The sequence below is a fragment of the Acinonyx jubatus genome, chromosome C1 (assembly GCF_027475565.1).
Source record: "Acinonyx jubatus isolate Ajub_Pintada_27869175 chromosome C1, VMU_Ajub_asm_v1.0, whole genome shotgun sequence".
In the NCBI taxonomy this organism is placed as follows: Eukaryota; Metazoa; Chordata; class Mammalia; order Carnivora; family Felidae; genus Acinonyx; species Acinonyx jubatus.
The window spans coordinates 180,158,569-180,592,263 of record NC_069381.1 but is presented as its reverse complement, the minus strand read 5'-3'; the positions used below and the strand labels follow the sequence as shown (position 1 = coordinate 180,592,263).

Below are 433,695 nucleotides of genomic sequence, written 5' to 3'. Positions count from 1 at the left end.
GTTGGAAGAGTGGTACAATGAACACCTGTCAGTGTATCCTCCACCGAAATCTAGCAATTAAAATTTTGCGAAATTACTCTTTTTTTAAATAGTGTATTTTTAGGAAAGTTTTCTGTCAGTGTTACTATAGAAAAATTTGGAACTATAAGACAGAAGGGGGCTGATGAACAAGAAAAAACAGATAACTGAGTTTCTTGTGGAAAGAGGTGGAAGTCAGGACGCAGATGGGTTTTCTTGGACAGGAAGAGAACATCTTTCCCTGAGTCCATAAAGAAGACTGTGGTGGAATGTAGTCATGAAAAATTGCCCAGGGCCTATCAAAGCAAAATTTAAACAGTTTTACTGCTACTTCACAATTAGACCTAAATGAGGAAAATGAAACTTGAATAAAAAATTCAAAACACTTGAAAACCTGGTGACGTTTAGCCACTGGTATCTATAGTAGGTTACATATATAATATGCAAGTGCATACTCAGCATAATTTTGATCACCAAATGTGATTACACATTTGGGAGGAAAATCAGCTAGCACTAACAGGATCACCAAGGAAGAACTATTCATGTGCTTAAATATCTAGGGCATCACTACTCAAAAGTGCAGTTTGGAGATCAGCAGCATGGTGTCACTTGGGAGTTTCTTTAGGCTTCACCACAAACCCACTGAATGAGCATCTACATTTTAGTAAGATCCTCAGGTGATTTATACATTCATTTAAGTTTGAGAAGTGATCGTCTAGGAGACCACTCCGTTCCCAATGTAGTAAGGATATGGTTAATAAGAGATGGAAATACCCATTGAGGTATGGAAGTAAGTGGGCCTTATGACACACAAGAGGTGGTCAGGATACTCTCAGGATGGTACATTACTGAAACCTAGGTGAAATCAAAAGGGAAGGAACAAAAGAAATTTTGTTTTTGTGTAAAATCAATTGCTTTTTAAAACAATAAGCCTGTGCTGAGGACTAAAAACTTGTGTCCCCTAAGACTCATATGTTGAAACTAATCCCTAATGGGATGGTATTAGGAGATGGAACCTTTGGGAAGTGATTAGGTCCTAGGGTTGGAGCCCTTGTGAATGGGATTGGTGCCCTCATAAGAGATGTGAGAGCTGACGCTTTCTCTCTACCCTCTGCCTTGTCAGGAAAAGATGGCCACCTTTAACCAGGAAGCAGGCAGGCCTGCCCTCACCAGACACTGGATCTTGCTGGCTCCTTGATCTTGGACTTCTCAGGCTCCCAAACTGTGAGGAATGTTTGTTTAAGCCGCCCAGTCTAGGGTGTCTGTTACATTCTGCTATAGCAACCTGAACTAAGGCTGGTTAGGTCAATGCAGTTAACAAATGTATATCCACATTGCTTCTCCTCCTACTGACTAGTTGACACTGGTTGGAGAACTGTGGACCGAAGAGATGGAGGTCATTCTCTAGCGGCCAGTATGAGCTAGGCCAGAGCCACAGGGCTTATTAATAATCTTCTCTCTGGGGGCACCTGGGTGGCTCAGTTTGTTGAGCGTCCAACTCTCGATTTCAGCTTGGGTCATGATCTCACAGGGTGTGGGTTTGAGCCCCATGTCAGGCTCTGCGCTGACATGTGGATCCTGCTTGGGATTTCTCTCTCCCTCTCTCTGTGCCCCTCCCCCTGCTCGCACTCTTTCTCCCTCTCAAAATAATAATAATAATAAAAAGAATCCTCTCCCTGCCTTTACCATGTCCCAAGGGAGGAAGAGAACAAGGAGTCAACAAAGTATAGGCTTACTAGTTGGCTCTGGAGTTTGTCATATCCAAGTTATAAATCCAAGTCCTGGATTCACACTTAGTGACTTTGTGACCTTGGGCAAGTTATTTGACCTCTGTCTGCTTCAGTTTCCTAATTTGTAGAAGAGGGATAATGGCACCTATTTTAATAATTGGTGGTCCTTGTGAAGATTAACTGAGATAATGCCTCTAAGGCAAAATGCTTAAGCATAGTGCTTAATAAATGCTGTTGATATATTGTTTTTATTATCATGAGGGAAGAGAGCTCGGTTGTGATTGCTGAAATCAGAGACTGGTAGGTGGCTTGAGAAGAAATACTTTGGAAACAAACTCTTGAGGACATAAGAGAAGAAACTCATCAAGGATATAAGAGTGCCTGATAGTATTGCAGGGTATTCTGTAGTATTGCTTAACAGCCCAGGTAGATGGAGAAGGTACTGGGTTGGATTGGTCTGCAGGTGCAGCAGAAGTGAGAGGATTAGGAGGTTGGCCTGACTGCAGTTGAAGTCTTGAAAGTACAGATTTGCTGTTCAAATCTTCAAATTATTTGAGAAAGAACTGGTATCACTCAGCAGTTAGAAGAACACTCTTCAAATTTTATTTCTCTGGAGATAGGTGCATGATTCTGCCTCAACTACTTTCATGAGATATGCAGCCCAACATATTTTTATTTTCTTATGGGCAGTTTTACATTTTTGTCACATTGAATATAATCTTGAACAAATGGCCTATTTGGCTTTTGAGTTTATGAAATCATACCTTTAAGGGGATTTGAGAAATGTATTCTCAAGTGTATAAACAGAGTATCTGCAACTTAAGTCACAAGGACTTTAGTAGTTGATTCGTTTGTTTGACATTTATCTATTTACTAAGTTCCAACTATTATTAAACCAGCTGCTATAAGTACAGTTGAAAAGGTCTTTCCCTGAAAGATAGTGGAGAAAATGTCTAAGTAACATTAATAGAGGAGATAATGCCAAAAGAAAGCTGCAGGTCAAGTTCCCAGTGAGTTCAGAGGACAGAGTTTCCTTCATGTTGGAGAAGGAGGAGAGTGTGTGGTTAGGAGGGAGCTTGAGGAAGGTGCATTTGAATTTAATTTTTGAGGAAAAGTTAGAGTTCAATGGTGTTGCAAGGGAAGGATGAAGAACATTGACAAAGTAGCGGAAGCTTAGGTTGTGTCTAAGAAAGTGTGGGTGGGTGGGCAGCCCTAATGATAATAAATGGTGGAAGATTGGATGTAGCCTCAAGAAAAGAGGTCCAAGTACGTGGTGTGTCTGTTCATATCGGAATCTCCACCACTAAGAAAAGTGCCACCCTTACTTGGAACCCCATACACCTTTATTGAACAAATGAATGAATGAAATATATATTGGCTTCAGTTTATGGAAAGCTTCCAAGGCCATTCTTTAAACTTTATAGGCATTGAGTAATCACTAATATTTCAGCATTCATTTATTCCATAAATATTTATTGAAGTTTTTAAAGTAGGGAAATATCATGAATTGAATCATGGTATGGGGAGATTAATATCCCTAGGTTCATTTCCTTGATCCAAAGCATAGATTTATATAAGGAGTTTATCCAGCAAGTGTTCTCAGGGCAGAATTAGTTCAAAGAAGACCCTTAGGCTGATTAAATCATTCCCCCCACCCAACACACTTCTTTTCCCTCCTTCGCTGTGACACTGTGGTTTTTGGTCATTGCCTCAACACTAGCCCACCACTGCAGAATATGGGCCAATTGTGAAAGGAATCAATACCAAGCTGGCTTTGTGTTCTTCAAATTACTTGCTTGTTAGCTTCTTTCCCTAGAAGTCTAATACTTTGGGGGCTCTGGAGGGTGTTAGAAAAATGATTATTTTATGTCACAAAGATATCTAGAATATTCTGAATATTTCCGGGGGAAATGGTAAATAGCAAACCTTCCAAAGATCATGGCTAATTTGACTTGCAGACCGAGAGTCTTCCTGGACATTTTCCACACGAAGTGTTGGGATGGATGAGCTGTCAGTGTTGTTCATGGAGTGTGGCACTACAGCTCTCTGGCCAGCCACCCCACAAGATCATGTGTACATGTCATAACAAGGTAAGGAAACAGAAGTGGTTAATGCTCTGCAAACGTCAATGATATTTCTCTGTCTCCATCTGAAATTATACATGGATCCTACTTTTAATATTTCTCTTAGAGGAAAAAAAAATCCTCTTTTTGCTCTAATAAGGAAAAGAAGTTTGTAGTTAGATGCTAATTATATCATTCATCTCTGTTCAAGAAGTGTTACTAATGGAGGTCAAGTTATTTTAGTCCTTTAGATGCAGTTACTGAGTTCAGTCCTCAGCGATTTACCATGGCATACCTGAATTCTCTCTGTCCACTCAAGGGTTTCAAGCAACTGGGACTTCTAGGGGAAAAAACAGTGGCCTGAAAAGGGATGGATGCTAGCTGATTATTACTTAATATTACCTTGTATAAAAACTAAAAGGGCACAGGGGCACCTGGGTGGCTCAGTCAGTTGACCATCTGACTGTTGATTTCAGCTCAGGTCATGATCCCAGGGTCGTGGAATTTAGCCCCACATTGGGCTCTGTGCTGAGCGTAGAGCCTGCTTAAGATTCTCTCTGTCTCTCTCTGTCTCTCTCTCTCTCTCTCTCTCTCTCTCTCTTTTTTCCTCCCTCCCTCCCTCTCTCTCTCTCTCTCTCCCCTTCTCTTCCTCCCCCTCTGCCCCTTTCTCCTGCTCACACTCTCTCTCCTTCTCTAAAATAAAAATACATACATACATAAAAGGGCACGAAGACAAACCCTCTTTGAATGCAGTGCTGTTTTCTTGTGTGCTGAAATTTTTGTCTTGCTAGTTTTAACAAAAATCACTTGATTAACAGGGGCCTAGCAGAGAGAAGACAATTGGAATCATTCCTGACTTTGGCAAGATCCTAAAACTGTGAGGTATGGGCAAATAAAGAATGTTGTCATGATTAGAACCTTGGTGTTCAAAAAGAAAAATTATGAAGCCTGTATTCTTCAATGAGCCACTTAACAATGCCTTACATTTGATTAGTGTTTTATAATTTCCAAAACACTTTAGCATCTATTTGCTCGTTTGTTCCTCACAACAAACTTATGAGGTAGATTTATTGTGCCCATTGTACAGAGGAGAAAATTTAGGCTCAGTGAGGTTAAGTGGCAGTGTCATTATGTGAATCATGGCTGGTCTGACTCCAAGCTGATGCTCTTTCTACTGATGCATCTGTTCAGTGTTATTTTTAACTATTGAAGTAAGTTTTGATCTTGTTGTTCAGCACTAACGAGAAATATAGTATGTCGTAATTTTTTTGTTTTTGGGGGGGTGTCATTTTCTTACCAAAATCCTTTAGGACTGATAAAGTCCAAGAAGTCACTAGGAGATCAGGAGAATGGAAAACCTTATTATAGAGTATAGAACTAAATGCATATTTAATGTTTGATAGAGGATGAACCGAAAGGAAAGAAAAAATTAATGGAAAACTTTGCCAAAAGGCTGTCCAAAGGGAAAACATATGACTCATTGAAAGATGAAGCACTACATGGAAATGAGCTAAATAATGGAGGTCTGTAAATGATTAATGCCTTGGTGCGTGTGTATTCCGACAAAGACAAAAAAGGCTTTCGTGAAGTGAAGCAATATGCCCAGCACTGAGGGAAAGTAGGGGAAATGAACACTAAGTTTTAAGGATCTCCCACAGGTTGAATTTTCAAATGCCATGGATGATCACTGGGTTTCTTTTCACTTGGTATTTCTTTCTATTGTCTTGTGAACAGCAGCTCTGATGACGTGCAAATCTTTATGGACTAATTAATGGCTCCCTTTCCCCATTCGGGTCTTAAGATAGCTAAGTTGAGTCCTAAGTTAGCTAGCAAAATATTTTGTGAATGGAATGCATGCAGAACACAGGGCAATGGCTGGCATCTTAGTAGGATTTCCTGCTCAAATGGCCACCTCAGGAATTCCATTTGCCCTCCTTTGTCTTGACCTCTGGCCCAGCTACACTCTCAGGCAGTGAGATGAAGCGACTCCCAGCCAGCTGTTGTTCAGCACAGGAGGCAGCAACTGGGCTGCTGAGATTAAGCTCGGCACACAGTTTAGTTCCCCTCTTGCTGGGGCCTGAACTTGCCACTCTCTTCTGGGCCTCCCTGCCCTGGCACATACGGTTGCTGCTATCTGGTAAAGGCCTTTACTTCCTTCTTCATTCGGCTGGATCCTGCTCTTTGGGAATGGGCCCCTTTTACTTCATTTGGAACCCACGGGTTAAGGTGCTGCATTGATGTGCTCCCCAGCACCTGGTGCCCACATGCCCCTTCTCGCTCTGTGTGAAAGTTGTCCGTTTGCTCATGTGTCTTCTCCAGTGGTCTGTGAAAGGCTTGAGCCCATGGATGGGGCCCAACACTTCTCTGCTGCTCAGTGCATGCGTGCCGAGGAACTCAGTGAGTGACAGCCCTCTTGAATTATTTCAGACAGTTGTATGAAGGCAGGCACATTTCTAAACAAATAATTCTTTGGTATTAATTCACAAGATGTGAGAATATCCTGTGTCATGTAATTGAGGAAATCATCGCTATTCTATGAAAAGCTTTGTTTAAAAAAATTCTATTTCCTGTAACATTCTTAGCTTCTGACAGGGGGCAGCAGAGCCCATGAAAACAAAAGTTGGCTGCTTTTACCAGGTGGTTTGCAAAACTTTGGAGCCAGACCTTTGACAATATTCAGCAAAAACCAGCGCTTGATATTTGATAAACCTCGCTGTTGAATTAAGACTTTAAGGTAAAGGCTAGCTTTTATTAATTCAGTATGCTTTGAAGGCACTACAAAGTATTTACCGGTTTTTTTTTAAGGGAAAACTGTTGATTATTTTTTAATGCAAATAACCATATCCCTCACTTTATTACTGAGTAGGAAAAATTCACTCTTCTTCCTGTGTGTTTCTCCTTTACTACTTACATAGAACACTTTACTTCAGGCACCTCCGATCACCAAATGTGTATGGGTTTTTCCCCCACCAAGCAATTCTCTGTGACACCAGCTAGATGTCCTATAATTCAGTTCATTTCTGACACTACCTACCATGAATTAGCATAGATCCCACAGGTTAAGGATTCAGTCTCACAAGACATGCCCCTCTTTATTATTTTATTTTATTTTATTTTATTTTATTTTATTTTGTTTTATTTTATTTTATTAAAAAAATTTTTTTTCAATGTTTATTTACTTTTGAGAGACAGAGAGAGAGCATGAGCAGGGGAGGGGCAGAGAGAGAGGGAGACACAGAATCCAAAGCAGGCTCCAGGCTCTGAGCTTCAGCAGAGAGCCTGATGCGGGGCTTGAACTCACAGACCGTGGGATCGTGACCTGAGCCGAAGTCGGACGCTCAACCGACTGAGCCACCCAGGCGCCCCTAGACATACCCCTCTTTAGATGCCAGATTCAAGTCCCACATTGTTACTGTATTTCTGACCTATTGGCTATAAATCAAGGTTCCCACAAACCCCTCCTTGGGTTCAATAATTTGCTAATGTGGCTTACAGAACTCAGGGAAATACTTACATCTACTGGTTTATGTATTTATATTTTTTAATGTTTTTATTTTTATTTTTGAGAGAGAGAGAGAGAGAGAGAGACAGCATGTAAGCGAGGGAGGGACAGACAGAGAGGGAGACACAGAATCTGAAGCAGGCTCCAGGCTCTGAGCTGTCAGCAGAGAGCCTGATGTGGGGCTTGAACTCATAGACCGTGGGATCGTGACCTGAGCCGAAGTCAGATGCTTAGCCGACTGAGCCACTCAGGTGCCCCCATCTACTGATTTATTATAAAAGGGTGTGATAAAGGATACAGATGAACATCCAGATGGAAGAGATGCATGGGGCAAGATATGTGGGAAGGGGCATGAAGCTTCTGTACCCGCTCCCAGAGCATCACTCTCCCGGCACCTCCACGTGTTCACCAACCTGGAAGCTCCCCAAGCCCCATGCCTTTGGGATTTTCATGGAGGTTTCATCATCCATGGGGCCATGATCAATCATTAACTCCATTTCTGGCCCCTCTCCTCTTCCTGGAGGATAGGGAATGGGGCTGAAATTACATATCCAATCATGGCTTGGTCTTTCTAATGACCAATCCCTATTTAGGAGCCCAACAAACATTGCATCGTTAGAACAAAAGATGTTCCTATCACCCAGGAAATGCCAAGGGATAAAAGAACTGTGTGCCAGGAACTAGAGTCAAAGACCAAATATGACAGCAAAAGATGTTCCTAGTGCTTTTATCACTTAGGAAACTACTAGAGTTTTAGGAGTTCTGTGCCAGGAACAAGGGGCAAAGGCCTATATATTTTTTTTCTATTATTTCACAATTACAAGATCTTAAAAATGGTGGATGCTTATTTTTTGCCAGTGACTTATAAAATGATTCTAAGGCATGAGACCTTTCCAGTTGGTATTAGGGAGAATGTCACGATTTGTAAATTATTACCAGATGCTGGGGCTACCCTTCCCTTACCCCAACTTGGGGAAATAAAGACATAAAGTAAATAAGAAAAAACACAAAATAATGAAAGCAACTGAGATAATAAATACAGCAAATGGTCGGAACCAAAATTGTCCCTCCCCTACTCATCATGGCATGAGTCCTTGGGTGCCGGTCCCATGCCTCTTACACCTTTCTGTCTAGTAACCATTGCATGTCCTGGCATGTGGCAGGCAGGCACTCAGCAAACTTGTGTGGTATTAAACAAACACTCTGGGCTTATCATATGTAACTTCTCCACCGGAGTTCCTGAGTTGTATATCACATTTAGTTGTCCCAGAGATACATAGGGGTGAGGAATTTCACTCCAAAACATGATCACCATGGGCATGTACTATCCCAGGTCTAACTTTAGGGACTCTGTTAATGTGTCTTCCTTCCTTCCTTCCTTCCTTCCTTATTTTTTTTAAAGTTTATTTATTTATTTTGAAAGAGAGAGAGAGCATACATGCAAATGGGAAAGGGGCAGAGAGAGAAGGAGAGAGGCTTCGCGCTGTCTGCACAGAAGCCCCACTCAGGGCTTGATCTCATGAACTGTGAGATCATGACCTGAGCCAAAATCAAGAGTTGGACATTTAACCTACTGAGCTACGCAGGCACCCCTTTCTTTCTTGTTTTTTATTATTAACAATTAATTCATTTTAAATAATTTGTGTCCAACATGGGGCTCAACTTACAACCCTGAGATCAAGAGTCACATGCTTTACAGACTGAGCCTGCCAGGCGCCCCAATGTGTCATTATTTAAAATGATGCAAAAAAGAGCAGCGGAAAGAAAAGGGGCAAGATTCCATGTGGTTGCCTGGTGGGTTTGCACAGGTAAGAAACATGCAGGTGAGCTGGGTCTGGTTGGCAGAAATTTGTCCCACAGCCACATAGACTGCTTGAAACCAGGAATACAGAAGAAGTTGGCAGGGCATCCTAAAGTCCTCTGATGCCCTTCTCCCTCTAGAAATCTCTCTAGTCTAGAAATCCTATAGCGGTTCAGCTCTAATTTTCTCTTGTCTCTCTTTCTAGCAGTGCTGCAGTATCTTCAACACTGGGCTTTCCATCTTTTTATTGCATTGATGGTTAGACCTTTGTCCCCCTTTCCTGTCTGTTAGTTCTCTTCATAATTCTCAGAGGCAGATTTCAAAACTGGGTTCTTGCCAATTAGTAAGACACTGACCATTTCTTTCTTTCTTTTTTCTTAAGTTTATTTATTTATTTTGAGAGAGAGAGAGCAGGGGAGGGGCAGAAAGAGAGAAGGAGAGAGGGAGAATCCTAAGCAGGCTCCACGTTGGAGTCCAACACAGGACTCAACTCATCCCATGAACTGTGAGATCATGACCTGAGCTGAAACCAAGAGTCAGATGCTTAACTGATTGAACCATCCAGGCATCCCTGACCGTTTCTTTTATTTTTATATTTATTTTTTAAATGTTTATTTATTTTTGAGACAGAGAGAGACAGAGCACGAGCAGGGAAGGGGCAGAAAGAAAGGGAGACACAGAATATGAAGCAGGCTCCAGGCTCCGAGCTGTCAGCACAGAGCCCGACGCGGGGCTCGAACTCATGGACTGCGAGATCATGACCTGAGCCGAAGTCGGATGCCCAACCGACTGAGCCACCCAGGCGCCCCTGACCGTTTCTTTTAATAATAGCTCAGAGCCTCTTACACTGACTTCACCTTTTTTTTTTTTTTTTGCATAGCAGCTTTACGTGATTCATCCTGTTTGTAGAGACAGGGATTCTCTTAATGGACAAGACACGTATTAAGGAGTCTCTCCTAGCAGATGAGTTACATGAGACTCAGAGAGGGGATGTTCTGGGCCTGTTTGTCACCTAGACTGTTTGGTAGGACTAGGATGAGAATCCCTTTCTCCAGACTCCTGTGGAGCAGTTCTTGATGCTCACTCCTCAGTGGGGCCCGGTTTAGCAGTAGGATGGGGAGATCCTGAAATACGGGATCAAGGGAAGTATGCACATTTGGGCTTAGTACAGTGCCTGGCTCAGTACTGTATTCAATATGTGGCACAATGCCGTCGTGGGGATTATGAGGTGTCCCAGCCATGGGATTAGTAGAGATCATGGAGGATACTCACAGAAAGGAATTTGAGTGGAGGCATAACCAAGAAAGTGAAGCTCAGGCAGATGGTCTTCCAGGAGCACAGAACACTTTGGGGTATCTTTCACCGGGCTGGGATTTATGTGCTTTATATTATTAAGTTGCCACAACAGCCTTGGAAGTAGGTATCTTTATGCCCGTTTCTTATTGTCCCGAGTCACAGGACAATCGAGTAATTTCTAGGCTAGCTGAATTAAAAACCTCTTAGGACACTATCCACGTGAAGCACCCTGTGAGTGAAGCCCCCGAGAATGATGCAGTGGCACACAGCTCTCATGAAGCAGAGTCCAGATTCACACCTAGGCTGCTTGGCTTCACGGCCCAGGTTCTTAGCACCCCTGCATACTACATTTCTCAAGACAACTTTTCTAGAACCTAACATTGCCCAGTCAGGCCTTGTTCATGTATGTCTTATATTCAACAAGAAAGAGCATTGCACAGGTTATGGTGGGGGCAGAAAAATGAGCACTGAACCTGGAGTCAGAGGCTGAGGTTTGAGTCCTGGGTCTGCCCTTAATTTGTGTGACTTTGCACAGACCTTCACACAGCCATCTGCTTGTCTATAATGTGAAGAGAAGGGTGTACCCTTCTCTTGGGCTTAGGGTGAAGACCGTGAGATTAATGAACGTAAAAGTGCTTTGTAGGCACGAAGCTCTGAGCAAACACAAGGGTTAGTACAAATCAAGGGAACAAATGGAGCCAGCAGGCAGCTATTTATTATTTGGGCTGGTATGTATGCAGAGTATTGACTTTTTATGCTTCATTTGCTTCTGTGAAAAATGTACAAGGGACGGTATCTTGAATCTGCAGATAGAGGATGAGGCCTTTGTGTGTGTTGTGGGTGCCGCAGGGGCTGAGGGAGGAGGCCAGGAAATGAAAACCATGTGGCTCCGAGTTGGGTCTTGAAGCTTTAAGTTTCCCCACAAGGACGAAGAAAAAAAGTGTGCTAGGTGTTCTTGGGTGAAGATGATGAAAAATATGAGCCAAGCTTGTGTTTCTTGACTTCTTGTACTTCTCTTGAGCAAACGGTCCTGTTCTTCAGGCAGCTTAACTGCAAAATCACATTTCATTTGTTGAAATGTGACAAATTTGGGCAGAGTCAGAGCCTCAGGATGCTGTGGTAAAAATGAGCTATAAAATTTAAATAAGTCTTAAGTGAATTGGCCTCAGGCATTTTCTGGATTAGAACGAATTGCAGGAACTAGGATCTTGCTTTTTCTTACTGTCTTCTATTATGGTGGCCATGACCATATGCAAAAGTGCTCACACTTACAAGTCTAATCATTAAAGAGCAAGAGCAAAGAAAGTTCTTTAACCTTTCATTTTCTCTCTAACCCACCATCTCAGGAAGGATACCGCTAGGGTATCTAGAAAGGCACACTCCAGAAGTTCCATCCATAAGGATCTGTAGTCTGAGGGTTGTAAGGTAATGGTATTTATCAGAGATTGTGAATGAAGAAAACAGGACAGACGCTTGTGAATCAGATGGAGCTGCGAGGCAGGAAGGAAATCAAAAGATTCTTGACCTCAAATTGGAAAACTGAATTAGCTAGAAGCATCATAACAAATGTGTTGGTGTATATGGGGGGGGGGGGGTGAGAGGGGGGAGAATTTAATAACAAACAGTGAAGTTATGTATGGTCAAGTATGAACAATAAAAGCTCTCACACCAAAAGTATTCAAACAGAGCAGAAATGTATTGCTATTTGTCATGTGAAGCTCTCAACAGATTAAAACCACATATCTGAATTAAAGAGGCAGCTTCTCAAACATCCACTTTAATAGCGAGTCTTCACCCCAAGTGACTGAGATTAACAGCAAATACCTCATAAAACCAAATTAATGAATGAGATGATCTCTGGTTATTGAGAGAAGGAACTGGAAAAAAAAAGAAGAGAAAGTGATTTTTCTCATAAAAATGGTCAGCAGTTTTACATTTGAATTTTGGAGGCAATTCATTGGCTCTTAGGAGCTGGAATAACTTCAAAGATTCTTTCATCCAACCCTGCTCCAGTGAGTAAACTGAGACCCAGAGAGAGTCAAAGTCTAGCCCAAGGCCCTCGATGGGAAGGGGTCTGAGCCAGAACTGAGGTCCAGGGTCCTTTGTCTGCGACCTGGATAAAAAGATCAGTGAGGTTTCCTCCTGAGACTGGAACTCTGGATGCAGGGGCAATTTGCTCTGGGATAAAAAGAAGGCTCTTTTAATATTCCCTCATTTAAAAAGTTTTCATTTAACATCTGCAACAGAGGGAGGAGAATAAATTCCATCTGGCCTCCTTTTTCATTTTATTTCTCATTTAAGAGTGGGGGTGGAAAGAGAGACTGCAAGTTGAAAGACTGTAACATGACCCATGAAAACACTGTGTGACCCACAATTAGAAAGTGAAATGCTTTACAGATGCCACAAGAAGAAAGACAGAAAGAAAGAAAGAAAGAAAGAAAGAAAGAAAGAAAGAAAGAAAGAAAGAAAGAAAGAGAAAGAGAGAGAGAAAGGAAGGAAGGGAGGAAGGAAGGAAGGAAGGAAGGAAGGAACAAAGAAACAAAATAGGAAAAGGCAATCTTAAATCAGGGTACACCTTTCTACCTTCCACATCAACCAGGTAAAAGAAACCAAATGCTAATAAATAACATGTCCACTAGAATCCTTGAGTATGTATTCACTTACAAGTGACAGCGGAGTATACATGACGTATACATTGTATTCAGAAGATTCCTGTACTTTTTCATCCTAGTATCCTAGTTCTTAGCTAATCAAGAGTGCATGTTCTTGTCCTGTAGGTTCTTTCTTCACAAATCTAGAATCAGACTCAGAATCCTCAGCATAGAGAGGGGTTGGAATGTGACTAGTTGCTGTCAAAGGATTAAGACTTGAACTTGCCAAGCTAGTCAAAGCAGATGAAAGTCCACTCTTGGGTTTGTCTCTTTACACCAGGTACCCCCGCGCTGTTCAGCCTGGCAGTAAATTCTTCCTATAGTTAGCTACCTTTCCCACTGGGCATTTAAAACAAAAAAATAAGCCAGAATAAATCTAAGAGAAGCTTAGAAGATCAGAATAGATGCTCTTTGATGATATTCTGAAGAGATTTAGTTAGTATGAATAAGATTTCTCAATTACTGCTGAATATGGGCAGGTATATTTTGTTCATTTTAGATTACAAGTGATAATGATGAATATTTTACTTCCCTAGAGCGATTTAAAGCATGTCAATTATAAATCTATTTGGCCAGGGCTCCTGGGTGGCTCAGTCGGTTGAGCATCCAATTTTGGCTTGGGTCATGATCTCATGGTTCTTGAGTTCGAGCCCCACATCAGACTCACTGCTGTCAGCAAGGAGCCTGCTGTGAATCCTCTCTCTCTCTCTCTCTCTGCTCCTCTCCTGCTCATGCTCTCCCCCTCTCTCTCAAAAATAAAATAAACATTAAAAAAAATTAAAAATCTGTTGGCCACAAGTAACAGAAAACCCAGTTTATAGAAACACATGAGTTTCAATTTCTTAATGTAACCAGAAGTCTGAAGTAGGTATTTGATGGTGGTGGTTTAGTAGCTAAAGATGGTGGCCAGTGGCCTGGTAAATCTCTTGGCCTTTCCCTTGTATTTGCACTACATCAAACAGTAACCAGCATGCCCAAATAGAAGGCAGGAAGAAGGGTAGGGTAAGGGGAGGCCAGCTGTGACCAACCCTTTTTATTCAGAAAGCTAAAGCTTTCTCAGACCACATTTCCCAGAAGATTTCTGCTTATGCCTCTTTGGCCAGAGGTGGGTCATATGACCACCTCCACCTACATAGGAAGGTGGGAAAGCAAAGAAAGATTATCATGATTCCTTTAGACCAATGTTGATCCACCTGAGACCAGGAACATTTCTTCTCTAAACCAAATCAGGGTTCTGTCAACAAGGTAGAAGGTAGAGGATAGAGGTGGATTTTGAGTAATCACTAGCACTGTATATCATGCAATGGAGTTCCAATTTAGTACATTTACAAGTGTGATTGTTACTATTAGCACTGCATACTTATTTTTTCAGTGTTTGTTTGTTTGTTTATTTATTTATTTATTTATTTATTTATTCCTTTTATTTATTTATTTTTTACTTTCCTTGGGGTTCCTCTTTTGTTCTTACTTTCACTTTAGTTAGCTTTTTAACAAACTTGATTTTTAAATTTTTAAAAAAATTTTAAAAATTTACATCCAAATTAGTTAGCATATATAGCAACAATGATTTCAGGAGTAGATTCCTTAGTGCCCCTTACCCAAATTTAGCCCATCCCCCTCCCACAACCCCTGCAGCAACCCTCAGTTTGTTCTCCATATTTATGAGTCTCTTCTGTTTTGTCCCCCTCCCTGTTTTTATGTTATTTTTGTTTCCCTTCTCTTATGTTCATCTGTTTTGTCTCTTAAAGTCCTCATATGAGTGAAGTCATATGACATTTGTCTTTCTCTGACTAATTTCACTTAGCATAATACCCTCCAGTTCCATCCATGTAGTTGCAAATGGCAAGATTTCATTCTTTTTGATTGCCGAGTAATACCCCATTGTATATATATACCACATCTTCTTTATCCATTTATCCATCGATGGACGTTTGGGCTCTTTCCATACTTTGGGTATTGTTGATAGTGCTGCTATAAACATGGGGGTGCATGTGTCCCTTCAAAACAGCACACCTGTATCCCTTGGATAAATGCCTAGTAGTGCAATTGCTGGGTTGTAGGCTAGTTCTATTTTTAGTTTTTTGAGGAACCTCCATACTATTTTCTAGAGTGGCTGCACCAGCTTGCATTCCCAATGTTTATTTATTTTTGAGAGAGAGAGAGAGAGAGAGCACAAGTAGGAAGGGGCAGAGAGAGAGGGAGACAATCCCAAATAGGCTCCATGCTGTCAGGACAGAGCCTGATTTCGGACTCAGACTCACAGACTGAGAGATCATGATCTGAACTGAAACCAAGAGTTGGACACTTAGCCCACTGAGCCACTCAGGCGCCCCAGTACTGCATATTTAAAATGCAGAGATTCCCTTTGCTGCTGCTTTACCTCTGTCTTAGCCTTATAGTTTCTGTACAGTTTTCTTTGAAATGGTCATTGGCACCTACTTTCTTAAAAGGAGCATTGTTAATGAGGCCCTGGCTGGCTCAGTTGGTACAGCATATGACTCTTGATCTCAGGGTTGTGAGTTCAAGCCCCACATTGGGCATAGAGCTTACTTAAAAAAAAAAGAGGGAGAAAGCATGGTAAAGATCAACCCCAGCTGTTTGCCTTGAGGGTCCTGACATGCACATGTCATTAGTTTCCTGGTACATATATCTTCATGAACAGCTGGAAGTAATTTTCAACCTAAGCATTTCACATTTCATGGATGGGTGAACTTTACAATCACTTTTCAAGCAACTATTCTGAAAGCTCATGCATCTTTGATTGGACACTTGACTGATCCCATCCATTTCATTGGTTTCTAAATATTTAAAAATTCTAAAAGGGTTGTTACTAGAGTTGTAAAAGAGATAGAAGAAAGGCACAAAGACAAAAATCATTTCTTCTCTTGTCCTTCTCCATATATTCTGTCTATTCTCTATGCAACAGCTAAAGTGATTCTTCAAAACAAAAAGGAGATTATGTCATGCTTCTGTGCTCAGTCTTCCAGTGGCTTCTAGTCATCTTCTTTATGATGGCTTTCAGGGCCCTACATGACCTTGGCCCTGCCTGTCTCTCACATTTTTCTACCCCTCCTTACTCTGCTGTGACCACCCTGGCTTTCTTTTTTGTCCCTCAAATGATCCAACCATGTTTCCATCTCAGGCCTTTGCCCTTTGCCCTTTGCCCTCGCCTTTCTTTTGGCCTGGGATTCTCTATTCTCAGATATTTACATGGCTTGCTCCTATTTTTTTTTCAAGTTTATTTATTTATTTTGAGAGAGAGAGTGTGTGCAAATAGTGGAGAGGCAGAGACAGAGAAGGAGCGAGAGAGAGAGAGAATCCCAAGCACTGACAGTGTAGAGCCCAATGTTGGGCTCAAACTCACCAACTGCAAGATCGCGACCTGAACCTAAGTCAGATGCTTAACCGACTGAGCCACCCAGGTGCTCTAGCTTGCTCCTATCTTTATTCAGGTCTCTGCTCACATGTCACCTTCTCAAAGAATTTTTTCCTAGCAGACTTTTGGTGGGGTCTATCAGGTTTTCCATGTATAATATCATGTCATCTGTAAAAAGTGAAAGCTTGACTTCATCTTTGCCAATTTTGATGCCTTTGATTTCCTTTTGTTGTCTGATTGCTGATTCTAGAACTTCCAACACTATGTTAAACAACAGCAATGAGAGTGGACATCCCTGTCGTGTTCCTGACCTCAGGGGGAAAGCTCTCAGTTTTTCCCCATTGAGGATGATATTAGCTGTGGGCTTTTCATAAATGGCTTTTATGATGTTTAAGTATGTTCCTTCTATCCCAACTTTCTCAAGGGTTTTTATCAAGAAAGGATCCTGATTCTGTCAAATGCTTTTTCTGCATCGATTGACAGGATCATATAGTTCTTATCTTTTCTTTTATTAATGTGATGTATCACATTGATACATTTGCGAATGTTGAACCAGCCCTGCAGCCCAGGAATGAATCCCACTTGATCATGGTGAATAATTCTTTTTATATGCTGTTAAATTTGATTTGCTAGTATCCTGTTGAGAATTTTTGCATCCATATTCATCAGGGATATTGGCCTATAGTTCTCTTTTTTTACTGGGTCTTCAAAGAGTTTTTCCCTGACCACCCTGTGTAAAGAAAGTATCACCCTTGCACCTGGCCCCCCCACCATCATTCTCTGTCCTCTAATCTGCTTCATTTTTCTATAAGACCCTTTTTTAAAGCTGACATTATGTTATATAGTTATTGGTTGACTTGTTTATTACATGTTTCCTCCTAGAATATGAGCTCAGCATATTGGTTTTGTTCACTTCTCTTTTTTTATTTATTAATTTATTATTTATGTGTTTATTTTATTTTCTTATTTTTTTAAATTATATTTAAATCCAAGTTAGTTAGTATATAGTGTAATAATGGTTTCAGGAGTAGAATTTGGTGATTCATCACTTACATATAACCCCCAGTGCTCATCCCAACAAGTGCCTTCTTTAATGCCCAACTGTTTAGTCCATCCCCCACCCAACACCTCTCCAGCAACCCTCAGTTTGTTCTCTGTGTTTAAGAGTCTCTTATGGTTTGCCTCCCTCTGTTTTTTATCTTATTTTTCCTTCCTTTCCCCTATGTTCATCTATTTTGTTTCTTAAATTACACATATGAATGAAATCATATATTTATTTCTCTGACTTATTTCCCTTAGCATAATACACTGTAGTTCCATCCACATTGTTGTAAATGGCAAGATTTCATTCTTTTTGATCATAGAGTAGTATTCCATTGTGTATATACCCCACATCAATATCCCTTCTCCAGTCAATGGACATTTGGGCTTTTTCCATAATTTGGCTATTGTCAATAGTGCTGTTATAAACATTGGGGTTCATTTACCCTTTCAAATCAGCATTTTGGTATCCTTTGAACAAATACCTAGTAGTGCAATTACTGGGATGTAGGGTAGTTCTATTTTTAATTTTTGAGGAACGTCCATACTGTTCTCCAGAGTGACTGCACCAGTTTGCACTCCCACCAGCAGTGTAGAAGTGTTCCTCTTTCTCCACATCTTCACCAACACCTGTTGTTTCACAAGTTGTTAAATTTAGCCATTCTGACAGGTGGTATCTCATTGTGGATTTGATTGCTATTTCCCTGATAATGAGTGATATTGAGTATCTCTTCATGTGTCTGTTAGCCACCTGGATGTCTTCTTTGGAAAAGTATCTATTCATGTCTTGTGCCTATTTCTTAACTGGATTGTTTTTTTGGGTGTTGAGTTTGATAAGTTCTTTATAGATTTTAGTTACTAACCCTTTATCCAATATGTCATTTGCAAATATCTTCTCCCATTTCCTAGTTTGCCTTTTAGTTTTGTTGATTGTTTCCCTTGCTCTGCAGAAGGTATTTATTTTGATGAAGTCCTAATAGTTCATTTTTGCTTTTGTTTCCCTTGCCTCCAGAGACGTGTTGAGTGAGAAGTTGCTGCAGCCGAGGTCAAAGAGGTTGTTGCCTGTTTTCTCCTCTAGGCTTTTGGTGGTTTCCTGTCTTACATTTAAGTCTTTCATCCATTTTGAGTTTATTTTTGTGTATGGGGTAAGAAAGTGGCCCAGGTTCATTCTTTTGCATGTCACTGTCCAGTTTTCCCAACACCTTTTGCTGAAGAGACTTTTTTCCATTGGATACTCTTTTCTGCTTTGTCGAAGATTAGCTGGCCATACATTTTTGGGCCTATTTCTGGGTTCTCTATTCTGTTCCCTTGATCTATATGTCTGTTTTTGTGCCAGTACCATACTGTCTTGATGATTACAGCTTTGTAGTACAGGCTAAAGTCTGGGATTGTGATGCCTCCAGCTTTGGTTTTCTTTTTCAGTATTGCTTTGGTTATTTGGGGTCTTTTCTTGTTCCAGACAAATTTTAGAATTGTTTGTTCTAGCTCTGTGAAGAATGTTGGTGTTATTTGGATAGGAATTGCATTGAAAGTGTAGATTGCTTTGGGTGGTATCAACATTTTAACAATATTTGTTCTTCTGATCCATGAGCATGGAATGTTTTTCTATTTCTTTGTGTCTTCTTCAATTTTTTTCATAAGATTTCTATAGTTTTCAGTGTATAGATCTTTTACCTTTTTGGTTAGTTTATTCCTAGGTATTTTGTGGTTTTTGGTGCAATTGTAAATGGGATCGATTCCTTGATTTCTCTTTCTTTTTTTCTTTTCTTTTTCTTTTTCTTTTTTACCAGTATCAGAGTCCTCTGTGATCCATTTTATATTTATTTTTTCATTCAATTTTTTTCAACTTGTTGAAGGTATTTATTTATTTATTTATTTATTTATTTTTAATTTACATCCAATTAGCATATAGTGCAACAATGATTTCAGGAGTAGATTCCTTAGTGCCCCTTACCCAAATTTAGCCCACCCCCCGCACAACCCCTCCAGTAACCCTCTGTTCTCCATATTTATGACTCTCTTCTGTTTTGTCCCCCTCCCTGTTTTTATATTATTTTTGTTTCCCTTCCCTTATGTTCATCTGTTTTGTCTCTTTTTTTTGTTTTTAACGTTTATTTATTTTTGAGACAGAGAGAGACAGAGCATGAATGGGGGAGGGTCAGAGAGAGGGAGACACAGAATCTGAAACAGGCTCCAGGCTCTGAGCTGTCAGCACAGAGCCCGACGGGGGGCTTGAACTCACGGACTGCGAGATCATGACCTGAGCCGAAGTCGGCAGCTCAACCGACTGAGCCACCCAGGCGCCCCTGTTTTGTCTCTTAAAGTCCTCATATGAGTGAAGTCATATGACATTTGTCTTTCTCTGACTAATTTCACTTAGCATAATACCCTCCAGTTCCATCCATGTAGTTGCAAATGGCAAGTTCATTTCATTCTTTTTGATTGCCACGTAATACTCCGTTGTATATATACACCACATCTTCTTTATCCATTCATCCATTGATGGACATTTGGGCTCTTTCCATACTTTGGCTATTGTTGATAGCGCTGCTATAAACATTGGGGTGCGTGTGCCCCTTCGAAACAGCACACCTGTATCCCTTGGATAAATACCTAGTAGTGCAATTGCTGGGTCGTAGGCTAGTTCTATTTTTAGTTTTTTGAGGAACCTCCATACTGTTTTACAGAGAGGCTGAACCAGCTTGCATTCCCAGCTTGATTTCTCTTTCTGCTGATTCATTATTGGTGTATAAAACACAACTGATTTCTGTACATTGATTTTATGTCCTGTGACTTTGCTGAATTCATGTATCAGTTCTAGCAGTTTTTTGGTGAACTCTTTCAGATTTTCCATGTAAAGAATCATGTTGTCTGCAAAGAGTGAAAGTTTGTCTTCTTCCTTGCTGATTTGGATGCCTTTTATTTCATTTTGTTGGCTAATTGCTGAGGGTAGGACTTCCAACATTGTGTTGAACAATAGTAGTGACAGTGGACGTCCCTGTCATGTTCCTGACCTTAGGGGAAAAGCTCTCAGTTTTCCCCCATTAAGGATGATATTAGTGGTGGTTCTTTTGTATATGGCCTTTATAATCGTTAGGTATGTTCCTTCTATCCTTACTTTCTTGAGGGTTTTTATCAAGAAAGGATGCTGTATTTTTGTTAAATGCTTTTTCTGCATCTATTGAGAGTATCATGTGATGATTCTTTTATTGATGTGATGTATCCTATTGATTGATTTGAGGATATTAAACCACCCCAGCAGCCCAGGAATAAATCCCACTTGATCGTGGTGAATAATTCTTTTAATGTATTGTTGGATTTGGTTTGCTAGTATCTTGCATCCAGAGTTGCTGGATGCAACTTGCTGAGAGTTTTTGCATCTGTATTCATCAGGGAGATTGGTTTGTCATTCTCCTTTTTAGTGGGGTCTTTGTCTGGTTTTGGAATCAAGGTAATGTTGGCCTCATAGAATGAGTTTGGAAGTTGTACTTTCATTTCTATTCTTTGGAACACGTTCAAAAGAATAGGTATTAACTCTTTTTTAAATGTTTGGTAGAATTCCCCTTGGAAGTTGTCAGCTAATTTGTTGGGAAATTTTTTATTACTGATTCAATTTCTTTATTGGTTATGGGTCTGTTCAAATTTTCTACTTCTTCCTGTTTCAGTTTTGGTAGTTTATATGTTTCTAGGAATTTGTCCATTTCTTCCAGATTGCCCAATTTGTTGGCATATGATTTCTCATAATAGTCTCTTATTATTGTTTGTATTTCTGTGGTGTTGGTTGTGATCTCTTTCATTCCTTATTTTATTTTTTTGGGACCTTTCCTTTTTCTTTTTGATCAATCTGGCTAGGGGCTTATCAGTTTTGTTGATTCTTTCAAAGTTTTTGTTCACTTCTTTATCCTTAGTGTCCAGAATGGTGTCTGGTATCAGTAGTAATACAATAAATATTAATAAATATTTGTTGGATGAATGAACAAGAGTTTCAAAAAACTGATTCAATTATAATCTATTCAGAAGACTAATAAGTAAATCACAGTGAGTTGGGCAGTTGTTTTGTTTTTAGTTTTTTTTTTCATGAGTATACTGGTACTTTATTTAACTTACACATATAAAGCTTAATAAAAATTCTCAAGTAAGTCAATTTTACATTGAAATGTGGTCCTTTCTTAAACTATTTATTTAACAAATATTTATAAAGTGCCTCTCCCTAAGGAAGTGTCAATGATTTTTCATATTTAATGTGTTATAGCTATATTTCCCTATAGAGTTAACTCTACATTAACTATTAATAAAAGGGACCAGGAGAGAGATTTCTAAATATTCCTTAGGACTCGGTTTTTGGCTCTGTTTCGGGAACATGTTTATTGATGACATGAATGAAGCTATAGGAAGCTCTTTGACCAATTTAGTAAATGATAGGGAACCACTTAACACAGTGATATTACAGAATCAGGATCCTAAAATATCATTTAGTAAGAAAAAATCATTTGGTAAGAGAACATGCTCCGAAAGGGGAACTTAGGTTTATTGGTAACATATTTGGAAACAATTAGGATTACAGTCACTGTGACTCATTGGTATCCCACGTTTATCACTAAGTTGAAAGTAAACTTAGAAGGGCTAATCTAATAATATTGCTATATTATTAATAGCTAATATATTTTCATGACTATGGCCAAATAAAAAACAAGTCCAAACTTAGTAAGGGGACACTATTCGAAAGGATTATTGCAAGGGGGTGAAAGAGACAGTTGCAGTAAGGGGAGGGAGACCTTTGCTGCCATAGGGAGAATGCTTTGACCATAAGATCCACAAGCTCTCCAGAGTTGTGAAGAGTTTTCTTTCATAGAGAGAAATAAATAAAGAACCAGGTGTGGAGAAGTAGGATGAAAGAAGGGGTGATATGGTGGGTAGTGGAGCAGAAAATTTTACCCTGAGGCCAGTCCATCCTCAGGAGGAGCTATATGCTGGCTCAGGCAGAGATGGGCCAAAGTTTAGGGGCCTGGAGGAAGGAGAGAACCAAAGTTTAGTTGGGAAGAGCAATTCAGCTAACCATTTATGAGGCAAAGGGAATTTTGAGGGTCTGTGTTTGGCCTTGTAAACAAGGGGGCATTCATGAGTCTTATCAAACTCACATGGGAAAAGGTGGTTCTTTGTAGTAAACCATTCTCCAGAACACAAAGAGGGAGGCTACTTAACCTTCATTGTTCTCCAGGATCATAGGGGCTCAGGTAAAATTCAACATTTATAGTTATATAAATTTATATAAATTATATAATGTATAGTATACAAATTTTATAATATACAGCCATTACATATAAAATATATATATATAAGGTATACATATATGTTATATGCACACATACATATAATAGCTAGTATAGTGTAATGTCATCTGCCTCTTTAGCCTCAGGGAGGTGACAGATAAATGAGAGCAGCTATGGCTCACAGGCCTCAGTATTATTTGGCCAGCCCATTTGTTTAAAGTTTTGAATATGAAACCCTGAAGTTGGGGCTTTAAGTCCAGCTCCTACTACTCCTATCTTTACGCTGTCCCACACATTTACCTTTCATTGGGATCTGGCTTCTGGAAGTGTCTGAATTTGCAACCCCTACTCAAGAGTATTGTGGGCCCACCATTTGTGGACAAACTGGATCATATTCAGGAAAAAAAACAACACAGAGAGCAAAGGAAGAGAAACAACAGCCACCATATGAGGAGTTTGGAGATTTAGACTAGAGAAGATGGGGCAGAGGAAGGATGAGAGCCTGTCCTAACTGTCTCCAAATACTGGAAATGCTGCCATGTGGAAGAATTAGATTTGTCTGGTCCCAAAAGAGTAGTACCAGGACAAGAGAGAGGAAGTTGCAGGGAAATTTGTAGCAGCATAAAGAAGCCCTTTCTGGAGCACGTGGCTGGCTTAGTTAGCAGAGCATGTGACTGTTGATCTTGGGGTTGTGAGTTTGAGCCCCATGTTAGGTGTGGAGCCTACTTTAAAGAAAAAAAAGGAAGCTCTTTCTAACTGAGCTGTCTTGGGAAAGCGGGACTCACCCTGTCACTGGATGTTTTGCTGCAAAGCTTCCTGGAGGGGCTGTGGGAAGAGACCTAACTGTTGAATGAGTGTGTTGGATTAAGTCGTTTTGAAGTTCCCTTCCTACTGTAAGACTCTGATTTTGTGAAATAAAATATAACTGTATTGGAGCACCTGGGCGGCTCAGTCAATTAAGCATCCAACTCTTGATCCCAGGGTCGTGATCAGGTCATGATCCCAGGGTCATGGGATTGACCCCCATGTTGGGCTCTGCACTGAGCATGGAACCTGCTTAGGATTCTCTCTTCCTCTGCCCCCTCCCCTATTTGCATGCACACTCTCTCTCTTTCTCTCTAGTTTTTTTTAAATATAAATTTTATATATTTATATATATTGAAAATTATATATAAATGTATATGTATATGTATACATATACATATATATATACATACATATACATATATACATATATATGTACATATGTATATGTATGTATATATATGTGTATATATGTATATGTATATGTATACATTTGTGTATATATATTTATATATATTTAAAATTATATATATATGTATACATATACATATATACATATATATATAACCCCATTATTTTGGCCTTAATTGGTTTAGAATGAGTATAAATCCTATTAGTGGGGTAGGATGAATTCCTTTATAACATTTTATAATATAATATTATTATTTTATAGAATTTTCTAAAACATTTTAGCAGTACTTTAGTTTTAACTACCTAAAATTAATTAATAAGTTAAGTTACTATTCATTATGTGTATAGCACTATTCTAGAAGTTTTATGGAGCAGTAACAGAGTGTAGATGCATCAAAAAGAATAAAATGCCTAGGTATAAATTTAACCAAGGAAATTAAATACCTGTACACTTAAAACTATGAGAAATCAATAAAAGAAATTGAAAAAGATGCAAATAAATGGAAGACATTTCACAATCATAAATTGGAAGAAGGGAATGTAGAAGGAAAATATATTCCCCCAGGAGTAGTCAAAGTTTATATGGGAAAATCTGATAAACCCATGAGGCAATAAGTGAACCAGAAGTTATGTTTATTTGTATCTTAGGTATTTACAAAATAGAATGAAATTGAAAAATAATGTGCTAATTGTCAGGAAAACTCAATAAGAGTAAAAGGGGGGCCAAATGAATTTAGTGAAAGCATGGTTTACAAATACAATATCAGAATACAAATCAAAGATTACTAACCCAAGTATTTGAATCCAGACTGCTTTAGAAAAAGAAAATCTGCATATCATTAAACAAATCGAAAAGAATCATCATGGACAATTTTACACAGGAGGTAGATCTTGAGTTTGCCCTTGAATGTTGGCTATGCAGAGAACAAACTAGGCTGGAGGGCAGCTGAGGTGGGAATGAGGCGGGTGGGGATCAGGGATGACAAGCAGATTGTTCAGGTAAGAGAGGGTGCATGCCAAGGGTGGAGGAGAATACGATTATTGGATGGACCCACTGTGACACTGAAAACCAGACCAGGATATTTGCACTCAGTGCAGTAAGTAGCTAAAAATGGAAAGATGTGAGAAATTGAAAAGAACTGGCGGTTGCTAGTTCATCCACTAAACCTTGACTGAACACTTCACACCAGCCATGCGTAAGATGCTGAGGACCCCAGTCCCCAGAAGGACTTACAATTAAATGGGTGAGAAGGACAAGGAAACATCATAATTCCATTTGCTAAGTTGTGGAGAGAAAGCAGTAGCTGCACATAGTGCAGAAAAGGGTGGGTGTGGTTGGCTCCGCTCCAGGTCAGGGGTTGGTGTGATGCCACAGAAGGCCTTCAGCCAAAGGAATATGTGAACTGAGTTTTGAATACAGGCATGTAAGGCTTGGGGAATGGGCTTGCTAGCAAAGTGATCAGCATGCACCAAGTGACCTGGTGAATAACTGGGGGTGTTAAGAAGGTCATAGGAGCTAGAGTGCAGGATTCTAGAAGGTAGGTGAGGGGACAGGTGTGGGTGAGAGGTGGGCCCAGCCAGGTGAAGAAAGAACTTACATGATACCAATAGTAGCAAATGAGTATTCACTGTTATTTTTTAGGGTAATTTTTTGGGGGCAAATCAAGCTGCAGGACTGAATGAGGTATGGAGAGACTGAGAGAAGGCAAAACAAAACTGGGGGAACCCATGGTTTTCTTTTATACACAGATAATCATTTCCTACAATCTGATTATCTGCTGTAAAAGAACAATTCCCATGGCCTCTGCTAGGAAACACTGGTGGACCTAGGTTTTTGTTTTTGTTTTTAAATATACTTGTCAAGTTAGCTAAAATACAGTATATACAGTGTGCTCTTGGTTTCGGGGGGTAGATTCCCATGGCTTATCACATATATACAACACCCAGTGCTCATCCCAACAAGTGCCCTCCTCAATGCCTGTCACCCATTCTCCTCTTTCCCCCACCCCCTATCAACCCTCAGTTTGTCCTCTGTATTTTAGAGTCTCTTATTGTTTGCCTCCCTCTCTGTTTGAAACTATTTTTCCCCTTCCCTTCCCTTATGGTCTTCTGTTAAGTTTCTCATGTTCCACATATGAGTGAAAACATATGATATCTGTCTTTCTCTGCTGACTTATTTCACTCAGCATAATACCCTCCAGTTCCATCCACATTGTTGCAAATGGCAGGATTTCATTCTTTTTCATTGCCAAGTAGTATTCCTTGTATATATAAACCACATCTTCTCTATCCATTCATCAGTTGATGGACACTTAGGCTCTTTCCATAATTTTGCTATTCTTGAAAGCGCTGCTATAAACATTGATATCTACGATCTTATTTTTTCTTTAATGTTTATTTCTTTTTGAGACAGAGAGAGACAGAGCATGAATGGGGGAGGGTCAAAGAGAGAGGGAGACACAGAATCGGAAACAGGCTCCAGGCTCTGAGCTGTCAGCACAGAGCCCGACGTGGGGCTTGAACTCACGGACCGCGAGATCATGACCTGAGCCGAAGTCAGACGCTTAACCAACTGAGGCACCCAGTCGCTCCTATGATCTTAAAAGAAAAACAAAAGGATTAGCACTTTTTTCTGAGTTTCATTTTCTTCTTCAATAAAATAAAAGTATTAGAGGGGTGTTTGGGTGGCTTAGTTGGTTGAGCATCTGAGACTTGATCTCAGCTCAAGTCTTGATCTCAGGGTCATGAGTTCAAGCCCCACATTGGGCTTTGCACTGGGTGTGAAGCCTACATATATTAAAAAAAAAATGATAATGGGCTTACTCCCCTGCCATAAATGTTGATAAAACTGGATAAAATAATATGAGGCAACTGTTTTCAGTCATTGGGTTACACTTCAGACAGTGCAGGACTGTGACCCTTAAGAGAAACACAAAAGATGACTCCCCATTCAGCCCAGCTTTCTGTGTGGGAACATGTTCTGGACTGTGGTGCAGAGGTGGAGCCCAGAGTTGTTGTCTCACTGAGCATCTGTTTAGTGAGTTGAGAAGGCAGAGATCAGTGTCCAGAGCTGCTGAGGGAGACTTTGTGCAGCAGAAAACTGGACACAGGGGAGGGCATCTGAGATCTGTGAGAGTGTTCTGCTCGGATTTTTAGCTAATGCTGGCTGTTCACTCACAGGCCAGACTCCACAGTGCCTGGGGGAGAGAGAAAGAACTCTGGGGATGAGGGTGGAGAAAATGGAACTGACTGGACACAGGCAGGGCAGGGCTTGGAGTTCCTGGAGCTCTAGCTAAGGCAGAGTGGAGGGATGTCTCCGAAAATCTCAGGGATTCAGTTAAGACCCCGGAAATGCCACACCATAGGAATAACAATCACAGTAGATTCAGGACAAAACTAATCCAACCCTAACAACACCTAAAATTAAATCTGACCTGACCAAAAGGAATTGGCAGTAATTTAACCACTTGCCAGAAAAAACTCAACACTTTTAAAGAAAGCCAACATAATCCAGATTCCATACAAAGAAATAAAGGTATTAGCTTAATAATGTCAAAGACTTGTTAACCTCAAAAGCAAAACTACCAGTTATTTTATCAGCAAACGATGAGTTTACTGGGAATAGCAGAGAATTACAATCCAGAACAGGCAAGCTCCAGTAGCACCACAGGGAAGTCTTCAGAACAAAAGAGAGAAACACTCTTTCATGGAGGAGAGGGGGAAGTTGGGAAGGCCTATAAACACAAAGTCCATTGGAGTAAACTGGGAGTTTGGAGTATAGTGGCTTTTAATTGGCTGAGTTGTGACAGTCTTTCATTGGCTAGGCTGTTGCTAGGGGAGAAGGAAAGCCTTCCTTTCTCCTGCTGTGGTAGTATAAAGTAAGACCCCTGTGCAAGATCTTTCTCTTCCTATTAGATTTGCAATTGACAATGAGCGGAGGAGAGGGGAGAGATCTCCCTTCCAACCTCCTGACTCCATTCTAAATGAGGTTTCCTTTTATTAATTTTATTTTTAAATTTTATTTATTTATTTATTTTTATTTTTATTTTTTTAATGTTTTATTTATTTTTGAGACAGAGAGATAGAGCATGAGCAGGGGAGGGGCAGAGAGAGAGGGAGACACAGAATCTGAAGCAGGCTCCAGGCTCTGAACTGTCAGTACAGAGTCCAACGTGGGGCTGAAACTCATGGAGTGTGAGATCATGACCTGAGCTGAAGCTGGACGCCTAACGGACTGAGCACCCAGGCACCCCTATTTATTTATTTTTAAAGTTTATTAATTTTGAGAGTGTGTGTGTGTGTGTGTGTGCACACGTGCAAGTGCAAGTTGGGGAGGGGCAGAGGGAGAGAGGGTGGGGGGGAATCCTAAGCAGGCCCCACGCTGTCAGCAGGGAGCCGGATGTGGGACTTGAACCCACAAACGTGATATCATGACCTGAGCTGAAGACCAGTCAGATGCTTTACTAAATGAGCCACCTAGGTGCCCCTATTTTTTATTTTTAAGTAATCTTTACACCCAGTATGGGGCTAGAATAACCCTGAGATCAAGAGTTGCAAGCTCACAATTGAGCCAGCAGGCACGTCTCTTTTTATTAATTTTTACAACTCCTTCTGTGTAAAATTCTGTGGCCTAGCAAGAATGCCTTGTTTTCCATTTGGCTTCCTATGTGGTCTCTCTTCTTTCTTAGCATTTTATGCACCTGGTAAATAAATGATAGTTCATTAATAAAATATTTAACTTACATAGTATTATTTAATTTTAAAAATTCTTTTATATTAGTGGGCTGTGTGATAGGTAGATATAAATATTTGATTAGCTATTGTGTACTTAACAACTTTGCTAAATAGTAAGAATTCTGCAAAGGAATTCCACCGTGAAGGAATTTATAATCCAGCTGGAAAGGAATGGAGATTCACATATAAATTGATGAATAACATGGTGAGCGATAAAAAGAAACCCCAAATTATAATTTCATCACTACATAGAAACAAGACCAGAGAAAGACCCGTGACCTTAGCACATACACAGATTTACTTCTCAGGCGACTTAATCAATGGGGAATGAGACACATTTTCTACCCCACCAGACGGCCCAAAGCTTTGAGGTTCTGTGGAAGATGGCCATCTCACAGTCTCACTGCCTGATACCACACAGCTGGAGGAAGCTGCCAGTTGTGTAGGAGCATCCTCCCTCCACTGCTCTTCCTGCTCTCTGCCTCCTGTCTCCCCAAAGAGGATCCTAATTGTCATATCTCTCCTCCCAGCCTTACCTGCTCATTCTCACTCAAGGTAAAACCAGGTGCTGGATGAGTGCCACTATGCCTCCCTCTCCCCCCAGTAACAAGTACTGAAGGATCTCATGACATGGGATAATAGTTGCTAATTTTATATCCTGATCAATTAAGAGCAGAGAAATACCAGCAAGGTCTGACCTTTGCAGGTCTGTTCCCTTCTCCCTTCCCTGAAGTTGTTACATCAAGGCAGGGCTTTATTTACTCTTTGACCTAATCAGAGGAATGAAGATTAACCACTAATAGCTCATTGGCTTGTCTTGATTCCTAAAGTACTAACTAATACACTGTGGCTAGGTCTTGTTGACTAGTACAAAATTATCTTGAGCTTACTATAAATTATATGTATATATATATTTTTTACTATAAACAATATATTTGAAACTAAAATGGAAGAATGAGTCTAATTTCTTTCTACAAGGCAAGATTATAATAGTTGAAACCTTAAATACTCTTTCTATATAATTATGAGTTCTTCATTTGTATTTATATCTGTATAAATATTTATTTACATTATATATATATATATATCTTTTAAATGTTTATAACAATAAAAGCCAGTGTCTATAGAAAAATAAGGCAAAGACCCAAACAGAGCAAGTAATCCATGTGGTTAATAAGCAAGCATAAAGATGCTTCAGTTACTAATGAGTAACTGAAGAAATGCAAATTGAAATAGTAAGATGATATTTTCACCTTTGGTAAAGATTTATTTATTTAAAAAACTTTTTTAAAGCTTTTCTTTATTTTTGAGAGAGAGAGAGAGTGTGAGCGGAGGAGGAACAGAGAGAGAGGGAGACACACAATCTGAAGCAGGCTCCAGGCTCTGATCTGTCAGCACAGAGCCCAGTGCAGGGCTTGAAACCATGAACCAGAGATCATGACCTGAGCCGAAGTCGGACACTTAACCGACTGAGCCACTTAGGTGCCCCAAGTTTGGTAAAGATTTAAATGTCGATGAAAGCATGAGGAAATAGACTCTAATATGCTACTGCTAAAAGTGTCAATTGGTAAAAAACTTTATGGAAGGCAGTATATGCTCAGTTAAAAAAAAAATCTGTTGACCATTTATCCCAGGAATCCTATTTCTAAGAATTTCTAAGGAAATAATTAGATAAAGGGAGAAAGACATAACTACAAGCACGTTCACTATAATAGTATGTATAATAGTAAAAAATAGTACTGAGCATTAATATAGGATAAAGAGGCATATTTTAAAGACACAGACAAGCCCAGCTCACCCATTAGCTATAAATTGCAATGATATTTTCCATAAAAGCTTTGCTGTGCATTAGATAATCGGGGCTAGAAAGGTCAGTGAGAAATGTCTCAACTGCTTTACCATGGTGAGTTGACTGTGTAATATGCACTTAATGGAAAGGCAACTTGCCAATAGATAGCTCTCTCCCACATTGTCCTGGGGCCTGTTTGTTTTTAAATAAAGAACATATTTAAACCCACTTAGAAATGGTAAATTTAGTACAAAGCTTTCAATTGTTTTGGAGGGTTGGGGGGAAAGAAACCCTAAACTGATTCACAGAACACAGGGACTAGAATTTCAATTGAAACCAGATGTTCTCATTGTGATTATATTTAATGGCTATCAGCAGTCAAACCCTAAAACCCACATCCTCAGTGTGGCCCAGCTAATGTGAGTCATCCACTAATGCCTGGGCAAGGTAGCTCATTCCTTTGAGCATGAGAAACAGGTAACTGTGCCAGTAACTCCTGTTTGTGGAGAATTTACTATGTGGTGGGCATCACCTTATCTCATTTAATGCTAAGAAACCTATAGCATCAAGTGCTTTCTCCATTACATAAATGGAAAAGTTGAGACTATGAGAAGTTAATGGATTGCTGAAGGTCAACCGGCAGGGATTTGGGCCCACGGTAGTGTCCACAGCCTGGCTGTTACTTTCCATGTTGTAGTACAGTCTCTGCATGTTACCTAGGAAAGGAGAGATGTAAAAGAAAGGGTATTAGCAGGGGTATATTCAACTGGTAAACACACAATGTGGCCACAGTGATTTTCTAAATATTAAAATATTTCCACACTAACTGGTAAATAGTGTTGCCCCTAGTCTCTCCCCTCCTCCCCTGTGCTCTTCTACTGCCCTTCTCCAGGACCCGGGATCCCCCATGTGGCAACTAGAGAGGCCACATTTGGTGGGCCCCTCAGCAGGGCCCCTCAGAAGCCCTTCCAGGGCCTTCTGTTTGGGCAGTGTAGGGGTTATTATTATTTTTTTTAATTTAATTTAATTTTTAAAAATTCACATCCAATTTGGCATATAGTGCAACAATGATTTCAGGAGTAGATTCCTTAATGCCCCTTACCCATTTATCCCATCCCCCCTCCCACAACCCCTCCCATAACCCTCAGTTTGTTCTCCATATTTATAAGTCTCTTCTGTTTTGTCTCCCTCCCTGTTTTTATATTATTTTTGCTTCCCTTCCCTTGTGTTCATCTGTTCTGTGTCTTAAAGTCCTCATATGAGTGAAGTCATGATATTTGTCTTTCTCTGGCTAATTTCACCTAGCATAATACCCTCCAGTTCCATCCACGTAGTTGCAAAAGGCAAGATTTCATTCTTTTTGATTGCTGGGTAATACTCCATTGTTTATATATACCACATCTTCTTTATCCATTCATCCATTGATGGACATTTGGGCTCTTTCCATACTTTGGCTATTGTTGATAGTGCTGCTATAAACATTGGGGTGCCTGTGCCCCTTCGAAACAGCATACCTGTATCCCTTGGATAAATACCAATTTCTGGGTTGTAGGGTAGTTCTATTTTTAATTTTTTGAGGAACCTCCATACTGTGTTCCAGAGTGGCTGCACCAGTTTGCATTCGGTGTGGGGATTATTAATTCTCCGTATATCACTCCAGAGAAGGAACACCTAGTGATCATAGGACTAAGGCAGGGCAGCCAGCTCTAGAGTTTACAGCTTTGTTATATTCCATCTCTAGCTACTCTATTTTATACATTAGAGGTTTCCTTCACATCAGTCATAAACCAATTCCAATGTTCTGTCTCTGCTGCCACCCAGGGCCAGGTACATGAGGTCGGCCTTTCTGTATTGCCTCTTTCCCGGTGGCAACATTTCCTCCCACCTTGCTCAGTGCTAATCAGCTCCAGGGCACAGCCAAGCATGACTGTGGCATTGTCAAATCTAAGACAACAATACTGTGAGGTTCACCATTATTTTATGTACCAGAAAGCAGGAAAAACCTGTGACACCTGATAGTTCTGTGTTATTTTTGATCAGTTGCATCAGCCTCTTGTTGCTTTGAAATTTCTTTCAACTCTTCTGGAGGATTTGGCAATTTCTTCTGCCTTTGGTTGCCATGATAGGCAACCCTTCTGTGCATTTCTCTGTAACAAAATGTAACAGAGATGTGTCTGCTTGTGAGTATGTATCTTCCTTTCCTAGGTTCTTTAAAGGCTATGCTTGGTTTGTTGCTTTGCTAAAAATATGTTAATGTCACCATTCCCCCTAAGAGGCATGTTTGCATCTTTAATACCAAATTCACATTCTTCTATTGTTTCTATTTTCTGCTGCACTGTTTCTATTGAATTAATATCTGTGAAAATCCAAATTTGAGGTGCTAGTTACATTTCTTCCTAATACATATTAAAGATAAATGTGTAACTATTGCAATGGGAAAAATTCTGTCCACAGTCATCTCACTGACCCTCAGTAAGGTGTATTCTATGCTTTGGGAAACAAGTCTCTGTTGGTGGTTGACCTGCTAGTTAGATCTTGGTAGTTCACAGCGAGTGTACAAGGTGTAAGGTATTGTCACAAAAGGGTAGGGGCATTATCAAACTGTGACTAATACGTAACAGTAATTCTTCCAGGGATTCAGTATACATATGTTTATATGACCTCTGTCAACTGGAAAGGGTTGAGGGGGTTGTGTGATACATAATGGCACAGAACTTGCTGTGGGTAGGATATAAGAGGTGTAAGGAAAAGCCCAAGCCAGTACCAGAGAATGCTCTTCTGTTGCTTAGATGTGAGGCATAAGGTCATTGCCTTAAAAATATAGAAAGGAGCATGGTTAGGGAGTAAAAGGATTTGTTCAAATAGTAACATGGTGCTGAAGGGTGACAATTATAACTGTGGCTGGTTTGACAACCAGAGTGAAATTGTTACTCTAATAGTGTGATTGTGGTGTAATTTTTCCTAATTTGTCTAGTGTTGTCTGAGACTCCTTTCAAGTGTGTCACTGGTATTCAAAACTGTCCTGTAGACCAGAAAGTTTCAGGATGCCACCATAATGCTTTGGGCCAGTGACAATGCACACACCTGCTTAAAATAGAGGGCCTTAAAGTAATGTTATTAGTGGAAATTTCTGGGAACTTCACAGGCCAACAAGATATTAATGTGAGAAAAAAATCTGCCTCAGTCACTGATAATCCTAGTTACTAAGTCTTTTCTTCATACATTAGGGTATAGCATGGGGCGGGGGCAAACACCCATTTTGTACTTAAGGGAATTCCGAATGCCTTTTCTGTCATTTGCGCTAACCTGCACTATATTATTTGAGGTCAAGTCTACTTTCTCTACCTAATTTCAGTTATATATTCTCTACTTTACTTAATTTTTTTAACTGAATTAGTTTTGGTGAATTATATTTTTTGTAGTCAGTTATCCACTTAATCTATTCTCAGGTTTTTTGCCCAAAATATGTTCTTAGTATTCTGTTCTCTTTAAAAATCCTTGTTTGTATGTATTTATGTATGTATGTACGTATGTATGTATGTATTTTTTACAAGCAGGGAAGTTTTAATTCACTTTAAAATTTTTTTTCTTTCTTTCTTTTTTAAATATGAAATTTGTTGTCAAATTGGTTTCCATACAGCACCCAGTGCTCATCCCAACAGGTGCCCTCCTGAATACCCATCACCCACCTTCCCCTCCCTCCCACCCCCATCAACCCTCAGTTTGTTCTCAGTTTTTAAGAGTCTCTTGTTTTGGCTCCCTCCCTCTCTAACCTTTTTTGTTTTTTCCTTCCCCTCCCCCATGGTCTTCTGGTAAGTTTCTCAGGATTCACATAGGAGTGAAAACATATGTTATCTGTCTTTCTCTGTATGACTTATTTCACTTAGCATAACATTCTTCAGTTACAAACATGTTGCTACAAAGGCCATATTTCATTCTTTCTCATTGCCACATAGTATTCCATTGTGTATATAAACCGCAATTTCTTTATCCATTCATCAATTTATGGATATTTAGGCTCTTTCCATAATTTGGCTATTGTTGAGAGTGCTGCTATAAACATTGGGGTACAAGTGCCCCTATGCATCAGCACCTCTGTATCCCTTGGGCAAATTCCTAGCAGTGCTATTGCTGGGTCATAGGGGAGATCTATTTTTAATTTTTTGAGGAACCTCCACACTGTTTTCCAGAGTGGCTGTACCAGTTTGCATTCCTACCAACAGTGCAAGAGGATTCCTGTTTCTCCACATCTTCACCAACATCTATTGTTTCCTGAGTTGTTAATTTTAGCCACTCTGACCAGTGTGAGGTAATATCTCAGTGTGGTTTTGATTTGTATTGCCCTGATGAGGAGCGACGTTGAGCATCTTTTCATGTGTCTGTTGGCCACCTGGATGTCTTCTTTAAAGAAGTGTCTACTCATGTTTTCTGCCCATTTCTTCACTGGATTAAAAACTCCTTGTATTTATAGTAATGTTCTGGGGCACCTGGGTGGCTCAGTAGGTTAAGCGTCGACTTTGGCTCAGGTCATGATCTTGCGGTTCGTGAGTTCGAGCTCTGCATTGGGCTCTGTGCTGATGGCTCAGAGCCTGCAGCCTGCTTTGGCTTCTGTGTCTCCTCTCTCTCTCTCTCTCTCTCTCTGTCACTCCCCTGCTCATGCTTTGTCTCCCTCTCAAAAATAAAAATAAACATAAAAAAATTATGGTAATGTTCCCTTTTTACTCCTAATATTGCTTCTTTATGCTTTCTTTATTTCTTTACCAACTTGCCGAAGTTTTGTCTATTTTTATTTTTTTATTTTATTCTTTAAAAAAATATTTATTTATTTTTGGGAGAGCACAAGCAGGGGATGGGCAGAGAGTGAGGGACAGAGGATCCAAAGTGGGTTCTGTGCTGACAGGCTGGCAGCAGAGAAACTGATGTGGGGTTTGAACTCACGAACTGTGAGATCATGACCTGACCTGAAGTCAGATGCTCAACTGAGCCAACCAGGTACCCTGAGTTTTGTCTATTTTAAAAAATGTCTTCTAAAAGATCCACATTTTGGCTTTGTTGGTTCTCTACATTAGCTTTTTTATAATCCATCTTTACACCACATGCCTTGGCATGCATTGCAATATTTGTATGTGAAAACTCCCCTCATAACTCAAAACTGTTGCTCTGAATGAATGAAAAGTCCCTGTATCTGGAAAAACTTTAAAAAATTTCCTGTGTGGGTGTATTTCCTTATTTTCTGTCTGCTTCTATAAACTCGTTTTAATATTGTTGCTTGAATTCCCTTCCTTTGGATAATACTTTCCCAATTACATTACTTCTCCATTTTAATGCTGTTCAAAACCTGAAGCACAGGGATAAAGTCCTACTTCAAGGGCAATAAGTTATTAGCTTGGTTTATTCTGGAAAGCTCAGGCTCAAGTTGAGCTCTGAAAGATAATTAGGATTTGGATATGGGGTGGGGAACAGTGGTTTTCTGGGTAGAGCTTGAAGGTGATGTGTGTGGAAATAGTGAGATGACTCACCCCAACTGAAAACCTGGAGATTCAAAGTAATACCTTTAAACTAGCCTTATCTAGACCCTGTTCTCTCTGCTCTAGTGGCTCAAACCATCTTTCAAAGTCTCAAATCTGTGCTGCTGCTTCTTACCACAGGGCCTTTGAACATATTCTTCCCTTTGCCCAGGATGCTCTTCTCTGTCCTTGCCACTTTTTCCTACTATTCTCCTCTCAGGTATCTGTCCTTTTTTCATGAATAATTTTCTGATTCCCACCAAAGGTCAAATTCCCTTATTTTAACTTACCATGAATATAATTTTACATTAATTATGTGATTCCATGATTAGTGTCTATCTCTCTCTCTCCCTGGAATGTAAACTTTTCGAGGGCAGGAACTATGACTATTATTTTTTCATTTTTGCCCACCATCTTACAAAGAGTAGGCGCTCAGGTAATAAATTGTTTAATTTCTCTCATTTGCTCATGAGTTAACATACAGCTGAACAGTGTGGAGATATACAAAGTCCATCTGTCAAGATATAATGTCCAGACAAGAGCTACTTGACCCAGGACTGCTTAGAATTTGAGAGGCCTAAGTGACTCCCACTCATTAAAAGAAACAAAGAGATGCAAAACAGAAAAAATGTGCTACTTTAAATGTTTACATTGAGACAGTTAACACTTTCACACATAATACAATATAATTTGCTGCTCACAAGATAATTATAGGATTTATTAAATTATTCTCTCATGGTACACTCAGGCAGGGTGGAATGATACTGCGGTTCAAGCATAAAGGCATATAATACATGTCTTTCTTCAGCCCCAGTATTTCTTGGCTGTCTGAGTAGCCTCTTCCACTTGAAGCCCTTTGTGAAAGCAATGCCTAAGCCACATCCCATCCTGGGTCCCCCCACCCCCAACAGGACAAGGCCTGACTAAAGATATTCATGTATCCAAAGAAAGAGCCAAGTAGAAAGAGATTTGCTAGCCTTGGAAAAAGGGGAATGGGGAGGTAGACCCTGGCAAATTCTCTCTTGCACAGCAAACACCTTGACCTGGGATACCCAGCTCACCTATATGGCAGGTCAAGCCCTAGAGATGAGTTGAAAGTGTCCAGTGATCATAGCTCCATGATACTCACATGGCCCTGGATTTAAGTTCTCCAGACAGCATGGGATTATCATCTGACTTCCAATGTTGGCCACAAGGTGATCCAGGTCCCCCCTACATCCCATTTAGTGCTATCGGAATATTGCGGCATAAGATAGTCCCTACCTCCACCAATTCTGGGAATATCTGAATTACCAGACAATTTTTCAGTCACAAAGATATGTTAAGGGATATAATGAATATAAAAAGTATTTAATATAAAATCCAAAAGTATAGGTAGGTAGATGGCACATGGACCCTGATAATTCCTGGGTTACCTTCAATCTTTACAGGCTGTTGGCTTCACCATCTTTTATTCTTTTCCTTGTAGAGGAAGGAGAAGCCTTGAGATACACTTTTCTCTGTGTTTAGCAAATGTTTCAGGTAACTAGGAACACATGTATTAAAGTTGAGTGTTCACAGCCTCTTTTGCCCACAAAGGAGAATTCTGAGCCTGGCAACCTCCATCTTCCCTTTTACCCTGAGCACTGAGGAAGATTTTGTCTTTGCTAGGTCGTTTTCTGGGTCATTGGATGCAGAATTGGGACAATGGTAGAAAATAGATGGAACATGGAAGAAGAGATGGGGTGGGGTATTTTCACGGAAAAAGCCCAAAATTTATTTATTGGAGAGAAGAAAGAGGGGGGGATAAAGGAGGCAGGAGGAGAAAGGAAAGTCCAGGTCTATGTTGTTTCTCTTAAAAGAGCTTTGTAACTGAGAATTAAAGGTCGGGAGAGAGAATATGGACTGGAGGGGCGGATCTTTTCCATGTGGATGCCACTGAAAGTGCAGCAGTGAGAGAAGATTTTTTTTTTTAATGTTTATTTATTTTTGAGAGAGACAGAGACAGAATGCTAGTGGGTTAGGGGCAGAGAGAGAGGGAGACACAGAATCCGAAGCAGGCTCCAGGCTCTGAGCTGTCAGCACAGAGCCCAACGCGGGGCTTGTACTCATAAGCTGTGAGATCATGACCTGAGCAGAAGTCGGACGCTCAACCGACTAAGCCACCCAGGCGCCCCATAGAAAGAAGATTTTTTAAAAACAGTGTTTTGTTTTGTATCAGACATATACTCTCATATCCTTGATGCTTCCCAAGAGATGATAGTAATGCTTTTATTTACATCAGTTTGGTTGCTGAAACTGTTTAGTTTGAGTGCCAGACTGCTCTGAGATTGGGCTTCTTGGCACCCCAGTTCTTACTTTGAGTCTAATATTGGAACAAGGCAGTTGTCTCCTCCATTGAATAGTCTTTCTTCTTTCCTAAGGCAGGGGAGCTTCCATCCTGATTTGGTCAGATTATGACCTTCTAGGAAGTTGTTGGGCAGGAAGTAGCTTTGTGTGTTAGCCTGAATTTCTCCCAAAGCAGATCCTGAGGTAAAGATTTGAGTTCAGGTAGACTATTTGGGAATGTGATTCCATAAAACAGGGAAGAATTAGCCAGTACACACATGTGACCACTGAGGCTGGCACTGGTATGGGTAACTGATGTTCGATCCTGTGGGAGCTTCTGAAGAGCTTTATGAAATGTTTCTCAAAATTGTCCTCTTAGGGAACAAAAAGGAAAAGCATTTATTCATTGGCTCCAATCTTCTAATGGTCAAGGGTAGCCTCATAGGTTTTCATTGATCTGAGCTTTTGGCTTGTGCTCTCCTGACAGTTGACCAGTGTTAAAAGATAAACTGAGGCATATTAAAACTTTTCTTAAAGTTTATTTATTTTGAGAGAGAGAGAGAGAGAGAGAGAGAGAGAGAGAGAGAGAGAGAGAGCATGAGCATGGGAGGGACAGAGAGAGAAGGAGAGAGAGAGAAACTCAAGTAGGCTCCATACTGCCAGCATGGAGCACGACACAGGCTTGAACCCACAAACGGTGAGATCATGACTTGAGCCGAAACCAAGAGCTGGACACTTAACCAACTAAGCCACCCAAGCACCCCAAGTGATATTAAAAGTTGTAAGAATTTGGAGTGCCTGAGTGGCTCAGTTGGTTAAGCCTCAGGGTCAGGGCATGATCTCGTGGTTTGTGAGTTCAAGCCCTGCATCAAGCTCTGTGCTGATGGCTCAGAGCCTGGAGCCTAGTTTGAATTCTTTGTCTCTCTCTCTCTTTCAAAAATAAATAATCATTTAAAAATTAAAAAAAAAAACTCCTAAGAGTTTATTTTGGCAAAAATTGATTCCAGTTAGGCAGCACCAAACCAGAAGTGGTTAGGAACATTCTGCCATTTGGAGCTAGGGGAATGATGTGTATAGAGAAGATGTGGAGGCAAAGCAAGGAAATTATTTGTTTGAATATAGCTTAAAACCTACTTGGCTGTGATTGGTTGCCCTTAGGTTTCCATTTCTTAACCTTGAGCATTTATAGGTTTAGATTTTGGTTTGCTTACCAGGCTGCCATGGCCTTAGAGCCATCTCAGTCTAATGGCCTCCTTGTTTAATGAACTTAACAGCAGGTTCTCATGGACATCCTGTCTCGTGAGGTTAGAGAGGCCACAAGGCATAAAGCAAAAGGCTCTTGGTGCAGAACAGAAACAAGATGGCCTTGGGCTGTACTTGCTCGGAACAGGTTGTCCTAACAGTGGCATGGGAAGCAGCATGTAGAAGAGCAGAGACTCTTGAGAAATGGCAGTGTGTCTGCCTGGATTGTGTACGTCAAGGAGAACAGATGGAGAAGAGAATGTTGATTGAGATTGTGCAGGCTTACAGACTTCATCTTGAAAGCAATAGGGAGCCAGTGAAAAGCTAATGCAAAAGAGTGACCCAATGAGATTTGTGTTTAAGGAAAAAAGCAAACAATACGAGTCACAGTGCACAGGGTAGATTAATGGGGTGTGTGTAGCATATGAGGAGGAGGGTGGTGGTTGTTATGGAAATTGTTACAGAAATTGTGAGACCTCTTAGGAGATCATTCAGACAGTCTAGGTGAGGGAATATGAAGATGTAAAAGAGACTATGGCAAGCAGGGGTTATTGAAAGAGAGATGGAACAAAGAAACGTGGCCATGAACTGGCTTGTGATCCAGGCTGAGTAGAGCAGAGTCTCATTCTCTGTGACCAGAAGCTGTTAAGATGTGTTCCCAGAGCCAGTGCCTACCTTATTCCCCGCCATGTGGAGAAACCGTACATGGGCTCCTTTAAACACTTTGATTATTGCTGGGAAAGACAGTCTTTCAATACCTTGCAGTTAACATACACAATTGTTTGCATTTTGTTTTTCTCTCAGAGCTTCGGGAACAAGGGGTATGGTGTGTATGTGTGTGTGTTAGAAAGGGAATGACTTAATGCTGTGGAATCCCTGTTTCTAGTCTACTCTGAGGCCTGTTCTAAACCTACTTTCCATGGCTTTATGATTTGTTTATATTAACATGTAATTTCCTCTTTTTGGCTTAGAAAACTTGAGTTTCTCACAAGAGTCCTCACTAAAATAACATCTTTGTGTGTGTCTAAAGATTTTTTTGTACTTAAGAGAAATTTTTTTTAATAGGTATTACTGAGTAATACAGTTTTTTGAACACTTGTTAATTTCTCAGGTTAAAAAAACCTTGTGTAAATTACTTATTTCTAATTACTGGTGATGTTGAAAACATTTCAATTCTGTTTGTTTTTTGTCTGACACACAAGTGTCAGACTGACGTTGAGGTCTGAAGCGTTTCCCTGCCTATTCCTGCTCCCTCTCCCCTTTGCTTTTCACAGGCATTACCCACAAAACTCTTCATTTTGACATCTGCTTCCTGGAGGGCACAGATGACAATTATTATTAAATAATAAACCAGTTCAGTGATGCAACAGGGAAAAGAACAAATCAAAACTAAGTTGTACCATTTGAACACATCCATTACGACATAAGTAGACATAAAATAGTGGAGTAGCTGGCTGGACAGAGAGATGGGGCCGGGATTTACGTTTGTTCTGTTCATTGCTTATCTCCACATCTAGAACAGTGTCCAGCACATAGCAGGGCACTGACGCTTGTTTAATGAATGGACAAATCAAATAGTTTCCTAAAAATGGGATGGAAGTATATATTTTCCCATTAAACAAAACTAATATTGAGTTTAATTTTGCCTGAATTGATCAAAAGGAAATGATTTAGTAAAACCCAAGAGATTTCTGAACCACATAAAAAATGTCTTAACCACCAAAGGTTTCTAGTAGGCTACTCTAAGATTTAAAAGTTTTTGAAAAATTACTTAGTGAATTTTCTTTGACATTTTCATTTTTCTAGATGAATTAAAAAATTTTGTTTTAATGTTTATTCACTTTTGAGAGACAGAGAGAGACAGAGTGTGAGTGGGGGTAGGGGGGGGCAGAGAAAGAGAGGGAGACACAGAATCTGAAGCAGGCTCCAGGCTCTGAGCTGTCAGCACAGAGGCCGACGCGGGGCTCAAACCCACGAGCTGTAAGATCATGACCTGAGCCAAAGTTGGACACTTAACTGACTGAGCCACCCAGGTGCCCCTGTGACTCCTGTCATTATCCCCTCAAAAGTTCCATGAGCTTTAAAAAATGGAAATATGTTAACCCTGTAAATTTGTGGTAAATTGATGTCCATACACTATTCATTTTTATTTTTTTAAATACAGTGCTTTATCAGTTTCACGTGTACCATATAGTGATCCAATAGTCCCGCACGTGACTCAGTGCTCATCATGACAACTGTACTCCTTAATCCCCATCACCTATTTCACCCATCCCCCCACCCACCTCCCCTCTGGTAACCATCAGTTTGTTCTCTATAATTAAGAGTCCTTTTTTTGGTTTGTCTCTTCCTCATTTTCTTCCTTTGTTCACTGGTTTTCTTTCTTAAATTCCATATATGAGTAAAATCATATGGTATCTGTCTTTCTCTGACTGGTTTATTTTGCTTAGAATTATATTCTCTAGGTTTATCATGTTGTTGCAAATGGTAAGGTTTCATTTTTTATGGCTGAATAATATTCCATTGTATATGTATACCACATCTTCTTTATCCATTCATCTATCTATAGACACTTAGGCTACTTCCATAGTTCGGCTATTGTAAATAATGCTGCAATAAATATAAGGGTGCATATATATTTTTGAATTAATGGGTTTTTTTGTTTGTATAAGTACCTAGTAGTGAGATTACTGGATCATAGCACAATTCTAATTTTAATTTTTTGAGGAACCTACATACGGTCTTCCACGGTAGCTGTACCAGTTTGCATTCCCACCAACAGTGCATGAGGGGTCCTTTATCTCCACATCCTCACCAGCACTTGTTGTTTCTTGAGTTTTTGTTTGTTTGTTTTGAAAGAGAGAGAGAGAGCACACACACAAGTGGGGGAGGGGCAGAGAGACAGGGAGAGAGAGAATTCCAAGCACATACCACGCTCAGCCCTGAGCCTGATGCAGGCTTTGATCCCACAACCATGAGATCATGACCTGAGCTGAAATCAAGAGTCAGATGCTTAACCAACTGAGCGACCCAGGAACCCCTTCAGTTTTTGTTTATAGCCATTCTGACAGGTGTAAGGTGATATCTCATTGTGGTTTTCATTTTTTTCTCTGATGATGAGTGATGATGGCATCTCTTCATGTGTCTGTTGGCCATCTGTATGGATTCTTTGAAGAAATGTCTATTCATGTCTTCTGCTCATTTTTAAATTGGATTATTTGGGGGTTTTTTGGTGTTGAGTTGTAGAAGTTCTTTATATATTTTGGATGCTAACCCTTTATTGGATATGTCATTTGCAAATATCTTCTCCCATTCAGGATTGTCTTTTAGTTTTGTTGGTTGTTTCTTTGCTGTGCAGAAGCTTTTTATTTTTAAAAAAAATTTTCTTAATGTTTTATTTATTTTTGAGACAGGGAGAGACAGAGCATGAACAGGGGAGGGTCAGAGAGAGGGAGACACAGAATCTGAAACAGGCTCCAGGCTCTGAGCGGTCAGCACAGAGCCCGACGCAGGGCTTGAACTCACGGACCGCGAGATCATGACCTGAGCCAAAGTTGGCCGCTTAACCGACTGAGCCACCCAGGCACCCCAGAAGCTTTTTATTTTGATGTAGTCTCAACAGTTTATTTTTGCTTTTATTTCCCTTGCCTTAGGAGACATATCTACAGTATTCATTTTTAAATCTAAAAATGTTTCTGCATTAAATTTAAAAATGTTTAAATTTAAAAATGTTTAAATTTAATATGTTTCTGCAATTATGCAAATAGATGTATCTCTTTAACTTGGATTTGCATTAAAAATTACACCATGCAGGGCTCCTGGGTAGCTCAGTTGGTTAAGCGTGCAATTTCAGCTCAGGTCATGATCTCACGGTTTGTGAGTTGGAGCCCCGTGTTAAGCTCTGTGATGACAGCTCAGAGCCTGGAGTCTGTTTCGGATTCTGTCTCTTCCTCTCTGCCCCTCCCCCGCTTGCGCTCTGTCTCTGTCTCTGTCTCTCTCTCTCAAAAATAAACATTAAAAAATTTTCAAAAATTATACCATATAAAATTTTAATAAAGATATTCCTATTCCAAGGTGTTTCATAGTTTGTGAGAATGTATATACCAGTTACAAGCAATTACGTGGCAACTTAGAACAACAGAACTTGTTGCCCGCATGAATGATCCAGGATGTGAGAACCATGGAAGATGGAAGGAGGTAAAGAGCGGTTGTGGCAACATCTCCTGGTCCGATGGAGTCCCGCCTCCTGTACTGAGCAGCATGTTCCCAGCTGATCCCTGGGCCCTGACCCCCATTTTTGTTCCGTTGATCTCCTTGTTGGCAGAGCCTTCCTTCCCACCAAAAAGGCTAAGTACTATTTTACTTTTCAGCCTCCCTTGCCATAAGAACCTGGACATACTTCTCAAACTAGCTATTAAAATATAAAAGGAAACCTGCTGAGTAGCTAGAAAAGATTTGTGTGTGTGTGTTTGTTGAAAGAGAGACAAGCAAGAAGAGAGCCTATGGCCTCACTTTCTTCCTGTCCTTGAACTCTGATGTGTGAGAATGTGGTGCTTGGAGCTGTGGTGGTCATCGTGCAACCTTGAGGGTAAAGCCAGGAGAATCCCACAAAAGCCAACCAGAGACCTGGACATCGTCATGCCACTGCACCAACCAACTCCGGAATCATCTAATGGAACAATGGGACGTTTTCACTTGTGTATCCTGGCACGTGTAACCAAAGCATAGTAACGGATACATTTTCTGAATCTGCCTTCACCTCTTTCAGCCCAGTGTCATGCATCCCATTTCTAGTTGACAATCCTTCCAGTTAGAATGTCTGGGCAGCCTAGTTAATACCTCCAGATCTCACCATTTCCAGCTCTCTGCTCTCCCGTACATTCCTCCTTCTCCATACAAACCCTCCCTGTTACATGAGGAACCATAATTACACCAGCCTCATCTGCTCCTGGGGAGATACCGGCTTACACTCTCATTCTATACCCTACCTCACTCTATACCTTACTCTTTGTCAAGAGCTTAAAATCATCACAAATTTTACATATCTTGGCTATTGTGTACCTGTGTTGTTTTGTCCACTCATTGTTTACCCTCCCCTCTTCCTGGCAGATGTGACTTGATTTCCTAGGAGGATCTGCCTCTCCTTTACGTTCAGTTCATGCATTTGAATAGGGTAGATGCCATCCTTTGTGTTCCTGGCCCTGCTGCTCTTCCATTTTTTCTAACCATCATCGGTGCATATAGGAACAGGGATACAATTTGAGTCAATGAGCTCCAATCTTGGGGCCTTTATTTTAACGAAGTGGAAAGAAATTTATGCTTTTTGCTGATATTGCCAAAGTCAGGCTGATGTGAGGCTGGAGCTTCTGGGGCCTGTAGAAAGTTGGGCTAAGGAGAAGTCAATCAAAACAGAAAAATACCAAACAGGAAGTGGAGAGAGAGAGAGAGAGAGAGAGAGAGAGAGAGAGAGAGAGAGAGAGAGAGAGAGAGAGAAAACAGGCCTGATGACACTGTTTGAGCCCCTGGACTTTTCCATCAAGTGACCTAATGATTTCCTTTTCTTTCTGCTTAGGCCATTTTGAGTTTGGTTCGTGTCACTTGGGCTTGCAACCAGGGAAGTTATGATCACTAGAGCACCTGTAAATTCAAGGTGCAGTACCTTTGGGTACTGATAGCTTATTACATCCTTCTCATAATCGTAGGAACTTGGCTCCATCTGTGTCCCCACCTCAGGGCCTCTCAGTGTTTTTTCTCAGTGCCTCATGTATGGGGGTGTCAGTGCCTCACAAAGCCCCACATATTCTTCAGCTCCAGTCTCTAGGTGATGTCTTCTGCTCATCAGTTACCACTGTGCGAGCTGCCAGGGCCCTGCACGAAGACTGACCTCTCTGTTGTATTGTCTCAGTTTAGATACCATTACAAACACAGAACAGCTCCATGGATGAGAAGGTGAAATGGGTTCAGTGTAGCAGCACTGAAAATTCTCACAGTCACAAGAAGAAAAAGTTCATAATTTATTACCAAAACAGTGCGTTACATAGAAACTCAGGTTTTTTTAATTAAAAAAGTTATTTTAAGTTTATTTATTTTTTATTTTATTTTATTTTTTTAAATTTTTTTAAGTTTATTTATTTTTTAGAGAGAGAGAGAGAGAATGAGTGAGTGAAGCGCAGAGAGAGAGGGAGAGAGAGAATACAAGCAGGCTCTGTGCTATCAGTGAGGACTCATGAACTGTGAGATCATGACCTAAGCTGAAATCAAGAGTTGGACACTTAACCTACTGAGCCACCCAGAAGCCTCAGAAATTCAATTGTAAACAATAAGAATTTCAAAGATACTGATTTCTTATATGGAAAACCAGAATTCAGAATCAGTAAGGAAACCCACGGTAGTTGTGTGGTAAGCATTTCTAAGGATTCATGGAAACTTGCTAAAGTGAACATATGTTTAAGTATCTTAAAAAAAAAAACTACAAAATACTAAAAGTAAAATTCCATTGTTGCCTTAATATCCAAAACTATCAAGTGGGTGTTAAGAACTACTATGTGGAGCTGGATTACTATCCACAGTTTTAATGTTTATTTATTTTTGAGAGACAGAGAGAGAGAGAGAGCACGCGAACATGAGCAGGGGAGGAACAGAGAGAGAGGGATACACAGAATCTGAATCAGGCTCCAGGCTCTGAGCTGTCAGCACAGAGCCTGACACAAGGCTTGAACCTGCCGACCTAGAGATCATGTCCTGAGCTGAAGTCTGATGTTTAACTGAGTGAGCCACCCAGGCGCCCCCTATTCACAGTTTTAGTGAATAATTCAAAATGATTCTGAGTTTATTGTTAGGCTAGTGGTTTTTACTGAGGACAACTGTCTACATTAAAGTCAAATTGATTTGTGGTTGCTTCATTTAGGAGACATAAACCCTCAGGAAATCTGTCAGTATAAAAGGAATACCTCAAAAGCCAGTCTCTTCTGTTCTTTAAAGAAGGGTTTAATGAATGGTCCTTAATTTGTCAGAAGAAATAACTGTAGTGGTATGAGTTATCCTACAGAACTTCTGGATTTTTTATGATAGTCTAACAAAATTAAAGCTTTTGATTTAATGCAAGATGGTGCTCTGCACAACCACAGTCTGAGTTCCAATTTCAGCTCAAAAATGAGTTGGCCACACCACTCAAACATCTTCCAAAAAAATGGCTCTCCAGGGAATATGGGGGTGATCTTTTTATTGTCCTGACTTGTTTCAACTGGACTTTAAAATTATAGCTTATTTATTCAAAAGTTTTAAAATGTTTATTTATTTTTGAGAGAGAGGGAGAGTGCCAGTGGAGGAGGGACAGAGAGACAGGGAGACAGAGGATCCAGAGCAGGCTCTGTGCTGACAGCACAGTCTGATGTGGGGCTCCAACTCATGGACTGTGATATCATCACCTGAGCTGAAGTCTGATACTTAATGGACTGAGTCACCCAGTCTCAACTAAGTTCATCATCTCTATTCTCAAAACCTGCCTCTTTTGACAAATCCCTCTCTTAGAGACCAGTGAGAATCATGCACATTTCCCTGTTTGGCTCATGCCTATTATTCTAGTTCTGCAATTAGGGATTGACTGTGTCTTATACTCATTCACTTAATGAATGAATTGAATGTTTCTTGAGTGCCTGTCACTGGGCATTCTATTATCTTGGAATTCTATGTCTCATTGCCTAGCACAGTGTCAGCATAGAATTAACTCTCAAAGATCTCTTGTTGGATAATTCGTCTTTTTTAATTAATGAACTATTTCAAGCACACAAGAAAAAAAAGATTAAAGAATGAATAATGATATGTGTGCCAACCACGCAGCTTAAGACGTTTTTAGAGATAAATTCAAGATTCTGTATACCCTCCATGACTCCATCACTCTCCCTTCCATTCCCAAAGGCAATCATTGCCCCCAATTTGATATTTACCATTCTAATGAATATATTTATATTTCTACTATGAAGTATTCTTTTAACTATTTCAAACTTCATATGAAATATATTGTTGTATCCTTTTATCCATGTTCATGGATGAGACTAGTTCATTGTCACTTTGTACAGTATTTAAAGTTTTTTAAGGGTTTTTTTTAAAGTATTTATGTATGTAACCTCTAAACCTAATGTGGGGCTTAAGCTCACAATCCCAAGATCAAGAGTTGTATGCTCTTCTGACTAAGCCAGGCACCCCTGTTGTATAGTATTTAATTGTTGTTTATTAATCCGCTCTCTTCTTGGTGAACATTTAGATTGTATTCATTTGTTTTCACTATTATAAACAATGCTGCAATGAGTATTTCTCCTTGTTCACGTGTGGAAGTGGGATTGCTGGTGACTTTTCTAAATGTTACCAGATTATAATGCTTATAATCCCAGGCGCAAATAGGACAATTCTTGTTGCTTTACATGCTTACCGACATTAGGCATTGTCAGACTTTATTTATTTGTTTGTTTATTTATATTTATATTTGACTATGGTTGACATACAATGTTACAGTATGTTTCAGGTGTACAACTTAGTAATCTGACAAGTTTATACATTATGCTACATTTACCACAAATGAACATCTGCACTTGATCTTAGCCAAAAGGCCAAGAAGCAATGGCACAAATGAACATCTGTTTGGATACAGTATCATTGACTCTATTCCTTATACTGTGCCTTTTATGCCCATGACTTTATTTCATAAGTGGAAGCCTGTATCTCCCTCTCCCTTTCACCCATTTTGCCCATCCCTCAAGCCCCCTGCCCTCTGGCAACCACCAGTTTATTTTCTATATTTATAGGTCTGATTCTGCTTTTTGTTTCTTCATTTTTTATGAGTGCATTATATGGTATTTGTCTTTCTCAATCTGACTTTATTTCACTTGGTATAATACCCTCTAGGTCCATCCATATTGTTCACATGGTATGATTGCATCCTTTTTTATGACTGTGTAATATTCGTGTGTGTGTGTGTGTGTGTGTGTGTGTGTGTGTGTGTGTATCATATCTTCCATATCTTCCTTATCCATTTGTCTACTTTGGGAGGCGTTGTCAGACTTTTAAATTATTTGTACATCTGATGACTGACTCATTGGGATTAAAGTTCATTTCTCTGATGACTACTGAGATCAATGACTCTGATGACTTCTACTTAGATATTTTATCAACCTGGAATTGATTTTTGTGTATAATGTGAGGTTAGGATATAACTTCAGGTTTTTACCATGCAATAAATGTTTATTACAGCACCATTTATTGGATGCTCGATATTTACTGATCTGCAATGCTGTCTCTGTCAAATATCATGTTCCATATATGAGTGGGTCTGTGTTTGGGGTCCCTATTTTATTCTTTTTATTAATTTATCTGTCTCTTTACCAATACTATCTTGCCTTAGTTACTGTTACAATACATCTTTTTTATTTTTTAAGTTCTTTTTATTTTTTTTTATTTTTAGAGAGAGAGCATGCAAGTGGGGTAGAGGGGCAGAGGGAGAAAGAGAGAGAATCTTAAGCAGGCTCCACACTCAGCATGGAGCCCAATCAGGGCTGGATTCCATGGCCTTAGGATCATGACCGCCGCTGAAATCAAGAGTCCAATGCTCAACTGACTGAGCCACCCAGGTGCCTCAACTGAGCCAGCCAGGTGCCCCTCCTTTAGGTTCTTTTGAAAAATGTTGAATAGAAGCAGTGATAGCTGGCCTCCTGGCTTTGTTCCTGACTCTAACGAAGATGCTTATAATCTTTTACCATTAACAGGTTTGCTTTCAATTTTTTGGTAAATACCAAATATCACATTAAGGAAGTTCTTTTCTACTTTTCTATTTTTAGCATTAAGAGTTGTTTTGTAATCATCGAGTGCTAAGCTTATCAAAAGCTTTTTCTATATCTGTTGAGTACCTATTGATTGTGTGCTTTTCTTTCGATTATTTGACCATTGTGTAGTATAGTATGAGGAATCATTAGAACAGATACAATTTAATGGTATTTTTCTAATTTTATTTTCCTTATATTCTTCCACAATAAGACCTCGATTCTGTTCAACTACACAAAGTTATAAAATTAAAATGAACCTCTTAGCAACAACCATAGTGGATGAGTCTGGCTGTATCTGAGCTGAGATTGAGTGAATGTGGGTGTCAATTCACATTCCACTGCAGGAAATTCTGTTAGTGGTTTCCAAAGCTGGATAGGAAGGTAATGGTAAGGGGAGGGAGAGGACAGCACACTGCTTGTTCTCCACTCCTTCTTCCTGCCCAGCCTATGCAGTAAATGTGAACTTTCTGGAGAGAGGCATGGTATCTGCATTTCTGCATGGCAAGGAGCATGGTGCTTGGCACAGTGTGGCCTGAAGAGGAAGCAATGGCATTTGGCACATCAAAGGTTTATAGGAAAAGAGGGTAGAATTGGGCAGGATATTTTCTGTCTGAGCTTCAGCAGAACATTAGCAAAGCCATAAGGCTGGCAGAAAATTGTAGAAGCTAGGCATATTTAGTAGGTACCCAGCACCCCCAAGAGAGAATAGTGTGTTAATTTACTCCTGAACACTTCTGAGACACCCTGGTGACTTCCCAGAGTCACTTAGGGTCTGGAGTGGAGGTAAAGGATAAATTTTTTTGTATGTCAATAGAGCTACTGTAGATTTTCACCAAGGCTGGTACATACTTACCAGTGAGGGGTACCTGGCTGGCTCAGTTGGTAGAGCATGTAACTGTTGACCTCAGGTTCAGGAGTTCAAACCCCACACTGGGCACAGAGCTTACTTAAAAAATAAATAAATTTTGGGACACCTGGGTGGCTCAGTCGGTTAAGCATCCAACTCTTGATTTTGGCTCAGGTCATGGTCTCATGGTCTGAGGTCAAGCCCCACATCAGGCTCTGTACTGACAGTGTGGAGCCTGCTTGGGATTTTCTCTCTCCCTCTCTCTCTGCCTGTCCCCCATTCTCTCTCTCTCTCTCTCTCTCTCTCTGTCAAAACAAACAAACAAACAAACAAACAACAGCAAAGAAATTTTTAAAAAAGACTTGCCAGTGAACTATTTGGTGGATTTGATATTTGCCAGCATATTTTTCCACCATAGGCCACGCACTAGCAATTACACAGCAAAGAAATAGCCAATGTAAAACACACAAGCGTATTTTTAGATTCTTTTGCTTTGTTCTTTATTTTCTTGTTAATGATGCATCCAACCACCACCGTTCCAGAACAAAATCTTAATTCTTTCCTGTTTCTACAAAAATTGAGAGTACTTTCCTATGGGTTCTATCATCACTGGTTAACAGCTATGTGTTCTGCAGACTGAATGGGAAAACCCAACTGTATCTTTGTGTCTCTGAATGTCATTAACTAATTTTCAAGTATTCAATGAAACCACAGATAGACTTAGCCAACCACTTTTTCCCCTGAGTTTTTGAAAATATTCACATCTTAAGAAATGTATTGCATATGTTCTTTATCCATTTACCACTAAATGTTCCAAAGCTTGCATTGTGGGAGTTAGATGTTGCCCAAAGAGCTCATTGAACCATTTTTGAAACTGCTCTTCTACAAAAACAGGAAGTCACAATATAATAAATGTCGAGTGAATTTGAACTTGAGAAAAGTTTAATTAGGTTTAAAACTTTTGAATTCATATATTTGAGCTGGTTCTAAATCAGGGCATTGGTGAGTCCCCTAGTATCTATTTTTCCTCTTTAATGCATGTGTGAGCACACGTGTGTGTGTGTGTGTGTGTGTGTGCGTGTAGTGTGTGTGTGTTTGTACAGCACCTACTTTGTATGCATTTTATTTTATTTTATTTTATTTTATTAAAACTTTTTTTAATGTTTAGTTATTTTTGAGTGAGAGAGAGAGACAGAGTGTGAGCAGGGAAGAGGCAGAGAGAGAGGGAGACACAGAATCTGAAGCAGGCTCCAGGCTCCAAGCTCTCAGCACAGAGCCCGATGTGGGGCTTGAAACCCATGAACCATGACATCATGACCTGAGCTGAAGTCAGATGCTTAACCAACTGAGACACCCAGGTGCCCCAGCTTTGTATGCATTTTAAAGTGAAAAGATAAGAAGAAATTTCTATATATTTTAAAAAATTTATTTTGAGAGAGAGGGTAGGGAGGGGCAGAGCGAGGGAGAGAGAGGATCCCAAGCAGGCTCCCTGCTATCAGTTCAGAGGCTGACATGGGGCTCAATCTCATGAACTGTGAGATCATGGCCTGAGCCAAAATCAAGAGTTGGATGTTTAACCGACTGAGCCACCCAGGTGCCCTAGAAATTTCTATATTTTGATTACATTGCATGTGAGGAAGGAAGGAAAACAATCCTGAGACTACAGACTTGGAAATTCAGAATGCATATTTAACCCTCTTTGAGCAGTGTGACTTTGGTCCTCTTTTTTTGTCACCTGTTAAAGCCACTGAAATGGGGACATTTACACTTAGTGATTCATTTTTTAATATATATTTCATAGATTAGTTAATATATTATTGAAAAGAGTGCTGTGCATACCAATGCAGTGGGCAAGCTAAGAACAAAGAACAGACCGACAAATCAATACTCAGCTTGGCCCCTGATGTAAGGGTATCAGCCACATTTGCTGAAGGTTCTTCTGTCTTTGTTTCATTTCAGCAGCATGGAATCCTATCAGACTTCTAAAAGTAGTACTTATTCAACTTTTGCTAGGCACCCCAAGAGCATAGGTGGGTAAAAACTTACTCCTAGGGCTTGGGAGTGTGAAGGTTTGGTAGGCGTTGTGGAGGGAGATAGTGTGGAGTAGTCCATGGCAACCACAAAATGTTTGAATGCAAATACTACAGTCCAAACTATATCTGTTTATGTAATTATGAAAATACTGTTTCAAGTTGCTTATCAAGTTAAATGATTTAACTCCCTCAATCACCAAGTGAAATTGATGCTCCAGGAAGAAAAGCTATTTATCCTGTGAATTCCTGAGCCCTTGCTACACCATTTTGAAGAACCTGGTCTCCAAGAAAGAAATTATATGTATCTATTTATATATAATATATATATATCTTAAATCATAGATTGTATGGCCAGTTAATGAATTGAAAACATGGTTCATTACTACATTTATCATTTCTAACTTGTCCTAGTTGCTCATTCACAAAAGAACCATGGAATCTGTGCTCACTTCAACAGCACAAGCATTAAGACCTTATACATGACAGAGTAGAAAGGTATCTCTCATGCCTTTCCTTAGAATCCTCCCATTACTTGTGACTTTTTCTTTATGATAACACCATACCAATTGTTCTCTTTCTCATCTTTTATTTTTTCCCACTTTTTAATGCATATTCATTTACTTATTTCTTTAATAGGCTCCATGCCCAACATGGGGTGTGAACTCACAAACTTGAGATCAAGAGTTGCATGCTTTACTGACTGAGCCAGCCAGTTGCCCCTCAGTGCATTTGTATATACATTTTGTCATATCATTCCGTAAATTACTGAGGCCAGTCCCACAAATCCTTAGCCTTATTTGACTAGTGATAACTAAAACTTAGCTAGGTTAAATGATTTCCTTGAAGTTGCATTCATTGAAAAGTAGTCACTTTGCATCTACCATGCACCAGAACTAGATACACAAGGGTGATTAAAACAACAGTCTAAAGGAGGAGTCAGGAAAGTAAACAGGCAGTTATAGGATCAAGGGATAAGTACAATAACTGAGGTTAAGTACGGGGCACCAAACATAAACTTTAGGGAAACTCTTTACCCAAACCTAGGAGGTAGAGTAAGGACAGGCTTCATGGGATAAGTGATATCTAACCTGAGATCTGAAGGACAGGTAGGATTAGCTAGATGAAGATTGGTGTAAATTATAGGCAGAAAACAGAAATAAGCAAATGCTCAGAGTGAGAAGAAATATGATGCATCAGAAAAGCTGTTGTTAGCTGTGTATAAAGTGTGAGAAAGAGGCAAAGCTGCCATGTTTAATCTCACAGGTTGTGTTCTGCACTACCCAGCAGTCACCACTCACATAGGCTAGGATAAATGGCACCTTCCAGAGTTGAGCAATGTGGCTTCCCTGTAAGAAAAATGATGGGTGGGGAGAGAGAAGGATCTTGAAAACCGAGTACAGTAAAACCTTGGTTTGTGAGCATAATTCATTCTGGAAACATGCTTGTAATCCAAAGCACTTGTATATCAAAGTAAATTTCAAGAACGGTTTGCTCAGTTGTGATCATGTGATGTTCAGTGTCATGTACTACTCCTATGGCAAGACATTGCTTGTTTATTAAGTTAAAATTTATTAGAAATGTTTGCTCATCTTGCAGAACACTCACAGAACACGTTACTTGCAATCCAAGCTTTTACTGTATGCTAAAATGTTTGTAAATAGCCTGAAGGCAATGGAAAACCATTGAAGGGGAGTGACTTGACCAGACTTGCATTTTAGAAAGACTATACAGCCACTGGGGTGGGGAATGGATCCAGAGAAACCAGCTAGGAGGCTGGTTCCAATAAGGCAGGTGAATATTAAAAACAGTCTGAAATGAAGTCCTGGAAATTGGGATCAGAATAAGCAATAGATTTAAGAGAGATGATGAAATCAGAATTGATCAGACTTGGATAAGCTGCAGCTTTTGTTCTTAGACCAAACTAGGTCCACGGCATGTCATTTACTGAAATGGGGAATACAAGAGGAGGACTGAGTTTAGGGGAAGATTATTATTATTATTATTGAGAGAGAGAGAGAGAGAGAGCGCGCAAATGAGTGAGGGACAGAGAGAGAAAGAATCATCCCAGGATGGGCAAAGGGAGAGAGAGAGAGGGAGGGAGAAAGAGAGAAGCGGGGCTCACCCAAAGTGGGGTTCATGCTTATCTGAGGCAGAGCTTCAGCTTGACCCGAGCTGAAGTCAGATGCTTAATGACAGAGCCACCCACGTGCCCCTAGGAGAATATTATTAATTCCTTCTTGGACATGCTGGGTGTGAGGTGATTTTGAAGCATTTGAATGAGAAATAGTCAGTTGGGTGAGTCTGGAGATCAGGAGATATAGGGTTGGGCTAAGACACAGAAATGCATTTTGGGCCAAAACTAGAATGTTGTTACGTCGTACCGGAATGGAGTTGCTCCAAGTGGCTGTGTTTTCAGGGGAGTGGGCTCAGAGGAGTTAGAGAGGGCGGAGGGGGTCATAAAGTGGAAATAAAGAAAAGCCATATATATTTTTTTGACAAGTGAAGCAGAAGAGTTAGCAAATTTTGTGACTTAGCATGATCATTTTTCTAGCAGAAGGTTGAGAGTGCCTCAGATTCTAGTGTCCCAATGAGGTTGAAGGACCACCATTGCATATCAAAGTGTGCCTGCTGGGGTTTTTCCTCTCTTCCTGGAGCCTCAGGCTTCCATTGACTTCACCTCTTCAGTTCTTTTCTCTACGTTATCCCTCCTCACTTCATCTTCTCACAGGAATATTACTTTCTCACCCTCTACTGTTTTTGATTTGTTTTTCCTAGAAAGCTGTCTTAAAAAGTTGAAAGCAGGGGCACCTGGGTGGCTCAGTCAGTTGAGTGACCGACTTTGGCTCAGGTCATGATCTCACAGTCCATGAGTTTGAGCCCCGCATTGGGCTCTGTGCTGACAGCTCAGAGCCTGGAGCCTGCTTTGGATTCTGTGTCTCCCTCTCTCTCTGCCCCTCCCCTGCTCACACTCTGTCTTTCCCTCTCTCTCAAAAATAAATAAACATTAAGAAAAAAATTTTTTAAGTTGAAAGCGAATGAGATAGAATTTAAAAAAACACAGTAAACAATGGAAGGTTTAACCCAGAGCAAATTCCATATTCATTTTAGCAATCACTCACAGGCAAAATTTAAATACTTTATTGCCACATTATTGTAGTAACTTAGCTCTTTCTACTTGGCTCTGTTCTACTTCTGGAATTATTTTGTGTTGTTGAATTTTACACTTTGGGTAGGAAAGTGGGATTTTCAGTAGGTAGTTAAAGAAAAAAAAATCAGTATATATTGAGTAGAATTACTATGTTCCCAGCTAATACTTCCTCCACTTGCATGCTCTTAAAGTCAGAGAGTTTGCCATTACTTATTGAATTTATACTTAACATCCAGCACTATATGGGACACCAAAGAAGTATAAGGCATACCTAGTGACCACTAGGAGTTTCTAATATGATGAGGGAAACAACACATATGCAGAATAAAATATAATAGATTATAGAAGACTAATACTCATAAGACATTTAAATACAGTAAACAAATAATAGCAAATAAAGTATGAAATCCTTAACTGAATGCTATTGATTATACATGTGTGGTCAAGGACAGTGAAGACCAACAGTCAAAGAAGGCATTTTCTGTTTTAAATAAAGAACATAACTTTCAACAAATCACCACCAAAAGTAACTTAATAATATTTATTTTATTTTTTTAAAGCTTTCCTTTCAAATGCTTATTTTTGTGAAACAGAGAGAGCGTGCACAAGCGGGGGAGGGGCAGAGACACAGGGAGACAGAGGAACCAAAATGGGCCCTGTGCTGACAGCAGACAGCCCGTTGTGGGGCTAAAACTCATGAACTGTGTGAGATCATGACCTGAGCTGGACCTGGATACTTAACCACCTGAGCCATCCAGGTGCCCCTATGATATTTATTTTTTAAAAACCTACCGTATTTCTTTGTTTCTAAGGTGGCATCTTTTCACATTTGAATACAACAGATAGAATAGCTAACCTTCATCTTACACTTTGTACGAGGTACTGTTATAAAGTGCTTTAAATATGTTGACATGTTAAATATGGATCATTTGATAGGGTAGAAATATTTCATCTTCTCCCCATTAGGCTCTACTAAATAATTGGTACAAACTGAAATTCCATGGCTATTTAGGGTCCAGGAAGTATGGTATGTGTGCAGATAAATAGTGCTTATATATATATATAAATTACATTGATGAAATGTTCTTATCTCCTTAGCCTAGATTGCCAGGCCTTTGGTTATGCCTTGTGAGGATCACTTGCTAGCTCCAAGATACCCTTGGACCCCCTATATCTTAACCATTCGGTCAAAGGCTGCAAAAGACAGAAGAGTCTGCATCTTGAGATAGTGAGGTAACCTCATCCAAAATTTAATCTCATTCAGCAATCATTTACATAGCTCTGCTTGTGGTTTTCAGCTGGGCCAGGAAGGTGGTTCTGATTTATTTACAAATGAGATGAACTATCTAAACCACCAGAGTAAAGTCAAAATACATGATTATATTGGGTGGGGTTCCTCAGGAAACGGTGTCTGAAGTGGAGATTTGCAATGCTATTAGGAACACCACCTGTGGGAACTGAGGGGCGCTGGACTGGCCAGAAGGAGTTGATCTGCAATGCTGTTGCAGCATAGGCCTCAGCTGATCCCTGGGCGGGGGGGCCCTCTGGAGCTAAGATGTCCTTTCAGAGATGTCCTGAATTGAGGCAAGGGAGCCTTGGCTTTACATTCTTGCAGTCATTTGATGTGTATAGCCTCCAGGGAGGGGTTGTAGCCTTTGTTGAGGCAGTTATTTTTGGCTGAGGTCAATGCCTTGGGGAAGGCTTAATGTTAAGCTGTCAGCAGACAACACTCCCAGCAGCTGGGGGATATGGGCTTTGGTCCCCAAGGTGGAAACTGGGTGGGACACCACAGCATCATATGTTTACATGTTAATGTACATATAGACACATATGTATATATGCATATGTATTCGTATATTTATATACACACACCCATAAATATATAGACATACATATACATTTTGTGTGTATTTATACTTATGAAAATTCAAAAGGAAGAAGTAATTAAAACCCTGTGAAATGTGATATAGTAAATTGGGCAGATTTATTGAAATCATAGGCTATAATCACTGCAGTAACAGCGGTTCTCAGGATCACCCCTTGATGTCTTACTATAGTGATCAAATTCTCTGCAGACTAGATCATGTCAGAGAGCAGAAGTTTCCATCCCATAAAGACTGTGGACCGTTGGCCTTGTCACAGAAAAGAAAACAGCTTTTGGTGCAAATTGGAATAGATAAAAAAGCATTTGCCATATCCATAGATGTATACCAGGTCCCCGGGATTATGTTGATTTGCTGCAGTAAAGATAGCACGGATAGAATGCAGTTGCAACTGCCTTTACCATATGATTAAGTTCACAGCAATTCATAGGAATTCTCTAAGATTCATCTGCCTCTGCAGGGCAAACAGGCGAATTGAATGAGGGAAGTGATAGTATCACTACTGCTGCATCATCCCTATCTTTTATGCTGGTACTAATTTCTACAGCTCTCCAGGGATTTGGTTTCCTATCCTGATAGCAAGAGGAATTTCCAGAGGCTTCCACTTAGCCCTTGCTACCACAATAGCCTTCGCTCTGTGGGTCAGACAAGTAATATGAGGATTCTGCCGCTTATTTAGTATATCTATTCTAATTATATATTCAAGAACTGAGGCAACAACCACAGGCTGGGTCTGCAAACCTACTGGATCCATGGTGATTTGTGCTTGGGTGAAAACTCCATTTATCACCCGATTACCATAAATCTCCACAATAGTTGGGGGACCCAGTGATATTTTAGATCCTCAAGAATTAGCATTTATTCAGAAACAGTATCAAGTAGTCCCTGAAATATCTGGGTATTTCCTTTTTCCCAGTGCACACACACTCTGACAAATGACATCAGGTTCCTTTGGGAAAGGCCTGGATGAAGATTTGTCATATATATTTCTGGCAATGCTGCAAGGTCCTCCTTAAGGAAATCAGCCTCCCTTTCAATCAAGGGGCTCTGTGAACTGACTGAGGTATGAAAACTGGTTGAAAAGGATGACTTTTCATTTTGATGGCTCAAGTCAGGTTTCAGGCAGCAGACCTAGTTTTGCCTGGTACAGAGATCAAGGAATATTTCAGAAGTCTCTCCATCTATTTCATTCCTAGGGCCATCCAGGGCATTAGTAAATATCCCTGTAGGTCACGACCTTTGACCCTTGATATTGCCCCTGCTGCCCATTGCGGTAAATATGTCCACCCTGTCCCTGCCAGTTAAGTGCTGTCACCTGGTTATTGCAATCCCAGGATCCCACTGTCCTGGAAATCAGGGAGCAATTTCAATAGAAGCATCTTCCACCATCAAATCCAGTACTGCAGAGCTTTGCTGGTGCTCCCCTTTCTAATATATTTTTCAGTGCCTTACTATAAACACCATCATCTGGGTCTCTAGGGGTATATAGTTGAGGGTTGGGTATATACATTACACATAAAATCACTCCAACATTGCCATCTCCATGAACCTTTGGATTTTTTCCTCTACATTATACCAGGGACATTTTGGCATCTCAATCTCATTGAATATAGACCACCAATGGGTCTAACTTTTAGCTAACCAATTAAATCATTAGAGTCACTTTCAGTGTATGAACTAACACATCAAATCCAGGCTTTATGGTAAATGCACCCATATCAATAAATTTAACCCAACCCTTTTCTCTTTATTTTGTTTGGAACTTGACCCAAAACTTTTCAGCCTTTCACAAAATCATGTCACTTCTGATAACATCGATGTTAATATTTGAGTTGCTACTACAACACATTCATATTGGTCTGCACTTACAGTTTTCTCATTCACAATGGTTATACGTACAAATATAAGCATCTTAATATTTTTTGTCTTCTAATACAAAATTAATTATAAATTATTTTCTTTTTATTTTTCCTCTACTATATAATTAGAGCATTATATTGACTTCTTGGGAAATGTGCACAGGCAGTGAATAGTGTCTACGAATTTCATTTCAGGATAGTAAAGGGAGTACTAAAAATAATAGTTGCAAAAGGAGGTGATGGGTCTGATAGGGTTGAGAAAAGCTCCCTTCTCCTTTCAAATTGGGTCCAAAGAAATTATGTATAGGCATGGCCATGATGAACCAAAGTGGATATTGCGTGTATGTGCTAAATAAAATCATTTGCTATCCCTTTTCTGAAAGATGGCTATGTTTTTTTTTTAATTTTTTTTTTTTTAATTTAGTTTTGAGAGGGACAGAGACAGTATAAGCAGGGTGAGGGGAGGAGAGAGAGGGAGAGAGAATCCCAAGCAGGCTCCATGCAAGGCTCAAACTCATGAAACCGGGAGATCATGACCTGAGCTGAAACCAAGAGTTGGACGCTTAACCAACTGAGCCACCCAGGCACCCTATGTTTTTAAGTAGAGAATTCTGTGTCCTAATCAGTTTACTTACAAAGCCATGCAGGATGATATTAGGAAATACAAATACCAACAACAGTGGTGAAGAACTGCCTCACAGATATAACAAATGCAATTTATTTTGTGTTTGAAGGAGGACTTGAGAAAAACATTCTGTCTCTGAGCATTCCTGAGGATGGAGGAGGGGGAGCCAGGGGCGTGTTTTCTTAGTTCCTTAGCCTGTATGATCTGAGTCACAACTTCATGGTTAGATGAGGATGCTAAGTAAATGCTACCCCTCCCTTCTCTCCTCTCCCACATGGAATCTTTGGAGAGGCTCTAAAAGTAGGAGGAAGAATCTGTATTTGCTTTATGAATGAATGAAGGGTGGTTATTTGGTCTTAACCCAGAACTCTAGCATTGGTTTGCTGTTCAATGCAGGTTTGCTCTATGGTATGCCAGGGGCACATAGGGCCACCTGGGAGCAGTACCCCACCCACTTGCCTACTTACCTCCCTCCTTCAGAATCTCAACTCTTGTCACTTTCTCAGGGAAGCTTGCCCTCACCCACCAGTCTGGTCTGATTCCTTTGTCCTGGATTCCTTTAGAAGCATTGCCCCCCCCCCCCCAGTGATCCCTTATCAGTTTATGATTAGACTCCTTAGCTGTGACTATGTGGTTTATGTAGGACACCTACTAAGACTAAGTATCTTCCCTGTTTATGCTCCCTGCCTTTCATATTGTGCCTAGCTGGTATGTGGTACAAAGTAGACACTCAGTACATAGTTGTTGAATGAAAAAATATTTGCTACAAATTCCAGAAGTATCAACACTTACCATGATTTATGTATATTACCATTGTATTTGTATCCCATGCTTTTGACAGCCGAATCTTCTATTTGTGGAAGAGCATGGTAACTGGATTTTGTAGAAATGAATGAGTCAGGACTGGTGAAAACACTCAAAAGCTCCATTAATTTTCTTTTCTTTTCCAGTAACTCTGCTCTACCCTCCATCTCCCCAAGTCAAAACCCAGTGTTTGAACTTAACCGTGGGGGTTTTGTGTGTGTCCAGCTGGAAGGTAACTAGAGAACAAGGTGGAAGGGCTAGAGACCCTGTCCCCCACCTCCTAAGTGACGAACACTCGCTAAGGAATGACAATGTGACCAAGGCCTCCCCCCATTAAACAAAGAAAGCCCCAGAACCACAACCCCGGACCGAGGTGGGATAATTTGGAGTGTTGGGTAATCTGGTTCTGAATTAGAGGGAGAGGTTTAGGAGAGGTGAGACTGCCCCAGTCTCTCAAGCTAAAGTTGGTGGCCTGTGAGTAGCAGCCTTTCTTGCGCCTCCGGGTGTGTCCACCGGGCTCGCTCATCAGGTTGTGTCCGTGAATGTACGTGGGTATGAGATGCGGCTAGGCAGGGCCACGCTCAGCCCCGGGGCGGGAGGGGGGGCTTCTGTAACCGCGCACGCCCTTGGCGCCGCAGGGCAGTGGGGCCGGCACGCCGGGGCGCAGTGTGCAGGCGCGGAAAGCAGGCGGCAGTCTGGCCCCACGGCGCGCCGGGCGCTGGCGCAGGCGAGCTCTGGGGGCCGCGGGCTGCGAGGCCCGGCTGCGGGCGGCAGGAGGCAGCGTCGGCCCAGGCGGCGAGGCAGCGCGCGGTGATGTCAGTGGCGGCCCGGCTGGCAGCAGCCGGTACTTCCTGTATAAAGGCGGGCGGGCTCGGCTGCAAACCCCACTAGCCAGTGTCAGCCTCTCGGCGGGAGGAGGAGGCGGCGGAGGAGGAGCAGGGGGAGGGCTGTCAAATTCGGGAGCCAGATTTTTTTCCCTTCCCCTGGCAATCCCTTCCGCTTCCCCGGCTCCTGGCGTGACATCTGTGGACCCGGGACCTGTATGTGTGTGCGCGCGAAGGAGCGGAAGAATGGCAGTGCTCAAACTCACCGACCAGGTAGGGGGCGGCGGCGCGGGCGGGCGGGACGCGCGGGCGCGGGGCGGCGCGGAGCCCCGGCGGGGGGATGGGGGCGCGGCGCGGAGCGCGCCCGCGAGCTGTTTACTCGCCGCGAAGGGGAGGAGTGTGTGCGGTCGCCGGCTGCTCCGAAAGCCGGCGGCTGCGGCTCTCCTGCCCTGCGCCGTCCCCGCCCTGGGCCGTCGGAACTGCGCGCCCAGCTCGGTGCCCGCGGCGCGCCGGGGGGCTGGGGAAGGGGCCGGCGGGCGCCAGGCGCAGCCGGGGTGCTGCTCTGCGGGTGTGCACTGGTGTGCGTAGATGAGCGCGGGTGTGCGCTGTCCGCGGGCCCGGGCTGGGCAGGGGGAGGGGAAGCTCGAGGTGCTCCTCCGGCTCCTACCGTGCTGCGCAGCGTGGGCTCCGGCAGCCGGTGCCGGCGGCCGGGAGGCTCGTCCGCGCCGCGGGAAGGAGGGAGGTGTATGGAGAGGGAGAAAGGATCGCAGCCTGGGACCCTCCCCGAGCCAAGCCAGAGACCGGCCCAGACCGCGGCTCTTGTGTGGTCGAGCTGTCTTTATCCGTTTGACGTGACAGCCTGACTTCCTCTTTAGTAGACCAGAGGTTGTGTGTGCGTGGTGCGCGATGGGGTCCCTTGGAGACGGCGCTTTTGGTTCTGGCCGGTCTGTCCCAGGAGGAGAAGTCCCGGGGCTCCACTCACAGCGGTGAACCACCCTCTCTGTGCCTGTGTGTGTCAGTTTTGTTGCTTTCCTGGCTCAGACACCGCACAGGGCAGCTCTGGAGTGCTGGTTTGGAGAAGTGGGGTTATTTGCTGACTCGGCTGACAGTCCTTGCTGCAGGTCTGGGGAATGGAAACACCCCACCTTTGCAGACTTTGCTGCTCTTAGGATATTGACACTCATAGGCGCACAGCCAAGTTGCATGATGGAACTCTGCAGCTCCTTTCACGAAAAAAGGAGACAGCTTGTTTTTTTTCCTTCTGCCATTTATTTATGGATAGTGAAATGAACACTGCTTGGGGTCCTGGTTGGCACAGAGTCAATCTTGACTTTGACACCCTATCAAACATGCCATTTCTTGATATTTAACATCTCATACATCTTGAAGGGGTTGCATTTGTTGCTTTGCTGTCCCCAGTTAGAATCCATGCAGGACATTTAGATGCAATCAATCACCAGAATGATTTGCTTTCATATCTTTGAGAGTCACATTTCTGGTTTGTTTTCCTTAAGTATTTACAGGCATTTTTTTTTTTCTTTCTGTGGAGGAGAGATCACTGAGTTAAAACTCATGTTAGCCTTAAATTTAGCAGGAAGAACAGCTGGCAATTGTGATGAATCTACTTGTTCCCTTTGGTTCCAGAGCGTTTAAAAGTGTAAGTTGATACTAGGATTCTCTCCACCTTTTAGTCACATACTTTGACAACTGTTAGACATTTGCTTTCTTTCAATCTTCCAGTTTTAGTCTGTTTTGGTCATGTCATCTTTGCTGGTCCAAGTTACTATACTTGTCTCTTAATTCCTAAGTCTTCAAGTACAAAAAATGAATCCAATGGACATTATTATTATCACATACGCAACAGAATTTCACAGAGAACTTTAGAGTTGGAAGAGATGCTAAAGACAGTCCTTCATTTTTTTAAATGAAGAAACTGAGATCTGAAGAAGTGAAGCGTGGGATCTTGAAGGACCACAGCTGTTGGCCTGTATTGCTGAAACTAACTCCTGTCTCCTGCCTTCCAGGCTTCTGTGCTTTTTGCTAGTGGTTGTAAGACACCTCTGTCTTTTCATTGGGTGTGTTAAAAGGGTTACAAGAAGTTATCCGCTCCTAAATCAAGATCAACAGTAGAGGAAAGTGTATTTCTTGGTCTTAGAAAGAAAGTTATTCTTCAGGATTTATCAGAGTAGGACTTTCAAAGATGTTTGTCTTTTAAAATGTTTTGGAATACATCTCCTCCCTTCCCCAAAGAAACTAGTATCGTTATGGAGAAAAAAAGTCATGTAACCTGCATTTGATTCCATCTCCAAATGCATCAAAGGGGTCTAAGGAGTTTTAAGATTCAGGAGCATCTAAGAATTGCCAGCCCATCTTGGGACAAGGCCAGAAGAAGGCCGGGTGAGGAGGTGGTCTGGGCTGGGTGGAGTCGTGAGCAATAAAGGTTTCTGTGTGGCTTCAAGTCCAGGAAGTGTGTGATCTTTCTTGCCTTATATAGTCTTACCTTTCAGTTTGAAACTAAATTCTTAGACGCTGGTTCCTAACCTCATCAAGGCTTAAAAACCCTTTGCTTAAATCCGTACTTAGCAAGAGTTTTGCTCCATCCTTTGGGTAGGGGGCTGCCTGCTCTGAGTCTCTGCCTTAGAGTTTGTAGAGGAGCACCTAACTCTCCATTTTGCTGCTGGTAAAACAATCACTTCTCAATTCCTCCCTCACCTTTTTTTTTTTTTTAACATTTATTTATTTTTGAGACAGGGAGAGACAGCATGAACGGGAGAGGGTCAGAGAAAGAGGGAGACACAGAATCTGAAACAGGCTCCAGACTCCGAGCTGTCAGCACAGAGCCTGACGCGGGGCTTGAACTCACAGACCGCGAGATCATGACCTGAGCCGAAGTCGGATGCTTAACCGACTGAGCCACCTAGGTGCCCCCCTCCCTCACCTTTTAATGCCCTATTTGTGAGGTGATTCTTGATTTTTGCCATGGCTTTTGGATTTTTAGCTTGATATCCTGATTTCCCTGACACATTCTTGTTGTTGATAACCTGAATCACAAGTTGTCTTGGTTTGTTTTCAAATGTGCCTAAAAGAAAGAATGTAAGAAGATGACATTTCCTGTCCTGCTGGAGTGGGGTGGAGGAGCTTATTGGGTTGATGGGAGTCCCCACCTCTACAGTCAGCCCACACTGGCACCTCAGTCATGCACCAGGAGGAGACATCTTTTCTGAACTCTGTTTTGGGAGAGTTTTAAAAGGGGACAGGCAAGTGTGATTTTTAGTTTTGTTTTTGTTTTTTTAATTTAAATTACTTTTTTTCTTTCTTTCTTTTTTTTTTTTTTACTATGAGAAGGAACCAAGAGCTGTTGCTACAAACAAACTTAACATTTAGCACTTCTGCATTTGTAACCGTGTCTCTTCTGTTTTCCTCTTCACACAATGCATACCGTTTTTCTTGCAGTGTTCGGGGGACCAAGGATCCTGGTTTGCCAACAGAGGGGTTTCCCAGGATGTGGGACTTTCAGTGCTAACACTGGGAAAATTCTAGGCAAACCAGGATCAGGAGCATAGAACACACTCACCTATGTAATTATTATACTAATGTAATTGTTTCCTCCTAGAAGGACATTAGAAGGTTTCTTTATATCTTTGATAAAGTGAGGTAATTTTAAGTTTGGGAAAGAAAGTTCTATTTCATACAAATGTAGTGCCTTTTAGCTCAAGATAGCCATGAAACTCCTTGAAATTTTATTTGCTATTGAACTTTTGGGGGCTGCTCTTTATGTCTAGTTAAGGTACTCTCGTGATTTTAAGTGTCTGGTCATATCTTCAGCCTGCCTCCGATTCCCTCCTCACCACCCCGGCCCCCCCCCCCCCCCCAAAAAAAAACAACGTTTTTCAAAGTTATGAAGCCAGAATGGTAAGCTGTTTTGGACCTTTAAATGTTCACTATTCTTACCTGAATTTGCTAGTGACAGCAGAATGTCACCTCCATCTCGAGGGCTGCCTGTAGACAAACTGTTTCAGCAGGTGGCCCTTTATGGAGCTTCCTGCCTGGAGGCCTTCTGGCTAGGTGTCCCCTTGCCAAGTCCTAGCTCACACTTGAGTCACCCATGTCCTTGCCAAAGGCAGTGGCTGGCAGCCGTGGCAGTGGCAAGAAACTAGAAATCCTGTAACTTTGATTTCTAGCTCGTAGTGTGGGGCCTTGGGACACGTGTATTTTATAGGCTGCTCCCATCCTTCCGTCGCTCTCTAGGGCACTGGGTCTATAGCAGGCACTATGCTGCAGCCCTGCCCTCAGCAAAGATGAAAGGAAAAGAAAGGCTTTATTCTTTGGACCCTTCTTTAGTTGTTTTGGGATCCATTCACATGATTTGGGGAGTGCACTCGAGGACTGGTGTTTCTTGGCAGAGACCTAATAATGGCTTACATTTATTGTGATCTTCTTGTATGCTGAGCCCTGCCATGAATCACGCCTCTTAATCCTCATGCCATGCTAGGAGGTAGGTGGCAGTGTGATTCCTATTTTATAGATGAGAAAACAGAAATAGGCTAATTGACTTGTTCAAGGTCATACACCCACTAAATGATTGAGCGCTGTGTCCTACCCTGGCACACTGATTGCCCAGGTGGGGCTTTAACCGCAAGGCTATACTTTTAATAGTCGGAAGGTCTATGCGGTAGTAGGACTTCTGGATGCCTGCTCTTATTTAGCAGGAAGCCACTGGGCTAGCCCTACTCCCTGCACTCCACCTAGCTCTTGGGGCCAGACCTACTTCTGTCAGAGTTAGGAGCTCCTCTGAGGCCTCTCCTCCCAGCAGCCTTGGACCTGGCTTACCCTGTTAGCTTCTCCACCTCTCCACCCTGGTGAATGACCTGTTGAGTGGTAGCTTGGGGAATTTTTTCTTGGTCATTAATAAACTATGATCATTTTAGGAAAATCAGAAAGCTAGATTAGCAAAAAGAAACAGTTAAAACCATCTGCATTCTCTGTACTCAGAAGTCCTCCTGACATCTTGATATAGAAGGAAACTTCTAGTCTTCTAAGTAGCCAGATAAAAATTTTAACTTTCTGCATGATAATATCAGTATCTTTCTCTTGACCACAAAGCTAACAATTCTGCTCTCTAGACCAGTGACTTTTCCAAATAAACTGAATTTGTGCTTCTCTTAAATAAATGACTGGCTGCTCTAGTGTAAACCCAGCAGCACGTACTTTTTTTTTTTTTTTAAAGATTTCAGCTTTTACTTCCTCTTTTTCTCTAAACAGAGAGTAAATATAAACTCCAAAAAGCACAATTGTTTGTGCCAGAAACAGGACTGAGCTATTCTTTAAAAAGACTTCTATTTCAACAATATAATATGATTTTTTTTATAGGCTGAAGTACAACATGAAATAATTTTTAAAAAATAGGGAGGAGCTAGAGAGATCTGATAGTCCTGTGGTTTTAAAACTTTGTAAAGCTATGGCTCTCCTTTTTTTTTTTTTTTTTTTTTTTTTTTTTTTTTTTTAAGTAAGCTCTTTCAGGGTGCCTGGGTGTCTCGGTTGGTTAAGCATCAACTTCAGCTCAGGTCATGATCTCACAGTTTGTGAGTCTGAGCCCTCAATCAGGCTCTGTGCTGAAAGCTCACAGCCTGGAGCCTGCTTAGGATTCGGTCTCCCTCTCTCTCAGCCCCTCCCCCACCCGCACTCTGTTTCTCTCTTTCTGTCTCAAAAATAAATAAACATTAAAAAAATATTAAAAAGGGGTGCCTGGGTGGCTCAGTCGGTTGAGCATCCGACTTCGGCTCAGGTCATGATCTCACGGTTCGTGGGTTCGAGCCACACATTGGGCTTTGTGCTGACAGCTCAGGGCCTGGAGCCTGCTTCGGATTCTGTGTCTCCCTCTCTCTCTGCCCCCCCTTGCTCACACTCTGTCTCTCTCTCAAAAATGAGTAAAGATTTAAAAACATTTTTTTTTTAAATTAAAAAATACTAAAGTAAACTCTTTGAACTCCCTACCCTGAGATCAAGAGTCACATGCTCTACCGACTGAGCCAGCCAGGCGCTCCCTCTGGCTCTCCTTTTTGTTTTCCTCAAAGAAGATTCCATACTGAAACTTAATATATAAGAGATTGGTGGCAGTAGCGATCCCTAAAGCCCTTTCAAAGATTATTTGCATTTAATATTATTGAAAGCCCTTTTGTATGAGAAACCTACTGGTAACTGATTCAGTGTTCTTTCCTGACATCATGTTCTCAGAAAACAAATGTTTATAATTATTGTAGATGATTAAGTGTTACGTAGAATTTGGATGATCATGTCATTTTTATTCATTCTGAGGCAGCTTTGAGAATGATGGGTGTATTATTAAATATTAAGCTGGGAAAATAGGTGTGAACCAGGACTGTCCCAAGTAAATCTGAACACATGGTCACACTGCATAGACTGTGTTTGTTCACCTCAGGCTTGACAGTAGGTGAATTAGTGACTAGTAGACCAGTCACTCTCTTTCGAGTCACGTTTACACTGGAGCAGGTATTACAAACATTGTTTTTTAACCTTATGCAAGTCCAGAATTGGAAAATGGCTTCCATTTCATACATCAGTTCTGACCAGTTGGTTGAGGGGTTGCAGAAGCGCTCAGGCTCTTGCAGCAAGGGATGGGGGGAAATGTAACAACTGACTGTCAGTGTTTGCTATGAGTATAAGATAAGGGAGAGGTGGCCTATGTTGTTAGCCAAACCATGGCAGGTCAGATTAACCTCTGTGGGCCTCCAGTTCTTATTTGTAAAATGAAGAGGTTGGACTGGATGTCTTTCAGGTGTCTTGGCTCCTCCCTGTCTTTCTGTGACTCAGTCCCTTTGTTGCACACAGTTTGTGCTGTAGTCTTCTTCACAGATGTGGCCATGGAGGGTGTATTTGCAGATGAGCTCCAATTTAGCTTTCTAGGCAATAAAGTCAGAAAGTTAAGTTAGATTCCAAAAGAAGGTTGTAACCGATGTCAGTGGTTTAGGAACTGATTCCTGCCCTGTGACCACCTTCCACCTTTCCCCTTCCCCCTATTTGATAGATGATCCAAGATTGTTTATTTTATAGAGCATCACTTTTATTGATTACTCCATTAGCACCCTCTTACCAACATATTTACCTTCTACTTGATTTCAGAGGTATTTTCTCTCATCAGTGTTCAAGTCTGTAAAAGAGTTGGTAGCCCAAGAGGTTGAAATTAATGATCATGACTCTAGTCTTTCATTATGATATTCATAATTTTTAAGAATCTTTTTATTGTCTCCCCCTTTGAAACTGAAAATTTATCTAGCACCCTGTTAATTGGACCAAGTAAGTAAGAAGTATATAGTCCACTTTTGGGTTATTTCAGGCTTTGCTAAGTCAATGCTTGCTTGTATTTCTTGGTCTTCATGTATCTGTAATTCCCCCACTCTCACCCTTGTGAGTCATAAGCACCCCAGTGGAACTTTCTAAGAGATCTTTAATAGCAGGAGACCATTTTGCCCCAGGGGAGCCTCCAGAGCTCTTGGTAAAACTAAAGAGATTTGTAGGAACATCTGAGGCCTAGATATACAAAATTTCCTCACAGTTTCAATCTGTCTCAAAGGTTTCAATGTTAAAAAAGAAAAAAGGGTTTTGTATTAAATTGCTTTTGTTTATTTAACACTAGATTGGGAATTAGAAGACCTGGATTTTCCTCATGGTTCTTTTCTTTTTTTTTTTTTATGTTTATTTATTTTTGAGAAAGAGAGAGACAGCGTGAGCAGAGGAGGGGCAGAGAGAGAGAGGGAGGCACAGAATCTGAAGCAGGCTCCAGGCTCTCAGCTGTCAGCACAGAGCCTGACGTGGGGCTCGAACTCACCAACCATAAGATCATGACCTGAGCTGAAGTCTGACGCTTAACTGACTGAGCCACCCTGGCACCTCCTCATGGTTCTTTTTCTAATACTTATATGGCTTTGGGCAAATCCTGGCCTTAGTTTCTTTGTAACATGGGATTTCATGGGTGAAGAATCCTCTGCATTCTTTCAAGCTCTAACATTCTAAGAGAATGCCCCAGATACCTCTTCTCAACTTTGGGAATCTGGTTTGAAAAGTATCTGCCTTCCATCAACTTCTGTTCTTTTCCCTTACCCTCCCAGGGTGGTGGTGGCCAGTAGAGTTGACCAGGTCTGAGAAATATACCCCATGTTCTGCCTACAGGTCAGGGGTCCTTTCCCCAAGAATGGCATCTTCTAGCATACTTCTAGAAGTAGTATAAGGTTTCAGGGAGGGGCGCAGAACCCCGTGTTTGTCTATTGTGAGCTGTGCTGAGCTCATGCCTACTTTAGCCTTTCTCATTTGCTTTAGCAGATGGCCTGGGTTCTCCAGTAATCCTGTTTTATTGAACTCCATAATAACATTTGGGTCTAACAAGTCCATTTCCCAACTGTTGGACCCAGATAATGGATTCGGTTGACACAGTGACCACAGAATTTCTCAGGGGGGGAATTCCTACGTGCAGTCAACAACTCTGTATGTGTAGATGTACCCAGTCGATGGAGGAAGCTTGTTTTGCGATGTAAGCCTGGCAAGATGAAGAGAAAGATAGGAAGTGAGCACAGGAGAAGTGTCATAACAGAAAGCCAGGTAGAGATTCAGGTAAACTGGGACCTGTCAACTAACCTGTTATTGTTAAACAGTAGCCTCCCAAAGCCAGGTGTGCTTTTGCCCCAGGGCTGAGCAAGATGGCTTATTGAGTTTGGGAAAGAAAATGTCAGAATTCGTATTTCTTTTAAAACCCTGTAAAATTTTTATTTTTGTGTTTTTAAAATCTATATTATACTCCAGTACAATAAAAATCCTCTTAGCTCTGTCTCCTACTTTTTACCACCTAGCCAAACCACCACGTAGACTATTCCAGCAGCCTTCTGACTGGACGCACGCATCCAGCCTTGACACCTGACTCTCAACATAGCCATCAGAGTGAGGGAATTCTGATGCTCAGATTGTGTCATTTCTCTCCTCAAATCCTCCCACATCACACCGAGGAAAAGCTGAAGTCACAGAGTGGCATCCTCCAGGTCTCCTCCACTCACCTATCCGGCCATGTCTCCTCCTGTCCTCCCTTGACGTTCCTGCTGCCTGTGAGCATCTCCCCTAGAGATCCACATGCCCACCCCTTTCAGATCTTTACTCAAATGTTACCTTTTCAGTGAGTCCTTTCCTGACCATGCTGTACAAACTGCTTATGCCATATTTCCGGTCTCCTTTCTTTATTTCCTCTCCATGGTACATATCCCTTATACCATATATTTTATCTTTTTATAAAAATAAAAACTTATGTGTAGAGGAGATAAAAATAACAGGGCAAAGCTTTTTGTTGTTTTGTTAGCTTGGTTCATTCACTAGTGTAACTTTGGCACTTAGAAACAGTATAAGGCACATAAGTAAATGTTCAATGAATATTTGTTAAATGGCTGATATAAATATGTATGTGTGTCTGTGTGTATATCTACATGTTCAAATGTTTTTACTCATAAGGTGCTCAAATAAACAAACAAAAATACTATTGTAAACACAGCTCCCATCTGTACACTGGGGTATTGGATTTCCATTCAGACAACATTCAGAGAAATTTTTCTTCCCCATCGAAAGATAAAAGATCACATATTGTCTTCTTTCCTGGTTATATGTCTCCTCTTTCTAAATTGAACTTTCAGTGGTGGGGATGGGTTAGCACTGTAGTTGGTTCTCAGGGGTTCCATTTCTTTATAGGGAAGGTATCAGAGTGACACTAGGGAAAGGGAAATGTGGACCCTAAATATCATGGGAAAGGATGCTCAGACCCATTGCTAAGTGGACCTCTTTTATGTATTCCAGCAATCAAGGTCAGTTTAATGAACCCCATCTCCAAGGTAGTGACTCTGATAGAGTCCTCTGCTCCCCCTCTTTCCACAAAGGATAAGAACAGGTGCAACAAAAGAGTTAGAAACCAGACAGCAAATTGGGAAGGGGATAAGACAATAATCGTGCTTCATGTTATTTAATCCCGACAACATCTTTACAAAAGAGTGGCTATTACCATTCCACTTTATAGATGGGGAACACGAGAACTGAGATTTGAAGTAGTCTCTTTAGGGCCTCATGACTCCAGTGTTCACATCTGGGCAAGCTTGTCTCCACAGTGCACATTCTTAGCTGTCATGCTTCTGGCCTCTTGAGACAGGTGTAGTATCACAAGAGGCCCTTTTCTTCATGGAGCTTGTGGTGGTTACAGATGGTATTGCATGCCTTGTGCATGGAAGGCCCACATCAGATATTTACTGAATACAATGTGGCATATGAAACAGCTCTCAAAGTAGGTATAGTGCAGGTTTAAACTACATTGTGGGGGTACTTCTTAGGAACTACAGAAGTCCAGAGATGGGCATGGTTACTAAGAAAGGCATCAGGGAGCTGGAGGGAGTCCAGTGATCCTTGAGGAAGGGAACAATTTTAGCGTATGAGGGTGAAAGGCATCCCAGGTGAGTGATGTGCCATGTACCTGTCAGGTAACCTGAAGACTGGCTTTACTGAAGCAGGGGGTTCATACCAGGAAAGCATAAGAGGAAAGGAAGGAAATAGTCAACATGCATCCTGGATAGAAATGGTATTTGTGTATTAACAAATCTTTCTTACTTGGCTTCTGATAGGTACTACGTGTCCTCTCCTGGAGGCGTAAATTGTGTCTGGGCAAAACTCATTATTTCCATGTGTTGTGTAGGCATGATATTTGAACAATGAATTTGTATTGCTATCTTGTGCTAAAAAGTATTGATGCATAAGGTGAGGTGTTACTTTATGGGTCTTTCTGTCTCTACCATACCTCCTACTTGAAGGGAATATTGTACACATTCTTGTTATGGCAACATTTTGTGGATAAACATGTATCCTGGAGTACTGAACTTCATTGAAAGAGGCTGGATGGATGGTCTTCATGGTACAAGACACTGACAGATTAATGTAGTAGGTGTGGAGAAGGCCTGTTTTTAACCTTTAAGTTTTTATTAAAAATTACTTTAAAAATCCAGACTATTGGGAATCTATAGAAAAAAAATGATTTCATTTCTTAATAAAAAAATCAATTGTGAGAAAAAAAGAAAAAGAGGGAGGGGGTGGGGGAAATATATACATCACTGAGAATTAAGTCCCATATAAACTAACTGCAGTGAATAGATTTAGATTCTGATTCAGACAAACCTAAAAAACACATTTCTGTTAGACAATTGGGGAAATTTGAATACTGCCTGGTTATTTGAAGATTTAAAGTGTGAATACGGTATTGTGGTTATGTTTAAAAAGAAAGTCTTTATCTTACAAAACAAGAAAACAAAACCACAAAACCTTAGCATTTGTCCAGGGCACCTAAATATTTTAGTGACTCACTCTTTTGGGAAGCTTTTTTTTTCTTTCAGTTTACTTCTTCCTGTTCTCTTTGTGCCCCTTCTAAGCTTTCCCCTCTCACCTCAGAGAATGTCTTCAGTAGAGTTGTTAGAATCCTTGATTGTTAGAAAGCACACAGTTGTGCCAGTTTTGTTGCCTAAATAGGCAACTAACTCTGAATTAGTTGTGAAACTTACCCATCTATTGACTTAGTTTAAGTGGCCTTCATAACTCATGTTAGATATTTGAGTATCTGCCTTAAAATCACATCTCTGGTGCCTTTTTGAAGATCTAGATTTGGCTATCCTTGTACAGTTCTTTCAGTGTGAGGTATGTCCAGGGGAATTTAGTTATTAGAGTTGTCCCAAATCACTTTGTTATATTACTTTTTCCTTTTTAAATTCCAGTTAACATACAGTAATATATTAGTTGCAGGTATAAAATATAGTGATTTAACATTTCTGTAGGTCACCCGGTGCTTGTCACGATGTTACATTACTTTAAAACCATGTTTCCATCTAAACTGAGTAGGTTTAAAAAACAGCAAGCAGTTATAAGGTCTCAGTTTTAATGACTGAGTTGCCATGCCCCTTTTCTTACCTGAACAGAAAGTGAATGTTGGTTATGGCCCCCAAGGATTTCAGTGTTGCTTTAGGCATGCTGAGATATCTGTGTTTATTTCTACAAGTGTGAAAACCCTTCCCTAGCCTTCTTGATGGAGCGCAGATTTAAGAATAGACCGGAGGCTTGAGAAATGGCTGGTTGCAACTTGAGTAAATGATATTGTCATGTGTAATTCAGAAGCCAGATGACTTGAGTTTGGGATGCTCTGGAGCCTCAGTATACTTAAGTCTTGGGGCCCATGAGGTGAGTGTAACATTTAGTTGCTAATGCTACTTTTCTTAGCAGCCAAGAAGAAACCATTTTATTTTGAGGGGCTTTGCTCTTTAGCAAAGAGTCTTATATCAAAGTCCCACGGCACTCTATTACTGTGTATACAATGTTTTAAAATGTTATGACATCTCACTGAACAATTTCCAAAAAATATTACATGGGAATGGCACAGTTCAGACAATACCTAAGTTGCTGTCTGCAGATCTAGGCTATAGGCACATCTCTTCTCCTGACAGTGTCTCATACACAATTGTGACAAAACTTTTCTTGAATGTAAAATGGGTATAATAATACTTACTTTACACGGAAGTTATGACAATCCAGCGGGAAAAGTCTTTGTATAGCAACTGGTCTATAGACACTCAGTACATAGTCCTTGAATTTCTGGTTGGTTCATTTGTCAAATTAAAGATTAGTTCTCTAGGGTCAATTTCAGCTCGATGGGAATCTGATTTTATTATTTTTTTTGTTTTAAATTTGTGACCATTTATCTGGTCTTTTTTTTTTTTTTTAATCACTAACTTAAACATTGAAAATGTAGAAAATTTTCTGTTGGTTTTATTCTTGTGTGAAATCTCCATACTTAGATTTGAGTTGTAGCATATTCGTTCCTACAACTTTAGGAAGTGCATTTTTCTTTCCTTTTGGTTTTAACGAATGAACTGATTTAGTTTATTTGATAGAAGGATTTTATGTTTAAGATAGATCTAGGAGAATAAATGTGTGTTGAAAAATTCTGAGGAGTTTGCAATCATTCTTGATTTAAGTTGTCAAAAAGAACTGAAAATTACTTTTAAGAATGCCACTTCCTCTTCACAGAAGTATAAAACCATGTCTTTTTGAGGAAGTGCATAAGAACAGAATCGTTGATAGTTGATAGAGCAGTCTTCATAAAAAATCATCATGGGAGAATTTCTGAGAAACATTGGTGTAAAATTTCAAGTTTAGAATGAATGTACAACAGGATAGAAAGCCATACATTTCTCTGAAAAAAAGTGTGATTAAAAAAGTCAGAAAAAGGATTCCTTGTAAAAAGTCACTTTAATTTGGAGTTTTTTTTTCTTTCAAAACCGTAGAATGCTATTTGAAAAGATGGTAAGTGAAACATCATTGGATACATGTGTATGTTTTAATTCTTTTTTTTTTTTTTTAAGATTCATTTTTTTAAAGTAATCTCTATACCCAATGTGGGGCTTGAACTCACAACCCTGAGATCAAGAGTCTCATGCTTTACTAACTGAGCCAGCCACGTGCCCCATGTATTTTTTTAAAGTTTATTTATTTATTTCAAGAGAGGTGGGGGGCAAGGGAGAGCGAGCGAGTATGGAAGCAGAGGAGGGGCAGAGGGAGAGGGAGAGAGAATCCTAAGCAGGCTCCTGGGTGTCAGCACGGAGTCCAACACGGGACTGGAACCAACAAAATGTGAGATCAGGACCTGAGCCGAAATCAAGAGTTGACTGCTTAACCTACTGAGCCACCCAGGTGCCCCAGAGAGAAATATATTTTTAATTTTTTTTTTCAACGTTTATTTATTTTTGGGACAGAGAGAGACAGAGCATGAACGGGGGAGGGGCAGAGAGAGAGGGAGACACAGAATCGGAAACAGGCTCCAGGCTCCGAGCCATCAGCCCAGAGCCCGACGCGGGGCTCGAACTCACGGACCGCGAGATCGTGACCTGGCTGAAGTCGGACGCTTAACCGACTGCGCCACCCAGGCGCCCCAAGAGAAATATATTTTTAAAAAAGGGGAGGAGTTGCCTGGGTGGCTCAGTAGACTGAGCATCCAATTCTTGATTTCAGCTCAGGTTGTGATCCTCAGGGTCATGGGATTGGCCTGAGTGGGGCTCCACACTCAGTGTGGAGCCTGCTGGAAATTCTGTCTCTTCTCCTTCTGCCCTCTCCCTTGCTTTCTCTCTCTCTTTATAAAAAAAAAGGGGGGGGGGGGAGGAAGGAACTGAGAATGGAGGGAGGCTGACCATGGCTGACCATGTTACTTTCCAAGGTGAATGTTAGAGATGCTCTTGAGCTTTAAGCTAAAGTAGTCATCACCTGTTATACTCTGCTTCTAAACTAGTTTTTAACATTGCTCTTCAGCAACACTGACACTTATTTCTTGGAATTCTAGGATTGGAATAACCAAAGTGGAGGTTGTTATTTAAGCTACAAAAGAAATGACCAGAGCTATGTACCCAGAAGCCTGGAAAGAATCAGGCTGATGGTTATTTGACCCATTCTGTGGGTTCTTGCTGCTGATATCGAACCTTCTGAATCAGTGTAGTGACTGGCAGATAAGAAATTATTTTACACAGTGGGAAGGCAGGTACTGGGGGCTCCTGGGACTAGTAATGAGGTTCCTGTGACATTTCTGGTTTTAAGTGCCTCCTGCTTGTCTTTGTGAACGGAACTCAAGAAGAACATTTCCTTATCACTGCTTTATCATTTCAATGAGCTTTTCCAGAGATCTAATTCTTACCTCTGATTCTGCCAGAACTGGCTGTGAGACCCTGGCAGTCATTACACTCTCTTTGGGCCTCAGTTTCCTCTAAGGAATGAGGATGTTGGTTAGATGAGCTGACAGCTGTTCCAGTCTTTGATGGCTCTCACCCAGAGGCTGGCAAACTACTGCCTACAGGCTAAATCCAGCTCGAGGCCTGTCTTACAGACTGTTAGCTAAGAATAGTTTTTATGTTTTTAAATGGTTGAAAAAGATCAAAAGAATAATATTTTGAGACACATGAAAATTATTTGAAATTCAAATTTCAGTGTCCATAATAAAATTGTATCGGAGCATATCCTCCCTCATTTGTTTATGTATTGTCTGTGGTTGCTTTGGGACCCCGAGAGTGGAATTAGGTAGTTGTCACAGAGATTGCATGGCTGGCAAAACCGAAAACTTTACTGTCTGGCCCTTTACAGAAAAAATTTGCCAACCCCTGCTGTACCCCAACACAGATTTGGGACCACACTCTTCAGATATCAAATACTACACTCTTGTTATCTTCGTATTTCCTATACTGTACTTTGATCTAGATTTAATTAGATTAATATAATTCTTGCTTTTATTATTTTATCCAGGAGAAAGTAGAGGCTTAGTTAGCTTACTTGGTATGTTTTTAATTAAAAGGAAAAATCCCCTTTAAAACAATAGTTTGTTTGTACTCAGACTTTTTTTTCTCCCTTTAGGAATCACTGTAGAGAAAGAAGCCATATGTTTGTATTTTAAATCATTTGCCTTTTAAACTGGATTTTTAAACTCCAGATGTGGATTCAGGAACAGTTAAAATGTACTTTTGATGTTCTCAAAGAGCCATGATGGGGGAGGAGAACTTTACTTCTTATATTTGAGAGTGAAACAAATCTTAATATTTTCGATTTCCCATTATATGCTAAAAATACTATTTTTAGTTTCTTTGAGTAGACACTCTAGATCACTGTGGGGATGGAAATGGCTTTAATCTCATGGAGAGCCAACTATAGCAACTGAATGAATGCATTTTGAAGATACACTCAATTACTACAAATGGAAATTATAAAATTAAAAAATAAATATCAATAATATCCACTTATCTAACATTTCCCACTATTCTAGAAAGTTCTCTTTGAAGCTAAGTCTGCTAATTTCTGTGTGAGTTATGGGTTTGAGTGAGTGAGTGTGTGTGTGTGTTTGTGTGTGTGTGTGTGTGTGGTGTCCAGTGTTCACATCATTATAATTTAAAAGAGAATTTGTCTCCCACTTTTATACTTCCAAAGTCATTTGAGTTATTCTAAAACTCCTTCTAGGCCTGGAGGTTCTTTTGAACTTAGAAGAAGACGGGCACCTTGAACTGGTTAGTAAAGGGCAGAAGGGAGGTCAGTCAGCACATGTGATATTTCATCTAAAAGTTAGCTTCATTTTTCTCTTCTGATTCTCCAGAGAGAAGGAATTAATGGAGATACTTGTTGATAAAGAAGATTTGTGAAGAAATTCATGTAGTGTATAACTTCAGAAAACATTGACAGTGACTCACTACCTAAGCCAGCTGAAGACCTCCAGTGTTTTCTGAACAATATCATAAAAATCTGGAGGAGACAGGAGGTGAACAGAATGGTAAAATTCCCATTTTTCAGAGGGAAAAACTGATATGAGTGGTTATTATTTGGTTTGCCCGACTGTTAGTGGGGGTAGAGATCTTGTTTTTCTCTGCTCAGTCTGAGATGCATTTCATTTGCCTATCCTCTTCTTAAACAGCACTTGTAAAATCACATGTCATTTCTATAGTTATATTTAGGATGTAGCCTGAAACACTGCATAAACACCCTGTGATAGAATACTGAAGTCTGCTGCCTAGGTAATTATTATGTGGGTCTAGTATCATATCATTTCCATTATCTAGATGAGAATGTATCATACACTTCAAAGTTGGTCTAGAAGAGAGAGCCCATTGTGTACAGGGCCAAAAGGGTTTTGCTTCATGGTTGCCCTCTGGGTGAAAAACTTTTTGATATGCAGAAGGCCATGGAACTTCGTTCTTGTTTGAAAACACTTGTAGCTGGTAGTTGTGTTGAAACACTAAGGCTTTCCCACACTCTCACCCCCAAAGTACCTCTACGATGTACTCTGTTTTCTTATTTAGAATTTTATGAGAAGTATGTGAAATTGCCGTCTGAAGGGAATGTTTGTCACAGAACTGCCTAATCTTTAGATGTGTCTAAATGCAGATGTATCTAAAGAGCACTTTCATTTTCCTTCTTACATGGAAGGAGGCAAGTTTCTCCATGGAGCCTCTCACTTCTGGTTTTAATCCGTTTTTAGCTCCTTGATTAATGTGTGGCTTGGGAAGGCTGGAGCTAAGCCATTTATTTGCTGTTCACTTCTGGGGGAAAATGTTTGCACCCCTACTTTTTAGTATGCAAGGCTGTGGTTCACTCGAGTTTAGGTTAGCAAGGACTATTGAATGAATGAATGATCTAGGGCCAGTTTCTGCTGCTGTGTTTCCTTCTTCCCTGCCTTCACTCTCAGTTCCTTACTGTTTTACCTTCTTTCCTCATCCTGCAAACTTTACCACAAAGACAGGAAGGATAGAACACGATTAATTTTTTGTTATGTAAATAGCCTGAATGTAAGGATTGAAGGTAGAAAATATTGCTGAGTTTTTGGTGGATTTTTTTCTTAGTACCTTGTTAAATGTATACAATCAAGAATTATGTGGCTGAGCAGTACCTGGGTGGTTCAGTTGGTTAAGTGTCTGACTCTTGATTTCGGCTCAGGTCATGATCTCACTGTTTGTGGGTTCAAGTCCCACATTGGGCTCCACGCTGACAGCACGAAGCCTGCTTGGGATTCTCTCTCTCCCTCTCTCTCTCTGGCCCTACCACACTTGCACTTTCTCTCTCAAAATAAATAAATAAACTTAAAAAAAAAATGAAAGAATTGTATGACTAATAGTTCAGTGTGTCATGACATGAACAGACCTGAAACAGCTCCCTCCCTCTCCAGTCAAGAAAATAGAAAGAAATGTTTGCTTATTATTTTATCTTATTTTTTTGTAATTGCAAGAGGTTAGACTGGCTTTAACTGGGACAGTCACTTACATAGGAAGTGACTTTTTTTTTTTAAGTTTATTTATTTTGAGAGAGAGAGACAGGCAGAGAGAGAGGGAGAGAGAAAATCGCAAGCAGGCTCTGCGTTGTCAGCATGGAGCGCAATGCAGGGCTCAAACTCACAAACTGCGATATAATGAGCTTAGCTGAAATCAAGAGTCAGATGCTTAACCTACAGAGCCACCCAGGTGCTCCAGGAAGTGACTGTTAATGTGGGTTCTTGGTTTAAGTCTCTAGTTTAGTTGAGCCCAAGGGAAGCAGAATATGCTTCCCACCACTGATCCTGGGTAGACAGAAGGGAGGGCCACCCCAGGCCATCTACTGATGCTTATGAGCACCTCTGCAATGTTTTTACCCCCAACTTCCACTCCCAAAAGGTTTTTGCAAACAATGTATCCCCTTGCACATTTTTTAGGTTGACATCTGAAGTTTTCCATCATAAAGTTAGAAAGTTACAAAGGATATATATCACTCCTGGCATAATGTAAATATTGACTTTTAAAATGAAAAGGTGATATCACTGTTTGGATTGTATTGAATGGAATTTAAATGCTGTTGTGATTTGATGTGCCCCATCATCACTTATAAAACACACGAGCAAGCTCTTCCTTAATAGGTGGAAATTTTACATTGTTCCCTTTTCTCCTTGAATTCAATACTTCCATTCCACTTCCTCACACAGAATTTTATCCAAATATAGTACATTTAAAAAGCCCCAATTATCCTCTGGTACTTTGCAATAAAAATATGATCCTAAGGTGCTTAGAGTTATATAAATTCCTGGACTGAGTTTCTCTTTGTAATAATTATTATACTACTATTTATCAAAACATAAATATATCCCAAAGATTGATAAATTATTAGTAAAACATGCACAAGTTAAACATTCTTATTTGAGGTGTGTTTCTTGATTGTTTGATGAGGCTTTGTTTCCTGGTTTAAATTAGTTCATGATAAAGGAAGTTAATGGAAGGAAAGGAGGTGTGAATTAAAGGAAGTTCTCCTGACTCACATATCTTGAACGTGCCCTTTCTCTACCAGACATTTTTACACCTTAGGGACAATTCCCTTGGTCCGAATCAGAATGGGTGAGAAGTAAGTCTACTTTTTGAGGGAAGATGGTGAAGAGGAAAATGGGAAACAACAGCAGAGTGATGCCTCAGCCACAAACACATGACTTTTAGCAATGTGGACATATGGAAGTGGAGGTCTGGAACTTGATACCCACAAAATAACCCGTGCCTGCAAACCTCTTGCAAAGTCTTCATGGGCTCCAGGGGTCCAAGGCCGCCTGGGTAAAGCTCAGTACTCTAGAGAGGCAACGTTGGATGGGCTGATGTCATCACAGCTGGTGGCCTGCATTCCCCTGCCCCTGTAGCCCCATCAGTTGGCCAAATATGGGTCACTGGGTCACCTCAAGTGTGAATGACAGACACACTAGTCAAGTGTCATAGGCAATACAGATTGCTTTTGAAGGCTGTGCTTGCATTTTTGAAAAACTAGACTAATATGTGTTAAAACTTTAACTTTTGAAGGTAAGGTGGAGGGATATGTAGAGGTCTTTATATATGTTCTCAGTTAAACATGTTGTAAATTAACTAGCCTTTAATTAGCTAATTCATTAACATTTCTTTCATGATCTCTGTGTTTCTTTTTTTTTTTTATGCTTATTTTTGAGAGAGAGAGAGAGAGAGAGAGAGATACAGAGCATGAGTTGGGGAGGGGCAGAGAGAGAGGGAGACACAGAATCTGAAGGAGGCTCCAGGCTCTGAGCTGTCAGCACAGAGCCTGACACAGGACTTGAACCCATGAACCACGAGATCATGACCTGAGCCGAAGTCGGATGCTTAACTGACTGAGCCACCCAGGAGCCCCATCATGATCTCTGTGTTTCTTCAGGACAATTATAGTATGTCAATACTTGATGATAAGTTGGTTTTGTGTGTTTGAATATTTGGGCAGCTTATCTCTGCAACTTTTGAAGCTTTATTTGGTGTTCATGAAGACTTCCTCTTGGGCATGTTGAATCAGGTCTCTACGTGCCCTCCTTATGTTTCACTCTGTGCAACTGATTGAGTAATAGCAGGATGTCAGTAATGGTGTTCCTCATTAGATTTTAAAATTTAATTAGAATTTGATGTATTGGAAAGCTAATTTCTTTTTTAAAAAAAAAATTTTAATGTTTATTGTTTTTATTTTTGAGAGAGAGAGCGTGAGCAGGGGAGGGACAGAAAGAGAGAGGGAGACAGAATCTGAAGCAGGGTCTAGGCTCCAAGCTGTCACCACAGAGCCTGACGCAGGGCTCCAAAACTCACAGACCGCGAGATCATGACTTGAGCCGAAGTCGGATGCTTAACCTACTGAGCCACCCAGGCGCCTCAGAAAGCTAATTTCTTATATTTGAAGACCCAGATCCTGCTTTATACCTGATCTTTGACAAACCAGTTGCTTGCAGGAGTACATCTGACAGCAACTTTTGTTTGTTTAATTCCTGAATTGGCTAACACGTCCCCTGATTTTGTAAATTGAGAATTTATATTCTACTGGGCAGTTACTTTACAAAAAACGAGGTGAAATATCTGGATATAAAATTCAGAGTGATGTATGTTTGCACGTGTATGTTGAATGGATCTGTCTGGCTTTTCCGTGCAATGCCACAGTGCTTCACCAGCGTTGAAAATGGTTCTTCGAAGAGAATGCTGGGATCTGATGACTAGCATTGCTGGTTCCTCTCTTGCTCAGCTCCAGACCAAACAGAAACATGCATCCTCTGCCAAGTATTCTGTGACGTCACAAGGCAGGCCCTACAGCACCGTGGCTTTTTCTTACACTTTTCCTTTTTGGGCTGCGGGAGATTTAACCTCTTTCTTGACTCTTCTGCCCCCTTTTTTCAGTTAAGGGGTAGCTATTAGAGTATATAGGGCATCCAGTAGTATAAAATCCTTTTTAAAAAAATAGATTTTATTTTTAGAGCAGTTTTAGGTTCACAGCAAAATTGAGCAGAAGGTGCAGAGTTCCCTTATACTCGCTGCCCCATCTCACCCCTTCCATCCCCCACTATTTACACCCAGTGCCAGAGGGGTGTGTTTGTTACATCCACGCACCTGCGCTGACACATCATTATTATTCAAAGTCCATAGTATACGTTAGGGTTCCCTCTTGGTCTCGTACATTCTGTGGGTTTTGACAAATATTTAATGACATATATCCGCCATTATCGTATCATACAGAGTAATTCCACTGCCCTGAAAATCCTTTGTGCTCTGCCTGTTCACCCTCTGTCCCCCCTAGGTCCTGGCAGCCACTGATCTTTCCATTGTCTCCATAGTTTTGCTTTTTCCACAATGTCATGTAGTTGGATAGATTCTTTTTAAAAAGGATATAATAGGATAAGAAAATCTGGGAACTTCAATGAATCTCAGAGAGTTTCTATTATGTGGCCTTTTCATGCTTATCAAAATTTGGTATTTTCCAACAGTTTGAATGGAAACCAACTTGTTCAGCTTCACAAGCAAAAAAGTACTTTGCATTGTTTAAAGTCAGCTTAGATATTTCTGGGAGAAGCAAAGAGAAGCATTAAAAAAAAATTCAAGGTGGAGGAAGTAGAAGGACATTTTTTTCTGTCCTTAGAAATTCCTTAAAGAATTCTTTAAGTCAACTTCGGTTGCCATTTTGATAGCATTTTGGGAGATCCTGGATTAAATAAAAAGGGATTGCTTTCAAATTGAGAGAACTGGTATTAAATAGAAACAGGCTCAGGTGGAAGGTGGAACTGGAATCTGTTGAGGCAAAGATGTTTAGAAAGGATAATGTGCTTTAATGGTGCCATTGGGGAACTCTTGTAGAGCAGCAAATGTAGACCAGGTGCAGTGGTCAAATGGAAGTGTTCTCTCCCTTGTGCAGAACAGGTCAGCTTACCATTTTACTTTGTAAATTAAGGGGTTAGTACTCTCAGACTCTCCCAGAGCTAGCTGTGGGTCAGGCTTTTCATGTGGGAGATGGAATGGTTGAATTGCTTGCACTGGTACTCAGTGATGAAGCTGGCAGAGGGTTCCCAGAAGTGACTACACTAAAATCTCTCCTTTTTATCAGAATCTGATACTATGTCATTTTATTGATTGAAAACATTTTTTTAACATTTATTTAATTTTGAGAGACAGAGAGGAGCAGAACATGAGCAGGGGAGGCTCAGAGAGAGAGAGGGAGACACAGCATCTGAAGCAGGTTCCAGGCTCTGAGCTGTCAGCACAGAGCCTGATGCGGGGCTTGAATCCACGAACCAAACCATGAGATAGTGACCTGAGCTGAGCCGGCGCTTAACTGACTGAGCCACCAAGGCGCCCCATCATTTTATTGATTTTTTAAAAGCTCTGTACAGGTTCTCTATCAGCCATACATGGGTTTTTGTGTTCTCTCCTTTTTGTTTTTCTATAATCCACTTAACCAGGGTTTATTTTGCAGGAACTTGTGAAGGGGGCATGCCCGAGACTAACAAACAGTCCAAGTCTTTAGGGCTGTGACACTAGGCTGTTAATAGCGTAAGAGACTCTTGGTGGTGGAAGTAAGTCATAAAGCCACAGAAGGGTGTAGGTTCTTGTGAAAGTAAAAATCTACTTAGCATGTTTATGAGAAAGGAGCGGGAGTCATTGCTCCATTAGAGCCAAGCAAGCATTAAAGCTCCAACATCCAGCTAGACTATTTCCCATAGTTTAGCAAACCACTTTAACCCATGGCTTCCCACACTTTGCACCGTTTTCTCCAGTTGCTCTATCACAGGCAGGGCTACTGTGTATGGATCATGACCCAGAAGAGGAACAGGTTGGAGCTCCATGCCACAGGTAGCATTTTATGGCATTGGACCTGCTCCATTGATTAACTCTTAGCCTCCATGGTCCCAGCCACATTCTCACAGGAGGAGGGTTTGTGGAACTTGTTGGTGGACATTTTGCAATGTGACTCACCAGGGGCCATAAGGCCTTATGTAACTCAAACTCTAACTTTTCATCACTTCCTGCAGAATGTGTTGTAGAAGGATTGAGGGATTTGGCTAGAGGCTGGTGGGTGATACTCAAACTCACTCAGGATGTGAAGTTCCTGGGTGGGCTTTGAGATGCACATTTCTTGGAGTGCCACAAAACTGAAATTTCACCACTTCTGTCTTATGAAAAAGGCCCCGCTTCACTAGCAGAAAATAGATTTCTATTGTGGGTGTTGCTGGTCTTTATATCTTAAAATTTAACAACTTAAAATTGTGTAAGGAATCATTTCTAGGATTTCATTTAAATACACATGTAGTTTTTGACCACACGTTGCCTTAATTTCTTGTGAGATCTTGTGGTGGTAGGTTGCTAAGGTTGTAGAGAAATTAATGGGAAAGTTACAAAATACAAAAGAGTAAATGCCATATATTATTTTATGATGATGATGATATGATTATTATTTTTTTATTTTTAGAATTAGGAAAAGGACTCCATTGTTCAGTTTTTGTGGTAAGGCAATTCGGACCTGGTCGTAGGATATTCTGGGGGAATGATAGTTGGAAACCTCTAGAACAAATTGCAGGGAAAGCTCAGAGAAATCCTGATAGCCTGCCAGAGGCCCAAGGGACTTTCATTCATTCTCTTCATGCAGTTCTTTGATGTTGTTTGTAAATGCATTTCACTAAAGTGAGTTGCATCTCTTAATGTCTGTCCATGTTTGGAGGTACTTTGGGAGTTGGTCTTATATGAAATGAACGAACATGTTACACATTTGTTCATGTGAGGTTACTGTATTTTCTCCAGAGAAATGTAGATATTTCAATAGTATAATTATATGAAAGCATCTTAGCTTTAGTTTGCCTGTACCCCTCAATCCAGCAAGGAGACAACATCCTGGACATTTTTTTGGAGATAACTGTCTTGCAGTCAATTCATTTTCTTCCTCTTGGCGAAATGGGAGTTACTTTGCTTAATTAAAACCGGAAAACCATTGTCAGCCCTTGTATAAGGCACCAACCCCTAGGTAGTTCACATCAAATTTCTTTTGAGGCTGGTAATTTTCAAAGCCAGCAATAGGATGTAAAGTAAGTCTTTTGCTGAATCTAGCAGCAGATGTGTTTGGAAAGTGAGGAAATGATGTTGCTAACTTGCTAACTGTATTTTGAGGGATAATGTGATGGGGTGTAGTTTGACTGGTATTTCCTCTTTTAAAGAAATGCAGGCAAAGTTTTTCCTTGGAATTTAAAATGTATATATTACTCTAAAAGCCTCCTGGGAATTTGAAACTGCTACTTGCTTGCTTATAACTTTCCCTCATTTTGTTCCCAGCAGTGGAAGGAAAGTTTAAATCTTGTTTCAATCTGTGGTAAACTTTCTACAGCATGATACTTGTTGGTCAGTGTTGATTCTAAATCAGTGTTCTGTCTAAAACCGTATAAAATGATTCTGATACAATTGTAGACACTAAAACGTCTACCATGTTTTCCAGTGGAATGTTTTTACTTGGAGGCATTGGAGAAAGGCTGAAGGGGCATGGGGAGGGACTGTTACTGCTCGTGTGTGTGTGTGTGTGTGTGTGTGTGTGTGTGTGTGTGTGTGTGTGTGTGTGTTTTGAATGCTAAACTGAGCTCAGTCATATATGAAGATTGGATAAAGGTAGTTCAGTTCAGAGAGTTCCAGGCGGGGATGTTGGAGTGGTTTTGATGGAGCACGATGAATCCTGGGTGTGTGGGGCAGATCCAAGGGCCACCCCGGGAAGACGAAAGGCATGACGTTGGGTATTTTAGCAGGTTTGCAGGAGAGGGATTGAGCCCAGCTTTTTACTTTCCTTTTACATCCAGGGAGAGTTTTCCTTTTACATCTGGGGAGAATGAAGATGAAACACTTGGAGTGGAATGAGCAGTAATTAAAATAGATGGTGGGTAAAATGGTGGAAGTGGGTAAGTTCTTTGAGCAAGAGGAGAAGCCAGATGGATGATCAGTGAGAGAAGCCCCTACTTTTCTATGCAGAGAACACTAGGGCCTCTGCTTTTATGAATTAAAAACATAGCAGCTTTCAGATGATTACTTGGCAAGTTAACTAGTGGTGCTCTATATCTGTTTTATATCTGAATTATTTTTATAATTCTCTTGGTAGTTTTTTTTTTTTTTTTTTTTTTTAAGAGAGGGAAACATCATTGGAATACTTCTATGGAAGAGTATCTTTTGTGTAAGTTTCTAAGTGTCACTCAGATTCCCCCTCACCCAGGTTCGTTTCTCCCAGGTGGAGACTGGTGGGAGAGTTTGGCGACCCCTGTCTCAGAACTTGGTTACCCTTCTCTGACACAGCCCAGGTGACACCAAACTATACTGTTTAAATTTCCTTACAGTAAGACCTAATCAATTTAAAAAGCCCATTATGATGAATTCCCTTGGGAACAAACAGAATGGCATACAATTCATTTTTCCACTCAATAAATATTTATTGAGTCCAGTATATTTCATGTCATCTCTGGGCAGAGCCCCTAGATATAGTCTGTATTGACATTTCAGTATTAATCTTTGTGTTTCCATATAAAGCAATTCAAATAAGAACTAATAGTGAAACAATGACTAGCATGATGTGCCTTTTTAATTATAGTAAATATTTAATGTTTCCCTACAAAAGAATTGTGTTCATAACGGAAACTCAACTATTGAAAGCCCAACAAATTAAGTACTTGGATGACAATAGTTGTCAAGAAAATATGTATTTTAATAATTGGTAACAATTTCTCAAAAAACGCTTCAAGTAACAATGAAGTCATTGGGATCCCTATTACCAAAGTGGATATTTAAAATTACATTTCTCTCTTGCAGCTGTGTTTACAGCAATAAAGGGGCAGTAAGGGTCGGGGGAAGGTAAAGCTTGGCAACTGTACCAGGCTTATGTAGGCCAGGGCAATGTCTGAAAAGGGAGGGGTGTGGATCTTGGTATGGAGAGATTTCCAATATTGTGCTATTCCAAAAAGTAGCTCAGTGATATCAAGATTGTATTCACTTAACTCCAGCACCAAATGTGGTGGGTTTTATGGAAGAGAAAACACCGTTAATGACTGTCTTTCCCACTTGGCCGCATCTATCTGTGGACAATATGCTGTATCCCCAATTCATTGAAAGGAAAGGAATGTTATTCCTGGAAGTATTTTTATGAGCCTGGAGAGCCCATGTTGTGAACAGAACCAGGGCTTAGGAATGAATGTAGAGAAGATTCTAGTAGTCAAAGACTTTTTCAATAAGGAAAAACATAATCTTAGCTGGAGAGGTTTAGGAAGATAGTAGCAAGATAGAATAATGGAAGCAGAAAGGATAAATATGTTGGGAATGGATTGGTAACATGCAACTGTTAATTGTAAGTTAACCTGTTAATTAGTGGTTGACTAACATGGGTAGCTGTGTTTATCAAGCGATAGTGATACTCCTTGGCAGCTCTTAACTTTTTCAGCAGTCAAGGCAATGAAAGAACAGTTCGTGGCCCACTGAAATGTCATCGGTGTGGCCTGTCAAGACCGTGAACATGGCACAACAGTGGCTGAAGGCTTCCACACTCCGTCTCTGCCTCCGCATAATCTGCCCCAACCGACCTTAAACCGTGGAGTCAGCTCGAAATCTCTCCATTTCTCTGTTGAGTTTGTGGTTCAGGCACAGGTAACTGAAAACAGATGTGCTGAGTGCAAACGGCTAGCGTTCCCGTTGAGCTCTTGGTGATGGGGGATGGGGAGCGAACTGTGCCTTTTGCAAACCTTGGTGCTTTTGTTGTGTGTGCAGTTTTCCCATCTCAGCAGTCTCGGTCCACATTCTAGCCAGATGCTTTCCTTTTTGTTTCTTGGAGGCACTGCTGCTGAGGTGGAGGGGAGCCTAGCCCCCTTATTCTTCACACTGATCTTTTTTTTCCCTGTTGCTGGTTTCCTGTCTGTAAACTGCACATAGCCTCCTGGGACCCAGGGTGATTTTTTCCAACCTAGCAATCACCTCTTATGATTCTTCTGTTAAACACTCATTAAGCTGTTCAACAGCCCTAGGGACAGAGTGAATTGGCAGACCTGTCACATGCCCGGGGTTAAAAGAGAGGGCAGTGATTGGACACCAAGGAAGAGAAATAAGATGGTTTAGAGACAGAAGTATAGCATAAACCCTAAGTCCTAGAGAGGACCAAATTCTTAGGGTGCTGATTGCTGAAGTGATGGCAACAAACCTCAGGGCACCATGAGAGGGGAGCAGGGGAGATGCTGGGGAGGAGGCAGTGTTCCCGGGGTTCACAGTCCAGCTGCGGCAAGGTGGGAGCATGTGGAAGCAGAGAAGCCACAGTGCAGGACAGCCCATGTACAGGGCGGGCCTGTCACTCTCATGGCAGTCGGGAGATGGGGGTGAGGAGAGTGTCCAGGGAGGGATGTTTCCTGAAGAGCAGCTTTGTGGAGGATATGTGATTTGAGCTGTTGTTGTTGTTGTTGTTTTTTAAATTTTCTCAGTGTTTATTTTTAAGAGAGAGAGAGAGAGACAGAATCTGAAGCAGGCGCCAGGCCCTTAGCTGTCAGCATGGAGCCCGATGCGGGGCTTGAACCCACAAACCATGGGATCGTGGCCTCAGCCGAAGTCAGACGCTTAACCGACTGAGCCACCCAGGTGTCCCGACCTGGTTTTTAAATGCCTCATGGTAGAAGATTGACAAACTGGGAAGAAAGAGGGTGGGGGCATTTGGGGTGGAGCTCAGCAAAGCAAGAGAGAAGAGGTGGGGGTCTCTGTGCAGGATTTCCAGGACTGTTTTGACTGGAGCAGAGGGTTTGCACAGGAGCTGCGGGAGGTGGATTGGAGAGAATGGACTGCGGTGTGCAGGCCCCTTGGAAGATGTCTCGGAGGTGTGGATTCTGAGCAGAGCCATGGAAGACTTGATCAGCTGTGTGGGTTGTGCAAAGTTGTGTTTTAGGACAAATAATCTAACCATGATATACAGTAGAGAAGCAATGACTTATTTACTGCCTAGACTGTGCGATACAGTTTCTCAGCCATCTTCCAGTTAGAAATGCATTTTCACTGTGTACAGGCAGGGCCCCTGGCATTGTATTAGGAAGTGACCCTCACAGTCTTGTTAGTTAGGAGAGGGAAACGCTTTATCACGTTCTCTTAAATCCACAGAAGCAATATTTTATCAGTCTTTGAAATGTGGTCTGAATGATGGATATGCAATCGTCTCTTAAATACAGCACTGCTAAGCTCAGCCCTGCAATCATGTGGTTATGAAATATTACCCAGCCTGAAACCAGAAGAAAAAACCCTTGAGCAGCCTGACCTGCTCACAGCACACCATATGAGAACCTAACCTTTGAAGGGACATGGAAAAACTGGAGACTGCATGAAATGCAAATGAGAATTCCATGTGGAGACATTCTCCTCTCCGAGTTTTTGGTATTTTCTTCTCTTGAATGTTTGCTCCAGACCACACCACCTGTTTCTGCTCCAAATGTTTCCAAGGCCAAAGGTCTCTGCTCAGAGATTTGAGGCACTTGCTTGCTGCTGACCCACATTTCATCCCTGAGGGAAGGGAAAAGGATGAAGAGAAGATGGGCAGAAGGGACTTTTAGTCTTTTTGGTTAATAAAAGTTAGGGCCACAAAGCAGTGCCTTGATTGGAAATCTTCATCCAGAAACGTCTGGTCTCCTGGCAATGTACCTGGAAGTTGGAGGGGCCATGGGAAAAAGGTATAATACGTTGGTGTTAGTCTTGCTCCAGCTTAGCAGAAGAAATTCGCATTGCCCACGATAATGCGCAAAGTAGTTTGGTCCTGCCTTACCTGCATTATCTTTGCCAGGTCAGTGTAAGGCTGATCCAAAAGAAGCCTGAAGTCTGATTTTGACTGGTTACCACTGGGTAACCCTGCTGAATGTGGCTGGTCAAACCACAGTTTTATTCATTGCAGAAGCCAGGTCTTCTTCAGACTGTGGATCTGGGGTTTTCATCATGGCAAGACCATAAATCAACAGAGGGAAGGAGCAATGTGGAGCCAGTGAATTTTCCTTAGGGTCCTGCAGACAGAGGAGTAGCCATTCATCTGTCTCTGACCTGGGACCTCGTATCCCCTGTGACATATTCTGACTTCCCCTTTGGTTCACCAATCTCATTTCACACTCATGAAAAGTGAAAGTCTTCTCTGTTTTCATTTCAGTCTCTTTTTCCACGGATAATGTAGTAGCCATTACACGTTGGCTTATAGTTATAGACTCTTTATTCTTTATATATATATATATATATATATATATATATATACACATATATATATATATGTGTGTGTGTGTTTATTTTTGAGAGAGAGAGCAAGAGCACATGAGCAGGGAAGGGACAGAGAGAGAGAGGGAGACACAGAATCCGAAGCAGGCTCCACACTCTGAGCTGTCGGCACAGAGCCTGATGTGGGGCTCAAACTCACGAACCGTAGGATAGTGACCTGGGCCGAAGTTGGACGCTTAACCGACTGAACCACCCAGGCGCCCCATATAGACTCTTTATTCTTAAGTGATATGACAAATCACTGATTTAAAGCATACATGGAACATACCCTGTGTTATTGGGGGCCCCTCCACTGCTTACTGTGATTGCCCCACTCCCAGGTCACCCTCAGCTGCTCTCATCTTCCCACCCCTCCTACCCCGCCTTTCCAAAAGGCTCTGGAGATATTCTAGGTGGTGTGGTCCCCAGGTCAGCGGAAACAGCACCACTGCAAATTGTTTGAAATGTAAATTTTAGGGCCCTACCCAGAATCTATGGGCTTTGGAAACTCTGGGGGCCGGCCCAGCCTTCGGTGTTTTAACAAGCCTCTTAGGTGATTGTGAGGCAGACAACATTCTAGGTGTGTGTGTTTTTTTAAAGTTTCTTTTTAATGTTTATTCTTGAGAGAGAGAGAGAGAGAGAAAGAGAGAGAGAGAGAGTGAGAGAGAGAGTGTGAGTGAGCTGAGCGGGAGAGGGTCAGAGAGAGAGGGAGACACAGAATCTGAAGTGGGCTCCAGGCTCTGAGCTATCAGCACAGAGCCCAATGCCGGGCTCAAACTCACGAGCAGTGAGATCAGACCTGACCTGAGCCAAAGTCGGACGCTTAACCAACTGAGCCACTCAGGCACCCCTACATTCTAGGTGTTTAAAAAACAGTTAACAACCAATGGCTTATGAAGAGCCTTGATCTTTCCCTTTTCAGTGATAAAAATAAGTTTTGTATCTACCTGGATGTACATCCAAGTTGTAGAATAAAAACAGAAGCTGATGCATTTCATCTTCATTCTACTCATTGTTGACATTTTCTGTATTAGAATGGGGAAGCTTAGCACTTTGCAATTTAACAGCTAGTTAAACACCACTTAACCCCTTAGCACTAGCCAATTGCTTTTCCTCCAAGCCTGTTTCCATCCCCACCTTCCCACCAATACCCTCCTGATTTGTGCTGTCACTCACTATTAGGCTAATTTGCTGCTCTGGAGACAGTATTAAGGTGGCTCTCTGATTAGGTGGGAATTGATTAAGCAGAAGCTGCTTTATTCTGTTGCTAGGTCAGTGGAAGCAACGAGAAAGGTCTCCTTCTAAGCCGCCTTCCATTTTGCTATTGCCTCAATTAGGTTGCTTTTCTGTGATTCGTGGCTTATTAGCATTGGTGACTCCTGCATGCCCATTTTCCTTCTAGAGCCTTTCCAGCCGTATGTGAATAATACAGTAATAATATTAGCAGTCCCTAATAACGATAGTTTCTTGTTGTTGTCCTGAATGCTGGTGACAGGTAAAAAGCAAGATGAAAATGCAGCTTTTGGATAGAAATCGTACTTGTTGAAACTCCTTGGGCCTTTTCCCATACTCACCTCCTCTCCCTTCCTTTGGACCAGGTCCTGAGTATTATTAGCTGGATGGTTAAGCCCTGTCCTTTGGGCTTTGCGGCCTGAGTTTGAAACCTTGAGTTAAGTTACTTGACTTCTCTAGGCATCAGTATTTTCTGTTGAAAGACCTGGGCAGGAAGGGTATTTACTCCAGAGGGGGTAGCTTGGTGTTTTGACGGAGATAATATATGCAAAGGGCTTCTGCAGTAATGCTCCCCAGAGATGAGGCTCCCTCTCTTACTGTTTCTCAGACCCTCACTCTAGTAAACCCTCTTCTAGACACCCCTTGTAGGCTAGTGTCTCCCTTTCTTGAATTCTCTAGGGTGAGAATAGGCACTTAGTTGGTTTCTTTTCCTGGCACTTGACAATTATGCTCCTGATGTTATACTTAAAATTTTGCCCTTCCCTTTTAGACCGTGAGCACCCCAGGCTAGGTGATGGCTTGGTGCACCCTCTCTCCTCTGTAGCTGTGGCTACCAAGCCTGGGTGAGCATCACATTCACCTGGGGAGCTTTGGAAAAAATCCAGATTCCTGGGTTCTAGCCTCAGAGAACATTTTGGTGAGTTGGAATTTAGGAACATAGATTTTTAAAAAACGCAGTATATTTATATTTTAAGTAATCTCTTTGCCCAATGTGGGGCTTGAACTCACAACCCTGAGATCAAGAGTCACATGCTCTACTGACTGAGCCAATCAGGCTCCCCGTAAGAACCTAGATTTTTTAATGATTGCCACAGATGTTTCTGTGGCAGGTGGGCCTCAGACCCCAGTTTTAGAACCAATTCTGTGAGGCAGTAGTTTCCAACTCTGTCACATTCAACATCCCCTTGTATATGTTTTGCAACATCCTCTTTACTTCCTGAAATGAAACTCATAGATAATAGACCTCACTTACATGCAATATTAAAAAAAATCACAAGACTCCAACTGTATATAAAGGAGGAAAAAATGAAAATAATTTATAGCTTATATTTTAATATGTATACAGCTACATTAGAAGACATAATGAAATAATCAGATAAATTAGGTTTAAGAAATATTCAACTGGGTATTATCAATAATTTTATGTATAAAGCCTTAGAAATAAGGGCTAAATAAATCTTTTTATGTTTATCACTAAGAATAAGACAACTATAAATGTGGACCAATATAGGTTTGTTACAGAGGTGACTCAATAATCATGAGAGACATTCCTGAAACTATCATCATTTTTGGAGATGACAAAAAATTCTTGGTAAAGTTCTGAATAGAATAAATACATCCTCTCTTGATTTATAGGGTAATCAAATTCCTAACAAATTTAGTGTATTTAGAACTGGACAACATTTTCTATGAAATGCATAGTTAAGATCTGGACTCAATTATATAAACTTTGTTTCTTCACCTTTATGGAAGTTGTATGGGACATGATCAAGAGGGACCTTCTAGAGCATTGGAGGAGTCTAGCATTCCTACTCTCCCCTCCCCAGATTTCAACAGAGCCCTGCAACCACTGTAACAATCAAAAGCTCCTCATCCAGTTCCAAAGCCCCGAGCAGCAGTGCCACCATGTAGAATCACAGCTACAGCGATAGAAGAACCTAAACTATGATCAGTGCACGGGAGTCCTGTGACCTCCAGCAGGTTGCCCACAGGACATTGTGTTCTGTACGTATTTAGTGAATATGAATGAGTCACCAGACTTTGAATACCTGAAATAAATGGCATGTATGCAAAACAACAACAACAACAAACCCAGCAAAAGCAAAAAAAAAAAACAACAAGAAAATTTATGGGTGTAAAGTTTCTTTTTTCTAAACCAGAATTGGCCTCTGCTCTTAGTCACATTATAGAAACCCTGGGGTACTTATAAAAGCTCTGTTGCATGTTTGGTTCTCTGGAAGCAGATTCTGACGTGGAGTTTGGGGTGTGAGATGCTCACTGGGGAGCAACATCTAAGAAGGGAAGGAAGCATGACTGGGTAGAGGAAGAGGTTGTAAAGGTCTCAGCCAACCTGGTGGGAAGCCCTGTGGTGACTATTTGCAGTCTCGGTGCCCTGCTTTGTGCCAGAATTGCAGGCCTCTGTCACCAGACGGGGATCGTCACATGCAGGAAGGCAGGAAGGGGTGGCCTGGGGAAAGCTGCTCTTGGCAGCTGAGGCAGACCCTGAGGGAGCTGGTAGCCGGAGGTGGTGCACTGCCTGCACCCCCAGCGGCTTTGGGTGGCAGTCCGCAGACAAAGAGGGATGTGGGCGGCTCACCTCCGGGCTACTACAGGGTTTGTGTACATCCTCACTCTGCCTCACAGTAACCCTAGGAGATAGGCGCCGTTATCATTCCCACTTCATAGATGAGGAAACTGAGGCTTGGGGAATTTTCACTCACTTTCCTGGTGTAAGTACCTAACTGGTGTCTCAGTGAGGACTGGATTCCGGGCCTTCCAAATGCCAGGTTCCCTCAGTGGGTTCACATGGGGTTGACAGTTTTCCCTCCCTCCCTCCCCTTTCCTGTGGCTGGTGGGAAGTGCTGTGGTCCTTGCTGGAGTAGGACACCTGAACTGCTAAGCCTGTCTCATTCATGGTTTGTTTTTTTTTTTTTTTTTTTTTTTGTGGTTGGATGAATAGCTTACAGGTTGATTGGCACAGTGAGGTAGAAATATCTGAGTTCTTTCAAATTCCCAGATTTTATCACTTGATCAGCTTAAGGAATTAATTAAAAAAAATCCTTGACATGCCTGATTGCTGCTTGTTTTGTGATAAGATTTTCCTTCCAGGTTGTTTCTGGCATAGACAAGGACATTTAGGGGCTTTTGAAAAAGAGTGCCTTGGGCCTTCAAGATATCACTTCCCAGGCCCCAGCCAACTGGAGTTAGCGGGTGAACCTCTCTCTGCCTGGCAGGTGCCTAGGAATCTGAGGTGTACTCCAGGAAGCCCGGGCCCTCCAGGCACACAGGCCTGGTTCCCCGCCCCACTCCCTCTTCCTCTCTCTTGCCAGGCAGCTTTAGCCCTGGGCTCTCAGTGACCCATTGGAAAGGCTTTCAAATAATTTCCAGGTCTCCCAGGGAGAACTACTGTCTTTAATCAAAGGCAAGCCATTTCTGCTACTGTGTGTTGGAATAACTGGCTTTTTAACAAATCAAATGAAGATGACTGCTAGGTTTGAGGTCGGTCATAGGCAAGTCCAGTGGATCGTAAGCATTATTAACTCCAACACATGAAATAAACACAACAGGAGCACAGCTGTTAGTAGGATAGTTTAATGTTTTTGAGGCCAGAATTCTTTTAAAATAATTTAATTTTTAAAAATCACAAAAGATAGGGGTGCCTGGGTGGCTCACTCGGTTAAGTGTCCAACTTCAGCTCAGGTCATGATCTCACTGGTTGGTGAATTCAAGCCCCGTGTCAGGCTCTTTGCTGCCAGCTTGGAGCCTGGAGCCTGCTTTGGATTCTGTGTCTTCCTCTCTCTCTGCCGCTCCCCCACTCACACTCTGTCTCTCTCAAAAATAAATAAAGATTTAAAAAAAATTAAAAGAAAATTACAAAAGATATACCCACTGTAACAATGAAATCTCCTGTCCCCTCCATTGCTGTCATACCATTAAGGACATCAGTATCAACGGTTGTAGGCATTTCCTTCCTTACCTTTCCCTGTGCTTATTCAAATATGTACCAATATATTCACCCACATATTTTCCCCTTCTTTTTCAATAAAAATATTCTAAACATTTCATAAATGTCTTTATCCACAAAACAGTATATTATGGACACCCCTTCCCCAGGTCAGTACATAGTTTCATAATATTTCATTGAGTCGATGTGTCGTGATTTATTCAACCGTTTTCTCTATTAATGGGCATTCAGGTTGTTTTCAGTTTTCATTATTAAAAACAATGCTGCAATGAACACCATTGGTTTTTTAAATTTTTAAAATTTTCAGTTTTTTATAATTTTTTAAAGTTTATTTTATGTATTTATTTAGAGAGAGCGCACACACAGCAGGGGTGGAAAGAGAGGGAGAGAGAGAGAATCCCAAGCAGGTTCTGCTCCGGCAGTGTGGAGCCTGATGCAGGGCTCAAACTCACGAACAATGAGATCGTGACCTGAACTAGGATCAAGAGTTGGACGCTTAACCGACTGAGCCACCCAGGCGTCCCTGAACATCATCAGTTTTAATAGTGCTTCTGCAGGTACTGTGAAGCTGGGAATAGGGAGATGAACAAGACAGAGACGCTCCCTGCTTTCTAGAGGTTTGTAGTAGGGGGAAGCTGTGTATAAACAGGTAAAGCAATGCATAAAATAGGAAATAGCAGTTAGAAGTAAGGGCTCCGAGAAAAATAAAGTAAGATGCTTTATTAGAAGAAGGGTGTCTTTCAGGAGGTAGGTTGAAGCTGAGACCATGGGATCGAAGACACAGCTCTTTGGACACCTGCAGTAAGAGTGCTCCAGGTAAGGGAGGTTATTTTCTTGTGCTCTGGTCACTTATCAATGCAGTTTGCCAGACAACCTTATGCAACTGTTGTAGCGGTTCACACTCCACCCAGCAGTATATCACAGGCCAGTTTCCCTGCACCTTCCTCAGCTTTAGGTGCTATTAGTTTTTCAAAATTTTGCCAATCCTACACATGAAAAATGGACATTTCCCTAAGTGCTAAAAGTTAGACAGCTTTTTCTGTGTTCATTGACCTTTTCACCTTTTTCTTCCTTCGATTGCTTATTCATTGACTTCTTCATTGCTTATTCAGTGACTTTGCCATTAAAAGAAATTGGGTTATCTAGCCTCTTCTGACCAGTGTGTAGATGCTCTTGGTTTACCAGAGCCTCGTGTGTCCTGAGTTATTTCCTCTTCATCTTACTGCTTCTGAGACTTCTTTTCCTTCAACATCAGAGAGATTCAGTCCTTGTTAATCCCTACCGATTATGAACCTAAGGCTTTTCAGAGACCTAAAAACATGTCTGCAAATCAAGAAAAAATCAGTTTTTATTAGCTTCTTGAAATCTAAAAGAAAACTGTAAAATGAAGGTGGTATATATTTAAACAAATGCCTATAAAACATATAACTTACGTCAATCAGTCACAACTCAACTCAATATATAGTTATTCATAACTCAAATAAAAGTAATGTATACTGGGTGTGTGAGGTGGGTATATTTTTACATTTTTAATATGGTGTGGGATAGGACTTCTAAATGAAAAAATGGTCTGTGGCTTCAGAGATTTAAGCCACCCTCATATCTCCCAGAATTCTTAAAAAGACAGCATTCTTTCTTGTACTTATCTCTCAGGTTCCTTGATTTCTCCTTTTCTTGTTCTGTCTTTAGTTTCTCTGTGTTATTACCTCCTGGTCACTTGGAAGTCTTCACTCGGGTTTTGCACCCTCCCACCCTGCCACTGGACTGACCTAGCTCAGTCTCTGATAGCCCCATGACCTAGTTCTCACCTTAGTTTGGAATTCTTTTGGGCTGTTGACCTTGGTGATTACTCCCTTTTGGAAGCTCTTTGGCTTTCTTGATTTTTTTTTTTAATGTTTATTTATTTTGAGAGAGCGAGAGTGAGCGAGTACACGCAAGCAGGGAGAGGGGCAGAGAAAGAGAGAGAGAGAGAATACAAGCAGGCTCTGTGCCACCAGCCCTACTTGGGGCTTGATCTCGCTAACCGTGAGATCATGGTCTGAGCCACAATCAAGAGTCACCGCTTAACTGACTGAGCCATCTAAGTGCATCTACTTCCTTGATTTTGCCCATTTTCTCGTAGTTTTCCTTGTACTTTTCTGATCCTTTCTCCTCAGTCCTTCACCAACTCAATGTTGGTTCCTTACAGATCCTTACCTGACTCTTTTCCTTGGCTAATTTCAGCAATTCCTTTGTCTTCAACTACCCTATTTGCTGCACACTGCTTCTAATCCTTTGTAGAGAAAAAAGAATATAAATTTTCAAAAGAATCTGCACATCCCTCCCACCACCACAAACTAAACAAAGCAAACCTTAAAAGATATTGCCTTAACCCAAGAGAGTACTTGAAAACTGTGATTTGCAGTTCATTACTAGGTTGTGAATGTAAGGGGCTGTGATTGCGTTTCTAGGAAATAAAATAGAAAATATTTTATATCATGTGTAGTAAGATATTATTTTGTGAAATTTTTGTTAACAATGTGTATTTGTGTGTGTCAGGACTGGTCTCATAACTGAGCCTTGTAAAAAAAAAATTAGGAATTTCAAGATGGCGACCACAGAGACCTTCACCATAAGTGGGGCCATTCTGAACATGGGACCCAGTGCAGCTGCACACCCATGAAGCCATGGTGTTTATGAACTAGGTTCAAAGGTAAATTATTTTCTTACTATGGGTCACAGGCAAATATAAGTTTGAAAGCCACTGGTTCTAATGTGTGCCAAGATTCATGCAAAAGGGTCTCCATGGGGGCGCCCGGGTGGCTCAGTTGGTTAAGTGTCCGACTTCGGCTCAGGTCATGATCTCACAGTCCGTGAGTTCGAGCCCCGTGTCGGGCTCTGTGCTGACAGCTCAGAGCCTGGAGCCCGTTTCAGATTCTGTGTCTCCCTCTCTCTCTGCCCCTCCCCTGTTCATGCTCTGTCTCTCTCTGTCTCAAAAATAAATAAACGTTAATAAAAAAAATTTAAAAAAAAAGGGTCTCTATGGACTCCAAGTGTGGAGTAGCTGGTTCCAGCTATTTGTGTTCAGGCACTCCTCTCATCTGCTCACCTCCACCTTGCAGCTTTCTTTGTTCCTGCCTCCGTGGGCCCAGTTTCTGCTGTGTTGGTGCCCAGCTGATTATGTCTGGCTCCCAGATCTCAGCTTGGTCATCTTTAGTTGTCTGTCCCCCTGCATTGTGTAGCGAGTCTGGGGAAACACCCTTCCCGTGGGCCCCTGGGGGAATGGCTTGGACACTGCCTACAACGAAATACTAAGGTTTCTCTTACTTCCAACCCAGATGTCTCTTCTCAGTGTTAGTCTATTTATTACTTCTTAGAAATTATACCTGGATGTCCCTCATGTCCTTCCGACTCATTTTCCACCTCACCTTTCCATCTACCTCCAGACCTGCTCTGACTTTTTTATTCATGGCTTTGGTTAGTGTCACTACTGTTTACTCAGTTGGCCAAGCTTAAAACTGTAGAGGTTATTCTTTATTCTTCCATTCTTCCTTGTTTTCCACCTCCTCATATCCATCAGCTGCCAAGTCTTGTCGGCTTGGCCTCCTACATAAATGCTTTGAGTCTGTTTTCTCTTCTCCAAGTCTGGCAGAGAGTCTGACTCCTGGGCAGGGCATACAAGGCCCTTCACCATGGTCCTCATCTGCATTCCATCCTCAACTCTTACCCTACCCCAACAACCCCTGCTCTAGCCACAGATCTGTTCCCCTAAGTTCTTGGGCTTCTCAGTTGTGAGCAACAGCACACCCTTTGTTCCCCGGTACATTTGGAAATGTGTGGGGCATTACATTTTAGTTATCATGATGATGGGAGGTTGCTACCAGCAATTAGTGGGTGAGGTCAGAGATGGCAAATACCCTGCAGTGTGTGAGGCAGTCTCTGAAATGGGAAATTGTCCCACCCAGAACTGCGGGAGGCCATCCTGTTGAGAAACAGAATGGTACTGTTTCATGCTTCAGCCCTTTGTACCTGCCATTCCCTTGGCCTGAGATGCTCCTCTTCGACCTCTGCCTGCAGAACTCCTGCATAGTTTTTGAGTTCCAGTTGAATCATGCCACCTACTTTCTGAAGCCTCCTGTGCCCCTTTTCACACCGAAGTTAATCAGTCCCCACACTTTGTTCCAGGGTGCTTGGACCTCCAGTGGAGCACTTCTTTGAGTGTGTCTTTCCTTGCAGAAGGGCTGGTCTTCTTCCACTTTGTACTCTCTGCAGCTAGCATGATGCCAGCAGGTAGTGGGTGTGCAATTAGGTAAAGAGAGTGGAACGGCTGAGGTAAATGAAACCATAGCTTTGCAGCCACACAGTTCTTGGATTGGGCTTTACTTGTTACACTTGAATTCTGTCTTCTCCTTCCTCCCCCCTTTCTCAATTGCAGCCTTTCTAACTCTGGCATGCGCTTCTTCATTACTACAGATTGGCTATCTTCCATAGTTACAGTCATCTGTGGTTCCTCGAGGCATCTAAGAATTGAAATAGATCTTGGCCATCTTTGCTCTGGAGGTGTGATGGCAGGAGTCACAGCTCCTGTTTCCAAGGCAACAGCCTTCTGGTTATGAGTAGAGTGCTTTTCTTAGTGGATCTGCATTAGCAGAGAGGAATTTTAGGGCTTGTATCTCCGTATGCAAACTCTCCCTGCTTTATTGCTCATCAAAGGCCAGTTTACATGGAGAATTGAGCAGGGCAAGATATTACTCTGCTCTGGCAATTCTGAAACTTTTTATTGAAGCATACTATACATGTAGGAGAGAGCATATATAATAAGTATGCATCTCTGTGAACACACCCATGTAAATAGTACCCAGATCAAGAAACAGCACCCCACATTTAGTGGTTTTTCGTGGAAATGTTGAATATTTTTTCTAATGTGCATTTCTTATTTTAATTAAGGATCGCATTTCTTTCCCAAACCAATCTTAATCTAAGATCTGCCATATAGATGCGTCTCCTCATGCATTTTCCCATTTTTAAATTTTTAATTAAAAAAAAATTTTTTTTTTTAATTTAAGATCATAGTACCTTGTGTGTAAGTTGGTGCAAGTGGGATTTTGGAGTCAGATCATTCCAAAGTGAATCCCGTCTGTCATCCATGCTGTGCAACTATGTATTGCTTGTACCCTTCGGGGTCTCAATTTCCTCACCTGTAAAACGGAGATAATATATTTCTTTTGCAGGATTAAATTGAGGAATAAATGAGATAATGAATGTGAGAAATACCAGCATTCCTGTGCTTGGTTCACAGAAAGTCAATGCATGATAGTTTCTTCTCTTTTCTTACCCAAGGTTGAAAATTGTCAGAGCCTTCCTGGATAACTGTTATCACTCCGTGATCTAGTTGCCTCCTCCTTCCCCTGACCCAATTTATCTCCAATGCTTGTCTCTCCAGGTCTGTCTTCCTGAACCATTATTGCTATATTTACTATTCCTTTCTCAAAAAGACAAATAGGTTTTCAAGACATGTATGTTAAAGCCTGGGGTAGGAGGACTTCAGAGGTGGTCTCCAGAGCCTCTGGCTTATCACCTGTAACTGCCACCTGGAGAACCGTGTTACTTCAGGGACTGAGTGTGTTGACCACACTGTAACACATGTAGAGAAGTGTTTGAGAGACATACATAGCTTTCTCCAGCCCAGTCTCTTGTCTCTTTGGTGAGCCTTAGGGTTTCTTTCCACTGCACTCAACCAGTGGCAATGTCCTCTCATTGATCAGCAGTTTGGGCATTTCAGACACACTTTGCCCTTTGGCCATGGAGAAGGTAATGGCCTTGGGCCATAGAGAAGGAGACAGTTGGCAGCCCTAAGCCCCTCTTTTCCTGTCATGATCTGCTGGGTTTCTGAGCCTTATTCCAACTTGAGATGTATGACACCTGGAGGTCCTGTACCATTTTGGCTTTGAGGATTCGAGGGGCTCTACTTTTAACTCTGGGACTCTGTGTGAAGTCAAGTCTAATTCTGCCTTTGTGTTCCATGTTGGAAAATGGGGCTTTGGTTTTTTGTTCCTAAGTTATAATTTCTACCTTGTACCTAATCTGTTGACTCTTTCTCAGTTCCTCCCCTGGTGACTTTACTATAGCTCCTCTAGAATGGCTTCCTCCCTTGGAAACCCAGTGTTGAGAATAGGGTTTGCACTCCCTACAGACTTCTCCATACTCCTGGTGTTTTGTTTTAGACATCCCTACTCTAGCCCTAGACCAGCTGCTTACTTAGACAGCCACCAGTTATCCGGGGCCATAATTTCAACTACCCTGCCTAATGGAACGATTGTCTGTTAGCCACTGGAGATGCCACACTGAGATAGTGTGAGTTCCTTTAGTACCTCTTGTTTGGATCTTGGCTGTCTGACCTATTACCTATCCAGAACTAGGTGGAGAATCAGGAAGAAGTCTGAAAAACAGAGCTTGTAATCAGCCAGTCTTAGATGTCACAAGATCTAAGGATTACATTCTCTACTCCTAGGAGAAGACCTCAGACCCTCAGAGTTTTATACTCGTATCTTAGACAAACTGCTGTGGTTCTCTGGCTTTTAAGCGCACAGTAAATTAGAAATAGCCAATTATAGGTGTTAATAATAGGGAGAAATGACAATGCAACAGAAAGAGAAGGGTAGGAAAAATGACAAAAGTACGAAAGAGCTGAAAAATTATGTAAAATATTCTGGAGTGATTTAGTATTTTAAAGCATACTAAGAACATCTTTGAAATACAGGCTATACATAGTAGTACGCTTTGCTATTGGCAAAATATGCTATTACAGCCCTTATAATCTTCTCAAGAAGGTAAGAAATGATACTACTATACATTTTAAGAAAATCTCCACCTGAAATGGCTAAAATAAGAAGCATTCCCACATTTATGAGGGCTAAATCTGTATTCTTTCCTCCATCTAATATTTATTGAGCACCTATTATGTCCCAGGTACTATTCTAGGTGCTGAAGCTGTATTACAAAGCAAAATGCAAAATCCCTGCCCTCTCAAAGACTAATCTAGAAGACTAGGCTATCCAGAGCAAGTAATTCTCCATGACCTGAGAGGGTCAAAGTTTTTTTTTTCTTTTTACTATTTTTAATAGATTATATGTAGGCAGTTTTTCTATGTTGTGAATAGATTAAATGGAAGAGATTATTTCTAGGACTTTCAAAATTGGCTCTATGAATGTCACATACCACGCTGAAAATCTCTTTGCAGGGGCTCCTGGGTGGCTCAGTTGGTTAAGCGTGCCAACTTCGACTCAGGTCATGAACTCACAGTTTGTGAGTTCCAGCCCCGTGTTGGGCTCTGTGCTGACAGCTCAGAGCCTGGAGCCTACTTCAGATTCTGTGTCTCATTCTCTCTCTGCCCCTCCCCCACTTGTGCAAAAATAAATGGGAAAAAAAATTAAAAAAAAAGAAAATTTCTTTGCAGCTTGACTTACCCTAGTTATTTCATTTTTCATCACAACAGGAAGTAGGAGGTGTGGCTTGTTTTTCTGCAGGTGGGGAAATGGTAGAATGGAGAAGTGTAGACTTGCCTGAGGTTGTACAGAGGTTAGTGGCACACTTCATTTCCTGTAGTGGAAGATTTCCCACTCCCAAGTTCAAGTCCCGGAGTTGGAGCCATCATTCAGTTTGCATAAAGAGAAAGTCCACATTTTAAATATGAAAGATGAAAAAAATGGAGTGATTTGTTTGTGTAATCAGTCCTAAAATGAATTCTTCACCCATGGCCTCTTGGTCAGGTAGCAGACTTGAGACTTGCTCGTATATTAGTGGCTTAACTGTCTCTCTTAAAGATGTAATTTCAACTGTAATTTTCTTCCCCCCCGCCTTCTCTCCAGCATGCTTATAGAATGCTCATAGCTGTTATCTGAGGCTTTCTAAATTATCAAAATGAAACAGCTACTGCAGCTTTTATTTTGGTCCCTAATCCGAAAAGACTGAAAATAGTGGTGTTTGGTGGAGAATTCTTTATTTTTTTTAGGCTTATTTATTTATTTGACAGAGAGAGAGAAAGAGGGGGGGGGAGGGAGAGAGAGAAAGAGAGGGAATATTCCAAGCAGGTCCTGCACTGTCAGTGCAGAGCTTGACATGGGGCTTGATCCCACAAACTGTGAGATCGTGACCTGAGCTGAAACCAAGAGCCAGACACTCAACCCACGGAGCCACCCAGGCACCCCATGGTGGAGAATTCTTTAGACTAACCTCTGGTTGGTCCTCTGAAAGACTGTGAGTTCATTGGCCAAGAGCTACCATCCCTCAGATAGGTTCTACTCACCCAAGCAGTCACTTTGCTGTCCAAGCACAAAGTCTTACTTACATACAGCTTTCCCCTTGCCTGTATCCAGCTTCTGACTTTCTGCTTGGAGAGTGAGCATTTGATTTATTATTTTTTACCGAAGGTAATTTTTGTGAGGGGATATGTCATATGCTTGGCATTCTGGACTGATTTTTAATTCTCTCAAATCAAATATGCTTTAAATGTTAGCCTTTGGAAGATGTGATAAAATGTTTTTGCTACTGGAGTTCAGGTTGTGAAAACATAGGTGGTTTGGATTAGAACTCTTAGGTTATACTGCTAATAAAGCCACAAGGTTGAACTATTATCAAAAATTTTTCTTTTGTTCCTCTTTTTAATATCATGGAATTAAGTACTCCTTCAAGTATTAAAGGAAAGTGACATCCATTGGTTTGCAGTATCCTCATGGCAGAATTTAATATACTCTGTTCATAGATGGTCTCAATTATAACACTTTCTGCATATGAGAAATCTGCACTCAGGAGTTGAATCACAAAACAGAACACTCAGTCATTTTTCATTAGATAAAGCAGAGGCAGTAAAGAAGAGAGAGAGAGGGAGAGAGAGAGAGCGCCCAAGCTTTCATTTTAAGACAGCTTTTACTTAAGGAAGTGCATTAGTGTTTCTGTGACTAAAATAAGGAAAAGCTACCTGGCATGTGGAATGGGTTAATGATGTGTTTACTCTTACTTGGGGTTTTGGCTAGAGTGAAGCTTGGGGTTGATATTGACCAGACTAGCTCTGTGAGGACTCTGCTCTGCAGGAGGCTCCCTGGATTTTCTCAGTGTTTTTGGCTGCTGACTCTTGAACCATTTTTGTCCTCTAGCCAACCATCATTTTCGTCCTGTAAGCGGTAATGACTATTGGGAAAGTTTCATATCTTTAAAAAATTTTTTTAAATGTTTTTATTTATTTTTCAGACAGAGGGAGACAGAGCATGAGCAGGGGAGGGGCAGAGAGAGAGGGAGACACAGAATCCGAAGCAGGCTCCAGGCTCTGAGCTGTCTGCACAGAGCCCGATGCGGGGCTTAAACTCACGGACTGTGAGATTATGACCTGAGCTGAAGTCGGACGCTTAACCAACTGAGCCACCCAGGCACCCCTCGTATCTTTTAAACATATTGTATAATTCTATTTTTAAAAATACTTTCTTTTTTAAAGAGCAGTTGTAAATTCACAGCAAAAATTAAGAGGAAGATACAGAGATTTCCCATATACCACCTGTTCCCACATGGGCATAGCCTCCCCCATTATCAGCATCCCTGATGGGGTTGTACATTTGTTGCAGATGATGAATCCACACTGACACCTTATTTTCTTTTAAGTTTTGTTTATTTAAGTAATTTCTACACCCAACATGAAGCTCGAACTCATGACCCCAAGATCAAGAGTTGCACGCTCTCCTGACTGAACCAGCCAGATGCTCTGACATTGACACATTATGTTGTAATTTTTTTTAAAAAGAATCTATGAAATCTGACCTAGTAACTTTTTCCTAAGTATTTTTTCCACTTACCTGCAGTCACAGATTTCAGTTTCCTGAGCTGTAAAGATGTGATTTTTCTCTTTACTCTCAGGGGACTGCAAGAGGTTAAGATAAGGTTCCCATTTTATAGATGATGTGAAGTATTCCACTGCCCAGATATGTCCTGCCTTTTGATGGAGGCATGATAAGGGCAGAATGAGATCTTTGTTAGGTGGGTGAGGTGGATGCTAGGCCAGAAGAAAAGACTTTCCTCTTCTGAAAGATGCCCAAGTAATGGGTAGGAAAGCCACTTCTTGTTCTGGGTTACTTATCTTGATTTGGGGGATTATGAAGAGTGATACTAACAATACAAAAAGACTGATTTTAACATCAAAGTAACATTAAACACAAAGGATGCAAAAAACATGGTGGAAAATTCCCTTCAAGAGATACAGGGTGCTTTCTGTTTAATAAGGAGCACATATCAAAAGATAGTTGTTGAATTCAAAGTACTTCAAGAGATGTATTAATAAGGATCCTGCTTTGGTCAAAATAACAACACAGAAGTTTATTTTACTCTCATCTATACTGGCTTGAGCATAAGCAGACCCAGGCTGAGAAGATAGTTCCATGATGTTGGGGATAAAGTTTCTGCCTCTCTCATTACTGTGCCCTCTCCTACCACACATCTTCCATCTTCCAGCTAACATGGTTGCTCTACTTTCTACCATTGTGGGAGTTAGAAAAGGGAGGGCAACCTCCTTTCCTTTTAAAAGCATGACCTAGGGATGCCTGGGTGGCTCAGTTGGTTGGGCGTCTGACTCTTGATTTCAGCTCAGGTCATGATTTCACAGTTTGTGGGATCAAACCCTGTACCAGGGTCTGTGCTGACTCGTGGAGCCTGCTTGTGATTCTCTCTCTCCCTCCCTCTCTGCCCCTCCCCTGCACATGCGCTCTCTCTCTGTCTCTCTCTCTCAAAAGAAATAAACACTAAAAAAAAAAAAAAAAGCATGACCTAGAAATTGTAAATATCATGTGGTTTATCTCCATTGCCCAGAACCAATCACATGACAACTTACCTGCAAGGGAAGTTAGGGAATGTAATCTTTAGGTAGGCAGCCATGTGCCCAGCTAAGCCTTCTATTTTCACAGAGGAAAGGGAGAGTGGGCACTGCCTCTGCGACACAAAAAAGGAGCAAGAACATGTTCCTCAGTGTTGCTGTACCACTGTGGGTTGGAGGCAAATCCAGACCTGACACTACCCCTCGTAATGAGGCATAGTTACAATTCACGAGCAGGACCAGAACATAACACGCAATGTATATGTCTTACACTTAGTGTATTGCTCGGATGAGGGAAGTTCATTTTGAATGTATCGTCATTCTATAGTTAAAAGTGATTGTACTTTTAAATATTCGTTTGTGGGAAGAAGGGACTTGTTTTGGCAAGTTGGAATTTTCACACAGAATTTCCATAAGCACAAATCCATATGCATTGAAAGGAGAAAGGGATTCAGAAGGGGCAACCTCCAGGGAGTAGGTAAAAATATGTCATTCTGGATGGGAATTTGATTCTGGAGTTGTCAGTGGTTGGTAATTAGGGTTGACTTTATGATGTTGATTCTAGGAATGGAGCCAAACATTACAAACCCATTTAGAACTCTCCTTACCCCATATGAGTAACTATATTAATAAGTAATTTCAGGGTCTGGGTTCTACAATAATTTCATTAAAATAGAGCAGTGTCTCGTGTTTCCCTACAAGGAGATAGTGCCAGAAAGCTCTGCCATTTATTCTTTCTGACTGCTTCCTGTCTGGATTTTGTTTATTGCCCTCTTCCCAGAGCGCTCTATCAGAGGGAACTACTGTATAGCCCAGAATGTTTGTTTGTATCAAAGTATGTGGCTATTCTGTTCTGATTGGTAGGAAGTGAGCTGCTCCTGATACTCAGATTCTTGTTGTAAAGACTCGCGCATGCCAGACATTGTGGAATTTTGGTTGAGATATCTAATTAGTGTGTTTACATTTCACCCTCAGTTCTCCTCTTATTTCATTACACATGGCAAAGGTGATTTTGACATTTGAGCCTTTTCAGATACTCTTTTCCTCAAAAGGTGAACTAGATTTACAGGCTCTTTTCTGACCGTCTCTGAAGAGTTAAGGAGGCCCTATCTCTCATGTAGTATGAGACAGCATTCTTGTTGACTTAGTGGTATCTCCAGCATTGTTCTGGTCCTTTTCTTGGCAACGAAAAGTCTCAGATTCTCTGGAGTGGCCTGTCACTCCATCTGAAACATTCTTCAGGAGACGCAGCAGTGCTGACAGCTGGTATAGAAGACATAGGGGTCAACTGTAGTCAAAGCTTTGCCTTTGGCATAGAGACTTAGGGTGAAAGTTTTTAGAAGAGATTGTCAATTTTGTTGTTTTTATCAAGGAAAATCTCATTTGGGTTTCCCTTTATTAAAATTTTTTAATGTTTATTTATTTTGGAGAGGGACAGAGAGACAGAGCACAAGTCGGGGAGGGGGAGAGAGAGAGAGATGGAGATACAGAATCCGAAGTCGGCTCCAGGCTCTGAGCTGTCTGCAGAGCCCGACGCGGGGCTCAAACCCACAAACCGTAAGATCATGACCGGAGCTGAAGTTGGACGCTTAACTGACTCAGCCACCCAGGCGCCCCAGCACCACATTATTTTTAATGAATGATAGCATGTGACCCTCTGCTTATAGATGAGCAAAGCATAGTTATAAACCTCAGGAGATAGTTCAGGACTTTAGATAAAGTAAGAACTCAGAGAAGGCAGACTTCATCCATGGTGAGTCCTTCCCAATGACATTGTGGTGTCTCCAGCACCAGGCTCAGCTCCCGGCACAAAGGGGTCTGCTGCATATGCTTGTTACCTCTTGAATTAATAATGATGAATTGGAGGACAGTTGAACAAAGAGAAAGGACAAGATTTGAAAGCAAAATTTCCTCAGACAGCCTAAGGAGGATTGGTTAGCTTAGATGGAAAAGGTCAAGAGAGATTATTTGCAGGAGTTTAGAAATTTATGGTGGAAAAGTAAAATGGTGCAGCTTCTGTGGAAAACAGTGTGGCAGTTCCTCAGAAATCAGACATAAAATTATTATTTGATGCAACAGTTCCACTTCTGGGTATGTATCCAAAGAAAGTGCAGGCAGAGACTTGAACAGGTAGTTGCCAACCAACGATTGTGGCAGTATTATTCACAGTAGCCAAAGATGGAAATGGATTAACAAAACGTGGCACATGCATACTATGGACTATTATTCAGCCTTAAAAAGGAATGAATTTCTGATACATGCCACAACACGGAAGAATCCTGAAGATATTGTTAAGTGAAATAAGCCAGACACAAAAGGACAAATGTTGTGAGGTCCCGCTTATATGAGGTACTGGGAGTAGTCAAATTAATAGAAACAGAAAGTAAAATGGTGGTTACTAGGGGCTAGGGAGAGGAGGCAAGAGAGAGTTATTCTTTAACATGTACAGCTTTTCCGTATAAGATGGTGAAAAAGTTCTGGAGATCGACAGTGGTGATGTTTGCATAATAATGCGAATGTATTTGATGCCACTAAATCATACACTTGAAAATGGTTAAAATGGCAAATTTTATATTATGAATATTTTACCACAATAAAAAAAAAATCTGTGCAAAAAATATTGTATACTAAAAAAAAAAAAAGAAGGGAAATGGAACTGAAGAAAGTCAGGGCTGTTTTTTTCCCAAAGATTTATAACGATTAGTAAAAAGCTGACCAGTATTGTGTGTGGATTCTAAGTTTTATCAAGTAAAAAGTCTCTGTGTGCCTTCAATTTATTCTTTATGTATTTTTAAATTATTATTATTTTTTTTTTAGAGAGAGAGAGAGAGCATGAGCCAGGGAAGGGGGCAGAGAGAAAGAGAGAGAGAGAGAGAGAGAGAGAGAAAGAACCCCAGTAGGCTCCATACTCCCTGGGATCATGACCTGAGCCAAAATTAAGAGTCAGATGCTCAACTGACTGAACCTCCTAGGTACTCCTAATTTGTTTTTATTTTTTTATTTTTTTTATTTAAAAAATTATTTTTGAATGTTTATTTTTGAAAGAGAGAGAGACAGACAGACAGACAGAGCATGAGCGGAGGAGGGGCAGAGAGCAAGGGAGACACAGAATCTGAAACAGGCTCCAGGCTCCGAGCTGTCAGCACAGAGCCCGACGCGGGGCTCGAACTCCTGAACCACGAGATCATGACCTGAGCCGAAGTCAGACGCTCAACTGACTGAGCCACCCAGGCACCCCTCTTGTTTTTTAAAGACTACTTCTTTTTTTTTTTTTTTTTTCAACGTTTAGTTATTTTTCGGACAGAGAGAGACAGAGCATGAACGGGGGAGGGGCAGAGAGAGAGGGAGACACAGAGTCGGAAACAGGCTCCAGGCTCCGAGCCATCAGCCCAGAGCCCGACGCGGGCTTGAACTCAGGGACCGCGAGATCGTGACCTGGCTGAAGTCGGACGCTTAACCGACTGCGCCACCCAGGCGCCCCAAAGATTACTTCTTAAAACTATGGTCAAATCGTACTGAACTGGCAAACATACTGCTTTCCTACGCACATTCAGCCCCATTTGACTTCCTTTGCAAAACAACCGAAAAGAGAGCTAATCACTTGGACTGTAAAGAAAACCCTTACAGTTATGGTGGCAGCCTCCAGGGAGTCCTAGAATCTGCTTAAGCTCAGGCACCTGCATTTTAAATCCCAAACCTGTGCCAACAGTCTGCTCTCTTCTTAGAGGCTGAATTCGTGTTTTCATCGATTCCTCCATTTTTACGAAGATGGGTTGCTTTGAGAGGTTTGGCGAATCTACTGAGGCACCCACAGCATGAATCTAGTGTTTCCTCCTTCCTTCCTTTGTACAGACTGTGTTCAACCTATGATCTATGAGAAAGTTGAAGCCACTCACAGCACAGTTTACTGTTTATTGGGGATACATGGAAAGCCGTGGTCATGTGTCTGGTTCAAATTTCATAGGAGGTAATTGCTTAGAATACAGGCTTCTTGACTTGCATTATGTATATAGACCCTTACACCTGCTTCTTCTCCTGTGCCATTTTCTGAAACACCTATGCCTTTGTTTTAGGTCTTTTCTACAGGAGATTAATGTAGTTGCATATATATATGTGATGTCTTCTCCAGAAGGGATCTTAAAGTGTATTTTTTTAAAAAACTTGAGCCTGAAAATAGATATTTAACTTCAGAATATATATTTATATATTTCCTCTTCATCTTCCCCAGGTTGATTGATTTCCTAATGTGATGACTATAATGCCCTTTGGTTTTGTTACTTTGATGTAGATATTTGTGTTCAAATTGTCATATCTTTTTGCTCTACTGGCCTACAGGTGCTTTTTGTAAAGCTGTTCATGTGTCAGTATATGGAGAATATCTAAATTTTGGAGCCTTAAAAAAAAGATCTTTTAAAGGCACTGAGTCAAAGACACATAATAGAAAGGCAGGAATCTTTTTTACCACTGCTTCTGACAGTTGGGGGTCTATCCCTGACTGTTGTCAAGTTCATACGGCTAGTGATTTAGAAGCCAGCCTGGTCTATTGTTGGATATTTGCTAGAAACTCATTCTTCATCTGAAGTCTCTCCCTTTTAAAATTTCTTTCCCCATTTGTCTTACTTTCTGCCATCCAGAGCAATAAGTGAAAATGGTATGAATTCAATGATATAATATCGTAGCTTTGAAAATGGGTTCAAATTATAGGTCATCCATACATTTTCTTTCAAACCTCCTATACAAAAGACAGCTTCCCTTAGGAAAATATACATTCAGAATATTATCTGAGTCCCCTCAATCATTTTTCTAGATTTAGATCAGATCAATCAAGATTCCTTATTATTTTTAAACTGCACTCAGTAATTACCTTTTAAAAGATCTGGTGCAAAGTATAGCACAGATGCACGATTATTAAACGTTTCTTTATTTGGTGGAAATCCTTATAGTAAGCACAGTGTTCTGCTCTGGTTTTCATTATGTGACAGAGGTGTGTTGTTACCTTTTGTCAGAATTCCAGCACTACTTTCTCTGGCTTTCTTGTCCTGGTCAATGTGTGGTTGCCTGTGGTGGGACAGCCGCCTGGGCAAACTCGGGGGTGCTGCCTCTTCCCACACTGGAAGTGGTGATAACAGCAAAGCATGTGACAACCTGGAGAAAAAGTTCACAGTCCTACTGAAGACAGGCCTTACAGTTCTCTTGGGGGCAGGGGGCATAACATAATTCACAGATTCTCTATTCTAGAACTCTGTCGGTTTAAGGGAAGGCAAGTTAGAATGGGTCCTTCTTGCTATGTAAGAAGTAACACTTAGTTTATATCCAAGTAGGAGCCTGCACAGTTGTTAATTTGATTTTGCTGTCCCTTGTATCTTTTTTTTTTTAATCTCAGAGTTCTCGTGCCCACAGCAAAAGTGATTTACCTTACGAAGAATGGGACCCTGCATTGCTGTATTATGGCTTTGCATCATTTTGCTCACGGTTCTTAAATTGGAGTTCTCTGTGGCACGCCTGGGTGGACTACTTGAGGAGCTGAGCCTCCAGAATGCTGGAGCCCAGCCCGGGGAGGACAGCCTCCAGACTGGATGTCTTGCAGGGACCCAGACAGCATTTCATTCTACCTCTTGCATCTGCTTCTCTCTGAGGTTCTTGCTCATTCCTTCCCTTTCTGAAGACCACCTTTCTTGACTCCTTGGACCACATACGTAGTAGCTGTAGGTCCATCCAAAGAGAGAGATTACATTTCACCCTTCATCTCCTCACATTCCCTGGAGAGAGAATCTCTTTGGTCCCCCTGAAGTGGCCAGGGCCTTCCCTGGATGGTGAGGGCCTGGGGGCAGAACATTGCACAAACGGCTCTTAGGAACTTGCTTTGTGGATGTGTTTTGCATTTGGGCAGGGGAGCATTTTTAATAAGGCAGTCAATCTGATAGGAGTGCACCCTATTGGGTACATTAAATATTATAATATACTTAATACCTCCTGCTGGAGTATCCCATTCATCCTGTAGTTTTAGGAGAAACATTATTTTGATATTAAAGCAAGTGCATAGTTGAAATAGGAACCGAGGTGGAATATAGGCAAGAATTTTTAAGATAACCATGAGGGGAAAATAGTTTAATTTTGTATTTGGGACATACTCTTCTGCTGTTGAGATACTTTGGTCGGGTAGTTGAGGAAACACCAACATTTCTGGCCAATTGCAGGCTGGAGTTGGAAGATTAACGTGAAACCATCTAGTAAGCTAGCGAGTGCTTTCTCCTATTTCATTTCAATGAGGCCAGAAGATTCGCTGTCTGCATATGGTAGAATTGGGCATGGAATACTCCCACTGGTGGTGGCTGAGCTAAGAAACATTAATGTACTCTTTCAAGGAACCTTGGGCTGATTATTGATGTTGTTTCTAGAATGAGGCCGAATAACAAGATTTAGCTAATTCTGGAGGCCACGGTGTGCTTGTAAAACACTTAACTGTTTTTCTTGTTGACTGTGAGACCACACAGAGCCACCCATGTCTCCTCATATCCCACTTCACATAGCATGACTTTGTTTTTCTGGGCTGCAGAGAGAAGATAAAACTCTAACCACAGGGCCTTCTCTCCACCGAGCTGAGGCCGCAGCTAAAGTGCTTTTCTGTGATTTAAATGCCTACATGGAAATACCTGGAGAGATAGTAAAGAATTGCTTTATAGGGACTTCTGTTAATATCCTTCTGATTTTCAAGGTTATCCAGGTGTCTTTATATATATATATATATATATATATATATATATATATTCCACACGTGTGGAATGAATGAATGAATGAATAAATAAATCAATATTCCACATGTGTGGGATAAATATCTATCTATCTATATTTATATAGAATAACTCATTAATAGAATAATGCAAAAATCAGCATTATTGAAGGTATTATTACACTACTCATTGTGTCTATTGACATGTATAGAATGTGTGTGGATGTGTATGTAGATAATAGCAATAGAATACTGTGTGTATCGACATTATTGGATACGTTAAATAAACTCTTCATTGTGCTTATTGGCATCTTAGAATAGGATTCTTATCATGCCTGACACTAATGAGAATTTAAAAGCAACCAGTGTATAAATTGGGAATGCTACCTGGGCTTTTTACGAATCCCCTTTCAGTGTTTCCTGAAAGATAAAAATAACTTCTCCAGAACATTAAGCAGCAGTTTGAAAAAATGAAATTACTCATGGTTACGCCACCCTCATACAAAGGCTTTTGGTCATTTCTGAGCAAGGGAACAAGAACAATACAAAAAAACCTCTTTGTAATAGGACTGAGGAGTCCCGAATCCTCCCCTTCAGGGAGCACCCAGAGGATAAGAGAGATGTGGACATTGATCGTGGATGCCCATGATCATGTCTTACCTCACCTCTGCAAAGAGCTAAAAGTCAAAACTGTTTGTCTCTGGCCTCTGCTCTTTCTTAGGTAAAAGATTCAGTAAGCGTGAAGTGGTCACGTGACTTGGCTCTGGTGTTGTCTTTTAGAACAACTCTTTTCAAACCACTACGGTAGTAAATACAGATCTTTTGCTAATCAGGGTTAAAAAATCAATATAAAACCTTAAGCCTCTTAAGATTTACTTTAAAATGAGAATTTTGCAGCTAAAATACTTGAAAATTTGGGGACTATTTTAAAAGCATAGATATCAGGCTGTAACCCTAAAGATTTTGATTTGCTGGACCTGGAGTGGAAGGCGGCAAGGGTCTATATTTTAAAAAGGCCCTCATAGGGATTCTGGTTTGTGACTAAACATTTGGGTAATAGAGGAGATGAGAGGCAGAGTGGCAGAAATCTAAAAAAAGTGTGTATAACAATGTATCTAATGCCTTTTCTTTTTCGCTGAAAGATTGAAGAGTTTTATTGTGCATAGTGTTTTGAGGAGCTTTCTTAAGTAGAACTTAAGAGAAACAAAATCTAAAGAATTATTTTTTTTTCCCCTCTGATTTTGTACCTATCTAGCAATTTCAGGATAAAAACAAAAAAGAGATCTTATAATAGCTATTATCCCATAGTGAAAGGATAATCCTTTGTCTTCAGAGTGTAGTTGACTGTGAAAACAAGGACTGATGTGTAAATGTTAATATTACTCTTAGAATGTGGAGTATAGTGATCATAAGGTGTATTTTGGGGAAAAAATTAAGCAGTGAGAACATTCTTGTTCACATTTTTATAGCTAACATTGACATATATGCCCCAGTTGTTGAAATCTAGGAGGTTTGGGAAACGAGCTGGAATTTGGGTCCACCCAAGTGTAAGTCTAGACGGACCAGTCATTTAGTTTGCACACAGTTTTCAGAAATGAAATTAAGCCAGCTTTGTTTTGAAATATGTGAATCACAAGAGCACTAAGACCCAGAAAGATTAATGGGCAAAGAATAGGAACAGATTTTTCACAGGAGGATATACTTGCAAACATGCCAGTAGAGAGATATTTTGCTCCAAATCAAAGAAATGGAGTTCAAAAAAATAATGAGAAATCATTTTATGGCTATTAAATTGATATAAATATAAGCAAACCAGAGCTGATGTGACCTCAGAAAATGGGTATATTCTTACATTTCTGGCAGCAACGTTAATAGCTCAGTTCTTTGGAAAGCACATTGGCAGTGAGTGCCGAAAATCACACCCTTTGACCCAGGCACCCAGCTCCGTGGAATTTCTTCTGAAGAAAGAATAAAGGCTATAAGAAAAAAAGGCATTTATTGTGTTGTTCTTTCTTTCTTTCTTTCTTTCTTTCTTTCTTTCTTTCTTTCTTTCTTTCTTTCTTTCTTTCTTCTTTCTTTCTTTCTTTCTCTTCCTTCCTTCCTTCCTTCCTTCCTTTCTTTCTTTCTTTCTCCCTTTCTTTCTTTCTTTCGTTCTTTCGTTCTTTCGTTCTTTCAACGTTTATTTATTTATTTTTAGGGTGGGAGAGCAGAGAGGGAGAGAGAGAATCCCAAGCAGCCTCCATGCTGTCAGTACAGAGCCCAACCTGGGGCTTCATTTCACAAACTGAGATCATGACTTGAGCCAAAATCAAGGGTTGGAAGCTTAACTGACTGAGCCACCCAGGTGCCCATGTTGTTATTTCTGATAGTGAAAAATTAGAAAGAATGTAGTTGGCCAACAAGGGCCAAATACAGTTGGAATATTTTTTAGATATCCCAAATGATACTCAGGAAGTCTGCAGAAACAAAGAAAAAGGTTTGGAAGAAAGCATAGTGAAATGTTTATACATATATTATAATGAAATATGTGAAAATATCAATAAACGATTTTATTATGGTTCTGGCAATATATGTATATTTTAAAACATTAAAAACATTTTAGCAATAAATAAATAAGAGATATTTTAAAAGGAGCATTATAAAGTTTATACCTGGAATAAATTTCCTTCCTTCTTAGAATAATACTGAGTGAAATAAAATGTTTTTCATTTGAAATTTGAAGGGCTTTACAACTTTTATCCTTTTACTAGCTTACTTCCCAAAATGAATTTTCTAGCCACCTTATTTGTCTTTTCTGCATTTAAAATTTTTTTTTTAATTTTTTTTTAACGTTTATTTATTTTTGAGACAGAGAGACAGAGCATGAATGGGGGAGGATCAGAGAGAGGGAGACACAGAATCTGAAACAGGCTCCAGGCTCTGAGCTATCAGCACAGAGCCCGACGCGGGGCTCGAACTCACAGACTGAGAGATCATGACCCGAGCCAAAGTCGGACGCTTAACCGACTGAGCCACCCAGGCGTCCCTGCATTTAAAATTTTATAGACATCCAAACCAAGTCTTTGCTGACTTTGGGGTCAAACTGGATTTAAATCCTATTTCTACCACTAACCAGGTGTAGATCCTGGAGAAACTATCTGACCACTCTGGGTTTCAGTTTCCTAACCTGGAAAATGGAGATGATAATGGCCTCTATCTGATGTGAACTAAATGATATAATGCATGTGGCAAACAGTATGGAGGTTCCTCAAAAACTTAAAAATACCATATGATCCAGTAATCCCATTTATTTACCCAAAGAAAATGAAAACATTAATTTGAAAGGATCTGTGCACCCCTATGTTTATGGCAACATTATTTACAATATCCATGATATGGAAGCAACCTAAGAGTACATTGATAGATGAATGGATAAGGAAGATAGATGTGTGTGTGTGTGTGTGTGTGTGTGTGTGTGTGTGTGTGTGTGTCTGCATGTATAAAATGGAATATTGCATAGCCATAAAAAGGGATGAGATCATGCCATGTTGCAACAATATGGATGGACCTAGAGAGTATTATGCTAAGTGAAGTCAGACTGAGAAAGACTCATACCGTATGATTTCACTTATAAGTGGAATCTTAAAAAAACCCAAATGAATAAACAAACAAAAAGCAGAATTGGACTGGTAAACACAGAGAAAGAACTGATGGTTGCCAGAGGGTAGAGGAGTAGGGGGGGCAGGCAAAATGGGTGAAGGGGAGTGGGAGATACAGGCTTCCAGTATGGAGTGAATAAGTCGTGGGAATAAAAGGCAATGTATAAGAAATATAGTCAATGCTAATGGAGTAGTGTTGTATGGTGACAGATGGTCACCTGCCATCTCAGCTACACTTGTGGTGAGCATAGCATAACGTTTAAAATGGTTGAGTCACTATGTTGTACACCTGAAACCAATGTAACATTGAGTATCAACTAGAGTCGAATAAAAACAAATTTTTTAAGTGCATAATGAGGTGCCTGATACTAAAAGTACTCAACAGTATAAGCTATTATTCTTTACCCATATTTGGGAGGCACTCATGATTGCCCACCCGACTATCTTTCTTGTTAACAGAACCCAATTTTGTTCAGGCATCCAGGTGCAATATGCTCAGCCTTAGGGAGCGAAGGAAGACTTCTTTGCTAATCAGGAAAATCTTATTCCCATTTGGCACAAATTGGTCTAGAAGTGGTCATGTGACTTGGTTCTGGTGCATGAGACTTGTTGGAAAGTCAGAAAGGGGCTTCTGGTAAAGATATTCTTCCTTATTCTTCCTTTATAAAAAAAAGAGAGGTACAGAGAAATATGTACACCTCACTGTCTCCTTGCTCTACCTTTCTTGCTTTGGACATTCTTGTGTGATGATATGTTCTTAGGAACTGTTGTGGCCATTTTGCAACCATAATGGGGTGGTTGCCAGTAATCAGGGTGACAGAGCAAAAAGATGGAAAGAGCCTGGTTCTGAATGACAGCAATGAGCCACTAAATGACCTAGTTGCTTAACAACTCAGCCTAGAATCACCTACCTCACAAGATTTTAAGAGAGAAAATGTCCAAATTGCATAGACAAATCGTAATTGTATATTCTGATATTTGCAGCTGAAAACATCCAAACTGATAGATAAAGTCAGGTTAATTGTCATTGTCTGATGCGCTGATTTTAAAATTATGTCACCCAAAGATACTGTTTCTCATGAGTAGATTAAAATTTCTTTAAAAAAATAAAAGTTTAGTGTTTATTTATTATTGAGAGACAGAGAGACACAGAGCATGAGCAGGGGAGGGGCAGAGAGAGGGGGAGACACAGAATCCGAAGCAGGCTCCAGGCTCCCAGCTGTCAGCACAGGCCCGATGTGGGGCTCAAACTCACAAACTGCGAGATCATGACCTGAGCTGAAGTCAGTCGCCTAACCAATTGAGCCACCCAGGTGCCCCATTTAAAAATTTTTTTAAATGTTTATTTATTTTTGAGAGAGAGAGAGTGAGCGAGTGCGAATGGGGGAGAGGCAGAGAGAAAGGGAGACATAGAATCCGAAGCAAGCTCCAGGCTCCGAGCTGTCAGCACAGAGCCCGAAGTGGGGCTCAAACTCACAAACCATGAGATCATGACCTGAACTGAAGTCGGACGCTCAACCGACTGAGCCACCCAGGTGCCCCTGATTAAAATTTCTGGAAGAAGCATTCTCCTATTAGTCTTTTACCTTAGATATAAGATTTTCATTATAGAAATAATACTTTTAAAATTTAACCTTAGTTAATAACTGTCTTGTATATTTTGAGCCCAGAAATGTCTTTAACATTTATTCATTTTTGAGAGACAGAGACAGAGTGCGAGTAGGGGAGGGGCAGAGAGAGAGAGAGAGACACAGAATCTGAAGCAGGCTCCAGGCTCTGAGCTGTCAGCACAGGGCCCAACGCGGGGCTCGAACCCATGAACTGTGAGATCATGACCTGAGCTGAAGTCGGACGCTTAACCGATTGAGCCACCCTGGCGCCCGAGCCCAGAAATGTCTTTGAAAAATGCTTTGATCAAGGGTGCCTGGGTGGCTCAGTCGGTTAGGCGTCTGACTATTTTGGTTCAGGTCATGATCTCAGGGTTCATGAGTTCAAGCCCTGCATTGGGCTCTGCGCTGGCAGCATGGAGCCTTCTTGGGATTCTCTGTTTCCCTCTCTTTCTGCCCCTCCCCTGCTCATGCTCTCTTTCAAAAATAAATAAATAAAACATTAAAAGTATATTGATCATAAAAGTGAAATGTAGATGGACTTGTATGTTTTTAATTATCAATATGAAAAATATTCCCCAAATAAATACTGTAACGATGTAGACATTTTGGTGAGAGTGAATATAAACTTGTAACTCTACAATTGATGCTCTAGCTGCAGCTGTGGTAGGATTATGGCTTAATATTTTGAATATCTGTTTAAAAATAAACTTTAATGGGGCGCCTGGGTGACTCAGGTCATGATCTCACGGTTCATGGGTTCGAGCACCGTATTGGGTTCTGTGCTGACAGCTCAGGGCCTGGAGCCTGCTTCAGATTTTGTGTCTCCCTTTCTCTCTGCCCCTCCCCCATTCACGCTCGCTCTCTCTCTCTCTCTCTCTTTCTGTCTCAACAATAAATAAACATTAAAAAAATAAAAAAAAATAAACTTTAGCACAGCTGATGAAGAGATTATGTGTTTTAGTGGATGTGTTTGCTGAAATTGCATATCTAAAATAAGCAGGAAGTTGTTATTTTTCTTTGCATTTTCATAGAAACTTTTTCTTCCCCCAGAGTACTGTTTCAATAAAAGCATGCTGGTGGTCACCAGATTCTCTCACACACAGAGCAAAATTGGGAAGTTCTTGTTCTTTCTGTGAATCTTGCCCTATTTCAAGGTTAAATTGATAGAGGTACTTGTTAAATGTATTTTCTTTTTTTTTTAAGTACAATTTATTGTCAAATTGGCTTACCTAAAAATGTATTTTCTAGTGGGATTTTCATAGTCAAAGCAAGCTGTATAGCACATTTTTCTTACATATTACAGAATTTTCAAGAACAGGAAACTCTTCTTCTTGGTCTAGCTAAAAATGTTAGTTCTCCCTAAGCAAAATTTTCACTTGTCTGCAGCAGCCTTGCCATCGCTCCTCAAAGTACATATACTTCAGTGCATCCCTCCACATGGACACCGCAGGCTACCTCTGCTCCGAATCCCTTCTTTTCATCTTCCCAGAGATCCTTCTTCATCTGTAGGAAAAGACTTTCTCCCAGTCTTGCACCATTGCAAATTGGTCTTTGTATTATTAGTCAGCGTTCTCCAGAGAAACAGAACCAGTAGGAGATATACATACATACATACATACATACATAAAATAATTATTATACAGAATTGGTTCACATGATGTTAGAAGCTGGGAAGTCCAAAATCTGACAGACTGGAGGCCCAGCAGAGCGGATGCAGCTCTCACTGGAGCAGGTACAGTTCCAGTCCCAAGGTAGTCTGCTGGAGAATTCCTCTTTGCTCTGGAGCCTGGCCTTTTGGTTCTATTCAGGCCTTTGACTGTTTGGACGAAGTCCACCCATGTTATGGGGGATACTGCCTTACCCCAAAGTTCACCCATTTAAATGTTAGTCACACCGAAAACACCCTACAAGTTGACACTTGAAATTAATCCTTATAGTTCCCTCCAGATTCAAGGTAATTGAGCTCTGCTTTCTGTCCCTCTGGCATCATTGGGCGGGAAGTCAAGAGGGACAAGTATGGATACAGCTACTTTTTTTCTCCTCTACTTCTGGGTTGTTCCAGTAATTGGGGAGCAGGGAAGTGGGAAGGAGGATGATAAGCACCAGAACCATTATTTATTGTGCACAGTTGACAAAGTGAATGTCTTAAGCTCACAGAAACTGCAACATGGGGCTCTGTGGCTAGCCACTTTCCAGTTTTCCTTGGGCACCTCCATTCCTCAGCTGGGACTTTTGGACTGAGTCAGGCAGAACTTTCTTTACCATGGAAGAGGCTGTGTTTGAGAGAAAATAATTGCTCTTCACAGCTAGGACCCTTGCAGCGGACTTGAGAGGAATCCTGGGTTCTTGTCTTCACTCTTTTGTGTGGTTTTAGGTAAGTTAGTCGTCATCTTTGTGTGTCAGTTTCCTCATCAGCCAAATGGGGACAGTAATAAGATCTCAGAACATTGCTGTGGGGATTCTGTCAGAGGTTGTGTGTAAGTGATTGGTACCTTATAATGTACTAATGAATCTAGTTAGGGTTTTTACTTTGTGTCACTTGTTACCACCAGATAAAACCTAATTTATATAAGGAAATTAATTTTACTCTAGGTATGCAGGAATTTTGCCAATATGATTGCCCTCTGATAGATTTGCCAAATTTTCTCTCAAGTTGCAAAATGGTGTATTGTAGGGAATTTGTTTCCTGGATTGGGGAGCTGTATTTCAGCACCCCGCACACCCGCGCCCCCCCCCCCCCCCCCGCCGCCTTCCTCAGCCACGTGACTTGTAACACATCCAGGATACAGGCATGTCCCTGCTGCCTTGGTTGGAAGCCCTTGCTGACAGTGAGATGAATAATTAACCTAACAAGTTCTTGTATGATTTCTTTGTTGCCTGGTGTCATCTTCAGAGATGAGACTTCCTGAGCAGAAGCTGAAACCATTTTTCCCTCCATGGCACTGAAAATAAGGACCATGCTTGAATGGAATAATGCATGGGAGAGAGGGAAAGAAGACCGAAAAGATGCAGAGATACCCGATGGCTGGGCTGGAGAGTTTGGATTTCATTCTTTTGATGTAAAGCATGGGGATTGCAAGCATTGGGTTTGGAGTTGGACCGCCTAGGTTCCAATCCTGGCCCCACTACTTCCTAGCTGTGCAATCTTGGGTAAATTACTAGACAACTCGGTGCCTCTGCTTCTTCATCTGTGAAATGGAAAGAATGACAATATTGCATATAAGTTATAACATGGTGGTCAGGATGAAATGGGAGAATGCATGAACATCACTTAGAATAAGACGTGACCCTGGCAAGCTGCTGTAGGTGTTTGAGCTGTAGAACACATGCAGGTCAGTAAACGGATCTGGCAGGGGTATGAGAGTGAGGTGGTACAATGGGGGAGGGCTGAAAGGGTGGTGGCTGGGGACACTGTTGCAGTATAAGCATGGTTGTTGGCGGCACCCGGGGCCTGGGAATTGAAGCCTGCTTTGTAGGGATGGCTGGGCGGAATAGTTGGCAAATGTAGGGGTTTTGTGTGGCAGGGCATAGTTATTTGTGAGATTATAGATGGACTCTCATCTTTTGCCCCATCTCTTCCAGCTCCTTCATTAAAGCCTGGCCTTATCAGAGCTCATGTGGCCATACTGTGCCCGTGTTCCTGATGTCATTTTGTGGTTTGGGACAGAATGGAACATTAGGAATGGAACATGGCAGGGAAATCCAAACTACTCACCCTTACCTTCCCCCACTTTCTTCCTTATCTGTTTTCTACTCTCATTTAAATTTTTTTTAACATTTATTCATTTTTGAGAGACAGAGAGATAGAGTGTGAGCGGGGGAGGGGCAGAGAGAGAGGGAGACACAGAATCTGAAGCAGGCTCCAGGCTCTGAGCTGTCAGCACAGAGCCTGATGTGGGGCTCGAATGAGGACCTCGAGATCACGACCTGAGCAGAAGTTGGACACTTAACCGACTGAGCCACCCAGGCTCCCCTCTCCTTTCATTTTAGCGAGATGAAAGAGGTTACATGATATCTGGGTACTGTATTAGAGAATATATTTTATTTCACTTGCCTTCTTTGTTTTTGAAGTGTTTCTGGGGGAATGTAGGTACAACTTTGATTTGCTTCCCCCGTATTCAGTTTCCCAGAATGTAAAGGTATTCCAGTGGTGCGGAATGGCGTCAGCTGTGGTGGCTCCGGCTGCTGGCTCACCTGGAGTGATCCATACAGATAAGGAGTTGCAGTCTCAGGGTGATTCTCATGTGACTCTCTGGCAGTTTCTACCACTTTGGGGAAAAATAACCCACAAACAACTTTACCCTCAAGATCCCCCCTTCCCCTTGACCTGAGACAAACTATACCCAATGACCTTTTTATTTTATTAGGTAAATTAGCACCCTCAAGTTAATCTGATTTGTAAATTGAAATTCTCATGTATTTTCTTAAAACAAGCAGTGTATGTATACCCGCAAGATTGGCTGCCCACAGAGCCATCCATTTATCCACGTATTTCTACCATGAATGGAGTGGTAGATCATCTTGATGGAGCAAGGGGAAAGCTAAAGAGATGATTAGCATCACTGCTTGAGATCTATAGTTGGCTCTCTTTTAAAAAATCATCAAATCAGGGGTGCCTGTGTGGCTCAGTTGGTTGAGCACCCGACTCTTGATTTCGGCTCAGGTCATGATTCCAGGGTTGTGGGATTGAGCCCCGTGTTTCCCTCTCTCTGCCCCTCTCCCCTGCTTGCGCACTCTCTCTCTCTCTTTCTCTCTCTCTAAAATAAAGTTAAAAAATATTAAAGGGGAGCTGGGGTGGCTTAGTTGGTTAAGCATCTGACTTCAGCTCAGGTCATGATCTCACAGTTCATGAGTTCGAGCCCTATGTCGAGCTCTGTGCTGACAGCTCAGAGCCTGGAGCTTGCTTTGGAGTCTGTGTCTCCTTCTCTCTCTGTCCCTCCCCCACTCATGCTCTATCTCTGTCTCTGTCTCTCTCTCAAAAATAAATAAAGATTAAAAAATTTTTTAAATATGTTAAAAAAATGTTTTGGGGGTGGGATGGGTACTGGGTGTTATATGTAAGAGATGAATTATTGGGTTCTACTCCTGAAGCCAAGGCTGTACTGTATGTTAACTAACTTGAATTGGAATTAAAAAAAATTTTTTTTAAGATTAAAAAAATCATCAAGTCAAAGCTTGGCATTAGTTAGATTTGTTGAGGGTAGAAAGTGAATAATAAATCATTTTTGTAAATGTTGTACTTTTCCCCATCTTGCATTTCCTTCTCTCTCCAGCAACAGTTTCAACTGACATATGAGGTACATGTAGTATTCTGTCCCAACTCTGTCTTTACATATACTTGGTGACAGTGAATAGAAATGATTACTAGCAGGGTCGCCTGGGTGGCTCAGTTGGTTAAGTGTCTGACTTGGGCTCAGGTCATGATCTCATGGTTCCTGAGTTCTAGCCCCATGTGGGGCTCTGTGCTGACATTGCGGAGCCTGCCTGGGATTATCTCTCTCCCTCTCTTTCTGCCCCTCCCTTGCTTGCAAGCTCTCTCTTTCTCAAAAATAAATAAAACATTAAAAAAAAAAAAGAAGGAGATGATTACCAGCAAAAAGACATTAGAAATATTCCTAGATCCTTCCGAAAAACAGGAGAATAAACAAAAACTACTGCCTGCTGCTTAGGTGGTGACCAATCTTGCAGCTGATAGTCTTCCTATTTGCTAAGTTGATGAGAGAGTGGGAAGCAATTTTCCTCTAATGCCATTGTATTCTGTGATGTATACATTTATCTGTTTTCCGATCACACCATGGGTAGTTGCTTAAGAGAGTCTTGTCCGAGCATTTCAAAAATTATTCTTCTTGTTGTATGGCTGCTGACATGAGCTATTAGGAAACTTGAACATTTAATAGCAGTTACTTCCTCTGTCATTTATAGCCAACTAAGTTGTTTTGAATTTCTTTGCACTTTTGAGGTGTGGTCCATGTGTGAGGAGTATTTGGCTGTTTTGGCATTTCTGTCCTGGAATATGATGACAATGACATTTGCTAACTTTTATACCTAGGTCATTTCATGTCCATGTTCATGGGCGACATAACAGTTCTGTGTTTATTAGTAATGCTGTTGATTTCTTAACTCCCTTGTTTTGGACCCACAACTTTCTCCTGTATTTCCTTTGTGTGTTTCCTTGGCCTTCACTTATGTTTCAATATGTTAGTTTTAGGGAGGCCCAACTAACTTGAACTTATTAACACTGATTCAGTTAACACGAAGCTTAGAGTTTAGGCCCAAATTTCTCTTACTTATAAAACATTACTATTTTTATCTTGAAGCTGTACTTCTGTGGGGCTGGATTTCTTGTTTCTTAGGCTCTCTAGGAGTTCTTTTGAGATAGGCTTACAATCTTCCTTTCTCCTATTGGCTGGAACAGTGACATCTTAAGACAAATTCAGCAGTGTGAACTAGAAACATATTGTATATTTGGTGAACATATGTGTAGAGTAAATACTAAAAAAACCAGTAGACTTAGTTTATTTTTGTTTTGTTTTGGTTTGATCTGTGGAAATTTATTCCTCTAAATGAAGAACTTTTCTAATACAGTTTCGTGGGTCCACTTTAGTCATTAGAACGCTAGCTCAATGAAACCAATGGAAATCTCAACACCTTCTAGAAACTCAGTCCTAGTAGAGCTGTAATTAGAGCAGGGCAATGTAATTTCCTAACCAAATACGTTTGCTGCTTATTTGGCTAGTCACAGAATTTAGGACTCTTTACTCAGGTCTGGAAGCAAAGGAACTTGTACCTATTTGTGGCCCTTACATCTGGCTGTTAGCCTGGTGGGTTGAGAAATCTGACAGAGGGGGCTTTGGGCTGATGTAATTTCCCTGGGTTTCTCCCCTTTGAGTTGCAGAGAGTACTCTGAGATATTCTGGTCTCATCTTGGGCAATGAGGCAAATAGAAGCTTCCTTTGCCTCTCTCGATAAGGGAATCAAATCCCAAACTCTGCCTGAATTAGTGTATCCTGTTGACCATTCTTGACCTTCTCTCCAAGCCAAAAGGAAGGGGGCCATTCCCAGAAGCATGGGAGCATATTCAGTGGGGAGAATGGCCTGATAGGGTGAAAAGAAGAGTTCTTTTGTTCATGGTGAATCCGGAGAGGTGGCCTTGCCAGTTCAGTCTCATCACTGTGGTTCTAACTGGGGACACAAACACCTAAGCAAGAAAGTGGTTTATAGGATTGCTAAAGATAGGCTTTGATGCCTGGATTCTCCTGTCTCCTTTGAGAAACCTGGTGTAACTGGAAACGTAGGACGCCTCAGGATCAAGCATCACTGAACATTTTTTTCTTTTGGCCAGAATTAAATTGCTTTTACTTCTCTAGAGAGTCCAAGTTAGGATGATAATCAAACTGAAATCCAGTAAGACAAAGCAACCCATCATATCATAAAATATTGGCTACATAGATCAGTTACAACTTTTGTTTTTCTATGCTGATTGTTGTCTGTATTATTTTATAAAGAGTATTAAACATAGTTAGGTAATTAGCTACTAAAATAACCGGTCATGAAGAAAGATCTGCTTTTATGGAATTCTCCAAGAATAATCACACATTTCCTGGAGTATAATAGGCATGCAATAAATTGGTAGAAGAATGAATGATGGAGTTTAAAGATCTATTCATAAGTTTTGTTTGCAATGCACCCCAGCAAGTTTTTGTATATAGGGCACTATTAAAAGATAAATCAAGAAGTTAAACCAAAAAAGAGACATTTTAAATGATTAAGGGGAAAAGCACAATAGATATATATATTTTTTTGAGATTAATACTGTACAAGTATTTTTTAATGTTTGCAGGCTTTAGTTTATATATTAGTAGTCTAAAGAGTTTCTTTTTCCTCTTTTGGGTCACCGGCACTTTGTGGTAAATCATCAAAATCTTCCTTTTTATTACTCACATTAATACCAGAACCTGGCATACTGGAGGCATACAATAAATCTTTAAAAACAATAAACACCTCAGGGTGCCTGGCTGGCTCAGTAGGTGGAGCGTGTGACTCTTGATCTTGGGGTTGTGAGTTCAAGCCCCATGTTGGATGTAAAGATTATTTAAAAATAAAATCTTAAAAAAAAAAGAAGCAAAAAAACAAGGGTGCAGGGGTGGCTCAGTTGGTTGAGCGTCTGACTCTTGATTTCAGCTCAGGTCGTGATCCCTGTATCAGGCTCTGTGCTGTTGACAGCATGCAGCCTGCTTGGGATTCTTTCTTTCCCTCTCTGTCTCTCTCTCTCTCTCCCAAAATAAATAAGTAAACGTTAAAAAAAAAAAGATTTTCTCTCTCTCTCTAAAATAAAATAAAAAAATAATAAAATCCTTAAAAAATTATTAAAAAACAATACCTCTAAAATAAAATAAAAAAATAATAAAATCTTTAAAAAATTATTAAAAAACAATGAATACCTCTATTTTTTGTGAGAAAGAAAATTCTCACCTTCGTTGCTTCTGATTCTTAAAAATATTAAAATAATATAGATCCAAATATTATTTTTCTCTTATCATCTGTAAGCTTTTCAAATTATAAAAGCAATATAAATTTATTACAGAGAATTTGGAAATACAGAGAATTAAAATTACTTGTAAACTTCAGTACCCAGAGATAGCTGTATTTAATTTTGATATATTTCTTTCCAGTCCAGCATTTTGTTATGTGTACTCTACAGAGGACTTGCCATAGAAAATGCTCTGATAAACAAGAGTTCAAGTAGAAAACCTTGGCTCTCTTGTACATCCATAATGCATATTGACAATAATAAAGGCTCTGAGAAGGTTTGCAAGAAAGAGATCTTTTTCATTTTTTAATCCGTGTTTCCCAAGCTTATTTGACTACTAAGCCCTGTGTGTGTGTGTGTGTGTGTGTGTGTGTGTGTGCCTGTATGTGTGTGTGTAATGCCTATTAGCGTCCTCTTATTTTGACAAATTTATTTTTTTCCTTTTCTTCTTTGAAGATGTAAGCTTTTCTGAATGTCTGCTCTTGCTATGGAAAATTCCCTTTTAATTTTCTAGGCCTGATCTCTTGGTAGACTTCAGAAAGAGGACCAAGATTCAGAAGGAGAAAATTTGCCCTGGAAAGTAGGAATAATCTTCAAATGCCTGATCATTGTGGGCTGCATAGCACGATTTTATGTACCGACAGTCCAAAAATTAAATGTATTCATGATTAATAGGATGCTTCTGAGTTTTTGCCAGCTGTGGATTGTGTATCTGGGGAAGCTGATGGGGAGGCCTTTGATCACAGTTTAGCTTGTTGTAGAATTTCCTGTCTCCAAAGAACAGACACTTACTTTTAAGAGAGGATGGGTGTGTTCCAGTGGGGGTAGGGTGGGTGGGGCACAGACCATAAAATTGTGAGATATGGTTATTATATAGTATACCATGTCCTTGGATCTGTCTTTCTGAGATGACTCCTACCCACAATAAAACATTACCACATGCTGCTGTGGTTAATCAAAAAACTTACTTCAGGACTGCTGTAGCCACACTAAATCTAAACTGGGCATAAAGCACTGTCACCTTCAGATAAAGTCTTGCTAGAAACAAGTGAGGTAGCATCTCCAGCAGTTTTGTGGAGGTTTCCTTTGGGCTTCTATCAACTGTCATTAGTGTCACTAGATTGCTGTGTATAGAGCAGTGTTAGGGATTTCCACCTTGCTTCTTACCCAGGTTTTCCTCTTGATTCCTAAAATGCCAACTTAGTAGTTGCAGTTTGAACAACTCTTTCTTTTAAAATTTTTTAGAAGTTTATTTACTTTTGAGAGAGAGAAGAGAGAGAGAGAGAGAGAGGCGTGAGCAGGGGAGGGGCAGAGAGAGGGAGACACAGAATCCGAAGCAGGCTCCAGGTTCCAAGCTTGTCAGCACAGAGCCCCACACGGGGCTTGAACTCACAGACTGATAGATCATGACCTGAGTGAAGTTGGACGCCTAACTGACTGAGCCACCCAGGCACCCCTGAACAACTCTTTTTAATATTTATTTATTTTGAGAGAAAGAGACAACATGAGTGGGGGAGAGGGAGAGGGAGAGAGAGAGAGAGAGAGAGAGAGAGAGAATCCCAAGCAGGCTGTACACTGTCAGCACAGAGCCCGACACGGGGCTCAAACTCATGAACCATGAAATCATGACCTCAGCCAAAACCAAGAGTTGGATGCTTAAATGACTGAGCCACCCAGGTGATCCTGAACAACCTTTTTAAAAAAGAAGGTATCAACCTGGTTTGACCTACCTCTTGAATGTATATTTCTATGTGAATTTTATTTTATAACCAACAATTCAACCATTGGTATTTTAGGAAGTGTAGAAATCATATAACCAAAAATGCATATAAGGGGGTATGTTTGAGAGATTCACAGAAAAATGAAAAGCCCTTCATCTGACTGAAAACTCACATTGAAACCATTTGAGAAAAATTAGACTGGTTGCATTTGGTTTTTATACAAGTGTTCACCTGGTCACATTTTGCCCTCTTGTTCAGGGTCTGAAATCCATCTAGATATTAAAACTTCCAAAGACAGGTTACTGACCTCAAGGAAGGTATGAAGTAGAATTGGCAGGTATATAAAATGTGAAACTTTGCTTTCTGGGATAGTGTAAATGTTGCAAAAGTTTTTATGGAGTTAGAAAATAAAGTCAAAGCAGAAATGAAAAGCATTTCACAACTCACGTGAGATTGATCACTTCGTTATCTTACATGGATTCTAACTTGTTTCCTCACATCAAGGCTGGAATTACTTGTTGTTATTGAACAGACAGGTTTCCTCTCCCCTTTTGGTCAGCCTTGACTGCTTAGGTAATGTCCATTTGGGGAGAGACTTGCTATTACCGGGAACAGCAAACTGGGTCCCCTCAAGTATTTTTGCATTCCAGTATCCAGTCTTCCTTTCTTTAAAAGTAATATAAGCTTTTCCTGGAGTAAGGACTATCTTTCTAAACTTCCCTTGCCACTAGGTATGGCTGTGTGACTACATTCTGGCTAAAGGACTTAAGCATGAAATTTTCAGAAAGGGGATACATCCCCCCTTCTTTAATCCATTCTTTTTTCCTGATGCCTGGAATTGGATGAGACGGCTGTACTCGAGCAACCATTATGGATCAAGTAGAAGCATGAAGCAGATGCTGAGGAGAGCTTTGCAGGAAGGTAAATGGAACCTGGGTCTTTATTACTGTAGAGCACTATACAGTCCTGGGTAACTTCCTTTAGACAGACCCTTGTTTATGAGGGAAAATAGGCATCTACCTTGTTTAAGCCATTGTTGTTTGGAGTTTTCTGTACTATTCTGAGGAACCTCATCTTCTATCATATTCTGCTATCTTTAGGGCTGAACCAGTTCTTTGTCAGGGCCATGATCATAGCATAGACCACAATAAACCACATTCACTGAGAAGAGTCAACTTACTAGCACTATATTGAGGCATTTGACCAGGCAATTCTCAGGATGGATTCTTTGTCTTCACCATTTACTAGGGCAGGGTGTCAGGACATGCTAATCCATTCAGCTAATAATTGAGTGCCTATTATGTGCCAGGAACTGTATTAGACTCCAAGAATCCAGTGAGAGCAAAACAGCCATAGTCCCTGCCCTGACAGAGCTTGTAGTCTGGTATGGAAGATGGATATTAATCAAAGGACCATAGTTAGGTAATTAGTCTACAGACTGTGATAAGTGCTCTGTGGAAAAGCACAGGAAGCTATAAGAACTTATATAACAGAGAAATCTCATGTAGGCGAGGGAGTGGAGGAGGGCTAGGTGGGGAGGCTCTCCTGGACAAGGGGCTTTTGAATTGAGATCTGAAAGGCGGATTCGATTTACTTACATGAGGAAGGGTGTATATGATGTTTTAGAGAGAGGGCATGGTCTGTGCAGAAGCTCTGAGGAGGGAGAGAGCTGGTGCATCTAGGAGTGGAAAGGTCACCGTTGTGTTACTGGTGCACAGTGAACAAGGGAGAGAAGTGTAAGTAAACTGCACTTCCTTGGCTAGGATGGCATTTTTCAGGAATGAAGCATTACCTTTTATTATGAAATTATTTTAGAGTCCGATTGTTCATTTTATATTTATTTTTAGTTTATTTCTGAGAGAGAGAGAGAGCACGTGCAGGAGGGTCAGAGGGAGAGGGAGAGAGAGAATCTCAAGCAGGCTCCACACTGTCAGCTCCACAGAGTCCATTGCGGGGCTTGAACTCAAGAACCGTGAGATCATGACCTGAGCCAAAATCAAGAGTCAGAGAGTCTTAACTGACCAAGCCACCCAGGTGGCCCAAGAATCTGAGCGCTTAATTCCTAATCTGTCACACAATAGATAACACAATCAGACCTTTAATATCCTTGGGAATGATGCTCTAGGATGTGTAACTAAGCTCCAGGTTCCTTTTCGTGCAATTCTTGTGTATCAGCTGTCATTTGCGCATTTGTGCAGGTGGACAGTGGGCACAAATGGAACCATCATTAAAGACATCACACAAACTGAAGCTCCTAGTGAGAACGCTAGTGCTGTGAAATGTTTTTAATGAGCACATGTTTCCTTGAGTAGAGCCCCATTCCTAAAAGAAAATGATTTTAGCCGAGTAGCTTGAACACACGTGAGTTAGTGAGTCTCCTTTTTTGAGAAAGATATTGCTGAAATGGCACCTTTTAAGTTAATGCTAGTGAAAGGAAAAACAGCAGAGGCAGGAAAATATTTATTTTCCAAACGTGTTTTATTTATAGATTGGTGAGTTCTTAGAAAAGATGATTTAATAATTGATTGATTCCTTCTTTGTTTTGAACAAATATGGTATTTTGTGCCTTTCTTTTAAGCATAGTAACTAGTACTGAAACATTCAAGAGTGCAGTACTGTAGGAGAACAAAGGTCTATTCTTGGGGAAAAAAAATAATACAGTCAGCTATTATTCAAGACCCACAATCGATGGCAAGCGACTTTAAGGAGTCGCGTTTCCTCTAAAGACGAGTCTATGCTGCCTCTTACACTATTGCCATCCCTGCTGCTGCCCCGGCTTCAAAGAACCCTTTGTTCCATCCATTTTCTTGCCTTCTGGTGAGAGACAGACAGCAATGTCTTGCTTCTCCCCATTTCCCCTCTAATATTTCTGAATGCTGATGTGCCTTTGCTACTTCTGGGAGAGTCAAAGGCAGCATAGTGTTCAGGTCTTCCCCTTCACTGTGTACTCTGTACCAACTTGGGCCTGGTGTGGTACAGTGACTCGCTTTTTCTCAGTAGCTATTGTAAAGTTTCTTTCTGTCTTCCCCTTCCAACCCTCCGTCCTTCCCTCCTTTCTTTTTTCAGTAGTTTGTTGAGGGGAGAGATTGGCAGTTTGGGGCTTGGATTGAGAGTCTCTTTGGGATAAATGGAGAAAGAAAAGGGAAACTTTTTTAGAAGCTCCATAAAAGGAATACATGGGTAACACCTCTAACCATGGAGGTAAGAGAAACTGCTAGGCTCTGTAGACCAAACCAAGCCTCGACATTTTAGGAAGAAGTTAAAACAAGAAATGTTCTATGATATCCTCTGTTTTATTGGCCCAAAGAAACATACCTTTCATGTGGTCTCCTGTTGCTTCTTTTTTTTATGAGTTCAGGCTCTACCATTGACTAGCCAGGGAGGTGGGTTCAGGACACTGTTGAGGTAGAGTAGATAGTTCAGACACTTGTGAATGCTTTCCAGATAAGATCACACATCTTCTTAATCTTGTCTTAATTTAGGCAATGGGCACACAGTAGATGCTTAGTGATGGCTTTTTTTTTTTTGAGAGAGAGAGAAAGAGAGAGAGAGAGAGAGAGAGAGAGAGAGAGAGAGAGAGAGAATCCCAAGCAGGTTCCACACTGTCAGTGCAGAGCTCGATGCAGGGCTTGAACTCGCTAACCATGAGATCATGACCTGAGCCAAAGTCAGACGCTTAACCCACTGAGCCACCCAGGTGCCCCACTGATGGCTTTTTAATGTATTGACACAGTCAGTCATCAGGAGAGGGAAAAGTGCCTAAAACTTAAATTCTAATCCTTCCAAGGGAGAGAAGTGTAAGTAAACTTTCAGGAATCCTTCCAAGAAAGCCTGCAGAAGGGACAAAGGTTGGGGGATTCTGGACATTATTTAGGGTCTGTATTGAGCCTCTTTGTGGCATGTGTCAGGTGTTTACCTCCTGGAGAATTATATCCTCTGCACATCAAGTGTGCCATTACACTCAGATTTCTCTTACAGACAGAATTTATCATTTTATGGTCATAGGATAAATAGCCCCATCAGTTGACTCTGTGTTTTGAGCCCACGCTGCAGTGCTGAGGCCCCTGTTCCGAACGACTTGTTTGCTTTTCTGGTCCCTGAGAGCCCCTCCTAAAGCACTTACTGCCTGCACCATTCATTTGCTCAGCCATCATTTTGCATTGCCCATCCACTTTACATTGTTAGCTAATTGTTTTCTGTGTACAATCCTCATCCCCCCAACTGGTTTATAGCTTCTGGATCTTATACTACTTTTGATCCCCTCTCAGCACACAGTAGGCAATCAACAAATATTAAAATCTGGAAGTTTCAAGTGAAGATAGTTTTGCTCTTGTAGAAGATTCTGGCAATATCATTTTATTTAGTTCTTTTATAGAACCCAAGACCATGTTTACCTGGGTAGATAATTCCTTAGAGTGTGCTAAGATATTTACACACGTGCCTCTTTCTTTGGTCTTAGCGTTGTTAGTGAGAGTGTGTGTGCACATGTGTGTGTCCTGAGGTTGAAGTTTGTAATGCTTCACACAGAAAGCCCATAGGTAGAAGTCCATTCTCTCTGCAGGTGAAACACAGGACGGATTGACCAAATGCTCTCCACAATGAATAAGGAATGCAGTGTGAAAGATAGAGTCTTGAGTCTGAAGTGCTAACACTCTCATTAGCCTTTTCTTTAAAGGGCTCAGAGTTCACTCTATTTTCCATAAAGAGCCTTCTACTTATCCCTGGGAGGAAGAGGGTGTTAAGAGGAACTTTACTGCACACGGGTTTCAAGTGAAATTTGGAGAGAGGCAATAAAACGGAGTCCATGAGCAATTTAACCTTAAAAGTTTAGCAAAGCTTTGTAATTTTGAAAATTGGGAACCACCAAATTTCTATCAATAGGGTCAAGTAAAGTTTGGGGTATTTACCTAACAGAAACCAGATGCTATTAAAAAGAATGAAGTTGATAGGCATGCACAACATGGGAATAATCTACGAAAAGTCAAAAAAGCAAGTTATGGAGCAATTTGTAAAGTATGATCCCAATTACATAACAAAACATAACAAGAGATTTTTGCATATAGGCACATAAAGTCAATTTGCAGAAAGAAGTCTGGCAGGATTGACAGCAGACAGATTAATAGGTGATTACCTCTGGGAAGTAAAGACAGGTGGGATTTTCTAGTTTACTCTGTATATTTTTGTATTGTTTGAAACTTTTAAATTGAGAACATATTTATATCTTATTTGGTTATGAAAACGTAGAAAGAAAAACATACAGCCAGTGGTCCATAGATATTCCCCTGTGGTTTCCCCTTTGTGGTGTCCTATGAGAGAAAACTGGAAGAACAATTGAACAGTGTGTAGTTTTGGATTAATTGCATTATTATTATTATTTTTGGCCAAAGGCGAGTGTGGTTAAACTTGACTATTGCTAAACAATGAGAAACTGTGATATGAAATAGAATATAAGCAGTTTCTTTTTATTCCCTTTGTTGAGTCAATTTAGAAGTCATCAGATATTGGTTGAACAATAAAGTACAACAATTAGGTTAATAATATCATTTATGTAATCAAAGTTATATTTTCTAACAATTCTATCTCGGTTAGAGGCATTCCGTGCGTGAGAGGCATAGTGCTAATTTCCAGAAGGAAGCTATGACGCCACATTTACAAAATGCTCTTGCATATTTTATCCTGTTGGATCCTGTTAAGAGCAATGGCTAAAGTCAGGCAGCGCTGGATCTGCTTAACACAGGAGGAAACAGTCTCAGAGAAAATGAGTGACATAAATCGAGTCATGGTGTAGTAAGTGACAGGGTCCAGACTTGGATGGAGCCAGGCTGTTCAATTTCAGATTTTGTTCTCTTTCTTCCCAGCAGGAGGGTGTGCACTGTAGCAGAGTTGCTCGGGGTAGAATGTACTGGGACCGTGTTTTGTGTCAGTAAAGCCTCAAACCATTGCAAAGTGTTGTGAAAGAGTATTTGGCTTGAAGGGAAAAGATGAGGGTCAAATAAAATAACAAATACGAAAGAACTTTCTCAAAAGACATTTTATAAATGTGATGTAGTGTTTTGGTTGTCACTGGTGTAACAACACATTCCATCTCTCCTTGGTATGCTTTGAGAAGTGCCTGGGCACTCTGCTCTCATTTAGATGGGAAAGCTGATGCGGAGGAAGGGGAGAGGTGAGAAGGGAACAGAGCCAGGAAAGGAATCTCATGAACTGACCTCCATTTGGATCAAATGGGCTTGTTGCCATTAAGAGAAGCTTCTTTCTAAGAGGAGGTGGGCCTACTGCAGACGCCAAGGGGCTCCTGTTCTCCTGTGTGGACAGATTTTGAGTGACATTTTTTAGTATTGTGCTCAGCCCCTGCACCATATCATTGGAGTTGGGACAGTAGTTGCTTTTGGGGGCTCAGATCAAATGGAATTCACCGTGCGGCTGCCACAAGGGTACCCCATCCTATATCTTTGGATCCGGAAGAGGTTATAAAGGCAAGGCTTTATGCTTCATTACCGGCCTGTAAGGTCATGTGCTCCTTTGAGCATTGGGTTTCTTAAGGACAGACTGGATTATCATCACTTCTTGTTGTTTTGTTCGGTTTTCGTAATGGGAAGACTTGAGAACCAAATTGATAATTCAGGCTCAGATAAATTCATTCCCAAGAAGAATGCTGCCAATGACTTAGGTAAAGGCATAGCAATTTTTTGTCAAAATCTGGGTTGATTTTCTTCCTCCTCATGGCAGACAGAATGCTATATGTTATCAAACTATGTATTCTTTTTCTTTTGGGCCCATTTTCCAGCCTTTCTTTCAGTTGGCTGGAGACATCTTCTGGGGCCCTGACATCCTCTTCTGGATCCTGTGCTTAGAGTTAACAAATGAGGAGACACAAAGTAAAGGATTATGTGTGGGGTTTTATAGGGATGAGACCAGAAAGTAGCCTGTCCTCTCTCCTGGTTTGTTTACTATAAGCACAGGATTTGGAAGAGGGCCCTGAGGCCCTGGAAGATGATGAAGCCATTGGAGGAAGAGGCCCAAGACCCTGAATAGCTGCGTGGAGTCCAGCCCTCTCCTGATCTGCTCTGGACTGTAACATGAGCAAGAAATACTCTCCCTGTGCAATTCCACCAAGATGTAGGGAATGTTTGGTATAGTAGTTCCCTTCCCTGATTAATATACTCTCTCCTCTATTGGAAACCTCTCACCTGTCTTTACTTAATGTTACCTCTTCTCTTTGGTTACTCCAGTGACTTGCACATGTCATAACCTAGGATGTACCCCTCTCTTTGCAGTACCAATGTTATAATTAATTATATACCTTTCTAGCTCACACGGTTTTCCTTTTCAAAATCTTCTTTGGGAGGGATGAGTGTGTAGATCCTCCTCCAACTATCCTTTGAGACTACTAGGAACCAGTCGTGGCATAAGGAGTTTTGATTGCAATCCAAGCAGAAAATTCCTCCTGAATGCTGAGTTCATAGTAGCTTTATTCCCCACAGAGTTCAAATGGTGACATTTCTTAAGGCAGAGGAAGAAAGAGGACAGTCAATCCTTTTATTTAATTTTGGCAAGACTGTGGGTTATGGTGCTCTGGGGAAATGCAGCCACAGATGTATCAACCTTTTAAAAAATTCTTGGCAGTCTAACCTTTAAGTCATAAACCTAAACACAGACAGCGCATCCTCGAAAAAAGCTTGTTGGCTGGCTACATTTGACACCGATATCCCACCTTCCAAGACTGTTCCTTCCAACTTTGTTTGTGAAATGCAAGTTCTGTTTATTTTAATCAGTATCTGTTTCCTAGATTTTTTGGGTGTGTTGTGATTTTTCAGCATATTAGGCAGTTTTATGGTTAGCTCAGCAATCACTGTACTATATAACTTTTGCTGCCAAGTTATGGGTGAGCAGAAGGGATTTTCTCTTTTCCTTTTCTAGTGATAATCTTGCATCTCTGTTTGGGAGGCAGCATAGCAAGGTAGTCAAGATCTTGGCCTCTGGAACCCTACTGCCTGAGTTCTAACACCAGGTTAGCATTTTGCCTGTTGTGTGACTTGGAGCAAGTTACTTCACTTCACTGTGCCTTGTTTTCAGGAACAATAATTTTTCCCACTTCATAGAACCATTGTGAGCCAGAGGGGTTAATTTGCCTATGGACATTAGGTCATTAGGTGCATGCTTGGCATGATGTAAGTACTTCATAAATATTACCCATCAATATTCACTGAATGCCAAGCTCTGTGTTTTCATAGGCTTTAATTACATGGGGATCAAAAGGAGAAAGTAGCTATCATTATTTAATTCATTAGATCTTTAAGTCCCCTCTGTGCTTTTTAAGGACTTAATTAGCTAGAGTTTTAAAACTTGTTTTGGGGGAAATTTTCTATTTTTATATGTACAAAAATAGAAAAAAGTATGAAATAATATATATCAAAGTGTTAATAGCATCATCTTTGGGAGGTTTGAATATGGATGATCTTAACTCATTTAAAACTTTCTCATTTCCGTTTTCCATGTCTTTCCATATTTGCCTATATTGCTTATAGAATTTTGTTTTAGCAGGCCAAAGAACTTCATAATTTTGACATTTCCAAAGAGAATGTTATTTGTACTGTATTTACATGTGATTTATATGAAATTTCACATGAAGTGAATATTTTTTACCTTAACTTTTTGTGATTTCCCCTTATGTTTTCTCCATTCTAATAAAAGCATTGGTAAGATCAGTGACGCAAATTGCCACTCACAAAGACTTCTAGAACATAGTTGCACATTCTATGTAACTTCTCTATAAGTAGCTTTTCCTCCTTTGTTTCTTTCGCGCCTCATGTCTGATAGTCCTGGTAATTAGCTGGGTTCCTGCCAGCCACCCTGATTCAGGTATGGGTCAAATAGCTATAGGACATGGAGCTCATACTAAGGGGACTGCTTCTGCTTTTACCTTGAAAAAATGTACTTATGATCCAACCCCTAGAGATGAATGTGACCATACCAGTGTCTGAAATGGGAAGGGGGTTGACCAGATCCCTCACAGTCCACCTGCTCTTACACAAAGCCCATAAAGAATTGGACTGGGTAAAAAAAGAAATCTCCTGGTGAGAAAGGGAAAATGTGGTCCTTAGCAATACCCTTTGTTCTGTTGAGAGGGGGAGCTGATGACTCAAGTAGAATCATGGTGACCATCTATTGACAGCTTCCTACTTGACACATATGATCCCTACTAATCGCCACAATCCTGAGAGGTAGGGGAGACGGTGACAATAACAATAATTCCTTGACAATAGTAACCAAGAGCTAACGTTTGTGAAGCACTTGCCATGTGCCCACCACCAAGCTAAGCTCTTTACATGATTATCAGTCAACATCATCAAACCTCCAAGGGGACTTGTCACTGTGATCCCCAGTGCATAGATGAGAACAGTGAGGCTCGAAGAGGTTACTTGACAAGGCTAAGTTTGACTCTAAGTCTGTGTGACTCCACAGGCACAGTTCACCATGACATTATATTGCTAAATTGTTCTATGGTCAAATCTTTTTTCAGGATTTTAGCACTTCCGAATGTCTTAAGTGTTTAATCTGGTGATAATAAATTTCTTTTCATCTCCCTTTTCTTCCTAATAATACCTACACTTACGTGTATTTTTAAGTAAACTTTATTTATTTTTAATGTTTATTTATTTTTGAGACAGAGAGAGACAGAGCATGAACGGGGGAGGGGCAGAGAGAGAGGGAGACACAGAATCTGAAGCAGGCTCCAGGCTCTGAGCTGTCAGCACAGAGCCTGATGCGGGGCTGGAACTCATCGACCGTGAGATCATGACCTGAGCCGAAGTCGGACACTTAACCGACTGAGCCACCCAGGTACCCCACATTTATGTATATTTTTATACAGATGTTTTAATCTAGATTTATCTCTATTAATTATCTTTTTTTTGGTCTTCATAACCAACCCATGGGGCAGTCAGGACAGGTGTTATCTCAGCTTTGCCTGAGGAAAATGGAACCCCGAAAAATGGACTTACTTCAATGTATGCATCCAGTAAGTGGCAGGAGTGGGGCTGGCCCTGAGATCTTCTGGCTGCTGGTCCAGTTCTTGTTCATCTCTGCTTGGTTCTGACACCTCTTTCTCACAGGTTAGCCATCTTCTTCTTCCTGCCCCAAGAGGACTGCTTTTTGTTAGAACAAAAACAATTTCTTGGTTAGTTTTAATAGGTTAGCAGGATTAGGACGTGCATATGGGATCAGGCGGGACAAGCAGAGAACACGGTCCGCCAGGAGTTTTCATACCTTGAGTCGTGTGCATCAGGAGGTGTTCGCTAACCCCCGGGTGGGCTAATTGTGCTCACCCCTGCAGAGTCTTGGAAAGGGGCCAGTGATGCAGTGGGACACCCAGTACTTGAGGAGCTTGGCCCCTTGCCAGCCCACGCACTGTTTCTTCAGTCCTGTGTTTAGCTCTCCCTGAAAGCAAAGACCACCCGTCTACAAATGATTCCTTTTTAAAAAAGTTGCCCTGAAGCCATTTCTTTATGTGAAAGCTTTTAGTTCGTCCCTATGCTAGATACTCAATTTTTATCACCAAATGAGGCTTTTTTTTTTTTTTTTAGAAGAAGTTATTTTTTCCTTTTAAAGAGAAATATCAGAAGACAGGAGTTAGTGGAAGCAATAAAGGAAACCATTAATACAGATTGAGAATTAGATGCTGCTTTCTGGTGGAGATGGCAAGGAGGGGTGTTTTCCACATTACAGGGTGACATGGTTGTCCTAACAGCAGCAAACTGCTGGGTGGAAAGACAGCAGAAAGGCTGTTTATTGTGTGGCTGGTCCCTGGAAGGTCCAAATTGTGGTCCCTTTTGGACTCAGATTCTGAGATCTAATTTTGTTATGAGAAATGGAGTTGTGAGAGAAGGTAATATTATAGAGAGGAAAGAATCTGGAAGGCATGGGTTCTAGGCCTGGCCATGTGACATAATTACCTATGTGACTTTAGGAATGTCCCTTAACAGCTCTGGGCCTTGGCTTCCTTACCGTAGAAAGAAGTGGTTGGACCAGATCTGTGGGATCTGACCCTCACTGTGTATCAGAATCACCAAGGGGAACTTCTAAAAAATACAGGTGCCTGGGCCCCATCCATAGAGATTCTGATTTAATTGGTGTGGGGTGTACCCGACATCAGTATTTTTAAAGGCTCTCTAGGGATTCAAATGTGTAGCCTGGTTAAATAGACTCTAAAATCCCCTAGGCTCTAGGGGTGCCTGTGTGGCTCAGTCAATTGAGCATCTCTTGATTTTGTTTCAGGTCATGATCTCATGGTTCGTGGGTTTGAGCCCCATATCGGGCTCTGTGCTGACAGCACTGAGCTGTCTTGAGATTCTGTCTCTGTCTCCCCCTCTCTCTGCCCCTCCCCTGTTCACACTCTTTCCCAAAACAAACAAACAAACAAACAAACAAACATTAAAAAAATAATCCCCTCTAGCTCTAAGAGTCTATTATCTGGTTGGTCTCTTACCAAAGGATTTCTGAACCACACAACAGCTTAGAAATGTGCTTACTGTAATGAACACTGGATTATTTTTGTCTTGGAAAATACAGAAAAGTTATCAAAGAGTTATAGAAGCTATGTTATTGATTTGTAAGATAATTCTGTAGAGGAAGCTGTAGATTTCGTCTATGAGACATTGAACATGGGAGAGAGTCACAGAGTTTAATACAGCCAGGAAGGAAGAATTGTTCATTTTTGGGTTACAGAAAGCTTTTTTTCCTCAGAAGTTTATGCTAGAAAAATATGTTCATAGTCCTAGAAGAGAATGTTTGGGTTGCAAACTATTTTAAAGGTAAGCACAGTAATTTTTAGACCACACAGCTTTTTTTTTAATTCTTATTTTAGAGCGAGAGTGTGTGCAAGTGGGGGAAGGGGCAGAGAAAGAGAGAGAGAGAGAGAGAGAGAGAGAGAGAGAGAGAGAGAGAGAACTCAAGCAGTCTCCATGCTCAGCATGGAGCCCGACGCAGGACTCAGTCCCACAACACTGGGATCATGACCTAAGCCGAAATCAAGAGTCAGACACTCAACCAACTAACCCACCCAGGTGCCCCCTTTTTAGCTCATACTAATATTTAAGTCCAAAGGGATAAAACAATATTTTTTAAAGGCCAAATTACTAGGTCTGTTTTTGAGTCAAACCAGTCCTCATTAAAGCAAACAAATTACCCTTCCTTGAGAATCAGATTTCTCCAAACCAGATTTGTCTTTAAATGTAATACACTAGAAAACATAAGATTAATCAAATGTTCTTTTCATTTATTTAGTTTCAAATTATTAACCATATAAGAATTGGGATGAATTTTTTTAATAGTTTTTACTTGGGTATCAGAAGAAAAATTGAGATGTGTGACATAAAATTTGATAGCAAAGCTTTCCTCACAAGTACTTCCTGTTCATGTCTGAGGTTCATTGGATCCCCAGAGATGGTTATCATCCAACACATAAGCAGGTCAGAGTAAATCCAAAGCCCAAGGTCATCCCCCATTCCTCCCTCCCTCCCTACCACAAACATAAAAAGCTTTCACTATGTAATCTCCTTTTGTGTCTGAAGAATCTCTCCAAGATTCTGAACTGCCGTTTCTTCCATACAGGAAGCCACCATCCATTTCTATGATAAACTTCACATATATTTTGAATTGAGATCCTATGCTCTATAACAATTGTGTACCAGGAGAGTGGACTGCAAATGAGCTCACGCTGCAGCTGGTAGGAGCGTGTATAATTAGATAAGAGGTGTTTTTGAAACAATGTTTCTACTTATTACTAGCCCTCGACTCTTTTTCCTGAAAAGGGAAAGAAAATGGAGTTTGTATTTAAAAATTCTATGAGGCTTTAAAAAAATACTGGGTGTTAGTTTTTAAGTACAGAAAAGCATGGTGAAGAAAACAAAAATGACCCAAATTCATCACCTAGGTAATCCAGTAAGCCTCCGAAACTCACATGTGCAAACAAGGACACAGAAGAACTACTCCCTAAATATCTGCTTTTAATAGAGAACTTTTTTTTTTTTAAATTTCTAAAATGAGGTGGGGTGCCTGGGTGGCTCAGTCGGTTAAGCGTCCAACTTCGGCTCAGGTCATGATCTCATGTTTTGTGAGTTCAAGCTCTGCGTCAGGCTCTGTGCTCACATCGGATCCTGGAGCCTGCTTTGGCAGGCTGTGTCTCCCTCTCTCTCTGCCCCTCCCCCACTTTCTCTCTCTCTCTCTCAAAAATAAAATAAACATTAAAAAATATTGAAAAAAATAAAATGAGACTAGAATATAATAACTATATTTTGGCCCCTTATTATGTGACAATTCCTGTTCTAACTTTTAATCCTCCAACAACTATTATAAAGTAGATTATTATTGTCCTCACTTTGCAGATGAGAAAAGATGCTAAGTGATTTATTTGCCTACGGTCATGGTTAATATGCAGGACAGCTGGGATTTGAACTCAGACAGCCTGGCTTCCAAAGCCCAGCTCATAAACCATTTCTTACGCCACTTATTACAGAATTCTTGGGAGTTAAACTATAGAAAGTTATAACTACTCTTGCTAAGTAAATTAGTTTGCTGTGGAAACCAAAAACTATTATCTTAGGTTGTTGAAGAACACTTCTGAAGACCATCTCCTTATTCAGACCTACCCCTTGGGATCAGCTCAGAAAAGCAGAATTTGGTTTAACAATACCTGAAAGATTATGCAATTTCACATGCTGCATTAGATTAACATTATGTTTACAGGGTGGAAAGTGCCAATTGTGACTACAGTTTGAAATTGATTTCCCTGCTTGCTCTTCTTTATTTTTCAATTATTTAATTTTTTTTCTTTCTGAGGATCTTCAAAATATGGTCAAGATCTAAACCATGGAGTGCTGCTTTCATCAGAGCAATAATAATGGTGGTAATGCATCTTGTACCCTGTCAGATGAGGCCTAGGACTTGATTTGCCTTCTAGAATGGAGGATGACTTCAGGGAACAGTTTAAGGGACAAAGATCCTTCTCTGGTTGTAATTAACACCTTAGAAGCCAACATTTCATATATGCAGATAGAAAATTATTTTCCTAAATGCATTCTGTTACACATGCTGGCTCACACATTGGTGGAATCTTGTATTTTATTCATTTGTCAAACCTTTTTCTTTAATTTTTTCTTTTTTTCTTTTTGCCATTTAAGAATTTATTTGTTGCACAAGTAATAAGTGAAAGTACACAAGTAGATATAACCATCGGATTTATAAGAATTCAAATCTGTAAGTAACAAATGGTGGAGAAAATGTAGGCACCCAGGAACTCTCCCACACTGCTCCTGGGAGCGTAAATTATTACAGCTATCTGGAGGGTAATTTGGAGAGAGTGAGGTTACAGCTGTGCACCCCCCACAACCCAGTGGGTTTGCACCCTTGGGAAACTCTTGTGTCAGAGTGTAAGAAAACAAGTACAAGAGGATTCGTTGCAACATGTCAATAATGAAAAAACAGACAAACTGGAAGCAAATCTAACTGAAACAGAGAAATACAGAGTGGTCTTTTTCATGTGATGGAATATTATATAGATATGAAAATGAATGAACTACAGTTACATGCACCAACATAAAGAAATCCTCAAAATATAATGTTGAATGAGAAAGGCAAGTTCCAGAAGGAGCTTTATATACCATGATTCCATTTATACAAGCATTTAAAACACTACATTGTTTATGGTTATAAACATACTTAGGAAATATCTAAAAACATGCATGGGATTGATAACTACTGGTCTCAGGATGGTGGTTTACTGTGGAGCAGAAGGATGAACAATAGATCTGGGGCTTTCCTTACATCTGTAATGTTTCATTTCTTAAACTGGATGGTAGGTACATGCATGTCTTTACTCTTGTCTGAGCTGCTGTGTATATGTTTCCAGTATTTCATAGTTCAGTACTAGAAAAGAATGCAACTGTCTTGAAACCCCGTTGTAATTTTATCAAAATAACAACACCACATAGAATCAGGAAGAAGGGAAGGAAATCTGATGAAGTAACATGAAATGACTGCTTTGCTTAAGGAAACCTGTTGAAAGCACAGACAAAATGAGCACAGCACTAGGAACACTAGATCGGAGGGATGATGACCTTTCCTCACACTTCTCCTGACCCCTTATTTCAAGATGTCCCTAGCCCAGTGAAAGACCAAGGAGGAGAAAGTGAAGGGAAGAGGATGTGTCCTTGGTCCAGAAGAGGGATCTAAGTCTTTCAGAATAGGACCATGAAGTGCCTTTTGAAGAGACACACACAACCCACAGGTGATGGGCATCTCAAGGCTTAAATAAAACTTCATCTTCATGAATGTTTCTGATCCTAATGCAAATATTTAGTTCTTATTCCTCACCATTCTTGGTAGGGTGTTTTGTCTCCCGTTTTAGAGCTTTCAGCTACGGCAGAAGTTCAGGAGGCTGATTTCCTACCATCTTCCTCTTCTTCCTGTGTCTGCTCTCAGGGCAGTGGCCGGTGCTTTCCGGGAATAAAGAGAAAGGAAAGTACCAAGCAGATTCTAGTAGGCAGTTGCAGCACACGGTATTAGGATTGCCAGCCTAACATTGTCCACCTTAGAAGACGATCTCCTATTCTAGAAACCTTTATTCTGTCTTCCTCTGTGTGCCATTCATAGCCAGAGCAGAACCATAAAATAAAAGATTTGAGTCCGGGAAGTTGTTTTAATACTGGGATTGTAGTATAGGAAGGGATCCTCGACATTCAGTACAGTGTTCTCATTTTACAGATAGCAAGAGTAAGATTCCAGTATATGTAAGCAGCCTGACCCAAGAGATGGGAGAGCCAGATTGGAGCCGCCATTCCTGCCCTCACGTGAGGGGCTTCCCACTCCGCCGGCCATCTCTTCAGAGCCCATCTTATTTCCAGTTCTTACCTTTGGCTGAACTATCTGAACATTTCCCCTGTGTTCCATCTCTAATTCCAAGACCTTTCCAGGTTATCTCCAGTGAAAAGAGACATATTATGTTGTCCTTTTGCCAACGACTTTCAAAAGGAGTGAAAGAGGACACCGAGGGAGGTGAAGATAAATGCATTTATCCTGAGCCCCTCACACTGTGCTTCAGATCCTTAGGGAATTTTTTTTCCCCCCTGAAAGAGATGAGAGATTGAGCCACTCTGAGCTATGCTTTCCTCCTTAGGAATGACTTTCCTTTGTAGTCAAGGTTAAAGCAGGAGTTTGAGGTCAGGGCTGCTAGTCAAAGAACAACCAAACTATGACATTAAAAAGATTTCCTTCCTTATCTAGCAGTTATGTTTTAAAATAATTCAAAGTATATAAATTTAGGAGATGGATACATTCTCCCAGCTGTTTTCTGTAAAAGTAACTTTCACATCACATAATATATCTCAAAAGCAAACGATCAATTGTAAGCCTACCTGTGAATCTAAATGAAGTAGGCTCCTGAACGTCCATTTAATGAGGGCTTTTAAATGTCTCAGAGGTTTTAACACTGATTTATATTAACAGGTAAATTTCTAAGGCAAGATTCTCTGAGACTGGTTGCTGGGGGCAAACTAACTGCTTCAGCTGGGAGCTGTACTTGTAATCCTTTTTTACTTGTCCCCCCAGAAATATCAGCTTCACACAGCAGTGAATTGAAGCAGCATCCATCTTCCAGCTGCGGAGCCTCTCCGCCAAAGTGAAGGGTATTTGTGATTGAGTCTGGCCACCAAGCAAATTGCCAGTGTCCACTCATAATAATTCTTCATCACATTTCTTTCTCTAGGGCATATTCCTTGTCTCAAAATACTTGCTGATGGTACTTAATGAGTGGAGAAAAAGGCAGAGAAATAAGAAAAACCCATTATACAGACAACCCATTTTCTAGGCTAACAAACATGGCACCAAGAATATCGTAGTGCTTCATCTAATTCCTTGTTGGATCATAACCCTGTAGGATTTATAATAAATTCTTCAGGCATATTAATGACGGCAAATTTTGTTTCTGGAGAAAATGGGAATAAATGTTCTTCAAATTTAAATATAAATATATGGTAAAGAAGAAACAAAAGCTGTCGCGTAATGAAGGCCTGCTATAAAAAAGGATTACATTGTGACTGTTTTCTTTATTTTTTTCTACATTTAGTATTGTATACTTTCATTCTTATGTAACTTTTCTAGATTGATTTCAAAGTAATTTATATTACACAGACTTTTCTGACCCAAAAAAAGGTGATCCTAGAATATTCCTCTACTACACTTTAATAAATTATTTGCATATGTAAGGAAAATATGAAGAGCAGCTTTCTGAATCTTGATAAAACAAAGGGCATCTTTTCTGCTAAGGCTTTTACTCTCTTTCATTACTTCCTTCTGTATTCTCTGAGGCCTCTCCCAGCCTTAGGAGATTTGTCTGTTTAGCCTGATTTTAATTTCCTCTGTAGGATGTCTTCTTCCCTTGGGAGATGAGACGCAAGCTTCTCTTGTGTATTAGAGCTTTCTCCTATTACAAATATAAAGCAAAGAATCCTTTTCCAGTGATTTGCACTACATAGTCCATTTGGTTAATTCTCATCTGGGTTTCTCAGACCTTGATTATTCTCAAGATCCTCAAATCAAGGTCTCATTTGTTTTCATAGTATCATAAAAATTTACTTTATTCACTGTTTTTAAAACAGCCCTCAGATCCTTCTTGAATTTCTTGTAATTACCTGTCTAACTATACATTTATTTATCAATCAGGATGTTATTGGATCCAAGTGATGGAAATACCACTCAAACTAGTTTAAGCAAAAGTGACATTACATTCTGGAGATGGATGGTTGTGCTGGTCACACAACAATGTGGATGGCCTTCATGCCACAGAAATGTACACTTAAAAAAAGTGACTTTATGAACCTCACCCCCTACCCCCAATTCTGAGAAGTATAAAAAGGCTTCAGGAAACTGTTTTCTTCACTGTCTCTTAGAGATCCAATATTTGACTCATCATCCCTTGCCTTCAGTGTGTGACACAGAAATGTGGGAGGCAGGGAGTGGACTGTAGCATGGGTCACAGGTGGCTTCATGGAGAGAAGCTGGCCCTTGAACTATGGTTATTGGCTTGGGACCAGTTGCAAAAAGAACCGTCAAAATAAAGTGATCAGCTTGAGCAGAGGTGTGAAGATGGGAAAACCCAGGTAAATAGTTGACTTTGGCTCTTGAATGCCCTGTATGATGTGTGCACAGCAAGCAGAATGGCATAGCTAAGTTCAACAAAGGTGGTTGGGAACAGTGGGAGTTCCACGGACATTTTATACATCCCTGGAGACTGAAGTGGGTACGTGAGGACAGTGGCACCTCATAAAGAAGGCAGAGGCTCCTGCTCTGGGGAGTCCAATGTAGAAGGAGTGTTGGAGAAGGATCATCTCAGTAAACATTTTCCACTCCTTCTGTTCGAATGTCTTTTTATCCTTTCTGTCATGTTACAGGTCCTCTTCTAAAGTATCCCAAGCAAATAAGAATCCATTCTGTTCTGGTGTCTTGATCTCAAGAATTATTCTTTTCTTCTATCTCATTCTAGTGTTTTAATGCTGCCTATGAATTTTCTTATTTATAACCTAAGCCCTCATGCTATTGCCAAACTTATTCTGTCAATAGGAAGCAGAGGGAATGTTTTCATCCAGGAGTGGAAGGCTTTGTTGCTAAATATCTTTTCCTCTGGGGCCAATTACACAAATGTTTTTCTGGAAATTCTGTGGGAGTTGTGTATTCTGAGCGGAACTGCAGACTTTTTAGATCTGGAAAGGACCTAAAAAAATAAATAAATAAAAACCAACAAAAAACATGCCATTCAACCCACTCATTTAACAGATGAGAAAACTAGATCCCACAGTTGCAATATAACCCTATCATACTTTATTACCTTGAAGGATAAAAATCTCAAGGGTGTACCTTGAGGAAGAGCAAACGAGTGATTCAGAACCATTATCTCTTTGCTCAGAAGTGGAAAATAGCCTCTTCTGGATTTGTTACCCAGCCATTTTCCTGTTGCTTAATTTCTCAATTGTTTTACACAACAATTTTAAGTGTCTTTCAGATACAGAGTAGAGTATGCTATTTTTGCTGTCTCCCTCCAAGAGAGTCTATTATGTCTTTCAAGCACATACTAGTCTTACTCTGGTTGAGTCACTTGGGTTTTGGTGGGCTATGATGACACCAACATTTTCTCTGGTGACGAACACTAATATGTTCCGCCATTGAAATCCATTTTGGGAGCATTCCAGCCTTACTGAGAGTCTGATTCTCTGGATGGTTTTAGAGCCTTTGATAAAAACCCTCATGGTGTTTACATCATATCTGACACCCTGGATCTTTCTTTGTTTCTTTATGGGTTCTGACTGACTGAAAAACACATGAATCAGTCAGGAAACAGGAGGTAATTGTGGCTATTTAGATAACCTAGTAACATGGAAGATAATTGGGTCATGAAAAAAGTGAAAAGTAAATGAAATGATTTCTGTTCATCAGCAACACCAAGCTCACTTGGCAAACAGTGATGAGAAGAATAGTTAAAACTCCTCCTTCATCTTCCCGCTCCTTTTATGGGCTGGTGATTTTATAGACCAGCTGGCTCTGCCTTCTTATTTGTGATGGTGGTTGAGCCCTTTTTTTTTTTTTTTGCCAAAGGAGTGATTTTGGTTGTTTGTTTTTCTATTCGTGTGCTTGCTTAGAAGCCAGCCACTGGCTGCCTTAGGTTTCATGCTATTTCAGGGCGGTAAGATAGTGTTTCCCGGAAGTTGATGCTTGTGAGGACAAAAATGTTTTTCTGCTGCAGAAAAGGTAGTTATGTATGGTATGATGTTAGTGCAGAATGGAAAGTCTAGTATTTTCCAGTCATAGGCCACAAAGAGGAAGATGGTGAATGCAACTTTACTCAGGGTCTTGGAGAGAGGTCACCCTTGCTCCCCTCCCAAGAGCCAAATCAGTTCCTACAAGAGAACTCTGACTGGTCAGCCTGGGTCATGTGCCTGCCTTGGTGGTGAGCAAAGCTGCAGGAAGTTTTCTAATTAATAGTTTCTTCTGAATCACGGGATTTAAGAGAGTGAGTTCCTAAAATGGAGGGAGGTAGGACCAACTAAAAAGCTAAGATTTTTCCTCCAGCAACATTGATCCTTTGGAAAACATGGGTTAGTTCACAGTAGGTGCTCCAAAGAGATTTGCTGGATCACTGATAGGAGAAGCCCTGGAGGAAATATTCTTCCTAAGTGAGAGATTTTTAGGGTGAAATATCCATTCATTTCCTCGTTTGAATAAAAGTACCATTCTTGTATATTACTTACAGATTGGGACAAAAATTTTTGAAAACCATACTGCATATGCTGTATTTTAAATGACAGTTTTGTACTCTGAACCTTCACATGAGTTGCTCTCGTAAATCTTCCCAGCAGCCAGAAGAGGTGGGCAATTTCCTTTCCATTTTACAGATGAGAGGACACAAACCATGGGGCAAAGTTTCAGAGCCAGTGAAAGGCAGAGCAAATCCTCGAACCCAGGTCTGTGTAATTTTTGTATTCTTTCTTCGATGCCCCAGCTGCTTAGGAGACAGCTGGCGGATGTGCTGTTGATCGAGGTTGTGACGTTGAATACAAATTGAGAAGGAAATGAGGAGGAAACAGCATCATAAATCCTGACACAAAAGTTTAAGTCTCTTAAAGGCCTTCAATATGTCATGGCTCTTAGGATCTCTCAGTTGGTGCCACACAATTAGGCCCAGAGTCTTAACTGCAGGTTGATTTCCAAAACTGCATGTCCCTGTGCCAGTAGGATTTATGTGGAGACATTTACTTTAATTAAATGGCTACTTAATGACAGGCTTAACATAGATCTTTTAAAGTACCAGATACTTGGTCAACCAAGAATGCGTATCTTCCCTACTAACAATACATAGAGATGTTTATTTCAGTTAATTGAAGCTATTAAAAATTGGAGATTGTTCTCTCATTCATGGTTTTAGGGATGGAGTAAGCTGGAGGCTATGGATTTACTGCTTCACACTTTCGCATTTTGAGTGTTACACTGACTCGCCATACCGGCTGACCCCTTACACTGAGAAAAACTCATGCTGCCAAACTCTTGGGTTTCTGTATCCCAGTCAGTACCTCACAAAATAGGCTTTTTTTTTTTTTTTTAAACCAGAAACAAGAAAGAGCTTCAGGTGAAAATTTGGGGCTGGCTAGTTACTTCTTAGTGTTTTTCAGCAAACAGAGTAAAATATACTAGCACATTTTGCTTAGATTTACTCTATCAACCCAACATGGAAAATTCTGATGGGGAACTTTAGATGAACTACACACTTGCTTTTTATTTATTTTTTTATTTTTATTTTTTTAATTTTTTTATTTAATTTTTTAAAAAATTTTTTAACATTTATTTATTTTTTGAGACAGAGAGAGACAGAGCATGAATGGGGGAGGGTCAGAGAGGGAGACACAGAATCTGGAACAGGCTCCAGGCTCCAAGCTGTCAGCACAGAACCTGACTCGGGGCTCGAACTCATGGACCGCGAGATCATGACCCGAGACGAAGTCGGCCGCTCAACCGACTGAGCCACCCAGGCGCCCTGCACACTTGCTTTTTAAATGCAGCTATTAAAAATAACCAATAAATAGATGCAGTCGCATGCGTGCAGCTATTGGTTGTTCTAGTGCCTGAGCTCTGGTTTGGCCTAACTTTGAGCATCCATCTGGGAAGGAACATTCGTGACCTTCTGGTCTCTGAGGCTTTGCTTCTGCTATAGCCATTGATACCATCTGCCTTCTGTGTTCTAGTTTGTATTTCATTTAGACACATGTTTTTGCATTTCGTTTTTATAATGTTTCTTTTTCTTTCCCAACAATATCAGAGATCCAAAATTTGGAATATGTGCATGAAAAAAATAAAAAAATGAGAAAGCAACTCACCTGTGATGTAATCACTAAGAGATAAATACTACTGACTTGTTGATATTTTTCCTCCCATTTTTTTCTCAACACTTCCTTATTTAATATATGTGTATATGTGCTTCAAAATATAGACTTGCTAGCTTGTATATTTGTCTTTATGCAACCGAATTCTTTTTGCATGTTTGCATGTCTGTTTGTATGCCAGCCTTGGCGATCTTGGATATGCTTTTGTTTACTTGTTTTCCTACTATGTTACAAAAAAGTATTCCTCCAAGTCCTTAAAACTTCTTTGAAATATCATTTCTTAACAGCTGCATAATATTCTACCATATGGATGTGCTGTATTTTATTTCATTATATCCCTAAGATTAGATAATTAGGAAGTTTGCAATATTTTCTATAAATAACATCCTAATAAACATCTTAAACATGAATCTTTGTGCTCATCCCTGGTTGTTTCCTTAGGGTAACTTCCCACAACACTTATAGAGGTAAAGAATAGTAATATAGGGGTGCCTGGGTGGCTTAGTTGGTTAAGCATCCGACTCTTGATTTCGGCTCAGGTCATGATCTCAGGGAGGTGAGATTGAGCCCTGAGTCAGGCTTTGTGCTGGGCGTGGAGCCTGCTTGAGATTCTCTCTGTCTCTGTCTCTCCCCTGCTTGTGCTCAAGTGTGCTTGTGCACTTTCTCAAAAAAACAAACAAACAAAAAGAATGTGAATATAGGTGTAGCTCATCTGAAGGTAGCTTTAGCTGCAGACTCCATCTTATTCTTTGATTCTTTATCCTTTAAAGTGACTTGATCGCCTTAAAATGATCCTAAAATTTACATAGCAATAAAGAAACCCAAATCGTATTTTAGAAAAGATTCTATACTCCTAAAGATACCAACGTTTGATCGCTTAAGGTAACTGTGGTTGAGATATTATCTTTCTAACAATGAACAGAAGAGTTCTAAGTTTGTTTACTCAAGAAGTCTGATAAACCAGATCATTAAAAGTGTTAGAATCATCTTGTTTATGAAAACTTGCCTTTGGTTTAAATTGGCTGTTTAAAGATCGTATGAATCAGTTGCCAAGAGCTTGGCAATGCACATGTCCAATGCCATTATTTGCTCAATAACAACTTTCTGCTTAGGCTTAGCTTATAAGGCTGATAATTGAGGCATGATGAGACTGCACAGTGCTCAAGGGTATAATAAACCTTGCTTATTAGCTGGAATAGAGAAATATTTACCCGTGCTCTGCTAATGAGCTGTTCTTTATATCATTTAATTAGCTGGATTTATTCTAGCTGAGGTTAAATGTGTTTAATATATTTCATAGAGGTCTTGAAATAACGTGTTGAAATCAATGAGACAAAATGCAGAAAAATTTCAAGCAGGCTTTCTGTGGAATAATCACCATGCAGATATTGTTTGGGTTCATCTTAGAAAAACCAGAAAGCTGGCTGGAAGATACACTGCCAAAAATAATATCTATGTTATATATACTTCTTTTATAGACCACTTGTGGAAGTAGACGTACAGTGTTCTCCTTTGGAAGATACTCCTTATTCAACCTCATCTTGTTTGGGGTGATGTACAGACTATGTTCCAGGGGGTACAGCTTTCTGAGTGACTAGTTTTAAGTCTGTATTTGAAGTAAAGGTCTGTAGAGTCAAAATGATCCTTTAGGATACCTTTGGAAGGCTCCACCTTAGAGTCCAACACGATGTCCTGGATGGAGTCCGACAGCCAGTTTTGCCTACAAAGCTGTAACGGATTGCTGTTTCTCTGAGCAGCAGATAAGCAGTTGGCTTGTGTTTAGGGGCCAACGTGTATGAAAAATATGTCTCTTTAAACACCAGAGTCCTGCTCACCTCTGTGATGTGTTCACACTGTGAGAAGCTCTCCGGAGGGAGTCCAAGGGAGCTCTGGAATAGTTTCTTTCTCTTCTCTCTCTTTCATTCTAGGGCATGAGGTCACCTAGTGGGATTGCTGGTATGCATGCGTATATGTATTTCCCTGCCTCCCTCCCCTGTAGTGGCTGTTATTGGATTCTTTTGAGTGAAAGCAGGTGTTGTTATGTGACACCACAGCAGTTGCTGTGATGCAGGATTTTTACCCATGTTGAAGTTCGTCTGTGAGACCCTACAGTGACCTCATTGGTTAACACACATTATAAAAACAGAGTGGATGAGGCTGGGTGAATGAATGTGTTATTTTGAAATTATCCTCTAATAATATTATCGTGTTCCCTTCTCTACATTCAGTGAGCATAGATTTGTTGAGGACCTACTATGTGCTAGGAGTTAGGGACACAATGGTGACTCTGTAGACTCAATACCTGCCCTTCTGGAGATTATGGTCTTGGTAGGTTCCTGAGAATGTGCTGTTGCCTAGGCAATGATGGACTGACCAGATAGTCATTAAATCTATAGACATTCAAATGTTTGGTGCAGAAAATGCTTATTTTGGGTTTGTGACTTGGAACTGTATGGTGAAAATAGTTTCTTTGAGAACTACCCATTATCTAAACTCACATACCTACCAGCATATAAAACCCAGCCTCAGAGGCCAGATGACCTTCCTATCTCATGTCAGCATATTCTCACCATATCACTATCTACCTGTTTCCAAACTCTTGGCCCTAGTACTGCCTCATGTCTGGCATCTTCTGTATCCACCATCATCAGCACCTCCTCGCTCCGGTTCCTCGTTCTTGGGATCTGTATGCCTGCCCTCGCTCCCCTCCTTCCCCTGAAGTAGTGGTGGCAGGGTGTGTGTGTGTGTATGAGAGAGACAGAGTTTCAACAGAGTAAATTCCTGTGCGGGAGAGTTTTCTTTTGATTACTAATCCTTCATCACTAGAGCGCTGGTCACAAAACTAGAGAAGAGGCCAAGGTGATTGGGTCCCCAGTTGCATATGTTCCTTTGGCTATTTTGGTCTTGATCTATTGACCTTTCATGGGGTCTCCTTGTGCTTCTACCCCTTATCTGAGCTATGGTTTATAATCTGCCTTTCTTAATGAACACTTACAACCTCCAAAGTGGTAAAAGAAGGAGAACCTCCTGGTGGGATGGGGCAGCCGGACTGAATGACCCTGACTTGGTCCAAGAATCTTGTGCCCTTCAAGATGGTGCATCGGAGGTATGGCAGGGTCTGCCGAATTCACAGGATTAACACAGTTTATCTTCCCAGATGGTTAGGTTTTTTTTCATTTGTCAACTAAAAAACATTATTCTTACACTGAAACAAACGTGGTTATCTTAAGGCATAAGCCGTAAAATTTACATGAATTTTAAGTTAAAAGATTATTTTTGAGTCAGACATCCAAGGAGTACATTCCCTCTTGTCTCCTGTCACAAGTGCTTTGGAGGAAGAGTTTGAACAGGCCTGATTGGGTCATGGCTCCTTGGTTCGTTTATCTGAGATATGTAGGAAGCAATCAAGGTATACTGGTTGCTTTCCCTCCATGCTTCCCACTTCCCTAAGTTATTCCCTGTGTTATCGCTCACACTGAATGTGCTCAGCTCTGCGCATCACCCTTCTGTATGCCTGCCTGTTCCACAAATGCTGCTGACATTGCTCCTGGGTTTCCCTGAACCTGCTCAAAGGATAGGCCCTGTGGTTCCTCAGTATTGAAGGTAAATAGCGCAGGACCAAGCAGTGAGTGGAATGGCAGCAGCCTGGCTTCGGAACATCAGAGTGAGAGACGTGTACTTAGAGAATGGACACAGGGGCCACCTGGCCCATTACCCTCCCTTGGCACACAGGTGCACAATGGAGGCTACATAACATGAGAGGGTGTCTATAGTCCCTAGGTAAACCCTACTGAGGAAGCAGGACAGGATTAGCTTATCGGCTATAACACTGACCAGAACAGAGTTTGCCCTGGACACTTTCTGCTCCATCAAACCCCATCAAAGGCTGTAAGGACATTTGTCCTTCTAAACTTTCACTTTCCTCTGTGTGGAGTTGAGGCCATGCTCAGCTTCTGTTTCTGACCTCCTTTGAAGTTGCATCTCTCCATAAAGGAGGAATGGTATCTGAGTCCAAGGAAGCTGACGCTTGTCATTCCAGTTCATAGCCCCTGACCCCCTAATCTGTCCAAGGCAAGAAGTTCCAACAGGTGGGGTGATCCTTCTCTTTTAAGGCCTCCCTTGTAAGAGGAGAATTTGCTTCCTTCCTAATCTCTGGAAGAAGGCTACAGAATAAGAGAGGCATCTGCCTTATGGAAAATTTCTGAGTATGCCAAGTGTGTCTTTGATGCCTTCCCAGCAGAGCCAGCTCAGTGGAATGGGAGAGGCACAAGCTTTAGGACCAGACAGATCTTTTTTTTTTTTCATATTTCTTTAATTATTTTGAGAGAGAGAGTGTGTGTGTGCACATGCAAGCATGCATGGGCAGGGGTAGCAGCAGAGAGAGAGGGGGAGAGAGAGTCCCAAGCAGGCTCCATGCTATCAGTGTGGAGCCCGACTCAGGGTTTGATATCACAAACTGTGAGATTATGACCTGAACTGAGATCAAGAGTCAGGACGCTTAACTAAATGAGCCACCCAGGCGTCCCAAATCAGATGGGTCTTAATTTGGATCCAACCCTGGTCCTTCACTAGCATTATAACGTTGGTTGGGTTACTTACATTACCAAGCCTCCTTTTCCTCATCTGTAAGAGGATGATATTAAGAACTCACTGTTAGTAGTGAAGAGGATGCAAAATAATGTAAGAGAAGTGCTTGGCATGTAGTAACAACTCAATAAAATGCTCCTCATGGCTGTTCTGCATCCCTGAGCCCAGGTAAAAACACTATCCTCCCCCTTTCTGCTGATCTCTATTGAGGAGTCAATAAAAAAAAATTTAAAAAAACCTCATTTATTAAATAAACGACTTCTCAGTATGATGTGACTGAATGATAATCTTCTAACTCACTCATGTGACTAAAGCCTTAAAAGGGGAACTTTAACTCAAAGGAGTTTTTGTTACTAAGTCTTTTAGGTGGTGGGAGTCAGTTCCCATGGTTTCTGAGCAGCTTGTGCTTTGTCCCTGTGCCTTCAAGAGAGGCCCCAAAGTACCCTCTCTCCCTGGCAGCCCTCACCTAGCTGCAGGCCTGTTCTTACTGCCTCTGAGACCAGACCCGTGCTCTGATTCTTTGTTCTCCTGGCTCATAAGGCAACCTTGTGCCATGTGCCGAGGCAGCACCCTTATCTGTCCATCTTACAGAAATCAGAAGCTGTTGTTTTAGCACTTCACCCTTTCGAGCTTTTCATCGTGATTTACATAAGTGATTCCTGTTCTTAGAGGAAAATAAAATAAAATTGTTAAATAAAAGACCGGTCAACTTTTTATCATTTGTATGCAACCGATGGATTGAGATGTGTTGAGAAAGCTTCTGAGGGTGTATCTGTGAGACCGAAAAGAGTGTCATGCTTGATTAGTGATGTCTGCTAGAGACACGGGAATGGAAGTAGCAGCTCTGACTGCGTATATATTTTTTTTAACGTTTATTCATTTTTTGATACAGACAGAGCACGAGTGGGGGAGGGGCACAGAGAGAGGGAGACACAGAATTCGAAGCAGGCTCCAGGCTCTGAGCTGTCAGCACAAAGCCCAACGCGGGGCTCGAACCCACAAACCGTGAGATCCTGACCTGAGCCGAGGTTGGATACTTAACCGACGGAGCCACCCAGGGCCCCTCTGTGTCTTTGTCATGCCTTTCTCCAACTACCCAGCCACTACCCATTCCATCATTTCTCTCTTCGTTTGCTTTCCCACTTGAGAGCAGTTGGGGATCAAAGAATGTGGTTTCAGGTTTACTCTGGTAAATGATTTAACAGGTTGAAAGCATGATGCCAACTAAAACTTGTTTTCTTCAGTTTTCTATAGATTTCATATTTATCCTGTTATTGGTGTCCATTCACATGAATAGTTAAGAGTGGTTATGAAGTCAGGGTTTGGGATCCTGAGGTCCATAAACAGCATCAAGATTTGGTTCATTTGGAGAAACTGCTCAGAACGTCTTGCCTTTTCATCTCTGAAGAGCTGTGATCATGTGAACCGTAGGCAAGGAAATGAATTACGTTCATGAATCACTTGAGCGATACAAAGCAAAGAGCTGCCTCTGATAGTACTGGCTGCTGTATCCACTTTGCCTTTATGGTCCATGCTTGTTTTTCAGATAGTCTAATGGATGAATCATACTATATTCTGAGAGAGGGGCACAAACAGCCTGGAGAAAATGGGTCGTTTATACGGGGTTTGGGGTTATTCTTCTCCAAGGTTACATTAGAACCCATCTGAAAGCATTAAAATGAAAGCGATTGTTGACACAATCAACCGGGGTGTGGCATGAGGTGGCTTGGCCTAAGGGCCTCTCCCTGGGAAAGTTGAAGGAACTGATAGCTCTTTTCCTGAAGATTTGCTTCCCCGCACTCTTCCCCTGGGGAGCCAGGGAAGGGGAAGTGGAGTCGATAATCAGATGAGTTTTGCCTAGAGCCAAAGAAAGACCGCCAGTGCTCTCTCTGACCTCCCTTTGGTCCTGGCACTGTTGGCATTTATGGGGGTGGTTATCAGCACCGAGCGTTCTCCACGAGGGCCCCTGTAGACAGCTTTAGATCACACTTTGGTTTGGAGCTGGAGAGAAAATATCTAAAATGCTTAACAGATCTTAAGCATCTCTTTGAGTATCCAGAGGAAAATAGATATTTAGAAAGTCTGAGGAAATCAGTTTTTTAGAGTTTTTCAATACTGTCCCAAGAATACCATAAAACCGTAAGCTAATAATGGCAACAAAGGCACCCATCACCATTTGGCATCTTCTCTTCTTTCCTTGTGGTACAATTTATAAAGGTGGGAAGGGGTGTCTTCAAACTTTACTTTTAGGAATCTAATAAATTTTTTTGTAAGTTGGTCCTGTTTGGAAGCTGGCTCAAAGGAGCCAGGGGATGTATGCCTCTAAGTCATTTGTTTTTCTCTAATCTACCAAGGTTAGGATTATTTGACTGTGTGGGATCCAATTTCTTTCCATCTAGAACATTTCTGGGGAAGCAGATTTTGACTCCATACTACCAACCCATGGGGTATGCTCCCCTTTGCTGGTAGACCAGGGAAAGCTATATAACACACCCATGAAAGATCACAATCAGTGATCAGCGGTGTGATTACCTGAGCTAGTGTTGTAAGAGCCAAGTGAAAAATGGAAAGGAGCAGGAGCAAGTTCATTAAAAAAAGTTTTTTTTTTAATGTTTACTTATTTTTGACACAGAGACAGAGCATGAGCAGGGGAGGGGCAGAGAGAAAGGGAGGCACACAATCCGGAGCAGGCTCCAGGCTCTGAGCTGTCGGCACAGAGCTCGACGTGGGGCTTGAACTCACAAACTACGAGATCATGACCTGACCCCAAAGTTGGATGCTTAACTGACTGAGCCACCCACGCACCCCAACAAGTTTGTTTTCTAATGTACTTTTTCTCCTTGCTGGCCATTGAGATGCTGGAATGACAAAGATCAGAAGTCATCTGAGAGGTCACAAAAAATAAAAACCACCTCGGGGCACCTGGGTGGCTAAGTCGGTAAAGTGTCCAACTTTGGCTCAGGTCGTGATCTCACAGCTTGTGAGTTCAAGCCCCACATTGGGTTCTGTGCTGACAGCTCAGAGGCTAGAGCCTGCTTCCAATCCTGTGTCCCTCTCTCACTCTGCCCCTCCCCTGCCTGTGCTCTGTCTCTCTCTCTCTCTCTCTCAAGAATAAATAAAACATTAAAACAAATAAAAAAAATCATGAAAATCACCTGTAGAAGAGAAGCATCTTAATGTGCCATCCACAGGCACAGCTGTTTAACTGAGGGTGATTCTTAGGCTGGGATCGAGGAGTGAGAAGAATGTTGTAACCAGGACTTAAACAAGTAGGCCTCTGGTAAGAATGTCCTGGCCTCACTGGTGACCAGGGACTGGTTGGAGTAATTCAGGAAATGGAATAGTGCAGACTTGGGGAAGGTCAGAGCACTGGAAGCCCCCTCCTGACGTCTGATAAGGCTCTGAGCAGGAAGCCCCTTCAGACACCTGCTGCCTTCCCTCCAAGTCATGATGCTCTTGTTGCTTGTTCTGTGGTCAGTTTTTGGGTGAATCCAAACTCGTTGCCAATGCACCTAGCAAATATCCCGAGTACAGCAAAAAGGGTTTTCATTTAATTTAGTGTGAGGCCACATTTAGTAAGGTTTTAATAATTATTCTAGTTTATTAATTTAGTACTCCATCTCCATTTCTTTTTTAGTCAAGCAGTCATTTCTGTTTGAGGAATGAGGAATTAAAATGTAGGTAAATTCTTCTTACTTTCCATGAATGAAATACACCAAAAGCAGACAGTCTGGTTTACCTTCTCATATATGAATATTAAGAATACAACTCTGAGGAGTACTTGCTTTGTTAGGATGTAACTTTTCAGATTTATTTTATGGGGCTCTTATACTTAATGATTCTTTGAGGATTGATGCTGGAGGAGGGAGAAGGCAGCCCCCTAACATCCTTTACCATCTGTGTTATTCTTGGCAATCTAACCAACCAGTGTGCTTTTTGTCTGTTATTTAATACTTTTGAAAGTACTTTCCACAAACGTCTATTGCCTAGCAAAGGACAGACTCCATGATGGCAAGGACTAGGTTTCTTTTTGCCCAAGCAGAATGGCCAGTAGATAGCCAGGGCTCTGTAGTATTATTTACCGTGAGAAGTAAGGAAGGGAGGGAGGGAGGGAGAAACCAAGGAAGGGAGGATGGAAGATACATCATCTTTGCTTCACAGCATCTTCCCTACCACCATTTTTGTGTGGGTGACCATCACCTTTTCGCTGAAATTCTCTGCCCCAACCTTCCACGTGGACCCTGCCTTGCCAATCCATTTCCACACTATAGCCAGTCTGATCCTCATAAAATGTGATTCTGAAGAGTTACTCCTTTGTGTTAAGCCTCAACTCTTCCTGTTTCTCTTAGGATAAATGGCAGTCTTAGTGTGGCACATGAGTGCTTGGGGCTCTGTCCTGCCTACCTTGCTAGGCCCATGTCTTGCTTCCCATTCTCCAGCCACCCTGAATTTCTCACATTTCCTTGCACAGTAGGCTCCCTCTGGCCTCTGGGCCTGTAGATGTTGCACCCTCAGCCTGAAGTCCCTTTTCCCTTGTCACCTTAGAGCTCTGGCTTTGACGTTCTCTCCTCCCAGAAACTTTCCCTGATAACGCAAGGCTGGATTGGATGCTCCTCCTGTGTGACCCCCTAGTTTTCACTGTAATGTAATTGCTTACTTTTCGGCTCTCCTCACTAGATTCCAAAGCCTCTCCAGGCCAGGGACTGTATCTTAATCCTTGTTGAATCCCCTCCACCTAGTGTAGTGCCTGGCTCATCAGGGCCACTTGAGATAGTTGTCAAATGGGTCAGAGGAGGGCGATGCAGAATAGTTGAACTAGTGTGTGATTTGGAGCCAGAAAGATCTTCTCAGTGGTGGCAATGACCTTGGGCCATACTCAAATCTACAAGCCTCAGTTTCTCTTTCTGGGAAGTGGGATGGAGGACATTGCTTCTGACCTCATGTGGTTGTTGTGAAAATTCAGGGAGATGACATAAAGAAGGCATTTAGCACAGAGCCACAATGAGTTCCAGTAAATTGTTCTTTCTTTCTTCAGTCTTTCCTTCCCTTGTCTGCCAGCTAGGTAGAACCGTGGATTAGAATAATAGAATTCCAGTACAGATTCAGAGGTTCAGTGCAGTGTTTCTGAGCCACCTGCCAGGCAGCTGAGTCTCTTCTGAAAAATACATACTCCTAGGCCTCACCCCATGGTTCTGGGATAGGGTCCAAAAATCTGTGGTTTTTTTTTTTTTTTTTCAAGTTTCTGATACTCCCCCATGATGGGGAGCCTTTGACCTAGTCCAACTTCTGACTTAAGCAGAAGTCTCTGTAGTCTTCGCTGGAACACCTCAAGGATGGGCACCTCCATGCATTTTTGAAGTCCCTGTTTATTTGACGGCTGCTCTGATAGAAACCACTCCCTTATTTACTAGGCATTATTCTGCTTCTCGCCCACACCTAGCCTTTAGGTTGGTTCTGCCTTCTAGAGACAAATGGATTAAGTCCACACCATCTTGCACATAACCTTTCTGTAGATATTTGAAGTTACTAGCTCTGTTCAAAGGTTTTTCTTTTCCAGGCTAAACATTCCTGTTCCTATAAACTTGAGTTTGCTAACTGGCGCCTGTGGGCTACATCCAGTCCACAGATGTGTTTTGTTTGGCCTGTGGTTTGAAAAGTATTGAATAAGTTGCCAAGGTTTAAAACCCAGGGCATTTCACTGAACCCTCCGGAGCTGTGGCATTTCTTGAAAACTCCAAAGAATCTGGAGCCACAATTCCAGCTTTGGATGGGACATAAATTCTCCCCAGTGTTGCAGTCTTAACCATTCCATAATGCTGTCTAGCTCCTGCTGTTTACATCATGACATCATATGTTTTTTAGACCTTCCATTATTCTTGTTATCTTTTTCCCATCTGTGTCCCAAAGTGTCATCTGATCTCATCTTTTATTTTTGTATTATTTATTTTTTTTAAGTTTATTTATTTATTTTGAGAGAGAGAGAGAGAGCGAGAGCGAGCGTGAGTGGGGGAGGGGCAGGGAGAGAGAGAGGAAGAGAGAGAATCCCAAGCAGGTTCTGAGCTGCCAGCAAAGAACTGGATGCCGGGCTTGAACCCACAAAACCGTGAGATCGTGACCTGAGCTGAAACCAAGAGTTGGATGCTTAACCGACTGAGCCACCAAGGTCCCCCCCGCCCCCCGCCCTGGTCTCACCTTTAAAAAAAAATTGTTTATTTTTATAATTATAAAACAATATTGAATTATAATTTAATATTTTAACAATAAAAATAATATAGAAAATTTGGGAAAATTCAGAAAAATATAAGACGAAAAATGTATCTATTGATAACCCTGTTCAGCATTTTTAGAAATTTCCTTTTCACTCCTTGTTTTTCCGTGTGTATTTATATACTATGAAGCTGGGGTCACACTATAAGTAGTTTCACACACTCTTTCCACATTTTCTACATCTTATTAAACTCCCTCAAAAGATCAATTTTAATAACTAAAATATTCCACTTTAGGATTGTAACTTTAAAAAATTTTGGTAAAATAATCAACATGAAATTTACCATTTTAACCATTGTAAAGTGCATAGTTTGGTGGCGTTTAGTACATTTCTGAGGTTGTGCAGCCGTCACCACAACCTAACTTCCAGAACATTTTCATCACCCCAAAGGGAAACCCCACTCACTCCCCATCCCCCCCTCTTTCAATCCCCGGTAACCACTAATCTCTTTACTGTCTTGATGAATTTGCTTAACCTGAATATTGCACATAAATGGAGCCATATGATGCATGGCCTCTTTGTGACTTCGGTGGCTCCTTTCATGTAGCATAATGTTTTTAAGTTTCATCTGTGTTGTCACGTGTGCCACCAGACGTCAGTCCTTTTCTTGGCTGAATAGTGTTCCTTGCATGTTTATGCCACATTTATTTATCCATCAGCTGATGGACACTTGGGTTACTTGTACCTTTTGGCTGCTGGAATAATGCTGCTATGAAGATTTGTGTTCTACGTTTGAACACTCATTTTCGATTCTTCTGCGTGTTCACCTAGGACTGGAATCTTGGGTCATTCCACGTTTGACTAAGGGAGGAAATGCCAAACCGTTTCCGCAGTGGCTACACCACTTGACGCTGTCATCAGTAATGTTCTAATTTCTCCGTGTTCTCGCCAACACCTAGTCTTTGTTTTGTTTCATGTTAGCCATCCTAGTGTGTCTGAAGCGGCATCTCATTGTGGTTTTGGTATTTTGATAGGGGTTGCATCGAAACTATAGACTGCTTTGTAATGTGGACATTTTGACAGTATGACTTCTAATCCATGAACATGAAATATCTTCATGGTTTTGATTTGCATTTCTCTAATGACTAATGACATTGAGCATCTTTCATGTACCTGTCGGCCCTTTTATAGCTTTTGTGGATTCATGTATTATAACTTATTTAATAATGTACTTAACTTTGACATTGGTTCCTTTCTGATTTGTACTATCATAAATATTGTTGCTATGAATACCTCTCTATAAGAGTTGTCTGTATACCTAGTTATTTCTGTAGGATAGCTTCCTTGAAGTGAGATTATAGGGTCAAAGTGTAATGTTTCTAGTGTTGATATGCAGGACCACATTCGGTATGGCATGTTTGAGGAGCATACTCAGTTGCCTGGAAAGCCTTTTCAAGTGCTTGTGTGCTGGGATTGCCATCTCTAACTTACTGCGTCAGAATCATCGGTGGGCTTTTTTTCCTCAAAAAATCTGGTCTTCCCCTTCTCGTCCTCAGGGAGTTGGTAGTTTCGAACTCATCTTTTCTGGTGAGGCAACAGGTTTCTGCTAACTTTGTTATTTGCCATAGCTATCTAATACCAACTCACCAACGCTAGTGTAAACCCAGGTCTCTTGACTCCTCAGATAATTTCTCTCCACTTCCCCCATTGGCCTCCTTTTGACATTTTTGATTGTTCATGATTCAAGAGGAGAAATGTGGTTGCACATGCCAACCGTACTTAGAGCACTCTAGAAGAGAGAACAGGTCTCAACACGTCCAGGCAGGCTGCTTCTGTCCCACGAGACCCTGGTTTTACTGCCTTTGGCCGAGCCCCCAATTCTAGACCTGGGAGGAGGAAAGGCAGCCAACAATCCCCCTTACTTAGGACAATGGGACTATGATCTCAAAGGAACCATGATCTTATTGTGCATTTTAAACTGCTGGAATGTTGTGTGTTGACTGGGTAACAGTTGCTGAGTGCTTTGATGTTAGGTGCATGCTGCCGATTCCCAAATCTAGATTTGACCTGCAAAGACACTAGTGGAGTCTCCATACCATTTAGAGCTGATGTTGCGAGGAGGCTGGTGCGGAGAATGGAGCGTGGAGACACCAAGAAAGGAGGCACATCAGTTATGCTCAGTCAGGTCACAAGGAGGCCTCACGACTCTGGACCCGATCTCAGACCTCAGTCACCTTTGTGGTTGGAATGGTACAGCAGAGGTCAAGGGCTTTTATCTTTTTTTTTTTTTTTCCCTACTGCTAAATAAAAACACATAGTAAATTAGGTTTTACTGAAAGTCAGTTATTCCTTCTCCTTATTAAAAGCCCTTATTTTCTGCAATAAGACTATCAAGATTATGTCTTTGAACTTGGCATTCAAGTTAACATCCTGGGAATAAATCTTGTTTTCCTAAAGTTTAGAAAATACACTGAAAGCTAATTTTAGACATGAACCATGCTTGATGGCCTTGCTTTTCTCTCTGAGTGAGCTTACCATCACCTGGACCCATCAGTGGCTTTTTTCCGAATAAAGTTTGGTGGGAAAAAAAAGAGAATCATAGACTTCCTTGTGGTGCCAACTTTGATTGAAAATTACCTACAACTTTTTTTAAAATAATTTTTTCTTTTGAGGCAGCGTGCGAGTGAGCATGAGCAGGGAGGAGCAGAGGAAGAGAGAGACAGAGACAGAGACAGAGACAGAGACAAAGAGACAGAGAGAATCTCAAGCAAGCTCCAGCCTGGACTGTGAAATCATGACCTGAGCCGAAATCAGGAGCCCAATGCTCAACCGACTGAGCCACCCAGGCACCCCTAAAAATTACATACAACTTTTAAATCTCAAATCTTTGAGATAAAAAACACATGCCTAATTTCTTATGCGTAATTCATTTTCGGAACTTTCTCATAGAGCTACTTATATACATTATTGAGGCATAACACATATCTGGCATAAACAGTGAGCTCTCAAATCCTATTTCCAGTATGATGAAATGTAAAACATGTCATTAAACATGGTTTATATTTAAATGGACTTGGTAAGTTGCAAACATAGCATTGCAAGGTAGAGTGAAAGACCAATGCTGTAGTGGCTAGTTTATCAATACCAACCTTTTTAAGAGAGTTTTTGATTCTCAAAAAAACTCAGGTTTTGGTTGAATTAAATCACTCAGATTTTATTATTATTTTATTCCATGTTATTCGTGTTATTTTCCAGATGGACAGGAACACTATAAATGACTGCTGTTGTTTAAAGGGCACAGAAAAAGTGTGGTGTGTGTGTGTGTGTGTGTGTGTGTGTGTGTGTGTGTTAGCAGGGGTAGGTTGGGCATGGGAAGGACGGTGGGGGGAAGAAATTTGGGGAGTATTTTTAAGTTTTTGCTGGCTGGAAGTCATGCATTTTAAATCTGCATTAGTATAATGCTTTGTGGCAGTTAAGCTTTGGATTCTTCTATGTCTAAGTGGAGGCTGGGTGGGGGTGGGAAGACTATAAGAGAGGCTGTTTGGAATTGCAATGACTTGGAGAAGGAACTGCTTATTGTCATTCTCCAAGCATATATGTGTCTAAAGTCGTAAAGATGGCTCATTTGTCACTCCAAAATACAATTTTTTTTTCCTCCATGGATCTAAACCATTTTCTGGCCTTGTTCAAGTCCTGCCAGACTTGAACACACACAGACCACTGACTTCTTAGGTCTTCTTGTTTCCCCCTTTCCTGAATCCAAGAAAGCCCCTAGAATGTTAAGGCTAAAAGGACCTCCGAGCTATCTCTCCAGTCTGTCACCATGTGGAAGGAAAACTTGGCATCCATTTGCGTAAAGTGTATGGAACACGGTTCAGTGCTGTCTTGCACAGTTTAATTGTTTTGTGTGGGTTAGGCTTATGTCCCCAGCTATATTTGGCATGCTCTGAGGAAGGGACTATGTCGCACATTTCTATTGTGTATTTTATAAAAACAGCATATAGTAGGTATTCAGAAAACGCCTTCAGCTCTGGTAGCACTTTTCTGTGAAATGCACTGGTGAGGATAGACACTGACAGAAGCTGGTTTGTTGCAGCACAAACTAGAAACAACCTGAATGTTCATCCAAAGGGGAATAATAAAATACATTGTGACATATCCATGATATGGAATATGATATAGCTATTGAAAGAAATGTGTTAATCCTGTAACTACTGACCTGGGGGATGGCCTCAATATATTATTATTTTACAAATAGCAAGAAAGGGTAAATCGTACTTTTGTGATAACGTTGTAACCTCCTACATCTATACTTGTATTTTTATATATCAGCAGGAACATAAGATGTGGAAGGATACACATTAGGCTGCTAACATTAGGAGAGGTTATTAAGTTTTTTCTTTACCTTGTTTTTGTATTGTTGCAATGGGACAACTTCTAAGATTAAAACCCTGCAAACATAAGAGAAAGAGAAAATGGGTAGAGGTTTTTGTGCATTAGAAAGTCCCTTTCTCTAATACTTCTTTCTGTTTTTCAAACTTTGTATGATTGAAAAAAGAAAAGAGTTTTATCTTCTTGACTAAATTTTAGAATTGGGAAATAAAGATAACGTGGATTAAGTTTTGTCTGTTTTCAGCTCATGACATGAAGATAAGTTTTCTTTTTACCAAAACCTAGACTATAAAGGTAGCACCCAAACCGAAAGCCCTGATGTTCTGGTTTCTGTGGTGGGGTGGGGAGAGAAGTAGCAGGTTGTTCAGATGCAGGATGCTAACTGACGTTTGCTCCCTGGGAGCTTCCTGTCCCAGGGCAGAACTGAACCGACTAAGCAATGGGAGGGCCTTGCACAAGTGGAAAAGTAAAAAAAAAAAGTAAATGCTGCAGAACTTCCGGTGCTCCTTGGCTGATGGTTGGGGCGGCTCCCTGCCTCCCACAGAGGAAGCTGGTGAGAGTCTTTCTGAATGTAGACAGCCATGCCTGAGTGGGCTAGCTCTTGCTGCATTCAGGGTGGGCATAGTTCATTGACTTTCTAGATCCGCATCTTGGCCACCAGCAGAATGCTTCTCTCACAATGGAGGGGCACTCCATCCCCAGGACCTCCCATCTAGACTGTTGTTAAAGTCACCTAACTTATTGTATCACTCTAGTTTTTAATTCCAGTTCATCACGCAGGCCATTATTTCCACAGATTGTTCTGAAGCGTACCATTTAGGTCACTCTCCTGCTCAAAAACCATGCATGGCTCCCCAGTGCTAGAGAAGAGAGTCTCAATTTCTTAGCCTGGCATTCAAAGCCTTCTGTAATATGATCATTGTCTACTGCTCAGTTCACCTCCCTTCTCTCATGCTGCAGCCAAATGAAACTGTCCCTGTGCATGTTTGGTCTTCCCGCATCTGCTCACATTCCTCTGAGGTAGGAGCACTCACTTCCCGTTCTATTTCTTCCTATTTAAATCCTTTATAAGGTTCAATATTCATTTCAAAGGCTGCATCTTTCAGGACACCAGATGTGATCACTCTCCCTTCTTCATGTACTTCTATGCTGTTTCCCTTACATCCAAGTTATATACTCATATATTTCATTCTACACCTCGGTAACTCTTTCAAGGGAAGACTGGCTATAACATCTCAGTGTCTAAATTTCTTAAGCTCAGTAGATTTTTGAGGTTTAATCAATCTTTTTTAAAAAAGTTTATTTATGGGGCTCCTGGGTGGTTCAGTCAGTTAAGCATCTGACTTCAGCTTAGGTCATGATCTCACAGTCCATGAGTTCAAGCCCCACGTTGTTGGTCTCTGTGCTGACAGCTCAGAGCCTGGAGCTTGCTTCGGATTCTGTGTATCCCTCTGTCTCTGCCTCTCCCCTGCTCATGCTCTGTCTCTCTCTGTCTCAAAAATAAATCAAAACATTAAAACAAATTTAAAAACTTTATTCTGAGAGAGACAGAGATAGCATAAGTGGGGGTGGGAGACAGAGAGGGAGGGAGGGAGAGAATCCCAAGCAGGCTATGCACTGCCAGTGCAGAGCCCCATATGGGACTTGATCCCACAGATCATGAGATCATGACCTGAGCCGAAACCAAGAGTCAGACACTTAACTGACTGAGCCATGCAGGCCCCTGGTTTAATCTATATTTATTGGATTGAGTTGAATGTGGTTGTTGCCTGAAATATACCAGATTAATTAAAAAAAAAACCCATAACTTTTATGTCTTGATGGCAGGGTGCTGTGTAGAAAAATAAAGGGAAAATGAACTGGGTTGGTGTTTCTGCAAGGAAGTGTGATGTGACTGTCCTTTTTTTTTTTTTTTTTTTTTTTTTGGCAAAATTTCCCATTTTATATTATCTAATGTTTTTCAGCCTTTTGGACTCCTCTCTTCCTGCTGCCTTATCATTTCCCTTTGATATCTGTTACTGAATGCCCTTCCCTTGCCAGGACATTGGATGGGGAAATGGGCAGAATACCCAATAGATTTGCATTCCTTGTGAGACTTTCCTGGTCTTGTGGGCAGAAGGGAACCCTCCAGTCATCTCAGGCAGAGACTAATAGAGGTGCCCTTAGATTTGCAAGTGGTTTGAATAGGCAGGGCCAGGAAGGTGACCCAGTTTCACACATTTCCCTAATTTCTCACCTGGCTCCCTGGGGTGAGGCAGTGGAGTATGACAGTTTTCTCCCTTTCTAAGGAACGCATAAGGAATTCAAAGACAAAAAACTAAGGAGAGGAAGGAGAAAGTTTAAGGGGAATCCTTAAGGGGAAGTTCTTATGAACTTTAGAATGACTTAACTGGGCAAAAAGTGGCCTTTGAAAGAATCCGGTTCTAACAAATTTTAGACAAACCCAATTTGGAGTTTGTCCGAATCATGAATGACTTCATGTGATTGAGTTAATCTCTATACCTCATATATGGTCATTCTATCCCTCTTAATTTCTCAAGAAATTGCCACCTTCCTGGTGAGTGCCTTTTATTTCTATGCATTGATTTTGCTGTTGTTTTTTTTAAGCCTTTATTTATTTATTTTGAGAGAGAGAGAGCATGAGCGGGGGAAGGGGCAGAGAGAGAGAATCCCAAGCAGGCTCCACACTCAGTGCAGAGCCTGACACGGGGCTTGATCTCATGAACCACGAGATCACAACCTGAGCAGAGTTCAAGAGGCTGACACGTAACCAGCGGAGCCACCCAGGCACTGCTTGTCGTTGTTACTTTTAAGTTGCTTTGCTTAGCTTCCCAATTTCTAATATTCCTCAAAAATTATTACTCTAGATCATGAGATAATATTACTGTAGTTATAAATCATCTTCTATCATATTTTTTCTTTGGGAATCCTATTTTATCATTGCCCTAATTATGATAAGGGAGATGCATACCAGATATTTATAAAAAGTAATGTTGTATGATCCATTCTAAACAGAGAACCACTTTCTGTATCTGAACAAAGAAATTACACTCAATACACTTATTACCCTGAAAATCATCTGGGTGTATAATTTTTTTCCACAGAGATCACTAAAACAGCTTATACTGATTAACGTTATCAAATCACCCTTCATTTTTGAAACTGTCTGAATTCAATATGCTAGAAAATAGAGTTATACAAAGAATGTAACCAAAACTAAGATAGGAAACAAAACCTCTGTAACAATTTTTCAAAACAGGAAACTGTTGTAGAAAGATATTGCTGTTCTTTTTATTTTACTAAAATTACACTCATCTAAGTATTTTCTATTAACTAACCTCTCGGATCCATTGTGCTCTTGTTTAAATTAACTTTCTTTAAAAGTTAACTCCCGAACACTAATTAAATTAACTTAGCTAAAGTTTTGATTTGATCTCAAGTTGTTTGAAAGTTAGACAGACTGAAAAAAGATGTGGGTGGTTGGCAGCAAATCCCAATAAAAATATGGCATTTGGCAAAATATGCCTGCCTTGTTTTGTTTTGCTTTTCTCTTTATGGAAGTGGCCTATTTTTGAAATGCTGTGATTTAAATTCAGGGATCAAGTGACAAGTCTGACAAAACAGAACTGACTTCAGCAGAGGTTCTGTGGGGAAAAATGGAAGTGTTCCAGGAACTGAAGGAAGTAACCTCAATTTCACCTGGAAACATTAGTGTCTCAGGGGCAGCAGATTTGGGCTATATATAAAGAGTGAAGGAAAGTGGCCAAGATGCTGAGCCAAACCTGCATCCAGGAATAGAGCGGCATCAAAGAACTGACAACAGTATCTGTTGTTTCCACTACGGCCCTGTAAGTAGCAGAGAGGGAGACATAGGAAGATTGGAAAGTTCTTTCCTGTGATGCCTTGGATTGTGGCAATAGTCTTCTGACTGGGTTCTCTGGCTCCCTTCTTTTCTCCCATGCCTGGCGCATGTAATGGATAGATTAAATGTTTGCAAAAACTCTGTGCTGTTCTCTTGCTCAAGACCCTAGTTCCTGTTTCCCCTCAAGGTTGGGTTAAAACTCCTTCTGCTGGCACGACGCTCCCCCCACCCAGTTATTTACTTAACTTTTTAAAAAATTTTTTTAACGTTTATTTATTTTTGAGACAGAGAGAGACAGAGCATGAACGGGGGAGGGGCAGAGAGAGAGGGAGACACAGAATCAGAAGCAGGCTCCAGGCTCCGAGCCATCAGCCCAGAGCCCGACGCGGGGCTCGAACTCACGGACCGTGAGATTGTGACCTGAGCTGAAGTTGGACACTTAACCGACTGAGCCACCCAGGAGCCCCAATTTACTTAACTTTTTAAACATTTTTTTAAATATTTATTTTTGAGACAGAGAGAGACAGAGCATGAGTGGAGGAGGTTAGAGAGAGAGAGAGGGAGACACAGAATCTGAAGCAGGCTCCGGGCTCTGAGCTGTCAGCACAGAGCCCGACGCGGGGCTCGAACTCACTAGCTGTGAGATTATGACCTGAGCTGAAGTCGGACACCCAACCGACTGAGCCACCCAGGCACCCCAGTTATTTACTTTTCTAACCTCTTCATTGGCTATTCCTCAACATGAAGAAGGATTACTCCTTTGTTAATTCTTCAAAATCTAGGTTAACACCTACCTTCTCTGTGTTCCTAACTCAAACTTGCACTGAGCCCCTGCTTTAAAATATATTGTACCTCTTTGTTTTGCATCTTTTGGCAAGATTGTTTTATTGTTAGTTTGTTGAAAGTAACTATATCTAGAAATATATACACATATATAGTCACTATGTACATGCATACAGAGTATAGATATACACACATATATAGAAACGATATATGTGTGTGTGTGTGTGTGTATATATGTGTGTATATATACATATATATGTGTATATACATATACACATATATATGTATATGCATATACACATATATATGTGTATATACATATACATATATATGTATATGCATATACACATATATATGTGTATATACATATACATATATATGTATATGTATATACACATATATATATGTATATACATATATATGTGTATATATATATATACATATATATATATGTATATATATGTATATATATAGTGACATCTTTCCTTAGTGAGCCATGAAGTATATAATAATTCTCCATGGGAAGTACCCTGAAACTAAGGCTGAATTTTGAATCCTGAATTACATATATTTATTATATATTCATTATACTATATTGTATTCTATTGTATTCTATTAAAATGACATGTGAGAGAACGTGATGATCCTGGAGAATCAGGAAAACTAAATTCTAGTCTCAACTTTGCGACTACCAGGTAAATCATTCCACCCCCCGCCCCCCGCCGAGAGCTCCAACCAGGGGATCAGTCTCTTTATGACCATCAGGAGATCGTAAAGGAAAAGTATAGCTGTACACATTAATAGTAACCTTAAATAGTGAAATTATGATTTCATGTCCCATCCAATGGGTATGAACATGTGGCACCCTTTGATTAGTCAAAGGGGGATGATGTTTTTTCAAGGTGAGTTGCTATTATTTTGGCACAATAGATCAGACCTTGGAGTACAGAGAAGTTGTGCAACATTTTTTGAGGTTGCCCAGTGTAACAAAGACCAAGTCAGGCTCAGCTTGATTTTTGCTCTCCAGCTTGTAAAAGCTTCTCTCCCAGTATGATGGGCCTATCTACTCTAGAGGTAGTATGAATGGCTTATGATCCTAACTTGATTTACTTGCTCTGTATTTTTTGGGAAATCTCTTTAGATCCCTTATTTTTCCTTTTGTAGGATGAACATAAATATACTTGTCTATGAATGTTTTTGAGCTTGTCAATTGAATGGCAACACTAATCACTATTTTAACTGACTGCACACTACGTGTCTACATATATTAGGCCATTTCTCAAACACATCTTATGAAATGGCTATGGTAACCCCATTTTATAAATGAGGGAATTATGGCTAGGATTTAATTCCAAGTCAATATGATATCATATGTTAATCTCCCTACTGTGGAAGAAAAAGAGAGTGAGATCTCAGGTCTGTAAGATCAACATCGCCTCCAGATTTCAATTTAACTGGTACGTTGTTTCATCACTTCCTTTTACTTAATCTTTTGCGACTAACTGGTAGCAAAGTTCACATGCCTGGGTTTCTTTTTTCTTTGGGTGAGCTATCCTCTGGTGAAGGTGCTAATCAACAGTATTAAAGGGGAGAGAAATAGCCATGGAGGATGTCAGGAAAGCAAGGTACAACAAAGGATGAATGTTTTAAAGACTGAGTAATGGGCCCTTGAATAGCTACCCCATAGTCCCCATAGTCCATACTGTTTTCGCTTTGGAAGAGGTTAGATAATTTCTTCATTTTCTGACTAGATGTAATTGTTCTTCTCTGGTAAGTATAGAGTAAATAAATAGCTACATAGAGGGTATTACTGATACTTAGAATTTTGTCCTTTTTGTTTTTAATAATAATTATAGGTAATTGGAAATATTATAGGCATTTACTCTGTAGCATAGCCTGTAGGAGACGTTTTCAGATATGAAGTCCTGCTTTTAAAAAAATGTTTATGGGGACTCAGTATGTTTTGTACAGTTCTTAAGGGAAACAGATTTTGACTTTATGATCATCATTATTTTTCTATGATAGAGTGAACTTCTTCCCAAATAAGGAGTGATCTATATTCAGGAAGCACTTAATGGCATCCTTTCAGCAGATCACACAGCAGGACCCACATGAATAGAGCTAACAGGTTTTGTCCATTAAATCTAGTGACTCGAACAAATTTTTATTATCCTTTTGTAAAAATGCAAGCACTGCCTCATAGAAAAACCAGTTGTTACCTAATGAAGTGTTTCAGCATGTTCATATAAGTTGATGGTTTCATATGGCTAGATTATTGCTGCATCAGCTAATAGCCACTAATAACATGCTCCTATCTTGCTTTAGTGACATACTGTACTCAGAATACTCAAGTATGGACAGATGTTTAAGAATATCATTGTTTTTCTTCTTGGCTATTGATTAATTCCCCACATCCACTCCTGATTAGAATGCAAGATGTTTTCTTTCAGATGTGGAATCGTTCATTACCCAGTCTAACCAAAAAAAGACAAGCAGTATGCCAGGAATTTGTATCAAAGTGCTGGAGCATCTTCTTAGACTTCTTACCATTGACAGTAGTTACACAGATGCTACGTGACAGCTTCTATCACCCTGCATATCTTCCAAAGCCAATTCATTAGTAAAGAACATGCGGCTCCAACAAAGGGAATGTGAAGTACACTATAAAGGGTTTTAGCAAAAATCCAATTGGTGGTTTCATTAGGGATTTGGGAGGGGAGACCTACAATCTCGTTACAAGATGGAGCAGGTACTCTAAAGCAGCTACACTGTCTTCATAAAACCCACGATGGGCTTTACTCTCAAACTAATTGCTTGTCTGATACTTCTAGTAGTACTTTTTAAAAGTGGAATTGAAGAATAGTTGAATTGAGTTTTTAAGTGATGAAAATGATACTTTAACTCCTGAGTTTTAGATTGCATTATGATTTCCTAAACCTGGACCCTCAGGGATCAGTAGGAAAGCTTTTTTTGTTTTTTGTTTTGGTATGTGCGTAGCATATGTGTTTACTCTTTACTGAGTGCTCTCTCTCTCTCTCTCTCTCTCTCTCTCTCTCTGTCTCTCTGTCTCTCTGTCTCTCGGAAGCTTGAGTTCTCTTAGGTCTTGACAAAGTGGATCTTCCAGCTACCTTGTCTTAATTGCACAACCTGAACAGTTACTGTTATCTCCCAGGTAACAAATTACCATCTTGCTCCCCCTAGTGGAATTGTAACTCTACTTCAAAGTTTGGAAATACTGTTATCAATACACTTTTGATGTAGCGTCTTATTTTTGGAAATCAAATATTTTCCCAATTTATTTTTGAAGGCTGACAATAAAATAAAAAATATTGCATTGGATGGGCTGATAGGGGATGTGGGTAGAGATAGTAGCTTTTTATGATGAATTTTCAGTTCCTAGTGTTGGCAAGGTAAGCTGCATGATTTTAAATGGCTGCTAAATCCAAGGGATCTTTCTGCTCTGACTTCTGTCTTAGAGGGGTCCAATGTCATCAGCCTGGCAGATGGTCATTTCTAGATGGCAGCTGTCTACACTTCTGGTAGTAGTGGTAGGGTGCTGATAGTTGGGGATGATAGAAGACAAGGACAGGTCCCATCTGAATATTGAATCCCACTTGCGCCATTGGTAAAGTAGGCCCAGGAGGTATGCTTCTGCCTTCTGAATCTATGTGTGTGGTACTGTGCCAGTATCCACAGCACATGACAAATCACCTTCAGTATACACTTGCTACACATGCTGAGGAAATTTTAGTAATTGACACTGAACTTATTGCATACCTCTCAAGAATTTTGTTTTTTGGGGGCACCTGGGTAGTTCAGTTGGTTAAGTGTCTGACTCTTGATTTCAGCTTAGGTCATGATCTCATGGGTCATGGAATCGAGCCCAGCATTGGGCTCCGTGCTGAAAGCATGGAGACTGCTTGGGATTCTCTGTTTCCGTCTCTCTCTCTGCCCCTCCCCCGCTCACACGTTCCCTTTCAAAACAAATAAATATTTTTTTAAAAAGCATTTAATTTTTTTTTAGGTTATGATAGCTAATGGTTTCATGGCATTGGAATCCCCTTTTTTTCCTGCCACTATTTGTTTTTCCCAAGTTTGACCCTTGTTATGAGTTTATATTTATTCAGCTTCGCACCCTAATGCACACAGAGCACTAATATTTTGTATATGCTAGTGTTGAAGTGTATGAATTGTCCGAAAGAAATACTAATACATACCAAGGCTTAGGACTCTGTCCTTTTGCAGGTGAGACTTTGCTTAAGTCTTATCAAGGTCAAGGGTAACACTACAACAGATATAGTGATTGCCAAATTACTGGTCAATAGAGTATAAATACTTGATACTTATGAGCAAAAGTATTTAGGGTATTCCCCCTTTCTTAAGATCATGTAATGGAGATAGTGTTTAGATGTGTATTTTTTCCAAATATTCTCAGGATAAGTGTTTACCTAGGGAAAAATAAAACAGCAGGATTGGATTAAAAATCCCAACAAAAAGGAATGCCAGAGTGCTCTCCGGGCTGCCTTATTTGAGAGGCTGGAGAAACACACACACACACACACACACACACACACACACACACACACACACGCTCATAATGTTTTTGTTTTTTTTTTCAATACTATTTGCTCAAGAACCACAGTAATTTAGTTCAAGAATTACATCTAAGCAAACACACAGCTTCTGACTAACACAGCATGTACCTGTGAAGTTCTGATTTGGAATCACATGATGCTCAGATTCCCAGTTGTGAAGACAGTGATGTCACAGTGGATATGGCCCCACTGGGGCTAGAGATGTCCATCCAGCAAGACTCTGGGCTTTGGGGAACAGGAACTTTTCCCTTCCACAGGCAGTGTGAGGGATTTGTATGTGAATCAACACGTATCTCTGTATATACATGCATCAGTGTAGATATGTTATGTATGTATATGTGCAAATGTATGCACGTACATGTGTGTATATGTCTGTGTACATGTGACGGCAGCACTGGAAGAGTTGCTTCTTTCGAATGGATGCTAGAAATTCTGTGCATTGACAATACTCCATAAAGCAGCTTTTAGCAGAGCCAGGCCCAGAGGTGTAGGGCAGGTGTACACGCCATTCTCTGCTGGGAATTCTGTGCATTGATGACACCCTTCAAAACAGCCTCAGTGACTGGTCCTGGAGGTGTTTGGGGAGCTCCCTGCTGAAGGACTGTGCTGGCATCCTTGTCTGGCAGCTTTGTCAGGGAGGCTTTCCCTGGGATTCCCGCCCTAGCTTGGAGCTCTTGTCTTTTTTGAGAAATGTGAGCACTGAAACAACACAAAACCTATGTGCATTCCTGACTCTCATGAGTGACATGAGGCTTTGCTTAACTAGCTGTTTCCTTGAAGTGACCAGTGATAGATAGTTTATGGGGATGGGTTGGTTCTAACCTGTTAATTGATCACTGTTGATTTAACACTAAAGTCTTGTCAGACTCTGCCCCTGCTTGTCATCTAAGTCATATGGCTGTTAGGTTTCTTATTTATTTTCTCTTCAGGTTCAAAAAGACAGAAAAGTGCACACAAGCATTTGACTATGAGGACAGCAGACAGAGAATTATAGAACAGATAAACAAGATTTAGCATTGTTGTTGAAATCCTGAGTTTGTGTCTGACTGTTTTATATGAAATAGGGTCCTTGCCGTGGGGCAACTGAGCTGGAGACTTGGTTAGCAGTGGTCAGCAAGCAAGTGGATGGATCTCCTCGTCTTTGGGCAGATCAACCAGCTAACACCAAACTGGTAGAAAACTTGCTTTCTTTTCAAGACTTCTTTCCAGTTACTTAATTGTCGGCAATTTAAGAAACTATCTTTGAATCATTTACCTTAGCAAGAAGGTGGAATTGAGGGTATTTGGGACAAAAGAAGGATACATCTATCTGTCCACTTGCTGGAAACTTTTATAGCAGGGGAAAAACTGTGGAAAAATTCCTGGCATATTGAAATACTTATCTGTAACTTGACATTTTAAATATAGTGTTTCTTTTGGGGAGCCTGGGTGGCTCAGTTAGTTAAGCATCAGACTTTGGCTCAGGTCATGACTTTAAGGTTCGTGGGTTAGAGTCCCGCATTGGGCTTTGTGCTGACAGCTCAGCGCTTGAAGCCTGCTTCAGATTCTGTGTCTCCCTCTCTGTCTGCCCCTCCCCCGCTCACACTCTGTCTCTCTCTCTCTCAAAAAATAAACATTAAAAAAATTTTTTAAATATAGTGTTTCCTCAAGGAGTCTTACTATATTCTACTGATAATACTTATATTATTGCCTCCCCCCAATAACACAAAACACCACCAGAACCTGTAAGAAAGGCAACAGGAGCATAGCAAAAGAGAAAAGAAAATTTATAGGGGTAATGAGGACTGGGATTCTCATTTAGATAGCACAGGGAGACGTTGAGGCAGATGATGCTGATGATTTTACCTTAGGCCAGTGTTCTAAGAGTTAAGTGAGTATTTTATTAAAAGTAGATTCACATGTTTCCACCCCAGATAGACTAAGTCAGAATCTCCAAGGAAGGGATCTTGGAATATTGTTTTAACAAGCATCTCAGATAACTCTTATGGCCAGACACATCTGGGGAACTGCTGTCATCTTATTGCTGACATGAACTACTGTAAAGTATTTCCGAAAGGTGTGTGTGTGTGTGTGTGTGTGTGTGTGTGTGTGTGTGTGAGAGAGAGAGAGAGAGAGAGAGAGAGAGAGAGAGAATATGTAATTGCCAAAGTTTTTAAAGTTTAAAAATAATGGTCAGATATTCTACAGTAGCATTGTTAAGCATTTCTTGTTTAAAAATATTTATTTATTTTGAGAGAGAGAAAGGGAGAAGCAGAGAGAGAGAGAGAGAGAGAGAGAGAGAGAGAGAGAGAGAATCTCAAGCAGGCTTCATGCTGTCATCGCAGGATCCAATGAGAGGCTCGATCTCACGAACTGTGAGATCATCACTGAGCCTAAATCAAGAGTCACATGCTTAACCAACTGAGCTACCCAGGTGCCCCAAGCATTTATTAGTAAGAACATCTGTTATTCATGTAGGGTAGTATGGTTACAGAGGGTTTTCCATGTATTATCTCATTTGTTCCTAATAGCAATCCTATGAGGGCTTGGACAGCAAAGATCATGCTCACCCCCAGGTTACACACGGGATGTGGGCTCAGCACATGGCTGGCAAGTGGTGGAGCTGGCTTTGAACAGGATTCTTTTTCACGTGGGGCGAGCCCAACATCAACCCCAGAGCACACCACTTTTCTTCTTTTACCCACTCTCTGGTCACCAGATTGATGGCAGCATTTCTGAGATATCAGGTTCTTTGCATGTGCACACCTTTGCACACCCTGATCCCTGTGCCTGGAATGTCTTTCCTTCCCGGTTTGCAAACTCATGCTCGTTCATTATAGTGCCTTCCGTGAAGCTTTTCTAGATACACTCTTCTCTTCATCCTACCTGCCCTCCAAGCAGAGCAAGTTTCTCTTTCAGTTCTGTTTCCATCACTCTTTATAAATCCCTTTTCTCTGTGTCAGGTCTTGTTTAATGTGGGTGAGTTCAATAATAAGTGCTTGGTAATATCCCCCTTCATGATCCCCACCCCACCATTATACCACTTACTTTGAACAGGTAGTAGGGATATAATCACATCTGAAACACTCAGTGCCTTTAGTGTTGGCTAAGCTCTGGGAAGCATTTGAGAATGATTTCAAAGGCTTTCCAAACATTGAAAAGAAGTGTTCACGAGGCCAGAAACATGGCCATTAACATCCTCTAGAAATGGAATTGTCTGAGGGTAACCAGGGTACATTGTCTAATGAGAGGTCGGTAACTATAGGGGACTGTATGCTCAAAACTGCAGATTTGGTAATTTCCTTGCTGGGAAATTTAAGTGTGTTTCAAGGACGTCTTCAATTATGGGTGATTTTCATGTCATACTCATAGCCCCAGGTTGGATGTGACTATCTGTTACGGCTTTCAAATTGCATTATAGTTATTTCTCTATGCAGCTACCTCCCCCACCAGACTTCTAGTGTGGGTGAGTCTGAGCCATATTCATCTTTGTCTGCCAATTGATTATTGTTGAATAAACTTTTGGGGAACGCCTCTTATAGCCATCTGCATCTGAATGCAGTTAAATGTGTTTAAGTATAGTTCTAATTCAAATTCTCCTGTGTTTACAGCCACCCCTGGTCCAAGCAATCTTCAGCGGTGATCCAGAGGAGATACGGATGCTCATCCACAAAACCGAAGATGTGAATGCTCTGGTAGGAGATGCTATGGTTTTGCCTGCTCAGGCCCTCTTAACCTTTCTGTACTATGGACCTCTGTGGTATCTGGTGAGAGCTCTGGGCTGCTGCTCAGAATTCTCTTTTTAAGTCCACAAAATAAAATATATATGGTTAGAATGGAAGTCATTCATATGCAAATACAGTTATCAAAATATTCAATATCAAATCTGTGATAGAATAATATATGTGCTTCTCTGTCAGTACATTTAAATAGCAAGATACAATGGAAGATCTAATAATGAGCATAACTGAAGAATAGTGAGGAGCGTGATCAATATTTTGTGTTGTCTGTGACCACTCTAATGTGGTAGGAACATACCTGTGGTTTCTGCTGGTGAGCAAGTCACAGTTACTGTTGACACTACTGAGAATTGCTTCCTACATTCACAATGGAAGGAAATGTGAAATTTCCATCGGAAGTTAGTAAAAATAAAGACATATTTTTACATCCAGAACCCATGCTCTGCCACAGGGATTGACAAACTATGGTTCATCACCTATTTTTGTACAGGCTACCAGCTAAGAATGGTTTTCATTTTTTAAATGGCTGGGGGAAGAAATGAAAAGAGAACAATTATTTGTGACACACGAAGATTATATGATATTCAGATTTCCATGTCTATAAATCTGGTTCTCTTGGGGCACAGCCATGACGGCTTTCACACTGTAGCAGCAGAGTTGGGTAGTAATTGATGACAGAGACTGTACTTTGCCCAGAAGGTCAAAGATATTTACTATCTGGCTGTTCAGAGGGGAAGTATGCTGACCTCTGCACTAGAGGGTCCATGAACCTGGGACCAGTGGGTAAATCGGGTACCCTGAAATCATATGTAATACATGTGTGTGCTTATGGACGTGTATTTTTTTCTGTGAAAGAGTAAAGACATTTCATAATATTTGTAAAGGGGTCTGTGGCCCCCAGAAGATTCAGAATGGTTGGATCTGGAAGTTCCTGAAATAAACAAAGCTTCAATGAAGAAAAGTGAAAAGAGTTAGTCAATGATTTACCCTTGTAATAGTTTCCTAGACCTAGATTGAACAAGCAATTACATGCAGTCCATGCCACTAATTCTCTTAATGTAAGTCAATTACCTCAGTGCTGTAGTCCATCAGGGAGAGGGGCTCTCTTTGAAGTCTCTAGCGTTAGGTGGAAATGACAGAAAGAGTCAAACACATCTGCAGAAGAAGAGCTTTGCTACAGGGAAATGAATTATGTCTGAGGTCGAATCTCTGTCCGGTCGGCTGAATGCTTCATTTGGGAAAGTCATTTGGTACAGCCCTTGTTCTGTGGCAGTGCAGATTAGTGTGGCTTTCTGAAAAAGCTTCTGGCAGCTTCTCCCCAGCTGGCACTGAAAACAACAAGGCAATGTTTTATGACATTTTGCAAGGTAAGCACCGATGAGGCCAGGGCCAAACTACTTGAGAAGGCAGTCAGGCATTTGTCCAGAGCCTATGGGGCGTGACCCATCCTTCTGAGAGGAGCCGAGGCCAGCAAGCTGACTGTCCAGTGTTCTGACATCACCGGAATTTGCCTAGCTTATTTTGTGGCTCTGGCCCAAGCCCAGGCAAGCCCAAGGCAAGGTTAGTTACTATCTTTTCCTGATGATTATGAGCAAACCAAGCTTCTGTTCATATCAAGAAACGTTGCACTGCCCTCTGAATGGCCTTTATTTCTCCTTTGGAAAGTGGCAAACACTTGCTGGCTGTTAAAGGTTAAGAAGGCTTAACTTCAGTTGTAACCTAATTGTGTTACTGAATTAGATAGGTTAACTGCTGTAACACATAGAGTTCTAAATATATAATTGCTCAGATATGAGAGAAGTTTAGTTCTCTTATGAACAGATCAGAGAGGTGGCTCTTTTCCACAGAGGGTCCTAGGTATCAACACATAGCTTCCAAGGTCACCCAAGGGATTCATCTTCAGTCCAGCCAGTCAGAAGGGAAAAAAGAGCATGGAGGCAAAGCACAGGACGATTCTTATGGGTGATCTTGGAAGTGGCATAATCACTTGAGCACACAGCCCATTGACCAGAATTCAGTCCCATGCCACACTGAACCACAAGGGAGGTTGGGAAATTAGTATAGCTGTGTCCCAAAAGGTTGGAGAACATGAATAGTTAGCAATCTTGGCCACATCAATTTTTGGTACTACAGAATTTTAGGGAACTCAAGGGATAACACTTACTTGTCTTTGCAGTGCCTTACTCATTCAACAGTAACTGACTGAGTTCAGACCCAGTGCTGAGTGCTAGGGATATAGCAGTGAGATTGCTCTCTCCCTCATGGGCTTGTGACATGGCAGAGAAGCCAACAAATGTGGAATCTTATTGACATATATTTTGAAAGGGAAAATGCAGGACACTGTTAGGGGTCTGGGTTAATCATGAGGGACTGATGAAGTGATGTGGCAAATTGACACCGAAGGGATGCTGTTGCAGAGGTTGTGTGTGTGGGCTTTTGGATGCCCTGCATCAGGGAAGGGTGGGGTAGAGGGAGGAAGAGCAATAAATGAATGAATGCCTGACCTCCTTCCAGTGATGGTGTGGCTCCTTGGGTCCTGGTCCCTTTCCTCCATTGTCACTTCTGTAGACCCTCTCTTCATATCCCCCTTTCCCTTCCCTCGGGTGAGTGTAAATAACCTCACTTGATTCCCTGCTCTCTTATCAGGTACGTTGGAGACAGTGAGTTGTTCTCTTAATGCCATGCTTTTCTTTGGCCAACACTGCTTGGGGATCAGTCGTGCTGACTGTTTTGCTAGGGGTGGATTAGGCAGTTTAGGGAGAGTGATTGTTAATGAAGGGCATATGGAGATGGAAGACAAATAAGGATTAGGGATCTAAGTCTGCAGCTTTACTTCAGGAGGGAAGAGAGGCCACTAACCAGTACATTTAAATGGCAAGGAAGGGAAATAAATAACAGAGGAGCCTCCTGTTAGTGGGAGGACAATATTTGTCTTCTTCTCTTCTCACCCTTTGCTTTTCTCTCTTTACCGTATTTATTCACTTAAATTTTCTTTTTTGTCCTAGGTTCTGATTTTTTTTTTTTGCCTTCTTTTTTCTTTCCCACCTTCCTGTGTCTTTTGATTGGTCACCTGTTCTTTGGTATGAATATCCCTTGATTAGGGGCTCCTGATATGGGAAGCAGTCTCATTCAGCTTTGCCTCTCTGTGTTTTTCCTATCTTGATTTCCCACTGGCAGTATTCATGGACCCCATGTGTGAACTGAACAAAGTTATTCAACCCATTGGTATTTATTTTCTCATTTCTCCACTGTTCCCATCCCATCTGCCTTTCCAGACCTATTGCTTCTTCCATTGAGTTGTCCTAATTCTCGTTTCCTTTTTGCTGCCTTTTCTGCCACCTCCCAACCCAGTCAAAGAAACCTACCTCTTCTCTCACCTCCCATAGCTCCTTGTCCCTCACTGATCACTTTACTTGAGCTATTTAGTTTTGAGAGACTATGAGCTTGATGACATGGTTGCTATGTCATTCATTCTCTTTTCCTCAATTTCCTACTTCAGTCCTTGGAGCACATGTTGAATGAATGACTAAACCTTGCTTTATTAGTTATGTTAAGCCAATTTGTGGTGGCCTGTTTTTCCTATCTGCCAATGAGGGGGTACATTGTCAAATAGTGTCTGGCTTGGTTAGTGTCCCTCAGGTCTCAGTTGTAAGATTAAAAGTTTTCTTTGTAAGATTGCAAATCTGTAGGTGGATTTGAGGAGCCACTGAAGGACCAGGAAGTCCTTTTTGTGGATTCTCTGGCTGGTGGCATGCCAGGGTCAGGAAATGTGGGAAGGCAAGTTGTACACTCTGAGAAATTCATTTAAATTGACCCACATGTAGTTGACAACTAGAAAGATTTTAGAAGGCTTTATCAGACTAACAAATTGAGCTAGAATTCAAAGTAGAGCATCTGAATTCAAAATGAATGCATAGAGCCTGAAAACCAAATTTGAACATAATACAGTCATTTTTAGGATTATGCTATGACAACGTGACACCAACAGACCGTTCCACTGTGCCATGCTGGAATGGGTACAGAGATAATTAGTGCCTGTCATTGGTGAGTGGTAAAGACCAGGAGGGAACCATGCCATGCGAGGAGGGGCTGAAGAAGCTGGTGATGTTTTAGACCTGGGAAGAACAGGAGAATTTGAGGCCTCAAATAGTTCAAACACTGTCAAGTTAAAATGGAACTAGACTTACCATTATGTCGGTGGTTGTAAGCTACCGAATGGATATACAGCTCGAAATAGAAGAAATAACTTAATGGACAGAGCTGTCTAAAGAAATAATGAGCTGACTTAATAATAAGTAGTAAGCTCCCTGAAAGACCACTAGACTGGTGGTTCTAAGTGGTTCTAAAGGAGACTAATTGTAGCACATGGCCCCAGTCTCCTCTCATGTGCCCTGAGCTGACCTTGCTAATGGTTTGTGGCATTTCTTTTTCTTTGAGTCTTAAAGACCAAAATTTCTTCTCAGGACAGCACTATTAAGTTGGAGTTAGCCTTTAAAATGAAACCTCCTTCCCATGCCTGGACTAGGTGATGTTTAAAGTCTCTTATAACTGTGAAGGACTACAATTCCAAGATTTTTAAGTCCCACATGATAGCAAACCCATAGTGTTTATTTCTTTTTTAAAGTATCAGTAACAGTTATGAATACACACATGTGCACTCATGCACACACAGCCATGATCATACCAAACAAAATCAACAATAATTCCTTATCTTCTAATACCCAGTGCATTTTCAACTTTATTTTGTTCCAGTAGTTTCAAAAATGTTTTTTTTATAGTTGGGTTGTTCCCAAGTTGATTATTTTAATCCATCTATTTTCTACAACAAAATGGTTTTGTCAAGCTATTAATGTTTATTATTTTCTCTAATAGGATTTAGCCCAAGAATATTGGCATGTTTTGCTTGTCCTCTCCAATTCCAACATAGGAAGGGATGATATGTGAATATAATAGAATAAATCGCGAGGTGAACGTTAAGCTTACATTGGTAGGGGACTTACAGTGAAAAAAGGGGAGACAACCATTAAAGCTTTTGTTTTTAACTATAAGCGTTAACTTGGGTGAGGTGGCCTGCTAGTCTCAAGATCCAAGTGAGAAAAAAGAACTGTACCAACAACGTATGATGAATTTTCTAAAAAGAAATAAGACGAATTACCAATAGTAAGCTTGTAATATGCACTCAGTGTCCATTTGTGTAGGGGTGTTGCACTATTTCTTTATTTTTTATTAGAGAGTACACAAGTGAGTGCAAGCTGGGGCGGGGGTGCAGAGGGAGAGAGAGAGAGAATCTTAAGCTGGGCTCCATCCCACGACCCTGGGATCATGACAGAGTCAGACGCTCAACCCACTGAGACACCCAGGCTCCCCGCAATGTTTCTTTCTGTTAAAATGATCACTGTAAGTCTAGTTAACATCCATCACCTCACATAGTTACAAAGTTTTTTTTCTTGTTGTAAGAATTTTTAAGATCTGTTGTCTTAGCAACTTTCAAATATGCAATACAGTATTATTAACTATAGTTACATCCCCATGACTTATTTGTTTTATAACTGGAAGTTTGCACTATTTCTTTTAAAAATAGAACATATGTTTTGAATCCACCCAGAAGGGTGCAATATGGCTCTACCTAAAGAGCCTTGAGTCAGGGGTACCTGGGTGGCTCAGTTGGTTAAGTATCCGACTTCGGCTCAGGTCGTGATTTCACGGTCTGTAAGTTTGAGCCCCGTGTCACGCTCTGTGCTGACAGCTCAGAGCCTGCAGCCTGCTTCTGATTCTGTGTCTCCCTCTCTCTCTGCTACTCTCCCAGTCATGCTCTGTCTCTGTCTCTCAAAAAATAAACATTAAAAAAAGTGTAAAGAGCCTTGAGTGATAAATTTAATACCTTAAGTTTTTCTCAGCTTGATTCTATCATGTCAGATTCCCTAGAACATTAGGAATACAGACTATATAGCCCAGGCTTTTAAGCTTCTAGATTTTTGTGTGTTTTCCGTCACTTACATATATGTTGCTTGACTTTTTTCTTTTTTCTTTTTTTTAATGAAGAATTGATATGGGGATAAAAACCTGAGATGTTTTGTTGGCTTAGAGATCTGAGCACTTTCTAAATTAGACCTAAATCAGAAACTGCTGGGAACAAGGAGGCTGGGATGGCAAACTCCAGTCTCATAACTAATAGAAGCACACTGACCCACTCAACTCTGAGTGTTGGTATGCAGGAACGCGGGCCCAGTGTGGCCCAGACTTCCTACGTTTTTAAGAGAAAATACAGGAAATCTCTAAATTGTTAAATATTGGTTCCAAAAAGTGATCCAACATTGTTGAGGCCAAAGAAAACATGTCTGTGGGCCAAATCTGGCCTGCAGGCCACCGTTTTACTAACCGTGGATGAGATCAGCAAATATTCAGCAGTAAAGGTTTCTCTGGCCACCTGTATCTGGAAATCTAAAGTGTGAAGCCAGTGGCTCAGTGTTCTGGAGAGAGCGGTGGCCTGTGTTCTTCAAATGTTGACAGCACTTCTGGCTCGTTAGCCTGTAGGGAGGCTGGTGGTCCCTTCATAGCTCTGGGAGGGGTGCTTTTTGTGCTGAGGGTAGGTGCCTGTCTCTCAGCATGTGCCTGGCAATCCTGTCCCATCTCCTGCTCCTTGTTGGACCAGTGCCTAGGATGTGGGGCTGTGGTTTGGAAGCCATGACCTGTGTCTTGTAGAGAATGATTCATAACCTTCAGACGACACTGGGAAGGCTGCAGTGATGTGGCTTCTTGGCCATTTAAAATGTGTGAAGGCAGGTCTGATTAGCATCATTCCTAATGATCCTCTAGGGGATGCCCAGCAGCTCGTGGCCCCATTTCTCCAGCACTGACCTTGGAGGTAGAAGAGCCGTCTGCTGTGAGTGAGAAATCTTACAAGGGTATATACACTGTGCACCCTCCAAATAATAGAGATCATTGTTTGGAACTATGGAAACACTCCAAATGTAATGGCATTAGTATTACTTTGCAATTGCTAGGCATTTTTATAGCACAAAGAAAAATCTTTCAATTAAAAGATGTATATTGTAAATAGCATGAGAATATGGACATCTCTAGATAAAAGGTTATGGCTCTTTTTTTCACATTAGATACTATGTTTGAGGGGAGGATGCAAATATGAATAAATGAGCTATATTTTTCTTATATTGATAAAACTCAATTGTTTGAACTGAATGTATAAATTCAGTTATACATATATATGTATATATACATATATAAATACAGTTGAATTTGGGGACAGGACTTCGGGTGGGGAAAGTTGTCAAGATCATTCTAAACTTTAGTATTTAGAGGAATAAACATGTGAGAAGACTCTTAAAAAAGAATATCAGGGGTGCTTGGGCGGCCCAGTCGATTGAGCATCTGTCTGACTTTTGATATTGGCTCAGGTAGTGATCTTGGAGTCAGTTGTGGGATTGAACCCTGCATCAGGCTCTGTGCTGAGCCTGGAGCCTGCTTGGGATTCTCTCTCTCCCTCCCACTCCCCCCCCCCCCAACTCTCTCTGTTTCTCTCTTCCAAAATAAATAAAACTTAAAATCAACAAAGGGGGAGTTTCATAAAATCTATTAAAACAAATGACAAAAAAAATAAAACAATGTGTTATTGGCACAGGAATAGGCAACCAAATTAGTGGAACAAGGAATCCAGAATTAGACCCAGGTGTATATGGACATTTGGTATAAAATAAAGAACGTGTTTGAAACCACTGGGATGAGATGGGTTAATCAGTAAAGAATGTTGAGACAACTGGCTAGTAAAAAGCTGAACCCTTCCCTAATTTCCTTTTTTCTTCCCCCCCCCCCCAAGTTGCTATACGAAGATAAATCTAGAGGTAGAAAATAAAAAGATAAAGTAGTGAAATATAAGAAGGGGGAAATATTTTTTCAGTCTTGGTGTGGGAAAGAACTTCCTAAGCATAATAACAGAGATAAAAACCAAGATGGAAAATGTGGATACTTTTGAATATATAAAAACTATGCACTTCTGTATATTAAATCATTACCAAAAGCAAGATTAAAAGATAAATCAAAGATATGTATGCTATATGTGAAAAAGCATTGAGATTCCTAATACATAAAAAACTCTTGTAGATTATTTAGAAAAAGATAAACCTCCAAATAGAGAAATGGGCAGAGGACATACAGAGGGCACTCACCAAAGAAAAAATGCATATAACCAAAACATACGAAAGGGTGCCCAGGCTCAACTTCACCTGAAATCGAAGAGTTCATATAAAGCAGCCACGCTTTGCCAGTTGGATCAGCAGAGGTGAAAGTAAGGTCTCAGGGATGGTGTAGTTGAAGGGACACTCTGATGCCTTTTTGGGGAAAGTTTAATTTGTGCTCACCTTTGAAGGGTTTGGCAGTCTGTATCAACATTCAATTGTGTACACCCATTGACACAGCAACACAACTCCTGGGAAAATCCCCTAAAGGAAATCACCAGACAGCAATTTGTATAAATGTATCTGTTTCTGGGTGGTTTATAATAACAAGAAACTGGGAATTACCAGTACTTTATTTCTTAACTATATTACAGTACATATATATGTGGTAATATCATACTATCATATGTGGCTTATTTATTTATTTTGAGAGAGAGAGAGAGAGAGAGAGAGAGAGAGAGAGAGAATATCCCAAGCAGGCTGCACACTGATGTGGGGCTTTGAACTGTGAGATCATGATCTGAGCTAAAATCAAGAGTCGGTTGCTCACCTGATTGAGCCACCCAGGTGCCCCATCATACTAGCTTTAAAAAGGATAGGTTATGTCAGTTTTTATTTATATCATATATTTATTGATAGATAAGTTCTTCAAGATATGTTTATGAATGAAACAATCAGTTGTTAAAGTATATCATGTATATATACAAATAGAAGAAGAGGTCTAAGAGAATATTCTTCAAAAGTTTAATTATAGTTGAAATTGGTTAGTGGAATTTTGCTTTTTTGTTTGTTCCTTTATATATTATTAGTATTTTTTGCACTCACCATGTATTATGTTGGTAAGAGGTAAAAACAAATATATTTATATAACACACACACACAAGCCAACAAACTAGCTTCCAGAGTTGTTCATATTTAGTATAAGGATATGACTTTAAATTTTTTTTTTTTATTTTTGAGGGAGGGAGGGAGAGAGAGACAGAGAGAGGGGGAGAGAGAGAATCCCAAGCAGGCTCCACAGTGGGGAGCCCGACACAGGGCTCGATCTCACGAATCAAACTGTGAGATCATGACTTGAGCTGAAATCAAGAGTTGGATGCTTAACCAACTAAGCCACCCTGGCACCCCAGGATATGACTTTTATTATTTATTTGTTTATTTTTTAAAATTGTTTTTAATGTTCTATATTGATTTTTGAGAGAGAGAGAGAGAGAGAGAGAGAGAGAGAGAGAGAGAGAGAGAGACAAACAGTGCGAGCTGGGGAGGAGCAGAGAGAGAGGGAGACACAGAATACGAGCTGTCAGCCCAGAGCTGGATGCAGGGGGAACTCACGAACCTTGAGATCATGACCTGAGCCGAAGTCAGATGCTTAACTGACTGAGCCACCCAGGCGCCCCATGACTTTTAAAATACACTTGTTGTGTTTGTCTGTTTGAATAAGTGTAGAGCATACTTCAGTGACATGGTGCTTATTACCTACAATGACAGGCAGGGAGGTATTCCCATTTTGTATTACGTCACTAGGGTCTTTTCTACGGTATTAGCAGGAGCCTGAGGAATGGTGGTGGGAGCTGGTATCACCTCACTAGAGTTCTTTTTTTCTACCATCATGTTTCCCCTTTTACAGGAATTTCAGAGAGGACTCCCTTTTTTGATATTGAAGACTGAAAATGTATAAGATTCTAGATGGCAATATCATAAAATTGCATTTCTTTTTATTTAGCTATATGAACATTTCATGTCATAAATTATGGAAAGATAATTTTAAAAATTTAAATATAATTGACGTGTAACATTGTATAGTTTAAAGTGTACAACATAATGATTCAATATTTGTATACATTGCAAAATGATTGCCACAATAAGTCTGGTAAAGATCTGTTACCATACATAGTAACAAAATATTTTTCCCCCTAAGGAGAACTTTTAAGATCTACTCTCTTAGCAACTTTCAAGTATGCAATACAGTATGATTAGTTACAGTCACCATGCTGTATATCTCCATGATTTATTTATTTTATAACTGGAAGTTTGTATCCTATGACCCCCTTCACATATTTTGCCTACCCCCCCGCCCCATCTTCTACCTCGCAACCACCAATGTGTTCTCTTTATCTATGAGCTTGGTTTTGTTTTGTTTTTGGTTCCACACATAAGTGAGATCAAACAGTATTTGTCTTTCTCTGACTTATTTCACTTAGCATAATGCTTTTAAGGGCCACCCATGTTGTTGCAAATGGCAGGTTTTCATTTTTTATGGATGAATTTCCCATTGTGTGTGTGACACACACACACACACACACACACACACACACACACACACACACCACATTTTCTATATTCACTCATACATCAGTGGACACTTAGGTTGTTTCCATATCTTGGCTATTGTAAGTAATACTGCAGTGAACATGGGGTGCATGTATCTCTTTGAGTTCAAGTTTTTGGATTGGGTTTTTTTTTTTTTTTGGATAAATACCAGAAGTAAAATTGCTGAATCATATGGTAGTTCTATTTTTGTTTTTTGTTTTTTTGAGGAACCTACGAATTGTATTCCATAGTGGCTGCACCAGTTTACATTCTCACCAGCAATCACAGGGTTTCCTTTCTTGGCATCCTCGACAACTCTTGTTATTTCTTATCTTTTCAATAATAGCCATTCTGACAGGTGTGAGGTGATATCTCAATGTGGTTTTGATTTGCATTTCCCTGATTAGTGATTTTGAACATCTTTTCAAGTGCCTGTTGGCCATATGTAGTCTTTTGGAAAAATACCTCTTTTTTGAATTAGATTCTTTGTTTGTTTGTTTTTTGATGATAAGTTGTCGTGTAGAAGCTCTTTACTTTGATGTAGACCCACTTGTTTATTTTTGCTTTTGTTGCCTTTGCCTTTGGTGTCAGGTTCAAAACATCATTGCCAAGGACCAACGTCAAGGAGCTTACCACTTCTTATTTTTCCTTCTAGGATCTGTGTGACTCAGGTCTAACATTTAAGTGTTTTGAGTTAATTTTTGTGTATGATGCAAGTAGTGGTCTAGTTTCATTCTTTTACATGTGCCTGTCCAGGTTTCCCCATACATTTATTTTTTTTTTTTAATTTTTTTTTCAACATTTTTTATTTATTTTTGGGACAGAGAGAGACAGAGCATGAACGGGGGAGGGGCAGAGAGAGAGGGAGACACAGAATCGGAAACAGGCTCCAGGCTCCAAGCCATCAGCCCAGAGCCTGACACGGGGCTCGAACTCACGGACCGCGAGATCGTGACCTGGCTGAAGTCCGACGCTCAACCGACTGCGCCACCCAGGCGCCCCTCCCCACACATTTATTGAAGAGACTGTCCTTTCCCCATTGTATGTGCTTGGCTTCTTTGTTGTAAATTAATTGACCATATACATGTAGGTTTATTTCTGGGCTCTCTGTTCTGTTCCATTGATCTTTCTGCCTGTTTTATACCAATATTGTCCTGTGTTAAATACTATAGCTCTGTAGTTTGAAATCAGGGAGTGTGAAACTTCCAGCTTTGGTCTTCTTTCTCAAGATTGCTTTGGCTATTCAGGTTTTGATCGTTAGTTTCAATTAGGATAAATTTAGTACAAGTTTCCAGACACTTCATGGTTTCCTTCATTTTGCAATTTCTTTTACATTGAGAATATACTTGTAATCAGAAAAAAAATTTTTAATTTTTGTGGAAAAGAGATAACTCATATTTTAAAAATGAATTAGCAGATATCACATTCAGATTATTCTTAAAAGAAATGCTTAAATTAAAAGGATATAAGGTATATTTTAGTTTGATTAGTTGTGCTGGCCCTGATTTTTACCAAGGATATATTACTTTCTGTTTCAAATGTTAAATAACTGTATCATTATGGCAGCCAGAGGACTTTCCAATTGTAGTTTTATAGACATATTATTATTGCCACTGACTTTAAAAGAAAAGAAAGGAATACAAAGGGCTAAGTGGATATGTTATTCAATTAGGGTAGAAGTCTGGGGGAGGGGTGGGATTTTTCTCCAGGAGGTTGCATAACTGGTTGTAGTCACATCACTTGCCAACTTTCTGCTTAAAAGGCCATTCCTGGCAGTTAGTACAGGACAGTTATGGGTACTTGCTGTGTACTTTCTAAAGTCATCCTGAAGTAATACAGGCTACCTTCTCCTTCTCCTCTAGTCCCTTCCTGAGCTCCTCCCTGGCTTTCCCTACCCACACATGCACACATTCACTTTCTGGTATAGCCCCTTCACAACAAACCTGGTATATCCATGCTTGATATATTTTATTGGTTGGCTACATAATCTATATCAGTCCCACCAAAATGCAACTATGATGGAGGGAGAAGAGTACTGGGCTAACCTCAGAGGCAGAAGCCTCTTGATATACTCTGGCCTCACTTCCCTGTCTATAAAATGGCCACTAAGGACTAGCATGATACTTTATGGTGTGGGACCCAGTCTTTGTTTCCTTTTGCACTGCTGTTCTTAGCAGGTGGCTTCGGTCTCATAGCCCAGAATGAGCACTTGAGTTCCAATCATTATATATCCAAATTCCAGCTAAGAGAAAGGAGGAAGGTGGAAAAAGGGTGTACCCGTTCTCTTTAAGGATACTTCCACTAAGGATTGCTCACATATTGTACAGAACCCCATCAAGTGGCTGTGTACTCAGTTAAAAGGCAGCTTATTATTTATTATGTTTATTACATTTATGATGAAAGAAAGATGTGGGGGCAAACCGGCAGTCTTTGCCACAGTTCATGAAAGACTTTTGTGACCTAGGAAATGCTTCTAGTACGAAAAGTATTTATGTAATATTGCCAGGAGCAACCTGATGTACATTCATCCATTCACCAAGTGTTTATTAAGTACTTACTGGGGGTGTGGCACTAGAACTTGTGCCCATATACTTCCTCATATATTTCTTAGCCAATTTATGTTATCTCCAAGAAAAAGGGTTGAGGGATTCACATAGCTGTGATTCTCCCCTACTTTGCTGTGCATGTGGGCATAGAACATGACTAAGATACTAATCCCTTTCTTTGGAAGGAGGGAAGGGGAAGGGTGACATTGGAGCATGTAAAAAATGACAGCTCTCTAGCCCATCAGTACAGACTGTGCATGTTTTTCCCTCCCGCTCACAGAGGTCCCATCTTTTGTCATCAGTTCCTCATGTTGATTAATGTCTTGCATCCTCACTTACTTGGATATGTGCCCTTTTCCCTATTTAAAGCACATGCGCAGGATTGACTTTTCATCTTCTTCCCTCTTCCTTTGAAATAGGGAACACTGTGTTTGAATAGACATGCAATTTACTTAGGAAGCAAAGATAGATTAGATAGATAGATAGATAGATAGATAGATAGATAGATAGATAGGAAAATAGATCGATCGATCAATCAGTGGGTAGGTGGGTGGGTGGTTGGATGGATGGATGGATGGATGGATGGATGGATGGATAAGTATACATAAGCAAGCAAGCATAACCTAATCATCAGGCAGCATTGTCAATTACTGGCTGTTTCTCAGCGGGGGCCTGAATACTTGCAGGACCCTTTAGGAAATAGGATCTACAGTCACAGGCTTAAGATACTCCATTTGGAAGGAATTCAGAGATGTCTAATGTCCTTCATCCTAATCTTTCAGGAATTGATGGTAGTGCGCTTTCTTTTTTTTTAAATCTCGTTTTATTATGAAAACGTTCAAACAGAAAACAACCACAGGCTCATGACTGAGATGGAAAAAAATGTTAACACTTTGCCATATTTAAGAAAAAACACAAAATGAAATTTTATAGATGTCAAGGTTTTCTCCCATATAAATACGTGGTTCTTGGGTCATTCATGTCTTTGCATAACTACTACCGTATCTGGGACACTGTCCCCAATCTTCCATGTAAAACCTCCCCTCTAACCTTTTCTTGCTAGCAGTTTTCACCACCTGACATATATAGTGTATTTATTTACTTGTCTTCTGTCCATCTCCTTCCACTAGCATGTCAGCTCTGTGAGAGCTGGATGTGGCTTTGTTCCTGATGAATCCCTTTCTCCTTCAGTGGGGCTGGCACCCGCTAGTAACCGGTGAACAGAGCTGAAGCCTCTTTTAGGCTTCCTCACGCATCACCTCTCTCCCTGCTTCTCTTCTCAGGGGGAACCACTGTCCTGAAGTTTTATATATCTTCCCCATCCTTGTCTTTATGCAATCCAATTTTATTTATACCTTTGTATCTCTGTGTGAGCATTGTGTACACATACTCTAGAACAATAGATGGTGGTGTGTATCTTTAGAAATATGACAGTGGGGGGCAAAAAATATTAGAGGGGTGCTTGGGTGGTTCAGCCATTTAAGCATCTGACTCTTGATTTCTGCTCAGGTCTTGATTTCCCGGTTGTGAGATGGAGCCCCACGTCAGGCTCTGAGCTGAGTGTGGAGCCTGCTTAAGAGTCTCTCTCTCTTCCTCTCCCTCTGCCTCTCCCTTCTCCACATGCACATGTGCACTCACGCTCTCTCTAAAAAAAATTACATATGCAAACTATATATATATTCTCCGTAACTTACTTCTTCAAACATTATGTGCTTGAGATTTATCTATGTGAATACAGAAACATTTACTTCATATATTTCATATTCCTACAGTATTCCTTCTAAAATTTTATCCCAGTGGATCTATTTTTGGCCATAGCTTTTTAATATCAGCTATATGTTACCTTTCTTTTGTGAGGGACTCTCTGAGTTTAACCTGTGGTAACGATTGTACCAATTCTAGAAATGGGTTAGAAAACAGTTAATGGGGTTTCACATTTGTGAAACTGTTGGTGGCTCAGTCAGTTGAGCATCCAACTCTTGATTTCAGCTCAGGTCATGATCCCAGGCTTGTGGGATCAAGCCCCTTGTTGGGCTCCATGCTGAGTGTAAAGCCTGCTTAAGATTCTCTCTCTTTTGGGGCACCTGTGTGGCTCAGTGGGTTGAGCGTCTGACTCTTGACCTCAACTCAGATCATGATCTCAGGGTTCTTGGGTTCAAGCCTGGCGTTGGGCTCTGGGCTGGCAGCACAGGGCCTGTTTGGGATTCTGTCTCTCCCTCTCTCTCTGCGCCTCCCCTGCTCATGCTCACTGTCTCTCAAAATAAATAAGTAAACTTAAAAAAAAATTCTATTCCTGCGCCTCCCCTGCTCATTCTCTCTCTCTCTCTCTCCAAAAAAAAAAAAAAAAAGTTAATGCGGTAAATTTTGTTATGTGTATTTTACCACAATTAAAATATTTAAAAACTTACCGAATTGTATACTTGGAAAAAAATAAGTTAGAAGGGGAACCATGTAAGTTTGTTCAATAACAATTATACTCTTTGAAAAAATAAAATCATTATAAATGGTATTTTTAGACAGCGATTTTTACGCAGCACCACTGAACACATTTATTTATAAAATTCTCTTTTTCAAGGAATTGTGATTTTGTTCTTGGTACTACAAGAATAGATTTCCCTCAAAGAAGACATATAGATAGCCAACAGGTACATGAAAAAGTGCTCAACATCACTAATCATCAGGAAAATGCAAATCAAAACCACAATGAGATACTAACTACCTCGCACCTGTCAGAATGGTTAAAATTTTTACACAAGGAACAACAAATGTTAGTGAGGATGTGGAGAAAAGGAACCCTCATGCACTATTGGTGGGAATGCAAACTGGTGCAGCCACTCTGGAAACAGTATGGAGACTCCTCAAAAAATTAAATATAGAACTACTCTACGATCCATCAATTCCACTTTTGGGTATATTTCTAAAAGAAATGAAATAATTATCTTGAAGAAATATCTGCACTCAGGGGCACCTGGGTGGCTCAGTTGGTTAAGTGTCCGACTTCAGCTCAGGTCACCATCTCATGGCTCGTGAATTGGAGCTCTGTATTGGGCTTTGCGCTGACAGCTCAGAGCCTGGAGCCTGCTTATGATTCTGTGTCTCCCTCTCTCTGTCCCTCCCCTGCCTTCTGCTCTCTGTCTCTCTCTCAAGAATAAACATTAAAAAATTAAAAAAAAAAGAAATATCTTCATTCCTGTGTTCATATCATATGCATTATTAACAGTAGCCAAGGTGTGGAAACAAACTAGGTATCTGTGGATGGATGAGTGGATGAAGAAAATGTCACACACACACACACACACACACACACACACACACACACACACAGGAGTATTGTTCAGCTAAATATTATTCAGTTAAAAAAGAGTAAAGCCCTGTTATTTGCAACAACATGGATGAGCCTGCAGGATATTATTCTAAATGAAAAAAAATAGACGAACTCTGCATGGTATCACTTGTGTTTGGAATCTAAAAATGAATGAATGAATGAATGAATGAATGAATGAAGGTTAAGTATGCGAGGTGAGAGATGTGTTAAGTCCATGCGGGGAATCTTTTTATAATGTATGTATCTATCAAATCATCATGTTATACACTCTAAATATCTTAACAATTTGTCAATTATACCTCAATAAAGCTGGAGGAGAAAAGAAAATAGAATTCTTCAGAGGTAAATCACATATTTCAATATATAGTTCCCCCATATTAGTAAAGCTTTAATGGCTTTTCCTTCAAGAAGGGAAAAACTAGGGACAAATATGTTGAGGTGCTTTATAGTAATATTTAGAATTCTTGGTTTTTGATAAGATTGTAAATGTCAGAGAAGTCTGTTTTTGCTATAATATGACAATTTGACTTCAGACATAGGTACAGAATAACTCCAGTGCCTGGGTTTTCTTTAGTACACATTTAAATATCCTTCTTCTGAGCTTCCTATTGAAAGAATACTTGTTAGAGAACAAGGTTTTATTTTAAAAGCATTTTGTAGATTTTGTAGGTATAATTGAAAAGTTAAGGAAGATTTTACCATCTTTAATTTTGAATAATGACTCAGTAGTCCTTGGGTCAATGTGAAATTGTTCTAGAAAGATCACATGATTGACCCTGTTTTGCATTTTGCTCATAAAAATCCATGGGGGCTATGAATGGATATCTTGTTTCTAGAGATGTAGTCAAACTTCAGTTAGCTATTTAGCAATTTCAAAATGGGTCTTGTTATGTATTTCCTAAATTTGATTGGTAATTTCCTTGGGCCCTATTAAACTTGAATATTTAAAGAAAATATTTAACACACAAGTGACAGTTAAAGAACTATCTGAGCGTGGTGTTTTCACTTCTATTCAATCAGCAGACATCGAGCATCACCTACCACGTTCCTGGCATTGTGCCAGGGGCTGGGAATTTAAGATGAACAGGGCAGGGTTCTTGTCCTCCTGGGTTATATAATCAGGTGGTTGAGACAGATATTTAATCAAGTTGGTCAAAGGAGATGGTCAGTTCCACAGTAGAAGTAGAAATGCTCTGTCCCTGCACACTCCCTGTGTGGCCAGGACTCTTAGTGCAGCAGTCTCCTCCCTCAGCAACAGTGTCAGGAAGGGCCTGGGTAGGTGTTGGGGTGGGGGTGGTGGGAGAACTTTTAAGCCCACCTACCATCTTTATTAACTTCCTTCTCCAAGTAATGATGGTGATTTATTATTTGGGTGAATGATGTTCTCTCAATCTTATATAAAGTATGAATAAAAAGATGTTTAGAAATTTAATTTTTTTTCCAAAAATTTTTTAATGTTTATTTATTTTGAGAGAGACAGACAGAGAGAGATAGAATGCAAGTGGGGGAGGGGCAGAGAGAGAAGGAGACTCAGAATCCAAAGCAGGGTCCAGGCTCTGAGCTGTCTGCACAGAGCCTGACACGGGGCTCGAACCCACAACCTGTGAGATCATGACCTGAGCCAAAGTCAGACACTCAACCAATGGAGCCACCCAGGCACCCCTAGAAACTTTTAATTTTATTGAATTAAAAAATAGACTTTATTTTTTAGAGCAGTTTTAGGTTCACAGCAAAATTGAGAGGAAGGAAGGTACCCTTATATCCCCTGTCCCCGCACATGCCTAGCCTCCCCCATTGTCAACATACCCCAACAGAAGGGTACATTTGTTATACTCCATAAACCCACATTTTCACATCTACACGTTATTTCCACCCGAAGTCCATAGTTTACATTAGGATTTACTCTTGGTGTTGTACACTGTGTGGGTTTTGGCAAATGTACAAGGACATGTAACCACCATTATGGTATCACACAGAATAGTTTCACCACTGTGTTCTGCCTGTTCATCCCTCCCTCCCCTGTTTTACTGAATTTTACCTATAATTTAAGAAGGAAGAGTTTGCCGGAAGTGCAGAAACAACTCCAGTCAGATTGCTTCTGCAAAGCCCTCCAAACACATTCTGGAATTAGCGCTGTGTTAGCTCCTTTGGCCATCCAGGCCTCTACCTAACAGCTGCACAAAGGCCCAAAGTTTATGTCAGGATCTGTGGCGCTAAATCCTGCAGTTTTAAAACGAAGGAATGTGGTGGATGTGCTCATGGCTGACTTGTTGGTCACCATTCTCCCTCCGTCCTGACAGGTTGACCACATTCATCTTTCCAGAAAGGTTGGAAGTCCCCAGATGGAGCCACCTCTGTACTACTGAGGGTTAGGGGGTTTCTGTGCTCCAGATGTTTGATTACAATACAAACAGACCTATTTGCTTTTAGAGAAGCCAATGTTTTCTGTGTTCAACTGAGCTTGTAAAATTTCATTAAGAAGCTAATCATTAGCCCTGATTAAGTAAACACTGGATGTTTGGCATGAATATTTTAACTTCCTATTTCCAAGCTGGCTCGGCCTTCTCGAGGTTACTGATTGTCAGCTGGGACCGATAATTCTTCATTCACCTGTGCAGTTTACCGCCCCCCCCCCCCCCGCTCTGTCATTGGGGAATGCCCTCCCCATCCCCATTCAACTGAGGAAGAAAACCAAGGCTTTCCCAGAGCCCCAGGCATGAAGTTGGTCCTCTAATGCTCTTTAGAGGACTCTTCTCTCACAGTCTAAAAAGTGAATCTCATTACTGCCTGCTCCAATACAGAGCAAGAGCCTAAACTCTGCCTCTTTTTCTAATTCAACTTGAAATTGCCACCATTTTCCATTCTTCCACACTTGTCTTTATAGACATTTTTGGCTTTAACAAAAATCGGATTTCTTCTTATTGACATTAAACATATGTGTATGAATATGTACTTAATATTAAGCATTTATTTTCAAACTTGAGTGAGAGCAAAAGAGATAAAGCTGCACAAAGCTGAAAACAGTTGTTGCCAATGACTCAGACATTATTAATATTGTTGTAGGCACGGTGAATTGGAATGATGGTGGAAAGATTTGGGCAGGGGGGAAGAATACATTGGATACAATTTTCCAGAATGTGTTTCTCAGAGTCTCAAACAAATCTGACATGTGTTTAGAAGGGGAAGAAAGAGGTTTTGTGGCTAAATAAAATTGGGAAGTACTCCTGCAAAATTCCTTGTGTTATTGATTTACAGTGCATATTGCCATATTAAAGGCTATGAGAATTTCTGCCGTGAGGAAATGTGTTTAACTTTCTTGAACACAGTGTTTTCCAAAGTCATTTGGCTTCAAATTCTGACTTCTTTTGTTTTTTCTCTTAATTTTAACCTATCACCTAGAACTGACCCTCAGAGCCAGTAGAACATGCTTTACTTTGTTGTAGAATGAGAGTCTCTGGAATCGTCTAGGGCAGTGGTTCTTGAACTTGAGTATGCATCAGAATCCCAGGAGGTTTGTTAAACTATAGGTTGCTGGGCCTGACCCCCAGAGTTTCTGATTTGAGAGGTCCAGGGTGGGCTGAGAATCTACGTTTCTCATAAGTTCCCAGGTGATGCTGATTGCTGTTTGGGACCACACTTTGAGAACCACTAGTCCGTGGTCAAACTGGAAGGAAAACAAAAGTTCCAGGGGGTAGTGGTGGTACCACAGGTGTGCCTCTCTACAGTGTGCAAGTTAATGTACTCACTTCGAGTATACAGATTGAGCCTGCTGTATTCCAGGCACTATGCTGGGCACTGGGGTTGCATACGTGGGTGGTGGATGCAGGCCTGGTCTTTGCCTTCAGGAGCTTACAGTGTCATGGAAAGGCAGGCAGTAAACAGGCACAAGAAATGAGTCAGTTGGTCCATACAAATTGGGAAGGCCCGGTGAAGGAAGCCCCCAGTGTGCTATGATCCTGAACAAAAGGTGATCTGGAACGATCTCTGGGAGGTGGCAGTGACATTCAAGCTGAGATAGGCCATGAAAAACTGGAGGTCCTGAGAATATGAGGTTAATGGGTTTTTTTTTTTAAGTTTATTTATTTTGAGAGAAAGAGAGAGAGCATGCACACATGCCAGTGGGGCAGGGGCAGAGAGAGACGGGGGGGGGGGGGGGGAGAGAGAGAGAGAGAGAGAGAGAGAGAGAGAGAGAGAGAATCCTAAGCAGACTCTGCACTGTCGTCGCAGAGCCTGATGTGGGGCTCCAACTGCGACATCATGACCTGAGCCCAAGTTGGACACTTGACCGACTGAGCCACTCAGGTGCCCCAAGCTTAATGTTTTAGTTGGGATAAAGACATGTGTGAAGGCCCTGATGGGTTGAGGGAGAGTGGCAAATTCTGGGAACAGAAAGAAGGCCAGCGTGGCTGGAAGCCAGTCAGCAAGAGAGAAAATGGAAGAAAAGGAGGTTGGAGAGGAGACAAGGAAGGGCCGGGTCATCAGAGCTCAGTGAAGGAGTGTGGGTTTCATTCTAAGTGCAAAAGGCTCTAGTGGTGGTTTAAAGTTGTGTTGTGTGAAGGAAGGAGTGTGAGGAGAAGAGCAGGCACTGTGAGAGAACAGTAGGAAGACTGGGAGGCTAGAGTCAGGGTGGAAATGATAAACCTGCAGTGGGGCTGCAGCTCTGGTCAGGGTTGCTGTGGACCCATGAGCTCTAGGGGGCGCCACTCACATGGATTGCTTGTATCTACTGGAGGTGGAGAGACCTGGATTGCTTCCAGGCATATTATAGAAGTGGATCATAACAGGATTTGACGATGGATTAAATGTCGGGCTCAACAAAAGAGAGAGGTGCCAAGAACGATTCCTGGGCTCCTGGCTTGAGCAACAGAGGAGAGAAGAAAAGAGGAAGAGCTGGAGGAGAAGGAGGGGGTGCCAATTCGTTTCTGAGAGAGGGGACAGAACAAAAGAGTTACTTTTCAGGGGACAGTGAAGTGACCATAGCCACAGTTATTCTGCAAATATAGTAATTGGCTTTATGCTGGGACACAAAAGAAATGATGTTGGGGTTTAATAAACATTCTTATTAGAGAGTTGCCCTATATATCACAAATCAATGGCTGCCTGGTTGCCCTGAATTAGAAAACAAATAAGGCCATTTAACACTGAACATAATGTTGTCTTTCTGTAATAATTCAGAGAGCACTTCAGAATCTCACAGAGACCTTTACTGTTGCTGTGTAACAAACCACACCACGATTTAGTGTGGCGAAAACAGCCATTTTATTGTGCTCATGGATTTTGTGGGTTAGGAACTAAGACAGGGCATAGCAGGATAGCTCTTCTGTGTTCCATGATGTCTGGGCTCAGCTGGAGAGACTTGTCAGCTGGGGGGACTTGACAGATGGGGGCTGGAGTCATCTGGAGATGTCTTCACTTACATGCCTGGCAGGTGATGCTGGCTGTCAGCCTGAACACCTACACATGGCCTCTCCGCGGGGCCCAGGCTTCCTCACAGCAGGGCGCCTACCGGGCACTTGAACTTCTGACATGGCAGCTCTGGGCTCCAAGGGCGGGTCATCACTGCAAAGATCTTGAATCTCTAAATTCTACAGGACAGGTAGCTGAATTCATGTTCTGCCTAATAGAATGCTAGATAAGAAAGGGATTGCAACATGCTCAGCGTGCTGTCTTGGGGATAACCTGACTCGGGGAAGAAGAGTCTGGTAAAAGGGAGGAACTGGATGTTTTGCATTAAACCAGATGACAAGGATATACTTACGTTGGCTGGGAGCCAGTCATGTGGTAAACAAGTATTTTTCCATTCTCTTCCACTTGTCCAGCCCTGAGAGGTGAAGCAACCAAGCATATTTTATACTTACCAGATAATAAAAGGATGTTTATAAACTAGGACATCTAAGAACAGGTTGGAATTATTTAAACATTACAGAGACACAGATTTGCCAAGACCTCTAAGATCCATTCTGGTGGGTTTCACCTCAAGTAGCAATGCACAATGCTTCAAGTTTAGAAATTATTCTTAATTTGGGTTTTGAGTAGCCTTCAAGGATTTTTAACACTAGTCTAAGTTTGATGCTCTAGCTATAAGATAAGATCCTTGATCTAAGGCATCAGATTCCAAAAAGGGAAGTATAAATATGCCAAGAAGCATGCAAGATGATTCACTGCGGGCAGTGGAGTACCTACTTCTATTCCTTGGAAATTATTTTAATATATATTTTTGTGTGCATCTTAGAATATTAAATATGATAATATAGTAATGAGTTTATGAAATTTATAAATGACTAGTTAAGTAAATAACTAACTTTGTTTCTGCTTAAAAAGTTGCTTTTTTCATTGATGGAGCATTTACACCTTATAGCTAATGGTTTTGAAATTTTATGCATACAAATCACCTGGAGAAGCTTGATTTTTCTCAGCTCAGTGCAAGAGTGATTAGAATATGATGAATTGATTCACACTATCTAAGCTATGAGAGACTGACTTATAAACCAAAATGCCAAATTTATCATTTTCTGATAGCTTGAAAACTAGGCTTATCATTTATACATGTTATACTATTTTTCTTTGACAGAGTAATTTCTCTCAGAATACGAAATATCAGGGCCTCCTGGGTGGCTCGGTCTGTTGAGCATCCAACTCTTGATTTTGGCTCAGGTCATGATCTCACAGTTTCATGAGTTCAAGCCCCACATCAGGCTCTGCACGGACAGCACACAGCCTGCTGGAGGTCTCCCTCTTTCTGCCCTTCCCCCACTCATGCTTTCTCTGTATCTCTCAAAATAATAATTAAAAAACTCCAAAATATCAGACAAGAGGCTTGATGAACCTTAAACTAGAAAGAAACTTTGGATTCCTAAAGGATATTTGCAAGAAACTGATGCAGCATAACGGTGGGTTATTCTCAGGATGCAGCATAGAATGGTGGCTAAGAGTGAGCGCTCTAGTGGCCAGACTGCCTGTGTTCCAACTGTGAATCTGCTGCCTACCAGCTGCAATGTGACCTTGGCTAAGTAATTAACCTCTCTGTGCCTGTTTCTCCATCTGTAAAATGGGGATACCCGTAGTTCCTACTCGCTCTGAGCTACATCCATGAAAAATGCTTAGATCAGGGCCTGACATATGTTAAGAACCCAATCAACGTTAGTGCTTCTTCTCTATTCTAAGCATGTTTCTTTCTAAAGAATTTAATTTTTGTCTGGAATCAGCAACTCCCACGTCTCTAGGCATGTTCTTATCACATAACATCCTCTTTTCAGTATTCTTCAATTTCATTTGGTGCCTTGGTTATTTCAGTATCTTAATCCCTTATGGTACAGGGATTCTTTGGGTATCCCCAGAACCTATCCCAGTGCCTAGCTCTGAAAAACTGCCCTTAACAGTTTATGGCATTACATGTGCCTTACTTTGGCATTACATGTGCCATTACATGGCATTACATGGCATTACTGTGCATGTGCCTCAGAGCGTGTCTTTGGATTGCAGTTCATTGGGTCCAAATTGTATTGCTTTAAGCCAAAGGCATGGGCATACTTAGAAAGAAAGGTATAGAACCCGGTTGCCCCTTAAAAGCTTTCAGAGTCTAGTTGCAGGTCCAGTGTGTGAGGAAGGCAGTGGTGGTGGGGGGAGAACTGTGCTGAACTAGAAACATTTGTACCCCAATAAAGACATTCAAATTTAGATTTTAAAAACCTCTGTGCTGGCCAGACAAGATATGCGGGTAGATTTAGGGTCTGGGTTTTGAGCTCTGGTATAGATTAAAATAGGTATAGATAAAACCTTACAGTGGCGTCTGGGTGGCTCAGTCGGTTAAGCGGCCGACTTCGGCTCAGGTCATGATCTCGCGGTCCGTGAGTTCGAGCCCCGCGTCGGGCTCTGTGCTGACAGCTCAGAGCCTGGAGCCTGTTTCAGATTCTGTGTCTCCCTCTCTCTGACCCTCCCCTGTTCATGCTCTGTCTCTCCCTGTCTCAAAAATAAATAAAACGTTAAAAAAAAATTAAAAAAAATAAAAACCTTACAAACATATGTTTTGTTGCCTCTACTAAAGTATGAATTTAAGGGCTAGCACAGTGCCATTTCTCTTTGTTTGAAACCCCTCTCTCCTGGCCCAGTGTAAAAATTATTAGAAAATCCTTCTCATTTCCTAAAATGAGTCAGATCATTTATATAGTCAATATGTCATATCAAGTGCATTATCTAAAATAAGTCCAAGTTTAAATGCCATTACATATAAATAAGTGCTCATAGTTACTACTAAGCATTTCCTTCATTGGGTAAGTTTTACGGTGGATGTTTCCTGATGCCAGCACCTTTTCTCATCAGTAATGCTTCCACAAATTGTATTTAATGGTGGCTTACTCCTGGGAAAACGCAAGCATTTGGCTAATTTGTCCATTGTCTTTTAGACACAGAACTGCATTTTCTGAGCTTCTCTGGTGTTCAGAGACTCTTCGTACAATCTCTAGTCCTGGCTGCTCACAGGGGCTTGCCCACAGGAAATGAGACATATCGCGTGAACCACTCACTATGGTTGGTGCTCACTCCACCTTTCTGTCACCACAATAATTATTTATAAATGACTGTGACAGCAATTAGAATTTGTTCACCAAAGATGAAGATGAAAGGCTTGTCTGGTCAGCTCTTCTGTCAGGTGTTCCCTCCCACGATACTGAGCATGTTTTGATTTTGTTCATCTAATCTTACGCATCTCTAGCCACGAGACCTGCTAGAGAGGATGTTTATCTGGCCCTTGGACATATTTTCCCTCCTCCTTTTGGATAATGCCATCTTGATTACTCTGGAATTCAGTTGAGAATGGGTTGGACACCTTAACCTCCCCACCTCCATCCCTCCCCTGCCTTCTCTCCCTCCTTCCATCAGTCAGCCAGAAAGGCATGCTGGGGAAAGAGTGAACACACGGATTAAATAACACTGGGCAACATTTGTGCATTGCTAACTATATACTAGGAACTGTGGCAAGGGCTTCATTAGCATCATTTTGTTCCATCTCACAAATCCCCAGGACGCAGGTCTAATCTTATTCCCACTTTACAGACAAAGAAGTGGAGGCTCAGAGGAGGGTCCAGTAAGTTACCTGAGGTCATATAGGTCTACAAAGCAGGGTCAGTCCTTGAACATGGTCGTTCTGCCTCCAGAACCCACTAGGTTGTACTGCCATCCTCAGAGGTTGCTAAAATCCAAGGCAGGATCAACTAAGTGTAAACAAAGCCTGGGGACCACAAAGAGAGGGACTACTACTTCTGAGAGATACTGCTTGGAAAGCATTGCTAGGAGGCCCTGGGGGAGGTTGAGGGCTGGGCCACCTGAAAAAGTAAGAAATCTTAGGGGTGGAGAAAATGAGGAAGAGGCAGGTCTATTGAGCAGAGGTCTGGGGCCAGGAAAGCCAGTGCTCTGTGGCTCCAAGGGGGCCTTTGGCAGTGGTGGGGATGAGAGACATTGGGGTGAGGGCAGCTACAGGGAGGGGAGCCATGGGAGGTGTGAGAATCCCGTTGCAGGATAACCCTCTCCTCCCATAGAAAATAGACTGTGTGTGTGTGTGTGTGTGTGTGCGTGCGTGCGTGCGTGCGTGTGTGTGTGTGTAGGAGGACGGGCTTCAACATTGCACATGCTCAGTGTGGAGGCAAAGCCCGCCCTTCTTCCACAGACAGTGCTGTGGGAAAGGGCTCTTCTGAGAGCTGCTCTTCAGCTGGGGGCAGTGCATGACCTGCCTGACCCCACAGTGTGGCCCTGGAGAACAGAGGAAAAAGGCTTCCTGTGTCAGCCCCTTCTGGGAACTCCAGGAACATGCAGCTGCACTTCCCTCCCTCCTACTTCAGCCCGTCTTCCCCACACTCTTGACCTTGTGCTGTGAGAGAGGGTCCTGCTACCCAGGCACAGCTGGTAGTGTCTGAGGCCAGACCTCCTGGGACCTGAGGAATGTACAAAGCCCTCACTCAAGCAGGTTGGAAATAAAGTTCTTTCTCACCCTCTGAATAAAATTTCTCCAGTAACTCTGGTCCTAGCCAAATGACATGGCTGGTCTGGCTTGTGGGTCTCCCAGCACACCTCAGCCTCTGGGAAATTCTTAAAAATTTAAAAGAGTTAGGTGGGGCACCTAGGTGGTTCAGTTGGTTAAGCATTGGACTTTGGCTCAGGTCATGATCTCATAGTTTGTGAGTTCAAGCCCCACATCAGGCTCTGTGCTGACAGCTCAGAGCCTGGAGCCTGCTTCAGATTTCTCTCTCTCTCTCTCTCTCTCTCTCTCTCTCTCTCTCTCTGCCCCTCCCCAACTCAGGCTCTGTCTCTCTCAAAAACAAACATTAAAAAAATTTTTTTTAAAAATAAAAAAGACACCACCTGTGACCCTGCTTCTGTTTCTTGTCCTTTATATGTTTTTTAATTTATTTTTGAGAGAGACAGAGACAGAGTATGAGCCGGGGAGGGGCAGAAAGAGAGGGAGACACAGAATCTGAAACAGGCTCCAGGCTCTGAGCTGTCAGCACAGAGCCCAATGCAGGGCCCGAACTCACAGACTGTGAGATCATGACCTGAGCTGAAGTCGGACGCTTGCTTAACCGACTGAGCCACCCAGGTGCCCCTATTTCTTGTCCTTTATAAAGCACGTTGGTGGAACCACTCCCCTGTAATCTCATCAACCCTCTCCTTTTATCCCCAGCAGCCTTCCTCAGCACTGGGCCTGCACCAGCCTGTTAATAGTTACAAACCCACGCCTTCTACTTTCCATGACTCTGTTCCAACATCCAGATTTCCTCTGCCTGGAACTATTCCATACCAGCAGTTTGATTTTAATAGGAGCCTCTGATCATTTCATACACAGGTTTGGGCTAGCAGAGACAAGGAAATAAATGTGCCACAATTAAAAAAAAAATTTCAGTGTTTTTTCCCTAGTTCCACAAGTCACTAGGTTTCTGGGAACTGGTATTTGTGGCCTGGCCACGGACATTAATACTTCTTGTAGGCGAGGTCTCACAAACCATATCCCTGCTGCAGGCAGCCCTCGTTAAGAGAGAGCACAGGTGAGTGAGCTCAACTGAGAAGAGATGTTAGCTGAGCCTCATAGTTGCTTGTTACAAGCTTCTTAGCAAGCCTTCCTACATACTGGGTAAGTAAGGTGCAAGACCAAGGCCCCAGTTGAGAGCAATAGAATCGATAGGAAGTCTGAAGGGCTGAAGGTTCTAGGATGGTCAAACAGCTTAAAAATTTTGTTTTTATTATTGAAGTAAGATTGGCATACATGTTATATTAGCTTCAGGTGCACAACATAGTGGTTCAACAATTCTGTACATTACGCAGTGCTCACCACGGTTAAGTGTAGTTGTCATCTGTCACCATACAACATTATTAAAATATCATTGACTACTTGGGGGCTGTACTTTTCATCACAAACAGCTTTGAAACAAGGCCAAGCCTACCTGTAATGGACTGAGGGGGTTGCTATCTTCAGTCAAGGTTAGAGGTGGATGAGAACCACACACAACCATGACACCCACCCACCCAGACTCTATGGCATCCCTAACCCCTTGTAGACAACCACTCCTCTGTCTCACCACAGAAACCTTCAGGCCATCTTTATATAGACCCTGTTCTTATTGGGGGGTGTATGTTTTGATAAAGAATCTAAGATAAATCAAGACATTACTCCTTTTTATTCCTTCAAGACACGTATGTTGAGCACCTACTGTATGCCAGATGTAGTGCTGGGTTGATACAGAGATGAATAAGACTATTTCTGCCCTCTGAGCCCTCAACCTGGTTAGTGGGAGGCATGGAGAAAGAAGAGTAGACAATTGGATGTGATGGTACTATAATAGAAACTGTAGAGTAGAGGAAGGGGAATGGGATAGAGGATCAGAGAAGGTTTCAGAGGAATGGACATTTGGGCTGACACTTGAGTGAGGTGACACTCTTCCAGGTAACTCCAAAACCCTAAATCAGTGGCTCCCTGTTTTATGACTTTATTTATTTATTTACATTTTTTTTTTTGAGAGAGAGAGCACCTGTGCACAAGCAGGGGAGGGGCAGAGGGAGAGAGAGACAGAATCATAAACAGGCCCCATGCCCAGTGTGGAGCCTGACACAGGTCCCAATCCCATGACCAATAGTGAGATCATGACCTGAGCTGAAATCAAGAGTTGGACACTTAACTGACTGAGCTACTCAGGTGTCCCCTGTTTTGTGACTTTAAAATAAAATGTCCTTAATTATACTTGAATTCAAAAAAATTAATTAAAAACATCCTTTTGTCAAATGTTCCTGCTTCTTTTCAAGAGGGAACTGTTTTCTGTTGAGGGTCTCAGAGCATCACACTTTGACATTTACATCTCTCTGAAACTTGGCTTTCCATCAGGTTACCCCAGATGGTAGTCTTTGCTTTGGTGAGGAAAGGTAGAAGAAACTCATCAGATTCATAGAAGCAGGAAATACAGATTCTTAGACATAAAATGGTGTGTAACAAGTAGGCCAGTGGTCATAGAGCTCTGTGCTTTCTCCAGTGGTGTTCAGAGAGTGGAAACCTAAACATCTTGTCGCATTTAGGATGGGAAGAGAACATATCAGGATAGTTATACTGAAAACCCAAGCATATCTTCTTAAGGTTGAAGTTGGGGAGTGATCTAAGATTAGCATTGATCTAGGGACGATAAGGAGGAAAGTATCACATACCAGAACATACTGTGGGCTAAGCCATTTGGCCAGGTGGATCACTAACGATGATGGGGTCTTATGGGGGATTTCAAGGCTGAGCATGAAGCACATCTATGAGTATGGAACTAATAGATAGGAGGTGGGTAATGGAGGAGTAGTCCCTCCAAGTTGTAAGATCATGACAATGTGTGAGCTGGTAAAAGTTTCCATGTCTATAGGAAATAGAAGGCTGATGTGCTAATAAGATATGTCTGGCTCTATTCCATCTTGAGGTCAAATTGCCCAGAGAGGGCACAAAGACTTCAAGTCTAGAGCAGCCAAAAGTAATACCCCAGGACACTCATCTGATTGAACGTCATGTCTTCTTTTATATTCTAGTCATTATTTTATAATTCAGGTAAACTAATCAATTCTTCACAACTTAATGTTTAAACCACTTTCATAAATACATATGGTATGCAGAACAAGATACATTTAAATTGAAGATCATTCCCTCCCATGAATACATAAGTTCAATAGAGAAAGGATGATAATTACAAGCAAGCAAAGCATCCAAATATGCATTAGCATTTTATCCATCAATGAAATGCCATATCCCTGTGTCTTCTCTGGTGTTGAGTACATGGGTATTTGATGTCTTCTAAAAGAAGACCCATTCTTGTTTTCTCTATGCTGCCAGAAGCCAGATTGTTGAATGAGGATCTTAAGGGGGTCTTAACCCACATGAAAAAGTCTAGTTAGTTGGGAAATACAGTAATTTAAAGTTGATATGGGGGAAAAAATTTCCCTTACAGCCCAAGTTTATGAAGGCCAAGTGCATCTCCGTGACCATTTTCTCTGATGGTTGTTCTCAAGTGCTATAGGTTTATTAGAGGTTGCCTGGAGGTGGAGAGGTACATCTCCCATATCCCTTGTCTCCAGGAAGCATGGTATGTAACCTTCTTTAGGTTCTGGGACCGCTACTATCAGTCTGTAATTGAGGGGCTTGCTAAGCCTGACATTTTGCAATCTACCTTCTCTAAGCTGACTCTTCTATATGGAATCTTTGCAGTGTGGTTAGCTTTCTACCCGATTGTTTGAATTTGGTAAGGGCATAAATGAATATTTCCTTCCTTGTTGATTTGGAAGGTGACCCCCAGGTTATCTTCCTGAGGAACTTCAACAATTCTGTGGTGGATTTCTAATAAGTTAATGAGGGGAACTATCATTGATAGCATAGGTGTTGTGAGTGTCAAAACCGTCTTATTAAGTGTTAGAAAGGTTTGGCAAGGGTGTTCTAGCTTGGGGATGCCTGGTTCAAAGGTTTTCAGCTTTGGGGAAGGAAAGAAAGCACAGCATCCAAACCCTTGGGGCAGCTCCCATCTGTCCAGGTTGCAACCAGATCTGACTCTGCTGAGCTACCAAGAATAAGTGACAAAAAAGGCCTTCAGGACAGTAGGGATATTTTCTGAACAAGGATTTAGAACTGCTGAGGTGTGGGTCTTTTAGGTCATTCTGTGAGAGGAAAAGACTCCACTGTGAGTTACATGAGATAAAGGATGAATCATGCAAGGCCCAACTCTAGAGTCTGGGAAAGGCTTTGGTTACCTTTGGTTGAGGTTGGACAGGATACAATGGCCAAACCTTTGGGGGGGTGACTGCTTCAGGCAGGAAAGGAGACAGGCAAAACACTGCTATTGGCCAGCTTTGAGTAGGCAGCCTCAGCCCTTCTACTGGTAAACAAATATCATGTCTTTACTTCTTTTTAAGATTTTATTTTTTAAGTAATCTCTACACCCAATGAGGGGCCCAGCTTACAACCCCAAGATCAAGAGTCACATGCTCTACTCACTGAGCCACCTAGGTGCCCCAACAAATATCATTACTTGACAGTAAAATTGTTTCTCCAGTAAAATTGTTGCTCTGAATCTCCTTCTTGTTTTCTCTAAGCCCAAGAGGAACTGAAAAAAATCAGGATAAGCTGCAAAGATGTCTGTAGTAATAATGATAATAGGATGGCTAATATTTATCTAACATCCACTTTGTACCTGTTGGAGAGATAGTCCATTTTCATTTTACAGAAAAGGAAAATGAGTCTCAGAGATTGATTTATTTGCTCAAGGTCACACAGCTCGTAAGTGGCAGAGGAGGGGTTCAAAGTTATGTCACTCTTACTCCAGAGTATATGCTCTTTTAGCCACAAGAAGATGCCTCTAATGAAGGGGTGTGTGTGTGTGTGTGTGTGTGTGTGTGTGTGTGTCCCTATCCTGAAGGACACTTGACAGAAAAGGTCCCATTAGGACCAAAGGCCTCCAAAGGCCGTGAAAAGGGTGGAAACAGGTTTTTCTTTGGAGAGGAATGTTACTGATTAGTAAGGCTTTATATGGTATTGAGAGAGAACACGGAGGACTCTGGACAAGTCATTTAACTCTCCCAATCATCCTTGATTCCTGTCTTGCAAAATGGGGACAACAATACCACTTGATTAGTTCCCTTGAGTTTTCTCAAGAATTAGATGATGCACTGTGTAGGACAGTGCTCTGGCAAGGCTATGGAGCATTAGAATCCTCCCATGTTTAGTCATAAACATAATGTTTTGTCATTTGCACAGAAACACATTTGCATATTATAACCTACTACAAGATGATTAAGGCTTTGGACAATAAATAATGTCCAGTGCATTACATTTATATGCAGTTAGTTAAAACTGACTCTTGTTATTTTTTTATAGGAAAGTCTTTTCTTATTTACAAAAGGAATTGTGTTTTCTTGTTTCTAAACTGCATTATGTACAAAGTCTTGAAAGACAGGCAAAGAAAGAAGAAAGTAAAGAACACTCATAAAATTGTTCACCCAGAGGTAATCACTGTAACCATCTTAGTACATTGAGCCGATCTGATATGTCCACAACTGCATTGGTGGTTTTTATTATTAGGATTACCTACAAACTGTTTCTAAAATATCCACCTGGAGGCTGGAAAAAAAACTTGTGAAGAGCTACTAAATCTTTTCAGTTAGGAGGATTTTCTATGACTGCAGAAACAGTTTTTCTAAGATTTAGTTTTAATTCCCCTCCCCCCAACCAAATGCACACGTGAGAGACAAAAACAGACCCAAGAACTAAATTATTGTTGTATCCAGACTGGACGCCTTTGAGCATTGTCTCCTTTTATACCACACTCTTTCTTTCTCTCTTTGGCATTTTCTACACTGTGTTATGTGTGTTTGCTCTTTGCTGACTGGTGTGATTAATCTAATATTAGTCTACTGTAGTAAAGAGCCCATCACCATAGTCAAGAGAGCAAGATCCTTTGAGGCTCCTGTGAGGGGAGGGACTTGTATCTTGAACGCAGCTGCATTCTAGAACTGAGCATGCTGTCTGGCACATAGAAGAGCCTAGTAAATATTTTGTCATTTGCATTAGTGAAGGATTCTACCACTGCCATTAATAGCCATGTGACCTTGGGCCAATCAATTAAACTCTCTGGATGTCTCTAATGCTTTCCAGTTCTAATATTTTATAAATTTAGGTTTCCTCTTCTGAGATTTTGATTCTGACACTGTGTGGCCATTTACCTGATGTCAAATTTTCACGCTTGCTAGCCCCTGATAGGTGTGAAAAGCTAGCAACTGCTTTCTTTTTACTCTTTCATCAATAGAAGATAATTTTCCAATTAATTTATTTTCTTAGTTATGTGCCTTTCCTATTAGGCACCAATGTTTTCTTGAGTAAGCTGGTTAATGAAGTAATTAAAAGAGACAGTGAGCCGGGGGTGGGGCCCCAACTGAAACTAGACTTCTCACCTCATTGGTTAGCTCATTGGAACCAAGAGCAGTTCCAATCTCTGAGTTTCCTTAAATACCCTTAGTAGTAAAACATTCCCACTTGTACAAGAATTAGGGTTTCTTCATAAAAACTATTTAACAAATACATTAAAAGGTACTGCTCCTTAATATGCTTGAGATACTGCACAGAACAGCTGTGAACTTTATTAGTTTGTAGGATGCGAGGGGAGGTAGTGCTTTGAAGACCTGCTTTGGTTTTCATCAGACACTCCTGATGATGTCTTTGCAGTGGCTGGATGTATATTACTGTTTCACTGGCAACAAAGCACAAGCATCTTGGCCAGTTTTCCATTCTGTAGCAGTTGAGGAGTAGAATCCTTTTCTATATCCTGTTTGCACTGTCAAGAAATTTTGCTGGCCAAATGATATCAGAGCAACAGAACAAATAGTTGGCACTCCATCAACTTTCCTAGGCAGAAATCGATGTAAAAGGGCTTCTGGCATTTGGGAATCTCGGGGTACTGTGGTAAGATCCCATAAGTCCCTTGGTAATCCGCTGACATGCTGCAATGTACCCACAGGTTAGGCATAGACCATCCATCTTCCCACTCATACTTGATTTTCTGGATTTATTTTCTACATCCTTACTCAATACACACTTATCACAGGTTTCTTTTAGGAAATGTAAGTGTTCCAAGGGATTTTGAAGAGAACTCTTTCTTGTGCCTCTGTTTAAAGCATGTAGACGTAAATCCAACACCCTATTCTTTTGCAAGGGCTTCACTTTTATGTCTCTACATGAGTGGGACATAACATGAGTTGCCTCTAAAATTAATACATTATTGGTTGATCAGATTCTATTTCTTTTCTCCTATTAACTGAATTTATATTATTGCCTAGGTGTATTTTTTTAACTCATAAATATCCCCTTCTTTATGTTACACAAGCGACAGAAAGTTTTATTTGCCCACTTGTGTATTTTCACAACAGCTTGAGATATAATTGGCATATGATATACCAGACATGCCTAAAGTGTACAATTTGCAAAGTTTTGACATATTTATATCCATGAAACCATTACCACAATCGAGATAATGAACCTATCTATCATTCCCAAAAGCTTCCTTGTGCCCCTTGGTAATCCTTAACCCCCGCCCCTTCCAATCTCTGCTCCAGCCACCTCAGGGAACCACTGATCTGCTTTCCATTGTTGTACATTAGTTTGCATTTCCTAGAATTTTATGTAAATGAATTCATACAGTGTGTACTCTTTTTTTATGCTAGCTTCTTTCACTCAACGTAATTATTTTGATTCGTCCATGTTGTGACACACAGCAATAGTTCATTCCTTTTAATTACTGAATAGTGTTCCATTGTGTGGAAATAACACCATTCATCTGCTGATGGAGATTTTGGATTGTTTCCAGTTTTTGGCTATTACACATAAAACTTGTGAACGTTTATGTGCAAATCCTTGTATGGACATATACTTTCATTTCTCTAGGGCAAATTCCTAGGATTCTGGATCGTAAAGCACATCCGTGTTTGACTTTTTAAAAAATTGTCAAACTGTTTTCTCAAGTGGTTGTACCATTTTATGTTCCTACCGGCATGTCTGCATGTTCCAGTTTCTCCACATCCTCAACACCTGATATCACCAGTCCTTTTAATGTTAGCTAATTTAATGAGTATATAATTTTGATTTACATTTCCCTAATGGTTAATGATATTGAGCTTCATTTTATATGCTTATTTGCTATCTGTATACTTTCCTTGGTGAAATATCTGTTCAGATATTTTCTCTAGTTTTTAAATGGATTGTTTGCTTTCATGTTAGTGAATTTTGAGTTTTTGTATAGTCTAGATAGAAATCTTCTATTCAATAGATATGCTTTAAAAATATTTTCTTCCAGTCTGTGGCTCATCTTTGCATTCACCTAACGGTGTATTTCAAAGAGCAGACGTTACTAATGTTGATGGAATACAGTTTATCAGTTTGTTCTTTTCTGGGTTATGCTTTGGAGTTACATCTAAGAAATTTGTGTCCAACCCAAGGTGGCAAGGGATTTCTCTTGTGTTTCCTTCAGATACTTTATAGTTTTACATTTTACATTTAGTTCTGTGATCTTGATTTAATTTTTGTCTAGGGTGCAAGGTACAGATCAGAGTTCATTTTATTTGCATATGAATATCTAATTGTGTCAACGCTGTTTGGTGACAATGCTATCCTTTCACCAGTGAATTGCCATTTTCCCTTTCTTGAAAATCCAGTAAGTTGTGCATATATGCGTCTTTGCACCAGTACCCAATTGTCTTGAGTACTGTAGCTTTATGATAAGCATTAAAAGTCAGGTAATGTTAATTCTCCAACTCTATTCTACTCGCCTGCTTGCACTTTTTACTTATGAGAATTTTGTCCTCAGGTCTAGAGTACTAGGTCAAGAGTGTTAATTGTAATGAAAAATAACTTGCATTTTGTTTAACCAGGCTTGTTAACTATTCAGAGAGTCAGCAAGAGCATGAACAATGGACTCGGATCTGGTTCGGAGTCCTGGTTCTGCCATGACTGGCTGTGTGACTCTGGCCACATTACTCATCATCTCAAAATCTCATGCTTTTCTACTGCAAAATGGGAAGGAATGACAATATGTACCTTACCACAGTGTTTCAAGGATCAAATTAGGAAATATATAATCTCTGATACAATTTTTATTTAGTACGCATCTTAGTTTAAAAAATTAGCGTAATGTAAAAATATCCAATATTTAATTACCTAAGGCAGATACAATCAGAACACTTTTGGCATTCTTATTTCCCTTATTTTACCTTCGTTTCAAGTGATTTTTTTTTAATTTTTTTTTCAACGTTTATTTATTTTTGGGACAGAGAGAGACAGAGCATGAACGGGGGAGGGGCAGAGAGAGAGGGAGACACAGAATCGGAAACAGGCTCCAGGCTCCGAGCCGTCAGCCCAGAGCCTGACGCGGGGCTCGAACTCACGGACCGCGAGATCGTGACCTGGCTGAAGTCGGACGCTTAACCGACTGCGCCACCCAGGCGCCCCTCAAGTGATGTTTGAATGATTCTTGTTTCATTTTAAGAATTGGGTATCATTTTGAGGTTTGGACTTGTCATTTGAACATGTTTAGATATCACAAAATATACTGGTGTTTCTCATACACTCATTTAAATTCAAATGGATGGGTTAAAATACCAACAGAATGATGACTGAATAAAGTTGTTTGATGCTGGAGGTATGTAGGGGCAGAGATTTGCTGTCACATTTGAGATGTAGAAAATTCCAGCTGAGGAAAATCCAGCTCCATAGGATAGATGAATACTATCAATCTGAATTTTTCTCCTATGATAACTTGGGGTAGACATCAATTCATCTCTGTTGTGTCTAGCTGAAGGCATAACTTGAGTTTCCATTGAAAGTTGAACTACATAAAAACTCTACATATCATAAGAAGAAGACTGACAACTGAACTTTGAAGTGAGTAAAGGATATGTACAGGCAATATGCAGTTGAAGAAGCCAAAACTTAAAAAGAAAACAACATATGAAAAAATCTTAATTTCACTTGTACGTAGTGAAATGTAAATCAAAGCAACAATGAAATATCGTGTCAGGCACATCATATTGGCAAAAAGTAATATGGTCAGTAGCATCAAATATTGGCAAGGATGTTGGAGAAAGGAGCAAATTTATGGCTAGAGAGTATAAATTGTACTTCAAGTTATTTTCAAAACCATTGCAAGTCACAATACTCCTGGCACTTTACCCCTAAAGCTATTTTTTAAAACAGAGTTCTGAGGCAGATAGAGAAAAATGTCAACATGTTTGATTTTGCTGGTGGCAACATACAAATCTGTTATTTTCTGTACCTCTCGTATTTGTGAGATGTTAAAACTTGAAAGTAAACATGAAAATTTTAAAAAGAAACATGACGTTTGTTTCTCTGCTTTAATTCTTTACAAATTTCTTTTAATTCCTCACCTTAAGACCCATCTTTCCCATTTTGCGTCTTGTTTGATGTCAACCTATAACATAACGTGTCTTGAGCTGTTTTCTTCACATGATTTGAAGTATCTCCAAGGTAACTGTTTTGTGTTCAGAATTTTTTTTAGACATCTCCTTCCTTCTAGCGATCTCTGTTCAATATCGCATTAAACTTATTGGGCCTAAGTTGTCCGTTATTTCCTTGCTTCTTTGCTCTTCATGGGAGTTTGGATTGACAATCGAAACTTAACTGCTGTGTTTCATGACAGCAAGGCTTTGCAGGGCTTCTTTTCTTAATACTGCTCCATCTGCCTGTCTTGGTACGTAAGCTATTTATATGTAGGGAGGGATATTTGTTTTAGTGTATGATAGATACTTATAATGAAGATTAGATCATGCACTTCTAGCTGAGAATTTCTAAAGCATATAATAAACAATTCTTAATCTTCAGAGCAGAGGCTTGGGGTACCCCCTCAGTCTGCCTGCCTACACCGTATTTTTTGGCTGCCCCAATGGCTTCTCTGCCCATGTCAAACTCACTTTATGTGTATATACTTCAAGTTCCCTATTTTCTTTCATCTGACTCTTTGGTAAACAGACGACAGAAACTTCCTCTGCCTGATCTCTCTATGACATACTGCAAATTTAGCTCAGACGCCAGCTGGCTGTGTGTGTCTCTGGCTATTCATAGAAAGGAAGGGTTTACCTTCCTTCCTTCTGGAGAAACCGTCTTTTCATGGCTACGAATCTGTTTTCAAAGGGCTATTTGGAATCGGAGCTACTGGTTAATGGGAAAAGGTCTTTTTTTGTGTGATACTTGAACAATCTTTTAAAAAATACACTGATGTGGGGCACCTGGGTGGCTCAGTCAGTTAAGTGTCCAACTTTGGCTCAGGTTGCAAGCTCACTGTTCGTGAGTTTGAGCTCACACCGGGCTCTGTGCTGTCAGTGTGGATAAGTCACCGATGAGTCATTTCCAATGTGTGTTGAATTTACTGTGGTTGCTTTTGCATTATTTTCTCCTTTTGTATGATTAGTGCTGGAAAGACCACAATGACCATCCATCAACTCTTGGTCATTGTGGAACATCCACTTGAGGACCAGGTGTCAGTGAATGCAAATGAAGCAGAACACTTAGCTCAGCCACTATATCTGAACGTTCCTCTCTGGTCCTGACCTGGTCCTCGATTCTAACTTTGATCCAGAAAAGATCCCTAAGTCAGCCCTGTAAGATATAGGCTGGGCTCTGTGGCTAAAGTGAAAGTCTCTCCCTGGGTTTCTGAAGTTCCTAGGTAAACTGGAGCCAGTACGGTTTCTAGAGAGCCCTGGGCAAAATGTGCTTATTTCCCAATTCAGAAGTGATTTTTCTCTTGTCAGTTTAGATTTGCTGCCCAGGGCAGTTCAGAATGGGGTGGGTTTCAGGGCAGTATTCACTAAGACATTAGTCTCATCACTTATGGTAATTTTCACAAATCATTGAACATCACAAGTGTCACTAATTGCCACTTGCTTCTTATTTTTATTCTAATGTCCTAGATACGGAAACTGGTAACTGGGTTGTAAGTTTCTTTAGGGCAAGGCCTGGATGTTTTTCATTTGCATTCTTAACATCCACCACAATATCTGGGGTATAATAACTTCTCAACTAAAGGTCTATGTCTAGAAAATATGGCTGAAAAATGATTGTAAAACATACCCCAAAGTCACTGTCCTTATTTTTTCTTCTCCTTTCCTTCTTGTTTACCCTTCTTGTTTTCATCTGTCTTAGTCCAGAGCTTTAGATGATTGGCAGCATCATGTGTTTATACTACTTCCTGAAACTCTTCCTGCACACTTCTCCCCCAAATTTTGTTCATTAAAAAAAAAATAATGTTTTTTTTTTCTTCTTGGGCCTTGCCTTTTACATCTTAAATTATTTTAAACACTACTCATATGTTTATCTGATTCTTCTGTTATCTCAAGTTCTCTCTGATTGTTGTGCCTGCTGATTCTTGGTTATATTTAATTGCTTCCACATGGGTCTTGTGGCTTAGGCTTGTGAGCTCATCTTCGGGGGTGGCTCAACTGTGGGTGTCTGTTGTTGCTTTTATTGAGGACACATCCCTCCAGAGAGGTCTTGTTTCTTCTTGTCACCCTAAGGATGTCCTAAGCCTAGAACCAATTTTATGCCTGTTTTTCAGCTTGAAATTTCCTGGAATACGCAAGTATTGTGAATTCAAAACTCCAAACCACATCAGGGTAAATTGTGGGAATGCTCAGAGGAGATACTTTTATTCCCCCACCAAGAGTCTAGGCCAAGGCATTGCTCTTCCATTTACCCGTGAGCATGTTTGGCCTTTTTTCAACATCAACTTATTTCAAGAATCTTTCTTCAAGACCACTGCAAGGGTTTCTCTCTCTGTGAGGGTCAGTTCTAATTCTTCACCTCATCTCCCATCCCCGAGTGTTGGGCAAGTCATACAGAATGCTCAGAGTCCCTAGCTTTTCAATCTAAAACATCATAGCTTTCAAATGACAATAATAAGGCTTAACAACATGATTCTGAAAGGCATGTCTCCCCGATAGGGGTGTTATGAGATTCAAGTAGTAGAATAGATTAAAAGGCATTTTGAAAAAAAAAAAAATTAAAGCACTCTGTAATTAGGTTTTGTTTTTAGATACTCTAGGAGTATCATTGGCCTAGAACATGTTTTTCTAGTATTATTGCTAGTCTACTGTTTTCCCCAGACCCTTTTCCTTCCTTCTCCTACCATCACATCTTCTTGTCCAATTGTCTAGCTTGTGGCAAAGTAGAGCAGCCTTATACTTAGGCAGAGGATGAACTGCAGCCTCTGAGCTGATTTTACCTGATTGAGTTTGGTGAGTACTGTGGCTCTCTTATTTACCTCTCAGCTCAGGACCCTGTATATCATTCAGGTTCCCGCCAGAGAGCTCGTGTTGGTGACCCTTGGTCAATAGTGGACATGATTTGTTATTTTAGTTAAGATCTTAATAGCACATGAAATTGTTTATCTAGTTCTGATGCTTTAGAGAACCAAAGACCTGCTGCCGGAATACAGGTCTTCTCTGCAGTTACCTGTCTGTGGCATGTCACTGAAGGGGAGTATCAATCGGTATAGTTGTTCTGGAAGCTACAGGAAACCTTTAAATACATTTCAACAGGAACACTGGTATTTGCAACCCAGCATTTTTACAATATGATCTCATGTAACACATCTATTTTATATTCTAAAAACTTCAGTTTGAGTAAGCCATGTCACAAAAGGGGCCACAGAATCAGCAAAGCCAGTCTTATAATGACAGGCCAAACAGTTTTAGATATTGGGGTTTTCTTGATTTTTTATTTGAGGCCAAGCTCTCACACAGAGCATTGACTTTGCTTCAGGTCAAATGAAGTCATACTTTAGACCGGGTTAGTCCTTGTTTAAGTCACTTAGGTAAGGTTTAATTTGTTGAACCAAACCCTGGAACCCGTTCAGTTCACAGAAGAACATATAATTATGTAACTTTTGTCACAAGACTCAAGAAAAATGTTTTATAGTTACAGCAGGGATTCAAAGAGGTGAGGCTAAGATGGAAAATGCTTGTAGAGATAACAGTAGAAGAAAAAGAAATGGAAAGCATTTGTGAAAGTCTAGTCTCAGTTCTTAGTGTAGCTCTTTGCACAAATTAATACACTTGAGATATTTTTCAGGTTTCAAATACTGAATCTCTATTTTCATGGAAAAGATGGTATAACTAAGAGGGTTAACCGTGGTTATATAGCTTTCTGAATTTTCTACAGCATACCCTTACTTTATATGGAATAGTTACATGACTCTCCTATTTCCACTTATCAGTAATAATTGCCTGCAGCATACATAGGAAACATAAATTCCCAGCTAATTCAGACCCCTCTTTTTACCCACTTAAGAGTTAGTCCAACCCTTTATAAAACCTATTTCCCAAACCTCCTAGCATATAGACTGGTTTGAACATCAGTTCTTGTCATGTCCCCTGCCTGCCATCTGTTTTAGATATTAGTGAGTCACAAAATGCCTAAAAGCAGTAGTCTGAAAGAGACTGAGAAGGAGCAGAGGGTCTGAATTGTCAGAAAACAGAATCGTGTCCTTGGGCAAATCCAAGGGTGGCTGGGTAGGTTGTATCATCAAGTGATAATAGGAACGATGATTAAAACCAACAGTAACTTCACAAATCTTGAAACTAAAATGCATGCTGGTTTTAGGGGAAACCTCCAATACACAGCATACAAACTTTGATTACTGTCGTGGAGCAATCAACGGAAGTTTGTAGAAGACGCAACGCACGTAGACTGGTTCATTTGGCCAATTTACGCTGAGTGTCTAGTTGGCCGCTACTGTGGGGATAAAGGGAGCAAGTTCTTTACCTTGTGGAATTCTTGGTCTTGGAGGGGAGATATCACACAACCATCTATGCTCATGACGAAGACAGCTTTGCCTGGAACTCATGGCATGCACAGGCCAAGCTTCGTGCCTGCCTAGGGCTCTATTTACTTACATTGTCTTGAATTCTCTCATCACATCCTCCAGTTTACAGATGGAGAAGCAATATTTTTTTCCGCTGCATTTTATCATCTTAACAACACAATATGTTAAATGCTTTGCCATGGACTTAGAATGGAGTCTGACAGGCAAAAGTCCAGCCTTGGCTCTGCTATATACCTGTGGGGTCTGGAGGAAATTTCTTAATTTATTTGAGCCACAGTTTTCTCATCTGTAAAACAGAGATAATGGTATGTACCTCAGCTCTCGGCTTCAATGTCAATATTTTCAGAAAGGCCTTATTCCATCATTCTGAGGAATCTTGTTCCCATCACGCCAGTCATGGGATCCCATTACCCTGTTTTAGTTTTGTTACAGCCTTTATCACCATCTGAAGTGTTGTCTTGTAACTGGTTTCCAGGACTATTGGCAGCCTCCCCATTTGAATGTAAATTTCACAAGGACAGGGACTGAACCCAAAATCTGGTTCCTGGCACACAGTAGGCACTCATTATGTGTTACATGAATGGGCAGCGAACCAGGCAACAGTTAATGAAGATGGAAAGGAGAAAGTGACTGTATTTATATTTAATGTCCTTGTGAACAATTCTATGTTCGCTTTGAAAGAAATCATTGTATGCTTTGAACACTGCTATTACAGTAGGTAGAAGGGTTTGAATTTTTTCTATTTTGCCATAACGAAGGTCTGAAAATAAATTGAATGTCATCATCCATTGCACGATAGTCCATCCCTGACCTGAGCTGGGCTCCAGTAAAAGGAGCAGGGACACAAATGCAACACACAGACCCCGAACGGGATCTTTTGTACGTGTGACTGCGGGAGACGCTGAGAGAAATGTGGAACCAGAGCTCACCTGAGTAGGTTTTAGCCTTCATTCTCCCCACAAACATTAACCTCAGAGTAAGTGACATGTCTGACTGTGTCTACAAAAGGCACCTCCGGCCTCCACTGACTTATTTATCTTTGCCGCTGTTTCAGGATTCTGAGAAGCGAACCCCGCTTCATGTGGCTGCGTTTCTGGGAGATGCAGAGATCATTGAACTCCTGATTCTGTCAGGTAAATACCAGATCTACTTAAAAGTCAATTGCAGATAAAAATTTAAATGACCAACTCACTAGATTGACTATGACAGTGAACCCAAACGAAATTTCTTTATTGTGCTCATGGAAGTTTATTTGATCAGTGATTTTATCAGTAGACAAAAACAAAAAAAGAAAACAAAACAAAACAAAAAAACAACAATGCAAGAAGTTATTCTTATATGAAAAATGGCGTAGCCATTAAAACATTTTATTACTTTGAAAGTCTGATTTGACTAATCAGGCCCAGTATTATAGATGAATTCAGTGGATTTGGATATCTTTTCATTTTTTTGTCATTAAAAAAATGAACAAACAAAACTGACTCCTTAAAGCCTGCATGAAAAACACAAATGTATCTGTGTATTTACATACATTTAAATTGTGTGGCAAAATAATACTATGTTTTGTTTATGGATACATGACTATGACTATGTAATAAAAAATGGAAGGAAAGGAAATATACCAATTTCCAGATGGTGGTTACCTCTGAAGAGGCTGGTTGAGTGAGAGATATTTTCAGGGAAGGGTAAAGAAGAGACTACAACTCTGTAAAATATTTTGTTTAAAAAAAATTGGAAGCAAACATGGCAAACGTGGTTTGGGGGCTATTATTCTCTTTATATTTTATATTTTATGAATTTTAAAGATCTCATTGGATCTAGAAATACCAATGCTTTCATTTTTGGAAACCTGTATGCTTGGTACATCTCACCAAACTGGTTTCCAAAACCAATATGTGCTTTCTCCCTTGAGTATTTGCTAGACAAATCCCTAGAATGAATCTGAGCACATGCACGTGTCTCGGTGTGGATTGCAGATCGGCTGGCTTTTTCCCCTCCTCCTTTTTGTTTGGGAAGATTAAAATCTGGAAGAAATACCTCTGCCCGCAGACTATGCAAAAGGCCTATATTAAGATTTTGCCTTTGTTTGCAATAGTAAAGGGGAACTGTAGAAATCCAAAGTACGCTATGCAAAGGTAGGAGCTAATGCATGTATTCAAACAGACGTGGGGAACACTGTAGAAGAAACTAACAAGAATTGTGCTGTGATACACCAGGAAGGTTCACATTGCCCTTACTTTTGTTGTGTTCGTGTTCTTGAGGTGGATTTTCCCAGGAAGCAAGTATTCAGTGCCTTACGACGTGTGTGTGCTCTGTGCTCCTGACAATTGCACGGAGCTTAGGTTAGATTCTGTGTGACATTCCTTGTGCTTTAAAGAACAGGCCTAACTGCTAATATATTGAGATTTATTTTTGCAAGTCATTTCTTATTTTATGTTTAATGTACATTGTTTCCTCCTTTTTTTCACTTTCCATTTGATAGACTGATTTTTTTTTTCTGCTGGATTAAAGGTTATATTTACTGAAAAATAAAAAATAAAAAATAAAGAACAGGCCTTCCTTCTGACAGTTTTAAAGATGTTCCAGGGCTGTGTTCCAAACAAACATGTATTGTTTGGTGTGACACAGACTATGGCTGAGAGCCAGTACATACCTGGCTGGTTGCCCTATAGCTGTAGAAACTTGGGCCATGGAAAATTGTAGGCAAAACCAGTGGGGGTGTAAAATAAGAATTTTGTGGCACGACAGCTAAGGGGTCCCAACCAACCAAGTGTTGTATTAAGAGACATCTCAGCGTCTCAGAGGAATGTTTAGTTCATGAAGGTGCAAATTCAAAACTTTGTCTTAGACCCCCAACTTTGGTTTTTTGTTTGTTTGTTTTTCCACATCCGAAGGAAGATTTTAATTCTGCAGCATGAAGTTGACCCCTCTATGTTCCTCAGGCATCTGTGGGCTGGTGACTGTTTGAGAAACTTGGTTTCGTATCACCTTCACGTGGGATGGAGTCCATCAACCTCACTTACATGGGGCTCATCTACTAGAGCCTGGAGAAATTTTTCCATAGATCCTGATCTGCACACCTGTTTAGTCTCTGGTATAATTTTGGATGGCACATGCAATGGAATTTTTCCTCCTCCTCATATCCAATTAGGAAGACGTAGGGTACAGGAGAGCATTGGGAAAGTTCTTTCGAAATTTTACTCAACTGTGGAAGCTTAGACAAACTCTTGGAATTCACATGGCTTTAATTTCCTTGAAAGGTCCTTTATTCAATTTGTATATTAAATTCCTAAAGAAATATCCTTGTAAGAGCACGATGATTTCATTTCTGAGCTTACATCTGGCAGCTGACCCTTTAGGGAATCCAACCAAACTGCTTTCCAGTTTAATAATGGATGAGGTGCTAATGATTCCCATGTTGGACAAATGATTTGGCCTTGCCAGAATAGCCCATTACAGCTGTGTACTCCATTGTTGTATTAACTTACAGAGCATAGTGTAACCCAAGCCCACTAAATTCCCACTGACATTATCTCCTATTAGCCAGGCGGATGGAACCCTGAATGCCTCTGAGTAGAAAGGGAGGAATTCAGGCCTTGAAACTTTCCTCTTCTTATAACTGCCAGTTCAGATTCTGGCTCTGTTCTCCCCACCCCATCCCCAGTCTGGCCTCTGGCTTCTGTTTGGGAACTAGCCGAGTCAGGATTTAAGGCAAAGAGAAGGTGAAGAGCATGCTAAATCATTTGCTGGAGATGCATGAATGAGATCAGCGTGAACCAATCAGTGGATCCGTGGCTAAGAGTTAAGAGATTGGGGTTGAGCTAGAGGAAGCAGAGCACACAGGAAACCGAGCACTGTCACAATACCCTGTAGAGAAACTGGGATGCTCGAGGTTCAGGTCCTGGGCTGAAGGAAGAAAACTGGAGGTACCCACCTGCTAACGTGGGAGTGTTTGTGAGGTGCAACTGCTAACTAAAAATGATATGTTTATTAGACATAGGCCACCAAACAAGTGTATTCTTGTAAAATCATTTCCTGTGATTTGTCAAAATGTGATTACCACGGTCAATGCAAATTGCCACCAGTGCCAGGGGCAGGTCATTCTTTTGATTCTTTTATGCATAACAAATATTCATTATTCATCCTTTGAGGTTGGATTTGATTGGTGTTTGTTTGTTTGTTTGTTCTGGTGAGAGAGGGGTGATTAAACCAGGCACCCTCAGTGTGGTGTGATTACAAAGTAATGAGCATTTTCTGGTGGGTGTGTAAACTGGTTCTAAAGGCAGGTCCAAAGGGAGTCTGAAAAATGTTTTAAGCAATTGTCACATACACTGAATTATCATACACTCTTCCAAGGTTATTGCTTTGAAGGACAGTGCTCCTGGGCTGTAATAACATTTGGTCTGTTTGCTTAAAAGCAAAATCAATAGCAAGCTGATCTCATTACATTGAAGTCATATTTCATATGATCTTTCGTATGTATTTATTTCTACAATTAAAAGTCAAACTTTGGATAAACCAGACTTAATCAATTATCCTTTCTGGGCCTGTAAGGTTTTTCAGTCACTTAGTCTACCTTTTTCCTTTGTTTTACTTCTTCCTAGATGACAAGGCTGAGAGAACAGGAATATTGCCTCTGGGAAAGATACTTAGTTTCCTTTACTCTTGATCTCCATAAAAAAAAAAAAAAAATCAAGCAGTAATAGGGATAAGATGAAAACATACTTAATTTATAATTAGAGTTTACGCCTGACAACTTTTAGTTGGGTCTTTGTTTCTGAAGAATCAGTATAGCCTAGCACCTTTTTTTTTTTTTTTTTTTTTTATGTTTATGGTTGAAAATGTCCTTGGGTAAAAAGCATTTGCCTTTAAATCATTAGACATGCAGACTCTGTGTCCTTCAGTGCACAATGGCGCCTGACAGGCAGGTAAATAACATGAAGCTTCCTTTAGAAAAATCAGTTATAAATATTCAACTCAAAACCATCTGACGTCTCCCTCTGACATGTAAACAAGACTCTTGGACGTGTTCAGCGGAAGAGGATGAGGAAACCAGTGGCAGGGGATGACACTGATGAAATACTGCTTGGTCCCCATTCAGATAACTCTGCTTTTGTCATAATAATTTTGTTGTTCAGGGAGAGGAGATTTTCCTGGCAGCTGCCCGTTTAACCTTCTGGAGGAGGAGAAGTGGAGGGATAGAAACTGAAGGAAGCTACTTCCTAGATTTGTAATTATTTTTCAATTCCTCAAGTGACTCTAAAGCTGCAAGGAAACAATGCTGTCATTGGTTGGTTGTTACACGCCGGGTGTGGGTTGTTTTCTGATATCAGCAAGCTCGGGGTCATCTTTCTCCTTGAAAGAATGTTAATATTAAAAGCCACATTGAGCGCTACATAAAACTGAAAGTTTGCAGACTATATAAATAATAATAGTAATAACAATATAATGTAAATGTATAAATATAAATAACAAGAAAAACAGTCATAGAAAAATAGAGGAAACAGGCAAAAAATATGAACACGCTGTTCTCAGAGAATAAATTGCAAATGTCCAGTAAACAAACCTATTAGAAGATGCCCAACCTCACTATTAAACAGGAACAGAAAAATGTGATACTGCTTCCTTCCAATCAGATTTGCAATATTTTATTGGCTGATAATACCAAGTATTGATGAGGATGTGGGGAACTAGGCAATCTCACACGTTAGCACTCTTTGGAGGATTGAGACTCAGGATTAAAACCGAAAGTGTGTGTGACCCATGACACAGAAAGTCCATTTCTAATTATCTATCCTAGACAAATACTTGCACGTTTGTAGGAGGAATCATTTTATGGGTGTTCCCAGCAGCATTTTTTGAATAATGAAATACTGGAAACAACTGAAATACCCATCAATGGACAGAATGTCTAAAAAATGTACTGTGTTTATATGTTGGAATACATGTGGTAATTAAAAAGAATGGCATAAGGGCGCCTGGGTGGCGCAGTCGGTTAAGCGTCCGACTTCAGCCAGGTCACGATCTCGCGGTCCGTTGAGTTCGAGCCCCGCGTCAGGCTCTGGGCTGATGGCTCAGAGCCTGGAGCCTGGATTCTGTGTCTCCCTCTCTCTCTGCCCCTCCCCCGTTCATGCTCTGTCTCTCTCTGCTCCAAAAAAAATAAATAAACGTTGAAAAAATAAATAAATAAAAAATAAAAAGAATGGCATCATAAGTATCAACAGAGATGGGTATGAAAAATATATCGTGTGAAACAATGCAGAATGTCAATTCAGAAACAATTCAGAAACTCAGAGTGTTATAGTAGGATACAATATTCGGAGGGTTATTACAATATGATGTAATGTATGTAAAAGCATACTTATAAAACACTATAGATTTTTAAAAATTACTGCGTAATGTTTTAAATATGCAAAAAAGAATATTGTACTGACCACTCAGCTTAATTCTCTCAGTTTTCCTTGATACACATATTGGCCTGCGTAGGGGTAAAAGAAACTGGAGGCTTATGTACCAGGCTCAGGGTAGTGATTTTTTTTTTCCTTCAGTAAGTGGGGAGATTCCAGCATTGAGAATGATTCTCCAGAGGACTTTACTCAAATCTTTAATAATTCATGTTTTAGGGACGCCTGGGTGGCTCAGTCGGTTGAATGTCCGACTTCAGCTCAGGTCATGATCTCACAGTCCGTGAGTTTGAGCCCCGCATTGGGCTCTGTGCTGACAGCCCAGAACCTGGAGCCTGCTTCCGATTCTGTGTCTCCCCCTCTCTCTGCACCTCTGCTGCTCATGCTCTGTCTCTCTCTGTCTCAAAAATAAATAAAAACATTAAAAAAAAAAACAATTCATGTTTTAAAGAAGAATGCATTATTTGTATGATGAAACCATGAAGTAAAATAGGTCTGCTGATTTTCATTATATTAGGCAGATTTTCATAGCTGCTGTATAAACTAGCTCAGTGAAGGAGACATTGAGGAATCACTCTTTTAACCAGAAAGCTTCCTTCAATTAGCAACTGTTAATTTAGGACTGCCCTGGGCTTGGACCTAAATTGGCTCATCGTGCCAAAGACAGATGCCCCCAATTTCTATTCCTTAGTCCCTGATTCTGCTCTGATAATAGTTAACAAGCAATTATGTAGTGCTTACCATGTGTCAGAAAGTGATCTCAGGGCTTTTGTGGTTTATCCTTCTAGACTGTTCAATATTTTTACAAAAGCAGGCTCATATAATATTTTGGTACTTACTTTTTCCACATAACAATGGTTTGTGAACATCCCTCCACATTAAGAATTCTTATAAAGCACCACAGCCACCGCGTATGGCTATATACTAATTTATTTAACCAACTCTTCTCTGTCTAACACCAAGATTGTTTCCTGTATATTACTTTTTTGGCTAACCTTTTTTTAACACATTCTTGAAGATTAGTCTTAACATTAGCCCATAGTTATTTCCTTTAGAAACATGTTATAGAGCATTCTAATACACTTACACAAAGACAGAAATAGGTTGTGGATAAGAGAGAGAGAGAAAGGGAGAAGAGAGAAGGGGAGAGAGAGAGAGAGGAAAAAGGGGGAGGCAGAACACAGAGGGAGACTGAAGGTAGGATTTGGACATGCCATGGCCAAAGCTGGTGAACACAGGTACCATGCACGTGCCCTCTGCCCCTCGTTGGTATCCTGGTGATCTGCCTGGTGAGGAGCTACTGGGGTGAGATGTTTAGATTCAAAATGTGGTGATAAAATTTGGGAAGACAGCAAAAGATTCCCTGAGATTCTCGAGCTCTCTCATCTCTGGGTAGTCATGAACTTCTGTGGTCCCACCTTTTCTGGGTGTGCTGACCTTGCTTCTGTTCTACAGCTGGGGATCTATCTGTGGGATCAGCTACAGTGATTGAGGAGGGAAGAGAGCATGAGAACACATTGTTAACTTGAAAATGTCTTTTCAAATTGGACTGTGCCACTGAGGTTATCTACAAATCCAACAGCAGTTGTGGTTCCTAATCAATTATATACCTGGGGTGAGCCTTCGGAAAATCCTGGAAGAGACTGTGCCTGGGCCACTTTATATGAAAATGTCATTTTTTTTTTTATCTGTGAGAAGGGCCACTGACCAAGAAAAAATAGCATAAGAAAAAGCATCATAATCCTCCCCATTTTTTTAAGCTTACTTATTTATTTAAAAAGAGAGCGAGAGAGAGCACGAGCTGGGGAGGGGCAGAGAGAGAGAGAGAGAGAGAGAGAGAGAGAGTCCCAAGCAGGCTCTGCACAATCAGCATGGAGCCTGAGTTGGGGCGTAAACTCACAAACCACGAGATCATGACCTGAGCCAAAATCAAGAGTCTGAACCACCCAAGTGTCCCAAACTTCCCTATTTTTATTAAGAAACATAAAACTCCAAATGCACTGCTTTCTTAGAAATGTTTAATAGTAAATATTTCAAACATACAGAAAATAATGGAGAAAAATGTAAGTAATACCCATGTACAGCAAGCTTTAAGATATCCTAACGTTTTCCATATTTGTATCATATCTGTTTTCTAAAGAAAATATTGAAGATACACTTCCAGTCCACTTGGCATACTTCATCCTTTTTTCTCTACCATCCCTTCCTAGAAGCAACCACTGTCTAGAATTGCTATTTGTTTTCTTTAGCCATATCTGTTACTTTTGTTTCACACCTATGCATCCACAAACATCATGTAGAATTGTTTTTGTAAATTTAAAAACTTTATATAACTGACATTATGTAATAGGTATTATTTGTAACTTCATTTGTTCATTCACATTATTCGTCTGAAGTGCATCTGTTTATATATATATATATATCAAAAACTTCAGTCCGTTCATTTCCATGACAGTATGACATTCCATTGTACACATACACCACAATGTATTTATCCATTTTCCTTTTGACCAGCATTTAGGATTTCAATTTCTTGCTGTTACAAACATGCTGCAGTAAACATTTTTCCACATGTGCAAAAGTTTGTCCAGGGTATATGTTTGGGATGGGTCGCTGGGTAGGAGGGCACATGCAATGTCAGTTTTACTGGGTAGCAGCAAATTGCTTCCCAGAGGTGGTTGTACCAGTTCATACTCCCACCAGCTGTATGTAAATCTTTTTTTTTAACATTTATTATTGAGAGACAGAGCACGAGAAGGGGTGGGGCGGAGAGAGAGGGGGACACAGAATCTGAAGCAGGCTCCAGGCTCTGAGCCGTCAGCCCAGAGCCCAACACGGGGCTCGAACTCACAAACCGCGAGATCATGACCTGAGCCGAAGTCAGACGCTTAACAGACAGAGCCACCCAGGCACCCCAATATAAGTGTTAATATTACCCCCTACCCTTACTAACTCTTGGGATTGTCATACTTTAGAATATTCACCAATTTGATGGGTGTGAAATGGTATGTTAATGCTGCTTTCATTTGCTTCTCCCGGATAAATTTTGAGAAGTATATTTTCATATGTATCTTGCCATTTGGGATTCTTCTTGCATTAGCTTTTTAAGCTTACACACAGGCAATGCAAAATTTGCTCTGTCAAAGACTATGAATAATGAAGTATGTATTTTTGTTTCATATTATTATAACCAGTGTTTGGAGCTAAAAGGAGAAATGTAGGGGAAAAGGAAATGAAATCAAGGGGGAATGTATATGTATAAATACTTGAAATATATATATATATATATATATATATATATATATATATATATATATGAAAATGGAAAAAGATAGAGAAAGATGGAAAGATAGAGGGAGAGAGGAATGAATCTAAGGAAGGCAGAGAAAGATTGGAGAAAGTAGAAGGGAAATTTAATCAATGTTTAGTGGAAAGTTAGTTGTGAAGTGAGGCACACTGCCTAAGAGCTTGGGCTTTGAAGTCAGACTGCCTGGGTTCAAATCTACCATTTCCTAGCTGGGTACCTGGAGCTTATTACTTCTCATGGCCTTAGTTCCTTCATCTACAAAATTAGCATCTTAATAGCATCTCCCTATTAAATGGACTACACATTTGTTAGTATACCAAGCAAGAGCTCAGATTATATTAGCAGTTTCTAACAAGGCTGTTAGCAATTGCACAGCTGTAATAATAGAATTTTAGCTCTTCCGAACTAAAGGGAGCTTTTAAGCAAATGAGTAGACAAGTTGGGCTTTACCACTTAACATTTAGAACTACACTGTCCAACACGGTAGTCACAAACCTGCGGTGGCTACTGAGCCCTTGAAGTGTGGCCAGTTCCAGTGCGGATGTGCTGTAAGGGTAAAATACACTCTGGATTTTGAGGCTTTTGCATGAGAAAAAGAATAAATTACCTGAATAATTTTTAAACTCAATTACATGATAATAGTTTGGGTATATTGAGTTAAATAAGATATATTACTAAAATTAATTTTGCTTCTTTTTTTTATCCCCCTTTTTAATGTGGCTACCAGAAAATTTAAAATTGCATCCTTGGCTCCCATGACATTCCCACTGGACTGCACTGACTCTGAGGCTCCGAGTCTGAAGGGATGCGGTACCCACAGCAGGTACCACATCTGACACACATAGCGTTTCTTCCTACGAACGTACTAAAGGAGGGGGTGACTACAGTGGTTAATGGGACAGCGTGCAGACAGTTCAGTGACACCTCAGACTCAGACACAGGGTGTGATGCGACCAGGTGTTGTCCCTCTCAGACGATTGGTTTGACTTTGTGACATGAAGTTAAAACTGGACAGGGCAAGTGAATGGGATACCCTGATGCAGGCATCCCCACCAGGCATCCACCCCTATAGGACGTTCACTCCAGAGCGTTTAGCTCAGGACTTCTTGCTACAGGACAAGGAGATAACCTGCCGCTGTTGATTCTTAGCATGCCCAAACTGATTTTATTTCATCCTTATTGATGTAAGGGGCTTCAGCCTTTTCGGGTAAACTGCCTGGACAGAGTTAGTAGAATTAGGATTCAAGTAATTTTAAGCTTGATGAACTAAGCAACAATTTATCAGTGGCTTTCAACCTTGACAGCATATTAAAATAACCTTGGGTCTTGGGGAGCTTTTAAAAAATACCTGCACTTGGCTCTATCTCAAGCCAATGAAGTCAGAAGGAGGGGAGGGGAGGAGAGACCTCTCTCTCTCTTGTTTTAGGGATTATTATGTTCTTGCTCTCTGTAATTAATATTGTTGATGGTATTTGTTCTTCAGTTAAGGAGAAAAAATAGGGTAAGTTCTATGATTTGTTATTTCCTTTTAGCTGGTGGCTTAAACTAAATGGCTAGCTCACTTTTACCCATGAAAGTCTCCTGTCGCCTTTTTTTTTTTTTTTCTTTTCTTTTTAAAACAAGGTTTCTATTTTTCAGCTCTCAGCTGGCCTTGGCCTCACTGAGATTAGTCACTCCCTGATTCCACTTGACTCACTTTCTCGGCCCTTGTCCCAGAGGCACCCCCTCCACACTTCCCCTCCTCTGCCTTACTTTCTAGTTTCTTTGATTCATGTCTCCACTCTTCGTCCTCACAAGCTTCCTTCCTTGTTGTCCTGAGGCTAACATAGTCTCCTCAGGTTGCAGCTATAAAGATATCACACATATTTATCTTATCCTCCTCTTTTATAGCCCTTTAAAGAAATTTTCCATCTGGGCAAAACACTGATCAAAACCCTGGACCCAAAAAAGGGAAGCTCATATTGGGTGTTTCCACAATTCAGTTGTAGACTCAGTGAACTTGCACTCATAGATATGGTGAGGGTATCGTGGAAGGAGGGCATGCTCTACTCTCTGGAAATCCATTCACATAGAGCTTCTGTTCCGTGATGGCGACGTGGCTCCCAGAAAGTTGAGCATGGGTGGCACATCCCTGAGTGTACGCTTGTTCTGGCCTATGTGTGAGCCTGTCTGTCCACCCCATAGTGGCGGGGGAGGGAGGGCCGTGATCAACCTGTATAGACTTAATGTTGTGTCTGTCCAAATGCTTTGGAAGCTGGCTTCTTCCTGCCGAGATACCTGGCTAGTCTCAGAGAAATAATTGGGATTCCTGGATAGAACAGATTTCTGCTAGTCCCCTCAGCCCAGATCAAGTCTCATGAGAACTCAACCTTACAAGACTTGTTTGAAATCCCACTGGCCTCTAGTATACTTTTATTGGAAGGCTGCTCATCCTAAGCAGTTTGCCAAGAAGGGTATGCCAAGAAGGGTATTGTGTGTCCTGCGTGGTAAGTATACTTGAAGACTAAAACTAACATATGTGATTATATATTGTATATTGTCTATAAAACATTTTATATTTATACATTGTATATACATATATGTTTATATACATACACACATACCTGCAAAGTTCTTCATTCTTCAGAATCGACATTTCCCTGCTCCTGGAGAATCTCCACCTTCTTACATCTGTGTTTCCTATCCAATGAGGCACTGCACTTCTCACACAGTCTTTATGCAATTCTGGTGACATTTTCAGCTGCTGGTTTCACTTTTTCTACTATCCTAGGTCTCTCCTCCTGGCTGGTGGCTAGCAAATGCATGACCGGTACAAAGAGAAAACAAAACAAAATATGGTGGTTGTATCAGGCAAATGAGAGCACAAGATATCACATTTGACTTAACATCAATAGAATTTCCCTGACTGCATTATGCCTCTAACTTGTGCTTTTGGTTCCAGGAGCTCGTGTAAATGCCAAGGACAACATGTGGCTGACCCCACTGCACCGGGCTGTTGCCTCTAGAAGTGAAGTGAGTGATTATCTTATATAATCTAGCACCTCCAGGCCACAGAAAGAGAAAAATGCTTTCTGCTGAATTCGGTATTGTTGCTTGTGAACAAAAGGCTTTTCCTTCTAATACAAGAGGGTTACCAAAAAACAGTTTGTTCTTTTGAGGACCTCCTTCATGCCAGGCATGGTGCTGGGGGTGGTGACTGGAGTAGTCCCAGGTAGACAGTGTGATACTTGACTTCAGTGAGTTCTCAGTCTGAAGGGGGTGCTAAACATGTAAGCAGATCAGTACAATATCATAACTTAATTGGAGGAGGAAGAAGATAACTGCCTGAGTAGAGAAGTCTTCCAAGAAGAGAGGTCGGTTGAGCTGGTGCTTAGAGGATGAGTAGGGACTTACCAGGCCAGAGGAGGGGGGAGGGTGGAGGCAGGACAGTAGATGTGCTAGAGGACAAGGGCCATGGACATGAATGTTTGGCAGGTTCAGATGGCTACAGATGGAACAAGGGATGTGGTGGAAGATAAGTCTGATGGCAGAGGCTGGGGGTCCTCTGAGCAGTAGGGTACAGTCACGGCAAGATAAGAATGAACCTGACAGGACTTGGGACCTTGTGAGGGTGAGGTAGAAGAGAGGTCACCAGGTGAATGGTGATGCCATCGATTGAGAAGGCAGAGGCAGAGGAGCAGGGAAGGGAAGTTAATCAGTTCTGTACGAACATGTCACATTTGGCAAACATATTACCAGGATGTAAGCTCTATAAGGGCACAGACCTGTTTGTTGTTGTTGTTGTTGTTGTTGTTGTTGTTGTTGTTGTTGTTTTGTTCCTTGATGTGTCCCAAGCCTGGGACATTGTAGGTGCTCAAGAAAGAATTTATTTTAAATTCCAAAAATGCAGGTGAAGATGGTTAATAGATGATCATTTTTTATACACGTCTAGCACTGAGGAACTGAGAGGATGTTCATTGAAGCTATAGCAAATCTTAAAAAAAAGGGGGGGGGCGCCTGGGTGGCTCAGTCAGTTAAGCTTCCGACTTCGGCTCAGGTCATGATCTCACAGTTCATGGGTTCGAGCCCCACGTTGAGCTCTGTGCTAACAGCTCAGAGCCTGCAGCCTGCTTTGGATTCTGTGTCTCCCTTTCTCTCTGTCCCTCCACTGCTCACTCTCTGTCTCTTTCTCAAAATAAATAAACATTTAAAAAAATTTTTAAAAAGAAACTACAGCAAATGGCTCAGCTGGTTCAGGGAAAGTATAACAGATGCGAAGAGAGAACCAGTGTGGGGGAGGGGTGGCCAGGAATGCTGGTGAATATGAACCTTGCAACCTCGTCAGAGGGGATGCCCACCATCCAGGGATACAAGAGGCTGTCACCTAGGGGGCACTTGTCATTGGATGACTAGTTTTTGTAGCTGATTTTTTACCAAATGAGGCTTCTCTGCTGCTGGAGAAGGTGCTGTTCTCCAGGTACAGCTAGGAGCAAGTGGTGTTGCTGACGTGTTGATGGCTATCATCAGCGTCAGCTTTTCCTCTTTGGCAAACTGTCTGGACATTTCACAATATGCTTCGTAGATGACAGTTAACTTAGTGCTCATAATCTTCCTTGCTGTGCTGTGTGATTTGAGTAGTTTTTATAAGATGCGGTCTGTTCTCTTTCCCAATAGCCCACATGGAATGAGGGAAACAAATGATCCTAAGTTGCCTGACTCAGATCCTGGGGAATCCAGAATCTCCTTATGGTCTCACATTTCATTTCTGTTTTACCTGGGAAAGCAGGTACAGTGGGCTGCTTGAGTTTGTATGACCAGTGTCATGTGTCATGAGACTAGCTCCTTCACAGAGTATTCCTTGGTCTTTGAAGACTGTTTGATCTTCAGTAAATTTCTTTTTTTAAGTATTCTTCAAAAACTATGAGTTTTATTCCTCTCTTAACATGAACCAGGTCTTTTTAGTTAAAAAAAAAATTCACCAAGCACTTCCAACATGCCAGGAACTGTGCTTAGGAGGCTTGTAGTCTAGTGGCACAGAAAGATGTAAAACCAGATGATTTCAGTATTATGTGATCTTTCCCAAGTGATCTCCCCCTTTGTGAGCTCAGCTACTTGCTTTAAATCTTCAAAACACCCATTTGCCAGCAACCATCAGCTTGCCTTCCTTACATGTCTTTAGTGTATTTGATTGAGTTCAGTCAACCCAATGATGATTCAACCTTTATGTCTGAGACAGGCGTTTGTTGCTTCCCTGAGGAACCAGCTCCCTCTACAGGTTTGCCAAGGGAAAAATATCCCTTGCAGGTGTCTCTTGTTAGGAAGGAATTAAATGCAAGCCGACCCTGAGTTGTAGTCAGGGTCATATCTTCATATTAATATCTGTCACAACAAGTCAAAAAGATTCTTATGAAAATCGAAGTCTCTGTGACTGTCATTGGAACAGACTGTGGACATCTGAACTCCAACACAGCACTTGGCTGTGGAAGTCCTAAATTCAGATTTTCTTCTTCCTCTGACTTTGATTTATTATGTGATTATTATATTCCATTATATCTCCCCTAAATAATAGCTGAGAAAAGAGAAGCAGGCTTGAGGAGAAAACAACAGAGAAGGTTTGGATTGTGTTTTGGAACTTGTCTGTTAGCATTTGCCAAAGGAGATGTGTGTGCTCAGCTTGAGAGTTGGCACATCTGTCTGTTGCTTAGATTGGCAAACACTGGTGTATGACTTACGTGAATGTGAATTAAAAACCGTTTCTGCATTGAAAGGCTTATGAACTCTCTTCTGTCCTCAAAGCCCTTTGCCTCTGAAATGTAGGCAATTGATGTCTCGGGGCTCAGGGTTCAGTCAGGGACCCAGAACCACCATGAGAGATACAGAATAAGATATTTATTGTAGTAATTAAGCCTCACACAATTGTGTGAGCTGCTGGAGAAGTTTGTGTAAGGCCATCACCTTGGTTTCTGTGTGGTTCTGAAATCACTGCTGGTGGGCAGGGTCTGCAGTTGCAAAGAAAAGCTGGACGTGAAATGGGGGAGAACAAGAACAAACTAGAACCCCTGACTCTCACTGCCTCAACATTGCAGACTTGGGAGACTTGCAGAAGGTGCTGTGTGCTTCACCTTAGAGCTTGTGGGCACCTGACCCAAGAACAGGAGAACCCGAGGGAGATACTGTAAGTTCTGAAGAAGCACCAACCATGTCCTGTGCCAACACAGGGTCCAGCTGGTCAGTGACAGTGTGTGCAAGCTGCAGCAGCACCTGGCACCCAATACACCAATCAGGCTGTGGTTTCATCTATGCCTCCCAAAATCCAGGCAGATTTCCCTTGTGGCAAACAGGGCTGGGGAGGGGATTCTGGGAAATATAGTTCAGCTTGGCTATGTTGACACAACATAAAACTGTCACTGAAGTTATTATTCTATTCTAATTAAAAAGACATTCTCAGGGCACCTGGGTGTCTCAGTTGGTTAAGTGCCCGACTTCAGCTCAGGTCATGATCTTGTAGTCCATGAGTTCGAGCCCTGCGTCAGGCTCTGTGCTAACAACTCAGAGCCTGGAGCCTGCTTCAGATTCTGTGTCTCTCTCTTTCTCTGCCCCTCCCCCGCTCATGCCTCTGTCTCTCTGTCTCTCTCTCTCAAAAGTAAATAAATATTTTTTAAAAAATTTTTAAATGACATTCTGCATAGTAAGTTCCTTGAAATGAGTGTCATGCCTGTTGCTTGTCACTGTGTTTCCAGCATCTAGCCTGCTCAGTAAACAACTGTTTTTTGAGTGATTCATTAAAGACTAGATTTCTAACTTAAGCTATGTTCATGTGATTCTCTGTACAACTGCTAACATAGAACTAGTGTGCACCACAGAGAATGCCGATGGTAATCATCCTTCATGCATGCAAGGTAAACTGACTCGAAGCTTGTTTATGGAAGTGTGGCACAGGAAGCTGTTTAAGCTACTGGAACCCGCGAGATCAGGGTGAGTTTCAAAATTGTATGCAGCACAGATATCAGTAGAAGTCAAAGATATTGATATCAGTCAAATTTTCTGAGCTTTCTTTCCATCCAGGCAAGTTTTATGTTCAGGTTTCTATGCCTGGAAAAATCATATTCATTGCTAAATGTATTTCCTGAGCCTGTAATAGCAATAGGAGTATCAGATTATAACATTGCTTAAACATCAACCCATGCCTGACAGAAAAGCTCCTACACACACAGGAAAGTAGATCAAGACGTGGTCATACCCTCCGAAGACTGTCCAGCATAGACTGGGATCTGGAGATAAACCTTCAAGACTTTCTTGCTACTGACCAGGCTGTGTTGTGTGCTTCCTTCTGATGCTTCCCCGCGTCCCGCTCCTTCCTTCCCACCTCCTCACACCTGGGATTCCCAGGGAGGAGACAGCCAAACCAATAATTGGAGCCATAGCACTGTCTTCTGCGCGACCCCCCAAAGGCTTCTTTCACCACCACCTCCCCTTTCTCTGACTACTCCCACTGCTGAGAAGAAATGAAGATATCTCTTGCCAAAGTGTTAGGGAAACATATTTTGAGATTCTAGATAACACAGATGAGCAACATTTGGGGCTTCCAGGAAGAGTTTTCTGAAGTGTGAATTATTTCTGATTGTTCCTCCTGTTTAACTTATTCTTTTTTTTTTTAATTTTTTTTTAACATTTATTTATTTTTGAGACAGAGAGAGACAGAGCATGAACAGGGGAGGGTCAGAGAGAGAGGGAGACACAGAATCCAAAACAGGCTCCTGGCTCTGAGCTGTCAGCACAGAGCCCGACGCGAGGCTCGAACTCACGGACCATGAGATCATGACCTGAGCCGAAGTCGGCCGCTTAACCAACTGAGCCACCCAGGCGCCCCCCTGTTTAACTTATTCTTATTGCTTTTTTGTTTTTCTGTCTTAGAAAAGAGCAGCCATAGGGGACAGGAATTAAATGCATATGAACCTGGACAGTTTAATACCTTGTTTATTAGAAGCCACCCAGTGGAGGACACTGTTAAGTGTGCTACAGGGGCCTTGAAGGGTCACAGAGTGTGTCTTCCAGGGCATGGTATTTAGGGCAGACACCCAGGCACCCAGCCTACTGTGGCCTGCGTCCAAATGCAGCCGGCTTTTCACACATGCCTTTTCTTCTAGAATGAACTGAAGGTAGCACCGAAGGAGAATGGCTGAACTTTTCACTTTCCTGTTCTAGCGGCTGTCTTTTGGTTAACAGCGTTAAAAATGATTGTGTCCTGTCTTTAGGCTGTAGAAGTGAGGATGTTGAGTCCAAATATATATTGTCACAGTGAACGTTTATTGAAACCTTAGTGTGTGCTAGGCAGAATGCTAGGCACTTTCTGTGCACGATCCCGTTTTAACCTCCGGGCCACTCTTTGAGACTGATAATGCTATTAATCCTAATTTAGGAAAGGTAATCTCAGTGAAGTTAGGTAACGAGCCTAACATGCCGCAGCCAGTAAGTGGAGGAGCATGTAACTCGTGAATCTGCTCTCTTAACCACCATGATCTGCTGCTTCCCTCAGATCAACCGAGCCCCCTGATGGATACTGCTCGTACCCATAAAATGGGTCTGCTTTTGTGTCTGTGCAGACAGAAGTCCTGACAAGTATAAAAACGTTTCCCAGAGCCAAGCAGGATACGCATTTTATCATATAGCTCAAATTTTAATACTCAGGCTTTCCCCCTTTCTCTAAAAAGCATTGTCATTATTGTGAGCTAAATGCTAGTAGACAAGAGGATTGGAAGAAGTATATGGGAGACGGGAATGTTATTGCTTTCCTTAAGTTATTCCATGATTATAAAAAGATGATCACATAGAGGACGTAGTACCAGGAATGAAAGAAAGTAAGCACTCTATGACCTATTACTTAGAATCTGGGTGAGTGATACTCAGATTTACTGTGCATTCATATTATCTGGGGTGCTTGTCACAAGTACCTGTTCTAGAACCTCATCTCCAGAGATTCTGATATAGCCTGTGGTCGCGCCCAGAAATCTGCATTTTAAAGAGAAGATTGTGACGCATGTGGTCTCCACACCACCGTCTGAGAGCTGAGGTCTAACACCGGGAATACTTTAGTATCTGGCCTTCCCTGTGTCAAAAGGCAGCACTTCTTCAACAGTTGCCTTTGAGTTCCTCCATACCCCAGAGTCTCCAGGGAGCCCCCTTTGTACTACTAGTTCTTGGAATAATTGAACTCCACTAATAATTATAATAATGAAGGGCAAGTTTAATTTAATAAGGAGGGCTTTTGGAGAAATATTCAATTAATTGAACAAATTAGTTGGGCACCGATTTATGCAATTCTTTCAGAATATGAAATTGCTGTAATCAATAGAGGGTGAAAGCCCCAAATGATTTCAGTAATAGAGTAAATGCTGTCAGGACTGCGGGAAATGTCTTGTTAATACTGGCATATTTTTACTTACAGAGTTTCTAATGATTATACCAATGCATTTATTCTACCCAAATATACCGAGTGTATACAGTATGCACAAGGCACCTGCCAGGCTTTGGGGAGAGTTTCTACAGAAAACTGGGTGAGACTCAGACCCCGGTCTAAACCAACTTACAGTTTATAACATTTGACATTGCTTATGCCTGCATGGACTCTCTATAGTCACAAACAATTACTTTTCCATGAGTAATTTATGACCACTTAAATGCAATGCACATTTGGAAGTGAAAAAACAAACATTAAGGGTGACAGTTTTTAAGACACATGCTTCCTATTTCTTTTCATCTTTTCCATGTGCCGCTGTGTATGTTTCTACTTCTTATTACAGGGTTCGGGTGGCCTTTTGTAAAAAGAGAAAGTCGTAAAAAGTAGCAATAAAGTGACTGCAAATGCCGTCTCCAATTCCCTTCTGCGTGGCATCCCATGACAGTTGCTCACTATTATTTCCACGATTGATACAGAGCAGCCTACTGTGGAGTATAATCCAACTAGGTCTACAGTCCTAACACTGAATGCTAACTGGGCTGATGCCCCCATTCAGGAGAAATGCCGGACTCCTCACATGTGCTTGTTCATTATAAAGAAACAGTCTTTGTGGGAGCCCTACTCACAGTGTGGGTTGTATACCCATCTAAGCCCATGAGCTTTTGTCTTAAGACAAAATGATAAGAGTAAGCATTCAGAAACTTTTAGAGCAATTTGATGGAGCAATTTTTTTAGAGCAATTTTTCATTTCACGCCTGCTAAATTTAATAATAAAAGAATCAAGTTCAAAATTTGTCTTTGTCTTTTTAAATTTTATTATCCTACTAAATACTTTTTATTGTATTTCACAAAAGCATTGACTCATGATTGATTTGAAATAATATTTTTTTAAAAACTGGTCCTTCACCACAGATAGTTTGAGAAACAATGTTTAGGTATTTTTTTTTAATGCTTATTTTTAAGAGACAGAGAGAGACAGAGCATGAGCGGGGGAGGGGCAGAGAGGGAGACACAGAATTGGAAGCAGGCTCCAGGTTCTGAGCTGTCAGCACAGAGCCCAACGCTAGGCTCAAACCCACAAATTGTGAGATCATGACCTGAGCTGAAGAAGTTGGAGGCTTAACTGACTGAGCCGCCCAGGCGCCCCTAAGTATCTTTTCTTGATTCAGAAAGTGTTCAGTGTCCCTTGCCCCACATTAGTTTTCTTCTTTTCTTAATGCTGATTTATTTTTTTTTTTTGAGAGAGAGAGAGCACACACACGTGAGCAGGGGAGGGGCAGAGCGAGAGGGGGGACAGGATCCGAAGTGGGCTCTGTGCTGACAGCAGAGAGTTCAACCGTGGGGCTCAAACTCACAAACCATGAAATCATGATCTGAGCGAAGTTGGCCACTGAACTGACTGAACTACCCGGCTGCCCCTAGTTTTCTTTTATCTTGTAAATTTCTGTCAGGGCCAACTCCTAGATTTTAGCTAGTGGGTGATACTAGGAGAGAAAGGCTTCTTTTGATTACAAAAATTATTAACTTCCTAAACAGCCATAAAATTACTCCCTCTTAAAACCAAATTAAAGTGCTTCCAAGATTAAAATTTTTGAAAGAGAAATGCAATTTTAAAGAAGGAAATTACTGTCTTTCTAAATCAAAGCTTTGTTTTTTACTGAAGTATTATATTAAATTTCTATTAATGTTTAAGCAGGTTTGGCCGGCTAAAACAGAGTTAAAAATTTTAAATAACTAAGGAGAATTAACATTTAAAAGTACTTATGTCAGCATGTTTGGCTGAAACTGTCTGGTGAGTAAGCTCTGGCCTGGTAGAAAATGCATAAGCCAGGCTCTTAATCAGCCAGGCTGACAGATCATTCCCCTTGACTCAGTCACCCTGCCTATCACATGAAGCTGCCTATTCAAATGAAGAGGTCAGGCCAGATGACCCCTGAAGCCTTCTACTACTACTTCTTCTTTTTTTTTTTTTATGTTTATTTATTTTTGAGAGAGAGAGAGAGAGAGAGAGTGTGAGCAGGGGAGGGACTGAGAGAAAGAGAGAGACACAGATTCTGAAGCAGGCTCCAGGCTCTGAGCTGTCAGCACAGAGCCCCATGTGGGGCTCGAAATCACGAACGGTGAGAAGAGGACCTGAGCCGAAGTCAGATGCTCAACCGACTGAGCCACCGAGGGGCTCCAGCCTTCTCTACTTCTAATATCCCATGTCTATGAAGTTAATTCCATAATAATTTTAGAATACTTGTATTTTCATTAAGAAAAAATAGTTAATTTTGGGGGGTCTCTGGGTGGCTCAGTCAGTTAAGCACCTGACTCTTGATTTCGGCTTAGGCCACAATCTCATGGGTTGTAGGATCGAGCCCCGTGACAGACTCTGCACTGACAGCATGGAGCCTGTTTGGGATTCTCTCTCTCCCTCTCTCTCTGCCCCTCCCCTGCCCACTCTCTCTCAAAATAAGTAAATAAACATTTAAAAAAGTGTTAATTTTTGGAAAATAAGTAAGATACCCTCCTTTGTATACTAAGTATTTCTAGATAGAGTCCTTTCTTGTCAAGTAAGATGAAAACAATGCAATCCATTGCATAAGCAGATAGAGAAATAAAAATGAAGAATGGCAAAGCTAAAACATTTTATAAAAGTAGATAAATAAAAGTAATGGTTATTCTAGGCATCCTTGAGCTATGGCAGTTGAGTGTTGGTATGAGAGACAAATGTGACGAAGTTGGCACTCACGTGGTACTTGCTTAAAGTTCACGTGAAAGGAGACTTATTAGAAAGCCTACCTGCTTCTATTTTTTTTCCCATCCAGTCAATGAGCTTGAACCTTTAACTTGTCTAATTTTGGGGGTGTAACTCCGATGCTGGTTGGGGCACCTTGCCTTCTAAATGGATATAACTGGCTGGAAACGATGTGCCATATCTTGTGCAAAGTCTAGCATTCTCCCAGTGATCCCAAAGAATTCCTGGAGATCTGAGTGTTTGGTTGCCTGGCTCCACCAACCTGCTCCTGATGTTTGTTTGGTTTATGTATCAGCTTTCTCTTCTTCATAGCCTGATGACTCTGTTCCTGCCCAGATGTACACCTCTGCCCTGGGGTACAGGGCCCAAGTCCTCTCTCCTTTCTCTCTGTCCTCACCCCTTCCTTCCTACCAAGCTCAAATGCTGCTTGATGTATTATGCCCCAAAATTCAGCTTGGTACATCCCCCTCCCAAATTCACTATAGACCCACCACTGCATAGCAAGGACTGAACACAGAGGCTTCTGCCCTCCTTAGAAGACTGTTTGGACTCAAAACAGTATTTTTTTATGTTGGTAAATAACAAAATTTTATTTTAACCAGATTTGATCATTTGCAATTTGTGGTAATTCAAACAAGGAGCAAGATGGACCAGGGCATCTGCAAACTTTTTCCAGCAAAAGCCAGATAGTAAATATGTTGAGTTTTGATGGCTGCATACTCTATTACAATTCAAGCAAGCCATAGATAATATGTAAAGAAATGAATGACTCTGTGTTTTAAGAAAGCTTTATTTACAAAAACAGACCAAAATTTTTCTGTTTAAACTATTTTTAGAAGTATTGCCTATTTAACAATACAGATTTTCTTCCCGACAAGCTCTAATACTACTTATTTATATATAAACTATAACTGGTATGTAAATATATATTTTCTTGGCTTAACCTGTTACTTTGAATGAAATGTAAATCATTCTTAATCATTTAAAAGTAGGGCCTCTCCTAGGTAACATCTTATTCACCTAGTCTGAGTTACTCTGAAAGTAATCATATTTTGTTATCTTAAAAAAAAGGTTTTTGGGGCACCAAGGTGGCTCAGTTGGTTTAACGTCCGACTCTTGATTTCAGCTAAGGTCATGATCACAAGGTCATGGAGTTGAGCCCTGTGTTGACCTCTGCACCAAGCGTGGAGTCTTCTTGGGATTCTCTCTCTTGCTCCACCCCACCCCTCTCTCTCAAAATAAAATAAATAAATATATATATTAATTAATTAATTAAAATAAAATTTTTTCATGAATTCATGAAAAATTTATGTCCGAACAGTATAAATTTGTGAAATGTTCATGTATAGTTTCTATTTTGTTAGTCTATTCTGAATTTAAATAATATTTAGTGCAAAGCAATAATCTGTATAAATACAGTAAAATAACACACAAGACAAAGGAATTAAAAATATAGTGTATATTCTTATTTGCTGTGAATATGTACAATACCACTTTTATATTATTGCTTTATGATGGTTATCTCCAACCTTTTTGGCTGTATCTCTGCAAAACTTTTTCAGCATGCATCTTCAAGATATGCATCTTATTTACTTATAAATTATATGTAGGAATGACTATTATTAGCTAACATTTCAAGTATATCACAATATACTTAGGGTGAGGCTTTTCATTTATCATAGTCTTACATAACCATGTAGCTAATAGACTTCTGATGATTTTCTTCTGTTTTGGCCAAGCTCTTGTCAGATCTGATTAAATTTGTCATTATTTTTACCCTGTAATGTGGATGATAGAAACCTTTTACTGAGAGTAGAACTGTCAGCTCTGTGACTGCACATTATTTACACTTGCATTTGTATTATCATCTTTAATCTGCAGGTTCCTTGCATACATCTTTTTAGTTTAAGGGTACATATTACAATCTGTAGATTGATTTGGCAGGCCCATCACTGTGCATTTCAGTGCATTCGGAGCAAATGAATGGAGAGGGCAAGGCTCACCCCCTCTGTGCCTGGAGGCCCCACTGTTCCTGGAGGGCATCTCATTTCCTGCGAGGCAAGATCTTCTGTGGAGGTGACTGAGGGCACAATGCCAACCCAGAAGTTAAATACCGGCTAAAATGCTTTCCTTTTTAAAGAAAACAAACATGAGTGGAGGTTCCAGTATTTTCTTTCCACATCACAATAGATTGTATGTGCATCTGCATAAATCTCACAACTTTTGAGACCAAAGTTGATAAAAAATACCATCTTTTTCTTATGTAAATCTTAATCCTTATATTGTAGCTTAGCTCTTTCTTTGTTTATTTTTTTTTCACCCAGCTAGCTTTTAAAACAGAGTCTGGAGGCATCTGGGTGGCTCACTTGGTTGAGCATTTGACTCTTGATTTCAGCTCAGGTCATAATCTCAGGTTGGTGGGATCAAGCCCCGTGTGGAGCTCTGTGCTGACAGTGTGGAGCCTGCTTGGGGAATCTTTCTCTCTCTCCCTCTCTCTCTCTGTCTCCTTCTGCACCCTCCCCCCACCCTTGCACATGCAGTCTGTCTGTCTCGTTCTCTTTCTAAAAAAAAAAAGAATGTGACTAATGTTTCTTTGAATCTTCTGCAGTGTTTCACATATCATGGTTGAGCATTAAGAATACACATATACAAGGGCCCCTGGGTGGCTCAGTCTGTTAAGTGGACGACTTCAGCTCAGGTCATGATCTCATGGTTTGAGTTCAGGCCCCACATCAAGCTCTGCACTGACAGTGTGGGGCCTGCTTAGGATTCTTTCTCTTTCTCCCTCTCTCTCTCTGCTCCTCCCCCCACTTTCTCTCTCTCTCTCTCTCTTTAAAATAAGTAAACTTAAAAAAAGAGAGAGAGAGAAGAATGCACGTAGACATGTTTCACTCTAACATGAGCTCCAGGAATGTTTTGTGGACTTTATTGCCTTGCTGAGGAGGTGTGGCATATATCCTTTTTTTTTTTTTCCTTTTTGGTAATTTTAACAAATTACTTGCTTGGGCTCTCTCAGTTTATTGTTTATAGCATCTAAATGGAGTCACACCGCATATTTAAACTGTATTCTCTAATTTGCAAAATTAAATGTTTTTGCTCTCATTCTACTGTCCAGGTTAGCTATTCATCTTAATGTGTTGCTGCTACTGATTCCTAGAACATTCTTCTTCATTATTTATGTCCCTGATAAAAACGTTAATTTCAAGAGTTCAAATAATTTACTCTCTGGGCACTTTTATGTACCTGCATAATAAAGTAGATCAGACAGTCCAGGCCTGTGAGGAATAAGGTGGACAGGGTAAGTTCTTGGTCTATGAAGGGTGGCAGGAGCGTGGTACCTTTCATTGCGTTTCATTGGTTTATTGATGCCACACTGACAAGATGTTCATAAAGCATCCCACTCATTGGCTCTAGGGTTGTCTCTAGAAGTAAAGAGAAACAGTCAACAGTCATTCCCATCTTGAGAGAAGCTGTATCATTTTCTTGCTGTAACAGAAGAGTGTCCTAAATCTTAGCTGTATAACAAAATCCCCAGATGGCTTTACAGAAATTCTGAGGCCAGTTAGAATCTCTGGTGTGGGACCAGCCATCTGTATTTTTAAGAGTTCCCCAGGTGATTCCATTGCACAGCCAAGGTTGAGGTTTCAAGAGGCTAATAAGCGGATTAAATCAATAGAAGGAAAATTAAAAGTGTAAGTCTCAATAAAGGTGAAGGAACTCAACACTAGGAAAAAATTACCTCACCATAACATGGAAAAAAGTTGGGAAAGGATGGAACAATTTTGTAGCTTCAAGTTGAGGTAGTAATAGACATCTTCCCTTGATTGCTATGAATCACACAGTGAAGGTTAAGATGTTGGCAGAGAAAACCAAAGATTTATGAATTGATCCAAGAATGTCTGAAGGACTTTGAGGTCTTTGGCTTTGGATGATGGAGGCTTATGGACAAACCCTTCCAACTTTACATTATCTTTAGGGGCTTTTTGACCTATGGATATTTTTACCCTGGCATGCGTACCTACGCATGAGTGCTCACATTTAACCTAAGGCTGCTTATACCTCATTAAGAAACCTTACGTTTAGGGGTGCCTGGGTGGCTCAGTCAGTTGAGCGGCCAACTTCGGCTCAGGTCATGATCTCGTGGTCCGTGAGTTCGAGCCCCGTGTCAGGCTCTGTGCTGACTGCTCAGAGCCTGGAGCCTGTTTCAGATTCTGTGTCTCCCTCTCTCTCTGACCCTCCCCTGTTCATGCTCTGTCTCTCTCTGTCTCAAAAATAAATAAACATTAAAAAAGAAACCTTACGTTTAGAAGGTTTATTTGGTTTTGAAGATGTGCCAAGACTCCTGGTCTAGCAAATAAAGATAAAGTGGATCTGTTTTCACCTGTGCCACTCTTTTGATCTTTATCATATATTACCTAGCTTTTCTCAGAAGAATATACATCATGAGCCAGCCTCTGAGGGCATGGAGCCTTCCCTTCCTGTAGTTCTAGGGTCTGGTAAAGCATCTTCTATTCAGTAAGTATTGACTGAGCATTTGTCAGTGACCCCTGCAAACTCCGCTTTCGTTGCAGGAAGCAGTGCAAGTATTGATTAAGCACTCGGCTGACGTCAATGCGAGGGACAAGAACTGGCAGACCCCCCTCCACGTGGCAGCTGCCAATAAGGCTGTCAAGTGTGCAGAAGTGATCATTCCCCTGCTGAGCAGCGTCAACGTCTCTGATCGAGGGGGGCGCACAGCCTTGCACCATGCTGCCCTGAATGGCCATGTGGAGGTGAGTGCCCTCATCACTGGGAGCAACAATTCTTACTACAGACTCCCTTAGCCCCAGGTGGGACCTAATCTTAGTGCTGAGGGTTTTAGAGAGTGTGATGCTTACATCTGTATACCAAACCTTAGGCAACCATAGCAATTTTTAAATTCACAGCCAGTGGGTTAAAAAAGTAGCCATCACCTCAGTCTTTTCCTCTGACACACATGCCTCACGGTTGTCTGTGACATCATCTTCATACTTTGTGTGAACTCCAGGTTTCTGACCCGCCTTGAGATTTGATGTTAATTTGACTCAGAGTATCTGCATGTTGGTTTTCTTCCAGATGGTCAACTTACTCTTGGCCAAAGGAGCAAACATCAACGCATTTGACAAAAAGGACCGGCGTGCTCTGCACTGGGCAGCATATATGGGTAAGGATTCCATGAATGGAAGGCAAAGTGCAGATACCTGTACCTAAAGAAGCCACAGCCCTGCCATTAACCATGTAGGCCTTCTCTTGGGTAGGCCTGACTTCGTTCCAAGGTTGGAATTCACCCGAGTTAAGATTTGGTCCATTTTACTGGCATGCATAGAGCACTCTAGTTACACAGTTGCTTTCTCAGAGATTCGTTTACCCCACAGAGAGGAAGAGGGATGAATCATGGCCCAGACCTCATTGAATGGGTTTCAGTCGGGACTGGAGAGTGGCGTGAATTGAGCTTCTTTTGAGCTTGTCATGGCAGCAAAATGAAGTGTTCAAAAAGAAAGAGGGCTGGCTAGCAAAGCAAGGACATAAATTCCATTTGTCCTTTTATTTATAAATATTTTTGAAATAAACAAAAAGGAAGGAAGGGCAGCCCCCTGGCTGTTACGGAGGTTGAAGTGACGAGAGTAACCATGGAGTATCCTGCTTCTGTACCACCGCGAGGCTGGGGCTTGCCACTCCCGCTTCTGCCAGCTCGCTGGGGAGAGATGAAGGGAGCCGTGACATTTCCGTGTTTTTCCTTTTCACTTCTGTTGGCACGAATACCACTCACAAATGACAGACCTCATGGAATTTATTCTCAGTGTAGACTTGTGGGAAATGAAGAGCTAAGATCCTTCCTTTGTGTTTCTAACTGGAGAACGTCCTGCAATTTGAAAAGCTGATAGGATTCTGTCAGCCCCAAGTTATAAACAACCCGAATGCCCATCCACAGGAGATTGTGTTGGTGAATTATAAAGATAAGCACAATGGGACACTATCCTGTAACTATAGTGATGATGTCATTAGTATTTATTAACATACAAAGATTCTGTGATATGTTAAGTAAAAACAGATCAATACACAGTATGGATACTATGATCCTCATTTTTGTAAAAAGAAAAAAATCCATGCAATCTAAACTATCTATTTGGCTGTCTATTCAGTATACACTGAAATGTCTGTTCAGTATTACACACTGAAATGTTGGCTGATCATCTCAAGGGATTGGCGATTATGGATGATTTTGGTTTCCTTTTAACACCGTTTTGCCTTTTCCGAAATCTTTTTAGTAGGCATACAGGCCTTTTATTATCATAAAAATAATAACATTAATTGTGGGGAGAAAAAAGAGTGGATTGGGTAGGGATGAAATAAATTATGTGGCTGTAGATGAGTCTGCATGGACATTTGTGCTTAAAACATCAGAATCTTAAGATCTTGCAAGCATTATCATTTTTTTTTTTAAAGACACCAGGGACTTTTGTGCCGATTGAAGCAGATTGGATGTCTGCATGGTACCTGCAGGACTGGAGTCAAGAGGACATTTGCCAGACTGGTGTTTGTGTAGAGCACACACTAGACTAGTGTGAGATGGGACTCAAAGAACCTGGGGTTTCAAGTTTGTTCTTTGCTAACATATAGTTAAAACATTCGTGTAGAATTGCTTTCAGCATTTGTATGGAATTGCTTTTTGTGTGTCATCAGGATACAAATAGGAAAAAAATATATAGATGACTATCTTTAGGGAATAAAGGACAAAACCAGGACAAAAGATAACACCACTTAAGCTTAAGATAGCACCACTAGTAATTGAAAGTAATTTTTCCATATACAAGTCTTGGGGGAAAAGAGTCAAATTTTAATACAACAAGCCATGGCCAAATGCTCTCTCTGTGTCTCATACACACACACACACACACACACACACACACACACACACACACACACACTTCTCTCCCCGCCCCCCCCAATACACCCCTCCCTCCATCTCTCTCTTTCTCACACATATGCACACACAATCCCACATGCATCTTAGACCCTTGGAGTTAGTACTTACCTTCTACCCTTCAATTATGAACCATGTTTAGAGCAATGACCCAAAGCATCAAATAATCTCCAGTCACAATATAAAGGCCAAACACATTTATCATACTATTTATATAGTGAGATAGGGTATAAAGGAAAATATTCTAGAAAATATGTCAACAGGAGTTGAAACTAGAAGGGTTTCTATTTAGCCAGTAATTCACAAGAATACTTTTAAGTTGAACCATATGAATTGCCACTTCTGTGATCCACAACTATGGTCAAGCAGCAGCAATATAATTTAACAATAATCTGGAGTTATTCCGATTGATTTTTTTTCTTCCATTAGTTTTTCCAAACCAAACTGTCATTGTTGGACTTTTCAGTGAGGAATGGCAATTGCTTTCAAAAGCATTGCTTTTATTTTAACATATTTTAGGTTGTGGTACTAACATATTTAGCAGGATTTGCAATATTGGTGACAGTAGAAGCTAATAGCGATGTTTTAGGTGGAATAAATCATCAAATTATCCTAAAAAGGTTCACCATGTCTTCTGTTGTTTTGTTTGTAAAGGCCACCTGGATGTTGTGGCATTGCTCATTAACCACGGCGCAGAAGTGACTTGTAAGGATAAGAAGGGTTATACCCCCCTGCACGCTGCAGCCTCCAACGGACAGATCAACGTTGTCAAACATCTCCTGAATCTAGGGGTGGAGGTGAGCTATGTTTAATGCATCAACCCATGGTCTATTTGTGGGTTTTCTGTTGTTCTGAAATTGAATCCTGTTTGATTTTTAATTCCAGAAGGTAAAAAAAAAACCCACCTTCTTTTCTAGCGTCCTGTCTTTTTGAGTTTACATGGGCAATCAATGAAGGGCAATGGGGGCATATAGCAAGTAATGAAAAACCAGAAACAGGCTAACTTTCTGTATCAACATAGAGAATTCTAAACATATATGTTGCCTGTCGTACATATTATTAACCTGTTGTTTTTTAAATAGGCTACGGTTCTCCATCCCACCTTCAGAATTCAGCCTTCTAAGTTGTGGTGTACACGCAGAAATAAAGGAGTGAGTGGCAGGGACAAACAGCAGCAATGTCCAATGCTGAGCTGGAGAAGTCAGCCCCATCCCAGCCTCCCTCAACTAGCAGGACAGGGGCAGTGTGGGGCTTTGGAACATCCCTGTCCCTGGAGGAAAGGAAAACCAAGTTGCAGTGCTGAGACTGAGATAGTGAAACCCAGCAGTGCAGCAGTTCTGGGACAGCAGGAGAGAGCCCTGAGCTAAATCCCTAAGACAGCTCTTGGCTCTGCAGCTGGGACGTGGCCGTGGGAGGCGTCGGACGGCAGAGCCAAACCAAGTGGCTTCTGAGCCCAACTCCTAGTTTAGAATCTGCAGCACCTCCCTGCATATCTCCCAACCCTTCGCTTCCCGTTCTCTGTTGAGTTTTGGCTCTTTTCTTCCCTGATTCAGTTCTCCTCTGCCATTTTGAGGCAGTTTTGCCTTTCACTCTTTATCCCTTCCCTTGCTGAAAAATCTCTCCCCATGACTTGAAACCTCCAACTCTTCCTCCCAGTTCGCTTTTTGTCACATTCACTTTTTGCTGTCTTTATCTCGGGATGACAGGCATTCCCAGGATGACCACACCGGGACAAGAGAAAGCTCTGAATAATTATGTTGGCAGATGGAAGTTTACTTCCCTTAGTGTAGCCATTAGGCTTTCTTGTGGAAAATGCAATAAAGTGGCTCTGGTGATTTTACCCATCCTGTGTTGGACTCATTTGCAGATTGATGAAATCAACATCTATGGAAACACGGCCCTTCACCTGGCCTGCTACAACGGGCAAGATGCTGTAGTTAATGAGCTGACTGACTACGGTGCTAACGTGAACCAGCCCAACAACAGCGGGTTCACCCCTTTGCATTTCGCTGCTGCCTCCACACACGGTGCTTTGTGTCTGGAACTATTGGTAAACAACGGGGCGGATGTTAACATCCAGGTACGACATTCTCAGTCTCTCTCTGGGCTAAATACCTTTGCGTTGAGCCTCTGTGTGAGCAAAATCAACTGTTGTAAATTATGCCTTGTTTTAGTAAACAACAGCCTTGCCCTGTGTGGGTGTGTTACAGAAACTTAGCTGTGTTGTTACCACAGAAATGGTAGGACCAGCTGGAAGACACTGAGGGTCTAGCCACATGCTTTTGGTAGCTTAGTGAATGTTCTAGAGCAAATACTGGTCTCAGGGATGTTGACTTGGCTTGGTTTCTAACACTGAGGTGAATGTTGAGCTAACATGGCAGAACTGCTTGAGAATCAAAAGGAAAGCCTAAGCCAATGATCTCAGGTCTGCTCCTAACCCTGGCATGGCCCTCCAAAAAGTTTCTCAGGCACTGTCCAATAGTAAACCCTAGATAGTGGCTTTAGTAATGTAACATTGACCTGGACCTGATAGTCTTTATTCAGCACACTTACTGAAGATCATCTCATGCCCTCTGTTTAGTTCGGAAGGAGTGCTCCAAGATGAGATATGAGCTCTGCCTTCAAGGAATTTACAGTACGGTAAGGAGATAGTGTGCTCAAGTGTTCGTGAGGCAAGAGAGGAATGTGCTGAGTGGCTCGAGAAAATAATAGAGTGCTGCAAACTGTAAGAAGCAGTGCTTATTTCTCGAGGATCAAAAATGGAGCCTGCTTTTGAGCTGAGACTCAGAAGATTGATATCAGTTGATATGAGGAGGGATAGAGAGAATCTGAGAGAGAGCACTCCAGGTAAAGAGAACCACATGAAAGGGTTTGGGAATTCTGGATAGGAAAAGCTCTGGGTAGACTCTAGGTTAGTAGTTAGCTCACTATAACAGGTAACCGAGAGGAACTTATGCGTGCAGCCCTCACCATCCAGGTTACATCATTTGAATGCATTCAGGTTGTAGCAGAATATCCTAACCTGTACCAAGTGACCTTGTACTCATCCTCAGCTTCTCTTATCCCAAGCACAGAGGAATCTTAAAGCAAGGTCCCAATGTGTTCTGCCTCTGCTTTTGAAAAATTACCATTCCTGAAATTTAATTTTAAGAATATTGGATCAATCTGTTTTATTTTTTTAAGATTTATTTACTTAAGTTATCTCTCTACCCAACTTGGAGTTCAAACTCACAACCCCAAGATCAAGTGTCATATGCTCTACCAACTGAGCCGGCCAGGTGCCCGTGGATCAATCTATTTTAATGACCTTTCCCATTCACTATTAAAATCTTTTTACTTTTTTTGTTACAATTTTTAATAGTGAGGAAATATGAGACGGATTTTCAGAATGGTGATTTATTGTGCTTGAATGAAATGTATGAAAGAAAGTACCCAGGAGCAAGCTGAGATGTGACCTGACCAATGAAAGGGCTTATCAACTAGCTGAGGGGTTTGGGCTTCTATAAGCTGTGGGGACCAATACTCATTATAGAGGTCATGTGATCTAAACTGACAATTAGAAATAGTAATCTGGCCACAGAACACCAGAGAAAAAATTGTATATATGACTACATAAAATTTTTAAATGTTTATATGGCAAAACAAAACAAACCCCCAAAAAACAAAACAAAACAAAACAAAACAAAAAAACGCAGACATAAACTAAATTGAAAGAGGAACAACTCAAAAGAATTTTTTCTGTAATACACATGATAAACAAAATGTTAACACATTTAATATATAAAGAGCTCATAAAAATCAATAAGAAAAAGTCTGATTGGGTACCTGGGTGGCTCATTCGTTAAGCATCTGACTTTGGCTCAGGTCACGATCACACAGTTTGTGGTTTTGAGCCCCACATCAGGCTCTGTGCTGACAGCTCAGAGATTGGAGCCTGCTTCAGATTCTGTGTCTCCCTCTCTCTCTGCCCCTCCCCTGCTTACTCTCTCTCTCTCCAAAATGAATAAACATAAAAAAAAAAAAAAGTCTGAAAATCTTCTATAAAATCTGGGCAAAGGCCGATCACAAGACTGATAATACAATATCCATTAAACCTATGAAAAATATTCAGTATCATTAGTAACTAGAAAAATGCAAACTAACACACAGGTATATTTGCCTTTAAGATTGGCAAATATGAAAAGAAAGGAAAAAAGTAAAAGAAAAAAAGATTGGCAAATGTGAACAAGACTTGTAATACCTAGTGTTATCAGTGAAAAAATTAATATGCAGTAACTAAATATCTAATTTTTTAATTTAAAAAAGTATGTGTCTGTGTATATGAATAAAAAGAGAAAAATATTTGGAATATATACCAATATAATATCACTGCAGAGAGGCAAAATTATGATTTGGGTTTTTAGTTTCTTTTTTATATACTTGTTTTAATCTTCTGATTGTGATACATGAGCATGTGTTATTTTTATATCCAGGTGAGAAAAAACTATTTTCATTTTTATAAAAAGAAAATTCAGGTGTAGTGGACCTAGAGAGAGGACAATTAGAGAATAAATGAAAGTCAATAAAACTGGTCTAGATAAGAAGTAATGAGCCCAGGGGAGTTGGGACAACCAACAGAAGAGAGAGGCTTCGCAGAAAGAAAATCAATGAAATTTGGATGGATAGGAGATAGAGGAATTGAAGACAAATGTGAGAAATGAAATCTGGTTAAGAGATAATACAGAATAGTAGTTAAGTGTTCAGTTCTGAGGCTGGACTGCCTATATTCCAATCCTAGCCTTGACTTTCAGTAATTATGTAATCACAAACAACCTCTCTGTGTGTCCGTTTATCTGTAAAGTTGGGGAAACAGTAGCTTCTTCTTCATGGAACTGCTGTGAGGACCAAACAAGTTACCTCACATAAATTACTTAGAACAGTGTCTTCCACATGGCAAGCACTCAATAAACAATTACCGTTATTAAGGGGGATGTTAGGAGAAAGAGTAGGCTTAGGAGGTAAAACTGGTAAGTTTAGTTTTTGAGAAGGTGATTTTGAGCCTTTGGTACAGTCTGAGAAAACCAACAATGGAAAATGTGATCCTCCAGCGTGGGAGAGCAGTAGAAAATAGAAGAAAAAAAATTAGGCTGCCTCATTCACACAGAGGTGATCGATAGTGGAGGTTCAGAGAAAAGGTTGAGGTCACCCAAGGAGAGAGTGCATCACAGCATGAGGAGAGGAAGGATGAAGGATGCCAGAAACCCTTTGATCTTAGGATCAGGAAGAGGAGGAAGAGCCAGAGAGAGGGATGAAAAAAGAAGAGTTGGAGAAGATAGAAAGGAAGTGGAGGGGAGTATAATGTCTTCATGAAGGTGGAAAACAGGCAGAAATGAAGAAGAGAGTGTTGAGTGGAGTCATTCCAGGGTGCTAGGTGGGGGTAAGAGACGAAGGGGCATCAAAGTGACTGAGGACCTGTAACCCAAGGTGGGAAGAGTCATCATATGGCGTTGAAGTCACAGAGGACAGTGGTGAGAAGGCAGGAGGTTTACAGGTGGCCAAACTTCTTGTCCCCAAAACTTGTGACACTTGTATTGCCATACTGGTATCTGAAGGAAATCCTTGAATTCTCCAAAGAAAGGAAAATTATTGAAGTTAAATAAAATAGCTCGCTTCACCAACCTTCAGTTAATTAATTCAAAGAGCTGTCTGATGTTCTCTATTCCCTCTTCAAACCATGCCAACTGGTGCTCTCAGTGTACCTGAGAACAAGGCTAGAAGGCCACTTTCTGGCACACCTCCCTACTTCTCCCAGTTAACTATGCTGTCTCAGTTTATGGTAGCCTTCTCTCTCATAAAATGTGCCTGGAAAGCATGACCACTTAATTTAAAGAATTAATTTTTCCTGTACACTGCTAATCATCAATACAATATGGAAATACCCTTTTTTTTTTTTAATCTGAGACTTAGGTTTATGTAATAGCTGATCTGTGTCAGTGGGACTTTGGTTCAAATCTAGCCTTCTCCTTCAGTCTCCTTCAAACTACTCTGTTTACATCGGATTTCCTTCTCTTGAATCCTCCTTCATGATTCCGGATTCACCCTGGAGCCATAATCTGTCTCCCATTTCCGTAGAGTCATTCTGTCTGATTCTGGAGGTAGCTTTCTAATTGAAGTTGTTATCTCTGTGTACCACAGTGCTCCTTGGATTTTGAAAGTGTTTGTAGATTCCAAGACAATTTGTATTTGTTTAGATCTTCCAGAGTTTGACAGAAATAGCATATTGAAATGTGGCCAATACCCAGGCACATGTTCACGTTGTTTTCCTCTATCATTACAAAGTACTAAGAGTGATGTCTTCATGAGCAATTACAGGATGATGGAGAGAGGAAGGAGAACGTGTGTCCTACACACATTTTACAATCCCTCATTTTGCTTCGATTGACCATGGCCCTACCTCTGACTTTGTAGTGTTGGTTTAATTATGATAAAATAATAAAGACACAATACTTTATACAATAATCCATTGAAGGTTCACTTGTATTTTGCAAATAGGAAGAGCCCGAGAAGATACAAAATAATTTTTCTTCTCCATTACACATTACATTGTAATTCTGTGGCATCTCAAAGCTCTTTTTGGAAGCATTCAAAATGTTAAAGAAGGCACTAAATACATAGCTATTCCAAATACTACTCAGATTCAGAAATTACCATTGCCAAGTTTCCTGCCTCCAGATGACTAGTATTCAGCCTGCCATGGTCTGAATTCTTTTCCATCCGTGGGCCCTTAGTCTTTTTAGCCCTCAGACACTGGAGCTGAAGCCCATCACACATCTATTGAAGTGAACCAGCTCCCTTCTGTATATGTACCAGGTCTGAATTATAGAATGAGTTGCACAGCAGAGGTTAAAGGTGAAATGGGACAGGCGAGAGAAAGAAAGCAGTGATAAGGACATGACGACTTTGGAGAGGATGTGAGGAAAAAAGAGAGAAATGGATGAGGACTAACCATGTACCATCTCTGGCTCTTAGAACCATTTAAAAAATTGGACTACGTACGGCTTTTTGAAAATTAGGGTTTTATATTACTCTTCCATTGAATTAGGAAGCCCTTTTGTGCTTCTGACACATTCCCCCTAACCCTTGCAGGCTGACCTTAATGTTATCTTCTAGATGCTCTATTGCCTTCCAGTAGGACCATTGAGCTGTGTGACTCCAGGAGACATGTGCCACAGACAACACAATGCCTTCAAGTTCCTGGGTAGTAAGAATGTCTGGGTTTAGGGAGGGTTTGGGGGATGTTGGAGGATGAGGAAAGAAGGCATTCAAAGTGAAAGCAATGAAAGGATTTCTCAGGAGAATGGTGGTCAAGGAAATTGAGATACCCCATTTAGTGAAGGATATTTCATTCTGTCCTGGAAGAGTACTAATGTTTATAAAATATTCTTTATCTTTATTAGTTTTTCTTCGTGAGCGTGGCTGAACCATGCCTACATCAATAGAAGGGCTTCTGGCTTAATTTTAAAAAATTCTCAAAATAACAGAATTTTCCAAGCACTAACTACAATGGGGAAATGAGTCTAGAAATAGGAAAGAGACTAGGAATTAAGAAAAAATCTTATAAAAGCAGAGATTTGAATAAATGGAAGAACTGAACATATCCTCTCTTTTGAGAATGCAAAGAATGTTTTATCCTTCTCTGAAGTTCTTAAAACAGCAGCAGTAACAACAAACACCCAGTGTGACAGATATCTCAGGCAGATAATGAAACTCAGTAGGATCCCTAGTCTCAACCTGAGCATCCTGAGTTCTAACTTGTGAAGACTAAATAAAAAGTATTATCGATTGGACCTTCATTAGTTTCCAATGGCTTTTTGAAATAGCAAGTTCCCTTTACATCCATGCCATATAAACATAATTGTTCCCAAATGGCTGCCATGATTCTCTCAATGCTTCCTGGCCCCACCTCCGGCCACCATATCCCTAAGGGGGAAAAATCAGCTAAGGACTGGACTCAGTGGTTGATGAACCCAGGCAAAGATTGATCTGATATAGCTGTCGTTTGTATTTTATGAAAATTTGGTTGCCCTATTTATTTGTCCCCTTACCAAATGCACAACCACTCCATGGGAGAAAAGGGTGCAGTGTTTTCTGTCCCTGAAATGGAACCAGCATTGTCAATGGCAAGATACAGAAACCAGTTATTTCTGCTTTGGTTCTCTGGCTGCAGTTTAGGTAGTTAGCAGCCTTTAAGCTATTTTCTAGACGCAGAAAAGTTCTTAGCTAAATATTTATAAAGATATTATCTAAACACTGAAATATTTATGGTTTTATATATATTTAACTAAATGCTAGTTAGTTATGTTTTCAATTAAATTTAAGAGAAAATATTGGAGCAAAATTTAAAGAAATAGCACCACCTAGGGACAAGTTAATGTCAACTCTGCAATTTCTGCAATTGTGTCCTTATTCTCTTGGTTGCTGATCCTTTTCCTCTAAAAATATCATTTCAGTAAAGCCTCAAGCTTACTTCCATCTTCCTTTCTTAATCTTTTCTGACTCAGCTTATAATCATATAAGGATCCTATTTTTCTCCCATCTTCCTGTTGACTTTTCACTATAAAGATTATTTTTCAACTCATGTACTTACTGCTCTGATTAACTCTTTCCTTGACACAGAGTGTGCATAACTCCTTTCTTACTTCCTAAGGGATGGACTTTTAGGATATAATAAAAATTCTTCTGTTAAACCCTTGTGGTTTTTATAAGCTATTCCAGCCCACAGTCTAAAGCCTTTTTATGGCTGCATAATATTCCTGTGTGTGTGTGTGTGTGTGTGTGTGTGTGTGTGTGTGTGTTTATGTACCACATTTTCCTTATCCATTCATCTGTTGATGGACAATTATGTTGTCTCCATATCTTGGCTATTGTAAATAATGCTGTAGTAAAAGTAGGGGTGCATATATCTTTTTAAATTAGTGTTTTCATTTTCTTTAGGTAGATACCCCGTAGTGGAATTACTAGATCATGTGGTATTTCTGTTTTTAAGTTTTTGAGGAACCTCCATACTGTTTTCCACAGTGGCTGCACCAATTTGCATTCCTACCAACAGTGCATTTTAAAGCACAGGTATATGGGTTTCATTTCAAAAATGAATTTGCATTTTTGACATCTCATATTTAACCTCAGACTTTGGAAAATGTTCCTCCTGAGACTTAGAAAAATAAAGTACATGTATTTCTTTCTCTTCTTCTTTTTTTTTTTTTTTGTTAACAATACCTGAATGAAAGGATACATTCTGTCCTTTGGGGATACTTAATATTTTCTTTTTGGTATTATTATTTTCAGATGAATTCCTATAAATGGCTATTTCTTAATAAATATGTAGGACTTTGGTATTTGGCATAATAATGATCACTATATAGATTTTTGTACATTTTTCATGTTTTTTGCTTAATCTCCGTCCAGGAGTTATATCATTTATATCTTGAATAATAAAGACATGTGTAAATTCAGCACCTTTCCAGGTGATCATTAAAATGGCAATTTGTTAAACCATTGCATGTTGTAATCCTGTGATTTCTAATGAGTTAAATGAAGCATGCATTTCTGTTTTGGAACAATAAAAAGTTGTGCTATGGAATTCGAGTATAGGAAATGGTGGAGGGTTCCAAGTCTGTTTTGAGAGTTACAGTCATTTATAGCAGCATAGTCAACGTTAGGTCAAACAGGGCCAAGCCAGTTAACACATCATTTGTCTTTTCTCATGTACTTTTGACAAAAGTTGAAAAAAAAAAACTACCTTTGAGGAAACCGTCTTCATCAGTAAATCACAGGAGAGGAAAAAAACATTTTGGATGATTGTTTCGGTTTGAAACAGGATAGTTTAAAAATTATCAGTGTAACTAGACATTTCACATTTCCTCTCTAAAATAATTTTCACTTCTTGGGGCGCCTGGGTGGCTCAGTCCATTCACCATCTGCCTTCAGCTCAGGTTACGATCTCACAGTTTGTGAGTGCAAGCCCCACATTGGGCTGTACGTGCAGAGCCTACTTCAGATCATCTGTCCCCTCCCTCCCTCTAGGTCCCTCCCCGACTTGTAGGCACGTGCTCCCGCTCTCTCTCTCCCTCTCAAAAAATAAATAACACTTTAAGAAAATAAATAAAATGCAATGTTATGCAGTCACTTGAGGCTTCATATATATTTTACCTTTTGCTTTCAAAATTATCATTGGCTTCTTATAATTTTTTATCATATTTGAAAAAAATTAAATTGGTTTTTTCAAGGCATTGGCAGTAGTATTCATAGGGATGTTTCAGATTGGTGTCACTGATCAACTGTTTCTCTCTCCCTCATTTTTTAGAGTAAAGATGGCAAAAGTCCACTGCACATGACAGCTGTCCATGGAAGGTTCACACGGTCACAAACTCTCATTCAGAATGGTAAGAGAGATTCTTCCGCAGTGTTGTTTTTTGAACAGCGTCCTGATCTGAGCTTGTCTGTCAGTTATCTGGACATGAAAGATGATGCTCTGTTTTAGATAATGGTCTATTTTATGAAGCTTAGATTTACACCGTCCTTTGATGCACTTTGCTAAAAGCTCTTTATCAGACATATCATCACCATCCAGCTTAGGAGCAAGAACATAAAGCCACTATTTCTCAGTTAATTCCCAGTCAGTCAAAGAACATATGAGTTTCGAAACTGGAAATGATGTCCTTGTATGGGCTCAAGGTCCTGCATTCTTCACTCAGAATCTAATACAAATAACTATCATACATTTTCTAGCAGCAAATCGTATTATTTTTAACTTTTAGAATTCACCATAGTTTGCTAAGTTAAACCTCTTTAAGCTACTTGGACAAAGGTAGGAAAAATGAGATGACTCAGAGGAAAAGCAATTAAGTGCCTGATATAAAGGATGATAAAGTCACAGGCTTGATAGAAACCTTGGAAAGTCACGTAACCTAGTAATTTTCCAGGCTCACTTGGAAAGGTGTACTTGAACCACTGGGTTGTCTCTGTAGCCAAAGTACTAGGGAGTATCACTTCACATTATGGTTTATAATACTATTATGGGTTGTGGCCAGCATCTGTGAGTGGATTGACCTTGACCACAGTAGAACTACTGCTTTCTTAGCAAATCTTAGACACAATTAAAAAAAACAAAAACAAAAACAAAAACACAGGTTTAGTGCAAAATTTATGCTGACATTCCAGGTAAGTTCAGCAGTTCCTAAACTATCTTTAGTTGACCCACGTTTGTACTTTTTAAAGTTTTGGCATTAGTCAACTTCTTGGACCTGTCTTTTTCTCATCTTTAAAAACTTTGGATGAATTGTTAGTGGTACTATGTTATACCTTAGATACCGAAGTTGTAAAACCAAAAAGTCATTTGACATTTGGATGGAAGATCAGCCAGGAAAATTACACTTAGGAAGCAAAATATCTGCAGCAGAGCGAAGGAAATTTATAAGCATTTCAGTGTAACTATAGGGAAAAATAAACCCTGACAGGTTTCCAGTGAACAAAGGAAGATAAAATGAAAATTAGTTGCATAGCACCCATTAATTCTAATTTGAAATATGAGGTATGTCTTTGACATTCAGTTTATTGAAAGGGCCACATTAGTTGTTTTGTTTTGCTTGAAGTAACAAGGGGAGGTGGGGAGTGACCCTCGAAACTCTCTTTCTCACACTTTCTTCATCACACATGTTTCTCAACTGTTTTTTCAGAAATAGTGTCCACTGCCTTAAAAATAAATAAAACCAGGGTGATTTTTGGATCCATTTTTTAAAATTTAGTGTGAATTTGGGGTGCCTGGGTGGCTCAATCGGTTAAGTGTCCAACTCGTGATTTTGGCTCAGGTCATGATCCTGCAGTTCATGAGATTGAGCCCACATTGAGCTCTGTGCTGACAGTACAGAGACTGCTTGGGATTCTCTTTCTCCCTCTCTCGTTTCTGATCCCACCTCTCAAAATAAATAAATAAACTTAAAAAATAAAATTTAGTCTGAATTTAATCAATAGGCCTTACTTCTTTGGTATAAAAAGCTTTGCTTCTTGTTAAAGCATATTCAAGAACCAGTGATCAGATCAAAGAGAGAGTAAGTTTTCTCTTTGTGCGTACTGCCTTCCTACAGGTCCTTCCCTGTGGCCAGACCATACTGACCATCTCCTTTATATCAAGCCCATGACGCATCTCCCTGTGTAACGTTAGTGTGCTGACAGCAGTCTGGGGGTGTTGCTGGCTGTTTTGACCTCTCCAAAAGCCATTCCAGTGGACTTGAAAGACTTCCATGCCTTCTCCAGACATTGTTGCTAGATTTTTGAGTTGCGATGAGACCTGAAAGAGAACCCATCTCTTGTCCTCTATGATCAAGGAGCTTGTTCAGAGCCTCATTCTTGGCTGGCCTGGAATCTTACTTGTGAGTTGGGTGGGGTCCAGGGGCCTGAAATGATGAAGATATGGTGGCAATAATACATAGCCCATTATATATAATGATACAGCTAATGTTCATTAAGTGTTCACACTGCCAGGTGCTTGAGTAAGCACTCTACATAAATCCTTTCAACCACCCCATGAGAAAGAGGTGCTGTTGTCATCCGCATTTCAAAGATGGGGAAACTGAGGCATGGAGGTTGTCACTTCTGTCAGGATACATGGCAGGTTTGTTGAGGAACAGGGATTGGAACACAGCCAGTCTAACATCAGAGACCGAACTCTCAAGCACTACACTTACAAATGCATCTCTGGATGCACAGTGGCATATATTTTTTTTAATTTTTTAATGTTTATTTATTTTTGAAGGAAAGAGAGACAGAGCGTGAGTGGGGGAGGGGCAGAGAGAGAGGGAGACACAGAATCTGAAATGGGCTCCAGGCTTTGAGCTGTCAGCGGCAGAGCCCGACGCAGGGCTCGAACTCACAAACCATGAGATCATGACCTGAGCTGAAGTTGGTCGCTTAACCGACTGAGCCACCCAGGTGCCCCGCACAGTGACATATTTAAAAAAAATTTTTTTAACTTGAATTATTTACTCTTAGAGTAAATAATATCTGGAGTAGAGTCATCCCTGTGGAAGGATGATTTGCCATTCTCTTCTGTCAGCTGACAATTCTTTGCATTCATTACACATCTGAGAACTGTGAGTTCTTCCATCTGACATTTTCAAAAATGCCCTTAGGGAGAAGAATAGGAAGCTCTTTTCTTTCCTTCTGTTTGCTGGCTTCCTTCTGGGAAAAATCCAGAGGCTCACACCCCCGGACCTGGTGTCTGTCCTCCAGAATGGGTCACTGCACAACCGGACTCGGAATGCTGGTCCCACGTGGGGACATCAGTTGGCTCCCTAAACCAACTGAGCATACTCCTGAGGAACATTCTTTGTGTTTATTTATTTGTTTTGTTACATCACCCTGGTGTTTGGACTTTGTACGGCATTTCTCTACTTCCCTGACTATTCTCTAGTCAAGAGTTATTAGTTCTTCATAACTTTGTTTTTCCAGGATCATTCAGCATTGGTGAGACAGTTGTGAAAAAAGAACAAAAAGAGAAACAAACAGAAAACACACACACACACACACACACACACACACACACACACCCCTCTTTTATTTTTATAGGTGGTAGCGGACTACCTCTGAGGTTCAATCACGTTGTTTGTTGTCTAAAGGTATGTTGCCCCAGCCACTGTGTGTCACTGTGTGATACTGGGAGGCATGTGATCCAGCCATTTGCACTAGGCAGCTGCCTCAGATGCTGTGCAGCAGGTTACAAGAGTTCAAATGTGATGTTTGCTTCATGGAAGCTTTAAAAATAGAGTTTAAAAAGGAAGAGTCAAGTGATAGGTTAGGATGATTCATTGTGAGATTTTTGACCTTTTGGCTCACAATACTTTTGAGGCAATTTAATAAGATGACCATTCTTTTTATTTATGCAGGAAAAACTAACTTCAGAGGAATGTTTAGATAATGCTGCATAAATTATCCTTTCTGACATGCTTGGCATACTTCTAAATTCACGGATGTTTATTTTCCTCACTAATTATCAGTAATCAATTACCGGCATTTAACTTGCAACCATCAAATGAATTCTAAAGGTATTTAATTTACAATCCAGGCAAATCTTAAAGATTTTCAGGTGAAAATGGAAAGGTTTGGGGAATAACTATAAAATAGAAATTCATTCATCTAGAGGTCCTACTTTAATATAAAACATACTACTTTAATATAAAACATATTTCTGAATAACAAATACAATCTTTATTTTTCCACTAGTTAAGATGTTTTTCTGAAATATATTTTAAATGACAACAAATGCATATGTGGGAAGTAATTAAATATATGTTTATAGTTTTAAATTGACTTATAAAATGGTAGTAACAACAGGAAGAAATTTATCAACTCAGCCCCTTACCTTTTCCAATATTTTTCACTCTTTTCTTTCCCTACCCAATATTGGACATATTTGGGGCTATAAACACAGAGGCTGTAACACTTCTTAAGAAAGGTTTGGTGCCTCTTGGCTGGGAAGGACATGGAGTGATGCAGTATTTGTCCAGAGCAAAGGTTTCTCTGGAGTCTGGGAATCTGCCTCTCTCATCTCCCTGGATCAGCTCTGGGGGCTGGTGGGGGCGGGGGGGAACTTTCAAGCAACCACTGCAGGCAGTTCTTAGATACATGGGCCCTGGATTGCTTTGAGGTATCTGTGGAGACAGTATTGCAAATAGTTTCACCTGTGTCGGTTTATTGTCAGGATATGGGGAAAACCTTTCTAACCTCAATGCAAAATCTAAATAGTATAATAGAAAAGACATGAATTCCAAAAATTCAGAGTGAAAAACAAAGAAAAATGAAAATCTAGGGTGAAAATATTTGTAATACGTATTACTGGTAAATGGTGAATCTCCTACGTATTTTAAGAGTCCTTGAAAATCAAGGAGTAAAAAAAACTATACACGTACACACACACGCTTAGAAAAATGGTCAAAAGCCATGAATAAATAGTTCATGGAAAAAGATAAATAGTCCTTCAGTATAGGAAAAGATGCTCAACTTTTCTTATTATGAGAAATGCAAATGAAGACTACACTGAGATAGTACTTCCCTCCATCACATGGCAGGTATTCAAAGGCTTGATTAGGCTGTGGGGAAAAGGCACTCTCATACGTGGTTCATGTGAACAGTAAAATGGCACAGCACCTGAAGGAAGAAATATGGCAAAATTGAACAAAACTACACAGTTCTTTCTTTGACCGAGAAACTCCCTTTCTAGGAATTTACCCTGAAGATTCACCCCACAAATAGGAAACAACATATGCATGAGTTTATTCACTGCAGCATTCCTGATAATAGCAAAATGATATTTACTACCTAAATGCCCACCCTACTAGGATAAGTAGTATATCCATGCAATGGAAAACAATAAGGCTGTATAAAAATGAGGAAGACCTCCAAGAAGTGATTGAGGTTTTCAGGGTATATTGTTAAGTTTTAAAAAAGCAAGGTATAAAGAGTCTGTGTGTTTATTTTTGCCAAGAGAAACAAAGAAAGCATAAACCAAAACTAATGGAAATGATTAGTGCAGGATGTGGTTGAGAATGAAGTGGAAGGGATGGAAATCAGAGTGAGGCTTTTAAAGAATATAATTTTGACCTTTGAATGTTTTACATGTTGGTAAAATTAAATCAAAAGCTGGTAAAATTTTTGGAAACAGACAGAATCCAATGAACTATGTATCAAGTTGATAATATAAGCATCCACAATAAAGAATTCAGGTAACTTTTGAACAAAGTACTCCCTGTTTATGTTAAAATCCTCGCAGGAAACTTTGTTGGGAAATAGGATATTTGCACAGTCTTGAAGTACCACCCACAAATTGCTTGTTAATTACAAAGGGGAAAAGACATTTTGCGGTGGAGAGTTCTGGTGGGTGTCACCTTAACCAAGTAATCAAGCCCCCCCTTTTTCTTATTGTGTTAAAATATATATAACATAAAAATCTACCATTTTAACTATTTTTAACTGTACAGTTCAGTGGTGCTAACTACATTCACATTTTGCGTAACCAACACCACTGTCCATTTCTAGAACTTTTTCATCTTTCCAAACTGAAACTGTGCGCATCGCATAATCAAAATTTGCATCATCTAGTTGAATATCCTGACCTTATATGTGTGCTGTGGAGATGCAATGGGAAGGGCACATCAACTCTGGGGTGTTCTTGCCAAAACTTCAGCCTGAATCTAATCGAGGAAATAATCAGACAACTCCAGAATGCAGGATATTCCACACAATTCCTGGCTTGGCGTCCAAAGATATCAATGACATAGGAGATGAATGAATGAATGAATGGCAGGAGGATTGTTTTCGATTAAAGGAAACTAGAGGGACATGACGACCAAATGGTAGCAGAATCTTTTATTGGATCCCGGACTTAAAAAAAATAACAGCTATAATACGCATTTTGAGGATAACTGGAGAGATTGGAATATGTTGTATGTTACATAAGATTGTGATATCAACATTAAATTTCTTAAGTATACTAATAGAATTGTAGTTGTGTAGGAGAATGTCTTTGTTCTCAGGAGTGAAATGTTACAATGTCTAACTTATTTTAAAATGGTTCCTCAAATAAATGAATAAATAGACTGACTGTATTTACATATATATTTATGAAAAGGGGAGAGAAAGAATGAAATGTAGTAAAACAAAAAGCTGGGGGAAAAGAAGACAAAATAAAATAAATGAAAATACTGTATTATTAAAGGGACTATTGGTGATTAATGTGATAGTTTTTATAAATGTAGACATTTTCATTCCATAGTTTATGCATTTATTCATTTTACTCATCATGTTTTAAACCAAATACTCAAACTACGTAAAATATTTTCCTGAACTTTCTATTCTCTTTGGTTCATATGCTTTAATATAAAGTTTTTATAAAAGTTTTATAAAGTTTTAATGTAAAGTTTTTAATCCAGCAGGTAAAAGTAAAATGGAATGTATCTTCAGAATTACATTTTATGGAATTTGATTACACTGTTCCTTCAAAGCAGGAATTCAGTTGTTAAGTTTTTAGATCTTTAAAATTTTTTTCTGTTTATTTATTTTTGAAAGTCAGAGAGACAGAGCATGAGTGGGGGAGGGACAGAGAAAGAGGGAGACACAGAATCTAAAGCAGGCTCCAGGCTCCAAGCTGTCAGCACAGAGCCCGACACAGGGCTTGAACCCATAAACTGTGAGATCATGACCTGAGCGGAAGTCGGACGCTGAGCCACCCAGGTGCCCCTGGATTTTAGATCTTTAAATAAGACAATATGGAAAGACTCTTCCAGAGCATTTCTAATAGACTTCCCTCTACGTAGATTTAATAACACTACTACTTTAGATGGTGACCTGATCCCTGTAAAGACATTCTTGTACTTCAGAATAGAGATGTATACAGAAGGGAAGAGAAATCAACATTTGGACAACAGGAGTGACTAGCACAGAATGTAGTATCTGAATCAACCTGAATCCTTATGTTATCCTGTTTTAAAACATCTCTTTCAGGAGGTGAAATTGACTGTGTGGATAAGGATGGCAACACTCCTCTCCATGTGGCTGCAAGATACGGTCATGAGCTTTTGATTAACACCTTAATAACCAGCGGAGCTGACACGGCCAAGTAGGTTACTGCAAAAGGGATTCTGCCATGCAGTAGATCATTTCCATTTATCTAGGTTAAGGTGGATCTGTACCATTGTGCTTAATACAAATTAAATTTAAACTGAATTAAGGGACTTTAAATGATGGATGCAAGGAAGAGCCAATTTTATTTTCAGCTACATCAGTGGTTTTAACCAAGAGGACTTGAACTCTATTCCTAACTCTACTTTCTAATATTCTGTTCTTCCCAATGTTTATTGTTAGTTAAGCAGAAAGCTAAAACATAATTGGACAAATTCAAATTTTATTCAGGGTGATTGCTTGGTTTTAATGATATAATTATGGGGTACAGTTGAGTCAATCTGCTACATTGGGAAGGGGGACCTGACTTCATTTTACATTTCAATTCAAGAAGAATATACAAAGCAGCTGTATAAGTCTGTCACAATGTGGGGTGCGATGGGAAATTTCAGAAATAAGTCACCTGGCTGGTACCTTCAAGGAGCTCATAATTTTGTTGGAGGCCCAAGGGCCTCTTAAGACAAAGAACCATGCAAGATAGTATATAATAAAGTTATATGAAGCAGGACTTAAGTGGCAAAATGTTTGGTGCAGACAATATATACCATAGAGTGTAGCCATGAAGGAGAGAGTTCAAAGGTGGCCAAAGTTTTCAGAAAAGCCTTTAAGCAGAATGTGAGTTTTAGGTAGGCTTTGAAGGATGACAATGATTTGGGTAGAGCAGAAGGCAGCAGACATCCTGAGCAGGGAGGAAAGCAGGAACGAGAGTCACAAGAGTACAGTTCCACGATTCTCTGCCCTGAAGTTGTAATCATATTGCAAGGGAGCCCAGGTTTTCACCGGCACTACCTGGCTCCAATCCAAGCTACCTTGCGTATGAACTGTGTGACCTTGAGCCATTGCTTAAGGCAATGTCTTAAGTCTCTGTGCTTTGGTTTCCTCATTTCAAAAATGGAAGTAATAATAGTACTTGCCCATGGGCTCGTTATGAGGATTAAAGGACATAATTATTAGTAAGTCTCTCTGCTATAGGTTAATATCTGTATGAGTTACAAAAATATATCTGCTAACATTATCAAACAAGATAATCCATGTTAAAAGCTCTTTGAAGAGTGCCTAGCACATAGGAAGCTATCAGTAACTGTTTTTTGTTTTATTACTTAATGATATGTAGTAGAACCAAATTAAAGAGAGTTTTAAATGACTTAATGAAGAGTATAGCTTTGATCACAGAGACTGTGGGAAAGAAAAACTAGATGTTCAGGAAAACGATATAAGGACAGTGTAACGTAAGGAATTCCATTTTATCTGCCAAGTGTTGTGCAACAGAATTGAAAATCTTGCTTGAGGATGAGCTGAAATTTAAATAGTCCATGGAAGGCATCAGTGGGTTCCAGAGACCCTCTGGGACCCCAGTCCAGTGGTGGGAATAAGATCCAGAGCAGATGACTACGGTATTATGAGGTTTGCACCATGCTATGGGAATAGGCAGGGAGACGCTGACTCTGTGGGTTTCACAAAAGAGGGGGCATTTCAGCAAAAGGAAGGATGGATAGGTGTTTGCCAGGAGAACAAAACTGTGTGAGGTTAAAAGATAGAGGGAAAGCAAGAAAGGCCATTCCAGGGAGAGGGAACAGTATTTACAAAAGCACAAGGATGTGCATGTGTTGAAAGCAGATTCCATGCTTGGCTTATCTGAGGTGTGTGGAGGAATGGAAAGAAATTAGGTGCAAAGGCAGAAGAGCCACATCTTGAAGGACCTTGCATGTCCCACTAAGGAGTTGGATTCTGTTCTGAGGCATTCGGAAACTGTTAAAGAAGTCTAAGTGGATGTAGGGACGTTTGTGTCTAATGATCCCATTTGTATGTGAGAAAGATCACTCTGACAATAGCCCGGACGTGCAAGAGGTGGTCCATACCAGAAACACGTGGCAGTCTCTTGCAAATGTCCAGGGAGGAAAAGACGAGGGCTTGGGCTCAGGGCAAGGCTGCGGGGGGTGGAAAGAGAGGGACATGCTGACAAATAGTAAGAGCAGTGGGCTGTCTCCTTTCAGAATAAAGGACCTTTTTGACTGGGATATTGCAAGCTAAAAGAAACAGTTCAGTCTTGTGGAAAGAGTGCTCTTACCAGATTCTGAGTCCTGAACCAGATCATGGCTCCCCAAAGCCAGAGACTGTAAATGCTCAGTGTTCATTAAGCAGAAGTAGACTATCTAGACACATGCACTTCACCTGTGATATGTTAATATTTTCAGTGGTACTTTTGTTTCAACTTAGGGTTACTTGGGGAGTTTTAACCAAACAACCATGATTTTCTGATTTTCTTTCAGATTTGGATCCACATGAAGGATAAATGGGGCCCACTACTTAATTTAAAATTTCCCAAAATACATTTACTCAATAAGCCCCAAGTTCATTTCTGGGTAATGATTTTGCCTTCACTTTATGCAAACACACACCATGTGGCTAAAGTGCCTTAGAGATGGCATTGTTGTTCAAGTAGCCTTTCCTTCCATTGACTGTGCTGTGTCCTGGGGATGCCACTGAGGCAAACATTGTCCCAGCTTCAAAGAGCCACATCTGCTTTTGTCACAGGGGATATCTGGGGATAAGAACGCTCCCTGCAGTGGGGGGTCCTGGGTGGCTCAGTTGGTTAAGCGTCTGACTCTTGGCTTCAGCTCAGGTCATGATCTCACAGTTCCTAAGTTCAAGCGCTGCATCGGGCTGTGTGCTAACAGTGCAGAGCCTGCTTGAGATTCTCTCTCTCTCCCTCTCTGTCTGCCCCAGCCCCGCTTGGGCTGTCTCTGCCTCTCTCAAAAGAAATAAACTTAAAAAAAAAAACAAAAACAAAACCAGAAGGCCTCCTGCAGCAAACTGTGGTTCATTAGGCTGCAATCATGTGTGTTGTGGTGTGTGTGTGTGTGTGTGTGTGTGTAGTGCATGGGGAGAGAAATCACTTGAGAGGGAATATCAAAATGAGGTGCGAGGTGGGGGTAGTGTTGGAGAAGATTAACTTTGCTAAAGGCCTCCGGAAAATCATTGCGTGATCTCTGGGCTCCTTGTAGATCTATGTAGAGTAGCTTATTAAAGAGGAGGAAAGTAGGACTTTGCTTCTATAAATAAGAAAACAAACAAATCGTATTTATGAAAATTAACCTATCCTCACTCACAAACAATATGACCAAATGTATTTTAAAAGATCTCCATATGACAAATGCTATGGTCCTTACTTTCTTATGAATTTATTTGAATCTCATTCTAGGGCCAAATGAATGTTTTTGGTATTCTTTTTCCTTGTCTGAATTTCAAGTCAGAGCACTTCTGCAACTTGACTCAGTGCTCACGCAACTTTATGTGGTGTCAAAGCCCTTTGGTTTTTCTTCTTTAAGTTTTTTACGTTTGGGGCACTTTTCTCTGGGATTTTAATTTGTCTTCCACCTTACTGATTATGCTCTCACGTGTTTTTCTGCCTCAACCGCAGCAAAATTAGGGGTATTACAGTTACACAGGTAACTGATTCCAACATCTGTTCATTCACTAAATGTTTGTTGAAGGTCTGTGAAGTATAACCCCTGTGTTCGTTTCTGGGGTTACAGAATTCCCTGCCCTCAAGGAATTTATAATTCCACTGGGGGCAAGAAATAAACAAGCGGTTACAATCATGCATGCAAAGTGTGATACCAGAATAATCGCTGGGTGCTACTGGATACAGAACATATGTGGAACATGGCAGGGCTGGGGGTGGGGTTTCCGGAAGGAGCAATGGTTACTGAAGATTGCAAGGTGTGTAGCGATGAGTTAGGTCATGGGAGTCTGCAGATCTTAAGTGTAGACAAATTGTTTTTATTATGGTGTTACTTGAATATGTATAAACGTAAGACTAGATAGAAACTCCTTAAGCTTTTGACTCTATTTTATCAATAAATCCAAAAAAAATTACAAAACACATGCAAACAGCACTCAACTTTAACAGGCTTACAGTAGTAGCAAACATTCATGAGTGCTTACTCATACTAAGTTCCACTCTGAGGAGGAATTACCTTCAATTACCACAACAACTCCATGGAGTAAGTGATATGATTATTGCCATCTTATAGGTGAACTGAAAGAGGCACAGAGAGGTTCAGTTACTTGCCCACGGTCACAGAGCTTGTGAGGGGCTGGAAATGAGACTCTGTCCATCTGGATCGGGAGGTGAGGCTCCTCAGCAAGAAGCTTGCTGCCCCTCTATGTAGTGGACGATGTGATAGTGCACAATTTGCCAAAATTCAATCACCATTTCCATGGAGTTGTCTTGGTGGCCAAGGTGCTGACTCTTTAGAGGTCAGTACATGCTGTGGGAGTAGAGGTTTTGCTGTGGCTTCAAACGCAATAGAGGGACCATGAGCTCATCACACAACACAAAGGCCAACTATTGCCAAATTCTGTACATATAGAAGGCTCAGCATACTGCATTATCACTGGCCCTTCCCACATCCAGACATCATTTGTCTATTAAGTCCACCTTTCTTCTGTTTTTATTGGCCCCTGCCAATCACAGTAGTTCCACATGGCAGCACTGTGACCCTAAATACACACTCAGGCGCTGACATCTGGTGGAGGTCTGTAGTAAGAAGGTGGTTGTTGAGGGAAGCCAAAATATGCTTTTATACCACTTGCTTTAGGTTATCATCAAAAGGAAAAGAGAGTTTAACAATTTCCACAGAGAACTCTTGAAAGCCCAAAGGTATTTCCAGTGGCCTCCAGAGATGCACTAACTAGTTTGAGAAAGGCTAGCAGAAGGATGAATTTCAAGAGGGGACCTGCACGTACCAAACAAAGCCTGGGCAGGAATGAGCCTTGGTTCCTCCAGGACAAAGGGATAGAAGTCCACTGAGATTCTAGAATACTGGCTGGTTAAGCAACACCTTGACCCAAAGAAACCACTAAAAGTGTCAGTAGGTTGCAAACAGCAAGAACCAGGCCTCACTGTTGCCAATTATACCCAAATGCCTATAGCTTAGGGGTGCATGATAATACTTGGAGTGACATAGATAAAATTAATAGGAAACTGATTTTTTGATTTGGGTTGATCAGCTGAGTAAGAATCATAAAATCATTTGAGGATCAAAAACCATCACATGTTTTTATCTCACCTGCTCAGTGGGCAAAACTAAATCAATCCACCTTCCCTAGGGGACTTGTGAGATAATTATCATAAAGAATTTTGAAATGTAGGAAGATAGCAGAAATGCTAGCAGATCACAAGTTATTCTTGGCTTTTAAAGAATTACAAACCGAAAGAAAGAAAGAAAGAAAGAAAGAAAGAAAGAAAGAAAGAAAGAAAGAAAGAAAGAAAGAAAGAAAGAAAGAAAGAAAGAAAAAGAAAAAGAATCACAAACCTGATTTTAAGAAAGAAAGAAAGAATCACAAACCTGATTTTAAGGAATCATTGCCTGATTACAACTTTAAAACTCATAGACTGCCAATTTTCCAACTAAGCTAATAATAATTTCAAGGGCAATAATACAATACTTGTATGGTAAAGGCTTATCATGGCCAGACCCCTTATTTAGCGCTTGGTGTGCATTATTAATTAGCCCTTACAATTGTTCTGTGAGATTGACACTATTATTATATTTATTTTCTGGATGAAGGAATCTTATTTATTTTCTGGATGAGGGAACCATTGTGTACTTCCAAAGATCCAGTAGCTAGCAAGTGTCAAAACTAGGATTCAAACCCAAGGTTTCTGATCCCATCACCTTAACCGCAGTGTTTTTTTTAGCATACAGCCAAAGGGAAAGTTCTAGAAAGCACTGGAGGTGGGAAGTGACCGCCGTAGCTCTCTGATGCCAAGGGAAAAGCTTAAAAGAACTTTTATTCTAATCCTGCACGAACCCTCTCCTTACTTCTGATAGGTCCCTACAGTTTATGCTGACCTTATTTGTTCTGAAGTAACTGGGTAGGAGACACAGGTAACAGCTAAATTAGAAATAGCTAATACAGGGGTACCTGGGTGGCTCAGTTGGTTAAGTATCCGATTTCAGCTCAGAGCACGATCTCACAGTTCACAAGTTTGAGCCCCACATTGGGCGTTGTGCTGACAGCTCAGAGCCTGCTGCTTGCTTTGGATTCTTTGTCTCCTTCTCTCTCTCTCTCTCTGTCCCTCCCCTGCTCTCTCTCTGTCCCTCCCCTGCTCTCTCTCTCTCTCAAAAATAAATAAAAACATGAAAACAAAATAGCTAATACAAATGTATCTCATTAATTTTATGACTGGTCAAATAAATGTAGCATTTTAGGTAGAATTGGTCTCCTCTCTCCTGCAATTTATGCATTGTTAAGTTTACGGTTATCTGACATCTTTATTTCTTGATCTTCTTTGATGTATACCTGATGAAGTAAGATGATGCTTCTTATTTGACTAAGGCAGCCAAACCCTAATTTTCCTGCCAAAGGTTTTATGGCCTTTCCTTATAAGTAGTCTTACTTTATAACAGTAAAGGAATAATTTTATTTTGAAATGCATGAATCATTTCTAAAGTGATTCAGAGATTATGAATTTAATTTTTATTCTCTTTCCAATCTTGGCCTAATATTTGCCAATAATACTTGAGTCTAAATTAATATGTTTTCAAAACTTAATTGAGGTAGTGATTTTTTATTAACTATGGAATAAAAAACATATACCAAATAGAATTTTTGCTAGATCTTTTAGAATGGTTCTACCTCCTTTATCTTCTCAAGTTTACAAGTAGCAGGAAAAAAAGAATTAGCTAATGTAGAGTATGATGAATTATCTGAAAACAATGATGAAGTGTATGGAATATGTTACAATACTATTGCTGTTATACTATCATTTACACTTTTTATGTTTTCCTAATTGGTTTCTTATAGATATTGATGCTATTTTCTCCAGTTCATTTGCTTGTATTATTGTATATAAAGATATATACTTTGGGGCGCCTGGGTGGCGCAGTCGGTTAAGCGTCCGACTTCAGCCAGGTCACGATCTCGCGGTCCGTGAGTTCGAGCCCCGCGTCAGGCTCTGGGCTGATGGCTCAGAGCCTGGAGCCTGTTTCCGATTCTGTGTCTCCCTCTCTCTGACCCTCCCCCGTTCATGCTCTGTTTCTCTCTGTCCCAAAAAAAATAAATGTTGAAAAAAAAATTAAAGATATATACTTTTTGTATCCTTAAAAATATATATTTTATTGCATATATACATATGTGTGTGCATATGTATGTATATATATGTGTTTAATATATAAAATTTTAATATATTTATATTTTACATATATTTGCACACATGTTTATATATTTTTATTAAAATTATTTTTTAATGTTTATTTATTTTTGAGAGAGAGAGAGACAGACTGTGAGCAGGGGAGGGATGGAGAGAGAGGGAGGCACAGAATCTGAAGCAGGCTCCAGGCTCTGAGCTGTCAGCATAGAGCCCGACATGGGGCTTGAACTCACGAACTGTGAGATCATGACCTGAGCAGAAGTCAGATGTTTAACCAACTGAGCCACCCAGGTGCCTCTTAAAATTATTTTTATCGGATGAGGAAAGGATCAAAGAAATCTTGAGAGATCCAATCTAATTTCAGGCACATTCTTTCAGGAACTTGAAACCATCCTAGAAAATATTGTTGTTTTCTTGAAAATATCCAGAGATATTCATATAATCATATATTTTTGCCTTACTTGCCCTAAACAAACAAAAATGGTTAGGTAAAGTCTCGTTGGCTTAAAATTCCATTTAGTAAGGTGTTTTTAAAGCATGTTAGACATTTTACAAAATTACTGTGTTTCCCTGGAATCAAGAGGGAACAAGTAAATAGCAGCATAGATAGAAAGGCTTCCCTGCCATCCCCCAACTCACTCTTCCTTTCCGTGAGCATCAAGGTTGTCACTGGTGCAATTGCTTTTCAGAATTTTTTTTGTAAATGATGAGAGAGGCAATTACAAGCAGTTCTCCTCCACATGACACTGCCCAGAAGACAAGCAAATTGCATCTCTTGATGGATGCCAGCTATTCTATACACTGGGTTGGAAATCTCCATATAGGGAAAGAGAAATGAACAGAGGGAGGACTGAACAAAAACACCGATATGCAGAGAGAAGTTTTGATGGAAAGAGAGAGGTGGTTAATTGCTGGCAAACTCAGATTTGGCAAAACACTGCATACCATGAAATATCTGTGAATATGTAGATACTTTCACACATTCACACACATCATAATAGCTTTTAGGAGAGCAAATAAAATTCATGTATCTGAAACCTCACAAATTCAAACTGTATGTGGTTTTTAACGCAGTGTAGAATCTGAAAACGGCAACTTTGTGGCAGAGAAGAAACTTAGGTCATTAATACTGCAGGTGTAAGTATATATACTAGTGTTATGCAGAGGATTTACAAAATCTGAAATACAGTATTTGAATATAACAAGATGCTCTGAGAAGTGAACACTAACATTATAAATGCTTATAAGTACACAGGAAACTCCTGATGATGCTGTTTGTTAGGAACTACAGTTCCGCACACGGCTTTGGGTCCTTGTTCGAGGAGAGGTGATGGGCAAGAGGAGGATTTGATTCTGAAAGCAAAAAGCACTGCCATCAGAAGGCTGCCGATCCCTTAAGGGATCATCCTGGGGACTGTTTTATGGTGGAGTATCAGTCCAAAAAGTCCTTTTCTAGATTCTTTCTGTAATACTGTTAGGGAAAATATGCTAGATTGATGAAATGTACGCAAGATAATGTTTACTGCTTCAGCACATTTTCATGACTCGTGTCCTGATGTGGGTTAATGTGCAATATAAAAGTTTATTAGGAAGATGACATTGCACCTGCAAAAGGTAAACATTAGTTTTTATTCTCATCCAAAGTTTTATTTTCAATAATATAGTCATTATTAATTCTTAGCAAAGTGCTTAGCACATAATGAGTCAATAGTATTTATTCATCAATTCAAGGAATAGAACAGGTTGCTGAGTAAAACAGGTTGCTGACATAAAATTGCTAAGCTGAAAGAAAAAAAGGTAAATTAATTCTCAGTGTAGAGTCACCATTTATGGGGAAAATTTTCTTGAAGATATACATTCCTCGGGGCACCTGCGTGGCTCAGTAGATCATGATCTCACGGTTCGTGTGTTCAAGCTCTGCTTTGGGCTCTATCCTGACAGCTCAGAGCCTGGAGCTGCTTCAGATTCTGTGTCTCCCTCTCTCTGTCTCTGCCCCTCCACCCCTCATGCTCTGTCTCTCTTGTTCTCAAAAATAAATAAACATTAAAAAAAATTTTTTTAATTAAAAAGAAAAGAAGTTATACATTCCGTGTTGTTAGGGCTTTTTAATTCTGTTCTGGGTTTAGGATTTTATTATTTTAAGAAAATGATTGCACAATTCCTGTCTGAGTGAAAGAATTATAAAATTATTTCAGGCAAGAGTCCCTAAGCGAGGTGTTGTGGATTTCATTTTCATCAGAGAACTTCTAGAAAGGTTGTTGTTCTTCTGCATGTATCTTGAGATCTGTTACCGTTGAGCTGCTCCGTTCTTTTCCTCCTCAGGTGTGGAATCCATAGCATGTTCCCCTTACATTTAGCTGCCCTAAATGCTCACTCTGACTGCTGCAGAAAGCTGCTATCATCGGGTAAGTAACCCCATTACCACAGATGAGGCTTAATGTGTCCTGTAAATGAGCCAGACGGCTCTAGGTGTCTGATTAGAGTAAGTGGCTGCCTGCACTTCATGATATTCCTGACCTGGTCTGGGGACATCTCCCAGCAGTACTTGGTGCTGTTACTGTTTGAGTGTCCGTATTCCTGCCCCAGAGTGAGAGCCTTGTCTGTTTTTCAAGTTAAAGCTTGGGTGATCCAGAGTGAGAGGCAGGAAGGGATGGCCGTAGCTTACCGGAAGTTTGTTGTAATCAGAAAAAACACCTTCGAGGCTGAAAATGGCGGATTTAACAGTTAATCTTTTCAACAAAGGAAAAAGGGCAATTCCCCACATTTTGACAGTAGAAATGTCATGTTACCTCCCCATTCTGTGGCCTCTGAAAAATCACTACAGTTCGATCCCCTCCACCTATGTTTAATTTTTATTTTTTTAAGTATGGGACTGTTTAGAACCAAGAAATTCTTTCTGGTTTGGAGCTTTGCTAATCTTTCTTATCACTGCTTCTGCCAACCTCCATGTATTAAGAAGTTCCTGGCTTTCAAAGGTGATAGAGGTCTGCAAGGCAAAGATTGTTTATGAATTAATTCAACAGACATCCCAGAGGCATTTTTTTTCCTTTTAAGTGCTTTACCTATGGTTGATTCTGCTTTCACTGCTTTTGGCATGTTTAAAAATAATCCCTGCATGAAAGCATGTTTCCCAGATCTTAAACCAACTGAAAGCTAATAATACACATAAGAAAATATCTACTCCAGCATGTTAAGATTACTCCTTTGCTGTCCGTGTTTTCTCCATGTGTTCTGTCTGCCTGTCTATTGCCCTACTTATCTCAAATTGGTTTCATAAATTTCTACCCTGGGATTGAAATATGTGGCTGTGGTTCACCCAGGGCTGAATGTGAAAATAAATTCTTCTAGACTTCACAGTTCTTCCTATAAAATTGCCAAGCTTGAGCAGTTACCATTCGTTTCCATGACAACCTCTTTCTGACTACAATTGCTTGCATTCTGGTTTTTCTACTAACTGATTTTTCTGTCTCTGCAATGTTTCTTGTGGTTTAACTAGGACAAAAGTATAGCATAGTATCCTTGTTTAGTAATGAGCACGTGCTGTCTGCAGGCTTTGAAATAGACACCCCAGATAAATTTGGAAGAACGTGCCTTCATGCTGCCGCTGCAGGAGGGTGAGTAGTTAGCAATTTCAGTTGTTATTTCATGACTTAACTCCTCTAATTTATCTTCATTGACTCAAGTTGTCTGTGAATCAAAGTCAATTTCTGTAGTAAGATGGGTAAAGAATCATTTCTACCAACACCAAATATCACTATCACTATTGCACTTGCAGATTAATTGTACGTTTGTTCTTCTAAAGAAAAATTGTTGGCCCATCTCATATAGAAAATCATTTTTCTTGTGTTTTCCGTTCTCTTCCTTTTCCTTATGTTTTTTAAATTGTAGGTCTTCAAGCCTTATAGAATGTGTATCTAGCTGATACTCTACCAAAAGAAAATAATTTGAGATTTGTTCCTAAGTTTTTCTTTTTTTGTTGTTGCTAGTAGATGGGTGATGCGCAAGGGAATCCAAGATTGAATTAGTTCATGTTTATTTGCAGATATTTTTGTCCTTATTTCAAAGCTGATTTTTAAGTACTTAAATGGTTAAATGTGAACAAAGGTCAAGAAAACCCAAAGGATAGGCAAGAAATGATTTAATCCTTGCCTTTTTTTTTTTAAGTTGTAGAGAGCATGTTTTAATCAGGTACTCTTCTTCATATCAGTGGTGAAATTAAGCCTCTGATCAATATGTTATTGATATATGACCATATATTGACCAAACATGGCCTCTCTCAGATGACCTTGTTTGGGTAAGGTGTTAGTTCTTAATCAAGTTTCTTGTCCTTAGGGAGAAGCAATACCTCCCCATTTGTCATCTGTACATTATCAAAGGCATTACCTCTTTATCAGAGGTGGGTTGACTGTGAAACTTCAGGGCCTTTATTTGCATGGGTCCCTTCCAAAATCTTGTATTTAGTTTTATATTCATAGTTATGTATTATTGTTTAAATGAATCTCCCTCTACCCAACCCCTCTCCCCAAATGAGTCTCATGAGCCACACAACTAGATCTGCCTCTGCCCTTGATCCTTTGGGTTCATTCAGTAAGAGACAGGTGCCTCCTATCAACGGGCACGCTACACAGACACATAATGGTCTCAGAAAGTTCTTATATTTGATGACAGAAACAGCTAGTTCTCTGAGAGAGGTGACTACAAAGGGTGGATGGGGGGGCACCCTGCTCAGGTTCATCATTCATGAGATCATTTTTCATACTTAAATGATAATAAAATAGTAAATCTGAGACTACTTCTCAGCATTCCAAGTTTAAAACAATAATGGATGATTGTCTCTTTTTATGCCGACATTTGAAAAAAATATCAGACCTACACGGAAAGTGGAAACACACCATTCTGGATTCATATCTGAAATTCCTAGTAGAATTAATATTCAGCTACATGCCCTTCAATAGGAAAATTCACTTCAGTGGGTCCTTTTTTCTTTACTAAATATGATTTATTGCTTCTGCAAATGACAAAGAAGCTTTGGAAGATCACTATGCTCCATTACATCACTTTTGGCCTTTTATTTTTTGCACATTTGTTTACCTATATTACAAAGACAGGGAAATGCAGCTGTTTTATTTTCCATTATGGAGAGTCTGGGTTGAAAACGGTTATCACAGTGAATTCATTCTGCTGTGATAAAAGGTAATGCTTCTCCATTCTGGCTCATTGTTTAAAGGTGATGCAAAATCATCATATGTTTAAGGGGTTATTTCCCAAACCCTTGATGCTTTTGAAAGAGAATTTTAGGATAAATGATGAAACCATCACTTAAAGGTTTAATCATGTAATAATAACCATGTAAAAATTAAATACCTTGGTCATGGAATTGAAAATGTTCCATCAGGCTCTTCCATGCATTGATTTATGGAAAAAGGAATTCCAGGAACTTTAGATCCTTGCAATATTACCTTCCTCATATGTTCACGTTGTTTTTGTGTTAGCAGAATTCAAAGCTGGAACTATCATTTCATCTTGGCCCACACTTCACCAAAAACAGCTCTTTCTGAAGGTAGCCCAGCAATTGACGTCTACCATCTTAATAATGTTTTCCCTGTCTTTCTAGTAACGTGGAATGTATAAAACTCTTGCAGAGCAGCGGAGCAGATTTCCATAAAAAGGACAAGTGTGGGAGGTATGTAAACAGAGAACTCTGCTTCAAGTGCCTAAATAAAAGGAGTGGGGAGCAATCCATCTGGAAACCATGTTATACTGAAATGGTAAACAGGGAAGCTAGCTGGGGAGATTCTGTCCTCAGAAGGAAATCCCTTTTTGTAGTGAAATACAACAAAGCAGGCACAAGCCCCCAGGAAGGCATCTCCTCTCACAGCTCTGTTTAGAAATGTCAGTTGTGTCTTCTTCCAGTTTTTTTTTTCCATGCATCTCTCTACCCCTCCTCTCCACATGCACCCTGGCTCTTGGAGTTGCTACAGATTTCTTCTCTTACCAACATACCTATGGTACTCCTACCCACCCTTCCAGACTTAGGTTAAGTAACACCTCCCTCCCCTTCCCCTGGTACCCTCCATACTTCACAACTGAAGCACACATCACACTGTTCTAGTGGACTCTCTGTTTTGTCTCTCCTCTTACCTGTCCATGGCTCTCCTGAGGAACAGGACTGGATCTTGTAAAATACTTATAATTTACTTTTGGGGGGATGAAAGAGGAGAAAGTCAACCAGTAAAAGAGCCCATACATTGGCTTTAAAATATAAAAGAGTAGTACTTGAAAATTAATCAATAGTTCTTGAAGTAAAGTTATTCACTTTGATATAAAGTAATTCATTTGATTATTATACCCTAAATATTGGCTAGGCACACCAGATAAACTGTTAAATAATTGGGGACTAAAAATAAGTAATATAAAATAAATTGCTTCATGTTTCTGCAATGCCTTACTCTTTATAAGGTGCATGTGTTTCTTATATATTACCCATTTGGTATTTCATGGTCTCTCTATGAGATATATGGGGATGCTTATTATCCTTTTCTAATAGATGAATAAAAGTGGCTTGGAGAAACTAAATGAGTTATACATGTAATAAATTTACATGTGCATGTAAAATTCTAGGAATTTTAGACCTAGAATAGATGTTAGGGGACAGCTGCTCACAGGTCCTTATTGAAGCAAGGGTGAGCAAGCCCAGGCCCAGAGAGGGGATGTCGTTTGGTATAGCTCATGGGCATTGTTCTTCCCATTAACCTACATCCCTACCCCCAAGGGGCTTGTAGTAATGGGTGCATCCAGGGGAGAGACAGATACTTTATAAAGGTAGTTTGGGCCCAGCTTGGGGAGGTCTTCCATTCCAGACTAAGGAATCAAGGCTTTGCTCAGTGGAGAGGACCGATGGCTTTAGAACAGGATGTCGTATGTGGGTATTGGACCTTAGAAAATCCAGTTCTTCATTCATACCAATTAGAAATAGATAGAAATTTGATTAGAGCTAAGGAGGCCAATAGGGATGGTATTGAAATAGTCTGAAAGAACAGTAACGTAGATCTGAACCAGGATAGGCACTAGGAATGGAAAGAAAGGATAGATCCTCAGGTAGGTGGCCGTGTCTGAAGCCACTGTCTTTGTATCCTCAGCTCCAATGTATAAATTCAAATGAAGGCATGTCCCTTGGCATCCACACTCTGAGAGCTGAAGAGCTTTCCCCACTCCCAGGAATAAGGCTGTCAGTGCTAATGCTGATGATGGTGGGGGGGAGGTCTGTTTTTCAGACTGAATGAAGTAAGAAATTGCTCTTTGTTTTTCAGGACGCCTTTGCACTATGCAGCTGCAAATTGTCATTTCCATTGTATTGAGACATTAGTGACCACAGGGGCCAACGTTAATGAAACAGATGACTGGGGACGGACAGCTTTGCACTATGCTGCTGCATCAGACATGGATAGAAAGTAAAAACAGCCTTGCTCAAATTTACTTTGGGGGTATGGCTACAGGGGGAGGGTTTACTCAGTTTTCTTCATACTGCCTCATGGAAACTGTGAGTGAAGAATCTCCCTCATCCAGGGCCAGAGGAGTTAGAATTGCCTCATCCCTAACCCCAGTTTTCCCATTCTGCTCTCTTTATGTTTGATTATTACGTGTCACTGCCCAATTATTTCTCTTCTCTCGTCTTTGGGTTGAATGCCAAGTGGAGCTGTCAAGGCCATGTTTTCAGTTCATTCGAGATCAGCTGTGATTTATTTTGTCATATACTGCAGTTGCCATCATCACCACTTAAATGCTTCATTGGCTCTCAAACTTACATTCGCTAATCAATACATCACATGTCGAAAATATCCATCCATGTATAATCCCAATAGCCTTCAAATCCAGCATTGGTATGTGTAATATTGGCACTCTTTCCAAACCTGGGCAAGAATGCTCTATCAGGAGCTGGAGAGAGGAAGCTGGATGCCCTGGACATGTTTGGATTCTAGGTGTCCAGGGATGAAAAGCAGAAGTGAACCAGGTCAGGTGGAAATGGTGTGAGAGGTGCCCACAGCTTATGAGATTGTTCTCAAAGACTTGAGGACCAGGGCCTCCTTCAGAGGAATGCTTTTTGGTGACCCTGTTTGGAGAACTATTGACTTACTTGCCACTCTGTGTTACGGAATTGATTCTGGGTCAGTGCTAAATTCTATTCGTATACAGCAGTGGCTTTTAAATATTTTACACAGTGACCCACGGTAAGAAATACATTTGATGTCATGACCCAGTATATGTACTCAAATATATAGGTTTTAAATACCTATATGTCTATGTAGATGTGTGTGTGTGTGTGTGTGTGTGTAAAAAGGAGGCAGAATTTCATAAAACCATATTTATTTTTACTATGTGTGATGATTCTGATATTTTCTCTTTTATCTTGTTAAAAAAACCCCTAATTACTGCAATCTACTAAATTAATTTCATAATTCCATAATGGATTATAATCCATATTTCCAGTTTGGGAAACACTATTTTTCTTTTTATGTTTACATAATATTGGCAAATCTGATGTCCCTACACTCTGGATCCCGTAGACCCATAGGTTATTAATTCGACAAACATTTATTGAGACGTTACTACATAGCAGGCTCTATGCTGCTCACTCAGAAAAGAATGTGGGAGCAAGTACCCTTCAATGTTAAAGCTGAGAAAGGAATCCTATGTGATGAAGAATTTCTCTGTCAGTTGAAGAGTGACTAGAACCCCATTCCTGGATAAGTGAGATGCTGAATTGACAAGGAGGCAACAAGGAATGTGGTGGGAGTCGTCAGGGAGGTCTAAGCTAAATTGCCTCCTGTTTACTTGGGGAGTTTAGGATATTTATAGAGGGGAGGACGACTTGATTGTTGTCTTACTCACTGAAACCAGGGTGGAAATTCTACGAAAGTTATGTTCTCAGTTGGGTTTCTTGGGAGAGAATAGATTTACTGGATGGCCTTTAAGAGAACCACGTAGATCCTCAGTGAAAATCAGGAGTGCTTATTTCTTTTGGGTTGGGGGAGAAGTTGTTGAGATAGAAGTTGTACCAAAATCACTAGCAGCTTTGCCATTAAAACAAATAATTGTAATTTTTTTTCTTTCCCTTATGTTGAGAAGTAAGACTATCTTAGGAAATGCCCATGAAAATTCAGAAGAACTTGAAAGAGCCAGAGAGCTGAAGGAAAAGGAAGCCGCATTGTAAGTTTCTTCTCAGCTTAAAGCACAAGTTGTAATTACTGATGCTTGTCTGCTTTTCTGGGTTGTCACGTAGGGCAGCCCTTGCTATTCTAGGGTTTGATTTGGGATATTGAGGAAGCGATATGGGCTTGCCTTTAGTGAAGAGGAAATGGTTCTTTTAATATATCCCTTAATTATGCTATTTTTACACAAGGAACTCTTCCTAAAATTGAACCCTTTGCCAAGACCATCACTGTGATTGGTCAGCAGTTTTTAGGAACAGGTGTCTTAAATATCATTTTTGACTGCCATGCATCATATGCCTCAGGGGACACATTAAGCCTCCTTTCAGGCCATCGGCTTTCCTTTAATGACCTGGGGGTAACTATTTGCCAGGTTCTATAAATAAATGTTTTGAAATTTCAGCGTGCAATACTGTGGTTGTGTTCTCCCTCCCCTCCCCAACCCACAAACATCAGCTCACAAACAGTCCTTCACTCTTTCCCACAACTTCTCCTGCCCCACCTCATCCCACCTCTCTCTCTGGCTTCTGACAGAGACTTAGCTAGTACTGTGACAAGGGCCAGAGTCCCTGCCATCACCCAGGGGGGTTGATGCACAGGAAGCTGTAATGCCTCATCCTCTGAGAGTCCTTGTGCAACAAAGCAGAGTGTGAAGGTTGTGCTCTGCTCAGTGCAGTAGCCAGCGTGTCACTGGTGTTCAGTGACTGTTTGTTAATTAGATGAACAAAGGAATGATTGCTGCCCACACTTTGTGTCCCGCCTCCTTGAAACTAGTGGATACAGTTCTCTTAAGAGTCTGCACCCACACAGTTCCTAACTTGTTTATTCTCTTCTCCAGTTGTCAGAAGAACCAATTTCTTTGTGACCTGAAGGCTTGTGTCCCCTCTAGGGTCTTCTCTTCCCACTGTCCACTGGGCTGTCCTCCCAGGTCCAGACTATTGTGGAAGAGAAGTTAGAAAGTGTGGCCCTGATACAGGTTGTGGGATGTAACTTGGGCTGTTACTGGGGTGGGGACAGGAAACATAGCCATGAGTAAAGCAGAATGACCAAGGTTTTGCCCTAATATTCCAAACTTAATGATATTCAAAGACTGTAGAATTTTAAGCCACATCAGCCAGCGCCCCCTTCTCCAGTGAAATCGTGCCAAGAACAGCCCTCTTACCCTCTTACGGCTGATGGAGAGGGAAAAAGCAGGACAGGCAGGGGAGGCAGGGAACCAGGCTTCCTGAGAGCTCTTCCGAGCAGAGAGGCTACATCTCTCATCCAGATACATCTCTGACTTAACGTGCAGGTCTTGATTTTGCAGCGCAGGTGCCCAAAGTGGTAGCCACAGCCCTGGGAGGAGAAGAGATAAGCATCCCCAGTTAAAACTGGAATGTATTGGGGCGCCTGGGTGGCTCAGTCAGTTGAGCGTCCGACTTCGGCTCAGGTCACGATCTTACGGTCCGTGAGTTCGAGCCCCGCATCAGGCTCTGGGCTGATGGCTCAGAGCCTGGAGCCTGCTTCCGATTCTGTGTCTCCCTCTCTCTCTGACCCTCCCCTGTTCATGCTCTGTCTCTGTCTCAAAAATAAATAAACGTTAAAAAAAATTAAAAAAAAAGTGGAATGTATTTTCCCTTGGAAACGATATGGAGAATATTCAAATTCTACAGTGCTGTTGTCTTTTCAAATCACACTGCTGGTAGTATAGTTCAGCTATATCCTGGGGTAAATGACACTTTGGGAGCAATTCCAAGTGTTTTCCGAATTACGTATTAAATCCGCCAACTGGTTTTTTACAATGTGACTCTTTCAGGAGCTGGGGGTTGTGAATCCACTAGAACCCTTTTCCTATTGAATGATTTTATTTCAAGAGCCAAATTCTATTTAAAATGAGTCATACCTGGGATCCTGTCCATGGACATTTAATTGCCAAAATAAAAAAAGACTTCCTTTTAAGGTACAAATCACCAAAGACAGAATGATATCAGAACTCCAATAATAGTTTGGTTTATTGTGGAGCATTTGGTGGATAAATCAGGTAACTTGTAGATATTTGGTGTAAAAAATTTGTGTCTTTTATCAGTTTTTCTAGAAATTAAAATATCTGTGTTAATCATCTCTATGTGTGACTTATTTACTCCTTTTGCCTTATGCCAAAAGATAGGTAAGTGTTTGAGTCACAGGATGATGTATGGAAGTGTTGAATTATTGTATTGTACACCTGAAATTAATATAACACGGTATGTGAACTAACTGGAATTAAAATAAAAACTTTAAAAAAATTAGAACCAAAAATAAAGTGTTTGAGGAAACAGTAGGCATTTTCCCTTGGATGGTCTTATTTAATGCACATGCTTCCATTGCATATTTTGATGTAAGTATAATTTGAGCATTTGAGAATTTTGATTTGAGTATGAAATTGAATCAGCTTGACCTTGTAGAGGACACATTTGTCCCACTGCCATGGATATAAAACTGAAATTATGGAGTGGTGCTTCCTGACTACTTATTCCCTCTTTGACCAGAAGACCTTGAACAGAATTCCTACATCCCCCGGCACTTGTGTTCTGGGCTTTGGGGCATTTCAGCCAAGTCGGAGCCACATCACACCCCTACCTCCAACCCATTGTAAAGATTGTGGCTCTTTTAGAAAAATTATAATTCTTTCCGAAAAGGCTTTCTAAGTTTATTATTAATTATTTTGTTCTAGTCTATACATAATGATGCAATTTAAGCGTCTTTCTTCAGATGTGGTTACTGACTTAATCTTTTATATTTTTTAAGTGTTTGCCCGCTCCTTTAATCTTTTTATTATTTGGGCTATTCTTAAGTTCTTTTGCTGTTGTTAATTTCTTATTCTTCTTAATTTTCATTTTCTAACCTTTGGATTGATGGTAGTCTCCAATAGCAAGGTTAAAAGTAGATCCCTCTCTCTTGCTGTAATGGCCTGACCACTTCTTTGTTAGATTTGAGAGCTCATCTTTTGAACGTGGAACTCAAAAACTCATTACTCAGTAATCCTGATGACAGACAGGTTCTGTACTTTAAGGTGAAAAGGAAAAAGAGACTTAATTATTCTTTATTATGCTAAGTGAAGTAAGTCAGAGAAAGACAAATATCACATAATTTCACTTATGTGTGGAATCGAAACAACAAAACAGGTGAACAAACAAACATAACCAGACACAGACTCATAAGTACAGAGAACAAACTGGTGGTTGCCAGAGGATAGGGGCAGAAGAATGGGCAAAATAGGTAAAGGGGATTAGAGATACAAATTTCCAGTTGTAAAATAAATAAGTCATGGAGATGAAAAGTGCAGCACAGGGAATCAATAATATTGTGGTAACATTGGTGACAGACGGCAGCTACACTTACTGTGGTGAGCACAGCATAATGTATAGAATTGCTGAATCACAATGTTGTACACCTGAAACTAATATAAAATTGTATGCAAACTATAAAAACAAAACCAAACATCAATGCAGGAAGAGACAAATGGATTATTGTAACAGAACAGAGTCCAGAAATGAGCCCATGTATGGATAAATACGCAATAATTGATAATGACATTAAAACAACTCAGTGAGGAGGGGATAGTACTTTCAATAAATTGAGGTGGGGGATGGTACTTAACTACCCTCTTGTTCCTAAAGCTTTCCCTGAATTCTAGAATGGCTATTTTAAGCTGAAGTAAAGATGGATACAGAAAACACAAACAAGTAAAACTTTTAATACATAAACCTTCATTGCTGTAGGATATTTTTAAAAGTTTATTTATTTTGAGAGAGAGAGAGGGGGGAACAGAGAGGGGGAGAGACGGAATCCCAAGCAGGCTCTGCACTGACAGTGCAGGGCTCAAACTCATGAACTGTGAGATCATGGCCTGAGTCAAGATCAAGAGTTAGAAGCATAACCGACTGAGCCACCCAGGCACCCCATTGCTGTAGGACTTTTAAAGAAACACTTAAATTCACAAAGTGCTTTGTGGAACATTTATAATAGGAGAATATTTACATTAATTATAACTTTTACTCTAGAGATGTTTTCTAAAATAACACCCCATTTTTATACTTGCAGATGTCTAGAGTTTCTGCTTCAAAATGATGCAAACCCATCTATCCGGGACAAAGAAGGTTACAATAGCATACATTATGCTGCTGCCTATGGCCACAGACAATGTCTGGAATTGGTAAGCTGTTCTGTCTTGTTTTGTTTCCTCTAACACACACACACACACACACACACACACACACACACACACCACACCACACACAGACCCAACCCTGAAAATGCTGGTCTTAATCTCTCACAAATGCCCTCACTGCCTAATTAAGTCCCCACTAGAAATCACCTTGAAGATATTCTGTGGTAAATGATTATATGTTTACTTTACAACAGGTAGATCTCATTGTTTCATTTCTGTGCATCCTAATCTCACAGCTACTGCTTTTCCATATTAACTTGGACTAGGAATGTTAGACCTCTGTATGGACAGTTTGTATTTTAAAGATAATTTGGATGTATCAAATAGGTTCAGTATATATTTCCAGTCACACTTATCACCCTATGTGTTGTAAGATGACTTAGATAGCTGCTAGGCATATGGGTTTGTCGTGGTCCCACATCTGTAGTCTAGAGAGAGAAGTTGACAAGGGCTCAACAGCAAAATTTATTGGAATTTCCAAACTGCCCCAAATTTCAAACCTGCAGCTATCGAAAAACACCTGGGGTTTTGGAGTCAGAAATTCTTCCACTGGTATAGGTCATCAGACACAAACTTAAATGACCACAGGGACAGAAATGGAAAGTAAGCCAGTGAAGTGAGGCCAGGTGTAGAGCAATAGGGAGCAGTGGGGACTGTGGCCAGTAGGACATGTTATGTCTAAAGGGAGAAACAGCCAGTCAGCTCCAGTGAGTGAGATCAGGTGGTAGGTAATTCATACTCAAGGATGAACTTCAGTGTTTCAAGGAAAGCTGGAAATGTAGACTTTTTATGTGAAATTTCCTATTTCAAAAACACTGGGTGGACCAGGAAGAAAAACTACAGATTTGTGGTTAAATCCTGGCTGCCGGCCACCATTTGTCATCTCCTGAGCATCGCCCATGGGTCAGCTTCACTAGGACGCATGGGGCATCCCAAACTCACTATCTTTGGTCCATTGGTAGGTGCCACCTTCCTCAGTGGACTCCAACTCTTTTCCTTGTCTTTTTAAAAGGAGTAGTCCTGGGGAGACTGGGTGGCTCAGTCGGTTAAGCAACCAACTTCAGCTCAGGTCATGATCTCCCAGTTTGTGAGTTTGAGCCCTACATCGGGCTCTGGGCTGACAGCTTGGAACCTGGAGCCTGCTTTGGATTCTGTGTCTTCCTCCCTCTCTCTGCCCCTCCCTGCTCATGTTCTGTCTCTCTCTCTCCTTCAAAAACAAATAAACATTTTTTTAATTAAATAAATACATAAATAAATGGAGTAGTCCTACTTTTCAGAGTTATTGGGGAGATATGTTTGAGAAAACACTTGTACTTTATCAACTGCACAATCTATTAAGGAAGGCCTGAGGCGGAAAGCCAGCAAGCAGTTGTGTCAGTGCCTCCATAGAAATGACTGAATGATGTTCTAGCTGGTTCCTTTACCTTTGACCTTGCTGCCAGATTTAAGTGGTTCCACTTAGGGTCATTCTTACTATATTTCTCTTAACCGTGAATGTGGGGAAATGTTCATAAACATTTGAAAATAGAGAGGTGATTATTCTGGTGTTGGTAGGTGTGGCATTTATTGGTGAATTATATCTACCATCATCATTCTTGAAGACTTCTAAGTCTCCTTTCCTGAGGTTCTTGTGGTTGCTGAAGACTTCCTTGTTTGACCTTGAAGGTGTCATTTTCCCCCTACTCCTGATTCTGTTATAGTTCCCCTTCCAGTTACAGAGGCTGCAAACGAATTACCCCAAAATTAGTGGCTTAAAACAACAGCAATTATTTAATATCTCTTATTGATCAGGAATTCAGGAGTGGCTGAGCTGAGTAGTTATTGTTAAAGGTATCCTATGAGATTACAGACAATGTCTGAGGCTGGGATAATCTCAAACGCTTCTTCACTCATGTCAGTTACCTGGCTTGTAAGATTTAAATAGCTTCTGGGGGGCTTCTTTCTGTGGTTTTCTCTAGCATGGTGGTTTCAGAATAGCTGGATATCTTACGTGGTAGCTCAGGGATCAAAAGGAGTGATCCAGAAGATCACTTCAGGGATCCAGAAGAGAGTGGGAGAGAGCCAGTGTGAGAATGAATGAGAGAAAGACAGTATCAGTCTTAATGATCTAGCCTTGAAGGTCACACAGGGTTACCCTAGAGAGGAGAAGTAGACTCCACCTTTCACAGGGAAGAGTGTCAAAGGATTTACAGACATATTTTAAAACCATCCAGTTTCCTAGGAAGATGTAGAAAGCCAATGATTTCATAGCCTTCTGTAAGATGGACTTTAATGGAGAACCACAAGTGGCCAAGGGGCAATCCTTTATCTTATAGATGGGCAAACCAAACCACAGGGCATTAACTGGTTTGTGCCAAAGACATAGCCCTGGTCAGTGAAAGAAGCAGTCTCATGAATCAGGATTCCTGATTTAAAAAACAAAAAATATTTTCTATACCATGCTGCTTTCCATTGCAGGGCAAAGCTCTACCACCACCCAAGCCTTTTCAGCATAGAGCAAAAGCTTGGAAGGAACTGGTTAAGATGTAAGACAGGGTCACTTCTGCCTCCCAACACCAGCATTGCTGTGGAAGTTGATCTAGACCTATCACCATATAGGACTCTATGTTTAGGTCCCATATAAGAAAGGCTCCTCCCAAAGTTTGTACGTGTGTGTGTCTGTGTGTTTAGTAATCAGTGGCAGAGAGTGAAGGCTTACTATTGTTACTACCCGTCATAAGCCTGCATTCCAAAATGTAAAGACACAGCTGTCTTTAATTGGTCTTCTCTATGAAAACCACATGTCATAACTGGACATACGAACTTTTATTACAAAGTTATTATAGTCTTAATAACTTTGCTGTTTTAAAGTACTTTGAGGAGTTATCTTTAATCCCATAGCATGAGTAACTCTGAGAATGATTGTTCTGTAACATTTTCTTTCTATGTAAATAATATATTGCATATTATTTTCATTTTTCAGGAAAGCCATTTCAGGGCCACTATTTCTGTTATCCAACAAAAACATTTTCTGTCCCTAAGAAGGTTTTGCAAGTTCTGTCTAATAATGAAATTACCCCTTGATTATATCGAAACTTGCCCTATGTGATTTACAAAGAAATGATTATTCTTGGCAATTTTAAGACATTCAAAAGTGGGTAGGGAAAGTATTCAGTGGTCTTAATTTGTACTGTCAGCTGAGAAAGCCAGACTATCAATATAAATTGGTAGAAAGGTCATCATTGTTTGCTTTCAGGAAAGGACCTCAGTGGGTTATTTATAACACAGACAGGATGAAAATTCTCCTCATAACCCTGAATGATTGTGGTTGTATGGAACGTTCTGTATATTTCCATTTTGGAATGCCTCCTCCAATTCCTTTTGGGGTGTGGTTCAACTAAGCAGAGATCCTAAGCAAGCTATCAACATTCTTGTACCTGCTCCCTCCCACTCAACACACAGTCCTGAGCTCTCCCCTAGGACCAGCATCATAGAGCCAGACCACTGCAGGCATCTTAGCCATACTGCTGGCTCGCAGCACTGTGAACAGATTTGGGAGTAGCTGAGACCACCATTAATGGCATTTACTACATGTTCGTCACATGCCAGGAATGCCATTTAATTATTTTTTCTTTCAGTTTTATTGAGATATATTTGACAACAACATATTAGGTTAAGGTATACAGCATAATGACTTGACTTACATGTATCGTGAAATAATTACCACAATAAGTTTAGTTAACATCCATTACCTCATATAGATACACACACACACACACACACACACACAAAAGAAAAGAAAAGAAAAAGAAAAGGAAGTGTTTTTTTCCCTTGTGATGAGAATAAGGCTTGTTCTTTAAAAAAAATTTTTTTTTAATGTTTATTTATTTTTGAAAGAGAGAGTGGGGGAGGGTCAGAGAAAGGGGGCACGGAAGATCCAAAGCAGGCTGTGCACTGACAGCAGTAAGCCTGATGAAGGGCTCGAACTCACAAACCGTGAGATCGTGACCTGAGCCAAAGTCGGATGCTCAACCAACTGAGCCACCCAGGCACCCCAGGCTTGTTCTTGATACAAGAAGTAGGGTTTTTGAAGGGCGCCTTTTCTAATTTATACTCCCTGTCTCTTTCTCTAGGACTACAATACCCTCAAATTCCTTAAAAGCCCCATTTCTTTGGGTGCTAGATATTAGGAAAGTAAACCACCTCACCAGTATGCTAGGTAAGGTACATTCCTCAGACTCACCACTGCCATGCCAGTCTGCTCCCTCATCTCACCACACAAACACCCCTGTCCTTCAGCGGGGTGGGGGATCCTTTTAACAAATCGATCCTGACTCTGTGCCAGGTGCTAGAATTACGCCAGTGAAAGACATGTTTCTAGTAGCCCTGAATGGCTTACTTGAGCCTCACAGCAGGAAGTATGCAGGGAATCATTTCTTTATGTCTCATTGCCTAGCCTATGTTTCTGGCCTGTGGAAGGAGTGGAGCAAATCAGTATTCATAGCCCCTGAACCTCTCCTGTGAGACCAGGGCCTTAGTCCTTTGGGAGCCGGTGTAGCATTGAGGAGGGTGGGTGGCCTTCGGAGCCAGCTGGTTAGTAAGGTTGGTAACATTTGTCTTTCACCTCTCTTCTCATCTAGTTGAGCAATTATTGTGATTATGCATATCATTAAATATGTATCATTAATTTTGATGCAGATTTTACTTGACTCTGACATTTAACTTGGTATGGGCTTACTTGGCATTCATGGTTCATGGCTCCTGTCTGTGATCATAAGCTTAAAATTTATAAACCATACTTTGTGTTCAGCCTATTTTGCTGTAATCAAAAGGGAACAGAAATTATTTTAGTCATTTTCATTCTACTTCCCTCATATAAAGTTATATGGAATTCATTCCTTGAGCAAACAACTTCTAGAAAGTAGTATGAACTCCTTAGCCTTGGTAGAATAGCCAAGGCTCAGGATTCTGCCAAGTTTGCCTACTTAGGCCAGTGTTCTCAGCTGGTTGTGATAAAAAAACGTATGTACTATGGGTACAAGCAAAAATCTCCCCACAAACACATGCTGAGAGCTGTGATAAGTCATAATCAATTGAGCTCAAAATATCAAAGCAGAATGGAAGAGACTTGGCTAATAAAGCATCTCATGTCTGAATACAACTTATGTCTGAGCGGAGGAAGGGAGTTGGCAAAGGAGAGCCCTGTGCCTCCCCTTTCTTGGAATGCATCTTACTAGCTCTGAAGGGAAAAATTTCAGAATCATGCCCCTATTTGGAATTTGTGAGTTTATATTGGCGTGCTGCTTTTCTTTTATAGTATTAAAGATTTGTCTGCGAACATAAAGATCTTTGTGGCTTTGTTATTGAAATGGAAAAATGTATGTGCCAATATAATTACGTAAATTGCCTGCAGAAATTTAGAAAGATTGTTTGAAAACTCCAGGCCTGTGATTAAATTCAGTCCGAGATTATACCATGCCAAATTACTTGGAATTTGGCTCCTTCCCTGGGACCTTCGCCTCCTTTCACTGTTACAAGCTAACTTGAACCTCAACTGTGAGAGTCTGTGGGGTGACAGACGCCCCTACATGTCTCTCCAAGGAGTTTCTGGGATTCTCTGAAGATACGTATATCTTGGGCAACTGAACTCTGAAATTATGCTGCTTTGAGATAAACTACTTAATGTTTTGGTTGGTTCTTGCGTTTATCACAGGACCTTAAGAAACCATTACTACGTGGCTCTGTATAAGATGTACTTACATTGGCAATGTCTAATTAAGCTTCTGTAGGCTGAGAAAGCAGTGAAAAAGAGGAGGGTTACAAGCAGTCATCTAAATATGAGAAGATGAAAAACCAGCAAACATGAACCCCAGCCCCAAACAAGTCCCTGATGGTGTTTTTCTGCCCCCAGAGGTGCATGTCAGAGATGTACCTGGAGGTGTATATGACCTCCCAGCAAGAAGACTTCCAATGAGCAGAGGAGACCTCAACAATGCTGGTCTTGTTTTTTTCTCCTAATTTAGTTGAAGAAAAACATAAAATCTTATGAGGAACTCTCAGGGAGGGCATGGAGGGGTGGGCACAGATCTTTTGATGCCACTGGCAGCGTCCTGGGCTAGCAATATAAATGTAAAAACTCACAAAATTTGAATCAGAATGTGACATGAATCTGTATTCAGAAGAGTGGAATAGACAGTATTTTATGACACAATGTTTCATTTATTTCTTTGTAATACAGCAGAATTTTTTTGTGTGTCTTTACTGTGAATGAATTTGGCAATCGATGAAGGAATCATTCAACCAGGTGTATGCCCCAGGAAAGTGGGGCATTTCATTTCATTTCATGGGGCACATGACATTTCACATTTCAAAGTGAAATACAAGTGTTCCAACCCATGGCCTCCTTCCCCATTTAAGAAGTTGGAGATCCGAGAACAGATTTCTTTGGAGACAGGTCTGCTATGAATCCCACTGCTGCTCCCCTCCCACCATAGTAGAGGCTAAGGATGATTTCACCTGACCCCAAGCCCAGTCACAGAAGCTTCAAGGAGATTGCTTGGATCCCTGATATGTGTTCCATGAAATTTAGGGGCCGGTAGACTGGCATATGATAAATCTAAAGACTAAATAGCTCTGACCAGAGCTTGCTTGCCAGAAATTAAATAAAAAGAGGTCTGTGTTTGAGAAATACTCCATCCCCACCAATGATGGGTCAGAAGTGTATATTTCCTAGTGTCCAAATGTGAGCCATGGGCCACAGCCGGGTTGGCATTCTCCTAGATCCTATTCAAGAGTGAGGAGACCCAGGCTGCCTGGAGAGGAACGTGAGCTATCAGCAGAGAGGTGCATTCATATGGGGAGAGGGATCTGCAGGTGAGAGGTCCCAGGGATGGGGGTGTTGCTGGAGAACCTACATAAGCATCCCAGAGAGACAATTTTAAACATCTGACCTGGACAGAGAATGTCACTGCCAGAAGGGTGCCAGTCGGTCAGACCATGGTCCGTGTCCCCTTCTGTGTCCTCCTTTCCCCAACTCTCCTAGTCCTGGAGGAGGCAGAGGCAGACAATGAGGGTAAAGGAGGAGGAGGAGCCTGAGGCTGGGGAACAGAGAGCTAAGTCAGTCTTGTCTCCTTCCTTCCCCACTGCAGCCTATGTGGGAGGCATAGAGAAGCTTCAACATTAAACAGCATTCAGTTTGTGATTACTACACTAGAGTAGGTGTACTACTTACTGATACGAACTTAACACTTGTAACTAAAGTGCCTGAGGAACTTTTTGTTATTGGCTAGAGATTTTATCTGGCAGCAGGAAAAGGTAGCAGGAAAAGAAGTAGCTCCATAAAGGAGATTAGACCTGGTGTGGGGAGAAGGAGAATTAAGTTCGTGTTTGATTATACCCCATGGCTCACTGGTTCAGTACAAAGTCACACACTTAGAATCATTGTTTTAGGAAAGATGAATGCCCAGCTGTAAGGTAGAATAAACAATTATCCTTTAAATGTATGTGGATTTAAATACCAACTGGGTAAGACAGAGGTTTTAGTAATCCCACACACTTTATCAGGTGCCCAAAATTGTGGAACAAATTAAAAACACTTATGAATGATTAAGCTTGACTTAGTGATAAAACTTAAATGCTATTTTATAACTATTATGATAACTGTCCTGTTAGTTAGGAAGGTATTTCATAGACACAGGTGAGAGAAGAAATGAAAATTTACTTTTCTGTGGTTTGGCCTTTTCTTTAGATTTGATTACTTCCTAGCACCAACTCATTTTATTGCAATATCCCCTCCACTTTTTTCTTCCTCAAGATCTGAAAACCTATACTAATGTATCAAACCGATATGAAGACATCCACCAAGTTAAAATTACACACACCCACACTCACATGCACACATGCCCACATACACATTTTCTGTCGTTTCTTCCAGATAGATCATGAGCACTAAGGGACTCAAAGAAGGGGGATTATTGCTCCTGGTATGGGAGCTTCTAAGGACTCAGTGATGTAGGAGAAAGGAAGGTTTCTCAAAGAGAATATAGCTTGTTTTTTTAAGTGTTTATTTATTTTTGAGAGAGTAGAGACAGAGCACAGTTGGGGAGGAGCAGAGGGAGAGGGGGAGGCACAGAATCCAAAGCAGGCTCCAGGCTCTGAGCTGTCAGCACAGAGTCCAACATGGGGCTCAAACTCACAAACCGTGAGATCATGACCTGAGCTGAAGTCAGACACTTAACTGACTGAGCCAACCAGGTACCCCAAGAGAATATAGTTTAAAAGCAAAAATAATAATAATAATCTGGCCTTTCTTCCCTCCCTCTTTTTTTCCTTCCTTCTTTCCTCCCCTTTCCTTCCTTCCTACTCATTTAAAAACCTGTAGGGCAGGAGAGTAGTCCAGTTTGGGCTGGAGCCCAAGGAGGAGATGCCAGAAGGCAGCCCAGAAAAGATTAGAACCCACTGAAGGAGAGTGTCCTATTTTTTTTTTAATGTGTATGCATCAATCAGTAGAACTGCAATGTATACGAAACCAAAACCAATTGAACTGAAAAGATCAAGAAATCCACAATTACGGTTGTAGACTTTAACACTTCTCTCTCGATAATTGATAGAACAACTAGACAGAAAATCATCACGCATATAGAAAAGCTTCAATAATACCATCAACAGGAGGATCTAATTGACGTTTATACAACACTCCACCCAACAAAAACAATGCATATTTTTTAAGTGCCCATGAAACATTCACCAGGATATCCTGAACCATAGAACAAACCTCAACAAATGTAAAAGAATTGAAATCATAGAGGATATTCTCCTACTACAATGGAATGAAACTGGAAATCAGTAACAGAAAGTTACCAGGAAGAATTCCAGAGCTTGGTAATCAAATAACAGACATCTAAATAATCCATGGGTCAAAGAAAGTCACCTCAAGGGAATACAAAAAAATACATTGGATTGAATGAAAGGGAAAATATAAAAAATCAGAATTTGGGGACACAGTTAAATTAATGCAGAAAAAAATTATGGCATTGAATGCTTACATTAGAAAAGAGAAAAAGTCTCAAGTCAATAATCTAAGTTTCTACCTCAAGAATAAAAAAAAAAAAAAAAAGAGCAGAGTAAGCCCCAAATAAGCATAAAAAGGAAATAATAGAAATGGGAGCAAAAATAAATAAAATTGAAAACAGAAAAATAATGGAGAAAATTAATTTTTAAAAATTGGATTCTTTGAAAAGAATAAGTTGGCAAACCTCTACTGAGACTGTGACCCAAAGAGAGGAGAGAGAAAGAGAGAGAGAGAGAGAGAGAAGATAGAAATTCCCAGTATCAGGAATGAAATGAAATATTACTACAAACCTTTCAGACATCGGAAGGATAATATTGTGAATAGCTCTACACACATACATTTGACAATTTAGGTGAAATGGATCAATTAATCACAAAACACAAATGACATAAACATTAGGAAAACAATTTAAAAAAAAAGGGGGGGGTGCCTGTGTGGCTCAGTCAGTTAAGCATCCAACTTCGACTCAGGTCATGATTTCACGGTTCGTGGGTTCGAGCCCCGCATCGGGCTCTGTGCTGACAGCTCAGAGCCTGGAGCCTGTTTCAGATTCTCAGAGAGAGTATCTCCCTCTCTCTCTGCCCCTTCCCCACTCGTGCTCTGTCTCCCTCTGTCTCAAAAATAAACATTAAAAAAATTAAAAAATAAAACACAAATTACTGCAACTTACCCAATGTAAAGTGGATCATTTGAATAGCCCTATAACTATTTAGAAAATTGGATTTTAAAATTCTCCCCAAAGAAATATCCAGATCGAGATGATTTCACTGGAGAATTATGCCAAATATTTAAAGAGTTAACAATTCTGTACAATATCTTCTGAAAAAAATAGAATAGGAAGGAACACCATCTGATTCATTTATGAAGCTAATACCCTGACACCAAAACCAAGCAAAAACAGAGAAATATAGACCAATATATCTCAAGAATATAGAAGCAAACATCCTTAGAATATTAAAAAAATAGAATTCAGTAACATATACAAGAAATTATATATCATGACCAAGTGAGATTAGTATAGGGAAAGCCTATTTTAATAATTGAAAATCAATGCAATTCACCATATGAATAGGCTAAAGAAGAAACATCACATGATTATGTCAAACAATGCAGAAAAAAATTGTGACAGAACTCAACACCTTGAATAGATTCAACATCTTGAATAGATTTTTTAAAAACTCTCAGAAAAGATAGGAATAGAGAGGAAGTTTCTCAATTTGATAAAAAAGCACCTAACGACTTCATAAAGAACAAGTAACATTATGCGAAGGACTGAACACTTCCCCCAAAAATCTGGAACGAGGCAAAGATGTCTGCTTTCACAACTCTTCTCTAACATTGTGCTGGAAGCTCCAGCCAGAGCAAAAAAGTCAGAAAAGGAAATAAAAGGTATAAAGAACAGAAAGGGAAAAGTGAAACCCCATTTGTGAATAACATGATTGTCTACAGAGGGAATCCCAGGGAACCAACAACAAAAAAAAAACTCGTAGGCAAATGTAGCAGGGTTACAGGATACAAAATAAACATACAAAAATTAGTTGCACTGTTACATACTAAGAATGAACATGTAGATATCAAAAATACAGTGTCATTTATGACTGCCACAAAAAATGAAATATGGGACTTGTATGCTGAAAAGTACTAAATGCTGATGAAAGAAATCAAGGAAGATCTAAAAACGGGGAGACATTTTGAACTTTATGGCACCAGAGTTTATGGAACTTTGATCAATGATAAAAAGTCATCAGACCTTCATTTCCTGAAAGAATCAATCCCTCAAACAAAACAAAACCCTACTTCTCTTTGAAAGTCTTTTCTCGTAGAGGAGAAGTTTAACAGCTCTGCCTATTTTTAGTAAAGTTGCAATAATGAGCATTTATTGCAGGCATGTTGGGCTGGGCTCTGTGCCTGCATCGTCTCATTTAATTCTCACAACAACACTGAAGGAGCTCCTATTTTTATCTGTGTTTCACATGTGAGTACCCTAACGTACAAAGAAAAATTAATTTGTTCTGGGTCATACAGCTGGTGTGATGTAGAACCAGGACTCAAACCCGTGTTTATCGGATTTGGTATTTCAGGCTTTTAACCATTATGTGGTACTGCCTGGAAGACTGGCAAATTCCACACTCTGAAAGATAAAGCTGTCTCAGAGCATCTAAATTCCACATCAACCAAGACAATGACATCCAACCAAGATAGTGCCGAGATGTGCAGTCATTAGGCTTTGTCAAAGGAAATATCAATAACGGAAATTATTGATGGATAATATCAATAACGGTTATGTCTGTGTCATCTTTGGACACCTTGTCTAGAGGTCTGCATTTTCTTTTTTCAGTCAGGAGAGCAGAACTACCTTACAGTGTTATCCACCGAGTGAGAAGTAAAATGACCCCTGATACAGCTCCCAAGTACATCCCACTGCAGCCCTGAGCCCTGGACTGTGGCACATATTTTCATAAAAGTACTCTTACTTGGACCTAGCCCTTGTCCTGGAATCTCTGTTCAGTATCTTTGTAACAGCTGCTGTCAGCCTGGCCTCACTCTCCTTATAAGAACAGCTGCCAGGGATGACCCCTTCCAGCCTGGGGGGTGGGGGGGGGGGGTAGGGGAGGGCCGGAGGAAGAGTGACTTCCCAGCAAGATTGTTTCTCCAAAGATGCCTTATCCTTAACAGCTGCCAAGGACTTGACATTTTTGAAGCCTAGATCAGGTCCCTATAATAATCACATCTTCCCTTGATCCTCATTCAGTAACAGAAGATATAGAAGCTTGAGCATTATCAGAATAAGAGCTGACATAGACACCTGTGCCTTCAGGTCATGGGGTTATGATAGTCACAAAGAACAAAGAGCCTTTCTAAGATTCCAAAGGAGGGTAGAGGCTCAGCCATCTGTAACAGCTGAAAAGGATATTTGGAAAAACCAAATCACTGAGTAATAACAGATTTATTTTCTCATATGAGCAGATACCTATAAGCTAAGTGGTAACATCATGGGATTTAAATTCTGTGCCATTCAGACTTGGAAAGTAGTTTTATTAACATTAAATGATAAAATTCACTGGGTCACTGGGAAGGCAATTTAATACAGTCGGGACTTCATAGAATTTTTTTCTAGGAAAAATTTGTAGTTTTCCAAACACTTGATTTATTTCACACAAAAATTCCTCTTATTCCATAAAGATTTTTCAGTTAATAGCAATCTTCTTTGCATCTCACATTCCCACAATGATGTGAGACAAACTGTGTAAGAAATAATCCAGTGCTTGCTTCAGCAGCATATAAAAAAGAAATAATCCAAAGCAATCCTTTCAGACAAGCAGCATATTTTCAGTGTCATTCTGTCTCTAAAAATACTGTTTAAAGTGTAAGGAATATTACAATAAAGATGGTACATAATTAGGATTTCCTGTGAAATGGTCTTTTTAAGGCTCTGTTACTACCAGCAGTTGGTGCGGTTGGAGATCAGGGTCAACATATCAGCTTTTACAAGTTCATAAATGTTATTAGTCCTCCTTATTAGTCATATGAGACTGATAAGCAAGACCATTCTTTATTAACTTACAGTGAAAAGTCCAACTGCTAAGAGGACCGAAGCATTCATGTCATTTGCTATAGCTACGGTCCCTTCCAAAGAGGGGATCCAGTTTTATAAACTGAATAAAGATCAGAAGTCTTCTTCCTGTCTATAACATTAAAATCAAGGAGTTGAGTACAAGTCAATGAGCTCAAACTCTGGTAACCTCATGTATTCTCCTGTACTTGAGACCCAGTGCCTTGTCAATCAGAATATCCTTGGTAACCTATCCAGGAGTTAAAGAAGCCCTTACCACTGGTACTACTTTTCCCAGATTCCAGGAAAACAGATCTAGCAGTCCCCTGGGACAACTTCCAAGGGGTGGCTTCTTTTACATTAGCTACCTTTAGGATGGTTGCTTTCTAGAGGTATAGAGTAAATTACAGGGCAATATGCTAGGAACCATGGCTGATATATATTAGGCATGAATATTACTTTCAAGGAGATTGTAATCTATGGGAGTATGGAATATGGGAGGTAAGATATATGCTATATAGATATTGGCTCAAAATGTCACTCACATTTCCTAGCTCCCCATATGGTAATAATAGGACTAAAATAACTATCCCCAAATTATTTCTCTGGCCCTGTCCCCTCTCATTCTGCCTAAGCTTTGGCTCCAATTCATTCTGAAAAGCTTTTGGCATGTTTCCCATGTGCTCTATGCATTTCTCTTGGCTACTACAGAACACCCACTATTTTCCTTCTCTCCTGTCCATGCCTGCTAAGGTGGTATCTGCCATTAACATCCAAAAAGCCATTTGGTCGCTGATGTGCAGGAAAGACACTGCTCCCATTGCTGTCCACCGGTGTCAATGCAGAGGCTGCCAGTGCTGTGCCCAACGTGTGGGGTCTTCACTCAACCACTTCCTGTGGTGCCACTGATCATTTCCTTAGACCTCCCACTCTACGACTTGTGCCTGCGCCTATGGGAGCTGTGCCAGAGGCGGGGGCGTTATCATTGCAAGTTTAAGGATGTCTGCATCACACAGGCCTGAGTTGGAATGCCAGCTGTGTCGTTACCTACCTGCAAGGTCTTTAAGCATTTTACTTCGCTTCTGTGAGTCTCTGTATCTTGCCTAATCTGTCAAATAGGGGTTAGGTTGCTCTGAGGATTTAATGGAATAATGTAAGCAAAGTGCCCAGCACTGTGCCTGCCATGTGATGGGTATCAGTAGCAGCTATCATTGTATCTTTGTTTAGTGTATCCTAATTCCCCCATCTGCTAGGCACTGGGCTGTGTTGCCAGGTCTAAAAGATGAAGAAGCCACTGTACCTGGGAGTTTATTGTCCAGTAATGGGAATCAGCATGTAAATCAATGCGGTAAAGTACTATAATTGCTCTTTTAGGATTCTGTGTTTCTGATATTCTTACCATCATCCAAGATAAAATATGATGTCCCAGAAGAAGTACTGCTGACATGCTGTGAGAGTTCAGAGGAGGGCGCATCTCTTTCTGGGTTCAGTGGTTAATGAGAGATTCACTGACACTTGTCAGCATAATGTGTTTGCTGAGTTTGTCTCTAGATTTCTTGTTTCATCACCCCATTGTTTGTGTGAATGTGGAATAGCAGACCAAACCTGAAATGAATTGAATGATGGAGAATGCGGGAAGATGTTTGGACTTGGTTGATAAATTGACCAATACCTCATTTTCAAAATATCAGAGAACCTGCTTGCAAAAAGTTTCTTTGCTTTTGATGGTATTTGCATCATCCACTAGATAGAAAAGACATAAATGACATATACCTTGGAGTAGGAAAATGGATGCTGGGTCTCAAATTGTGCTCCTGAATCCCACCACCATCTGGGATCAGCCATTCATAAAAGATTAAATGCGAGGCAGGCACATATCTGAATACATGTGTGTCAGTCTCTCCCATCTGTTTTAATTTTGCTTAAAATAATAACAGCTTTCTTTACCCACTTACTTGACTCTGCTAATTCTTTTAATGTTCATTAGGTAGAAGTAGTCTGTGGTGGTTAGCTAGTGTTTCAGAATCCTACCAAGATGAGCTTTAATTGAATCATTAGAAATTTTCTGTAAAGCTGTATATTTTATTGACTGGGCTAGAATCACTAAAATGTTCATCAATGCTTAGAGTGGGAAATTTATACTGTAACTTAACATAAATATGGTGTACAAAGGGACATTACATTGGTTTGCACAGCCTTGAGGTAAGCAAAATGCCTTTCTGAAACAGAATACCTTTTCCATTGCACAATTTTTAATTATTAAAAAATTAATAATTTTTGTATCCAAATCTATTATGTTCTTTGTTCTCTTTTTCTGCAATTTTTAATCATATTACCATATGATTACGATGTCCCTCAGCTTCCACATCCCTCTCCAAACTATCTACCCCCTAAATAAAACCTCTCTTGCCCTAGGCAAATAAATTTCACCTTGCACTGAGGCAGAAAGTAAATTAACACGGTAATATAAGTCAGGGTAACCTGGGAATATCATCTAGATGAAAATTATCGTTGATTAAAAGAGGTAACTTTTAAATTTAAGAATTGCTCTCAGAAGTCACCATGGAAACATGAGGCTAGTATTATTGTTTTTCCTGGTAATACACAAAGAACTGTATATGCTTAGCAAGTGGAATTGAGCAAATATAATACCCATGACCCTGAATATTTTACAGGGTGACTACTTGTCACCATTTCAATATGTCTGTCACTTAATGCAATCAAGTGTTTTGCAGTGCAGAACTTCAGCTGAATTAGCTCTCAGTTGAGTACTTTTGTTGATAGATATGTGGATAATGGACAGGGGGCTTGAATGCATTTTACATAGTATGAGATCCAGGACACCTGCTGCCTTTTGTCTTAGATATCCACTTAGAGTGGTGATTAGGCCTCATACTTACGAATACTCTCTTATAATAAAAGTCTTTGTTGATATCATTCACATTTTATCAATGAATTAATATTATCCCAGGAAGTGAAAAATTAAACAACTGACATCAAATCTAGGCTTCTGACCTTCATTAAAATTAGTCATGATTTCTTCTCATCTTCTATGGTATCCTTTCTCTGTTTACAAGGCTTTAATTTGCACAACACAGCACAATAACAATTCAATGCTGAAAAATGCTATAAAGATTCACAGGCTAAATGTAGAGAGAACACCCTCTGAATCCCCCAATTCAACTCTAGTGCTTTTTTTCCGATAACTTTGAACCCAAACCGATTTAAATATTTGGTCACTTTGGGACCTGCAATGTCAGGGGTGGGATGAAGGAGTAGATAATTACTAGTATGTGCAGTAACTGCAGTCCCAAGAGATTTTTCCAGATAGTACTTAGAGAGAAAGAATTCTTTACTGTTGGAATGAAAAAGCAGGCTGTTACCTACAGTGGCACCATCTGGTGGTTTCACTGTTAATGTCACTGCATATTTATTAAGAACATATAATGTGCCAGGTGTCCACTCTATAAAGTGGACCCAGCTTCATCTTGATGGATTCGGCATATATTGCCAACTGGCAAAAATGCTGAAAATAAATGAATGGACTGCTCTGTTGGAAATATGTGGTTCCTATAAGATTCTTTTTCTGATCCCAATTCCCAGACATGTTTCATTTCATTTAGAGAAATCACAAAAAAATTTTGACAGGAGCAAAAAGAACTGTTATGTGGTCAGACCAATGTGGACAAGTTACAGAAGATTATAAAATGCTTGAGAATAAGGATTTAATCTTGTTTCAATATTATCTACAGTTTTCTTTTGCTCAAGGTAGAACAAAAAAAAATAGTTTTTAGACTGAAAGTGTCCATCCAAAATGTGATAATTCTAAACAAAACATTGGCATATTAAGTGTAACAATATGCTAAAAAAGATAATATATCACAAATGAATGGGAGTATTCTAGAAATACAAAATAGTTTAACACTAGAAAATTAACGAGGGTAATTTACCACATTAACAGAAAAAGCAGAAAAACATCAGATAAACGTCTCCATCGATATAGTAAAAGTATGTGGTAAAACTCAATGCTCATTTGTAAAAACAAAAAAAATCCTAGCAGCATAGGAATAGACAGCAACTCCATTAATCTGATAAAGATTATCTGCAAAATATCTATGGCAAACATCATACTTAATAGTGAAATATCGACAGCTTTTTTCCTTACAGTAAGAACAAGACAAATATACCTGCTATCTCCCCTTTTGTACAACATTGAACGGGGAGTTCTAGTTGGTAAAATAAGGGGAAAAAAGGAAATAAAAGTGTAGTAGACAAATGGCCCTCCAAAGATGTTCACACCCTAATTCCTGGAACCTGTGAATATGTTTCCTTATATGGCAAATGACACTTTGCAGGTGCTAATAAGCTACAGATAATAAGATCAGTGGTGGGTTAATTGAATATGCATATAGGGAGAAATGAATTTTTTTCTACCTCATACCATATACAAAGTTCAATTCAAGATGGATTGGTAAGAGTATAAGGTCAACATACAAAAGGCAATTATATTTCTATATATCACTAACAAAAACAAATAAGAAATAAAAATTTTTAAACATACCATTTATAAAAGATAAATTTATTTCTGTTAGCATCTAAAATATTATATAAAATGTTCTTTCCATAAAAACTACAAGGGTATTGAGAAAAATTAGAGATGACCTAGTAAACGCCCTTATTTTTACCATATACAAGGATAATATGTTAAAAATCAGTTGTTTTTCTATATCTCATTAACCACAACTAGGAAATGAAATTTTAAAGAGATACCACTTAAAAAATTATAATTTTCAATAACATAAAAAATATTAAGTGCCCTTACCTTAAAGCTACAATATATTATGGAGAACAATTAACTCTGATTCCATACACAGAAAAACATATTATTTCCACTAGTTAAAAAGACTCAATACTGTAAAAATAATAACTCTCTTCAACTCATCCAAATCCCTGTGGGGCTTTGTATATGTGTGTAAACTGGAAAGCTGATTTATAGTTTTATATGGAAATACAAAGGGCGAAGAGTATACAAGGCAATCTTGAAAAAGAACAACTTGGGGTCTTACACTTCCATATATTAAAATCTTAGTAACGAAAACAGTATGATATTAGAGCAAAGGCAGATGAACTAGCCAATGTAACAGAATGGAGAGTTGGAAAAAATATCCACACATGTATGGTATCCTGGCTCACGATAAAGGTGGCAGAGCAGTTCAGTGGGGGGAGGGAGAGTCTTTTCACTAACAGTTAATTGAATGTGCACATGGTAAAAATAAACCTTTTCTTTATATACAAGATTTAATTCAAGATGGATTAAATCTATACATGTACATGTATACATGAAAGTTACAACAATAAAGCTTTTAGAAGAAAGCATCAGAGAACATCTTCATGACTTAGAGGAAAAGATTTCTTAAATAAGATGTAAAAATAATAAACCAAAAAGAAAAAAATTGGATACACTGGAATATATTCACTTTAAAAGTTTTCTTCATTAAAAGATACCATTAAGAGAATGTATGGGGATGAGGTACACCTGAGTGGCTCTGTCGATTGAGCGGCTGACACTTGATTTCAGCTCAGGTCATGATTGCAGGGTTGTGGGATCCAGCCCTGCTTTGGGCTCTGTGCTGAGTGTGGAGCCTGCTTGGGATTCTCTATTTCCCTCTGCCCCTCTCCCCTGCTCATGCTCTCTCTTTTTCTAAAATAAAAAATAAAATAAATTAAATTAAATGTTTAAAAAAGAGTGTAAAAGCAAGCTTCAGCATGCAATATATTCATATGAAAAAACAGAATATATAAATAACTCTTAAAGAATATACAAAGAAACTTTAAAAACCAGTAAGAAGAAGATAAGCAATCAATAGAAAAATGGATAAAAAATCTGAACAGGCACTTCATAAAAAAGGATATCCAATAAACATGAAAAGTAGTTCAACCCTATTAGCCATCAAGGAAATGCAGATTAGAACCACAATGTATGTATTCATGTTCTATTGCTGCTATAACAAATTACCACAAATTTGGTGGCTTAAAGCAATGCAAATTTATTATTTTACAGTTCTATAGGTTTAGAAGTCTAACAAAGGTCTCATTGCCCTGAAATGAAGATGTTGATAGCATTCATTACTTTCTGGACACTCTAGGAAACAATCTATTTCCCTTTCTTTTTAGCTTCTATGCACCACCCTCATTCTTTGGTTTTCTCCTCTTCTCTGTTTTCAAAGCCAGCAATATTGCATCTCTCTGACACTTCTTCCACTGTGTATATCTGGGACCGCCACTGGGAAAGATTCTCCACTTTTATGACTTGTGTGATTAGATTACTTCTACCCAAATAATCCACGGTAATTCCCCCATCTTTTTTTTTTTTTATGTTTATTTATTTTTGACAGAGAGTGCAAGCAGGGGAGGGGCAGAGAGAGAGGGAGACACAGAATCTGAAGCAGGCTCCAGGCTACAAGCTGTCAGCATAGAGCCAGATGCGGGGCTTGAACTCATGGATTATGAGATCATGCTCTGAGCTGAAGTCAGACGCTCAATCCACTGAGCCACTCAGGCGCTCCCCCCCCTTTTTTTAATTCCCCCATCTTAAGGTCACATCAGTAAATTCTCTTTTGCCATATAAGGTTATATATTCACAGGTTCTAGGAATTAAAACATAGATGTTTTGGGGAGCTATTCTGTCTACCACATTATGCCTCAACTTCACAGCCACCAAAATTGCCAGTGAAAAAGAAAATACCAAGTATTGGTAAGGATGTGGAACAAGTGTAACTCCCCTACACTGCTGCTGAAAGTAGAACCACTTTGTCATTGTTGCCTTCATCATTGTCTTCTTCCTCTTCTTTTTCTCCTCCTGCTTATTATTATTATTATTATTATTATTATTATTACTATTATTTTGGCCTTCATTTTGAAAGATTTTTCACTGGTTATATGATATTGTATTGACAACTTTTTTATTTCAGTACTTTAATGTCATTCCATGGTCTTCTGATTTATATAATTTCTAATGAGAAATCTGCTGTAATTCTTTGTTTCTCTGAATGTAATATTTCAGTTTTTTCTCTGGCTATCTTAAAGATTTTCTCTTCATCTATGGGCTTCAGCTGTTTGGCTAACATGTATGTAGGTGTATTTCCTCCCCTTTGGCATTTATCCTGCTTGAAGTTCGCTGGATTTCTTGGACGTGTGATTTGATATCTTTTTAATTTTGGAAAATTCAGATTTTTGCTATCTCTTTCTTCATCTTCTGGGACTCCAAATACATATATATTATACTGTTTGATATAGTCCTGTAGTTCTCGATACTTTATTATTTTTTCTTTCACTACTTCTTTTATCCTCTGTGTTTCCATTTGGATCACTTCTGTTGACCTATTTTCAAGTCCACTGGTTTTTGCTTCCATGGTTTTTAGTCTGAGGGTGAATCCTTCAAAGGAATTCTTCATCTCTGATATGATTTTTCCCTCATATTTCCATTTAACTCTTTGTATAGTTTTTATCTCTCTGCTGCTTTCCCCATTTGTTCATGCTTATTTTTGTACTTTCTTTACTGAATCATTTCACATGTTATTCTTAGGTATTTTATACTTTATGACTCTAGTTCCACTATCTGGATCATTCATCTTAGAATCCTATACTATATTACTTTATCTCTTAAAAGTAGGTTGTGGGGTTTTTTCTTGCTTTTTTTATGTCTCTCATAATTTTGGAATGAATAATTGGAGTTATGTGTGGAAAAACAGTGAAGACTGAAGTAAATAATATTTATAACTGGAAATGAGTAGCCCATACAACTACACATACGAACACATAGTTTACACTACACATACGAACATGGGTTACTCTCACATACATAATGTTGATCAGAAGAACCAGATACAAAAAAATACATTCTTTATGATACCACTTCAAAAGAGCTCAAAAGTGAGCAAAATTAACCTCTGGTGTTAGAAGTCGGAATAGTGGTTACTCTTAGAAGGGGTTAACGTTTAGGGGGCATGAGAAGGACTTTTTAATTCCTAGTAATGTTGTATTTCGTCTTTTTTTTTTAATTTTAACTTTTTTTGAGAGAGAGAGAGAGAGAGTAGGGGGAGGGGCAGAGAGAGAGAGGGACACAGAATCCAAAGCAGGCTGTAGGCTCTTAGCTGCCAGCACAGAACCTGATGTGGGGCTCGAACTCACAGACTGTGAGATCATGACCTGAGCTGAAATCAGACGCTTAACTGAGCCACCCAGGTGCCCCTAATGTTGTATTTCTTGACTTGTGTGCTGGTCACATAAAATTCTTTCGGCTAGGTGATTCCTCTGAGTCAAGGTATTATGTTTCTGTTAAACTGAAAATTACTTTCCTAGAAGGAAACACGTCTGCTGGCATCTTAGCTCAGAAAGAGCAAAAACTTGAAAGAATGAGATATAGGACTGATAAATTCTTTGTGAGAGAGACTTGAGCTGCCTAGGGCCATCATAAGACTATTGAGTGGATGAAGGATTCTTGGTCCAAATAACTTTCTGTTTTCCCAGGTCTACCCCAGGCTGCTGCCTCCTGGGACTGTATCTTTTCCATATTCTGTGGCCTCAAAACATCTATCACTATAGCATCCATACAGAAGGTATTCTGTATGTGTGGCTTTAACCATAGAGTTACTAGAAGTATTATTCTAAAAGAGCCTTGAGAATATCTATATGGTCCTGTACTCATCAGGAAACTGTCATGAGTCAAAGAGAAATTCCCCAGTGCTTAACATTGAGGAACTGGAAATAGCTAGTGGACGAGAGATCACTTACCTGCTTCCAGGATCACTACAGGCATAATTTATTTCTCACTTATTGACTTCTATCAAGACAGTCTTATTACCTGAGTGGTAGGTACAAGGATTTTCTTCATTTTGTACTTATATAAGACTTTCATTATCTTTTTTGCCTAACTATCTAGACTTTAATTTTAAAGGATGTGTTTCAGGTACCTGAGTCACTCAGTTGTTAGGCATCTGACTTTAGCTCAGGTCATAATCTCACGGTTCATGAGTTCGAGTCCCACATTGGGTGAGCTTGAGCCCCACTTTGGGTGAGCTTGAGCCTTCACTTTGGGTGAGCACGAGCCCCACTTTGGGTAAAACACGAGCCCCACATTGGGTAAGCCCTGCTTCTCTCTCTCTCTCCCTCTGCCCTTCCTAGGATTCTCTCTCTCTCTTCCCCTCACTCACTTGCTCTCTCTCTCTCTCTTGCAAAGAAAGGATATGTTTCTTTTCAATGATAATAGCTATTAATGTTTGATGTTGATGATTTTTTTTTTGAGGTAGAGTGGTCAGCACTTGCTTTGATATACCTAAGTTCATCATTTGAGTTTTCTTTTTTCTTTAATTTTTTTTAACGTTTATTTATTTTTGAGACAGAGGGAGACAGAGCACGAGTGGGGGAGGGGCAGAGAGAGAGGGAGACACAGAATCCGAAACAGGCTTCAGGCTCTGAGCTGTCAGCACAGAGCCTGATGCGGGGCTCGAACCCACGAACCATGAGATCGTGACCTGAGCCGAAGTCAGATGCTTAATCGACTGAGCCACCCAGGCGCCCCCATCATTTGAGTTTTCTTAGCATCACAGCAGGACAAACACTTTGTCTTAATTCTTTGTTGACCATGAAATTGAGGTAAACCTGTGTTACTTCATGTATTGTAGGAATTTTTTTGTGTTTCACTTAGGCCAACATCAGGTACCTTATATTACCAGCTTGTCAAGGGATTTCACTAAATATATAGATTGCATGTAACTTTAGACATTGAGCTTAAACATAATTCATTTCAAATTCGTTTCAAGGTTTGAGCCTTATCTTTTCAATATGTCCCACAACTGGCCTGGTTGTGACCTGATATATCCATTCTCCACCTTTTTTTCTTTCCCTCTAACTATACATTGCTGGAATATAAAGATATGTAAATAGTGAAAGGTAGAATTTGAGAAGTCCTTGCTAAATTATTTCTTGAGTAACATGTTACCCATTAGCAATATGTTATACAGACAGCTATGTAAGTAGGTAATACTGGGTGAGATTTTGATCTGATTAGCATCTATGATTGGTTATTCACCCCTTTTCAGCATAAGTACTCATGTCAACCTTTAAAGTATAACACTATCAGTAGAACTAGATCATAATTAGGGAATGGAATAGAAAGCTGAGAGGAGTATAATTAACAAACCTATTACAGGTTTTCCGATTATAAAAATAATATGTGCTTCATCGTAGAAATTTTGGAAACATCATAGAAATATAAAAAGAAAATCGAGGGCACCTGGGTGGTTCAGTTGGTTGAGCAGCTGACTTTTTAAAATTTTTTTTAATGTTTATTTATTTTTGAGAGACAGAGACAGAGCGTGATCAGGAGAGGGGCAGAGGGAGAGGGAGACACAGAATCTGAAGCAGGCTCCAGGCTCTGGGCTGTCAGCACAGAGCCTGATGCGGGGCTCGAACTCATGAACCATGAGATCATGACCTGAGTTGAAGTTGGACGCTTACTCCACTGAACCGCCCCGGCACCCCTGAGCGGCTGACTCTTGATTTCACCTCAGGTCATGATCCCAGGGCCATGGGATCCAGCCCCACATTGGGCTCTGCACTGAGCGTGGAACCTGCTTGGGATTCTCTCTCCCTCTGCCCCACTCCCCTGCTCACACGCTCTCTCTAAAATAAATTTTTTTTAAAAAGGAAAGAAAATTGAAATCTTGTATAATTCCACCATCCAGATATAATAATTGCTTAAATTTTGGTCTGTTTTCTTCCAGTCTTTCTTCCCACATGTATGCAAATGTATGTGGATGTGTGTTTGTATGTCAGACTAAGTTTTAACTATCTTAAGGTCTTCAACCATAACAATGAAACTGGAAATCACAAAGAAGGAATTAATTTAGGTTCTTACTCAGGAGTGAGACAATCAGACATCAATTTAATTTAAACTTCACAAGGAATATTTTATTTGGAACTTGGCTAAAAGAGACAAATTGGGGCCGTCTGGTTTTAATCCCCCTTTACCAGATGAGCCGAGTAGCTCACCTTCTCCCCAATCTCTACTTCCTGTGCTTTTTGGCAGAGTTGTACACACCCTGGCATGATTACTAAAACAAATTAATGCTTCTTAAGTCTGCTTGTAATTAATAACTCCCAACAGAACATGAGTCTTCTGTAGACTTGGAATCTTGCCTAATTTTCTCTAAGATAAGTAATTAGATGCTGAGGACTGATAAGGCTCTTTTCCTCTGAGCATCTGCCAAATAGCCTGCATCTGTAATGTGGGTAAGATGATTAAAATCTGAAAATGGCTGGAGGTTTGCTCATGTGTCACAACACTGACAGAACACTACAGATATTTATTTGTACCCCATCCCCCAAGCGCCACGCTTCTCCAAACAAGAGAAGATTTTAAATGGATCAAAAAGGCTATACCTAATTAGGATGGCTTGGTTAACATCTATTTTCTATTTTATTCTTCATTCACTCCATAAATTTTCTATGCAGTCAAATTAAATGTGAAGGATGGGTTTCTCACTAGCTATGAACACTATCAAGTTGATGATTATATTTTTTCTGGAATTTGGTCTTTGTACCATGGATTCACATTTACTAAACTCCTTTTTAAGAATATACTGGGGTGCTGCCATCCTAGGGCTTCTGTTAGGCAATTTGTCTTCCTATCATAAAGCTCCAGGAGCTCTATACTACCTGGGTGGTAACCCTTTCCAAAGGTTCAAAGGGAATACTTTTCTTTTATCTACTTATATTTCATTTTATTATTTTTTTTAATTTTCTTTTTAATTTTTTTAAATTTACATCCAAATTAGTTAGCATATAGTGCAACAATGATTTCAGGAGTAGATTCCTTAATGCCCCCTACCCATTTAGCCCATCCCCCCTCCCACAACCCCTCCCGTAACCCTCAGTTTGTTCTCCATATTTATGAGTTTCTTCTGTTTTGTCACCCTCCCTGTTTTTATATTATTTTTATTTCCCTTCCCTTATGTTCATCTGTTTTGTCTCTTAAAATCCTCATATGAGCAAAGTCATATGATTTTTTACTTTCTCTGACTAATTTCACTTAGCATAATACCCTCCAGTTCCATCCACATAGTTGCAAATGGCAAGATTTCATTCTTTTTGATTGCCGAGTAATACCCCATTGTATATATATACCACATCTTCTTTATCCATTCATCCATCGATGGACATTTGGGCTCTTTCCATACTTTGGCTATTGTTGATAGTGCTGCTATAAACATGGGGGTGCATATGTCCCTTCAAAACAGCACACCTGTATCCCTTGGATAAATGCCTAGTAGTGCAATTGCTGGGTCATAGGGTAGTTCGATTTTTAGTTTTTGGAGGAACCTCCATACTGTGTTCCAGAGTGGCTGCACCAGCTTGCATTCCCGTATTTCATTTTCTTAAAGCAGGATTCCTCAACCTCAGCACTATTACCATTTTGAACAAGATAATTTTTTGTTGTGGGGGGGTGTCCTGTGCATTGTAGGGTGTTTAGTAGCATCCTTGGGCCTCTACTCATTAGGTGCCAATAGTAACCAACATCCCCTCTAAGTTTTGGCAATCAAATATATCTCCAATCCTTTCCAGATGTCCCCTGGAGGTTACAGTCATCCTTGTCAAGAACCTCTGGCCTACAGAATAGTATTCACATCTCAGTGGTGACAGTAAGATAAAGTAGATATTTATTGGTGAGATTTAGCTGGGAGTCCAAGCTCGTACTGTTAATTCTTCTCTTCAGCAAAGTTACTAGTAAATAATTCAGAAGGCACATATGGGGCATAATAATTTGACCAGATAATCTGATTTAACCAAACTGGTACCTCCTAGTAGCTTGATTTGGTAGAAGCGCATGGTTTTGAAAAGGTTGATTCCTACTGTTTATGAGTTATCAATACTTCAAAGATAAGAAAGGGAGGCATTTGAGTAAGTTCACACATGGAGGGGCTCCTCCCCAGGCTCAGCTCTGCCTCTGAGAGTGCTGTGTTCTCACAGAGCCCAAACACAGCTAGGAATAACCAAAGCTTATTTGTACGACTTTCAGTAGGCAAGAAATTTCAAAAACTAACCTGGTGGCTTACCAGCAGAAAAAGGCTCAAATTTAATTAGCCTAAAGTTCTGGGGAGAAAGGTTTTAATTGCAATAAATAATATTGTGAATTTGGAATGAGGGAGAAGTATAATGCTTTATTATTGGTGGTCAAGGAGTGTCCTGGCCAAGATACAGAGAGAGGCTTCTGGATTAGATTAGGAGGAAGAGTAGTTTATGTTATAATAGAAAAAGCACCCCAAGAATCTTCTTTCTTTCTTTGATTAAAATCACTGTTAAGGTGAAATATTAAGGTGAGAATTCAGAAAAGCATCTGGTTATCCTAAGGTGTATATAAAGCATGAAAATTTAAGGCATATTTGAAAAAAAATTAAAAAGTTAAATAAACAATGAGAATGTTCCCTTAATAGCATAGAACTTAAATATTAGCATGTGGTTGTGTGGCTATTAAAGGGGGGTAAAACAAGGGTTTCTTGTAATCATGCACATATTTAGAAGTCCTCAGTTACCCTCCATAGGGTATCCTGTGAACTTGTGAAGGTTATGGAAAAATCCTTTGCACATAAATTTTTAGAAGATGAAAAGTCTTTAATGATTGGATACACGAGAATAGGTGTGTTTAGAAAAGTACAATATACAAACTAAATTATTTCATAATTTGCAGTAAATCCATATAAAATATTTATTCATACAGCGACAAGTAAGATTTAAGATTTGAGTTTTTAAAGGAATAGCAAAAAGCATTTTAACAAAGAAATTGTGTGTGTGTGTGTGTGTGTGTGTGTGTTTTCTCTTAGAATTGGGTATTTTTTAGTTCCAGAGGGCATTTGTTATAAGCATTCAAAAAATTCACTGAAGTCATCCTCAGATTTTTACCTTTTATCCTCTTACCCCATCCTCAGGGACCCTTTTGGAAAAGGTTGTAAATCCTTCTCTGCTAAATTCCTATAAAACATGCTGAGTATCTCTGTCATTACTAGAAACACTGTGGCCCTAGTCCTATAAGAAGAGAAATTTTTTCTTCATTAATTTGTAGAGGTGGTTATAAGTAAAATGAACATACCATTTAATTACTCAAGTCACCACTCAGAGTTCAATGTGTATGTTTTCTAAAGATAAATTTTAAAATCCAAGTAGATAAATGTTATATTATTTTGTGTCCACTCACATTTGTAAAGGATTGCATTTTGGTTATCATCTTAAAATAGCAATTCTAGATATTTTATTTACCAACTGGAGATAAATATTTAAAGAAAATTTTAAGTCTTCTAGAGATAGTTATTCATAGATAGCTATAAGCCCTTTTTAAAATCATAAATAAAGACTATCTTTTTATTCATTTCTTTCTTGCAACTTGAAATTCCTTTTTTTTAACTAGTGGAAAAGATTAGGTTTTGTTTCTTTTAGTTTAAATATGCATCAATTCATATTTCACTTCACTTATTAAGAATGAACACATAAAGATTTGAGAAGTTGTAAGAGTACAAGATTCATTTTAGAAAATGTGCTTGCTACTAGAAAAAGAATCAAAAGATATGTAGACTACTCCAGCTGGGCATGAAAGAACAGCTGGCAATACCCATGGAGCTATTTTTAATAAAGGAGAAACAAGTTTCCTGCTCTCTTTGAGGGTTCAGTCACCAGCTCCTTGGAGAATAACTGCTTTGTTGAGCCTTGAAAATAAAAAGTCAGAGATAAGGGTGAATAGAGTTGGAAATGATGAACTAAGATTCAGGCACAGGGGTGCCTAGGTGGCTCAGTGGTTAGGCATCCAACTTCAGGTCAGGTCATGATCTTGTCATCTGTGAGTTCTAACCCTGCGTTGGGCTCTGTGCTAACAGCTCAGAACCTGGAGCCTGCTTCAAATTCTGTGTCTCCTCCGGCTCTCTCTGGCCCTCCCCGCTAGTGTTCTCTCTGTCTGTCTCTCTCTCTCTCTCAAAAATAAACTTAAAAAAAAATTTTTTTTTAAAGAATTTGTTAAAAAAGAAAAAGATCCAGGGGCGCCTGGGTGGCTCAGTCAGTTAAGCGTCCGACTTCGGCTCAGGTCACGATCTCGCGGTCCGTGAGTTCCAGCCCCGCGTCGGGCTCTGGGCTGATGGCTCGGAGCCTGGAGCCTGTTTCCGATTCTGTGTCTCCCTCTCTCTGCCCCTCCCCCGTTCATGCTCTGTCTCTCTCTGTCTCAAAAAATAAATAAACGTTAAAAAAAAATTAAAAAAAAAAAAAAGAAAGAAAAAGATCCAGACACTATATCTGCAGGTACTATTCCTCAAGCTACCCCCGAAATGGATTTAAAATACCAAAGGGGCACCTGGGTGGCTCAGTTAGTTAAGTATCCGACTTCACCTCAGGTCATGATCTTGCAGTTCATGAGTTCAAGCCCCATGTCGTGCTCTGTGCTGACAGCCCAGAGCCTGGAACCTGCTTTGGATTCTGTGTCTCCCTCTCTCTCTGCCCCTTCCTCACTTGTGCTCTGTCTCTCTCTTTCAAAAATAAACATTAAAAATTTTTTTAAATAATAAATTACCAAAAATATTTTGCCAATTGCAAATCAAAATATTAGTATTATGCTTTTTACAATTTATCATCAAGAAATCCTCATGAATATTCATAAAGATTTAGCCACACAAGTGTCCATAGCTGTTAATATCAATAATAATAAAGCCAAGAAGGGAATAACCTAAAAGTTTAACAATAGGGGAGAAAGTTAAATTATTGAGATATTATTACACTGATTATTGGAATGCAGTATAGCCATTAAAATGACATTGTAGAAGAATATTTAATGTGTGTGAAAATATTCACTACATATTAAATAGCACAAAAAGAAAAGTTAAGAAATAATGCATACATCATGATTTATGTGTGCTATGGGCTGTTATATAACTGGGAGGGCACATAGTAAAATGTTCACTGGTTACCTCTATCATTGCCATTATGGATTAGGGACCACATTATTATGTTCTTTCTTTTTTTCTTTAATTTTTTTCCTTTTTTTTTTTTTTTTTTTTTTTTTTTTTGCCTGGTTTAAAGATTAGTTTACAGTTCTTTCATTTTCTTTCTTTTTTTTTTTTTTTAACTCATGGATTAAAGCAAATATATTGAATATCTTCTCTGGGCTAGATACTGCCCTAGAGTCAGGCACCATGGTAGATAATGTGTGTTTGCCTAGGTGTATCTTATTTAAAAATCATACTTTAAAGTCAGTGGATGTCAAATATCCTTCGATTTTTAAAAGAAATATAATTTTACACCATACACAAAAGTTGAACTCAAAATGGATGAAAGACCTAAATGTGAGACAGGAAACCATCAAAACCCAAGAGGAGAAAGCAGGCAACAACCTCTTTGACTCAACACATCTCCCAAGGCAAGGGAATTAAAAGCAACTATTGGGGCCTCATCAAGATAAAACTTCTGCACTGCAAAGGAAACAATCAACAAAACGAAAAGGCAATCGACAGAATGGGAAAAGATATTTGCAAATGACATATCGGATAAAGGGCTAGTATCCAAAATCTATAAAGAACTCACCAAACTCAACACCTGAAAAACAAATAATCCAGTGAAGAAATGGGCAGAAGACACAAATAGACACTTTTCCAAAGAAGACATCCAGATGGCCAACAGACACATGAAAAGATGCTCAACGACACTCCTCGTCAGGGAAATACAAATCACAACCACACTGAGATACCAACTTACGCTGGTCAGAGTGGCTAAAATGAACAACTCAGGAAACAACAGATGTTGGTGAGTATATGGAGAAATGGGAACCCCCTTGCCCTGTTATCGGAAATGCAAACTATTATAGCCCCTCTGGAAAACAGTGTGGAGGTTCGTCAAAAAATCAAAAATAGAACTACCCAATGACCCAGCAATAGCACTACTAGAAATTTACGTAAGGGATATAGGAATGCTGATGCAAAGGGGCACATGTACCCAAATGTTTATAGCAATGCTTTCAACAATAGTCAAATTATGGAAAGAGCCTAAATGTCCATCAACTGATGAATGGATAAAGAAGATGTGGTTTATGTATACAATGGAATACTATTCAGCAATGAGAAAGAATGAAATCACGCCATTTACAGCAACGTGGATGGAACTGGAAGGTATTATGCTGAGTGAAATAAGTCAGTCAGAGAAAGACAGATACCATATGTTTTCACCCATATGTGGATCTTGAGAAACTTAACAGAAGTCCACAGGGGAAGAAAAGGGGGAAAATAGTTACAAACAGAGAAGGAGGGAAGCAAACCACAAGAGACTCTTCAATACAGAGAACAAACTGAGGGTGGATGGGGTGGGGGAGAGGGGGAAAATATGTGATGGACATTGAGGAGGGCACTTGTTGGGATGAGTACTGGAGCACTGGGTGTTGTATGTAAGCCAATTTGACAATAAACTATATTAAAATAAATAAAAATTTTAAAATATAATTTTAAAAGTCAATGGGAAGAAAAGTCATCAAAGTTTGTTTTAAAGGAAAATTAAGCTTCTCAGAGTGACCAGCAGTGTTTAGAAGAGTGAGTTTCCGGGGCGCCTGAGTGGCTCAGTCGGTTAAGCGTCCAACTTCAGCTCAGGTCATGATCTCACAGTTCGTGAGTTCAAGCCCCACATTGGGCTCTGTGCTGACAGCTCAGAGCCTGGAGCCTGCTTCACATTCTGTGTCTCCCTCTCTCTCTCTGCCCCTTCTCTGCTCATGCTCTGTCCTCTCTGTCTCAAAAATAAATAAACATTAAAAAGAAAAAAAAAAAAAAGAAGATTGACTTTCCAAGCCTGTTGTTAGAGGAGGAAGACAAGGACCTGAAGTTCCAGTTCTGCTTCCTCCTACTGATGATGCTTTTAGACTGCTTGCCAGGGAAAACCGACTCAGGGGTGGGGATCAACACAGCGCTGCAGGCGGGCGGTAGCTCAGAGTGATGGAGAAGGGCCTTAAAGTCTCTGTTAGTGGTTCCATCCTGTTAAAAATAAAATGCCTTGAAAGTAGTTTAGATTGCAGTAACCTGACCTCATTATGATAGCAGAAAAAGAACAAACAACTTCTTTACTGAAACTGAGGAAGGAAAGTAAAATGAAGACAGAATTATCAGCATTTAGAAAGGAAAAAAAAAGAAGAGCTCCTGTCTCTCCCGCTAAGAAATTAGTGTGCAAGCAACATAAGACAAATTTGTACAGCCCACTGACAAGGTGGCTCAGCCTTCCTACTGCCTACATGGAAAAGCAGGAAAGAAAAACAAAAACCCAAGTTATGGTTCAAGCTGTGTGACTATGAAATTATCAGAACCTTTGACAATTCTTTTGGCATTTTAATAAGATTCACCATTAATATTTAATTTTAATAACTTTGAGGTAGTCTTTCTAATCCAGCATTCTCCCTGAGCACAAACTTGGAAACTTTCTTCAAAAGCTGTTTCAGCAAATAAATGCTGAAATTAAGCTATATTTAATTTTTTTTAAATTAGACGTAAAACTCCCTTTTTATACCTCCTTTATGGCATAGCTAGGAATTTGTATAAACTATTTATGGATTGATGGCTTAATTTAATATTTTAGAACCAGGTGAAATCACAGACTGTGCTTTGGTATGTTTGGGCATTTCTCAAGATCATGTCACTTTTCAGGCATATACTTAAAAATTGATCATAAATAAACGCAAAGCACCCTCCTGAGGAAAACATTCATAATGGGCCTGACTTTAAAACTGGAATATGCAATTGGAAGCTGCAGGAGTTGGTATGCAATTTAGCACTTCCAGTGTTTATTAACCATTCAGGCAATTTCAGAATAACTTGGTAGTTAAGAGAGATTTGGGGGGAAAAAACATCTTTCTACTGTGATAACATACAGAGAAGTCTCCCACGAGTTTTTATGCAATTATGTTCATTGCCATTTTTATTAGTTGATAAGTAAAATTCCAAGAGATACAGTGAGTGAACAAAAAAGAAAAATACGCTGTAAGTTGTGATTTGTTTCTTTTAAGATGTTTTCATGGTTTTTATCTTTTGATCACCTATCTCTACTGTTAAACACTGAAATCACATTAATATTACAATTTCTTTTATTTTTGGCACTAGATTTTATAAATGGATCATTGTTATCTAAATTTCAGCAATCTAATTTATGAGCTTGGACCTGAACTTGGAAACTGAAATTGGAACTGAAATTTATGAATTTGTGAACTTCTAACTAGAAGTGAAGTTAGTGCTTTTAGTTTCAAATGTGTTCCTAATTAATCCACACTCTAAGTTAAAGAATTCATGGTATCATGTGTGTCCTCAAGGGGAAAAATACAGGGTCCAAATCTGACAACTGTGCTCTTGTACAACAAATGAAGGTGGCTTAGTTTCAAATGTGTCGAGCTAAAAGCATCAGTTCGTACCCATTTTTTAAATGGAGCTCTGAATTTTTTCAGGTCCCTTTCAGCTGCATACTGACATGTTTGATGTTCAACATTTTATCTTATTTTTCAATTTTTTAAATTGAAGTATAGTTAGTGTACAATATTGTATTAGTTTCAAGTACACAACATAGTAATTCAACATTTATATACATTACAAAATGATCGCCATGATAAGTCTAGTTACCATCTGTCACCATACAAAGTAATTACAATATTAAAACAGGGCTGCATCCAAATTACAGTTTTCCATACTTTTTAGAGAATGCATATAAAGTACCTTTTAAATGTGACTCTTTTGGGGGCTCCTGGGTGGCTCGGTTAAACGTCCAACTTCAGCTCAGGTTAGAGTTCGAGCCCCACATCAGGCACTCAGCAGTCAGCACACAGAGCCCACTTTGGATCCTCTGTCTCCCTCTTTCTGCCCCTCCCCTGCTCTCTCTCTCTCTCTCTCAAAATAAAATAAACATTAAAAATATATAGAAAAAATAAATGTGACTCTTTTTGAATAAAGCCTTGTTAAAATCAGAGTAAAGTCATTCTGATCAATAGTCAAGAGCAACAAGGAAAAGAACTTTACAAGAGTATAGATTTCTTTTAAATTGCTGTTATGAGTGACATAAAGTTACATACCTTTTTAAGGTTTTCTTCATTTAGTAGGGATGAGGTAGTAGGATAAGTGCATGGGTAATGCAAAAGCCCAATTTTGGTCAATAATTTCATATGTCTTCTTAAATTTTTTATTGAAGGCATTAGCAAGCAGTGAGAGTGGTCACTCTGAGAATTGGGGGAACCTTTGTGATCTACTTTACCACATTAAATACTCTCGCACCTTCTGTTCAAAGAGCTAATTAACAGCTAAAAAGAAAAGATAACAGATGGGAAAGGAAGCATGGACATTCCCAACTTGGTAAAAGAGTCTCTGAATTCCATGAGTGAAATCGCTCCATTTGCATCCTATTTGGTGGCCCAAATTCGTACATTATAATGTAGGGTTTTTTTAAGTTTATTTATTTATTTTGAGAGAGAAAGGGAGGGAGGGTCAGAGAGAGAGGGAGAATCCCAAGCAGGCTCCGCATTGTCAGTGCAGAGCCTGATGTAGGGCTTGACCTCACGAAACATGAGACCATGACCTAAGCTGAAATCAAGAGCTGGACACTCAACCAACTGAGCCACCCAGGTCCCCTTTAATGTGTCTTAAATTTTTTTTAATGTTTATTTTTGAGAGAGAGAGAGAAAGAGAGAGAGAACGGGGGAGGGGCAGAGAGATAGGGAGACACAGACTCCAAGACAGGCTCCAGGCTCTGAGCTGTCAGCACAGAGCCCAATGCAGGACTCAAACTCACAAGCTGTGAGATCATGACCTGAGCCAAAGTTGGATGCTCAACCAACTGAACCACCCAGGCGCCCCATTAAATGATGGACACCATTTGCTGAAGATGCTTCATTCTTGCCATTGGTTGAACATAACTAACTTTTAGAATTGTTGGTTTTGTGAGCCTTAATGGGAGATAAAATAGTTTAGGAGCTGAATTCAGAACTCATTACAATTCATGAATTATCCATGGACTGTCTGGGTTTGTGACAGCAGATTATATTTTATATTGCGGTGGTGAGTAGGAAACAAGGTGCACATTTTCCCCAAGAGACTGGTAGTTATTTACATATATGTCCCGGGGGCTGGCAAGGGTTTTGGGTTTCAGTTTGAATTTGGTGATGGAGCAGGAAGCCTTGGAGTGGGAGGATGAGGTTGGAAGGAACAGGAGTTAATTAGATCCTACAGACAGTGACCTTCCTTCTCTCCCCAGAATACTGGTGGCCCTGGGGGGAATGGGGGCCATATTTTGTGGTCACTAATTGCCAAAGGACAAGATAGCAGGAGTCAGACTCAGGTGGGTGGATGGCCTAACATCCCACAGAAAGAGAGTCTAGGAGGGTTATATTTGCCAAAATGACACCCTGCAAGCTGGCTCCCAACAAGCCCTTCACTTAAGGAGAGGCTAAGTATCCATGATAGTTTTCTTCATTTAGTACGGACAAGGTAGTAATAGGAGTAGGTAGGAGAGGCTAAGTATCCAGGATAGGGTGTGAGACTAAGGTGGGTCCACGGTAGAAAAACCCATAGAAGAAACCATTTTTTAAACTGACACAAATAAATCAAGCTTTGGAGCATCATAGTTTCATTATACTAAAGAGAAAAGAACTCTGTTATGATTTTTATGTATGTTTTATCTTCTATAAATCTACAGCCATATTTTCTTAATTTTTATACCACCAAGATAACTATGGCATAAATTCATTTTACATAAATGAAAAGACGGTTTTATGAATAAATGAAACTGAGCTTTGAGAGAAACAATTCTTTGAATTATCTTATTTAGCTTAACGTGAAATGAGCGTGCTCTTGCTTTTAGTCATAGATGCTCTATGCATTCTTCTGCATTTAATTTTCTTCTTCAGTGAGATTTATTTCTGAAGAGAGGTGAGGTGGAGGAGGGAAGAGAGGTCTGCCTCTTGGGCAGTGGGTGATCTGAGATTTAAGTCCCACAGGCATCTGACCACGGTGAGGTTCTGTGCAGTTCTGCTGAGGAGTCTAAGCGGGAAGGAGGCCAGGAAGAGAAAAGGTGGTGCACTGTGAGTCCCCCTACCACCCCCCCGAAGTGTGCCAAATGAGCTTAGTACACTAAGGTAGACCTCCTCTCTTAGAATGGGAGCAAGAAGAAGGGCTGTGTTGGTCTCTGGCAACTCTTGCTGGTTCCTAGGAGGAAAATGGGCAAGTGTAGGCCATAAGGCCTTCAGCCCATGTGAAAAGTGCTTGGCCATTACCACGATTCTCTGGATACAGTAGACACTTGAAGCGGGGAAAGGAGCCCGTGATTCCTCAGTCTCAGAGCCTGAAAAGAGTTCATTGGAAATCCGCTAGAATTGATTTTCTGATCCTGGAACAACATAGCTCTGTCTGCCCACAGGTTCCTTTAGAAAGAGAGGAAGGCACCTTCTCATATTCTCTCAGGGTTCGCCTGAATAGTCTGTTGTGGAACAGCATTGAGGGGAGGAGAATGTTACAGGCATTTCCAAAGGGTATTAATACTTTTGAGGTCTTGCATTAAGATTGGAGCTGATGAGTGGTGTCAAAGTCTACTTCTTAATAAACTTAAAACAAGGCTCTCATAAAAAAGGAGGAGGAATATGTGTTAAAGATTTTTTAAATCTCATTAAGTAAAGATGCTAAGGTTTATTCAAGGATCATTTGAAGAACAAAGCATTTATAGGCAGTTTAATAAAATAATATTAGAATAAGATGACTAGATTAGATACAAAACTGGTTAATGTCATAAAGGGCAATAAGTTATAACCTCTGGAGTTACCTTTTCTACCACACAGAGATAATGTATATTTCTGCTGGAAACTGATCTATGAGTTAACATGTGACTTCATAAAGACTGGGCTCTTAACCAACATTATACTAAAAAATTAATCGTTGTGTTGGCTTGTTAAAACAGTGCCTCAGTATGATTTTAAAAGGACATGGAATTAGCCTCTTTGCCTTGTTTATAAGTTTTGGATCATTTTTCTTAACAATAGGGGATCTATCAAGTACCTCTTGATATTTACCCATCTTACTCTTTTGCCTAAACTCCTGTTAGTCACATATGACAACATCCATGTTTGATTAACACAGACCTTTTGCTTTTGTCTTCCTCTCTCTTACCCCCCCCCCCCCCGCCCAACACACCACCATCACTACAGCACACACGTGTGATACAGGGATCCAAAAAGGAAAAGAGAACAAAAGAGATTCAATTGATTTCTTCCACTGATAGAATATACCAGTGTGTTGCACACATTGCTAATATAGAAGGGTGAACTTAACTTTTGAGTTACTTTACAAAACTCAGGAGGTGAACAGGTGTGGTCTAGATTTTCCTTTATCATGAATACCAAGGGAAGAGCCAAAATTATTGTTGTACAGAAGTTTCCTTGCAACAACTATTGCTAGATCCAAGAGGACTTTCAGGACTTAACAACCACAGCCCTTGTAGATATATTAAGGGTGCTCCCAAGGCAGCCACAACCAAGGCATTGAGTTTGTATCTGAGGTTGGTGTTTCTGAAATTGGCTGTTGCCTGCAGCTTCTTTGTGTTCCCTCAGAGGTTTTCATAGAGACCATTTTCAGTTCTCTTTTCTGTCTCCAAGACATAAACATTCCTTCCTTCTTTTGCTCACACACACACAAAGAATCAAACCAAATTCAGTTATAGGAAACTATGGCGCCAAAGAGAATGATTTCCTTATTAAGCTGAATTAGGTCTTCTGATTCTGTTTAACCCAGATATAGTAATTATATATTTTTTATTCTGCTGGGGAAAAATTGAATTTAAGAGTTCTGAGATTTAGGTAAACAATTTAAAAACAAAGCTGCCATGGAACTTCAAAATAATACTGGAGCACTTTGATGATTTTTTTTTACCTTTGGGATGGCTTCTGCCATGATTCTTTGCAACTCCTTCAGTTAGTTAAACCCTTGTCCCATCCGTTATCAGTTTTGGCTCCTTCTAGCCTTGGATCAGTCCTTGTTGTTTCAGTAACCAGGATGCCTTATCCCTAAAGATACTGACTTTTTTTTTTTTTATGAGTTAATCTCAATACTCTTCTTCATCTGGAATGCCTATGGCAAGATTAAAAGAATCATACTGTTTTGCTACTTCGAAAACATACTAATTGGCTTTTTCTGGACTGATTTAGATATTTACAACCAGAAAATGTGTTTGGAATTCTTTCTCTGGTATCTCATCTTCTTCATACTATTGGTCCATCCATCATATCAAAATTTCATTTGCTACTAATTTTCTTTAGTTCCTTATGACAGAAGAACAGAGGGTCACCTCATGATGAATTATACCACCACCTGGTAACAGTAAACTGTGACTATGGTATAGAAAGATACACTTATCCTGGAGCATTTTTCATTTACAAAACCATATTCTGTGAAAGGTCAAATTTGTTTCTTTGTTTTGCTGATCAGTTCATTGGTTTTATAAATGTAGCAATGAATGTTATTTAACTTGTTTCTATAAAGGCAAAAATCCACCCAAAATTTCAGATACCAGTATCATTTTTGATGGTTCTGCAGTTTCCAAACAGGCAAGGAAATGTGTTATCACGCTGTAATTAATTCCACAAATGCTTTCACTCACTTATCAGATTTAAATTAAATTCAGCAAACATTTGTTTAATGCCTAACATGGTATTGATGGCCCCTGCCCCTAAGGAATTTGCAATTTAATGGCCACAAAGGAATGCACTCAACCAACATTGATACTGGCCAGACTGGTACTAGTTCTTTAACATGAAGATATATTGTTATGGTCATGAAAACATTAACTCCTTAAATTTTGACCAGATACCATGCAGAGGATAGCTGAAGGGACTTTGGAAATCATCACACTGAACCATCTTACTTGTGAATAAAAAATTATCTTTTTATTTATTAGAGTAATATATGTTTGTTGTAGAAATTTTAGAATATGTAGAAAAGTGGAAACAAGAAATCAAAATACCCAAAGTTCCATCACCCCACAACAATCATTACTAACCTTTTGGTACATAGTTGACCCTTGAACTATGTGAGGATTAGGGACACCAACCATTTGCACAGTTGAAAATCTGAGTATAACTTTTTTTTTTAAGTTTTAATTTTAACTTCAGTTAGTTAACATAGAGTGTTATGTTAGTTTCAAGTGTAAAATATAGTAATTCAACACATATTACCTGATGCTCATCACAAGTGCATTGCTTAATCCCCATCACCTATTTCACCCATCCCCCCACCCACCTCCCCTCTGGTAACCATCAGTTTGTTCTCTATAGCTGAGAGTCTGTTTCTTGATTTGTGTCATTCTCTCTTTTTTTTTTCCCTTTGCTCGTTGTTTTGTGAAAATCTGAGTATAACTTTTGACTCCCCCAAAACTTGACTACCACTGTTGATCAGAAGACTTACCAGTAACATAGTCAATCAATACATATTTTGTGTGTTATATGAAATAGATACTGTATTCTTACAATAAAGTAAGAGAAAAGAAAAGGTTATGAAGAGAGTCATAAGGAAAACATATTTACAATATTGTAAAAGATCCGCTCATAAGTGGACCCATGTGGCTCAAACCCATGTTGTTCAAGGATCACTTGTATTTCATTTGTCTCTTCACATTTTACTTTTACATATGAGATAATATTAAATATACAACTTTGTACATTGATTTCTTTTTTGTAAAATAACTATGATATAAACCTTTCTCAATACTATTAAAAATTCAGTAAACATGTTTTAATCTAAATAATATTCAATTATCGGATAAACCATAACTTTGACATTCTTCAACTATTTAGGTTGCTTACACTATTCACTATTGAATGGCTTTGGGCTTAAAACTTTCTCAGAATAAAATCTCTGAAGTAGATTTATGGGTCAACATATGTGAACATTTTTAAGGCTCTTGCAAGATGACTTTGAACACCATACCTTTTACATCTTGCATTTGACTTTATCTTCACAGTGGGTTTCATTAGCCTTCCTTACACATACTCCAGACTCTTCTGCCTTTTAATTGGCAAGGAAATCACCAGGAACTGAATACACACTGGAGGGAGGAGATAAGCAGAGTTATCAAAATCGGCTCCAAAGAAAAAATGGAAACTTAATCTAGCTAAGCTTACAGTAGCACCCTCCTTAATTCGTGTTATCTCCTTTTAAAGTTGCATAGACCTTGGCTTACACAAGTGTAGAAGGTTAATGGTTCCTCACTTGTGGAATTGGGGGAGGCAGAAATTAGATTAGATTCATACATTTCTAGAAACCACTGACTTTCTGATAATTGTTGCAAATAATAATTTCAAGCAACACAGCTCTTTCTAATAGCTGTGAAGGGGTGTGAGCAGAATCATGAGAAATAGATAGTCACAGCCGTTACTGATGTGCCATCATGGGGAGCTAGTTTATTTGGGGCTAGGCCCAAAGACCTGGGGTTCACTGAGGTCCATTGTGGCCTGAAATATCATATTTATTCTGAGGCTTAAAGACCTATGGTATCCCTGAGCTCTGTCCTGGGCCCCTGGGATCCTCTGAATAGAGTGTATTGACATAGGCTGGGTGGTCTGGAACTTCTGCAAACCCAGCCCCCATTCTGGACTGAGCCAGAGCCAGTCCCACCACAGTTAACTCAGGAGTAGCCCTGAGGTTGCCCAAAAAGCACTTCATTCTCAAGCACAGACGAGTGGAATGTGAAATAGAATTTCTGACAGAGGTGCCAACTTTCCTGGGCTCTTGGCCTGCTTCCAACCCTTCACAGACTCGAAGACTCATAATGTCCTCTCAGCCCTCACTGCTGAAAGATAAATAGATCCATTTTTAAGCTTTTCCTCAGAGCACCTCCTTTACATGGTCCCCATGGATATTTCCTTTTTTTTTTTAAGTTTGTTTGTTTGTTTGTTTGTTTGTTTTGAGTGAGAGAGAGCGAGCAGGAGAGGGGCAGAGAGAGAAGAAAGGGAGACTCTCAAGCAGGCTCTGTGCTGTGTGTGCAGAAGAATCCAGTGTGGAGCTCAAACCCATGAACCATGAGACCATGACCTGAGCCAAAATCAAGAATTGACACTTAACCAAGTGAGCCACCCAGGCGCCACCCTCCACGGATATTTTCTGATTGGTTTTCTAGCTCCTCCTATCCCTCCTAACTTTTGGAAACTAGTTGTGTAGTCAGAATCTAACCAGAACCAACAAGAGAAAGGGTTACCCCACAGACCCCCTGGCCACACATTTCTGTTTTTACAGTCTGAGCCATATTTGCCTCGTATATTTCTGCTTTCTTAAAAAGCACATTTAAAAACTGGTTTAGATCAGCTTGAGGTCTCTTGGGATCCCTGAAGTTTTCCCTGCCATGCTTTCAAATAGCCAGTGATAACCTAAACTATTTATAAAGCATGGGTTTCCAGCTCAAGTGTAATATTTATGTGTGTCCTCACAATTTTGAATAAGATTACTGTTTTGTTAACCCAGCGGCCAGTTGGCTTACCATTAAGTTCATATTTATTCTTGGTTTTGTTATCATAGATTCACTTTGTAGAGAAAGAGGCTTAAACTTGGCCTTCTATTACCTTTGCTGCTTTTAAATCCAAGACATGAGGCTGCTTTTTATGTGAGCCTTCCAATCCTGTGCAAACACCATCCAGATTCAAAAAAAATGTCCTATAAGTTGCTATAATGTTAAATACAGTAATCTTCTTGGTGCCCACAAAATCATAGAGCATCCTACTTGCTTTCCACTTGAAACAGGGAGTTTTTCTTTACAGATTAGACAGTTGAAAAGTTTGCTTGCTCTCACTCCTAGGTTCTTTCTCTCAATTCCCACCTTAGACACCTGCCTTTACTTGTCAGTGGGAATTAGAAGTAGCTTTAATCTCAAACCTTCTGTTTTTTGTTTGTTTGGTTTTTTGTTTTGTTTTGTTTTTAGCCAAGAGAGTCTTAGCAAATGCAAGGTGACTGGAGGAGACTGGGGGAAGAAGTGAGATCAAATAGTGTGAGACTGTACCTACAGGCTTCATAAATGACTGAGAAAAGAAGTATTTCTGGGATTTTGGAGATGACAAGAATAAAATTAAGTAGCCCAGATAAGGCTTTATTAAAGCAGCCATTTTAATATTATTTAAACAGAGAACCAAGTGGATCCTTGGAATGTGTGCAAAATGTTTATTTTTCCAACAGAAGCCTATGGCAATATATTGCATGTGTATGCTGAATTTATGCAGGTGATTCAGTGGGAAAACTAGCACATAAATGCATAGGTTGTGTAAATGTTGATGACAAGCATGAGGATATATTAATTGGAAATGGCCTTAAAAGAGAGAAAGTTATAACTAGTTTGCTTTTATATTATACATGTAAGATTGTATTCTAAGATTGATTTGTAACTATAAGCTTTATGTGCAGAACTCATTGCTTTTTATGATGCCGCTTCTTTGGTATGCATTCTTAGCTATAACTATGTTTCAAAAGAGGTATTCCATTTCTGATTTTGACAGAGTGTGTAGAGGTTGATCTCTGCAGAGCAATGTTATCTTCCAGGAATATTGCAGACCAGGGACTGACTTATAAGTTTGTATAATGAGTCATGGTATGAGCTCTCTGTCTCTCTCTGGCTGCCGTGTCCCTCCCCTGAGACATTTATGCTCAGGAGACAGTATGAGCAGAGTTGTGTACCCGCCTCATCCCTTGGACTTGATATACTTAGGACCAAATTCTAAATTAAAAGAAAGTTAAGTCTATATATGAAGTTAGACACCTCAGAAGACTCACATACTTGAAAAAAAAAAACACACAAAGCAACCTTTCCTTGTCTCCTACACTCATCCCTGCTGCTTTTTTTTTCCTTTGTGAAATATCAGGGGAGAGTTTCAGCTTTTAAGTTGATGGGGAAGGCATTGTTGTGTAGGGTAAATAACATGGGTTTTGAGTTAGACCAAGATTTAGTCCTGTGATCTATCCTTTACAGGCAGTGTGAACTTGAGAAGGCCATAAGGGATTACTTGAGGATAGATTGAGATGATCCATGTAAGGCCCTTAGTAGAATACTTGGCTCATAGTAAATGCTTTACAACTTTTGGCTGATGTGAGAATCTTCATCATCATTTATCACCATGACCACTTTCATGTCCTGGTAATCATTGCCATCACTACCACCACCACCATCATCATCATCATCATCTCACACTCCTGGGTTTTTTTTTCTACCTCTGTCCATTCCTTAGCTTCCATTGCAGACTCTGTTCCTCTTCCAAACCTTTAAACCCTGGGGTTCCTGAGGCTTATGCCCTATGCTCTTTTCCCTTCTCTCATTACACGCTCTCCCTGGGCAATTACATCCACAGGGGGCTTCATGTCTTAGCCTTTGCTTATGATGATTCACAGATCCATTGATCTGGCCCAGATCTTTCTTCTAAGCTTCAGACATGATATCCACCTGTCCTCCAGATATCTCCCCTTGAATGTCCCAGCAGCTCTTCAAACCAAAACTCAACATACCTTTCTCTCCCCAGATCTTGCATATTCTCTGTATTTCTTAAAGAAAGCATCACCAAAGCTGGAAAACTGGGGATCACCCTTGACTCCACCCTTTCCCCTTCCTCTACTGCTCAATCAATGAATGGTGTCCACTACGCCTTCTAAACTATCAGTTTCATGTGGGTAGGGACAGCACCAGAAAAATAATTGTGGAATGAATGAATACAGTAGTGAATGAAACTCCTGAATGCACCTGCTTCCTTCCATTTCTGCGGTTCAGGCCACCATTAGGTCTCACCAGCTTAATAATTCACAATTTAGAAATCCCAGAGGTGAACTATTCTAACTGATGTCCCTGCTTCTAGGATTGTAATCCCCACCCCACCACCACAGCAGCTCATTCTCCACACTGCAGCCAGAGTGATCCCCAAGAATCTTAACCATGATTGTGCCTCTTCTCTGCTTGGCACTTCAGTGACCCAGAATAATCACCCTGATTAAATGTCCTCGTTTACAGTTATTGTCCTGGCACTATTTTCATTCTCAAAAGTGTCCCGGATTGGACAATAATGATATAATCACTATGCATCTAATCTGTTTCCTGCTTGTGTTTCCAGCCTCCCATTCTGCTCCTAATCCTTTTCTCACCCCTACCTACTACTCTAGTCTTATTGAACTGAAAGTTTTTCAAATTTGTTGTACTCACTGCTCTCTCAGGCTCTTGCTCCTGCCTGGAAATTCCTCTCTCTGTGCCTGGCTGACTCCTACCATCCAGGTCTCAGGCTAGACCTTCCTTTATAGAGCAGTCTTCTCTGACCCCCCCAGGTTATGTCAGGTACCTCTTCATGTTCCCATGGCATCTTGCAGCCTAGCTCTCATCGTTTTCAATACCGTTAATTTCTGTGGGTTCCCCACTAGCGTCCATGCTCACTCAGGTCACCAGCAACATCTGCTCTCTGCAAAGTTGAATCCTGGTGCCTTACCCTGGGTCCGGTACAGAGATAACACTCCACTAATATTTGGTAAATGATAGAAGTAAAATAGCACATGCTATTAGAATGACCAAAGAATGTGTGTGGAAAAATCTTACTCCGTGATAAATCTTCTGGGAACATGCCTACTTTGTGGCTATAAACAGTATATTGTCTTCTTGTCTCTGTTCATCATGTTTGTGGTAATGGTGGAAATGATTCTGTGTTCCTTTGATTAAAAGTTCATTCTAGGACAGGATTTGGCATTGGTACACACTGTCAATTCCAGGAAGTCTTGCAGGTGATAATGTTGCAAAACAAAGCAAAGAACAGCTGTTTTCTAGCCTTTGCAAGCAGTTAAGGCTACTTGTATTTCAACTATGCAAGGCAGATTGGTTTTAAAGTGATTTGCTTTGAAGTTCAAATTAAATTTAGTCTCATTAGTCTAATGTATCCTAGATTAAGTTCCAAACTCTATTCTTATACTAATAAAAACAAACATAAAATACCTTACTTCTTATATCATTATTTATATTGTAGTCTTCACAAACTTAAAACTGTGTGCTCTTAGATGATAAATTTTATGCTGCTATTTGATCTACCAATGAATACAAACATTTTGTGCCATGTGCATTGGCCAGAAAGGAATTTAGGACCTATCTGGGGGGGAGTCTGTGGACATCATTCTATTGAATGAAAAAGAAGGTTAATAGCTTTTTTCCCAAGTAGGAAATAGTTTCTGTGTTTTGATGATTACAAAAACAATACATAGTTATTGCCCAAAAAATCTGGAAAGAGAAAGATGAAAATAAAAATCATCCAAAATCCCACTTTTAGCTTATTGTATAAATAGAGTATGTATTTCTAGGCTTTTTGCCTGCATATATCATCATGTCAATACAGATTTTTTGTAAATGAAATAGTACTATTCCACATACATGGCTTTAAAATGTGATTTTCCACTTAACAAGTTTGTGACTGTTAGGGAAAAAAATGGATATAGTGGATTTTAGGAAGCTGTGCTTTCTGGTATATTGAGTGCTATAATTTCTATCATTAAGACAACTTCTGTCATAAACTCTATTAGTCTTTGAATCGATCAGGGTTCATTTGAAAGAAACAGAAACAATGCTAGCTATTTTAAACAGAGAAGGATTTGATTTTAAAAAATAGGTATTTACAAGACTGTGGGGCTGTCTAGAAGAGGAGAAATAAGCCGGAACTATGAACTTGGACTGCGGTGGCTGCCTCTTCCCCATGATCAGGGTGACAGGGAATTGGAAAGTAGCCACCAGAACGGCTGCTCCCAGACACATCACCCTAGGCAACATACAGGGACACACTTAGTGGTACCACTGTTGGCCCTAGAGCCCCCACAGCACCCGCTTGATCCACACTGCTAAAAAGTGGATGTCCTGTATCCCTGTCTGGCTACTCCACCCTCACTAAGCTAGGAGCCTGTACACAGGAAGTTGAAAGACAAAGTCTCCACAACTGTGCCCGTCATCAGAAATGTTCTCAGCTCATTTCTGTCTTCAGTATTTCAGGTTAGTGCATCTAATTGGCAAAACTTACATCATATCTGGAATCCTAGTTCAAGGGAGTCTAGGGACATAGTTTTTAACTGTCTAGCTTACACAGCCCAAGCCCATCAGTTAGGAGGCTGGAGTGGATGTTCTGTACCACCATATTCACCACACACCACTGCTTTGGGTGTTGGATTTTTTTCCTTTTGGATGTATCACTATACGAAGAAGAACTTAAAGACAACATAAGGAGGAATAATTTGTCTTGAGGGATGATTATGCCACTCTATTTACTTGCTCACTTGATTTGTTTGTTTATTTATTTATTTATTTATTTAAACTTTTAAAAATTTAATTCCAGCATAGTTAACATATAGTGTTATATTAGTTTCAGGTGTACAATAATTCTATACATTACTCAGTATTCATCAAGATAGGTGTACTCTTAATTCTCTTCACCAGTTTCATTCATTCCCCTGCTCCCACCTCCCCAGAGTCTGTTTCTTGGTTTGCCTCCCTCTTTTTTTTCCCTTTTGCTCATTTGTTTTGTTTTTTAAATTCCACATATGAGTGAAATCATATGGTATTTGTCTTTCTCTAAGTTATTTCACTTCGCATAATACTCTCTAGATCCGTGTTGTTGCAAATCCCAAGATTTCATTCTTGTTTATGACTAATATTCTATTGTATATATACACCACATCTTCTTTATCCCTTCATCTATCAATGGATTCTTGGGCTGTTTCCATATCTTATCTATTGTAAATAATGTTACAGTGAACACAGTGGTGCACAAACCTTTTAAAATAGTGTTTTTCCTATCCTTTGAGTAAATATCCAGTAGTGGAATTACTGGATCATATGGTAATTCTGTTTTTAATTCTTTGAGGAGCCTCCATATTGTTTTCCAGAAAAACACTTCTTTTTTCTTGTGTTTTCAATTTTAGCCATTCTAACAAGTATGAAGTGGTATCTTATTGGGGCTTTGATTTGCATTTCACTGATGATGAGTGATGTTGAGCATTGTTTCATGTGTTGGCCATCTGAATGTCCTCTTTGATGAAATGCCTATTCATGTCTTCTGCCTATTTCTCAGTTGGATTATTTGGTTTTTTTGGTGTTGAGTTATATAAGTTCTTTACGTATTTTGGAAACTAACCCTTTACAGGATATGTCATTTGCAAATATTTTCTCCCATTCAGTAGGTTGTCTTTTTGTTTTATTGGTTGTTTCCTTTGCTGTGCAGAGGCTTTTTAAAGATTATTTATTTACTTGGGGGGGGGGGGGATGCAGAAAGGGAGAGAGAGAAAATCCCACACTGGCGATGGGGAGCCAGATACGGGGCTTGAACTCACAAACCATGAGATCATGACCTGAGCCAAAATCTAGAATCAGACACTTAACCAACTAAGCCACCCAGGTGCCCCAGAAGCCGTTTATTTTGATATTGTCCCAACAGCGTATTTTTTGCTTTTGTTTCTCTTATCTCAGGAGACATATTTAGGAAATTGTTTCTACGACTAATGTCAGAGCAATTCCTGCCTGTGCTGTCTTCTAGGATTTTTATGGTTTCAGGTCTCTCATGTAGGTCCTTAATCCATTTTGAGTTTATATTTTGTGTATGATGTAGGAAAGTGGTCCAGTTTCATTCTTTCTCATGTAGCTGTCCAGTTTTACCAATACCATTTGTTGAAGAAACTATCTTTTTCCCATTGCATATTCTTGCCTCCTTTGTTGGAGATTAATTGACCATAGAATCATGGGTTTCCTTCTCGGATATCCATTCTGTTCCATTGATCTATGTGTCTGTTTTTGTGTCAGCATCATACCATTTTGATAACTACAACTTCATAGTATATCTTGAAATCTGGGATTGTGATACTTCCAGTTTTGTTCTTTTTCAAGATCGCTTTGGTTATTTGGAGTCTTTCATGGTTCCACACAAAGTTTAGGATTATTTGTTCTAGTTATGTGAAAAATGCTATTGGTTTAATGATAGAGATTGCATGAAATGTGTAGATTGCTTTGGGTGGTATGGACATTTTAACAATATTTGTTCTTCTAGTCCATGAGCACGGAATATCTTTCCATTTGTTTGTGTCATCTTCAATTTCTTTTTTAATTTTTGTTTTGGAGAGAGAGTGAGAAAGCAGGGGAGAGGGGCAGAGGGAGAGAGAAAGAATCTTAAGTAGACTCAATGTTCAGTGCAGAGCCTGACACAGGGCTCCGTCCCACACCTGGGATCATGACCTCAGCCAAAATCAAGAGTCAAATGCTCAACCGAGTCACCGAAACACCCCTGTGTTGTCATCAATTTCTTTCATCAGTGTTTTATAGTTTTCATAGTATAGGTCTTTTACCTCCTTGGCTAAGTTTATTCCTAGGTGTTATATCCTTTTTGGTACAATTGTAAATGGGATTCTTCTCTTAATTTCTGTTTCTGCTACCTTATTATTAGTGTAAAGAAATGCAATGGATTTCTGTGTATTGATTTTTATCCTTCAACCTTATTGAATTCATTTATCAGTTCTAGCAGTTTTTTGGTGGAGTCTTTAAGGTTTTCTACATATAGTGTCATGTCATCTGCAAATGCTTAAAGTTTTATTTCTTCCTTACCAGTTTGGATGTCTTTTATTTCTTTTTCTTTCCTGATTGCTGTGGCTAGGACTTCCAGTACTATGTTGAATAAAAGTGGTTGAGTGTGGACTTCCTTGCCTTGTTCCTGATCTTAGGGGAAAATCTCTCAGTTTTTTGCCATTGAGTATGATATTAACTATAGGTTTTTCATTTGTGGTCTTTATTATATTGAGGTATATTCCCTCTGAACCTACTTTTTTGAGGGTTTTATCATGAAGAGATGCTGTACTTTTCAAGTGCTTTTTTTGCATCCATTGAAATGATCATATTGGTTTATCCTTTCTCTTGTTGATGTGATGTATCTCATTGATTGATTTGTGAATATTGAAGCACATTTGCACCCCAGGAATAAATCCCACTTGATTGCACTGAATGATTTTTTTTAAATGTATTGTTGGATTCAGTTACTAATGTTTTGTTGAGTTTTGCATCTATGTTCATCAGAGATATTGGCTTGTAGTTCTTCTTCTTCTTCTTCTTCTTCTTCTTCTTCTTCTTCTTCTTCTTCTTCTTCTTTTTGTATTGTCTTTGTCTAGTTTTTGTATCAGGGTAATGCTGGCCCCATATAATGAATTTGGAAGCTTTTCTTCCTCTTTTGTTTTTTAGGATAGTTTGAGAAGAATAGGTATTAACTCTTCTTTAAATGTTTGTTAGAATTCACTTGTTAAACCATCTGGTCCTGGACTTTTGTTTGTTGGGAGTTTTTTGATTACCACTTCATTTTCATTGCTGATAATTGGTCTGTTCAAATTTTCTATTTCTTCCTGATTCAGTTTTTAGAAGGTTATATGTTTCTAGAAATTTATCCATTTTTTTCTAGGTTGTCTAGTTTGTTAGCATACAATTTTTCTTAATATTCTCTTAGAATTCATTGTATCTGTGGTGTCAGTTATTATTTCTACTCCTTCATTTCTGATTCTCTCTCTCTCTCTCTCTCTCTCTCTCTCTCTCTACCTTTTTTGGGGGGGCGGTTCTTGTTAAAGGTTTTTTTGTTGACCTTTTCAAAGAACCAGCTCCAGGTTTCATTAATCTGTTCTATAGTGTTTTTGTTTTGTTTTGTTTCTATTTCATTTATTTCTGCTCTAATCTTTATAATTTCCTTCTTTCTACTGGTTTTGGGCTTAGTTTATTCTTCTTTTCCTTACTCCTTTAGGTGTAAAGTTAGGTTGTTTATTTGAGATTTTTCTTGCATCTTGAAGTAGACCTATATTGCTGTAACCTTCCCTCTTAGGACAGCTTTTGCTGCATCCCAAAGGTTTTGGACCATTTTCATTTTCGTTTGCCTCCATGTATTTTTTTATTTCCTCTTTGAATTCATGGTTGACCCATTCATTGTTTAGTAGCATGTTATTTAACTTCCATGTATTTGTGTTCTTTCCAGAAATTTTTTCTTATGGTTGTTTTCTCATTTCATAACTTTGTGGTCAGAAAAGATGCATAATGTGACTTCAATCTTTTTTAATTTGTTGAGACTTGTTTTGTGGCCTAATATGTGATCTGTTCTGGAGAATGTTCTATATGCACTTGAAAAGAATATATATCCTTTTGTTTTAGGATGGGATGTTCTGAATATGTCTGTTAGATCCATCTGCTCCAATGTGTCAAAGCCGCTGTTTCCTTGTTGATTTTCTGTTGGATATTCTATCCATTAATGTAAGTGGGGTGTTAAAGTCCCCTACTGTTATTGTGTTACTATCTATTGCTTCCTTTATGTTTGTGATTAGCTGCTTTATGTATTTGGGTTCTTCCATGTTGGGTGCATAATTATTTATAATTGTTATATCTTCCTGTTGGATCATTCCCTGTATGATTGATTATGTAGTTTCTTTCTTTGTCTTTTGTTACAGTCTTTGTTTTAAAGTCTATTTTGTTTGATATAAGTATTGCTACCCTGGTTTTCTTTTCACTTCCATTTGCATGGTAAATGGCTTTCTATCCCTTTACTTTCAATCTGCATCTGTCTTTAGATCTGAAATGAGTATTTTAAGCAGCATATAGGTGGGTCTTGCTTCTTTATCCACTATGTCACCCTGTGTTGTTTGATTGGAGCATTTAGTCCATCTACATTCAAAGTGGTTATTGATAGGTATGCACTTATTGCCATTTTGTTACTTGTTTTATGGTTGTTTTTGTAATTCTTCTCTGTGCCTTTATTCTCTTGCTTTTTTCTCTCACGGTTTACTGGATTTCTTTAGTGACATACTCGGATCCCTTTCTCTTTATTTTTTTGCATATCTATTACTGGTTTTTGATTTGTGGTTTTTATATATAAAACCTTCTGCATATAGCATTCTATATTAGGTTGATGGTTGCTTAAGTTTGGACGCATTCTTTATTCCTCTTCCCAACCCCATGTTTTAGGTATATGGCATCATACTTTACATCCTTTTATTTTGTGAATCCCTGGACTTATTTTTATAAATATAGCTAATTTTACTGCTTTTGTGCTTTCCTACTTTTCTTACTTCTATTTATGGTCTTTCCTTTCCATTGAAAAAGTCCCCTTTAACATTTCTTGCAGGGCCAGTTTAGTGGTGATGAATTTCTTTAACTTTTGTTTGTCTGGGAAATTCTTTATTTGTCCTTCTATTCTGAATGATAGCCTTGCTGGAAAGATTCTTGGTTGTGGGTTTTTTTCAGCACTTTGAATATATCATGCCATTCCCTCTGGCCTACAAAGTTTCGACTGAAAAATCTGCTGATAGACTAATGGGACTTCCCTTTTATGTAACTGTTTTCGTTTCTCTTGTTGCTTTTAAAATTCTCTCTTTGTCACTGCTTTTTACTGTTTTTTTTTTTTAAGTTTTCAATGTTTTTTATTTTTGAGAGACAGAGAGACAGAGTGAGAGCAGGGGAAGGGCAGAGAGAGAGAAAGACACAGAATCAGAAGCAAGCTTCAGGCTCTGAGCTGTCAGAACAGAGCCCAATATGGGGCTCGAACTCACAAACTGTGAAATCATAACCTGACGAAATCAGACACTTAACTGACTGAGCCACCCAGGTGCCCCTTTACGGTTTTATGTGTTTTGCCATGGGCCTTCTTGGGTATATTTTGTTGGGGGAATCCCTGTGCCTCCTGCATCTAGATTTTTGTTTCTTCCCCCAGAATAGGGAAGTTTTCAGCTACTCTTTCTTCAGATAAATTTTCTTCCCACTTTCCTGTCTTTTCTTCTGGGATCCATATGATGTAAATGCTGTTATGCTTCATTCATGGTGTCACTGAATTCCCTAAGTCTGTTTTCATTTTTTATTATTTTTTTCTCTCTCCTATTCATCTTGATTGCTTACCATTACTCTGTCCTCCAGGTCACTGATTCATTCTTCTGCTTCCTCTTGTCTAGTTTTTATTTCATCTAATGTATTTTTTATTTCAGTTATTAAGTTATTCATTCTTTTTTTATGTTTTATTTCTCTTTGTTGAGGGCCTTACTGAGGTCCTCCACTCTTTTCTCAAGTCCAGTGAGAATTTTTATAACAATTATTTTAAATTCTCTATCAGGCATATTACTTATCTCCGTTTCATTTAGCTCTCTTGCTCTGATTTGGTCCTGTTCCTTCATTTAGGACATACTCTTCTATCTCCTCATTTTGTCTAGCTCTCTGTGTATGTTTCTATGTGTTAAAAAAAAAAGTCAGCTACATCTTCTGCTCTTGAAAGTAGTGGCCTTATGAAGAACAGGTCCTTTAGTGCCCTGCAGTGCAATGTCCCCTGTTCACCAGAACCTAGTGCCTTGGGGTATCTCCTGGGTATGTTATATGCACCCAACTGTTGTGGTTGCGCCACTTTTGCCTTCTGTCCAGTCATCTCCAGTGGCTCTATTTGCCTGTTTGGGGCAAGGTTTGGTCTTTGTGTTGTTAGTGGGTCAGTCTGGGGCTGCCTTGGGCTTGAGTTGAGTCAGAACAGGCATTTGTCAGAGATACAATAGCACCAAACTGCAGGGTACTTTCTCTTTTTCGTGCCCTGAGAAGCTACTTTTGTTGGTGAGTAGGGCAGCCAAACCCATTATCTGCTCCTGTCCCATTGCTGGAGCCATAGTCAGACTGGTGTGGGTGGTTATCCTCCCCTTTCTCCAGGACAGGAGTCACTTTGGGGTGGTGCTGCCTCCTATCAGGAATCCTTGCACACTGCCAGGCTTGTGGCACCACTTTGGATGGACTCTGGCCAAGGATGTATTCAAGGGGGCAAGTCCACAGAAGAATGCGGGGGCAGGGGCACTGTTAGAAAGTTAGGTGGAAACTGTTGGTGCAGTGTTGGTCAATGTGTCTAAACTAGGGGACAGGGGAGGGAAAACGGTACCTGCCAACTCTTTTGTTCTTGGAAAAGTCTCCTAAGACTCCCTGCCCCTCCAGTGCACACTTTGATCTTCTTCCTATATACCCCAGGCATTTTTCAAACTGCTGTTTCTATGCTGTATCTCTGCTGGGCTGTTTCTTGTACTGTCTCTTCAAGGGCAGAGACTCAGTTTCTATCACTCTTCTGGCTTTCCCAGAACTGAGCACACTGATTTTTAAAGTTCCAGGCCATCAGAGGGCACTGGGGTGGCTTGGTCGTTTGAGCATCTGACTCCTGATTTTGACTCAGGTCATGATCTCGCAATTTGTGAGATCAAGCCCCACTTCAGTCTGTGTGCTGACAACACAGAGCCTGCTTGGGATTCTCTCTCTCTCTGCCCCCTCCCTGCTCACGTGCACATGCTCGCTCTCTCTCTCAAAATAAAAAAACATTAAAAACAATAATAAAGTTCCAGGTATTAAGCCCTACTGATTGTAAGAACTCACAAAATTAAGCCCCTCCAATTTTCAAAGCCAAATGTTATGGGAATTTGACTAACCTGTGTGAGTTCCCCATGCCTGGGGTGCTTGGTCTGAGGGTCTGTTTCCCTCGCCTCTCTGTGCCCTAGGCGTCCCTCCTTAGAAAGTTGCATGGGTCTATTTAGCTCCCAACCATATCTCTGCCCTTCCTACCCTCTTTGACGTGGCCTCTTGTCTACCTTTAGCTGGGGAGAGTCTGTTCTGCCAATCTTTGGGTCGTTTTCTGGGTTTTTTACATTGATGTGCATATTCTCTAGTTGTATTCATGGAATGAGGTGAGCTTTGAAATTTCCTATTCTGCCATTTTCCCCAGAAGTCCCTGTAACACTTCAATTTATTTAACCCATCTCTATTGCTATCTGTTTTTCTAGTTTTTTCATATAAACAGTGTTTTGCTAAACTGCTCTTCACAGAGTCATTAATAGCCTTGTGTTGCCAAACCCAGTGGTCAATTCTCACAACTCATTTTATTTGACCTATCAGGACTTCTGGCACGGTTACTCACTCTCTTGTTGAAACTTTTCTTCACTCAGTTTCCAGACCTCACACTTCCTCGTGTTCCTTCTAGTTCATCTGCTCAGTCTGTCACCCTGCTGGCTCCCCCCCATCTCTCCAACTCTCTCCTTATCTGTCATCTCTGTTTACTTTACTGTCTTTCTCATCTCATCCAGTCTAATGTCTTTAAATACCTGAACTCCACACCCATGAACCCAACAGCTGCTTTGTTAGCCTGAACTTCTGGATGCTTTAAGAACATCTCAAACATAACATTTCTGTTATGAAACCAAACTTCTGTTCTTTCCCACTACATATATTCCACCAATGTCTTTTCCATCTTAGTTCATGGAACTGCCATCCTTCCATTTTAATAGGACAAAATCCTGGGGGTCATCTTTAACTTCTCTTTTTCTTTTACATTCCCATTCAGTCATCCCATCAGGAAATCCTGTTGATTCTACCTCCAAAAATATCCACAATCCAACTATTTGTCTCCATCACCACTGCTCTCCACTAGTTTAAGCCACTGTTATTTCTCTCTTGGACTATTGCCCCACTCTCTCTCTGTGCCCTCCCTAGAGTCTAAAAGTTAGAACATGTCATCACTCTGCTCAGAACACTCCAGTGAAATTCCATCTCAGGATGAAAAGTCAAAATTCTTACAACAACCCGGAAGGTTCTTGATGACACTCCCACCCCCACTGCCACTATCTCTCTGATTTCCTTTCCTGTCATTTTCACCCTTGGTCACTCTGCTCCAACATCCTGGATATTCTTAAGCACACTTAACCCTGAGGGACTTGGCAGTTGCTGGCCCCTCTGAGTGGAACTCTCCTCCCCTAGATATCCACAAGGCTGTCTCATCATCCTTAAGACTTTGCTCAGCCAGTACGACGTTCTCTGATCACCCTATTTAAGTTGCAAACTGATCTCCCCTCCAGCTCTCTGAACCCTCCCTCTCTGTTTGATTTATCTCCATAGCACATACCGTTTTCTAATTAACTGCGTAACTTTTTTCTATTGTTATCCACCCTACCCCCTGCCCTGGGGAAGTGAATATTTTAATACATTATTAATTTTATTTTTGAATCTTCAGTGTCTAGGCACATTGGTAATCATTCATCAAATATTTGTTGAATAATTTTCTTTATAAATGCATCATTATGCACTTGTCTAATTATTTATTGGGAATTAATTCCTTGGGTTAAAAGTATACACAAATTGCCCAGAAAGGTTTTAACAATTTGTTCCCACCATGAATCCCTGAGAATGTCTTTTTCCTGATTCCCTGGTCACACTATCCTTTCTGTTCCTTCAACTCACCATGTCCGTCTCCCCTTGACACATTTACATTCCCTCCTCCATGACTTCCTCCTCCAGAATACTCTCCTGCCACACCTTTACTTGGTTTAATTCTCCTTATTATTCAGGCCTTACTTTAATTGTCACCTCCTTAGAGAGGACTTCCCTGATCTTCAGCTGTCAAGTAACTTCCCAGTCATTCCGTATCACATCACCGTATTTTATTTTCAGTATAGCATATGTCATTACCAGATATTTATTTCTGTATTTATTTGTTTGTCTATGTTTCCCCTCTCTAGAATGTAAGCTTCATGAGAACGGGAACTTTATCTGTGTTTTCTAACACTTATCTCCGGTAAATGTGTGTTTGATAGTTGAACACCGGCTATTATAATTTTTCATTATTACCATCTGCGGGGTGAAAAGAGGATTAAACATGAATTATTTTCCTGGATTCATGAGGCTGAGCATCTTTCAAGTATGAAAGCCTTTTTTCATTAGCAAATGCTAAGATGATCTAGAAGTTGAAATATTTAGAGTATCTGTGTTAGATATGCTACATCTGATTTCTTACTTGTTTCAGATATGCTGCACCAGGTTTCTTATATTGCTAAGTTGTGTGATTTTTTTTACATTTCTGAAACCTCTTTTGCATTTATGTCAACGTTGGTATCCATAAAGGAGGATTCCTCCTGCAAAGTTCACTCATGTACTATTGTTTTCTTTTTGTCTCCACAGCTTTTGGAAAGAACCAACAATGGTTTTGAAGAATCAGATTCCGGTGCTACCAAGAGTCCGCTCCACTTAGCTGTAAGTGAGATGCTGTGAGTGGCTTCCACTGTTACAAAAAGAACCTAAGTGTCCTAGAACTAGGCTTCTCTTAAAATGAGAGCATAATAACGCAATAATAACAAATAATGAAAACAGTACATGGGTAAAGACACAGGCTGCAGATAGAAAGACTGCCTCAAATTCCAGTCCCAGCTTCACTCACTGGTGACTTCAGACACATTACTGGGCCTCAGTTTCCCCATCTGTAAAATGAAGACAAAGGAAAAGAGATAATATTCATAAAGCCTCTACCACAGTATACTTAATAAATGATTGTTATACATTTTTTAAATCTTTAAAATTATTGCTATCTAGTAGTTAAATTTTAAAACATTGAGGAAATTTGAAAACATTGTGGCTTAAAGATTTGATTATAGCCGACAATGCATACAGCCTACCAAAAAATAAACCAAATACCCCAATTAAAAACGTGTGAGATATTTAAACACAAACATGAGAACAAGGTAAGCATGTGCATTATTGCAGCTCTGCTCTTTCTGCCTGGGCTCGAAGTCAGGGTCTCAGAGGAGGTATGAGCTCTGATTCTTGTACTGGCTAAGATCTGTGAGCAGGGAGGAAGAGTTATTCTGTCACCCATAAACCTTCCTCTCCACATCCCAACAATTGAAGGGAAATGCAGCAGCCCAGAGTGAGGATCCCCAGATTCTCCATAGGGATGACCGAGCCAGGAAACTCACCCACCATCCTACCATGGTCCTGCCAGCAGTTGGTAATCAACAGCTATTCCTTAGGAGCCTCTCTCCAACCAGCAGCCACACCCAGCAATAGAGGCTCAGCTACAGAAGGTGTCACCACATTGTGAGCCCTCAGTCCATGGCCACAATGATGATGGTTGGAGGCACCTGGAGGCTGAACGCTGAGAAGGTTGGGAAGGAGTTGGCTCTCTGAGTTTAACTGTTATGACATTCACTTAGTACCATCTATGTACAAGCACTTTCTCGATGTCATTCTGATGAAAAATTGAGAGGGAGGTTTTGGAGAGCAAAGGGGAGTGGCTTTGTTGATGGGCATGCACAAGTAATCAGGCAAGGTGAGGGAATGAGACCATCCCATAAGGATTGGGATGAACTGATCACACTGCATGGAGCCCCCACTTCCTTGCTAGTCTCCCCACGTATCCACCAGCACATCTATTGATCCCACTCACCACCCTCTGTCACACCCACCAACACATCCACTGCACACACACACACACACACACACACACACACGTTTTGAGTCCTGAAAATCAGGCTAAAATATGCATCAATCTTTGTTCTGGAGGTGGACTTAGAGCAGAAAAGTTGGATGGACAGTGGGATATTTGTATGTATAAAACTTTATGCCATGTGGCTCTTAGTATACGTTGCCCTAAAGGTTGTTCCCTAGAATCTCTGCCCAACCACCTGGTGCACCTGGAGAAGTTACCCCAAAGCTGAGGGTTCACAGCAGAATTAGCTGACCCTAGAGAGGGCTATCTGAGGTTATCTCAGATAGAATTCTCATGCCCTTTGTAAGTGGGGCTGGTTGCATTGCCACACCTGCCAGTAATCTGAGAAGAGACTTTCTTAGCTCTCCCAAATTCTGCCAGCTGTCATTCTCTTTTTCTCCCCCCAAAGAATTATTGTTGAGTGCTTACAGTGTGCCAGTTGCTCTGCTAAGGTCTGTGAGTTTCTGGGTCCTGTAAAGTCAGGGTGCTGTGTTATCCCTGGAGAGAACGGGGCATCTGGCAGCTCTGTACTTGGAGGGGCCTCGGAAGTACACTCAGAGAGGAGGTCCCAGCCACCAGTCTTCCCTTTAGCAATTCGCCTGGTCATGGTTTTCCCACCTGTAAATTCAAAGGAGTAAGTTAAGGACCCCCACGCCCTTTCTAATTTGTAGATTTATTTAATTGTTTGTTGTATGATCTTGGCCAAGAACTGAACTTCCTGTGTCTCAATTTCCTCACCCATAGTATGCGACAATAACAGGGGCGCCTGACTGGCTCATTCGGTTAAGCGTCCGACTTTGGCTCAGGTCATGATCTCATGGTCCGTGAGTTCGAGCCCTGTGTCGGGCTCTGTGCTGACAGCTCGGAGCCTGGAGCCTGTTTCAGATTCTGTGTTGCCCTCTCTCTCTGCCTCTCTCCTGCTCTCTCTCTCTCTCTCAAAAATAAACATTAAAAAAAATAATAAAATAAATAAGCGGACAATAGCAGCACCTCTGTTGTAAGGCCATTGTGGGGATGATGTGTGTTAATGCGTTACAGTGGTTAGAACAGTGCCTGGCACATATGTGCTTTCAGCTAAGCTTCATCCTCACTAATGCTAACATATCATTATTTCATTTGACATACACTCACTGTGTGTATGCTAAGCACCTGTTCTGGGAGCTGGGGAGGTTGCAATAAACAAAGCCCAGCCTCTGTAGAGTTTCTAGTCTAGGAGAGGAATAGGCAAGTAAATATTTAACATGACACATGGTGTGAAGTGCTACCAATGGGATCAGTGAGACAACACTGAGGCGACAGGCGAGGCTCTACTTTGCATAGCATAGAATCTCACATTTGGACAAGAGACCTTAAGAGCTACCCATGTTGATATCATGTGACAGAAGAGTGTTCTGGGCACAAGTGCAGAGTCCTTGGGGTAAGAGCATGCTCGGCATGGTCCCAGAACAGCAGGGAGGCGACATGGCTGGAGCAGAGTAGAAAGGGAGTGGCGTAGGCGATGGTGTCCGACATGTCGTGGAGGAGGTGAGTCAGGGGAGGGCCTTGTACTCCCCGGTAAGAACTTCAACTGTTACTCTGAGCAAGTTAGAAAACCATTTGGAGGGATTTGAAGAGACAGATGATATTATACGATTTTTGTTTGAAAAGGATTATTTCAGCTTCTGTGTGGGGTATACATTGTAAGGGAAGAAAAACAGAAGCTAGACAACCAGGACGTAATGATGTGATGATGTCTTTGACCAGGGTGATAGCAGTGGATTAATTCTGAAACTCTGTTATTCTTGCCTGCTAACACCTTTTTAAAAATTATTATATGCTTCAAGAACCCTATAAGTATGCCCATCACCCTCTCCAGGGGCCTCGGTGGCAATTAACTTGGTAAAAACCCAAGGCACATTATTTCTTCTGGGGATGCATTCTAGCAATGAAATCACAGCAGATGCCCCCAAACCTTGATTGTCACAAGAAACCTGACCTGCCTTGAGTTACTATTTCCTGGCTGAATGACTCAAGTCTCCAGGGTTATCAACCCAGTGAATTTCATAAACATTTCATCCACTTGAAAAAATTAAATCAAGAAACAAGGCTATGCAAATGAAAGGCTCCAGCTGTCAAGATTTCCAGATGGACCCATTGTTTCGTGGATTCTGTTGAGATGCCAGATTCTTTCTCCTCATTGCCCTCAGTTCCTATCTAAAAAGTTCAAAGAAATTAATCATGTTTAAGACATATTTAAAGTTACCTAATGTATTTTTTAATAAAGACATTTCATCAAACAAATTTAAAATGTTTGATTGCTACCTCTAGTGAAGACTTTAACTGAGTTATCTATTGAAAGCCAAAATATTACATGCTTTTTGAACCGACATATTTGTTCTTTTATGTGATTCCTTCCTCATTTAGTTAATTCAGAAATTATTGGTGAAACTGCCTACTAAATACCTGGATTAGGATGGAAATAGAAAGAAAGAGGGCGATTTTCATCATGTACTGCTGACATGAGAAAGGTTTCCTTTCCTGCCTACTTGAGCCTCCTTAAAAGAGTTTAAAGCTTTATTATATACTTTTGTGTGTGTGTACTCCAAGAACCATATACCTGCCCAAAGATATAATCATGCATTTAACCATAAAACAGAATTCCATGTTACATGCTAGTTTGTTTCTCGAGTTAAACTCTAGAGTGTGGAAGTAAGTGAAAGTTCTTGTATAATCAAAGTCACTTTATTATTCCTTTTAAATTGCCATTTAAGTTTCGTATACGTAGTTTTATGTCTTCAGTTCTGTGGGGTAATGTTTTTGCATGCTAAAATTCAAAAGCTGCTAGCTAGACTAGGTGAAGAAATGAAAGGAATTTTATAGGTAAATCTGGCCTTTCAACCATTCCGTAAGAGAATTTGAAATGCCTGATACAGAACAAAGTATGGGTTGGGATTCCGAAGCTTTCCTAATTACCAACAGGGCCACTTCATCTTTTTTTAAAAATATTAAGCCTCTAAATTTAACACAGACTGATGGATTTATTTTTCGTTGTGAGGATTAAAGAAGAAAGCGTGGGGATAAGTTTAGCACCTAACCCAAGCGCCTTGCAGGGTGACTCTTCTGTACTGAACAGCATCGATTCCTTCACACTGGCTTCCTTCCTACTACTTTTCTCTTTCCCCTATGTCTTCTCTTTATTAAATCGAAATACGTTAGCCATCATGTTTTGCAGATACGCCTACAATTTATAAGCTGCCGATTCGATTTCCTAGGCTAAGTCATGTTGATGGAAATTAAAATGTTTACTGTCTTTGTCATAATAATAACTGGCACTGAAGAGACCAGCATTTGCAAATGACATCTAGGCCCTGCTGTTATCTACAGGGATTCATTTCCCTTTGGTGTGAAGTCAGGATTTCCACATAAGCTGAATCAGTTGCTACTATTACAGTTTAAAATGAGAAGTGTTATGCAAAATTTGTTTTCAAATAAGTCACAGGTAAGTCTAGAGTAAAATGAGATAGACTGATTTATACCCTGATGTAGATGTTGCTAGTACCACAGATTTTACAGGATAGGTCTTCCCAAGTTGGCTTAAAATCACCCGTGGCCTGAGTCGATAATGGCTGAGTTGAAACTGGGTTGTGGGTATATAAGAATTCATAAACTATCCTCTCTTTGTCTAAGTTTCAAACTTCCTATAATAAAGAAGTAAAGAAACATACACCTTTTGGCCTTGTTGCACCCTTTCCATAGGAGCTCATGAAAAGCCCACAGCTCAGGCTCTGGGGTCCAATTGGCCTGTCTTTGAATCTCAGCTCTCCCATGTAAGGCTGAGTGACCATGGAAAGGCTGGATTGTTACCTTCTGCCCTTCTGTGCCCCTGTCAGTAAAATGGGGATAACAGTAGTATCCAAATCGGCAGTTGTTTTGACAATTAAATGAGGTGCTACATGTCCAGCACGGCTTGACACACAGCAAGGGCTCAGTAGAAGTTAGCTATTGCTTCACAATTTAGATTAGACTAAACGGCTTACAATCCTATGCAGTTATGGTTTGCACAGCAAGCACAGATCACAAACATGGACATATAGGAAATTATTTCCCTGTCTCAAGAAAGTATGTGTAGTAAAAGAACAACAGTCTAGAAGTTAGCCCCAGGGTGTGCCTTCTTGCCTCATAGTTCTGTGCAAGTCACTTTACCTCTGTGTTAAGCCTTCTAGAGAAGGGGTCAAGGTTTCTGATCCAATATTTGTTCTTCACCTCTTTGTGCCGTTACATGTAGAGACAAAAGTATTTTGTTTAAAAGCCAATTCGGTGGAATTACTGGGAAAAATTATAAGACATTGCTGAACAGCATAGATTTTAGTGGTCACAACTCTGGGTTTCAAATTCTAGCTTTGTCACTTAATAGCTAAGTGACCTTGGGTGAATTAATTTACGTTGCTTGTTTTGTTTTTTCATCAATAAAAAGAATGTTTGCATAGGCAAATAGCTGCTATTTTAAAAATATATTCCTACCACTAATACCAATAAATGAAAATAACATCCATTAAATTAATTCATTTATTCATCAAATAATTGTGGAGTGTGTACTATGCACTAGGCATGATTTAGGATACAGCAGTGAGCAATACGCATGAAGTGCCTTCAATCACAGGTAATAAACCAATGGATAAGTAACAGATATCAAATGGTAATAAGTGCTATAAAGATAAAATAAAGCAGGATAAGTGGGATGGAGAATGTCCGGTAGTATGCTGAGGTGGAGGGTGGAGGGCTGTGTTTTGGCTCTGGAAAGCATCCAGGTAAGGTGATATTTGAAGGAGAAGTACCAGGAGAACCATGTGGCCCTCTGGAGGAAGAGCTTTCCAGATAGAGGAAATAGAAAGTACAGATGCAGGGGTGCCTGCCTGGCTCAGTCAGAGGAGCATGCAACTCTTGATCTCCGGGTCGTGAGTTCAAGCCCCACGTTGTGTGAAGAGATTACTAGAGGGAAAAAAAAGACTTAAAAAAAAAGTACAGGGGCACCTGGGTCTCTCAGTGGGTTGAGCGTCTGACTCTCGGTTTCAGCTCAAGTCATGATCTCACATTTTGTGGGTTCAAGCCCTGCATCAGGCCCCGCTGCTGTCAGCCCAAAGCCTGCATGGGATCTTCTCTCTCCCTCTCTCTACCTGTCCCCCATTTATGGACGTGCTCTCTCTCTGTCTCAAAATAAATAAATAAACTTAAAAAATAATAAATACATGAATTTAAAAAAATTTTAAGAGTACACATGCAATAGCCCAGAGGAGGAAATGCATGTATTTAACCATGGGGTAGGAGGTGGGGTTAGTGTGGTTGAACAGAGTGAGTGAGGGGGCATGCTGATGATCAGGGTAGAAGGAGCCCTAATCCTGGGGTGCCTGGGTAGCTCAGTCGATTAAGTGTCAGACTTCAGCTTCAGCTCGTGATCTCACCATTAGTGGGTTTGAGCCCCACATCGGGCTCTGTGCTGACAGCTCAGAGCCTGGAGCCTGCTTCGGATTCTATGTTTCCCTCTCTGTCTCTGCCCCTGCCCCACCTGTGTGCGTTCACATGCACATGTGCTCTCTCTCTCAAAAGTAAATATTTAAAAACAAAAAAGACTGGTTGTTACTTAAAAAAAAAAAAGAAGAAGAAGAAGAAGGTGGACTAATCCTAAGGGGCCTGAATGGTCATGGAAAGTTTTGGATTTTTTATCAAGGAGGGAAGAAGCCATTGACTAGTTTTCATCAAGGAGTGATATGTCCAACTTGGGTTTTAAGAGATTTCATCTGGAGACCATGTCAAGAATAGATTGCAGTGGGGCAAAGATGGAAAGAAAGTGTTTGCCATAATCCTGGCCAAAGAGAATGGCCCTATGGTGAGAACTGGGTTAATTCTGGATATAATTTTAGAGATGATCGTGGATTGAGGGTTGCCACATGACACCTGTTTGTGAATTAGAACAGAGGTGTAGGGGGTTGGGGATAGATGTTTTCCTGCCAGGTGCCTGAGAACCTGAGGACAACTCTGTGTGTTGAGCAAAAGGTGTCCCTTCCTCTCAGCAGACGCATCCCCGTTCCCGGGCATGGCAAAGCTGGGATCAGGAGGAAGAGGCTATCCTTCAACACACACTTGCGCCAGCGTCCCAGGGCCCTTGTATAGGGCTACAACCCTGGTCTTAAGAGGGAAGACAAAGATGACCCCAAAGTTTTGGGCCTGAGCAATTAGAAGTATAGAGTTGCCATTTGCTGCAATGGAGGAGCTTGAGAGGCATATATTCAAGTGGAAAGATCAATAGGCAGTTGATGATATAAGTTTAGAAGTGAGGGGTGCCTGAGTGGCTCATTTGGCCTCTGATCTTGATTTAGGCTCAGGTCATGATCTCACGGTTCATAAGTTCAAACCCCACGTGGGGCTCTGTGTCCATCGTGCAGAGCCTGCTTGGGATTCTCTTTTTCTCCCTCTCTACTTTTCTCCTACTCATGCTCTCTCTCTCTCTCTCTCTCTCTCTCTCTCTCTCTCTCACACACACACACACACACACACACACACACAAATGCATATATAAACTTAAAAAACACTAGTTTGGAAGTAAAAGAAGTTAGAAATGGATGTAAATTTGAAATTCATTAGCATATGAATTATTATACTGCATATTATAGGTAAGATATGTTCAATACATAACATATAATAGCCACAATCATTCACAAGGTAATATAAAGAAAAAGTATTAAAACTTAAAAATTAAGTACTCTTAAATTCTGTGGGTCCTTTTATGTTGAGTTTTTGGTATTGTTGTTATGAACATATACTTAGGAAAACAACTCAAGTGACTTTTAAAAAGGTAAGATGACGTAAATCCATATGCTCCTTGCTTTAGCTCCCTTTTCTAGAGGTAGCCAGCATTAACAGTTACTTTTGTATTTTTCTAAGATTTTCTATGAATATAGAAATATACATAGACATAGATATGTGTATATTTGGATATGTTTGCTTTTTATATGAATGAGGTCATGTTATATGTGCTATCTGCAGCTTACAATTTTTAAAAAAGTTTTTGATAGATTTTGTCAAGTCTCCTCAAATGTCATACTATATATACTCCCAGCAACAGAGCATAGATTGCTTTTTTCACCAGGTCTTAACAAATACTGGACATAACCAACCTTTTTTTTTTTTTCGAGTTTATTTATTTTGAGAGAGAGAGAGAAAGCAAGGGAGGAGCAGAGAGAGAGAGGGAGAGAGCGAATTCCAAGCCGCCGCACTGTCAGCACAGAGCTAGCATGGGGTTGATCTCACGGTTTGTGAGATTATAACCTGAGCCAAAATCAAGAGTCTGATGCTTAACCGACTGAGCCACCCAGGTGCCCCTGGACATGACCAAACTTAATCATTGTCAAGCTGGTAGTTGAAAAATACCTTAAAAAATTATATATTTTCTCCATATATTCACTGGCCTTTCATATTTCTTTTTCTGGGAGCTGTCTTTTCATGCCCTTTGTACATTTTCCTAAGTTTTAAAATGGTTTGTAAGAGGGGCGCCTGGGTGGCTCAGTTGGTTGAGCGTGTGACTTCAGCTCAGGTCATGATCTCCCAGTTTGTGGGTTCGAGCCCCACGTCAGGCTCTGTGTTGACGGCTCAGAGCCTGGAGCCTGCTTTGGATTCTGTCTCATTCTATCTCTGCGCCTCCTTTGCTCATCTTTGTCTCTCAAAAATAAATAAATGCAAAAAAAAATTGTTAATGTTTGTAAGAGCTTTTTATGTATTAGAGATATTGATCTTTTGTATGTGCTAAGCCTTTTTTCAAATTCATTGTGCCTTGAGCAATTGCTGCAGTGGGAGAACAAAAAGTGCTGCTGACATAAGAGGGGACTCTGGCTGCTGAAAACCCCTGGAGGCAGATTATTCCTGTATCTCCTTCTTTACTTCCTTGTCCCCCATCTTTCCCCTTCCTGTCCTTATCCCTCTTCTCTCTTTTATTTCCAATGTCCTCAGCCTTGTGTGTGCATATACAATTTTTTACCTTATAGACTTAATGAAAATTATCCCTCAGTCTTTTCATTTGTGTTTTAGTAATGTGAAGCTTCTTAACCTAACATGGCATAGGACCTCATAATAGGTCTGAACTGGGTGCTGGTACATGAAATACATTTCCATAATTGTGTCTATGTTTTCATTATAATCAATGGGAGAAGTAAAGGAGAAAGGAGGAAGCATCGACTGGGTACAAGATAGGATGGGGAAGCCTGTGTGGTTTTATTCTTTCTATCTTCCATGGGAGGTGACTTTTATTGTTCTCATTTTTATAAATGAGAAAACAAACTCTAAGTGAAATTTAGAAACTTGCCCAGGGTCCGCTGCTTAGAAATTAAAATGTCGGTGGGGTGCCTGGGTGACTGAGTCGGTTAAGTGTCCACCTTCAGCTCAGGTCATGATCTCACAGCTCAGGAGTTTGAGCCCCTCATCAGACGCTGCTAACAACTCAGAGCCTGGAGCTTGCTTCAGATTCTGTGTCTCCCTCTCTCTCTTCCCTGCCCCCCATCTTGCACTCTCTCTCTCTCTCTCTCTCTCTCTCTCTCTCTCAAAAATAAACATTAACAAAAAAGAAATCAAAATGTTGGATGTTGGACTGCAACAGGTCAGTATGCTTCTGTTGAATTACCAAGTCTGCATTGTTTTCAGTGATTTTTTTCCCCCAGGTTTAACAGAAAAGTATCCTGAAAAAATATTCTAATTGTGTCATTATGTTTAGGACTGAATTGATAGAATTAATGTATTCATTCATTCAGCTGCTTGTCTATATTATATTATTAGATTGATAGATATAAATATAAGAATACATTAATACATTTAGTACGTTTGGAACAAATTATTTGACAAACAAGAAAGAACATGAAGAAATTCATATGTACCAGTGAGGCTTGTGCATTATCATTTTTCAGTCTCTCTGGTTTGCCTGTTTCAATAATTATCCCAAGCATCTTTCAGATGTGCTCTTTGGAGGGGTCTCCAACTGTGACCTTGGAGGCTTAGCCCCTCATGTGGGTTGTTGTGGGATTGGAAGTGAGTGAGCATTTGTGTCGTTGGTCTCTTCTTTGCAGGCCTACAACGGGCACCACCAAGCCTTGGAAGTCCTTCTGCAGTCGCTGGTGGACCTGGACATCAGGGATGAGAAAGGCCGCACTGCTCTGGACCTGGCTGCCTTTAAGGGACACACAGAATGCGTGGAAGCACTTATCAATCAGGGCGCATCCATCTTTGTGAAAGACAATGTAACCAAAAGAACCCCACTTCATGCCTCAGGTGGGTCTTGCCACGAGTCTGGTTACTGTAGTTTTACGGCCCACTTATAAGTCCAAGTAAAAGGATGGCAGCATCTTCTTGCATCCCAACTTTTAAAGTATCAGTTTTCTTTCTACATCAGATATGCCTCCAGTCTTCCAAAACGCTTTTGGTCTACTACCCACTTGGAGATGATTAGTGTTTTATGGCCAGGTAGGCTCTGGCCTTCTTCTTTTAGAGAACAGTTTTAGGTTCACAGCAAAATTGAGAGGAAGCTACAGAGATTGTCTATGCACTTCCTGTCTCCCCCCACATAGCCTTCCCCATTATCAGTATCCCTTACCAGAGTCATACACTTATTACAGTTGATAAACCTACATTGACCCGTCATAATCATCCAAAGTCCATAGTTTACATTAGGGTCCACTCGTTATACATTCTATGAATTTGGACAAATGTATGATGGCATGCATCCAGCATTAGAGTATCATATAAAGTATGATATTGTAAATACTGCCCTAAAAACCCTCTGCACTCTTTTTGGCCTTCTTAACTCAGAAGAGAGTTCAGAACCTTGGCCAATGGCTATCACAAAAATTTCTAAACAGGAGGCAAGGGTAATGTGATCTTCAAATGAGTTACATAGACAAAATCACACAGCATTTTAAAGCATAAAATTAATGATATTTCTGGGCTGTTTCATAAAAGGTGTCATCAGACAGCATCAGTCTACCCGTCTAAACGATGCTTCTTAGCTTCTGCTCTAATTCTTGATGCATCAGGTAAAATAAGTAAAGACTTTGCATCAGGTAAAAATAAAGACTCTTAAAAAGTATATGCATATGTATAAAAAAGTAAGTAATTTTCCTTCTATTGGAGATTTTTCTCCAATATACATAAAATAAAACTCTGCCAAGACATTTCTGGCTACATACACAGATAGATAGAAAGGTAATGTGGAAGAATCTCTAGCTCAGCTAAGACATAAATTCCTTTGAAGTCAGGAATTCAAGGATATCAGCCTTTGATCAGAATAGTAGATATTGTCTTTTTTTTAATTCATTTATTTATTTTGAGAGAGAGAGAGTCTACACATGTCCACATGCATGCACACATGAGCAAGCAGTGGGGGGACAGAGAGAGAGAGAGAGAAAGGGAGAGAGAGAATCCCAAGCAGGCTTTGCACTGTCAGCACAGAGACTGATGCGGGGCTTGACTTCACAAACCATGAGATCATGACCTGAGCCGAAATCAAGAGTTGGATGCTTAACCAACTGAGCTACCAGGCACCCCGATATTGTCTTATGAAGAGAAATAACTATCATACTCAGACCATGAAATAATGGGTGGATTGAAAAATAAGAGTAAAGACAGTTTTTCAAAAGACTTTATAATTCTTGTTATTTGGAAAAATGGTAGATCTTGTGGCACTGTTTCTATATATATCCTTGAATTTCCAAACCACTGAAGGAAATCAATATGGAGATTGAAAAATCATGGTGTTACCTAATTATCTGGAAATGATTGCTCCTGGAAGAATTTTTAGCCATGAGGTCAGTAATGGATGGTATGGTTATAAATTATAAATTCTAATTTCCCATCACATTTAGTCTTTTTGGTATTTTTGGTAATATTGTAAAGTGTCATTGCAAAGTTTGGTATTCTAGGCATTCTTGGTATTATTACAAAATTCATATTTAGATCTCTTTTTTTTAGTTTAATTTTATATTTTTCAATTTATATCCAAGTTAGCATATAGTCCAATAATGATTTCAGGAGTAGATTCCTTAATGCCCCTACCCATTTAGCCCATCCTCCCTCCTACAACCCCTCCAGTAACTCTCTGTTTGTTTTCCATATTTAAGAGTCTCTTCTGTTTTGTCCCCCTCCCTGTTTTTATATTATTTTTGCTTCCCTTCCCCTATGCTCATCTGTTTTCTATCTTAAAGTCCTCATATAAGTGAAGTCATATGATATTTGTCTTTCTCTGACTAATTTCACTTAGCAGAATACCCTCTAGTTCCATCCACATAGTTGCAAATGGTAGCTCTCCTTTTTAAAGATTAGTTGTCTATTATTCACGGCAAACATCATGCTTTTAGTTACCATGTACAGTACTTCCTGACAATTACAAAAGGCCTATTTTTGTTGTGGAAAATTGTCCTTGTTAACAGGTAAACAGTGAAGGATAATCATTGTCACTCATTTGCCACTGTGATATAGGTTGTGGTCCAATGGAGCCCCCTCGTGGTCGAGACCACTCAATCCTTTTGGATTTCCCTCAGGTCATTCATTAAAAAGATACAGGCCGTCATTTGACTCTATTCTCCACAAAATGTCTGCTGTGCAGAAGCTTTTGCTTGTGCTTCCAGAATCTTTTCGAACTCATTTGAGAGGCCAATTGTTTTTTGTTTCAAATCCTGGGAGTACTGTGAGAGACGGGAGCCAGGATGGATATTAGAGGTTTTGGCACAGATTGTTGCCTTGACAGTTGTGGCCTTTGAGCAGTATGAAAAATGGCTGTCACTCACAGCCAGGGAGAGGCTGAGCTAGTCTGGGACAAAGCTGGAGTTGGCAGGCACAACTGAAGGAGATGTTAGCATCTTTTTGCTAGAAGGCAACTGGGGAAAACATAGTGTATGGGAAGCCAGTAAGAATTCTGGTTTGGCGACAGTTTTACACTAGAGGGGAATTATAATTACCTGAGGGCTATTAGCTAAGTTCAAAAGTACACCACCCTACCCCCTGCCAAAAAAAAAAAAGCACCACTGTAGAAATTGGTTTGTTCTCCAGCATACTGGGCGAGTGATGTGAACTTACATAATTTTATTGTCTTTTTCTGTTTGGCCAAAAATCAGATGTCTTTGGAACTATTATGATTATGAGTATTTAATGAGTAGCAAATTCATATAGAAAGAGGAATCCATCAAAATATACCTGTACCTTCATGAACCCATTGTCTATAGTGTGTAGCAATCATTTCTCTGCTGATCATTTCCTTTTAAGCATACATTAAATTCTTGCCTATTTTGCCAGTGGTAATAGGTTTAATGTAATTTTTAAAACAAAAAACAAAACAACAGCAACAGCAGTAGATTGCCTGTACATCCAGTCCCCAAAATTTCCTCCTGAGATACATAAATGGAACATTGCTGAATGAACTGAATGCAGTGGTCTACAAAATGTGGGCATTATTCCTGTAGTTAATTTGTGTTGTGTCAATGAATGGAAGCTAATTCTAATATGCATTGTCCCTGAAAAATATGTCGTTAAGTTAGCATTCTCTTACGACTGGCATGCAATAAAAAGAACTGTAAAATGCAGCTCTTAGAAGAGCCTTTATCAACCTAACATAGCTGCATCTATTCCCTTCTCTCTCCACAGCCATAATGCGGTAAATGCAATGTGTCTTATAGTGTTCTCATTGTTCAGAGAAGAGAGGAGGTCACGTTTAGAATTTTAAACATATTTGTTCTCATCATACTCCCTCAGTGGAAACCCATGTCTTTTGTAAGGCTGTGGGTTCCACTCAACAACCTGGAGGAAAGTACCTTAGCCCAGTAGATTATTCTTCCAGGAGGCTTACTTCCCAGCCCCAGGGGGGCACCACCACTCCCCAGAGTAGAATCTTGCCTGGTGCACACAGGGGTGAGATCTTGTTATTTGGCCCCAGCGGGTCAAGGCCCAGTGGACAGCCCACCTTTGGTTGGCTGGGCGAGAAGAAGAAGGGGCAAGGTGGTTGCTACAGTCACAGCTCAGCCAGGGAAGGAACTGAGGGGCCAAGGGGACAGGTAGGTGGCAGCCATGGAAGCCAGTGCAAGAGACCCTGGAAGACTGATAAACCTAGGGCAGAAGTTTGAGGACCTCTGGGACAGAGCTGTCTTCCAGCCGCAGAGGGCGCATCCCTGAATCCCCTGGGAGCCTCTAGTCAATCAAGGAGCAGTGACCCCAGGGCTGGGTACCTTTCCGGTTTGAGGCTTTAAGTCACCACAAATCAACTGAACGATTGTTCTTGTCTACCTATAAATGTGAAGTCTAGGAGAAAACAGGCAGGACCTGTTTGCATCTCCTTTCCTCCCTTCCTCTGCTCCCCTTTGCCCTCCTCCCCTCCCATCCTGTTCTACTCTCCTGTTTTCCATCCTCTCCCTTCTTCCTTCTTTTTAAAAAGCGCTAGAGGCAGGCTGGACATGGGATTATATAGAATTGGGTAACTCTCTTCAAGGAACACAAAAGATAGCTAGCTGAAAATTGAGGAGAGGATATCAGTCCCATACAAGGAGGGAAGAAAGGACATCATTTTTAAGGAACACACTCTCAATGCAGGACCAGGAAAATGGTAGGTGAGGACCAACGTGCCCTAATGGAAAGAAAGGGAAGCTGAATCGACTAGTAACAAACATTGGAGCATGATGTGCCTAGCAGCTAGCACCAGCTGGAAACCTGGGGTATCTGTCAGCAGCAGTTGAAAACCACTGATTTGAAGTGTAAATAAATTTCACTTTGGAAGGATACGTGTAGTGCTGGTCTGTTAAAAAAATGTCCCTTATTTTCCTTTTCAGTAATTAATGGTCATACACTGTGTTTGCGGCTATTACTAGAAATTGCAGACAACCCAGAAGCAATTGATGTGAAAGATGCCAAAGGACAGTAAGTCTTTTTAAATCTGGCCTGGGGTTGACATTTCAATCACAATAGGTAACTGGTTAATTCTTTAAACAGTTAGGAGGGCTGCCTGCCGAGTTCTAGTTTGAGGTATATATTTGGGTGAAATTAATAGTTGAAAGCCCCAGAATAATGAAGGGCCTTTGTGCTAAAGTATATATCCAAGAAAAGTATGGGGTGGGGGCTGTGTATATTGATGAAAAAGAGCCAACTTTTGGGGCCATGTGTCCTGGCCTTTCTTTAATTTGTTTCTTCTTTGTATCCATTTCTACCCTCGTCTGAAGCTGCTGCATTCCCATTTTTTTAATTAATAATGACAACAGGACAGACCTCAAGAGGTTATCGCTATCATTAAAAAAAATCCTTCATAATTTTGTCCTTTCTGAGTTTGTTTTTCCAAAGTATTTTCCGTCTGTTAGCCTATTCCCCCACCTAATCTTCTCTTACAGATAGGAAATGCAAAGCCAAAAACCAAGCGCTAGTGACTCACTCCAGACCAATGAATTAGTGTCAGAGTTCAAACCAGAACCTCACTTCCTGGGCCCCAACACTTTGTTTTTAACTCTAGATTTGTCAGAATTTTCTTTAAGGCAATGAAGTTTTGATCAAATAAAATCTTGAGCAGACGTCCAACATAGGAAACTGTGAAAGTAGAGCTGCAATGCTAGAAGTAAGAGGGTCTCCTCCATAGACACACTCCCTCCTCAGTATTTGGTGAATGCTACATGGTTTTGAAAATGATGGGATTAACATGAACCTTGTGAGAAGCAACCCTGTCCCCCTCTATTGATCATTCCACTGACACCATTCCACATGGCCTTTAGAGACCAGAGGTAGAGCATATAGCTTGTTCCATGGACCTACGGCAAACTGGGGACCCTCAGAAAATATTAAGCAGTTGTTAAGGGGAGAGGGGAGGGGGAGAGAGAGAAGGAAGAGAGAGGCGTTTTCCCTCAGGAAATGATGTGGTTTGGGTTTTTTTTCCCCCAATCTTCTTTTTAAAAGCCTAATTTATTTCTCTCCCTAGAACCCCACTGATGCTTGCAGTAGCATATGGCCACATTGATGCTGTTTCATTGTTGCTGGAAAAGGAAGCAAATGTAGATGCTGTTGACATCATGGGCTGCACAGCTTTACACAGAGGGGTATGCACATCTTCCTCAGCTTTAGTAAAGCAATTTTGTAGTGAGCGTGTTTCCTCTTTTTTGCCCCCATATGAATTTTTAGTAAAAACATTATTTTCTAAGATAACTAATAAAAGTCAGTGAAAAGGAAATTACAGGGGTGCCTGGCTGGCTCAGTCAGTACACCATGCAACTCTTGATCTCAGGGTCATGAAGTGGAGCCCCACGTCAAGTGTAGAGATTACAAAAAAAAAAAAAGATAGAGAAGAAATTACAAAATCTTTTGCAAAGGTAAAGTAATGGCAGGTACTCTTAGATTCTGCTCTTCAGATTTCATGTTAGATTATGATAATAGATACGTGAACACCTGCTGTTGATAGAATTGATTCTGTTTTATGATTATATGCAAATCATACAAAATTTGCAACAAAAAAAAAAAAGTAAAGCTTAAGGAAGAAAATCACAATCACCAGCAATTCTACCTCCTGGAGATAACCACTTTTTAGTAAATATATCTCCATTCTTTTTTGCTGTAATGTGCATTTGTTTTGAATTTTAAAAAGAGAGAATACTGATGATATTATTTGGAACCTGCTTTTTTTTTCTAAGTAGATCAAGGACTTTTTTTCCATGTCACTAAATATTTTTTTTCTTTGTTTAAATGTTTTTATTTAGGGAGGGGGACAGAGAGGGAGAGACAGACTCCTAAGCAGGCTTCATGCTGAGAGACACGGGGCTTGAACTCACGTACCATGAGATCATGACTTGAGCTGAAATCAAGAGTCAGACACTTAACTGACTAAGCCATCCAGGCACCCCTCCATGTCACTAAGTATTTTTCTGCCGCATTATTTTAATCCTCCATTTTGCTTAGGAGGTATAATTTATTGTAGTGATTACCTAGTTTTCAGTAGCCATGCTATTTCTAATTGTTCTTTTTTACAAATGTGGGCCCATTCGCCACCTAAAATATGTATTCTGTGACAGTTTCCCACCTGAAATATGTATCCTGCTGAAATATGTATCCTTGGATGATTCTTCATACATATCTGCTGAAATTTTTTTAATGCGTGTCAAACTAAATGAAACAAAAACAAATTATGAAATTGCTATTTGGGGATGGTGCTAAACACTATGATAAATGCAAAGAATAAGAACTCTAAGTGGTTAATATCATAATTGTAGTTCTTATTTTTTGAATACTTCCTGTGGTCCGTGTCACAGGCTGGGAGCCTTTGCATACCTCACGAGGCCTCACAACAACCTCCGAGTCATTATGACTATTCCTGCTTATAGGTGGGTAAAGTGAGGCACAGAAAGGCAGATTGTTTTGTCCAAGTGTCATAAGTGGGAGCCAGGATTTAACTTGCACCTTCCTGAATCTGAAGCTGATATTTTCCACTATACCACACTACCTTTCAAGTTTATGTTTGGAGAGTCAAGAGATGTTTCTGAAGCGCTGGTGCTCACATACTTCTCCGTTAGGAATCTTGCTGGGGTTGTGCTACCTCTTCTCTCTGCAGTAGGGCAAAGTCTGCTTGCCTTAAGGCCCAAGTGTATGTCCACTTACTCTGAGCCTAGCCTCACCTAGCCCTGCTTTGCTTCCTGCATCTCTGCCCTTCTGAGATGTGTTTTGTGTCTTTAATTGCAATGCCTCAGATTATGACAGGCCACGAGGAATGTGTGCAAATGCTGCTGGAACAAGAAGTGTCGATTCTCTGTAAAGATTCCAGAGGGAGGACACCCCTGCACTACGCGGCGGCTCGTGGCCATGCCACATGGCTGAGCGAGCTGCTCCAGATGGCACTTTCCGAGGAGGACTGTTCTTTCAAAGATAACCAAGGCTACACGCCACTGCACTGGGCTTGTTACAATGGTGAGTTGATTGTCGTTGGACTGTTTCCAGTAGACTTCCTGCCTGCCCAGTACCACTGTGGTCTCAGTGGAAGTAAGAACATAGTGTAACATTGTAAACCATGGTTTCCAATCTTTCTATATCTAAGATACCCTTTTCCCCCTTCATGACTACCATGATGCCCTAATGCAGTAACAATTCACTTTCCTCTTTTTTTTTAATTAAAAATTTTTTCTTAATGTTTATTATTTATTTTTGAGAAAGAGAGAGAGCACAAGTGGTGAGGGTTAGAGAGAGAGGGAGACACAGAATCTGAAGCAGGCTCCAGGCTCCAAGCTGTCAGCCCAGAGACCAATGCAGGACTTGAACTCACAAACTGTAAGATCGTGCCCTGAGCCGAAGTCGGATATTTAACCAACTGAGCCACCCAGGCACCTCCACTTTCCTCCTTTCTGTTAACCTCTAACATGTAACTCCTATTCAGAGCTTTGGATGAACTGAAAGAACTAGTTTTAATCAGGGTTTCTGGTTTACATGAGATAACCAGAGATCCTACAAGGAATTAAAATAATAAAGCTAAAAAAGCAAACAAAAAAATATGATGTAATAATCTGTCACAATTGACCACTAGTAGATGCGTGATTTATTTTTTTTGGCATTTCTTTTTATGTCTTATATCCCCTATTTATTTAGTAGCACTTGTTATTTGGGAGATTTTTAAAATTTTATTTCACTTATTTGAGTAAAAAAGGAAAATGCATACTAACTGTAACATATCAAAAATACTGAAGTGCCTAAAGTAAAATTGTCTCCATTTCCAAATTTACTTTCTGATGTAATTTGGTGTATATATATTTCATAATTTTCCCTTGAGAATAATAAATAAATACAATTATATATGCACCTATTTTTAAAAACTAGAATCATAGAGCAAATATTACATAACTTTTTTGTCACTATTTACTTAACTTTCCATTGCAGATACTCTGACAAGTCAATATGTATCACTATACATTGATCTTTTTAATAGTTGTATATTTTGTAGCACATAGCTGAATAGATACAGGCATGTGTGAGTGTGTATACCAGAATCTATTATTTATTCATACCATATCCTTGTTGACGAACATTCAAATTGTTTTCAGGTTTTTTCCTATTACAAACAATGCTGCAGTGTGTATGTTCATATTATGGTAACTCGAGTTCTGTCAGATGTCCCCAAAAGTGAAATTGTTGATAAGAGGGCATACATGCCCTAAAATTTTTTAATTTTAGTAAATTATACCATATTACTTGGCAAAAAGAGTATAAAGATTTATTACTCCATCAAACGTGTATATAAAACTTACCATCTTCTTAAGCCTCTGCCAGCCCAAGATAGTATGTCTTTTTTTTAATTTTTGTCAGTTTGAAGGGCAAGAAACAGATATTTTTCAATTTGTGTTTCTCTGATAGTGTATTTATTTATGTATTTGTATTTCCTTTTCCAGACGAGGAAAGTGTCCTCTTCTGGACATTACCTTTTTCATCTGTTGCTCATTTTTCCCTACTGAGTTGTTTATCATTTCTCATAGTGTTTGCAGAAGTACCTTGTGTTGGAAATATGAATTCTCCATTTGTTATGTGTGTTACATTTGTCTTTGTTCCTTGTTTATGATATCTTTTTGATGCAGAGATTTTGAACTTTAAATGGTTGAATCTATCAAATTTTTTTCTTTTATTGCATCTAAGTTTCCAGTCTTGCTTAAGCAGGTCTTTCACCCCTAAGTGTATGTGGATATTTCCCCATGTGTTTCTTACTCAACTCCTATAATTTTATTTTTCCATTTTTAATTCTTCTATTAAATTTTTCACTCAAAAACTATGATTATTAGGTCCAGAATGGTTTTTGGGTGCCCTGATATATCAACGTAAGACCTTTCACTATGGTTTCATTAGAGTCCTCCTTTTTTCGGTGGTTCCGACTTTGGTGAGAGCCACATTTTGCTGCTTGTTCGACTTGATTTTGCTCCCTCCCTGCCATTGGTGGATTGTGATTTTTTTCTCTCTAATGGATGAGAGCTCCCTACCCCCATCTGAATCAAGCTGTGAGATCTCTCTGGCACTGGAAAACCTACAGGAAGGGGGAAGACATAAGAGTGCTGATTATAGACCGCATAATTTAGACTGGAGTGGGATAGTGTGGGAATGGCAGGTGCCTCTGTTCTTGGGCCCATCCAGGTGCAAGGAGGGAAGGGGGAGACCCTCTCCTGAGCAATCACCTTGCCAGTGCAGCCTTTCAAATCTGAGGTTCAAGCTCTCATTTTCCTAGAATCCCCTCCACTGAGCACTTAGAATATTGGAAGTTGTACAGGGGTCCTCAGTCCTCCCCACACAGATCTGAAATTGGGATTCACATAGTCTTCAAGGAATGGTAGATGTAGATGCTGCATGAAGCTAGGTCCTTTGGGGGGAGTCACACTAATAGAGGGAAGCCCCTCTTCCCAACACTTCAACAGTATCTAGGGTGGTTTGAGTGAGGGTTGGATATAGTTGGAAAGCTAAACAGTATAACTTGCATAAAGTTAGGCGATTTTATATTCATCACTTCATGTGCTTCTTCATCCTAAAAACTGTTTCACCTTTTCTCTCTAGAAGTACAAGAAAGGTTTGGCTTGCATTTTAACACTTAAAATTAGACACATCTACATAATTCTGAGGTGGACCATAAAAGAACTCTAATTTAGCACTAAATTTAACCAAGAAGAGGTTCAGGAGAACAATCTATATTCCAAAGCCAAATAACTTTGCCTTCAACAATTGTACCTCGTCTCACAAAACACATATAGGTCCTTTATCAGCTGAAAACTCCATCATCCTGTGACCTAGGTAGGACGGGCATTACTAGTCTGATATTTTATATATGGGAAACTGAGGCTCACAAATCCCAAGTGAGTTGCCTAAGTCAGGTAACAAGTAAGCTGACAGAACTAGGGCCTTACTCAACTCAAATTCAGTTGATTTAGAAACTACTTGTCATTTTGCTGAAAATAATTCCTCATATTCATTCCTCTACTTATTAAAAAAATACTTATTGGGTACATACTATTTGCTGGGAACTGATCTTGGTGCTGTATTAAACACTTGTGTAGTATTTTATAGTCAAAGCCCTTTTTCACCTGCATTATCTCAAATACTAAATTCTATTAATCACATCTTCTTTCCTGAATTAGGTTGCATAATTGTAAGGGAACCTGTTCGTGAGGGTGAAAGGAGAATTTCCTATGGTAAATATGGTCAAACAGGCATATCTATGTCAAGCATCTGGCAAGAGCTGAGGATGATATAGAATCTATTCCACTTGCAAATGAGGTCTCTTCTTTATCTCTTTCTCTCCACCAGAACATATGGCCTTCACTGTTTCATTATGTCTCAGAACACCTGTGAGCATAGTTCATAACATTTTGGCATTTTGTGAATTTTATTCCATGGAGAATGAACATGCAGCCAATTCAGGAGAATTCAGTCGAATTCAATACTTAATGAAAAAGAAAATAGATTGCGTTGAACAAAATTTCTTTCTGGGAAACTCCCTAAATTCTTTTGATTCCTTGCAGGTAATGAAAACTGTATAGAGGTACTTTTGGAGCAAAAATGTTTTCGAACATTTATCGGTAATCCCTTTACTCCACTGCACTGTGCAATGTAAGTAGAAATGCTGGAAGTTAATGGTGTTCCTTTAATCCTTTTAACTACATGCAAAGAAATTGCCTTTTAGGAAAGAGATGGGCTTTTAGACTAGAGATAAGACCAATATATTCCATTTTGCTGCTAATGGCAAATAGGTCTGATAGCAAAGTGTGGTCCCTAGTGTTAATGATTTTCCAGGTGCTTTTTGTAGAGTGCCCAGGTTTCCAGGGGGCTCACATATCACCAGAGGGAAACTACCTGAAGGGTAATGGGTGACTGCTAACAGGCACATTACACACACACCAGGTGAAGAGCTCTTTAGATGTACCAAACTCTAAAAATAAGTTGGGGTTAGAAACAATGTACCTATGGATGATTGGAAAGACATTTTATAGCAGGAAGACTTTTTATATATTGTAATTCTCCATTCTTCATAGGTGGTAAATTCTTTTTTGATGAATGTAATTTTTTCTGCCATGTCATAGTATGAATGTTTAGAGAATACAGTGACTGTAAGTCCAACTTCCACAGTCAGCCTGGAGGAACATGGTCACCTGGGGCCTGTGTTTACCCAGGGGTTCATATTCACCTGGGCAATGATGGTCAGCCTAGGGACCCAAGACTTGGGAGTGCTTTGTCTATGCATCTCTGTGTGCTTCACATACAGCTGGGTCATTTGATTGAAAGATATTGGAGGTATAAAATGGCTCCATAAAGAAAGGGTAAGGAATAAAGAGTAGGGGTGATTTTAAATTTGAAGGAAGCATTTCTTTGTCACTTTGGTATCCCCCCAAAACCTAACATGATGCCTTGTATAAGTGGTATGCAGTAAACACCTTCCTGGATGTAGGGGTTCTGAAGACATGCTGGGAATACAGAACGTGTGCCATTCAAATGGTTAAAATGATTAAAGAAGACATTTGAAGTGATACAAACAATCTTTATTTTGCACTTCATGAAGCAGACTGTCTGCACTTTGAAGAGTTCAGAGAACTGCAAAATGGGGCAGAAAACAGGAAGCTTTTACAGAATAAAAAATCGGGAACAAGGAAGAGAAGGAATAAAAATGCCTGATTAGTGGGGCACCTGGGTGGCTCAGTCAGTTGAGCGTCCAACTTTGGCTCAGGTTGTGATCTCACGGTTTGTGGGTTCGAGCTCCACATAGGGCTCGCTGCTATCAGCACAGTGATCCTCTGTCTCTCTGTCTCTCTGCCCCTCCCCCATTCATGCTCCCTCGCTCTCAAAAATAAATAAATATTTTAAAAAAAAACCTGATTACCTAGGGTTACGAGTCTGAGGTATCATAGGAATGGAGCAATCACCCATATACCTTGGTGATTATTAATTGGTTAACTAGATGGTCTTATCTCTGGGAAGATGGAACATTTATAAGAACATGAAATGTAAAAGTTTTGTTTTGCTGATGTTGTTTCCCAGGACCAGTGGTGTCTCATCTACTAAGGAAAGGTTAATGTGAGATCAATTTGACAGTTCTTCCTCCTCCCTTTGATCAACCTCTGGCCAACCAAGAGGTTTGAGCAAAGGTGATGTTGAAAGCTATTCTCAGTTACCATTGTCTCTTTGGGTGTCAGTATATATTTCACAGGAGGAGATGATGTCAGGCTTACATTCTAGTTGGAGGGAGACTATTTGTTAGCTTATGGTTGCACACACACATCTAAAAACCTTGAGAGAACAACATACCAGGAGCAATAGACCAGGAAGATAATTATTAATAGTAAAAGTATTCCTTGGGAATGCAAGCTGGTGCAGCCACTCTGGAACACAGTATGGAGGTTCCTCAAAAAACTAAAAATAGAACTACCCTACGACCCAGCAATTGCACTACTAGGCATTTATCCAAGAGATACAGGTGTGCTGTTTTGAAGGGACACATGCACCCCCATGTTTATAGCAGCACTATTAACAATAGCCAAAGTATGGAAAGAGCCCAAATGGCCATCGATGGATGAATGGATAAAGAAGATGTGGTATATATATACAACGGAGTATTACTCGGCAATCTAAAAGAATGAAATCTGGCCATTTGCAACTACGTGGATGGAACTGGAGGGTATTATGCTAAGTGAAATTAGTCAGTCAGAGAAAGACAAATATCATATGACTTCACTCATATGAGGACTTTAAGAGACAAAACAAATGAACATAAGGGAAGGGAAACAAAAATAATATAAAAACAAGGAGGGGGACAAAGCATAAGAGACTCATAAATATGAAGAACAAACTGAGGGTAACTGGAGGGTTGTGGGGGGGATGGGCTAAATGGGTAAGGGGCACTAAGGAATCTACTCCTGAAATCATTGTTGCACTATATGCTAACTAATTTGGATGTAAATTTTAAAAAATAAAAAATTAAATTAAAAATAAAAATAAGAAAAAAGTATTCCTAAGATTTGCAGGACATTCCTGAAACAGGGTCCCCATGAACCAAACCAACTAGAATCAAACCAAGAAATGGTCCCAAAGTGGGGATACTTCTTTAAGCCAGTTGGCCTGTTAATGTATCTTGTATAACTGTGTTTCCACTTCCCTAGAAGTGTTATCCAGCAAGCTTGTTCTAGAGAAACCTAGACATTAGAAATCAGGAGAAAGTTTTTGATGGACAGAACCACAGGGTCACCAGTATTATAGCAAATCCAACAGTAAGTTGAGAGTTTGATTACCCTCCTTTGCAGTGGCCTGACATATGTGAGTGATGGCATTCTCTTTCTAGGCCAGCTCAAGGTGAGAGGTGGACACACGAATCATAAAGACCTTCATGGTATAATAATTAGGGGGAAAATGGCCAGAGAGGGAACGCGGAATGGAGTGAAATGTTCTTGATCCAACATCTTAGGAGGAAACGGTGTACTTCAGTGTCAGCTACTAATCTTCACGGTCAATTTGATTTTGAAGTCTCTGGCATTGACCCAGGACCAGATGTCAGATGAGCCTTCTACAGTCATGAGATTTGTACACCTTGTAATTTGGCAGCAGTGTCAGTGATCAAGGGTACTTCGTAGGGTCCTTTCCAGGAATTTCATTTTGCAAAAGCATCAGAGTAAAACAATAACTGCCTGCAAATGACAAAGGATTTAAATAGGTCTATTGTGGAAGATCCGATAACAAGTAATTGCAAGGAATTGACAAGGAAATTTGGTAATTTTTGTTACACATAACATTTTACATGATAAGTGGAATTATGGACAGACAAAATTATACCAGAATGCATCAGAATTTTAGGAATTTTATACAATTTCTGGAACACTTATGATAACGTATGTATGCTCACCATATAACCTGAAAACATCATTTCTTATCTGACAATGCTTCCTATATAATTTAACGTACCAAATAAGCCTGATTAGTTTAATATTTATCCTTTCATATGGAAAGAGAAAGAATCTTTTGAGATGTTTCAGGTACCTTTGAAAAATACCCAACTTCGTTCAAGCTCAAAAAGACTTCATTTAGAATTTTATTTGCGGGTGGGGTGCCTGGATGGCTCAGTTGGTTGACCATCCAACTTTGGCTCAGGTCATGATCTCATGGTTCATGAGTTCTAGCCCCACATCAGGCTATGCACTGACAGCACAATAAACATTAAAAAAAAGAATTTGATATGGGAGAAGTTTATCAAAAATATCAAAAGATTTTAAAACACTTGGTCAAATAGGATCATAGGTCACTGTGAACAATATTTAGTTATCCATTTAACCAAAGTGATAGTTGAAGACTTCAAAGACAAATACAGAAAGTTTCATACTGGCTAAAAAAAACAAACAAACAAAAAACTCCTTAGCTCTTTTTCTTAAGTTATTAAAGACCCATTGGGGACACCTGGGTGTCTGACTCTTGATTTTGGCTAAGGTCATGATCTCGTGGTTCATGAGTTCAAGTCTCACATCAGGCTGTGTGCTGACAGCACGGAGCCTGCTTAGGATTCTCTCTCCTCTCTCTCTTTGCCCCTCCCCTGGGCTTGTGTGCATGCATGCACACACACTCTCTATCTCTCTCAAATAAATAAACTTAAAAAAAAAGTAAGATAAAACAAAGACGTGATAAAGATAGCATAAAACACATTAAACTATTTTGGTAAGAAATAAATCTTTTGCTTTTCAGGAGGATTTCTTAAAAGGATAAAAAAAAAAACACCTTTGCTTATAATTTCTTATTGCGTGCAGACCAATAATCTTAAAAAAAAAAACAAAAAAACCCGTTGTTCTTTTATTTAACAGAGAGAAAACCAAATTCTAATTTTGCACTAGTGTACCTTTGATGCTAAAACTCATTTTTTTAAACTTAAATACATCCATTCCAATCTTAGCCAGCTTGACCACACATAGAATTCCTTTTCCAAGATTCCTTTTCTGCAGGTCTTTTACAACTTTTATATCCATTCAGATTTTATACTAATTTTCCTCTCTCTTTTTTGTTCCAGAAAAAAAGTCATTTTACTTTAGTAAAAAATTACTTTCTCTTTTTCCTTATCAAAAAAATTGAATAAACAAAAAACCCGTATCTTTCATACCTTTCCTTATCCAAAAAAATACATTCTACTTTTATTACCTACCTTTCTTACACAGTTGTTTTCTTTTACCCTTATTATGTCTCAATAATTTTAATTGATTAAACTTCTTAACCTCTAGAGCCCTAACTCCTAGTGAAAACTAAGAAGTAAGCAATAGTGGATTGTCTATTACATTAGCATTCGGTGGATTGGCAAATTTATAAATAAATTTCATAATTTTGAGAAGTATATTTCTCCCACATAGTACATTTTTCAATGTGGTGCAAAACATGTTTACAAACAGAGCCAAACGTCTCTAGCACCTTGGTCAAAGGAAGCCAAAAGTAGATAAATCTATGGTCAGTAATTAATGTTTCAGAATTTTATGTTAATTGGAAATGATCTATATAGTCAATGAATATCCATCATTTAATTTATCTCGTATAACTTTAAAGCTTCAGGTTACCAAAAACATTTTGGAAACTTTTCTTAAGTATACACACCATAAAGCATAATTATTATTGAAAAGTTTATTTGCAAACTTTTATCTTACTTACATCTATATTTTTTCTTACATCTATTTAATTTACTTGTGCTTAACAGTTGTTTACATCACTCATGAAAATTTCATGAGATAGTAAACAGCTAACAATCATCTTAAATTACCTTTCTTGCTGACAAATTCTGTAACAGTGATGACATGAGCTTATTTGATTTTTAGTACACATAAGTAGAATGAAAGTTTTATGTCTACATTATACATGCTGATAATTCTGAAGACATGCCTGCTTTAATTAAACCAACCATCCTAAAATTATTCTTTGTTTACCAAAGATAACCTAGATCATGTGAACCTGAAAAACATTTAGGTTAGTTTCTATATTTCAGAGAATATACTTGACTTCTGTACATGATTAATATTCTTTAAGCCAATTAAATAGAGCTCTTTACAAATTAGTTTTGGTAATACTATCAGGAAGTAGAAAAAAACATCACATACATACATAGACATACATACACATATAGATGGATACAAACAGAAATCTTACACAGCTTTTGTTTTTAAATTTTAGCCTTTAAACAGGTATGATAATGCAAAGCTCACTAGTTTATTAAAAAAAAAAAAAACAGAGTGTGTGGGTGGTTCAACTGGTTAAGCGTCTGGCTCAGGTCATGATCTCACAGTTTTTGAGGTAGAGCCCCACATGGGGTTCTGTGCCAACACCTCAGAGCCTGGAGCCGGCTTCACATTCTGTGTCTCCCTCTCTCTCTGCCCCTCCCTCACTCGTGCTCTCTGTCTCTGTCTCTCAAAATTAATAAACACAAAAAAATTTTTTAAAAAATTGAAACAACAAGGAAATCAATTTACAAAAGTAACAAAACTCTTCAAAAATTGGAGATGAAACTTCATACTTACTCTTCCACTCACACACTCTCTCTCTCTCTCTCAAAAATAAATAAACATTTGAAAAAAATTTTTTAACAAAACATAGATCTAAATTTTGTTTTTGACAAGTGGAATTAGTTAAGGTTATCTGCTCAGATGGCTTAAACCTCTTTACTAATATTTGAGGAGAAAACTTAAGATTTAAAAAAAAATTTTAAGTTATTTATTTATCTTGAGAGAGAAAGAGCACAAGTGGGGTAGGAGCAGAGAGAGAGGAAGAGAGAATCCCAAGTAGGCTCTGTGCTGTCAGTGCAGAGCCCAATGTAGGGCTCAAACTCACCAACCATGAGATCATGAACTAAGCTGAAATCAAGAGTCTGAGACTTAACTGACTCAGCCACCTAGGCACCCCTAAACATTTTTTTTTAATTCCAGTATAGTTAATATACAGTGTTATATTAGTGTCAGGTGTACAATATAGAGATTTAGAGATTCCGTACATCACCCAGTGTTCATCAACACTTAGGATTTTTTATTTCCTAGTTTCCAAATAGCCTTTCTTTTTTTCTTCTTTTTTCTGACAAGAATTATTTCCCTGAAATGTGCATTTCAGATGGCTTACAAACAAGTTCCTAGAGAAGACCTTTATAACATTTACATCTCAAAGGCACAGGGAAAGAATGCAGTAATTCTTTCTTCCAAGAAGGACTTCTGTTTCCTAAATCTAGGATTTTACAATACCTACAAGCCTTTTGAGATGAATAGAGGATATTTGGGGATTGATAAAAAGGATAGGTGAGCTTTTTCTGTTCTTTAAAAACCGAATTTGTAAGGCAAGGAAGGTTGGTTTTAATTCCCCTCAAAAAGGGGGCTGACCCACTCATCCAACTATATTATCTTTAATTTGCTTTTTTATATCAAGGAGAAAATCTTCCTTCAACTAAGATAGAAATCAAAGGCTTCCTTTGTTCTAGATTTAGAGCTGTTTGTCTTTGGAATGCCCCTGGTCCCCACTCCCAACAGCAGGTACATAGTTTCATTTAACTTAGTGGGAAGGCCTAAAAAAAAAGTTACTATCAGGCTCTGAATACTAACTTCCTATTTGGCCAACTTCTGACCATGAAGCAACTTTAAAAAAAAGAAGGAAGGAAGGAAGGAAGGAAGGGAATGAAAGGAAAGAAAGAAAGAAAGAAAGAAAGAAAGAAAGAAAGAAAGAAAGAAAGAAAGAAAAAGGGATTTCCAATATCTTGTCAAGTTTCAGCCTGGGCAAACAGTAAATATCCCTGGCAATACTGAACAACCCATGGAATGCAAGAGGTGCCCCCAAAGATGGTGCAAAAGATACTACTCTCCCAAGATCCACAGCTACCTCCTAAAGATTGCCAAAAGAAAGAAGGATTTAGGACAAGCAAGAAGGCAATAGCAGTCCCTGGAAGAGAAAAAGATCAATAAACCAAATTCATAAGAGTGAATTTGGAAAGGAAGGGAAAACACAAAATTATACCTTCCCCTCTTGACCAGGCACCACAGAGACCAGAAAAGCTGAATCTGGTAAGAATTCTCACTCTTTGCCTGCTCTTGCCAGTTTTCCCAGGATCCCATCTGCAGGCTCCAGAGTGAGTGGAGTTTAAAGTAGAGAATATTGCTCTGGTATGTGTCTACCGGAATTTGGCAAGATTTTTCCATTAATTTTAATTTTATTTCGACTTGGCTGTTAAAAGGAATAACTTATAGCAGTTTACCGGAGAATTCCTTGGCATCTTATCAACACTGGAGGGGGCCCATATAATAGGGGCCCTCCTTTGAGGGTATATATGGGGACATTTGAGTTGGTATCATAGGATTTGCACAAAACCTTCTAGGACAATCTTTTCTCCAGTGTCCTGGTGGATTGCAAATGAGACACCATTTTCTGAGCCAGTGTTTTGATGATGGTGCACTGAGGTGTTGTTTTAAGTTTCTGGCCTTGGAGCGGTTGTAGCTATAGGGCCAGTAACTCTGAAAAGACTTGTTTATGCTCTTGTAGCCTCTTAACAGTGGAAAGGCAATTCAGAAGTGAATTAGTAGACTGTAAGTACTCAGGTAAGGGAGGATAGAGGGCAGTGGTAGGATTCATATCAGTCTTACAGTCTTTATTTTAGGTACCTCTTGTGTCTTTTTCATTAATCTTTTGCAATGAATCTTTCAATGAAGCTACCTTGGAATCTTGAAACCTTTTGGAAGCTTCTGCAGACCAATAAAAATAGGCATCCCATTCTCTTTGTTGATTTGGGAACCCTTGCTTTCAACTCTTCTTCTCAAAGGAACAATCTTACCTACTTGGAACATTCCCCATGATGGCCATTGTAATTCTAGGTTGTTTTAGTAGGAGTTTGCCATTTTTGTAGGTATCCATTGCATCTGGGATCACAGTTCTTAGACATAAAATAAGCAACTGTGCTGGAAGGCAGAGTGCTCAATTCTTTGAAACTTGAGGATCTCATTTCTTTAGCTAAGCCTAGAGTCTCTTGGAACCAAATTAATACCTGAGAGAGATGTACCATTGAGTTTGGGATTTGTGTGGTGTTTTACAGTGTACCTTGTTGCATGAAATTTTCTTGAAGTTGTTGGGTGACCTAGTATGAATCTAATCTGTTCCATGACCAACTTATCACAGAAGTATGTGGTGAGCACTGTAACAGCTTTAAAGTGCCCAACCTATGCCCATCAATTTTGTGGCTTTGATTTCTGAGATTCTCATTAACAAAAGATCTATTACTCGTCACAAGCATTCTTTATAATGGTGGATGCCCTAAGGGCTTCTAATAGTCCAACTTGTGCCTACTTAGATTTTGATGTGTCGTTGGTCAAAACAGTCTGCATTTTTGCAGACTTTTCATTTATTTCCCCAAGTCTCCCAGTGGTTTATGCTGTAGACTTACTTCATGGTCCCTGTTAGTCCCACAACTGCTGTCACCTAACTGTCCCTGAGCCTTTGCTGAATCATAGAACCTCTCTGGGAACTTTAATGAACACTTTTCCCTTAAAAAGTTTTGGATAAAGGGTGTTTGGCCTGGACCGTTTCAGACAAGGGAGCAGACCTCAAATCCAAGAGTGACTCACCCCCGGCCCTTGGTAACCAGAGGACAGTGAACTCAGGGTTAGGCAGGTGCCTTGCTTGTCTTTTCCTCTTGCAGACTGTTAGTAGTCAGCTTAGAATCCCACCCTCGTCACCTGTTAAACTGATTAAAGAAGACAATTTAGGTGATATACATCTTATTTAACGCTTCCCGAAGCAAGCAGTTCTCCAAACTCTTGAGAATGGAGACTGCCTGCTTCATGAAGCATTAAATGAAGTTTGTTCATGTGATCTAAATTGTCTTCTGCAATCATGTGAACAGGTCATAAACCACAGATATTTGAATCAGATTTTCTTTAATGTGTCAGATTGTTAAAGTATGTAGTGCATAGGAAGATGGAGTAGGAGGAAACGTAATTTTTAAAAGAGTGATACCTTAAAAGGTAAAACTTATTTTCATTTTAGAATAAACGATCATGAGAATTGTGCGTCATTGCTACTTGGGGCCATAGATTCCAGCATTGTCAATTGCAGAGATGACAAAGGCAGGTAAGTGATACTGAGATGGCATGCCTCTTGTCTTGATCAATCTTAGTCTCTGCTTTGTGGTTGTAAAGTAGCCAAACATTTATTTTTTTGTTTAGTTTAAAAAGTAATATAGGGGCACCTTGGTGGCTCAGTCAGTTGAGCATATGATTCTCGATTTTGGCTTAGGTCATGATCCCAGGGTCTTGGGATTGAGCCCCACATCAGACTCTGTGCTGAGTGTGGAACCTGCTTGGAATTCTCTCTCTCTGTCTCTCTTTCTCTCTCCCTCTACCCCTCTTCCCCACTCATACTCTTTCTCTCTCTCTCTCTCTCTCTCAAAAAAAAAAAAAAAAGAACAAACAATAAAAGTCACAAAAACTAATATAAAAGCATGGCTTTTAAAAATTAAATATAATGAATATGTAATTAGGAGAAATTACTCTCTTATCCCAGAAGCCCCAGCCTCTTCCATCACCTTAAATTGATCTTTTCACATTTTTATATTCTACCAAGTAATTTCTACACAATAACCACAAACATATGTAAAAAAAATATACACTTATGCTCTTATGCAAATGGGAGAATTCTGTTGCAATGCTCTGCTTTTAGGGTATCTTGGAAATCTCTTCATACCAGAACATGTAGATTTACCAGATTGTTTTTGAATCTGCATATTACTTCACTGAATCGCTATACTCATTTAATCAGCCTGCCTTCTAGTGAAGAACATTTAAGTTGTTTCCAGTATTTTGCTGTTTCGCAGAGTGGTGCAGTGAGCAGTCTAGTATATGTGTGTGTTCACATGACCAAGTACATCTAGGAAATAAAGTTTTAAACATGGATTTACTTGGTTAGAAGGTCAGTGATTTTTATTTTTGGTAAATAATACCAAATTGTACTCCTAGAGAAATCAACTGTCCACAGTAGATAATGTGGGCTTTTTTATTATTTAAATAGCCAATTATCTATAAAATTAAGGCCTAATTTTGAAAGTATCTTTATCAAAGATAAGAAAGAAGTCACTGGAACTCAACATCAAAGGGTCAGTGAAAATGCTCATTTTATTATCAAGGCCACCACTTACACCCTCCAAATCTAGGGGGTGCCATTCACATAGGTGACTGAATGGACCTTGGAGAGGGCCTGATTGTCATCTCTGTAAACTGAGAAGGTTTAAATCCCTAAGATGACACTGTGCACATGTTTCCCAGGCATATACAGAAAGAGTGTGTTGAGTTTAAAGGAAACTAAAATTGGGGCACCTGGGTGGCTCAGTCGGTTGAGCATCCAAGTTTGGCTCAGGTCATGATCTCGTGGTTCATGGGTTCGAGCCCCGCATCGGGCTCTGTGCTGACAGCTTGGAGCCTGGAGTCTGCTTCGGATTCTGTGTCTACCTCTCTCTCTCCCCTCCCCTGCCCGTTCTCTTTCTTTCTCTCTCTTTCTCTCAAAAGTGAATAAAAGTCAAAAATAAAGGAAACTAACATCCTGTTCGTTTTAAATCATTAGGACACCGCTTCATGCGGCAGCATTTGCTGATCACGTGGAGTGCTTGCAGCTTCTTCTGAGACACAGTGCCGAAGTGAACGCAGCAGACAATTCAGGGAAAACAGCACTGATGATGGCTGCTGAGAATGGGCAGGCAGGCGCTGTGGGTATGTGCTGACTGGTGGGCTTCACATCCACGCCCAACCAAAACCAGAGTAGCATAAAACCGAGAATCAGTTATTCTCTTGGTATATGCATGTAAAAAAGGCCAGCATTTTATTTAAGCCACTTGACTCTACTTGCTAATCATCCTCAGTCCCCTGTTATTTGATTATTGGTGGACCTTTTCAAAGTGAACTCATCTCTGCCATGAAACATCTCAACATTTAGAGACCAAATATAGCAACAGATCTTTTGACCTGGAAATAACAGAACTGTGTACAGAGAATTAAACTTGATGCCTGTAGACCTTGGATTTGGATGGAACAAATGTGGCAATAAAGTTTTCCTCTTTTTTTTCTTTAAAAGGATTAAATATGATTATGTGACCATACTGATTTGAATGTGTGATTATAATTGGCATGTAGTCTGAGTAATTCTCTCTTGGCTTTTTCTATAGATATCTTGGTGAACAGTGCCCAGGCTGATCTGACTGTAAAGGATAAAGACTTGAACACATCCTTACATTTGGCTAGTAGCAAAGTATGTAAATGAATTTGAAACAGTGTTACTTAGTGTTGTAATAATAGGAATAATAATACCACTTGAATGCTATCTCAGAAGCGTGTATCATGTCTCTGAATTAAGATGTACATTTCCCCAAGGTGTTGTCAACTCTAAGCATAATGGAAGGGGAAGAGGCAAAAGGCAGATCCACGCAGGGGTTGATGAGGACATGACTTTCATGGCATGTGACACTTGCATTCTTGTGTGGTCTATCTTCATGCTGCCACTGTGTCTGTCTCCATGGTTGCATTACTATATCATTTTGGTTTGAAACACAGGCTGGGGCTGTAGTTACATGGCTTCTAAAGTATAAAAAGGTCCACTTGTTTTCATTTTGTTCCATTTGAAAACATTGTAATAACACAGCCAAAAATTACTCTCCTGGGAGGCAAATTAGTGCATTCATGTGCATTTCTACCTTCTGTCCTTTTTTCTGATGCATACGTAGTTCACCACAAGGAATGTGTTTGAGTTTTTTTGGTTTTTTTTTTTAATAGTATGATGTTCACATGTAGCCCGAGATTCCTGCTTCTGTAAAAGATAAATGATATATAAATATATATATAATTTTACAAAAGGGAGATCATACTATTTTAAACCCTGCTTTTGTTACTGAATCATCTCTTATGAATATCTTTCTTTTAGATATCAAATTTTTATAGTGTTTTAGAAGATGCATGGTATTCTACCTTAGAAATGTGCCATCCTTTATTCAACCCGTCCCCAACTGTTAGACGTTTGCGTGTTTTAAAATATGTGCTACTATAGATGTTGTCATTGTAGAGAAATATTTTTTTAGAGAATTCTTACTCATTCCTTTAAGATAAATTCTAAATGTGAACTTACTAAGCCTACGGCTATGAATATTTTTAAGCCCAGATGGGCCTCTAATAAGATCACAACTATTTACACTCTATCAGAGTGCATTAGAATGAAAACTCCAGGGACACTTCTGAAATTACATTTCAGAGGCTCCCTTATAAGGCATTATAATGTGATGCCAATGGACACCGGTGATGGTGGTTGATTTGAATATAGTGACAGTTAAAGGTGTTGTTTATACCCATTGGTACCAGAAGTCTTGGTTTTTCATTTCAGTGGTTGCATTTTCTCACTTCATGCTCTGGGAAGCCCATGGAAACCACAAAAAACTCAGTTTCATAAAGTTTGTTTCAAAGTGTAATGTTTTCATCAATAGAAGTACAATGATCTTCAACCTTTATTGTGCAAATGAATCACTAGAGGATCTTGTTAAAATGCAGGTCACAGTTCATGAGATCAAGCCCTGCATTGGGCTCCCTCTCTCTCTCTACCCCTCCCCAGCTCATTCTCTCTCCCTCCCCCCACCCAAAAAAAATAAATAAATAAGTGTTTAAAACAATGCAGGTCTGAAGTGAGGCCTGAGATTCAACATTTCTAACTCCCAAGTTAAGCTGATGTTGCTTGTCTGTGGGACGCACTTTGAATAGCAAGCGTTTAAGAAACTATGACCCCTTAACAGGGCATAGGCCTGAAGTCATGAAAGTGTCTCTGACTTATCAATTAATTTTTTTAAAATTATCAACCATCTCGTATAAGATATAAAGATATCTTCCCCTGGTTGAGGAAGAAAAGAATGAACTTTCCTGAAAGAGTTCCTTGGCAACATAATGATAAGTGATACTGATAATAGATGTGATGGAAATTTCAGGAGTAGATGGGTCACCGAGTGTCATTGAGGGCTTGAGGAAGGAGATGGGACTTGACATATGCTTCAAAAGTAACGTTGACAGACTTATATGTTTACCAGCTGACCTTGCTAAACTAGCATCTCCTTCAGTTCTCTGAACATTAATTCTGCTGTTACCTTAGATATATTAATATTTTAGATTAGAGTTCCATTAATCAAGTCCTAATAGACCTTATCCAGAATCTTTGAGAATCTAGCATCCTTTAACCATTTGCTTTTTAGAAAAAAAAGGAATTACTCAGAAAATAGCCTTAATAAAATGTTTTTAAGCAAAGAATGTTCATTTTAAATTTAAAGCAAAATCAACTAATTTTGCAGGAACTTTTCTGTGTCTCTGTCTTGTGTTTCTTATTTTTTTTTTTCTTGATTAGGGTCATGAAAAATGTGCCTTGTTAATACTTGACAAGATACAGGACGAGAGCCTTATTAATGCAAGAAATAACGCACTGCAGACGTAAGTGTGACTACTACAGTCGGATTTGGACATAGCTGTTTATTCATACTCATTTCATAGTCGTTTATTCAACAGATATTAAGAGTGTGCTGTGTGCCAGTCTAGCACTGAGGAACACAGTGGTGAAAGACATAGTCCTGGCTTCTCCTTCAGGAAGTTGACAGTCACATACTGACAAATGCTGACCAAGCTAGACATTTTTAGTTAGAATCTTTATTTTGATATGCCTTCAGAGAATTATATAATATAATACACTACCATTATGTATTCTTACTAGAAAGTGACAGTTTTATAAATCAGGTTCCTCGAATACATTTGAAGGGTTTCTAAGCAATTTGGCTTAAATGCATTTTAATACAATTCAGTGTACTCCTCAGCATGGAAGACCGAAAGGCTGATTTGTTTTCCATTTTAGGAAATTCCTTATGCATTTTAGGGCAAAGGAGTATTAGGATTTTTTTTCCATTAAGTTTCTTAAGAAGTATATAGCAGAGATGAGTGTACTGGGTTTGACATTATTCTTTAAGGTATTCGAAATTCAACAAAATACTGTTTAGTGCATCTAGTAATAGCAAGGGGTAAAGAACCTTCTAGAAAACATGCCAGAGCTTGCGTTCTTTTTCTGACTCCCTATATACTGTTGTTAGGGTTGTTTAAGATGCAGAGTATTTGTAGTATCTGCAGAGAAATCTGGACCAACATGGAAGAACAGTTGGATCATTAGCACCTGGAAAAGATTTAGTTGGCAAATATTTTTATTTTAAAAAATAAAAATATTCGTGTACTATTTATAGATTCTTAAGTATTTTTTTTTTCCTTTTAGCAATTCAGCTACCCAAAACGACACATTCTCATACAAATATGCATCACAGGTGACGTTAGGTGTTGTCTTGTTTCAGACCCCTCCACGTGGCTGCACGAAATGGCTTGAAGGTGGTAGTTGAGGAGTTGTTGGCCAAAGGGGCCTGTGTACTCGCTATAGATGAAAATGGTAAGTGGAAAAAGTAAGCAATCACCACAGGTACCTTACCTATGCTGTGAAGCTAGAGGAAGATGAGAAAGATAGAAGCTCATTAAAAAGGCAGTGAGAATTCTCTACCCTTGGAAGTTTCTGTGTGTGAGAAATCAAACAAGGATAATTTGTCCTGTCTGTCTTTGTAAAATACGTAGTCTACCTGTAGCCCACCAGTGCCTTCCATTTTGCATGTAATGCCAGCAGCTGGTCTCTGACTCCTCAGCGTGGTGGTTAAACTGTTTTAGACACACTGAAAAGCTTTCAAATAGGCATTCAAACTTCTAACTGCATACGCAGAAGAGTTAGAGACTATCATGTCATTAGTGCATGCTCAGGGGCTCAAAGAAAAACCCAGGTCTTTGTATTTCAGTTCATTCTGAGATCAAACTTTTTCTTTTTTTAAAGAACAGATCAAAACTCATATTCTCAGTATGGATATTTGGGGAACATGAGTATATTGTTTAATTAATTTCTAGGCTTGAAAGCTTCTCCTGATCTATGTAACATTCCTTTTCTAAATGAACTAACTCTTAACTCTTAGCAGAAGCTTTCTACTCTGCTTCCTAAGAAATTTGGAAAGCTAATGAATACCAGAATTGTGTTAAACTACCATTTTAAGCACAAGGCCTATAAACCGCGGGGAACAAAAGACGAACTTCTGGATATTTATGAACGATGTAATTTTTAATGTGGCATTAATTGTGGCATTATTATTTATAAAGTATTATAATTAATGTAACTCAATTAACTGCTTATTACAGGTATTGGAACTAGCAGCCCATGCCTATTTCTCAGAAGTAAGCATTAGCCATATGACATTAGCTAATTCCTATTAGTTTTTGTTTTGCAGCCCCATTTATCCTAGCATGTACCCCCCGCTCTTTCCCCAACCTGACTCATCTAGGAGGCACAGAAAGTTCTCTATTTCTCCATCTCCTTGGTTGTCCCACCCCCCCTTCCCCCTCACCTTCTTATCCCTATTATGTATCTTAGGCTTGGCATGCAGTTTTTCTCCAAAGTGACCAAAAGAGATCAAAGTAAATTAGTTTTGTCTTTCTCCAGGGTCAGCCTGCTGCATTTGAGGCTTGTCCTGCCAATAGTAACCTCGGGAATGGGAGGCCTGGGTTAGTGGAACTGAGGCCTTTCTTAGAGCTTAGCTGTATCCCAAAGGCCTGGGAACAATTTGGGGCAGTTTTGTACAGCAGCACAATCATAAATCATACCTGTCTATTTTTATTGGTTTTCGTACTAGAGAGAGGAATAATCTGTTGGGGGAAGGAGGGCAGGAGCAGAAATTAGGTCAAGCGTTGATAAAACAACAAAAGGTTGGGTTTTATTAAGCCAGTTCCTCTGAATGAATGAGGGAGAGGTGGTAGGAACTTTGCCAACAGAGAAGATAGGCTAACCCTTTCAGGTCAGTAGAATAAAGGCTGGGTAGGGATAGTAATTAAATCAAAGAATTGATCTACCTCCCTGTGCACCTGTTGCACGTATTGAGATAGTTTTCTCTTCTGGATAGGACACATCAAGTCTAAATGGTAGAGAATGACATGACTCGACAGTCATTTTCCACAGTTGGGATTTGGGACTTTGATTGGTGGTATTGGTATTTTTTTTAATTCTATTAAATTTCTGCTAATTGATAGTAAATTTCAAATCACAAACAACCAGTGCTTTCCTGTGTCTGATCTGCTCAAATGATTCCATTTTCCTAGAACTAGTTAATTGGTATAGACTTTATATAAATATATACAGAGCAACAAATCTGCATTAGTCACTTTTACGGACATCTGATTTTCAGTATCTCTCCTAACCTGACACACGATTACCTACGATGGAAAGTCATTGTTCTCAGAATGAGAGTGCTCTGGCCCAGGCCTGAGGCGCATGGTGTGCGTGTGCTCTCAAGTGGAAACACCTTTGTGGTTGTCCTGTTGCTGTTTTTTTTGTGTGGAATTGTGTCCCATCCCTGCCCCCTTGTGTTTCTGTTCACTAGATGAAGACTAGAATTCTGCCTAACTTCGGATAACATAGTGCTTGTTGTCATGTAAACTGAAAAAACAAAAACAAACCCCAAAACCCTTCATGAAGTGTCTCCCCCTCCCAGTTCCCTCTAGCCTCACCCCTAGCATGACTCATGGGAAGTAACTCCTCTTTTTGCCTGGCATGATTTCTAACTCAACATACATCTCCACGTGTGAGGTCGTTTGAGATGTACTGTGGAATGCTCACGGCGCCTTTGGATTTCCTGGACTAACCACTGCCTTGTCTGCATTTACGCCCAGGTCATACCCCGGCCCTGGCTTGCGCTCCTAACAAAGACGTGGCTGACTGCCTGGCCCTCATTTTGGCTACCATGATGCCTTTTTCTCCTCCCAGTACAATGACGGCTGTCAACTTCGTTTGTTTTAAAAAAGACAATTTGAGCAGGACGACCCTCTCCAATCTGGGTAGTATGGTTAGCCTGTGCAGTAACAACGTAGGCTCAGAGGACGGGTACAATGAAAATGATTCTGATTCAGAAACGTTTTGACTTTGGACTGTAGAAGCTTTTCCCTCATCACCCATAATGGAAGAAGGGAAAGAAATTTGACTTCCAGGTTTATGTTGTGTTCAAGTGTTATCATGGGCCTGGGCTTCCAGAAGCCTGTAGAGAAGGAATTAATCAAACCCAGAGAGGGCAGCTAGGCTGTAGGACAAAGCACTCACACAGATGGGCGCCAATTTTTATTTGTCTTTATGTTTTCCTTAGATCTAAGATACTTCTGTGAAAGTCTACCTCTCATTTTAAAAAAGAAGTAAAAAATGCATTTAATTCTTTTTCTTTTGGCATAATGCAATTGAGAAGGGAGCGGTTCTCTATAAAGAATTTTTTTTCATATACTCACCCAGTTGTGAGTTCTAAGAAGCATATCAGTATGACATTCATGTCCCCTGGGAGGGGATGGAAGGTATGGATAGGAATTGCCTCAAATCTCTTCTCACTTTGATGTTTACTTCCTTACTAGAAGCCAAAGGTAAAGGTGTTCATCTTCAGAAATGATGCCTGTAATAATCTTTTTGAGGGAGTCCAATTATTCATATATCTTCTCTATAATACGCACTTAAATATCCAGAACTTCTTTCCAAGGATTTTGTCAAAGTTGCCAGATGAATGGAAAAATTCACTGAAAATTGAAGTTGCTTTTTTCATTTAACACAAATATGGCACCGAATACTCCCTGTAACAAGTCTGTGAGTAGTTTTCACCCGACTGATTGAATCCAAATCTATGTAATAAAAGTTCAGGTGAAAAGTTGTATTGCACCAAAACTTTAAGACATATGCAAATTTAATATGAAACTACCCTTTATTTATTTGTTAATTCATCCTTAAATCAGAATGCTAACTTTTTAAAAAACATCAGAACCATCGACCTTGTTTATCAGTAGTAAAACGTTAAATGAGCTTCTCAGTCAAGGTCATGCCAAGTGAGTGGAAGTGTGACTACAGAAGGAAGCAAAGGAGGTGAAAGCAGAAAGTAGAAATGGGTGATGTGGAAATTAAAGCCAACTGATAGTTACTTGATGATCAAATCAACATAGTGAATACTGCGTCTGCTCCCTCTGCCAAAGCTTCTAGGTCAAATGGACCCCGTTCTGCACCTGGAATAGCTGTACAAAAAGAAGAATGAAACTCTTTAAACATTATGCACCTACACACGCACACATAGATGTATATGTGTGTGTGTATATATATATGTCTGTAGTTCATCAACCAGCTATACGTGAGGACCAAAATGCTTCAGTCTAAAATGGAAGAATTTAATTGTTTTCCTTCAAAATGGAAATGAGAACTGAAGTAGCTTTTCTATGGAGTTCAACTGTAATCTTTTTGTGTAACAGTCTTTGTTGTATTTTATATTTCTTATGACACAGATTTCTAGTTGATGACTTAACATTGTAACTGAGGATGTGTTGACCAAGGCTTTTTTTTTTTTTTACCAAACTAGAGAAAATGTTCATATACTTTTGATGTAAATGTGTTTGTATTTATTTGAAATGAAACAAATGTCGAGGAACATCTGTTGTTTGTTCTCTGTGTTAATTGCTGTGTGCGTGACTTGGAGTAACAAAAAAGCAGAAAAACCCTCTGAACCCTCTCTGGGCTAGCCAGCAGTCCTGGGCTAACCCTTGCTAAGGTTGCCAGCCGACCCTCAGGTTCTTCCGCGTCGGTTGGAGAGGGGTGCGACATCCAGGGCTCAGCCCCAGTCTGTAGCCAGCCTTGAGAGCCTAGGAGACACTGCCGTCCTTAAAGCTCTTCTGCGAGATGAAAACTCAGGTGGGTGGTGGATCATATGCACAAAGGTGGCCCAAAGAAAGATGCAGGAACTATTCTGAGCACGCTGAAAATCTCACGTGGTCCCCCAAACGGAATGGGAAATGGTATCAGTGTGTGAGTCCATGTACCAAGAGAAGAAATACAAATCACCAGCTCAAGTGCTATTTTCCGCTTGAGGAAGAAACCGGAGAGAAACGTGTTGCATTCGGGCGGGACTCTGACGTTTTATAATCAGTTCCATTTTCACCCTGGAAATTTCTCTTTTATAGCGTGTGTGAGATATTTTTAAAACAGTGTTCTATCATATCTGGATCAAATACACATACCGTATTATATTTTTCATCTAACTGTAAAAGACTTTACTCTTACTCTTTTAATATTCTGGATTTAATTAAAAACTCACGTTGGATTCTTCACAGATGAGAACTTGTTCAAAGGACTTCTAGAATTGATATTAATTCCACTGACGATTTTTGACACCACCAACATTGTTTTTTAAATTCTTGGTGTTGTGCTCCCCTCCTTCCTCTGTCCTTTTTGTTTGTTTAGGGAATATGAATTTTTAAAAAGTAGATAAATTGCTAATGAGCAATAATGACCTTGTCTTTACCAAAACACTGAAAGTAAGGGAGATCCAATGCTAAAAAAAAAAAGCACGATATACTGTGGTGTCTTTTCTAGAAGTGAATGGAAATCTTGCTCCATTGGCATTTAAAGCAGGAAAGGAAATGCCTGCTTTTAGTGGGTGAAGCAGCGTTCACATTTTTCCTGCAGAGTAGCCTAGAGATACAAGGAAGGTTGCAGCAAAGCGGTGGCGGCCATGGACATTTCTCTCCATGTAGCTGCATTTTGACTTCTCCCCTCTCTCACTGATAGAGGGAGGACAAAGGAACAAAATGAAATCATGCTCACTCTGAATTGTTCATTGAATCAGATCTCTCTCCCACACTCTCAGTTTCTCCATTCCCCAAGACCAAATTTTTTTCTTTAGGAAATGACTTTTAAAACTCTGAGTTCTGTGTGTTTCAAGTACATCTTGTAGAAATAAAACTAGATTTGCAGCATAGCTTTCTAAGAAAAAAAAAATTATGCTTTTAACTGAGTCTTAGCTGTTTAGCGCTTTTACCTAAATGTGTTGTTTTTGGACTGTATTTTAACCACAGCCACAGGGATCATGTTTCATTGCACTTAACCTATTCGCCGTGTCTGCCTATCCTTGGTAAATACATTACTATCTCCAAATTGCCTAAAATCTGCTATGATTCTACAGTAAAAAGCTCAGGGGATTTCTATTTATCACTACTAAAAGGGCACCATAGTATGTTTTGGTACTTTAGGCAGTAAACAGCTGCTTGATTTTTTATTTTATTATAAGATTAGAATAAGAACATCAAATGGATTTGCTGCACTCGTTATTCTTTGTACTGTTGAGCAACTTGGTTTGCTTATCTGTTGCATTGGTTGAAGAACTCACCCCCTTTTTTGTCTTGTAATATGAAGTTAGAGTGCCTTTTTATATTTGTATATTCTGAAAATGTTCTGTGAAATGTTTTGTATTTTTTTCGTTTGAGTGTTATCGGAGCAATATAATACCAGTGAGTTTTCATTTCAGCCTTTCTTTGAATGTATAAAGTGTCTTTTTTTCCTATTTCCCCTTTACCTGCTTTGAAATGAAAATGCCGAAATTTTCTATGGGAATTATGTTGAATTTTGCAGTGCTAAAATGCTTTCTTCTTACAAAACTGTAAACCATAGGTCAATGTTCTAGGGGAAAAGCGTTTTAAGATAGTGACAATCTGAGTGTGTGTAAAAATGTAATTTTATGCGTTTCTTATGCAGTGATCTAAAAATTCAATGCAAATATCTTTTGTTTGGTAGTTTCGTCTACATATTTTATGCTTTAGCATGTGCAATATATCTTTGCAAAGCACGATGATACAAATCTGGTGCCAGTGTTATATTTTGCATAACATATTTGTAATCGCATAAAATACTGTTTGATGATTTCAGTGGGATTTTGTCTGTAATGTTTTCTTATGTAAATTGGAGTTGAATGACTCTGGTAAATGTCATGACTGTAAAAATGAAGACAATGACTTTTAGTTCAGTGAATGACTTTGAACCAATCTGAATCTTTTCAAGCACAGTTTAATACTTTTTCAACTACTGAATGCTAATAATGTAATGAAGTACTTAACTGTAATATACTATGGAAATGCATTCAGATGGTTATTTTTACAAATAAAAACGGTACAAATATTGTTACAATTTGTGTTTGTCTTTAATTTTTCCAGTTTATGGTCATTTTACCAATTATTCCGCTAACTTAAATCTTGGTCGCCACCGAAGCCAAATTGTCCTTAAATTTTGAAAATTAACAATCAAGATAGAAGTGTATTTCCAGATTTGCTATGTCTGTTTATACCAACTCAGTTAGAGGGGGAGAAATTAAATATGTATAATCGTGTTTATTATATTTATTTGTGCTTCCAATTTTTTTGGCAAAGGATCTGAGCTGGCCTGCAACAAAGGACACGTGATAAACTGGAAGTAGAAAAATTAGGACAGAAAAAGAGCACAAATATGGGAACCATAAGATTTAATACAGTGGCTCTGACTGAATGGGAGCTCGCTCTAGATTCCTAAGGCACTCACGGTGAGAGGGGCAACGTGACTGTGTAAATCACATATCTCAGAAAGGGGGAAGTCTACTAGGTCCTCAAAATTGTGAAATCAACCACACTTATCTTTGTGGCTGCCACCATTACCCTTCAACTGCTTCATTGCCATACAAGGCCCCACCTCACTGCACTATCTCAGAGGTGTCAATAGAATTTTCTCTCTTTCTCACATTCAGAATTCCTCCCATTAAGTAATAATTTCAGGGACAGTCCTTAGAAGCATTAAGGAACAAATTCCCAGGGACGCCGTTTCCAGCTGAAGAGAAAGAGACTCTGGGGTGGGGCCCTCTGGAGTTCCTCAAAGCACAGTGTTCTGGAGTGCTAGCAGTTCTTACGGTCTAGCCCAATCCCATCATGAAGAAACTGAATTCCAGAGAAATTATATAATTTGCTCAAATTTGTATAAGTGATGATCTGAATGTACAACCTGTGCCTATAGATGTTCTTTCTTTTATGCCATCCTGGCAATAATGCTTTGTGATGGTTGGGGTTGTTCCTGCTAGAGATGTTTTGGGAGGTTTTGTACTTTGCAATGTCTCACTCCTTATTCAAATATACAAATGTTGGTGCTTTTCATTCTGGACGACTGTGAAGCGTGAGTCATACCACAGGTAGGTACTTCATGTAGTTGAGAGCTGAGTGTCTATATTAGTTATCTAATGCCGTGAAACAAATTACCCCAAAACTTAGTGACTTAAAACAACAAATGTGTATTATCTCACAGTGTCTGAGAGTCAGGAGTCCAGGCACGGTTTAGTTGGGTCTTCTGTCGCAGGGCCCCTCATGGGTTGTAATCTTGGTGTTAGCCGGGGAAAGATCCATTTCTAACTCACTCATATGGTTGTTGGTAGATTCCTCATGGGTTGTTGGACTGAGGGCTTTTGTTTCTTGATGGCTGTTCACTGCCTTCAATTCCATGCCAAATTTTTCCATTCCCAGCAGGGCCAGGTCCCAACCTGGTAGCTTATCTCGCTAGAGCTAGCAAGCTGAAAAAAGCCAGAAGGAGAAAGCGTAAGACAGAAGTGATGGCTTTTTTAAGTTTTATTTATTTTTTTCTTTTTTGAGAGGGAGAGAGAACAAGATGGGGAGGGACAGGGAGAGAAGGAGAGAGAGAGAGAATCCCAAGCAGGCTCTGCGCTGTCGGCACTCACGAAACGTGGGATCATGACCTGAGCCTAAATCAACAGTCAGACGCTTAACGACTGAGCCACCCAGGTGCCCCAGAAGTGACAGCTTTTAAACTGAATATTGAAGTGAAGTTTCGTTATTTTTTCCATAATATTTTATTCACAAGAAGCAAATCACTAAGTTTGTTCCATGTTCAAGGGACCAAAGGGTCTGACTACCAAGAGGCAGTAATCACTGGGAACTATTTGGGAAGCTATTTATCTCACTGGATCTATCACAATGTCCTTCCAGAGCATAGCATCTTCCTAGAATAATTTCTTCCCAGTCTTGCTAAGGAAATTGTTTACTTGACTTCCTAAATTCAAGAAAAACATAGGGATCCCCTAATTTCACCTGTGCTGTCATAAGCAAGCAGAAAGGAGCCGATGGCTTCTGCTACAGTAGCTGTATTGTTGAACGTTGCTGGTGCACTTTGTCTCCAAACCGCTTGTCAAAGGATCCTTCTAATTCCATTCAGCAGGTTTAGATCCTGGTACATCCGCCCCTCACTGAACACATTTCATGTGTTCCAGAATTAGCTTGCAAGGCACAAAGACATTCAGCTAAAAAGCTATTAACGTAACATAAAAAATGTTGTGGGTCAAAGTGCTCTATGAATTGTCTCTGGCAAATTTCATACTGAAGATACATTTGCTGTAAAATATAAAGCAGCAAAGATAATGGCTGTGCCATTCATTAATTTTCAAGCACTCCAGGGGGTGATTGGAAACATGAGCTCTGGGACTGGCACAGTAACTGTGGGTGGGAGTAAACTGCTACTAGCATTTACTGTATTAGCATTTACTAGGCCAGGGGTACCACCAAACGTCCCACCAAGCCCAGCATGCGACCACCCTGTCCTCAGTGCCGGTGCTCTGCCACCTCACAACTCATCTGCCTCCTCACCATTTTTGCTGAATCATTTCTCCATCGATTTGTTATTTGTGAAGCCAGCCATATTTTTAACTCTTTTTTCACAGGAAGTGCATAAACAGGCTCAAATATGTATACCTGTTAAAGAGCACTTACAAGTTTAAGAAAAAGAATTTCAGGGGTGCCTGGGTGGCTCAGTCGGTTAAGCAACCAACTTTGGCTCAGGTCATGACCTCATGTCATGGCTCAGGAGTTTGAGCCCCATGTCGAGCTCTGTGCTGACCACTCAGAGCCTGGAGCCTGCTTTGGATTCTGTGTCTCCCTCTCTCTCTGCCTCTCCCCTGTCCTCTCTCATGCCCTTTCTCTCTCTCTCTCAAAAATAAATAAACTATTAAAATAAATTGTAAAAAAAAGAAAAAGAATTTCAGAAGCAATGTTGACAACATGGTCCCTGATTGTGTGTTTTTCCAGAAAAGAGCACATGCAAGTGAGTGGAGAGGAGAAAAGTACTGCGCAGAATTGAGACACTTAATTCTTTTGTTATTAAATACACGAATGCATGTATGCAGATATACATTCCTTGTCTTCAGCAGGGTATGATCGTATCTACGTCCAGGTGGGGGAATCCTGTTCACGACGATGGGGCACTTGGCCCACAGTCACATAGCAAGATCTGGCAACAAAGCACTATTGTCTCATGTTCTCTCATGTTCTCTAGGCATTGGTAGACACAATTTCTAGGATACTTTTTTTTTTAATCTTTGTGGCTACCACCACAGAGATAAATGACGATTTAATGAAGCAAACTTAAATTCTAGAAGGATTTTATAATTTTCAAGGAAAAAATAGTGAAGTGAAGTGGTACTTGGAGTAAAAAAAACTTACCCATGTTTATATTCAGTTGAAAGCACCCAGCAGGTTTGAGAACTTGAATAACTCATATTTCTTATAGTCGGGATTCCTAAGATTTACGAACATCTAAGCTCAGATCTTAATGACAAGTTGCCAACCCTTATAAAGACCAGAGGAAAGAGAACAGTCAGTGCCAACACCCAAAGGCAGGAGTGAATGTGGTATGTTCCAGGAGCAGAAATGGGGCCAGTGTGGCTACAGACTTGTAGGGTAGGAGATGAGCTCAACAGCAATCTGGAGCCAGATCTTATTAAATTTTATGAGCCAGAAGAAGTAGTTTCTATTTTATTCTGAATGTGATAAAAATCCACTGAAGAAATTTAAGGAGAAAAATGGCTGTGGTCCTATTTTGTTTTTAAAAGATCATTCTAGCTGCTGTAAGGAAGAAAGAGAGGAACCCTCGTGATCAGTTCAGTGGCCACTGCAATAGAATAGACAAGTAAACATGGTGGCTTGGAATGGTATGGCAACAAGGGAAATGGAGAGAATGAGGAAATTTTGGAGTATTCTTGAAAGTAGAGTTGGCTGACCTTACTGATGGTTTCATGTCAAGTAAATAGTCTAGAGTTTGGCAGAGAGGCTGGGGCTTGGGTCATGTGAAATTATAGATGACCATGGGAGATTGCCTTGGGAGTACTAGGGAGAGAGAAGGACACTGAACCTGGGGCACACCAACATTTAGAGGTCAGAAAGAGGAGAGGACCTAGCAGAGAACATCAAAAAGGAATGGCCAGTGAGGAAGGAGGAAATGCAAGAGAACAAGGTATCTCTAAAACCTGGAAAAGAATGTCATGGAAAAAGGAGCTTCAGTTGTATCTATGGTCTCAATCACTTCTGGGAACTCAAATAAGACATGACAGAGTGACGTTGGGTTTGGCAACATAAAATTTATTAGTGATCTTTGTAAGAGCAGATGCATCAGAGTGGTGGGGGCAACAATCCAGAGGATAGGATAAGCAGTAGTTGAAGGAAGCTCTGGAGACCGGACAGGGTATTGTTTTTTTAAGATAGGACATGTTTTATCATACTGATGCTGAGGGAGTGTCTGGAAGAGAGCAGGAAGAAGGTCTGGGAAGCGATGGAAAGTAATTTTGGAAGGAACATTTTGGAGCAGCAAAGGAAGATTGCTGATTAGGGCTTAGTACATTTGAGATTTATGACCATTAATTTAAATGATACCAGTCATCCTGATGGGTTTTTCATCAGATGTCTGGGTACAGGCATAGAATAAGTACATAGTAGGATTTAAAAAGGGATAGAGTTTTGCGAGGCGAGTCAAGGGAGCTATGGAACTATGGTGATTTCAATAGATATGGTTATATGGATCATGGATTCTAAACTGGGTAAGGAAGGAAGTGAAGTTATGAGGGAGGTTATGGAGAATGAACAAGGGGTAGAGTCACTGAACTGAAGGTCTTGGCAAGATGGAAGAATTGCTGAGTTGTAGCATCAGAGGTGATGAGCTAAACATGGGATGCCTGAGGTAAGGCTTTCAGAGGTGGCACAGTTTTGATGATGACAAACCTAAAGAGTGGGTAGTTTAGGATGATTGAAGGAAAAAGCATTGGAGGTGCGGAAGTAAAAACTGAGGAGGCCAATATAATGAAGGCCCCAAAGCCATTTCACATAGTATTTGAGTAAAATTGATGAGAAAATTTGGCCATTTCAAAACATCTGTTATTCAGGTTGTTTACTTTAAGTTGCTGTAGACTCAGAGTTGATTTATTATCAGACTGAAGTTTGGTTCCAGGATTAGGATGATGCTTTTAAAGAAGAATGGTCAAGTGCATTTCTGTTAAAAACAAACAAACACAAGAAAAAGAACCAACCAGACTTTCATTATAATAGGATGACAGGTTTCATGACCATATGGTTTAACCTAAATGTGTTTATGATGCTTTCCAGAAAACATGACAGATGGTTAAGAGCCACAGAATGAACAAAAGGATTGTATGGATCAAACATCTTAGTAATAACAATGACAAACTGAATACTTAGCAGTAGGCTTTCCACAGAAGACAAAAGACTAAAACCACTGGAATTCTGTCTTGCTCTTTAAGTGAAAACTAAATTTGCCTTAAAATGTTAACTTTTCCTGAAAATCTCAATTTTCAACTAAAAGGAAAGAAAGCTAATTTGTGTTTATAATTTCCCTTTGAACTTCTTGTTTTTTTAGAAATGATTTCTCCATTTCTAAGTGCATGCCATGTTTCTATTTTACATTCTTTTTCAGTCTTGAGTTTACTCCTTGCTGTTTCATTATTACTTAAAATCTAGGATGATTTTGCTAGAGGAATGTTGCCTAATGATTCATTTTCTGCTTAACTTCATTCACAAGGGTCTACCCATTAGCATGTAAATTTTGATGGGGCTGCTGGGCCGGTTTCATTTTGGCATCAGTGCTAACAAAGCTGATAAAGGGTTCGGTTGGTACCATCTGGGAGTTTGCTTTGTGATGTCACAGCTGACACTAGAAATTAGAGAAAACTAATTAATTTCCCACAATATATTTTAGATATGGAAAAAGAAAAGCCCTTCAGGGTGCTAACGATATTTCCTAGAGATAAGAACATATTTTCTAGTGTATATTAATGATCCATCCTCATTTTTCCGGCTGCCAGCCTCATGATCTGATAGTGACCTGGATGGGGAACAGAGGACATTCTTATTAAGCTGCTGGTTCTGACCAGAGCACCAAATAAAAATCATCTTATCGAATTAGTCGACCTACTTTTTAATCAGAGTGAATAATAAAAATAGCCCATACCCACTGAATACTTCTTCTGTGCCAGGCACTGCTGTGAGTGCTTTCCATGTATCAACCCATTTCACCCTATCTAGAAGATAGATGTTATTATAACCCCCCAGCAATACACAATAACTAGTGGCAGATCTGGGATTCAAACTCAGGTGACTCTAGAGTTCATAATCTTAATTACCATAGCATGGTAATTTCTTCTATGACAGTAAATATTTGTATGCAACAGGGGGTTGGTAAACTATGGTCTGTGGTCCAAAACCAGCAGCCACTTTTTTTTGAATAACAGATCTATTGAAATATAATTGATATACCATAAAATTCACTCTTTTAAGGTATAAAATTCAATCATTGTTAGTGATTTCAAAAAGTTCTGTAACAAGCACCACTATCTAATTCTGGTAAATTTGCATCACCCGAACAAGAAACCCCATATACATTAACAGTCATTCTCCATCCGCTCCTTCTCGCCTTCCCTGGCAACCACTTACCTACTTCCTATCATTATGAGTTTGTCTATTTTGGACATTCCGTATAAATGAAATAATTCAATGTATGTCCTTTGTGACAGGCTTCTCAGCATAAAGTGTTCAAGGTTTTTCCATGTTTTTTCATGTATCATTACTTCATTCCTTTTTATAGCCAAATAACAACTTGATTGTATGGATATACCACATTTTGTTTATCCATTCATCAGTTGATGACATTTGAGTTGTTTCTACTTTTGAGCTGTTATGAATAATGCTGCTATGAACGCTGTATACAGATATTTGTATGGACTTGTGTTTCAGTTTTCTTGTGTTTATACGTACAAGTGGAATTGCTGAAATTTCTGGGTAACTCTAGATTTATTTTTTGAGGAACTGCCAAACATTCCATCAGCAATATATGAGTTTCAATTTCTCCACACCCTTATCTTACTTCCCATTTATTTTTATTACAGCCACCCTAGTGGGTGTGAAGTGATATCTTATTGTGGTTTTGATTTGCATTTCTGGTTCATGACTAATGATGTTGAGCATTGCTTTGTGTGCTTATTGGTTATTCTTAAATCTTCTTTGAAGAAATGTGTATTCAGTCCTTTGCCCATTTTATTTATTTTTTTAATGTTCTCTTTTAGAGTTTATTTATTTTGAGAGAAAGAGAGCACGCAAGCACGAGTGGGGGAGGGGCAGAGAAAGAGAGAGGGAGAGAAAGAATCCCAAGCAGACTCTTCACTGTTAGCACAGAGCCCAATGCAGAGCTTGATCTCACGAATTGTGAGATCACGACCTGAACCAAAATCAAGAGTCTAAGGCTTAACTGGCTGAGCCACCTAGGCCCCCCTCAATCCTTTGCCCATCTTAAAGTAGAGTTATTTACTTTTATATTGTTGAGTTGTAAAAACTTGTTATATATCCTAGGTACTAGTCCCTTATCAATATAGGATTTGCACATTTTTTCTCCCATTCTATTTTTTTTCTTGATTGTGTCCTTTGAGGCACAAAAATTGTACTTTTAGTATCATATGTAAAAAAAAACCACTGCCTAATTCAAAGTTATAAAGATTTACTCTTATGTTTTATTTTAAGGGTTTTATAGGTATAGCTCTTACATTTAGAATCTGTAAGTCAATTTGAGGAGTATTGCCCAATTTACTATATTAAGTTTTCTGGTCCATGAACATGGAATGTCTTTCTATTTATTTAGGTCTTTCTTTTGACAGTGTTTGGTAGTTTTTACTGTGCAAGTTTTACACTTCTTTTGTTCAATTTATTCCTAAGTATTTTATTCCTTTTGATGCAACTGTTAAAGGAATGGTTTTCTTAATTTCACTTTCAGATTTTTCATTGCTAATGTATAGAAATACAATTGATTTATAAAAATTTATCTTGTATCTTGCAAGCTTGCTAAACTTGTTTATTATTTCTAATAGTTTTTTAGTGGTTTCCTTAGGATTTTCTATATATAACATCATGTCATCTGAAAATGGAGATAGTTTCACTTCCTCATTTTCAATCTGGATACTTTTTATTACTTTTTCTTGCCTAATTGCCCTAATGAGAAGCTCAGGTATGATGTTGAATAGAACCGGTGAGAATGGACATCATTATTTTGTTCTTGATCTTGGGGGGAAAGAATCCTGCCTTTCACTATTACATATGAGGTTAGTTGTGGGTTTTTACAGATGCCCCTTATCAGTTTGTGGAAGTTTCCTTCTATTTCTAGTTTGTTGAGTTTTTTAAATTATTAAAGGGGGTTGGATTTTGCCAAATGCTTCACTGAAGCTTTTGAGATGATTGATCATGTGGTTTCATCCTTCGTCCTTTATTAATGTGAGTATTACATTAATTTTTTATGTTGAATCAACTTGGATACATGGGATAAATCCCATCTAGTAAGGGTGTATAATATGTTTTATACATTGTTGGATTCTGTTTCTCCCCATCTAACCTTAGCAGGGGTCGGGGAACCAAGGCCTCTGATTTCATTAGTCACTGGATCACATCTCCCACAGTTCATGTAGAATTCCTGATTTTCCATGGGAAGCCAGGAGGGAAGATGTCAAAGAATGACTGGTTTGAACATCAAGGCTCCCAGCACTGTGGGGTGACTCACCAACCATTCCCTTGCATCGCATTTCTACACTATATAATTTCTGTTTACAATAGAATGACAGATCAAAGTTTAATGTCTATAATATAATATCTATAAATTGGTAACAAACACAGAAAACACAATTTAAAAATAGAAAAAGTATATAACTAATTTACAAAAAGATAAATATTTAATAAGTATGTTTTTAAAAATCTCAACATCACTAGTAAGTAGGGAAATCCAAGTTAAAGCAAGAGTTATATTATTTTTTACTCAAAAGATTGACAAAAAGTTTTAAAAAGAGTGATACCACCTGCTGCAGGCCAAAAGACAGGAACTCTCCTACAGTGATAGTGGGTATGGGAACTGCTACAGTAGGACAATACTGTATTTCATCAAATCTAAGATAGCAATTGTAAGACTGTCTAGTCAATTTAGGCTGCTATAACAAAAATCCCATAGACTGGGTGGCTTGAACAACATTCATTTCTCTGCTTGGGAACGGGGAATTCCAAGACTAGGTGCTGTAGATGAGGTGTCTGGTAAGAGCCTGTTCCCTGTTTCTGTACCCTCACATGATAGGAGGGATACGAAAACTCTCTGGGGTCTCTTTACAAGGGCACAAGTCCCATTCATGAAGGTTCCAGCCTCATGACCTAATAACCTCCCGAAGGCACCACTTCCTAATACTATCATGATGGAAATTATATTTCAACATATGAATTTTGAATGGACACATTCAGTCTGTAGCAAAGATGTACCATTATTTTATCAAAGGAAGAGAATACTGCCAGTTGAACAATGATACAATACTTTCTACTCTTTGATTATTGGTTGCATCCTGATCTTAAAGACATTAAATGTGAATGATAAAATATGGCATATGATAATACTAATTAAAATTAGAATTAAACAAATCCTTTTACCAATCAGTCCTACCCTGTGGAATCTATGCTGCAGAAATAAAATTGCAGCTAAGCAAGGGTGATATTTAAAATATTTAACAGCCAATATGGTACAAATGCCTACCAATCAGAACAAGACAACAACCAAAACAGACACCAATAGGCCTGCCTCTAACATTCTCAGGTCCTGAGCAACAGTATAAGTGGAAGCTTTTATACCAGATGTTGAAATACTTAAAAGTGAAAAAAAAAAAAACAAGCTAAAAAAATCATTAAATAAAATATGTTCTCTCACCATACTTTGACAAATATGCCTTCATGACAACCTAGAAGAACCGGTTTAGATGTAAAAATGTTGCCTTCATTGGAGTTCTAAGTCAGACCACTGTAGCATAGGGAAGGTGGCCTCCCACCTTCAACCTGTGGCTCGTGACTCACTCCATTTTCTTCCTACCTACAGCCTGATCCTTCACCAAGAGGAGTCTTACATACATATATGGATACCTTGCTGGCACAACCAAGCTCTGTTTATACCTTCAGCCCCTTGGTTACCCCTCAGGCCTATGGGTGTTTGCAATGGTGGCATAAGTTACCCTCAAGTGGATGGACATAGGAAAATGAGCCACGTAGCTCTGTTATTAGAATTAATACTTTTGGGTAGGGAATTGCAGCATCTTAGATATCAAAATAGTCTAATAGAAGGTCACAGATTACAATCGGGCACATCTTTCAGCCACAGACTCCTTGCCACACAGGGAGGAACACAACTGGAGAAGGACCAGAGCATTGCCTTCTAGTATGGGACACCAGTCTAAAGCCAATACTGCTGGCCAGTATACTTTTCTAGCAACTACAAGTTGACTATTAGTCCCTCAGAAAGCAGTGAAATATATGCCAAAATATTTATTGCATTTTTTAAAGCTTTTATTTTTAAGTAATCACTACATCCAATGTGGGACTCAAACTTACAATCCAGAGATCAAGAGTCCCATGCTCTACCAACTGAGCCAGCCAGGCACCCCTGTCTGTTGCATTTATTGTTAGTGGGAAAGAAAAAATGGGAGACAATTTGAATTCATTCTGCTATATCCCTACTATGGAATGATATTAAGCTATTAAAAATAATAAGTGTGGTTAAGCAGTATTAAATGTGGTTTAAAACAAGCAAGTTTCAGTGAAACGTTTATAGCTATAATCCCAACATCAACAAAAAATCCATATATATGTTTATTGGCATCTATCTGCTGCATGATGGCAGGACTTACCCTATAATGTTAGAGAAGGAGGGTATAAGATAGTGGTGAAATTGCAGTTAAATGGGAATATGTGCATGGCATAATGTTAAGTGAAAATATAAAATGTAGAATATAAAATTGTTTTATATCAAAAAAATAGATAAAAATTTAACGTATATTTGAAAAAGGACTGAAATATAATATAGACAAATTAAAACATTGATTTAACTATGTGCCAGAATTGTGGGCGACTTCTGTTCTGAATTTATGTTTACATTTATGTTTATTGTTTTTGCAATAAAGTTTTTAAAAAGAAAAGATGCTTGAATGCACAACAGGAACTAGGAGGTAAATTTTAGTCATTCTATTTTGTGGTAGGTTAATACCGTTCATTAGCACAAGCTCCAAGTTTCAAAGTTAGAGAGGAATGAAGAAAACTTGGAGATGTTCCAGTAAAACCACAGATACGTTAAGAATTGAGGAACACATCCTTTTTGTAAGAGTAAAAGACAACCTAAATAGTTTAAGGTTACCTTGAACTGTAAAATATGGAGATTTGAGTCAGTAATTTCTCATATCCTTTCAGTTCTAACAATTTTTTTGTTTTTAGACTAGATCTGTTGGTCAACAGAGTAACTGCCAACTGCCTGTAACATCTGAAGCAGAAAACTAGGAATTTGCATACGCTGGGAAATAAACATGATTGGAGGCTGACTGCGCCATTAGTCGTTCCACCGAAAGAATTTCTTCCAGACAGAAGAGATTAAGATGTGCTCTTCCTCTTCTGAGCAAGAAAATACGTGGGTTTTAACTGCTGCATGACAAATTTAGGGTCATGAAGAATGACCGGGGAAAATGTAGAGCTAATAAAGAAGTGGTGGATACAAGACCGATAGTAAAATCCCTTTACTGGAGACTTTCAGAATTAAGGCTGTCACTCATCATGACAGGATAGTGTTAGAGAGATGTCAGTTGGCCAATACGCTCCATAGCTCAGAAGTCTTTCAAGCACTACATGTACAGCCATCTCCACCAGCTTGTTGTTTCATGGGTGCTCAAACATTTATTTCCTCTCACCCTTGCACAATCTATTGTAGCTATGATATTCAATAGCATCAAAATTCATCCTGCGTCCCCAGGCTGAAACCAGACAGACATCCTTGACTCTTCCCTCTCCTTTGCTATAATTATACAATGGGTTATGAAGTTCTGTTCCTTCTGTGCCTTCTAAAAATTTTAAAAAAAAATTTTTTTTAATACTTCTGTGCCTTTTAAATGTCTTTTGGACCAATTACCTCATTTCCTTATCCAGTACTCCTGTTTCAGACCCTCATCAAAGGACACTTAGATTACTGAAATAACATCCTAATAACCTCCTTGCCTGCAGTCTTGCCCTTCTTCAATCTTTTTTCAAAATTGCTGCCAAAATCTATACTTTGTAAAAGTCAAGCTCTTTAGCCTGAACCACCTGCCCATCTCTTCATCTTCATTTTCCATCACTCGTACAGCTCAGCCACCCTACACTATAGGCATTTTGGAAAGGACTGAAGTCCTCCCCTTCGCATATATTGCTGCCTTCATATGTGTTAGTCCTCCTACCTAGAACATACCTCCCCTTTTATGCCTGTTGGATTCAACTTTCCAAACCTCGGTCAAATGTCACTTCTCAAATGTCTCCTAAAGTTTTACCTGAAAGACAAAAGGCAGAAATAATTGTTTCTTTTCCTGTTTCTGAGGCACTGCGCATTACGCCAGTAGCAGTGGTTGATCATATCACTTACCATTGTAATGATGTGATTATACGTATGATGAAGATGAAATATTCTTGTGTCAATGCTCCTCACTCCCCATCTCCTCCCTGCCACATGCCAAAGAACAGTTTGGGTTGGCCTAATTCTGCGTCTTTTCTGGTGCTTTAAAAACAGGCATGGAAAGGGCTTGGGAGGATTAGCATATGAGAGCCTCTGGGTAATCAAAATCTCTAAATATGGGGAATTGAATCGGGACTCCTTTAATATTCTTTGAGAAACATAAATAAATATCGGAATATTGTGCCTCTCACACAGAGATAAGCCACATTGAGCCCTGGGATTATTTAGGTCATGCATGTATCTGTTGCTTCCTTTTCTAGGTCATGTCTATTTCTCCAGTACCTAAGACAGTGCCTGAATTACTTAATAAGTGAATGTATGAATGTGCATGAGTATGTCGTATTTGGCTCCTTCCAACAAAATGTCCCAGTTTTCCAAATTAGCATTAATGAACATTTCCAGATGGTGTCACTTTGCTTATGCTCAAACACTAGAGGTCCTCAAGGCCAGGCCAACAGCTGAGAGGAGTGCCCACAGGCTGGAACATAAGCAGAGGGGCCTGTGCTCTGGATGGAAGGCCAAATCGAAGTGAGACAAGTGTGGCAATGAGAGAATAGTTATTAATGCGATGCCAAGAGAAAGGCAAGCCAAAGGCTTGAGATGAACACAAGCTGTGAGATCAGTGGCCAGGAGACATCCAAGGATGATGTCCCAGTTCAAGGTGCCAAATGAAGGAAGGAAATATGTTCAGAGATCTGAGAAAAGGATATTCTTCAGAATGTGTCTTTGAATGGGGCAGGTGCAGCTATTTAAAGACACGGCAACACCCTGTGTATCCCCTCCTTCATACTCCTTCTCCCACTGAAGAGGCCAGTCCAGAGTATCCAAGGCAAGCTTTATAGTGGCAAAAACTGCTGGTGCCCTACCATAAATCATGTTTATATCCTGGTGCTGTACTGGTAGTCACAGTACTCTACACTGTCACATACTTGCAGGGAAAAATAATGATGCAGTAAAAGTTATCTCTGAAGTAAGACACAATCTCCCTGGTTTCCCACTTTTCCAGCCTGTAGGGAGCAAAATGGAGTCTCTCATATCAAGCAGGAGCCTGTGTCAAGCAATGACACAGGTAGTTAAAGGTGAGAGATATGACCAGGACCAGCATCAGCTGGCACCCAGAACTGATAACAAGCAGAAGCAGTGGAGGTCTGCAGGGGCCCAAGACCAATGAAATCCCTTTAAAAAGGGGAGGATTTTTGCAGCAAACTGTCAGACTCTTCAGACACGACCAAAGGCTCTGCCCAATGGATTCCCGAATAGAATTGAGATCCTCCACTGCTTGCACTTAATAAGCAGTAGGTGCCAAGAGCTGACCTGGACCAGACTGAGGCCTTATCTCAGCTGCACGCCCACAGACTGATTTTGGTTTTGGTTCATTACTTCCCACACCCTTGTGTTATCTTGTTTGTTATGTGGTTTGTCTTATGGTCTGCTCTGTGTGCTGTGTAAGAAGCCAAGTTTAATCACATGGTGAAATGTCATGGAGTTTGGAATCCTGAACCTGCTTTATAATGGTGGTCAACTTTGCTTTATGACTGGATAAAGCTGATGTTGTGAAAAGACACAATTCATTTGTGCGTCTTTATGGCATTTATGACACAGCCAATGGCCTTCTGTGGAGCCAATTCCTGGGACAATTTCAGTAGGAACCTTGAAGAAAATTCAGTGTTCTCGGTCAATGAGCTCCATTTCCACATTTGGTCTTTTCTATCCTTTCATAGTTACTTTTCCTCTTGGGATAAGTCTTTTAAGTTGCCATTGACTTAATCTAGGAAACAACATAAGACTGTGAGAACTATTTTCCAGATTCTTAATCTCAACACTTTTTATCTATTAATTTTTTTTAATATAGATAATTCTGTTTGTAGGATCAGCTTTTATTGCCATTGTATAAAATTGAGTCCTATGTTGTTTATTGCATATTTGCGTAGTTTTTTAAAGATCTAATTTTTGATGATTTAAAGCAGGCACTAGTATCTTGTTTCAGCAAATATTTTTTATTCTTGAACACTCTCCAGTCCCCACTTTGAAAAAATTAACAGAATTGCACATTTTCTTTGTCTTTTCTTTCTCTTTTTTTAAACAGCAACCCAGGCTGTTAACCCTTCAAGATCCATGGGTCAGCTGCATAACAGTAGCCCTGAAGGAGCAGTTAGGAATCAGAAGGTGCCTTACACCAGCCACCCAGTGCAAAGGAGTTTACTCCCCTGGAAGCTGCAAGGCCTGTGGTGGGGGATAGGAGAGGTTTTCTTCGCCCTCCCGCCTTGGGAATTACACTCCATCTTCTTACTGGGAGCAAGGTATTGGAAACTCCCCTTCCACCTAAAAACAGAAAACAAGAGTGTTTTCTGTGGGAATTAGAACTAGGTAGTATTTCCAGAGCTCTTTGGAATTCTTTCAGGAAAAATGTTGTAAGAACACAAATTATTTCTTTTATTGTTAAATTAAGTTCCTATCATCAATAACTCTCCAAGGGGAGCTTTTTTTTTAATTGAAAGTAACAATGCTGTGAATCACTAAGTAACAAGAGAACTTTGCTGTGCAAAGAAGGAAGAGTCAGAAGCATGCAAAATCAGCCTCTGAATAAATTACCTCTGTCCCCCATTTCCCATCACATGTTATGGTCTGCCTGTTGGACAAAAGTGAGAGGGGAGAGGGTGGATGTAAAAGTAGGAGAAATAATTCAAAATGTAAGCCCCAAAGTTCTCATTGAAAGGGAAGGGAGAAACCATGTGTGGTGTGGAGACAAAGAGACATTCCTGATGGAAGGGAAGTCTACTAATGTGGGAAGGAAAAATAAATCCTGTTCTGAGTTATAAGACAAAGAGGAAGTAAAGAAGTGGAAACTCGGGAATGAATGTGAAAAGAATTTGGTCATATTTTGAAATGAGCTCTGGGCTGTACAAAATTAAAGTACCCTGCTTTGCAGACCAACACTAAGGAAATAGTGTTTTAACTTGTTTCATTGTCCAGTTTATGTCATCTGTGAAGAATTAGCTCTAGGAACCCTATGTTGACTAATTTATACTATTTAGTTATTCTTAAATGAATAGCTAATGACAATCCAGTTGTGGGGATATAATGATTGGTACCTCCTTTTATTTGCTACAACTACCTGCTTCCAAAGATGGATTCTATTTGGACGTCTCCGTGTCCCTCTAACCTAAGCGTGCATAATAAACAGTTTGGACACTCACCAATTTTCTCATTGATGTGGAGAACAAAGACAAAAGGAAAAATTAAATTAAACTTCCTCACAACGTACATCCCACTGACAAGTCCTTGAGACAGGCAGAGGAACTCTAGGAACTCAACTGCCTCCATGTTAATACTTTGCTAAGGGCAAAAGGCAATCTTAGCTTAACATGATCCTAACCTCCTGAATCTTTAAGTCTCTTTTAACATACAAAAATTCCTTTAGAAACTTCCCTTATTTCTAACCCCGAAGATATATGTTAACAATCAGCCTCCAAGCATAGGGCCCCCTGATATACATCTGAAGGGTCTCATGATTAAAGTTTACTAAACAGTAATAAATGACCTTTTCCTAACAACAGCTAGCCCCTCAAGGTCCTGGAAACCTTGCTTCCAAATTCCTAGAGACTTACACTAGGCCTAGCCCCCTCCCAACTTAAAGTATATTATCAGTCACCCATCACAACCTCAGTGCAACTCTTTCTGCCCACGGGTCCTGTCCCCATCATTTAATAAAACCACTTTTTTTGCATCTAAGGTATCTCAAGAATCCTTTCTTGACTGCTCTGAACTGCAACATTTCCATATCATCATCAATCTCAACGAAAGACCCAGTTTCCTGGATTATATCCTCTCCTGCCCATCCTTCCCCACCTTATTCTTTTTCTATACCAGCTTTTCTCAAAACATGGTTTGCAGACCCTTGACATCCCAGTGACCCTTTGAAGGACTTCATGAGTTAAAAAGTTTTTCATAATGACTCTAAGATTACCTGCCTATTTCACTAATGGCGCAAAACAAGTTTTATAGCAGGTAAAACTGCCATTGTCTTAGCACCAATGTCAGTGTGCTGGAACTATACTGGCTGTCGCTATACATATACTGGCACTAAAAAAAAAAATGATGAAGTAAAAGTTATCAATTTTATTGAACTTCAGTCCTTAAAGGTATGAAAATAGGCTGAGAGCACTTGTGCTGCATGTTCAAGTATGGTCAGAGCACTGTTGCATTGAGCTGCTAGCTGAATCAGCGACTTTTTCATGGAAAACCATTTTTACTCAAATATACAGCTGATGAGATGACTGTGATTACTCAGACTTGGGTATTTGGCAGTGATTTTCTTGAAGATGAATGTCACTTCAAGGAAAACAACTGATGCTATTTTTCAGTGAATTAGTGCATATATATTTTTTAAATCTTTCAGTGTTAATTTCCATGAACAACCAGGGCGCCTGGGTGGCGCAGTCGGTTAAGCGTCCGACTTCAGCCAGGTCACGATCTCGCGGTCCGGGAGTTCGAGCCCCGTGTCGGGCTCTGGGCTGATGACTCAGAGCCTGGAGTCTGTTTCCGATTCTGTGTCTCCCAATCTCTCTGCCCCTCCCCCGTTCATGCTCTGTCTCTCTCTGTCCCAAAAATAAATAAACGTTGAAAAAAAAATTTAAAAAAAAATAATAATTTCCATGAACAAAAGCTCCTTGGGGTCCTCATTGATTTTTAAGAGTGTTAAAAGCCATCCTGGAGCACCTGGTTGGCTCAGTCAGTGGGGACTGTGATTCTTGATCTCGGGGTTGTAAATTCGAGCTCCACGTTGAGTGTAGAGATTACTTAAAATTAAATCTTGAAAAAAAAAAAAAAAAGAGTGTCAAGAGATCCTGAGACCAAAAGAAGTTTGAAAATGGTTGCTCTTTATATATGCTTCCCAGAGTGCATTATTTGGAAGGTTGACTTTGGGATGCTCTAACTCTGTGCTAGCCAATATGGTAGCTAGTAGACACTTGTGCTTACTTAAATTTACATTAAATAAAATAAAAAATTCAGTTCCTCAGCTGTACTAGCTACCTTTTAAGTACTCAACAGTCAAATGTGGCTAGCAGATTATAGAACATTTTCATCATCGCAGAAAGCATGCTCTAATCAGGGAGCCTTGCATATACCTTACTCCTTTTGTTCATTCACCATGTTCGTTAGCATAAAAGGCTCTGCAAAGTTCTGAAAAGAGGAACTATTGTTTCATTTTGTTAAAACATGTCTCAAGCTTATTTGAACATGAACTTTATTTTTCACGTGATACCTATTCCCATTCTATAAAACACACTTTGAAAAATGCTGTTCTGCCTTTCTCCGATATTTTTAACTGTTCCGCTGATATGAGGTTTCGTTACAAGCAGTTTTTATACATCTTTTGGAAGCAAGTGGATATAAATAATAAATTATAAAACCTATCATCTAAATCTAAATTCCACTCCTTTGCTAATTCACAACTGGAATTTCTGTCTTTGGGGGTGTATTTCAGGATAGATTACTTTTCTGATTATTTCTGAATTTTTAGTCTATGTAATATTTGCGTTGAGGTTATACATCTGGATTTCCTACAGAATTTCAGAGACTATCCCTGATTGGGAGTCTCTGTGACTTCTGAGTCTCTCCACCAGTCAATAAGATTTTGTAAGCTTTAGTTTTTTGTTTTAAAAAACTTTTAGTTTTAGAATAGTTTTAAATTCACAGAATTTAATTTAAATCTAAATTGACAGGAAATTCCAAGAGTTACAGAGTGTTCCTATATACCATATACCCAATTTTCCCTGTTGTTGACTATTGTTGACTATTGTTCCTTATTGTTGACATTACTATAGTACTCTCAACTGCAAACTTTAAAGTTTCTAGTGTAAAAACAATAGGTTTCCATATTATTTTCCAAATTAAAATCATGATGGTGGCTTTTCCAAACCACCAAACTCCAACACCCCACCATGAGAGTCATTATTCCACATTTTCTTGAGCATAGCTCGCTGAGATTCATGATCTTAGCAATTAAGTCCCACATCCCCCCAACATACTTCTCCCAGTAGGGGAGCAGCTGGGCTGGTGATGCTGGAGCCTGGGCTGTGAGCAGGCAGTGCTGGTTAGCAGCAGTAGGATCACAAGAAAATAGGCACAATGAGAACTGTGCCCTTAGTCAGGGTTAGGAAGTAAGGAAGTAAAATGTGGAAAGCACAGAAGTTCCAAAGTGAAGTCAGCAGTGGAAGACAGAGGCAACTGAAAAAACCACCAGAAGGTAAGAAATACAGAGAAGTGCAGAGCATGGATTGCCTATAGATGAATTCATGAGTTGGGATGGAGCTATTAAGGACCCTGAACTGGTATGGTTGAATTATGCATTTTCTTTAAGAAAGTGGTTTATTACAATAGTATGCATATTGCTCAGTTTACATGCTGTTTTAATTTTTTTCTCTCATAAAATCAAATCATGTGTATTTATATTCATGTTTGTGAATGCATATACAAAGACAGTCTGGAGCATATACACCAAACCATAAACAGTGATTACTTCTGGGAATAATTACATCTGGAAGGGCTGGGGATTAGAGTGAGGTGATATGATGGTGGAGTTTCACTGACTCTATACTTCCATAGTGTTTCAATTATTTACAAAATATGGTAATGTATACCTAGGTAAATAAAGAAAACAAAAAGTAGAAGTAATATGTGTTCGTTTACAAAATTAGGAAATACTGAAAAGCATATGGAGACTATTTTAAATTATATTCTCATCACACTGTGATAACCATTTGTTTAAGTGAATTTCTTTCCCATCCCTACCCCATCCTCTTAATGCTTAGATATATGGATGTGGTATGCTATAATATTATTCAAAAATACTTGGTGCCCTTCCCTGTCTAGTTGAAGTCCAATGAGGCCATATTCCTTCAGCCAATGAAACAGGAACAGAAATGATGTGAGTCACTTCTGGGCAGAAGTTTTAAAAGTCCACTCATGCTTTTGCAATCATAGAAGCTTGTCTCAAGATGGAGCCTCTGTCATCTTTATGGGTTTCTTGGTGACCTGGGATGGACAGGCAGCATCAGAAGAAATAAACTTTGTTATTGTAAGCTCTGGAGATTTTCATGTTGTTAATGAAACATAAATTAGCTTACCCTGACTGATAGAAAAGATAAACACATATCTGTGTGTATTATGTAAATGCAACTGTATGTATGTGTGTGTGGGCACAAAGAGAAAAACATACACAATATATAAAATTCATTGTCACTATGAAGGTGGGTTTACTCTGTATTTTGTATGTTACTCTATTTTGTATGTTCCTTTTTTGACTTAATACATTATTATAAATATTTTCCCACCTTACCAGATAGTTTTTGGAACTAAGATTTTAATGCAAGATGATACATTATGATTTAATACAGTAATGGCCCTGTCTCATTCCATTTCATGGACTTACCATCATGTATCTCCTGTGTGTGGACATTTAGGTTGTTTCCAAGTTTGGTTCTTGTAAATTATCAATAACTGTATTTGTCCACACCTCTGACCTATGATAAAGGTCATACCTAATTAGGATAAATACCATAAAATGGGATTACTGTTCATTCTAGAGCTGACTGACTCTCACCCTCCTGGCTTCCTATACCCCCCCATCTCCACAGGGTTCATGTAGGTCAACAAGGTGAAACAGTGCAGCTGCCAACCCACAGGGATAGAGGCACTGAGTCGCTTGCACGTTTTGATAGATGAGATCATAATCTCCTTATCTTTTCCAGCTTCCCTCTGTTCAGCAATGACAAGGTGGAAATTTTTTTTTCATTCAAGAATATTCATTAAAAAAACTATGAGTAGAGCAAAACCATATTTACAAAATGTAACTTTCTGCTGTTAATGAAACTGCTAGTCAACGATTACCCATCAGGGTGCCCAGTCCCCAGCCTCTCCCTCACTTCCTCCCTGACCGGGTTAGATGTGATAGTTGCCTGGGCCCTCCCAGAACCATATTCCTGGTCTTCTCCACAGCCCTCACCTTCAGTTGTGTACTCACCCCACTCATCGCTCCTGCTGCGCCCTGAACTAACATGAAAGCAGTACTTCCCCTCTCAATTACAACTGATAGTTTCCTTTTGTCTTGTCATTAAGCTAGATTGTGGTCTTCTCCAAGGCACAGACTGTATTTCATTCCCATAGCTACAGTCATTAGCACAGTACCCAGAGCAGAGCAGACTTAGAGTAAATATTGGGTGAATGCATGCATACAAATAGGAACTAATGCATAGATTCTTGCATGCCTGCATAAATGAGAAGTTCGTAAGGAGACATGCAGAATGTGTTTTTCCATCTCTAGAATCTGAAAGGGAGCATCTTCCTGCCTCAGGGTGGTTGCCTTTTGTATCCAGATGAGTGGTTTATCTGTAAGATGTAAATGCTTATAAGCTAGGTGTTCACAACTTGGAGAATTCATGGATCTTTGAGGAACATCCTGAAAATCAAATAGGCATATTCTTTTTTTCCTATCTTAGGACTAAACCTCAGTTATGAAAAGTAAAGAGAAAAGAAAATAAGAGCACAAGGAAAGGCCTTTATCACCATGTATCTTGGAAGCAAGAGACACATTCTCTAGTTTCACCAGGCAATGCCTGAATACACAGTTTGGAGAGCAGGCAGGGAAGGCACTCTTAGTCATCATTGGTGGGAGTGTAAATTGATGTAAACATTTTAGAGGTAATTTGGGAGATATTTATCAAAAATGTAAATGCATATACCATCTGACGAAGCAATTCCATTTCTAGGAATTTATCTCCTAAAAAGCTTGTATAGGGGTGCCTGGGTGGCTCAGTCGGTTAAGCGGCCGACTTCGGCTCAGGTCATGATCTCGCGGTCTGTGAGTTCGAGCCCCGCGTCGGGCTCTGTGCTGACAGCTCAGAGCCTGGAGCCTGTTTCAGATTCTGTGTCTCCCTCTCTCTGACCCTCCCCCGTTCATGCTCTGTCTCTCTCTCTGTCTCAAACATAAATAAACGTTAAAAAAAATTAAAAAAAAAAGCTTGTATAAGTACATAGAATGTATAAGGATGTTAACTGTAGCACTATTTGTAATAATCAAAGATTGGAAATAATCCAAATGTCCATCAATGGGGATTGGATAAATAATGTTACATCAAAATAGTGGAATATGATATATTTTTATCCTTTAAAAATGGATACAGCCCTTTATTTACTGACATGCAGAGATATCCAATTTAAATTATTTAGTGATGAAAGACAAACTGTGGAACAGTTTATGTAGTATGATTCCATAGTCTAGAAAGAAGAGGTACATGCATAGGGGAAAGACAAGAAGGATACAGGGCAAATTTATCAATGCCTACCTCTGGTAAGTGGAAATTACCTACCTCTGGTAAGTGGAAGTTTTTTTTAAACATTGATTCATTTTTGAGAGACCGCAGAGAGCCCAATGTAGGGCTCAAACCCACGAACCATGAGATTATGACCTGACCAAAGCTGGATGCTCAACTGACTGAGCCACCCAGGTGCCCCAAAGTAAAAACAATAATTGATTGCTGCTTTCTCAAGTCCTAGGCTGAAAATTTACCTGTTCTTGAGTGGTAGAAAACTTTAATAATTTTAAATATTTCCCTCTGTGGTAATTAAATGGTGGAAGGAACAACACCGAAAAATACTAGAAATTCCAAATCTGAGCTACCTGATCCACACTCGAGTAATAAATAATATCTGGTGTCAGGTGTTATACATGCTACATCATAGCCCTGTGTTGGATTCTTTTTCAGTTTAGAAACTTGTGAATAAGACCATTCATAAAACATGCAAGGTGACAATGGATACTGGCCCACAAAACAGGTCAGACTTGGTGTGGATTGAATTTTATTTGATTTATTCTTAGGTTCCCAGAGCAAATCCCTCAGTAACAGTTCTGACTGGTGTCTGTTTTTTGGTTGGTTGGTTTTATTTATTTTGCTTTTGTTGTCCTTATAGGTTGCCATGCATGCATTCTCCCTGACAACATGATTTCTCGATATTTCAGGACTGAATTCTTTTTCTGACCACATTTCCCACTTTGCTTGGGATCTTCTAGCGGTAACACTACCAAACTTTTATCAATTCCCACAAGAATTGGTTGCCACTCTGAACCTAGTGACACATCTAGCTCTAGACACCCAGCTTTAGACTAGTAGGTCCCTACTATTCATATATACCTCCAAATAATTAAAGCAATCCATACCAGCATCTGGCCATATCCTCCTGCACTTTGGGCATGCTGAAGAATGGACTAAGCTCACTAAACTGCCATGTTCTTTTTTTGCTGTAGCTCTGGGCAAAATCTTTAAGTGGTTGCTAGATTGCTGGCCAAGCATTTGAATTATGCTACATAATGTAACAAGCCATTTCAGCTGGGATCCAGGCACTTCTAATATAAACACAACCACCAACACCTAGGAAGTATTTGCTGTCATTTGACATGCGTGGGTGCGCATCAGTTCAATAACTAGGTTTGGGGTGGGCAAGAGGGATGATGAAGACCATGAAGATGAAAACATGACCTCCAGCCTCTAGGACTGGTTTTGAGCCCCAAGAGTTATGGAAATTTTTTTTCAAGAAGCAGCTCTGATTTAGAGTCCAGGTGTCAAAGAGTATCACAGAATTGAGAAGAGCCATTTTCTCCATCTCCCCATGGAATCCAGCATTGTTCTGGCATATAAGATTGGAGGCTTTGGGAACACTGAGAGACAGCATTCTTGGTATATTCTGATTCAAGTGTTACACAGTGGACTTCCTCAGCAGAGACAGCGATAAAAATTTCATCCAGCTGCTTGCCAGCAATGAATGTTGACAAATGATAACTGGAGCTTTCCAGGAAAAATACTTTGGATGCCCAAGAGGGCCAGGATGGAGATGTCTGTAAGACTCTGCACTATCCCCTCACACAGTAAGCACTCAGTACAGATTAACCAAATGAATGAGTGAATGAATGAATGGAGAGTGCCATATAGTGATGAAAGCTGAAATATTGGTTCATAAATATGGGGAATAAACTTGTTTGGGGACTCCTAGAAATAACCAGGATCATTTTTGGAAAAAATAGCCCTTGTTTAAAAAGGATACAATTTGGATCTATTGTAATTTATGAATAGCTGTAGTATGATCAACAGGCTGGTAAAGATAGGTGAAAATTGAATTAGGAATATTTTCTGAACCCAAATGCTGAAATAACTCTTTTTTTTCTTAATGTTTATTTGTGTTTGAGAGAGAGAGAGAGAGTGAGCCTGAGTGGGGGAGGGGCGGGAGAGAGTGAGACACAGAATCTGAAGCAGGCTCCAGGCTCTGAGCTATCCGCACAGAGCCTGACGCGAGGCTCAAACCCACGTACCATGTGATCACGACCTGGGCTGGTGGGACGCTTAACCGACTGACCCACCCAAGTGCCCCAGAAATAACTCTTATTAAATAGATGATTATAGGCTTTTTTCCCCCCAGGAATAACATCATTTCTAAAATTGGTCAGTATCTATGGCAGTGGTCCTGATTAGATTTTATACAGGCAATAGGGTCTGTAACTCCAGACTGAAATAATCCTGCTTTCAGAAATGTAAATAAGCATAATGGACAAAAGTTCTGTGGACACAGTATAGCATACTACGTGGTTTTGCCCTCTCTCTGGATTAGTTCACACCAAAGCCAAATGCGGGACTACCTGTGATTATGAGTGCTTAGATATAAAGCCTCGGATGAGCCACAGCCTCTGTTAAACTATAACAAGCTCCCTTCTAGTTCTCAGACCTGATCTATCACAGAACTTTGTGTTTGCATTTTGAGTTTTATTTCCAGACCAGGTTTCAAATAAGGAGAAGGAAGGAAACAAAGGTAAATCTGTCTGGCTGTTAAGGTTAGGCAGTCAATTTGGCAGCTGGGCTTACATAACCTTTAACTTCTCCTAATTGGAAACATTCAAAGTACCTGGCTCTCCCCAGGATGCCAATTTGCTAGAGAATCTGTTTGCAGCCTCCTTGTGAGAAGTCAATTTAAAGTCTTAGCCAACAAAAACAACAAAACCTTCATCTCCATGAAACAAGTTATACTCCATTGTTTGCCAGACTCATTGTGAGTTGAAATTTTAAACTGACTTAATTTTAAACTCATTCATCTTAATTAATGTACACCTTATTCAATCACAACCATTCTTCTACAAATAGGTCAAACCTTCATAAGCCTTCAGAGGGAAGCCATTCATAGAGATGTTTTTTTCTCTCACTGATGTCAGAAGGTGACTCTTTTAATATTAATTTCCAGGTAAAGGTTAGAAATAGTTAAACTTTGTCATTCTCTTAGTATCTGGTAATGACTATTATACTGAGTTCAAATTAACATTCCATCAAATATGGCTTGTGATAAACCATGTATCTTTTTAACAATAAAATGGAAAGCAAAGGGGAATTTCAGCTAGTTTTAAACAACTTGGAAACTCAATTTATTTTCATATAGAATTTCAGGATTATATGCAAGAGAGTGAATATGTCCTTGATTCTACAATTTTATGGGCTTGTCTCCATCTCTATCCCTTTCTATAGCTTCATTTACAGTTTACAGCCTGTCTGAAGCTGAATTCAGTAGCTTTCCTTCCAAGCCTACTTGTCTTTCTCTACTCCTAGTATTAGTATCTGGCACCACTAACCACTCAGTCCCCTAAGTCAGATATCTAGGAATCATGCTATAGTAATCTTTTTTCTTAAAAACAAACAAACAAAAAAAGCTTTATTGAGATATAACTCACATAACATAAAATTCATCTATTTAAAGTGTGCAACATCGTGTTTTTTTTAGTATATTCACAGAATAAGTCAGATTGTTCTATAATTTTTTGTGTGTGTGATCTTTGTCAGGTTTGGTATTAATATTATACTCCTTTCTTAGAAGATTTAGCATCCCCATATCCTATGATGGTTCCAAAGTGCAAAATCCATGGGTGAGTATCACTGGCAGTAGGTATAGGAGAGGAGGGCTTGAAATTTTTTTTTCTGGGTGCCACATGCTGTGGAACTAGGGTAGAGCTGAAGAATCTGATTAAAAAAAAAAAAAGATGGTTTGAATTCTATCAAACCATAGAAGATAAGATCATCCCAATGCTATTTAATCCAATCCAGAGCACGGGAAAAGAAAGAAAACCAATCCCACTTGTGAAAGATAAAAAAAATCTTAAATGTTCACAAAGAGAACCAACAACATATTTAAAATATAATAATGTATTTAATTATATTTAAAATATAAAAAATAATGTATGTTTACAAAGTCTATTTCCAAGGATATAGGAGTTTTTCCATAGTAGGTCATCAGTTAATATGACTCGTCATGTTAATACAGCTAGGGAGAAAAATCAGCTCATTGCCTTCATAAATGCCAAAAAAGGCATTTAATAAAATTTAACATTCATTCATGTTAAAGATATTTAATTAAATAGGAATTGAGGGATACTTCAGCCCATAAGCCAGCTTCTTACTTAATGGGAAAACATTACTGAAAGTAGAACGAAGACATAGATGACCATCACATCCATTACTACTTATCATTGGAAACAGGTATTAGCCAATAGTTAGACAAGAGAAAGGATTTAATCATACAAGAGTTAGAAAGAAGACAAAAAATCTACCTCTCTTTATAGATAACTTGATTATATATCTGGTAGACAAAAAAAATGAATGGAAAAATTAATAGAAATTATAAGAGAACTTAGTAAAGAAGTAGCATATAAAATGAATATAAGTAAGTCAATAGCTTCATGTAAACAAATAATAAGCAGATAGAAGAAATAATGGAAGAGCAACACTATTTCAAAGAGCAAATGTCTAAAAGAAATGTTCATACTTCTTTGAAGTAAAGTAAAAAAAGTGACTATGAAAAATACTTCCTTTTCGAGTTGTGTCCATTAAAATTAAGAGGTAGGAAATAAACCATTTGTATATGATTAACTGGTTGTCAATATCTTCTATGGTCTCTACAAGTTAAAGATACTTATATGTGTATCAGTCATTGCCACTTCTGACTATATACTCCAGAGCAAAATTACAGCTTGTGGGATTCATGAGTGCTGTGTCTTCCAGTGCTTGGGGTGCTCTCAGTGACACTGTGGTCCAATTACTCAATCCCCAACTGGCAGGGGGTTCCCATAGTAAATGTTGTTACTCTCCCAGAAGTTCCATTACTACCCTGTCTACCACCATAGACACATGTTTTACTTCCCTCTTCCCTCAGAATTAGCTTGAAAGTTCCAGTATAGATATTGGAGGAGGAGAAGAGGGATGGTTTCTGCTGGGATTTTGAGGTAAAATGGCAGATAATTAGATATATTTCTGATAGTCTCAGTTAGAACTTGGAATACAATTTAGTATAGAAACTATGTGATTGAATGCATTAGGTGTTAGACTATTTCATGTGTATTTTTGAGGTGTAATTATAAGCTGGTGAGCCTCCTTAAAGAAACTAGAAACAGAAATTTACTATGTAGTCTGAATTCCAAAAGCCTTAAAAGCAAATTATGCTCAAAAATTTGTTGCTAATTGTGCTACAAAAATAAATTGTGTTCATCAAATCAAGAGGAAGAGCAATTGAAACAAAACACATTTCTGATGATATGTAATTAGAAAAACAACTCTTAAAAAAATAATTGCCAAGGCAGAGGAAAGACTTCACCTTACATACTTTATTCCCTCTGAATTTTATACCACATGTATTTTGATAATTATTCCCCCAGTAAGATTTTTTTTAAACTTAAAAATTGTTAAAAGTAACTGCCAAATTATATATTTAGAACATTTCTCTAAAGTGCAAGTGAATATACACTGTTTCTTTAAAGTCTGGTGCCTTTGTTCTATTGAACTTGGTGGTGGTTGGTTATGGTGCTGATAAACCTCAAGGAAGACCTCAAGTAAGCTACCATTGCTGTAAAATTACTCTACATGCTGGCTACCCATCCCTGTAAAAATAACTATACCATTGTGGGAGTAACTTGTTTTGCCTTAACTACAAAATAACTATCTTTAGTAGGAACATTGATTTCCTCTCCTGGAGTTTCCTTCTAGTTGAAGGGAGGTCAATTAACATAATCCTCCTAACTCCTCTCTATCCCCATGCTCTACCCTAGGAAGGACCTGAGCATGATTTTAGGAGCAGAAACTGGGCAATCAGAGCCCCACCTTCCTCCTTTCTTCCTCTTAAGGGCTAGCTGGCCACAGGAAGCACCCATATCTCCAAGCCACAGGACATAACTAATTGTCACGTAGGCCACCAGTGGTGGTCCATGCCCGAGTGGGTGTGTCAGCCTAATTCTGGAGTTCAATATTGCTCGCAGACATAAGTAAGCCATATGTTTGTCAATGTGATAGAGGTTTAATGGTATTTCATTATGATTTTATTTTACATTTCCTAGATTACTAAAAAGTTGAGTATTTTTAGATATATTTGCATTCTATTTGTGTGCTCACTTTTCATATTGAGGTTTTTTATTTTTTAATCCATGAGCATCATATATATCATTCCATTTTATTTAGATGTTATTTAAGGTCTTTCGATAAAATTTCTTAATTTTCCCATAAAGGACTTACACATCTGTTGTCAAGACTTACTCCTAGGTATTTAGGCATTTTGTCTTGTTGCTATTATAAATAGTACTTTAAAAATAATTTTTTTTCTAATTTGTTTCTGTTATTTAGAATTGCAATTCACTCTCATTTGTTGATTTTTTAATCCAGAAAACTTATTAAATTAATTAAGTCCAATTGTTTATCTAGAAATCTTTTAAGTTTTTCCATGCAGGAAATTTTATTATCTGCAAATGAGAGTTTTGTTTTTTTCCTTTTTGACTCTTGTGCCATTTCTTTCTTTTTTCCATTTGCTTCTTTTTCAGGTGTGTGTGTGTGTGTGTGTGTGTGTGTGTTTTCCTCCAAGTCTTTATTTATTTCTTAAATGTTTATTTATTTATTTTGAGAGAGCATGCGTGCACAAGCAGGGGAGGAGCAGATAGCAAGAAAGGGAGACAGAGAATCCCAAGCAGTCTCTGCACTGTCAGGGCAGAGCCCAATGTGGGCTCCATCCCATGAACCTCGAGATTGTGATCTGAGCAGAAACTTAAGTTGGACGCTTAACTAACTGAACCACCCAGGTGCCCCCAAGTTTTTATTTAAATTCCAGTTATTAACATATGGTGTAATGCTAGTTTCAGGTGTAGAATTGAGTGAATCAACACTTATATACACACAAGTGCCCTCCTTAATCCCCATCACCTATTTAGCCAATCCATCCCACCCACCTCCTCTCTAGTAATCACCTGTTTGTTCTCTATAGTTAAGAGTCTCTTGGTTTTCCTCTCTTTATCCCCCCACTATGTTCATTTGTTTTATTTCTTAAATTCCACATGTGAGTGAAATCCTATGGTATCTGTCTTTCTCTGACTGACTTATTTTGCTTTGCACGATACTCCCTAGCTCCAACCATGTTGTTGCAAATATCTTTTTTTTTTTTTTTAAATCTTACCACACTGGCTAAGATCTCTGGTTCAATATTGAATAGTCATGATAGTAAATATATTTTTCATAAAATGGAAAAATATAATAAAAGTCGTGATACTGGATATCCTTGTTCCTGATCTTACAGGGAATGTGTTCAACATTTTGGCATTAATTATAGCATATGTACGTATCTCTAAACAATATATTATTATACATATAACATGATGTTAAATCAATATTTTATTTCTGAAAAAAAACCTCATAACTTATCTTTTTATACATTGATAGGTTTGTGATTATTGTTCAAGATTAAGATTGTGCTGGATTTCATATCAAGGTATTTTAACATCATAAAATAAGCTAAGAAGTTTTATTTCTATTCTCTGGAAATAGTTATCTAAGGATTGAAATTATTCTAAGTCAGCATTATCCTTCTTGATTTTTTTCTGCTTTATCTATCACTTGTTGAAGTAATTATGATACTTTCACTAAGATTGGATTTTTTTCTCAATTGTTGAGTTGAATGTGCTTTATATATATAGTGAGTATTGAACATGTGTCTCTACTCTTAGCTTGTTATATTGTGTGTTTTTATTTATTCCACTTTACTATTTGCTAAAATATGCCTATAAAAATTTGGGCGGCACAGTGCTTTTTTTTTTGAGGTAGTTCTTAAATTGTTTTAATTTCTTTAAAGGATATAGATAATTCAGTTTTCCTCCTTTTTTCTTAAGTCAATTTTGTAATTTGCATTTCTCTAGGAATTCATCTACCTCATGTAAGTTTCAGCTCTATTGGATAAAGTTATTTATATGAGAAAACTAATAAGTATCTATTGAGGATGTCTTATGCACTATTATACGTACTGTACTTTTGTGTTCTAGGGTCTATTTTTCAAAGTTTTTTAATTCTTTTTTTTTTCAACGTTTATTTATTTTTGGGACAGAGAGAGACAGAGCATGAACGGGGGAGGGGCAGAGAGAGAGGGAGACACAGAATCGGAAACAGGCTCCAGGCTCTGAGCCATCGGCCCAGAGCCCGGCCCAGAGCCCGACGCGGGGCTCGAACTCCCGGACCGCGAGATCGTAACCTGGCTGAAGTCGGACGCTTAACCGACTGCGCCACCCAGGCGCCCCTATTTTTTAAAGTTTTTTAACTGCCTTTTTGAGATATAGTTATAGACAATAAACCGTACATATAAAAGTATATGATTTGATAAGCTTTTTTTTTGTTTTCAATTTGATAAGTTTTAACATTTGCAAACATCCCAGAGACCATCAGCACAATCAAAATAGTGAACATTATCCCTTATCCCCAAAAAGTTTTCTCCTGCCCTTTGTAATCCTTTCAGAGTACTCCCCCCAATGCTGTGATTTATGAGATTATTTCCCAACTGGCTAGTGGTAGTAGACACCACTCCTTTGTGAGTTCCAGGCATTCTTTCCTTAAATGCCTTCAGGTGTTCCTTTCTCTGACCTCAGGTGGTTTCCTCCCACGCATGTGCAGATGTCCTAGGTTCTCTTCGTGTGAAGCTATCTCAACGCAGACACTCTGTCCTGCAAACCCTAGCTTCTTTGAGCTCCCTGGACTCTCAGCTCCGTATTCTTGAACAATCCACTCCTCAGCACCTTGGGGAATCTGCTGGACTCCACCTTGACTCCCCTTCCCTGAACCCCAGCCTGGAAACTCTAAGGATGGTAAGTTGGGGCTATCACAGGACTCTCATTTCTGTCGTTTGTCATCTGTTTTGCCTCTCTCTTGTTTTCTGTCTCTTGGGAACCATTGCTCTTTGTTCTCTGATGACCAGTCTCTTGAAAACTATCTTTTCTTACGTTTTGTGTGTTTTTTCGCTTGTTTTAGGAAGGATGATAAATCTGGTCTCTGTTACTCCGTCTTGGCCAAAAGTGGATCATAACATCCTTTATGTTTTTAGTATCTACAGTATCTTGTTTCCTTTTTCAGTTCTTTTATTTCTCTTCTTTTTCTCCTGGATTAAATTTGCCAGAGGTTTGTCTAATTAGTCATTTTAAGGAAACAACTCTTGCTTCCTGATTGTTCCTTTCGTATATTTATTTTCAATTTCATCAATTCTTATTTACATTTTCTTCCACTTCTTCATTCTGTTTTGTCTAACTTAGATTATAATATCAAGTCCTTGGGCTTTTTTGTAAGCACTGAAGACAAATCTACAACTTGGTAATACTTTAGCTGCATCTCAAAGTTTGTTCTATGCTGTTTTCATTGTTCAATTCTAAAGAATTTTATAAATCTATCATTTTATTCTTTGATGAATTTTTAAAAGTGTTTTAATGGATTTTTCCTTTTTTATTAATTTCTAACTTAATTGCATTGTAGTCAGAGAAATTTATCTGTGAGATATAGTTGTTAGGCAATATGCTGTACATATGTAAAGTGCATAATTTAAGGAGCGCTTGTGTGATGCAGATCTGTTTGGGGGTTCAAGCCCCACATCAGGTTCTGCACTGGTATTCTCTTCTCTCTCTCTCCCTCTCTCTCTGCCCTTCCCCTCCTCACGTGTGTGTGTGCTTTCTCTTTCTCAAAATAAATAAACTTTATTAAAAAATAAAGTGTATAATTTGGCAAGTTGTAGCATATGTAAGTACCCATGACACCATTACCACAATCAAGATAATTAATTTATCCATCAACAGAAGATTCCTGATGTTCATTCATAGTCTCTTTGAGCAGGCTTCAAATAGATCAGGCTGAATAACAGAATTTTTTTCTTATTAAACTTTGTTTTAATGAATTGCAAAATTCTGTAAAAGATTTTTAGTCAAGTTGTTTCCATTAAAGGGGTGCCTGGCTGGCTCAGTCAGAAGAGTGTGCCATTCTTGATCTCGGGGTTGTGCATTTGAGCCTCACATTGGGTGTAGAGATAGCTAAAAATAATAATAAAAATAAAAAATGTTTCCATTAAAATGTACTGATATTTTTTAAATCGCCACACATACACAAAAACAAATGGTCCACAAAATGTTCTCCTTTCCTTCTGAAGGTTATACAGTGCCTTGTATCATCAAACCAGTCTTTTACCAGTAAGCTTAAATGCTCAATGGAGACAAACAGTTCTGAGACCATTCTTCCACCACTGATTAAGACCGGAGTGGCAAATACTATTCATTTAGCCTTCTGGGTAGACTTGACGACCTTGCCAGCTTCAGCAGACTTCTTGTCCACCTTCTGGATGACACCCACAACAACCCTTTGTCTCATGTCACAAGCAGCAAAATGACCCAGAAGAGAATTATCAGAAAAGCTTCTAACACACATGGCTTGCCAGGAGTCATATCAATGATGGCACAATCACCAGATTTCAAGAATTTGGGGGCTATCTTCCAGCTGGTTCCCAGAATGACAATTAATTTTCTCCTTCAGCTCAGCAAACTTGCATGCAATATGGGCTGTGTGACAGTCCACAACAGGTGCATATCTCACACTGATTTGGCCTGGCCGGGATAACCACCTGAGCCATGAAGCCAGCTGCTTCCTTTGGTGGGTCATTTTTGCTGTCAGCCACATTGCAGCCACAAACATCTTTGACAGACACATTCTTGACATTGAAGTCCACTGTTGTCCCCTGGAAGAGCTTCACTCAAAGCTTTACGGTGCATTTCAACAGACTTTACTTCAGTTGTAGCACTGACTGGAGCAAAGATGCCCAACCACTGGGTCTGAGAACACCAGTCTCTTTGAGTACCAGGTCAAGGACTGGTTTCATATAAATGACTGCTAGGATAATGTTGTTGGCAAGTAACAGAAAATCTAACTTAAAATATGTAAAACAATAGGGAAAATTTACTATCTTATTTAAAAAATTTTACTATCTTATTTACTATCCTAGAGGAAGGGTGCCTCTAGGGTTACTGAATTCAGCAGCTCAGTGATATCACCAAGCTCTCAGGATTTTTACCCTCCCACCTTCTATCCTGCCATCTTTTAGGATAGCTCCCTTCCTAGTTACAAGATGGCTGCCCCTTATCCCAGATCAGATGCAGACATAAACAAGATGCGGACATAAATGAGCTCACCTCCTTCTTGTGTGCCTTTTTTTTAAGTTTATTTATTTTGAGAGAGACAGGGATGGGGGAAGAGAGAGGGAGAGAGAGAATCCCAAGCAGGCCCAGCACTGTGGGAGCAGAGCCCCATGCAAGGCCCAACCCACATAGCCATAAGATTGTGTCCTGAGCCAAAACCAAGAGTTGGAGGCTTAACCAACTGAGCCACCTAGGCACCCCTCTTGTATGTGAGGAAGGGTTTCCTGTATGTCCCCAGTAGACTTCCCCCTCACTTCATCATAGCCAGAATTTTGTCATAAGCTCTTGTCATATGCCAGTCTAGGATAAATACTGCCCCTGCCCCTTGCCTCACAGAGCTAGAACTGGACTGGCCTCCCTGACACATATGGTTATGTGCAAAAGAAAGGACAGTTCACAAGAAAAAAGGAAAGGATTACAGATAGCAGTTAAAGGTGCTTGCTCTATGAAACTATCCAAAAGACACAATAAAAAAAAGCCATTTAAAAAACAATAAATTCCATACTTACCTGGCAGGGAAGATACCATGATCATGAAAGTGGTTTTCTCAGAGAGAGGCTTATCCATTGCACTCCGGATATGCTGACCCCTGTGATTTCCCCAAATGTGGGAAACTCGACTGATAATTTGCAGTAGTGGGAGTCTGCATTCTCACTCTCCCCTATAAACATATAAGAGCTTATCTTCTTAGATTGAGGGGTGCCATATAAGAGCTTAACTTCTTGGATTAAGGGGCAGATGCAGGGGGCAAAGGGTTGTATCCCCCTAAGAGGTTATAGCATAGAAACTAGTCTTGAAGCTATGGCCCAGAATGTTTCTTTGCGATAGATTTAAGAGAAATGATTAATCCAATCATTCCTCAACTACTGTAAGTACATCTTCTAACGGAAGAGAAGTGAAATTGGTCATTTATTTGTTTTATTGACATTAAAATTCTCTTCCCAAATAATAAATTTTATTGATTTTACAGATAACAAAAAATTGCATTTCATCCTAACAGCTACCTCCAGATTTTCATCACAAATTTAAGGACACAAACCCTTTGTTTCCCTTGCAACATTTTTTTGCACAGGCCTATGAATACAAGATGCTGAATAACATTACAGTTGCAAACTAATTAATTTACCTAGGAAACCTCTGGAACTATCTCCCTCTCTAGCAACCACAGAAGGGAATATTCCAGGATTAAACATTTCTGTAAAGGCAATATATATTTTTATTCTTTTGCCTGTAAATTACCTGCCACAGGATGAAGTGGTTTCCATGGTAAATTGAGAGGATCAGTTCAGCAGATTATTATCTTGGCTTTGTTCCTAAGATTCAGGTTTCAAAGGGCTATTAACATTGGTGGAAAGATAATTGGGACTGGTACAAAAGTAGCAGAGATGAATGTTGCTGCTACATTTAGTGTGTGTCGTGGTATTGTGCTAAGTCGTTGTACATGCATCAATCATTTAATCTTCTCACAACCCCATTAGGTTGGTGCTATATTATCCTAGTTTTACAGATGAAGAAAATAGGGTATGGAAAGGTCAAGTAACTTACCCAAAGGCATACTACTAGAAAGTGTAGTCATGTCTGTCGGAGTCAAGAGTTCATGCTGTTAACCACTGCATTGAGGGACCAAATGGTAGATAGGTCTACCTGGATTTAAATATTTTCAATACAGTCCCTTACCACAGTACTTGATTTAGGCCTTCCTTTTTAAGCAATAATAAAAAAAAAAATGCAACCAATCACTAATATCCTGTACCTCTTTAATTCTAGAGCTCTGATTCTCATAGTGTGGTCCCCAAACCAATAGCATCTGGCATCACCTGTGAACTTGTTAGAAATGCAAATGTTCAGGGACACCTGGGTGGCTCAGTCGGTTAAGCGAATGACTTCGGCTCAGGTCATGATCTCTCAGTCCATGAGTTCGAGCCCTGTGTCGGGCTCTGTGCTGACAGCTCAGAGCCTGGAGCTTGCTTCAGATTCTGTGTCTCCCTCTATCTCTGACCCTTCCCGGCTCGCACTCTGTCTCTGTCTCACTCTCTCTCTCAAAAATAAACATTAAAAGCATTAAAGAAAGAAAGAAAAGAAATGCAAATGTTCAGTCCCCAGTGGAGATCTGCTGAGGACGAATCTCTGGTGTGTGGGCACATACTAACAACCTTTCCAGATTCTGATGCATACCCAAGCTGAAGGAGTACTGTTCTAGGAAGAATGGATACATGTTGGTTAGGCTTCCTTTCTCCTACAGAGGGTTGCCTAAGCTCATAGGTCAAGGGTGACTGAGATCCATGCTCAGTTTTTCTCTCTTGTCCTGCATTGTTCCACTATGTCTTCACTGAGCTCTTTAACTGACAGATTATTGTGTCTTAAAAGTCTCATAGTCCTCACTGCTATGCTTACTGCTGGGGGATCGCAGATCTTTGCAGAGAACTGTTGCTACATTTTCTTCTTTTTCCTCTGGTTTTATGTTGCTTTCTACTTTTCCCTTCTGTTATCTCCATGTCCTCCTTTTGTCTATTTTTCTCTCCATATTTTTCCCGAGTATACTGTGCTCTGTGTGACACATTGTCCTAACCTACCTCCTTTTTCTCTCATAGCAGGATGGACTATTACTTACGCTTCAGGAAACTGTGATTTGGGCACAAGAGTACTGGCTTCTTGGTGGTGCCAAAAGGAAAACACTTCTATTTGTAGGCAATTCCCTAAAAAATATCTTTGTATACTTTCTCTTTCCTGAGAAGAATCATTTGATTTCTCACTAAGCTGAAAATGTTTTGAGGCCAGGACTTGTGCCATGAAAAAGAACAGTCCTCCAAGGTAATCACCTCCTTTTTTTTTTTTTTTAATTTTTTTTTCAACGTTTTTTATTTATTTTTTGGGACAGAGACAGAGAGTGAACGGGGGAGGGGCAGAGAGAGAGGGAGACACAGAATCGGAAACAGGCTCCAGGCTCCGAGCCATCAGCCCAGAGCCTGATGCGGGGCTCGAACTCACGGACCGCAAGATCGTGACCTGGCTGAAGTCGGACGCTTAACCGACTGGGCCACCCAGGCGCCCACCTCCTTTTTTTTTTTAATGTTTATTTGAGGGAGAAAGAGAGACAAACTGTGAGTGGGGCAGGGGCAGAGAGAGGGGGAGACACAGAATCCAAAGCAGGCTCCAGGTTCTGAGCTGTCAGCACAGAGCCCAAGGCAGGGCTTGAACCCACAAACCGTGAGATCATGACCTGAGCTGACATTCACCTGACTGAGCCACCCAGGTGCCCCTACAATTTTGGTAAAAATACGTAATAGAAAAAAAATTGTGGTAAAATATGTAACATAAAATTTACCATTTTAACCATTTATTTTGGTGTAGAGTTCAGTGGTACTCAGTACATTCATATTGTTGTTCAATCATCATGACCGTCCATCTCCAGAATTCTTTACCTTGCAAAACTGAAACTCAGTACTCAGCCCCAGGCAACCACCATTCTACTTTCTGTCTCTGTGAATTTGACTACTCTAGGTACCTCATATACATGGAATCATACAGCATTTATCTTTTTGTGGCTGGGTTATTTCACTCAATGTCCCTAAGTTTTACCTGTGCTATAGCATGTGTCAGAATTTCCTTCCTTTTGAAGTCTAAATGATATTCAACACATGGGTTGTTTCTGCCTTTTGGCTGTAGTGAATAATGCCGCTATGAACATGGGTGTACACATATCTGAGGACCATCACCCACTTTTACACGTAGCAGCACTATTAACCCATAAGTGCTTCCTATGTTTAGGATAGAGAGGTATATGTGGAGGAGGAAGAGTAACAGGTGGGCCTGTACGAGCGTATCTAGGGCCTCTGAGACATGCTGGCATCTAACAAAGTGGAATGCTCTATAGCAGATTTAACTACAAGCATATTTCAGTTTCCTTGTTCTTATCTCTCTGCCAGCACCCGCCAACAATCATTTTCATTTTGTTCCTTGGACTTTTGTTCTCTTTTTCTTCTGTCTAGACTTAGAGTCTCTGGTTGTTGTCTTAGTTCCTACTTTTATTCTCCTCATTCTGCTTTTATTGACTAACCTTTGGCAACTTGTCATCTCCTCAGTTTCTGACCTCAATTTAGCAACTACCTTTTGGATTCTTTTCACTGATTGTTTGAGGAGACCCATCTCAGCACCAGTTATCAGAAAGAAGGAAGATCCATCATCCTCCATCCCGCTAGGCATCAGAGTAAGTCAGGTGCACTGGAGTGGGAGCTATTGGGTTAGACTAAATGGACCTAGGCACCAGCATATACCCATGACATGTGACCCACCCACAAGACACCGGAAAAAAAAATAACAGCTTGAAAATCAGGCTAACACCTCCCAACAGACTCTGCTGGCTCTGTTTCTCTCAAAGAACTTCTTCTCAAAGAACAAATGAGTATTGTCATGGGGATACTCTCACTGGAGAGTCTCTAGAGCCTTTATAATGTGACTCATCGGATTGAGGGTTTTGAGACAGAGCCGGGGACTTTTCAGTATACCCCTCTCAGCATTGGCCTCTGCAGTCCAGTAAAGGAGCCTGAAACATCCAGTAAAGGAGCCTGAAACCTTCCCATGTGTTTCATTTCTTAGGGGCTTTGGAGCAGGGCTTTGGCAGCAAGTGATTGTCCAGAAGAGAGGCCTGGAGACACCTGACAGCAAGTGTAGGTTTGCAGTAGCCCCTGTAGCAGCAGAGGGAAAAAAGGGCCACACAGCTTTAGGAAGAGCCACTGAACATGCTGAACCAGCTGCAACAGACCATAGGTGTGACAGGGGTTCAAAATGAGCTGTCCACAGAAACTCTCTGCCTTCACTGAAATGGGCTTTCCTTGGAGGAATTCCTAGCCCCTAAAAAACAAAAACAAACAAAAAAAATCCACCATCGTTCTGCTGGCTATGAGTGCACTAATTTCTCCTTTAAGAACTTCCCACCTTCTTTCATTAAGTCAGTTTTTCTGAATGTCAACTTTGTGTCATAAATCATGTTACCCTCTGACAGAAAGATGATGGTCTTTTCGTTCAATAAACTGTTAGTCTTTCATTTTTCTTTTTCTTCTGGTACCAGAAAATCCCCTTTAACTTAACTGGGGGCAAGTACTAGATTTTCTAAATAGCCAAGCTCATAGTAATAATAGCTTTTTTTTTTTTCTTGAGTGCCTATTACATACTAGGCACTTTACACTGATATCTGTAATCTTCCCAGCAATCACCAGGGTAGAATTATTCTTCCTATTTTGAAGTTAAGGAAACAGAGACTCAAAGAAATTAAATAATTCCCCAAATCATAAAAATAAAAATAAAACTGGAACAGGTCTTCTTATACTATTAGTTGAGAAAAGTTCAGTTTGGAGTTGGAACTCCTTGGAAACTCACTCTGCTTTTCACCAAGTCATAAGTAATTCAACATTTAAAAGTTAATCAATGGAAATAAGATGTCTACAATTCTTTCTAGATATGTCAATTTGCTTCTACCATCATCCCTCTTTTACTGAGATAGTGTCTCAAATAAACATTTGTCCCTCAATTATGATAGAAACCTATCATAGGTTTCATGATAGAAACCTAAAAACTATTTTTAGCATTAAAAAAGTTTAAACCTAATGTGTTTTTCTCTAGTGGCCTAGCACCAGGATTAGGGAAGATATACATTGATAATTTTGTAGATGAGACACTCATATGATAATAAAGGCAACTGTGGAATGTTGTGCAGACTTGGCTTCCTGGTACCACTCTATAAATGTCCTAACATATGAGTAACTATTACTTTGGTCCTGTAGCCCTTTAAGAGGAAACTAAAGATTCCTAAAAATTAACAAAATTCCCCCAAACAAACATCAAACAAAAATTAATGAAATTTATTTTGCCTTAAAGTTCTTAGAGATATTTCCTATATCTCTATATGTTTGAATATGCTTAATAAAATATATCAGTTATTTAAAATGGATCTGTTAATAAAATTAGCCATAATACTACATCAGACAATGTCACAATATTTCATATGTATGTACAGTGACAGAATTCTAGTTAAAGTGACACACATTTAGCTAAAGTTTGCATTACACTAAAAGCCCAAGTTTTCTGCTATCTCACCATTAATCACACTTCTTGACCAATGTCTAATGAGTTTGGAAAATCAGAGAATCCATGTTGGCTAATGTTAACATTCATAGGTACAGAATTTGAATGTGGAATATTGAATAAGGGATCTCCTATTCCAGGGGTAAGCAAACAATAGATAACAGGTCGAATCTGGCCTGTTGTCTATTTTCATAAATAATGTTTTATTGTTTACCTTGTTTACCTATTGTCTATAGTGTCTTTCACATTACAACAGCAGAGTTGAGTAGTTGTAACAGAGACCGTATGCCCCACAAAGCTGAAATATTTATTATCTGGTCCTTTACAGAAAGTTTGCTAACTCCTCATTTAGTTCAATCTTCCCAATATGTAGATAAGGACATATATCTAGATCCTTTGGTAATATTTTCATAGATCTCAATAAACATCATGCTCTGCCTAAATATATGAACATGTTCTTTAGCCAAAACTCACTATCTTTTCCCACATGTTTTACCATTCTCAAGACAAGTACATATTTGTCTCACATATTGTTGTATTCTTTTTTAACGGTTCCAGACCACCACAATAAAGCAAATATTGCAGTTCAGCAAGTCACATGAATTTTTTGGCTTCCTGGTGTATATAAAAGTTATGTTTACACCATACTGTGGTATATTAAGTGTGCAATAGCATTAAATCTAAATATATGCATACCCTAATTTTAAAATATTGCTAAAAAATGCTAGGCATCATCTGAGCTTTCAGCGAATCATAATGTTTTTGCTAGTGGAAGGCCTTGCCCTGATGTTGATGGCTGCTGACTGATCAGGGTGGTAGTTGCTGCAGGTTGGGTGGCTGTGGCAGTTTCTTAAAATAAGACAAAAATGAACTTTATCACATCAATTGACTCTTCCATTCATGAACGACTTCTCTACAGCATGTGATGCTATTTGATAGCATTTTACCCACTTCTCAAGTTTTATCATGAGATTGCAGCAACTCAGTCACATCTTCAGACTCCACTTCTAATTCTAGTTCTCTTGCTATATCTACCACATTGGCAGTAACTTCCTCTACTGAAGTCTTGAACTCCTCAATGTCATCCATGAGGGATGGAATCAACTTCTTCCAACTTCCTGTGAATGATGATATTTTGACCTGTTCCCATGAATCACAAATATTCTTAATGGCATCTCGAATGGTGCATCCTTTCCAGAAGGTTTTCAATTTACTTTGCCCAGCTGCATCAGAGAAAACACTATCTATGGCAGCTATAGCCTTATGAAATGTATTTCCTTGACCTGTGGGCTGCAGAATGGATGTGTTAGCAGGCATGAAAACAACATTAATCTTATTGTACGTCTCTACCAGAGCTCTTGGGTGACGAGGTGCATTGTCAATGAGCAGTAATATTTTGAAAGGAGTATTTTTTTCTGAGCAGTAGATTTCAACAGTGGTCTTAAAATATTCAGTAAGCCATGTTGTGAACAGATGTACTGTCATCCAGGCCTTTTTGTTCCATTTATAGAGCACAGGCAGAGTATATCTGATTAATTCTTAAAGATCCTCAGATTTTCAAAATGTTCAATGAGCTTTGACTTCAACTTAAAGTCACCAGTTGCATTAGCCTCTAACAAGAGAGTTAGCTTGTCCTCCAAAGATTTAAAGCCAGGCATTGACTTCTACTATATAGCTATGAAAGTCCCAGATGGTATCTTCTTTCTATAGCATGCTGTTTGGTCTACATGGAAAATCTGTTGTTTAGTGTAGCCACCTTGATCAATTATCTTAGCTAGATCTGGAAAATTTGCACAGTTTCTATATTAGCTCCTGCTCCTTCACCTTGCATTTTTATGTACTATAGATGGCTTTTTCCCTAAAACCTCGTGAAGTAAACTCTGCTAGCTTCAAACTTCTTGTTCAGCTTCCTTACCTCTCTCAGACTTCATAGCATTGAAGAGAGTTAGGGCTTTGTTCTAGATTAGGCTTTGGCTTAAACCTTGTTCTAGATTAGTTTGTAGCTGGTTTGATCTTCTGCCCAGACCACTAAAACTTTGTCTATATCAGCAGTAGGTCTATTTTTCTTTCTTATCATTTGTGTGTTCACTGGAGTAGTACTTTTCATTTCCTTCAAGAACTTTTCCTTTGGGTTCACAATTTGGTTAACCAGTGCAAGAGGTTTAACTTTTAGCCTACCTCACTTTTGACATGCCTTCTTTAGGAAGCTTAATCATTTCTAACTTTTGACCTAAAGTGAAAGACAAAAGACATGTGACTCTTCCTTTCAGTTGAACACTTAGAGGCCATTTTAGGGTTATTAACAGGCCTAATTTAAATATTGTTGTGTCTCAGGGAATAGGAAGGCCTGAGGGGGAAATGGACAGGAATGGCTGATTTGTAAAGCAGTCAGAACATGCACATTTATCAGTTAGGTTTGCCATCTTATATGGGTGTGGTTTGTGGTGCCCCAAAACAATTACAATAGTAACATCAAAGATCACTAATCACAGATCACTATAACAAATATAATAATGGAAAAGTTTGAAATATTGCGAGAATTACCAAAATGTGACACAGAGACATGAAGTTAGCAAATGTTTGGAAAAATGGTAGTAATTGTCATGCGTGATGCAGGGTTGCCACAAACCTTGAATTTGCAAAGAACAGAGTGTATGTGAAGTGAGATAAAGTGAAGCATAATAAAACATGTATGCCAGTATTAAATAAATAAAAAACATTATTCAAAAACACTTTTCAAATACCTCTAATTACAAGGTCCTGTACTGAGCCCAGGTATTAAAAATGACCAAGACCCTCTTACAGCTCATGCCTTTGAAAAGCTAAAGTCCTTTGGAGGAAAATAGACATACAAGCAGGAAAACTGATATAAGGAAGATCCCAAATAATGATTACCTTGATCATTCTTCCCATTAGTGTTATCTGAGTTTTGGTATTCATTAACTGAACATATTAATATGCCATCTAAAGCTTCTTAAACTGTACTTCCATTAAAGCAAATTTTTATTGCACACTTCACCCTGAAGAGGATCCTCTGGCTTTAACTACATTTTTAAAATACAGGAATACTGGGTTTTTTTTCCAGCTTTATTGAAATATAATTGACCCATAACATTTTGTAAGTTTATGGTATACAGTGTGTTGATTTGAGAGAAATACTGCTTTTATAAAACACATAGTATCACTAAGTAATATAATAATGCTAAAGCAAGCTTTTGTTATCTGTAGTTATTATCAGGATCATGATTTTATTTATTTTAGACAACAATCTGTAGGAAAAAACAACTATATTAAAAATGGCATTTTTCTCTATTGAATAGAAAGAAATCCAATTATTTTCTCCTTGACTTCTATTTTTTCATCCTGTCCCCTCTCTCCTTATTTCTTTAAATAAAACATTTCCTTCTAAAATTTTTAAAAATTAAAAAAAAATGTTTATTTATTTTTGAGAGAGACAGACCATGAGTGGGGGAGGAGCAGAGAGAGAGGGAAACACAGGATCTGAAGCAGGATCCAGACTCTGAGCTGTCAGCACAGAGCCTGACACAGGGCTCAAACTCATCAACTGTGAGATCATGAGTGGAGCCAAAGTTGGATGCTTAACCGACTGAGACACCCAGGTGCCCCTAAAACATTTCATTCTAGAAGTCTTTTTATTATAATATCCCATTATTATATTATTCCCAAGAAATGTTAAATCTGAGATTCAGTAATTTAAACACTTGACCTAGTAGGTCAATAACATACTAGAGTATTCAGCAAATGTACATAGTGCTTTATATTCAAAACATTTTCTTTATTCTTCTGAATGAACTTTTTAAATTTTCTCTATAAGAAAACCAATATAACCCAAAATGTTAAATTTTTTTGCCTGATTTTAATGGTGAGAGACAGCACAAATGTAATTAAAAATATGGATTGCAAGGCTGAGGTTCTGTTGTCTTTCATTTTGCAGTAACGGAGAATGAAGTGGTGAAAAAAAGGATAATCAGGCTGAAAATCCGTATTTTGTTTTTGATGATCTACTCTCAGTTTCCTTGGAAACAGAAGTGACAGCCACAGAATTGCTGGCATTATGTTTTCTTTTCTTTTTAAGCTTTAAAGCACCCAAGCGAAGGCAAGGTTTTATGGCTATAATCTGTAGACTCTGACTTATTTTCAAACAAATTAAAAACAAGTATTTATTCAATGCCTATTACATATAAGGTACTATGAGGTAAAATTAACAAGTATGAGAGAGGGCTTTAAACCAACTAAGTGGAATAAATTTTAGTTTCTAAGAGCCAATCTATTATATTTTTGGGTTTTGTTTTGTTAAGAAAAGGAGAGAGGAAATAGGCTTTATCTAAAAAAAAAAAACCTATAGTGTGAGCATAGTACATTGAAAATAGTGTAGTTTAGTGAAATTAATTTAATTTAATTTATTTATTTATTTTTAAATATGAAATTTATGGTCAAATTGGTTTGCATACAACACCCAGTGCTCATCCCAACAGGTGCCCTCCTAAATACCCATCACCCCCGCCTCCCTCCCACCCCCCATCAACCCTCTGTTCTCAGTTTTTAAGAGTCTCTTATGCTTTGGCTCTCTCCCTCTCTAACCTCTTTTTTTTTTCCTTCCCCTCCCCATGGTCTTCTGTTAAGTTTCTCAGGATCCACATAAGAGTGAAAACATATGGTATCTGTCTTTCTCTGTATGACTTAGTGAAATTAATTTTAGAAAACAACTAGATTCCTACACAAGACAGCATGATTCCATCTTCCTGTATGCAAAAACTGGGGAATATGTGGGTCGTTACTATGTGTTGAGGAAACAGTTTTTGCTTCCAAGAAATAAAACAAAAACTAAAGCGAGCTTAAATAGTTTAAACCTCAAATGTTTTCTGAGAAACTGATATATTAATGAATTTGCTAAATACTTCAGTTGAGGGGTTACTGTCAAATGATTATAATATAATCTTTTCCTTTATGAAAACTTGCATTCATTTAAGTTTTAAGAGACTTAATTCAATTAAAATAGCATAAACTTTCAGAAATCATTTGTCAAATATCTTCATTTTACCTATGAAAAAACTGAGGCCTAAGGCGATGGAGACACCCGCCCTAAATCATAGCTGGGTGGCAGAACTAGAAGTGCTAAAACTGAGATTTCTTGATTACCAGTGTTCTTTAGTGCTCTATTAGTAATAAAGTTCATTGAGGTTTCATTTTGCAAATATTTTAATTTTACACAATTCTTAGCAACTCTTCTATTGTTTAAAAACAAGATACAATAAGAAACCAAAATACTTTATGAACATGTATCCAAATGAAAGAACCAACAAATGTAGCTTTAATAGGCACATTTAAGTTCTGAGTGAACTATGAAGCTGTATGCTTTTCACAAAGTGTCAGAAGTAAACATCAGAATGATCAAAAAGCCTCTCATTACTGTGAATTGTGGGAAGCTCACCTTCTTAATTCTTCCAATAGTAGCATCTATCTATCAACTCAATCACTCAGTAATTCAAGGAGCACTCTTTGAACCCCTGTTACATTATGTATATAAATCATTTTTCTCTGGGATCCCTTTCCCCCTAACCATTTAAATACTTCCTCTCTTGTGCTCCAATACCCCTCGTTCATATCTCTATTCTAACACTTACCATACTATAGTGCAGTTATGTTATGTACTTACCTTAGATTCCTTGACATCAATGACTCATTTATCTCTTATAAATCAGACTCAGTGGTCTCATTTCTCTTTTTCCTAATCTCTGTTATGGAGCTTGGCACATAATAATTAAATGTCTCATCACTACATAATATCTATTTTTGGTTTTCCATTGATGAGAGAGCTACAGGAAAGCAAGAGATCTATGTTAGCTGAGAAGACCAGGAAAATTGCAGAGCAAGAATATGGAACACTGTTGACTAGGTCCTCACTATTGATCACCTCTGGCTGACTGCCAAGTTCATTTCTTAAAATGGTAATTCCCAAGTATTTCCACTCTCTTTGAGCATTAACCCTTCCTTCAATCCCTTATTTCCACCCAATGGGTTTTATTCCTACATAAACATTAAGTTTATCCAGTGAAATTTTCCTCATCTTAATCTTCTCCATCTCAATATTTTCTTTCTTCTCAGGTTTCTGAAAAAGATATATTTCTCCTCCTTCTCCTTTTCATTTAAGATCGTTCTTTACTAGCTCCTATTTATCTGCTTGGAAATGTATTTTGGTGAACTTTTAACTAGAAAAAGTTTAGTGAACCTACTACTTAAACTGCTTTCATATATTCATGAAAAGGAGGGTAGAACTGCCTATATTTACAGCTTCCATTTTCTTATTCTTATTTGTTTCTTAAAACACTTTAATCTGCATTTTTTCCTCACTGCTCAAATGAAATAACATTCTTTATTATTATTATTATTATTATTATTATTATCATTATCATTATTATTTTAGAGAGAGTGTGGCCAAAGGGGGAGAGGTACCTATTAGGGAGAGAGAAAGAGAATCTTAAGCAGGCTCCCTGCTCAGAGCAGAGCCCAACACAGGGCTCAGTCCTATGATGCTGGGATCATTACCTGAGCCAAAATCAAAAGTCAGAGGCTCAACCAACGGAGCCACACAGGTGCCCCTGAAATAACATCCTTGAAGTGACTTTTCCTTTATGATTTAAAATTTGTGCAAGAAGTGCTAGATACTACCAAAAACACTAATTTATTTTTTAAATGTTATTTATTAATTTTTGAGAGGGGGGATGGGCAGAGAGGGGCAGAACCTCAAGCCCCTCCAATGTGGGGCTTGAAGGCACAAACTGTGAGATCACAACCTGAGCTGAAATCAAGAGTCAGATGCTCAACTGACTGAGCCACCCAGCCCCTCCCCTCAAAAAACTAACTTAAAAGAAACTTGTCACATACATCCTTTATCTGTTCTCATTCTAAACACACAGAACTTCTAGACTTTTTTTTTTTACTTCATTACTGAATGCTATAGAAAGAAATAAAAATCTTTAAGTTCCATAGAGAGAATTCCATAACAGTATGTAATCTCTGTTGCTTATAGTGGTCATTGACTAGGATTGAAAATAAAAAAACAGCATCCCAGACCACATAATTTGTGGAGGTGATCCCAATTATTCATACTGCTTTCATTATGCAGAAACTAAAAAAAAAAAAAAAAATCCAAGAAATTAATATAAGTGGGCCCAGCCAAAGAAAATCTCTACAACCTAGGAGAGGTGCAGGACCCTGAAGTATGTAATTCATCCTGAAGATGAGTTTACAAACCAAAATTACAAAGCAGTTGAGGAAATCTGACATCATGAGAGATAGCATGGATAGCATCATGAGAGATACGTATGGGAGAAATAACAATGAAGAATTCTAGATAACACATAAATGATCTTTAGTTTAGAATGAAAGTGTTTAAAATATTTTTAAAGAGATTTAAAAAAATTTAATGGTTGTTTTTTATTTATTTTGAGAGAAAGAGATAGAGAGCAAGCAGGGGAGAGGCAGAGAGAGAAGACAGAATCCCAAGCAGGCTCCACACCATCAGTACGGAGCCCGATGCAGGGCTTGAACCCACAAACTGTGAGATCATGACCTGAGCTGAAATCAAGAGTGGGGCACTTAACCGACTGAGCCACACAAGGGCCCCAAAGAGATTTTTAAAATACCAATGAACTCCATAAGGTAAGAGTAGAATCTTATGAGAGACCCAGGACAGATGAATTTGAATAAAAAAAAGAGAAATTTTAGACATAAAAAAATAGTCATTGAAATAGGACAACTTCTCAGCATATAGGATAAATAATAAACATTTAAGACAATGAATTGGGTGAACTAGATCACATGGGATAAAGACTGAGAAGCCAAAGGAGTAGGAGAAAACCCAGTGGAAAATAGTATTAAGACAACAGAGGACAATGTTTTAAGGAAGTGGCAGAAAGATCAAGTTTGACTGAAAAGTGTCATTTGGATTTGGTAATTTGGTCAGTGGGTACCTTTGCCAGAACAGGTTCCTTGGAGTGATAGTGGGGGAGACAAAAATTATGGTGTGTTGAGGCACGGATGGGAGGTGAGGAATTGGAGATAAGTATTGGCACACCTTTAGGAACCTTGACTGAAATAAGAAGGCAAGAGCTACAGGTGATAATTGCAGGGAGGATTATTCTCTTTTGAAATGAATAAGATTTAAGCATATTAATATGCTTTGGGGGAAGGAAGATAGACGGCAAGTGATTGACAGAGACTTTAACTTGATAGAACTAATTTCCCAACGAGAAAGGAGGAGGGGATGGAACTAAAACACAACTAAAGGGATTTGCTTTTGATGTCCTCTGAGGAACAGCAAAGTACCATAATAATGCTTACTTCATGCCAGGTATTGTTCCAAGCATTTTAGATATATTAACTGAACTGGATGGAGATGATGAACTTGAGAGTGAAAAATAAATGTTTATCTGAAAATCAAAATGATCTTTTTTTAAATTTATTTTTATTTTTTTAACGTTTATTTATTTTTGAGACAGAGAGAGACAGAGCATGAACGGGGGAGGGTCAGAGAGAGGGAGACACAGAATCTGAAACAGGCTCCAGGCTCTGAGCCATCAGCACAGAGCCTGACGCAGGGCTTGAACTCACGAACCGCGAGATCATGACCTGAGCCGAAGTCGGATGCTTAACCGACTGAGCCACCCAGGCGCCCCGAAAATCAAAATGACCTTTAGAAATACGAAGATAAAACTGTGTAGTAATAATTTCTAAAAGAGAAGGAAGAAGAGATGGTGAAGGGAGCTTAAAAAGTGGTGGTTTGATGAACAGGAGAGGAAGTTGACCAGAAACATAAAAGTATTTCAGAATAGTAATGCAAATGATTGTGTCACTTTCTCCTATAGTGCTCAGATATACTAGTGTCAGAGCTCAGACACAGACTGTAATGACCCATGGCTGGAAGTCTGTAAGCAGCCTAGAATGGCGAGACAGAGTTCAGGAAGTTGACAGCACTGGCAGAGGGTGGTTAATTGAGGCTCACTGGGGTTAGGTTAGATATGAAAGGAGGTGAGGCCAGGAGGGGCATAATAATGGATAGGAAAAAAGAAAGTAAAAGAGTTGAAACAGAAAGATTACAAACGTAAAAAGTCCATTAACTCTCTATCCGACGACTCCTTTCTGAGGCATCAGGTTGCCACAAGCCGTGAAGGCC

The 433,695-nt window shown here is 39.9% G+C and overlaps 1 protein-coding gene, 2 non-coding genes and 1 pseudogene across 11 annotated transcripts; 2 read left to right on the top strand and 2 right to left on the bottom strand.

The window, feature by feature from the left end:
* Nucleotides 1–61,176: 61,176 nt before the first annotated feature.
* Nucleotides 61,177–400,255, top strand: ANKRD44 (ankyrin repeat domain 44). 9 transcript variants are annotated; one of them, XM_053215498.1, is made up of 29 exons: nt 61,177–61,653; nt 178,698–178,781; nt 221,129–221,207; nt 232,727–232,797; nt 246,533–246,733; nt 247,056–247,143; nt 249,559–249,701; nt 250,772–250,984; nt 259,247–259,325; nt 266,437–266,551; nt 276,098–276,180; nt 277,326–277,389; nt 279,390–279,458; nt 281,086–281,226; nt 282,899–282,982; nt 287,047–287,158; nt 341,797–341,868; nt 352,186–352,387; nt 356,926–357,013; nt 358,056–358,173; nt 359,812–360,028; nt 363,604–363,691; nt 373,097–373,180; nt 374,666–374,811; nt 375,264–375,346; nt 377,471–377,553; nt 378,453–378,544; nt 379,330–379,365; nt 380,854–385,156. In XM_053215498.1, the coding sequence occupies exons 1-29, from the start codon at nt 61,627–61,629 to the stop codon at nt 381,099–381,101; spliced, it is 3,210 nt and encodes a 1,069-aa protein (XP_053071473.1). In that variant the 5' UTR covers nt 61,177–61,626; the 3' UTR covers nt 381,102–385,156. The 9 variants fall into 9 exon arrangements, with proteins under 9 accessions (XP_053071473.1, XP_053071469.1, XP_053071474.1 ...); XM_053215494.1 differs by having other exon boundaries at nt 61,422–61,653; nt 282,902–282,982; XM_053215499.1 differs by having other exon boundaries at nt 61,422–61,653; nt 382,183–385,156.
* TRNAK-CUU (transfer RNA lysine (anticodon CUU)) lies at nt 92,717–92,789 on the bottom strand. Its single transcript has one exon. It is a non-coding gene; the product is annotated as a tRNA-Lys (tRNA).
* A 17,102-nt stretch (nt 400,256–417,357) lies between the features above and the next one.
* On the bottom strand, nt 417,358–422,609 carry LOC128311874 (elongation factor 1-alpha 1-like; annotated as a pseudogene).
* LOC113598392 (U1 spliceosomal RNA) lies at nt 418,920–419,080 on the top strand. The gene has a single exon (XR_003419055.1). It is a non-coding gene; the product is annotated as a U1 spliceosomal RNA (small nuclear RNA).
* Nucleotides 422,610–433,695: the final 11,086 nt, after the last annotated feature.

Coding starts and splice junctions, on each gene's coding strand:
- ANKRD44 (XM_053215498.1), top strand. CDS start 61,627: ATGGCAGTGCTCAAACTCACCGACCAG. Junction 259,326..266,436: donor ACAAACTCTCATTCAGAATG/GTAAGAGAGATT, acceptor CATCTCTTTCAG/GAGGTGAAATTGACTGTGTG. Junction 279,459..281,085: donor AAAAAGGACAAGTGTGGGAG/GTATGTAAACAG, acceptor TTTGTTTTTCAG/GACGCCTTTGCACTATGCAG.